Source organism: Aotus nancymaae, unplaced genomic scaffold (assembly GCF_030222135.1).
Source record: "Aotus nancymaae isolate 86718 unplaced genomic scaffold, 86718_ANA_hifiasm-v0.15.2.pri h1tg000015l_0, whole genome shotgun sequence".
Classification (NCBI taxonomy): Eukaryota; Metazoa; Chordata; class Mammalia; order Primates; family Aotidae; genus Aotus; species Aotus nancymaae.
The window spans coordinates 10,951,292-11,528,007 of NW_026988426.1; the positions used below are offsets into that span (position 1 = coordinate 10,951,292).

Genomic DNA, 576,716 nt, shown 5'->3' on the forward strand with positions numbered 1-576,716 from the left:
AAATCCACAGCTAAATTATTAGGAAGGAAAAATTTTAACACATATACAGTTAGCATTAAATAGAAACAGAATTGTGTTTTATAGGGATGATGATACAAGAAATGTTAAAAATGAATCTGGACCAGGCGCAGTGGCTCACGCCTGTAATCCCAACACTTTGGGAGGCCAAGGCAGGTAGATGACTTGAGGTCAGGAGCTCAAGACCAGCCTGTTCAACACAGTGAAACCCTATCTCGACTAAAAACTACAAAAATTAGCCAGGCATGGTGTAGTCTCAGCTACTCAGGGGGATGAGGCAGGAGAATCACTTGAACCAGGCAGACAGAGGTTGAAGTAAGCTAAGATCAAACCACTGCACTCCAGCTAGCGGAACAGAGGAACTCTGTCTCAAAAAAAAAATTCTGATTTATACTTTTAATATGAGAAACTTCATGGGAAATTCAATGCAATATGACCATTTAAAAAAAAAATTCTGAAGAAAATAGTGCTTGTGCAGCAATGTAAGACAGGGTTGCAGGAGGAGTTTTCATATTAGAAGCAGGTTGAAATGCACTGAGTAGGCATAGCTATTGAATAATTCAAGGATTGATGAAAATTATCAATACTGGTATTGTCAGATTAGCCCTTTCCCCAGTCAAATATGCCCAAATTGGGAGTTTCAAATCTAGAGAATTTTTCAAAAACTACTAGGACTGAAAGGATTCTTAGAGGTCATTAATGATGCTTGACTCCATTTTTCAGTAAATGAATATACCAATAATTTTACAGTGGTGGATTTGGCTGTTTTGCCTGCACAGCTTCTGATTTTCCTTCATATAGTAATGTATACTGTGATTTTCTTTGGTAAACTGCCCTCCCCATTATATCTTTGTGTTTGAGCAGAGCCCAATCCACCCTAACCCGAGGCTCCTGGGGAAGACGTATGGCCCAGAACAGCATTCCCTGACCACAGAACTGAGATCAGAGCCTGAGCAAGGGCTGAAGTCCAACAGAAGAGAGTTCACTCAGATTTTTTTCTGGAACTATTAGAAAAGATTTCTCTTTCCACTGGATTTGGTAAGGTGGTAGGTAGGATACAAGCCAAGAGAAGCAGGTAGTCATCTTGGCACAAACAGAATTGAGCCTGCCAGAGAATGAAAGGCAGCAATACAGAAATGTGACTGAAAACCTCAAGAGAGCACTTGGAAATGCCTGGCAACTCTCATATATAGTCCTGGTCAATCTACTTTCTCATTTACTGTGAGGTACATGTCAAACTTTTTCCTTCCTTTTCCAGCACCTAATACGTTTCCCTCACCATCCACTGTCCTCTACCTGATGATCCTGCCTTTTATTTCACTGTGAAAACAGAGGCAATCAGAATAACTTCCTATGTCTCCAATGGAAAACCTATCAACAGTCCATATTCTTAGTCATATATTTTTCTTCCTTCCATTATAACCATCTGTCTATTGTTCCCCCATCTAGTAACAACTCCCTCCTATGTGCAGTGGATCCCAAATTGCAGCACCTACTACTCAAACAGGTTGCTCCTGGATTGACCCCTTGTTGCCCTTCATTGCCAGTGTTCTCCTCTCTGTTGTGGTATTGCCACTAGTTTATACTTTCTGTGACTTTTCCCAACTTAACAAAAACACACCCAAAAAAAATGCCTTCCCTTAGCTATCACATCTTTCTTCAAGTTCTGCCCTATTTTGTTGTTGCCCTCTACAGTGAACATTTTTTGTAATAGTATCTATGCTTTCTGTTTCCTCAACCCCTCCTCTCATTTCCTCTTTAGCCCTCACCAATCAGGACTAGGATCCTATCATCCCACTGAAATTGCTCTTGTCATGTTCTAATTTTCCGGGATGTCTCCAGCATTAGGCACAATTAATTACTCCCACCCTCTTGACATACAGTTGATTTTGAAGATATCTGTTTTTCCCTTGTCATGTGCTGTTTCTTTTCATTTTTGTGGCTGGACTCTTTTCCTCTTCTGCAACAAGACTTAGTCCTAGCTCTTCTTCGCTTCTCTACTTACTCTCAATGTGCATGGATTTAAACATCATCTTTCTGCTCATGAATGATTGCCATCTTTTTACTGTGATCCCTGACTTGTCCCCTGAGATGGTCTAATATACATTTCTGTGAATCTCAGAATACACTCATGAATATTTTTTTCTGGTTAGATTCCAAAATATCAGAGTCAATCTAGGTTCCTCTTTTGCTCTTACAGCATACATCTAGTCCACTGTTGGCCACAAATCTAACAACTTCACTCTCTCTACCTTTCAGCTTTTTCTTTGTCCATCTCTCACTTAAATAATAACCACAGTCCCCTATCTGAGTATCCCGTTCTTGGAGTGGCTTGTTTCTCTCAGATAACACTAATCAGCAGGCAGATGAGTCATTTTAATATATAAATCAGGTCATATACTTCAGTGCTCAAAACCTCCAATGGTTTTGCATAAGTTTTGTAGTTAAACCCAAACTACTTACTCTGGCTACAAATTGATACATGTATTAGTTTCTTTTCACTCCCAAACTTCTTTTCTACCACCCTCAGTCACTTGGCTACAGCCACGCAGAACTGCTTCACACTCCTCCAAATGCAGGTATGCCATGTGCATGCTCCAGACCTGGCACCTGTATACCTGCTGTTCTCTTCACTTGGGCTGCTCTCTTCAAGTTATTTCTATGGCTCATTTCCTATTCACTGTCCTGATCTATTCTAGTCCAGCCTCAAATCCCTCTATAACTCATTTTTCCTTAGCCTTGTTTTGTTCTTCATAGCACTTATCACTCCCTATGATGTTATATATTTACTTGTTTACTGATTGTCTCTACCACTTGAACATAACTTCATGAAGGCAGAACTATGTCTACCCTACCACTATGTATTCGGCACCAGAATAGTGTCTGACCTGGAGTGTGTATTCAAAAGATTTTTTTTTTAAATATCAATGAATAAATAAATGAATGAAAGCAGCAAAATTTCTGATACAATATTTGAGCACCTAAATCTAGAAATGCCAGAATGCAGTCCTCCCCACAACTTCTCAGATACATGAACAAAAAGATCCGTCTCTAACTTATATCTGAGTTCAATTTCCTGTAACTTACAGCTGAAGTAATTTTGGTATAGACAGTGACATCCTAGAACTGACTCACACTAGTTTATGAGCATGGAAAATACTGTCATTTCTTCCCAACTCTGCTTTCAGTTATATTAGTTTGAACTCAGGTACATTGGGAATATTTATAACATGGGAATCAGCAAACTTACAAACCAGGGCTTTACTTTCTTCTGGAGAACTAGTTTTAAACATTTGCCAGATATTTAAAAAATATCACTGTGGTTTTTATATGGATTATAGATAGTTTCTCAGTATGAAGCATGGAGACAAATTAAAAATAATTCAAGAAAGAGATGTAGCTTGCTGTCATCAGTAGAAATGACTGTATTTTGAAGGATCCATTTTTAAGGCTGCGCCAATAATGATGGAGGATAAATTGAGTGAAAGTACTGAGAAATAAAGAATGAGTTCTTGGTTGGTGATATGCACAGGTTGATAGGATGACATTTACTGAGATGAGAAAGAATGAAGTGAAGCCAGTTTTAAAAGGACCTAGGCCTCTCATGTCAAGAGAAAAAGGATAGCAAATCCTTTCAGAAAGTTGCTATAGAGGCAAATGAACATGTAGTGCACATTAGCGAAGATTTTTACCTCTAGGTCTCCTGTTGATTATGTAAGTTATCTCAAGTATTCCCTTTAAACACACCCAAAGAGTCTTATATTTTTCCATTCTTTATATGAGCAGACTAGTCTGGGTTGTTTCTAAGCTTTCTTTCAGCTTTTCTCTTCTCTTATTTCCAGCAACACCTGCTTCTCCACAGTCCAACACTCACAAGTACAAGTATCTGTTGTCTCACAAGAAGATACGTCTTTGTCTCCAAAATCAGTATTCTCTTCCTTGCCCACTCATTTTAACTTATTTTGCGTTTTTCTAACCAGTCAACTGACTGAACAATAATTTACATATATTTATATTCTAGCTTTTACAGCTGTTTAAGTTCATCTCTTTAACATACAGTCTTGAAAGAATTTGCTTTGTTCAAATTGGGTCTTACAATTGGACAAATATATTAGGGGAGTGTTTATATATGAGGGAATCATATGTACTTCTTATCTCTATTGAAGAATATTTTCAGGTGGTCATATTTGTCGAAATGAAAGACATCCCAAAAAATGTAGACATCTATAAAGAAGGAGGGTAAGAGTAAACAAAGTAAGAAAGATTAATGAGTCCATCTTCAGGAGCAATGTGCTGCCTGCTTGAGAAAGAACCAAGTACTGTTAGTTCCAATAATGCTTCCATTAATCAAAACCTTGAAGTAACTGCATAATGAGGCAAAGAAGCTAATGGATATAAGCAAATTGCTGTACTCTCCCCTTTGCTGGTATCAGCGGCAAGCTCAGGGTCTTCTTTCTGTCCCAAAATATTATAGCTGGGGAAAAAAAAGCAATGTCTATAATTCACAAGCACTGAAATATGTCCAAAGATAAGACAGTTCCTCAGATAGCACATATAGAGAACTTTGCATATTCTATAATCATCTTGGAGATTTACAAAGCATATTAAAAAGTCTCACAGTAAAATAACCTGTTTACTTTTGCATCCAAAGTTTATGAAATTACTTTGCTGTTACTACAACAATCTAGAATACACTTTGAGAAAGGAAGAGCTACTCTGTTTTTATAGAGTCTCTACAGCTTTGTTCACTTAATCCTCTCTGAGGATAAACAAGCTAGAATTATACTTCGTGGGCTCCACAAGACTCTATAGCATGGCATTTATGTTGTCTTTATCTAGGCAGAGTGCCTGGTATGGAATTTGTGCTAAGTCAGTCTCAAAAATTGCTAACTCAATTTGAATTACATTCAATATTATCATTTGCCTGATGTGAATGTGGATCGTCCATCTCTGTTTCTGTCAAAATGTGAAGTCATTTTCCCAGTTTAGCCTATCGCTTTTTGAAGTCTCTCTTCTAAGAACATGTTTTGAACTTATTTAAAGGCTCAGCTTTGAGAAAATTCCATACAGTTACTCCCTCATTTAAAATATATAATTACCTTTTATTTATTCAAAACATTGTTTTTAAGCTTCATGGAAGTCTTCCTAGTCTTAATTGTTATGCGGTGTTCATTTGGTTGCAGAGAAAAGCTGCCATTTTAAAGTTTCCAATTGCCTTCTTTGAAGATGATGAGTTTTAGAGCAGTTTTCTTTGTTCTGGGTAAAATCTGACTGGCTTTTCTGAGGTGAAGCCTAGATACAAGGTCCATAAAACTTGTGGGGACTGTGTAACGTAATCTTGACAGCCTCTGAGCTCAGCTAGGGAGGAAGTTAGTTGTTTTCTATGGCTCAGATGAACCATTTGAGAGGGAAGGTATGGAGATCAGCATCTTACTTTCTGGAGAAGTTACTAGAAATTATCTGACAAATTTCAAGCCAACATCCATAATGAACATTAATGTGAAAATGGTGAATAAAATACCGGCAAACCAATCCAACAGCACATCAAAAAGCTTATCCATCACAATCAAGTCGGCTTCATTCCTGGGATGCAAGGCTGGTTTAACATACACAAATCAATAAACGTAATCCATCATATAAACAGAACCAAAGACCAAAACCACATGATGATCTGAATAGATGCAGAGAGGGCCTTCAGCAAAATTCAGCAGCCCTTTATGCTAACAACTCTCAATAAACTAAGTATCAATGGAAAGTATATCAAAATAATAAAAGCTGTTTATGACAAATCCATAGCCAACATCATACTGAATGGGCAAAAACTGGAAGCATTCTCTTTGAAAACTGGCACAAAACAAGGATGCCCTCTCTCACCACTCCTACTCAACACAGGATTGGAAGTTCTGGCCAGGGCAATCGGGCATGAAAAAGAAATAAAGCGTATTCGATTAGGAAAAGAGGAAGTCAAATTGTCTCTATTTGCAGACGACATGATTGAATATTTATAAGACCCCATTGTTTCAGCCCAAAATCTCCTTAAGATGATAAGCAACTTCAGCAGAGTCTCAGGATAAATCAATGTGCAAAAACCACAAGCATTCCTATACACCAATAACAGACAGAGAGCCAAATCATGAGCAAACTCCCATTCACAATTTCTGCAAAGAGAATAAAATGCCTAGGAATACAACTAACAAGGGCTGTGAAGAACCTCTTCAAAGGGAACTACAAATCACTGCTCAAGAAAATAAAAGAGGACACAAACAGATGGAAAAACATTCCGTGCTCATGGTTAGGAAGAATCAATATTGTGAAAATGGCCATACTGCCCATAGTAATTCATAGATTCAATGCTATCTCCTTCAACCATTGACTTTCTTCACAGAACTGGAAAAAATCACCTTGAACTTCATATGGAACCAGAAAGAGCCCACACAGCCATGACAATACTAAGCAAAGAAAACAAAGTTGGAGGCATCATGCTACCTGAATTCAAACTACTGCAAGGCTACAGTAATCAAAACAGCATGGTACTGGTACCAAAACAGACATATAGACCAACAAAACACAACAGAGGCCTCGGAAGTAACGCCACACATCTATAATCATCTGATCTTTGAGAAACCAGACAACAACAAACAATGGGGAAAGAATTCCATATTTAATAATGGTGTTGGTAAAACTGGCTAGCCGCATGCAGAAAGCTGAAACTGAACCCCTTCCTTACACCTTATACAAAAATTAATTCCAGCGGATTAAAGATTTAAACATAAGACCTGACACCATAAAAACCCTAGAAGAAAACCTAGGCAATATCATTCAGGACATAGGCATAGGCAAGGACTTCATGACTAAAACACCAAAAGCAATGGCAACAAAAGCCAAAATAGACAAATGGGATCTAATTAAACTTAAGAGCTTCTGCACAGCAAAAGGAACTATCATTAGAGTAAACCGCCAACCAAGAGAATGGAAAAAAATTTTTGCAACCTACTCATCTGACAAAGGGCTACTATCCAGAATTTATGGAGAACTTAAACAAATTTACAAGCAAAAAACAAACAGTCCCATCAAATTTGGGCAAAGGATATGAACACTTTTCAAAAGAAGACACCTATGCAGCCAACAAACATATGAAAAAATGTTCATCGTCACTGGTCATTAGAGAAATGCAAACCAAAACCACATTGAGATATAATCTCACACGAGTTAGAATGGCGATCATTAAAAATCAGGAGACGACAGATGCTGGAGAGGATGTGGAGAAACAGGAACACTTTTACACTGTTGGTGGGAGTGTAAATTAGTTCGACCATTGTGGAAAACAGTGTGGCAATTCCTCAAGGATCTAGAAATAGAAATACTATTTGACCCAGCAATCTCATTACTGGGTATACACCCGAAGGATTATAAATCGTTCTACTATAAAGACACATGAACACGTATGTTCATTGCAGCACTGTTTACAATAGCAAAGACTTGGAACCAACCCAAATGCCCATCAATGATAGACTGGATAATTGCATAGTATACACCATGGAATACTATGCAGCCATAAAAAAGGATGAGTTCATGTCCTTTGCAGGGACATGGATGAAGCTGGAAACCATCATTCTCAGCAAACTGACACAAGAACAGAAAACCAAACATAGCATGTTCTCACCCATAAGTGGGTGTTGAACAATGAGAACACATGGACACAGGGAGAGGAACAAAACACACCAGAGCCTGTTGGGGGTTGGGGGAAAAGGGGTGAGATAGCAGGGGGTGGGGGGATTGGGGAAGGATAACAGGAGAAATACCTAATGTAGATGATGGGGGATGGAGGCAGCAAACCACCATGGCAAGGGTATACCTATATAACAATCCTGCATGATCTGCACACATACCCCAGAACTTAAAATATAATTTTTAAAAAAAGAAAATAAGAAAAAGCAGAAAAGGAGAAATTATCTGATAAAGTAAAATGGTGCTACAAAAGTTTTGCTATCTAAAAAAAAAAAAAAAAAAAAGGGGGCCCTCAAAGGGGAATTCATCATGAGGAAAGAAAAATCTAATTTGGTGAGGAAATAGACAGTTATGAAGAAAAAGCTAGTTTGGGCAGAGAGAAGCATCCTAGAACTTAGAACAAAGCTTAGCAACACTGGCTGAACCAGTGAGCATAATGTAAAGAGCTCACACAGAGGCATGGAACTGTAGGAACACTGGTGCAGCACAAAATCCCGGCAAATCATACTATGTAGGACTAATATTCAGTAATCACACTGTGTGGCAGTAATAAAAGTTCCTGTAAGTCAAACCCTTTCAGTAGAAAGATAACATTTTCTGATTATTTTGTGTGGAAATGGACTTAACCCACTTGGCTGGAGTAAGCCCCCAGTGGCTTGTAAATTTGAAGCAAGAGATCCAAGTAATTAATAGGCTTTTAAGAAGACAAGTGACTTTATTCAGTATTTGTTCCTTTCCATATCCCCAGAGTTACTCTTATTGCTTCAGAAGTCTGACAACTTGGTTCTGTACTCTTATACCCTGTCCTTTTCCTTGGATAATTTTAGCAAAATACTCTCCTGATGTTATTCAAGACACCCTGTTTCCTATGGAAAGAATGTTTGCCTTTTTATTTTTTATTTTTTTAACAGAGGAGCCTGCTGAAAGTATGTGAGACAGCACAAACAGGAAACTTCTCAATAAAATGTTTCTTTATCTGATAAAAGGGGGTAATGTCCAAATTCCTCCCTATATTATCTAATATAAAAGCTTTTTTAAACCAAAAGAGTAATCTATCTTTTTCATTTTCTCCAACATCTAGTAAAACCTCATACATATGTTAGGTATTCAAAAAGTAGGTTGATAAGAGAGCAAGAAACATGGCAGTAACAGAATGATGCTTACACAGAAGGCAAAGATGATAACGAAACCAGTCCTTGAACTTTCCATGTAAGTCACCTGGCTGCTCCTGACTTCACTATCTCCTTTTGAATCATTAGGGTTGAAACTAAATTCTGGAGTACCATCTAGCACTGACATTTTAAACACTTAGGTTAAGTATAGTATTATTTAAGGGATTTATATTTCTGAACAAGTTTCCTTGTTATTACAAGATGATAAATTCTAAATGAAGTAGTCGTCCTTGGTTATTATTAATAGAAGTGTGTTGGTTTCTATTTAATTCGATTGTTTATCCCCAAGACACATAATCATCAGATTCTCCAAGGTTGAAATGAAAGAAAAAGTGTTAAGGGCAGCCAAAGAGACAAGCTAGGTCACCTACAAAGGGAAGCCCATCAGACTAACAGCAGATCTCTCTGTGGAAACTCTACAGCCAGAGAGATTGGGGGAAAATACTCAACATTCTTAAAGAAAAGAGATTCCAACTCAGAATTTTATATCTAACCAAACTAAGCTTAATAAATGAAGGAGAAATAAGATTATTTTCAGACAAGCACATGCCTAGTAAATTTGTTACCAATGACCTGTCTTACAAGAGCTCCTGAAGGAAGCACTAAATATGAAAAGTTAAAACCATTACCAGCCACTACAAAAACACACCAAAATACACAGACCAAGGACACTATACAGCAACCACATAAACAAGTCTGCAAAATAACCAGCTAGCATCATAATGACAGAATCAAATCCACATGTAACAATACTAACTTTAAATGTAAATGAGCTAATGGCCCAATTAAAAGACAAAGAGTAGCAAGCTGGATAAAGAATCAAGCAAGACCCACTGGTGTGCTAATTTACCAAGCAAATGGAAAACACAAAAAACTAGGTATTGCAATCAGTTTCTGACAAAAAGACTTTAAAGTAGCAAAGATCAAAAAAAAAAAAAAAACAAAGAAAAGCATTACATACTGGTAAAGAGTTTAATTCAGTAACAAGAGTTAATTATTTGATATACATATGCACCCCACACAGGACCACTCAGATTCATAAAGTAAGTTCTTAGAGACCTTCAAATAGACTTAGATGCTGACATAATAACATTGGGAAATATTAACACCCCACTGACAATATCAGACAGATCACTGAGACAAAATTAAACAAAGACATTCAGGACCTGAACTCAGTTCTGGATCAAATGAACCTGACAGATACCTATCACCCAGGAGGGAGGCTGTACCTGCAAAGTTACAGAAGCAGAGCTTCCCAAAACCATGGGAACCCACCTGTAGCATCAGTGTGACCTGGAAGTGAGGCATGGAATCAAAGGAGATCATTTTGGAGCTTTATGGTTTCACTGCCCTGCTGGATTTTGGACTGTGTGGGGCCTGTAGCCCCTTTATTTTGGCCAGTTTCTCTCAATGCTTGTACCCCATTGTATCTAGGAAGTAACTAACTTGCTTTTGATTTTACAGGCTCATAGTTGAAAAAGACTTGCCTTGTCTTAGATGAGATTTTGGACTTGACTTTTGGGTTAATGCTGAAATGAGTTAAGGCTTTGGGGGACTGTTGGGAAGGTATGATGAGTTTTGAAATGTGAGGACATGAGGTTTGGGAGGGGCCAGGGGTGGAATGATATGGTTTGGCTCTGTGTCCCCACCAAATCTCATTTTGTAGCTTCCATAATTCCCATATGATGTGGGAGGGACCCTGTGGGAGGTAATTAAATCATGGGGGTGGTTTCCTCCTTACTGTTCTTGCGGTAGTGAATGTCTCACAAGATCTGAGGGTTTTATAAGGGGTTTCTACTTTCACTTCCTCCTCATCCTCTCTTGCTGCCACCATGTAAGAAATGCCTTTCACCTTCCACCATGATTGTGAGGTTTCCCTAGCCACATGAAACTGTAAGGTCATTAAACCTCTTTTTCTTTCCAGTCTCACGTATGTCTTTATCAGCAGCATAAAAATGGACTAATACACTGATTATTACAGAAATGCAAATCAAAAAATCAAAACCACAATGAGACACTATCTCAAACCAGTCAGAATGGTGAATATTAAGAAGTCAAGAAACAACAGATGCTAGTGAGGTTGTGCAGAAAAAAGAATGCTTTTACACTGTTGGTGGGAGTGTAAACTAGTTTAATTATTGTGGAAGACAGTGTGGGGATTCCTCAAAGACCTGAAGATAGAATTAGCATTTGACCAACAATTATATTACTGGGTATACACCCAAAAGAATAGAAATTGTTCTAATATAAAGACACATGAATGCTTATGTTCATTGCAGTACTATTCACAGTAGCAAAAACATGGAATCAACCTAAATGCCCATCAATGATAGACTGGATATAGAAAATCTGGTACATACACACCACTGAATACTATGCAGCCATAAAAAAGAATGATATAATTTCCCTTGCAGGGACATTGGAGCTGGAGGCCAATATCCTTAGCAAACTAATGTAGGAACAAAAATCCAAATACTGCATGTTCTCACTTATAAGTAGTGTAGCTAAATCATGTGAACACATAGACACACAGGGAAGAACAACACACACTGGAACATTACTGGATAGTGGAGGGTGGGAGAAGGGAGAGTATCAGGAAAAATAACTAACAGACACTAGGCTTAATACCTGGGTGATAAAATAATCTGTACTACAAACGCCTATGACACACATTTACCTATGTAACAAACCTGCACACCCTGCACTTGTACCACTGAATTTAAAAGAAAAATTAAAAAAAAAAAAAAGAAAACTAAAATACTCCATTACTGTCAGAGAAGACGCTTTGTTCCATTTCAACTTCTAAAAGTTTCTTGAGGTTTGTTTTATGGCCCCAAATATGGTCTATGTGCACTTGAAAACAATGTTTATTCTACTGCTGCTGGGTGGAATATACTATGTCAATTAGGTTTAATTGGTTGATGGTGTTGGTTGGGTCTCTTGTAACTGTTGATTTTTCTAATTATTCTGTCAATTACTGAGAAATGAATATTAAGTACTCCAACTATTATTGAGGTTTGTCCATTTTTCCTTTCAATTTTATTAGGTTTGCTTCATGTGTTTTGAATCTCTATTGTTAGCCATGTTAACATTTAGAATAGTCATAACTTCTTGGTGAATTGATCCCTTTATCATGAGGTAATATCATCTTTTTTCTGGTAATATTTCTTTTACTGAAGTCTACTTTTTCTGATATTAACATAGTCATTCCAAATTTTTTATTAGTTTTTGCATGGTACATATTTTTCTGTCTTTCCATTTTTTTATAAATGTTTTTATATTTAAAGTATGTTTCTTACAGACAGCATATAGTTGAGTCTTGCATTTTTAACCAATTTGATAACCTATCATTAGTGTGTTATAACAATTTTAGTTATTTATATTGTTGAATTTAAATCTGCCATCTTACTCATTGCTTTCAATTCTATTTATTTTATTTGCCTTTGTTCTTTTTGTCTTATTTTGAATTAAGTGCTTTTTATTATACTACTTTATTTCTAGTACTGGTTTATCATTTATACCATTATTTCTAATTTCCTTAGTGGTTGTCTTAAGGTTTTCAATGTGAATATTTAATTTATCATTGTTTATCTTCAAATAATATTACATGACTTCATATATTGTATAAGAACCTTATGAATACACTTCCTGTTTCAGTATCTTATCCTTTGTGGTTTTCTTTTTCTATGTTTTATTTTTACATATGTTATACACAGATTAAACAAAACTACATATAATATAAAAAGAAAATACTGAAACTAAATATTACAAAATATTATATATTTTATTCTAACATTTTTCATATGTTAAACAAAATATCTAATATTTTTGTTTTATATAGTTAATTGTCTTTTAGAGTGATTAAAAATAATAAGAAATGACTTCTATATTTACCTTCATTTGAACATTTTCTAGAACTTTTTATTTTTTGTGTGGAGATCCAAATTTCTGTCAGGTATCACAGCCTTTGAAGAACATTTATTTATTTTTTGTGTGCAGATCCAAATTTCTGTCAGGTATCACAGCCTTTTGAAGAACATTTATTACAGCATGTGTTGCTAATAATACATTTCTCTACATTTCTTTGTCTAAAAAGTCTTTATTTCACATTAATTTTTGGAAGATATTCTTACTGAGTATAAAATTCTGGGCTGTCCTTTTTTTCCTTTTAGTACTTTTAATAAGTAACTTTATTATTTTCTAGCTTGAAATTAAATGACTTCTATCTTGATTCCTCTATATGTAATAGTGTAATAATTTTATACGTTATCTTCAAGATTTGTGTAGTTTTAATCTTTGTTTTTCCTCTGCTTGAAGATTTCTTCATTTATTAGACCTATGGTTCAATACCTTTGAATATTTTTGGAGCATTCTTGACCACTGTCTCTTCGAATACTTCTTAGGCTCCATTCTTTTTTTTCTTTTTTAATTTCAATTGCATGTATGTTAGATCCTTTTACATTGTCGACAGAATCTTTAGAAACTCTGGTATTTTCTGTCATTGATTTCAGTTTGAGTGATCTCTACTGACCTATCTTCAAATTCACCAATTATTTCTTTGAATGTGTTGAGTATATTGCTAAGCCTGTTGAGTAAATTCTTCTTCTCCAATATTCTGTGTATTTTTTTTTTACTGCTGCTGTTATCAAATCACTATAAACTTAGTGACTAAAACAGCACAATCTTATTACGTTACAGTTGTGATGGTCAGAAGTCTAAAATGGGTCAGCAGGGCTATTTTTTTTTTTCTGGAGGATTCAGGGAAGAATATGTTTCCTTGTCTTTTTCAGCTTCTAGAGGCAGCCTCCCTTACTTGGCTTGTGACTCCTCTCTCAGTCTTCATAGCCAGTGGCATACTATCTTCAAATCCCGTTCCTTCTTTTTGATCTCTGCTTCTGTTATCCCATCTCCTTTTCTGAACTGACCTTTCTGCTTTCTTCTTTTAAGAATCTTTGTAATGACATTGGGCCTACCTGAAAAACACAGAATAATCTCCCCATCCAAGATCTTTAACCTAGTCCCATCTGCAAAGTCCCTTCTATCATTTAAGGTAACATATTTCCAGGTCTTTAGGAACTAGGGTATGGTTACCTTTGAGGGACTACTATTTTGTCTACCACATCCTAGTTTTGATTTCTAGCATTTTCATTTAATTTTTATAGTATTTATATCTTAGCTGAAATTACCCATTTGTTCATGTCAATTCTCACCTTTTCCATTGTATCCTTTAATCTGTTAACTATATTCATTTTACATTCTGTGACCTACAGTTCCAAGTTACTCTCTGAGTCCTCTTCTTTGGTTTGCTTTTGCCTTCTGACAATGGGTTGCTTTTGTATTGTTTTTTTGTGTGTATTATTATTAATCAAATGCCCGTCATCTTGTATATAATAAAGGATACTGAGCTGAATAACATTTATATTGGGAAACAGACATATTTCCCCTTCTCAGGGAATATGTATAGAGAAATGAGTCAATCTAGCCAGGAATTGAGTTGATGTGAAGTTTGTTGTTGCTAGTTTCTTTCAGTGTTCTACCAGTTTTTAATTTCCCTAATGATGTCTTGGGCTTAGGGTAAGGCTAGAGCTGCTGGAGAGTTTCTGACAATCTTTTTCTTCTACTCTTAGCTTTCAGCCTTCCCTATATCCCAGTGCATCAGCAGGGCCTCTTTGTGCTTTTGTCCCACTGTTAGTGGTAGATTAGATTTGGTTGCTTTACATGGTTTTTGCCAGGCTGGTGGTTAGGGTCAAGCTGTCTTCTGTGATCTATTATTGTTTCAGTTTTAGGCAGAATTTGTGTGCCTAAGGTTTCTCTTAAGTTTTGTCCTTCTTCCCCATTTCCAAGAGCCAAACTCTCCTTTGTATATATAGTGTGGGAGAATAACATTCCTATACCCAGTGGTATGAGACCTCGAACAGTATTATTATGGGGTCATGTACTCAGGATTACTTTTTGCCCCTGCCTTATGGGTATAATGCTGTTTACCATTTATTTTCTTGTAATACTGCCTCTTCACCCTGGCCCTTGGGGATTATAGAGTGTGCTACTGTCCTTCTCTCAGATGCTTAAGACTTTAACTAAAGGGCCAATTTGGGGCTATCGCTGACGTTTTGTCCATACTTGCAGTGCCAACAGAGTCTTTCTATGGCCAACTGATGTGTTCCTGTTTCCCATGAACATCTGGCCAAAGTTCATAGAAAATAACATGTGAGTAGGTCCAAACTCATTTTTGTCTGTGAATCCGGCAGGTCCATATTGTCACATTAGTCCACATTTGAGTTTTAGCAATTTATTACAAATGTAATTGATACATTTTAACCTCTTTTTATGGTGGTCCTGTGTTTTTCTTTTACCCTGTTAGAGGTGAGGTCATCCAGCGTCCCACTTCTCCTTGGGAGTGAGTTAAGGTATTTCTCCTTGATTTCAGGCTACATGGTTTCTCTGCCAATCCACCTCTTTGAGGTATAATAATAATATAGGTTGTGATTTTCCAGTTTATCCAGCTTTTCTTCTCCATTGTTTGTCTAGGAGGGACTGACATTCTTTCCAAACGAATATTTTCTAAATAGAAGCAGAATTACCTATAAAATTATTTACTAACAAAATATTGATGTCCTTTTCCAAAAGGGAGAAAAGTTTTGGTGAACCACGTAATCTTATCCTTTTCTATTAACAGTCTTCCTAAGTAATAATAAAAATGATATTGATGGTATTGAAGATGCTACTGATGAGTATGCCAGCTACATTTCATTAAATGCTTATTGTGTTTCAGACAGTGAGCTAAGTGTTTTACATGCATGATTGATTTTTAATACTTTCAGCAAAACTAGGTGCAGGTAATGTTATAAGCATCCTCAGTCTACATATGGGAAAAGATGTTTAAAACTTTTCCAAGCTACTGATTAGAAGGTCTGATATTTAAGCCATGTAAGGCTGATACCCAGTCCCCTCCCAAGTTAATCCCCAGGTTATACCATTGCCTGCTTTACTTTCTTTGTATTTAAGTGCTCTCTTAATCAAATACTTTTTCTTTCCCTTGATCTTCACTGGGATTTATGTTTTTTAAAACTGTGTCATTGTCCTTTTAAAATAATATATCATTTATTATATTTATTGTCATTGCAAGTTTTACTTCTCTACTAGACTCCTGGACCTGGAACTGACTGTGGAATTCTATCAAATTTTAGTTCATTATTGTGGCTTCCAAAGTTCTTAATGCAAAGCCTTAAACTAAGTTTTACATATGTGTTTGCTAATGTATCACCTCCAACTAATTTATAGAAATTTTGAAAAGAAATGCTCCTTTTTGCTCCTTAGGAGAATGGTAGAAGACATCTGAAAATGTCATAAATCACTTAGTCATTTCTGGACATCTTCAGTTGTTACTGTGGAGTTTCAAAGATCTATAGAGAACCCAAATAATTAACTCAACATCTCTCACTTCCTGATTCTCCAAGATGTCCCTCCACCTAAGTGTGTGACTCTTTCTGCAATGTTTCCTATCAAAGTAAAAAGCCACTAACTAACAGCTACCCTGTTGTTAAGACAGGGACCTTAATATAATCTTTGTTTCCTATATTCCGACCCTCCACTCACCCTATCTAATCTAGAACCAAACACTCTAGATGCTAGCTCTTACATAATTCTTGAATTACTCTTTTTTATATCTCCTAGTGTCACCCTAGTCTGGGCCACTTTTATACTGTCTGAATCTGTGCAATATTTTTCCAACTAATCTTTCTATTTTAAGGGAGAGACGACAAGTTTCTCACACATCAGAGTTAGAGTGATCCTTAATATGTTAATCCAATCCTGTTACCTGCTTAAAACCTTTGAGTGGCTCTCCACTCCTCAGAAAAAAAAAAACGGACAAACTTAATAAAAACTGTTCTAGTTATTATTGCTGTATAACAGATTACCCCAGGTTGGGACTTAGTATCTGAGTACCCATGGACTTTAGGTAATGAGAATGGCTTGTTTCTGCTCTACAAGGTCTAGGATCCAATCTGGGAAGACTTGAAGACTGGGAGTAACATGATGGTTGAGGGCTGGTTTTGTCTAAAGGAGAATTCACTCATATGTCTGGTGGCTGATGTTGGCTGCTTTTCAGCAATTGTTTAAATATCTACATGTGATCTCTCTTTCTCATCTTTTTGCACGTGCTAATTTAAAGATTTCGCACTGCCAGGTGACAGTTCCAAAAGTAAATGTCATCAGAGAGTAAGACAGAAGAGCTTGGCATTTGAATAATCTAATCTGAGGAACCAAAATGATTACTCAGGTTCAAAGGGAGAGGTACAGACTACACAATTTGATGGGAGAAAACTGGGAAGCTCACATTCAGAAGAACATGTGGGATGGGAGTTACTATTGTACTTATCTATTGCAAATACAATTTTCTTAAGACCTTTCATGATTTGATCCCTGCATACATCCCTAGGACATGCCCTTTATCTGCCATGAACCCCTCTCAACATGGTATCCTCTGAGGCTAGTATGTGCTGGCCTAGAGTAGGTGCTCAAAAATATTGTTGAAAAAATAAAGTACTGTGTTTTCTTGACAATATATAGAGGTTTGTTTGGAGAATTCATGGGGCTAGGCACAGCTCTTTGAGGAAGGCTCCATGCTGGACCGGTGCTATATGAACTGTTGTTAACAGAATTCTTCAGAGCTGTCATGAGTCTATTGCTTTAGCATCCTAAGGTTTCTTGCAAGCTGAATCTCTTCATTACCCACTCAAATCAACATTCTCTGCTTAAAGCAAAGAAGCTAAATTGGTCATATAAGAATTTGCCAAGCAAAGAGCATCTTAAAATTGCTGCCAGTAACTCTACTAGGGATTGAAAAAAAGAAATTATATAGGTTTTCCTCCCTCAAACTGGCTAACAGAGCTACATGAGCTTCTCAGTCTTCCTATAAACATTGCTATGGTAACTGACAGGTAATTAGCTGTTTATCATACACACTCAACAGGCATACTCACACAGTTCCAACCTGGAGTCCTCTTGCTGCAATAGTCTGTTAGAAAAAGGAAAGGAAATCAATCAACAGACTGTCTTTAAAGTTACATTTTTTGGAAAGTCTTTCCATTGTGAATCTTCCAGCTAAACAAAATATTTATGGTACAGTCAAATATTACTAAAAATGAGAATATTTTCAACTGTCCCTTAAACATTCCTTTTTTCACTCATCTCTTAAAAATAACATTTGTGTTTAAAGCTTTATTATATAGTTTGAGCTGAGGAGCTAAGAGAAGATATTACAAAGCAAAGGTAGAGACAATAATAGCAGCACTAAAGGTGAACTCACCTGTTAAGAAAATACATAAGAAAACCAAGTTTCCTTTCAGCTAGAAGTCATAATGGCTAATTACTTTCTTTCTATTCCTGACATTCTCCCTAGTGCTAATCTGAAAAAGAAACAGACAGGGCAGATACTAAAAAAGGTATCTTATTTTAGTCCTAATCTACATTATTTTATGAGAAGAATACTAAAGGCTATTGTGTATTTTATTCACGTAATTTCTGAACATATTTGTATATAGTAACCTTCCACCCATGTGTAATTATATCCTTTTTATGCATAATCAAAAGAGGCAATTGGAAGAAAAACAAGCTCATAAGATCTTCTGTAGAGATTAAGAAGAGCCTAATTAATATTTTTAAGGAGGAATAAATTCTTTCTTAATGCACACTTTATAATTATGTCATTTAAGTTTCTTCACGCACACCTTTATTTTGAAAAATCAAAAACAACTTTGAAACAATTACCAGAGTATTTATTTGGTCTTGCTTAAAGGAACATGCCAGCAGATGCTTTATTGTATGGAGACATGACCTAAACTAGCCTAATATTTATTAAATGAGAATACATATCATAGATCAAATGAGTTTAAAGAGCATATTTCAGAAACTGTGCTAATGTGTTTCTCAGCAAGGAGCCTGTGCTCCTTAATCACTTCTCTCCGGGAAGGCAAGTCTCATGTCATGCATTAGCAGAGAGTGAGGTTGAAGGAGACAAGTCATCAAGACGGAGACAGGAAACCTATTTTGTAAACTCTTGAAATCTGAAGGTGTAATATGTCTCTCAATAAACTATAACATCCTGGGTTATCACAGTTTATTCAGAAGCATATTTAACAGAAAAGAGGTAGGAGGTATATCGTCTGCCTCCTGAGTGTGACATTTAGGGATTATCTTGGTGGTTAAGGCAAGAAACTAGAGGCACCACCTCCCTTTCCACATTCCAGATTCCCCAGTCTGAGCCCTGACCTCCAGTAAGATGAGACTGCTCATTCGAGCTTCCTAGACTCAGACACCAAAGGGAGGGGAAATAATAGGCACCTACAGCAAATCAGGTGGCTTACAGTTTAGAGAAAGAGGACACACTCACACACACACTCCTGTTTATCTGAGGTTGTTTTGATTTAATCAGACCACAACACCACTCTCAATGGGAAGAGGAGATGCAACACAACTCAATTTTGCTTCCCTTGGCCCCTGCTCTTGGCTAAATTGGATTCCCCACAAAATTCATGTATTAAAACCTTACCGCTAAATATGACTGTATTTGAAGATAGGGCCTATAAAGAGGAAATCAAATCAAATGAAGTCATGAGGGTGGGGCCCTCATGATGCCATAGTGGCCATATTAGAAGAGACAGAGCCGGTGTATGTTCTCTTTCTCTCTCTCTCTGTCTCTCCACTGTGTGGAGGGGAACATCTGCAAGCCAGGATGTATGCTCTTATCAGAAATTAAATCAGCTGGCACCTTGAACTTCCTAGCCACCAGAATTGTGAGAAATACATTTCTGTTGTTTATAAGCTGCCAGTTTGTGGTATTTTGTGATACCAAGGTAGCCCCAGAGTGTCTGAGGGAGCCCAAATGGACAATGACGTTGTCCATACATAAGGGATCTTTCTGGATCTGACAGATCCAGTCTTGCCATACCACTGCCCTTGTATACTTGGGTTCCATCAATTGGTACTCTAATATAAGGAATGTTTACAAACATACAGCACTGCTAGTTCTCTGGCATCAGCGCAATCATGTACTTCACTGTGCTGAGGCTGGGGTATGTGAGAGAGGAAGGCAGAATCAGTGCACAGAGTCCCTGAAGAATAGCTCTGCCTCTAGCTTTCTCACTTTCAGAAAAACTCATGTTATTGTACTACCATTACTTCTGGGAAAGTTCACCACTTTCCAGTAGCAAAAACCAGGATCATTTCTTATTATAATTCTCACAACACTGTGAGGTGCTTTCACCTCATTTTAGAGGAGCCACCTGAGGAGTTCAGTCATTTGCCTAAGATCATAGGTCCCAATTCTAGATGTGAGCCCAGGGCTGGCTGATCTCAAAACCCAAGTCCATGACTGTAATACAAAAAATTCATTCAAATATCCAATGTGGACACTTTGCAGAATGCAGAATTAACCTGATAAAGGAATCCAGACTCATGAATAAGCTAATTCCTCTTAGGCAATGTACTGAAATCTTAACAAATATCATTTTTCTGTAGAAATCTTCTCAAATTAGGGAGTAAATTTTTGGCCTTTTTGATTAGATATGTAAGAAATTTGATCTGTAAGGAAAAAGAATAAAAGGCTCATGGTCGGCTCTGTGGTTTATCCAAAGCATGCAAAGGATCCAGAAGACAAAATTCTGCTTTCCAACGCTAGTGCATTAAGAAGAAAAATGCTGGGTTTGGATTAGAATATTACAATTATGAGTGTCCTTGTCTGTTTTTTCGTGATTTCTGTAATGTTATTAAACTGCTTTCACAGGTGTAAAGATTACAAAGTTTATTGAAAACTTATTCTTAAGCACTACATGCTTATTATGTTCATTTTACAGATGAGAAAACTGAGGCTCTGAGAAGTTTAATACTAGTAAGTGGCAGAACCAAGATTTAAAAGCAAGCATTCTTTCCTGACAGCCCATACACTGCACTCCTACAACGCACTGCTTTTTTGAATATATAAATCTAGTGAAAGAGAGAAGTTCAGAGTATTGGAGATTGGAGGTCAAAGAAAGAGGAGAGCAAAATGGAGGTGGGAGAAGGTATATAGGTTGCTGGATGAAGACCCTGGGATACCTGAGAAGAAGTTGCTTCTGGTTCATAAGAGGCGTTAGAAAGAGCTTTGCTCTGTGGCAGTCCCCTTTCTATAGAATATATTATTAACTCCCAGTCTTAAAATAAGTGAGTAGTTTTAGATCCTTGTATTCTCATTCACAATAATATTTCACACGTTATTGCACCAAGAGTCTCTCATCACAAATTATGAGGTATATGCTTTTAATGGGTATGCTTTAGCCTCATAATTAGCAACTTTACATAGCAAATTATTTTTAGGTAATCCCATCCAGAAAGGGCAATAGCTGTAGTACTATAATGCTCTGCAAATAATGGAAACAAAATGTATTATCTAGAAGCCAGGGCACTAAAAAAATTCAGGTCAAGCAAAACAACTTCCCAATATTTTATATTAACCCATCACCCCTTGAAAATAAATACGTAAGTGATATCAGTTCTACTCAACTTGTAACAACGACAGTAATACAAATAAATCTGGAAGAGTAAATATCCTCCCATTGTTCATTCTAATGGTTTCACCCTTTAGAATAAATGCATTTTACCTCATCTGAGGAGAACTTTTTGGCAATTAACAAAATCACCATTTAGAAGGGCTACAAAGAAAAAGAAGTCAAGTTCCTTGCTTCCACCCATCAAAGTATCCTTTCATCTCTCTTCCCTAACTACACACCAATCTAATAGTTATTTGTTGAGCACCTACACTGAGTGGTACAGCTCAATCATAAACTGCTAATTTGCTGCTATATATCTTGTTCAGTGTTTTCTCTTTATTATTTGCTCCTTCTTCATTTCTTTTCTAAGTATAGTATTGGACCACCTGCTTCAGAATCTCCCTGGTGTGTTCTTAAAAACACATACTCCAGGTACTAATCATGGATTGACTTTATCGAATTGGTGACAGAAATATTCATTTTTTTTTTAATTTTAAAACTAAATTCCATTGAGTATAGATTAAGAAAACTAACCCAGACTAATGCTGTTGCATAAGAATTATTCTTAAAAAAGGTTCAGAAAAGAGAAACAACTACAGTCATTCATTCAAAGCATGTGTTAGTCTAGAGATACAAAGGTCTGATGATCTAAAAGAAGGGAGGAAAAAGTACAGAAGACCTTGAAAAAACATTAGCAGGAGCTGCATTTCCTCTGGCTAAACTCCAGAGGTAAGAACCTAGATTGAGTGGGGTAAAATTAAAGATCTCTGAAAATTCTCAGACAACCTTGCCTGTTCATTCATTCATATCTGATGACCTTATTTTATGACCTCTGACTACTTAATATTCTCTTCAAAAGTCTATGTACTTAACTTTAAATTTGGAATCAGAATTCCAGATTATTTCCATAACTACAGGCAAGACACTTAACCTCCCTGATCTTTAGACCTCTTATCTGAAAAGTGGGATGAATTATACCATGCATAATAACTCTCAGACTGTTTAGAAGCAAATGCTAGTGGTTACATTCCTTTTGGTTTTGCAGTCCTGCTTACCAGTAAATTATGCTGTGATGGCTCTGAGCTACCTGCAACTGTCTAGTCATGTTGGACCTGCTTATTCTTTATTCCTTTTCCTCCTCTAGCCATCTACCTCAAAAACCTAAACCTGTCCTTTACACTTATACTTCTGTTGGATATGAAGAATTATTTCTCTATATAGCTGTATGCAAATATCTAACAATGTAGTTATTCCCAAAAAGTTGAATTTTAAATAATTCAGAACAGGATTTTCTCTAGCAACCAATGTAGAATTTCATAGTAGACAGCACTGAAAAAAGACAAATGGGAGCCCACAATACATCTAAATCATATACTTTAAAAATGCTTCTGATGTAAACGATATCACTAAAACACCATTTAGAGGCATTCAATACTTTATTCTTATATGTGGTGCATTTATTTGCTTATTGATTGATTTTCCATGTCAGATAGTATGCTAGGGGCTAGGGTTTCAGCAGTAAGTAAAATACCTGGGATACCTTCTCTCACAGATCTCATAGTCTGGTGGGGAATAGAACCATGTTACTTTATGCATGTGGACAGAAAGATAGAAGATGCCCTTGGGATTAGTGTGTTCCAGCAAGTCAGTTTCACCTGTAGGTGGAAATTAAACTTGTGTCCCTAGGTAGATCTATGGGGAAATGGACAAAATATCTAGCAGGGCAAAAAACTGGAAAGAGAAGTTGATATGTTAGTGGGTGTAAATACAATACATTTTTGGACTTTTTGTCTCTGTTCTCTAGATTTACCATGATTATCTTTCATGGAATCAACACAGCTTTGTTCATGGTTATGTTCAAAATTCTCCTCACTTAGTTTTGATATGTCAGTTAAAGTAGTGGGTGACCCCTCTAAGGTAGAGCTCTTTGGTGTGTGTATGGCAGGGGTTGTGGGTGTATGAGTGAATGAGATAGACAGCATGGCCTATAAACTACGGTTGAATTTTTCATTCTATACTGAAGTGGCAAATATCTCAGCATGAAGGTTTGGGGAAGTGGATGAAAGGAAACAACAGTTATGAAAGGGCCCCAGTTTAGTTCTTGGTGGGGCTGGTCCCCAGTGCCACTGGGGTACACAAAACTCACAAATATCATCTCCAACATCAGCAAGTTGTCATATGCAGAATAGAAAAGTGCTTTATCAAAGGACATGATCAGATGCTTCTCAAAAGAAGACATACCAACAAACATAAGAAACAAACATGCCAACAAACATGAGAAAATGCTCAATATCACAAATCATCAGAGAAATGGATATTAACACTACCATAAGATACTATCTCACACCAGTCAGAATGGCTACTGTGAAGAAATCAAAAATAACATGTCAGCAAGGTTGTGGAGAAAAATAATGCTTATATACTGCTGGTGGGAATGTAAATTAGTTCAGCCACTAGGGAAAGGAATTGAGATACTATTCAAAGAACTCAAAACGAACTACTGTTTGATCCAGCAATCTCATTCCTGGGTATATACCCAAATAAATATAAATCATCATGTAACACAAATGAAGACTTACACTAGATGACCCAGTGACCTTGGTAAACTTTTCCCTCCCATGGTGAAGATGAACTGCTTCAAGCAAGACGCTCTGAATGTGAGGCTGCAGCTCTTATCTAGAAAGGCTCTACAGCAAAGGCGCTGTGCCATGGAACTGACACCTATTATCCTCATCATTGTTATAAATGTCAAAGTCATCACATCACTCAGACAAATCACATTAATCTGTGCCAGGCATTTCAACATGGTAAAGAACTCAAATAGTATAATTGCATATACACATATGCTTACTTAACTTAATATGTATGAATTCAGCTCTGCACAGTTGCCCCCATCTCACAAAAAATGTGTGTAGGGTTGAGATGGAGACAGAAAAGGAAAAAAACACAGAGAGAAAGAAAAAAAACTGTTAAATAATACTAGCAATTTTACCCAGTCATTTCCAAATGTCTTTGCCATTTGGCAGAAGCAATGGTAAATTCCAGCCATAACATTCTCCACTTCAGGTAAAACATTTGGCAAATTGTACATTATGTGACATAACAGAGAGATGCTAACAGTGAGCACTGACTTCATGCCAAATATTCTGCAAAAAGCTCTGAGCATATTGTCCTGTTTAATCTTCCCAGTGGCCTAACAAGCCAATGGTGGCTTGCATATAGCACAGGTTCTGGAATAATAAAACCACAACACTTAACTGACAATACCAGTTTTTATTATGCTTGTGTATATGGTGTTCAAAAAGTACATCCACATTCATAATCTCATGAAACTCAGTAATTTCACAGATGAAGGAATAGTAGGGACAGTGGTTGTCTTTCTGAAGAGCAAACTTTCCTTTGGTGAATGTCTCTTTTCTTCTTCTATGTGGTCTTGGTGGGGATGTCAGTCATCATGCTCACAAGATGTTACCTTATCTATTACCCTGCCAACACTCAGTTAGCAGCATAACTTCTCAGATGATCACCTTCACCTGGCTCCTTAGTTTTTATAAATGAACCAGAGAGAGATGGAGAGACCCTTCCTCCTTTGAGTAGTGAGTTATAAGGCAAAAATGCTTTGGGCTACCAATGGCTATATTTACTACCTCATGGAATCAATAATGAGAAGAAATCTAAATGAAATGGGTCAGAGTTTAGATTACATCAAAAGAAGGCAGTCTTATAGATAGAGAAGAGACAAACATTGTTATGATTCGTAAGGCTTAGGATCCAGCAACGTCTGAAATCTTCCTTTCCTTGAACTTCAATTATGTAAACCAATCAATCTCTTTTCCCTATTCCCCTTCTTAAATTAGTTTGACCTGAGTTTCTATAACTTCCAATCAAAGCAGTCATAAGGAATATAACTACAGAACAGGGACAAAAACCAGAATCCTGGTCTTTTCTGGTATGTAGTGCTCTTTCTCCTAAATCATATGTTTTGGGCAATCTAGTGCTTAAGAAATCATCCAGAGAAGGCTATTCAGATAGGGTGGCAGAATTGGAACTCTTCTGCTGCTGAAGAAAAGAGGAAAAATAACAGTGTGAAACTGATTGCTCAGTAGGAAAGGGCAAAATAAAAGAGAACTAGGAACTGAGTACAATGAAGACAAGTATACTTCTTTCTTAATTTTGTCTGCAGTTATTCCTAAAAATCATACTCAGCTGCCACCCATTGCTGACTCCAAGGCAACAATTCTTGTCACGGAATTCACAGCTTCATTACTTAGGCATGGTAACCAAAATGGGGATGGTTTTTACCTTTCTTTCCATCTTTACTACTATTTTGCACAATCCAGGACTTTTGACCTGCTTAGAATATGTTAATTCACAGAATGTAGTCATTTCCCTTATCAGACCCTCCAGGCAGTTTGGCAAGAAGTATTTTCAGCTACAGACCTTGCAATCAGTCACTCAGACCTGCTGGCTTCCTGTGCCCTGACAGATAGAGCTAATTAGCACTCAGCAGCTTTTATGCATTATCTCTGACTCCAGAACATCCCTATAAATGAGGGGAATGTTTGTCTCCACCCCTAAGGGACAAGAAGAAAACCTCAGAGATTTGGAGGTTATACAACTTTTTAAAAGTGCACCCTTCTATCTCAATTCCACTTATTCTTTTTCTTTTTTTCAAATTATACTTTAATTTCTGGGGAACATGTGCAGATCTTGCAGGATTGTTACATAGGTATACACTTGTCATGGTGGTTTGCTGCCTCCATACCCCCATCACTTACATTATGTATTTCTCCCATTACCTCCCACTATCCTTCCCTTAGACCCCACCCACCAACAGACCCCAGTGTGTGATGTTCCCCGCCCTGTGTCCACGTGTTCTCATTGTTCAACACCTGCCTATGAGAACATGTGGTGTTTGGTTGTCTGTTCTTGTGTCAACTGAGAATGATGGTTTCCAGATTCATCCATGTCCCTGCAAAGGACATAAACTCATCCATTTTTATGGCTACATAGTATTCCATGGTGTACGTGTGCCACATTTTCTTTATCCAGTCTATCATTGATGGGCATTTGGGTTGGTTCCAGGTCTTTGCTATTGTAAACAGTGCTGCAATGAACATACATGTGCATATGTCTTTATAATAGAATGATTTATAATTATTTGGGTATATACCCAGTAATGGGATTGGTGGGTCAAATGGCATTTCTATTTCTGGATCCTTGAGGAATCACCACACTGTCTTCCACAACGGTTGAACTAATTTACACTCCCAACAACAGTGTAAAAGTGTTTCTATTTCTCTACATCCTCTCCAGCATCTGCTGTCTCCAGATTTTTTAATGATCACCTTTCTAACTGGTGTGAGATGGTATCTCAATGTGGTTTTCATTTGTGTTTCTCTAATGACCAGTGACAATGAGTATTTTTTCATATGCTTGTTGGCTGCATAGGTGTCTTCTTTTGAAAAGTGTCTGTTCATATCCTTTGCCCACTTTTTGATGGGGTTGTTTGTTTTTTTCTTGTAAATTTGTTAAAGTTCTTTGTAGATTCTGAATATTAGCCCTTTGTCAGATGGGTAGATAGCAAACATTTTATCCCGTTCTGTCGGCTGCTGGTTCACTCTAATGATTGTTTCTTTTGTTGTGCAGAAACTCTTAAGTTTAATTAGAGCCCATTTGTCTATTTTGGCTTTTGTTGCCATTGCTTTTGATGTTTTAGTCAGGATACAAAATCAATGTGCAAAAAATTACAAGCATTCCTATACACCAATAACGGACAAACAGAGAGCCAAATCATGACCAAACTCCCATTCACAATTGCTACAAAGAGATAAAATTCTACTTATTCTTTAATGGTCAGTTCATGTCCTGTGTTTTCTGAGCAGTTAGGAGATTACATCAACCTTTTCGTGATGTTTTCTTTGTCATATAGGCTTGTATGAAATTTTTCTAACACATCATCATAATATATGGTGCAACAACTGCTGGCATTGTTCTTATCCATCCATCATCTATTCATCCATCAATCTATCCAGCATTTTTTGAATGTCTACTATGTGTTAAGCAAAAGTGGGGATTCTTAGACCCATGTATAAAAAAGAGCTTAGTTCTGTACTACTTGGGAGAGATAGATGATAAATAAGAAAACAAATTAGCAAGATAGTTACTGATCATAATGAGAGCTATGGAGCTAATAAAATCAAATAATGGTATTGCAGAATGAGGAAAGGACTGAGATAAGTAAAGCCCTCTCTAAGGAGGTGACATTGAGCTCAGGTAAGAAAGGGTCAGCCAAGCAAAGATGAAGCGATGGACATTTTTCAGAAAGTCCTGAGGAAACAATAAATGCAAAGGCCTTAGTGTGGGGATGAGGTGGGGATGAGGTCTCTGCATTTGAGAAACAGAAGGAAGGTAAGCATGGCTGGAGCATGATGAGTGAGAAAGAAAACGACTTGAGAAGAGGTAGAAGATTCATCCGTCTTTGAAGTTTCATCTAAATGCAGAGGAAGATAATCAGAGGGCTTTTACACCATAAAGTGACAGAAATCCACTTCTTTATGGTGTAAAAGTTTTCAAAAGATCCCTCTGGTTACTAAGCAGAGAATGGACTATAGGGCAGAAAGCTTTACTAGCAACCTCATGGTTACTATGAGCCTGACACTGTGCTAAGTGGTCCACTTACGCCATTCCTCCTGCATCATGGAGGCACTGAGTATATATAAATGAAGAACAAGTATATTAAGCTAAAATTCAAATCTACATTCAAACAACTCCAAAGCTTTTATGCTTAAATACTTGATTTATTGTATTGTGCTATGCCATAGATGCTTTATCTTTATAGATTTAACAATCAAGGTTTTGATGGATTCTAAGGAAACTTAATGTTCCATGATACATTAATTTTAATTTTGTGGAAATATCCATTTTTGTACACTATAACGGTGGTGTGTAGCAGGACGACTGATGTGTGGCTCTTCAGTGAAAAATATGCAGTAACTTCTATAAAAGATTTCTCTAGAGGATGAGCATAAGAAATATATGATTCTTCAGGGAACTGTGATTCAATAGCAATTTTTTTCCTGATATATAGAATCAAGAATAAGAAGAAAACACTGCATTTTTCAAATATTACTTCTTTTTTAAGGGAATTTATATGCTATGGGAATATTTGCAAATTGAGGATTTTAGAACATTTGCAGACATATTTTTCAGAATGTCAAGGGTCTATAGTATATTTATAAGTGAAGGCTTGGGAATATCATCAGTGGGCCCTGTTGGTGAGGCTGCCAGACTTTGTTCCATCAATATCACATTATTAATTACACATGAAAACCCAATTTGATACAGAAGTCAATAGCTATGAACTCCATGGTGAAATTAAATAAATTAAACCATGGGAATTTTTGCAGCTGTCTTCAAATCTGGTCTTGGAGATCCTGGAGGTGTCAAATATTTGGGAGATTTTCTTTTTAAGGAAAGAATGGCAAGTTGGGGTAAGCCCCTCTCCCAAACTGTAGCATTCATTGGGTAGAAAAAACCCTGGATTTCTATGGGGACTAGCAGAATTCTAGTCTGCAGTCACTTACTGAAGTTGGAGCTGACTGGGGGGAATTGACAAAATTCACTTAGCCTCTAGTACCCACAGCTAAGTCCTCCCTAAATTGAAGTGAGTACCACCCCATTGTGTACAATACTTTGTACTGAACAAACCTCTTCTCCCCTTAGAACATACCTGCACTAGGTATTTTCCTCTTTGGAGATAATGACTAATCTAATTAATTGTTCATATATCTCAGAGTATATATAATTACCCCAGATAAGGTGATGACATTGTACCTGTGATTTTATAAAGACAAATCCATCCTAAAGACTCAGACACTAGGGTATCTCTGTGGGAAAGAAATATCCAGATAATTAGGCCTCATGGGCTCCCTAACTACCCCATTTACTCAAGGATTCCAGTGATTTGTTAAGGTCCAGGCCACAGAGAATCCTTAAATGCAAGACAGTAGTAGACTATAGTGTCTAAAGGGAGAGAAAGTCCAGAAAGTTCTAGTTTTAGCAAATAGCTCCACTTTGCTCCCTATATTTTATTTATCCAATAAAGTTTTTTATTGAGAATCTAGTATGTTACATGCACCGTTCTAGGTGCTTGGGGGATATCAATGAACCAAACAAACAGAAATCCCTGCCTCATACTCCCAGTAACCAAGATTTAGAATTGATCTGGCTATTTTTTTTGACAGACAAATGAATAAACTAAATGTATATAAACATAGAAAGATATAATGTGCAACTTTGAAACAGAAGGAAATCCTATCTCATGCTACACCATCAATGAACCTTAGAGGATCTTATGCTAAGTGGAATAAATGAGTCACAAAAGAGCAAATACTGTGCAATTCCATGTATATGAGATATCTAAAGTAGTCCAATCTATAGAAATAGAAAGAAATATAAATTAGAATGGTGGTTACCAAGGACTGGGGATGGCAGGGGAAAGGAGCGTTGCTGTTTAATGGGTACAAAGTTTCAAACTACATAGTTTCTACAAAAAGAGTGTTTGGAACCTGGTGAGTCAAAACACAGGTTCGATTCTGTGATATAAAACAGCACATCACAAAACGTTTTTACAGATACCTTGGCTCTAATTTTTATCACTGAATATGCACGTGTTCCTTCTACAAGACGAAAAAATTCTGGAGATATTTTTCACAGCAATGTAAATATATGGAATGTTACTGAACTGTATAGTTATGGATAAGATGGCTTTTTTTTTTTTCTGTGACACAGTCTCGCTCTGTCACCCAGACTAAAGTGAAGCAGCATGATCTCGGCTCACTACAACCTCTGCCTCCCAGTTTCAAGCAATTCCCCTGCCTCAGCCTCCTGAGTGGCAGGACTACAGACATCCACCACCACACCTGGCTACCTTTTGTATTTTTAGTAGAGATAGTAGAGATAGGGTTTTGCCATGTGGCTAGGCTGGTCTTGAACTCCTGACCTCAGGTGACCTGCCTGCCTTGGCCTCTCAAAGTGCTAGGATTACAGGCATGAGCCACTGCGCCTGGCCAAGATGACAAATTTTAAGATGTGCATTTTTTTTGCCACAATAAAAAAAATCCTTGCATTATGGAATCTATATTTATTCTCGTCAGAGTAGGGATGCAGTGGGGCTAATTCCCAGTATATTATAAACACAATAATAAATTATCATAAAGTATGTCACAAGATGTTAAGGGAAAAAGTAAAAGGTAGAATAGGAAAGGGAGTATTCAAAGGGCCAATTGCAGAAGGGAGTTCAGTATTAAATAAATAGCATATAAGACCTCATTAAAAGCAATATTTGAGATGCACTTGAAACAAGTGAGTCAGTTAGTTAAACAAGTAAGTAGGAGGAAGACGCACATTTTAGGCAAAGGAAACAGGCAGAGTAGAGCACATGTCAGGTCTATGCATGTTGTCTTAGAATAGTAAGAAAGCCAGGATACCTGGGGGCCATTCAACAATGTCTTTGTAGGGAAATTGGTTAGAGTTTTCCTCCAAGGCTCATCATTTTTATGTCACGGTTGCATGCTTTCCTATTCATAAAGTGCCCAGTATTGTGCTAGGAATTAAAGATAAAGTGGTAAGTAAGACAGGTATGACCCTGTTGCCTGGAGGTGAGAGAAGCAATTACATCAGTAGCAATAATTGTGGTCATGTTTGGTAGGAATGTAGGAAAGGACTAACTTTGACCATCTTGGAGGTCAGAATAGGCTTCTCTGAGGATGGAATGGATGTTCCAGCCAAAATGTCAGAGAGTTACCCAATAAATAAGCAAGTGGAACAGCGCTCTAGGTAATGGAGTAGCACCTTGAAAGGGCTGGAGGTAACAGAGCTATACAATTTTATCATGTTGCAAAACTGAAACTCTATATTCATTTTATACCAGTTCTCCTTTTTCCTCTCCCCTTTCTCCTGGCAACCACCATTCTACTTTCTGCTTTGATGAGTTTGACTACTACAGATACCCCATGTGAGTGGAATTGTGTAGTATTTACCTTTTATAATTGGCTTATTTCACTTAGCATGATGTCCTCAAGTTTCATCCACGTTGCATGTAACAAGATTTCCTTCTATTTTTAAGGCTGAACAGCATTCCATTGTCTGAATATACCACATCACTCCCTGTATTCATAAAAAGTATACTTTTATTTCTGCCAATAGCACTCTTTCTGCTATTGGTGAAATGTGGAGGAAGATGAAATAGTCCACAAGAGGACTGTAATATTCAAACTCTACTAGAGGGATTGGCTCTAGAATCCTGTGCATTATCACTTAAGAGATCAGTTAACCAGTTCCCCATTACAGTGTATCACACAGTTCTGGCATGACACTTGATGCCTGGAGATTATGATGTCTGTGGTGAATCTGTTACGATGCACGAAAATCCACTCGTGTCTCAGTGTGAGATTAGATCATCCTCATTAGCTAAGATCTACAGCATTCTAAAGTCTAGCAGCAGTATGAAGTCCACTATATTTCCCGGAATAGTCAAAGTGTTTTCTTTCACTTTTTTTCCGAACAGGAAACCCTCTGAATCGAGTACCAGACACAGAAATGAGAGATTTTAATAGCGTGTTCTTTTCCTTTTCAGTAATCCATACAGCCCCTTTCTGGAACACTTGTTAATAAACAAGAATTTAATGGAGTCAAAAAAAAAAAAATCAAGATGGACCTGTTACAGACTAAAAAAGTGGATGAAAAGCAGAACAAAAAGGAAAGCGGGAGAGAGACAATCCTGGGAGGTCAGAAAAGCAGTCGGTGAGATGCAGATGGAAGTACACAAGGGAGAATATTTACTGTGGCACACAGTATTATGAAAGCTACAAAAACAAGTTGAAAAGGAGGTAGGAGAGGGAGAGAGGGCAGAGAAAGGCGCAGCGACCAGAGGCGGGAATTGGCCCAATGTAATCATGCCAACTCCCAGGGAGATTGCTGAGGGGTTCCAACCTGCAGATCCATCTGTCTCCTCGAATTCTAGGGCAAACCTCATTAGTGTGAGAAGGCACCCCACGGCTCAGTCCCTACTTCCCGGACCTCAGATCCCCATCTGGCAAGCTAACCAAGCAAGTGTGTTTGCTCTGTCATGAGAGTCAGATTTTCTTATTCACTCTTTTTCTGATAAATAAAATGTATCTTTCCCGCTATTTATTGGCTTTTATTTGGTGTACCATGTTATGTTATTCTAGCCTTAGGAGTCACATTAATTCATTTTAGGTTGATTGCTGCAGAAGGTGAATAACTTAACTCTTTGTGTAATTAAACTCTGAAAAGTAAATCCTCATTCTCAGTCATTTGACCTGGCAGGAAGCCAAAGACATGTTCCAGGCTTCCAAGTAGTGGTTCCTTGGATTCAGGCCTGAGGCTGCAGGGCTAGGGTTACTCTGAAGGCTATTGGGTCATGTGCTTTCTCCTGGAAGACAGGGGACCACTGAAAATCTAGATATTTACATTTCTAGGAGGGAAATGCTATTGTATAAAGAAACCCCCCCAAAATCTGAAAAATATAACCGAAATTTATTCAAGATGCATCCAGGCCTCATAACCAGAGCTTACTTGAGGATGGTTAAAGCTCACATAGTTGAGACTTTCTCTGCCAAAAGAAGTTTGTTTGCTTCTTTTTTTATTTTTATTTTTTCCTAGACAGGGTCTTATTCTGTTGTCCAGGCTGGAGTGCAGCAGCATGATCATAGCTCACAGCAACTTCAACATCTGAAGCTCAAGTGATTCTTCTGCCTTGGCCTCCCAAGTAGCTAGGATTATGGGTGCATGCCACCATGCCCAGCTAAGTTTATTTTATTTTTTATTTTTTGTAGAGATGGGGTCTTACTATGTTGATCAGGCTGGTCTTGAACCCCTGGGCTCAAGCAATCCTCCCACCTTGCCCTCCCAAAGTGTTGGGATTAAAGGCGTGAACCACTGCACCCAGCCCAAATTCATTCTTATCAGGGATCTGAGGGCTTGCCACTCTCTTCATATCTACCCAATTCACTGATTTATTCAACAAATGTGTATCAAGTGCTTACCCAATGCAGGCATTGTGATAGGTACTGGGACTATAGTCATGTAAAATATTTTTTTCTTGCCCTTATGAAGCTTACAGTGTCTTATAATAATTAAGGTTGCATTACGAGATGGGAAATTTTCAAGCAAACTTTCAGAAGATAACAGATTACACTCCTCTTCTTTGGGATAGTTGAAGACACTGCTTCTGATTCCTTTCTGTCCTCCATTCCGTTGAGAATCGAGCAAGAGCAAGAAGAATGTGGGATTAGAACCGTACCCCCTGCCTTGTACTCCCGGCTCCTCTGCGTATTGCGTGTGGCCTTGGCATATCATGTAAACTTTCTTCCTGGGCTCCATTTCTGACATCTATAAAATCCAACCTATCAGATTTACTTACCTCACCAAACTTCTATGTATTTGAAATAAAATCAAATACAAGAAGTACCCTGTAAATTGTAAAGTTTTATATGATGAGGTCTTCTCTTCTGCCCCTCTTACCTTTGGCTTTGACTTTGGGCCTCAGGCTGATCCAATTCTCACTCTGCTGCATCCAGTTGTGTGGCCCCTTGGGTGTTTTAGTGGGACTCTCTGAGGCTCAGTTTCCTCATCTGTGAAATGAATATTATTGTGTTTAACACACATGATGGCAAGGATTTTTTAAAACAACAATATAAGCTTCAACTCTGTTACACAGAAGAAACACAGTCTTGCTCTGTTGCCAGGCTGGAGTGCGGTGGCACTATCTCGCTCCCTGCAACCTCCACCTCCCAGGTCCAAGCAACTCTCCTGACTCAGTCTCCCTAGTAGCTGGGATTACAGGTGGGCACCACCACACCCAGATAATTTTTGTATTTTTAGTATAGTGGGTTTTCACCATGTTGGCCAGGCTGGTCATGAACTCCTGATCTCAAGTGACCTGCCTACCTCGGTCTCCCAAAGTGCTGGGATTTCAAGCGTGAGCCACCATGCCTGGCCACATTTGCCTTTTTACGCTCTGCCTGCTTTTCTTCCAGTCTTCAGTTTATTTCTAAAAATCGCTAGGGAAGCAAGATCAAGATTGCTGTGTGTGGAAGGGAAACGACAGAAAAGTTCAGCTTTCCCCATCAGTAATAATTTTTAAGCACTTAGCATCTCCTCTGCCAAAACAGTAGTCACTCTAATAGAGTTAATAATTGATGAGATATTAATAATACCTAAAAACATTAGAGCTAACTATGGAGTTATGATCTAAACACGTCGTAAGAGTATCTTATTTAATCATCCACTCTCTGAATTAGGTACTGTCATCACCTGCCTTTTGCAGTTAAGAAAAATGAGGAAAAGAGAGGTTACATAACTTGATCAGGGTTACAGTGATGGAGCCAAATCTTAAGGCCATACAGTCTGATACCAGTATCAATGTTTTTAATCACTTGGTGTTCCGGGTTCCTAATCTCCATCTTTTATTTTTCTCCCTTCTATTGTTAGTTGACATGTAATAGTTGTACATATTTACAGGATACAGAGTGATATTTTGATATGCATATACAATGTAAAATGATTGAATAAGGATAATTAGCATAAACATCACCTCAAATATTTATAATTCCTTTGTGTTGTGAACATTTACAATCCTCTCATGTAGCTTTCTGAAAATATTCAAAAAAATTATAGTTAATTATATTCACCCTACAGTGCTGCAAACATCAGAGCTAATTTTTCTGATCTCAGAGCTAATTCTTCCGATCTAGCCATAATTTATGTTCATTAACCAACCTCTCTCCAATCTCCCGACCTACTCCCCTCCCCAGACTCTAATAGCCACAATTCTACCCTCAACTTTCATGAGCTCAAAATTTTTTTTTTTTTTGGCTCCTACAATATGAGTGAGAACATGCTATATTTTCCTTCTGTGCCTGGCTTATTTCACTTAACACAATGACCTCCAGTTCCCTTCATTTTGCTACAAATGACAGGATTTCATTCTCTCTTTAACACTAAATTTTATTCCATTGCGTATTTTATATACATGCATATATATGTATATATATCACATTTTCTTTATTCATTAGTTCTTTGAAGACAATTGATTCCATTTCTTGGCTATTGTGAATAGAGCTGTAATAAACATGGGGGTGCAGGTTATTCCTTTGATATACTGATTTCCTTTCCTTTGGATAAATACCCAGTGGTAGAATTGCTGAATTGCATGTTAGCTCTATTTTTGGTTTTTTGAGGAACATTCATAATGCTTTCCATAATGACTATACTAATTTACATTCCCAGAAACAGTGTATAAGAGTCCCTTTTCTCCTTATCCTCACCAGCATTTGTTGTTTTTTGTCTTTTTGATAATAACCATTCTAATCAGGATGAGATGATATCTCATTGTGGCTTGGCTTTGCATTCCCTAATGATTAGTGACATGAAGCATTTTTTCATGTTTCTTGGACATTTGTAGGTCTTATTTCGAGAAATGTCTATTCAGTTCCTTTGCCTACTTTTTAATTGCATTCTGTTATTTGCTGTTGAGTTGTTTGAATTCCTTGTTTATTCTAAATATTAGTTTTTTGTGCGATGAATAATTTGGAAATGTTTTTTCACATTTCACAGGTTGTCTCTTTCTTTCCTGGGAAGAAGCTTTGCAGCTCAATATAGTTCTATTTATGTATTCTTTATTTTGCTGCCTGTGCTTTTGAAGTTTTAGTCATAAAATCTTTGCTGAAACCAATGTCCTGAAGTCTTTCTCCTCTGTTTTCTTCTAGTAGTTTCACAGTTTTAGGTCTTACATTTAAATTTAATGTATTTTGAATTAATTTTTATATATCGTGAAAGATAAGGGTCTAGTTTCATTCTTCTGCCTACCAATATTCAGTTTTCCCAACACTATCTATTGAAGAAGATGTCCTTTTCTCAAAATATGTTCTTGGTGCATTTGTCAAAAATCAGTTGGCTGAAAGTATGTGGATTTATAACTGGGTTCTCTATTCTGTTCCATTGGTCTATGTGTTCTTTTTTTTTATCCAAATACTATGCTATAATAAGAATGTTAAAAGTATATGTCCTTGTCTTGTTCCAGTTCTTGGAGGAAAGGCATTTGACTTTTCTTCAATTCAGCACGATGTTACCTATGGGTTTTTCATACATGGCTTTTATTATGTTGAGGTATGTTCCCTCTATGCCTAATTCATTGAAAATTTTCATTGTAAGCGGATGTTGAATTTTATTAAACACATTTATTGCATCTATTAAGATGATCATATGGTTTTTTGTCTTTCATTCAGTTGGCATGATATGTCACATTTATTGATTTGTGTATTTTGAATCATCTTTGCATTATTGTGATATACCCAACATGATCATGGTTTGGTCTTCATATTGCATAAGTCCTGAGCTGGCCAAATAAAACTGACATTGTTTCTAACTTTCTTATATAAGTTCTGCAAAGAAATTGTTAAAAGCTAAAAATAAATATTGAATGAAAGAATAGATGAATGAGTGGTAGAGGAATGGATGGACATTCCCTGAGAACTTTAAAGAGTGTATGCTTCTTCTAGATTAGAAGAAATTTTCAGCTTCTGTCTTTACATATTATCAACATCCCCTACTGTAGTGACACATACAACTGATGGGCCTACATTGACACATCATAATCACTTAAAGTCCATATAGTAGAGTTCACTCTGGTGTTGAACATTCAATGGGTTTCTACAAATATATAATGACCTGTATCCATAATTAGAACATCATACAGAGTAGTTTTACTGCCCTAAAAATCCACTGTACTCCACCTATTCATCCTCCCCCACCCCCAGGCCTAGCAATCACTAATCTTTTCATTGTCTTCAGAGTTTCGCCTTTTCCAGAATGTCATACAGTTGACATCACAGTATTCTGGCTTTTCAGATTGACTTCTTCCACGGAATAGTATACATTTAAATTTCCTACATGTATTTTCATGGCTTGATAGCTCCTTTTTTAGTGCTGAATAATATTTCATTATCTGGATGTACCACAATTTATTTGTCCACTTATCTACTGAAGAACATCTTGGTTGCTTCCAAGTTTTGTCAATTATCAATAAAGCTTCTGAAACACTCATGTGCAAGTGACTCTATGAACATTGGTTCTCAACTCCTTTGATAAATATCAAGGCGTGTGATATCTATGTCTTCTGGTAACAGTATGTTTAGTTTTGTAAGAGACTGCCAAACTGTATTACAAAGTGACTTTACGATTTTGATTTCCCATAAATAATGCATGAGAGTTTCTGTTGCTCTACATCCTTACCTGCACTTGGTGTTGCTATACAATGGCTTTGGTTACTCTAATAGGTGTGTACTGTTATCTCATTTCACTTTGCATTTTTCTGATGACACATGATGTAGAATGTCTTCATAGGTTTATTTGCCATCTGTACATCTTATTTGGTGAGATCATTGGCATATTTTAAAATCAGATTGTTTTCTTATTGTTGAGTGTTAAAAGTTCTTTGTATATTTTGGGTAATAGTCCTTTATCAGGTGTGTCTTTTGCAAATACTTTCTCTCAGTCTGTGGCTTGTCTTCTCATTCTCTCAACATTTACTTAGAATGTTTTGCTCTTATTATTTCCTAATTTTTCTTCTCCTTTTGTTTCAAACATGAACTATCACATTCAACATCCCTTCTGCTTACAGGAATGTTACTGCTGCCATTGCAGTTTCAGCTATTACCTTCATTTGATTTATTAAATTTCTTGGACCCAAATCAGTTTGGTTCAAGTTTTATACATCGCTATTACTTTCTCATTCAACTCCAATTTCTTGGTTAGGAATAGCAGAGAGGGGCTGTGGATAATCAATTTGTTACCAATAAAATTGATAACATAACCATTTGTGAATCCTTTAGAAGTCAGGAATTATGTTAGATTGTCTTATCTTTTCCTCTTATTTCATTTGCATAATGTTCCTGCCAGGTGTTATTCTGCTCAAGTTGCTGATGGGGACATCAGGTTCAGAGCCAGTGGCCACAATTAATAAGTAGTGCAATAAAGTTCCATGTCTGGGCCTGTGCTCTTTTTTTTTATACTGAGCAAATTTCTACTGTCCTCCAAGTTTCAACCTTCTGATTAGTGAAGTGTTAAATTGATCACTAACTTCTTTTGGAGCTCAATATTATCCTTGAAAAAATAATGCAAATTTGCTCTTTATGTGTTTCTATTTTCAACGTTATCTTTTTCTTTCTTGCTAAAAGAGCTGCCTCCTGATTGTAGTATTCTCTCAAGACCAATGACACCTAAGAGATTTGCTTCATTCTTACATTTTTATTCACATCACTTTTATCTCTGCATAATTGTCACATACCTATTTTAGTGAAGAATGAAAAATAGCATAAAATTCTCTTCTTTACCATGAATGATATGTTATAACAATAAATATAAATAGCTTGAATTTATTCAAAGTACCAGGTCTATTTCAGCAAATACCCATTGTGAATGTTCATTATAAATGTTTAAATACTGATTTCACCTTTGCACTGGGCAGGCAAAGTCAGGATAGGAGTTGTGACATTTTCTTTTGCAATTACACCATATAGACCCATCTTCTATACCATTTTCTTGAGCTTCTTGTGGAAGCAGCATGTGCATAAAAATGTGGCAAAATATTCCTTCTGATAATCTTCAAGCATGCTTCATTATGTCCTCCTGCTTCAGATGCATCAACGGTATCTGGGGAAAGCTATTATCTTAGTCATTTTGTGTTGCTATAATAGAATACCAGATGAAATTCATATAGAAAAGAGATTTATTTGGCTCACAGTCCTGGAGTCTGGGAAGCCCAAGACTGAGAGTCCACATCTGGTAAGGTTCCTCTTGCTGTGTCATAACCCGGCAGAAGGCAACACATGGTGGGGAAGTGCACATGAATACAGAGAGAGAAAAATGGGACAAACATCCTTTTATCAGGAACTCATTTCTGCAATAATGATATTAATCCATTCATAAGTGCATAGCCCTCATGAATGAATCACCTCCTAAAAGTCTCATTTCTTAATAACATCACAATGTCAATGAAATATTAACATGCGTTTTGGAGAGGACTTTCAAACCATAGAAGCAGGCAGGTATGGTTCCAGCTTTGGCATGGAAGCTGTGTTAGTTGGGTCCTCTGGGAAATAGATAGCTATTAGTTGGGTCCTCTGGGAAATAGATGGCTATGTGGAGTCAGGAGAATCAGAGTTTTATCGGGTGTGAAAGAGAAAAGGAAAAGGAGCAACAGTGGGCAGGGAACCTTCCAACCACAGGGCAGAAATGAAAAAAAGTCCCCAGTGGGGATCTCAGGAGCAAATATTTCCCATTAAGGAGCTCTGTATTGGAGGAAAATACGCTGGTCCTAGAATCCTCACCATGCTTAGTCTTTGGCTGGAGTTGCTCAGGAGGAGCATGGATTCAGCCTGAAAGCTAAAGAGTTTTGTGAAGGTGTTAAAAACTGGAAGCTGTCAGCTTGCTGAACTGCTTACAATGGAATGACAAGTTCTTTCTTCCAGGGAGATTCAAGTAGCATACCTCCCTGGCTGTCACAGTGGCCCATGAGAAATCTGATGCTGTTCTTACATGGAACCAGCTAGTGCCAAAATCTCTAAAAATTTTTCAGCAGTCTGCCTTCTCTTCAAATGCTTTTTATACTTCATTGCATTTTAAAAAATTGTTGTCTTACAGAAAACAATGTTCAGTTCATTTAGAGTGAATGTAGTACCTCTTCACACAAATCCAGGAACTTTACAATAGTCTACATCCATGTATACACAAAACTTTATGTATAGTTGTTATAAATATATGTTACAAATTCATAACTATAATAAATTATTCTTTTACTTGTTATATAATTTACATAATCTTCCTCATAAGAAAGTATGAGTAAAATAAAAAAGAATAAAATAGTATTTTGAATTTATCCAGACATTTACCATTTTCAGTGTTCTTCACTATTGTCTAAGGATCTGAGCTTTTATCTGGCATCATTTTTTTTCAGTATGTAGGATTTCCTTAAGCATCTTTGCTAGTTAAAAAAAAAAAAAAGTCTCTCGCCTGTCTTCACTCTTGAAAAGGATTTTTTTTTCTGGATGTAGAATCTGGTACAATTGTTTTCGGTTTCTTTCAGCACCTTAAAAATATCATTCTACTCTTCTGGCCTCTGGTTTCCAGAAAATCAGATGTTAATTGGATCGTTGTTCTTTTGTAAGGAATGTGTCATTTTTTCTTTGCTGCCTTCAAGATTTGCTTTTCATTTTTGGCCTTTAACAATTTGACTGTGAGATAAACATGGGTGCAGCCTTCTTCATGTTTCTTCTACTTTATGTTCATTAACTGTTCTGTATCCGCAAATTTCTTCTATTAAATATGGAGGTTTTTTGAGGTATTATTTTCAAAAACTTTTGCTGTCATACTTTTTATAATTTTTTCCCTCTCCTTCTGAGTTTCCAGTTGCATGCATGTTGGATGCTTTGATGCAATTTAAGAGGTGCCTGAGGCTCTACTTATTTTTAAAATTTTTCTTTTTTCAAATTTGATAATGTCTGCTAATCTACCTTCACATTAGTGTACACATATCTGTCATGTGCAGATTTTTTGTCTTTAGCTGAGCTGCTCTGATTCTGCCCATGTGTGGTCCAAGGATCAATCAGAGTTGTGGGTAGAAGGAATTTGGAGATCCCCTTTTCTCCCCTTTGGTATTTTCCTATTCTCTTCAGCAGCCTCAGTTCCCTCTGCTAGGAAAAAAAAATGCAGCATTTTTTTTCAGTTGCACTCTGCCACTCCATGTGAGCCATACCAACTGCACTTAGCCCTAGGCTGAAAAGCTGTGGTAATAAAACGTACTTCGTTCAACTCCTCTCCTCTGCTCTGTGCACTCTCCACTTAAGTCTGCCTTCTGCTCAGTCACTTGCACCTCAGGTTGCTGCTCTTTTTATTATGTTTAGATTTTATGGCTGTTTTATTTATTTCCTTTCTTTCTAGAGAGTCATCAGGTAGGGTCTTACTCTGCCATTACTACTAGATGCTGCTAACCAAAGCCTTTTTAAAACACGTCCTCTATATTTCAACTACATGTGACTTTGTGACTTTGTTAACTTTGTTCACTAAATACCTCTTGAGTCTGGTCACCTCTTTCTGGACTGGCTGCCATCTTACTAGTACCATTACATCTGTGATGTCAACTGGCTTCCTGTTTTTTGTTTGTTTGTTTGGTTTTGTTTTCTGAGTAACTCCCATTGCTCCTTAAGATCTCAGCTCAAATATCATCATTTGGCCCCTCAGGTTAGGATAGAGGCCCTTGTGATAGGCTCTCAGAGCCCATAATTTTTTGACCATCAGTAATGTACTATTATAGTCATTTATTTCTGAAACAACATCTTTGAATAGCAAATGTTTTGGTTTTGCATTTAGGATTCTGAGAAAAAGTTATGTCTCAAAAGATTCTGGGCCTTTTTTAAGTTTCTGTAGATGAGGCTATCATTCATGGGCTGTGTCTTATTGAAGCGCTCAAAGAATTACGCATTACAGTAATTAGAGAATTCAGTATGTTTTCGCAGTCAGGGCATAGTAAGCTTATTGGCTATCAATGCTGAGCTTTTAGAAATTTCGACCCTGTTCTTGCATATTCACTTTTGACAGCTTTCAAATATAATCGTCATTTGAGTTTTGATATACCTGAGTCCTTTTATATGATTCAGACTCAGGACAAAATTATATTTATTTTGAATTTTTATTTTTGAAAGAAGTTAAAGAATCTTGGAATTCATAAAACTTTATTTTAAAAAGATGTTAGGTTTAAAAGTTTGAGCTGTGAATACAGAAACCTGTGGAATAAAGCCCCCTGGGACATGTAAGCAAAATGGAAGAATTGGATTTGTTGAAAAATGGTATCTCTTCTCTTCACAGTTAGGGAAAAGTATCTTTTATATCTCATGCAAACAGAATCAAAGAACTCAACTCACCACCCTAAAAATGTCTTTGATTTCAGATTTTATATTCTTTAAGAGAACTGAAAAAAATCTGACTTTTACGGATTTATTTATTTATTTACATAGATTTAATTAATACATGAAAATGGGGCAGTATTACTCAAATTGTGCCTCATACATTCTTTTTTTCTTGCTTTCACTTGTTTTATTAGGATCTAAACAAAAAAAAACAAATAGGAAAGCTGCACTGTGAACACATCAGCATATGGATTTCAATCCCAATACAATGCATCAATTTTTTTAAAGGCAACATTTTGTTAAAATTAACTAAAGCATAAAATTCTGTGAAATTTAGTATATTCACAATGTTATGAAACTATCAACTCTATCTAGTTTCAAAACAGTTTTATCACCAGAAAAGGAAAGCCGTATTCATTAAGTAGTCACTCTCATACATTTTCACTCCCACCTCCCAACTCCCAGAAGCCACTAAGTGGCTTTCTTTCTCTAGGTATTTACCTATTTGGGGTATTTCATATAAATAGAATTATACAATATGTGACCTTTCATATTGTGGCATTATCAGTACTGCATTTCTTTTTATAGCTGAATAATATTCCATTGTATGTATATATCACATTTTAAAAATCTATTTCCACTTTCTGGCTACTCTGAAAAGCACTATTATGAACATTTGGATATACAAGATTTTTTTGAATACCTGTTTTCAATTCTTTTAGACATATATTTAGAAGTAGAATTCTTAGTCTTATAGTAACTATGTTTAACATTTTGACAACCCACTAAACTGTTTTCACAGTTGCTACAATATTTTACAACCCCGCCAGCAATCTAAAAAGCTTCCAGTTTCTTAACATTCTCACCAAAACTTGTTTTCTTTGTTGTTATTATTATTATTAAGCAAGTTATTATGATTTTTTATGGTTTGTGTACTTTTAAAAATAGAATCTATCTGATCTTTGATAAACCTGAGAAAAACAAGCAATGGGGAAAGGATTCCCTGCCTAATTATGGTGTTGGGAAACTGGCTAGCCATGTGCAGAAAGCAGAAACTGGACCCCTTCCTGACACCTTACACTAAAATTAACTCCAGATGGATTAAAGATTTAAACATAAGACCTAACACCATAAAAACCCTAGAAGAAAACCTAGGCAATACCATTCAGGACATAGGCATAGGCAAGGACTTCATGGCTAAAACACCAAAAGCAAAGGCAACAAAAGCCAAAATAGACAAATGGGATCTAATTAAACTCCAGGGCTTATGTAAAGCAAAAGAAACAATCATTAGAGTGAACTGGCAACCAACAGAATGGGAAAAAATTTTTGCAGTCTACCCATCTGACAAAGGGCTAATAATCAGAATCTACAAAGAACTAAAACAGATTTACAAGAAAAAAACAAACAAACCCGTCCAAAAGTGGGTGAAGGATATGAAAAGACACTTTACAAAAAAAGACATCAATGAGGCCAACAAACATGAAAAAAATGCCCATCATCACTGGTCATCAGAGAAATGCAAATCAAAACCACATTGAGATACCATCTCATGCCAGTTAGAATGGCGATCATTAAAAACTCTGGAGACAACAGATGCTGGAGAGGATGTGGAGAAATAGGAACACTTTTACACTGTTGGTGGGAGTATAAATTAGTTCAACCATTGTGGAAGATAGTGTGGCAATAAGGATCTAGAAATAGAAATTCCATTTGATCCAGCAATCCCATTACTGGGTATATACCCAAATAATTATAAATTGTTCTATTATAAAGACACATGCACACATATGTTCACTGCAGTACTGTTTACAATAGCAAAGACCTGGAACCAACCCAAATGCCCATTAATGATAGACTGGATAAAGAAAATGTGGCACATATACACCATGGAATACTACACAGCCATGAAAAACCATGAGTTCGTGTCCTTCATAGGGATATGGATGAATTTGGAAACCATCATTCTCAGCTAACTGACACAAGAACAGAAAACCAAACACCATACATTATCACTCATAGGTGGGTGTTGAACAATTAGAACAGGTGGACACAGGGAGGGGAGCATCACACACTGTAGTCAGTAGTGGGGGGCTAGGGGAGGGACAGTGGGGATGGGAAGGGTGGGGAGGGATAATGAGAAGAGAAATATCAGATATAGGTGATGGGGGACGAAGGCAGCAAACCACCTTGCCATGTATGTACCTACACAACAATCCTGCATGATCTGCACATGTACCCAAGAACCTAAAGTACAATTTAAAAAAATTAAAAAATAAAATAAAATAAAAATTTATAGATGAATGAGTGTGAAGCTGTATTTAATTATCGTTTTATTTGTATTTTCTTAATGACTAATGACATTGAACATCATTTCATGTGTTTGCCAGTTATTTGTGTATCTTTTTTGGAGAAATATCAATTCAATTACTTTGCCCATTTTTAAAATAATTGGATGGTTTGCCTTTTTGTTGTTGAATTGTAAGAGTTCTTTATATATTCTGGATATTAGATCTTTCTCAGATGCATGATTTGCAAATATATTCTCCCATTTTATACATTGTTTTTTCACTTTCTTGATACTGTTCTCTGATGCACAAGCATTTTTAATTTTGATCAAGTACAATTGATTTTTTTCTGTTAATTGTGCTTCTGGTATAATATATAAATATCCATTTCTAAAATCAAGGTTATTAAGATTATCCCTATGTTTTCGTCTAAGAATTCTATAGGTTTAGCTCTAACATTTATATCTTGGATTCATTTTGAATTAATATTTGTATATGAATTGAGGTATGGGTCTAACTTTATTTTTTTGCATGTTGACATTCAGTTCTCAAAGCACCATTTGTTAAAGAGGCTATTTTTCAATTGACAATTGATGTATGGGTCTAATGCATTTCTTGTTCACCAATGTTTTTACACTCATAAACATTATCTTGCTTGCATAATAGAAACAAAATGTTTTTATTTTAATCAGCATACTTTATTTATAAAAATCAGTCTAATCTCTACATTTTACTAGTTAAATATTGAGATTCTCTACTATAATGTACTATGCTGTTCCTTTATTTAACTGTTCATTACTTTCATTGTAGAATTATGGCTTTTTGCAAAGACCAAAGTTATTGATGGGCATAGATCCACACTTGCTATCTTGGTTCTTAAGTTTAATATAAATGTTAGGAGTGAGGCAGAGCAACATAGCCAAATAGAAGCCTCTAGTAACTGTCTCCCCAGCGGAAACACCAAAATCGAACAATTATCCATACAAGAAAGCACCCTCATGAGAGCCAAAAATCAGGTGAGCAATCACAGTATGTGGTTTTAACATCATTTCAAGGAAAGAGGCACTGAAGTGGGTTAAAAAAGACAGTCTTGAATTGCTGACATTACCCCTAACCCATGGGCAAAACTCAACTGGAGCCCACAGAGTTAGCATTTAGACCAGCCCTGGCCAGAAGGGAGTCACTTATTGCACAGATCAGAACCTGAGTCCTGTCAGCCCTGCCATCGCAGGCCAAAGTGGTCCAGGGTCCTAAACAAACTTGAAAGGCAGTCTGGGCTACAAGGATTGCAATTCCTGGGCAAGTTCTGGTGGTGTGTTGGGCTCAGAGTCAGTGAACTTGAGGGACATATGTATGAAACAGTGAGACACAAGTTGGAGCAGCCAAGGGAGTGCTTGTGCCACCCACTTCCCAACCCCACACAGTGCAGCTCCCAGCTTTATCTTGAGGAGAGGAGAAGAAAAAATAAAGACTTTCTCTTGCAACTTGGATACCAGCTCAGCCACAGTAGGATAGGGCACCAGGCAGAGTAATAAGGGCTGCATTCTAAGCCCTAGCTCCCAAAGGACAATTCTAGATACATCGTACATCATTAGGGAAGCGATTTCGCTGAAGGGAAGGACCTAGTCCTAGCAGGATTAATCACCTGCTGACTAAAGAGCTCTTGGGCCTTGAAAATAAACATCAGTGGTACCCAAGCAGTTCTCACTTAGGTGAGACCCAGGGCTAGCTTCAGGTGTAACTCAGTATATCACCAGCTATGGTGGCCAAGGGGAGAAATTCCTTCTGTTAGAGGAAAAGAGAAGAGTAAAGAGAACTTACTCTTGTAGCTTGTGCACCATCTAGGTCACAGTGAAGTAGAGCACAAAGTGGTTTTCTGGAGCCTCTGATTCCAGGCATTCACTCCTGGACAGCATTCCTGGACCCACTCTTGACCAGAGGGGAGCCCACTACACTGAAAGGAAAGACTCAGGCTTGGAAGCATTCACAAAAGCTAAATACAGAGTGCTGAGATCTTGAGTGAACATTTATAGTAGCCAGGCAGTAAGCCCCATTGGCCTGGAGTGGTGATGTCCATGGGGAGGGATTCCTTCTTCATGAGGAAAGGAGAGGAAAGAGCAAGAAGAACTTTGTATTATGGCTTGGATGTCAGCTCAGCTCCAGGAGAATAAAGCACCAGGTAGATTCATAATGTTCTTAACTTCAGGCCCCAGTTCTCAGACAACATTCTGGACCTGTCCTGGGCCAGGAGGGACCTCACCACTCTGAAGGGCAGGACACAAGCCTTGTTGGATTCCTCAGCTGCTGACTGAAGAGTCCTGGGTCCTTGAGTAAAATCAGTGGTAGTGAAGCAGTGATTGCCAGGGGCATTAGGTGAGACCCAGTCCTGCTGGCTTTGGGTCTGATACAGCACAGTCCCAGTGTTGGTGGCCACAGGGTTGCTTGTGTCTTCCCTCTCCCAGCTCCATGTAACTTAGTATGAAAAGAGCGAAAAACTCTGTTAGTGGGAAAGTAGGGAGGAGAACAAGAGTCTCTGCCTTCCATTCCAGAGAATTCTCCCAGATCTTACCCACTCACATAGTACCTCTTTGAGTTTGCTAATGTCAAAGCATTGCTAGGCTTGAGGTGACCCCCAATACAGATATGACCAAAGCTTTAGATCACGGCAATTAATTCCCTTTTAATACTTGGAAAACCTTCCTAAGAAGGATGGGTGCAAATAAGCCCATACTGAAGACAATAAAAAATATGCCCAGACTTAAGACTATAAAAAATACCTAAGTCTTCAATGCCCACACATCAACAAACATTCACAATCATCAAGATTGTCCATGAAACCATGAGCTCACCAAATTAACTAAGTAAGGAATGAGTGACCAATTCAAGTGGCAGAGATGACCTAAAGACAGAGAATTCAAAATAGTTGTTTTGACAAAGCTCAACAAAATTCAAGATAACACAGAGAAGAAAGAATCCTATTAGATACATTACAGAGAGACTGAAATAATTTTTTAAAAGTCAAGCAGAAATTCTGGAGCTGAAAATTTAACTGACATACTGAAGAGTGCAACAAAGTTTCCCAACAGTAGAATTGATCAAACAGAGAAAAATATCTAATGAGCTTGAAGAAAGGATATTTGAAAATACACAGAGGAAAAAAAAGTTAAAAGAATGAAACATGCCCATGAGATCTAGAAAATAGTCTCAAAAAGGCAAATCTGAGTTATTAGCCTTAAAGAAGAGGAAGAGAAAGAGATAGGGGTAAAACGTTTATTCAAAGGGGTAACAGTAGAGGATTTTCCAAACTTAGAGAAAGATATCAATATTTATGTGCAGGAGGATTAGAGAACACCAAGCAGATTTAACCCAAAGAAGACTACCTCAAGGCATTTAATAATCAAACTCCTAAAGATAAGGATGAAGAAAGAACCCTAAAAACGGCAAGATAAAAGAAACAAAAACTTACAAAGCAGCTTTAATATATCTGGCAGAAGACTTCTCAGTGGAAATCGTACAGGCCATGAGAGCATGACATATTTAAAGGGTTGAATGAAAAACTTTAATTGTAGAATAGCAGAAGAAAAGAAATAATAAATAACAGAGAAGAAATAAATGAAATTGAAATAAAAATATAAAAGATCAATGAAACAAAAGTTATTTTTAAAAAAAGATAATGAAAATTTGACAAACCTTTAGGCAGTCTGAGAAAAAGAGAGAAAATTCTAAAAACTAAAACTAGAGACAAAAAGGAAATAATACAACTGATACCACAAAAATTCAAAGAATCATTAGAGATTACTATGAGCAACTATATGCCAAAAAATTGAAAAACCTAGAAGAAATGGATAAATTCCTAGATACATATAACCTACAAAGATTGAAGAACAAATAAATCCAAAACCTGAAGTGACACATAAGTAATGAGATCAAAGCATAATAAAAAGTCTCCAAGCAAAGAAAAACCTGTAACTCACTGGCTTCACTGCTGAATTTAACCAAACATTTAAGGAAAAATTAATAGCAATCCTGTTCCAACTATTACAAAAAATAGAGGAGGATGGAACACTTTCACACTTATTCTACAACACCAATATTACCATGATACCAAAACCAGAAAAGTACACATTTAGAAAAAGAAAACTACAGGTCAATATTCCTGATAAGTATTGATGCAAATATCTTCAACAAAATACAAGCAAACAAAGTTAAATAACACATTAAATAGATCATTCATCATGACCAACTGGGATTTATACGAGGGATGCAAAGCTCGTTCAACATATGCAAATAATTCAATGAGATACATCATATTCACAGAATGAAGGACAAAAGCCATAGGATCATTTCAATTGATGCTGAAAAAGCATTTGATAAACTTCAACATCCCTTCATGACAAAAACTCTAAAAAACCTGTGTATAGAAGAAACATACCTCAACACAAGAAAAGTTATATAGGACAGATTCACAGCTAGCACCATACTAAAGGGGGGGAAAATAAGTATTTCTTCTAAGATGTGAAAAAAACAAGGATGCCCCCTTACACCACTATTGGTGGGAATGTAAATTAATACAGCCACTGTAGAGAACAGAATGGAGCTTCCTCAAAAAACTAAAAATAAAACTACCATATGACCCAGCAATCCCACTATTGGGTATATATCCAAAAGAAAGGAAATCAATATATCAAAGAGATATCTGCACTCCCATGTTCATTGCGACGTTATTCAAAAAGCTAAGATTTGGAAGCAATCTAAGGGTCCATTGACAGATGAATGGATAAAGAAAATGTGGTACATATACACAATGGAATACTACTCAGCCAAAAGAAAGAATGCAATTCTGTCATTTGCAACAACATGCATGGAACCGAAAGTCACTATGTAAGTGAAATGAGCCAGGCCCAGAAAGACAAACCTTGCTTACTAGCACTCATTTGTGGGATCTAGAAATGAAAACCATTGAATTCATGGAGAGTAGAAGGATAGTTACCAGAGGCTAGGAAGGGCAGGCGGGGTTGGGGGAACACAGGATGGTTGATTGGTACAAAAATATAGTTAGATAGAATTAACAAAATCTAGTATTTAGTAGCATAAGAGGATGACTACAGTGAACAATAATGTATTATACATCTTAAAGTAACACAAATTATTTGTAACACAAATAAATGATAAATGTTTGTGGTGATGGATACTCCATTTACTCTGATGTGTTTACCAAATACTGTATGCCTGTAAAAAACTATCTCATGTATCCCATAAATATATATACCTATTATGTACCCACAAAAATTAAAAAATAAAAAACTAAATTTTATTAAATGTCAAAGAAGTTCTTATGACATCTATCATGCATGTTAGCCTGTTATAAAAGTTATTAAGAAGGCTGTAGGAAATACCATTGATATTAAATATCTTGAACATATTTAATATATAGTCTTTTTCTTTATTATCAGTTTTTAAACTTTATGTGAAATTGATGCCTCTCAATTATACTGTGGCTACTATATTATTTCTACTAAATTCCATTATGTTAAGATAAAATGAATAATTTTCCATTTAAGGATCCATACTAAGCACAAATCAATTCCTATTGAACAATGGACTCTCTTTTCAATTCTAACTCTACTGAAGAAATGCCTCTAAATATATATAAATTGAAACCTAAAAGTAATGTGGACAAAAATCTAGGGAGATAATGGAATCTCTAAGTATGTGTGAATGTAAGTTTTGCTGCATTTACTTCGATTTTTATTAATGTGCTTAAATTTCTAACCATAGCCTGCTGTGCTTGTGGATCTGTGTATTTGTGTGTGTATGAGTATGTATGTATGTGTTCATGTATGTAAATGTGTATGTAAAGCCATATAACGAGGAAAGGTCAATGAAGAAGCAAAAATTGATCAGGCAAACTTCTAAGTTAGTGGTTAGCAAACTGCAGCCTGAGATAAATCTGGCTTGCTACCTGCTTTGTATAATTCCTGTGTTAAGAATGGTTTTAAAACTTTTTAATAGCTGAGGAAAATAGTGTCACATAAAAATTATGTGAAACACAAACTTGATTCTTGGCAATTAAAGTTTAATCGGAATACAGCCTGCTTATTCATTTCCTTACTGTTCATGGCTGCTTTTGTTCTACAATGGCACAGTTGAGACACTGTGACAGAGGCTCTATGGATCACAAGCAATGTCTGAAATATTTGCTGTCTGACTCTATGGAAAGTGTGTGCTGACTTCTACTCTAAGTGAAGGCTAGAGTAGAGCAGTAAGCAGGACACTATTATAACTTTTGACCTAAGGATATTTTGAAACCAGTGAATTTGAGCTTTAGTTTCCCAAGGTCTTTCTCTGAAAAAGGAGTTTTAATAGGAAATTTTACTGTGCAAATCTGGGAGACCACAGCAATGCTTTTAGAGTAAGTTACAAATCAGAAATAAATGGCTCTTTCAGCCCCTAAGGACTGTAGTTGAATGTTGCCTTGTTGTTAAGCGGAGTACAGGAAACCTTGAATTGTTTAATAATAAGATTTCCTTGAAGGGGCTTCAAAGCACAAATTAACATGACTTAGGAAGTTCAAAGAGCTTGAAGCTGTAAATTTGCTTTAAATTTGTCCCTGAATACTTCCAGGTGCCTGGCAAAAGCAAATTGATATATGTACTTTTATTATCTTTCTTTTTTTTTTCTAATGTGGTGCTAAAGTCTCTCACAAAAATGGCTGTAGGCTGGGAATGGTGGCAGGTGCCTATAATCCTAGCTACTCAGGAGGTTGAGGCAGGAGAATCATTTGAACCCGAGGAACAGAGGTTGCAAGGAGCCAAGATCATGCGACTTCACTCCAGTGTAGGCAAAAGAGTAAAACGCTGTCTTAAAAAAAAAAAATGAAGAATGGCCAAAAACCCCAGTCCTGCCCTGATGGGACTCCAGAGGGTTTGATTGTGGATGTTCACAGTGCATCTTTCATGGGATACTTCTTTGTCCTGATGGATGGACTAATGTCTACGTGACTGACTTGTGATCAGATATCCTTCCCACAGGAAATTTGTTTAAACTGACAGATGCCCCTGTGTCTCCTGTCTGATCTGTGTCTAGTTTACTCCTACCAAGATAGCCATTCTCTCGGAGAGCCCTGACTAGGACAGAAGTTAGGCTCAGGTGTGCTGGTCAGGTAAGACATACAGGAGGCAACTCAACAAAACATGTGAAATAATGGAAGCAGCTTATTTCTCACAGATCTGAGAGAGAGGCAATCAGCATCCTCATAGGGCAAATAGGAAGGAGGAGCCATCTGGGACACACACGCTCAGCCAGTGGGTAGGGACTGAGAGAGAGAGAGACCTGTGGGCCAAAGCCTTTTTAGAGTCCAGGACATTACTCAAGCAGGTTTTCTGTGGGAGTTCTAATTGGGAGGTTTGGGGCAGGCAAGAGATCTGTGGAGACACACTGCGAGGTGGTCACTGCACTATACTTGCATAGACCGTGCAGGGTTTGGGAGTCAGTGGGGTGAATCAAGTGTGTTGTATCTAGCTGTCCCACAGGGCGATGGTCACCAGGAGTAAGTTGTATAAGGCAGATATCTGAATCGACCATATTGAGGAATCTGGAAGAGACAGAAAAATGGACACTGTCAATGGTGACCAAGCCCTGCTTTGGTATGAGAAAATGCACCTTATATTCAAAATGGATTTTGAGTCAACATAAAATTATAAGAATTCGCTCATATCTCATTCTTCTCTTATTTTCATTGTTAGATAAAAAGTGGAGTTTGGAAAGTTGGTTTCTTAGTCTGCTCTTGCATTGCTATAAAGAACTATCTGAGACTGGGTAATTTATAAAGAAAAGAGAAATTTCTTTCTTAGGAAAGAGGCCTCAGGAAATTTATAATTATGGCACAAGGTGAAGGGGGACCACGTCTTACATGGTTGAAGGGAGAGTGAAGGGGGAGGTGCTACACACCTTTAGACAACCAGATCTTGTGAAAACTCCCTATCCTGAGAACAGCAAGGGGAAAGTTCACCCCTATGATCCAACTCCCACCAGACCCCTCTTCCACAATGGGGACTACAGTTTGACATGAGATTGGATGGGGACAGAAATGAAAACCGTATCAGTTGGCATGTTCTCTGTTAACTGTCAGTATTAGTTGTCCATTTTTCTGTATTCTGTTGCATTCATTTCTATTTCTGTGTTTAAGTTTTCCTTGCTTCTATTTATGGTGAGTTTAATTTGTTCTTTTTCTAACTTCATAAGTTAGAAACTTTGATCACTGATTTTTAAACCCTTCTTGTTTTCTAATACAAACACTTGAAGTTATGATTGCTGTATGCTACATTCACTCTAAACACTGCTGTGCATGCCTTCTACAATCATTTTTAACTTTTTACTTTGAACCAATTTTGGATTTAAGGAAAAAATTTTAAAAACAGAGTACAGACAGTTCATGTGTACATGTCCTCAAGTTTTCCCTAATTCTGCTGCCTTTCATAACCATGGGGTGACTATCAAAACAGATACATTGATATTGGTATATTTCTAACTATACTATGGACTTTGCATGAATTTTACCAGTTTTTCTAATTTTTGTTTTGTTTTCTTCTTTCTTCTTATTCTACTCCAAATGGACAGTTCTTCAGTGTTTTCTTGTCTTTTATATAATTTTTGAAGAATGTTTGTCAATTATTGTGTAGAATGTCCTTCAATTTGGATTTGTCTAGTACTTTCTCATGATTTTTCTTTGTAAAAATACCACATAATGTTTTGTACTTTTTAGTGAAACACATCAGGAAATTCATAATGTTAAATCCTATTATTTTTTATTTAACCTTGATCATTTCACTAAGTATGCTGTATAATCTTTATCGTTTGGATGAAAATGTTATCTAATATTTTTTGTCATTTCTTTTTTAAACTATTGATTATTTACAAGTGTGCATTGTTTTAGTAAACAAATATCTTGGATTTCTAAACATCAATTTATTAATTTCTACATTGATTCAATTTCATCAGAGTGTACTTTGTAAGATTTTACTTTTGTTGGAATCTATTAAAACTTATTTTTAGCCAGGCATATGGATTATCTATGTGTACTTAAAAAGAATCTGCATTCTATGGTTTTTGAGTGAAGTTCATAAATGTCAATTCACTCAGGGTGTTTAAAATCTCCAACTGTGATTGAGAATTTATCCCTTTCTCCCTTTAGATTTATTAGTTTTTCCTTCATACATTTTAAAGCTATGCTATTAAACCATGTGCATTTATGGTTATTATATTCTTCCGAAGAATTTTCTACCCATTATTATAAAATGTTCCTTTTTATCTCTGATAATACTTTTTGTCTTTAAGTCATCTTTTTTTCTGATGTTAATATAGCCTTTCAGCTTTTTATGCCTACTGTTTGCATAACATTTATCCTTTTAGTTTTAACCTATATATGTTATTAAAGTATATTTCTTTCTTTCTTTTTTTTTTTTTTTGAGATGAAGTCTTGTTCTTGTCATCCAGGCTGGAGTGCAGTGGTGAGAACTTGGCTCATGGCAACCTCTGCCTCTGGGGTTTAAGCGATTCTCCTGCCTCAGCCTCCTGAGTAGCTGGGATTACAGGTGCCCGCTATGAGGCCCAGCTAATTTTGTATTTTTAGTAGAGATGGCGTTTCCCATGTTAGCCAGGCTGATCTCGAACTCCTGACCTCAGGTGATCCACCCACCTTGGCCTCCCAAAGTGCTGGGATTACAGGCTTGAGCCACCATGCCCACCCAGATTTCTTGTATAAAACTTGTAACTGGGTTTTCTATTAAATCCAATCTAACAATTGCTACCTTTTAATTGAGATGTTTCGTTCACTGAAATTTAACCATTGCTATGGCTGAACTTAATTGCTATTTTATAATTTATTTTCTATCTTTCTGCCTTTCAAAAGAAATCTTTTGCTTCTGTCTTACTTTTAGTGTTAATAATTTTTTTAAATTTTCTCTTTTAATACTTCCCATCTTCTTAGCTAAACCTTTTGACATTTTACTGCCTGCTATGGGATTACAATATTTATCTTTGTTTTATCATAATTTTCTTAGAGTTGATTCATACCACATCTAGCAAAATAAAAGAATTGTAACAGTATAGTTTTAATTATTCTCTGGCCTTTGTGTTATTGTTACTTTACATATTACATTGATATATATTAATGAACTCCATTAAACATGTTATAATTTTTTTTTGAACTAGTCTTATGCCCTTTAAAGAAATTAAGAGAAGAAAATCATCATATATATATATGTATATATATGTGTGTGTGTGTGTGTATATATATACATATGTGTGTGTGTGTATATATATATATATTTTTTTTTTCCAGTGTTCTTTCTTTCTTCATGTAGATACAGGTTTCCACGCAATATTTTTTGGTTTCATTCCATCCTAAAGTACTTTGTTTAATATATCTTGTAGTGTAGGTCAGATGATGATAAATTATTTTTTGGTATCCTTTTATCTGCCAATCTATCCAGTTTACCCAGCCAATGTGTCCTTTCAAATATTATACTTTATAGTTCTAGAATTTTTATTTCTTTTTTTTAAACCATATCAGGTTTACTTTCTGTCAGAAAAATTCTGACTTCACTTCTCAAATAAAATAAATGTGATAACAGGCATCTCAATGATCATTTTACTTGATATAAAGTTTTCCTCTAAATTAAGGCCCCTTCATTTCAGGTATTTTTAACTCACAGTATTCTTGCTTTGCTTCAGGACAATTCCACTCAGGCAAAATGCCACCTTTACTGCACTTGGGGTGGAGGAGAAGAGATCTTTAAATGAAAATACTCCTTGCTACCATATACTATCTAATATGCCTGAATTCGGAACACCACTATACAGGCCAACATAGTCCATTCATAATGCCTTATCCTGCTGTTAAGGTATCAAAGGAGGCACTTACCACCATTTGAACAGTATTAGTTTGGAGGAATGAGTTTCAGAGCTTAGGAAGCCCATTGCCCTCTCATCCTTCCCAGTTAGCTCAGGGCAAGAGTGGCAGCCCACTCTGTGTCAGTTCCCACTAAACACTGACGACCAGTCAGTTTGGTCTGGTGAGGAAAGCACAGCAGGTGCCTTAGCCCAGTCAAGGCAAGCCTGAGACCCAAGGTATGGAATTGTGACTCCTACAGTTAGAAAGCTGAGGTGAATGAGAACCTTTATTTGGTTCTTATAGTTTCTACTTCTCTGTTAGGTTTTCACATCATTTCTCAATTATAAGCATATTCTCCCTTAAGTCCTTGAATGTATTTAGGAAAAGCCTCAAAATCCAAGCTCTGTCTTCCCTGTGGTGGGCAGCACAGCAATTGTTCAGCTCTCAATCTTCCATCTATTGCTTTACACTGAGAACTTTAGAGCCTCCCTGATTCAGGAACAGCTCAGGAATCACCATAATTTAGGCAGAATTTATTTATAGGCTCTGATGGGTGGAGGTTCCTTCATTTCCCCAATTGTCACCTTTATTTTCCAGGCTCTCTGCCTGCACTGAATTTCATCACTTGATTCTCTTAACTATTGAGAGTGAGGCCATGCCCAAAGTGTCCAATTATATGAAGCAATAAATCCTTCTTCATACATTTCTTTTGTCTTAAGCTAGTTTGATTTTTTTAAATCTATTGCAACTAAAGAATGCCTGACTAATATAAAGTCTGTTGGTAATCAGTAAGCCCTCTGGCAAAAATGGTTCTTGTTTAGTGGGGAGTCATGGATTCCAATCCTCTTGTTTGTGTTAAATTTGAGTGACGTGGAAACTGTGCTTCATCTGCGCCTTCCCTTGGGTAAAGTCACAACTGTAATTATTTGTTTAATTTCTATATTTCTTGCTAGACTGTGAGATCCTGTCAGAGACAACATCTTCTTTGCCACTGTATTTCCAGTGCATAGCAGGCAGTGATCAACATATATTTGTTTAGAGACTAAAATGTGGCATTTAATTTCATAGTTGGATTGCAAGTTACTATTTATCCAAGCATTTATCAGGTCAGGAATTTATTGATCAATCCATTCTCTACACTAAAGTCAAAGTAATCTATTACACAATCAAAATAAGTCATGTCACAGATTACTAAAATTATCCAATGGTTTCCAATGCATTCAAGATAAAACGTATTCTCATTTCCAAAGTATAGAAAGTGCTCCACGTTCTGGTACTTCTCTCTCTCTCTCTCTAATCCCATGTCTTACCACTCTACCTCTTTTTCATTATGCTTCAGTCCATTAGTCTTCTTTCTGTAAGAACTTATTCTCGTCAAGCTTATTTCTGACCCAGAGCCTTTTCACTTGCAATTCATTCTGTTTACAATGTTGTTCCCACAGTTTTCCACATGGCTTGTTCCTTATTCAGATGTCAGAAGCTCACTTCTTCAGAGAGCTTTCCCCCAATCTCCCTACCTCGAAAAGCACATATGCATGGGTACTTTCTTACCACAAATATACTCTCTTCAGTGTATTACTTTATTTGTGCTACTTACAGAATTATTACTTTAAGAAGCCATCATGATTATTTATTTGTTTCCTTCTTTATGGTTTATCTCATGTCATAAAAGATAATCTCCACGGGAGCACACTTTACCTGCCTTGTTTGTCTCTGCATCATGTGTGGAGTGCCCTCAACAGTGTTGCTGGATGTATAAAAAGAAATAAAAAGAATTTGATGAATAAATAAATTTAATCCTAACAATAAAACCAAGGGTGATTGTAAATAACCCAGTGGTTAAAATGGTCAATTCACTCTAAACATAAGTCAAACCAGTTATTTGTAATCATGAGGTGAAACTGTCATTCCTTTGCTTCTGTATGGCGAGGAATTAGGTTGCACCACAGAAACACAGCCTCCTTACAAGGAAAACAGTAAAGGACCAGCCCACGCTGTTTTATTGTTCTGCTCTTTTTGAAGTAGAATTTATACATACAAATGAGAACCATTAAAGTTAATGCTCTCATACAGCTGAACCACATTGATTTGTCTCCACAATTGATCTTATTCATTCTGAGCATTTACTATGTACTCTATATTCATTTAGGGGAGGCATTGACCTCTATATTCATAGGATCGTATATGTTGTTCATTCTTTTATATTTGTTGCTCTAATCACATTCATATGAGTATATCTGATAATATTTACTGTAGGATCTGCCACTGATTTCAATGTGGACCTCTTCTTAGCACGTTTCTTATAAACAGAATAGGCATATACAGCATGACTTGACTGTTTATGCTATCTGCCCTACATTTGTGCCCGGAGATGGCATAGAGAAAATGACTTCACCACCAAGTCTTCAGTAGCGTTAAGGAGGAATAAAGGCAAGCATAGTTATCTGGTACTTTCATTTACATGTTTTTCAGGCTTGCCAGTCTCTAGAGAATTCTCTTCCTTCCTGAAGATTCCCACAAACCACGGAGGTGACTTGAGAACAAGTTTGGTCAGTAATCACAAATAGAGCAGTATGTTTCTCTCCTTTTTCTGGCTCTCTTTGGGAATGTCATATATCTGCGTATTCATGTTTGGGCACCAAGCTATTTCTATGTGATTCATTACTTATTTTCCCTGGGTACCACCATGTACTATTACTGCCCCCATTGTCACTATTGGTAGCTAAGTGCTTCTAGACACCAGAGTCCCTGAGTGCCAAAGCCATGCTATTTTAGGAAGAACAGAGGGTTTGATTTTCCATTTTTTGTTGTTTACTTCCCCACATTGCTTCCAAAAAGGAGGCGGTGCTTCCTGGTGAGTTAGCTGTTTCTGATTAGGGATTGATTGCACAAACCCACAGTAGGGTATATAGGCAAGAAACAATTCTGCAATAATTGCACACCCACTCTGATGGCGTAAGTCCTTGTTACTGAACCATGCTTATCTGCCTGGTTCAATAACAACTACTAATATTTATAGAGCATTAGTTACGTGCTTGGTACTATACTAAATGCTTTATGTCTTTAAAGCTCAATTAAATCCTATAATGTAGTATATTAGAGTTCTCCAGAGAAACAGAACCAATGGGTGTGTGTGTGTGTGTGTGTGTGTGTGTGTGTGTGTGTATGTGTTTCCAGTCTGAAGGCCAGCAGGCTTGAAATCTAGGAAGAGCTGAAGTTTCAGGTTGATTCTGAGGGCAGAAAACAATTACAACCACAAACTTTGTTCCAACTTGAAGACAGTTAGGCAGGAGAAGTTCCCTCTTATTTGAGGAAGAGTCAGCATTTTTGTTCCAGTCTGAAGGCCAGCAGGCTTGAGACCTAGGAAGAGCTCTTGACCACCTGGTGAAAAGTTAGCTCTCTCTTTTAAGTGACCTTACTCATGGCATAACCAAGGCTACTGTTAAGCTGGTCAACAAATGGTAGCTGTTTATATTAATCATCTCAAATTGTGTAGAATGTACTAGTTTTTTTGTCAATTGCATGCTATTTTGAATATCTTTTGTGCACATGTCCTCTCTTCAACTAGATCTCAAGAACCTTGAGGACAGAGTCCATGTTCTTTTTTGCTTTACTGCATACAATGGGGAGGCTACTGTTAGATACTAACCATTTGCTAGTGACTAGAATTGATTGACAGACATTGTGATTACAACTGGATAGGCTCTTGGCAAAGGATACTGCTTTTTGGCATCACTATGCTTAAGCTCCACTGTGTTGAACCTCATGGTCAACATAATTCAGAACCAGAGTATAAAATTCTCAATTAGAGTGTTGAATGTTAATGGCTGTATTCACCTGAGATTTAGATTTTTGATGAAAATTCAGTTGCTCAATTGTTGGAAGGCTTTCTAAAGTAACTAAGCAATTCATAAGTGATTGTGGTTAAGCTTTCTGGAGCAGAGAAAGTATATAGGCAGAGCTTTTGTCAATGGAAATTGACATTGACTATTTTCTTCCCCTGATAAGGATTTCGCTTTGCTCAGCCGATCATGGCTCAAAAATCAGAAGAGTATAGAATGTGTCAATATTAACTTAGATGGAAATACATTACACAAAGAGCTAATTTAAGTTCTTCCTGAATGGTGATATGTCACCAGAAATTGGATTTTTCTCAAGTCCAACATCACCTTACCATGCAAGAAGTGCCACTAGCATCTAAGCCTTCCACTAGGGACACACATGTCTAGAAAAATCTAAAATGAAATATGCTGCATCTTCATGTGCTACAAAGTTTGTATGCCCTTGATTAAACTAAACATAAATTACAGTATTTATGGGTTTCTATAACCTTTCCAATCAATCAAGATCACGTCTGAAGTGCTCAGAGATGTCACCTGTCTGTCTAACTCTGAAAAGGAAGGGATTATTTGTTAAATTTTCACAATTGTGTGCTTCATTTAAATAAGTCGATTCTCTCTCCAATATTTTCAATATGAGTACAGTGTTATTTGGCCCTTGTTTTTCTGGGTAATTCTGCTTTTTCTTTAAATTGTGTTCTGTTTGAGCATAGTCAAAAATGAGAAAACGATATCTTCCCAAATGTATATAAGGTATGACTTTAACTAGGACTTTGTATCTATGAAGACATTTTGAAGCTGTAATTATTGGCTGCTAACATAAACCTTAATCTCAAATTGCATCATCTCAAAACATCTTTAAAATCTGTCATTTCATCAATGACAGTTTTGAAATGATAGCGGAAGATGAAACTGTGTTATCCCAAGCAGATCACCTTAGATAGGACCCAGGAGAGGAAAGAAAGATTAGAAAAAGCCCTTCAGGTCTCAGCAGAAGGACACACTGGACTCTCAGATTTCTAAGCATCCAATCCATGGCTATCTTGTAGAATAAAATTCACAGAGCTTACAAGCTGTCCTTAAACCTCATACATTTGCTGAAATGTACTATAACTTACAAGTATCTTTTATATATGCTATATTTTTATTTTTAAATTGTATTTATTGTTATTTATTTTGAAACAGGGTCTCACTTTGTTGCCTAACCTGGAGTGCAGTGGTGCAATCTCGGTTCACTGCAACCTCCATCTCCAGGGTTCAAGCAGTTCTCCAGCCTCAGCCTCTTAAGTAGCTGGGACCACAGTCACACATCAGCACACTCAGCTACTTTTTTTTTTTTTTTTTGCATTTTTTGTAGAGATGGAATTTTGCCATGTTGCTCAGGCTGGTCTTGAACTCCTGTGCTCAAAGTGATCCACCCGCCTTGGCCTCCAAAAGTGCTGGGATTACAGGCATAAGCCATCATGCCCAGCCTATATGCTGTTTAATTTGATCTTCTCAACCAACTTATAAAGCTGGCAGGACTACATCTGTATCAAAATGTGGAAATTGAAACATGGGGAGTTAATGATGGTATTGAGAACCTGATTTAAGTTTTGGCTCTGCCAGAAACCCCTTGTAGCCATTAAGTCAAGTCAAGTAATCTAATCTCATTGAGCTGTAGCTTCTTTAGCTACTAAATTCAGACAAAAACTACATATACAACTTCTACAAGGAGTACATGAGGCAAAATGTGTAAGGTGCTTACACAGCACAATGTCTGGCACATAATATGTGACTTGCTGTTATTGGCTTTTTCAAGATTACTAAGTTAATGAATCACTGAGCCAGGCTCAACACATCAATTTTTATTAAGAAGTAAATAGTCTAGATATTGAAATTCAGTATAATATTATCTGTCCATTTACCCTTGACAACTTTTGAAATTCGTGTCAGTGATGTTAAGTACTAGGATAATGCTATAGCTGGTACCTTGCATTTCCACTGCATTTGGAATTTTTGTAACAGCTCCCTAGAGGTGATTCTCTTTCCCCCTCACAATAATCCTATGTAATCAGGGTAGATCATATACTCACTTTATGGATAGATCAAGAAATTAAAATGTAGACCCATGTGGTTCTCTGTCCATGGTACTCATGGCTCAGTAATGAAACCGGATAATACCACAGGATGACAGGGCTTTTTCTCAATGCCTCTTCAAATTAGAGATTGGGTTTAACTGGATTCACTTGTACATATCTTTCCCCTTTCTTGGAAATAAGCATTTTGGATTGTACTTTGAAAAGAATTTCAAATCCATCCACTTCCCTCCACCTAGGTCAGAACCATGGACCAAGCCACTGTTCTCCCCTGTAGTCCTACAGTACCCATCTAAATGAACTTTCTGTTTCCACTCTTGTTCCCTTCTAATCCATACACCATACTGCAGTCACAGAGACTACCTTAAAGTTAGGTCACATGATGTCTCCATCCTCCAATGGCTTCTTGTTCTTATAGGACAGAGTTACAAGTCCTCACTGTGACCTTGAAGGCCTACTGTGACCTGGCCTTTGGTACCTCTCCCTTTATCTCAGGCCCCTCTCCCTCTTGAGTATGAAACACATTGGCTGACTTTTGCTTTCTTTCATTTTTTTTTTTTGAGACAGAATTTCACTTTTGCTGCCCATGGTGCTGTGCAATGGCATCATCTTAGCTCCCTGCAACCTCTGCCTCCCAGGTTCAAGCTATTCTCCTGCCTCAGCCTCCCAAATAGCTGAGATTACAGGCATATACCAACATGCCCAGCTAATTTTGCAGTTTTAGTAAAGACAGGGTTTCGTCATGTTTGTCAGGCTAGTCTCAAACTCCTGACCTCCAGTGATCCCCCTGCTTCGACCTCCCAAAGTACTGGGATTACAGGTGTGTGCAACCACACCCAGTCATGACTTTTGCTTTCTTGTAATCAGGAAGCTCTTTTCCATCTTACTGTCCTTGTAAATGCTGTTCCTTCTCTTGAAATTCATGTTATCCCAACACCACCTGTACATCTACAAGGATATGGCTGGTTCCTTCCAATCTTTCCACCTTCCCATAAATGTCCCCTTCACAAAGCGACTATCTTTGGCCTCCTTGACTGAAGTAGGACTCTCATAGTTATTCGTCACACTCTTTTCCTAATATTTACCATAATGTGTAGTATTTTATCTATGTGTATTATTTATTGTTGTGCCTCCTCTTTTAGACTGAAAATTTCTGGACAGCAAAGACTAGGCTTGTTTTGTTTATTGCTGTATCTTCAGCACTAGAATAGTACCTTTCACTGTAGATCGCCAAAGCATATTTACTGAGTGAATGAATCAATCAACCCATTTGTTGTTTACTGGGCCATTCTCTGAGTTCAAAGAGGTGTCAGGGACCACCTAGTTGTTTTTAAACTGCTCTTAGGAGTCTTTAGTTCTATGTCTGTGTCTTAAGGCAGAGCTATTTCCAACTAGAATGCCACAGATTGGCCTAGGTGTACCCAATTCATCACTCCCTCAGCTTTGATGTGGCCTTAGACCCCGAAGTCTAAGCCAAACCCCCAGGTCATTCACTTTCACCCAGTCCGGACATCAGCCCGTCCATCTGCCTAGGCGAGCTACACAAACATTATCAGTTCCTATGTATGCCAGAAGTGAAAAGACTGCCTTAAGCTTGGCTCCGTTTGAAGTAGGAGACTATGGGTGAGTAGAATGGTTTGGGACTGAAATCATCCTCCTTTCTTTCCACCTTCTGGCCTATCCCACCAGCAACCTGAGGATCAGAGCAGCTATAAACTCAAGCTTTAACAAGTGAAGGTTCTAGTTAGATTTTTTTTTCATGCAAAGGACTTTGCTCCTCAAAAGATAATTGAAGAATATTATTTAAAATGCCTTCTTTTACTAAATAAAGAAATTAAGGCAAATTATCCTCTATGGTGATCTGTTCTTTATTTTCTCTCAAAAAGACATTATAAGGCAGTGATTCTCAAATTCTAAAGCTACAAGGTAGAATCTGCTGGGCAATTAAAGCTTTTCGTAATACCCAGTCTATATTATAGACCAAGTAAATCAGAATCTCTGGAAATGGTTCCCAGCCTTAAGGATATGACTAAAAAAAAGAAACAACACTTGTCAAGATTCATCATAATAATAAATAAACTAAATCTCTGACCCTTCATCTCCCTAGTGACTTGTGTTTTCAGATTTCTCAGAAAAAATGACAAACTAAGAAATAAGATTAACTTAGCTTTAAATTAACTGCCTTAAAGACAATTATTCAGTAAAACTTTTTTTAATTGGAAAAGTGATCATTTTCTTTTAACAATGAAAGAGCTCTGCAACTAATAACTGACTTCTAGAAAAAGACAGGTACTTGCTAAATTTAGCAATTTGTTGCCTAACTGGATATATTACCCTCTTTTTTTTAAGGCAACATAAATTTTTTTCATATTTTACAATAGAGCACTGACATACTATACAAGCTAGAGTACCTAATGCCAGTTTCAGATTTATGGGGAATTTATTTAATCCCATTAACAACCAACAATATGTGGCCATTTTCAGCCTCGGGGCTGCAATTCTCAGTGATGCTCCACCAAAGGCATGTCTGTTACATGAAGCATGGTGATTAGGCATACTGCAGTTTCCTCCTGGAACTGCTCACCTCTACTCTGGGTACAAGAGTGGTCACTTGCAACTTTTCTGTGAGGTTCAAATGTGAAAATTTTATGTCAAGCACTTAGCATGATGTTTGGCAAGTAAATATGTTCACTAAATGTTGTAGGCAATTGTCATTCTTATGATTGTGTCATTCTTATGATTATTTTGTTACTATAAATAATTTCAAAACCAAGAGGGCTGAAAATACCCTTTTAGCACACTCAGTATTCCTTTAGCGCATTCTCAGCACTTAGCACTGTGTTTGGTGTACTTTTTTCTTACATATAAACTATTAATGTACACTTAGATATTTAATAAGTGAGTGACTTCAAGGAAGAAAACCAAATCCAGGAGTTCTCCTAACTTGTTAATTAGTTGAGATCTTGACTGGCTCACTAATTTTTCAGGTTCTTATGAAGAAAACATTAATTCTAGAAACTTTATACACTTTATTCCTCTTTCTGTCAACAGTGAAAAATTCTTATTGATTCCAATTTATGAAAATTTCACGGAAGTCAAAGAGTAAGAAGATAAGGAATACTTTCCCCTTAGTAGAGATAAAATAAGGAAGGACAATACAAGCCCATTGTAAAATTACAGATCATAAGTCACTGCTATTACCCTGCAGGTCTTGATGTTAAATGGAAAACAAGAAGGAAGGGAACATTGGTTAAGTTGTTTAACAACATTTAACTACCCACACTTCATGGAAGCATACATAGAAAGATATACATTTAAGTGTCTACATAATAAGAGAAAATATATTGCACTAATACATCAATGTTAGAGCAACAATTATATTATGTCACGCCACAGTGGTGAATCATTAGGAAGCCACACTCAGAATCAGTGAAAAAAATGTTTCCTTGAAATCGGACTGTTTAAATTACAGGATGTGCATTTGGATACTAAATTCACCATGCTGAGTTTTAAATAAGGAGCTTGAGTTGCAAGTCATGTGGAGACCTGACTTCTATCCTCTTGCTTCTAAGCAAGAACAAATCTCCCTCACACATTTGCTCTCTTGCACACTAATTTTTTTCTCTTTTCTCCCTTCCAAAGGATCACCAGGTCGTGGGTAGGAAAACACTATTAGCAGTTTTTCAAACAACAGTTGGGTTCTCTGCGGCTACAAAGATTTTCTTATCTGCTTCTTCATTTAAGCAGGCTTCCCTGATAGTGGTGTACCATTTTTGGATTGGAAGTAGACACACCTCCTTTTGGGGAGCCCACAGTCTTGTTCATACAAACTTGGGATAAAGTGAAGGGAAGAGGAGAGAAGGAAAGGTGGGGAAAGAGAAAAGAAAAGCATGGTGGCTCCTTCTTATCCATGAATCTCCACTCAAATGTCTTTCCTTCATCTCCACTCAAATGCCCCCTTCCTTATAAAAGCCTTTCCTGACCAACCAAGCCAAAACAGCACTCTTTATTCACTACTCCCGTTTTATCTCCTTTGTGCCATGTATTCCATAGAATACTACCGTTCTTGTTTGTGTTTCTCATGCCCTATCTCTCTTCCCTCATTGATGACTGTGCAGGCAGTGACCTTGTTTTCCTTGGTTACTATGGCTTTCAGGCCTGTAACAGTGCCTGGCACACACAGACATTCAATTTGTGAATGAGCTTTTGAAACATAAAACACAGAAATATGATTTTTTCAGAGTATCGGAAACCATAGATCTATATATTTTTGTTCATGCAGGGTACCTCTGTCTAATGTCTTAGTGATAATTCATTTAAAAATATCAAAAGCTAAATTCTTCCAAAAGCCTTCTTACTTCAAATCATGCTTACCTTTTATATTTACTCTCTCAGTGAAGGATACCTCTCAAAATATAAGCACCTTTTAGAATTAATGACCGTAAGATTTCTCCTTCATTTTACTTCCCAAATCTCATAGGGAAGAAGAAAGGTGGTTTGATTCCCCAGTTCTGAGCAAAAAAAAAAGCTTAAAGAAGAAAAGGAAATCACTAATCTCAATTAAAATGTTGCAAATGCTTGGCTTTCCTTACTAAGTAACTTTGAGCTTTAAAATAGTTAAATGCTCTCCTGTACAGCAGGAACTAACTACCAGGGCAGAGGATTCATTCACTTATCATTCAGGCTAACTTTATTTGAGACCTATCATGGGCAGGGAATAGGCTATACAAAACAAACACATGACGTTCCATCTACAGTTGATAATCCAATCAAGCATTCTGAATGAGCACAAAACATAGTAAAAAAAAACAACAACAGGTTAAGTGCATAACTATATAGCACATATAAGGAGCCACGAAAATTCATAAGTATAAGAGTTCATTTTTGGAGGTAGGGTAGCATTAATATTTGGTCAACTAATATTTGTTTATGAGCAATGATTAGGTATTTGGCCCTCAGTGGGTAGGACAGAATTGGTCTCTTTATTTAGAAGAGGGGAATGAGAAGTAAAAAGATAAATAATTACAAATTATGTTAAGTGCTATCACAGAAAAGGTCAGGGTAGTATGAGAAAATTAGGAGACCTACTTTAAGTGCGAGGTAAGAGAAAAGTAGTCTTGAAACCTTTCTGAGAAGATAGAAGTTAAGCTTAGACCTAAAGCAAGGGAATGACACAGTCAAGAAGCAGGAGGATCCAGGCAGAGGAGACACATGTTTGAGGGACCTAGGGAAGAGATCACCTAGGGATGTTAAAGGAAATGAAAGAAAGTCACATGGCTGGAATAAAGAGAGCAGAATGGCCTGAGATGAGCTTGGAGAAGTGGGCTGATTATGCAAAGCATTCTAGGACATTGTAAAGAATGTGTCTGGTTGGGGAAGATTGAAAATTAACCAGGTATGTCATACCTCTTCATTTATCTAGATATCAGTCAATTGACAATTACTGTTTAGGCACAGTGCTAAGTGTTGCTTCATGGCAAGTTGAAATGAACAGATCTCAGCTGAGTATCGCTGAAATGGACTGTTGATATCTATTGATAAAGGGTGCTTGTCTATGAATATGATGCTTTCCCTCTCAAGTCCAATGCCCACCCTTGGTTTCATTAAAAGCATTCAGAGATATAAATAGCCTCATCTATTCTCTGCTTATTATTAGTAAGAGGAAATTACAAAAGGGGAAACTGCCTTCATCAGAAGAAACTTCTTTAATCTAGTTATAACTAGATAATGTTTTACATCTGCTTCTGCAGCATCCCAAAGGGAGTCCTTTTATTATTAGCATCCCCAAAGTTGTGCTAAATCTGCTGTATGCGAAATGCCTTGGAAAATTCCACTGACAGCCATGGCTGTTGTGATGTTTGAAAATTACAAGTGGTGATAAGATGTCAGGAGTCCCACCTGCTCCAATGAGTTGGAAGAGGCTAAAATAGTACTTTGAAGGTAATAAGTGTGAAGAAGAATGTGAAGCCTTTTCTTGATGCTGGGAGAGTGGAGGGAAAATTCCAAGCATTTCTATAGCCAGTTATTTCCTCTTTGATCTCGAATATCTTAATAGGTTGGGAGAGAAAAATGGAATTTAAATTTTCTCCAACCTGTAGAATCTTTGCACAGCTTTTCCAACTTTAATATGCAGGTGATTCATCTGGAAAGCTTGTTAAGATACAGATTCTGCCTTAGGAGTTACCGATGAGGCTTGACATTATGTACTTCCAATAAACTTTTAGAGATGCAGGAGGTGCTGGTCCACAAGCCACAATTTACAAGGAGCTAAACAATCTACTTTAGAAGTAGAGTGATGCAGAGCTGTTGAGAGATATTGGAAAGATACTTTTGTCCCTAAATATTTTTCTATTTAGAAGTCTTTGTATCTGGAATGCTCTCAATAAGTAATTTCCTCCTGTCTTATTTTCTAGTTCAAAATGCAAATACATTTTGAGCTGAAAAACATCAAAGCTCATCCAATTCTGTTTTGTTTACTTCCTAATATCTCCACCACAGCCTCTTAATTTTTCATGCCTTTTTTTAAGCCTTTATCATTTTTCCCCTGGACTGCTCCAGAAGCACATTAACTAAACATCCTCCCTTTTGTCTCCTCATTTTTCATACAGGAGGCAGAGCTATTTTTCTAAAATGCAAATCCTACCTCACTCCCCTTCCTAAGATCCTTCCATGGTTTCTTATTGTCATGAGGATAAAATTTAACACAATCATGAGAGGGATTTTTCTTGTTATTCTGAAATTAAGGTAAGTCCCAAAGTTAAGGGTAAAAGGCCCTATCTTTTTTTATATCCAAACTCAGCAACTGCTAGAAAAGATGAGCAAGAGATCGAAGGATAGAGAGATAGAGATAGACAGACAGATAGATAGATTAGATAAAGAATTCTGAACAAGGAATTGGCCTGAAACATTTGTGAAAGCCAGTTAAGCCATCTCTGTGAGCTGTTTCCTTTGTGCCTTGTGGGAAGGGAAGATGGATGTAAAGTGGGGAGAACAAGAGTAAGCTGGAGCCCCACAAGACTGGCTGAAACCCTGCCAGGTTTTCTTGTCTCTGACTTTGGTGACAAAGGTGCCCTGTAAATTCAGGGTCCTTCATCTGGAAACTAAACACATGGACTTTTCCCAGAAGTCAAAGAAGCTAAAAAATGATCCAGGTGAAGCAGAGCAGTTCCAGATCTAGCTTCTGCTTCATTAAAACAGTGTCATCAGATCCACAAATATGTGTGTGAGCTAAATAATGGTTGCTGCTTCCCTTTCTTTCTCCAGATTTTCCAAGAATCTTCTCTGGACATACGCTAATTGGAGAGACACACAAAACAAATACTGGAAAATGTAGACAACCTAGTAAAGGTGATAAATTATAAAGTCATCACAGTTAAGTTCATTTTTTAAAACAGGCTCTTAGGACCATATTCTTATTTTTTTGTCCAGAGTACTTATCTTAGAACTTGGGAATATATTTTTCTTTAACTAGGCAAGTAACTCTATTAAAGCAGGAAATTTAGTTGGTTTTGCCCCCAGATTACACTCATAACAACTAGCAAAAGGCCTCACACTAATAGATACTCATATGCTTGTTAAGTAATACATGGATGAATGCACAAACACATAAAAGCCAAGAAAACTGTAGAAATAACATATGTTAGTTTTTATCAAGTTTCTGATATATGGAGACCCTAAGCCCATGAGATATTTGAAGTAATTAAAGTTAACAGGACACAGTACTGGAGAGGAGAGAACTCAGAGAAATAGCCAGAGTGTCTTCATAGAATATACAGCAGAGTATTGATCAGTGCATGAATATAAGAAAATCCCCTAAGATGAGAGACAGAACCATCCAAAAGGATTAATGATTTAAGTGCCTGGCATTCACACAGGGCTAGAAACAGTGACACAGAACTGACACAGATATTAGAATTAGCAGATGAAGACTTTAAAGTGGTAATTATAGCCAGGCATGATGCCTTGTGCCTGTAGTCCCAGGACTGGGAGGCTGAGGTGGGTGGATCACCTGAGATCAGGAGTTCAAGATCAGCCTGGCGAACATGGTGAAACCCAGTCTCTACTAAAAATACAAAAATTAGCCAGACATGGTGGTGGGTGCCTGAAATCCCAACTTTTCAAAAGGCTGAGGCAGGAGAACAGCTGGAACCTGGGAGGCAGAGATTGCAGCGAGCCAAGATCATGCCATTGCACTCTAGCCTAGGCAACAGAGTGAAAATCCATCTCAAAATAATAATAATAATAATGATAAAGTGGTAATTATACATTCGAAAATTAAGTAGAGACATCAAAGATGTAATAAACCAATCAATTTGAACATCTAGACATTAAAACAGTATCTAAGAAGAAAAATACACTGGATCAACTTAATGGCAGATTATGCATTGATTATATATTTCAGTATAGATTAGGTAATTTGAAGATATTTCAATAGAACATATTCAAAATGAAGCACAGTAAGAATAAAGAATAGAAAAATCAATGAAAAGAACATCAGTGTGCCCTGGAACAACTTTCAGCAGCCTAGTATATGTGACAGTAGCATCTACCAAAGAGAGGAGGAGTCCAGATCCAGAAAAAATTGATCAAGAAACACTGACCAAAAACTTTTCAGATTTGATGGAAACTATAAACCCACAGTTGCAAGAAACAGAAAAAATCTCTATCTTAAAAAATATAATTATAAAAGCTATGCAAGACACATAATAATCAAATTGCTCAAAACCAGATTATGTATAAATTAGCAAAGCTAAGAATAACAGTAAACCTTTTAACAGATAAAATGCAATCATGTGTGAGAAGATATCGTTAAAGTACTGAAAGTAAAATATGTCTGCTGAGAATTCTATATCTAGCAAAACAATCTTCTGAATAAGTGAAATAAAAAGGAATAAAAGGGAATATTGTGAATGACTGTATGCCAACAAATTATATAACCTAGAGAAAGGCAAATATTTAGAAAGATGCAAACTACTGAAACAAACTCAAGAAGAAAATGAAAATCTGAATAGATCTGCAACAGATTAGATTGAATTAATAATCAAGAAATTTTCCCCAAATAATAGCCCCTGATCAAATGGCTATACTGATAAATTCTACCAAAAACTGAAAGAAGAACACGAGTTCTTCAAAAACTTCTAGGAAAATAGAAGATAGAGAATGCTCCCTACTTTATTCTAGGAGAACAATACTACCCTCATACAAAAAGCAGACAAAGACATCGTAAGAAGAGAAAATTACAGATTAACATCCATTATTCATGTAGACTCGAAGCTCTTCAACAAATAGTAGAAAACAATTTATTAACATGAAAAAATGATTGTACCACCACCAATTGTGATGTATTCCAGAAATTCAAGATTGGTTCAACATATGAAAATCAGTAATTGTCAATACACCATATTGGTAGAATTAGAGACAAAATCCCCATGATGATCTCATTTGATGCAGAAAAGGCATTAGAAAAAGAATCAGACCACTGTCATCTTAAAACCACTGAACAAACTAACAATACAAGTGAACTCCCTTAACCTGATAAATGGCATCTATGAAAAAACCCATAGCTAATGTCATGCTTAATGATCTAAGACTGAATGCTTTCCATCTGAGATAAGGCACAAGATAAGCATGCTCACCCTTGCCTCTTCTAGTTGACATTGTACTGAAGGTTCTAGCCAGCGTAATTAAGCAAGAAAAAGAAAGAAAAAACTTTCAGATTGGAAACAAAAAAGTAATTTCTGTTTGTTTGAGATAGAGTCTTGCTCTTTCACGCAGGCTGGAGTGCAGTGGCATGATCTCAGCTCACTGCAACCTCTGCCTCCCAGGTTCAAGCAATTTTCCTGCCTCAGCCACCCAAGTAGCTGGGACTACAGGTGCCCACCACCCATGCTCAGCTAATTTTTTGCATTTTTAGTAGAGATGGGTTTTTACCATGTTGACCAGGCTGATCTCAAACTCCTGACCTTGTGAACCACCCACCTCGGCCTCCCAAAGTGCTGGGATTACAGATATGAGCCACCAAATCTGGCCAGAAGTAAAATTATCTCCAATTGCACATGACCTTATACATGTAAAATTCTAAGGAATACATATAAAAAACTATTAGAACTAATAAACAAGTTCAGCAAGTTTACAGAATACAAAATCAATATATAATAATTCTATAATAATAGCAATAACAAAATATGAAAATAAAAATATTAAAAATCAATTTATAATTGAATTAGAAAGAATAAAATACTGAGAAATAGATTTACCTAAAGACATTCAAAGCTTGTACACAGGAAAATGCAAAATATTATTAAACTGAATTACGTAAATCCTGAATAAATGGAAAGACATCACATGTTCATGGATTGGGATAATTAAAATTGTTAAGATGTAATATTCCATAAGCTATCTACAGAGTCCGTGAAATTTCCATTAAAATCTCAGCTGGCCTTTTTGCAGAAGTTCACAGACTGATCCTAGAATTCATATGAAAATTCAAGATACCCAGAATAGTTAAAGAATTGTAAAAAAAAAAATAGGAATATATTTGGAGAATTCACATTCCTCCATTTCAAAACCTACTCCAAAGGCATACTAATCACGACTGTGGGGGTAATGGCATAAGGCTAAATATATAGATCAGTGGAATAAAAATGAATCCAGAAATAACCCACACATCTATAGTCAATTGATTTTTTTAAAATGATGCTAAATCAATTGAATGGAGTGAGAATAATCTTTACAACCAATGATGCAGAGATAACTGAATGGTAAAATACAAAAAAACAAATTTGGACTCCTAACCAGACTAATAAAAAGGAAGAGAGAGAACAATCGAATAGATGCAATAAAAAATGATAAAGGGGTTATCACCATGGATTCCACAGAAATACAAACTACCATCAGAGATTATTACAAACACTTCTACACACATAAACCAATAAATCAAGAAGAAATGGATAAATTCTTGGACACCTACACCATCCCAAGACTAAACCAGAAAGAAGTTGAAGCCCTGAATAGACCAATAACAAGGGCGGAAGTTGAAGCAGCAATTAATAGCCTACCAATCAAAAAAAGTCCAGGAACAGACGGGTTCACAGCCAAATTCTACCAGAGATACAAAGAGGAGCTGGTAGCACTCTTTCTGAAACTATTCCAAACAATACCAAAAGAGGGAATCCTCTCTAACTCATTTTATGAGACCAACATCATCCTGATGCCAAAATCTGTCAGAGACACAACTAAAAAAGAAAATTTCAGGCCAATATCCATCATGAACATTGATGCAAAAATCTTCAATAAAATACTAGCAAACAGAATCCAACAGCATATCAAAAAACTTCTCCATCACAATGAAGTCAGCTTCATTCCTAGAATGCAAGTCTGGTTCAACATATGCAAATCTATAAATGTAATTCATCACCGTAAACAGAACCAAAGACAAGCATCACATGATTATGTCAGTAGATGCAGATAGGGCCTTCAACAAAATTCAACAATCCTTTATGCTAAAAACTCTCAATAAACTAGGTATTGATGGAACGTATCTCAAAATAATAAAAGCTATTTACGACAAACCAACAGCCAATATCATACTGAATGGGCAAAAACTGGAAGCATTTCTTTTGAAATCTGGCACAAGACAAGGATGCCCTCTCTCTCATCACTCCTATTCAACATAGTATTGGAATTTCTGGCCAGGGATATCAAGTAAGAAAAAAGAAATAAAGCATATTCAGTTAGGAAAAGAGGAAGTTGAATTGTCTCTATCTGCAGACAACATGATTGTATATTTAGAAGACCCTATGGTCTAAGCCCAAAAGCTTATCATTTTAAGGAGTTAAGATGATAAGCAACTTCAGCAAAGTCTCAGAATAAAAATCAATGTGCAAAAATCACAAGCATTCCTATACACCAATAACAGACTTAAAGAGAGCCAAATCATGAGTGAACTCCCATTCGCAATTGCTACAAAGAGAATAAAATACCTAGGAATACAACTAACAAGGGATGTGAAGGACCTCTTCAAGGAGGACTACAAACCACTGCTCAAGGAAATAAGAGAGGACACAAACAGATGGAAAAACTTACATGCTTATGGTTAGGAAGAATCAATATTGTGAAAATGGCCATACTGCCCAAAGTAATTCATAGATTCAATGCTATCCCCATCAAGCTACCATTGACTTTTTTCACAGAATTGGAAAAAAACACATTAAACTTCATATGGAACCAAAAGAGACCCTGCATAGCCAAGAAAATCCTAAACAAAAATAAAAAACAAAGCTGGAGGCATCACACTACCTGACTTCAAACTATACTACAAAGCTACAGTAATCAAAATAGCATAGTACTGGTATCAAAACAGAGATATAGACCAATGAAACAGAACAGAAGCCTCAGAAGTAACACCACACACCTACAACCATCTGATCTTTGACAAACCTGACAAAAACAAGCAATGAGGAAAGGATTCCCTATGTAATAAATGGTATTGGGAAAACTGGTTAGCCAGATGCAGAAAGCTGAAACTGGAGCCCTTCCTTACACCTTATACAAAAATTAAGTCCAGATGGATTAAAGATTTAAACATAAGACCTAACACCACAAAAGTCCTAGAAGAAAACCTAGGCAATGCCATTCAGGACATAGGCATAGGCAAGGACTTCATGACTAAAACACCAAAAGCAATGGCAACAAAAGCCGAAATAGACTAATGGTATCCAATTAAACTTAAGAGTGTCTGCACAGCAAAATAAACTATTATTAGAGTAAACCGGCAACAAACAGAATGGAAAAAATTTTTGCAATCTACGTATCTAAGAAAAGGCTAATAACCAGAATCTACAAAGAACTTAAACAAATTTACAAGAAAAAACAAACAACCCCATCAAAAACTGGGCTAAGGATATGAACAGACACTTCTCAAAAGAAGACATCTATGCAGTCAACAAACATATGAAAAAAGCTCATCATCACTATTCACTGGAGACATGCTAATCAAACCACATTGAGATACCATCTCACACCAGTTATAATGGTGATCATTAAAAAATCAGGAGACAACAGATGCTGGAGAGGATGTGAAGAAATAGGAATGTTTTTACCCTGTTGGTGGGAATGTAAATTAGTTCAATCATTGTGGAAGACAATGTGGCAATTCCTCAAAGATCTACAACTAGAAAAACCATTTGACCTGACAATCTCATTAGTGGGTATATACCCAAAGGATTATAAAACATTCAACTATAAAGACACATGTACACGTATGTTTATTGTGGCACTGTTTACAATAGCAAGGACTTGGAACCAACCCAAATGCCCATCAATGATACACTGGATAAAGAAAATTTGGAACATATACACCATGGAATATTATGCAGCCATAAAAAGGATGAGTTCATGTCCTTTGCAGGGGCATGGATGAAGCTGGAAACCATCTTTCTCAGCAAACTGACACAAGGACAGAAAACCAAACACCGCATGTTCTCTCTTATGAGTGGGTGTTGAACAATGAAAACACATGGACACAGGGAGGTGAACATCACACACTGGGGTCTGTCGGTGGGTGGAGGGCTAGGGGAGGGATAACAGGGGGTGATGGCATTGGGGAGGGCTAACAATAGGAGAAATACCTAATGTAGATGGTAGGGGGATGGATGCAGCAAACCACAAAGGCACGTGTATACCTATGTAACAAACCTGCATTTTCTGCATATGTACCCCAGAACTTAAAGTATAATAATAAAAAAAAGAATAAATTTGGATCCCTCTACCTCACACCACATTTAAAATTAACTCCAAATGGAACAAATATCTAAAAGTAAGTGCTAAAACTATAAAAGTTTTGAGGAAAATATAAACATAAATTGTCATGACCTTGTGTTAGGCAATGGTTTCTCAGATACGACATGAAAAACACAAATAAAAATAAAATTAAAAATAGACAAATTGGACTTCATCAAAATTTAAAACATTTTTTGCTTTAACTTAAACAATTAAGAGAATTAAAAGGCAACTCAAATAGTGCGAGAAAATATTTAAAAATTATGTATCTGATAAGTTTCTAGTATCCAGTTTTTTTTATAACTCAACAATAAAAAGACAAAAAGCTCTATTTAAAAAAGGAAAAATAACTTGAATAGACATTACTCCAAAGAAGATATAGAAATGGCCAATAAGCATATAAAAAATGCTAAATATCATTAGCCTGTAGGGAAATGCAAATCCACCCCACAATGAAATGATATTTCATTCTCAGTAGAATAGCTATAATCATATGAAATGGAGAATAATAAATGCTGGAGAGATTGAAAATTACATACAATGATGATGGGATTATATAATGGTTAAGCCACTGTAAAAAACAGTAAAAAATGTTTGACATTTCTGAAAATATTAAACACAAGGGTAACATAAGGAACCAGCAATTCTACTCTTAGGCATATACCCAAGGGAATAGAAAACATATATTTTCACAAAATCTAGTACACAAATGTTTGTAGAAGCATTTTTCATTAATAGTCAAATAGAGAAAGCAGCCCAAATGTCAATCAAGTGATGAATGGATAAACAAAATATAGTCTATCCATATAGTGGAATATTATTCAGCCTTAAAAAGGAATTAATGACATCCTACAACACAGATGAATCCTGAAAACATTAAGCTCAGTGAAAGAAGTCAGATACAAAATGCCACATATCATAAAATATTTTATTGATGTGAAATGTCCACAACAGGCAAATATATAGAGAAAGAAAGTTGATTACTAATGGCTTGGGACTGAAGGGATGGGAGAATAGGCAGTGACTATTAATGGGTACGGGTATTCTTTTGAAGGTGATATAAATGCCATGGAAGCCAGTTTCTCTACCCATTGACCATAAGTATTATTGATCAGGTAGTAAGTGTGTATATATATATGTATATGTATATATGAGAACACATAAATACGTTGTTTAAATTTTTAAAAAATTAACTTTAAATTATGGTTATAAAATACTTGTATATATTTATGAGGAACATGTGGTGTTTTGATAAAGGTATACAATTTGCAGTGATCAACAAGGGTAATTGGGCTATTCATGACCTCAAGCACTTATCATTTCTTTGTGTTAGGAACATTCCACTCCACTCTTTTTACTATTTCTAAATATACAATAAATTATTGTTTACTATAGTAACCCTATTGTGTTGTCAACTAGATAACAGATCTAGATCTTATTCATTCTAACTGTATTTTTGTACCCATTAACCATCCCCACTTTATTCTCCCCTTCTGACTACCCTGCAAGACGAAGATGGCAACTTGTAGTTTTAATTTGTACTGTTTCTATGGTAAATAAGGTTGAAAAATTTTTTCAATATTAAAATTGAAAATAAAATTTATGTTTCTTTCTGTGAATTGTATTCACATCATTTATTTATTTTTTTCTCCTGGAATTGCAGTATTTGTTCCTATTGATTTGGAGCTTTTGTATACTAAGAAAATTACCCTGTCTACAGTAGTTAAGAAGGAAGCACACTTTTCTCAGTTTGTCCATTGTGCCTTGGTTTAGTTTGTGCATATGTGTGTGTGTGTGTGTGTGTGCGTGCGCACGTGTGTGTGTGTTTCATCATGAAGAAATTCTTTTCTTATGTGTTTGAATTTGTCAGTCATTTTATCTTTGTTACATTTTGAGCCATATTTAGGAAGGTTTCCTACTATCACGCTAGTAAGAAAAAAAAAATTTTTCATAAAAGATTTTCTTGGTCCTCAAAATCTTGAATGCCAGCCAGAAGCTGTGGCTGACTTATTTCTCATAATAGCAGGACCTGCTAGATCTGGAAAGCTGAATCATGGTCATGCCACAGCCCTTTTTCACATATTGTTTTTTATCATGACTCCAGGAAACACACATTTAATAAAGTATGTATTTCCATTTATGGAAATACATAGAAACACCATGTTCTTCATGTCAACAGGTTCATATCAACACTCATAAACATACATTCAAACATTCTAAACAACATTTTAGCAAATTGAATCCAATATTAGGAGAGTATAATACATCGTGACTAACTGGGGTTTATTTCAGGAATACGAGTTTTGTTAAACATGCAAAAATTAATTAATCAATTTTTTCACTATATTGCCTATTAAAAAAAGAGTCATCTCGATAGACAGATAAAAAGCATTTAATAGAATCCAGTATTTATTCCTGAAAGAAACTCTCAGCAAAAATATAAGTCCAATGGAACAGAATAGAGACCAGAAATAAAGCTGCACACCAAAAACTATCTTCTCTTCAACAAAGTCCACAAGAATGGCCAATGGGGAAAAGACTCCCTATTCATATGATGCTAGGATAATTGGCTAGCCATATGCAAAAGACTGAAACTGAATCCATTTCTTATATACCAAAATCAACACAAGATGGATTAAAAACTTAAATGTAAAACCTAAAACTACAAAAACCCTGGAAGATAACCTAGGAAATACTATTCTAGACATAGGCTCTGGAAAAGATTTCATGGCAAAGATGCCAAAAGCAATTGTAATAAAAGCAAAAATTGACAAGTGGGACCAATTAAACTAAAGAATTTCTGCACAGCAAAAGAAACTATCAACAGAGTAAACAGACAACTTATAGAATAGGAGAAAATATTTGCAAACTATGCATCTGACAAAGATCTAATATTCAGTATCTAGAAGGAACTTAAACAAATTAACAAGTAAAAAGTAACCTAATTAAAAAGTGGGCAAAGGACATTAACACTTCTCAAAAGAAGACATCAAAGCACCCAACAAACAAATGAAAAGAAGATCAACATCACTAGTCATCAGAGAAATGCAAATGAAAATCATAATGAGATATCATCTTATGGCAGTCAGAGTGGCTATTATTAAAAATAAGAAATTACAAATGCTGGCAAGGTTGAAGAGAGAAGGAAACGCTTTTATACTTTTTTCCCACAATGGTTAGTTCAGCCACTGTGGAAAGCAGTTTGGAAGTTTCTCAAAGAACTCAAAACAAAACTACCATTTAACTCAGCAATCCCATTACTGGATATATTCCCAAAGGAATATGAATTGTTCTACCAAAAAGACACATGCAACACTATTCACAATAGCAAAGATATAGAATCAACCTAAATGTCCATCAATGTAGACTGTATAAAGAAAATGTGGTACATATACACCATGGAATACTATGCATTCATAAAAAAGAATGAGACCATGTCCTTTGCAGCAACATGAATGGAGTTGGAGGCTATTATCCTAAGTGTACTCTCTTTTTCTTTCCATGACTGCACTGGATAGAATCTTCAGTACAATGTCTAATACATATAGTGACTAGGTGCAATGGCTAATGCCTATAATCCAATCACTTTGGGAAGACTGAAGTGGGAGGAATACTTGCAGCCAGAAGCTTGAGACAAGCCTAGGAAACCAAATAAGACCCGCATCTCTCCTAAAAATAAATAAATAAAAATTAGCCAGGCATGGTGGTGCACACCTGTGATTCTAGCTACTTGGGAGAATATAGGAAAAGAAAACCAAATACCACATGTTCTAAGTGAGAGCAAAATAATGAGCACACATGGACACAAAGAAGTACACCACACACACTGGGGCCTACTTGAAGGTAGACAGTGGGAGAAAGATGAGGATCAAAAAATGTTATATTGGGTACTATGCTTATTACCTGGGTGATGAAATAATCTGTACATCAAACCCCTGTGACATGTAATTTATCAACATAACACACGTGCACATGTACCCCTGAACCTGAAAGGTTTTTTTAAAGCAGAAATGGAAAAAGAACTTGTTTCTACCACTTGTTTGTTCATTTTTGAGACAGAGACTCACTCTGTCACCCAGGCTGGAGTGCAGTAGCATGATCTCACTGCAGCCTAGAACTCCTGGGCTCAAGCTATCCTCCTGCCTCTGCCTCCCAAGTAGCTAAAATCACAGGTACACCCCACCATGCCAGATATTTTTTATTTATTTATTTTTATTAAAATAAGGATCTTACTTTGTTTCCTAGGCTTGTCTCAAGTTCCTGGCTGCAAGTGACCCTCCTAGCCCAGTCCTTCCAAAGTACTTGGATCATAGGCATTAGCCACTGCGCCTGGTCACTACATATGTTAGACATGGTAATAAAGATTCTATCTAGTGCAGTCAGGGAAAGAAAAAGAGAGAAGGAGGGAGGAAGCAAGGGAGAAATGAAGTAAAAAAGGGAGAAAAAGAAGGAGGGAAGGGAAGAAATAAGAGAAGGAGGGAGGAAGGAAAGAAAGAAGGGAAGAAAGGAGAGAGAGAAGGAAAAGGGGGGAAGGGAGGGGGCAGAGAAGAAAAAAGAAAGGAAGAAAAAATAAAGAAACATTCAAATTGGAAAAGAAATAAAACTGCGGTGGAAATGAGTCAGCTGATTCTACTAGATGAAATTTACAAAAAAGCTACTAGAATAAGTGAGTTTAGCAAGTGTGTAATATAAAAGATTGATACACAAGGATCAATAGTATTTCTGTATATAATCAATGAACAATCAGAAATTGAAATTAAGAAAACATAACTATTTATAGTATTATAAGAATATTAAATACTCAGAGATGCATTTTACTAATGACATGAAAGCCCTATGATACTGAAAACTATAAAACATTTATGGAAGAAATTAAAGACTTGAAAAAATGGAGAGTTAATCTCGTTCATGGATCAAAAGACTCAATACTGTTAAGGTATCAGTTCTCCCCAGTTTGATCTATAGATTCAGCAGAATCCCAGTAGAATCAAAGTTTTTCCCAGAAATTGAAACACGGATTTCAAAATCATTATGGAAATAAAATGAACCTAGGCTAGACAAAACAACTTCAAAAATTAAAAAAAAAAGACAGTACAGGAATGGTGGGAATAAATGGTTGCAGGAGACAAGGATGAAACTTCTCTGGGTGATGGATGTGTTCATTATTTTGATTGTGATGATGGTTTCATAGGTGTATAGATATGTCAAAATTTATCAAATTGTACACTTTAAATTTCTGTAGTGTATTGTATGACAATTATACCTCAATAAAACTGTTTCTTTTTTTAAAGATCAATTTTAACCTTTCAGGTATCACAAATTTTGAATGATTCTAACTCTGTTATTTGATTGTCATAAAACGTTTAAATCAGCATTAGAACGGATACTAAAGGGCATAGCAGAGCTCAGAATGTTTGTGACATCTTGTTATCTGCTGCCTACAGAATCCAATAAAGCAGCAGCTCTCTACAGTCCAGTCAGATCCTCTTAGGACTTTTTCTTATTTAGCTAAATGACTTTTCTTTTTTTCACTGAACTGAGGAGTGAAAACCAGCAGGGATTTAAATGTTATTAAATGTATTTCTACAACTCCATTTTCAGTATTCATGTCTATTCAAAGTTCTTTCCCAATTTAAATGCAAGCCTCCAACTTTTAATGTTAAATTTTGCACAATACCTATTAATTTCTAATTTTCTATTATTTAAATGATTCGAGCCTGACAAATGTCATTAAAATAATGAAAAAAAAAGTTATTGCAGTGTCACTGCACAAGACTTGTATTTATATATATTTCAAACTTGGGTTTCTCATATTACCAAGCCAGTGTTAAACTGTTGTGATTTAAAAAACAATAATAATAAAGCAACAATGATAATTAAAAGTAAGCCAGAATGAATCTGTTTTCTGGTATGGCACTCATTCAGCAAAAAGACGAACTGCTCGCTCCCCAAAGAAATAACCATGTTATTGCCATTAGTCAATGTGCTAGTCTTTTAGGTGATCTATGTTTATTACTTCCATACCTGGTCAAAATGATTTATTATATAATTTTCACTTTTTATTATCTTGTCTCATACATTTTTCAATAAGAGGATGACTATAATTCTTTACACTTGTACTAACAATAAAAGAAGGCTATTAGGATAGTTTTCTCTGGAGACAATTTAAAGTCCATAATACTTGAGATAACTTAAGTGATTTGTGGACTACAAGTTACCGAGGATACCCTGCAGAAAAGTTCCCAGCTGGAAATTTCAGTTGGCAGTGAGGTTGCCTTGTTGTTGCACTATACCATCAGCTAGTTCACTGAGATATAGAAACAGAGATTGAATATACATTAAAACAAAGCAAGAAAAATTCATTTTGGAGTGGCACCTGGGTTTTATCTACTGTATATAACATCATATGATTTAAATTTTTAAGAGTCAGTAATTCCTTTGCTGGTATCATTTATACCATATATTCATTAATTCATTTAGCAAAGATTTACTAAGAGCCTACATTATGCTAAGTGCTAGAGATACAGCAATGAACACATCAGATAAAGTCCCGTCAAGAAGTGACCAGTATACTGGAGAGTAAGACTGCTTAGATATTTTACCTTTGGAAACAACTTTGGAGAGTGTTACAGAATAGCATTATTTTTAATAACTATCTATGTACCCATCTATCTATTCATCTTTCCAAGACAAACAGGGATCTCGCTTCAGCTCATATTCCCAATTAGATGTTACTTTGTCTCCAATAAATAGCAGAATTTAACCTTTCCTATGAGAATCACACCAACATCACCAAGGAAAGTCATTCCTGGGTAAGGAGAAATTAATGGTCAGGGACATTGCAGAACAGAAGGATAGTGAAAAACAAATCAAGAATCTTTCCTTCCTATATACATGACAAAGACTATTACCTAAAGTAATTCTGAGTAATGTCATGAATGCATGAACTTGGAGTAACACAGAATTGGATTGCAGTACTGGTTATGGATTACCCATCCCATCCCATCCCACCCCACCCATCGCTTTCATCCCACTACCAGCTATAGAACAATGGGCAATTACTAAACATTTTAGAGTCTTAATTTCCTTCCTCTAATTCTATATTAGGTTAGTGCAAAAGTGATTGCACTTTGAGACTATGAGTTTTAAATCATTATAACCAGGCTCAAATACTTTATTAATCAAAACAGGAACCATTAGAATCAACACATTTTTGCCAATGAGAAATAAGTTTGTTTATTCCTGTGGGTATAAAAATCCCTGCTTGGGATTTGGTGAACTCTTGGAAAGCATTTTCTGCATTCTGCTGGTTATGGAAAAGTTTTCCTTGCAAAAAGTTGTCAAGGTGCTTGAAGAAGTGGTAGTTGGTTGGTGAGAGGTCAGGTGAATATGGCAGATGAAGCAAAACTTTGTAGCCCAATTTGTTCAACTTTTGAAGCACTGGTTGTACAACATGTGGTCTGGCACTGTTGTGGAGAATTGGGCCCTTTCTTGTTGACCAATGCCGGCTGCAGGCATTGCAGATTTTGGGGCAGCTCATCGATTTGCTGAGCACATTTCTCAGATGTAATGGTTTCGCCATGAGTCAGAAAGCTGTAATGGGTCAGACTAGCAGCAGACCACCAAACAGTGACCATGATCTTTTTTTGGTGCAAGTTTGGCTTTGGGAAGTGCTTTGGAGCTTCTTTTCAGCCTAACCACTGAGCTGGTCATCATTGTATAAAATCCATTTTTTATCGCACGTCAAAATCTGATCAAGAAATGGTTTACAGTTTTGTAGAATAAGAGAAGATGACATTTCAAACTGATGATTTTGTTTCCACTCAGCTCATGAGTCACTCACTTATCGAGCTATTTCTCCTTTCCAATTTGCTTCAAATGCCAAATGACCTAGAATCGTCGACCTCAAGTTCTTCGGCAACTTCTCATGTAGCTGTAATAAATCAGCTTCGATGATTTCTCTCAATTGTTCATTGTCAACTTCAATGGCCTGCCAGTAAGTTCCTCATCTTTAAGGCTCTGTCTCCTTTGCAAAACTTCTTGAACCATCACTGCAATATATGTTCATTAGCAGCTCCTGGGCCAAATGCATTGTTGATGTTGTGAGTTGTCTTTGCTGCTTTAAAACCCATTTTGAACTCAAATAAGAAAATAGGTAAAATTTGCTTTTTGTCTAATATCATTTCCATAGTCTAAAATAAACACAATATAAACAGAAAGTAATAAGTCATTAGCAAAAAAATCATAAAGCAAGAAATACCCATTAAAATGATGTATAACATAACCACATTTATTTAAGAATGTATTCTAATATCAAATGGCAAGTTCCAGCAATGCAAAAATCACAATTACATCTGTACCAACCTAATAGAATTGTTGTGTGTATTGAATCAGATAATCCACAAAATAGTTTAACACTGCCTAATACTTATTAAGAGTAAATAAGTAGTTATTTGAATAAATAGTCAGAATTTGGTTGAACAATCATTCAAAACTGAGTAACAATATATAAGATTTGAACACCAACACAATTTATTTTTTATTTCTACATAAATATAGATATAGGTATAGAGTTAAGTAGAACTTGTATATCTTATACATTTGTAAATATCTATATCTATATAAAAACAATGCATCTAATATGCAAAATATGCCTTTTTTTCAAGCACTCATGGGACACTTACAAAAATTAACCCTGTAGTGGGAAATATAATTAAGTTACAACACATTTTAGAAGGTTAAAATCATTGTGATGAATACAATGAATTATGCTGGATATCTATAAAATATTACTTCAAAAAACATATATACATATATTTGGAATTCGAAAAACACATATCTAAAAACCTATGAGTCAATTACAAAATTTTAATATAATTTACAATTATAAGGTATAATCATACATAATTTATAATTCATAACATAATATAAATTACTAAGTGGCACAATATATTATAATATATTCCAGCACTCCCAAAGTGTGCCCAAAGGCACAATCCAATATACAATATTTAGTCATTCCTTTAAGCCACTTAGTAATTTATATTAAAATTTTGTATCTGACTCATAAGTTTTTTTAGATATGTTTCTTGAATTCCAAATTTAGGTATATATGTTTTTTCAAGTAACATCTCACAGTTACCCAGCATGATTTGTTATATTCTTCACAATGATTTTAACCTTTTAAAATGTGTTGTAACTTATTATATTTCCCACTACAGGGTCAATTTTTGTAAATGTCCCATGAATGCTTGAAAAGTGTATATTTTGCATTTAGATGCTTTTTTTTTTGAGACAGAGTCTTGCTCTATCGCTACACTGGAGTGCAGTGGCACAATCTCAGCTCACTGCAACCTCCGATTCCCAGGTTCAAGTGATTCTCCTGCTTCAGCGTCCTGAGTAGCTGAGACTACAGGCGTGTGCCACCACAGTTGCCTAATTTTTGTATATGGGGTTTCCATGTTGGTCAAGATGGTCTTGATCTCCTGACCTTGTGATCCGCCCACTTCGGCCTCCCAAAGTGCTGGAATTACAGGCATGGGCCACCACGCCCAACCTACATGCATCTTTTTTTATATAGTTATATTTATACATATGTATAAGATATATGAGGTCTACTTAACTCTGTATCTATACCTATATTTATGCAGAAAGAAAGAATAAATCAATTGTGTTGGTGTTCAAATCTTATATATTATTCAGTTTTGTATGATTGCTCAAAATGTATATAATAGATATCAAAACATGTGGGATATATATTATATATCTATTTATAATATATAGTCATTCATATATATTCATTTTTATCTATATTATAGCAAATGATATATATGTACTTAATATATAGCAAAACATGATATACATCAAATGAATAGATATAATTCGAGATCAGCCTGGGCAATATAGTGAAAACCCATCTCTATAAAAAATAGAAAAATTAGCTGGGCATGGTGATGCACACCTTTAATTCCATTTACTTGGGAGGCTGAGGTACGAGAATCCCTTGATATAATATATATATTATATCTAATGATATATATCAAATTATATCTATATCAAATGATATGCATAATTTGATCTAATATATAATAGTCATATACATTTATTTATATATCTATATTACATCAAATGACATATATTCATTTGATGTAATATATAGCAAATTATATATCAAATGATGCGTATCAAATTATATATATCATTTGATGTAATATATAGCAAAACGTGTGGGATACAGTTAACACTGTCCTTAAAGGGAAATTTGAGGTTTTAAATTTCTATAGAGCAAAAAAAGAAAGGTTTATAATTAATAAGCTAACTGTTCATTTTAGGAATTTAGAAAAATAACACCAAATTAAGCCTAAAGGACACGGTAAGAAGAACAGTTTAAAGATATAAGAAGAAATTAAATGGAAAACAAACCATGCAACAAAGGGATCAACAAAGTCAAAAATTGTTTCTTGAGAGGCGATAAAATTGGTAAGCCTTTAGGTGAGACCCATTCACACACAGACACACAGAATGAAGAGGGTCGTCACTACAGATTCTACAGACATTTAAAAAAACAACCCTAAACTAAATATTATAAAGAAGACATGAGATTCCTCCAATGGTTGATTTTTTTTTTTTTTTTTTTGAGACAGAGTCTCACTCTGTCACTCAGGCTGAAAGTGGCACTATCTAGGCTCACTGCAACCTCCACCTCCTGAACTCAAATTATTCTCCCACCTCAGCCTCCCAAGTAAATGGAACTAAAGGTGTGCATCATCATGCCCAGCTAATTATTTTGTTTTTTGTAGAGATGGAGTTTCCCTATGTAGCCCAGGCTGATTTCAAACTCCTAGTCTCAAGTGATCTGCCCGCCTTGGCCTTCCAAAGTACTGGAATTACAGGCGTGAGCCAGCATACCCAGCCAGAGAGTGCTTTTAAAACACTGGAGATAATTGATATATATGTCACAAAGGCAATATATAATGGACCTATTTGTGATACAAACTTAAAAATAAATGGTGCTACATAAGCCCTCTGTTCCTGAGGTAGAAGATTCATAAACACAAAGGTCAAATGAGTAAGATGCTTTGGACCATATAGGATATACTATGTGGCAATAAAACATAATCTCTTTCTTCAGTAGCAATTTTGTGTTTCTCTCTTGTAATTCAATGTTTATGAGAACTGAGGCTCAGAGAGGCCAGGAATCTTGTGCAAGGTCACCCAACCTGTGTAAGATGGCTTCATCTCAAATAGGTTTGTCTGTTTATAAATCTAATATTCTTCTTTGTTGTTATAGTTTAAAATCCATTCACCTCAATAATATGCAATTATGTTTTTATGTTGGTTTTAGACTAAGGAATTGAATAAAATTAACTTGAATTTTTGAAATTAATTTGTGCTTTAATATTTTGCTTTAAGTTGCACATTTTCAATAATAGGTGGGCTTTTACATAAGCCCTATTCAAGGCTAATTTTGCATTAGTTCTGGTTCAGCTTTCAGCCTTTTTCAGTTCTTCAATAGGGCCCCCCAAAAAATCAACTCTAGAGAAGAAAGTTGAAAGGGGTACCAATCTTACTCTCTTCTTTCTTGTTAGTACAAGAATGAAGACAAGCTAACAGGGATAACTGTTTTTCTCTTACTGCTAGGCTAGATAAACCAAATATGGTTCTTAAAATCAATTTTTAAAATATAAGGCATTGTATTTGCTAACACTCAAAGTAATTTATGGGGAAGGCGAAGAATCCCAGCACAGTGTCAAGGAGCACATGAAAGAATAACTGAATTCAAACATAATATGATAAGGAATAGAGTAAGTGCACAATATGAAACAGTAAAAAGACTAAAAATGACAAATAGGGCTGAACCCTTCTATTCACAAAAAAAGGGTGATTTCTCAAAAAGGCAAGAGTAAACAACTCAGCTAGGAGTTCAGCAGTGGGCTTACATGAGCCCAAACTAACTTATTTTACTCAATACATATTCGTTGACCAGTAACTATGTGTTCAGCACTGATTAAGTCATTGGAATATATATATACACACACATCACACACACACAGATACACCTACTAGGTCAAATATAAGGGCAATGAAGAAGCATAAATCAGGGTGGTGAGGAGAACTGAATGAGTGTGGAATAATGCTGATTTACACGGGCTCATTGATATACCCACTACAGCTATGATATTTGCATAGAGGCATCAATGAAGTGAGGGAACCAACTATATGAATATCAGGGGGAATATTATTTAAGGCAGAGGAAAGAGAAAGTGCAAAGGCCCTGAGGCAGAGCCTGCTTGACATATTCAAGGAACATTGAAAAAGTCAGTCTGGCTGAAATGGGACAAACCAGGTGGAAAGTTACAGGAACCAAAGTAGTAGAGGCACAAGGGAAAGGGGCAAAGCTGACTTGAGGGGTCTGAGCTTGTTACTACTACAAGGTTTTGAATTCAAGACTTACAAATGATATTTAAATAAGGTAATATATTTAATAAATAATAGAAAATGCATACTAATAAATAAAATAAAGTGAGATTATTCTGGTTCATGTAGAAATTCTAAGTAATTTGCATTTTTTCACTAGTATAAAAAATAGAGCTGCCATGAACCTAACCCTGCAGATATACTTTTTCCTATTCACAATTTAATATGACATTTTTTCCTTTAGAAAGGGTTTGCCTTTTAGCATCATGTATTACTTTTCAAAGAGGACAAAGTGAATGGGGTGATTTTGAGAGAAGTCAGATTTTTACATGTTGAAAATGGGAGAAAACTACAATTACCAATAGTATGCTGTCTTTAAGGTTAAGAGATAGGATGTCACATGATTCCATTTCTCACCCCACCAAATATTTAATAAAAGTCTATTAAAATTGGAGATTTGGGGGAAATACAAACCTAACTGAAACAAGCATAGCCTTTGATTTTTTTCAGTGTCACACAGTGTGATTACTGTTATTAAGGTAGTCTCTGTACTTGAAATTGGAGTACAATTATTTTAGAATTTTGCTAGTGTAATAAAATTCTAATCACATTTAGAGTCAAAAGATTGAGGTTTAACCTCAGTCTTTAATATCTACTAACTGCAATTTTGAGCAATGCAGTTATTTTCTGTTTTCTAATTTACAAAAGAAGGCTGATGAAATATTATTATAGTAATAGGATAACCTAAGGTAAGATGATTAGAAATAATACAGTTTGTTAAAGGAAGTTCAATAATAACATCAATGATACTACTAATAAGGGAAACAGTTCAATGTGAGGATTAAACATGCTTGGGTTTAAATCCCAGCTTTTGTGCTGGTATTAACTTTGGTCAAATTCCTTAACTTTTTCAAGCCTCAGTTTTTCAAAAGTAAAATAATGATAATTATTACAACTACTTGTCAGAATTGTGGAGAGACCATTTTTTGCTAAAGACATTTTTGAATGTCCATCAAGTGTTTAACAGAGTGTCTAGCACACCTTAAATATTCAGTAAATTTTAGCTATTAAGGGTGATGAAGATGATAATTATGATGATGATTATACTACTTATAAGTCATAACTGTAATCAAAAGAAAACACTTCTGGCTGATTTAAGGTGAGAGAATTAGAAGCGATGTTGGTAGCTCACAAAGCACAGGGTGAAAGACTAGAAAACTGGATCCTGAAAACAGGCGAGAACCACTAGAATCTAGGTAACCAGCACTACAGTCAAAGTCACTCTACAGAACTAGATGGCAAGAACAGCAATGAACATGTGACATCATGCCTTCTGCTGCAGCCACTAGAGACACAAAACAGAGACAATGTCAGTTTTGCCATCAATACCACTGGAAATCTGTTTGCTACTCCTCGCTTATCCCTCTTTCTTTGAGTCACTAGTTTCTATTTGAAAGTTCCTGGTTATTGCTTTTGATAAGCAAAACCTAGGTTACATGTTTCTGTCTAACCTCTTAGGGGCATAAGAAAAGCCTCATTTGACCTTGTTTCTCCCTTAGGAGCTCATAAGATGAAAAATGTTCTTTAACACAGGAAAATTGTAGTTCTGGGAAGCCAGAAAAAAAAACCCACTAAAATTTTGAGGATTATAAATAGTGAAGATGACATACCCTCATGACATTTAGAGATAGCCCTGAATGGCAGCAGAAATGGGCCACTTGTCTGAATTTTGCTTGCTCTTGCTTTTGTCACTACATAGCTGATGCCTTTTGCTCTAGCCTTTTCTTAGGGCCATGTTGTAAATATTAGCAGAGAGCCTTTTGGATGCCCTGTGAACCCTACTATTTCCTTGTAGCAGCGGAAGTCATGGACAGCCCTTCTTCATATAAATCATCATTTTTATAAGAGCATCATCATTTGATAGGATGCAGGAACAGTAGACCAAATAGCACACCTTTGTTTTATAGCTAATATTGATAATAAATAATTTTAAATCCATTATTTAAAAAGTCAAATGATCAATATTTACCTGGTACTACTGTAGTGTAACCTAGAATGATAATTTCAAGTTCTGTGTCAATTCCACAGAATTCTTCTCTGGATCCTGACAATGTAAGCACTCCTTTTGTGGTTGCTGCAGTATTCCTGAGCCTTCAGTTTTCAACTACAACAAAAGCAATATGCACTGCATAACTCATCATTACCATTCAGGAGTGACTCTGGAGACCGTCTAGTTTCTGAGTAAGTAGCATCAACTGAAGTACAGCTATCACTCAGTTTTAAAAATCCTGATATTCTACAACATCTTACTTGTCTGAAAAGAAAAAGACTTTTCCTAAAACTATATCCTGTAAACAAATACCCAGAAAACCCTGCAGGTCTATGCTTTAAGTGACTTTAAAAATGGTAAAGTGTTATCTCAATCAGGTTGTACTCTTTGTTGCTCCCATGTTTCCCTTGTTAATCAGTCTGGCGTTTGGTGTCATTAATATCTCAATGTTCTTGTTTGTGTTATGTTGTTTTGTTTTATTTGCTTTCCTGATTCCAGAGGTGTCACTGACAAGCTGAGAAATGTCTTTTGACAGCCTAATGGGCTAAAAGAAAAGGATTTGGAGTTCAAAGCCTCCCAATTGGGGATAAGTCTGGTATAACCACTCTCTTTGGGTAATGTTCCCAGATGAATGCAGAATTATACAGCCTTTACCAATATTGCAACTCAGAAGAAAATACTCCCAATCCCTGGAATTAGATTGAGGTAATGACAGAGTGCCAGTGCTTCAAGGCATTCTGTAGTATTAGTCTTCATAGGCCAAGTGTAAATCTTTCCTAAAGAAAGATAACATCTTCCTAGAGTTCAAATCATTTAATACTTTTCAGAAAAAATGCCTAGCACACATTATAAAATAAGAAGGTATATAGTAGACCATGCAACATTAGTGACATTGGACAATATAAACAGACACAGAGTCTTCAGTCATGAGTGTCTTAAAATACAGGACATTTAAATAACATTTAAATTTAAAGAAATTCATACAAAAAAGGATTAAAAATGTACAGTTTTGACCAAGAACTGGAAACGGTTAAAAAAAAAAAAAAAAAAAATCAAGGACACAGAAGGAGAAAAAAATTAGTAAAATTTAAAAGAATAAGAGATGGCCAATGGTCAATTACATGTGTGATAAATATTCCAGGAGAGGAGAAAAACAAGAACAAAATTTGCAAATATACTGGCTAAAAATGTTCAAAACTTATACACATTAGGTAACTGGGCAGGATAAATAGTTTTAAGCACTTCAAGCAAGATAAACAAGAAATCTGTAACTACACACATTATAGTAAAAATTTCCAAACAAAGAAAAAGGATAATTGTAAGAGTAGCCAGAAAAAAAACCTTTAAAGGCAGCAACAAAAGAACTAACAGCTGACATCTCAACAAACATAGTGTAAGGTCAAAGTCAATAGAAGCAAATAACCTTTTAAAATTGTAGACCCACAATTCTATATTCAGTAAAAAATATTATTCAAGAATAAAAGCAGAATTAAGACACTTTTAGACATAAAAACATCAAAGAAATTAGTCACTATCAGGTCTGTACTAATGTAAGTACAAAAAGATGTTCTTTGGGCAGAAGGAAAAGGATCTCAAGAATTGTCAAAGATGAAAAAATAAAGAGCAGTGAAAACGTAAAAAATGTGACATAAGGTTAGTAATATTTTGTTGAGTTTAAAATACATGTAGAATTAAAACATGTTAAAATTATATAAATTAAGAGCAAGGTATACCAAATAAAACATTCTAAGGTCTTTACTTATTTTAGAAGATAAATAGTTATTAATGTAGGTAGTTATTAATGTTAGACTTTAATAAGTTAAAAATCTTTAGAGTCAACACTGTATACACACACACACACACACACACACACACACACACACACACACAGTGAAAGACTACACATCCTTCAAGAGAAGAGAGGAAGTAAAATCCCAAACATATCAATAATGAATAACAAAATTGAATCTATAATAAAAAAAAAAAACTACCAATCAAAAAAGAGTCCTAGACCAGATGAATTTACAGCTGAATTCTATTATACATATAAAGAAGAGCTGGTACCAATCACACTGAAACTCTTCTAAAAACTAAGGAAGGATTTCATCTCTTCCTAACTCATTCTAGTAAACCAGTGTCATTCTGATACCTAAATCTTGCAAAAACACAACAAAAAAAGAAAACTATGGGCCAATATCCCTGATCAACATAAAAATAAAAGTCCTCAAAAACATATCAGTAAACCAAATCTAACAGCACATCAAAAAGTTAATTCACCACAATCAAGTGGGCTTTACTCCTGGGAATGGAAAGATAGTTCAACATTTGCAAATCAATAAATGTGATTGACCACATTAAGAGAATTAAAAACAAAACCATAGAATCATCTCAATAGATGCAGAAGAAACATTCAATATATCCAACATCCCTTTATGATAAAAACGCTCAACAAAATAAGTATCAAAGGAACATACCTCCAAATATCAAGAGTCATCTATGATGTCCACTCTCATCACTCCTATTCAATATAGTACTGTGAGTCCTAGGCAGAGCAATCAGGCAAAAGAAAGAAATAAAGAGCATCCAAATAGAAAAACATAAAATCAAATTACCTCTCTTCACTTAGGATATGATTCCATAACTAGAAATCACTAAAGATTTTGCCCAAAGACTTTCAGACCTGATAAATGACTTTAACAAAGTCTCAGCATATAAAATCAATGTATAAAAATCAGTAGCAATTCTATACAACAGTAACACTAAAGCTAAGAGCCAAATCAAGAAAACAATCCCATTTACAACAGCCATACACAAAAAAATACACAGGAATACATCTAACCAAGAAGGTGAAAGATCTCTACAAGTAGAGATACAAAACACCACTGAAAGAAATCACAGATGACATAAATGGAAAAACATTCCATGCTCATGTGTTGGAAGAACAGATGTCCATACTGCCCAAAGCAATCTACAGATCCAGTATTATTCCTATCAAATGACCCATACGATTTTTCACAGTATTAAAAAGAAACTATTCTAAAGCTCACATGGAACATTAACATAAAGAAGCCCAAATAGCAAAGATCACAAGGAAGCTGTCTCAGAGGAAGGGATCAAAGATGGCTGAATAGGAACAGCTCTGGAGTGCAGTTCCCAGCGAGACCAACACAGAGGGTGAGTGATCACTGCAGTTTCAAACGAGTTTTTACTGCCCACAGACCAAGAGATTCCCGGGCTGAAAAGCGCCATGAGTTTCCAGCACAGCTGTTTCAGCCAGCGCCACGGATCTCTGCATAAAAACTCATACAAATCTGGGTGGCCATTTCAACTGGCACCTAGAACACCTGAGAGACAGAACCACCTATTAAACTAAAAAACAGGGGGCCGAAACAGGGAGCCAGGTGATCCAGCTCAGTGGGTCACACCCCCACAAAGACCAGCAATCTGAAATGATTCGCGACAAGTGCAGCTGGACCTGGGAGAAAGGGTGTCAGCTATTACCAAGGCAGTTCACCACTACTGAGGCTGTCCACCATTACTGAGGCAGTCCACCATTACTAAGGCAGACAACCATTATCGAGGCAGTTCCAACTGTGCCTCGGAGAACAAAACCGCAAGGAAGATCACACAGCAGCTGGACAGAGCCCATGACAGCTCAGCAACAACTCTGCTGGCAGACTCTCACTAGACTACCTACTTTTTGGGCAGGGCATCTCTGAAAAAAGGCAGCAGCACATCAAGAACTTATAAATAAAGCCTCACCTTCCCAGGACAGAGCACCTGGGGAAAAAGGCAGTTATGAGATCCACTGCAGGAGGCGTAAATGTATCTGCCCAGCAGCTCTGAATGGAAAAATAGAGCTCCCTGCTCAGCACTTGAGCTCCTATAAGAGACAGACTATCTCCTCACACAAGTCCCCTACCCCCACATATCCAAAGAGACACCTCATAAACAAGAGCTCAGGCTGACATCTGGCAGGTACCCTTCTAGGACAAAGATAACAAAGGAAGAAACCAGCAGCAACCCTTACTATCCTGCAGCTGCCACAGCTAATCCTCAAGCAAGCAGGGTCCAGAGTGGACCTCCAGCAGTCCTATAGCAGAGGGGCCCAACTGTTAGAAGGAAAACTAAGAAAAACAAAGAAATAACTTCAACATCAAAAAAAGGAGGTCCACTCAGAGACTCCATGTGAAAGTCACCAATTACAAAGACCACAGGTAGATAAAACCACGAAGATGGGAAGAAACCAGCGCAAAAGTGATGAAAACACCAAAAACCAGAACAACTTTCCTCCTTCAAGGGATAACAACTTCTCACCAGCAAGGAAACAAAGCTGGATGGAGAATGAGTCTCATGAATTGACAGAAACAAGCTTCAAAAGGTGGGTAATAACAAACATCTCTGAGCTATAAGAACATGTTCTAACCCAATGCAAAGAAATTAAGAACCCTGAAAAAAGGTTTGACGAAATGCTAACAAGAATAAACAGCTTAGAGAAGAATATAAATGACTTGATGGAGCTGAAAAACACAACACGAGAACTTCGCGAAGCATACACAAGTTTCACTAGCCGAATCAACCAAGTAGAAGAAAGGATATCAGAGACTGAAGATCAACTCAATGAAATAAAATGAGAAGGCAAGATTAGAGCAAAAAAGAGTGAAAAGAAATGAACAGAGCCTCCAGGAAATATGGGATTATGTGAAAAGACCTAATCTACGTTTGATAGGTGTACCTGAGTCTGATAGAGAGAATGAATCCAAGCTGGAAAACACTCTTCAGGATATTGTCCAGGAGAACTTCCCCAACCTAGCAAGGCAGGCCAACATTCAAGTCCCAGAAATACAGAGAACACAAAGATATTCCTCAAGAAGAGCAACCCAAGGCACATAATCGTCAGATTTACCAGGGTGGAAATGAAGGAAAAAATGCTAAGGGCAGCCAGAGAGAAAGGTCGGGTTACCCACAAAGGGAAGCCCATCAGACTCACCACGGATCTCTCAGCAGAAACCCTACAAGCCAGAAGAGAGTGGGAGCCAATATTCGACATCATTAAAGAAAAGAACTTTTGACCTAGAATGTCATATCCAGCCAAACTAAGCTACATAAGCAAAGGAGAAATAAAATCATTTATGAACAAGCAATTGCTGAGAGATTTTGTCACCAGCAGGCCTGCCTTACAAGAGCTCCTGAAAGAAGCACTAAACATAGAAAGGAACAACCAATACTGGTCACTCCACAAAAAAAAAAATCTAGTACCAGCCACTCCAAATGTTAAAGACCATCAACACAATGAATAAACTGTGTCAACTAACAGGCAAAACATCCAGCAAGCATCAAATGGCAGGATCAAATTCACACAAAACAATATTAACCTTAAATGTAAATGGGCTAAATACCCCAATCAAAAGACACAGACTTGCCAAGTATGGACAAAGATTTACCATGCAAATGGAGAGAGAAAAAAAAGCAGGAGTTGCAATCCTAGTGTCTGATAAAATAGACTTTAAACCAACAAAGATCAAAAGAGACAAAGAAGGGCAGTACATAATGGTGAAAGGATCAGTGCAACAAGAGCTAACGATTCTAACTATATATGCACCCAATACAGGAGCACCCAGGTACATAAAGCAAGTTCTTAATGACCTACAAAGAGACTTAGACTCCCACACAATTATAGTGGGAGACTTTAACACTCCACTGTCAATATTAGACTGATCAATGAGACAGAAAATTAACAAGGATATCCAGGACTTGAACTCAGATCTGGACCAAGCAAACCTAATAAGACATCTACAAAACTCACCACCCCAAATCCACAGAATATACATTCTTCTCAGCACCACACTGCACCTACTCTAAAATTGACCAGATAATTGGAAGTAAATCACTCCTCAGCAAATACAAAAGAACGGAAATCATAACAAACAGTCTCTCAGACCACAGTGCAATCAAATTAGAACTCAGGATTAAGAAACTAACTCAGAACGACACAACTTCATGGAAACTGAACAACTGGCTCTTGAATGTTGACTGGATAAACAATGAAATGAAGGCAGAAATAAAGATATTCTTCAAAACCAATGAGAACAAAGACATAATGTACCAGAATCTCTGGGACACATTTAAAGCAGTGTCTAGAGGGAAATTTATAGCAATAAATGCCCACATGAGAAGCAAGGAAAGATCTAAAATCGACACCCTATCATCAAAATTGAAAGAGTTAGAGAAGCAAGATCAAGAAAATGCAAAAGCTAGCAGAAGACAAGAAATAACTAAGATCAGAGCAGAACACTCGCCTATGAATGAGAATGCTTACTTATACAATGTTGGTGGAAATGCAAATTAGTTTAGCCCCTATGGAAAGTAGTTAGATTTCTGAAAGAACTAAAAATAGAACTACCATTAGACCCAGCAATCCCATAGATAGATAGATATAGACAGATAGATAGATAGAATACATATTATATATATTATATATTATATATGTATCATAATCCCATTTATATATAAATTGTATATTATATATAACATATTTCACATATGTAATTGAAAACCAACAGTTGTACCAAAAAGAGACAAGCATATGTTCATTGCAGCACTATTCACAATAGCAAAGTCATGGAATCAACAGTGGACTGGATTTTCATTTTTTTTTGAGATCGTATTTGACTCTTTCTTCCAGGCTACAGGAGTGCAATGGGTGATCTTGGCTGTCCGCAACCTCTGTCTCCCGGGTTCAAGAGATCTTCCTGACTCAGCCTCCCAAGCAGCTGAAATTATAGGCATGTGCCACCACACTCAGGTAACTTTTGTATTTTTAGTAGAGATGGGGTTTTGCTATGTTGGTCAGGCTGGTCATGAACTCCTGTCCTCAGGTGATCTGCCCATCTCGTGGATTTTTTAAAAAATGTGATACATATACATCATGAAATACTACACAGTCATAAAATAGAACAGGAATGGTGGGAGTCAGAATCCTTGTCTTATTCCATTTCTCAAGGGGAATGGTTCCAGTTTTTGCCATTCAGTATCGTACAGTTGGGTATGAATCCATCTATTATGGGCTTTTTTTGGTTGGTAACCTGAGGTGACTAAGATGAAGTCTTCTATATTTTTAGTGATAGTTTCATCACTTAAACTGTCTTGGATTGATGGGCATGTTCAAGTAAACTATTATCAATCTGTTTTCCCTATTTCTTTTTTTTAATTTGTTTTAAGTTGTGGGGTACACGTGCAGGGTATGCAGGTTTGTTACACAGGTAAATGTGTGCCATCGTGGTTTGCTTCACCTATCAACCCGTCACCTAGGTATTAAGCCCAGCATGCATTAGCTCTTTTTCCTAATGCTCTCCCCTCATCCCCACCATGCCCTGACAGGCCCCAGTGTGTGTTTTTCCCCTTCCTGTGTCCACATTTTTCCTATTTCTGTTAGCAATACCTGTGGTTTCTTCTCACTGAAACTTGCAGATGTAGTATTTTGGTGCATAGATATTAATGATTATTGTATCTTCTTTGTGGACTGTGGTTTTCATTTCTATAAAATATTCTTCTCTGCTAGATTTTATTTTTGGCCTGATGTTTTGCTTGTTTGATAGTAAGACAATGACATCCTGCTTTCTTTGTATATGAATTTTTCTAGTATATCTTTGTTGTCTTATTTATATGTCTTGAGATTCCCTTTGTTAAAGTTATGTATGCATCTTATATCCAGTATCAAATTGTATTTTGCTTTGTTGCTAAATTTGAAAATACTTTCATTCAGATAAGGGGACTCCATTACCTGTGCTGGTATGATAAAATGTCTGTTCTTGTTTCTGATTTTTTTTTATGATTTACTTAAAGTCTTTTACTGAGGTCTGTTTTCCTTTTACAAAAACAGTGTTAGTAGGAAAATTTGCATTTTTATTCTCTTCATTCCCTTGGTTTCTCTTTAATACTTTGTATAGTTTTCTACTATGAGGCATAATAAAGTTAATTAATAACCACTTCTTTCATCTACTGGCTAAAAGTGGGATAATAACTTGAGCATTAAAAAGAATGATGATAGAAATTCTTTTTTATAACTGTTTAACAGTTTATCATGTCAGCAGGCCCCAAGCTACAGGAAAATATACAAGACTTAAAAATTAGTTAGTTTATGCAATACGATATAGTGAAAAAAGAAAAGAGGTGGAGGCACCTAAAAATTAAAAGCTAATTAGGAGACATAATCATTTAAAGTGCATTGGCCTTATTTAGATACCAATTCAAACAAAATGTAAATACACATACATACATATATAAGAGTATTAGTGAAATGTAAAACTAACTTGTTATCTGATGATTTTGAGAAATTATTTTTAACTTTTGTTGGTTGTCATAATGGTAGTATAGACATGATTCTATTTTTAAATGGGTCTCTTTTTTATAAGGTATACATATATTACAGAAAGATATAAAACATGAATTTGCTTGTGAGTCATATAGGTGGGGGATGTAGAATGTGGACCTATAGGAAAAATATATTTGCTATAAATTATAAATTGCTTAAGCTGGGAGATAAACACAAGAATTTATGATTTACTATTCTCTCAATAATTGTATACATTTGAAGTTTTCAAATATTAACATCTGCAAAAAAGAACAAAAAAGAATAATTACTGCAGTTTGGTGGAAGCCATCAGTTATACTTTAAAAGTTACAATTTCATAAGACATATCTCCTACTCACCAAAATAAGGAGATACAGAAACAAAATATATGTCACTGGGAACCACAGAAGATTGCTAGTATTTCAACCATTAGGTATAATATTAGTAATTAAAGGGAAATAAATATTTATCTTGCTTTTGCCTTTGACCTTGACACCAAGGGGATTAAATAGCCCCAGCGAATGAAGGACATTTCTTTTTATTAAGAATTCCAGTCTCAAACTTCTGAGCTCTAGCAATCCTCCTGCCTTGGCCTCTCAAAATGCTGGGATAACAGGCATGAGCCATGGTGCTTGGCTAATTAATAAAGAAAGAAAGAAAATCCAGGTAATAAATGTAAAAGCAATGACAGAATTAGAAAAAAAAATCATTTTACAATCGATGATAAAATAGATGATTCAAGTAAATGGTCATCAAATAATGGTGAACCATTAAGTGAAAGATTAATAAGGCACTTTATAATGAAAGAATCAGGCTGTCTTCATCTATAATTATTGATCAATCTTAGTACCACTAAAAGTGAGATGTGTATCTTGTCATATGATGCAAGAGAAAAGATATGATACCACAATGAATTCTAGAAAATTCAAATTCTGCATTTCATTGTATAGAAGATACAGCTATTATAAATAATTTCAAGTACATAATAAGGACACAATCCAAAAAATCCAGAATGTGGAGCAGCACTTCATATCTGAATGCTTCAACAAATAGGTATCAAAGGTAGAAGTAGAGAGAAAGAATTGTTCTATCTTAAAAGAAACTTACAAGTCCTAACCACTCAATATCATTAATTGCTAATTTGAACAGACCAAATATAAAAAGACATTTTTAGACAAAGAAATTTGAATTTAGATTTGGTATTAGATGGCATTATTTTGTTTTGTGTGATAATGGCATTGAGGTTGTATAATAAAATGTCATTTTTGAGATGCACATTAAAATACCTTGAAGTTAAATGAACTATACCTGACATTTGCTATAAAATATTCCAGAAAAAAACTCAAGAGAATTAGATGAAACAATAAAGCAAAAATATTGATAGCTATTGAAGCTGGGTATTAGGAGATGGGTGTGATCTTTGTGTTCTATTTGAGATGTATTTAGAAACTTCCATAATAAACATATTTTAAATGGTCAAAGTAAAAAATCTAGTAAGATTTACAAACAAATGATGGCTGAGAAAGATGTAAAATCAGTCTTTAACACTTTGTTAGTGAAGCCATTAATCCCTTCGTCCAACCCTTGAAACATATACACATACACATATTTACAAATCCAGAGTTACATGTTCTTTTTTGGAGATTATGCCTTATGATTTTATCAATTCACAGAAGTTGAGGAGGAGAGTAAATCACAACTGCCTTTGGCAAGCAGTTTGAAGTCTGACATTTGGTGATAAAGAATAGGCAAAAAGTCAGGACATACATGTCCTCAAAGATTTTTACGTTTTCCAAAACAAATTTGAATCATGCAAGCAAAATGAAAAAGGAATTATTCAGTGACCTAAAATATACAAGTGAAAGGCAATACATGCATGTATATACAGAATATGTAAAACCTATGCAATGCCTTTGCAAGACAAACATTACTTTTCATTGAAGTCATGACAAATCTGAATAATCACTTGACAAGATCTTTTTATTTCTTATTTTTTTTGAATAGTCGAAGTTTTTATTTTTCTATTATCCAAATAGAATCTTATGAGACAAAGAATAATGTGGAAAGAGAGCTCAGACTATGGAGTTAAAAATGAATTTGATATACCTTTTTGTCTCTTATTAACTGGTTGAGCCTTGCATAGTAACTCTATACAATGAGTATAATAATAATTGCTTCAATCATTTGTGAGGATTAAATAATAAGCACAGAATAAATTAAGTGCAGTACCTGACACATTGTAAGTCTTCAATGACAGGGAGTGCTTAAACAGAGATACCTGTTTATAATGTCTGTAGCAGACATCTCTTTTGATTTTCCTTGCCTAGAACAAATTTTTCCTTTCTCAAGCTGCAACATTTTTATTTTCCTTTGGAAACATTTCTTCTGTACTTCTCATCCTTGGTTACTCTTCTCTCATTCCAGGTATAGGCATGAGTTCCAGGTATGCCCAACCACTTTCTTTTCAGACATTAGCTCTAGCAAGTTTTCCCAACCTTGGCACCATCGAATTTACAGCTGGATAATTATCTTGTGAGGGGCTGGCCTGTGCATTGTATAATGTTGAGTAGAAACCCTATCCTCTAACCCTACTAGATGCTGGTAACACACACAAGTTGTGAAAACCAAAACTGTCTCCAGGCACTGCAACATGTGTGAAATTGCTCCCAGTTGAGATCCCCTGGACAACAGCGCTTGACTCAGGGATGCAGGATGTAACTCAAGTTGATCCAACTAGAGTCAATTATTACAATTACTATATTACAATTACAGTTTCCACTGGGTTTGCTCAGCTATGGGATTATAAAATTGGAACTGCAATGGATTTCTTTTCACTATGTAGCAAGGCCTTTCCTAAAACTAAAAAATAGTATAGTCCAGAGATGGAGAAAGAGGGAAAAAAAATTAGTTTTGGTGATCTTGTTTAAAGCTTGTGTCTAGCCATTTCTGAAACAAGATATTCCTGGACTTTTTAAAATAACAATAATTAACACATCTCAATTAACTCCTAAGTCAGTTTGAACTGCGTTTGAGGCACTTACAAACTAGAGACTAGCTGTATTGCAGCAGCAGGTGTGGAGTAGGAACTCAGATTCAGTATTCTGTGAGGCAAGCTAAGATTAGCAGTTTTCAACATTTTCATGACAGGGAACCTTATTAAAATATGAAAAAATGTTGGAGTCTTTCTCTTACAACGTGCAGATAAAACATAATTTTATATCAATTTCAGGAGACTCAGGGACAGCTCCCCAAAGCCCTAAATGTACTAAATTTCAGGTGTGAGTCTGAGAGTTACAAATTCTGAAACACGTTCTGATGCTAGGACATAGCCTAATAGATTCAGACACATTGAATTATTCAGTTGGTGCAAAAATTATTGCAGTTTTTTTTTTTTGCAGTTTTTTATATGTTACTTTAAATGCCAAAAACCACAATAATTTTTGCACCAACCTAGTATGTTTCTATTATAATTTTTTTTTCTTAAAGACACAGACTGAGAGTACAAAGACATGTTTCATAGTCCCCAGAGCCTACATTCTCAGCGTCAAAGTAATAAGACGATCAGGATGAAAAAGAGACCATTTGTTTCCCTTTTATTAAGAAGAAGAGATAGTCTTATGCCTCACAATGGTAATTACTGCCTAAAAAAGCTTTGACAATCAGTAGGAACTTCATTGAGCATTCTCTGAGCTGCTGGCAGTAAGAGTGTACCGCATGACCTCGTGCAGTTGGGAACAGGACAGGAGAGTAAATACAGCTGCCTGTGAGCCATTCTATTTCAACTCACCTTGAACAATGACGAAACTGGGAGATGTTTTTTTTTTCTCATCTAAGAATTGGAGCATCAAATAGGAGGACTTCTCAGCTTTCCACTTTGGGAAGAGCCTGGGGATTTACCAAGTAGCTTAAAGTAACCTTCTGCCTTACCTTTGAAACAGGTCTTTTTCCCCATGGCCTGCTAGCTCCAGCAGACACTCCTACCCTTTGGTTTTTGTGGGGAGGAAAAAAAGGTGTCAATAGTTTCAGGTACAAATCTTATGGTGGAAGTTTCAGGCACAGGTTTGAGGGCTGGGCTTCTGAATTTCTTACTGCCATGACACACATTTCTGTTAATGCGGCTCATGTGACCTCTTTGTTATATAAGGTTCAAACAAACAGCCTTGTTTAACCTCTACCTTACTTACACTATCCTCCATTATTTCTACATCTCAGTTTTTCCATCTTTACAAGGGGAAGTTACTTGATTAGAAAACCTCCCTATGTCCTTAATATCACAATTATCAGGGCAGAGTGGGAACTTGGTCATAGAGTTCTAACTCTGTGCAAGTAACTCCGTAAGTATTCCTTATGTATTATCTCATTTAGCCCTTACCACAACCCTTTGGTAGGGAATACTGTTATCTCATTTGAGAGGAAACCAAAGCACAGTGATGGTAGATGATTTGCTTGCAGCTATTTAACTATATGATGGGAAGCCAAGCTTCTAACCAGGCCTCAGACTATTTTCTCACCCTCTTGCCAATATCACCTGCTTGATTCTAGATCTTGTCCTTGGTAGCCACATGTTCCTAACAACCACTTTTAAAGTTTGACATGAAAATCAGTCTTCCATTATGCAGCATCTTTAACGAATCACCTCAAAGGGACGTTGTTGGCACTGTGTACCCATAACCCTAGTGTCAGGCACCTGGAGGAGGAAGGTCTTTCAGCCTGCTGAAGTTATCCTGATCCTTGGCTTTTGACATACAGCTGGAGTCCCAAGTATTTTATGGTGGAAAATTCAGAGTCTTCCTCACTATGTGGTTTCTTGTAAGGGTCAGGTTTCTCCTAGTTATCTTATAGATAACTCTGCTTCCATTAATCTGTATCTTTCTCATGTCTCTTCCTGTGGCTATTCCCTTTTCTCTACTCTTTATTAAACAAATGTAGAACATTAAAGAGAAGGGCTATTTAATTTCTTTAACTTCTCCCTATACTACTTAAATACTTCATGTAATAAATTTTATTGTTTGAGATTCAGGATAAAGGTAGGGGAAGTTATATTATCGTAATAATTTTTCAGTACCTTTAGTTTTAAGTGGCAATGATTTGGCAGGAAATGACACAATTTTCAAATTCCCATCCTTAAAGACTGATAACAGTAATCTGTTATACTGGTACCTTGTTCTTTACTGCTTTGCCAAACACCAAAATAAATTAATGCAATAATGACAAATCTAGGTAAATTCATACCTGTCCAATGGAAAATGAAAAAAAAGAAACTTTTTCTAATTACCTAAACCATGTTTATTCTCTTTAACCTTATAGCTAAGAGATTTGGGAGTATTATTTGGTTATAAAATGGGACTAAATGAACTAAACGAAGGCTACTGATTTTCTCTGGTACAACAATGAACTTCGAAGTTTGATTGCTTTCTAGAAATCCAGCTGGTAGAAATCCAAGGCAACAATCTATATGTAGAATTTATTATTTATTTCTTGAACTTTCAAACCTGCTAAAAGTATAATACCTCCTTTATCTGTTGCTTTGTCAAATTTGAATCTTAACAGTGCAACCAGTACTACTTTCATTTATTTATATAAATTGTAAGATGTAAATGTGGCATCCTATGGGTTGTTGTGGGGTTGGAGGTGGCTATTAGACGGTATTTTAGTTAAGAGATCCTGGAACACCATATTCCTGCCCCAAGTTACAGCCTTCCTTCCTCTCTGTGAGTTTCTCAGTAAAATTACAAGCCAGGAAAAAAATTCAAGCCTCCCTTTGACATGGGCTTAAACTCTAGAAATGGAACTTTCCATTTAACTATAACATTGCCTTACAGTAAAGGTACAAGGGGCCACTCCTTTTTCCTAATCCCAAACCTTCACCTTCAGCCTCTAGCTTTCTGCCTCCTACTGTCATAACACAAGAGATCAGAGAGAGGAGAGAAGAAGCTAACTGTTCTATGTACTGCTCTTCTGATATAGTGACCCTATGTCCTAGGGAACCATGTGCAACAAATGTTCCAGAATCAGACCAATCAAATTCTCTTCTCTTCTTGGTTTACAAAACACAGTGTGAGAAAGACTTCTGACGAGAAAAAAAAAAATGTTTCTTTCCAGTCTCTCTCCCCACCTCTGCAATTGCCTTCACTGTAGTCCTTCACAAATAACGAATATGAAACACTTATGTGACCTAAGATAAATGCACCTTATTTTCTTCATCTTGTTTTTTCAGTCACTTCTTCCAGTGAAAAAGGAATTAGGTTGATAAGAACACAGCTAGTGTAAAATAAGTCAGCCAGTAAGATACAAATTTTGAAATATATTACATAGGTAAACATTGAGGGATAATTTCTCACTCTATATTTTAATAATTAATGTGCTCTGGGAAGCTGTGAAAAAGCCACTTTCTGGGAAGGCACTGTTATTTTGAGGCTCCATTCCTAATACTCTATGTGATTAATAAGCACGGTGAAATTCAATTCAAACAAAGTGCTTTGCATATTAAAAATGAGACCTACACATATACCATAAAAATTAGATTTAAAGGAGACAGTTACCACCTGATAAGTTTGTAAATGAATGATTACTACCAATTTGACGCTTTTAAAAAGCTTTTATATTTAGATTCTTTGGCTCTAAGAGGTATATTAGGGATGTAAAAATATGTTTGTGGAACATAGCCATGACCAAAAGATGCTACTGAATTTTCCTTCTGCCTTATGCATACATTCATGGAGATAAAATTTGATTACCAAACTGGAAGAGTAGAGAAGTGGGAGCAAATTAATTTTGGGGGAGCTCCCCACTTCTTCTCTCTGAACTTTGTGCTCTCTTTGTGACAGTGAGCTATCACCATTCTTCTTGCTGATCACAATCTGCTCTAGAGAAAATCTATGAAATAGATCATTTTCAAATAGTTTAAATTTTAGTTTCTATATTTCCTACCCAAAGGGGATGTTTATGTCTTGATATTTTGACATTATAGCTTAATGAACAATTTCAAGCACCAAAAAACAGATGGAGATTTTCTTAGATAGAAGGATCTTCTTACTTCCCAGACTGTTTACCTAGTTTTAGTTCTGTTGAAATAATCAAAGAATTTTCATACTGCAGCTTAAAACAACATATTACCTTTGAGTGACAAGATATTTTCTTCTCATTTTATATTACCTGTGAGATAATTCACAGCTGAAACCCTAACAAAATTGCTCTTTCAATTGCCTAATAACTACAGCTTTTCTTCCTCAACGTTTTTGACAGATTACTTTGAGTTCAGGGGAATTGATGGCTGAAAGGGACTAACTGTGATGTCAGAATACATCAACTCCACCAACCACAACTCATTCTGGTTATGCTGACAAGATGGATTTCCACAAAGTTTTTCAGACCAAAGTGTTAGAAAAAATGAGGTGGATAATTTCATTTTAATGATAATTTTTGTCATCTTTAATAATCATGAATGCATCCAGAGACAGAAATGTATTTCCCCTGTATTTTGTCGAATTCCAATGCACATTTAATTTCCTAAGTTCCATAGTGCTAGATGATAAATAATTGCTTGTGTTCAGTCAGTGATGCTCAAATAATTCATATTTTTAGAGGGCAGTTATTAAAAATGATCTTAATCAATGAAATCATTAAATCACCAAGCACATTTTCATAAACAAGCAAGCAGCCACTAGGTAATTATCACTATTCCATTGTGTAATGCATTAAGCATGTGATATAACAGAATACCAAAGACTGGATGATTTATAAAGAAAAGAGGTTAAGTGAGCACATGGTTCTGTAGGCTGGGAAGTTCAAGTGTGGGCAATTGCATCCGGTGGCTTCTGGTGAAAACCTCGGGCAGTGTCATAACATGGCAGGGAAGCAGAAGCGGAAGTGGGCATGTGAAAGGGACAAAACACAAGGCACAATGATTTCTAACAACTCATTCTGACAAAAACTAACCCAGTCCAGCAAGAACTAATCTAGTCTCACAAGAAAGATATTAATCCATCTTATCAACCTAATCATGTCTTAAAGGTTCTGCCTCTCAACAGCATTATTCTGACAATTAAATTTCCACATGAGTTTTGGTGCAGATAAACCACATTCAAACCATAGCACCTAGAGAGAGGAAAAAAAAACCTTCTGAATGGAACTAGTACTGGGCCTGAGGCTTGAGAACTATTTTGCAAATGCTTCAAGGAATCAGTTTCTAGCATAATGTCTATTACAACAATCCCAGAAGCAACATGTTGGAGATATTAAATAGTCTGAAAGCCAAGAAGTGGCTAAGAGCGTATGCTTTGGGAAGGAATACCTTAACTCAAATTCTGTCTCTTCTAGTTACTAGCTCTATGTATTGGTTAGGATGACCCTAACTGCTGTAATAAATAAACCCCTAAATCTCAGTGGTTTCATAAAACAGGTGTCTCTGGTTCTTTTATGAAAAGACCTGAATAAGTACTCTGATTGGTTAGTAGCACTTCAAAAACTCAGGCTCTGTCTGCCTTATGGTTTTGCCATTCTCAAACACAGCTTCCCAAGTTTATGATACGCAGAGGAAGAAGCATAGAGAGCTGTCCATTGGGATATTATTATGAGTTAAGCCTGGAAATTGCACTCCTCAATCCTCATGAATGACTCAGTTAGAACTCAGAAACATGGCCACAATCAACTAAAAAGGAAAGCTGGGAAATCTCCTTTGAGTGTTTTTCCAGAAAGAAGACAGAATAGATTGGGTTATAAGGAAACCAAGCTCTGACAATCTGTGTGACCTGCAAAATACTTAATCTTTCTACACAATTTCCTCATTCATATGTGGAGTTAAAATGCCTCTGCCCACTGGATTGTTGTGAGGAGTTTATCACAGTGTTCTGCAAATAGCAGCACAGCTATTGTAACTAATAATAACATTTCACTGAACATTTCTTCTATGTTGATAAAGGTTTTATTAATCCTTATTTTTTGGCTATTCAATGTTAAACACTTATGAACAATTCAAAATGTATTATTATGATAAATGACTCTTCCACCCCTAGCCTAGCTATATTCAAGAAAAGCAAGAAACATGACAATGGTCAAGTGACAATGGACATAGAATTCACTCATGTTCAAATCAAATGCAGCAGAGGGGGAAGACTTTTAAGACTGACTAAAGCAGTATACCCCTTCTACAGTTATAAGAATGAAGAAGGCTTGAATAATTTTGTTGAAATATTCCATTACCTACTTATGAGAATTGTGAAGAAGCAATTTAGAGAAAATCATAATGCTTTTATCAGAACTTTTTCTTTTCTTTTAATGCTTCCTGTCCTTTAGATAAGATATAAAGAATTTACCTTCCTAGTTGCTGACCTCAAGAAAAGTAAAATGATAGTTAGACCTAGTCTAGTTAATTGAGCCCTTCAGGTAGTATCTTTATACACACAATTTTTTAAGAATTTTGATTGACCTAAAACAATCTTACAATATCATGTTTTTAATGCAAATGAAAGTTTTCAAAGGCTACCAGTTGAAGCTGGTTTATAAATCATAAAGAGGTTAATTGTTCTTCTCCACTAGGGCAGAAATTTGTACCTTGATGTTACTGAATCTGTTGCATTTTCTCTATGGGATGCTTTATTTTGGCTTATATCAGAAAAGCATCCATTCTTGGCTTGTTTTTATAAATGATTTCCATAGGCCCTTAGGAAAAATCTTCAGTGACATTGATAAATTCATGAACTAGTGCTATTTTACCAACCCAAAATGACTATGACACAACCAAGGAAGACTTGATTACCCCAATGGATCAAGAATGGACAACACTGGAAATAAAACCACTTTGGCACACTTGAAACAGTTGTTGGATAGGGTACAGAAGTGCTAACACAAACACGTAGCAGAGAATTTGACAGCATGGCTCTACTAGGCAAGATATGAAGATGGATTTGTAAAATACATCTGCTGCCTAAAGATGCAGCTAAAACTACCCAGAAAGGGGCTAAGGGTCAGAGACTCGGGAGTATAAAATAAAATAGGTAAGCCTAATCTTAAATATTTTCATAGGGCAAATGAGGTGCTTTATAACATGGCTGCTACTCATCTCTTTTGCCTTATCTTTGTGCTCTTCCTTTATTAAATTCATTTTTCTCTCATTTTTATTGCATTTTATATTCTTTTAAGCACAAAGTCATGCCTCCCTTCTTGCCCCGGCAACTCCTACTTACCCCTTAGGTCTTGGCTTAACTGATGCTCTTTACAAGTCGGCACTCCTGACATTCTAAGACTAATGGCGTGTTCTTTTTTATAGGACCCTACTTTGATCCAGTGATTATCTATTACAGCAGTTATGAATTGCCTATATCTCTTATTAGCTTTCGTGTTCCTTGAGTTTAGAAAATAGATAACTTGTTATTGTGTTCTTCTAGTATCTCATAAAGTGCTACACACATATTAGGTCTTCAGTAATTTTATTGAGTGAATAATTGACAAAAGAATGTTATCTGTCCTATCATTTGCCTTCAAAGGATTATACCAGTTTTTATATCTTGCTGAGGCTATGTTCTTAGATCTACACTAAAGATCTATTGTCTTTGCTAAAGTCTAGCTTATTTCAAATAACTTGAACTCTGTTGAGATCTCCCTAAAGGTGGCAGATAAATAGTTGAAAACACCAAGAACTGGCCAGGCACAGTGGCTCAAATCCATAATCCCAGTGCTTTAGGAGGCAAAGGCAGGAGGATCACTTAAACCCAGGAGTTTGAGAGCAACCTGGGCAATGAAGCGAGACTCCATCTCTACAATTTTTTTTTAATTAGCTGGGCATGGAGCAGTGAGCTATGATCACACCCCTGCACTCCAGCGTGGGCGACAGAGCAAGACCCCATCTCTGAAAACGAAACAAATAAAAACTAAACAAAAAACCACCAAGACCTCTCTAATGATTTGGTGGTTATTTGATCTGAGAAAAATGGTAATTTCTTCCCCTGTTCCTTCCTTGGAAGAGTACTTTTGTCTTTTCATATTTAAAAAGACATATTTTACATTTCTCAAATCCTATTTCTTCCTGCCCAAGTCATTATGTTTAAAAAAACCATTGTAATCTAGAGAAGAGCACTGCTATGTAAATAGAAGATGCTGCATTGTTATATTCAGTCACTTTTGGAAGTTTTGCATCTGAAAAGCATCAGTTTCAAAATTAAATCATGCTCCATTTCATATTTATAAATCATGATTAAAACAGTGTTTGAACCAGCAGGTTTTCTACTAACACACACTTGTATACAAGATGCTGCCCTGCATTGCTGTCTAAATAATCCTTTGCAGAGATGAAAGGTTAATTACCAGCTGTTCTAATGATTTGTTGTTATTGATTTAAATGCTCCATTTATTTCAATCACATTTATACAATTTTATGCTACAAAAGTTTCCATTAACCCTCTAAAGAAAGTGCAGTTTCCCTGTAAAATAATACTTTCTAACGGTCTAAGGCAAGGTGGCAAGTTAAGTGGGGGGAGGTGGCAGAGGAAAAAAACACTTTGGAATCCTCTCAATAGAAAGTTCCAATGGTTTGTGAATGATCGTCACTCTACGTGGGGAAAAAATATGAAGATTAAGTATATATAATTATTTTGTATTTTGATTCTTAAAACAAGACCATGAACATTCAAATTTCAAGTTTACAAATGAGAGAAATGGGCAAATTGAAATAATGTGATTGTCCAGGTATACCTACTAAATTAAAGCCAAAGGTAAGTGTATTAGTCCGTTTTCACACTACTATAAAGATACTACCCAAGACTGGATAATTTACAAACAAAGGAGGTTTAATTGATTTACAGTTCCTCAGGGAGGCCTCAAGAAACATACAATCAGGACTGAAGGGAAATCAGACACCTTCTTCATGGCAGGAGAGAGCATGTAAAGGAGGAACTGTCAAACACTTATAAAACCATCAGATCTCTTAAGAACTCACTATCAGAACAGCATAGAGGAAACTGCTCTCATGATCTAATCACCTCCTTCCTTAGGCACATGGGATTACTGGTCCCTCCCTTGACACCTAGGGATTATAATTCCAGATGAGATTTGGGTGGGGACACAGAGCTAAAGCATATCAGTAAAACTGTAATTTAGGCATCTATTTCCATCTGGAACCCCCCCTCCCACATACAAACACACACTAGTGGGGACCCTTGTAAACACTGAGAGATATACATAGAAGTACTTTATATATAAATGCTATGCTTTTCTTATCACTAAAGTAAATAAAGTTATAACTCTGAGGAACTCTTCAATAGCAAAATGTCCCTTCCTTTTTTACGTAATTAGAATAAAAATAAAATCAGCTTTGAAAACTCCACAAAATACACAATAGTAGACCTTTTCAAAAAGGAGACTAAAACTCAAGGACACTCTGAAAAGTCACTAGTTTTTGCCACCTGGAAGTGAAGTTTTAGGCTTTGAAATCTTTTTTTCTGACAATTCCTTCAGGATCTGTCACCAGGGTGGCTATCCAAAACCTGTTTAAATGGTTCAAGTGCTATCTTAACTTCTGGTCTTGTATGCATTTTACATATTGTAGTGATTTGTTAAGAATGAAAGCTGATTCAGATCTGCATAATAAATGCTCGCTTCTCTGATCTATGCCCTGTTTTTTTTTCAACTTTATGTTTTTAAAACCATCAAAGGTTGCTGAACAGTCTGAATGAGCTAACTATGAAGCCCTTTGCACATAGCCTGCACAAAGTACACTCTCCAGTAATGGCAGTCACTATTGATGCCATTACCAGCATTAACTACTTACAAGTAGGGCTAACACAACCTCATGGAAAATGTCTGCATTTCAAGGTTAACTATGAGGTATGGTGAGTCTATTATATCTTCATTAAATTTACTGCATGGATACATTTTAACTATAACTCTTTTTAAAAAATAGTTACCCTAGTTTTACACTCATGCCAATTATGCTGCTATTCACTCAAAATGTTAGAACATAGCACGGAGACCAGACCATAGAACCAGCTACTATACCAGGGGAAGCAGACAGATTTACTACTTTACAATTACACCTCTTATATCTACATGACTTTAGGGTTTATTTCTGAGGTACAAGTATCTTCACACCTCATTTACTGCCAAACTTTGTGTCTTTAATTGACTTTAGAGCCTAAAACAAAAATTCTTTGTGAATGAAAAATAGTGAAGATTAGCCAGAAAAATGAAGTATTGGGGCCTGAGAGACAAGTACTTCTCTTAGTAATTTAACCAATAAATAATGAATAATTTGATTTTCTACACAATTTGAAGCATTACTTTCAAGTCACCTGCTGACATCTCTATGACAATTTGGAGAGACAAATACCAAGTCAGGCAGCCTGTGCACTTTAATTTTTAATTATTTGAGAGATGAAGGTCTCACCATGCTGCACAGGCTAGACTGAAACTCTGGGATCAGGCAATCCTCCCACTTCAGCCTCCCCTAGAGTAGCTAGGACTACAGGTGCACACTATTGTGCCTGGCTAGTCTGTGCACATCGGTTCTTTCTCGGCTAGGGAAGAACAGAAGGTTCGCATGTCAGTTTTGCTGAACATAAGATCACCTCCTGTCAACCCAATGTCTCTTCCTTTACATCCCTATAGATCTCTGTTCTATTTTTTTTAAACATTTTTTAAAGACATTTTTCAATGCCTTGAACCTTTAGACTTAGTATTACTACAAAATACTTGCCTAGGTAAAGTACTTTTGGTTTCAAGTAAGGAAAATCTAATCAACCTATATTAAGTCAAAACAGCAACTTAGATGGAAGCAGCAATCTATTGGAGAAGCATGAGCAGTCTAGTCTTACAAAGGATGTAAATAAGAAAATGGATATCATGCTTCGAGGCAGCCAGGGCCCATTTGTCTGTGGACCTCTCGCCGCCTCTCTGGAACCATATCATCTTTCATCACTTCTCCTCTCTTTTGTCTCACTCGTTCCCCTTGGCTGACTGGCTTCCCTTCTTTCTCTGCCCATGATGTGAAATGATTGCCCTGTAACCCTTCAACTCAAACAAAATGAAAAAATGGCCAGTATTTTGAAATGCAAATTCCAAACTCCTGGGAGAGGAATTAGCATTAACCCACTGGAGTCAAACACCTACTTGGTCTAATAAATTATTTCAGGGAGAGAGGATTTATGTAACACAAATGCCACATCAGCATCAGCTTCCACTTGCCCATCCCTCACCCCCATTCTCAGGTTAGAACGCACAATCTTCAGAGAGTGTGGTATGAACTGAGAATATGTTTCCATTTTGAAAACATCATTTCTCATCCACATTCTTCCCTAAAAAGGTTTTTCCATTTTTATTACCTCAGGGAGAATGTGAAAAGGATACCTCCTGCCAAGCACTGCCAGAGCTATTCACATACTCAAAAGCAAATGAAGACACCATAGCTAATCTCTGGGAGACATCCTAAGCATCTACGTGATGCCCAACAAATGGATCCATTTGATTGAAACAGACCCACACAGACCAGCTTCCTGTAGACATGCTGAGCAGCCTCTTCCGTTTTTGCTTTGTAGTAGACATTGATGCTGACGTCATGGCATACGTTCTAGTCAATATGAGCTTTCTTCTGACACAAACATAAACACGCTTACCGCCACAAGCACAGATGCACATTTTAAGAGGCAAAACTTACTTTTTCTTTTTTGAGATGGAGTCTCACTCTGTCGCCCAGGCTGGAGTGCGATCTCGGCTCACTGCAACCTCCGTCTTCCGTCTTCCAGGTTCAAGCTGCAAGGCTCTGTCTCTCACTATTATTGGTTTGAACCCCGAGAGCACGCCAACAAACACCACAAGGCAGTGTGGAGCAACACGCCATGCCTGGATATACCCGGGCTGAGGCCTAAAATGGCATCAGCCCCAAGTGAGGGCGAGGCAGGGGTTTTATCGTCTCCTGTAAACAGGAAGTATCCCAGTCTGAGTAACTGCTACGTGGTAACCCGGATGGCATCACTTTCGACCTTCAGTGGGTACTTGTGTTCCGGCCAGCCCTCTTCCGGCTTCTGCTCGCCTGCTGACGCCCGCTGCTGACGTAGGCTGGAGGCGCAACTGGTCTCGGCGCCTTGGGACCGGGCCTGAGGAGGGCGGAGTTATTCTCTCAAGCTTTCAGGCCATGGAGAGAATCTTTCACCAGGCGATTCTCCTCCCTCAGACTCCCGAGTAGCTGGATTACAGGCACCCGTCACCACGCTGGCTAATTTTTGTATTTTTAGTAGAAACAGGGTTTCACCATGTTGCCCAGGCTCGTCTTGTACTCCTGACCTCGTGATCTGCCTGCCTTGGCCTCCCAGCGTGCTAGGATTATAGGTGTGAGCCACCGTACCGGCCTTAGATACATTTTTTTAAAATATCTGGCATCCCAGTTTATAATGACTGGACAGCACTGTACTCTATAGCCCAATTATTTGTGTCTGATTTTTGAGGCTCTGTTAGTGCCAGATGAACTCTGGTAAGCCTGATGATACAGGAGTGCACAAACCGTGATCTAAACCTTTAGAGGGATTTCAGTTTAGTGGGAGGGAGGGTTAAGCATACAGGTTACTAAGATGCAGAACATGAGTTTTAAGATGGATGAAGGACAGGGTGCTTTGGAAGAATACTTTCTGAGAAAAGACCTGAAGGATATTTGAGGGAGGAAGGAGAGACACTCAAGGTCAGTGCAGGTGGAGAAGGGAACTCCAGGAAACGTGGTACAAAATGAAGTGGAAATGAAGGTAAAACCCAGTTGGGCAGAGCCCTATCAATCAAAGGTTAAAGACTTTGGCTCAAACCTAAGCCTTATACATTTAGACAGAGAATTGATCTGATTGCATTTTATTTTAAAAGATTACACTGACTGCTGTGGAGAATAGATCAGTGGTCTGGAGTGGGGAAGGCAAAATTATAAAGTATGGAAACTAAAAATAATTTAGGCTGATTGAAAATCAAGAATAATGTGAATGGACAATTCACATAATGGTGATAAGATATGAGGTTATACAGGTGAATTGCAGGTGGGGGCACCACAGAGTATATCGTAATGATATGGGGAGAAGTGTAGCCTATGATCTAACAATGTACACAGGACGGTCATTTCTTCTACATCCTCTAAGTATTTTTTGTTTACAAAACCAGCCATTTGATAATGCTTCCTTTCCACCAAATCAATTTGCCCAAACAACCAATTTTTTCAAGGCTAGAATCTAAAAAGAATACCTTTGATAAATGTCATAAAATAATGCCAAATGAGTTAGATGATCCTATCAAGGAAGGAAGGAGGGAGGGAAGGAGGGAAGGGAAGGGAAGGAAGGAAGAAAGAAAGACTTGTTATCCTTTCCTTTTAATGCCAAACCTTGCCATTGCAATTCTTACTCATTTCATAAGATAAAGGTTTCCAGAAACTAGTATCACATTTGCACTTGCATTAATTATTCTGATTACATGTTATGTTGAAAATACTCCACCAAAAGGTTTGGGCCTTTTCTCCACTTTATTTCAGCTTATCAGGAGGCCAGAGACAATGCCAAATGAATAGCATTTCTCAAATAAAAAAAATTAGGCATTATATTCTCTATGATTTACAGAGTTGAGCTCAATAAAGAAGTTTCCGAAAATGGTGAGTTCTTCGTTTCTGAACACGTTTAACAGAGCCTGGAAGATTACTTGAGGGCATGAAGGTGAAGTAGATGTATCAGAAAAAAATGACCTTAAAAAATTCCTCCCAACTATTCCCTTCCATAATTTATTGTCAGTCCACTCCACATAAAGATCGGACTGTATTTTAGTTCTTAAGCTTCATAACTCTCAAGAAACTAAAAATTTTTTTTATACTTACAATTATTTATCTTCAATTGCAGAATCTTAACCAAGGCTATTGGGCTTATCTTATTTATCCTGTTTCTTAAAGGGGGATTTAATTCACTGAGAATTAAATGAGGTTACTTTTGAGTTATTATGATGTGTGCTTTGCTAAGGCAGACGTTAGAAGATGAAGTTTCCGTTTGATCAAAATCATGCTTCCAAATGGGACTTCAATCCCTTTGTTTTACAGAGGAGGAAACTGCGTAATTTGAGTTTGGAATATAGGCATTAGCTGATGTAAATATTCTCAGCTTTCTATATCCTTCCATAGCCATACCCCAGCATACCATGTAAAAAGTGAATAGACTTTAAACATAGACAGACATGAGTGTATTTCTCTCTCGGCTCTGATATTTATGTTTATCCTTGAGTAATTACCCTCTCTGAGTCTCTACTTTCTCATCTCTAAAATGCAGATGTAGTATTTAACTTTGTATAAGTATTAGAACAACTTATGAGCAATGCTTGGCACATGGTAGACACTGGAAATGGCAGCTACTACTATTATTAATAATGAATGACCTCTCACTCCCAAGATACCAATCTCTGTTGTATTTCAATTTTTTTATCCTCTCCTTTGTCTTATGTAGTCTGGGGTCAACTTTTTTCTACTTTATCTCTGCTTGCTACTTCATTCTCATCTATTCAAAACCAGATCTGCAGGGCCAGAACTAGAAGTGGTAATAGAAGAGAGAAAGGCCTTCTGTTGGTTTACTTGTGGAGCTGCGATAGTACCAGCCACCTCCTACTTTTTCTGCTCCTTTTCCAGAAATCTGAGCCTCAGCCCAGGAATCCTGAGAACAGTATCTTCCAGTGGACATGGATGAGTCCTCTTTCATCCTTTTCATTCTTTGGGTATAAACACTGTCTTTTAAGTGGTGACTCTTATAGGAACTAAGAATAAAAAAAGTAAAATAAAATTATTATAAAGACAGTACCTGCAAGAGAGGCAACATTTAAACCTCCTGGCCACCTTTCCACTGCTAGCTGTCTGACCCCCCGACTTCCCGCATATACATACACTGTCTTAGCACCAGAAGTGAAACTGTGGCCATTCCACATAGGAGGAAGCAACATAGTGAGGAGCTGACTGGACAAGAACCACATTTTATAAAATCTTAGTTGTTGACTCTTTCTACCAAGGCCTCTTTCTAAATGATATTCTCATGTAGAATTTGAATCAACTCTTCTTTTTTTTTTTCTAACTTAAACACAGTCAACACCGAATTTCCTGCACTGATGAAAATAATTTATGGTTAATGCTGGAATACATTGTATAATGAGTGTTAGTTTTCTAGAGATACACTTTTCTAATTATAATCAGCTAAAGGCAGCATAGTGGAAAGGAATGGGTAACAGCTTAGGTGTCAGAGTGTCTGAGTTATTATTTTGTAGACGCTGTCTATATCGTCTATCATTTGACCTTGAGATGACAATTCATCTCTCTAGAAACCTTAGCATTTTTTTCCTTTAGGAATATTCATGAATATTGAGAGAAATATGCCATACTGGAATTATGCATTTTAATAAAAGGTTGCATTGTGCAAATTAATCTGTGTGTCCATGGCATATATTGCAGAGCCTGGCACATAGTAAATGTCCAGGTAACACTTGTTCAAAGAAAGGTCTGCTTTGCTTTGGCCTCTGCCATGCACTAATTGTATAATTTGAGGCAAGACTTTCCTTCTGGATCTCAGTTTCTTCCTCTACTATACTGGTTCCATTTACCAGATGAGAAAATAGAGATCAAAAGAGCTCAAATAAATTGGCTTATCTAGAGAACGATTGCATGAGAAAGAATTCAAACAATGTCTTTAGCTCTTCAAATTTAAGATCTACTAAAGTGGATTTTCATACTCTGAGCACATCACACTGGGTAAAGGTGGAAGATGATCAGAAGCCAGCTGAGTGTCACACAGAAGCCCTGCAAAGGGAAAGTTGCAGCAGGATAGAATACATTCAGATGTAGATAATAAGGAGTACTGCTCCTGCCTCAGCCACTTGGGGTAGGATAGGGTATTTAAAAATTGGAGTCTTCTGAGATGAGTAAGACTCATGCTAGGAGAGTAAGAGGGACAGCAAAGTAAGAGAAAAATCACAGGTAAGGAGAATGAAAGCATGATAGGAGATAGCGTGAAGGCATGATCGTCAGTAGTGTAGCCTGTGTACAAATCTCTGTTCTTTACCACGAGCCATGACCCTGAACAAGTTTCTGAACCTCTTTGTATCTCAGTTGCTCATTTAAAATGTGGATAATAATAGCACTGACTTTCCTCAGTGGCCGTAGGTGGAGGATGAGATGATGTAGGTAAGTCCCCAAGACTGCACACTTCTAAATGCTCAGTAAATATTAGCTAACTATTAGAGGTGGAGCAATCTAGATCATTTCCTATATGTAAATTAGTGAGTATGCTTAGAGTTAAAGAGAAGACACGCTTCCCTTTAACATCTAAGCATAATCACTAATTTACATAATTAATGCCCATTTGTGACTGTCCTATTTTGCCTGACAGTGGCTCTTTTTTGGGAATGACATTTTAAGTCAGTCCGCTCCAGTTTCTGGATAATGATGCAGCCTAATACAAAGGTTATCTCTCAAGGTCCCATCACTGTCCTGTGGAAGTTGGTGGCAATGGGTTAGATTAGATGTCAGAAACAGCTTAACCGCAGAAGATGCTAAGAAAATCAGTGCTGCATAGCTCAGCCTAAGCAGTAGTTCAACCTACCACACGTTCCTCCAATTCCCCATGATCTCTCTCTGCCTTTAGTTTCTTTATTTTCTCCCTCCCCTCCCCCTTCCTTTTTTCTCCTTTGAAATTGTCCCTGAGGGATTTGACTGTATTTTAAATCCAAACATGTATTATAGAAACACAGAAACATAAGAATTCTGCTTAGAGGTGAGACTGTGAGAGAATAAAGCAGATATGCAGGGTTGTCAGAAGAGCAATATATTTCCAAATATAAAATCTCTAAGAGTAAAGATCAGAGGAATGAACCCACTGCCTTACAAACAAAAGACTTCATGTGGGACAATTCGAATGTCCTCACTTCTCCAACACTGTGTCATTTTTTAAGTTGACGAACACGATCTGAGTTCCCATCCTCCACAGCTGCAGGAAATCTGTCAGTTTCTCTCCTTTACCCTTGCAGGTCGTTGTGCAAATCCTCTGGGAATGGCAACATACTGTAAAGATTCATTATCCTCTGGGAATGGCAACATGTTGTGAAGATTCATTCTGGTTGCTGCTTGCTTCCTCTTACTCTCTTTACTGTTCCTCTGATTATCTTTTCTTCCTATGGATACCCTTCCAGCCTGCATGCATCACCCCACACATGAACCAAACATACATCATCCCTTCACCAACCATGGCTGACTCCAGGTGATGGTGCTTAACCAAGCTGAACTAAAGGCTTAAGTACAACATATAGAAATTTAAATGCAGAAATAGTACACTTCTACCTCTACCACTGGCTATCAAATGCCACTGTCCCCAGGCACTATGATTTCAGCTATTCTTAGGGGATCCCAAGGACTATCTTCCCTTCTTTATCCTCTGCCCTGACCTACCACACTTTTGCAGATATGTATATACTGCCCTATTGTGACCCTTGCCCCTGCCAGCACTTCCCTGCAGACACAGGAAGCAAAATTACATATCAAAGTAATCCATGTGGAGTCATACTCTGCCACTGATGAAGACAAGACTTTCAGCTCCTCATATCTGTACCTCTTCATCCAGAAAAGCACTCAGCTTGACTTTGCAAAACTGAGATTTTTCAGTGACATATTTTTCCCCAAACAAGAGAAATGTTACTCTTAATATCAACTTTAAGATTCTGTGAAATCACAAAAGTACTTAATAAAGTTTGACATTCAATTTCTCTATTTAAGGCTTTATTCTGAGATCCATTTCTTACATTGGGCTCAAGGTCCATGTCACTGGCTTTCCTTCCTAGTGCAGACTCAGCCTGTGGGAAGCTTTCTTCAAACCTAGGGCAGTGGTGGTGGGCAGCATTTATACCAGGACTGAGAAGATCTTTCTGTCCCTTTCGGAATAAAACTTGGGAGTCTCAGATTTATTTTCCTGAAAAATAGTGTAATACCACATCTTTGCCCCTTTTGGGAGGGAATAATGCAGCCATAATAAGAGATCATGAGTATATTTCAGATAAGTACCTCAATTACCCTTTCTTGACATTCATTAGTTTCTTCATAAGGGTTTGAGGAAAAAACAGAGAGATCTGAAGAGGCTAGCACTTCAAATTTCCCACATATGCACCATGAGCTAAATGTCACTGTGCCATTCACGTAGATGCCATTCAACTTATTTTTATCTAGTGTCTCTCATACAAAGGGTTTCAAATGTTTTGCAACGAGAAAGACAAGAAGTAAGATGAAGGTGTTTGACAACTTGAGAGGAGTTATTGCTGGGGAAACAGAATAAAAATGGCAAAGCAATTTACAGAAAGGGAGAGAAAGCTGAACTGTAAATAATGAGCAAGTTTGGAATGCTTTCCTAGTAGGAACTTTCTTTATATAATATTTAGGGGGTAGAAAGAGGAAAAGTTCCAAAAAGGTAAAGCAAAATACTTACAATAACTATGTGGTTTGGGTAGGCTTGAAGGTGATCAGAATATAACATTACAAAATAAAATGAAGAATAGAGGTGCTATGAGAAAGGTAATAAGAGGCTGAGGAGGGAAGATTGCATAAGTTTGAAATCAGCTTGGTCAACCTAGTGAGACCTTGTCTCAACTGAAAATCAGAAAAAACTATTAGCTGGGTGGGGTGGCATGCATCTGCAGTCCCCCTGCTTAGGAGGTTGAGGTGGGACGATCCCTTGAGCCCAAGAGGTGGATGCTGCAGTGAGCAGTGATTGTACCACTGCTCTCCAGCCTGGGTGGTGGAGCGATACCCTGTCTCTAAATAAATAAATAAATGTAATAGTTTGGTAGCTATAAAATTGTTTGTAAAAGTTACTTTATTAAAGAATAGGGTTGGTGAAAATGTTAGTGAAGGGTTTATGTGGGTGAGGAGTGGAGTCCCAACTTTGTCCTTTTGGATGGAAATTTATCTGGGACACAAAAAATGAGACCAAAGTCAGGCCATGTGTAACAAGCAAATGGAAAACTAAGAATTTTTGTTGTTTACCAAGCCAAGACTCAATAAAGGAGGAGAAGGAGGAGCTGTGAGCAGAAACATAGAAGATAAAATTCTAAAGGTAAGACAATCAATTCTGGAGATTGGAGGTATAAACTCACAAAGCCCACTCACTAGGCAGAGAGGCTTCCCTTTCTGAAGGCCTCAACCACTGTACTGCTCTGCTGGTCTATCTGTAACCTGTGAAACTTGAGGGAAGCAGAGTAGGAGAATGACACTATTGAATCCATCTCTTCGTGGCTTTGTTTGCCTAGAAAGTGTAGTCCTATATAGTAATGGGCATGTATTGGGTACAACTTTGCTGGCTGCCAGGCACTGTGCTGGGTTGTTTTCATTCATCATCTCTAATCTCTACCTCCACTCTGCATGCATTTAACAAACAAAGACTGAGACACGGATTCATGTATGCTAATGATTGGTGAAGCTAGGAACAATTAGGGCATTGTTGGAGGACTTGGTTAACAATTCTAATTGATAATATACCAGGAACTTCTTTTATGAAACTGGGATTTGGTCACAGGGTGTATCTTCTTCATCTTACAGAATATGCTGTGGAAGGTGCAGGAGTGTAGAAGTCCGAAGACTCCAGTGTCGTTCTATTTCTGTCACATATGATTTATGTGGTTTTAGAGATTATTTAACCTTTCTACACCTCCTTATTCTTATCTATAAAATGAGTTTTGCTTATATAGAATGGTATGGCAGTTAAATTTTGCAGTGTCTGTGAAAGCTCTTTGGCTATGATTGCCAGTTCTGTGCATAGTTATTTTGAATGGCAGTGCCCCAATTTGGCCACTACTATATTTTTGTTCTTTTTCTGTTCTAATGAATCTTCAGTTACTATCCATTTGTCTTAAGATGAAGAAATAGGAAATTCTTAAGCTAACAATAGCAAGAAATAGAAACTGACTCATGCTAACTTACTAAAGCGAGGTATATACTAAGAGTCCTGGATAGTTTGTAAAACTTGATAAATAGAGCCCCATAATTTATGAGGACATGTGCCAACTACTCAAGCATTTTCTCTCCACTGTTTTTTTTCTTTCTACATTGGTATCTTGCAGACATTGATTTAATCTTTTTCTTTTTAAGATCGGCTTCCCTGTGCATTCGTCTACATGCATATGGCCATCTCTTGCAACAATGGAAACTCCTATGTAGTCTACGTGATCCTTCATTTTGGCAGCCTTGCATCAGTTTCTGTGTTTCAATTCCAAATTATCAAAAGAGAGTGTGTGAAAGTTTCAGGTTAGTTCAAGTACATACCTCTGTCTTCAACAGAGAGAGAAGTTGTGGGCCTGAGATTAAGTTCATCCTTTCTAGGCTACAACAGGACGTTTGTTACAAAAGAGAAATGGGGGTGAGAAAGAGGATGTTATCATCTCTACTCTAGGTGGGCACATTATATGTCTTATGATAAATTCAAAATGTTTTACATGTAGTACCTTTCTACATTCAAATGATCCTTTGATATACCAGAAATAAAGAGTAAGAAAAGGTAAGTCACTTTTCTCAATATTAGTCAGGCATACTTGGATCTAATTATGTCACTGAGAAGAGATCTAATGTCATTACAGGCCATGATGAGACATTTAGGATAATACACATTATCCTTTTACTGTACAGCACATGCACCCTCCGTGCTTTACAAATATACTCTACCAGGTAACTTTCATAGCTATAACCTTCTCTGATGCTGAAAATGTTCCTTTAGATTTACTGGAACTCCATAGACAGTGAACTCAAAAGGCAGAAATGTGGTTTTACTATTTCTTCGGACACCTGTAGAGAAATCATTGCCCCTGGTTTGATTTACTCGGCCAAGAGCATTAAACTCCAAATACTTAAAACAGATAAGTGAATGATTCTTTAAGGATCATAAAGTTTCTTTGTATTTATTGGCAAATCCATTATTTAAAATAAGACAATCAGTCCAGTGTTTAAAAGTTGAATTCTGCTTCAGGACATGGGCTTCTTGCCAGGAATTAGAAAAATGCAATAACTTAGAAAAGGCTAATAACTGTTATTACATTATTTGGACACTGCTCTGAGAGAGACTAATAGCAGTGACTTTAATGTGTGAACTGCTGGGCTACAGAAGCAAACAGAACTGGTTTTCTGTCCATCAATAACTCCAAGGGATAGCAGACCTCATCCAGTTGCCCTGTGTGTGAGCCTCATCAGAATCTGCAGGCTCTTGGATTGCCCCAGAAAACTGCTATAGGCTCTTTCCAATCTCACCGCTTTCCTTGGCTGAAACAGTTCTTTTTGTACTTGAAACAGTTGAAACTAATGGAATCAGTTTTTCAATTGCTTAGGGAAGAAAAGGGTGGGACACTTTTTGAAAAAGAAAGGTAAGATGAGAAACAGTCATAGTGTGTCATAATAGCCACCTTTTAGGCAAAAACACAACCCCATTCTCTCTGTCAGTTGCTGGAAGTGGCTCTCTGAATAACTTTATCTGGGCCAGGAGAGAAAGCTGAGCAATCTGGACTCATTACATTCTCTTCTGAGAGTTTGGAATTCATTTTCAAAGAATTTGAAAAGTTCTTTTAGTATTTGAACTTAAAGGGTATTTAAACTTGTGAGTTGTGAGTGTGGTCTTTTAAAATTACGTTCACAGAGCTGCACAAAATGGAACAAAAAGTAAAGAAGTGAGTTTATAAGTTTCCATAGAAAGAGAAAGAGTGGTCACCGTGCTGTCTGATGCCTTTCCCTCTCCTGATTCATCGTAAAGCATCTCCTGCCTTTAGTTTCTGGGAGATTATTCTGAAATCTTAACTACAACAATAAATACTAAACCATTCATATGTGAGATAATAGGAACAGGTTTCTGTTATTTGTAACCACAGTAGCTTCGAGATAATTGACAGCCATGAATAAAAATGAAATTATGAAAAAATGTATTTATAATAGCATCAAAAAGAATGAAATACTTTGGAATAAATTTAGCAAAAGAAATGCAAGATTTGTACACTGACAACTACTAAATATTAAAATAATTTAAAGATAGATAAATGGAATAACATTTTATGTTTACTGAAAGGAACACTTAAGATGACAAAAATCCTCAAACTGATACATAGATTCAATACAATCTCTATCAAAATCCCACCTAGCTTTTTTGAAAAGAAAATTGACAGGCTTAACCTAAAATTTATATTGGAATGCGTGGGACACAGAATAATCAAAATAATCTTGTAAAAAAATGAAAGTTGGGGAAATCACCTGTTTTGTTTTAAAACTTACTAAAAAGCTACAGTACTTTGTGGCACTAAAATAAATCTAGAAATAAATCAATGGAATAGAATTGAGCAGCTACAAATAAACCTTATATTTATGGTCAGTTGATTTTTAACAAGAGTTTCAACACAATTCAATGGATAAAGACTTATTTTTTCAGCAAGTGGTGATGGGGAACAACTGAATATCTGCATACAAATGAATGAAGTTAGATCTGTATGTCATGCCATATACAAAAACTAAGTAAAAATAGATCAGAGAACAAAAAATGTTAAGAGTTAAACTGTGAACTCTTACAAGAAAATATAGGAATACAACCTCATGATCTTGGGTTAGGCAATGGTTCTTAGATATGGCCCCAGAAGTGCACATGACAAAATGAAAATGGATAAATTGTACTTCACCAAAATTCAAAACTTTTGTGATTCAAAAGATACCATCAAAAATGAAGAAAACATTTTCAAATTATATCTAATAAGAGACTTGTAATCAGAGTATATAAAAATTATTACAACTCAACAATAAAAAAGCAAATAACCCAATTAGAAAATGGGTAAAGAATTTGACTAAACCTTTTCTCTAAAAAGATATGAATGGCCAATAAACACATGAAAAGATGTTCAATGTCATTAATCATTAGGCAAATGCAAACTAAAACAACAATAAAGTACCATTTTATGAAAAATTATTTAGCCATTACTCAACATATTAAACATAGGTATATACTAAAGAGAACTGCAACCTATGTTTATATAAAAACATGTATATGAATATTCATACCACTATTATTCATAAAAGCTAAAACATGGAAACAATCGAAATATCCATTAACCATTAAGTGGATAAATGAAATGTGGCATATCAGTACAATGGAATAGTACTCAAAAAAAAAAAAGATGAACCAAAAAAGGTCCAAAGTAGCCAAAGCTATCCTAAGCAAAAAGAACAAATCTAGAGGCATCATAATACCTGACTTCAAATTATACCACCAGGCTATAGTAACCAAAACAGCATGGTGCTGGTATAAAAGTAGACACATAAAACAATATAACATAATAGAGAACCCAGAAATAAAGCCAAATACCTACAACCAACTAATGTTTACAAAGCAGACAAAAACATACACAAGCAAAAGGATACTCTATTCAATAAATTGTCCTGGGAAAATTGGACAGTCACATGTAGAATAATTAAATTGGATCTGTCTCTCTCTCACCAGATGCAAAAAAAGAACTCAAGATAGGTTAAAGATTTCAAAATTAGATCTGAAACCATAAACATTCTAGAAGAAAACCTAGGAAAACTCTTCTGGATATTAACCTAGGCAAAGGATTTATAACTGAGACCCCAACAGCAAATGCAACAACAAGAAAAGAAAAATAAATGAATGGAATTTAATTAAACTGAAGAGCTTATGCACAGTAAAACAAATAATCAACAGAGTAAATAGATAACATACAGAGTGACAGAAAATATTTGCCAACTATAGATCTAATACCCAGAATCTACAAGGAACTCAAAGAAATCAGCAATAAATAAATAAATAAATAAATAAATAAATAATGATCTCATTAAAAAGTGGGCAAATGACATGAACATTTTTCAAAACAAGACATATAAGCAGCCAACAAACGTGAAAAAATGCTCAACATCACTGATCAGAGACATGCAAATTAAAACAGCAATGAGATATCAGCTTACCCCAGTGAGAACAGCCATTAATAAAAAATCAGAAAACAATAGATATTGTCATGGATGAAGTGAAAAGGGAATGCTTATACCTTGTTGGTGGGAATGTAAATTAGTTCAACTTCTATAGAAAACAGTATGGAGATTTCTGAAAGAGTTAAAAGTAGATCTACCATTTGATACAGCAATCCCACTACTCAGTATTTACCCAAAGAAAATAAGTCATTATATCAAAAAGACGTCTGCACTCACACACTTATCACAGCACAATTCACAATATAGAATCAACCTAAGTGCCTATCAACTAGTGAGTGAATCAAGAAAATGTATGGAATTTTCTGTGGAATTCTACTGTGGAATACTATTCAGCCACAGAAAAAGAATGAAATGGTGCCTTTTGTAGCAACTTGGATGGAACTGGAGACCATTATCCCAAGTGAAGTAACTCAGGAACAGAAAATCAAATACTGCATATTTTCAGTTACAAGACAGAACTAAGCATTGAGTATGTAGGGGCATATGGAGCAGTATAGTAGACATTGGAGAGAAGTGGGGAGGATTGGTGAGGGGTAAGGGATAAAATATCTATTGAATACATTATTTGGGTGACAGGTACATTAAAAACCCAGACTTCACCACTGTACAATTCATCCTTGTAAAATTTCCCATTTTACCCCTGCCCCTGCCCACTCTAGCTCCTGGTAACCTCTGTCCTGCTCTGTGCTTCTGTGAGTGTAACTTTTTAAGATTCACATATAAGTGATATCATGTGTTCTTTGTTCTTTGGTACTTGACTCATTTATCTTAGTTTAATGGCCTTCAGATGCATCCCTGTTGTTGCAAATGATGGGATTTACTTCTCTCTAAAGGCAGAGAAGTATTAATATTGCATTGTGCATGTATACCATGTTTTCCTTATCCATTAATCCACTGATGAACACTTGGGTCTACACTACATCTTGGCTGTTGTGAGTAGTGCCATAATGAACCCGGAAGTGCAACTACTTGTCAATGTACTGATTTCATTGATATCCAAAAACTAATACTGTTTAAAGCTCCGTGTTCTGCATCCCATTTTTGTGTTTTGTATGTCACATACACCATAGCTGCTTCCACAAGTTCTCTCCTCCCACACAAGTCTTCCCCAAGCTGCCACCCCCCATTTCAATCTAGGAAGGGCCTGTTTTCTCTTTTGTTTTTAATTCCTGAGTCAGCTCTTTATTATACTAGATTTCTTCATTTAATTTTCTTCTCACCTATTTCCTGGAATTGGTGTTAATAAGGAGGATCCTGAGGTTGATTTTTGAAGACAAGATTTGTTCCTCTTTGGACCTAGAGATGCAGAAGGTGAAAATATTCTGCAGATGGGTACAGTGATAGGAAACAGAAAGTGAAGACTTAAATTGAAATATTAAAAATATACACATAACTTTCGATTGTTATTTTTGGACAATAATCATTGTACTTCATAGATGGAGTGACAGAGCTTTCTGAAGAGTGATAACGTTCCCATGATGTATAGTCAGAAAAGTCTTTGGTTTACACTAAGAGGCTTCCTAGGAGATTGAACTCTCTCGTTATGGAACGACCCTCGCTGTCTCTTTACTGATCAGACTGTGGAAGCATGCATGCCCATGAAAAGATTTAAATATTCCCCAGAGCTCATAATAATATAATAACCAGGGCCAGGCACAGTGGTTCACGCCAGCACTTTGGGAAGCTGAGGCGGGCAGATCGCCTGAGGTCAGGAGTTTGAGACTGGCCTGATGGATAAACCTCATCTCAACTAAAAATACAAAATTAGCCAGGCATGGTGGCATATGCCTGTAATCCCAGCTACTTGGGAGGCTGAGGCAGGAGAATCCCTTGAACCAGGGAGGCAGAGTTGCGGTAAACCAAGATCATACCATTGCATACCAGCCTGGGCAATAAGAGCAAAACTTTGTCTCAAATAACAATAATAATGATAATATAACCAGCAGAAAAAATAGCTACTATGTGCCGAGATCTTTACTGAAAAGTATTTATTATATCTCCCAGTTACAGAAAATAAAACTGAGTCTCAAAGATCTTCAGTGACTTATTTGAGATTTTCCACCTAATATGTGGAAGATATTGAATCTGTGATACCACATTCAGAAGTCCATGCCCATCTTACTATATCTCTCACAAACTGGTGATTATAATTGAAAATGAAATGCTAATGTTGAACTCTGACTTCAGAACTCTCTAGGCCATTTTCAATGGCAAATTTAGCATTCCAGAGAGGGTAAATAGCTTTGTCAATGGTCATATGAAAAGTCAGTAGCAGATCTGGAAGAATTATCTTCTGATTTCCATCCAAGTATTTTACACTGGTATGAGATGTCTTTGTTTTCTTCTAGAAATTATTTCCTCGTGAGAGTTGTATTTCCTCAACAAGACTTCAGGATCTTTGAGGGAAGTATTTCCTCTGAGAATTTGCTAGCTGCCCACTTTGTGTGCTCTCTCTCCTCTATGTTTGGTTTCACACATCCAGGCCTAATTGGAATAACATTAATTTGCATTTCCATAGTGCTTTTCAGCAGGGGTTCTCAACTTTTGATGCTTTTGACATTTAGATCCTCATCATTCTTTGGTGTGTGTTTGGAGAGAGGTGGGCCAGGCTGTCCTCTGCATTGCAGAAGTTTCACAATATCCACAACCTTTTACCATGTAGATGCCAGCAGCAGCACTCTCCCCTATCAGATGTGACAACCCGAAATCTCTTTAGGTACTGCTAAATGTTCCCTGAATGGGTGGGGTGGGGGAAGAGGAATTATCTCCACTTGAGAACCACTGCTTTCAATTTGCAAAGGATACTTAAAATGTTTGCTTTTTATTTATTTATTTTCAACTGACTCATAATTCTTAGCCACTGTGAGAAAGAGGACTGTCACCCTTTTACAGAAGAGGCTTCAGGAGACTAAGAGCAGATGAGGTCAACAGGTTCAATGATTTTCTTCTACTTATCTCCTACTACCACAGAATTAAACACATGGAGGTTGCTGGGTAATAGTCACCAACTTTAACAATCTTTTTTTTAAAAAAATGCCTATTTTTAATCTCAAATCCTTCATCTTTTATGCTCCAAGCTCTCCCATACCTTCTTCAGTTAGGCAAGGTAGGCATTTTATCCTTTATTTTACACGAGGACACTGAGGCTAAGACAGATAAAATGTGTTGGCCTAAACAAAAAATTGTTGAAGGTGTTCAATCATTGTATGTACTTCTGTTTTTCAATAGAACAAAGACTGTGGTTTGTAAAGTTGATTCCTGCATCCTAGTATCTAATACAGTGTCTGGCACATTATAGGTGTTTCATGAATGATGAAGGAAAGAATAGAGGAAGGAAGAAGGAAAATCAAGATTCAATCCCAAGTCTGTCTGGTTTTGTCTCCTTTGCTATCCTGCCTTATGATTCTCTCGAGGACTGTGGACTAAGTCCCAGTGACCTAGGAGGTCACTTCTGATAGGAAAAGTTTTAAGAATGGAGGGGGTGGAGGCAGGAAGAAAGACACAACCTGGAAGTCCTCCACTTAGCCTGGCATCCAAGGAGGTTGCACAGCCTGCTCAATGGAAGAGGTCCAAATACAGAGTGAATCATCATTTAAATTTGGAATTAGATGAATTCCATTCAAATTGGAGGTGGGCTTTACAGCAGACCTCAAATTCCATTCTCATAGCTAGATGGGCTGGGGCTCCTTTCATCAAGATTCCATTGAAAAGGTAAGTGGGGGTATATGCAAAGGTTTTTGCCCTCCGGACTCCCTTGATCCCAAACTGTTGCTTGCAAACCTATTTCTCCATCTTCTTTACTGATAGATTCTCGCTACTGCTGAGGCCAGCTGTTCACACAATATGTTGTAGCAGCATTCCTGGCAGGCTCTTTCTCAGAAAGCTAGTCTGGTTTATGGCCCTTCCAGCTGGCTGTGTGCTTTAACACTCACCTAGGCTTCTCAAATGCCTGTAGGTATGGATGTCTAGGGTCAGGTCAAAATTAGTGGGATAGAAACCACAGTTATGACAGTCATAGCCTCATATTAATACACCAGTGATAACAATGGCAGCAGCAACAACCTGGCACATTTTTGTAAAATGCTCAAAAACAGCCAATCATTGCTGAAGACCACTGAGTCAGCTGGCAGAATCAAGGAAAGTGAGAGGACAAAGTTGGTTTGAGTTCTTTCTAACCTGGTATCTCAGACCAGTGAAATTAGACTCTTAGTGGATCAAATCCACTTAGCTCAAGAAGAAAAAAGGAATTTATTTACTATGTAACTGAAGAGTCCTGGGCTTTTGTAATATTTGATTATAGGAACTAAACAGTGCTATCAGGCATCTCTCTCTGTCCTCTACCAAGAAAGGAAAGATCTTTCTCTCAAATTCCATTATCATTCTCCCCTGAAGAACTCAAGTGGTCTGTGGGTGACATGTCCACCCAACAGCAAATTATTGAGGGGACAGTGATTGGTTGATTGCTTCACAAACCACTCTGGAGGTGGAGAAGGTGGGGGACCTCAATTGACAGTCCCACTTGCACACATGAGAGAGGGCTCCTGGTGGGCTCTATTCCATTGCTTACTCTGAGTGTGGAAAGTTAAGGAGTTGAGTTGGGCCTCATAGCTTCATGTGAATTGGATGTGCACTGCAGCACTTCCATACAAAATCCTTTCAGAATCTTTGCCTATACTTTGTCATCAAAAGCAGGGTTTTTTTCCCAGGTCATTCTCTGCATTTTTTACATCAGAGGTAGAGGTTTTTTTCTATTTGTTTTTCTACTACTAGAGCCCAATCATTAGGAATAGTGGCTTTCTTTTTATTGGATCAACCAGTTTGTCTTTTCCAGAGGAAAAAAAAAATCAGTAACAACAAAAACAACAAAATTTAAACAATTTTGAATCTGGAATTTGCTTCTAGCAATTCAATATATTCATCTCGGATTATATGATAATTCAATTATCATAGAATCTGAGAATTATCATATAACCTGAGATGAGGGGGAAAAGCCTTGATACCTGCTCTTGTTTCTCATCTTTGGGGTCAGTACAAAAGACCTATCAGATAGTCCTATATTAAATAAGTAAAATCTACCAATTACAAGATCCTGCAACTTGATGTCATGCTATATATATTCTTTGACCTTGGACATAGTACATATTTTGATTAATCACTTGCTATCTTGGGCTTTACTAAATGACTATCAAAGGCTAGAAAATTTACAAATATTTATAATCTTACAAGGAAGAATAAGTATTAGCCACATTTTACAGATAATGAAGTAGCTCAGAAAGTTGTTCAAGCAAAGCCACTGAGTTAATGAGAGAATCTGGGATTCATATCCAGATGTGTCCTGGCTCTAAGCCCATCTATCCCGACTCTTAGAACACAACCTTTTTTTGAGACGGTGTCTCGCTCTGTCACCTAGGCTGGAGTACAGTTGCACGATCTCAGCTTACTGCAACCTTTGCCTCCTGGGTTCAAGTGATTCTCCTGCCTCAGCCTCCTGAGTAGCTAGGATTACAGGTGCGTGCCACCACGCCAGGCTAATTTTTTGTAGTTTTAGCAGAGACAGGGTTTCACTGTGTTAGCCAGTATGGTCTCCATCTCCTGACCTCGTGATATGCCTGCCTAGGCCTCCCAAAGTGCTGGGATTACAGGCATGAGCCACTGAGCCCAGCCAGGACACAACATGTTTTATACTTGAGACATTGTTCTTTGTGACTTGTGCAAAGATGTTTTTCAGTTGACCAGACCTTTTTAAAATAGCTAAGTGAAGGCACTCTTAAATAAGAAACGCTCTGGGTTTTTTGTTTTGGTTTGGATTTTTGGCAAGACTGGGGAATATTGTTCATCCAAACCTTCTGGATCATTAATAGTTAATTTCTTTCCACAGCTGAGTCTCTCACATCACCCCCTCCCCACCTTTTCTCACTTTACTTGAGTTAACAAGTGAATTAACATGATCAGTGCGTAAATACCACAGCAAAATCTATGAGAGGCTGAAATCAAAGTTGAGTCACTCTAATGCTTGCTCCCATCCCCAAAGAAAGAGGGGTAATGATTAAATGTCTTAGAGAACAGTAACAGAATAACCCCGACTTGTTTAAAAAATGAACCTTCTTGAGGTTTTCATTCCAGAGACCATGGTTTGATAAATAAGAAATGGGACAAACCCAGGTGATTGAGATGCAAGTGACTCACCAGCAGGTAAATTTTGAAAAACCTCTTATCTAGAAACTCAGGTATTAACTTGATTCTCATTAGATGTGGTCTCCATGACTAAATAGAATATTGGTGATTATAGTCTATAATTGCCAGATTGTATTACAAAGGAAGTAGTGGAGTGATAGCAGACTAGGTTAAGTACCAAGGATCAATACAGTCCTTTTGTGACTGTGGAATTTTTTCTAAAAGAATTTTGACAAGAATCTAAGTCTATTTCCCCAGCATTTTCATTATTCCACAACCTAAGATGAAAATTTCAGTATCTCCAGATACATACCTATAATATGTACCTAAAAATCATTGGGAAAAGAACAATAAAACACACTGATTGACAAAGACAGGCATGTTGCTATTTTTGATCATTCATTAGTAGAAGGAGAAAAGCAAAGGACTTTGCCAGAAGTAATCAGAAATAATAGTTTTTAAAAACATCTTTCAGGAAAGATCATTTGGGGGTATTGGTTCAATTATAAGGTGCTTGTCACTTTGCTGAGCTCAACTCTGTTTAACCTGGTAGCCCAGAAATGTATCTATTTTCAAATTTGCCCCTTCTGGGCAGCTCACAAAAGAAGAAATAAAAATGGGCAGTAAACATTAAAAAAATTAATCTCACTAACAATCAAATAAGTGCAAAAGAAAATGGTTGTCTTTTCCTGCATAACAAATTGGAAAATGCCTTAAGATGAGCAAAACTGTAACAGTGTTAGAGAGAATTGGGTAAGCAGGTACTATCATTTACAGAGGATAAAAAGCACGGTGCAGTGAAATGCATGAAATTCTCAAAAACATTCATATAGTTTGTCTTAGCAATTCTGTTTGTAGCAAAATACTGCAAATCAGAGTAAGCATTAACTTGCCCAAGGCTGATCTTCCAAAAACTAAAGTGCCACCCACTTAAGGAGTTTGTCATGGAAAGCTCTATGAAAAGGCTCCACCTCCAGGAAAAGCTACTCTGGTCTAGTGATTAATCAGTCCTGAGTGAATCTAACGCTGGGCTCTTGTCCTGATCATGTCAGAAGAGAGGTGTCATTTCCCCAGTCACGAACACTGATGCAGTAAATTATGTCAAACTAGTTGCTACATCACACAGCTGCAAAACATGAAATTCTAAGCTGTAAATTTTAGAGGAGGTTCTTTGACAGGAATATCACCAGTAAGGATCTTACTCTAGAACATAGCTCCTCAAGGGCTGGGGTAAGAATTGGGGCTATTGTCTTTTCAATTTATGGATCCTATCAGGTTACTAGCATAATGCTGGTGATTATAATAATGCTGGTACAAGTTGATATTGATTAATTGTTTACTAATATCAGAAATTTCACATTCACTAGCAGGAGTAAATTCTGAGCCTTTTTTTTTTTTAAGGGAGAAGATGGACTGCAGCTGCTCTTGTCTAACTGAACTCTTTCTTACTTTTACTTAAATGTATTGCCATTTAGTTTGGCCTCTCAGACAACTGATTAATATCCTCAGAGCAATAAATTATATTCTATACAATGGATGTATTTTTTTCTATTCCTAGGTCCCACTCATTAGGAATAGTGGCATCCTTTTTAATGGATTAATTGGTTTGTCCTTGGCAGTAAAATAAAATTTTAATATCCTATCCCTTCATTACTCACTGAATCCAACATATCACTCTTCTAAGAAATATACGTCTACTGTGTACAGAGCGACCATGTATACAGTGTGGCTGATAGTCACTTTGGGATGCCAGCAAACAAGGCCCTTTATGATTTTACAATCTGAGCAATTAGTTTAGCACCTCTGTCTCTCTTGAGCAAATGGAAGATGAGTAAAAAACAGGGTAGATAGAGAAAAGGGACCAAAATAATTTCTCCCAATTACCTATATAAGCAAATAAATCTCTATTTTGGCATAAGTAAATTTTAGTTGAGTTTCTGTTACTTAAACCTTAAAGAGCTTTAAATCATAGAAAGATTATAGAAAGCTCTAGGATGAATGACTGAGAAAGCAAACGCTAAGGAACTCTAAGATTAATGATTAAAGAAGTATTCAGTGTCATAAAGAATGTGCTAGCTGGGAGAATGAAAAAGGAATGAAATCTGCTTCAGCAGGCTAGGGCTGCTGTACCAAAATACCATCGATGAGAGTGCTTGAATAACAGAAATTTATATTCTCACAGTTCTGGAGACTGGAATTTCCAAGATCAGTTCCTGGTGAGAGCTTTCTTGCAAGCTTATAGATGGCTGCCTTCTCAACAATGTCCTCAGACAGCTTTTTATCCATCTGTGCACGGGGAGAGAGTAGAATTCTCTCTCATCTTCCTTTTATAAAGCCACCTATCCAACCATGAAGGCTCCACCTTCATGACCTAAACTAACCCTGATTATCTCCCAAAGGCTCAACATCCAAATACCATCACACTGGGGGGTATTCAACGTCTGAATTTCAGAGAGACACAAGTATTCCATCTATAAGATGATCTGAATCTGAAATATAGTAAAACAATAAATAACAGCAATAATACTAGCTAGCATTTATTTAGTGACCACTTTGTGTGCTGAATATTCAACGTTAATTAAATCATACAATCCTCAGAAAGAAATTTATGAAATTGGTATTGATATTTATCATCATCTGTTTACACATGAGGAGAGGAAATCAAGGACTGGTTCTGTACTTTGCTCAAGGACTCATATCATAAGGGGTAGGACTTCAGTTCTAGAGATTGTGATGCTGAAGCCCTTGCTGTTATCCATGACTCTTTACTTCTGTTGAAAATATTTTATATTCCCTACTTCCCTTGGCCACTGAAGTTGTGAAAATTCTATAAAGCACATACCTTGCCATTTGAACAACGAACCTCCTTTTCAATGTTTAAAATCTATTCCAAAACGGACACCTTGGATATTTTAATGTATTTTCTGCCTTAAAATAAAAGCAATCGCAGTCATTCAGTCACTCACATACTTATCTGCTGATTACTGGTTGAGCTGTTGCCTGCACAAGCCATAATGCTAGGCACAAGCTAGGCATATGATCCACAGAGAATTGTTACTGTGGTTACTTCTGCCAAAGTTCTAACTTCGGGAGAAATGCATTTAAATGAACAAAAATAATAAAGTGTATCGGGATTTATCTCAGATACCATGTTGCCATACAGCTTCAGGAAAACATTTTCTTTCCATTCTGGTGTGTGGAAGTGAGGGGTTTTGAAGTATTTAAGCATCTATGATAGGATGTTGAATCATCAGGTAAGGAAGAAAAGTTGACTCTCAGATAAAGCTGCTGCTTCAGGGAAGTCAGAGAAAACTGAAAGTAGGTAATTGTGAGAAAAGAAGCTAAAAGCGAAGGGAAAAGTACTTAGTTCAGTGTAACAGCTTGTTTTTTAAAATGCAATAATGTGCTATAGCAAACAATTCCCTATCTTTGTAGTTTAAAACAGCAAGTATTTGTTCTTGGCTCATGGATCTGCTGGTCAGCTGAGAAAGCTCTGCTACAGGCAGTATGCAGAATTTAGACCTATTCTCTTTGCCCGTCGCTTTGGAATCAGTAGCTTCCAGGGACATCCCCTTCCCGTGGTGGATAGCAGGGCCAAACGCTACAGATTTAGGAGAGGGTGTTTCTCTGTGTCTTCCTAGTTTCTAGTGGTTGCCGGCAATTTTTGGCATTCTTTAGTTTGTGGTAGCACAACTCCAATTTCTGTCTTTGTCTTAACAGGGCCATCTTCCTTCTGTGTCTTTGTGTCCAAATTTCCTCTTCTTAGAAGAACAACAATCCTTGGATTAGGGCCCACCCTATCCCAGTATGACCTCATCTTAACTTGGTTACATTTGCAGATTTAATATCTCTCCTTCCATCTCCCAGACTTTATAGTCACTCAGGCAATTTCTCTTGCATGATATGTGCTTCCCTTTCTCTGCTTGTCTACTGATTCCTTAAGGGCTAACTCATCCATCTGCATCCTCCATTGCATTCTAAATCGATTGTGGGCAGGTTTGGAGACTTAATCACTTCTCATCTTCTATACTACTTGGCATTTGGTAAGGAGTCGAAAACAGTTTGAATTCATTTTAACCAAGAAAACATTCAGTCCTAAGAATTTTACCCTTTGCCACAACGTGCAGGAAACTGTCTTTCCTTAGGAAAATAGACTAAAGGGAAATGGCATTGAAATAAAGGACTTCTATTTGTAATTCTGATAACTGATACTATTAGGCATGATTTTTTTGAGGTACTTCTAATTGGAGTCATACCTCATTCAGAAGTGATTAAAGGTGTCACTTAGGTGAAAAATCAAACCTCTCTTTTTGATTACATCTGTAATTATAATGCATTAACAGAACGAATGTAAATACAGAAGACTCGTGCTTTTGACATCAAAATGTAGTTGTAATGGCAAAAAGGAGATGCTGTGGCAGCTAGTCATGTTAATTACCTCAGGATTTCCCTATAGTCAATCCAGTGCCATAATGTATTATAGAAATTATGTTTTGCATATTTAATTTATATGTTTTGGCAGGTGATTCAAGGTCTTTCTTCTGTTTTCAAAGCTGAAACAGTTTCCAGAATTCCCCTCGTGTACCAAGTTATGCCTGAGTTAGGCTTGGAAATTTTTCAAGTTTGAAGAAAAGTTTGAGTTATCTTTCAATCATCTATTCTATTTTTGCCTCTCTCTCTCTCTCTGTAAGTGGGGAAACTGAGGCTCAGAAGTGTGTTGCACTAGAACTCAAGATTTTTTCATTGGGTCACATGGGACACTTTACTTCTGACATGAGCTAACCTTCCACTAGCATGCCTCCCAATGTAAGCCAAACTCCTTTTAACAAAGACTTTTGTCTCAGTTATATTCTAAGAGTGCAAGCAGTAAATATACCAAAATAAAACTAGTTTCTACCTTTCATATTCTCAAAAGCACAGGCACAGGTGTCTCCATGTGATCCAATGAAACCATCTGGACATGGTCTTACTCTTTCCATTTCTTGTCTCTGCTCTCATTTGTGTTGGCTCAGTCCCCAGGCAGACACTCTTCTTGTGCTGGCAGATAGCTGCCAGGAGTGTCACTCTTATGTCCTGCCATATCCTTAAATCCAGCTGTAATAAATGCATATCCTCCATGCACACGGAAGTCCTAGGATTGCAGGCAGTGGATGAGACTGACTTGGTCTCTTATTTTTCAACAAATCCCCTGTGGCCAGGTGAGATAGATTAAATTAATCGGTCAGGCCTGAGTTGTGTGGCAGTTCTGAAGCCCTAGTAAGGATTATGAGTGGAGAAGGATGGTTCTCCAAAGTGTGGGTGGGACAATGAGGAAGTGTGACTTATTGGGGGAAGTGGTATTTTACCTCTGAAACTGTTGACCATTGAGGGATTATAGTGGTAAGACTAACTTGCATTCAATTTTATTATTGTTTTGCACTTATTTTCAGGCAACACATCTCCTTATTGTCTATACCGGGGAGAACTTCTGTCATGTCTAACCCTCCCTGTTTTTGGTAAGCCATTATCCTCAACACAGTATAGACAGGACAATATAAGAAATGTTCACTACAAATGTAGATCGGAAAATGAAGATGACTATTACGTTGATATTATCTTAGCAGCCTATACAGTGTATACACTTTGCATTTGTAGCAGCATATATTCTTTACACATATAGCAACACATGCAGCATATACCGTTTGCACTTTGCAGATCGTTTTCACATAGGTACCAAAAGATTATTTCTTCTACTTTATAGATGAGAAACCTAAACTTCAGAGGGTTGAACTGAAGTTCTGAGCTCATATAGCAAGTTAAGGCCTGTAGCTAGTATTGTGATTAAGTTTTGGACTTTTCTATTTATACCCTAGATCAAATATCTAGGTCTGAGTTTCATTCTCCTCATTCTCCTTTTCTCTAATAGGTGTCAGGGTCAAGAGAAGAGAAAATTGTGAGTTGCAAATAAATAAGATACATGGAACATGAAGCAGAGGGTCAATAAGTACCTGGATAAAAGTTCCCATAATGGAAGAGTCTCCATTTTTAGAGAGAAATTAGGAGAATCTCTAATCTTGAAACTGCATATTAATTTTTTGAATGTTTTCCATTAAACTCTGTACATTCCTAAGCGTTATTAGTCCTTTTTCATTCTGCTGATAAAGACCTACCGGGGACTGCAAAGAAAAAGAGATTTAATGGACTTAGTTTCATGTGGCTGGGGAGGCCTCACAATCATGGCGGAAGGCAAGGGGGAGCAAGTCACATCTTACATGGTGGAGGCAGGCAAAGAGAGAGAGAAAACTTGTGCAGCAGATAGCTTTCAAACTGGGATGGTGACTTTTTCCTGAGTCCCTAGCCTGCTGGTCTACCCTGAAGATTTTGGACTTGCCGTCTTCCATAATCACATAAGTAAATTCATCTCTAAATGTACACACATGCTCCTGGTTCTGTTTCTCTGGAGAGCCCTGACTAATATATCCTGGAAAGGGAGATTGAAAGCCAGAGAGCCGACCAAACTCTGCATGTGCTGTATGGGCTTGGGAATCTCCCCTAGCATTTGCTTTTTTCTGACCACTGCAAACCAGGGATCCCAAAGAGGCTGTCCCAGTGCTCCAAGACTGTTCCTGGAATAAAAACTGTAGCCAGGAGCCAGAGTCCCTACTATCTGCCAAAGCCAGAATGGGAAAATCTCCCTTCAAAAACTGGCAAGATACCCTCATTTAATTTTAGATGAAGCTCCTTAAACATTTAAAAGCTTTTTATTTATTAATCATTTTGTACTTTGTATGCATCAATAGCTTTGTTTTATATATAGTGAGAGATTCTCTAAATGTTCAAATGAATTCCTGGCAAGTGGAATGAGAAATTAAAATGAATAAATAAAGATTTGGCAAGCCACTTCAGAAAGGTCGCCAACTTTGAATGGAGCTTTGATCCCTCCGAGGGTGTTCTTAAGCTTGTAAAGAGAATGAGGCAAGGGGACAACCGTTCCATTTTTTTCAGTCCAGTTTAGTCTACTCAGAGAATGAGTAGTGTGACCTCTACCCTGGACCTCTCCTATATCAAGGTACCCGGGAACACTGACATGTCCCTGACATAGATTTCACACAACTTTCGGGAGAGCTTTATCAGCCTGCAAGTTCACAAAATCACTTGCTTACTTGGAAGCTTCAGCTTTCTCATGTCTAGTTGTTCAGATGATGGGAGAAGCATGATTTCTCTCCCTGTGTTGTCTTAAGTATATTCAAGGCTTAGTTTGGGGGTGTAGAAAAGAAAACCCATAATCTTTCACATTGAGAAGTATTGCATTTATAAGTTCAAAATAGATTTAAATGAGGGAAGAGCAACAGCCATATGTAAAAAGAGATAAAGCAAACAATAAAGTTGGCTTTCAAAAATTTGTAGAAGACATATTTAAGTTACTCACTTGTTTATTACAACGACCCTCCCCTGTCACCCAAATAAATTGAGGGAAACACCAACATGTCTAGACTTTGGCAGTTCTCAGCTTTTGAGAATAACATTTAAAAATCTAAAACTGTCAACATAAAATAGGATTTTAGAAATAAACACTTCTCCCGCTTTTTTTCTCTTGAAGATTTAGCCTTGTTCCTAATTTTACTCTCAAAAACGCTGCATCCCCAGAAGCTAAACAGAAGTAAGTAGTCTATCGGGTAGCAGTCAAGTAAAGGAGTGAAGCGCCTGAGACTTAGAGTTAGCCCCGTGGGACATACAATGCCAGTGGCACCATTTTATGTCCTCTGCAGCAGAGATATGGTGATAATTCACACCTTGCTCTATCGTGTGAATTAACCTCACAGCACATGGTTGGGGATGGTCCGGTGCTGAAAATGTTTCCAAATTTCACCTTTTCTTCTTTTTTTCTTTCTTTCTGCCCCCCTTCCCTTTCTTTTTCCTTCTTTCCCTGGTCTTCTCCAGGGACACCAATGGGTGAGACCAGGTTTCCTCAGCCCGCCATTGCAGACTAGCAATTTTCAAACTGTTTTCTTCATCAGCTATATACATACATTATTATCATTAGAGCCAGTTTCTTCTTCCCACTTGTATGCGCCTTCCTTCCCTCATTGCTGATTTATCCCAAAATTTCTGGATAATCTTCTATTAGTTCTGCACTTCTGGTTCATTGACTAAACTCCAGTCTACATTGAGTCTCAGAGTGGTGGAAATATGTGAGCAACTTCTATCGTTCAATTATTTGTGCCCCATTCTGCATCACCAGAGTTGTTGATACAGTGAATACAGGGCTCCCTGAGTGACTCTTGAGTCCCACGCCCCTGTCCACCCCTTGTCTCTCTCCAACGCTCTTCCAGCTATTCCTTACCCCCTTTGTAACCCTTAGCTTCTCACTAAAATCCCTCTTCTGAGGGCTTCGTCTGTTAGTCTCAGTCAGGCCCACCTCAATGCAAGGCAAGTCCAAGAAACATTGGGAGGGTAAAGGGCTGATTCAGAGAGAGACAAAGGTCCTCAAAGTGAGCCCTCTAAGAGCCAAACAGATTTTGTTCACACTGTGTAAACTTCTGTTTGCAATTTTCTGTACCCATTTATACTAACATGTTTCTGTAACTTTCTTGTCTTTCAAAAACACAACAAAGCCCTGTTTTACTTTTTTACATTTGCAAGGTGTCAGCCACCAGGAGAGGGATATTGCTCCACTTACAATGGCACTAAATCTTGTTCAGTCTACGTAAACTCTCAGGGAGTTCCTAACACGCTCCCTCTTCAACCTCACCTTAAGGCTGACAGCTATAGAAACATCCATGTAGACTTCTGGGCACGGGAAAAGTTGATTTGCCAGTATCTCTCTGACCATTCTGTACTTGTCTGGAAAGTGGAAGATTCAATGCTTTGGGTTTTTTTTTCAATCTAAGATGAATCTGGCAACATTGGGCTTGCAGTTCCTCAAGGCAACAATCAGCCAGGGCTCAACAGTGGCTGGGTCTTTAGAGCATGTCATCCCAGTTCCCTATGGTTCTCCCACTCCCTACTGTATGACACCAGACCTTTATTATTTGCTTACAATTCCTACTAAGTCCTCTGTATGCATTTGGGTTTGCAAGACAGGATAATGGGATATGTTAATCCTCTACCCGAATTTTGGATCTCATTAGTCTTCTAACTTTCAGAACTGGAGCCATTACCTCTACACTCTTGGATATCTATTTCTAGGAATAGCATATTAAATTCTGGTATCAAATTCATCTTGTTGCTTCTCATATCACTTTCTGGGATGGAGATACCAGGGACCCACCAGGTCTCAGACAGAAGTGTAGTGGTGAGCCTAACTTCTTAAATGAAGCTGTATAGGAAATGCCACATTTCCTTTCTGCTGAGGTATCCCAGCCCATTTGCTTCTTGCCCTGTGCTCCCAGGACTCTGCTGCTTTAGCAGTATGCCTGGGGCAGTGCCCAGGGCCTGGCATCCTAAATGTCACTGTGCCATCTGCTCTGAGGCTGCCGTTCTCCAGGTCTCTATCACTGAAGACATTGCATATCTCTACTGCTCTGGAGCCTGTGGTCCTTCTTCCCTGACCCAGTCTCTGAGAAACAGCTCCCCTTCTCCTTTCACTCTTACCCTTACACTTTCACTTTCCTGAGAGCTAAGCTTCATCTGCATGTCTCAGTGGCTTCCGTTTCTTTCCAATTAAAATTTCTAAAGTCCAAAGCCAAATATATAATCAGTACTAATGACCTAGCTATCTTATTTGAAACAAAAGAGGAGAAAAGACCAGAACACACAAATCAATGCATTGATGAAAAGACTAATTGTTTTGGGACTTGTTATCCCAAGATTATTCTTGATTCTATTCTGTGTAGTGAGATGCTGTGGTGTGGAGGGTCAGAGAGGACTTGCACATTTGGCTATTGCCCACAGAGGTTTTAGGGAACATGGGAATTGTCCCTGTTAAACTGGTATTATTCTGGGAGGTGGGTTTCATGGCTCAGAGCAATATTCTGCATGAAAAATGGCATGCAACATATCAGAATTAAAACAAGTTTCAGAAGAGAGAAAGGGTATCTAAAGGGTCCACTTTAAGAAAGTATAGCTTTGGAAGATGTAGGGGGGAAGTTTCCCAACACCAACCAGCCAGTTTTTTTTTCTTTTTTTTTTTTGAGACAGAGTTTGTCTCTTGTTACCCAGGCTGGAGTGCAATGGCGTGATCTCAGTCTTTTTTTTTTTTGTGGGACAACATCTAGAGAATTTCCCTTTATGAGGTTAGTTGTAAGCTGTGAACCCCATCACTGGTAGCATTTCCTACTGGCCCTCCCACCTTCCCCTGCCTACATGGGCTCATAGGGACACTCAATGCATACACACTAACACCCTGACACCACCACCACTTATGTATGTACATGTATGTGAGCTTACATGTGTTCTCTCTGCTGGAAGAAAATGCTGAAACTTACCATGAGCGATGTCAAGCACAGATGTAGGTGTTTCATATTCCTAGATTTTACAATTTACAGCAGACCCTAAGAACTGAGTCTTACCCATTTTAGAGCTGGATCTTTTATGTAGCGTTTACTGCTCCTCAACCGTAACTCTTTTTAGTCTGTGACTTTATTGGACAATTGTGTTCTGATAGGCTTTCTCTTAAGTAGGCAGAGGCTACAAATATGCTGTTTGGACATTCCAAAGTCAGTAGGAGTGAAAAACACTAGGCTTGTCACCAAATGATTCACTGGAGTCAGATAGTTTCCCAACCTTTGAGAGGTGCCACATAATTCAAGAAAGCAGGGACTTTGTGTTCGCCACTGTATTTCCAGTATTAGCACACACTCTGGCAGATGGCAGCCTCTTGACACGTTTCTTGGGAAATGTTTCCCCCAAATGAATGAGAATTGGACAAATCTATTCCCCAGTTTTAATGATGAGGTAGAAAGAATTTTCAAGGATGTGGGGGTGAGTCCAGCCTGGGTAGAAATCCAAGCTCTTTCTCTCTCACTGGCAAGGTACTTATTCTTCCTGAGCTCAAGTTTCTTGTACTTTCAGGAATATGGTAAGAATTAAATGAAGATCCATTTTCGAGAAGCGATTACCCAATGTCTTCAGCAAATATATGTTGAATGTTAAATAAATGAACACCTCATGTTTATCCTTTGTTTTCATGATTAAAGCTGAATTTTTAATTAGTTATCCTTAACATGAACTATCTAAACTAAGGGAATATTTGCTAATTTTGGTGAAGATTTACATCTGGTAATAGCATTTGTGAGATATATGCAGAATCTTCTGTAATGATGATAATTAAAAATAATATCATCTACTATTTATAGACCACTTACCACATAGCTTGCACTGTGCTAAGATCTTTGGGGTTATTTCATTTCACCTTCACAACTAAAAAGTAAAATTATGTCTTTGCTTTATGGATAAGAAAACTGAGAGTCAGGTTGTCACTACACATTTACGCCTAGGAACAGGTGAATCAATGCTCAAATTCAAGTTTGCCTGACCAGTAGATCCCAAGTTCCCAGGTTTCTTATCGTGTTTCACAAAAGCTCTCATTCTACAACATAACTCATACTAACTACATACTAATATAATTCAAACAAGAAATATTCTGAACACAATGAAACCACACACACAATCTTTTTATTTTTATTTATATTTCTTAGTTCAAGAATTACACACTAGCCAACATTATTATATATTTACATGCTGAAACTGGCTGCAATAAGTTTAAATTCAAGAAAATAATTCTTATGTGCTATTCATTTATAATCCTCATTTTTTTTTTACTATCTCATGTATCCCAGAGATTTTAGTAGTCCTGTTTTTAGAAAGACATGAAAATAGATGCAATGATATCCACTGTATTTTGCATTTTTCTAGCCATTGGAAAATGTGCATTATGTGCATATTAAGAAAGGCTACAAGGTATAGTAAGGCTGATGATCACTACATTGTGAAGAAACTAGAATATCACTTTTTTAAATAAAATGGCAATTTAGAACTGTGCAGGGACAATATTCATAACAGAACTATTTAAACACCCATGCAAAAAAAAATTTTAAAGCTATGAGATTTAAATTAAATTATAGGCAACTTTGTGTGAATTAATTATGTTTAAAATGACCATGGCTGAACTCAAATTATTGAGCAAGAAAAGAAAAGAAAAGAAAAGAAAATTAACAAAACTGATGGAACTGTCAACTTGCTTCAAATGGCGCAAGGACACACACATGGGCATCAGATTAGAGGATGTGACAGGCGAGTGACATTTGGTTTGGGAACTCAAAGGACGTGAAATTTTGTTTTTCATCATTTGAATCACATTTATCTTTATTACAAATAAAACTTCTCTAAGCAAATTAAAATTTTATGTCAGAATTTTGCATTATATCTATGAAATATTCTACTTCAATTTCCAAATTTGAATAGCTTTTTACAAGTGCTGCTTTTTTTAAAAAAAAATGGATTTCTCTAGGGCAGTATCTTCATTAGCATTCTGTTCACTCCTTTCTGTTTTTTTTACAATGTTCCTAGTGCATTTGGAAAATATTTTTTAAACCTTTGGTGTGAAGCAGCGTCCTTCCCCCCCTCCCCCATTTTCTTGTTTTTTTTTTTTTTTCTTTCCTTTTTTGTTTTTCAATAATTCTGGAGTCTTTGGTTGAAAGGAACAGTACTACCTAAGGACAAAATACTATTATTAAAAAAAAGTCTTCTAATATGTATTCTGTGTAACACATTTCTGGAGCTGGTAGGAATAAACATTTTTATTTTCTGTAGTGCCATCTATACAAACTTTTACTCTTTGAAAACTGAGATTTAAGTTGCAAACTTTGGTTTCTTGAACTCTGACATATAAAAACTCAAGTTATCAATGATCATCTTTGCTTTTCCCAATTGCCATTTCTAAGGCTATCTCTGGTTGTTACATTGACTACATAAACAGTAGAGTGTTTCCCATAGAGGGGGAGAGAGACAGAGTGGGTGAGCAAAAGATTAATGTGTGTTTGAGTGTGTGTGTGTGACTGTATGCGACTGTGTGTGTGATAGCAAATTGAAACCCTTCTGTCTGGGATTCCCAAACCATTTATACAAAAGGGTGTTTAAATTACTCTGCTGGGGGCACTGCAGTAACTGTACTTTGTAAAAAATAAATAAAAATTAAGAAAAAAACTGAACAATTATTTGTATCTATTGACTATTCATTTACAGCATGTTTAATTATTTACATATTATAACACATCAATTTAAGCCATAAACAGAATTAGCACATTGCCTTACCATAAAATACAAATTAGAAGTTAAAAATATTTAAGAAATCTGTTTTAATATTTACACACGCTCAGTGAAAGTTATGGTTGCTCACATTACATGTACTCTGTACATTTAGCCAATTGGCATGATTGCTACAGTTTTGAGTACTTAGTATTTCACCCTAACCAACATGGTGGGGTTTCGTTATTTTTTTCTTCTTCCTCCTTGGAGGAATTTTTATCATTTTTCATTTTCTTAAGACATTTTTGTTTTTGAATCACCAATGGACAATGTTATTTGTCTCCTTCAAAAAGAGAGCAATTGGACAAGCAATGTGACAACTACTTAACTTCTGATGTTCTGGGGTACAGTACTATTGTCGAGTTAAACTGTGCAATGGTTCATAAAAACTGTAGGCATTGATTTGCTGATAGAGAAATGCTCAGTACCCTGTATTACTATTTCAATATGTTAACTTTTGGTTGCCAAATTAAAAATACTCAGATACTGGTTTAATGAAGGAAACAAAACATATTAGCTTATTCCTTTTGTTTTCCAACATATGAATGCATATATATGTATGTATGTTTATATGGATCTATATATACACATATATACATGTAGATATGTTGTAAGACCTGTTTTTGTTAATGTTGCATTGCCATTTTTGTTGTTGAGCATGAAGGTAATCATTAAACTGGAACACAGTTACCTATAGAAAATGGAAATTGTCTTAGTTGCCAATTTAATGCAGGTCTTGCTTTATATAAACGTGACTCATTTCCCCATTATGCATTCCACTGCTCTTTCTTTATGTGTTGTGCTTTTGCAAGCTGACAGATTTTTTGTGTGTTCCTAATGCTAGAATGTAAAGTCTTTTGGTTCGTAAACCGTTTTTATTATTATTATTATTTTACTTAGCACTGCTTTTGTAGAAATGAGAAGAGAAAAGGTCTAGATGGCACTGCTTGAGTCTTTTCCCCTGTTAATAAATTGCAGTAGAAAGAATTTAACATTCCTTATGCAAACACATGATTATGTTGCATGAGTTTTCAATTCTGAAATGCATTTCATACCTACTAGCAGTCATGTACAATATATATATATACAGATTGAGATCAAAGATTTTCATGTAGACTGTGCATTTTGAGTCAGAATTTGTCTATGAATTTCATAAAGATGAAAAAACACCTTAATTGCTGGCTATCTGGCTGTTTATAATCAAAAGAAAATCTATACATATGTATAAACTGATAGTAATCCCATATCAGAACTACTAAAACACACCTTTGTGGTCCTTTAGTTTAACAACTGGCTATCAAGCTGACTGGTCTTCCTAGACTTATCAGGTCTAGCCCCCCTCCTCACATTTGATGTCTGTGTTTCAATTCAACGAAACATATATTTAAGAATAAATTCTACATCTACGGTTATTTCTGGAGAGGATGAGTCAGTTGTTTCTATCTCTGTGGTTACTGAGTGCCAATGTATGCTTTTCACTCTACGGCATCGCTTCTAAGGTCCCTTTTCTCCTTTGCCTTGTTTCTTATCACTGAGAGCAGAAATTAATTCCTGGTTATATGCTTTTGAGGCTCAAGCTGCAAAGATGCTTCTCTTCACTTTGTTCTTGATTGCTCTGTTGACTTCCTTTGACATCTAAAATTTTGTTATAATCATAAATGGCAATATCAAAGATTTTTATGGCTTGTACAGTGGTTGCACATAAGAGGCCCCTTCTACACTTGGGCTCTGAGTTGTCTATAGAAGAGCCTTTTCAGATGGCATTTTGGAGTTGTTCCCCTGAGTTATCAATATGCTCCTTCCTGATGTTTTTTATTCAAACTTTACCCCCTGGTTACAAGGGGCAGGCACTTTACTTAGTGTGATGCCCCAAAATGATTGCCTAGGAGAAAGTATGTCCCTGAAGAAACATGAGGAATCTCTACTCCAAGCCTATGAGAAGAATCTTGGTCAGATTCTGCCCAAAGATTATACTTAGAGGTGTTCAAGATTATGTAACCAAAATATAAGAGCCGAGGTTTCCTACATTGGTGAAACAAGAATACCATCCCATTTTGGGGCAAATTCAGAAAGCTGAAGGATAAAGGTTGTTTTTCTTGGACAGTTGGAATGCAAGGGCAATAGTACTCCATCATATTCCAAGCTGCTGAATCATAAAGGAAATAAGAAATCAAGAAAACATACATTATCCACAGGCAGTTACTGGTTACTATGCACAATTAGGGATGTTACTCTAAAAAGAAGAGGTTTCTTTGTTTTCAAAATAGAAATAGCAAAGTCATCTTCCAAGAAAAAATTCAGTCGAATTAAACTTGAAGGAAAATTTAGCAATTTGCTATTTTCTATAAGAAAAGCAATATATAAGCCTCATATCGATGGAAGTATGACATATTAGCTTATTCTCTTTCCTGTCCAACATACGAATGCATATGTCCAATTAGTATGGAAAGAAGCACAATGACATAATTTAAAAGCAGAAAAAAAAACCATCATGTCTGCCTGGTTAACAGTTATATATTTTTCTGCAATATCAACTGAGGCTCATAGCATTTATCATGTTAATGTGGCTTTGTTGTTATTTTCCACTAGTTTTCATATTTTCCTTGATTAGGCAGATTGCAATATATACAACCAAAGCACTCTTAAGAAAATCAAGCCCAAACTCAATGAACTCACAAATTAACTCTCCTTGTGTTCACACTCCTTGAAGTATTATTTGCTGTGGAAAATAGAATTGTGAATTTCATTGCACATAAGAAAATATAGTTCACTCACTCTCTCCAAAGCCTTACTTTGCCAGTCTTCTAAAAATATAATCAGAATTTAGGAAGCAAAAAAAGCTGGAGAGGACCATGAATTCTTTAAAGTGATGAACAAATCCTTCTCTTGAAATACCCTATTAAATTCAGAAGTAAAATTATAGGGACAAAAATTGCAGAGACAGCCGACATAGTCTGAGAAAAACAATCTGTTTGCTAGTTTGTGCTCTATATTTGTATATTTGAATGACTCTGAATCTAATCTGAATATCTAATACAATTCTCATTTCTCTAAGTTTTGTACTTCATGGCTATCTTTGATTAAACTATAAAAACCTCTTTAGGTATGCTGTCAAAGCTTGTGATGTTGGAAAAACAACCCCTCTTACTCGCCCTTTGCCACTAGACACAGTACGTATAGACCAGATGCTGTGTGGAGCTGATAAGGGTCATGCTTGCTTGCTTGCTTGATTTTTGTTACAGGGTCGTTTCTGATTCTCTACTCTGCTCTGTGTTGTTAACTCTTACTTTAACCACCTAGGAAATAGCTTTTTAGCAAAAATTTCCTTGGCCACCATGCATGATAATGTTCAGAAGTCTCCTCACCTCTAAATGCCAAGATGAAGGACACCATAGTTGATTCTCTGTGCTCAAGCAAAGAGACTGGCCAAATCAGTTTCCTGAGTCTCTGTCTTGATTCCCTTAGCCTGCTCCAATCACATGAGAATCTTTTAGAATCTAGTGGGAATAATCTTCCCATGACACCATTATCATTTTAATAAGACAGGCATAGATCATCTTCAAGTAACATGTTTGCATGGCATTACAGATAATGTTTCATATGCGCAATGCCATCTCAATAGCATGCCAACCTTAGAAAAGGAAGATGGGGAGTATCTGGTTATGACCAAATGACTGACAATGCTATTGAGCCTTCTAAGAATATCTTCCAAATTATTCCCCTCTGAGTAGGCTGCATACTAAACAGACAACATGGAGCACTCAGGCTGTCTTGCCAGCATGTGTACAAATCACTTGCGTTTTAACTGGAAAACCACAAGGACCTTAGTGTATTCATTACTTAGCAGAAGCAACCCAAATGGTATGAAATGGACCACAGGATAGGCCAGCAACTAAGGTATTTTAGCATCACTTTTGTCCTGGATTGATGTGTTTTCCAAGTCCTACATCAGGCTGTACAACTGGTTTGAGGAGGAATCTAGTCCTTGCTTGCAGTGGGAGGCCATGTTTTAGTTCACATAATAAAGCCAATAGACGATGTTGAAGAAGGAAAAAACCACTGGGAAGAATATGCGAGACCACCGATCTATGGCATTCACATCAGTCAAGTCAGGGATGGTGATTTTCAGTTGGGAGGCGCGTCTCCTCAGGCGACTTTTCTTTTGTGCCACATGTCGTTCCAGAGCATTTCGGCCAAAACTATGCCTGGGCAACCCGGCTTTCCGATATTGGATGCTGGAGGCATCATAGGCTAGCATCGTGCTCCTGGGGTCTCCAAGTCCCATCACAGCCTCAGATGTGGCCATTTCATTTTTTATCTCGAGAGTGCTCAGTAAGATGTTCTCATGGGGGTCCATCTGCGAGGGAGGATAATCAAAAAGACAATCAGAACAAGGAAGCTTTACAGGTGCTTACTAGGCAAGGCACTATGACCAGCATTTAAGGGTTTTATAATAGTGGTAAAGAGAACTACCTTTGCGATTACATTACCAGAGTCTGAATTGAGACTCTACCACTAAAGCAATTTGAGGTTCAGTTTCCCTATTTATTAAATGATATAATAATCCAACCCTAGAGGATTGCTGTAATGATGTAATTACATAATAGACTGTTGCTAGTATCATTTTCATTAGTTCTACTTAGGGTGTGCAGAGAAATCGAAGGCATGGCACCCTTTTGAAGAATTTATGGTCTTGATATGAACACATAAAAATTAAACTGTGCTAGGCATGGAACAGTGTTAGGACATTAATTACTGAATTGTGCTCACAATAGTAGCCTAATTATAGATGAATTAATAACAAAACTAGAACTAAAAATAGTGAGTCACTATCAAGTACTTGCTCATTTATGTCAGGCATTTTTTGGGTACAATTTCATCTAATTGATGTTTCTTAAAATCTCCAGTTATGAGATGTCACCTTAAATTTGCAATGTCAATATAAATAGGATAAAGAAATAGTGTTGAAGAATACAAATGCAGGACACATGTGACTTGCCAAAGTAACCACAGTATTCAGAATAAGGAGGAATTCAAAAACAGGAGCCTAACAGCCAGATCCACTGTTGTTGGGGAGGAATGAGAAGAGGAAAGGGAAGAAGGTAGGATTAGAGAGGAAGCAACCAGCCTGCAGCTGACTGTGCTCAATTGGATTCGGGGCCTCAGGAGTACAATCAGTTGGCTATGCAGATAGTCAAATCATCTTTCTTGGATAATTTCTTCTTACAAAGCTAAAAGCAAAGGATAAATAGATATCATGATTCCCAAACATTAAATTATTACATAATGTTCTTTCTTGTGTTAAGAAGGGAAGATTTGTGTGCCTTAAAGAGGCCTCGACTGCTACAGATAATAAAACCTAGATGGAACAAGTTTTTATTAATAAGAAAGCATATTTATTTTGGTGGAGAATCAAGATATAACAATTACCAGTAAAATTTCTGAAATTATAAGAAAAAAATAGTCAGTGATAGGCTCTGTTGATATATGGAATCGAGGCATATAACCAAACATTTAATTGGAAGAAACAATGCTCTGAGCTTCATGAATTATGCAAAAGGCAAAAAAGAATGCTGCTAAGATTATATATTAACAATTAAGTTTCAACTGTGGTTTAATGTTCATGTATTATATAAATTCAAATCTAAAATCTTTTGAGAAATAGAAACTATAAAATATGCTGGGACATAATAATTGACCAATTAATCTCTGCCTACTGATCAGACATTCTGCATGTTTGCTTTATGGTATCATTGTGCTTAGAGGAAATACTAAACCAATACACCCATTATTAAAATTATTTGGAAAAGTTATACGACTTGGAAACAAAATTAAATAAATGTTATAAAAGATCTGCCAAGGAAGGACCAGGTAATGGCTTTAAGGGGGGCTCCCTTGACCTAGAAAAGAAAAGAACATTCAAAGGTTTCTTTTAAGTACCAGTGCTTTGCAGCAACTGTTTCATTGAATGCTCACAACGTCTCTTGGAAATGGCATTTATTTCCCCAATGTTACAGCTGAGGGCCTTCACCAAATTTCTCAAAGCCCCATAGTTACTACATGGTGGATGCTCGAATTCAAACCTTGGCCATTAGAATACAAATGCTGGGAGTGGGGAGTCCTTTCTAACACTTACAGAAAGCAAACCTGTTGGAAATGGGACACCTATCCTTCACTGTTATTTCAACAATATGCTTGTTTTCTGTTCTTCCCTGGGTTGCTAACTGTTCCTTTAGTTACCTAGAAAATAACTCAATTTGCAAAATTTCTTTGGCCGCTGCGCATGATGTCGTTCATTAGTTTCCCTTCTTTAACCGCCAGGATATTCGTTTTTCTATTGAGCAATTACAATAAGAAGAGTTGTGAGTTGATACCAGAACTGGTTGAGTTCAAACTATAAAATAGAGATAACAATCATAATAAAAACTGCTGGCAGCAATGGATTACTACCAAGGGAAACTTGCTTAAAGCTTAAAACATTTATTTTTGAGTAATTTATTTAATTTTAGTGGGTTTCTGTTTCATTATCCAAATTCAAGGATTAAATTAGGTAATTCATAAACTTCTATTAGTTACTGCTTTTTCATTCATAAATTAAAAAAAACTGATTGAACATCAATGTGTATTTGGCAGTGTGCCAAGTGTCACAGCTACAGTGGTAAGAAAGACAGAATTGCTGCTGCATCCTAGTGGGATTAACAGTCTCCAGAAAGAATACTGGAGCTGGAGTCAGAGTCAGAAGAACGTAGTTCTGGCTCTTCTACTTGTTATTTTTGACCCGGAAAAATTACCTAATTCTTTGAATCTAGGTTTCTTCTGTGGACTAAGAGTAGGATTTGGGAAGACGAACTGCAATAAAATATGTGAAGAAAAACTTGGAAAACTCAAGCGCCAGGCAAAGGTGATTATTGTGACATGCTATAGATGAAGTTTATTTACTTATTTACTTACTGGTTCCACTGACATGGCCCCAAATAACAAATAACTATACCTAAAGGAAAATGAAGTATGTTGCCCTTGTGGTGTATAGATATGAGTGATGAAGTTCCTGTAGGTAAAAATCACCTCAGCCTTACCGGAGCTCTTGCAAGCTGAAATGGGAGGGTGGTGGGGTGGGGAAGGTGAGGTGTGTGGAACACCTGTATCAATTTATGAAGTGTTGCTACTCCTCAGTGTTTCTGATATCATTAGAATACTTCAACCTTAAAACACAATTGCTTTTTTAAATTATTATACTTTAAGTTCTGGGGTATATGTGCAGAACGTGCAGGTTTGTTACATAAGTATATACGTGCCATGGTGGTTTGCTGCACCCATCAACCCATCATCTACATTAGGTATTTCTCCTAATGCTATCCCTTCCCTAGTCCCTCAGCCCCTGACAGGCCCCAGTGTGTGATGTTCCCCTCCCTGTGTCCATGTGTTGTCATTGTTCAACTCCCACTTATGAGTGATAACAGGCTGTGTTTAGTTTTCTGTCCCTGTGTTAGTTCGCTGAGAATGATGGTTTCCAGCTTCATCCATGTCCCTGCAAAGGACATGAACTCATCCTTTTTTAAGGCTGCATAGTATTCCATGGTGTGTATGTGCTACATTTTCTTTACACAGTCTATCATTGATGGGCATTTGGGTTGGTTCCAAGTCCTTGCTATTGTAAATAGTGCTGCAGTAAGCATACATGTGCATGTGTCTTTATAGTAGAATGATTTACAATCCTTTGGGTATGTACCCAGTAATGGGATTGCTGGGTCAAATGGTATTTCTGGTTCTAGATCCTTGAGGAATCTCCACACTGTCTTCCACAGTGACTGAACTAATTTATACTCCCACCAACAGTGTAAAAGCATTTCTATTTCTCCACATCCTCTCCAGCATCTCCTGTTTCCTGACTTTTTAATGATTGCCATTCTAACTGGCAGGAGATGGTATCTCACGGTGGTTTTAATTTACATTTCTCTAGTGACCAGAGATGATGAGCATTTTTTTCATGTTTTTTGGCCACTAAATGTCTTCTTTTGAGAAGTATCTATTCATATCTTTCACCCACTTTTTGATAGCATTGCTTTTTTCTTGTAAAAAAGTTCCTTATAGATTCTGGATATTAGCCCTTGGTCAAATGGATAGATTGCAAAAATTTTCTCCCATTCTGTATGTTGCCTGTTCACTCTGATGACAGTTTCTTTTGGTGTGCAGAAGCTCTTAAGTTTAGTTAGATCCCATTTGTCAATTTTGGCTTTTGTTGCCATTGCTTTTGGTGTTTTAGTCATGAAGTCTTTGCCTGTGCCCATATCATTGACTTTATTTCTCTCTTCCCCACCATACTACACTTCTTGATGAAGAGAGACACAAAATTTTTCTCACTCATTATTGCATCCCCAAACAACTGGCATGGCACCTGGCACATAGCAGATGCTCAATAAGTAAATATTTAATTAATGAAATTAATTTTGCAAACTCTTAGTAACTCACTTCGCCTCTTTGTGAGTCATCAATAAGATGGATTTAACTTTGCAACACCAGCCTAAAGACTGGAACTTCTGAGACCACCTCTTGAGTTCCTTCCCTGCTCTAAGGCTTCTGCCTTTATTTATACAGGTCTCTTGTAGAGCAGCATGCTCAAGTACCCGAGATCTGTAAACTATATTTCCCACAGTGCTACTTCCATATCAGATATCCCTTTTTCACCCTAGAGAAGAGCGCTTGGTGAGTACAGCTAGAAGCCAGAACTAACCATTTTACATATTGACCTCTTTCAGTTATCCCAGTATCCCTGTGGGACACACACTGATCTCATGTTTGGAAAATAAGACACAGAGAGGTTAAGAAACTTAATACAAGTTTGCATACTGAATAGGTGACAGAGCAAGAACGCGAACCAGCTATTTTTATACTTTTTTATGCTGAGGCATAGCAGCCACCCAGATAATCCCGGCAGCATTCCATGGCTCATAAAAGATGGCACTCTCAGTGCATGGTAGGGGCAGTCAACTAGAAGGGCATGGAAGGCTTGCAAAAGTTTCCTTAATGAGGGGTGGATAAGAGTGTCTAGAGTTAAATATGTCACTAAATTTCTGAGTCCTGGTAACTGCAGCACTTGCAAGTAAAGAGAATAGACATCTGTACTTCACCTGCTCATCAAACACCACTCACTCCCCTTTCTGTCTGGGAAATCACCACTTCCCCATTTTCAGTTTTTGTGTCTCTGCTGTGGGTGTAAGCCCATCAGAGCCATTCTGACACCATGATTGGCTCAGTGGTGGGTACATGACCTTTTCTGAGCCAATTGGCATGTCGTGAGCCTTCAGATCAGAATACCAGAGTAAAGACTCTCAGATTTTCTCCTTAGATGTGCACCCAGAAGTGAGTGGCCCCAGATCAACAGAATCTGCTGAGATGGTTCAGCTGTAAGAGGAGATCCCAATTTGGAAAGAAGCCAACACTAAAATAAAGAATCTATTACCTAATGGTACCTTGTGGGTGTATCTGGACATACCTGACTTGCTGATACTAAGCAAGATAGTATATTATCTTCCTTCCCCTTTCCCTTCCTCTTTTCCTCTCTCCCTCTTCTTTCTCTTTCTCTTCTTTCTTATTCTTCTTTCTCACCTGCTCCCTTCTCTCTTTCTTTCTTAAGCCAGTATTACTTAAGTTTTCTGTTATTTGAGTTCCAAAGAATCATATGAGAGATAATTCGCCTCATTTAAAGATCTCAACAACTTTATAAGACAGTATAGCCAGGGCAGGACAGAAATTAGAGGCATTTAATTTACAATAAAAATTTGCAAAACTCAAAGTTTATTATAACTAGGAAAATCTAGTTAAAGATTTTATATATATGTAACATATATATATACACAATACCATCTTCGGTATGCAGAAAAGAATTGGGTATCAATATTTTAGGCTGGGACCTAGAGAACGTAGCTGCTGCTAAATTTTAGTGGCTGACTGCTAAACTGGCTGCATTTCCCTTTCTTTCCCTTGTCTTGTTCATTGTTCTTCTTTTCACTTCAAAATGTGTGAGCTGTGTTGGGAGCAAAATTACAAGGTCAAGAGCAAAGTTATAGGAGATTGACAGGGTCTTTTACATGGGTTTTAAAGGGTAAAAGTGGAAAGCCTGCAGGTAAACTACCCATAAGTTTATTGAATTTTAATCTGACTTTACAAATCTGGATGTTAAATTCAATAGTAATTATCATTCCTTTTTCCCCTTTGAAATATCTGTTTTCATAAGGTAATTTTAATTTTTTTTTTTTTTTGGAAACCTACTACACCATAGCAGACCAACAGCAGGACAGGATAGATTCCTATTTGACAGGGCAGGAAACTGATGCTTAGAAAAATAAACGGAATTACTTAAAATCTTACAACAAATAAGTCATGGAACAGTGTAACAACTCTGGGTTATTGACATTTATCTTAATGCAATAATATTCCATGCTCCCTCCAGGCTGTCTTAAAATCAACCAGGGAAGCCTGACTCAAGTAGTGGCTGGGTGAGTGATAGTCTATTTCAGTGGTTCCCAAGCTTGAATGCATATCAGAATACTCCAGAGGCCTCGTTAAAACATGTCAGGTCTCCACTCCCAGTATTCCCAAGTCAGTAAATCTGGAATGAATCTTAGTAATTTGCATTTCTAACAAGTTCTCAAGTAATGCTGGGATGCTGGCTTGGTGTCCACACTTGGAAAACTGCTGGTCTATTGGACAGCATGGCTTCAAATAAAGGAGCAGCAGAGGCCAGAGAAGTAATACCAAACCTGGAGACAGACCACAGTCCACACCGCCAAGCTGCAAAGCAGCTTTTATAGACAGAGAACAACATATGTAGCTTCCATTTATTGAGCATTTACTGGAGGCAGGCATTGTATTAAAGGCTCTACACAACTATCCTATTTAATGTTGATCTTGACAACCCTATAAACAGGATGATTAAGACTCCAATTCTAAAAATGAGGAGATTGAAAATTAGGGATAGTTAACAATTTGTCCGGAGTTACACAGTAAGTAATGGAGCTGGCATTTAACCTGTTTGTTCCAAGGTTACTGCTCCCAATTACCAAACTATACGACTGCATTCTCAAGACTTTCCTCAATTACGAGTTCGGTCTTGGTGTGCCTTCTCTGTACCAGGCTATATTTAGGGGACATGGTTTTAGCAAATGGAGGGCATAGTAATTGTCACATGAATTTAGCTAATCCTTAAAATCGAGTTTCCACACCAGCCCTTTTAGATTTGCCCAGATGGATTTCCTAATTATCATTCTCTTCACTTGAGCAGTGGAGACGTAAGAGAAACCACTAAACTTTTTTTTTTATTAGGACATTAATGAGAGATGATTTCCCTTTAACCAATCAGAAGGACCATGTGGCAATCTCTGTTGCCCTGGAAAACATAGAAAAATATCAAATTTTTCTGTCTTGGCATTTTTGCCTATTCAAGGGACCATGAGAATTTTGTTGATAGTAGTTGAAACAAGAGAGAGGAGGAAGCAAAAGAAAATGAAGGGAGGGGAGGAGGAGGCAGACTGGCAAATAAACTGTTGTTCTCTGCAAATAAATTGCCTTTACAAGGAGCTATGCTGCAGGCCTTGATTCAGTATAAGAGTCTCTACTATTTGCTTTCTAGTCTGGCTTTAACTCCCAAGTCCATTCCTGACAAGAGTTTTTGAAGAGGCTTTATTAAGCACGCCAACGCCAACAAAGAAGTCTCCTGTTTCCCATTCAACTATCTACTCTGGAAATCATGCTTTACCTGGAGTTACTGTGCTTACCAATCAAGAATCAAATGCTGAAATTTTGAGAAACAGCCTGATTTATTTGCACTAACATTCCAGGGACTTCTCCAAATGATCCTCTGTGAATGAGGGCGTTATGTATATCAACTGAATCAGCTGTTCTGTTGGTTAGAAAAACTGACTTCCCTGCTGACTTGAATTACTTTCCAGACTGACCCATGTGATGATGGTTCTAACAACCGTCACGTTAAATGTTTTGGATTAAGAAGTTTCCTTTCCCTTCTTGTGTCTATGCTTGGTTAACAAGAGTTACATTTTGCTTAAAATATATTGTATTAAACCCTGAAGGGCGGGCCTTATTCTTGTATAATAATCAGTTAATTCCAATTTTGGTTTAGGCATGCTGCTTCTCTTCCTGCAACTTTCTTCTTGGTATTAATATCCTCTGGAGACATGTCCTTGTGATAGTCTATAGTCATATACAGAAAAACAACTCAAATTCCTCAATAACCAACATCACATGCTTACCTTGTGAAGGGGAAATGGGGCTATCTGAAATTCAAGTTCACCAGTCATATCATCGAGAGAAGAGTGATAAATTGTAAAAATCCAAGAAATCCTAACTGTGAAATTTCTAGTTACTGTGACTTGTGTGTGGGTGGGAGATGATGTTTTATCTTCCATGAAATGGCACTGAGACCAGAGTGACTTGAAATGCTCAGGCAATGGACTGCTAACCCCCTGGGAATAGCCAAAGCACTCTTTCCAAAAGAACAGCACTCTGAGACTACCTACCAAGCACTTAGTGTTTTAAGAGGTCAAAGAAAGTTCACTCAGTCAGAATTTGAAATGGAAATTCTATGAGAGCAAGGGAAGGTCAACATCTTTGACTCTCCAATCTCTGTGCCGAAGAAAATGGAGGATCAGCAACAAAAATTGGGAGTTCAAAACTGGAAAGGAAACAGGAAATACTGCTAAAATACCCAGATAGTTTCATGAGAGTAGTCAGGTTCCTGCAGTGAACTGGGCTACAAAACAAAAGCCCTTCTGAAGGACATTGAAACTCCAAACTTTAAATATTATGGTGGCCAAAATCCCATCTTAGTCTAAGGGTTTAGCCCACAGGCTGCTGAATCAAATTCCTTTTTGATTTAATTTATTTAAAATTTGCCTTCCAGTTTCATTTAATGCACAATTACTAACCGCCTTTAAAACTTGTATGGTATGATAGAGGAATGAGGGTTAAGAAAAATTTGTCTGGCAAAAAATCCTGTAGCCTTGTAGCCCTCTTGCGGTGATCTTGATCCAGTGCTAGTATTTCTTTTCCCCACTGTGTAGGTCTTGCTGTGGCAACTTCTGTAGTAACCCTTTGTATTAGAAATTCTTCAGGAGCCTGCCTAATTTTCTGTGGCTTGGTGTCTTCCATTCCTTTTACTCTCACCCCATCAAATTCATTTCTCTTGGAAAATGGTCCCTTTCTACATATGTGTTAATTTATGTGGAATTCATCAAGAATGGCAAATAAACTACAGATTGTTGATTTTTTTTTTTTTTTAAAGAATAATATTAAGGAGCCAGGTGCAGTGGCTCATGCCTATAATCCCAGCACTTTAGGAGGTTGAGGCAGGTGGATCACGAGGTCGGGAGTTTGAGACCAGCTTGGCCAACATAGTGAAACCCTATCTCTAAAAAATAAAAATAAAAAAAAAATTTAAAAAAGAAATAAAAAAGAAGAAGAATATTCAGATTGAGATAGAAGGATTAATGTTAAATTTTGGGGAGAGAAGAATATATTCAAATTGTTACATTTAATATTATTAAAGCACATTTAATAAAATGAATGATAAATTGAATAATTTCTTTTAGAAGGCTAGAATTATTTCTGGTTGCTTTTTATTATAAAGTACTGGATACTAGTTTCAATTAAGGTTGAAAATAGGCATTTATCTTCATTGTATGGGGAAAAAGATTGGGATCAGATTGTAAACATCTGAAGAAGGAAAAAGGAAAGAAAATTATATGATATATCAATTTTAATAGACATTCCTTTCATTCAAAGAAGGCACTGGCTTCAAATTATTATGAACCCTCAGGAAGTGCAGAATGAAGTTAGGTTTTGCAATGAGCTTACATAAGCCTCAAATCCTATTTTTGACAAGTTTCAGGGAGGTATGTATGAGAATCTGCCTACCCAATCCTGATAACTCAAAGAAGTTTTAACACCTAGGAGCTTACATCCTGACAGGTGAAGGCTCGCTCTAGTTTAATTTTCATCTAGCTTACTGACTCAACAATATCCCAACCTGGAGAGAGACAATTGGTCTAACCTTTTCATTAGCTTGTTCTCACAACTCAAAAGCATTATGGATGATGACTTGCTAAAGATTTTTGTACACATCATCTAACTAGTAATTCATAGTATCCCAATTCATTTTTTAAATAACACCACAGAGGACATTTGTTTTGGTTTCTTTCCACAAGACTGGAGACATTCCAGTCAGTCAATCATTTCTAAAGCGCAGGAGTAAAGGCAGTTGGGAGAGCCAAACGTTAGGAGACAAGGAGCTACGTTTTTTTCCCTGGGATTATACATATTGTCAAGGATGATGACAGTGCACATCACTGAGAGGAAAAAGGGGTGGCCGACAGCCATCCTCCTTTCCCCTTTATAATCCTCCAAAATCTATGACAGTGAGTAATGAATGTGGAAGTGGATCATGTTAAGTTTCAAGATTTACTGACAGGTCATGACTGACTTAAAGGTTGTCATCCAAATCTTCCCAGGTCATTGGGAGACTCATGGTTCTCTCTTGTTCATGGGTTTTGAAACTGACATCAGTCTTGTCTCATAAAGTAATGAGGATGGGTTTGGACATACAAAACCAGCCACTGCTTCAGTTCTGGGCAAGAGGGAAATTATAACCTGTGTCTAGTTTTCTGTTGAAAGAGAGAAGCCAAGGTTTGGTTTCTGTTCCCCTGAGGCAAGGCATTAATATTTGAATCCATCTAAAAATCTGACAACTCCTTCTCCCTGGAAGATATTGACTTAAAAAGAGAATTTCTAAGTTCAGAGACTTTCAAACCACATCCAGACTATAAAAAGTTCCACTCAGATGTATCAGAGATATTTTTTCCTTATATTCCTACTCCTGCCTCCTCTTGTTTTTTATTTATTTGGCCAAGAAGCCAGAAAACTGACCTAATGCAAACCTTATGGGCAGCACTCCCAGTGAACATAGAACAAAAGGTCAACAGAGAAGCAGCAGCCTTCTTTTTCATAGGCGTAGGGGAACACAGCCAGTGGACTTTGCTTGTATAGATCCCGAGTTACATTTGGTTCTTGAATAGCAGAGGGTATGAGGGTAGTGCCAAAATAGATCTCTTGAACAGAGATGAGTTGGATGGGTAGGATACATGGAATCACATGGATTACTGAATCCTGTGGGAAAAAGTTTTGACAGACGTTCAATACTCAGCTAGCACTGGATCTAGTAGCTGTGCTTAAAAAACATTAGAAGCACTGAGGGGAACTGACTCAGCACTAATTAATAAAACATCATATCGTCAAAATAACTCAGTGTATACTGGTAAGCCTGTGCTCCCTGTGTACAGCAAAGGCAAAATAACCAATGTTAAGGGCAGTGTGATTATGGATCAAATGTCTTTATAACAAATATGTATGACAAATAACTAATTACAAAAGCATTTATAAGCTAAAGGCAATTTCTTACTAATGCATGGTTGATACTAAAGAATACGCAGCTGTTTGACTAGGACCAAGGGATTTCTAAGATTTGCTTCATCATATAATTGAGAGGAGGAGGATCCTTCTGTCTCCTTCCTGACCACTACACAGCTCCCATCTTTCAGACCTCATTTCAAATTCTCTTTCCATGAGGGAGTCTTTCCTGATCTTCCCTTATCTGATCAGGTGCCCCATTATAGCAATGTAGGCACTTCCTTCACTGCTCTTATTTCCATTTATAATTATATGTTACTTCTAAAGGAATTTGTTTAAGCTATGTCTTCACATTAGAATGTGGTCACTGTGAGGGCAAGGCACATGCTTGGTAAGAACTCAATAAATATCTGCTGAAATAAAAGGTCGTAATACCATTAGCCAATATTTAGTGGCCATGCACACTATATTCCAGGCACCTGTTAAAAGCACTCTACATTTACCTATATTCCTCATCACAATCCTTTGCAGTAGGTACACGAACTAACTCTCATAGCATCAATGAACAAACAGATTCTGAAAGATTAAATTACTTGCCAAAAGTAGCACAAGGAGTGGAGATCTAAGATTTGTACTTAGTGATTTTGAGAACTCACCTTTAAGACTGATGCTACACTGCCTCCTTGGACTTTATATGTCCTCTTAAAAGAATGAAATTTCCTATTGTTTTGAGGTAAAGACATTTAGGAAATATAAACATCCACTAGGCAGCTGTAGGAACAGTGACAAGCACAGAGGACAGAAGCAGTGGACAAAACAGACAGAGATCCTGGCCTGAGCACAGAAAGGTGGAGGATAAACTGACCTTGGGCCTTCATAAGGGTAGGGTCAGAGGGAACACAGAGCTGTGGGGCCTATTCATAGTAAGGGGAAGTTAGAGGAAGCCCTTATGTTTGCATCTGCACAACAGTTCAAGGCATCTTATCTTTTCCCTCTGGACACATTCTGCTAACTTTATAACTTTCTGACTATACATTTTAGGAAGAGCTACCAAAATGAGAGGGTCCTATGTTAGAATAGTCTTTCCTCTGGACTGCACAAACTCTTAAAATTACCCTGTAAAAATTCACATTCTTTTTGCTGAAGCAGTAGTATCATATTTAAGAATATGAGTACTGAAGCTGGGCTGCTCAGGCTAAAGGCTGACTGGGTGAAAGTCAAGGTCACAAAACTGTGAACTTGGGTGAGATATTTAACCTTTCCAAGCTTCAGTTTCCTCAATTGTAAAAATAGATAAAGTAGTATCTGTTTTATTAGACTATTGTGAGGGTTAAAGAGGATAAATCACATAAAGTGATGCATCTGATAAACTCAAGGAACAGTGACTTTTATTATTATAGAAGGAAGGCGGGGAGGAATTGTACTTGTGTTATGTCATAATCAGGAGAGGTCTGGAATGGTAAACTAGTTCTTTACTCAAACAGCTATGGATGTGGTGGCAGAGGGTGACACAGCAGCTGCTCAACTTCTCCTTACAAAACAAATAAATGCATCAATACAGATGTGCTTCTCGTTGTTACAGCCCTCTGGCAGGAAGCTCCTTTAGGCATGTGGTTGTGTAATTGTGTAGTTTTAGTGTCAAAAAATTATCTAAAGTTGAGACCTTATTATTCACAGGCCCAAGAAAAGAGACTGAATAATTATGTTTCTTTCTGATCCTTAATTTGGAGACCTTGTTTGATTTTTTATCCTTATAGTGGACATAGGCAAAAGATAACTCAAAATATTCCGTTTTGTTATCTGCCAACAGGGTCAGTCAGAGTTTGGGAAGGGAGTGCTTGTAGTCGTCAGCAGAACTAAGCTTTCAGGCTTATTTCAGGCTTCACTTACTTATGAGAAGTAAGTCTCTTTTCCTCCAAATTAAATACATCTATAAAGGTAGTTTTGTTATGACGATAATGATAATATAAAATCACATTTTATAAATGGTCTTTTAAAAGTAGCATCCTGAATTCCGGAGTAGATAAGACCATTTATACAGTCTCTTAAGTCTTGAAGATATGAGGATTGGAATCAGCCTCGAATGCTAGCTCCTTGTTGATTAGCTATGTGACCTTCAGCATGTTCCATTGCTTAGTTGAGCCTTAGTTTCGTCATCTTTCAAATGAAGTTCTATGACCTAATCTTAAAATGAACAATGTTATTTGTAGGGATGTTTTAAGACTGAGAAAAAAATTCACATTCTTTTTGGTGAGACAAGATAGTTAAGGAGCCTACCTTCACGTCTGACGTACATGAGAGTAGGTGTTAGATGTTTTGTTAGATGTATAACAAAAGTTAACCATTGCTATTGATACTTACAACTTTAAGCTTCCCTACCTCAAAGACAGAATGTATAAATTCATTGATTTATACAGGCAGGTAAGACTAATTCTTTATATTTTCTCTCTAGCCTCTCACAGTGGATGCTGTAGTTTAATCAATCCCATCCACTGCAACAATAGTTGAGACTGACCCCCTGTTTAGGTGTAGGTCTGATTGTTTCAAGCTAGTCTAGGTACCTCCCTTCCCTTGCCAGAGATTGGTTCAGGAATGGGAAGGACTATATCAATTGAGCCAATGAAATGAAAAGAGAAAAACATTCCATGCTAATGGATAGGAAGAATCAATATCATTAAAATGGCCATACTGCCCATAAGCAACTTATAGAGTCAATGCTATGCATATTAAACTACCATGGATATTCTTCACAGAACTAGAAAAAAACTGTTCAAATAGAACCAAATTTATATAGAACCAAAAAAGAGCCCAATAGCCAAGGCAACCCTAAGCAAAAAGAACAAAGCTGGAGGTATCACTCTATCCAACTTCAAATTATGCTATAGGGCTACAGTAACTAAAACAGCATGGTACTGGTACAAGAACAGACACATACACCAATGGAGCATAGAGGACCCAGAAATAAGACCATACACCTACAACTATCTGATCTTCTACAAACCTGACAAAAACAAGCAATGGGGAAAGGAATCCTATTCAATAAATGGTGCTAGGATAACTGGCTAGCCATATGCAGATGATTGAAACCAAACTCCTTCCTTACACTATATGCAAAAATTAACTCAAGATGGATTAAATGCTTAAATGTAAAACATACAATGATAAAAACCTGGAAAACAACATAGGCAGTACAATTCAAAACATAGGCACAGGCAAAGATTTCATGAGAAAGACACCAAAAGAAGTAACAATAGCAAAAGTTAACAAATGAGGTGTAATTAAACTAAAGAGCTCCTGCACATCAAACAAAACTATCAACAGAGTCAACAACCTACAGAACGAGAGAAGATTTTTGCAATGCATCTAGCAAGGGTTTAATATCCATCATCTATGAGGAGCTTAAGCAAATTTACAAAACAAAAACAAACAAGTCTATTAAAAAGTGGGCAAAGTACACGAACAGACACTTTCCGAAAGAAGACATGCATAGGGCCAATAATTAGTTCAACCATAAGACAGTGTGGTGATTCCTCAAAGACCTAAAGACAGAAATATCACTTGACCCAGCAGTCCTATTACTGGGTATATACCCAAAGGAATACAACTTTTTGTATTATAAAGACACATGCACATGTATGTTCATTGCAACACTATTTACAGTAGCAAAGACATAAAATCACCCTAAATGCCCATCAATGATAGACTAAATTAAAAAAAAAATGTGGTACATATATATACCCTGGAATACTATACAACCATAAAAAAGAACAAGATCATATCCTTTGCGGGGACATGGATGGAGCTGGAGGCCATTATCCTTAGCAAACTAATGCAGTAAGAGAAAACCAAGTGCTGTATGTTCTCATTTATAAGTGGGAGCTAAATGATGAGAACACATGGACACATTGAGGGGAACAACACACTCTAGGGCCTTCTAGAGGATGCAGGGTGGGAGGAGGGAGAGGATCAGGAAAAATAACTAATGGGTACTAGGCTTAATACCTGGGTGATAAAATAATCTGTACAACAAACCCCCATGACAAAAGTTTACCTATTTAATAAACCTGCACATGTACCCCTGAACTTAAAATAAAAATTAAAAATTAGAGAAACGAAAGGAAAGTTTTCTTGGTGACTTTGTATAAAACTATATCTCCATCTCACTTGGACATGAATGGAGAAACATGAAGCCTTGTTGCTACTGGAAGCCACCTTATCTCAGAACAAGAAATAATTAACATTTCTGGCTGGCTTGCTCATTTCTCTCTCTCTTTTTCTTCCCATGCCTATGCAAGTTTTTCACAAGCCAGACACATTAAAGGTGAGTGGAAAATCAAAGGAACCTTATCTGCATTATCACAAATGCAAAACTGCAATCATTTCAGTTAAAATTCAACCTAGGAGGATGGCAAAGTTTCTTTTGTGTACATACACACGTGTGTGTACACGCACACGTACATATTTTTATATATTTTTCAAAAAATAATGATCTTCAAAGAAAGCTTAATGTTATCCTATAGCATTTTAAACAAAACTGCCCTTCGTGTAAGTTCCTTATGTTTTGTCATATCTTTGATCTCCTTGCCATCTACACCATTAGAATAAATCTGACATACCAGGCATGAACTTCCTCATTCTCATGGATAATAAAACTGAAGGTCCAGTGAAATTTTTTCCACCAAGTTGCAGAGCTTTTCAGAGACTGAGCTAGGCTGAGTAACCCTGGCTTCTTGAATCCAAATTGGATTCTATGGCTGCCAATTATAGAACTGAAGAAAGATATTTTGAAACAGCTTCACACGCAATCTGTGATTCAAATGTGCAACTCAGAAAGAGAACTCTAGATTTATATTCCAGCTTTATTCAGTCCTAGTTCTACCACTAACTTGCTTATGTGACCCTGAGCAAGTCACTGAGATTTCTGAGTTTTGGTTTCTGAATGTAAAAGTGAAAGAATATCTTCAGGTAGCTTTCCTATTCTTAAACCTAAGTAGGCACTGCTAATTGACCAGCTGGTCTCAGATTCAACTACAGAATCCTAAGTGCAGTTCTCAAGGCAGCAACCAAGAGTCATTCTGAATTGGTACTTAAGGTATAACTCATTTATGTTTCCTGGGATGGGTCTTTGCTATTTAGTTTAGTTCACAGATCAGCCACTTTGGCATCTCTGGGAAGTTTGTTAAAAATGCAGAATCTCGGTGGCTCACGCCTGTAATCCCAGCACTTTGGGAGGCCAAGGCGGGTGGATCACGAGGTCAAGAGATTGAGACCATCCTGGTCAACATGGTGAAACCCCGTCTCTACTAAAAATACAAAAAATTAGCTGGGCATGGTGGTGCGTGCCTGTAATCCCAGCTACTCAGGAGGCTGAGGCAGGAGAATTGCCTGAACCTAGGAGGCGGAGGTTGCGGTGAGCTGAGATCATGCCATGCACTCCAGCCTGGGTAACAAGAGCGAAACTCCGCCTCAAAAAAAAAAAAAAAAAAAAAAAAAGTGCAGAATCTCAAGCCTTCCCCTAGACCTACTGAGTAAGAATCTGCACATTCATAAGATCCTAGGGAGGTCATTTTTATGCATGTTAAAAATGAACTGAACAAGCACTGGGCTAGATAATATCTTAGATCCCTTAAAGTTGTAAAAGTCAATGACTGTAGGATTTATAAAACAGGTGTTGTGGGGAGGAATTTTCCAAGAACCTCAGATAGCTCTCCAGGTCTGCTAAATTGTCTTCATCTATTTGGTAAAACCAGAAGAGTTAATCATTAATGGGTGTGTGTGTGTGTGTGTGTGTGTGTGCACGCGCGTGCACTCCCCTTTCAGAATGCTGAATCAATCTCAACCAAGGTGCTGACTAAACCCTCAGGGGGAGTCTAAGATGTACAGGGAACTATGAATTCACCTCAGCCAGGGATCCCATGTGCAGCTGCAGTCTGATGGCTTCTGTGTGTTTGGCCAATTACACGGTGAATTACCCCAGTGAGTATTTGTCAAATGCGCCATCCACTCTCCCTCCTCAATTCTCTTGTTAGAATTGCGGTTAATTTGACACAGCGTTGTCAAATATCGCTTCGCTCCCTTTCCATTCTAACAGCAAATTACCCTTGGCTCTGAGATCTGAAGATGATGGTAGGCAGTGAAAGTTGCTAACTTTATAAAACATAAGTGGCAAGTTGAGTTGGGAAATGAAGAAAATTATAAATTTAGGAAGATAAGAAGGAACATTAAGCCCGGCTGATAATCTGATGCTTTGCCAAAAAATAAAATCTCAGCTAGATTCTGGGTCAAATATTGAAAACTCTCACAACAAAACAAACAACAAAACAAAAAACCTGGGTTCAAATCCCAGGCTTGCCACTAACTAGCTGTGTGACTGAATATGTTACTTCTCCCTGGGCCTCAGCTTTTTCACGTCAGTAAAATTAGAGGACATCAGTAAAATTAAGAGTATATCACCTAGTGAAACAGCAAGCTTTAAAGTTTTGTGAGCATTGGAGTCATTTTGGAAATGGGCTGAAATTTATATTATTAGGCAATCAGAAATTCTGATTGAGCAAATCCAGGGATGAGGGACTTTACATTCTTAAATTGGTGATTCTGATGTTACAGTCTCAGGATGACTCTCTTTATAAAGTGCTGTTATGGGGCAGTGGATGGTAAGACATTACTAGAGCACCTGGCCAGCTCTTGGCTTTATGTAAGCTCTTGGTAAATGCTAGCTTCTGAAAGATATCATTAGCAGTCCAGATAGTAGAATGGGCTTGCTCAATTTTATACTGTGCATAGGAGAAGGGATAGAACCTTTAAGTATTGTGCTGGAATGGCTTCCTGGGTGCTAGCATTTCTCAGATCAGCTTTGTTGGAACAATGCCAGGGACTGAGGAAGGATGCAGGTCAAGCTGTTATGTCCTGTCAAGTCAAGGAATGAGAAACAGTGCTGCAGAATGGGCGGTTATATTGGAGACCTGGAATAGAGTCTAGTGTTTGTTACGTAACTGCTGTGTGACCTTAGACTAGCAACTCTCTCCTCTGGGTATTAGTCTTTTCATTTATAAAATGACAATACCCTTTAAGCCACTTTCCAGGATTAAATTACTGTAATAAAGTTACACACATTCTGGTTGGACTGAGCAACTCTTTGTGCCTCTCCCCACTATGCTTTTTTGAGATGGAATGCACCTTTTACAGTGTGAATCTTTTCTTCAACATGCATCTGAAGAAAACACCTCCATCCTCTGAAACTCAGTAGCATGTATTATCTTACCATAGACTATTCATTCTGATTACCAATTCAGAAAACACCACCACAGAGACAGTGGACTGACTGTGCTGTTAGACTGAGAAAGACAATGTTACTGAATTTAGAAACAGATCTTAGGAAATGGGAAAATGGTCAGAGTTCTGCCCTTGTGATCACTTTCATGGTAGATATCAACTTCAGTTAACACTTCCCAAATGCCAGCTACTTTTCCAAGCATTTCCCCTGTGCTTCTTCATGTAATCCTTAAGACATATTTCCCGGGTGAAACTGTAAGCCCTATTTTACAAATGAGGGAACTGGAGCTCTGAATGCTTTCCTATCCTCACATAGGGATTAAGTGACAGTCTTGGGGCTTGGATTCTGGGCTGTCTCCAATCCATAATGAAGTAGGTTTGATTATGTTTAGGACTGCCCGTGCTTTTAACTGTTTGCCTAGTCTCCAGGAGCAGTAATTTAATAAATATCTGCTGAATGATCAACACATTTGTGTGATGTGCCTCCTAAATCTGTGCCCTTTGTGAGAAAAGTTCTGTGTTATACTGCAGCTGGCTACATCAGGGGAGCAACGTGCAACTGAATGGCTCACATGGGAATGCAGCCTATGTCTGTGGCTTCAGAGACCAACATTCCCCACTGAAGGACTGAACTAAACAATCCTGGGTCACGGGCTAAGGAAATCTGAAATCCTCCATCACACGTGAGGACTTACTATCACAGTGTGCTTTCAAGGTGGCAGCTGGGGTTAGCAGGCTTGCCCTCTCATGACTCATAGATGCTTAACGTGAACCCTCTTTAGGGAGCCACAGTGGGTACCTTCTGACTCCGGGCAGGGTGCCCACTTTAGTGCCCTTGATACCGGTCCAACTTCCAGAAATTTTCTGCAGTAGAAGCTAGCAGAAGTGTTGAGAGGCAAAGAGACAGCTTGTTTATTGCTGAGGGAGATTTCAGGATTATGTCAGGTTCATTTTTGTTACGTCTCCCTAGGTGCCCTTTGCCAAAACTAAATAAGCATCAAGTAATCTTGCAAACCTCTTCTCAGCAGAGGCCATAAAAAATTCCTAATTTCTGTAGGAGCACAAGACATGCTGGAGGTACTGTACTTGTTTTGTTTTGACAAAATAATTGATTATTAATAATAAAATGGTGACAAAAAATTAATCCAGCCCTTGATTCCCAAAGTTGTCCATGGAAAACAGTTTCTCTCTCTCTCTCTTTCTGTCTCTGTTCCCTTTCCCTCCCTTTTCCCTTCCTTCCACCCTTTGTTCTTTTCCTTACTCCTTCCTTCCTTTTCTTTCAATAAATAGTTCATAATTTTTTCCAGGATTTTCTCAGTAAAAACTGCTTTCATGATACCAGAATTGCCACCAAATTTCCTAGGATCTGCTATCAATATATTGACAGATAAAAAGGAAAGAAGGAAATACATTAAATATTAATAATATATGTAATCCTCATACTAACTTTGGGGACTTAAAAAAGTTAATCATTGTCTTAAGATTGAAATTATTGCACATTTTTCCTTAAAGGCTATGTTAATAATCTGCTAGAGGTAGGTTTGGTTTCTGATAGTGATCTAGTAATACAGTAGAAGTATGTTGGTGGTGGTGCGTTTCAAATTCTAGAATAGAAATTGAGCATAAATATAGGCAAAATATTACTGCATGCTTTGAAAAACCCACACGGTGTTACATGTAAACTTTTTTATGATTTATTATATTTGGTTTAGAGCTGAGCTAGGTATTCTGAAAGAATAAATGTGTTTACAAAATTTAACTCATTGACTGTGATTCTCATTCTTGGAAGAAACCCAACTGAGAGAAAATGAGTCATAGTTAAGTCTTTTCCTCTTTGCAGGGCAGGAGATGTCCAGGGTCACTGAATAGGGCGGGACTTAGAGAGAAACTGACTGCATAACAAAAGACATGGCAGGAAGATTCAAGGGCTTTAGTCCTGGGAGCCTGTTTCATCAATGACTTCCTAGGCATCTGTTTTCATTTTCTCATTTATAAAGTGGGGATTATATCTACCTTCTGTATATCTAGTGATTATTGAGATAAATAAAAACTATACCAGGACACGTTATTATTATAATCTAATGTACCTGACTGCTTAGTTACTTATTACTTACTTTACAACTTATAAACTATATAATTTGCATTCTAATTTATCCAATGTAAGAAGCATATTTTTTTATTGATTTATTATTATTTGTTATAAGAAACATACACTTATAATATTGTTACATACACTTATATTTGTTATAAGTGTAAGAAGCATATCTTTTTATTGATTTCTAAAAATTATTATTTGTTACAGATATATAATTGTACATATTTATAGTGTACATATGATATTTTGATATATACAGTTTGAAGTTATCAAATCAGATAAATCAGTATATCAGCCACCTCAAACACATATTATTTTTTTGAGTTGAGAACATTTTAGGTCTTCTTGCTATTTTGAAATATGCAACAAATCTTTATAGATGAGTCATTTTTAGGAGAGAGCTCAGGTCCAAAGTACTCTAAATTGTTGCTAACACAAAGAATTATTTTATAATTTTCTCTCCATACGCATTTTTCATATTTCCAAAAGGAAACTCATTAAAGAAGATAGGTTTTGAGTAACGGTAAGATATATACTCTGCGTAAGTGTATATAAATCTCAAATTAATTAGCACTCATTTGTAGTAGAAATAAATGAAATTAGGTTTAATTGAAAGGAGGTAATGAGACTGATGAAATTCAGGCAAGGAAACAATGAGTATTTTAGAGCTATGTAGCTTTGAGGGTACCGGATGAGATCTTGGTGATCACATTCTTATTTTTTGGGAGAGGTTGACATTTCCAATATCACACATATGGCTCCTCAGAGTTGAGACCTGAAACTTGAGATTCCCAAGCCTCAGTCTGCTATACTGGGGTAGATAATTAATTTGTCTTTGTGAGGACCCATTTCTGTAGAGCCATGAGCAGCTTTGCTATAGGTACATCCAAGATGGGAAAAAAATATTAGAGGTGTATTTGTCTAGAAATGCGTCACGGAATCTTGACTATCTGGTGACAACCTTGGCAAGAAAGGCGGTCAGCATGGGTTTGCCTACACCCAGGGTAGGGAAGTTACTGTTCAGGCTTAACTATTCTTTCTTTTCGTTTATTTTTACTTTCCTTCCTTCCTCCTTCTTTTCTTTCCTCTTTTTCTCTTCCTTGCCTTTTTGCTTTCTTTCTTTCTCATAGAGTATCTTACTCTGTCATCTAGGCTGGAGTGCAGTGGTGCAATCTTGGCTCACTGCAAACCACCTCCACCGCCCTGGTTCAAATGATTCTCGTGCCTCCGTCTCCTGAGTCGCTGGGATTACAGGTGCCTGTCACCACACCTGGCTAATCTTTGTATTTTTAGTAGCATTAAGTTTTTAGAGTAAATTTACAAAATTTAACTCATCGATTGTGATTCTCATCCTTGGAAGAAACCCAATTAAAAGAAAATCAGTCTTAGACAGAGTTTCGCCATGTTGTCCAGGCTGGTCTTGAGCTCCTAACTTCAGGTGATCCACCTGCCTTGGCCTCTCAAAGTGCTGATATTAAAAGTGTGAGTTCTTACTTGACAGCAATAATCATTAGAAATCATTAGAAATGTGTAATGTACTATTTATATGGGGTTTCTTGTATTATTCCGGTTAAAGGCTATACTAATTGGAAAAATTAGAAATTTTGTTTGTGTGTGGTTTATATGTGTGTGGTAGGTGAGTGTGTGTGTGCATGTGAGAGAAAGAGAGAGAGAGAGGAAAAAAGATCATACTGGCAAGTAAGGCGAGAATATGCAAACACACACACACAAACACACTCTCTCATTCACTTTTGTATTTTAAAGTGTTATATGCTAGTTGTAACAAATACTTAATGGGTACAGTGTATGTTATTTGGGTGATGGATACCCCCAAAGCTCTGGCTTGATCATTATTAAATTTACGCATATAATAAAATTGCATCTGTACCCCATACATTTATACAAATGAAACAAAAACAAAAACAAACACTGTAGAAAGATATAAAGAGAAAACAGAAGTGCTGCTACCATCCCATCCCACTCTCCAAATCTAACCACTGGGGAAAAGATTCAAAAATCAGTAAATGATGCTTGAGTTACTTGTTTTACTTCTGGAAGAATGTAAAGTTCATCATTCTTGCACTAACAATAACGCATCATTCAAGATGCACTAAATGCAAACATGAAACAATAAATTAATTATTTTAAAAGTCTCAGAAAAATTTAGAAGATCATATGCTTAACCTAGCATTCCAGAAAACATACAGATTAAAACAGAATAAGTAAATGGACAATTTAAAAATTAAAAACTTGTCATAGCATGAATGAGAGCTTGGGGGAAAATATCTGAAATACACATATTAATAAATCGTTAATATTTTATTATACCTAGAACACTTGAAACTGAAAACAAAAAAAGGTCTTAATAAAAATGGTTAAGATTAAGAATAGGCAATTCACAGGGAAGCCAATTCAAACTGCACATGAATGTATGAAAAAAATGCTCAATATTTTTTAAAATGTAAGAAATACAAATTAAAATAACATGACTATACTTATTATAAACTGGAAAGAGGAATCAATAATCAGTGCTGCTGAAGGGAAAGTGAGAAAGAAGATCTTACAGATTCAAAAATAGATATATATATGAAAACCCGTTGCAAAATACTGCTGGTGTTTTTTTTCTCAGGAAAAGTGGGATTCACAGAGTTTTTACTTTCTTATATTTTTAACTGTTATATAAATGAAAATAACTATGTGCTTTAAAAAATGTAATTAGAAGAAAAAAATATGGTCACTGTAAAGGGAAAAGATTTACCTGATAAGAATGGTAAGAGAGAGAGAAAATATATACAGAAATTAAATTCTTTTACAAGGTTAAGAATACTATCGTTCTTTTACAGAGTCTAAATTTTCTGTCATGTTTTATCTAATTCATGTTTATTAAAACATTTACTCATGATTTTTTGCCTTTTATGTATTTTTTCCTATTTTATTTATTTTTTTGTTTGTTTGTTTTTTAGAAAAATATTTCAATCTTTGATTTATCTAAAATTTAATTTGGAGAAAGGGGTAGGTTAAATATGTGGTATTACATTTAAATACTCCCAAATCATTGCTCATTGTTTATTGAATAATTCACAGATTTCCAATGATATTAAATTATACTTTTATAACAAACTTTAATTTATTATGCGTCTAAGTTAATTTCTGTTTCCTTTACATAGAGAAGACTGGGTCAGTGCTATACTTCATTCACTGCTATGGTTTTATCAATCACTTAAACTTAGTACAAAAATTCTCTTCTCATATTTTTCACTTTCTGGATTCTTCACATACATACTTTTCTTTCAAATAAACTTTAGCATTATTGGGTCAAATTTCTAAAATAAACCACCAAAGAAATAAAATCAAAAATAAAACACACTGGTTTCCAATGAAATTACACTAAGCTCATAAAATACTTTAGAAAAAACTGATCTCTTATAAATCTTACCTTTAAAAAATATGTTTTTTTAAAACACGGTTTTCTTTCATTAAAATATTATTACTAGGAAAGGGGCTCTTTTCTTCCCTTCCATTATATTTTTGTTATTGTTTTGTATTCTCTATATAGGAAAAAAGCTGTGGGAACTTCCCTAACGTCTCATATTGTTTCTCAGTCTTTAATTTCCTTAGATTTTGTTTTAATAAATTGTTGTTGTTGTTTAAGAGTAAAATTACTTTTTATTCCTTTCCAATATTCCTTACTTTCCCTAATGTAATTTTATTGGCTAGTTTTTTAAAAGTTAAATAATAGTGGTGATGATGGGCATCCATTTCTTGTTTTAGCCTGTACTGTTCCATCCTAAGCCAAGAGGCAAGAGTCAGTTTTTCCTAAGACATGTAGATAAAGAGGAACAAAGAGAGAGACCCAGGCAAGGAAGCATTCTTCACTTTCTAATTTCCTAAAAGATTTTAAATTTATAACCAAGAATGAATAATAAATTTTTGTTAATGTCCTTTTTGGTATCTATGGGAAGGGTGTAAAGTTTTAAGCTTTTATAGAAATACATGTTTGTTATATATTTGAAACTTTTTTACACATGTATATGAAGAAAAAATACATGAAATATATATATAAAATTTTTCACCCTTTCAAGTTATCTATATGGAAAATATTACCCTTACAATATGAAACAGCACTCTGTGGTTATGTTGTAGTTTGCTTTCTGTATTTTCTGGATTTCAGCTGACAGATTAATTTCAAAAAAATTTCCTCACTAATGTTCACTAGTGAAATGAGTCCATTGTTTCCCTCACATATTTTTGGTTTTAGAATATAGTTTTGGTACCTTATTTATGTTATGTGACTATCTAAATCATTTGGAAGTTTTTCCTTCTCTTTGCTATTATGTACAGGAGTTTAAATACCATTGGAGGTATTTGAATTTTCATGTTTGATAGAATTTATTGTTTAAACCTTCTGGGCCAGATGCTCTTTTGAAGTGGGAATTATATTTTTCTGTCAATTTTGTTAAGTTCATCTTTGGTTAATTGGTCTGCTTTTCTTTTCTATTTCACTTAGGCTAATTTTTTCTAACTCATATTTTCTAAAGATGTCATTAATTATATATCACATTTTCCAAGACCTTTGCATAGTTACCTTTTAATTTCCCCTTAATGTTTAATTATTATACTTTTAAAAATTACTGCTTTGGTAGATTCTTATTGTCTTCCTCTTTGCTTCTTTAATAGCCTTTTCCTTGATCAATTATGTTTTTATTTTACTTGTGGGTTATTTTACTTTGATTTTATAATTTGTTAATTTATAATTGATCTTGGTTATTCCTTCTGCTTTATTTAGGTATTTTGTTGCTCAACTTTTGTAACTTCTTAAATTGTATGTTTAATTCATTTTTTAAAATTACTTGCTAGAAAAATGTTTTAAGCTATGGCAATCTCGTTGTTAATTATTTTAACCACACTACTGAGGATTAATTATGTAGTATTTAAAATTAATATTATTTTCTTTTCTTTTTTTTTTTTTTTAAGACAAAGTCTCACTCTGTCACCGGGCGCCAGGCTGGAGTGCAGTGGTACAATCTCGGCTCACTGCAACTTCTGCCTGCCGGGTTCAAGCAATTTTCCTGCCTCAGCCTCCTGAGTAACTGGGACTGCAGGTGCGCACCACCACGCCCAGCTAATTTTTGTATTTTTAATAGACGGGGTTTCACCATGTTGGTCAGGATGGTCTTGATCTCTTGACCTCATGATCCACCCGCCTCGGCCTCCCAAAGTGCTGGGATTACAGGCTTGAGCCACTGCGCCCGGCCTAATATTATTTTCTAAATGTTCTTCAATTTAATTTTTATTGTATCTTTCTTTGGCATCTGAATTGTACATAAAAGCGTTTATACAAATAGTAAACTTTAGATTTATAACACTTAACATTTCTGCCATTTCCTCTTTTGATTTCCTATCACTTCAATTTATTTGAATGCTATTTTGGTTTGAGTTATATGATTTATAACAATTATATCTTTATTTGGGATAGTAATTGTTATAATTATAAAACTATCTCTTGGTTGTGATACTTTTCTCTTAAATTCATCTGTATATAGTAGTAATGATCAATTATCAGCTTTCTTCAAATTTGTAATTGCCTCATTTGTTTTTTCCCATGATTTTATTTAGAACATTTTCTAATACCTTTACTTTAGAAATATCTGTAATAAAAAGCATTTTGTTGGATTGGTTGCTATATTCAATCTGAGATTCTTATTCTTTCCATAAATGAGTTGATACATGCTCTACACAGAGAAGCTTGGTCTTAATTTTGTCATGTGAATTTATGCTCTAAATTAGCTTTCCAGTCATCCTTATCCCTATTTCTGACATCAAGATTTAGCTATATAATCTGTATCTTTCTCTATTTCCTTCAGGCTATGAAAGGGTTTTGTAAAATTTATTATCAGTTTTTATATCTCCTACTATAATTGTCCTCAGACTGTCATGCTCTAGCGTATACCACAAAAACCTGGGGCATAAAAAGATGTAGATTACTCAGCTTTTCCCACTAAACATTTTGATGTGTAACGTCTTAGGAAGAATCTTTACTTTTAGGCCAATGTACCAAGTGACTCTCCCGTTGGCAATCTATGATAGATCCCTTGAGAAACACTGTCATAATGGTGATCTATGTTATCTATGCTAATTTTATTAATCTTCAACTTCTGGATTCATAAACTCTAAAAATAAAAAAGTAAATTCATAAACTCTAAAAATAAAAAAAGTTCTTGTTATAAATTAGCAAACAAATATCTTCTCTCTCCTCAAGAATACACATCCATAATTTTGATTTACATTATAAGATTATTTTCCCGTTTCACTATTTTCACACATATTTAGTATCTGGCTTTTAAAAATATTTCAATTCTGTTTTATTTGGAAACCTTAACTCCTGGACATGTATAGCTTTAGTTCTACATGCTGCCTTTAGTTCTAAATGCCAGCATACTGGTCTTCACTGTTCTAAAGTTCCTAATTTCGACACCTTTTCCTGGAGGCTAGATTATTGTATTACAATTTTATTTCCCACAAATAAAGACTCATGGATGCTATTCCTTAATAACTTGCATGTTGAGGATAAAGTATCTTCCATTTGTCATTATGTATCAATAGTAATATATTAGGTTATACTTTCTTCCCCTCAGGAACTTGTCAGAAATTTTTCATGGTCTTACAATATTTAATATTGCTGTGGAGCATATTGAAACTAACTTTGTTTTTCTTCCTTGAAGGCCATTCACTTTTTCTTACTAAAAGTTTAGTAATTTCAGAGGAATATAAGTAGTTAAATATATTGTGTAATTTTTAATGTTGGAACTCAGGACATCCTTTTGAACTTGTTATAGATACCTGTAAATAAACTAATTAGTCTCATTATTCATTAATTTCAAATGGTGCTAGTAGGTACAGCAGAACTTTTCCTGGGAACAACCTGGTAATTAATGGGATTAATTAATTTCATTGCAGATATATACAAAGGCAGAATGTACAGCATAGTAGTTAAGTATGTAGCTTCTGTAGTCAAATTTTCTGTTCAACCACTGCTTAGCTATCTAACATTAAGCAAGTTAATTATGTTCTCCGTGTCTCAGCTCACCATTCATAAGATTATAATGATAACAACTTGGGTTAATAATAAAGACTGACGTAATATGTGTAAATTGTCTAAGAACATAGTAGGTATTCAAGGAATGTTTATTATTGTTGTTATTCTTATTATCTTGAGATAGAGTCTGCCTCTTTCGCCCAGGCTGGAGAGCAATGGTGCAGTCTTGGCTCACTGCAATCTCCACCTTCGAAGTTCAAACAATTCTCCTGCCTCTGCCTCCTTTGTAGCTGGGACTACAGGCATGTGCCACCATGCCCAGATAATTTCTGTACTTTTTCTAGAGAGGGATTTTACCATGTTGCCCCGGCTGGTCTTGAACTCCTGTACCAAGTGATCTGCCTGCCTCAGCCTCCCAAAGTGCTGGGATTACAGGTGTGAACCACTGTGCCCGGTAAAGAAGGTTTATTATTATTAGCATTTTAATAATTAGATTCTGACATTAGACTTAAATATCTTTTTCTATTCCATTTTTTCCATTCTTTACTTCACTAACATTAAGGTTCTGCATGACTAATCCACAGTACCTGTTCTGTATATTTATTATACTTACTCCAAGAGATTTTAATCTGTACAATGTTTTCCTCTGCATTTGACATGATTTACTACAGCCTGAACTTTGTGTTACTGCCTTGATTCTTTTGGCCGAATTGATTAATTATCTTTCTTACTGTTTTAGATTGATTTATTAGTTTCTATAAGTATTGCTTTGACTTCATTTTTCCTCTTTTAATCTCTTCTTGTTTATCATCTCATTCTTGATCTTTGGTTCCACGTATTCTTTCAATTTTGGTGAGAAAATACTTTGTTACAGGAAATTTTAATTTATCTTGAAATATACTTTCTAAATATAGACACACTTTGTGAATACTTTTTTACACTTTTTAAATATTTTGAAATGTACTTTCTTTTTTTTTTTTTTTAGATGGAGTCCTGCTCTGTCATCCAGGCTTCAGTGCAGTAGCTTTATACTTTTTACATATACTTTGAAAATATAAATATACTTTGTAAATACATTTTTATACTTTTTAATATCTTCAAATATACTTTTTTTTTTGAGTCGGAGTCTTGCTCTGTCATCCAGGCTGGAGTGTAGTGACACGATCTTGCCTCACTGCAAACTCCGCCCCCTGGGTTCAGCATTCTCCTGCTTCAGCCTCCCTAGTAGCTGTGACTACAGGCATGAGACACAGTGCCCGGCCGAAATACACTTTTTTAAATATAAGGGTCATTGTCTGTCTTTTGCATGTTGAGGTCTTCTCCTTGCCTTCCCCATATAATAGTTTTCTCGCACAATTGTCACGCTGTTTGTTTGTTTAGATGCTTCATCTTGATGGAGACATTGCTTCTGGGTTTTCTCATATGTTCAGTTATAACTTGGGTAGATTTCTTTTGATGCTACTTGCACTAATTACTGGACCTAGTTATGCATCTCTGAATCTTTGCAGAGTCTCATTTTGAGCTGAGTGTTGATGGTTTTTATTTTGTTTTTCTATTGCCATTTTATTATTGATGGCTTTTAGAAAGAGAGAATAGAGACTACCTATGGGATTTTGGATTTTCTCTCTCCTCTTCCCCAGCACTTATCACAATTGGACCAAGTTAAACATGTTTTCTGTTTCTTCCTCATTTGTGGGGTGCAAGGTAATTGTGTGCATATATACTGTGTGTGTGTTTGTATGTATGTGTGTGTACTGCCACACTCTCAGATGGCTATTAGGTATGTAAACTACCAGAGAACCTTTCTAGGGAAGAACCTGACTATATATCACCACTTTAGAAGCATATAACTTTGAACCTAGCAGATCCATTTTAAGAAATATATCAGGAATAATGATGGATAAACCTGTCAGCAATGTGATGTTTATTTTACAGTTGTTTATAGTGGAAAATAGAAACAATGCAAACATCTAACAATAGGTGCTCATTGAATACATGTTAAATAAATTATGGCACACACATTCAATTACATATCTTGTATGTATTAGAAATGCTGTATACTTATACAAGACATGAAAAGGTAAGTGGAAAATAACTGTATACAGTATACAGAAGAGTAGAATATGATTTTTATATAAAAATATGTCATTAAGTGTGAATAAAATGCAATGTTGATAATAATTATATCTGTGTGGAAGTGTGCAGTTGGTTTTAACTATCTTTTCTGTATACTTTTAAGAATGACTACAAATTTGTTTTATAATCAGAAAACTAGCTATAGAACTAAATAAAGAAAAGCCGAGAAAGATACACAATTCCTACCACCAACTCCAGAATAATTACAACCATTATTTGAATGTCTTTTGTCTGGTACTACAGAAGACCCTTAATATAATTATCTCACTTATTCTTCTCAGCAGTTCCATAAGACAGAAATTAGTATTTTTAATTTTCAGTTAAGGAATTAAAGCTTGGAAAGGTTAAACATGTCTAATGTCACACAGCTTATAAATGCCAATGCCTGAATGTGTACCCAGTTCATACAACTATAAAATCCACAAATCTTCCCAGTACCTTTTGCAACTGTGACATGTATCTTGACGCTTTTATAGGTTACAAGTTTAATAGAAAGCTTGTTATTTGAACTTCCAAATACTAGACCTTATTTCATACTCTAAGTGTGAACTTAAAAGAGGACTCAAAGGACAGCATAAAGACATACTCAACATAAAAAGTATAAAAACAAAAGACATTAGAATTCATATTTCAATGTATAAAATTCATTTTTCACTGAACATTTTTGTTAATATGATACTTTATGAGATAGAGGAAGAGGTCTTAACAGATTAGTGTTCAAATCATGGGATAAGAGATAATTAACTGTTTAAAGCCATCAACTGAACAATTTAAAGCAACAAAGAGCAAATTTAAAAATATCCTCATCCTCTGAGGATATCCTGAATTTTCACGTGGCTTAACGCAGTCTTTACAACAATCATGTAGTGTGTTTGATTTTGGTTTTGAGAAATACAACCTCCTTCAGTCATTTTCATCATAAACCCAACTTCCATACATGTTTTTTTCTACATAATTACCGATCTACCCAGAATAATGCCCAATCAAGTCAGTCTGCTTTAATTTCAACAAGAGTAACTAAATTTAAAAAATAAGGACAGCAGCAACAACATGAATGAGATAGCCTGAGAGCACAGACATAGCAGGTGATAGAATGTTTAAAGGATCAGAACAAAAAATAGTGATTAACAAAATTTCAAACATCTCTTCTGTGATTTAATTGTTACCATTTACTAGACTTTGTTACTATATAGCACAAGTAATGAAGTCAAAAAGTAACAAAATACCAGAAAAAAGGAGCAATTCAGTAGTTTATCCATTCTCTCCCCTACCCCAAAGGCAACAACAATGATGTATTAAGGAAGGACTCTGGAGTCAAAGCCACAAAATTAAGGGAAAGCCTGATACTTAGAAAATGTAATAACAGAAACACTTCTAGCATCAAGTCCTCATAAAAAAGATTGATGAATATCCAATATCATTTGCTTAACACTGGAGTTGAACAAGAAGTAGATAATAGGGTGGAATGGTGACAATTATTATTTTCCTCCTCCAGTTTGGAGGGAAATATGAATGACAACTTGCCAATTAAGATCACAAACACACGAGGATTCAGAAACTAAAGTATGAGTCAAAAATAGCCTTTCTTTAGAGTTCATTTAAGTCGAGAGTTTTGGTAAGCAACAATCTCAATTATTGGCTTTTATTTATTATCATAATAATGATGAGCCTGCCAATACCGTACCTATTTGTAAAATAAATAACAAGAAATCAACAAGGACTTGATGCAAGCATAACATTCTTAGACAAGTTAGTAATGTAGACAAATTTCTGAATTCTGAGCCAACCAACAAAAGAAATGTTTAATTCTCCACCCATTCAATCCAAAGAGTCTGAATAAAACCAAACACAACAACAAAACTAAGTAATAATGACACTCTTGTCCTCTCAGTACAAATGAAAGGATTCTCAAAATACGATTCATTCCATTTCTTTCCCTAAGACAACAATAATCCCTGAACGAAACATTGAAGCTTAGGTTCACCAAAGCCATACTGAAAAAACAAACCTGGGAAAGTCCCAGGAAGGTCTCCTGAAAAAATTTTAACTTATCCCCAAGACTCTGTGGATACATGTTCATAGGTAATCTGCAAAGACCCCATACATTTTTTGTAAGGGAACAGCTAAACAAATTGGCTCCAACAGAAATACAAATAAATGGATTAAAAACTGGCTATCTAACCGTATACAGAGAGAAATCGTAATTGGTAGTCCGTCTAGTTGGGGAGAGGTTTCCAGTAGGGTCCCACAAGGATCGATATTGGGTCCCATTTTGTTTAATATCTTTATAAAAAATCTGGAAGACAAAGTAGAGAATGTACTAATTAAATCGACTGATGCTACTAGATTAGGCCTGATGGTTAAAGTAAATTGGATATAGATAAATGCTGTTGGTCTTTAGAAATCCTTCAGATCAAGGCTAACAGAGACTGGGAATTTGAATAAGTTTTTTTTTAATGTTTTGTTTTAAAAACGTCAAATTCCAAGTTGTAGAAATAAATCTATTGAAAAGATCTTAGTGACTCTGCATTAGAAAAGATTATGCACAATGGATAAAGACAACACAAAGAGGCAGCACCCATGAATGCAGAATAAAGAACACCCTTAAATGCAGATCTCTGTGGTGCAGCTTTAGTTAGAAAACTGGTGGTTGCAGGTGCATTTGACATGTCCAAGTACCAAGGTGGTAAAAAGGCAAGAATAACTAGATTCTCAAATATGCATGTTCTTAATATTTGGCAGAAAAATAAACAAGGAAACAATATAAAGCTTAAAAGAAAAGTAAGGGGAGTTGAAACTTGAAGCTATGGGCAAGAACAGTGGGAGAAATCAATCAAAAGCAAATTCCAATAGGAGACACACACACACACACACACACACACACACACACACACACACACACAGAAGAATGCAAGGGATAATTTGAAGGACTCTCCTAGCATTAGAATAAAGATCATGTTTAAGCTACTCCAAAGGACACTTGGGAAAAAATATCCAGTAGACCTCATGTTGGTTTAATTTTTTAAATCTTAGTACTTTACTACTTAACTTGTCACATGAAGACAACTGTGAAAGTGACACTTGCTTACTAACTTTCATGTGCAGCTAGTTGGGACTTTTCAGGTGAAATCAACTGAGTTGGAATTCATAAACTAACATGGAATCAGCTTTTCAGTTTTGTTTTTGTTTTTGTTTTGTTTTTTTTTTTTTGCCAGCACACTTGTATGTACTCTGGAGAATGATAGAGAAATCCAGATAAAAACTTTTAAAAACCTGCTATGTGATCTTGTCTATTTCACCTTCTTTAGGAGCATAAGCTTCTACATCAGTTAAATGACAGTACGGGAATTATTTTAAGAGCTGCAAATTCACTTATTAAAACAAAAACTTAGGGGAAGCTAACACAGAAAAAAGGCTAAAAAAAAAAAAATGTGGCTGAATCGACACTGGGCTCCCACCTGGGCAGGCTTCCCATTTTCAACCCTCCATGACCTCAGGACAGAGCATAGTTCAAAAATCACTTTAGATGATCTGACACACTACTTCTATCTTTAGGAAGTCATCAAAGGAAGGTGAAAAATTTAATCCCACTCCTGATTTTTCCAGAGCAGCCAACAATATTTAGCTGATTCTAAGTGCTCGACCTTGAAAAAAGAATAACTATAGAATTACAGTTAAAAAGAAGGAACTTTCTTGATAAGAAATGGAGTGGCATTATTCATGATGCTGACATAAAAGACAACACCATATAATCAGGAGCAACATGGACCTCTCTAACCTTTCATGCTGGGTGAACAAAGAAACTGTGGGAATCTGTAAAGTTTGATGGTCAGCGTTTTGTTTCAATCTAACAAAAATGGGTTGTAGGTTTTCTGCTCTAAGAAATAAGAAAGTTTGATGTCGTTGATTTGCTATAGATTTTATAGCTAATGCCCTTTGAAAAATGATTTTCTTGATGTGACTTTAAAACTTCTAACAAAAAAAATTCCTCTCTAAACAAAACCCTGCTTTAGGGACGCTACTGCATTCCACATTGTAGAGTGTGTAGAACACACATGCAGGCATCACCAGTAAGTGTGGAGACTGGAAATTTTATTTTAAAAAGTAATAATGCCTACCATTTATTATATTTTAATATTTTATTAATATTTATCACTTCCTGAGTGCTTGCCATGTCCTGAGGACTATATTATCCTCTTTCCACATTATCACAATGTTCATAAATAACTTTATAAGAGAGGAATTAACCCTGTTTTACGGATGAGAAACTAAAGGGACAGACAGGCTAGATTTTTTTGTCTACTATCACACAGTTGTTAAATGGGGACGTAAATATTGAACTTGAAAGACTCTAAAATATTTGTTCAGAACCACTGTTCTAAATCATGACTCATGATGTTTTGATTCTTACACATGCTGCTCAAAGAAAATGGAGAAACCACTTTGCTAAAGAATATTTAGATGACAAGGATATTATTTTTTCAGTACCTCAGTTTCTTATGTTTGAAAACAGGAAGCCATGGGGAAGCTATCCTGTGCACTGCAGAATGTGTAGCAGCAACCTGGGCCTCTACACACCGGATATTAGTAGTAAACCTCATCCCCTAGTTCTTTACAATGAAAGATGTCTCTAGACAATGCCTAATGTCCTCTGGGAGAAGAAAATATCCCTGTTTTGAGAACCATTGAAAAATAATAGATGATCTATAGTATCTTTTTTTGTTCTGTCATATTCTATCCCTCGAATTGTAGGGTTTACTCTTAGCCAAGAGGATAGGCTTTTCACCACTATGGGGTAACTTCCTAGTGAACTTTTCTCTATTTCATTTTAGTAATATCTGAAGCTCTGCAGGTTCAATTTGTATAAAACCTCCTCTCTTTAGGTCTTAACTTTATCATTCAAATGCCAATTGGTATAAAAAGTAGGGTAGATGAAAGTGAAAAGAGATCAGATATTATCTTATCAAGTCAGCCTTGCATTATCTGATTGATTTAGACTCATTTCAAACTGAAGTCCTATGAGAGAGTGTTATTTATTTATTTATTTATTCTCTTTTCTTCACCAGGACTCCTATGTCAGAAAATAGGTTTAGAAAATACTCTTTCATTTGACAGCCTGAAAGAACCATAATGGTAGGTTGGAATCTATTGGCAGATTCCAATAAGTAAAACACTGGATATGGGAAAGAAACTGACAGTTTCCTAGACCCTTATGGTTTTTTGGTTTCCAAGGGCCATACTTAAAATTTGCATGGTTGCAAATATCATCTTCCAAGCAAACAGTGCCTTGGATTAGAGAATAATCTAAAACCAAATATTAGACCTATGGATATGTGAAAACCATTATTGAGTCAGAAGCTTACATATAGTTTGCTCCAAATAAAACTCAATGGCAGAGATTATTCATGCTGTGCTTTCCTTGGAATTAAGTCGAAGTTACAAATATTAAAACATCAAATAAATAATCAATTTTTGTTATAATTAATAATTCCATATGGTTTGAGAAGATTAATGTTTTCCTAGTCCCGTGATGATGAACTATTTAGTGGTCCAACATTACATATTACTTTATAAACAGTATTTAGGGCAGATATAAAAATAAGACTTTTCTTTGGCTGTTTCTAAAGGTCTAAATGTGGCCTCTGGGAAAATACATATACAAGTATTCTGTTAGTGTAGAAAATGCTATTACAGGAAGCCAGGTGAAGTTCAATATTGACAGTAAAGAGAGCTGGCACTACTGGGACTACCATCAAAAACCTTAAAGTGATAATACCCAAACTTAGATGCAGATTAGAGTAACCTGGGGAATTTTAAAACATTATAATGCTCATGGTTTCTCCAAGAAAATCAAATCAGAATTTCTGGGGAAGGGACCAAGGCTTTAGTATTTTAAAAAATCTGTGCAGGTCATTCCATTGGTACCCATGGTTGAAAACTACTGACGTAACAAATAAACAGGGTTTACAGCTGTGTGGGAATTCTTTGGCCATGTCTGACTTAAGCAAGATGGTGGCCTCATATAGTCAAATGCTGCAATGGTAAGTGGTATATGTGCAAGGCATTGACATTTAAGGTGAACATTGTCTTTCCCCACCTACTCTTCTTTTATTTTTCTAATTGCTTCAAAGAAAAAGTATCAGTTTGTTGCTTGGTAGGTCTTTAACACATCTCCATACTTGCTTATCTTTCCTTTAAGTCAAAGAGAATGCAGATTTCAGGGCCAGAGACTTCATCTAGCGTAAATTAGAACTTAATAATATAGTTTTTTAAATTTATTATTTATATATATTTAAAGCTATTGTCCAGCAAATAACACTGACTGAAGTGACATGAAATTTCCTTTTTAAATAAATTAGATGAATACATTTAAAGAATACCTAAAGAATAATAGGCATTATACTCATATATGGGAAAACACCATAAAGGTATTCTCATGTTTGGGCAATCCTACTGTTAATGAAAGGGGCATCCAGATCTTGTGTCACGAGTTTGGTCCCTAATTGTGCTTCCATCATTAATTGTTTGTGTGGTTTGGGGGAAATTACCTATTCTCTTCCCTGGGCTTGGTTTCCTCATTTGTTCAACAAGGTCATCAATCTGTATTGCTAGCATTCTTCCACGAGTTTAAGAAGTAAGGAGGGCTTGCCCTCTGAATTTACCTTGTTGACATCCAGGCGCATCTTCTCATTGTTGGCACTGGCAGCCTTCTCAGCTGCTTTCTTTTGGCGCTGGGGCCCCCTCCCAAAGAAGATGTAGTTGACTAGAGCATATTCCAGAAGTGCCATGAAAACAAAGACAAAGCACCCCATCAGGTACATGTCAATGGCCTTCACGTAGGGGATTTTAGGAAGAGTTTCCCGGAGGTGGGTGTTGATTGTGGTCATTGTGAGGACAGTTGTGATTCCTGAAAAAAATTGGAGAGTTAGAATAATAATGTTCCTATCTCTTTTCTTCTCTCATAATACGTGGAAGGATTAGCTATGTTCATTTGCTCATTCATATAAGCCACTGCCTATTTATTGGGCCCTTATTATTATACACCAGCTGTATGATAAGGTATGGAAACAGGTACAAATTAACTCAGAGTGAACACTGAACATTTTGAACACTTCTTTTAATTATATTTTTGTATTTATAGTTACATATCCAGTGGGGGGTTAATGTGAATTAAATGCTATGATGGACATGTAAGGTGAGAGTTGAGAATATGGAGAAGACACTAGGTCAACTTTCTGATGCGGCAGGAAAGAAATTAGGAAATAGAGACTTTTGAGCTGATTTCTGAAGAATGAGTGGAAGTCACCCAGGCAACCCAGAACTGGGAGTCAAAAGTCATATTAGACTTATGGGGACTGCTAATAGGAGAGCTTTTATATCAAGGTTGGATTTGGGGGAGAGTACACAGCTTATTACAATTATCTCAGGAAAACTGTTGTGGGGGTATACGGCAGGACAGGATGGGAAGAATCGTGAGAAGAGTGGAGGTTAAGGGCCATACAGAGAGCCCAATGGGGAGGTTGAACTTAAAATTAAAGGCAATGTGGAGCAGGGGCCAGTTTCAAGCAAGGAGACAATTCGTATTTAGAACCATCACTGTGGTGGCAGTGTGGAAGATGGGGAGAAGCATGCAAGGCAGGAGTAAAGAATGCCAGTTAAGAGGTTTTCAGAGTAATCCAACTGAAAGATGGAAGGGAAGTCAATTAAAATAACAGCAAGGGTACTGAAATTAAGAAATACATTATACAGGCAATATAAATAGACAATTATAAGCATTTGAGAATTAGAAGTGGGGGTAACAGAGAAGCAGGAATCATAGCCCTCATGTATGTGGATGAGGCATATAATGAATGCCAAGGTAAATAACACAGATGCATTCTAGGACTCTTTATGGAAAATGTGACACTGGGTCAGGCTGTAATTATTCATCCTGTTGAGTTGGTATCTCTGACAGTGAGGAGTAGTTTCCCTCTAAGCTATAATTGGAAGGTAAAAGCACTGAAAGTCCATGGTCCTGAGTATAATAAAGTCCAGCTTTGTAGCAAAATAGTGATGTGAAAATAGACAAAGCTCAGAGGTCAAGATCACACAGATGGAAAGTTGTAGAGTTACCACTGAAATGAGAATATTTCTGACTCAGAAATCCATGCCCTTGAACACTATCCAATAACACATCCCGAAAGTTAAATGTCATTCCTATAATTTTGGGGGGACAAAGTTTTCTGATTTAATTTCGTCTCACTAGTAATAATGTCATAATTTTTATTTTGTTTTTATACATCACCATGGAACAGCTACAGAAAAAAATAAATATGAGCATTTGATTCTGAGCACACCCATAGAACCTTGGTCTTGCTTTAGATACAGGTATCTTACATTTCTCATGTCTTCTTTAGATCTGTCATTTTGAGACATTTTCCAGTTTCAATTTTCTCTTCATCATTTCAACTACAGATGAATCTGTACCACATGTGTATGATAAAACTGACAGTGCTGATTTTACTATTTATCTAAATCTTATTTTATTTTATTTTATTTATTTATTTTTTTTGTTTTGGTCCTTTTCTTTTTGAAGGGCACTGATATTTCCCAGAGTCTATTCCATCGCCCCTTCGTCCTTGCAGATGCTCTGGATGGAGTATTTTTTTTTTTTTTTTAAAGAAAAAGGAAGAAAGAAAGAGAGAAAGAAAAAAAAGAAAAAAGAATGAAGAAGAGGAAGAAAAAGGAAGAGAAAGAGGGAGAGAGAACGGGAATATTGCTTTATTGCCCAGGCTAGAATGCAGTCTAAAAATGGGAATTGAAAACCTCTTTTATGCCAATAATTGTGCTTAACAATGGAGACAGGAAGGAATAAGGGAAGAAAATAACAAACACTAAATCTTATTTTAAAGTGTTTCTGAACCTAATAATAAAGTGCTCATGTAAAGACATTTTAAAAATGTCTTCTAAAAAGTCAATAGATTATTTATTGTTCCTGTAATGGATACAAAATAGATGACATGTTTCAACTTCGGAAAAATGGGATATTTGCATATTTTATTCATTCTTTCATTCAGCAAATGTTTACTGAGCAACATTCCCCATGCAAAACACTGCAGATATGGATATGGACCTTTCCTTGGTGAATCTTTCATTGCTGAAGGGGAAAAGGACATCACACAACTAAGTAAATATAAGTTATAACTGTGGTTAGTCTACAGACAGGGGAGGTCTATGGTACTGCAAGTGTATATATCACAAGTGCTTGACTCAGCCTGAGAGATCATCCCTTCTCCTTCCTTCCACACTTGAACCACACAATTTACTCTTAATCCAGGAGCCAAAGTGATCCCTTTAAAACAGAAATCATATCATGCCACTTTTATGCTCAATCAATGGCTATTTCATTCAAAATAAAAGCAAAGCCTTTGCCGTAGCCTACCATCCCTTTGTAATAGCCCTTTTGTGATCTTTTAGGCCTCGTTCCCTAACATTATCTTTGCTACTTCCCCTGAGCTAACATGGCATTGGCCTCATTGGCCTCTTTGTCCTCTTGCTGACACGCTTGGATTGTTCCTACTTAGGGCCTTTGCAGTCGTCCGGAATATTATCACCGAGATATCCACATTGCTCTTAAACTTCAAGTCTTTGTTCCAATGACAATTCCTGGGTGAAGTCTGCCCTAATTATTCTAAATTGCACTCCTAGCATGTCCCCTTGCTTTATATCATTCTATAGATTTACCATATTATATAATTTATATGGTTATTAAATTTATTGTATATCTTTTACTGCTAGATATGACTTTCAGAAGACAGCTCTATCTCCAGTGCTTAGTACGATTAGCATATATTAGGTATTTAACAATTATTTGTTGAATAATCAGTGAGAAAGTAATGATTGAATTGAGATCTCATGGTAAAAGTCAACAATTCAACATTGTAAAGGAAATAGTCAGAATCCACAATAATCAAGATTGTGTAAAAGGCCATAAATTTATTTTATCTGAAGTTAGTAACAAAAATGTTCATTAAATATAATTTACTCTCCTCTGGTGTTTGTTAGAAAAAAAAAACAAGCATAAGATGAGAGATGTCACAGATTAGTTTCCAATATTCTTACTTTGTTGTTTCCTCCCTTAGCCATGCTACTCTGAAATGTTAATAAGACTTCAGAATTCTTTCTGCTTATCCTTTTGCTACACACCACATCTTCTTGTCCTTCATGCAGAAAAAAAAAAAAAGGTGGAAGGGAGCTCTTCTTAGGTAAAGAAGCACAGATACAAATCGAATAATTATGCATGCAATACTACATGAAATATGTTTCAATAAAAATATCAAACTGATGGGACTAATCTCATTATCAACAGCTATATAGTTAACTAATACTGACATGAAAAAGTTTTACTTTGTGTATAATTGATTTAATGCTGAATCAGATCACCCAACGTCTCTAGTTAAACTCTTGCAGTGTGAGAGGTTCAATTGTGTCATGCATCACAAATTTCAGGATAAGGAAAACATGTGCATGCGAACAAAGAGATGCACATGCAGAGTCAAACTCCACAAGCAGTAACAAAATGGCCTACCTAATGCCACTCTTGCAGCTGAAGCATCATAATTGATCCAGAAGGAGACCCAGGAGAGGATGGTAATCAGGATGGAAGGCATGTACGTTTGCAGGATAAAGTAGCCAATGTTTCTCTTAAGCTTAAAGCTGAGGGATAACCTGGGATAGGAACCTAGAAAGGCAATTTTAGAACATCATCATTATCAATCAATATTTATAGGATGCTTTTCTTCAAAGGTCCATAAACCATACATCTTATCTCAATTCAATTTTAGCTCTTGGTGAAGAATGCATTCTTCTGCAAAAGTAGTCTGAGAGCCCTGAGTTTCTAATTACTAGGAGTTACTCAATGTGGAATGCATCCTGTACATCAGTAATTAAAAGAATTCCAGCTCTTCCCTGCTCAGCCTCATATAGTGAGTCAAACATACTCATCCTCTGTAATTGTTAGGACAATCTGGAACAGTCCTTTTTGTCACTCTTTCAATTGTTCCCTAGTAAGTTCATCCTGTAAGTTTAGTCTTACATGACAGTGAGGGTGCATGTTCAAGTCATAGTAAAAGAAAGCTCTTCTCAAGTCACAGATTGCAGTTTAAGTCTGTGATCAGTGGTGATGCTTTAGGGAATGAGGGTTTTTTGTAGTATTCATGTGTATGTATTCTTTTTTTTAATAGTTTCAATTTTTCCATCAAAGTTCTAAAAGTATACCTGACCCACCAAAAGGTGGAGAATCATTGCTTTTGAGAAATATTTGTGGGAGTTGCAACTCAAGAATCAGCTTGCTAAATCTGGGTCCTTTCATTGTGATGACCTGGGGAATTACCCTTTAATAAAACAAGATAAATAACAAGGCACAGTCTTAGACCATAAGAAGTTCACATGATAAATAGCCAGGGAGAGGACATTCTCATTGTTTGGAAGAAAGCCTTGTTTAGTTTTTTGGGGCTAGGCTAAATGTTTGAATATGATAGAATATTCTAAGTAGGAACTCATTTCCATAGATTTTTTTAAGAATTCAGCAGACCTCAAACTTAGAAAAGTTTGTTTGCTGCTCTTTTAAAGTTAAAGGCAACTTTGTATTTTTATCAAGTCACACAGCTTTTGCCTGAAGTGGTTTGTAGGCACAAAAAGTATCTGACTTAGCAGAAGGGCCATTACAGTATTAGTTATTCCTGTGCCTGTGGGGTTTATTTCAATAAGAAAAATATAAAGAAGATACTCCTGTGGGTTTAATATTTTTCCCCTAAATGAGTGTCTAACAAATGATTCCTCTCCTGGGCTTTATCATTACAAATATGCAAAAATTTTGCTGATGAAATCAAGTATGACCATCTAAATTCTCCATGCTGGAAGGGTAAAGATGGCAAAGGCCTCAGGATAATCTTAACACCTGAAACAGCTTTCAGCTTACACAGGAGGTAAAACTGTAAAGAAATTCTTATACTTTGAAGAAAATGTGAAGTCCTCCCACTGTCTTTGGAGAATTTCTCCATGATCAGACTTGAATGAACTGCAACTTGGCTCTCCCAGTGATTCAAAGGATTATGTTCAATTCTGTGGGATGCATAATGTTACAATGTTGGGAAACAGCTCTGAGCCGGGTCTTCATTTCTCTTTTTGTAGTATTTCTAAAAATTACTCCCTTCTCTGGCAAATGAGATACACAGAGATGATCCCGTCAGCTCTGCTGGGATATCTTCTAGAAAATAATAGGGTGGGTCCCTAGTGAAGCAATAGGCTTCCAGGGAAACAGAGTTTTCAGAGGATTGGTCTTGTAAAGTCATTGTGCTTCCCTGGGACATGTCTAACTCTAACATAAGTGAAGACATTTAATAAAATATGGTGAAGATTATTATTTTTCCTTAATTTTTTTCCATGATACAAACCTGTGGAAAAAACAACTTTCTTGGTGATAAGTTTGTAATCTACAATAGAGAACTGTGGAAGTTCAATTTTTGTTACTCCTGTTACTGCATTATCATCGCCACGCCAGTAAAATTCAATGTCATCAGTTGTGTATCCATCTGTGAAAGAAAACATACACACACAAATACAGAAAACAAAAACCAGACAAAATAGAAGAAAATACCTGATTAGAAGATGAACTATATAAATAATATAAAGATATAACTAATGGCTGTTATGTCTTTGGTATCATACTAAACATCTCAAGTTTACTACTGCATTTAATCCTCATGACAATCTCATTAGGGTGGTATTATTAGGCCCATATGAGACTTACGACTTACAAAAGCTTAGAGAAATTAACAGTATAGAATCTCTTGCAACTAGGAAGTGGTATAGTTGGGACTTAAACCCAGGTTTATCTGATTATGAACCTCATTCTATCAAACATTATCACATTATCACATAACATTATCACACAACCCTAGTTTTTACTCTGTGAGAAGGTAAGAGAAATATAATTTAAATTATTAGTACAGTGCTGATTATTATCAAATTCTCCCCAATATAAACTACTTGAATTACAATACATTTGAATTTCAAGTCAGAAGAGAAGTGATTACGAAGAAGAATCATCTGTTCAATATTCATATACTTGATTTCCAAATTTGACTTTGTAACATATCTAGCTTCAGAGAAAATCTTCCACAGAAAAACTCAAAACAACATTAACTCCACTGGCTTTAAGGAGTAGATATAAATGTATCAGGTACATTGGAAATGAACAATGCATTTTGGAGGCATGCTTCCATTCATTCAACAACTATTCATTAAATACCTACTATGCTTATCAGGCACAGTTTCTAGGGATGAGATTCTGTATAACAAAGACATGTTCTCTGTTATGAATGATACTCTCAATCCACAGGACAGAGTACAATATTAAGAAATGTGTGCACATATAATCCTAGCTAGTAAGCAAACATATAACAACTATGAATAAGCACATATTAGACTGTAAACACTGTTACACAGGGAAGTATGCCATAAAATCCAGTGAATATTAACAATGTCTTACGAACTTACCCACCCTTCAAAAAAAAATAACCAAATAAAAAGCATATATCACATTTCATGTGACGAGATATCACATTTATCTTTTCAAAGAAGTTTTGCATCTGGATAGTTGAATTTTCACAAGTCTAGGAGATAAGCAAGATGGACATTTCTCTCTTACTTCCAAAAACAACCTAATTTAAAAGACTACTTAAATTCTTTGCCTTTTGACATGTGACTAGTCATTGTGACAGGGATGACAAGAATACCAATCCTTGACTCTTAGCCCCTGAAGATTTTCAACAAACCACCTCTCTTTCCTCCAAAGAGAGGGGTTTCAATCTTTAAAATAAGGTAGAAAATAATTGTTTTTTCAAAAAACTAGAATACCCTCAATTGGAGATTCTACATCAAACAGCACAGCTCAAGCTATATGACTTAGCTTTTCCAGAAATCTACAGTTCCTTTTATTAATAAGAGTAGGCATCTTTATCTGATGTGGAACTACAGGTTTTTTTGGAAGAGTTATAGAGCATTTGAACTTCTGATACCAAAACCGAAGGCTTCTGGATAAGTTAATAATTTTTTAAAAAGTTGATAAGTTAATAATTTTTAAAAAGGTTGATTACTTGCAAACACCACAAACTATATGGAAATCAAAATTGTAGAGTTTTAATTGATTATACACCAGCAATATTTTATTAGTATGATTTAATGTAGAACCATATGATTTGCTAGAAAAACTTTTTTTATATAACTTTGATTTAAAAGTAAATTTCAGGGTCAGGCAGAGTGGCTCATGCCTGTAATACCAGCACTTTGGGAGGCCAAGCAAGGAGGATCACTTGAGGCCAGGAGTTCAAGACCAGCCTGGGCAACATATGAGACCCTGTCACCATGAAAAAATAATAAAAAATTAGCCAGGCATGGTGGCACATGCCCATAGTCCTACCTACTTGGGAGAATGAGGCGAGAGGATTAAGTTCAGGAATTTGAGGTTGCAGTGAGCTATGATGGGACCACTGTACTCCAGCCTGGGTGACAAAGCGAGTCTCTGTCTTTAAAGAATATATAAATAAATATATAAAGGTAAATTTCAGACTCATGATTTTAACACACATTCCAGGTATTAAGTGAATTGAACTTAAGCAAATTCTCAGAAAAGAGTCCCTCACTTCCCTATAAAATTTGCTACCCAATCCTGAGAAGTAAGATGGCTATCCCATTGGATAACTGTACTTTTCTTATGATTTCAACTTTCTTAATGTGGTGACAAAATCCTCAGTCTTGGCCTCCATGTCAAACGTAATCCAATTTCTTATTAGTTCTTCATCCAGATCTCTCAGTTATAAAATAGTTCAGAGACGATGACAATCTTACCTTTGATAAACCAATTTAAAATAACAAAAGGACAACAGCTCTTAGAATCAAACTAAGTACTTAGAAATGCACTGTACAATTTTTTAGTACATAAAAATATGAAAAAAGATGAAAAATGATGGTAGTCATTTCCCACAAAGTTAGTCCTAACCAAGATTCTCCTTGGTTTTCCAAGATAATAACTGACAGCATGTTATAAAATAGCAACTGCCATTTATTGCATGAGTTGGTGGTATATGCTAGGCACTTTGTTAACTAGACACTGTCCCTTTCTGCAGACAGCTAAAGCCTCTACTTCAAGGACACTGGGTTTAAGATGCCCAAGAAACCAGTAGGGATTCTTATTTAGCTAATCAGGAATTGGCTTGGGGATCTGATCCTCTTTTTAACAAGCATTCCAGATAATTCTATGGTAGGTGACACACATGAAAACCCTGAGAACCACTTGTCTAGTAGATGAAAAAGATAATGATAGCAATTAAAATAAATGCAGTTATTTATTGAGAGTTGTTATTCATTTTGCTAAGAATTCTATTAAGCACTTCACTTCATTATCTCATTTAATCTTCATAACAATGACTTTATAAGTGAACAGTATTTATATACATTATTTGAAATATTGAGCTCTGATACTGCAAGTTAGTTACTTTTGTCTTTATCTCATGGTTGAGAAAACTAAGATTCAGAGAGATTAACTATCTTGCTAAAAATCAAACATCTGGCAAGTGATAGAGTAAGGACTTGATGCCATATCTATGTGACTGATCTCAAAGAAAACATGTTTCCACTGCATTCCCTGTCCCACCATTAGGACACAAAAAATACACGCTATGTTCAAGAAATGTTCACTTTTTCTACAAATGCAGCCATCTTCGAAAGAAGAGAAAAGAAAAATGAAACACTCAGGCTTTCTTCTATGAAGGACTAGGTCTAAACTAATAGAATATATGTGGTCCTTCAGCTTCCTTTTCTCCTAATCTTCCTCAGTATTTACCTTCTTTTATCCATTGCTATAAATATTATAACAGAAGCTATCGGTAGGCAGAGGAATGCGAACGTCTATAGCATTTCAACTAGGCTATTTAAGAGATGCTGATTAGTTTTCCAACAGCAGAAACATTACTAAGAACTGCAAACTTTTGTCAAAATGACAGTGTTTGCTAGGCAATACCTCGTGTAGAATAGGCACTCAGTAAACATTATTAAATGAATAAAATAATTATTTAATGCACATGTGGATTTGGGCTGGTGGTGGTTTATATAGATGCTTTCTCCAGATGTTTATATATTGTAAAGGATCATGCATTGCATTTTTATTACTGTATGTTGCTGTTAGCATAGTGCTGGCACACAGTTGGCACCAAATAAATATTTTCTGAATGAGGAAGAGACATCCATTAAAGAGAATTCTTAAGAATAATTCAAGGTTCTTCATTATGTATTTCTCTTTACATATTAGTTCTTCCTGTTACCTCACATCTTTGTCTTCTATTTCCCAACCTGTAAATTGTGACACTAATATAATAATAACAGCCACTTCACTGAGCTGTCAGACAGAAAAAAAAGAAAAAAAAGTAAAATGCTTAGAACAGTACCAGCAGATAATAACAAATATTTCAGTTGATAGTTTTTCAAATAAGAATTACCAAAAATTAATGGAAAACATATTTTGTTACATCTGATTTTGTGGTTATTAAATGAATACATACAATTTACACAATGGAAAACATAGCTGTTCAACCATACTTATAGAACTCTCCAAAGTTTTGGAAATTGCTAACAAGAAATTTGAAAGTTACTTTGATGTTTTAGGTTTTGGAATCTGACACAATAAAGCAGCACACTGTATTTACTTCTGGCTACTGCTAGTCTTAGAAAATCCAATCCTTTTGACTTCATTTTAGGTTAGCCAAGAATAGAAGATTGCAAATGGAAAGCAAATGTTGCTACTGCATCATCGGTTTCTGAAGATGAAAGTGCAACAATCTCCATGACAGTTCCAGGTGGTCAAGTTCAAAAGCCAACTCAATATACTATGTAGGATTAGTTTAAAGCAGACCTAGTTTTCTTCTTTTCTTTGGATAGTCTCTGGAGGAACATTTAGCAGTCTCTCAAAGTGATTAGAAACTAAAAGAAAACATATGCAAATACATATGACCTGACTTTTACAGATTTCATAACAGTGATGAGTAAAAAAAAAAAAATTGGATTTCTTTAAAAAGATATCATAAGGAAATATACTGAAGCACTTAATTAATGTATGCAAATTAAACTCATCATTTATATTTTATTCATGGGATTCCAGAAACTGAGTCATTAAATTATTTTGTATTGTTATCATCAAAAACATAACACACACATAATAATTCAGAGGGCCTATAAATAAACTAAAATACAAATTCACTGGCATTCACCTGAAGAAATTAAAGCTATATGAAATGTTACAAGCCTCTCATCAGTAAGGAAAAATAAATAGATTTATAAAATATACATATAAGATATGAATGATAGATATGTTCTCTTTCAAACATTGATAAAAATCATGTACTATATGGGATCTAAGAAATAGAAATATCATTTTAAAACATTCACATAATAACTAAATACGATCTCACATTGTAACATTATTCTATAACATGGCATTTAAAATTTTTTTCTCTCTGTCAATCTACATATCTATTTTGTTATCTACTAAGTCGATATTTCATCTTAGAATTGCTGTACTGTGCAAAAAATCCAATCCTGTGTCAAGGTATTAAACAGTAGGAACCAATTAGAACATTTGGAAGAGGTGAGTTAATGCCACTATTTATTTTTTCTAGTGGGAAATGTAGGTGACTTATTGTTCTCTCATTACTTATTAAAATTTTGTTACTCATTTGGATTGGTAAATATTCTAGGATTGCATCCAATATAACAACTGTCACATAGCAGTTGCTTTAATGTGTTAAATCTGTCCTCATAACCAATCTCCAAGCAATGAGAATTATGGGTCAATGTTATTGGGATAGTTCCCACTAGGCATGGTTGTTTCAATCTTTTAAGAACCATCTTAAAAGGTTCATAAATTTGACTTGTACATAACAGCACCTTATGTGTACATTATAGCACTTTCTGAATAAAACATCTCATCCAAAAATAATTTACCACATACCCTCCATTTGTATCTAAAACATTATTTAGTTACGATCATTAGTCTCCAAGTAACTATTAGTAAATCTTAATTTCTGTTCTCAGAAACGGTAATCTGTAATGTGCTCCATGAAAAAGGGTTCTACAATCAATATATTTAGGAGTAACTACACATTTTGGCTCTCTATTATAGAGTCATAAAACCCTTAAAACAGTACAGTTTAGGAAAACCTGCAATGAAGAATCTGCTTAATTTTACTTACTCCTGGAATATCCCAAACCTATTTGACTGCATACATTTTTTCGCATATAAAAAATACCCACCCAGGTATAATCATTCCATAAAATACTGGACTGCAATTATTCATACATTTTAGGGAAGCCATACACAATGCTCTTTATTTATGTTCTCCCAAGAGCCAGGTAACATTGGAGAAGGCCCACAGTTCCTCAGAACCACATTCTGATTTTTAGTGGATTAACCATTGTTTCCCTCCAAAAATGTTTCCAGGAGAGAAAAACGTTGCAATAACATAGAGATGGAATTATCTTTTAAGGGAGCAAGAGAGACAAATATTTCAGGGAAGCAGCACGATTGAATGTTCAGCCAGAAGGCAAGCATTCTTCTCATGACTAGCTGAGTGACCATTATTAGAAGCCTGTCAGTTCACCATTAGAATGAAATCCACTCCATACAGAGGCCTGTATGCTCTGCAAAGGTACAGGACTGAATGCAATCAATGCCAATTACAGCCACTGGGATATTTCAAGAGGCAGAGACAGACACACACTTGTCAGTCATAACTCTTTCAATTCAACATCCAAAGTGTTCCAAAGACACTCTGAGTGATTGCTCTGACTCCTTAATTGCATCTTATTCTTCACTCTGCTCCTTAGATGAACTGCTAGACACACATTTTCTGCTGTCAGATCATTTCTAGACCTCAAGTAGCTCAAAATAATCGACCTGGGATAGGTCAGGGTTGATTATCTAGTGGCGTATTAGTAAGGACACCATCAAGTAAGTCATGGCCCAGCATTCATCCTGCATCAAAGATGACCTGTTTTTTGTGTGTAAGTTTGGTTTTTTAAACTTAAATCTTATGATGTAAGAGAATAGGAAATGTTTAATAATCAAGTAAAATTTCAGATTGCGGGCTTTAAAAACCATATATTTTTTCAAATTCCAATGCAAAACTCTGTATTTGTTGTCTTTGTATGGGAGCAGGGTGATCTGGTGGCTGTTTGTACAAGTTTGACTCCATGATGTGTTTCTTAGATTTTCTTACTTATGTTTAGAGAGATTAAGCAATTAATCTACTGACCCAGGTAATAGAAACCAGTTAATAATAATAAACAAAATAGTTCAACAATAATAATATATAGCAACTATCAACTATAGAGCCCTATGTACCAGGCGCTGCCTTAAGCTCTTTATAAAGTTCTGTCTCTACAGAGAACTGAAGTGTTATCATTATCAGGATTCTTCCCCTTTATATAATCCTGATTTGTCCATTTGTTTGGGGATCTAAGTTCTGAAGTAATGTTGACAAGTCAGAAAACCTTTGGGATAAAGAATAGGCCAATGCTTCTCAAGTTGATGTGCACAGAAATCACTTGAAAATCTTGTTAAAATGCAGATTCTGATTTAATGGGTGAAATCTCGGATAGTGAAGTTCTAATAAACTCCCAGGTGATGCTGAGGCTATTTGTCCATTGACCATCCTTAGTACAGCAAGAGATTGGGAGATTTTACCAAGTGTAAGTCATTTGCCATGCGGTGTCACGCAAGAAAAATCTTGGATTCAGCCTCATCCAAAGAAGAACAAGGTTTATTCTGAACAAAGGTTTCTGTAAGCTCCAACATTAAAATATTTTTTCCTAGTTTTACCTCTCTTATAAGGTATAGGAGGAAACATTGCTGATGCTATCTCTATCCAGGGGCCTGTTTTCCTTAAATAGTCTATGACCTATAATCACCAATAGCAGAAAATACAGAGATGGGGCTAGGTCCAAAATTTTTCTGCAAATTTGTATTCATGTCAGTTTTATTTAAATATTTTGCCTTATTAGGTTAAGAATACTGCACTCTTCTAGTTTTGGATGTCTGCATCTTTTGTTCATATTCTTCAATAGACTTGTCAGCAACCTTTTAGGGTTTTCACCTTCCTCCAATTTATGTTACATATGCTGCTACTATTTGTATTTTTTTTTTTTTTTAAAGTTGATGGGAAACAACAGATGCTGGAGAGGACGTGGAGAAAAAGGAACACTTTTACACTGTTGGGAGTGTAAATTAGTTCAACCATTGTGAAAGACAGTGTGGCGATTCCTCAAGGATCTAGAACCAGAAATACCATTTGACCCAGCAATCCCATTAAATTAAAACCAACAATAATAATCCTATTATCTAACGAATATAAACATTTTATGAAGGATGACTATGTTTTCCAAAACAAAACTAAGAAGACTATAATGTTACAAATTTCTGTAAATCTCCTTAATGTTAATGATTTAACAGGAGATAGCTGGATTCTCACATTTGCTTCTACATTTATTGTTGAAACAACTTACTTCATTTAGCCCCTGGAAAACATGACTGTACACTGTGCGAAAATGAAAGTGAATAAGGCAAGTAAAGTCTTGGTTTTGTTATGAAGAAAGTGTTGCCCTCAAGGACATATCAAAGGGGTCTCAGAAACCACCAGTTATCTCTGGAGCACACTTTGAGAATCACAGTTCCAAAGGATCTGTAATCTAAAATCCTGTGATTTTGTTAAAAGCATAAAAAATTCATTATAATTTTAATTATTAAAAATTAACAAAAACTAGCCAACTTGTCTTCCTTCGTAGTAGAAGCAAAAATAATTCATTTTTGAAAGCTAGGGATTTAAGGGTCATTTTTATTTATAGACTAAATTAATAGATATATTTGAAAAACAAATTTAATGTAACTAATTTGATTATCCTTTGATGAAATAGAACTTGTATATTTTAAGAAACTAATGCACTTGTATGTAATTGAAGCTCTTGTTCATTCATACCAGACTATCAACCTACTGAAAGGTGTATATATGTGAATAAGTGAATTGCCAACTCTTTTCATATGCCCCTTAAATACCTATGCAAATTAATTCACATAAACAAGACTCTGAAGGTGACTTCATTAGTGCAGCCGAAGGAGTTACCATTTGGGGCTTCTCACATAGATTAAAACATTTTCATCTCAAAAAACGGTTATGCAGAAAATTGCTCAAGTAATACAAAAAGCCTTGACCAATATTTATACAAATCTGTTCTTTTCTAAACTACTAATTATATTCCCGGCTTCAGAAAAAAAAACTTCATTAAATAAACTTTAAAAGCCTCAAAACAAAATACAGAACCTATGAGAAATATTAAATGATTATCAAGATATTGAAAATTAAATAATTGTCACTTATCAATTAAAGAATCATCAAGACCCAAATTCAGCCAAGATGAATGCAACATCCTTAGATATTTATAGTTCTTGTATTCAAGTTGAATAGAGAATTAGTATGCTGTGGTGATTTTAAAGATAGGTACACAAATTCTTTGATAGTCCACAAATGTTGGAGCTTAATTCCCCTCCCCTAGAGTGTAGGCTGTATTTATTGATGCACTACTGAAAAAGAGAATGTTAGAGAAATGTTGTGATGTCCCTTCTGAGTTTAGGTTATATCAAGAGTGAAACTCCGTCTCAAAAAAAAAAAAAAAAAAAAAAAAAGATTGAAGGTTCTGTCCAGGATTTGCTTGCAGCCAGCCTTTTTCTGTTAGTCTGATTTCTTGCTCTTCCATGTTGTAAATTGCCCCATGGAAAGATTCACATGGTGGGAAATTGAGGGAGCTCCCCAGATAACAGCCAGAAAAACTGATGTCCTTTTCCAACAGCCTGCAGGAAACTTAAGCTTGATACAACTGTTTAGTGGGCTTGAAAGAACAGCCCTCTCTGTTTGGGCCTTCAAATGAGACCACAACCTCAGAAAACAGCTTGATGGCAACTTCATGAGAGACCTTGAGCTGGAATCCCCTAGTTAAGCCAATCTTTAGTGTTGATTCTCAAAAATTATAAAATAAGAAGTGTCTGTTTTAAGCTGTTAAGCTTTAGGGTAATTTGATAATCAGAAGTAAATAAATAACAAATCTTTTTATAACAAAAACTCTCAGCAAATTAGGTATAGAAGGAATACACTAAGAACTATAAAGACTGCCCATGACAAACCCATAGCTAACATTCTACTTAATGGAGAAAAGTTGAAAGCTCTTCCTCTAGATCAGGAACGAGACAACAATGTCCACTCTTGCCATTTCTATTCAACTAGAAGTCACAGTCACAGTAATTAGGCAAGAGAACATATAAGGCATCCAAATTGGAAAAGAAGAAGTTAAATTGTCCCAGTTTGCAGATGACATGATATATACAGAAAATCTAAAAGGTGCCACCAAAATTTTTTTAGAGTTAATAAAAAAATTCAGTAAAGATGCAGGAGATAAAATAAAAATCAGTAAAGTTTCTGTACACTAACAACAAAGTAACCCAAAAAGTAATCAATAAAACAATCCAATTTACAATAGGTAAAAAATAAAATTAAGAATAAACTGAACCAAAAACGTTAAAGATCTGTACACAGAAAGCTATAAAACACTGATAAAATACATTGATGATGACACAAAGAAAGGAAAAGATAGGGCCAGGCGCAGTGGCTCACTCCTGTAATCCCAGCACTTTGGGAAGCCGAGGCGGGTGGATCACGAGGTCAAGCGATCAAGACCATCCTGGTCAACATGGTGAAACCCCGTCTCTACTAAAAATACAAAAAATTAGCTGGGCATGGTGACGCGTGCCTGTAATCCCAGCTACTCAGGAGGCTGAGGCAGGAGAATTGCCTGAACCTAGGAGGCAGAGGTTGCAGTGAGCCGAGATTGCACCATTGCACTTCAGCCTGGACAACAAGAGCGAAACTCTGTCTCAAAAAAAAAAGAAATGAAAAGATAGCACATTGTGATGGTAAATATTGAACGTCAACTTGATTGGATTGAAGGATATTCCTGGATGTGTCTGTGAGGGTGTTGCCAAGGGAGATTAACATTTGAGTCAGTAGACTGGCAGACACAGACCCACCCTCAATCCGGGTGGGCACCATCTAATCAGCTGCCAGTGTGGCCAGGATAAAAGCAGGCAGAGGAATGTGTTAGGACTAGACTGACTAAGTCTTCTGACCTCCATCTTTCTCCCATGGTGGATGCTTCCTGCCCTCTAACATCAGACTCCAGGTTCTTCAGCTTTTGGACTCTTGGACTTACACCAATGACTTGACAGGTGCTCCCAGGCCTTTGGCCACATACTGAAGGCTGCACTATTGGCTTCCCTACTTTTGAAATTTGGGGACTGGCTTACTGGCTTTCTTGCAGACAGCCTATTTGTGGGACTTCACCTTAAAATCACGCGAGTCAATTATCCTAATAAAGTCCCCTTCATAAAATCATCTATCTAGTTCCATGCCTTTAGAGAATACACACATGTTCATAAATTGGAAGAATTTGAATTATTAAAATGTTCATACTACAAATTAAAAGCATTCCTTATCAAAATTCCAATTTTTTTTTTTCAGAAATAAAAGTAACAATGCTAAAGTTGATGGGAAATTAAAAAAGACATTGGATAATCAAAGCAATTTTGAACAAAAATAAAGCAAAGCTGAAGGCATTATACTACCTGACTTCAAAATATACTACAAAGCTATAGTAATCAAAATAGCATGGTACTGGCATAAAAACAAACATACAGAGAAATGGAACAGAATAAAGAGCCCAGAAATAAATCTACACATTTATAGTTAATTGATTTTTAACAATAATGCCAAGAACACATAATGGGAAGGACAATATCCTCAATAAATAGCACTGGAACAACCAGCTATGCATATGCAGAAGAATGAAATTAAAATCCTTGTTTCATGCCAGATACAAAAATCAATTCAAAATGGACTAAAGGCTTACATGTAAGATCTAAAAATGTAAACCTACTAGAGGAAAACACAGGAGGAAAGCTCTGTGACACTGATCTGGGCAATAATTTTTTGAAGATATGACCCAGAAAACCAGGCAATGAAAACCAAAAACTTACAAATGGGAATAGATCAAATTAAAAGGCTTCTGCATAGCAAAAGAAAGAATCAACAGGTTGAAGAGACAACCTACAGAATAGGAGAATGGATTTGCACACCATACATCTAATAAGAGGGTAGTGTCCAAAATGTATAAGGAACTCAAACAACTCAGTAGCAAGAAAACAAATAACCCAATTAAAAAATAGTTAAATAACCTAAATAGACATTTCTTAAAAGAAGACATACAAACCACCAACGGGTATATAAAACCTATTCTCAATCTCACTGATCATCAGAGAAATGCAAATTAAAACCACAGTGAGATGACTTCATACCTGTTAGGATGGCTATTATCAAAAAGACAAAAGATAAATGTTGGTGAGGATGTAGAGAAAAGGGGGCCCTTGTATACTGCTGGTGAGAACGTAAACTTAGTACAGCCTATGGCAAACAGCATAGAAGTTCCTCAAAAAATTGAAAACAGAACTACCATATATATGACCCAGCAATTGCACTACTGGGTATATGACCAAAGGAAATGAAATTAGTATTTCAAAAAGATACTTGCACTCCCATGTTTATTGAAACACTATTTATAACAGCCAGGATGTGAAATGAACTTGTGTCCATCAATGGATAAATGAATAAAGAGATAAAGAAAATATGGTATATACCCCCCATGAAATATTACTCAGGGTTAAAAAGACAAAAAAAAAATCATGTCATTTGTGACAATATGAATGAACCTAGAGGACAATACATTAAGTGAAATAAACCAGGAACAGAAAGATAAATATTGCATAATTTCACTTATATGTGGAATCTAAAAATGTTGAACTCACCTAAGTAGAGAGTAGAATGATGGTTACCACAGGCTGGCAGTGGTGGGATTAGGGAGATGATAGTCAAAGGTTACAAAATTTCATTTAGATAGGAGAGATAAATTCAGGGATCTATTGTCCCACATTGTGGCTATAGTTAATAATGATGTATTTTATTCTTGAAAATTGCTGAGTAGATTTTATGTGTTCTCACTGCAAAAAATAAGCATGTGAGGTAATGTGCATATTAATTAGCTTGAGTTGTTCATTCTGTTACGTGTGCATATTTCAAAACATCATGCTGTACCTAATAATTTTGCATATATACAATTTTTTATCAACTAAAAATTAATAAATAAACTAATAAACCTGTTATCTTGGAAATGGCCACAGGGTTTTAGTAGAACAAACACAATTTTTGGGATCAGGTAGATTTCCATTCAAATTCTGCCTACTTTCTACTAAGTCATCAAAGCCTAACTACTGTAAAAAGGCCAATAATACTGCCTATATTTTCCATGTTGTTCTAAGAACTATAGAAAATACCTGCAAAGCAATTAGCACACTGTCTTAACGATTAATACCTATTAATATTCTGATTACTTGTATTTGTAGCTAAAGTGAAGTATTTATGTTTGATTTTACAGTTTAACAATTAAGCTTCCAATGCAACTTTTGGCTTCAGTTCAAATTAGAAAACAGTTGTTTATTTCTTATGCACAAACTACTAAATACTCACTCAGGGATTTGGAATTGGGCAAATCACTTGATCTGCTTTGTCAGTGAGTATTAAAAACATTGAAAAATATCTGATAGAGTAATATGCCTCCTCTTGGAGGACTGGACAGAGTAGCAAGGAAAGAATAACTTCATTACTACCTTTCCAAACTGGTTAAACCAGCTGGAAATGTGGAAGTCCCTTTCTTCCACGTTGGTTATTGACAGATACAGGAACTTTGCTCTTATCCTAACCTAAAGATAATTAGGTCAGTGATTTCAAGCTGATAAATATCAAAAGCAAGCTCACAATTTCAAGAAGGTGAGGTGTTTCAGGTGAGGTGTGCAAACTGTTGCTGGCCTCCTGAATCGCAGCTCTAGTACTTACTATTGGAATGTCTGTAATCCAGCTTGTCTAAGACAAGTTGCCTAAATGTCTAAAAATAATGAAAGCAGTATATTTGATTTTGTAGCGGATAAGTCCAATGTATATGGTGTCTTTGGGTTGACCCTACCAATCTAAATCAACTGTTTTTATTAGTAGTTTTTCTATGTAAAACTTGGATATTCTTTAGGATCCAACATTAAAGCAAACTAGCTACAATGATTTAATAAAGCAAAACAAAAAACCTAAAGTACTAGAAATTATTTCTTTAGTCCCCAAGGATTGTGCAATTGTAGATAATAGTGCAATTGTTTGACGGGAGGAAAACTCAATTGATTTTCATATCCAAGGGGCAGTTTTCTCCAAACTACATTATCTTTATAGAGCTATGGTTTCACACACAAATGGTTTCTATGATGAGAGGGATAAGTAAAAGACTAATATTACCAATACAGCAAATCAGTATTTAAGACAGCAGCACTAAGACTTAGAGGATTATTCACTTCTACAGTGTCCTCAGATTTTTATTAGGCCAGCAAATCACCTATAGAACCTGCTAAATATGCCTATTCCTGGGTCTAACTGTGTAGGTCTGAGGTTGGACCGAGGAGGCTACATATTTAATAAACATAAAAGCTGATTCTGATACAAGGACCACACCTCTATGCATAGAGTGAAACTCTGCTCTAAAGTTTGAAACATTTCTTAAATAATTCAAGAATGTCCTATTTATATATGTATGCATGTATTTGTATATTCTTAGATATGGGGTATCCTGGGACTGTGAGACTCTATATATTTAAATCAGTATTAAGAGAATGAATAACAAGTATATCTGCAAATGTGACACAACTGCATGCCGAAAGAAAACTCTGGCAACTTCTATGGGCTCTACCTTCAAAATATATTCATCAAATTCTCCTTGTCTCCTGTACCTGGTTTCACAGACCATGACTATATCGTCTCATGCTGGGAAAACTGTTACAGATACCTAAGTGGTTTGCCTGCTTCCACTTTATCCCTTTACAATCTATAGTGGGAAGCGAACTTAAAAAACAACAAACAAACAGATAAAATATAAATGAAACGAACCTTTTTACATGATCTGACTGCTCCTGCATACCTCTTTGAAGTCATCTATTAAGACTGATGCAAAATAATTATTACTCTTGTAATCAAAAGTAATTACTTTTTCCAATTACTTTTAGTTGCAAAAACCGCAATTACTTTTGTACCAACCTAATATTACTACTTTTTCCCTTGTTCTTTAAGCCAAACTATATTGGCCTTCTTTTTTCTCTTTAAACACAGAGAGCTCATTCTTGTCTCTAGGTCTTAGCAATTGCCTTCTATTCCTTTCACGCAGATCTTTACATGGATGCTTCTTATTCCTCATTCAGGTTTTAGTTTCAATGAACTCCTCATAAAGCCTGACTTCCCTGTCTTATACTAAGATGTCATCCAGGTTCTCTATAATAATTGCTTTTTACAATATTTCCTTGGTTGATTTTATTTATAGTTGATTATTCAGAAATAATATTCTCTACTAATTAATTCACTTGTCTGTCTCCCTGCACTAGAATATAAATTCCTAGAGGGCAAAAATTATCTATTTTGTTCACTGGGATATATATATGTTTTCTATATAATACAACATATTATTTTAGATAAAATATTATATTTTCTATATAAAATATAGAAAAATTATATTTTATCTTTAATATATCCCATTATATAGAAGAAACATAAAATACATGTTATGGGAGGCCGAGGCGGGTGGATCACGAGGTCAAGAGATCGAGACCATCCTGGTCAACATTGTGAAACCCCGTCTCTACTAATACAAAAAAATTAGCTGGGCATAGTGGCGCGTGCCTGTAATCCCAGCTACTCAGGAGGCTGAGGCAGAAGAATTGCCTGAACCCAGGAGGCGGAGGATGCGGTGAGCCGAGATTGCGCCATTGCACTCCAGACTGAGTAACGAGAGTGAAACTCCGTCTCAAAAAAAAAAAAAAAAAAAAATACATCTTATATATAGAAAATATATATCTGGGGAGGATCCAAGATGGCCGAATAGGAACAGCTCCAGAGTGCAGTTCCCAGCAAGAACAACACAGAGGGTGAGTGCCCACCACATTTCCAAACAAATTTTCACTGCCCACAGACCAGGAGATTCATGGGCTGAAAAGCGCCACAAGTTTTCAGCACACAGATTTCAGCTGGTGCCAGGTTGGCGCACAGAAACTCACACAAATCTGGGCAGCTGTTTCAACTGGAGCCTGGAATGCCTGGGAGACACAGCTGCCCATTCAACTGAAAGGGAGGGGACAGAGACAGGGAGCCAGGTGATCTGGGTCAGCAGGTACCACCCCCACAAAACAAGCAATCTGAAACGCTCTGGATTGAGAGTTTTGCAGCAAGCACAGCTGGACCCAGGACAGTCCAGCTCAGTGGAGGGAAGGGTGACCACCACTACTGAGGCAGTCTGCCACTACCGAGGCAGTTCACACAGCAGCTGGGCAGAGCCTGCGGCAGCTCAGCAATGCCTCTGCTGGCAGACTGTGACTAGAATACTCCATGCAGGGCAGGGCATCTATGAAAAAAGGCAGCAGCATGACAGGAACTTGTAAATAAAGCCGACCTTCCTAGGACAGAGCACCTGGGAAAAGAGGCGGTTATGAGTTCTGCTGCAGCAGACTTAAAAGTACCTGCCCAGCAGCTCTGCACAGAATAATGGAGCTCCCAGCACAGCACTTGAGCGCCTATAAGGGGCAGACTGTCTCCTCAAGCAGCTCCCCGACCCCATATACCCAAAAAGACACCTCATAAAGGAGAGCACAGGCTGACATCTGGCAGGTACCTTTCTGGGAAGGAGATAACAAAAGAAGAAGCCAGCAGCAAAGCTTACTGTTCTGCAAACCCCCGGGTGATCCCCAGGCAAGCAGGGTCTGGCGTGGACCTCCAGCAGTCCTGCAGCAGAGGGGTCTGACTGTTAGAAGGAAAACTAAGAAACAGAAAGAAAGAACTTCATCAACAACAAAAAGGACATCCACTCGGAGACCCCATCCAAAAGTCACCAACTAAAAGGCCACAGGTAGATAAAGCCACTAAGATGGGAAGAAACCAGCACAAAAAGGATGCAAACACCAAAAACCAGAATATCTCTCTTCCTCCAAGGGATAACAACTCCTCACCAGCTAAGGATAAAAGATGGATGGAGAATGAATCTGATGAATTGACAGAAACAGGCTTCAGAAGGTGGGTGATAACAAACTTCTCAGAGCTGAAAGAACATGTACTAACCCAATGCAAAGAAACTAAGAACCTAGAAAAAAGGTTAGATGAGATGCTAACTAGAATAAACAGCTTAGAGAAGAATATAAACGACTTGATGGAGCTGAAGAACACAGCACAAGAACTTCATGAAGCATACACAAGTTTCAACAGCCGAATTGACCAAGTAGAAGAAAGGATATCAGAGATTGAAGATCACCTCAATGAAATAAAATGAGAAGGCAAGAATAGAGAAAAAAGAGTGAAAAGAAATGAACAAAGCCTCCAAGAAATATGGGATTATGTGAAAAGACTTAATCTACATTTGATAGGTGTACCTGAATGTGATGCAGAGAATGAATCCAAGCTGGAAAACACTCTTCAGCATATTATCCAGGAGAACTTCCCCAACCTAGCAAGGCAGGCCACCATACAAGTCCAGGAAATACAGAGAACACCACAGAGATACTCCTCAACAAGAGTAACCCTAAGGCACATAATCGTCAGATTCACCAGGGTGGAAATGAAGGAAAAAATGCTAAGGGCAGCCAGAGAGAAAGGTCAGGTTACCCACAAAGGGAAGCCCATCAGAACTCACCACAGATCTCTCCACAGAAACCCTACAATCCAGAAGAGAGTGGGGACCAATATTCAACATCCTTAAAGAAAAGAACTTTCAACCTAGAATTTCATACCCAGCCAAACTAAGCTTCATAAGCAAAGGAGAAAGAAAATCCTTTATGGACAAGCAATTGCTAGGAGATTTCATCATTACCAGGCCCGCCTTACAAGTGTTCCTGAAAGAAGCACTAAACAAGAAAAGAAACAAACAAAAAGGACCAGCCACTCCAAAAACATACCAAATGGTAAAGACCATCGACACAATTAAAAAAAAGTGTCAACTAACGGGCAAAACATCCAGTTAGCATCAAAATGGCAGGATCAAATTCACACATAGCAATATTAATCTTAAATGTAAATGGGCTAAATGCCCCAATCAAAAGACACAGACTGGCAAATTGGATAAAAAGTCAAGACCCATTAGTGTGCTGTATTCAGGAAACCCATCTCACGTGCAAGGACACACATAGGCTAAAAATAAAGGAACGGAGGAAGATTTATCAAGCAAATGGAGCGCATAAATAAATAATAAATCCTGTGTATCACTGATTCCACAGACATACAAACTACCATCAGAGATTACTACAAACAACTCTATGAACATAAACCAGTAAACCTGGAAGAAATGCTTAAATTCCTGGACACTTGCACCCTCTGAAGCCTAAACCAGGAAGAAGTTGAAACCTTGAATAGACCAATAACAAGGGCTGAAGTTGAAGCAGCAATTAATAGCCTACCAATCAAAAAAAGCCCAGGTCCAGATGGGTTCACAGCTGAATTCTACCAGATGTATAAAGAGGAGCTTGTACCATTCCTTCAGAAACTATTCCAAACAACACAAAAAGAGGGAATCCTTCCCGATTCATTTTATGAGACCAACAGCATCCTGATAGCAAAACCCGGCAGAGACTCAACAAAAAAAGAAAACTTAGGCCAATATCCATGATGAACATCGATGCAAAAATCTTCAATAAAATACTGGCAAACCAATTGCAACAGTGCATCAAAAAGCTTATCCATCATGATCAAGTAGACTTCATTCCAGACATGCAAGGCTGTTTCAACATATGCAAGTCTATAAACATAATCCACCACATAAAAAGAACCAAAGACAAAAACCACATGATCGTCTCAATAGATGCAGAGAAGGCCTTTGACAAAATTCAACAGCGCTTTATGCTAAAAACTCTCAATAAACGAGGTATTGAAGGAGCATATCTGAAATCAATAAAAGCTATTTAAGACAAACCTACAGTCAATATCATACTGAATGGGCAAAAACTGGAAGCATTCACTTTGAAAGCCGGCACCAGACAAGGATGCCCTCTGTCACCACTGCTATTCAATATACTATTGGAAGTTCTAGCCAGAGCAATTAGGCAATAAATAAATAAATTAATTAATAAATAGTACTCAATTAGGAAAAGAGGAAGTCAAATTGTCTCTATTTGCAGATGACATGATTGTACATTTAGAAGACCCTATCATCTCAGCTCAAAATCTCCTTAAACTGATAAGCAACTTCAGCAAAGTCTCAGGATATAAAATCAATGTGCAGAAACCACAAGCATTTCTATACACCAGTAACAGACTAACAGAGAGCCAAATAATGAGCCAAATCCCATTCACAATTGCTACAAAGAGAATAAAATATGTAGGAATACAACTAAGAAAGGATGTAAAGGACCTCTTCAAGGAGAACTATGAGTCAGTGCTCAAGGAAATAAGAGAGGACACAAACAGAGGAAGAAACATTCCATGCTCATGGTTAGGAAGAGGCAATATCGTGAAAATGACCATACTGCCCAAAGTAATTTATAGTTTCAACACCATCCCCATCAGGCTACCATGACCTTCTTCACAGAACTGGAAAAAACCACCTTAAACTTCATTTGGAACCAAAAAAGAGCCCACATAGCCAAGGCAATTCTAAGCAAAAGGAACAAACCCAAAGGCATCACACTACCTGATTTCAAACTATACTACAAGGCTACAGTAATCAAAACAGCATGGTACTGATACCAAAACAGAGATACAGACCAATGGAACAGAACAGAGGCCCTGGAGGAAATGCCACTTATCTACAACCATCTAAGCTTTGACAAACCTGACAAAAACAAGCAATGGCGAAAGAATTCCCTGATTAATAAATGATGTTGGGAAAACTGGCTAGCAGTGTGCAGACAGCAGAAACTGGACTCCTCCTGACACTTTACACTAAAATTAACTCCAGATGGATTAAAGACTTAAACATAAGACCTAACACCATCAAAACCCTAGAAGAAAACCTAGGCAAAACTATTCAGGACATAGGCGTAGGTAAGGGCTTCATGACTAAAACACCAAAAGCATTGCCAACAAAAGCCAAAATAGACAAATGGGACCTAATTCAACCCCAGAGCTTCTGTACAGCAAAATAAACAATCATTAGAGTGAACTGGCAAGCAACAGAATGGAAAACATTTTTGCAATCTACCCATCTGACAAAGGGCTAATATCCAGAATCTACAGAGAACTAAAACAGACTTACAAGAAAAAAACAAACAAACCCATCCAAATGTGGGCAAAGGATATCAACAGACACTTTTCAAAAGAAGACATATATGAGACCAACTAACATATGAAAAAATGCTCATTATCACTGATTATTAGAAAAATGCAAATCAAAACCACATTGAGATACCACCTCATGCCAGTTAAAATGGCAATCATTAAAAAATCTGGAGACGACGATGCTGGAGTGGATATGGAGAAATAGGAACACTTTTACACTGTTGGTGGGAGTGTAAACTAGTTCAATCATTGTGGAAGACAGTGTGGCACTTCCTTAAGGACCTAGAAATAGAAATTCCTTTTGATTCAGCAATCCCATTACTGTGTATATACCCAAAGGATTATAAATTATTCTATTATAAAGACACATGCACAAGTATGTTCATTGTGGCACTGTTTACAATAACAAAGAACGGGAACCAACCCAAATGCCCATCGATGATAGACTGGACAAGGAAAATGTGCCACATATACACCATGGAATATTATGCAGCCATAAAAAAGGATGAGTTCATGTCCTTTGTAGTGACATGGATGTACCTGGAAACCATCATTCTCAGCAAACTGACACAAGAACAGAAAATCAAACACCACATGTTCTCACTCATAGGCAGGCATTGAACAATGAGAACCCATGGACACAGGGAGGGGAGCATCACACACTGGAGTCTGTTGCGGGGGGGCCAAGGGAGGGATCGCGGGCTGGTGGGGAGGTCAGGGAGGGATAACATGGGGAGAAATGCCAGATGTATGTGACGGGGGGATGGAGGCAGCAAACCACATTGCCATGTGTGTACCTATGCACCAATCCTGCATGATCTGCATATGTACCCCAGAACCCAAAGTACAATAAAAAATATGTATGTAGAAAACATATGTAGAAATGCCAGATATGGGTGAGGGGGAGGGAGGCAGCAAATCACACTGCCATGAATGCACCTATGCAACAACTTTGCATGTTTTTCACATGTACCCCAAAACCTAAAATGCAATTAAAAAAAAAAAAAGAAAACATATGTCATATATAGAAAACATAGAAAATATATCATATATGTTATATATGATATAATGTATTCAATATATAAGAAATATATCCTGTTACATATGTATGTTGTATATCATATATATGACATATATAACATAATATATACAATATGACACATAACATGATATATTATATATAACATATATAACATGATATTTGTTACATGTATATATTATATCATATATGTTACATATGATATAATATATACATATAACAATATATAGCACTGTTATATACATATAATAATATATAGCAATGTCGTAACCATCACATATATCCATACACATATATAACACATATACACATACATATACATACGTACACTGTATATACATATCAAATGTCACAGGCATTGCATATATAAATCACCTGTGTGTGCACAGTAAATGGCTCATAATTGTTTTTGAATAAATAAGCTCTACTGATTAATATTTATACAATAGAAAAAAATGGTCTCTTTATCTGGTATGTGCTCAAAGTAATCCAAAAACATCTTCAGTAGATATGTAGTTAAAAATCTATCAGATTAGTAACTGAGAAAAAAAAATGGATCTGACTCAAATCATGTCAAACATATATACACAGATAGAAAGATATTCTGATGGTTCTTTACTTCGATGGAAGCTTTGCCATTTTGCAATATGTGTAAGAGTGTTTTAAGGTTTATTTAGTATCTAACCTACAGAAGAATAGGTCTTCTCAGTTTATTCTTCATGCAAACAGTTTTTATTTATATCAGAAAAATATCTTACTCAAGAATTGACTTTAGTTATTAATTTGTTGACATACCAACTTTAGTTCTCATTCCCTATTCTGCTCTCAACCTCAAGTTTCTCCAACATTAGAGGGCATAGTGGTGGATATGTGGTTTTAGGAAATAAAAAGAGCAAGGATGAGGTAATTTAAATTTAAAAACAGAATTTAGAGCCAATGACATACACATGAATAGGATCAGGTGAAGGCAACGTTAGACTGATGTTTTGTGACTTTTTCAGATGTGCAAATGTATCCAAATTTAAGCAAATAGTCACTTTGGTTAACTAGACAATGTATTTTAAGATATATTGTAGTAAGGAATCACCAGAATAATTTAATTTATTTTTTAAGTATCAACATTATCTACAAGGCCCTATGTAATTTGAATCTGTCTTCTGTCTTTGTAATTTATGCTAGAAATTTAGCATATTAAAGAGGATGACTATCGTGGATAAATTCAGGTTTCTCTGCCCATCCAGAGCCAATGTTATTAGGCAATGCTCCTCTCTGTAGCCCCTGCTGAACCAAGGATTATGCCCTCATGTCCAGCATGGTTAATTGTCCCTGGGTGGCCATCTGTTTTAGGCTGTATCAATCTTTGCTTAAAAATGTGGACTCAAAATATTGAGAGAGTAAGTCAATTCAGTCATCAGTGGAACATGAAAAGGTCATGGTTTGGAAAGGGCAGAGAGGACAGGAACAGAGAGACCATAACTACCTACAAGAAAGTGGAGGAAGTCAATACACAGTGGCAGAACAATGAATCGCAGGTGTCAGGGAAACACGCATAGGGCTCCTGAGCAAACCGTAGATGAAGAGAGAAAAACACTGGGAGGCACTCTTGTTCCTGCAGCCTGCTTTAGGTCCTAATGCCCAAAGAATCCTGGATATTTTTGGAATACTAGATTTTCCCAAAGAATCTTGGGCATCCTATTCTGGGATGTGCTAGTTGTGTTCTTAATCAAAAAATATTTTTGGACTGCATACTATGTGCCAGGCACTGCTCTTGGCACTTATGGCACATCGGTAAAAACAAAAACAAAAACCACAGATTAAAAATATCTTCCCTCATTGAACATACATTTTAGCAAGGGAAGACAGGCAATAGAGAACAGGAATAACAAATAGGTGAATTAAATACTATGTTGGAAAGTAACATGAGTTATAGTTGCCTTGGACAAATAAAAAAGTAGAGCAAGTTGAGAAGTATCTGTTGTTTTGGGGGGACACTGAGGTTGCAATTTTAAGCAGGACAGTCAGTGAGAGGGTTATTGGAAAGCTGACATAAGTGAACAAAGACTTAAAAAGACTGAAGGCCTCAGTCATGATCCTGTCTATGGATGAGCATCCCAGGTACAGAGAGCAGCCAGTGCAGAAGACCAAAGCCAGGATCATGTGTGGTATATTGGAGAGACAATAAGAAATCCAGTATGGCTGGAACAGAATGTGCAAGGGGAATGAGTAGAAAATGAGGTCAGAGAAGTGCAGGGGTGGGGGTCATATAATAATCTTATAGTTTGAAATTTGGTTTCTATTCTGAGTGAGAGTTTTGAGCGAAAAATAAATGATGCAATCTGGCATGTGTGTTAAGAGAATTACTCTAAGCTTGTTTGTTGCGAATGTTCTGTATTGGGTTGGTAAAAACTGAAGAAGGGAAACCAGTTAGAAGCCTCCTGTAGTAATCCAAGTAAGTAATCCAAGGGCGGAAATTAAAGAAATCATGAGAAGTGATGGAATTTTATAAATATTTTGAAGATCTAGTTAATAGGATTTCGAAGATCCAGTTAATAGGATCTTCAAAATACTACATGTGGGAGTGGACAATTAAGACCTCAAGTTTCCTGATGTTAGCAAATGGAAGATTGGAGTTGGCATCAAGAAAGATAGGGAAGGCTGCATGCGTTATAGGTTTTAGAGAGGACACAGGAGTGTAATTTTGGACAAAACAATGTTGAATACACAAAGCTTGGCATTTGAGAGAGAAGCCTGATTGGAGACAAATATTTCAGTGCAATCAGCATACTGATGATATTTAAAGCCACGCAACTTATGAGAAATTCCAAAGAAGTGAATGCAGATTAGGAAGAAGACCAGGAATGAAGGCCTGATGTCTTCTTGTATTCAAAATTCAGGTAGATCAGAAGGAAACCACAAAGTAACCACTGAGAAAAAATTATAAGTAAGGTAAGAAGAAACCTAGTAAGAGTATGGTCAATAAAATCAAAGAAGCAAAATGTATTAAGGAGTAGGGGCTAAGGAACAGTGTCAAATGCTCCTGCTAAAACAGGTCATGCAAGATAAGACCTGAAGTGTCCATTTGAGTTGGCAATGTGGAGGTCACTGGCAATCATGACAAACACAATTTGGGTGTCATGGTGGAAGGGAAAGGCATACTGGAATAGTTTTATGTTAAAATGGAGAGTAGGTGACTAAAGTAATTTTGCTAAAAAAAAAAAAGAGGGGGAACAAATAAGTGGGCATGGTAGCTAGCAGGGTTCATTGGGGAAAATGAATTTTTTTGAAGTTAGAAGAAATAACAGCATGCTTCTAATATTGTCAGTAGAGAAGTAAAAAAATGATGGTGTGGAAAAGAGAGGGTGAAAGGCTGGCGCCATCCCCTTGAGTGGGCAAGATGGAGAGATTATATTTAGATGGAGACATGAGAACAGCAGGGACAAGGCAGAGCATGTGGGTGTGGATTCTGGTAGGTGGGTAGAGGTAGTGGTGGGAGCATTCAATGCTCTTATATGATGATTCAGTTTTCTTAGTGAAGTGGGAAGCAAGGTCATTAGCTGAGAGTGAGAATGCAAAAGGAGGTGTTGGGAAAGTAAGGAAAGAGGGGAGAAGGTATGAAGTAGTTTTTAAGGACAGAGGGAGAATGAATGGGCCAGGCAGGTAAAATGTTATTTTCCAGCAGCATCAAAGGCTTAGGTGAAGTTTGTGGTCATGAATTTAAAGTGTGAGCAGTCACTGTCCTCTAGTTTAGTGAGTTTAAGTGGGCTTTTTCTTTGTATTCAAAAAGCTTTGACCAGAATATAAAACTGCATGGAAACAGCTTTGCCTCCTTGGAAATCTGTGGGTGGCAAGTTTTTATTTTGATGTTTTAGTGATGAAAATCTAGGGCACCATTATGTGTGACTGTCTTTTTTTGCATTGACAGAGAGGGAAAAAAAACGAAAAACCTAACTCATCCAAGTACATCTAAGCACACTTAGTCCAAACTGTTAAGGTTTCATGGGTAAGATGTACTAGAAAAAAAAAAATACGTGTTCAAAACTCAAAAAGTAATTATTTTCTATTTTTTCTCACCTATGTCATTTTCCTGTCCTTCACTATTATGTAGAGTTGTCATAGTTTTAAGACTTCCATAAAACAACACTGATAAATTTCTAAAAACCTCAATTTTTTTCCATTGTTTAAATAGCATTTTTAGCTAAGTTTGAAATGAAATACCCTTCAAGAGCACAAGGTTGCATCCTACACACACACACAAACACACACACACAGCTAATGAAGGCATACATAGAAAGGCATAGGATTTCTTTCCCTCAGGGTATAAGGATGGCAGTAGGATAGGTATGTTTTTACTATAATTTTGGTGATGATAATAAATGATAACAAGAAGTCTATTTTTAAAACTTTACCATTTGCGAAATGCTATAAAATGTTCTAACTTATGTCTTAATACAATGAAACTACAAATGAATTATTTTTATCCCCTCTCTGATTTATAAACTGTTGATAACTGGGATTTTTATTGTGCTAGAAAATCACTACAGATGAAAGATCAATGAGCAAGTAATTAACTCATGTTATACTTTGTCTTTAAAAAATGGAAAAAGATTATGTATTTCATAGAGCAGGCTACTAAAATGACCTTGAAAATGACCAATCCTGTAGCATTGGAGCAATGGACACTCCTGTTATCTAGGTTTTAATCTGTAACTATTATTTGCCACTAAAAGCAACCATAGCTATTTAGAAAAAAATGGCTGATTCCCAGTCTGGGATAGGAAAAGTACTGGATGAGCTTAGAATATCTTATCATATTAGAAAGCAAGGGAAAAAAACCAAGGAATACTAGGTTTGTATCTAAGAAGGTTCAGATGTTGATATAAAGAGGTTCCCAAAAGGCAAAAATAAGGGGATAATTTGGATATCAATAAAAATGGCATCTGCATGGATCAAAATACTTGTTGTATGTTTAAATCTACAAGTTGTTCTCTCTCTCTCTCTCTCTCTCTCTCTCTCTCTCTCTCTTCAGTGGTCAACACTGGATGATACTGGAGAACCAATTCATTATTTAAAAAACTGGTAAATAGGGAGCATAAAGCCTTGTCTATTCTCAGGGTAATAAAATGTTTGAAGTAAGGGGAATTGTTTTTATGTAGAAATATTCCAGCTAATAAATTAAGAAAGAATAATAGAATGAGAATATGACCATTCTCTGAGATGTAATAAATAAATGAATTGAGGCTGCTAACACTACAAAAAGAGAGGCAACCAAATGTTACATATTTCCTCATGCAAATACATTTCTCATTTTGAATTATTTGGGTCAAAAAATACAGTAACCTGTACATAAGTTTTTAAAACCTCAAGATAAACCAGAAACAAAACAATACAAAACACTATGAGAAACAGAAGGAAAAAAAAAAAAACAGAAATAACATGTTAAAAGATACTGCACCCTCACTTGAGCCCAAGAGTTAGAGGCTGCAGTGAACTCTGATTGCACCACTGCACTCCAGCCTGGGCAGCAGAGTGAGACCCCATCGCTAACAAAAAAAAAAAAAAAAAAAAAAGAGAGAGAAAAGAAAAGAACATACTGCACTACAATAATGCAATCATCATTTTTTCAGACAGCAAGAACCTAAAAAAAAAAAGAGAGACTGTAAGAGAAAAACAGAAAGAGAAGGAGGCAAGAAATGAGAGACAATTACAATTGTATGAGCTTCATTTCTATCCTAATTTGACCAACCAAATTGTTTTAGAATGACATATCTCTATATATAAGAACACTGAATTTTCAATGATGTTAAGAAATTATTTTATTTTTATTTTTTAAACTTCTATTTTGGGAAAGGAATTATTTTGAGTTGTTAAGTTTAACAATGGTATTTATTCATGCTTTAGAAATAATCCTTGTCTTTTGGTGTTACAATTGAAATACTTATGGATATAATTGCATGATGTCTGTGATTTGATCCAGAGGGAAAAAAAATGAGAAGAAATAAGGAAAAAACCAAGAGAATTTGAGTTTTTTTTGCCTGTAGACATAGCACTGGTAGAGAACAGAGGTGGGATTTAAATTCAGGTTCATGGCTTGTAGTTTTACTTGTTCTCTTTTTAAGCTATGTCTTCCTGTTTCTGCAGCATATGAAACATCAGATCTGGAAGGCTGAAGCTGAGGGACCACTTGAAGCCAGGAATTCAAGTCCATCCTGGAAAACACAGCAAGACTCTACCTTTATAAAAAAATTAAAAATTAGACAAGCATGGTGGCCCATGCCTGTAGTCCCAGCTACTAAGAAGGCTGAGGTAGGAGGATTACTGGAGCCCAGGATTTCTAGGCTTCAGTGAGCTATGATGGGGCTGCTGCACTCCAGCCTGTGCCACAGAGCAATGCCCTGTTTCAAAAAACAAATAAAAAGTAACATTAGAGTTAGAAAGTAATCCTTTTTCTTTAGCTGCAGAAATGTTCTCACTCATAAGTGGGTGTTGAACAATGAGAACGCATGAACACAGGGAGGGAACATCACACACTGGGGCCTGTCAGTGGGTGGGGGGCTAGGAGAGGGATGGCAGGGGGTGGGGGGCTAGGAGAGGGATGGCATTAGGAGAAATACCTAATGTAGATGACAGGGTGATGGATGCAATAAACCACCATGGCACATGTGTACAAACCTGCACGTTCTGCACATGTACACCAGAACTTAAACTATAATAAATTAAAGGAAAAAGAAACACAAACTATACTTACAAATAAGGCTGAATAGAACATTAGGAACAGTTAGTTTCTTGGAAACATGAATAGCTGGTGTTTTCTGAATAACCAGAGAGGCTAGAACCACTGTAGTTGTAATTTTAAAGAAGTTTCTAAAAGAAGTAGATTTTAAATATTCAGTGTTTTGTTTATAATTTTAACAAGTTACAGGGTGAAAATATTATATATTTTAGTAAGATTCATTTTCCTGTTTCACATTTTATTCAGGGTGCTCAAGTGATAAAAATCATGTAGTATTTTCAAAATATAATCCATTAAACATTCATTATGTAAATGTGTAATCCAGGGGTACAGGTGCAAGTTATAGTATTTATTCCATATTCCACACTATATCAATTTTAATGTATATATGCAGAATGGGAAATACTCAAAAATATGATTATGATTACACACACATATAAATCTATATAGGATTATATATATATTTCTATAACAATAATTGTATTACTTGGCAGTCATTTCATCTATTAGTCTTTGAAAGGTTTTCCTCAAGGTTCCTGTTTTAAACTGATCTAGACATTGTGACAGCTAGGAAGAGTTTAAGATATAGTTTTGTTTTTTTTCATTTTGTTCACAGTATTGTCTCCATTCTCTGGAATTGTGCCTAGTATGTAAAGGTTCTTGATAAAGGCAGAATAAATGAATACTGAATTCTCGATGCTGAATTCCAAAATGGTAACATTCCAAAACATTCACGTGTAGGATGATCAATTAAATATACAATGTTGGATTTTTAAGCGATCTTAAAATGTCTGTACTCCAACTACCCATTTCATATTTGGCTGTACTTCCTGCTGTATACATAGGTGTACACCCTCAGCATACCTTATGGTGAGAAATAAAAAATAACTTTTGATACTTCTTTGCCTCAAATATTTACATTAGATCCTTCTGGCTGACTGATAACGAGGCACTTAACCTAAAGAAATACCATTCTACTCACTATAATTATTGCATAACATAAGCCAGGTTTCTTACAAGTTCATTTTAAGTTATTGAATAACTTTTATATTATTTAAAAGACTCTTCAACTATATAATAGTCTTGCCCAGAAGAGCTATTCCATAAGTATTTTTTAAAATGCTTTAAGCAAGAAAATCTTTCTGGGCTTTATTATAAAATACTTTCCCACCAAATCTCATGCCCATGAATTTTCCTTGCTGTCCTTAATCATGATCACAAATGTATGCTTTTTCAAATGAAGAACGGGTTGGTCATGTTAAGATAAATTACTGGTTCTAAGAAAGGCTCAAGCAACAGCTAAAGAGAAACTGTTTTTTGAACACAGTTAGTAGGAAGTACAGACCAAGGTTCTTCATCATAGACTTATGATTCTTTAGCCTAGGTTTATGATTCTAGCTTTGTGGGGCTCCAACATATATTCTACTTGTGCATAAAAGAAAACAAGGTGTCAGTGTCAATCAATGTCTTTCAAAAATGGCTTATAGGAAGAACTTATATCTGTAGTCCATATTAAGTTTCCTCTATCTTGAATAAAGCAAAACTTGTCATGTTTACAAAGCATTTTAATTTGTAGTTAATTATAGCATGGCTGTTTGCCTTTATTTTGTAATATACATTTCAATGTAGTATTATTTTTTATATCGACACATAATTGCACATATTTATGGGATACATAGTGATGTTTCAATATATATAATGTATAGCGATTAAATTAATTTTCATATGTAACTTCTGAAACACTTATCAATTTTTTGTGTTGCGAGCATTCAATTTTTTAATGCACATTAAATAATCCTATTAGAAAAATATAATTATTATTGCAGTTTTACAGATGAAGAATTAGAAACATGGAGAGGTTAAGGTATCTGCCCCACTCAACTAGTAGGCAGCAGAGCCATGATTCTTTCCTTTACCTGTTTATCTCCAAAGTGCGTTTAAATTCATCGTGCTTTGGAGCTTCTCTAGCTGACTGCCTCATTCAATAAGATGCATAGGAGCCTCTTAGATAGCAGTGTAATGAAGACATTGCTGGTTGCTAATGTTGCTATTTTATTTTTACTCTTTTATTCACTAGGATTTCGGAATGGCTATTTCTTTCTCTGAAATCTGACTATATCACACAACCTGTGACACTCCTTATGACCGGGGTTATACTTAGGTAAGCCTTTCATCTGCACCTGGCAGGTACTATATACTTCAATTGTTCAATGAATTCTCATGAAAAATTCTCAACTCATCTAGCATGAATTCCGTAAAGCCAGCTAAGTTGGCACTTTTATGTCAGGGAGCATTTTGTTCTGCCCAATTCCCCAGAGATTTGATGTTATAAAAAGTAACCTAGATTCTACAGAACACAATAAACCATTGCGAAAGAAAATGACAGTCATAGAATGGAAACCTCTTTCAAAACTGCATCTAAAATGAAAAGTATGACTGGCACAGCTAGCTGCAAGGCAGAATGCTGCTGATGAAGCAATGACCAAAGAATACCTATTATCGTTCCATCATCTAAGGGTTTCTATGTTTCCAGTGCTCTTAGCTATGAAATAGGCAAGTGATTGTTCTCCACATTTGGATACTTGAATCTCATTCAAATAAATGTGCACAAAGGACTATAAATTTAGAACCAATCATTTGACATTATCTGAACAAAATCAGCAGACATCCAATTTAACAAAAAAAATTTGTCTATCAAAATGCCAGTCGATCTGGGTACCTGAGATCAGAAATAAGACTCACCATTGTACTTCTAGCACATAGTAAGTGCTCAATTAACTCTTAACTGAGAGAATCTATGCAACAATGCATGAATCGTACTCTATTTTTAATAGAAAAGTAAGGACAAAGCTGGGCACAGTGGCTTGCACCAGTAATCCCGGCACTTTGGGAGGCCAAGGTGGGTAGATCACTTGAGGTAAGGAGTTTGAGACCAGCCTGGCCAACATGGCAAAACCCCATCTCTACTGAAAAATACAAAAGTTAGCTAGGCGTGGTGGCAGGTGCCTGTAATCCCAGCTACTCAGGAGGCTGAGGCTGGAGAACCGCTTGAACCCGGGAGATGGAGGTTGCAGTGAGCTGAGATCACTCCAATGAACTCTGCCTGGGCTACAGAAAGAGATTCCATCTGAGAAAAGAAAGAAAGAGAAGAAAGAAAGAAGAAAGAAAGAAAGAAAGAAAGAAAGAAAGAAAGAAAGAAAGAAAGAAAGAAAGAAAGAAAGAAAGAAAGAAAGAAAGAAAGAAAGAGAAAGAAAGAAGGAAGGAAGGAAGGAAGGAAGGAAGGAAGGAAGGAAGGAAGGAAGGAAAGAAAGAAAGAAAAGAAAAGGAAGGAAGGAAAGAAGGAAGGAAGGAAGAGATAGAAAAGACAAGGACAATTCAGTCTATATCTACTCTATTGTGGATAAAGATTACTAGAATATTGTTTAAAGAAAAATCAATCATTGTAGAAGTTCAGATATTGCTCTAAGAGTACATTCCACTGATAAGGCAAAATATATGTGAGAGACAATAACACATTTTCCAAGTTATTAACCTTTCAGGGTCTTGTTTAGGAATCTCTTGGTATCTATAGTCCATAAAAGCTCCAAATTTCATTCTTTGAATTTCTTCATCATTTTGCAAAATTGTAATCCCAAAGTAAATGTTCTGCATATGATTTAAAAAACATTAAAATACTACAACTTAATTTGAACATATGGGGCTGTTGTGAAGATAAGTGAGATAATCCATATGAAAACGCTTAGCATAAGACCTGGCATATATTCAGAACTTAATCAATGTTAGATATTATTATTATTACTATTATTGTTGAAAATTTAAATAAAAATTGAAAAATAACGAACCATATATTTTTTGTTTGCTTAACTATTCTGAGTTAACATATTTTTTTCTCTAAAAGCAGAGACTAAAAATTACCATCTTTTACAGACTTTTCTAATTTGCACTTTAAAATTCCTAGTTTGTTGTATTTAATTCCATTTTCCCCCAAACTTTCTAACCACACAATTCATATGCACACACACATTTATTATATGTTCCTCATTTGCATTAAGTAAAGCCTAATTTTTTCATGTCTCTAAAACACAGCAAAAAAAAATGTCACTTTGAGTGTCAAAAAATGTTAACATGTTCCAAAGTTCAGTGGGAATCACATACACATTCAAAGACTAAGTTTGGCTTCAAAACACTAAGACCAGGAAATAGTCAACAGAATTTCACAACATTAAATGCCTCTTCCAAAGATAAATAGGCGTTTTAATGGGACATTTTCAAGATGCATCTGGAATAAAACTTCTGAAGTCCATCTGCAGTCAGGCAACTCATCAGATTCAATTCACTATACATGGCATACCTAAGGTAGGGAGAAATCCTTACCCTGTTGTCCAATGTGCACAGGTTGGTCTATGTGCCCCACAAAATTGTGATTTAACTTTGTGACCCTGTATTACAAGAATATCCTATTTAATTTATAATCCAATTCTCTCTCTCTGACATACACACACACACACACACACCCATCTCCCAATGTATTTTGAAAAACTAAGTATAGAGAAAAAAATAATTAGGAAAGGTGGAAAAATTAGAGCTCTGTGAGCCAAAGACAAAAATACATACAAGGTAACAAAATTTTTTTGAAATTCACTGCTCAAAAGTCTATTCAATAACATGACAGTGAATGACCAATCTATAGGCCAGAGATCTGATGAGAGACCTCTATGTCACATTGCTAGATATTACAGCTTAGGGGATGGAATAATACATGCAGCAAAGGTGTATGATGCCCAAAGGTATATGATGACCCTATCTTCAAAGAATTGTTTCTCAAATCCTAGTCTAGTAGAAATATCACTTTGCCAATTCTGTAAAAAATTCTATTAGATTAGGATTTCGGGGATTTCTAGTTTCTCTTGGAAAAAAATTAGACCTGATGGAAGTAATCCCCTGGAACTGAGTAGAGGCTGCCTGCTGGAGATGTTGCACACTCTGCTGCAGACCTGGTCAAACTGATTTACACAAACTACCTGACATTTGGGGGCATTTCATTTTTCAGTGACAGTCTGAGAAGTGATAGTGGTCTAAACAAGACATGATAAAAAAGATACGATAAAGGCTTAGACTAGAGAAGTGTTTGCAAGGTTAGACAAGAGAAGAAGCTGAGACATTTTGAAGCACGATTTGTAGAGCATGTTAGAGATTAGATGGAAAGTGAGGTATAATTTTAGTTAATTGTCTTCTAAGTTTCTGGATTGACAAGATTGCTGGTTACTCTATCCTTACTTGAGGTAAAGGCTTCACATTTAGCAAAATGTTTGATGTTATAATGTAGGGCCCTGCATAGCAAATTGTATTTATGACAGAATAAGTATTATCAGATCTTATTTTTTTTAAAAAAAGAAGGCAGAAATCGACCCAATTATACATGTTGACAACTAAGTAATGCCTATGGGCCCCACCAGATTTACATTTGGCAACTTGTCTAACCCTGGGGTTTATCTTTGAATTCTTTAGATCTTATTATTAGAAAAACTTGCTTTAAAAATTCTGATAAAGTTCCTGGTTTCTTTCATGTGGCTGTGAACAGATTAGTATGCCCAAATCTATGCTGTGAAATAGATTTCCTGCAGGGAAACTGGCAGCTCCTGCTGTGAGACCATTGAATTGTTCTCAATCAAGGAGTTTTGAAAGCAATACTCTTTTACTAAAAATAATATTTTAAATGACAGTTCTATTTTTGACTCTGTAGATAAGAATATGCATTAAGATGGGCATATAGTGCAGATTTCTCATACATATGAGTGAATACCCTCTTTTCTTTTATAAAGACAAAATTTATATGAGATGGATTTAAGCTTGCCCTTTAATCTAGAAAGAACAAATGATTTCTCAGAGAAAGAGAGAGAGAGAGATACTAATTTCCCCTATTAGAAATTAGAATTTATTTGCACATTGTTATGTCATTTAAATGATCAAACTTAACTGAGAGAGAGAGAGAGAGAGATGCTTAGGGAGAATGTTTCTTTTTACCCTTGGGAATAGATTTGCCAAACTTCACATAGAATTTCCATAACAGGTTTGCTATATTTGCCAATAACTAGAACTTAACCATGCTAATACTGATCCAAAACCTTTCACACAACACGCTTCAGTGTATTTGCCTGTCCTCTTATTTGTCTTTCTTTAGTGTTTAATATGAAATGGTCGGTTTCTCACTGTGCATCTAACCTGTAAGGCAATTTTAATGATGTTAAGGAAGTTTTCCTGAGTGATCTCTTCAGACCGTTTATTTAAAAATAAATTAAGTTGTTTCTGCTTGCCAGGCTCCTCCTTTCAACCTGCTGAAGACCAACTTATGACCAGAGTCTTTGGGTAAGATTTAAGTTATCATCTCAGTGATGGCTAAAGGTCAGTATGCTGAAGCCTTCAGCAGGGCTAACAGTCTTAAGGCTAAATTATGAGGAATTAAAAAACAAGGTAAAACTTAGTTCAGTGTTGTATGGCATTGGGATATGACCTTGTCAAGAAGATATTTCCTTTTCAAAAATGAAATGGCAAAAAAATCTAGATTGCTCACAGGAAAACAAGAGGATGGGCTTGCTACAAAGGAGGACTATAGTGAATTAAAGCAAGTGCCATTTGGTGTCTTGTGCTTTTGTTAAGCAGTAGATAAGCTTAACTCAGTCTATCCATCACAGTGCTGATACATCTGAATTTAGCTCCAGTTTTGAGAGGCTGGTTTGTGCAGAAGTAGAGAAAATAATTTTAGGAGAACTACATGACTTGGGATGGCCTATATGGAAAGAGAAAAGCGAACAGATCTACCACCTCCGTTTGTTAAAATGTGCCAAACTCTGTAGATCTGTCATTTCACCTAGAGAAAACTGCTCTATGGCTTCCTATGGGCTGTCATAGGAAGTCATTCAAAAAAATCTTCTCTCCTTTCTTCTCTTCCAGCACTCAGTTAGGCCTTATGGCAAGACTGGGTATTCATTGCCCTCTAGTTAGAGAATGAAATCTTGTGCAGCTTGTAAGTAAAGTTAACAAGTTAGCATTCTACACACTTCAGAAATCCTCCTGCTGTGTAGGAGGCAATAAGACCTGAAGTCAACAGGCAGAAGCCACTTTTATTACTCACTGGAAAATACAACCCGGAAGAGTAGCCAAGTGGCCATTAAAAATGTCCTTTTAATTACGAGGTTGGTGGAAAGAGCCATCCATGTGAACAAGTTACAGCAGCCTAGCTTTTGGAAAAGTCAGCACCTACTTTGCTATAAATTTCCTAGAGAGCAAGAAATAACGTTCCTACCCTGTTTTTCAAAAAATCATATAGCAGTCTGTGGGTATTATTTAAAAGTTCTAAGGTTAGAATAATTCCTACACTTTTTTTCACTTCCTCCTCTCAGCTCTGACAGCTAGTCAGACTGGGCACTAAGAGAGTGTTAAGACATATTCTTGCCTCCAACCACTTCTCTGACAAGAATCAATCTCCAGAATATAACAGGGTGGATTACAAGGCTGTTATTACAAGACAATTCTTTGTTTCTGAGCCATGATCTGGACAGAAACTCTCTTGAAAATACACTTTTAGAAAGACCTCAAAGTTAAAAGGCAGGAAAAATAATGACTCTGTGTTTAAATATATATTTAAACCATGAAGAACTGTCTTATAATAATATTATATACGTGTATGTATATCTATATGTATGTATCTATTTATCTCTATTTTAGATCATTTCTAAAATGTGTATCTAAAGAAAAGATAAGATACAGTTCAATCTCTTTTAATAGCCTTCAATGCCTCTTTGCACCAGAAATAAAAAAGCTTATTGGTTTGAATTTCTATGAAAAGAAAGTGCTGATGGGATGATGCAGCATAGCACCCCAATCAGCCTCTGCAACAGAGCCTTATTCTAGAGCTGGTTGTCAGGGACAAGGGTAAGATCAGGTAACAAACTTTCAATGAGATATTGAAGGAGATAAATTTTATATATTAATGCTAAAAGTCTGATGATAAAGAGGGGTAAAGTCCTGTTACTAGAACCAAGGGAGAGTCAAATATATGGTTCATAAAAATGTTGGGGTTTTTTGTTTGTTTTTGAGACAAGGTCTCACTCTGTAGCCCAGGCTGGAGTGCACTGGCACAATCACAGCTCCCTGCAGCCACAACCTCCCAAGTTCTAGCGATCCTCCCACCTCAACCTCCTGAGTAGCTGGGATCACATGTGTGCACCACCATGCATGACTAATTATTTTTATTTTTAATTTTTGTAGAGACAGGGCCTCCCTATGTTACCCAGGCTGGTCTTGAATTCCTGGACTCAGGTAATCCTCCCTTCTCAACCTCCCACAGTGTTGGGATTACAGGCATATATCACTGCACCAGTCCATAAAAATGTTTTATGATGACACAAATTCAATGATTAGCTAGTCAATGAAATTCTTTTTCATCTGTTTTATCTAGAACTGGGAAACAGGTCAAATCAGATCTGCAGGTGTCTTGCTCTGGACCACCCACAGTATTTTATTTTTTAAAAATAATTACTTGCCAACATTTTCAGGTCCTCATTTTATATAATTGAATTTGCAAATTCTCTTTGAAAAATTAGGAAGTGTGGTCCCACTAGGGCTGCAGCCCTCAACAGGATGCTCCTGCATGGCCACGATCCTGCAGCTGGTGCTGCCTGCCCTCGTTAGGAGGAGGAATGTGCTCTTTTAGTTATGCCTACTCCCCATCACCCCCTTTTGTTGAATAGGTAGTCAGGTTTACTTTCTTTCTTAACTCCCTAATTGCAATAGCGTTTGACATGATAGCTCCTATTTTGGGCTGTTTCTAAAACATGGCTTTAAATCTGAGAAGCTTACTCATTTGCATCTTTCCTAAAACCCAGAATAACTTAGCATTCACGGAGGTATGGCTCCCTCTGTTTTTATACTGTTCTGCCCTCAAATGGAAGCATTCATACCCTTGTCTTCCTCCACCAAAATTATTTAGATAATATTAACGATAATAAAAGAAGTTAATATTTATTCAGTGCTTACTCTGTTCCAGACACTATTCTAAGCATGCTACAGAATTCATTCATTCATTTAAAATTCACATGAATTCTAGCTGGGTATTGTAATTCCCTTTTTTACGGATGAAGCAATTAAAGGACCAGTTATGAAAGCAGAGGCAGAGTCAGGCTGTGTACCCAGCAGTGTGACTTCAGAGCCTGCAGTCCTCTTTGCTATGCTGCACGCATTAAGCTCTCCTGCATTAAAATCACGGGAACAGTGTTCCTCCATTCAGGGAATAAGTAGCTCCCAGCACGTTTTGGAAGAAAGCACTAACATAGGACATTTATTTACAGAAAAATTCAACACGGTGAAGTGCTGTGGGTATCAAGTATTCCAAACCAACATCCTTGCTATTCTATATATTGATGCTTAGCTGTTTCATATCTTCTTAGAAATTCCTAACCAGATGCAAATGTGTGTTACATAAAGACATCCCTTGGGCATCCGAGTGCAATCAATATGGGTAAACAGTCGTTAAAAGAAAACCAAAAGACCCAAGTAAAAGTCCCTTCTCATCTCGTACACAAGAGATAAATCAGTCACAGACACCCAAGTTCTGCCTTTCTGGTCTAAATGTCCCCACACATTCCCACTGATTCTTGTGACTTACAGAAGCATTTCAAACAGACAACATATTTCAAGGGAATCAACTTCAGTACACTCATAAAATTAAGAAAAATTAAACAATATAGAATACGCCCAACAGCACTGGTATTATCGATTCTAGAACCACACTCTATTGGGGCTCACATCTGAGGAGAACCTCATCTAAAAAAAGAAAACACCACCTCCCACCTATTGTTCCACTGATACAACGGCCATTTTATCAGCCACTGTGTACTAACCCTTTCTACATTCACTTTGCAACATTTCTCTCACTGTCTCTTGATAACAGACCTTTTTTTGGAATAGATTCCTCAGTGTCAGAAGTATTGAGGCCTGTCCTAAACGAAGATGGGAAACTAAAGTATTCTGATTCTTTCTTAGTTACTATTTATTCCCAGCTCTAGCCTCTGTGTATGCCAGGGCTTTGCTGCCTCTGAGTTTATTCCACAGCTTTTCCTCCTCTAGGGTCCAGCTCATCAGTAAGCACCTTCCAGTCTTTTCAGATCACAGCAAAGTCTTTATTCTCTAGACCACAGTACTTCAAGTCTACACCACTCCCTTGAGTTCCTTCTTTACCCTCTCCTTCACGTTGTTGTCTCCAGTTCAGTCTTCTCTTTTGAGCTCTGTCCTATTGAATCCAAGTGCCTTCTTGATATTTCATCTAGCCTTGAATGTCTAGCATCATCTCAAACTTAACATGCTCAAAGGTAAATCTTGATTCCTAAGACAGACTATTAATGGTTTCTCACATAGAGGTCCTCACATTTGTAATTGAAACATCTTTTCAACTACTCATCCATAACTCCTCATTTCTCTCCAGCTGTGCATTGAACCCATCAGCATACTACATTAGCATTGTCTTCTAAATGTACCTAAGATCTCACCATTTCTTACAAACTCCACCTGTCAGAGCTATCAATTAGCAAAGCTAGGCAATTAGCAAAAGCCTTCAAACTGGTTACTGTGGAGACTTTGCACTTAATTTACTTTCTTCCTAGGCATGCTCTTTCCTCAATAAACTCATGGCTCAATATCTAACTTCCTTCTGTTCTCTGTTCAAATCCTACCTTATTGTAATGACCTTCCATGATCACTACTATTGCTTAGCAGTCTTTTTCTCATTACTCTAAGTTTCCCTACATTACCTTACTGGTCTTCATGGGTATACCTAACTACGCACCACATTATATATTTATTAGTTTGTTATCTGCTTCCTTTACTAGAGTATTATCTCCTTAAGGGCAATATTTTTTAGTTGCTTATATTCAGCTTATTGCTGAGGACTCTACTCGTGTCATGTAGTAGACATCCAATAAAGATTTGTTGAATAGATAAATAAATAAATAATACTCCCCTTAGACAAAAAATCATCTTTTGCATGTTTTACTATTGCTTACCATATGTTAGTTCGGTGTGAGACACAAAAGGATATTTATAAACGGATTATTTGCTTTTCACATGCTTCATTTTTCAGGATGCTATTTGTGTGCATGAGCAGAATCCTGGTTGTCGTCCAGTGCTCAGACACTAACATAAATCACAGCCCACAGTCAGCATTCAATGACTATTTCCCAAATGAATGACTTGAAAGCAGCAAGGAGAAAGAGAGCAAGTTTAAATCTTTATGATACGGACTACAGAGAATTGGCCAGGGGACTAAATCTCATAACACTGAGTGTTGCTTAAATATAATTTCATATAAAAATGTAGGTATCTAGTTTCCCTTGAAAAATCAGAAGATCTAAGGGTTGGTGTTCACTTAAAGGAGTTATCAGGGGAGTGGAAGAACGGCTCATTGTTTCAGAAATGGTATGTGACTGTAATACTGTCCCTGAATTTCCTACTTCTCTCATGGATGTTGTTCCCTGGAGCCTTATAGTGGTTTGTCTTTGTGATTCTGCCTTTGCACAAATAACAGTCCCCATCATTCCATAATTAAATGGCTTGTGAATGAACAACATTATAGCAAGAGTAAGAATGAGGCCTTTGGAGTGAAACAGGCTTTGTTTTCAGTATCAGCACTCTCTTTCTAGCTGTGGGGCTAGAATAACTATTACTTCAGTTCTGTAAACCTCAGTTTTCTCATACTTAAGACAAGGGTAACACAATGACATCATACCATTTAAATGAGCTAATGCTTTTAAATAGCCCAGCATTTAAAAATACTCAATGAGTGTTAGCTATGATATCAATAATGATGAAGAAGAATATGATGATTATAATGACTAGGATAATGATTCTTAGCCAACCAGGTAAAAAAGTACTATTATCTTAGGCTAATCATTAGAAAATGTAAGCATAGCTTTAGGTTCTGACATTAACATTAACCTTCTGTTGCTTATTCTATTTAACCCATAGTCAAGATGAAACATCTCCTTGGATAAAAATGTGCATCTTCGTCCTTTTAAAAATTATTTACCCCATAAAACCCTCAGGATTTAGCCACATAGGCTAAAATCTATTGAGTAAAACAAGTAAATGGTTCTGCATTCATAATCAAATCTAAAAATCTGAAATCATGCATTGGGGATCACAAAGGCATAGCCTCATCCATCTTTTAAGCAGAAATAGAAAGTAAAGGGGGAAGAGGGAATTCCTCTCTTAAAAAACGTGATGCGTTGAAAAACAGAGAATTAATTAAACTCGGTTTACGCTAACAATGGAGCCAACTCTCCACACATGAAAATGGTTGAATTAGAATCAACTATGGTGTCAAGAGAATGCTAGGATGTAGAGGAATTTAAACTTTATAAGACCTGACCTGAGGCATCGGTAACAAGGTCCAACAGAGGTAAAGTGGGAAATGAAGCTCATAGTGAAAAGATGAGAAAAAATGCCTTTTTCCTAAGTTAAGAGAATAAAAAAAGATATTCAAGAGATATTATGGGACTGAGGCTGCAGAAACTCAAACTTTTGGTTTCGTGTGCTGTTTACATAAGGATATTTATGTGCTGCTGGATTTTGTAGGAAATTAACTAATGGGTTAATTGGATATAAATTTATAACTAAGTATATCTTATCTGCAGTAAAACATAATAATCCCTCCCCAACATTAACCAATATACTGAATGTTCATTAAAAAAATATATAAACTGCCATATACCCTACTTCCTGCAATGCATTTTAATTACTGCTGTAATCATGGTAAATTCCACTGCAGGTGCAAGACAAATGGGCCATGTGATAGAAGTAGGGAGGAAATAAATATGTACCCTGCATTTTAAAATGTTTAAAAAGGTAGCTTGAGTATATATAACAAAAAGAATTTATATAGAAACATCAAAAATGAGCAGGGAAGAAAAGAAGAAAAAACAAAGAAGGAGGAATAAAAAATAGGAATGGAACATAGGGCAGCTAGGACAGATTATTAAACATAACCATGTAATAATATTCAAAGCTTTATCTAAATTAAGAAAAAAATATTTTAACTATTTCTGCTCTGTATATGAGATATAGCATTTAAAAGTTTTAAGTCATAATTGGCAAGCTTTAAATAAGTTTTGCTAAATAATCTTTTTAAAATATATATGAGCATAAACATCACTTAATGAGTTTTGAGTGTCTATAGAATCACTGTAGTTCCAGCTGACACTCATGTGGATTCAGCTTTTGTAGCCCAACAGCATTTTGTAAAACCCTAACAGAGCGACAGGGCCTTGCATCTTGAATCTGCCTCCCTAAAGGTAATAATCACCCCTTATCTTCAGGAATTAGTCATAAGTATTTGAAGTAGACTTTTCATTTTTATAGAGAATGTTTACTGATTGGGAAATGTAACACATGATGCTGTTACTGAGATTAAACCCGTATCACTGAGAAAAGAGTATCCTCAGCAATAAATGTAATTAAAAATCATTCTACCTGACAAGATTTTTTTTCTCTATTTAGTGACTTGAAAACAAAACGAAATTGCCAATGCTTGCTGAACAGAAATGAATAAGAATTGTTTTAGATTGCAACTTCTTTGATGACAGCGGTTACTTTAAACTGGAAAATAATTTACAAAGTATTCCAGAGTAAGTGTTCAATATATTATTAATTGACTTGTTTTCAATAAGTTATGTGTGGTGTAGGAGCCTAGAGATCTCAACATTTATTGTTCTCTTTACAAAAAGCCCTTTATTAAATTTATAAACCAGTAAATTGTATGTGAAACTTACTTTCCTATAGAAAATATACAGTGTCTACATGTGCAGATCAACTTATAAATATTTTTATCTGTATTTTAATTTGTGTAAAGTATGTATGTAATACATATTTGTATTTTTATTACACACATATATAATACAAATACATAATTTGTCTAAATGTATTATTAAAATTACTACAAAATATTTAACCAACATGCATAATGCTATTTAGATTGAAAATCTAGTTAGAGTTTCTTTCTCGGAATTCTAGTTTTCGTTTTTACTACTCCCTATTTAGTTGGGGTTGAGAACTCTGGGAACTCTGAAACTAAATATTTAAGACAGGCTTACTAGCTTTGTGTCTTAACACAATTTATTTAACCTTTTGGAAAATCTGTTTTATTGCCTGTGAGTTGGAAGGCTAATCATAGCTAACAGGTGGTTGTAGTGAGACTTAAGAAAGCTAAATTATGTAACTGGGTAGTACATAGTAAATGTTCAGTAAGGGTTGCTCCTAATCATGAGAAGACAAATGTTCCGTCTTAAGTATACCAAAATTTGAATGTCTAGATAAATAAAGGCATTGTTTCTATATCAATTTTATTTTCCTACAACACCTGTAAATAATTGTATTCCCAATACACTTATTCTAGCCCTTAAAATTAGCTAATGGTAAGACATGTTTGGCTTGGGTTCATGTGTTTTTTTTTTGTTTTTTTATTTGTTTATTGTGGTCATAGATGGAAACACATGTTTCCATCTATGGTCGTTTCTGGGTTCACGGTAATAATGGTCTTGGTGATGTATTTACTATGATGTTCAAATGAGAATACAGTTATAGGAATATTTCTAAGACTAGATAAAAGGCATCCGCTAACCTATTCCTCTTTTGCTAAAAATCACATTTAATATATGTAGATTACAATTACTCTGGTTTGAAAGTTACAGCTACGAGTAGTAAAATGCCACAAAATGTCTCAATAACACAATAAAGAGTATATTTGAAAAGTGGCATCTTAAAATGTTGAAGCAAAAGTGGGAGCTATTAAAATGGAATCAGTTCCAGTGTAATTCAAGCTGGAGTGCCACATGGAAGCCTGAACATATATCGCAAAGGAGCACCCGCACACAAGGCACAGGCGAGCTGGGCAAGCCATCTCATTTTAAAGCAATCCAGGTAAGTGGCCGTCTAAAGTGATTCAACTAGACTAGAAATTTGACCTCATTTTCACCACTCTTCACTAAACCACCTTCTCTTAGGTTTTGGTTTAAAGTACCTTAGAAATGACATTAGTTATTTTAAATCAAACATCTAAAATATACTTTTAGTCTTTCGTGAAACATGTATCTGGCCCCCTTAAAAAGATGAGGTCTTCAGGAGCTCGTGCTCAGCGAAAGACAGAACTGTTTATAACATAAACTTATTGTAGTTATCTAAGCAATGTTAAGACAAATTCGTTAAATGTCAACAAAAGCAAAAGCAAAAACAAATTGTGGACATTGATACTCATTTCCATGATGTGGACTTTATAGTGAGATGCAAACACACCTCCTGCATATTCCAAGAATTACTACTGCAGGATGTGTGTGAGTGTATGTGTGCTCATACACATGTGTGTGGGTATGGGTGTGTATTTCCTGAGTTTTAAGATTTTAAAACTTGGATTTGTAAACATTTTAAATGTTTAAGCAAAATTAAAAAAAATAATCCCACAGCAATCATAGAACAAGATATCTACAAGATGATCTGTATTACGATATTTCAAATAATACATTCTCAAATTTCACTCCATTTCTATGATGTTGATTCTCCCCTTCCAGGTGCTGAAGTATTCTGGATGATGGCATCCACACTCTCTGGCTATATAGCAGACATTCATACATTAATTCTAGCATCCATTAACATAAGCCTTCACTGCCTGCCACTTCCACTTACCCCATTTTTGAGTATACTTAAGTTGCACTATGAGCGCTTCATTCCTTGGTTTTAATGAAACTTAGGATTTAACACATGCTAAACTGTAAATGCAGCTTCCAGAAAGGGAAATGTTTGAAGCCACTGTCAGTTACCAGTGGCACAGTGTGAAAGGGCTGACTGCACTCTTTCTGGAGAGCAAATGTGGTAAAATTTGAGGGAAAATCCTGAAGAAGGAAAGGGACAAAGTTCAAAAGGAGGGGCAAAGAGCACAATTAACTAAAGCAATCAAATGAGTGTCCTGCCAACTTTATAGAGTTTACCTCATTTAATTCCCTTAAAAATCTTATGTATGTGTCCTTAATATTTCTTTTCTTTACTTTCTTTTTTTTTTTTTGGCTTGGACCCCTATTTCTATAGAATCTAATTCATTAAGCTTGAAATATGGTCCAGAAGTCTATATTTTAGGCAAATATCTCAGGTTTTGATATTAGTGGTCTAAAGATTTCACATAAATAGACAAATAGATTTTGAAACAGAACTTATTATTTTTGGAATCAGGTTTGAGTTATTCCACAATTCTATAATAATACAATTTCTTTCTATAAAATTTTACCTCTTTAGGAATTTAATCTACTACTGAGGGTATGAACTGTCACCTAGGCCTTGGAAAGTAACCTTATTATTTTACAAAAAGCCACGTCACTTTCACTGTAGCCTACAAAAATTATGGGCTTCACAATTTTCTTTCTCTTTCTTAATGAAATGCTCAAATCTCTATTTAAAACCCAATTGTACTAACTTTGCACCCAATTGCATTTGCAAGTAACAACTACTGCCTTGAGGCATTGAGAGTTGAGCTGCTTTATGACAGTTGATGGGAATTAGCTTCCTGTGCAGAGTTTCAGGAGCAATGCTAAGTTGCTAACTTTTCTGTTTAGAACATCCAATACTCTTGTGAAAAAAATAGCCTAAATTTTTTTAAATTGAAGAGCAGAGAGTTTCCAGAGCCCTGTTAATCAAGTTTTAAGTAATGTAGAAACTTTTGAAAAACACAAATGCTGTAAAGACAAGGTTGAGCACACACTTATACGGAAGCAGAATGAGGGACTATACAGTGAGGTGGAAATAAAATGGTTGTATATTGGTACTACACAATTTTGAGATCAATTTTTCTCAAGATTTTACAAGGGTAAAAAGAAATGGGCTTTACTGAATTTGGAGTGAGTAGGAGGGGTTTAAAGGAAAGGTATAAAAATGTCATGGGCTCTAAAATAAACAGATCTTTATATGACTTCATAGACTTCAGAACAAAAAAGATGCAGAGAGACAGAGGCTTATCAATAAATGACAGACCTCTCCATCTTCCCTGTACACATACTTATTTCTCTTTTAATCTTTTTCAGTAGAGAATACCTGAGCTTTGGAATCACACAGTACCAGGTTCAAGTTCTAGCATTTGCATATAGCAGCATGGGTGACCATGGGCAAGTCACTTCAACTTTTTGTGCCTGAATTTCTACATCTGTAAAATGAAGATCATAATATCTGCTGCTGGGACTACTGTTAATGTGCAACACACTGAGTATAGCTCCTTATACATATTAGATATTCAGTGAATGGAATCCATCACTCTCAGCAGCACTACCATCACAATAGCAGTATCACTTTAAGGATTTATTTAGAATGATGAAAAGTATATGAAGTCAACTTGTGCTCTACTTTGCAAATAAGGCAAGAGAGGGACTCAGGGCGTGGAACTAGGGGTGACGGGAGTGTCTGCAGGTGACTTGTATAGGTAATTCATTTATTACATGTAGAGATGCACTCTGACATGGTTGATGCATTGAGACCACATCCGAGAGGAGGAGATGGGGTTTATTCTGAAGGGGGTGAGTGGATATTCAGGGTGCACTGTACAAAAGGAAAAATATCTCTGCCACTTGGAGGCAGGTCAGGAGCCAAGTAGGGTGACACCATCCATGGATCCCCATGCTGAAGACGAAATAATAAAGTATACTGAAGTGGTTACAAGCCTGAGCTTTGGAGTGGGCAAACTCAGATTCAAATCCAGCCTCTGCTATCTTTTAGTTTTGCAGTTTATACCAAAAGATAAACATTTCTGAGCTGTTTTCTCATCTATTAAATAATGATATGTATTTCATAAGTCTGGTATGCAGATGAGGTAAAATAATATTGGCATACACAGTACAGTATGGTATATGCAATATAATTTCAACACATATAACCTATTAATGTTATGAATAAGTTATATTATCTGGTTGCATGTTTGGCTTCCTGTTCATTTCCATTTTGATATAATTACACCTTTAGTGAAGTGCTCTTGAAATAGTCAATCTAATCTCAGTCTTGCCATGCAAATGTGGAAAATACTTGGTTTTTGTCCATACTTGATCCAAGACATTGAAGGCAAAGAAAGAAAGAAGGGGGAAGAATGGTGAGAAGTACCCCTAAGTGGCAGAGGAAAGCAAATGTCAGGGCTACGTGGTTCAGTTCCCTGGCTATCCTCTATAGCTAACTGGAAAGTCTGGAGAGCTTGCTGTTATATGAACTAAGAAAGTATTTCATCATAAACTTTCCCAAAGTTACTGAGATACTCATCAGATTGAGAGGGTACAGAATTGAAGCTCCTCCCTGTTTCCTAGGGCAACACAAATCCATTTATCCTCAGTTGCTTTCATGGATCATAGCTTGAACTTTTGCAGACCTTTATCTGGATCAGCCCTTAATCACGTAAGTGAATGACACCATATCGATAGCACTTCTGGTAAAAAGAAGCCTGCTTATTCCAAGTCTTTTTATTTGCTCACTGGGTAAACAACACTGGGATATTTCCCTGATTCCCTGGTCATTCTTTATATTTACCCTGGGCCTTCCTCCTTCCCAGCCATTTTCATTGTCCCATGACTTGGCTCCCAAGCATCTAAAATCTACTCACTGGTTTAGAATCTTCTGACTTATGTGACATACTATGTCTGTTCCTTATACGTTATTGGAATGGCAGCATATGGCTCAATCCTAAAGCATCATTCATGCTCACCCTGCAATCTAGTCCTATAAGCCTATTCTTCACTTTGACAAATCAAGCTTTCATTTTCTTCTCGAGCAACTCTGTGGCTACTCAGAGCTGTCAAGAGGCCCCCTGAGCCAGTCTCTTGGCAACCTCTTCAGAGGAGAGGCTGCCAAAAATCCAAAGAGCCTCTGCTCGTCTGCAAAGGGAGCCTTGGATGGACATCAAAAGAACAGGGCTTTAAAGGCTTAAGTTTTCTCCTCTACTTTTGTCTATATTCAATGTTTTGTTTTCCTTTTCTTCTTAATTTTAAAATAATTGACAAATAAAGATTGCATATATTCAAGTTGTACAATGTGATGAGTTGATATATGAATATAGTGGTTAATAATTATAGTAATCAAATTAATTAACATATCCACCACCAACCACGCTGTACATTACATCCCCAGAACTTGTCCATCTCATACCTGAAAGTTTGTACTCTTTGATCAACATGTCTTCATTTCTTTCTCTCTCCAGCCCCTGGGAATCATCATTCTACTCTCTGTTTCTATGAGTTCAACTTTTTATGATTCTACACATTAATAAAATCATGTGTGGTATTTGTCTTTTTTCAATTTTTCTAAATTTTTATTATGGACTATTCCAAACATATAATCAAGAAAGTAACTTATGTAAGTCATGTTCCCATTACTCAGATTGAAGTATTATCATTTCATGTCAACTATGTTTTCCTGTTTCTGTGCTGTTAGCACAGTAGCCATTCACCACTTATTAATTAAAATTGATTAAAATGAAATACTATAAAAAATTCAGTTCCTTGACTGCACAAGACATATTTCAAGTGCTTAATAACCACATGTGGTGAGTGACTAACATTTTGGACAGTGAAGTTCTACAAAACAGTTGAACATTTCCATCACTGCAGAACAATTTATTAGATAGTGCTAACCTACATCCGACCCTCTTCCCCCACCATAGATTATTTGAACCAAATCCCAGGCAATATCAAGTAATCTAAACGTAACACTAAGAAGTGAACAATACAGGTTGAATGACACTGAATGTGTAGTTGACAAGGTTACAAGCAAAAATTTGTTAAAGTATGTGTATAGACAGATATATGCATAAACTGCATGTGTGTGTATATATGTATATATATGATTTATGGTGGTTCTCAATTTCTGATTAAGGTCAATTCTTCTCCAAATTCAATAATTACTCCCTTAAAAAGATATGTGGTCACTTAATAATTAAAAATATGAGACACTTTAATTGCAAAGGCAACTGTAAAACTAACCTTATAAATATGGAATAAGGAATTTATTCATAGAGATAAATTTCTTATACATATCTTACATCTCTTTAACTTGTTAGAATGTAGATGAGTGCCTGGGTTTTTCATCTGTTATATGATGGTGTGTAATTGAGGAGGGTGTGGAGTGAGGTGAGACATGCTTATTAGTGTGTCTTTGTATTGATTAGGTTAAGATTTAGAAAAGTGGAGACTGCCTCAGGCTTCTTTCATGGTAACTGTGTTCAACTTGATTCCTTTATCCATCCATTCAGCCATTCATTCATCCAACACCTACTTACTAATAGCACCAGCCATGTGCCAGGAGTATAAGTTCTTGGATTGGATATGGATAAGAGATACTCTCAGCTTTTGGTGAAACTTCACCTGAAGGCAAATTTGGCTCCTGGGACAGTTAGTATTGCTGAGGATAATTGTGTCAAAGACCAGAGACAAGATAAGAGAGTTTTCTTAATTTAACAACAAATATGAGTATATATTCAATACTTACTCTAAGGCAGGGCTTGTACTAGGTGAACCCAACAGACGAAATTCTTTTCTCATACAGATATGTGCTCCCTTTCTATTCTGCCCACATCCTCATTCTTAGAGTTGGGGGAAGAATTGTCTCTCAGTGTACAGTAAAAATGATGTGGTAAGAATGAGAAGGTGGGATTACAGTTACACTCATATGCTGTGACTCCACTTTTTTCCATCTTCTGCCATCCTCTCAAAATTGAAGTTTGCCTATTCTCCTTTACATATGCTTTTCCAGGACCACAGCCCAAGTACCCATGAAGTCAACTACAGAAGGAGCAATCCCCGACTGCAGCTGGAATGTCTCTCATTGAGCATCCCTGACCACTTAGAAAGTACTGGTCTCTGATTTCCTCTGGTCTCTCTTAAACTAACAGGCTCCATCACAAGAGCTGGGATTAATATTCCCTTCCACTCCAGATGCAAATATCTGCCAAGTGTATCTGCATCTCTACACACTCTACACATATTCCCCACTGAACTCTAGCACATCAATCATTTTTGAAGTGTTTACTGCAAAATCCTTCATAAACATTTCACTGTGAAACTTACTGTGGCAAATTTCTCTCTCCTTACCCCTTTCTCAGCTGTGGTAACATGCAGAAGCTCTCTCATTTGAAAAATTCTTTCAGAACAAACAAAAACAGTCTTGGTAGTTGATGCTTGAAACTGTCGTTTCACATTATTCTTAGTATTTCAAGATTTTTTTTTCTTTTTGGGTGGGGACAAAAGACTCTGGGTAGAGGAATGGGAGTTAGGGAAATTAACCTTAACTTGTTAGCATTTGGTGGTTTAAGAATCACTATACTCACAAAATCCGAAAACGAAATTCCTTTATAAAGTTGACAAATATTAGTTGATCATTTGGCCTGTGCCATGCCCTGTGCTAATTATTAGGTATAAAATATTGGGTGACATAAACATCTTCCCTACTGTAGTGGTGCTTATACTTAAATATCATTCCAGTAAAAAGGTAGGGGAATTAATAGCAGGTAAGTCTAAAGAGACTTTGTGTGGAAGACAGATTATAAGAATAAAGTCAGATAAATAAAACATTTAAAACATTTAGGACAGCGCTTACCACATACTTAACTTTTTGTAACTATTACCTGTTGTCTGGTGTGTGTGTGTGTGTGTGTGTGTGTGTGTGTGTTACTTGAGAATTCCTTATTCAAATTATTTATTTTCTACTGTTCTCCCTTTAGGTCCAAATTATTCAGTTAAATTGACCACTACACAGTCTCCACAAATTTGTGGTTTGATGCAATGGACCCAGTCATCATTTTCACTCATTTGAGGTTTGTATTTATCCTAAGTGGCCCTCATGGATTTATTTAAACTAGCAATATCTGCCAACGTTTTAAATAGTGACATAATTTCTCCCATAAAATCTTCTAGCCTAAATGACCCTTATTGTGATTTAATGTCACAAGAACCACTTAAATAATTTTTGATGTTATTCAATTATCTCCACAGTAAATACAGTCCAAAAGCTAAAAAATGAAATTAGCTTGGTGCCCTGATATGCTATAAATATAGACTGTGAACTTATATTCCTTTAGGAGCACACAGGCCTTATTCCTTATACATACCGGGAAGCTGAATGGCATTTAGAATGCTGCCAAATAACTTAATGAGCTCAACTTGTTATGGAAATATTGAGTTATACCAATATATTGGAAGAATATAAAATTTCATACAATGTTTTATTTTTTGAGACAGGGTCTCACTCTGTCGCCCCGGCTGGTATGCAGTAGCTCAACTTCTGCCTCCCAGGCTCAAGTGATTGATTCTACCCACTCCCGCCCATATGCTCATGTACCTGGGATTACAGGCAGGTCACCATGCTCAGCTAATTTTTGTATTTTTAGTAGAGATGGGATTTCACCATGTTGCCCAGGCTAGTCTCCAATCCCTGGGCTCAAGCCTCCCAAAGTGCGGGGATTACAGATGTGGGCCACTGCACCCAGCCAAAAAACATTTTTATTATTGTTTAGTAGCAACAATCATAAGAGAAACACAAAACCTAGAAGTCAGAAGACAAGAAGATTACCTGATTTGACCACATAAAAATATATAGTGTACTTGGGAGGAGGAGGCACAGAAGAGTGTGTATAGAATATAATTCTAAAGGCACATAATCTATTAACACTGGCTACCCCTGGGAGATGGGAGAGAGAGGAATGATAAAGAAATTTTTTATTTTAGTTTTTATATTTATATATCACAATCAAATAGAAAGGCAATATTTTGTAATTACAATAAATATACTTATTTTCTAATAATGTCTATTTTCTAATCCTGTGGCAGGGGTGCTGACTAGGTGTGCTGTGCTCCCTAGGTCCAAAGGCCTTGTGAATGACTGACTTCACGCTTCTGTAGACTGATCTTCCTAACGACGTAAAGTTAAATATGTTGGAATTGTTGGTATAAAGTTGGCTTCCTATGTCCTGGCAGGCTTTCACCCAAGGCAAGCAAAATACCAAAATCAACAAACCTTCCTATGAAACCGAGAGGCTGTGTTCACTGAAGCATTCCATTCTGCAGCCTCATGTCCTCTAGTCTTCTCTGCTGAGAGTATGTCCTTTGAGGTCATCACAGTAACCTGAAGCTTCTCTAAGTTTTATGTGTGACATTTTAACTCTTTGTCAAACCCAGCCCTCTGGGTTTTATAGAATCAAAGAGTATGTTGATTAAAATCACCGGTGCAAATGTAGAGTGTCAGGTATATATGCCACATAGAATCCATCCACTACCTAATAATTGCTCACACTTTCCTGTTTTTATGCTGAAATGGGTAATAAATCCCATGTAATAGATCTGAGAGACCCCATCTTTGATGTCAAGCTGTTTACTTTAGGAAAGAACTATATAGCTAAAAGTACTTAAAGGCAGAAACTCTAAAGTCAAATGCAGTATTATATTTTAAAACTTAGTTTAAATAGACTATGATAGACTAGCATATCTAGAAATTTTCTAAATAGTATGATTTTTTAAAATTAACCAAATGTAATTAAATCTGGGGATATATTAATATATAAACCCTAACAATTTTAAGGATTAAATTTCAAAACTAAACCATATAAAACTGGTACACAAAGCCAACAGTAAGTTTTAAAAGACAAAGTCCAAAAAAAAGTACGTTGGTCACAATACAGAAAATAAAACTATTATTTGAGATCATAAACTAAGAACATGAATCTTTCAACTCAAAGTTGCTCTTAGTTCACTTGAAGTAAATTTGCTGACTCTAAGTTCAACAATCCATGAGAAGATCTGAGAGTAGAAAATACTGTTTCAATATATATTCCTCTAAAGTGACTTTATGAGGTGCAAAAAGTATCTATGGATGTCACATACATAAATTGTTGTCTCCTTAATTTTAACTTGTGAAAACATTTCTGGAAGATTCAGCAGAAAAGCTACTCAAAACAGCATTCATCAAAGCTGTCAATAGATGAAAGCTTTAAAAATTAGTCTGTTAATCTATTAAAAATAACCATTTAAAGATGTATTATTTCACAAATTTATTATTTATAGCCTATCTAAATTTTTCAAACTGAGAGGTATAATTTGCTTTCGGTGCTAGCTTTTTATTACACAAACTACATATTGCAGGACCAAGTGTTCTCCTATGATAATAGATACATTCTTGACTAATTTTAACTCTAGAAGATGGATAATGTAAGGCGTATTGGCATTAATAATTTAATAATTCTTAATGCCTTTGATAATTAAAGAATAATTTAAGAACAATGATATAAGAAATAATAATTCTTAATGCATTTAATAATTCTTATGCCACACAGTATCTTCCATAAAATTATGTTTTAGGGCTCTGTGTCTTTTTTTTAGCTTTTTACTACCAATAATAGCATAATGTTTACTACATCATCAAATCTTTAGCTATTCTCATATTCTAATTTGTCTTCAACAGTAGCATGTTGATTAATTACTCTATTTCAGAGTACAATAATTATGCTTTATTTTTGGTAAAAATGGAAATAAAATCATATACAATACACATATATTGTGCCATAAGCCTTGAATAATTCCTTTTTATAAGAAAATGTGAAAAATACATATAATTAGAAAGCTTTATTTAACCAATACCTAACTCATTTATTTTCTAGAATCACAGGCTATCAAGGAAGAAGAGACTTATAACCTGTATGTTCTACCCCGATTCTGTCATTAGCCAGACCACTGACCTTGAAAATATTGATTACTTATCTGTAAAATTGGATTGTTGAACTAGACAATGTGTGATTTTCAATTCAGTGCACTTTCGTATAACAGACAATGTGAGGAATTCCAGAATTTGACGCATCCAAGTTGAGGCTTAAACCATCAGAAGCTATAGCTTTAACAGTTTGTAATTATCCAGATGGTTCAATTTAGTAGGTGTACCTGATCTGATCTTAGCTTGTTTACCATGTGAAAACTGTAGATAATTAGGCTTCTAATATATATTCCCCAAATTATTTTTTCTACTGGCTCATGTTAACAGTGGAAAACACTGGACTTTGACTAATATCATCTTGGTACTGAAGCACAAGCAATTTCAACAATTAGAGAGATTCGTTTTAAAAGTATGATCCTTAATATATCTCATATTCATTAAATCTTTAGAGAGATTGATAGATACATACACACTTATATAACATGTATGTGGCCTGTGGGCTCATGGGCTCATGTGTATGTTTGTGGGGGGTGTGTGTGTAGAAAAAGAGAGGGAGTGAGAGAAACAGAGAGAGAGAAAGAGAAAAAGAGAAGAAAATGAGGGATTAAGGAATTGTTTGGGAGTATGTGTTTAGCAGTACTGAGGAAAGGAATCTTTTTTTCTAAAAAGTTTTCACCAATATAATATCAGTATCTGGAATAACTCAAAAACCTCCAGAATATATCTTGATGGCAATATTTTACATGGGCTTCTCTCAGAGGAGGCCAAATCACACAAAACCTGAAGTTTTATTTCTTAATGAATAAACAGGTGGGCTTTGGAGTCAGAATTTATGAGCTGGGCAACTGGGAAATTCCCTAAATTTTTCATGAGTTTAAATTTTCTCAATTACAAAATAAAGATAATAATAATAATGATAATATTTATAAGAATAGTAATGCCTATTTCATAGGGCTGTTTGACAGTACCATTAGGCAATGTGTAGTTAGGCAACACAGACTACTTGGTGTTAGTTTTCCTTGAAGAAAGTATGAAATCAATTTGCATATGATAAACTTACAACCCATGTTTAAACATAATAGATAATTACGCCATTTTAATCATGTTGACCTTTGTGTGGCCAAATGTAAATTTCTCCATGTAGCCCGGCTGCTCCTTCACTCAAGTCAGCTCTGCTGAATTTTGTGTACTTACTTAAATAAGTAAATTAAACATTTGGGTGAACCAGTCCAATGATGCGAAAATACCAGACAATGAAATTAAACAACATTCTAAAGAATACTTTGTTTCATGACCTTGCACTTTGGAAGAGTACTGGCTTTTCCAAAGTGCAAGGTCATGAAACAGAAAGTATGAGAAACTCACATGCTAGAGGAGACTAGGCACCATAACTAAATGCAACACCCTAGGTTGGATTCCTGAACAGAAAAAGACTGATTCCATTACTGGAAAACCTATTGAAATCTGAATAAAGACTAGTTTAGTTAATAAGATTTTTACCAATGTTAAATTTCCTAGTTTTGATGACTGCACCATGATTATGGAAAATATTAACATTTGGTGAAGTTGGATGAAGAGCATTAAGGAATCTCTGTACTATCTTTGCAACCTTTCTGTAAACCTAAAATTATTTCAAAATTAAAAAAAAAATTTAAAAATTGATGAAATCTAAGAGCTAACACTTCTTATAAGTTCTCTGACCTTTACTACTAGTCTCCATGTCCTTTCTCCCAAATCTTTGCATCTAGTCTCATCCCACAACATAAGGCTTTCAGCATCGTCTCAAGCTCACCTGTGTTCTTGCTTCCAAACCAGCAAGCCAAGTAAAATGATTAAACATATGATACCTACACTTAACTATGTGCATCTTCTTAGGTTTCAAATAAGTGGCAAAAATACAAAATTTACGGTTCAGGGACTGTCAGTGTTGTTGGACAGAGCTCATTCCAGCTAAGTTCTAAGAACACAACATCTTTTATTACTCTAATAAATTAACCAGCAATGACAGTTTTGTGGCAATTAGGTTATATAAACTTTTCCCATAAAGACACATCATTAGATTATATTTTTAAACCTCCATATGTCACCCGAACTTAGGCAGAAAGAAACATGGAATGCAATCTTTATGACAGATTTTCTTAAATTCACCAGTTTTCCCATTTCTCTTGACATTTTGTTGAAATTTTAATACTCTACACTTTGGCATTTGACAGGTTTGCTTCGACTAGCTTTGTTAAGCAGGAGCATATGTTTTAAAATGGCAAACTATGTCCCCCTCTTTTTTTTTATATGAGAACTGTGGGTCAATTTAACGAGACAGATTTTTAAACAATCTGTGATATCAAAGAAGGGTTAGTAGGCTATGCTCTTTACAAAGCAACTTGCTTTTAACTTCTTTAATCACTGAGATATTTTCCTGGGTGGTGGGAGCAGGGGACAGTCGGATGTGAAATATTTCACTGGTGGAATAAGGCCTTGTTCTATTTGAAATACAAATTCTGAATTCTCATATGGATTAGAAAACATAACATCATTACCAAAAAAAGAGCATATATATTAGCATTAGGAATCATGCCCAGAAAGAAAGTGGGGACAACAAATTAAGAAATGTCTTTATCTTTTCTTCTATATGCAAAATGTAAGTAAACATGTTTTATTATTCCTCCAATTAAAATGATAATAGGTACTGACCCACAGAAGTTGGCTGCAGATATCAACAAGATGTAATGGAAAATTCTCCTTTTCTAGAATGTTAAAGGCAAGAAACAAATGAAAACAGACCACAAAACCAGCAGACTCAGCATTCGCTGATGGCTCCTTAGTTGCCTCTAAGAAGGGACTGATTGACATTATGTTACCAAACCAGGGAGCGTCTCCTAGCCCTGTAATCCAAGCCAAGCCTTCTGCTATCTGTGTAGCACCTCAAGACTACTGCAGAAAAATTGACATCAGGATTGGTTACAGGATTTGTGGGTGCAAAATTAGAATGTGGGGTCCCTTGTTCATAAATTATTAGGAATTTCAGAACCATGACAGCAGAACATTACTGTGAGGCCCTTCTCATCATGGCCCCTGCGTTCCTGTCCAGGCCTCATGCCCATGGAGCCAACCCTGCTAAGATCCAATTCTAAGGGAATACAGAGCTGTGCTCATAGCTTATTTCTGTTAGACACAATATGTTTATCTAGGACCCTGACAGAGGTTCTATGTGTTAGTATTTATGATTCTCCTTTCTTCTTCATACAGAAATGATCAAATAGCTAAGTAAACAAGAATAATCATAGTATTTTGAGCTAAAGAATACCTAGTCACTTTCTGGTATAATGCTTCCATTCTTTGAAGAACTTAATTGAAGTCTGGCACTTGTCAGTGGCTCAGACTCAGGTCTCATGACCCCAAAGCAATGCTCCTTCAGTAACAGAATGGTGCAAAAGAGGTTGTTAATGGCTCAGGCTTTGGAACCAAACAGACTGGGACCAAATTCAGACTCCATCACTCCGTGTAACCTTGGGCATGTTGTTTAACTTCCCTATGCTTCACTTTCCAAATCTGGAAATGAGGCTACTGATAGTACTTTACAGGATTAAATTAATTACTTCATATACGCAATTCAAAACACTGACTGGCACATAGAAAGGGTTTAAGAGATGTTAGCTATTCATAGTTCATGCTTCACTTACAGAAACAGTTGTTTCTGAATGTCTATAGATAATCATTCTGATTAGTAGGTGAAATGAAAGCTAAGTTAGAGATTTAAGTAAATCTGCAGCTAGTTAAGTAAGTTCATAAAATATTTATTAATGGGTTGATATTTATGGGACAGAGTCCCTTATTCTTGTATATTATTCAAAGTTTGTACTAACAATTCTGATAAAATGTATGTAATATGGTTATAAAATGTGCTAACAGTACAATTCTGGGAGGAAATTCTTTTAATTGGGATGCAGAAATGACTGCCAGGAGGACCAAAGTAAACAAGATTAAATTTCATACGGAGATCTGGTTTTTAAAATAAAAACATGAAAGGTGTCTGGTTAAAAATTTGACTGAAAGCTCATGAGAAATTACAGAATACTTGATTTCCCAGAAATAAGTATAAGAAGCAAGCTGCATTAATAGTGTATACAGCAAAGGAAAGGGTAATGGGGCCAAAAGGAACTGCTAAAGTATAAGATTTCTCTATATACTCCTTTTATAACTCTTTAAAAATGTACACACACACACACACACACACACACATTTTTAGCATGTGGGCAGTACAAAAAGGCCATAAGCTGGATTTGGCTTATGACTCATAGTTTGCCAACTATGGTCTTAACATTCTCATCCAACTAAAAACCAAGAGTGACCGTCAAAACGTACAAAAAGCAAGACTCTACTATGTGAGGCCCTTAAATATAAAGACACAGATAAAATCCAAATAAACAAAGAGAAAAAGATTTATCATGCAAAAAGTATGAATAATCGCATAAAGATTCTTTTAATATCCAACAAAATGCACTTTGAGACAAATAATATTACCAGAGATTAAAAGGGACAATTCATTACAATAAATGAGAAAATTCATCAGAAATACCTAATAATCCTCAGTGTATATGCCACAAATCATGGTATTAAGATAAATAAGCAAAGATTTACAGAATTTAAGAAAATGTAAATTTAAAAAATGTAGTAGGAATTTATATACTTCTCTCAGCATTTGATAGAACTAGAAAATAAGCTAATAAAAACACAGAAACTATGAACAACCCCATTAACCATTTTGATCTAATTGTCACACTTAGAACAGTATTAATAACCTTCAACTGCACAATAGATATTTTTAATGCATGATATATTTACCCAAGATGGACAATGTTCCATAAATTTTAAAAGGATGGAAACTATAAAACAAACTACAAAAGAATTGAGTTAAAAATTATCAAGAATACTATACATGGGACAACACCAACTACCTGGAAGTAAAACAATACAATTCAAAATAACTTACAAGACAAAAATGAAATCACTAAACTAATTGGAAAATATTTTTAAAACAGCATGAAAATACATTAACATTTTGAGAAAGCAAATAAAGCAGAGAATGTAAGAGGGAAACATGTTTCTTTAAGCCCTTATAGTAGAATGCAAGCAAGATTTCAAATAAGTGGCTCAAAGTTTTACCTAAAAAAATCTAGAAAATAATGAGCTAAATAAATACAAAGGAAGTATAGAAAGAAAATAATAAAAAAAAATCAAGGAAATAAAAAATAGAGCGAAAAGAGAGAAAACTAACAGAATCAGAAGATTATTCTTTGAACATACTAACAAAATTGACAAACAGCTAGCAAAACTGATCAGTGAGAAAGAGAATACAAATCACCCATAATAAGAAAAGGGATTATTGCCACAGACACTATAGACATTAAAAGGATAATAGGAGAACACTGTGAACAACTTTATGCCAAATTTCAATATTTTAGAATAAATGGAAAAAATTATTGAGAACTAAAACTAAACTAAATATGACAAATGAAGAAACTGAAAGTCTGATCTGTGTAAAGCCCTATATCTATTAAAGATATTGAATCTGTCAAGAACTTACTCAAAAGAAAACTTCAGACCCAGATGACTTTACTTGGAAATCTATCAAATATTCAAAAAAGAAGAAAATGCCAAGTTTACACATTTTTCAGAAAATAGAGAAGGAGGTTGGATTACTGTCCCCACTTATATTTTGAGGCCAACATAACTCTAATATCAGTCCTAACAAAGGCATTTTGAAAAAAGAAAAATAAATAAATAAGAGCAACAATCCAATATCCCTCATTGGGATATTGAAGCAAATATCTTCAAAAAAATTTTTGAAGATATTTTTGAAGCAAAAATCTTCAAAAAAAAATTAGAAAAGAACATCTTACATCATGTTAAATGACAATCTATAATGACTGAGTGAGATTTATCCTAGGAATGCAAGGTTGAGATAGGTTTATTATTAAAAATAAAATAATATAACCTACCATATTAGCATAATGAAGAAGAAAAGACATGATCATCCACTGAAGGAGCTACTTATCTTTCATCTTTGGTAAGATTGGGAAGGATGCCAGCTGATAGCTGGAGCCCAGTTTCTTTATAAAGTGATGGATGTATTTTAAATTCTGAGAGTTTCTAGCCTTATAAAACAGAGTAGTCCCATTTTTCTCCTTCTCTTTTATCTTTCCATAGTTTGAAGAGCTAGTGAGTTTGAAGGTAAAAAAGAAAGGAGCTCCTTGAAGACAGCAAGCGATTAAAAACCATGATTGGGACTGCCTATTCCTTATTCATCCAACTATTCCTCCATCCATATTCAACAAACAGTTCTGAGATTTACGATGCTTTGCCCTCAGTACTTTTGGGCATAATGATTAAGAAAATAATCATCATACTCACCTAATGAGCTCACAGTCAGGAAAAAAAGGCAGGCATTTATTATGAAATAACACATGTAACTATTGCAATTGTGCAAACTCCTATGAAGAAGTGTTACAGGTACTTTGAGAGAGGGAAATTAAAAAGGCTTTACTAAGAAATGAAATCTGATTTTAGATTTGAAGGTGTGTAGGAGTTAGCTAAGCAAAGAAGGGAAGAAATATAGGCAAAGAGAAGAGTAAGTAAAAAATTCCTTGAGGCTATTCAAGATTTTTTTTTTTTTTTCTGGCACAATGACTTCCCTCTCTGGATCTTAAAGAATGGTTGGACTGAAGAGCCAAGACTGCCCACTCCAGCCCATATCCCTTCTACCTTACTGTCATCAAAAGGTAATTCTCTCCAACTCCATGTGATTTGCAAGAATATAATAAGTACATGATCTTTGGAAAATTTGTGATTAAAAGTGGAAGGTCCAGGAAATAATGTCAAGGAGAAGTTTCTATTTTTTGATCCTCTCTTCCTGTATTCCATAGCCAAAGAAAAAAAGAGAAAAACTTACTTTCTTTGAGTGGAAATTTTAGACAATTGTCTTCCATGTGGCATATTGTGCTTCAGAAATTGTTCCGATATTTTGGGCTCTTAGAGCTTCACACAATGGTAAACCAAAAAGCTTAAAATACCAGAAACAAGGCCTAGAAAAATAATGGGTTCATCGGGAAGTAAAAACCGTACTGAGCCCAAGTAAACCCCATCCGTTTCTCCTAGGGAGGAGTTAGATCATAGCCTGCTGGGACTTTAGTAAGTCAGGGTGCTGTGATTAGAGGGACTGAAGATTTCTCATGGCTCCAGGACTGTCACTCACCTCCTATTTGGCACTGGATAACTGGGCAGATCATCTGTCTTTTTCTTTCTGGAAAAACAGCTACAGCATTCTCCTCGTCTCTGGTTTCCCAGAAGAGAAAGGGTTTTGAAAATGAGAATAACAAACCCATTTTTGTTAATAATATATTCCTTCTGTGGCTCTTGAAAGAGTCTTTTTACATACTTTCTCTGAATTCTTTCCACAGTTTTCCAAGCCTAGTGAAGTATCAGTAAGTATGTATTAACTGATTATCAGCTACAGGATGCCTGTGTTTTTGAGACTGTACTGTTTTTATTAACTAAATGAATGAGTATCACCAGCATAGTTAAATGATCAAACTCTGTGTTTGTGTTAGTCGTTTCACAATGTATTCATATATCAAAATATCACATTTTACGTATAAGTATATTCAGTTTTGTCAATTTTACCTTAAGAAAATATAAAAAATAGCTTAACAAATTACCAGACTGTAATTAGACTTTTAGGAGTAAATTAATTCCAATCTCAACACTTCAAAATGTGGATTTTAAATTCTTTAACCCTCAGCTTCCTTATCTGTAAAATAGGGATGACATTATACCTGCCCAAGGAGCTGCCATGAAGATTAAATGAGATGATAAATGTAAAGAGCTTACCTAGAATGTGTAGCACAAAATGACATTCCAAATAGTAGCTATTGCTCATCTTACACTGAAGATATTTCTTCGAAACTTAAAAGAGCCTTTTTGTTAAACTTTAAGGTACATTTTATTAATGTATCTTCACTATCAAAAAATTATATCCAGTTAGCATGAATTTTACTTAAAGCACTAATAAGAAAACAGTGGAATTAGAAAGACACAGTTCAAATAACTTTTCTGTGTCTATAAGTAATTTATAATTCTTTCTGTCTTCTGCTCACATATTAAAGTGATTTTGATATAATTATATTTCAAAACAGCCACAATTATACAGTTCAAGGCCAGGTCATCTGTAATAGATTTTTCCCATTTCTATCCACCAACCTTTACCATTTGACAGTATATTTAATTAAATTTATACCCAAGTAGTACTTTATGTAAGAGTTTTTTTTTTTTTTTTTTTTTTTTTTTTTTGAGACGGAGTCTCGCTCTTGTTACCCAGGCTGGAGTGCAATGGCGCGATCTCGGCTCACCGCAACCTCCGCCTCCTGGGTTCAGGCAATTCTCCTGCCTCAGCCTCCTGAGTAGCTGGGATTACAGGCACGCGCCACCGTGCCCAGCTAATTTTTTTGTATTAGTAGAGACGGGGTTTCACAATGTTGACCAGGATGGTCTCGATCTCTCGACCTCGTGATCCACCCGCCTCGGCCTCCCAAAGTGCTGGGATTACAGGCTTGAGCCACCGCGCCCGGCCTATGTAAGAGTTTTAAGTATAAACAAAAGTCCTCAATGTATAACCATAATAAATATTTATTTCTAAAGGTAGTGAAACGAGGCATGTGAAATCAATTAATATAACAAATAGAGTGACTTTATCTTAATTAAAAATAATTTTTTAAAAAAAGTCCTGTTTATCAGAAACAAATTTAAGAAACAAAGTGAGTAGCAGTGATTTAAAATATTCTTGACCAATTTATGGATATTGTGATACTAAAATACTCATGCTGTCAATGTATAACAAGGACTGAAAGGGACACAAGAATCACTTCCTATCTTAAAACAGTTTAACACCTTAACACCCAGTTCTGACATTAATGCTTATATGACTTAAGCATCATTTTTTCTCAGTATATTTCAAATGCAGATGTAGCTTGGTGTTATGCTGATTGAGAGCATGACATCTCAGGATAGACTGTCTGGGACTGAATCCTGACTTCACACCTCATTAGCTGTGTGACACTTACTTAATCTCTTTGTGCCTTTTATTCTTATAGGGTAGATATACTACAATGAGAAAATGAACATAAGGCATTTAGTACACAACAAGTGTTCAAAAACCAATAGAAGTAGATAGATGATAGATAGAGACAGATAAATAAATATAAAGGTAGATAGATGATAGATAAATAGATAGATAGATAGAGACAGATAAATAAATATGACCATAGGATAATTTACATAAAGTACCTAATATTTTCATTTTATTTAAGTAGCCGGAAATCACTCATCAAATGGTTTGTGGGCAGGAAGGGTTATAAATCCCAGTGGAGGGTCATATACATTAGGGGAGTCCTAATTTCACTATTTTGTATTTTCTCTTGAGAGGACCTATATCCAGAGTAAACTTTAGTGGAATTAGGTAAATTGATGAATTTCCTGACTGCTTGTCATATATAAAGCAGTAGAAGAGATAAAAGATAATACAGGATATAATCCTTCCTTGAAGAAGCATAGCAGTCAAAGTACTTAACTGCAAACAACAGAATACTTTGGTTAAATTGCAAACTTTGGCTAAATTAAACTGATATTGAACACATCATGGAAGGCAGGGGACCCACTGTGGAAACCATGCAGTCAGCAACAATGACCAATATTCAGGGCAGAAATGGACCTGTGAAGTTATCAGTGCCACCTTCACTGAGCATCAGTTTTCACTGCAGATACCATCAGCAAGTGCCACTAAACACTTGCCATCCACTCCCACAGCTGCCGCCCTTCTTAGGCTGGACTTTTCCATAGATACTGTTGTTGTTGTTGTTCTGAGACAGAGTCTGGCTCTGTCGCCCATGCTTGAGTGCAGTGGCATGATCTTTGCTCACTGCAACCACCGTCTCATGGGTTCAAGCGATTCTCCTGTCTCAGTCTCCTGAGTAGCTGGGACTACAGGCACGTGCCACCATGCCCAGCTAATTTTTGTATTTTCAGTAGAAATAAGGTTTCACCATGTTGGCCAGAATAGTCTCAGTCTTTTCAATCTTTTCACTGTTTTACTTTTTGGTACCAATTTCCAATTCAAAGTTACGTGATTGGTGGTGCCTTCGTTTTGCACCTGCCCTCTAGTTGTAAGGGTGACTGAGAAGATGACTCTCTGGCTTTTTTAACTTTTGTTATGGAGGTGGGCTCTGTCTCATAAAGTAAGGAATTCTTCAGATACAGTGTTTGGGTATGGGACAGGCAAAGAAATGTCCACTGAAAGGATACACTTACTTCACTAGGCAGGATTTGATGAAATTATCATACAAAGAGGAATGCGTTAATCATATGTTAGACACATAAACAAGGAAACAATATGTACACTGATTAAAGGCATGGGTTCTAAAATCAGAATGACCTCAGTTTAAATCCCAGCTTAGCCACTCTGCTTGATACTGGGTCCTGACTCACCACCAACTACACTCTCCAGGCTTAATTTTTTTTGTATGGTTCTAAACATGATCCAGACTCTGCCAGTCAGATGTACTTGCAGGGCACTTGAATTCAGGACTGAGCTGAATGGAGAGAGAAGCATGGCACAGAACATCTGTTGTGTTAACACAGACTACATGAGAAGCACCGTGGTTTCTGTCTAGCAGCTAGAGCAGTGGCTAGTTTATTCCGCAAGTGTTCCCAATATACCAGCAGGAATAGCGGCTGCCTTGGCAATACATGACTGGGCTGTAATTTGGGGAGTCATCTCTAAAAACACAGCCTCACATCTCTTTCTTCGGTCTATCCAATAATTCCTTAATCTAAACAATCCCCTTCTGTTAAAACTAGCTTTATTGGATTCAATTTTCTTCAACTAAATCTTAATCAATACATTCACTTGCTAACATGTGTGGCCTTATGCAAGTTATACAACTTCTCCAAGGCCCCATGTCCTCATCTGTAAAGAGGAAATAATATAAGTAGCTGCCACATCAGAGGGTTGTTGAGATTTTGTTTTTAAGTACATAGCACAAGATCTGGCACAAAGTAGGCATTTAATACAGGATAGTTACTACTGATGGTGAGGTTGATAATGTATGGAGGTGTGAGCAGGGGTAGATGGTAGACTCAGGAGACTATCATGAAGAAAGAGGTATTTGATTTGCAAAAACTAGCATGCATTATTGAAGATCTATGGAAAGAAAAATATCTTCAAGCAGTAACACAGGAAGCCAAGTCCAGGATCTGAGAGAAGTCAGTCTGTGTTGCAGTTCAATGGGCTGCAACTATCAAACACCAACAACAGGAGGCTTCTGGAAACGCTTCAGGGAAGGTTTGTGGGTGTATTTACGCCTCTGGCTTATGATGTTCACATCAGGTTTCACAAAGTGCTCTCTAGCATTCACTAAAAATGCTAAGAAATCAGCAAATGTGGCATTTTCACCTAATTAGGATCAAGTATAAAATGAAGCCCAGCCAAGAAGAGAGTTTTTGCAGGATGACGGCATTGTTGGCACCTTTCCTGAGCCTAAAAGAAAACTAAGTAAACACGTTTGCACTCCCACCACCCTCCTCCTATGAAATTTGTCACAGAGAGATTTATAATATGTTGTGAAGACCTAAACTTCCTTTTTTTTTTTTTTAGCTCTAATGGGCAATTTGAAAGCAGGGGAAAAATTCGCATTAGAATCTTAAAAGAAAGTGTCCATCACCTGCAGAAAGGTAAATATACATAATACAGGTTTTGAGCAGAGTTTCATCAAACACTCAGTGTCCTGAGAGACGTAGGAAATCATTCAGTTGTTAAGAAAATGCTTCCCTTTTGAGAACCCAAAGCAGGAATCAGTATCTTTATAATTGCTCCTTGCTGTTGTTTGAGTTGAAAGCTGAACCTTGTGCCAACACATTCCTAAGCTCTACGTGCTTACCACCTGGTCAAAGGGGTGAGTTGTTCTCAGACCCAGGCTCATTTAGTTACAAGTCGACTTGTTACAGGTGAGGGATTGGAAGTCAGTGGATTCAACTTAACCAGGTTTTGCATAGCATTTATATAGATGTTTTTTCTATGTTACAGGGTAAGAATGAACCAGGGGATGGTGTCTACTGCTAAAAGACTTCCTCTCAGTCTCTTTGTATCTAAAACTCTAGGTTCCAAATGTGTCTACTGATTCATGTGAAAGTCTTGACCACTGCTAGGATGATACAGGTAGCCTACTCACACTCTGCCCTTTGGGTCAGCAATTATTATGGTATACACATGCCCTTCATTAACTGTTACACTTTGCACACTATATCAGAAACAGTCTCATGGTGTCTTGAGGGAAATGAACCCAGAAGATGGGTTTTTACTTGTGAGAGTGGGAGATACTAATTTGATAACATTATGAATTGTGTTTCTGTTTTTTTCCACTTAGAAATAATAAAATAATAATTTGCAAATAGAAAAATATATTTCATTTCTAAATGTATTTGGGAGTCCCCTTTACATTTTAGTGTTTTGGAAATCAGAATATATCTACCATGAGATGAATACATTCAGGGCAGGATTTTATTATTCTTATGAGTGTAATAGTGAAACTTACAACTGATAGTACTTAAGGGTAGAAATTAGTTATTTGCCAGATAGTGATACCTTATAAAATAGATATCCTGTATTGCTATCAGATCTGTTCAAGGCTTATCTTGTACAATAATTGTAATGTCTCTTAAGTATTAAATTATATCTGCTTTTAACTCATTCATTTTACATTAGAAAAATGTTACCCATGTAACATGTAAGTCTCATTAAATGTCATGAATGTAAACCAAGTCTAAAGAAGTGATACTATAAAACACTCATCCTGGAAGTTTAGAAAATTTTCTATAGAACGATATCCAGTTGTATATTCTCTATGATATGCGAACTGTATATTTCAATTATATAGTCTCTATGATGTGAAAATTCAACTTCTATGCATTCATCTTATGTATTAGTGTATTCAACAGACTTTTCTGAGATGATGTGAATGTCCTGTTTATCTCCACTGTCCAATACGGCAGCACTTGCTACATGTGGCTATTGAGCACATGAAATATGCCTCCTGTAAATGAGAAACTAAATTTTTAGTTTTACTTAATTTTAATTAATTTACACTTAGTTTTACATACTATATAGGATAGCATAGTGATATATATTATATATAAATATATGTATATATAAACATATATATATATTCATACATATAAAATCATGACTGTATTTAATGACACAGCCTCAATCATATACAAATTATAATACTTAAAATAGCAACACAGTAGAAATAACTTATGTTCTAAAGTAGGTAACTGGTTAAAGAAATTATGGCTCATTAAAATGTAGATACTAGGGAGGAATTGCAAATTATACTCTAAAGAATATTTCAGAAAATAAGATACATGTGATAATGCTCTTAAATTAAAAAATGGGATTAAATATTGCATATGCAGTTAAATATTAACGTGTATTTTAAAAAGGTGAGTTACAGTTTATGACAGCATATTTACCTTTCCTCCCCACTCCAATCATACAGGAATAACGCTAAAAGGAAGGTACATTCCTATTTTGTAATGCTAGTATGGATTTATTAAATCCATACTAGCATTACAAAATAGGAAGGTATGCTATCATATTTAATAAATCCATACTAGCATTACAAAATAGGAAGGTATGCTATCATTCAGCCAAAAATATTAAAAAATGTAGAAAAGTTAGAATGTAAATGAGGTTATGTAGATTCAAAAATTAAAAAACAGAAACCTCAACCTAAAACAGGATTTGAATGAAGCAGGGCTAAGGAGGGAACCAATCTTCCCACTAAAGTCCAGAGCAGTGACTTTCACACTGTGGTGTGACTTTCACCAACAGTGTCTGTATGGCCTGGGAATTTGTTAGAAATGTACATTTTCAGACCTCACCCAGGCCCACTGAATTAGAAAGCCTGGAGATGGGACCCCAGCAATCTGGGTTTTAACAAGCCCTCTAGGAGATTCTCCTGTCCATTCACATGTGAGAATCACACTCCAGAACACTTCTTCGCAATGCTGGCTGTTCATTGTAGTCACCTGAAGAACTTCTAAAATTACTAATTCAATGAACCTGTGGTATGGCCTGATTATTTGAATTTAAAAAAAAACAAAACAGTGATTTAAAAATTTGCAGTAAGGTTGAGAACGTATGCGCTAAGAGAATTTCCAGACTCACTCAGCAAGTTCAACGTGGCAGCTTGTCCATGGATCTGCCAGACTCAATCTCTTCCTTTCCTATAACTGGCTGTGGTGATTTCACCCAAGATTAAAACGTAATAAAGCCCCTTAAACAAGTGGGGGCTGCCTAGTTCCTAATTTAGATATTGGACTGAAGAGAATCAGAACGGAGTTTCAGAGAGCTCTGGGCACTTCTATAAATAGAGGGAAAAGAGGCTCAGATGAAAGTCGTGGTTATCTGTGAAAGGTCCTAGCACATTCTCTTAAAGAGGGAGACTGGTGAGCAAGCCCAGTTCTCCTCCTGTCCCATCCTCTTCAGTAAAGAGGCTGGCTATGGAAACCATCATGTGAAAGTGCTGAGTAAATGCATATAGGTTCTATAAACCCATATGAGAGACTCGATCTGGTCGAATTAGTCTTTTATTTACAAATACGAATTGACTTATAAGATTAGCAGACATCTGAAGAAAATCATCAGCATGAGAAAAGAAAGACCAAGATAAGCCAACATACATCATCACAAAAAGAAAGAAGAACAGAGCAGAAAACTTATAAAATAACTTAAATTTTCATGTTTAAAACCAAAAGGACATTCCATGAGAACAAGTGACTATGGAAAATAAGTAACCATATAATAAGGAAGAGTTCTTAGAAACTGAAAATATGACTGCCAAAAGAAAATATTTACTAACAATAATTTCTTTAGAATAAAATGAATGTTAGCAATCTGGAAGATAAGAATTTAAAATTTCAGTTCAGATCCATGGCAGATTGATACAGAAGACCAACGATCTATTTAGTGCAAACCTCAGAGGGAGAAAAATCGAGACATTAAAAGAAGAAATTAAACAAATAAGATTTCTCTTTACTAGGGGAAAAATCACTTTAGATAGGAAGGGTTCTTAGTGTTATTTTTCATATTCAATGCTAAGACATATCCTTTATATCCAAGTCACTACTTTACTTTCTAATAATGGAAAAATTGAAAAGGCAGAGTCTTCGAGTTCAGATATACATCAAGGTCAGAAATATCCACAGGAAATGCCAGAGGTTCTACCTGCACATCCAAGCAGTTGTCTATGGTCATGAGGGACTGACTGTTAAACCAAGACCACATTCCAACAAAGTATCGTCACACAGCAAGGATGGAAAAATAAATTCCTCACTTCCACAACACTGGATACAATTCAAGAAAATACCAAAATAGGACAGTGATGCAAATTAAATTTGTATGCAGTAACACCATGGAGCATTTGCAATGCTCTTTGCTTTTTTCTCAATAAATAACTAAGCCTCACTAGAGTTTTACAAGAGTATTTTTCTAATTTAAAATAACCCAAAGATCACCTAAAAGATTTGTTAGCTTCATTATGTAACACCTACACTTTACACCCCCCTTTCACACACATACATGCACAGACATACACACACATACCTTCTCTTCTGTTGAGCCTTAAAAAGATCAAAATATTCAAGAAGGTTTAGATTATTCAGAAGGACAGAAAAATATTAGGGTTTTAGCCTTATTTCTCATAGACACAAGTGTGAGATGTATTCCTATGTGGAAAATCTGAGAGAAGAAAGATTGCTAACTAAACAACAACAGACCATCAGCAAAACACATATGCTGTTCTACTTTAAATTTTAGCAGGGATGTGATTTTCATCTTTTCCTAAATAGCACTGCTCTCAGAGATATATGCATATGGGATCTGCATCTTCACATACCAGGGCCTGCCTAGTTGTCCTTTAACTGAACTCCTATATATTTTTGCTTGTGCCAAGTGACCCTTAACCTACAGCTACTTAGAAATCATGTAATCCCATCACTTGCTCGGTGAAAAAATTCCTTTACTCCCAGCAAATGATTTTACAGAATACGGCAGCCCATCTGCTTTTTCACCAGCTGTAACTGCTATGAACTTTTCTTTTTTTAACTTTCAGCCCAAAATTGTCTTTTGGCATCTTTTACCATTAGTTAATTTTACCCTTAGGGTACACAGAGTCTACTCTCTTTTCTTAAGAGGAAATTGTATGTTTATTTGAAAATAGCTATCCTGTTCAAACATTGCCATCCTTCCTAGCCTAAGTGTTCCTTCCACAGGATAAATGTTCTAACTGAGCACAGTATTCCAGGAGTAATTTGATAATGATAATGATGATGCTATAACGATAACAGCTGCTACTTATGGAACTACCAGCACCACGTATTGCACTAAGATCTCTATCTTGATTATCTTATCACTTTCAAGGGTCACGATATTGTACAGAAGGGAAACTACAGCTTAAAGAAGCTAAGTGATCTGTTTAGTTAGTTTGAAGAAACCGTACTAGACAAGTCTATCTCTATTCAAAAAATACCCTCCTATTCACTATATCACATTTGCACAGAGCCCCACCTGCTCACTACTTCCTCTGTTACAGATGTTTTGAGACGACTGATATACTCTAAGGCGCATCAACGTTTACCTGGGGATGGAGAAACACAATGCACTTTCCATTTTTTTAAGTTCTTAAAAATACTATATTTATGTTTACTGAAATATTAGTGAATACGTAGCATAACCTGAATTCAAATGTATTAGCTCTTTGCTGTAGTAAATTTGGATGCAATACCTCAAATGCTTCACTGTATCAATCTATATTGACCTCTTCAGTAAGGATGATTTAGAAGAAAATTGTTGAATAAAGAAAACACAGCCTTTATTCTATCAATTACCCAACCACATGTTGTCTTTATATGATATACAAATTGGAATTCAGTAACACAGCAACAGGCACATTTCTATCTTCTGCCTTCCTAAAGCATGGTGCACACTCCGAGCAGAAGAGATGCCGGTACCAAAACACTCTCACACACTCACATGTACCTTTTGCTGTATCAATCAAATAGGCTTTAGATGATCACCAGGGGTGATTGCCTTCTTTGGCCAATTGAAATGTTAATAAAACCATGAAGGGATTACATTTATAAATGGACTGTTCTTTTGCTTAATCCAAGTCCAGATGTCAAAGTGTTTTTAAATATCCATCTTTGGATTTTGAAACTAGCTATTAATTCTTTTCCCTCCAGCCAAAGTAAAATAAATTAATTTGCATTTTATACTGTGGACACAGCTGGCTGAAACATTCTATGAGGAAGTAGATAGCACTGCAGAAAATGAGACTTACTCGGAATGTCAAAGCAAAGGCCAGAATAAAATCTACGAAGGTTGAGAAGAGTGATGCTGGGCTATGGGTCTCCTTGGCTAGATTTACTAATCTCATAATTAGTGCAATCTGTGGCAGTATGGGACTTTGAAAATATAACAACCAAAACTGGGATTATTATAATAATTATTATTATTAATTACTGAAGTTGCTATTTACTAGATGTCTACCATGGATCAAAGCAATGTGTTAGATTCTTTGTCTAAATGACTTCATGTAATCTTCATAACAATATCCTGTGTTAGGTATTATTATTTCCATTTTACCCCTGAAGAAAGAGGCTCTGGTAAGAGGGTGAGTTTGCCAGTGTCTCTCAGGTAATCAGTGACTGTGAGACGCCAGCAATGACTGGTTTCCGATGCTATCACAAAGGGCAGTGTGTAGGACTTTTTTTCTTTTGTTAAATCTTAAAAGGAGATACCTGACTGGCTGTCTCAGTAAACACTTTGTATATCCCTGTGAAGGTGCCTATGAAAGAGCTGCTGAGAAAGTTTTATGTCTTCTACTTCTTCATAGATCCCATTATGGCTGAGATTGACTGAAAAATCCACAGTGTTGAAAATGAGAACACTAAACTTCTTCTCTGAGACACTGATGCTGGCCAGTCCAACTTACTCAGAGATAAGATGAGACAAAAGCACATACATGAATGAAAAAAAAATTATCCTTTGGATTTTTAGTAATTTGTGCAGCTTATCAATGGGTCCAGTTTAGAGAATTCCTTATTCCTTTTCAGACAAGCAGTTCATATGCCCTAAGTGGAAAACCAGGAACCAGAGTGACGCTAGATAAGGTAGCTTTTCTCCAGAGCGGGGTAGGAGGTGGATATAATGAGGCCATGTAGTTGACATTGGTATTGTATAGCTGAGCTGGCACAGAATACAGCTGAGTAACACCCTGACTATTCACATTTCACAGATATATAATACTTCCACCATCCCCTTTTCACTATTTTTTAATTTCTGAATGTGACATACTAAGTGGCCTTGCAGTATAATGAGTTTCAATGTCCTCTTGACAATGTGATTAAAGCTTACTTTTTTTTTAAAAGATAGAAATCTTTGACTTGTACTAACAGTCCTGAATTATACACAGCAGCATGAGATTACCAAAGCATTGGCACACCTGGGAAGATTCACTATTTCTGTACTAGAACTCTTTCCTAAACAGCAAGAATATTTAAAAAGAACTTTGTTTATGTAGGCTTTGGCGTAACTTTGTTGTTGTTTGGTGCTTTTCGGGTGACATTTCCCTAGAAAAATTGGCAAATATTCCAGTGCCCCTTTCCCAACCTGCACTCAAAGTTTCAGAGAAAGATACAAACACGATGCATGCTATGTTGACAAAGTATGATGAGTTGCCTCTGACCACACAGGTAACAGGAACATGTAGGTAAAAGGTGGCTTTAGGAGATGGAATTGGGAACGCCTAGGAGTGGATTTCTCCTTTCGATTTTAGCAGTTAAGTTTCATGGCCTTCATAGTGATAAATATTATCAAGACTCATTTAATTCTGCAAATCTCATGAATTCTCTAGAACATCCCCAACCCTCCATATTTAAGACATGTTATGAAGTTGATATAGTCCATATTAACCTTTTAAAGTCCTCTGTACTTTATTTCAAGGCTTGCTTTAAACAGGCTATCTTTAATATGCTATAGAACTAAATACTTTTATCTTGGCAGCGCTTTTTAGTAATGTAATTTTATATTCATACATGTATTGATTTAAATTAGACATCCAGTATCCTTAATCCAAAAATCTGAAATATGAAAGGCTCCAAAATCCAAGTCAGTTTGAGTGTTGGCATGATGCTTAAATAAAATGCTCATTGGAGCACTTCAGATTTTGGATTAGGGAGGCTCAACTGCTAAGTATGGTAATATGCCACTAACATATATTGCAAGTATTCTAAAATCTGAAACAATCTGAAATTCAAAACACTTCTGGTCTAAAGCATGTCAGATTAGGGCTACATAACCCCTATATATCTATCTCCCTCACCTTAATAAAGGAGGCCAGGGATATTGTATATTGCTTTTCACTATTATATATTTACAGCTTATTACAATACCTGGCAAATGATTAGAGTTCAGTAAAAATTTAATGAACAAATAAATTCCTGAGTGAATGAATGATGTACAATTATCTCAATGCTAATGTTTCCCGACTCTAAGCTGCCCAGAGTCAGGTTATATTATCCTTTCCTGAACTGACCCAATACACTGATTGTTGATATGCTGAGAAGGTATTAGTAATTTAGCAATGCCACAGTTAGGTTAATTTTCATTTGCCAGAGGAAGGAAGGAAAAGAGAAAAACAGAGAAAGAAGGGAGGGAAAGACAGAGGGAAGGAGGAGGGAGAATGACAGGGAGAAGGACAAAGAGAGAGATGAGGAGAAAGATGGGATGAGAAAGATGAGAGAGGAAAAGATAACAGACAAAAAGAATGAGAATGAATGAATGCCTAGTGTATGATTAAAGTAAAGGAATGAATAAATAAGATGGAATGAGAGGCATCAGTTGGAGAACTAGTAGTTTAAGGAATAGGATCCTAAATTCATTTCAATGTTTGGTTAGTAAACAACCTATTTACAAGAATAGAGCCTGGATATCATGTATATCATTAATATAACACCATATCTAATTCTCTTTAGCAATGATTTGCTAACAGTCTATGAATAAGCCCCAGTTTTCCATAAGGCCAGCCTATTTCTTGCTTTTTAAACTAAGGGGTTTTAGAATAAGGCTATGTTCATCTGGTCCCTCCAAAATCAGTGTCTTTACTAAGTAAGTCAGCTATCCTCCACATCAGCACAGAGCCACTGTACCACTAAGTGGCTGAATGATCTTGGACAAATCACTTTATGTTCTTCATTCTGACTCCCTAGTTGTAAAAACAGAAATATTAATATCGACCTTATTTAACAAGATGACTGTGAATTGAAGTGAGATACATAAAGCCTACTGAATTATCATGTTAATTTTTTTTTTTTTTTTTGAGAAGGAGTTTCGCTCTTGTTGCCCAGGCTGGAGTGCAATGGCACAATCTCGGCTCACCACAACCTCTGCCTCCCAGGTTCGAGCAATTCTCCTGCCTCAGTCTCCTGAATAACTGGGATTACAGGCATGTACCACCACGTCTGGTTAATTTTGTATTTTTAGTAGAGGTGGGGTTTCTCCATGTTGGTCAGGTTGGTGTCAAACTGCCATCCTCAGATTATCGCCTGCTGCAGCCTCCCAAAGTGCTGGGATTACAGGCATGAGCCACTGCACCTGGCCTATCATGTTAATTTTTAAATATTCGAGTCGAAATTATAATTTAATAACAGAAAACACTTGGGTGTTGCCTGCATCCTTAGGCATCAGTTCTTTAAAATAAAGAGACCTTGTTTCGTTATCTGAGAGGGTTGTGGAAGGCTCAAATGAAATAATATCCATGAAAGCACTTCACCTACCTACAACTATGATTATTTGATATCCCAGGATAATTTTTCTACAAAAAATGCTCTTGTGCTCTCTCTGACAGCACATATACCAAAATTGAAAGAAAACATCCTTTCACCACAGAAATTCATGAGTAGTACATAGCAACATGCTTATTTCAGCATATTCTTACATCAACAATGTGAAATTACAAAAGAATTTGGACTTTGTAGAACATTATTATGCCTTCTAAGTTGTAGCCATAAGTTCAGAAAATGGAATATGCAAAGCTATCCTAAAAATATTTACATAAAGTTAATCATTGAAATCTTATGGACCAATTTCATTAACTAGTTCTGTAAGGCAAAAATGTAATTTGAAAATAATGATGACTTGAAATACAAGTATGCAATCAGTTTCTTCAAAAATACATGTAAATTTAATTATCCCTGGAAGCTATCTTTTGAATTGGGCAAAAATATTCACAATGTGTCATAAATGCCATATTTCTGCTCACAGCAATGATTCAGTCATGCTGCTTGCCAGAGCTAAAACTCCTCACAAAGGCTAAGAGTACCCTCAAAGCAGTCCAGTTACTCATTATCTAGAATTCTGGATATAAAATTGTCCGCTTCCAATTATTTAGTGGGATAAAGTATGGAAACACTGCAAAGAAGTGACAGAGACTCAAAATGTTCTTCTACCTCAAACCACCTCCCTGTGTGACCTCCAAAATGGAGATCATTATAAAATCACCATTTTAGCCCACCCAATAGGGCAGCTGTCTGAATCATCAATGTGGAAGATAAAATCATGGCCTAGAAAAGCAAGCACACTGCAAAACAGGTCAGCACAGTAAACAGAATTCACACACACACACACACACACACACACACACACACACCACACTCTTGCTCATCAGATGACCTTCAGCAAAAAATATACTTTGGAGACTGAAAATAGTCCCTTGAAACAACAACAGAAAACATTCTGTAAAACCATACTCTATGAATGTTTTAACTAATCTGAAAGAGCACGTTTATTTTGCAATTACAAAGAGAGAAAGTTTATGAGAGGCAAAGACAGGACAACTTGTGACACTCTGCCACCTCCACCTATTTTCCAAAGCCTGTTGTAACTGTTTGCACCAATTCCATATTTTAAATGCCTGAAATAGCCCTTGGTCTCCTTCCAGGCTGTTAGCATGTTCCTTTTATTGCCAGATTATTTCTTTCCTAAATATCTCTCCCGAAGATTTAGGGATGAGACTAAGAGGGTGGCAGCATAACTGAGAAAAGATGCTGTCAATACCTCCGTCAACCAAATTTAGTGAGCTAGCAGAACCTTTGCGGGGCCTGTGGTCTGGACATGAGCCAGGAACGGAGGCCTCCGCATAAAGAGAACCTTAAAGCAGAGTCCAGTCTAGCTGGATTCTCAGGAAAACTTACAGCTCTCAATTTCCAAGGTGCAGTTTTGTTCATCCAGTGGGTACCTCCTTAGGTCCATCATGCAGGCAGCAGTGGTTGTGATTCTAGAAGACAAATAGCAGTGATGAGTGTTGATAGCAGGTCTAAGGCTGGAGCTGGAAATTTAAATCTAAGTATCGAAGAAGAGACTGCTGATTTAGCCTAAGTACTAATGAAAAAGACTGACACAACTTTGGATAACCATATTCCTTTATGAGTCTCACACTGATTCAGAAGATAGAGACTGGACTAAATCTGCATTTCCCAAAGTATGGTCCATTATCTACTTGTACCAAAATAATCTGAGAGGGTTTCTTCAAAAGGCACTTCCCATGCCTCCAGAATGTCTTGAGGGGAGGTGGAGTGGTGCCAGGACTCTATTTTACAAGCATCACTGCTGACTGAGAATATGGGCAAAGAATATTCCTGTTTTTCTCACATTTATTTTCTTCTCCCTTTCACAAGATAGGAAAATGTAATCTATCAATCTTAGTTTTGATCCATCATTTTTCACATTTCTATACATAGTACAGTATTTTGCCAGTACTTAAATATAACACACAGTCAGCCTTTTATTTATACCTAATTTGTTTGGTCCTGAGTAATCTGATGTTTCCATGATCCTCTAGACAGTATACTCTTATGGGATGGCACAGTTATTTATTTTGAACACTTAGTACCTTTATTATTTTATCAGGAACAAAATAAATACATTCCTTCAATTTGTCTGTATATTTCTGTCATTATTTTTTACTGATGTTTCTATTGAAGACCTTCTAGAAGTCAAAAAATTTATACAGCTCTAAAAGAGTTATGAAGGTATGTTTTCTGATCAATGAGGCAGCATAGGATCATGAAAGAACCCCAGTTTGAAAACACACCCAATGTAGGTATGAGTTCCATTTTTCAGTAAAAACTCCAACAAAATACTTTGCACATAGTAGAACCTTTAAAAATTTACATCTGCAGAGGGAAACAAAGTTTTAGAAGTTAATGTTGATCAACTTTAGCTTACTGTAGTGTGAGGGGTACTATACTATGTGTTGGGAACAGAGAAGTAAGACGTAGTTCCAGCTTGGGAGAAACTATCTAAAGCTGGACATTTTTATTTAAAAAGTCTTGGACAAAATCTAAAACCGTAACCCAGGTGGACTAAGCCCATGGAATTCCTGAGTCAGGTGTGAGAGTCTCACTCCTCAGCTGCAGAATGGAGACACATGATTAACTTGATGTAAATCATTCTTGGCTCTTTAGTTTGATTTCTGTTTCATTCAGATTTTTGCTCTGTTAGAAAAGTCTCCTAGAGTTTATGTTTATCCCAGTTCCTTCATTTCTTTCACCTAGTCCTATTGGCTATGCTGCATCGATTCCTTACCATCACCACTGCCTCCCCGCTGAGTCTACATCCCCATTGCCTCACATCCAAGTCACTGCAGGATTTTGGTCTCCCAGCCTCTCTATTCACTGCTCCACCATGCATTATCCACACAACTGTCAGATCTTTTAGAAACATAAATTAGATCTTATCACTCCTCTGCTTAACATTTTCAATAGCTCCTCCAAGATGAGCAAGAGTCCTGGCTATGGCCTGCTCTATCTGGAATACGCTGGTCCTTTCCTTCCTCCCCAGTATCACCTCACTCCACGTCCTCAATCAATATCTTTCGGCCTTCTTACCTGTTCTCTCTGCCTAGAACATTTGTCTCCCTGATCTTTACAGAGCGCTTGCTTCTGATCCTTTAGCTGTAAATAACTTTTTCTGAGAGGCTTTCCAAGAAGCCCACCCAAAGGGGTTGCCTTAACTAATACTCCACTCTTGTCTGTTTATTTCCTTCAAGAAATCACTACAATCTGAAATTATTTTGCTTATTTATGGTTTATTTGTTTTTAGAGACAGGTTCTTGCTCTGTCGTCCAGGCTGGAGTGCAATGGCACAATCTCAGCTTACTGCAGCCTCAACCTCCTGGTCTCAAGCAATCCTCCCCCACCAGCCTCCCAAAGTGCTAAGATTACAGGCATGAGCCATTGCACCCAGCCTTATTTATGTTTTATAAGAATTTGTCTTTCAATAAAGTTTAAGCTGTTTAAAGGCACAGACTTTGTTCTATTTGCTGTTAAGGAACTTTATAAGTATCCGTTGAATGAATAAATACATGAATTTATAAAGAGGCCAGGAGTTGGTTTTGCTAATTGTAAGTATTTCTATTAATATTTGGAGGATTCTTTTATTACACTATTTCTCTTTTTTTTAACTTAAAATTAGAATGTGTCTCAGGTTGCAGAGGTATATATATGCATATATATATAGTTTTGTTTTGAGATGGAGTCTTGCTCCCATCACGCAGACTGGAGTGCAGTGGCACAATCTTGGCTCACTGCTATCTCCACCTCCTGTGTTCAAGAGATTCTCCTTCCTCTGCCTCCCAAGTGGCTTGGATTACAGGTGTGTGCCACCACACCAGCTAATTTTTGTATTTGTAGTAGAGATGGGGTTTTGACATGTTGGCTAGGCTGGTCTTGAACTCCTGACCTCAGGTGATCCACCCTTCTCAGCCTCCCAAAATGCTAGGATTACAGGCATGAGCCACCGCTCCTGGCCTCTTTTTATATTTTTAACAATAGATATATTTTAATTCATTTAATTAAGATTACATAAGTGGTAAGAGTTTATCTTATCAAATTGATTGTTTATGTTTTTAACTTAGAGTTAAAAACATAAGGAGGCAGGTTTGCCTCAGGTTTGCTCTATAACCTAAGATACATTCTAATTTTAGGTTAAACGGGATTTACCAAATTCCTATATTCTATAAATTCTATTAAAATTTACATTTGCATTTTATTGTTCACTCAAACAATTACAATTTATTTTGGCTCCGTGACACTTGGCTAAATTTCTCACTGGTCCACTGATGTGTTTTGTTTTTTAGTTTGGTTTTACATGTACACTTATTCTGAATTGCCAATAACATACAGAGATCTTTACTATACAGAACTGACATTTTCAACAGAAGTAAAATTAGGTACAAATGGGCATCTTACGCACCAATGCTATTTACGTAAAATGGCAGAAAGAATCCTGTCTTGAGAAGCTAGAGAAAATTAACCTCATCTTATTGAATGACTACAAAAATATGAAAGTTACAGGGGCATATATACAATTAAAAAGAGAGAGAGAACCAAGTATAAAAGGCTCGATTGTGTTAATGAGTGAAGTTTGCAATTGCTACTATAGGTTGTGGCTCATACTTTCTGCTGATACATGTTCATGGCAACTAGCATCCATGAACTGGTGCTGCAAACACCAAGAAAAATATATTGGCTAATGCTACTGCAGGAGCAATGAGTTCTACTCATGTTGTAAAAATAAATTAGAAAAAAGTGTTTTCCTCACAAACATATTTCCATTTAGTCCAGCATTTTACTGTTGTTTTAATGGTATAATACACTTCATAAAGCTAAAAGACATTTATAATGTCTTCTTGTCAATATTTACAAAGCATTTGTAAGTGTCTACTCTTACAAATGCTTTGTAAATATTTTGTAATTTTGTTTTACTCTTGGATTAGAACAGAAACTTTGGAGCTAAAATAATCCATTTGGAGTCCTGATCATATAGTCGAACATGAGTAACAGACAAGTCATTTGTATTCTCTGACACTTAGTTGCCTCATCCTGAAATTTTCAGTGAAAACTTGCTAGTTTGCTGTGATATAACAAAAGTAGGGAGATTTTTAACTCGTAAAATGTTCTGCAACTTTTGTTATAGTTATTACCACTTGCTAATCTGTAGATACAGTGATAACTCATTTTACCAGAAGTTATTTGGCAGTATGAGTACATGTTTATATACATAAAGACATGTAGAATACCCACACATTTACATTACAAGTAAGGCAGAGATATCAAGATGAATGTAAATAGCATCCCAACACATAAATATGCAAAATAGATAATTACTCCCTACATATATATGGAATTCTATGAAACAAAATATAGATGTACAACAAACTTGCATCTTTCCAGGTGGGTTATGAGATCAGAAGCCACATCTGTTCTGTCATACTTATATCTCAAGTCTTTTGATAAGTACCTGGTACATGCCACCAACCCTCCACTAATTTTAATAATAATAATAAAACAAATATAACAATAAATAAAACAAAGGGAGGGATCAATAAATATAACCATTCTCAAACTGAGGATTTTGATGCAATTCTCTATATTTAGTAGTGCCTTAATTAGCTTATGTAAAAACTCTCAAATATATTGGGAAGCTAAAATATAGAGGAAACTACCCTGCAATTAATCTATTCCAAAAAGCTCAGGAATAAGCATCTAAATCTGTTCTCTGGGACCTTTTTGATTTATAACAGAGCTGTTTCTACAGGAAGAAGTCAATACAATAAATACAGTTAATGAGCTTTTCATGAACATGTCTTTCTGAATCATGACAAACATCCTTAATGGACCTTAAATAACTCAACACCACTACTAGGAGTCTTTGAAGTGAGGCTAGTACACCACTATGCAGGTATCCTGATTAATTTTTAAGACCATTGTGAGACAGCTCTGTCTTTGATCAAAGGACAGAGTCAATGATGCCTCGAGAATGTGTCTTATTTACCCGTAATAAATCTTCTATAGTTAAAAGTGGAAATGTGTCTTCTATGGGGTAAATTCTATTGCATGATGAAGACCACCCTTGGGAAATGCTAATATTCTGACTGGACTAAGAGATGTTTGGATAAACTCTTTACTATTTAGCCATTGGGTAATATTATCCAGAAATGACTTGTGTCATAAAATATTAACATAGAGCGAGAAAACAAATATACAGCACAGCCCAAACAGTCACTCAAGCCATCTATGAAATCAAGAAATGCAACTATGCCAGCATTTTGTACCAGACCTATAGTAAAGGCTTTATAGTGTCATTACCAGAGACTTAATGATGGTATCTTAGTATTCCAAGGTTTTTGTTTGTTTGTTTGAGACAGAGTTTTGCTCTTTCGCCCAGGCTGGAGTGAAGTGGCATGATCTCAGCTCACTGCAACCTCCGCCTGCTGTGTTCAAGTAATTCTCCTGCCTCGGACTCCAGAGTAGCTGGGATTACAAGTGCCTGCTACCACGCCCAGATAATTTTTGTATTTTTAGTAGAGACGGGGTTTCACTGTGTTGGCCAGGCTGGTCTTGAAGTCCTGACCTCAGGTGATGCACTCGCTTCGGCCTCCCAAAATGCTAGGATTATAGGAGTGAGCCACTGCGCCAGGCCCCACGTTTGTTTTGTTTTGTTCTGAGACAGGGTCTCACTCTGTCACCCAGGCTGGAATGCAGTGGCATGATCTCAGCTCACTGCAACCTCCACTCCTCAGGCTCAAGTAATCCTCCCACCTCAGCCTTCTTAGCAGCTGGAACTACAGGCGTGCACCACAATACTTGGTGAACTTTTAAAATTTTTTGTAGAGACAAAGTCTCACTATATTGTCCAGGCAACCCTTGAATTCCTGTGCTCAAGCAATCCTCTCATCTCGGCCTCCCAAAGTGTTGGGATTACAGGGATAAGCCACCTGCCTAGCCAGCAACCCAAGTTTGGATATGATATCTGGATCCAAGTCTGAATATGACCAAAGATAGCCATTAAGTAATAACAAATACCTTTGCCAGTCAAAATGAAAACCTCAGAATCATAATCAACCTGACATACCTTGGACCTTTCAGTAGACTCCTTAAGAGGGGCTTCAGGACTAGAATGTATAGTCAGACATGTGTCTAAACATGTGAGAATCTTGTTAGGATTTTAACCAGAAATTATAAGAAAGTGACTTTGGACTTCTACCTTGTTTGGTTTCATTATATAAGCAACTAACAAATTATTCCACAAAAAAAAATTTTTTTTCAACATCTTTGTGTGTCTAAAAAGTTAGGTGTCTTAACCCTATTTTCAAAACATATTGTTGTAATACACAGCATGGTTTTACTTTGTTCAAAATGTGCATTTACATAAAAGGACAATTTATTCTAATTACAAAGAATAAAGAAATTCTCCAGCATTAGTGGGCATCAATTACTAGAGAAAAATTAACATGTTAAAAAGGCCAATTATAAAAAATACATTGACGTATATTTTTGCAAACTAAAAAAAAAAAAACTAAAATAAACACTTCAGCTATTGGGGGAAAAGATCTAACTGCTGAATTTAAGCATTAGAGTATGAACTAAATTTCTGAAAAGTTCTAAGGAGCTCACCTGAGTTTTTTCCTCCAATGTTGCTTTAAAAATTTTTTACTTTCAAATTATCCAAGAAGACTTGATGTTATTCGGTGTCTCACAACCATTTTAGTTAGGAAATGGAATTAATATCTTACTTATAGTATCTCCCTTGTAATATGCTCTTACTTTTGTAGAACAGGTAAAACATTGTAAGAGTTAGGTGACTTTCAAGTTGGTACTCTCACTAATAACTAACATATCTTGTATTAATTGATCACTTACTGTGTACCAGATACCATCTAGTGTCACTGACATATATTATCTCATTAATGTGAGTTAAGTCCTATTGTTATTTCCATTTTATACATGAGAAAATTGAGGCACAGAAAAGTACAGTGATTTTCCCCAAGGGTCACACACAGCGAGGGGTAAAGCTGGAATATAAATTTTAGATGTTTGACTCCAGAGATGGCATTCTTAACTAGAATGTCATAACTAACTACCTAGTTGAGCTTGGTAAAGTCATTTAGCTTCTCCGGAGGATTGATCAATTTCTTATATACCGAATGAACTTAGAAATTCTATAATCCCATGAAAATACATTACATGTTCTGTGACCTTGTATATTTTGTAATTTTGTTTTACCCACACATTCAAATGCTGTATTTCACAGCTGTTCATTCTGTTTTAGTCAATTATGTAGATTAGCCCACCCCAGACAAGCAAATACAGGCCTCTCCCCAAGGAGTCCCACTTAATATTTTTCCCTGATTGAAGGTCTCCCTCAGCATTCCTCGCCGTTCTATCCTCTTGATTTACCTCCACAGAGGCCTTCTGCTTAGATTAAAATCTCCAAGACTCATGCATAATTGTTTTTTAAAAGCTCTTTAAAAGTCCTCATATAGAGTCACATGCAGTACTATGCTCAACTCTGTAATCACCAAAAAAAGTAAGATTGCTAGCAATCATGTTCCCATTTGATAAATCATGCATTTCAGATTAGAGCTATTTGTACTCTTCTGCAGCTGTTTGGCCTTCTGTGACTCTTTGATTTTCTGGAATCTTATCCTCTGCAAAGAAACTGTGACCATTAAAGGGATACACAGGTTTCTACCACAAATGCAAGCACTATTATGAAGACATTCCCTTAAATAGCATGCCTGTGGAGTCAAAACAGCACTATGCAACAAAATCTCATTTTTGGGAGTATATAAATACTACTCAATCAAAAATATTAATAGAATAGATATATCAGCCTCAGTCATTATTTTTCTTCTGTTGTTAGTTCTTTGATGACCAACCTTTCTTGTATTACATTCCTGGCAGTCTCATCTATAGTCCTTTGTTTATCTCAGAGGTGAGAATATACTATCTTCTAAGTTATGTCTTAAAGGAAGTCTGCATCCCCTAATCATTCTCTTTTTTAAATTGTAACCACTGAAATCTGGACTCCTATCTCCCACCATATACAATAATTAACTCAAGGTGGATTAAATACTTCAATGTAAGTCCCAAAGCTATAAAATCCCAGAAGCAAACTTAGGAAAAACTCTTCTTGATCCTTTGTCTAGGCAAATAATTTATAACTAAGACCTCAAAAGCAAATGCAACAAAAACAAAAATAGACAAATAGGACTTAATTAAGCCGAAGGGCTTCTGCACGGCAAAAGAAACAATCAACAGGCAACCTACAGAATGGGAGAAAACGTTTGCAAACTGGGCTTTTGACAAAGACTATTATCCAGAATCTACAAGGAACTCAAACAATGGAACAAGAAAAAAAGTAACATCATTAAAAAGTGAGGAAAAGACATTAACAGACATTTCTGGACAAGTGCTATGGCTCACACCTATAATCCCAGCACTTTGAGATACCGAGGAGGGTGGATCGCTTGAGCCCAGGAATTTGAGACCAGCGGGGGCAACACGGCAAAATCCCATCTCTACAAAAAATACAAAAATTAGCTGGGCATGGTGGCATATGCCTGTGGTCCCAGCTATTTGGAAGCCTGAGATAAGAGGATCACCTGAGCCTTGGAGGTCCAGGCAGCAGTGAGCCTTGGTTGAGACACTGCACTCTAGCCTGGTTGATAGAGCGAGACCCTGTGTCAAAAACAAACAAACTAACTAACTAACTAACTAAAAAGCTATTTCTCAAAAGAAGTCATACAAGTGGTCCACAAACATGAAAAAAATGTTCAACATCGCTAATCATCAGAGAAATGCATGTTAAAACGATTATAAGATACCATCTCACCCCAGTCAGAATGGCTATTATGGAAAAGTAAAAAAATAGCAGATGTTGGCAAGGATATGGGGAAAGGGAACACTTATACACTGTTGGTGGGAATGTAAATTAGTATAACCTTTCTGAAAAACAGTATGGAGATTTCTCAAAGAACTAAAAATAGAGCTACTATCCAACCAAGCAATCTAACTACTGGGTGTCTAACCAAAGGAAAATTAATCATTACACCAGAAAGATACCTGCTCTTGTACATTTATCTCAGCACTATCCACAAGAGCAAAATCATGGAATCAAACTAAGTGTCCATCAACAAATGACTAGATAAGGAAAATGTGGTATGTGTATATATATATATATATATATATATATATATATACACATACCACATTGATCCTTGTCTAGGCAAATAGACAAGAGCCTTGTCTATTTATATATATATATACACACTACAGAATTCTATGCATCAATGAAAAAGAATGAAATCATGTGTTTGCATCAACACGGATGGGGCTGGAGACCATTATCCTAAGTGAAGTAACTCAGAAACAGAAAGGTAAATACTGCATGTTCCTCACTTGTAAGTGGGAGCTAAACAATGTGTACACAGGTACCTACAAAAGCAAATAACAGACAGACACTAAGGACTGCAAACGGCAGGGAGGTAGGAAGGCAGTGAGAGTTAACAAATTACCTACAAGGTTCAGTGTTCACTATTTTGGTAATGGGTACCCTAGAATCCCAAGCCTCACCATTATGCAATATATCCACATAACAAACCTGACCATATACCCTCTGAATCTATAAAAATAAAAGTAAATAAACATTTAAAAATATCATGATAAGAAATATAGTTGAAATAGAGTCCCTTACAGACTAGAAAGCCACTCTCTGATTATTTCAAAAGTGATTAATTTTTTCTCAATTTAAAACAAATGTCTCAATATGCCAGACACTTTTTATTGCATTCTTAAAAAACCTCTCTAATATTTTATTTTGATTTGTGACACATCGCAGTCATACCATTTCAGAACCAGTTTATCAGTTTTATACCAGTCTTTTAATTTTTTTAACAAATGCAAAAAAAAAAAATGTGGCTTCAAGATACTGACATACAGCTAGCCAGTGACAGACCAAGTTACAGCCTCAGCTGGGTGTCCTTTCACTTATTCCAAATATTATAATTCATCCTTCCAAATATTATTTTAAAATGTGAACTACACATGTGCCTTCTCTTCCCTTTCAGTTCCACAATCTACCTTTAACCACCAAGTTCTGTGTCCCTAAAGAGGAGGCAGTTCGGACTTCCAAAATTGGCTCCCTGGGCTTCAGGGTGGATGTGGCCAATGGAGAGAAGAGCAGGAGTCTGGGGTGGGAGGAGAGGGAGACCACAGAAATTGTCTCCTTCTGCAAAACCTGTGGCCATGTTCCCCTGTCTCCCTTTTGCAAAACCTGTGGCCAGTTTCCCTTGTCTGTTCCTTGCTATTCCCCTTCAGAACTGGAAGGCTGTGGATCTGGTGGCAACCTGGGGATCCTATCTCTGGGAGGGAGGGAGTGCTGCTCTTCTCTTTGTAAATAGTCTTTTCATTGCACTCTCCTCAAATTTTCCCATTTTCAGTGTGCCATCTGCTGCCTGTCAGGTCTCTGACTGATAGAATACATTATAGAAATGTATTTAAAATCTGAAGTTCTTCTAACTAGGCTGTCCATCAAAAAATTAAAACCCTTCCATTCCTGGGTCCTTTGTGTTGGGATTTTGGCGTTACGGGTATGAAGGTTCCTTCCACCTTAAGTGAATTTCCCCTTTCCTATCATTCTGATGTCAGCTCATCATAATCCACCTAAAAAGCCTTCTCTCACTACCCAGCTGAGCAGCCCTTCTTCCCTTACCATTGGTCACTGCCTCAACCCCAGTTTTATTTTTTCGTGATATTTATCACCATTGGTAACTATCCTGTGTGTGTATTTGCTAAATTGCTATTTTCTGGGCCCCTTAGTGGATTCAGGCTCTGTCTAGTGTTGGGTTCTCCAGAAGCAGACCATGAAGGACATTTATTAAGGACCATCATCACCTGTGAAAGAAAGGAAGCTGTGGGGTCGAACAGAGAAAGACAGCAAACTGTGCTGCATGATGCAAGCCCCACCGAGCCTCGGCATCCCAGCAGGGGAAATCTGGCAGGAGTGTTGCCATCAGAGCGACCCCAGAGAACTGAAATGGGCTTTATATCCTCTCTTTCTCACCACTTACATATTTACACTTTCCTGGGACATGCAGCATCAATAGACGGAGGAAAAAATATGTGCAATTAATTTTTCTCTCTCTCTCTCATGGTAAGGCCTTGCTAAAAGTTCAGTGGGAAACATGTGGCTGATCCAGTCTCTAACATGCCCCACACATATCTTCCCCACAGTACATGGTTGCAATTGCACAGAAACTACGTGTGAGGGTTTGTTAAAGGGTCCTTCAGGATCGGCTGCTGGAGAACCCAACAGTAGACCCTCAGTCCACTAAAGGGCCCAGAAAATAGAAAGCAAATACATACACAGGATAGTTTCAGACAGTGACAAATATCATGAAGAAGAAAATAAAACAGGATGAGTCAGCGACCAATGCTTTAGTTGGATGGTGGAGAAGCCCTCTTAGGTGGGCTATGATGAGCTAAAATTCTCTTTTACATAAAATAAAATATTTTCTTTTACATAAAATAGGCAGTAACTATGTGCAAAAATGCTTAACACCGTTAGAAACCACAGATATGTATTAGAAATACAAATTAAGCCATGACAATTATCGCTTATCTAATCAGCAAAAATTAAACAAATTATAATATCTGGTACTACAAATTCTTCAGGGAAATGGATCCTCTTGCACATACTGGCAGGTGGACTGTAAATTGGCACAAACTTTCTGGAGGGTAATTAGACAATATTAATCGAAATCCACTGAATGTGTAACCATTTGTTCCTAAAAATACTACCTTAATAAATTAATGTGAATTTATACAAAACTGTATGTAAGGATGTTAAGAACAACTTTATTCATAATTGGGCAAAAAAACTCAGAAACATTCTATGTAAGTACTATATAGGTATATATGTATAGATAGCTAATATATAAGAATAAATGAATTTTGATCCATTCTGTATACATATTATATAGATATATATGTATATATAGCAAATATATAAAGATGTTTAAATGAATTTTAATCCAGTCACATGATTCAATAAAGAACACTTTGAGAAGAGTGAGGACATAGGAAAGTTCTATTAATAAGTGAAGATTAAAAGAGCATATAGGAAATCAAGTTGTATAGCATAATTTCACATTTGTTTAAAAAGGTATATTAAATGCACAGTTAAATGACTAAAAATATACTAAAACAAGCAGTGGAAATACAGCTGATTTTTATTTTCTTATATTTTCTATAGTTTAACTGTTTCTATGGTGAACATGCATTTTTCCCTCTAAAAAATGTTATTAAGAGAATTTACCCTAAGTTTGCACTAAGGCTATTCCTTGTAGCTAACTTACTCTATTTGCAATAGCCTGCATTCTCTATATGAAATATGGGATATGCATGGGATACTAACATTCCATGGGTTGTAAATGATCAGTATAACTACATCAAATGTAGGCACTTTAGTAAACTGCATGTGCCATTTAAATGTTGGTAGAAATATCATCATTTAATTACACGTTTTCAAAGTAGAAAGATGATAAAATGATGTCTATACAAATATCTTTCTAATGATTGAGTTCCTTCCATAAGATCTCTATAATTATTGTTCTAATGAATCTCTTCAGTGATTTGGAACTCATTCTCTTTGAAAGGAACCTATTCCATCTTTGAAAAGCTATGATTACCAGGAAGTTTTTCTATATTTAACACTTTCAATTCTTTAATTGTAAATTATTTATTCATGTACTTGCAAGTTTTTTTTGTCTGAGGGGTGTTTCTCTTTTTCTTAGTGATTCATTTGAGTTTTTGATATTTTGTCGTGATAAAAGCTATTAATCATTTACATTTTTATTTCTTATAAACTGTTTTGTGCTGGGAAAATCCTTCTTCATCCTGAGAGGAGATAAAGGTTTCAAGATAGGCATACCTCCTTTTATTGTGCTTTGCTTTATTGCACCTTGCAGACACCGTGTTCTTTACAAATCGAAGTTTTGTGATAACCATGTGTCAAGCAAGTCTGTTTGTTCCCATTTTTTCCAAATCACTTGCTCACTTCCTGTCTCTGTATCAAATTTTGGTAATTCTCACAATATTTCCAACTTTTCAATTTTTATCATATCTGTCACAGTTATCTGTGATCAGTGATTTTTGGCGTTACTATTGTAATTGTTTTGGGGAGCCATGAAGCATGTCCATATAAGACAATGAACTTAACAGAATGCTTGTTTTACGACCAGTCGTACCCATCTCTCTCTCTCTCCTCAGGCCTTCCTATTTTCTGAGACATAATGATATTGAAATTAGGCCAATTAATAATTCTACAATGGCCTCTAGGTGTTCTAGTGAAAGGTTTCCATGTCTCTCACTTTAAAGCAAAGCTAGAAGTGATTAAACTTAGTAAGAAAGGCACGCAATAGCCAAAACAGACTGAAAGCTAGGCCTCCTGTTGCAAATAGCCAAGTTACGAATATAAAACCAAAGTTCCTGAAGGAAATTTAAAGTGCTATGCCAATGAACACATGAACGATAAGAAAGCAAAACAACATTATTGCTGATATGAAGAAAGTTTTAGTGCTCTGGATGGAAGATCAAATCATCCACAACATTCCCTTAAGCCAAAGCCTAATCCAGAGGAAAGCTCTAAATCTCTTTAATTTCATGAAGGCTATGAGAGGTGAGGAAGCTGCAGAAGACAAGTTGAAAGCCAGCAGAGGTTGGTTCATAAAGTTTAAGGAAAGAAGGCATCTCCATAACATAAAAGTGCAAGGTGAAGTTCAAGTGCTGATGGAGAAAAGCTGTAGAAAATTTTCCAGAAGATCCAGCTAAGATAATTGATGAAGGTGGCTACTCCACACAACAGAGTTTAAATATAGACAAAACAGCCTTCCATTGGAAGAAGATGCTATCTAGGACTTCCATAGCTAGAGAGGAAAAGTCAATTCCTTTATTCAAAGTTTCAATGGGCAGGCTGACTTTCTTGTTAAGGGCTAATGCAGCTGGTGACTTTAAGTTGAAGGTAGGGCTCACTGACCATTCCCAAAATCATAAGGCCATTAAGAGTTATGCTAAATCTGCTTTGCCTGTGCTCTATGCCTGTTCATTTGGAATGACAAAGTCTGGATAATAGTACATCTGTTTACAGCATGATTTATTGACTATTTTAAGCCTACTGTTGAGCCCTGCCACTCAGAAAACATAGGTTCCTTTCAAAATGTTACTGTTCATTGACAATGCACCTGTCTACTCAAGAGCCCTTATGGAGATGTATAAGGAAATTAACGTTTTTATACCTGCTACCATGACATCCATTCTGCTGCCCATGGATCAAGGGATAATTTTGGCTTTCAAGTCTCATTACTTAAGAAATACATTTCATAAGGTTATTGGTGTCATGTATAGTGATTCCTTTGATTGATCTGGGCAAAGTAAAATGAAAACCTGGAAAGGATTCACTATTCCAGATGTCATTAAGAACATTAGTGATTCATGGGAGGAGGTCAAAAAACCAACATTCGTAAGAGTTTAGGGTAAGTTGACTCTACCCTCATTGATGGCTTTAAGGAGTTTATGACTACAGCAGAGGAAGTCACTACAGATGTAGTAGAAATAGTAAGAGAGCTAGAATTAGAAGTGGAGCTTGAAGATGTGACTGAATTGATGTAATCTGATGATGAAACTTTAATGATTGAGAATTTTTTTCTTTTGGTCAGGCAAAGAAAGTGATTTCTTGAGACAAAACCTATTCCAGGTGAGAATGCTATGAATATTGTTGAAATGACAATGAAGAACTTACAATATTACATAAATTTATTTGATAAAGCAGCAGCATGGTTTGAGAGAATTGACTCCAATTTTGAAAGAAGTTATGTGGGTTAAATGCTATCAAACAGCAAAGCATGCCACAGAGAAATCTTTTGTGAAATGAAGACTCAATCAATGTGACAAGCTCCATTGTTCTCTTATTTTAATAAATTGCCCCAGACACCCCAAGTCAGCAATCACCATCCTGATCAGTCAGCAGCCATAAACATCAAGGCAAGGTTCCACATCTTCAAAAAGATATGACTCACTGAAGTCTCAGATGATCATTAGTACATATTTTAGCAGTAAAATATTTTAAAACTAAGGAATGTACATTATTTTTATTAAACATAACATTACTACACACAATACACTACAGTATAGTGTAAATGTAACTTTTTTTTGCATTGGGAAACAAAAATGGTGATTCACTTTATTGAGATATTTGCTTTATTGCAGAGGTCTAGGAAAGAAACCTGCAATATCTCTGCCGTATGCCTCATATTTCTGTCTGTCTTATGGTCTCAATATTTATAGTTAATTATTAAATCTATCAGAAATTTATACTGACATAGAGTGTGCATGAGAATATAGCTTACATTTTTCATAGAAACAGTGGGGTACCATCTTTCTCCTAGCAAATTGTCTTTTTTTCCCCAAATGTAATAAGTGGTGAGGATGTGAATAAACTGACATTCTCATAATTGCTTGTAGAATATTAATTGGCTCAACCTTTATAAAGGGTAACTTGGATATCAAAGATCTCTCACATGTTGACCCAGTAGTATTACTTACAGTATTTTATCCATGGGAAGCAAGTGGAGAAAATAAAGAAGCAGACACAAGGATCTGCATCACTACATGACTCATAACAGCAAGGAGTGGGAGCACAGTACTTGGTAAAGGAATGTAGTCTTGTCTCCTGCACACAGGAACTAAGGGCAAGAATAGGATTATGGAAATCAAGCAGTGCTGGACTTAGGTCTTGATTTTATCTCTTGCTATGTAGAGAAACTGCTAATATGCAAAAGGTCCTTTTGAACTCTGGACAAAAATTTATTCAGAACTGAATGGAAGCAGGACCCTGAGACTCTCCCCAAAAAGCAATAAGCATATTTTTCTTCTAACTTGTGGAAATCATTTCATTTCTTCAGAAGCTTTTAATTACTTAGAGGAATTCTAAAGGGTCAATGGGAGTGGGTGGTACATGCAAGTCAGGGCAACCAAAACTGAAGTTGAGAGAACCTTTTACAATTGGAGACAGATTAAGACAAAACTCATCTAGAAGACAAATCAGAAAAAAATGTACTTGACTGAAAATTCCCTCTCAAAACATACATCTGTAATGCAGAGTTGTTTAAAAACACAAGATGAAATGAAGAAAAACATCCCCTTGTACCCAAATGATGGCACATTTAGTAAGAAATTCAGTTGACTAAATAAAGAATTAAAGCAGAATGAAATGAATCATAATAAAAAGAAACTGGGGCTCATTTTAAAGAAGGGTTTCAAAGAAACAAAGACTCAGAAGAAAAGGGTATAAATACTTATGCTGGAAATTACACATAATTTACAATGAAAACCACTAACATTATAGCACATTGGCAAAAAGGCAAGGATGAAAACAATCACACTTTATCCCCAGATGAAGAAAAAAAATTGATAACAGAAACTATTAGAAAATAAGATGTATATTACACCATTGTCATATGAAGAATTTCATTTCGTACAAGCTGGAAGATGGGAGCAGGGTTGAAAGAATGAGAGAATGGTCAACCAGGATAAAGAACAGCTGTGTTGTGACTATTTCCCAATAATTCCCCATCCTGGTTTCTGACTCTTTCCTGTCTCTGTCTTCTGTTTCTCTTTCTCTTAAAAAATAAAGAGCAAAAAATATGGCAAAAGGGCTTCATAATTCAGTAAAATAGTACTGGATATTAAAATATGAAAATTAATTGTCTAACTAATGGCTGAATGAACTCTGTTTTTCTAACTGGAGAAGAAGGAGAAGGCTAATAGATGTAATAACAGTCTCCGTTTATATGAAGGGCTTTAGGCAGTGATGATCAGCTGTTCACATTTTCTGCAATGGACCAAACAGGAAGCTTTGACCATAAATTATAACATAAAGGACTTGGAGGATTGAGGAAAAAGAGAAAGATTACTTGGCCGATACTGAGGGCTGTAAAATAATGAAATGGCTCTCAGAAAGGATGGTAGATTTTCCTTTCTGGAAATGATGGGTAAAGAATTGGTTTACCTGTCAAGGTGATGGAGGCAGGGCCTATCCATGACTCAAAATGGTCTCAGTGGGGGTCTGTATTTTCAGGTTCACCAAAGCAGCCTGTATCTTTAATTCCTAGGAACTGAAGCAAATGCCTAAATCCTTCATAGCCTCAGCCTACCTTTGTTAATTTGGCTTGTAATGAATTTTAGCTTAAAAAAACACAAAACTTTAGAGACTGCTAAATGTAATTACATAACTAAAGAGTGCTAGTACATTAAAGTATCTCAAAGCATGCTTAATGACAACAACGGCTAGGTAAAGATATATTTCTGTCAGGTAATTATTAACAAAATGGTTTAGGAGCGTTCTCAGAGCACTGGGATGCAACATTATAAGTTGGTTACAATTTTCATGCTCAGCGTTCACAGTAGTTAAGGCATTTGTGGTGGTTTGTAATACTACAACATTGCTAATGAGTAATTATTTCTAGAGCAATTACTTTTAAGTGATTAAGTTGCATTGTACTGCTGTGACACAACTGATTTTACATTTACTTTCTCAATAGCCTCCTTGCCTTTCCCACTCCACCCCCTCTCCTCCTGCCCCATTCCAAAGCATATTAGACTCTGTTTTCCTGAGAGGAGAAAAAGATAGTCTAATAATTACCAAATGAATGCCATGTCTTGAAAGAAATACAATGCAATAGACTAGTGGCTGCTAAATTCTTGTTTTGTTTTGTTTTTTGTAGTTGCAACTTTGAGGTTTACATTATTTGACGGGATACATATAGACAGTAAAATGGTTAGTTCAGGGAAGCAAATTAGCAGCTGAAATCCACTTCACAAAAATTACTAACACAATTTTATTATCTATAGTCTTCATGTTGAATATTAGCTTTCCAGATTTGTTTATCCTACATATATGCTACTTTGTGTTTTTTTAGCTATATCTCCTCATTTCATCCCCTACACCCTGGGTAACCATTGTTTTATTTTCCACCACAAGGGAGTTAAGGCAAATATAAGGATCTGGAATTGAACACTGTATAAATTTAAAACCTATAATTTGCAAGTTTATTATAATTTGGTCAATACATTTCAAAAAGTTATTAGACTGCTGAGTTGTAATATACCTGAATGACAATAAATGAATTAATCAATACCAATTTACTCACAGATAGGCTTCATTCAGCATTGTGCTTGCTAAACCCTGTAGGAGGCATTTTATAAAATTACTAAGATGTAGTCTTTGACCTTAAGGACCTTAAACTCAAAGCTCAGATACAAAATAAACTGACCTAGGAAGCTGTTGCCTTTGCCACCTTGGATACATTATTTAACCTATTTCAGCCTCAATAATAACAATAGCATAAAATCAATTAGGGCATCTACCTCTGACCAAGGATGTAAAGACTAAAACAATGCACAGAAATTGTTTAGCATGAAAGAAGCATTTCCACAAACTTTATCTATAAATGTAAAATGATTATATTTATTTTTATGTTAATTATTATTAGGCATCACATGGTAAGTACCAATAATGTATAAGACCTGAAATAAGGAGGATGATTGGAAGCCAAGGCAGTCATTGCAGAGAAAATGAGCTACAAGTTAGGCGATGAAAGATGTACAAGATTTTGCTAGATACAGTGTTTAGCTGGGAGGGACAGCCAGTCATCATGGAGCAGTGTGAGCTTATGATCAGAACCAGGACATACTGGTAAGATGAAAAGAGCAACTTGACTGGTAAGCGAATCTGTTGAGATTTAAACCTGGTGAAGGATGGATGAAGGTAAATCATAGTTGACCTTAAATTCCAGGCTTACTAGTTTATATTTTATCGATTGAAAACTGCAGAGCATGATTATGACATAATACACACAAAATGCTAAAATTATAAGGGATTTAAGTCTAATCAAGGAGCCACAAACTCAGATGCCTAGAGGGGTGGGCTTACGGCCTCTGTAGTATGAGGAGTAGGTTCAACATAAGACAAAAGGGAATGGTAGGGACTGTGGTGAACTACTGAAAACACATTACATCTAGGTAAGGTATCAATTTCCCAGCTTTAGCTTATTGTTACTTAGTGGGAAAGAAGGCCCAGTGTTCCTGCTCTTTAGATTTATAAAAAGATAATTAGGAAGTATTTTTAAAATAAAATGTCCTAAATAAATATTTAAAATAAAATAAAATTTTAAAATAAAATGTCCTAACTTTAAAAGTACTGCATGGGTCAAATAAAATATTTCTATGAATTGATCTATCCTGAGGGCTAATATTAAGCAACCCTTAATATGATCTGTAATTTGTAAATATGGTATAAAAGCCTCCAAGAAACTAAGTCAGTCACCCTAATTGAAACAGAGTTAGTTAGAGGTTAGAATGGTAACTCTACCCAATACCACTGTAGGTGAAGGATTTATTCCAGTCAGTATGGAACTGTATGAGTACATGGTCACAGCCACGGTATCTATGAGGTTTCAGGGCAACTTTCCTTTTACTAATACAGTACATTTCTTTGAATTTTAGATTTTTTTTCAACACAGTCTTAATGTAGCAGATGAACACAGGACAGAAAAAATGCTGTGAGTGTTAGCCCTCTTTTCTTTGGCTTCAGTTCAGTACAGATGAAAGAACATGTCTTGGGTAGCTACCCAGTCACTTGGGCTTGGGCACAAACACCAGAGTTTACCATTTGCCAGTCATGTAACCGAAAAAGGTCAGTTTGCTTGTCTTTAAAATGAAAATAATGATGCCTAGCATATAGAGTCGCTGTGACGATAACATGGAATTGGATAGCTTAATAACATGCTATCACTACCCTTTGAGTGACAGGGTCATGAAACTTGGTTTCAAAACATTGATTTAAGACAGGTAAGAAAGAAAAAATACTGAGTTAAGGATCAGGAAAAGATGTTCTGATGTGGGTACTTATGTTCAAAGTCCCTAGGAAGTGTAATTTAAAGCTCAAACATGATAAAAGCCAATTAAATTATTATTAAATTATTCTCCCATTCACCTAATATAGGTAGGTAAATTAATTTCATACTATGGTAAAGCAGAAGTAAGAATAGGTCATACATGGTATTGTTGAGATAAATTACTTTTACAATTCATTACAAGATGGAAGACTTGTGAGTTTAAGTCAATTTTCACAGTAAAAGGAAATGAGCTGAGTTACTGTAAATTTTCAGGAAAATTGATGATTTGGGGAAGTAAGCAAGATTTGTTAATAGGGAAGTTCTCCTGGATTTACAATTGTGTCCCCAAAAACACAGATTTAGCATTTTGAAAAAGAGATGGGATAATATTTGGAACCATTCTTGGAAATAAATCTGGACCTGGCATTTCCAGCTCTGTGACACTAGTATATTATTAATTCCTCTAACTCTGTTTCCTTTTACATAAAACTTAGATTAAAATGCCTGTTTTATTTCAGTGCCTGTGAGAAATCAAACAAGATGATGTCTATAAAGTGCTTAGAACAATCATTTGCGAATTATTGTTCAATGTATGGTAATCACTCTTATTACGACAATCTATTTTAATACTCTGAGCGAGATCAGGAGATACATGGTTAAATATTTTTTAAAGAAAGACAAAAAGGTATGAAGTAAATAAAAAATACCATTTCAAAAAATAGCAATTGATGATTTAGAGACACATATGCATGTGTTATGATGTTTTATATTAAAAGTATACAACTTAAAATAGGTCTAGAATAGAAAATTCATGTTTATGCCTTCCTTTTACAGAATTGGTGAGAATGCTCTGCCAAACAGCAGCCTCCATAACAATAAGTAACACATTAAATATACCTTTTGTTTTGTCACAATTAGTATTCTACAAAATTGTAGAAAATAATAAAATTGTATTTTATAGAAACAATTAGTATTCTACAAAAAGCAGGTAAAGTGCGCAACAATATGGAGTAGTTTCTAGATTTCTCCTGCAGTCTTTACACTTATTTCTCTAAAACTGATTTTTGTTTAAAGAAGAGATGCAAACTACAAAGACAGATATACCACTTACATCCTTAGATTCATTTGAAAATAAACATCTAAGATTAGTAATTTCCTAAGACAGCTATTCATCAATTTTCTTAATTCTGGATAATATGGTTTTATATTCAAAGTATAATTGCTGTAATATTTAATTTAAGTAGATATTGAACTGGTAGAATTTAAAGACTAGTGTTCATTATAAAATGTTCAACAAAAGTTTTCAGAGTACTTTGAAGAACTGGGCAATGTGCAACAAGTTATATATTATGCAGAGAATAATACAATGTATAGGCCAAATTACTGGACCACAGGCTGCATTTAACCAACAACTTACTTTAACTAGTTAGCACATTGCTTTAAAAATGTGAGCCTAAATGCCCTTCAGAAAGATGTGGCTTCTCCAGTTTCTCTCAGTCTCCATCCTTTGCATCATTTCAGATTCTCCTCACTTTGTAAGTCCCAGTGGGTGTCTGAGTTTGCAACCCTGCTCACAAGCTACTTGGCCTGCCTCAAAGCAGGTATCAGCAGTCCAAGGGCAGAATCATAACAAGGTTTTGAATGTATTGGTTTAATTCTTGCTTTTTATCATATGAACATAAGAGTGGCTTGAAATTCAGCTAATGCAATTTATACTGTGAGCTCGCTCTATTTTTGAGGGAAACAAACTCATTTCCAAGTCAAATGGATAGATTTATGAGTTATCAGTGCAAAGGACAATCAAATTAAGTAAATAGCAATGTCTTTAAGAGATCTCAAAGAGATAGTGAGCAGGTACTCTAAAATTATGGGAGTCATGCACACACTCTCCAGAGTCCAATTTGGCAATATGTCAATAAATTATAAAAAGGTGCATGCTTTTTAACTCTTTATTGAAGTATAACAGTTTAACATTTTTTATTGAAACATATGTCTGGAAAAGGGTTCAATGTATAAGCATATAGCTAGATGAGTGTAGGGGCCAAAACTGAGTGACAGCACCCAGGTGAAGATGAGTTATTATTTCCAGCACTGCAGAGCCCTCTCCATGGGCTCTCCAGAAACTGCTGTTCCCAGAGTCACCACACTGCTGCTGCCATAACCTTAGCCTGGCTCTACCTGTTTTTGTACTTCATATGAAAGGAATATTAATGTATGCCCCATTTTGTGTCTCACTGTTTTTGTTTAATATAACCTTTGAGATTCATCTTGTGCTTTACGGGGATGAGGAGATCACATGGTTACACAGCAGGGTCATATTACATTATGTGCCAAGGGCTCTGACAATATGCTCACAGAAATGCATACCACCAATATGTATGCTCTTCAGTGTGTGACCAATTTGGAGGGATGATGCATAGTAGATACCAAAAAAATTCATAGATATAAGCTGTAACAGGTATTATGTGTTAAGAAGCACTCCAGAAAAAAATTCCAATGTTTCTTTATCTACAGATAAATACATTGAGAAAAGAGTTATAACATCCAAGGTGTTAAATAAAAGCATGTTTATTAATTTATATAGTCATTCTGGTAACTCTTTAACAGTAATTTCTTTGACCTCTGGCCATAAAAAAAGAGAATTATGATGAGGTGTGATGACTCATGCCTGTGATCCCAGCACGTTGGGGGACTGAGGCGGGCAGATTGCTTGAGCCCAGGAGTTTGAGACCAGCTTGGGCAACATGGCGAAACCCTGTCTCTACCAAAAATAAAAAAAAAATTAGCCAGGCAAGGTGGCGCATGCCTGTAGTCCCAGCCATCCAAGAGGCTTACATGAGAGGATCCCATGAGCTGAGGAGGTTGAGGCTGCAGAGAGCTGTGATCCTCTCACTGCACTCCACCCTGGGTAATGGAGTGATACCCTGTCTCCAAAAAATAAAAATAAAATAAATAAAGAAAAGGTAATATAAAACAGAATATGCTTATTATTTTTATGAGTTACTCTCTTCAATATTCATTCAACTTCATTAAAATTGTCCATAAAAATACATTATTAATTTATTTACAGGTTCTTTCCTATTGGAAGAACCCTGCAGGATGTTTATCTAATATTCAGATATTGAAAAAATAATTAATAAAGCAATTAATTATCTTCCTATATGCTTATATGAAAGTATAATTCATCTATTTGTCAATCCTTTACAGAAGAGGGTTAAACTTCATGGAAAATGTTATAGATTTCCTTAAAACATGCCAGAACTCTGTCTCAATGCTTGACATTTATGAAAATAAATGTCATGATGAAAATATTACTAAAATGTCTCATTATCTTTTCCTGAGTATTCAAATTGTGGTGTAATATTTTAAAAGAAAAAGCCCTATGGAAGAATTTCTAAATATTAAAATAATGTATTGTGGATTTAGACAAAATGTGCACCAAGGTATCACTCCAATATAAACCTCAGGGCTAAATTCAGCTCATGAACTGAGAAAATTTTAATATTATACTGCTTACATTTATTATTTTATCAACTGACACTTTGTAACCAACACTTCAGAAAATTTTCATTGCAATAATAAATGCTATTTATTTGTAGTCAAGACTTAAGAACTCAAAAATTCTAAATTGATTTCTGGGTTATCAAAAGGACAAGTAAATAAAAATTTGATTATGTACTCTCTGATTAAAATTATCATTGACATCCCTTCCCCTAAATATAAAGTCCAAACTCTTAAAAATTACTAAAAAAAGAGTCTTCTTCCCTCTTTAACCTGTCTTATTTCTCATAGTTCCTACCTCGTAGCCGATATTCCAGCCATTCTCAATTTCTTTTATTTACCTTTCTTCCTTTACTTTCAGTCAACACATGTGCTGTTCCCTCTATCTGGAATCCCCTTCCCTCTGCTCTTCTTCACACTCTATTTTTTTTTCTTTTTTTTTGAGACGGAGTTTTGCTCTTGTTACCCAGGCTGGAGTGCAATGGCGCGATCTCGGCTCACCGCAACCTCCGCCTCCTGGGTTCAGACAATTCTCCTGCCTCAGCCTCCTGAGTAGCTGGGATTACAGGCACGCGCCACCATGCCCAGCTAATTTTTCTTATTAGTAGAGACGGGGTTTCACCATGTTGACCAGGATGGTCTCAATCTCCTGACCTCGTGATCCACCCACCTCGGCCTCCCAAAGTGCTGGGATTATAGGCGTGAGCCACCTCGCCCGGCCCTCTTCACACTCTATTTTATCTGGGTGACCCTAAGTCTTTAAATTGTCCCCTATATCACAGTGTAATTGTCACCCCATCCCCATCACCCCATAAGCATGCACCAAACAGATTACTTAGAAAACTTACTTTCTTTTACACTTCCTCATCTGATGGGACCTAGATGTCCTAGGTATCCTGGAGGCGAATACGCTATTATAACTATTTAACAAATGAGGCCATGATGGTCAATGAAATCAGATGATTTTGCAGGAGGGAACTAGAAATCTGGTTATCAGCCCATTATATCCAGAGTAGTGCAAAGTTCTCTTCATATTGCTTCTCTGGTTTGATCAACAAGCATGTCCCATTCCCCAACTGGGTCAGAAGTCAGATTACCATCATTATCACAATGCAGTGTTACATAGAGATGTCTATGTATCAAAAGCCTTAAAATGTTCATACACTTTAATTCAGAAATAGTGAGTCTAGTTATTATTATGGAATTTTTCTCTCTTCTTAAAAATAGTACTTTATTTTCCTTATGAAAATTACACAATTTTGAAAAATCTAGTCATACAAAAAATTATAATCAAAAAATGGAAAATCAATAAAAAAGGTATCAATAACAGCATTAAAATAGTTAAAAATTGAAATCCACTTAAATATTACAATGCAGATTTTTTGGCCAAATACAGCATTACACACAAATATGGAAGATTATGTAGCCTTACAGATAATACTTCATAAAAAGGAATAAATATTCACCACATAAGTGAATAAAGCAAATTATTAAATGAACATATAATCACAATTTTCTGTGAAAGTAAAAAAAAAAAAAAATTCAAAGAATACAAAAAGAAATTCTGTGTAACCTGTTAGTTATGAGTATCTCTAAAGGTATAATTATAGGGTATTTTTTTTCTAACATTTAACATTTAAAAATTATTTACATTCCAGATTTTCTAGGATGAACATGTGTTATTTAGGTAACCAGAAAAGAAACTCTTACTGTTATTAAAAAGGGATGAGAGGGAAGAGGGCAGGAAAGAGAGAAAAATATAATTTTTGAATAAGTTAGTACGGGATGGTGGGCAGAGGGCCCAATAATTTTTCAGATTTCCATTGCCTCATATTTCTAATAAGCACATAATTTCACAGTTATGTCAACAATTATGTTGCAAACCTTACCAGCCCAGATAGTCTATAAATATGGGAGACATGGAACAGTATTATCCTAAGTTGAATAAATATATGAACAAAACTTCGCATACAAAATATGTGACTTGAAGTTAAATTTACAGATTTTATTTTTTGTAACATAGGAGCTATAATTAAGAAAGCTAATCATTCACACATTATGTATCTTCTAATATAAAGAGGATCTTTTTGTCAGTTATAATGTCATGTTTCCATAGAAAGATAAAGGTAAGAGGGGCAATCCAGAGTAACTATTATAATTTCAGGAGTCAAAGAGACTTGGATCCAATATTTAGCTTACCATTGCCCTCTGTGTGACTTTAGGTACATTGCTTAATCTTTCTGAGATTCACTTTCTTCCTGTGTAAAAACAGCCACCTCTTAGAGTGAAAATATGTAATATATTTAGTATAGTTCCTGGTAGAAAATAGCTACTCAATAAACATGAATTAAAAAGAATGGAGGCCGAGTGTGGTGGCTCTAGCATTTTGGGAGGCTGAGGTGGGTAAACCACAAGGTCAGGAGATCGAGAACAGCCTGGTCAACATGGTGAAACCCTGTCTCCATTAAAAATACAAAAAAATTAGCTGGGCATGGTGATGCATGCCTAATCCCAGCTACTAGGGAGGTTGAAACAGGAAAATTGCTTGAATCCGGGAGACAGAGATTGCAGTGAATCGAGATTGTGACACTGCATTCCAGTCTGAGTGACAGAGCAAGATCCTATCTCAAAAAAAAAAAAAAAAAAAAATGATTAGGGGAGGTGGAGCAAGCTGGAAGAATAGAAAGTTCCATTGATTGTTCCCCTCACAAGGACATCAAGTTAACAACTAACTACACAGAAAAAAAAGACCTTCATAAGAACCAAATATCAAGTGAATACTCATAGTACCTGGTTTTAACTTCATATTGCTGAATGAAGCACTGAAGAGATGGGAAAAACAGTCCTGAATTGCCAGCACCACCCCTCCACCACCCCTGGCAGCCAAAGAGTAGTGTTGAAAGCATCTCTGGTTGCTAGGGGAGGAAGAACACAGCAATTTTGAGGCCCTGAACTCAGTGCTGTGCTGTTAGAATAGAAAGGAAAACTATACCAAACTCAGCTGATACCTCCCCACAGAGGGAGCATTTAAACCAGCCTTAGCCAGAGGGGAATCACCGATCCCAGCCTTGAGTTCCCACAAACCTTGTTCTCAAGGGCTACAGTACTGGGAGTCTCCAAGTAAACTTGAAAAGCAGTCTAGGTCATAAGGACTGCAACTATTTTATGAGTCCTAGTGGACTGAGAGATTTGTGTGTGTGAGTGTGTGTGACATACTGAGACAGCAGCTGGGACAGTCAGTGGAGTGTTGGCATCACCCTCCACCACCCAACCCCAGACTGCATAGCTTGTGGCTCCATAAGAGACCCCTTCCTTCTGCTTGAGGAGTGGAGAGGAAGGAGCTATGAGGACTTGGTCTTGCATCTTGAATACCAGTCCAGCCGTGGCAGGCTAGGGCACTGGTCAGAGTCGTGAGTCCCCCATTTCAAGCCCTAGCTTGCAGACAGCATTCCTAGACACACCCTGAGACAGAAGGGGACACCCTGCCTTGAAGGAAAGGACCCAGTCCTGGCAGTATTCATCACTTGCTAACTGAACAGCCCTTATGCCCTGAATAACCAGCAGTGATACCTAGGTACTACAGAGGGCCTTGGGTGATCCTTTGAAACTTGGTGGCTTCAGGTAACAATGCAGCCACAGGGGAGTAGAGAACCAAGTGGACTCTTGGGATCACCTATTCCAGGACCTGACACTTGGACAGCATTTCTGGACCTGCCCTAGCTCAGTGGGAAGTCCACTGCCCTGAAGGTTGTGTCCCAGGCCAGGCAGCATTCACCACAAGCTGACTTAAGAGACCTTGGACCTTAAGAGAACATCAACAGTAGTCTAGCAGTACTCCTCATAGCCTAGGGTGGTAGGGGGTAAGAGTGAGACTATTCTGCCATTGGATAAGGGGAGGGAAGTGTGGGAAAGATTGTGTCTTACGGTATGAGTGGTAGCTCAGCTGCAATACAACAGAACACCAGGTAGGCTTCTAAGGGTTTTGACTCCAATCCCTGAGTACTGCAAGGTGCTTCTGGACCCATCTGGGGCCTGAGGGACCTTGCTACCCTGAAGGGAAAGACACAGTCTCAGCTGATGCCACCTGCTGATTGTAGAGTGCCAGGGCCTTGAATGAACATAGGAAGTAGATAGGGAGTGGCTACAGCAGGCCTTAGTCAAGACCTAGCGTTGTGCTGGCTTTAGGTCCGACCCAGCACAATCATAGTGGTGGTGGCAACAGGGGTGTTTGTATTACTCCACCCTCAGCTTGAGGTAGCTAAGAACAGAGAAAGAGACTCTGTATGTTTGGGAGAAAGTAAGGGAAGAGAACAAGACTCTGCCTGGTAATCTAGAGAATTCTCCTGAATCTGGTCTAAGACCATCAAGGTAGCACCTTTAAGAGTCTGCAAGAACCACAGCATTAGTGGACTTGGGGTGTTCCCTCAAGCACATACAGCTTGGATCACAACACCCAAGTCCCTTCAAATATCTGGAAAGCCTCCCCAAGGGAGAGAACTACAAATAAGTCTGGACAGTGAAGACCACAATAAATACCTAACTCCTCAAAGTCCAGATGCTGAAGAACATTTATTAGTATGAATATCATCCAGGAAAACATGACATCACCAAATGAACAAAATAAGGCACTAGACACCGATCCTGGAAAAACAGAGATGTGTGACCTTTCACGCAGAGAAGTCAAAATGGCTGTATTGAGGAAACTCAAAGAAATTCAAGATAACACAGAGAAGAAATTTGGAATTCAATCAGATGAATTTAACAAAGAGATCAAAATAATGAAAAAAACATCAAGCAATAATTGAATGGAATAATGCAATTGGCATATTGAAGAATGCATTAGGGTCCCCTAATAGCAGAATGGATCAAGCAGAAGAAGGAATTAGTGAGCTTGAAAACAGGCTCTTTGAAAATAGTCAGAGGAGACAAAAGAAAAAAGAATGAAAAACACTGATTTATGCCTACCTGAACTAGAAAACAGCCTAAAAAGGAAAAAAAGAGTTATTGTTCTTAAAGAGGAGGTAGAGAGATTGGAATATAAAGTGTATTCAAAGTGATAATAACAGAGAACTTCCCCAAACTAGAGAAACATAGCATTCGAGTACAAGAAGGTTATAGAACAACAAGCAGATTTAACCCAAAGAACACTAACTCAAGGCATTCAATAATCAATCAAATTCTCAAAGGTCAAGGATAAATAAATGATCCTAAAAGCATCAAGAGAAAAGAAACAAAAAACAATGAAGCTCCAATATGTCTGGCAGCAGACTTTTCAGCGGAAACCTTACAGGTCAAGAGACAGTGACATGACATATTGAAAGTGTTGAAAGAAAATAACATTTAGCCTAAAATAGTATATCCAGTGACAATATTTTTTAAACATGAAGGAGAAATAAAGACTTTCCCAGACAAAAGCTGAGGGATTTCATCAATGCCAGTCCTGTCTTACAAGAAATGTTAGAAGGAGTACTTCAATCAGAAAAAAAAAAGGCCAATAATGAGCAATAAATAATCACCTGAAGGTACAAAACTCACTGGTAATATTAAGTACACAGAAAAACACAGAATATTATAATAATGTAACTGGGCTGTGTACACTACTCTTAAGTAGAAAGGCTAAATGATGAATCAATCAAAAATAGTAACTACAACTTTTCAAGACATAGTCTGTACAGCAAGGTATAAATAGAAACAACAAAAAGTTTAAAAGTGGGGGATGAAGTTAAGGAGTAGAGTTTTTATTTGCTTTCTTTTTGCATGTCTGTTTGCATGCTTGCGCAAATGGTGTTAAGTTGTTATTAGTTTAAAATAATGAGTTATATGATGAGAACACATGGACACGTGGTGGGGAACGACACACACGAGGGCCTACTGTGGGTGGGGGTGGGGGAGGAAGAGCATAAGGAAGAATAGTTAATGGATGCTGGGCTTAATACCTAGGTGATGGGTTGATCTGTGCAGCAAACCACAGTAGGACATGTTTACTTATATAAAAAACCTTCGCATCCTGCACATGTATTCAAGAACCTAAAATAAAAGTTGAAGAGGAAAAAAAAAAAGACAATCACATAAAAAATGGATTATAAGGCCGGGCGCGGTGGCTCACGCCTGTAATCCCAGCACTTTGGGAGGCCGAGGCGGGTGGATCATGAGGTCAAGAGATCGAGACCATCCTGGCCAACATGGTGAAACCCCGTCTCTACTAAAAATACAAAAATTAGCTGGGCGTGGTGGTGTGTGCCTGTAGTCTCAACTACTCGGGAGGCTGAGGCAGGAGAATTGCCTGAACCCAGGAGGCAGAGGTTGCGGTGAGCCGAGATTGTGCCACTGCACTCCAGCCTGGCACCTGGCAACAGAGCGAGACTCTGTCTCAAAAAAAAAAAAAAAAAAGAAAAAAATGGATTATAAAATATTATTTGCAAGCCTCATGTTAACCTCAAACCAAAAAAACATACAACGTATACACAAAAAATAAGATGCAGGAAACTAAATCATATCCAAAGAAAATCACCTTAACTAGAGGAAGAAAGGAGGAAAAGAAAGAAGAGAAGACCATGAAACAACCAGAAAACAAATAACAAAATGGTAGGAGTAAGCCTTTATTTATCAATACTGACATGAATGTAAATGGACTAAAGTCTCCAATCAAAACACATTACTGGCTGAATGGATGAAAAAATAAAGACTCATTGATCTGTTGCCTATAAGAAACCAACTTCAACTATAAAGACACACATAGACTGAAAATAAATAAAGAAGGTGTGCCATGTCAATAGAAACCAAAACAGAAAGCAGTAGTAGCTATACCCATACCCAACAAAACAGATCTCAAGACCAAAACTACAAGACAAAGAAGGTTATTATATAACGATAAAGGGGTCAATTCAGCAAGGGGATATAATACTTACAAATATATATGCACCCAACATTGGAGCACCCAGATACATAAGGCAAATATTATTAGAAATAGAGAGCCCCCAATGCAACAAAAGACCCAGAATAGCCGAAGTTATTCTAAGTGATTCTAAGCAAAAAGAATATAACTAGAGGAATCACATTACTTGACTTCAAAATATACTACAGTGCTCTAGTAACCAAAACAGCATAGTACTGGCATAGAAACAGACACATAGACAAATGGAGCAGAATAGAGTCCCCCAAAACAAATCCACACACCTACAGTGAACCAATTTTTTACAAAGGTGCCCAAAAAATACACTCGCAAAAAGGCAGTCTCTTCAATAACTGGTGCTGGGAAAATTGGATATATATAAGCAGAAGACTAAACTACAGCCCTATGTATTACCATATAAAAAATCAAATCAAAGTGGATTAAAGACTTTGACTTCAAACCGTGAAATTTCTACAAGAAAACAGTGGGGAATATCTCCAAGACATTGGTCTGGGCAAAGATTTCTTAAGCAATACCCCACAAGCACAGGCAACCAAAGCAAAAATATGCAAACAGGATTATATCAAGTTAAAAAGCATTTGCATAGCAAAGGGTACACTCAACGGAATGAGAGACAACCCAAAGAATGAGAGAAATATTTGCAAACTGTCCATCTGAAAAGCAATCAATAACCAGAATATATAAAAACTTCAAACAACTCTATAGGAAAAAGTTTAAAACTTTGATAGAAAATTGGCAAAATATTTGAATAGACATTTCTCAAAAGAAGACATACAAATGGCAAACAGGAATATAAATAGATTCTCAACAGCATGGATCATCAGAAAAATGCAAATTGAAACTACAATGAGATATCATACCAGTTAAAATGGCTTATATCCAAAAGACAAACAATAACGAATGGTGATGAGGATGTGGAGAAATGGGAATCCTGGTACATTGCTAGTGGGAATGTAAATTACTATAACCACTATGGAGAACAGTCTGGTGGTTCCTCAAAAAACTAAAAATGAAACTACCATATGATCTACCATCGCACTGCTGGATATATACCCATAAGAAAGGAGATTTGTATATGAAAGAGATTTCTGTACTCCTATATTTGTTGCAGCACTGTTTACAACAGCTAAGATTTGGAAGCAACCTAAGTGTCCATCAACAGATGAATGAATAAAGAAAATGTGATATATATAAACAATAGAGTCTTAGCCATAAAAAAGAATAAGATCGAGTCATTTGAAACACCATGAATGGAACTGGAGACCAATATGTTAAGTGAATTAAGCCATGCAGAGAAAGACATAAATCTCATGTTCTCACTTATTTGGGGAATCTAAAAATCAAAACAATTGAACTCATAGACATAGAGAGTATAAGATTGGTTACCAGAGGCTGAGAATGGTAGTAGGGGCTGACTGGGGTTGGGGGAGATGGGGATGGTTATGGAGTACAAAAAATAGAAAGAATGAAAAAGACCTATATTTGATAGCATAATAGGGTGACTATACTCAATGGTGACTTAATTGTACATTTTAAAATAATTTAAAGAATGCAGCTGGATTGCTTATAACTCAAAGGATAAATATTTAGGTGACGGAAAACCCATTCCCCATAATGTGCTCACTTCACATTGCATGACTGTATTAAAACATCTCGTGTGTCCCATAAATATATACACTTACTATGTACCCATACAAATTTATTTTTAATAAATAAATAAATAAAATAAAAATAGAATGATTGAATAAGCATATGGATGAATGAAAAAAATAAAGAAACATGTAAGTAAGTAAACTAACATGAGCAAAAGTATATGCTTTTTGTCAAATTGAGGGAAAGTATTGATGATGATGTATCTACTATTGTGTAGAATCTTCCACCAAGACACTGAGGCAGCCCTTTTGCTGGCCTGTAGCCACATGGAAAGCTTAATGGAAACCAAATCATGCTATCCTCTCTGAGGAGTTGTAACTGATACCATCAGGGATCTCCTCTTGTCAGCACAGAGAAACAGAGGTATGTGCCCATTCCGACTGCTGAGCAATATGCCTGCTGTAAGGCAGAGCAGTACTGTCCTGGGGACCCCTGGACACCACAGATGGCAGCCATTCAGTTACCACTACCTGGGTCAGGTTGCAAAGAATTCCCAGCCGCTGACACTAAATCTGCTTTACCCTGCCGTTGCATTCCATTTTCATTTCTCTCCTTTTCTTTTTTTTTTTTTTGATCTTGGAGTCCCCCTCTAGCCCTGTGACATGTTCCCCCATCTGTTCATGCAGATGGTGCTATCCAAAGACGTCAAAAAGTCTAGTGTCCCCAAATCTCTCTTGATTCAGTTGGTTCCCTTTACCACAAAGCAGTGAGAAAAATGAGAAAATGAAAGCCACAGTTTGAAGCACAGAGATGTCATGGCTTATATAAGGAATACATTCACTTTCAGTACCTAGTTTGAAGTAAAAGCTATCTACAGAGGTAAGCCCTTACCTGATGCTCTCCTGAACCTAAAATTGTGTCTGCAATAGCTGGACAGCACCTAGAATACAGAAATACACCTTTCCCTCCCTGCTTCCTATTCTTCTCCCCCACCAAATCTTTGTTGTCAGCAACAACGATAATGATCTATTGTAAATTTAGTTCTATGTATATTTTATACTCTGTTCTATCCATGCCTACAGAAACTAAAAACTTGCAAGGATAAAATAGCTTTCTGTAATTAAAGAAAATTGTCACTGAACAATAATAATTTCAATAACAATAATATTTTTTCATAATTTTAAAATACTGCAAATAACAAAGGTGAGCCAAGGATCCCATTTATGATAGAACAAACAGAAGCCTGGGCAGAAAACTAAAAAATCAAAATCACAAGAAAGGAAAGTAGCCCAGGGATATAGCCTCTTCCTTGTCTAAGATGCCTGATGTTTTCACAATAAATTAAATATTAGAACTAAAACCTATTTGGTGACACAGACTTAATTCAGCTCCATAAGTGAGTCCAGAGTTTGAGGTTCCCCAAATCAGAATGTCTGACAATCCATATTATTTGGAACTTGGTCTCTCAGATTGAAACTTGTTTTTCTCCTGCTTAGAATTTAGGCAAAGTTCATTTTCATAACTGTGTCATTCTTCTCTCTGTGTTTTCAATGCATAGCTCTGCCCAGCCCCTGGCCACCCATGCAGTGGACACAGCATTTTTCTCATCCCCAGCAACTTCATCACCATCAAGTAAGTGCCAGACGTGGTTTGTCTCATCCCATCATCAGGGGTGATGACTGATGAACAGAGATTCAGTAATTTAAGAAGTCTCCATAAATTAACCATTAATGAATCATATTGGTGTAACAGTAAAAAATATAATGTGTTCACACACTAAATTAGCTAAGAAGAGCCAGTTTGGGTGGGAAAAAGTGTTTCTTATTTTCACATTGTAAGCCTTGTTTACACTGGTATATGACTGATCTTCATGTTATGTCTAACTTCCCAAAGAGAAAATCCAACTATGGGTCCAGCCAAATTGGCTTAAATACTTAAGATTTGGGAAAAAATACCGTTCTGGGCAAATATATTTTCTTTTTCCCCACACAGTATTCTCCTTTCACTCCTTACACACATGTGCTCGCACACGCACAGAAACACACATTCCCTCTGAAGGATAGGCAAGATACTCCAAATTACATAAAGACATACTCTATGCCAACCAAATAAAAGGATACCACTGCTCTGCAGTCAATAGTTATATATATTTTAGGCATAGAACATTTGATTATCGTGAATAAAAGAGAACATCCCTTTGAACTTAGCTGTAATGAATTTCCTGAGACATGTTTCCAAAAAGCCCTGGCTCTCACTAGAAAGTGTTGTCTCATTGACTTATTCTATGCTAGGAGGCTAATACGGGTTACCTAAATTCTATCACAGTACAATTCCCTCTACTTTGACATTTCTGTATACCTTAAAGAATATTTCACTGATGGCAAATGACAACAAAGCGCAAGAAAATTCCATGCCAATGGAAGTTTTAACATGGACAACTCATATTTGCATTTAATTTATAATTTGGGAAACTGAATTCGTGACAGTACCTGATCCTATCTTTAAAATGTCTTCTTATCAGCTGTTGAAATTGACATCACCTGAAGCACAGTCTCAATGCTAATGAAGCTTCTTACCAATACAGTGAAATGCCACACATTGTCTACTAGATAGGACAATCAGATTTTTTCACCTCATTTAAACATAATAGTGTGATAATTGGGTTTTAAATGATATCCGTTTGATTTAATGTTTCTCTTTTTACTTCTCTTAATTTACCTCATTGTTAGACCCTATTTTGCATGAAATGCATTCATTGACACACAGAGTAATAAATCAATTTGAGATAAACCCTGCAGAAACCTCAGATCCCACAAACTGATAAACAGAGTCAGGAGTCAGACTGGTAAAGTAGAAAAGTGCTGTGAAGAAATGGCAGTTACTGATTCAAGCATACCATCTATTCATTCAGCAAATATTTTTTTCTTTTTTTTTTTAAGGTTGACATTTATTTATCATTTTTTTGAATAACTTTATTAGATTTAGCACTGGCTTCTGCCTTTTTTATATGTATTTTTTAATTGAACTTTAGATTCTGGGGTACACATGCAGATCATGCAGAATTGTTGCATAGGTACATACACGGCAATGTGGTTTGCTGCCTCCATCCTCGTCACCTATATCTGGCATTTTGCCCTATGTTATCGCTCCACAACCTCCCTACCCCCCACACTGTCCCTTCCCAGTCCCCCCCAACAGACCCCAGTGTGTGATGCTCCCCTCCCTGTGTCCATGTGTTCTCATTGTTTGACACCCACCTATGAGTGAGAACATGCGATGTTTGATTTTCTGTTCTTGTGTCAGTTTGCTGAGAATGATGGTTTCCAGATTCATCCATGCCCTTACAAAGGACACGAACTCATCATTGTTTATGGCTGCATAGTATTCCATGGCATATATGTGCCACATCTTCCTTGTCCAGTCTATCATCGATGGGCATTTGGATTAGTTCCAAGTCTTTGCTATTGTAAACAGTGCCACAATGAACATACGTGTGCACGTGTCTTTACAATAGAATAATTTATAATCCTTTGGGTATATACCCAGTAATGGGATTGCTGGGTCAAATGGAATTTCTATTTCTAGGTCCTTGAGGAATCGCCACACTGTCTTCCACAATGGCTGAACTAGTTTACACTCTCACCAACAGTGTAAAAGTGTTCCTATTTCTCCACATCCTCTCCAGCATCTGTTGTCTCCAGAATTTTTAATGATCACCATTCTAACTGGCATGAGATGGTATCTCAACGTGGTTTTGATTTGCATTTCTCTAATGATCAGTAATGATGAGCATTTTTTCATGTTTGTTGGCCTCATATATGTCTTCTTTTGAAAAGTGTCTGTTCATGTCCTTTACCCACTTTTGAATTCTTTTTTTTTTTTTTTTCCCTGGTAAATCTGTTTTAGTTCTTTGTAGATTCTGGATATTAGCCTTTTGTCAGATGGGTAGATTGCAAAAATTTTTTCCCATTCTGTTGGCTACCGGTTCACTCTAATGATTGTTTCTGTTGCTGTACAGAAGCTCTGGAGTTAATTAGATACCATTTGTCTATTTTGGCTTTTGTTGCCAATGCTTTTGGTGTTTTAGTCATGAAGTCCTTGCCTATGCCTATGTCCTGAATGGTTTTGTCTAGGTTTTCTTCTAGGGTTTTTATGGTGTTAGGTCTTATGATTAAGTCTTTACTCCATCTGGAGTTAATTTTAGTGTAAGGTGTCAGGAAGTGGTCCAGTTTCTGTTTTGTTCACATGGCTAGCCAGTTTTCCCAACATAATTTATTAAATGGGGAATCCTTTCCCCATTGTTTGTTTTTGTCAGGCTTGTCAAAGATTAGATGGTTGTAGATGTGTGATGTTGCCTCTGAGGCCTCTGTTCTGTTCCATTGGTCTATATCTCTGTTTTGGTACCAGTAGCAAGCTGTTTTGATTACTGTAGGCTTGTAGTATAGTTTGAAGTCTTAGGATTGTCTTGGTTATGCAGGCTCTCTTTTGGTTCCATTTGAAGTTTACGGTGTTTTTTTCCAATTCTGTGAAGAAGGTTATAGGTAGCTTGATGGGGATAGCGTTGAATCTGTAAATTATTTTGGGCAGTATGGCCGTTTTCACAATATTGATTCTTCCTAACCATGAACATGGAATGTTTTTCCATCTGTTTGTGTCCTCTCTTATTTCGTTCAGCAGTTGTTCATAGTTCTCCTTGAAGAGGTCCTTTACATCCTTTGTTAGTTGTATTCCTAGGTATTTTATTCTCTTTGTAGCAATTGTGAATGGGAGTTCATTCTTGATTTGGCTCTCTGTTAGTCTATTATTGGTGTATAGGAATGCTTGTGATTTCTGCACATTGATTTTGTATCCTGAGACTTTGCTGAAGTTGCTTATCAGTTTCAGGAGATTTTGGGCTGAGATGATGGGGTCTTCTAAATATACAATCATGTCACCTGCAGACAGAGACAATCTGACTTCTTCTTTTCCTAACTGAATACACTTGATTTCTTTTTCTTGACTGATTGCTCTGGCTAGAACTTTCAATACTATACTGAATAGGAGTAGTGAGAGAGGGCTTCCTTGCCTAGTGCCTGATTTCAAAGGGAATGCTTCCAGTTTTTGACCATTCAGTATCATAATGGCTGTGGGTTTGTTGTAAATAGCTTTTATTATTTTGAGATACGTTCCATCTATACCTAGTTTATTGAGAGTTTTAGCATAAATGGTTGTTAAATTTTGTTGAAGGCCTTCTCTGCATCTATTGAGATGATCATATGGTTTTTGTCTTTGGTTCTGTTTATGTGGTGGATTAAATTTATAGACTTGTGTATGTTGAAGCAGCCTTGCAACCACGGGATGAAGTCTACTTGATTGTGATGGATAAGCTTTTTGATGTGCTGTTGCAATTGGTTTCCCAGCATTTTATTGAAGATTTTTGCATAGATGTTCATCATGGTTGTTGGCCTGAAGTTTTTTTCTTGTTGTTGAGTCTCTGCTGGGTTTTGGTATTAGGATGATGTTGGTCTCATAGAATGATTTGGGAAGATTCCATCTTTTTGGATTGCTTGGAATAGTTTCCAAAGGAGCGGTACCAGCTCCTTTTTGTACGTCTGGCAGAATTTGGCTATGAATCCATTTGTACCTGGGCTTTTTTTGGTTCGTAGGCTATTAATTGCTGCCTCAACTTAAACCCTTGTTATTGGTCTATTCAGGGTTTCAACTCCTTCCTGATTTAGGCTTGGGAGGGTGCAATGTCCAGGAACTTATCCATTTCTTCCAGGTTTACTAGTTTATGTGCATAGAGTTGTAATCTCTGATAATAGTTTGTTTTTCTGTGGAATCTGTGGTGATACCCTCTTTATCGTTTTTTATTGCATCTATTTGATTCTTCTCTCTTTTCATTTTTATTAATCTGGCTAGCAGACTATTTTGTTGATCTTTTCAAAAAACCGACTCCTGGATTTACTGATTTTTTTGAAGGGTTTTGTGTCCCTATCTCCTTCAGTTCTGCTCTGATCTTAGCTATTTCTTGTCTTCTGCCAGCCTTTGAGATTTTGATCTCACTCCTCTCACTCTTTTAATTTTGATGATAGGGTGTCGATTTTGATCTTTCCTTGCTTCTCATGTGGGAATTTATTGCTATAAATTTTCCTATAGACACTGCTTTGAATGTGTCCCAGAGATTCTGGTACGTTGTGTCTTCATTTTCATTGGTTTTGAAGAACATCTTTATTTTTGCCTTCATTTCATTGTTTATCCAGTCAACATTCAAGAGCCAGTTGTTCAGTTTCCATGAAGTTGTGCAGTTCTGAGTTGATTTCTTAATCCTGAGTTCTAATTTGATTGCCCTGTGGTCTGAGAGACTGTTTGTTATGATTTCCGTTCTTTTGCATTTGCTGAGGAGTGATTTACTTCCAATTATGTGGTCAATATTAGAGTAAGTGTGATGTGGTGCTGAGAAGAATGTATATTCTGTGGATTTGGGGTGGAGAGTTCTGTAAATGTCTATTAGGTTTGCTTGGTCCAGATTTGAGTTCAAGTCCTGGATATCCTTGTTAATTTTCTGTCTTGTTGCTTTGTCTAATATTGGCAGTAGACTGTTAAAGTATTCAACTATTATTGTGTGGGAGTCCTAGTCTCTTTGTAGGTCATTAAAAACTTGCTTTATGTATCTGGCTGCTCCTGTATTGGGTGTGCATATATTTAAGATCGTTAGCTCTTCTTGTTGCATTGATCCTTTTACCATTATGTACTGCCCTTCTTTGTCTCTTTTGATCTTTGTTGGTTTAAAGTCTATTTTATCAGAGACTAGGATTGCAATTCCTGCCCTTTTTTTTTTTTTTTTTTTGAGACAGAGTTTTCACTCTTGTTACCCAGGCTGGAGTGCAATGGCGCGATCTCGGCTCACTGCAACCTCCACCTCCTGGGTTCAGGCAATTCTCCTGCCTCAGCCTCCTGAGTAGCTGGGATTACAGGCATGTGCCACCATGCCCAGCTAGTTTTTTGTATTTTTAGTAGAGACGGGGTTTCACCTTGTTGACTAAGATGGTCTCGATCTGTTGACCTCGTGATCCACCCACCTCAGCCTCCCAAAGTGCTGGGATTACAGGCGTGAGCCACCACACCCAGCCCAACTCCTGCTTTTTTTTGCTCTCCGTTTGCTTGGTAAATCTTCCTCCATCCCTTTATTTTTAGCTTATGTGTGTCCTTGCATGTGAGATGTAGATCCTGAATACAGCACACCGATGGGTTTTGACTTTTTATCCAATTTGCCAGTCTGTGTCTTTTGATTGGGGTATTTAGCCCATTTACATTTAAGGTTAATACTGTTATTTGTGAATTTGATCCTGCCATTTTGATGCTAGCTGGCTGTTTTTCAGCAAATATTTTTAAATTGACTCTTGTAGGATATGCTGTCCTCAAGATACAAAAGGGGAAAGATACAAAGGATACAAAAGGATACAAAAGGGGGAAAAACAGAGTTTTCTACCCTCATGGAACGTATATTCTAGTGGTGAGAGGTCATTAAATAGCAAACAAATACATAATACATGTAGTTATAAAGAATTTTAAAAGGCAGTGGTATAAAGAGAGGGAACATAAAAATCTGTGTCAAGTAGCTGACTTTATCTTCTTGCAAGCACATGAGTTTGTTCTGTCCTTAGGACTGTTGTACTTTCATTCTAACTGGAACACTCATTCCTCAGATCTGTGCTTTTTGAATGTAAACCAAAAATAAAATTCTAAGTCTCCCCCAACCATCTGAATGTACCCCTCCTCTTAACAAGGGTGTTCCAAAGTTAACCTGAAAAATTAGTTCAGGCTGTGATGGGAACGGGGAGCTGGACTTGTCTCATTATAGCCTCCTCCCTTTTGCAATTACATATAGAAGAGACTCTTTAAGTCTGATAAGAAACATTTACAATTTTCTCCCTGAAGCCTATTATCTAGAAGCTTCATCTGCATGATAAAACTTTGGTCTCAAAAACCCCTTATAACTTAGACATTCATTTCTATTAATAATAACTCTTTTAACCAATTGCCAATTAGAAAATATCTGAATCCTCCTATTACCTGAAAGCCTCCCACTGCCCTATCTTTCTGGGCCAAATCAATGTACATCTTACATGTATTAATTAATGCCTTGTAATCTCCCTAAAATGTATAAAACCAAGTTGTGGGTTGACCACCTTGGGCACATGTCATAGGCCATTGATAACTCATATTTGGTGCAGAATAAATCTCTTCAAATATTTCACGGAGTTTGACAACATTTCAATTCAAATGTTACCTCCTAAAGTAGGATTCCACATTTTCCTCCAGTCACTCTTTATCATATTATTATGTTTAATTTCCATAACTGAATTCATCACAATTTGCAAACCTATAGTTATCATTAAATATCCCTTTTGCTGATAGTTTATATCCTTCCTTCTGCAAGTACAAACTTCTGGAGTAAGGATTACATGTAGCCTTTTCACTCCTGTACCTTCTATCCTCCACCTAGAGCAGGAAGAGGTGTTCACTCAGGCGTTGATTGGATGGACTGATGAAAAAACAAATTAAAGCTTCAATGATTCACTTAACTAGAATGTGCCTGTTTTGTTAAATTAGAGATTATTAATAAGTTTCCAGTTTCTTTCTGAAACACTATACAGACATTCCTAGTATTTAGGTAATCAAAGTGAATAATTGCATTCAACTATTCCTCTTATGAGAATTCTAAGTATGTCCCTTTCTGCTCTGTCACCTCCCACTCCATGCAGGGGTCATTTCTTCACATTCAGTCCATTAAATCATCATGAAAAGCACAGACTTTGGAGTCAAACAGACTTGGAACCTATCCCCATCTTTGGCATGTGGATTTGTGCAACTTTTAACAAGTTACTGAATTTGTCTAAGCTTCAGTTCCCTTTTCTTTAAAAATGAAATGATTTATTATTTACTTTTGACCACATATCTGTAAGTTAAATGGTAATATTATTTTGGATTGAGAGTTGTTAGTTGACTTACAAAAGACACACGGCCAGTAAAAACAACCCCCGTGTCTTTGACTCCAGAGTTTGGCTCTTACTTAGCCTATCCTACCTCTCATCATCTGTTAACATATTTTCTTTTCCCACTAGCCTTCAAGTTTTTGAGTCACAGAGACTGGATGTGTCATTTTTCTTCCTGTATCTCCAAAACCTGGCACAGTATTGGTACATAATAAGAATTTATCACCAACATTTTCTCTCACAAAAAAAAAAAAAAAAAAAAAAAAAAAGTCGTCCCCCACTTACCATGATGGAAAATGCAGAAAAGGTCAAGGCTGGTACCAGCAGTGATGCTAGCAATAGCAACTAATCTTTACAAACAACTTATGTTCCAGGCACTTTAGTAAATTCTTTGCAAGCATTTTTTGTAACTTAATCCCCTCAGTAATCCCATGAGACAGGAACTACTAAGCTCGATTTTACTGATGAGGAAACTGAAGCTTAGAAGGATGGAGCATGGCTAAAGACACTGAAACAAGTCAGTCAGGTCCCCATCCCATATTCTTAACACACTGCAACACTGCTATTCTAACTTTTATGTTGTTTGGCCTCATTATGCAATGATGTAAAATGCACAGATGCCTCCTAGTATTTTTATGCTAGAAGATTTGGTCTTTATCCTGGTCTTTTCAATAGTCTCTCTTAGTTGTCAGCCTGTTACAGCTGCTAAAATATAAAGTCCTAATTATTTTCTCCATTATGGCCAGTGGGAACAATTCAACATGGAATTAGTATCTTTCTCTAGGGATTTATGGCCATTTAGCATTTTGTTGCCTTTTATTCTGTCCATAAGAGTGCAGATAATGAGCTATTTCTGAGAAGTAAAATAGCTTGAGCATTTTCTAATGTGGTGAATGTGATTTCAGTCATTAACCTATTACACTGGTTTAGTTTTTCAAGGAAAAGCTTGCTTTATTTGTGACCTCCAAAATAAACAGATAGGAATGAGCTAGAAATCTTCCTTTAACATCCATTAGCAAAACAAGTGATTAAAAACTTTTACCAAAAGTCTTTTAACAAAAATTTTTGGCAGCAATTTCCATAGGTTATGCAATTTTTTAATCTTATATTCTATTTTTTTCTCCCCATGGGAAATAAGTCTGAAACTCCTGTCTGTTACTTATTCTAGAAAATAAGTATAGATTTTCTTTGTGTACTTTGGAATCTTTTCCAATATTCTGATAGCCAGAGGTACTTTTCTAGTTGCTTTGCAGTTAGAGAACAGCTACTGGTCCAGTACTCTCTGATTTTCCTTTTAGAATGATTAATTGTGCTCAAGATAGAATCAAGAAACTCAAAGGGAGTATGATGTTTGTGCAGTCTTCAAATTAAAGTGTACAGGTATTTGGGTAATTTCTTCTTGAATTACAAAGTAAGAATTAAATTTCTTGGGAAGAGGAATAGTGGCTCATACCTGTAATCCCAGCACTTTGAGAGGCTGAGACAGGAAGATTGCTTGAGAACAGGAGTTCAAGACCAGACTGGGCAACATAGTAAGACCTTGTCTCTATTAAAAGTTTAAAAATTAGCCAGGTGCACTAGTGTGCACCTGTAGTCCCAGCTACTTGGGAGGCTGAGGTGGGAGGTTTGCAAGAGCCCAGGAGTTCGAAGCTGTAGTGAGCTATGAGCAGACCAGGACAGAGTGAGACCCTATATCTAAAAAAAATTGAGTTTCTTCAATCCAGCAGAAAATCTGTGGGTAGGATAACTCTCTGGTGGCCTTCAGAAACTCTCGGAGCCTTAGAAGTAAGTCATGCAGAGAAATTTCCCTGCAGACCACTTTGTGTGGCCTCCTAACTTCCAATAAGGTTTTGTGCCTTTGACTAATGAAATTGAGGCTTAATCTAATCTTTCAGTGGTCAGTTTTCCCTCATCTATGTTTGTTTTTGAAACTCAACAATACGACTATTTAACTGTGAAATAGAACAGATTTTCAAAATTTCTATACCACAAATTACAAACTATATTGTATGTAGCTTTTACTTGAACTTGGGTGTTCAGAAAAGCGTGACAAAGATGACCTTCCAATTGTAAGTAGCTGCATAAGAGAAATCCCTTTAAGAATAATAGATAAAAGGAATGATCATATTAAGTTACACCTGAGGAATATGCATTATGTGCTGTATTTATGAGAAAAGCAATGGACTAGCCAGAAACAGTGCATCAGTCCCTATTGCGGAGTCTTGTTTAAAACTGATAAAGCCATGTTCATCCATTAATAAATGATGACTAAGACATCTCTCTTGAGGCCATGCGTGGTAGCTCACATCTGTAATCCCAGCACTTCGGGAGTCCAAGGCAGGCGGATCACCAGAGGTCGGGAGTTCAAGACCAGTCTGACCAACATGGAGAAACCCTGTCTCTACTAAAAATACAAAATTAGCCAGGCGTGGTGGCACATGCTTGTAATCCTAGCTACTCGGGAGGCTGAGGCAGGAGAATTGCTTGAACCCAGGAGAAGGATGTTGCAGTGAGCTGAGATCACGCCATTGCACTCCAGCCTGGGCAACAAGAGCGAAACTCTGTCACAGAACAGAACAAAACAAAACAAAATGAAACAAAAGACATCTCTCTAGAGGGGAGATGAATGACTACTCAGTTCTTTTCAAGGGACCTTGGAAATCTAGCCTCTTCAGTCTTCATCCAACAACATTGTCAGTACCTGCTTTCTCAAGAGTCTTGCATTCACCTACTTGAATGGAGATTTCATTCTTTCAGACTTTGAGGAAGTGACTGAGATCATGGGCTTTGAGTTCAATCTGAGCCCTGAAACTCATTAGCAAGTTGCTTATTCCCCCAAAGGCTCAGTTTCCTCAACTATAAAATGGACGTAACAATAGCTTGCTTCACAAAATTATTTAATGTAAATGAGATAATTCAGGAGTTGGAATATAGAAAGTACCCAATAAAGGTTACTACTACTACTATAACTGACTCAAGTATTCATTTACATTTGCTTTGAATGTCTTTATCTAATTAAAACTCTGCTTTAAGCGAACTCATTATACTAGTTTAACTCTGTATTTTTCCCATTTGCCAAGTAAGCTGCCAGCAAAAGCTGCCAAAAAATTTTACTGATTTCATGAAATCAAAGTGATGCAAAAGTTACTCCAAATATAATTAGAGAAAACTTAATCATTAAACTAACGCTGAAAACAATCTGCATTATTTCAAGGTTTGAAACAACGGAAGTCACTTCTGTTGTTTTCCAGTCTTAATGTAAGACAAACAAAAAAAGCCATGCCCTTATGGGTGTGTGTACTACACATACACACATACACACACATATATACACATACACTTACAGACATACACACACACACACCCTTATACCTATAAATGAAGATACACACACACACACACACACACACACACACACCTCCCTCAATTTTAATCATCTACTGGGAAATACTTTGCTCAAAAAAAAAAAAAAAGAAAGAAAAGAAAAAGAAAAAGTGGGATAAAATGAAGACCTGGCTTCTTTCCGTGTTCACGGTATTCTGGTGACTCAGAGAGTTTATTCCTAATGAAATCAGGAATATGCAAGTATTACCTTTGAATGTGCTATGTATAACAATGCTATATATAGATATTTTCAAAAACCCATGAATAAAATGTCCTCAGTGGATTTCAATCATTCTCCTCTTTGCAGACAAGTTCTATTTCAATAACACTACTGCACTCATTCTTCAGGCCTGAAGTACAAAATCTCCACCTTTCTTGGGAGCACAGCTAGCTTCTTTCCTACTTCAATACCTCTGGAGTCTCCAATCATTCTTCTTTCTTGCAGCAATCCCCTTCACAGCTTTGGCTTTAGTGCTGCTGCAGCCAACTTTCATTCCACTGAAATCAATGGGCATGAGGACAACTAGGGACCCATCTAGCCAATATTCAAGTTGATCCATTGGCTACCGGAACATGATGGGTCAGAAATATTTTAGAAAAAAAAGAAAAGAGGTAGACTTGCTTTTCCTCTTTAAGTATTATTTATTTATTTTTTTTAATTTAAAAATCCAGCAAAATGTTGCAACGAAATGAGCCCTGGATTATATCCTAGGGTTGCTAAATACAAGTCTCTCCATTTCTAAGGCTGTAGAATGATGCATTTCTGATCCTACTATTGTTGACTTGGATTTAAATTATTTTCTAACATCATTTAGGCAAGGATGACTCCAAGTAACTCAATAACTCCAGCAGTAGCAGTAGCAACAATAATAACAAGCCCCAGGCTAAGAGTTAGGAGTTTAGGATTCTGCTTTGCGGTTTGCCATTGTTTCTAGGATGTTAGGCACAATTACTTCACTCTCTGAGACTCCCTTTTCCTTGCTATAAAAAAAAGAGGTGAACTTGAAGGTATCAGAAATTACTTCTAAATATATTTACTTTTAATCTTTTCAGAAACATTTTAATTATTTATTTATTTTTATTGAGACAGAGTTTTGTTTTTTTTGCCCAGGCTGGAGTGCAATGTCATGATCTCAGCTCACCATAACCTCCACCTCCTGGATTCAAGCGATTCTCCTGCCTCAGCCTCCCTAGTAGCTGGAATTACAGGCATGCACCACTGTACCCAGCTAATTTTGTATTTTTGTTTTTAGTAGAGACGTGGTTTCTCCATGTTGGTCAGATTGGTCTCGAACTCCTGACCTCAAGTGATCTACTCGCCTCAGCCTCCCAAAGTGCTGAGATTACAAGCGTGATCCACTGCACTCAGCCCGAATTTTTGTATTTTTAGTAGAGACGGAGTTTCACTATGTAGGCCAGGCTTGTCTTGAACTCCTGACCTCAGGAGATTCACCCACCTCGTTCTCCCAGAGTGCTAGGATTACAGGTGTGAGCCACCTCGCTCGGCCTTATTTTTAATCTTATAGAACAATTATGGGAAATAATTTGTTTTAAAAAGTAATTGCAGCTCATTAAAGAGTTTGCATTCCATAACAGTACATCGTATGCATTTTTTTCACATACAGGTGGAGACAGGTGCTTTGAAGACAGGGAAAATTTAGAGAATAGGTTCTCATATTCTGGCCAGAAGGACTTATATTCTTAATGAAATCTCTTTTGTTCTGCTTGACAAAATATATTCACTCAGTATCTCTATGAAAATGAATTAGGAAATCCAAGTTAAAAATTGATATATTAATGTTTGATAAAACATATTTCAGTGTGAGATGACTACTCAGTCATCCTGTGGTAAAACTTTCAGAGTAGAGGAAGAGGATAAAATTAATAAAAACCTGCCTGTCTGAATTCATTACAGACTAACATTATCCTTTGCCATTTTCCCAATGACAGAACATGCACAGCAGGAGGTGGTTGAATTGCCTTCTGCTTCCTGCTGAATCTTTCTTTAAGAATGTGAGCCTTTAATCAGAAGTGACAAGTTTCTGATCTAATGTTACATATGGAAGGTGTATAATATACATGTGAAATCTAGGCCTCCCCACTCATGCTAAAAGACAAACAACTATTTTTATACGGGTCAGCTACAACTGAGAACGTTAAGAAAGCCATTTCTTCGATAAGAACTGTCCTAACAAAATCAATAGGAGTATATCTCCTGAGCCATTTCTTCAACTAATGTGATTACAAATTACAACAGCATAACAATAAGATTATAAATTGTGTTACAAAGAATTTTTCCTGTTTCTCATTAAAATACTAAGTAAATTTTAAATAATAGTCCTGCATTTGATAGCCACAACCACGTATTTCAGCTTTTATCAAAACAATAAGCCATATCCTATATTGGATTAAGAAATATGCTTTTAAATATGTCCTATCATGGTTGAAGAATGATGGTGAGGAGGATTTTTTTGATGTGACAAACATGCTTACAATACATTCATTGTTAATAAAAAAGGTATAAAATAATATGAAGGTTTTTATAATAAGCTCCATATGTACTTTTTTAAAAGAAAAATACTTAAAAAGCATGCACAGCAAGACTGAGGTAGTGCTTATCCCTCTGTGGTAGGATTGGAGTAATTTTATTTTCATAAGAACTATAGTTACTAAACAGTCAATAAGAAACATATATCATTTCATAATTGAACAAGTATTTTACTGTGTTTGTTGAAGAGTTTTCAATGCGATAAAGTATGATATGATATTAAAGACTTGGCATAAATAATATACAGCCAACTTAGATTTAGATACTAAATTTAAATAAAAATGTGCACTGTTGTGCTCACAAAAAGATGTTATCAATTGATAATTCAGGTTGACTGCTCTTTTGTATATTTGAATGTTATGATGTTTTTGATTTCTTAATAAATCAGGTTTTCTTTAAGGAGATAAATACAGTTTCTTGAGCAGTTGAAATATGTTAAAACACTGTTTTATGCATAATGAGATGGAAGTGCTAAAAGGATATATGTCATATATTACCAAAGTCACAGAATTAACTAACGGGCTTTGGGAAGCTAGAAGAAATATTTAGCAATCATTTAAATGAATGATCAGAAGAATCATTAATTTTGGACAGCAATGCAGGCCTTCTGACTTCCTGCCCATTGCAAGTATTCATTAGTTTTTGAGACCCAATAAATATCCTATTTTAAGTGAATAATAGTCTGAATATCTATGTGACCTTCTTTATGACGAGCATATCAATACCAGATTAAACCTGATTTTTAACCTGCTTGCATTTCAGCAGACTTCATTGATAGAATTCTGCTTCCTATTTAATATTGAGTAATGGGTTCAACAGAAGGCCAAACCCCAGAATTATGCAATATACCTCAAGTAACAAACCTGCACTTGTACCTGCTGAACCTAAAATAATTTAAAAAAAAAATTCTAGGCTAAGCACAGAAGCTAAGACCTGTAATCCTAGCACTTTGGGAGGCCAAAGCTGGTGGGTGGCTTGAACCCAGGAGTTCAAGAACAGCCTGGGCAACATGGTGAAATCCCACCTCTACAAAAATGATAACAAAAAATTGCCAGGTGTGATGGCATGTGCCTGTAGGTCCAACTACTCTGGAGGTTGTAGGGGGAGAATTACTTGGGCCCAGGAGGTGGATATTGCTGTGAGTCAAGACTGCATCACTGCACTTTAGCCTGGGTGACAGAGTGAGACACTGTCTTACAACACACACACAAAAAGTGCTATATTTTCTATATCATTTTTCTTTATAGAAAGACTGGCCCTAATTGGGCCAATGTTATTTTGAAATAGACTACATTTCAGTCTGTTTGAAATATCTGCTTTTTAAATTGTTAGGATTTCTTCTGCCTAGTCAACTGGAAGGTAAAGTCTTTTTTTTGCCACATCTACATCTGGGTTACTCCCAAGAAAACATTATTCCCCACATCTAGCCATATCTCTTGATGGAAATCTCTAAATAGTTTGGTAAATTAAGGGAAGTATTTAATTTTTTAATTAGATTGTCCTGAGTTATCAACAGTGACCAAGAGTGAAGGTAACTGGTATCTTGTGAATGTCTGTGTCCCACAAATTCATGAGTTGAACCTAATTTCCAATGTAATGATAGTGGGAGGTAGAGCCTTTGGGGAGATGATTAATTTCTGAGGCCAGGATCTAACAAGATTAGTGCCCACAGTTTGCCTTGCTTTCACCTGGTGAGGACACAGTGAGAAGGCATCATCTATGAATCAGGAAACAGCCCCTCGTCATACACCAAATCAGGTGATGACTTCATTTTGGACTTCCCAGCCTGCAGAACTATGAGAAATAAATTTCTGCTGTTTACAAAGCCTCCCAGTTTATGGTATTTTATTAAAGCAGCCCAAATCAACTAAGATAGTGAGAATTTTGTATTCAAGGATTTCAATATTCTTTGGTCACAAACTGTAATTTTAAGCTTTAAATAAATAGCACTTGGCTGGGCAAGCGCCTGTAATCCTAGCACTTGGGGAGGCCGATGTGAGTGGATCATTTGAGGTCAGGAGTTTGAGACCAGCCTGGTCAACATGTTGAAACTCTGTCTCTACTAAAAATGCAAATAATTAGCCAGGTGTGGTGGTGAATGCCCATAATCCCACCAACTGCTTGGGAGGCTGAAGCTGGAGAATTACTTGAACCCAGAAGGTGGAAGTTGCAGTGAGCCGATGTTGCTCCACTGCACTCCAGCCTCAGCAACAGAGTGAGACTCCACCTCAAAAAAAAAAAAATCGTAACTTAATTTTTCCTGAAGCTCTTAAAATAAAATTGAGAAAATAGAGGAGTGATAAGACATGATGAAAAGAGGAGGCTTGGTTTAGGGAGAATGCCAGGTATCTAATTTCCTTACTAATGATTTCAAGTTGCCAAATGCCATGGCTAGAGATACCTGGCTTCACTATAAGTCTGTGTCCTCAACATTGTTTGACAATCCTTTGAATTTTCTTTAGCAGTTTTCTTTTGCATTCTAGACATGCCTGGCCGAGGCCTTTCCCATTTCTTTCAATGCGCTTGCTCAGTCCCACCCTTTTTGTTGTACACAAAAAAAAACTAGTGTCTTACTTCACAGAACAATGAAAAGATAACTAGAGTAAAATTCTATAATTTCCCATCCATGCTTCCATTTATTTATTAAATATTAAGTCGTATTGAGAACCTACTATCCACCAATTACTGTGTACTCCAACTATATGATTTCATTTTTTAGTCTGATAGATTTCACAATATTTTACTTTCATTGATCATTGACTCAAAGAATGACTGGGTAGTAAAAATATTGATAGCATCTAATTCACCCCTCTTCCTATAAATGAGGACAATAAAATGGAAAATATGCTTAAGGTTCAATGAGAAGCCACTAACAAAAGTCCAAATTAAAACCCAACTTTCATTATCATTACTCTTTGTTAAGGAAATTGGTTGGATTGCCCATTTGGGTCCATTTATCTATCTGCATAGCATTAGAAATCTGTTCCCAGAGCCCCTGGAATGATTTTCATCCTGAAAAGCAAGGAATAACTAAGAGTATGCTGCAATCTTTTGCTTTTAGAGATAGTAAAACAGAGATCTAATTAGGATGAAAACTGTTAGAATGTAGTCTATGAAAAAAAGGGCCCATGTTTCTAAATCTTCATCTCATCTCCTGAAATCCTAAGACCACTGTACCTTAATGCAAGCTTGCTAAGCAGCTGGTGTGTACGCTCAAACTTCTTGCTAACCAAGCACAAAATATAACCATGAGCAGACTTAGAGCTCTTGTTGTGTACCATCAGAAGCAATGGGCATGCTTTTGCAGAAAGAAAGTTTCACAAGGAGGGTAGCTAGGCTCTGAGTGAAGAGCTTTGACTACCCCTCTCTGTATAATGGCTTAGCCTGGCTATCCCTGATCATGGATCTCACCCACTGCGTCACACATCCTCCAAGATGAGATGACCCTTTCTTCCAACACAGCTACTCAAAGGATGTGTGTATAGAAGATTCTCTGTCCACAAGAGATGGTAACTATTGTCCCATGGCTGCAGACCTTTTAAATGTTGAGTGGTATTTCCTAGATAATAAAACCAAAGTCCCTAGGCCTCTGAAACATAAAATTTTGCTCTCCAATTTTTTTTTTTTTTTTTTTTTTTGAGACAGTGTCTGGCTCTGTCATCCAGGATGGAGTACAGTGGTGTGACTTTGTTCATTGCAACATCCGCCCCCTGGGCTCAAGCCATCCTCCCACCTCAGCCTCCTCCAGAGAAGTGGGGACTACAGACACATGCCACCATGACCAGCTAATTTTTGAATGTTTTGTAGAGACAAGGTTTGCCTATTTTGCCCAGGCTGGTCTTGAATTCCTGAGGTCAAGCAATCTGCCCACCTCAACCTCCCAAAGTGCTGGAATTACAGACATGGACTACCATGCTCAGCCCCAAATTTTATTATAAAAACATTCAAACAGACAAGTTGAAAGAAGAACACAATGAACACTTAACCTACCTACCATTAAATTTAATAAGCATTGATATTTTCAATACTGCTTTCTCTATCTTTATTATGTTTTAATACCTGAAGGTTTCACTGAAGAAAATCCTATGAAAGAAGCCTACTCAGATGCTATAGAAGACTGTCCCTCCTTTAACCTTCCCCACTAATCTTTGTTTGTCTTAATAGGAAAGAAGTTTAAGCCCTTAGCTTTTGCCTTAAACTCACAAAACATTCAGCTTACAGACTTAGTTCTTCCCCATTTCTTGGTGACTGCCTTGATATTTAAAGTTTTTCCTGTGCCAGTTTCCCATATTCAGGTCTTCATGATTGCCCTTCAATATGCCTTATCCAGACTAGTAAACTTTGCCACTGCCAAATTCTTTACAAAGATCTTTCCTGTGCCTTAGAAATCCATACAGCACTGGAGCTAGTGTGGTCTACTAAACTGGAGCTAGTGTGAACCACGGGACCTAATAATGCACCCTTCATAGAAGACTCAGGCACGTTGTTCATTAGGGCCTTATTTTTATCAATCCAGAATAAAGCCTGCACTTATGGACCTGATAAAAGATGTTTACATCTAAACACTTTTTAATCTTTTTTGTTCCTTGCATGCTCTCAGGTGATTCCTACTATTCTTTATTTCCATCTTGCCAGTACATAAGAAGCGGTACGGAAGAGTGAAGATCAACGTCTTTACTTTCAGATAACTAAGCTCTTCAGCATAGCAGCTGTGTAATTTTGTCAGCAAGTTCCTTCATTTCTTCATGTAAGATGGAGAAAATGATGGTACCCATTTTTGAGGGTTAAAGTTAATATTAATAAGATAATATATGCAAAGTTCTGGCAAAGTGATAAGTAAATGCTAAGTCTTTTAATGAGTACTAGGTACTGATATTAATATTATCACTATTTTAAGTGTTGTTTCAATGCAGCTTTATGGAATACAGACACAAAATAAACTTCTTACTAGACTGTCAGCAATAGAAAATTACTGGCTCAGGGTGGGTAAGTAGAAGGAGGGGCTAAGTATTGTAGAATCAGCAGTAACAACAGAATAATGTATTTTAGCATTATATAAAATAGAGGTAGAAATTAAATAGAAAAATATCTAACTTTAACTGAATTCCTTTTGTTTATCTATTGCAAATTAACCTCCTGGAGTTGAGAAAGAACTATCTAATATACATTACATTTCCATCTAAGGAAGAAATTGTTCTACTATTTGCCCATTAAAACTGGAATGGGACATTTATATATTTCCTGAGGAATGTCCTTATTATTCTCCCCTTCACAATTAACAATACAGCTGAGAGAACAATCACCATTCATGAGCCCGCTCAGTGGGGAAGTGTTAATTCTATGCATGTTAGATGTGTTCAGGAACCCGAATATTTTGTCAATAGCCCTTGATGGAAGTGGGGATGGGACAATGATTATTTTCTAATGTCATGAGTTAAAGGTACAATGGTGTCCAGGTGATCTGAATGGAAAGAATAAATGGCCATTATTTTTTTGTTTGATTAACGAAGTAATAATATAAAGAAGCCAATTTATCATCTATAATATTGATCTTTCCCTTTTCCTCTCAATTCCAAAGGCATTCTGATTGTTGATTTTCCTGTCCACTCAACTTTGCCTACATGCATTTATGAATACATCCTCAACCTTTACTGCATTGCTATTTACAGTGTAGGTGCTTAGTCAGTATTGGGTATACAAATGAGAGTATGACACATCCTGTGCCCTAAAGATAGGTATTCTGGAGAAACAGGAAGAGCCCAGGGTGATTTCTGCATTATTTCTGTGACGATGAAATGATATGATGGACAAAATGCATCTAGCACTGGGTCTGCTCTGGGTAACTTATCATTTCTGTGTCTCCTGCCTTCTTCTAGATTCTTATCTCCTTCTTCTAGATTCTAATCTCCCTCTGTGCTTAACTTTTTAAAAACGTTAAACTACAATCCTTTTTCATTCCCTGTTCTCCACTGCACACATGGTCTCTCTCTCTCATCAAGGTCTCTCTGATACTGTATATTTTGTAGTTGATTCTAAGTAATAATTTTAGTATAATGTATCTGCTGGACACAATGCTTTCCATTAGTACTTTCGAAGCCCACCACTTCAGTAGAATCTTTTCAGACTTTACCAGTCAACTTGCTTTCTCTCTCTTCTATTTCCTTCTTTTCTGAGGCACGCATGTGAGCAGTGCCTGTATCTAACTCATTTCTATACCACCAGTACTTGACACAGAGTACAAATGTGCTCTCGTTCTGCCGCTCTTATCCCCCCTCCCTTGAAGGCCAAATGCCTTCTTCTCTACAAATGTCATAAACAAAAAAGCTGAATCTAAGGATCTAAGATAATGCATCAGTCAGGGGAACTGGATATAGCAGAAAATAAAAATGAGATAGAATAGACAAGAAAAATGTGGGATTGAAGGCATCCCGCTGAGGGCTCTGGCTTTGAACTTGGAACAGGGTTTATATACCATCTCCAGAGATTGCTTTCTTTGTAATCTTTGGCAAATTGCATCAGCCTCTGTTTCTTCATTTGAAAATAAAGACAATAGCAGTCGCTAATATATGAGGTTGTTGTAAGGGTTAACTATAATAATGTGTGAAAGCACTTAGCTCAATATTTGACCCATAACAAGTGTTCAATAAGTGAATACTATTACTATTATCAACATTATGAGAAGGTAACCACATATTCATGTAAAGCAGAACAAATTAGGCAACTAAAAATGTCAAAGTTTAGAATTTCTTCTACTCTAATAAAGAGAAACCCTTTATATTATAATGTTTTCAGAAAAAGATATATTTTCTTCACTTTTTCTAGAAAACCATCTTTTAATACAAAACCATGCTTTCAGTACAGAGTAAAGTTTAAAAGAAAAACCATCTCATTCTACAAAATTATCCTCATCCAAATATCAAAGTATCACAATTATTTTCTGACATAGAGGTCTATTTGAGTGTAAATTTCCTATTAATAAACATGAGATAACTACCTTATTATTTGCAAGTCTGATTGCTCCTTGGAAGGTGAAAGGTTACAATAAGCTTTCTAGTCATCAGAAGGCCATGATCCCATTCAGGCAGCTCAGAAGGAATTTATAAAACACAGTATCTGCCACATTCAAACAATTATTTGGCATTCACAGTGTTTTTTCCATTTTAAAGAAAATCTGTGCCTCAGCTATTTTGATATTGTTTATCTCTATTCTTTAAAGAAAGCAGCTTTAGGATCAGGAAGCTAATATTGGAAGATAATTCAGAAAAGCGTAGTCTTAGCTGAGGTTAAGTCCCTTTGTAAGCATGCTACCTTAAGCTCTTGAATGTCTAGTGGATAGGAGGCTTAACTGTTTCTTAGTAGAATCGAAGAAAGAGTACGAAAAATAGCACAATATTTTCATCCAATGAAAAGTAACAGCTATTTTGTTCAGGAAAAGGTATATTTTGAATTGGGGACAACAGACCTGAGTCCATAAAGGACGGTGCCATCAGGATGCAGGCGGATCATGCGGTTCTTAACAGTGACTCCGTGCACAAATGACTTCTTATCGTTCAGGAAATAGGTATCAGGCACCCAGAGCTGGTCTGCCACTCTGTTGTCCAGAGTCAGGTTTAAAGGTATTACATTATAGGACAGCCTCTTATCTCTCCAGGCTTGTTGAAAGTACATTGTCAAGGTATAATCCTGTAAATGTGAGAAAAAAGATATGGTTAGTTCACACCCAAAAAGATTTGGGGGATAAGCAAACATCTCAGTATTAATAAGAAAATAAATTAATTTTTTTATTTTTATTTTTTAATTTTTTGAGACAGGGTCTCACATTGTCACCCAGGCTGGAGTACACTGGCATGATCTTGGCTCACTGCAGCCTCCCTCTCCTGGGTTAAAGCAATTCTCCTGCCTCAGCACTCAAGTAGCTGGGATTACAAGAGTGTGCCACTACACCTGGCTAATTTTTTGTATTGTTAGTAGAGACTGATTTTCCCCTTGTTGGCCATTCTGGTCTCGAACTCCTGACCTTAGGTGATTCACCCGCCTCAGCCTTCCAAACTGCTGGGATTACAGGCATAAGTCACCACACCCAGCCAAGAAAACAAATTTATATATGTAGCCACACAGTATAAACATATACTATTCACATATAGACAATTACTAATTTATTAAACCCATTCTTGCCCAGTAACTACCATGGGCCAGGCCCAATGGTAGGCACTATGAACACATAAGTGAAGAGAATATATTCACAAGAAATTTATAAATTTCTGAGGAAGAAAGATATCAAGGAATAATTACCCAATGATTAATTTGTGCTTCTCAAAGTGGAGTATGCAGGACTCTTTTTGGTGAGACATAAATAGCATTTTAAAAATAATTATGTATTTGTTTCTATGCATACTAAAAACATTAACTAGCTCATCCAAACCTAACAATTCATCAATTCATTCTTCCATTCATTCATTCAATCATTAAATATATAATAAGTATCCAGCATTTGACAGGAACCATTGAGGTGCTGGGATGACAGATTAAATGCCTGCTCTCAGGGAATTTAAAAACAAAGCATAGATAAATCAACAGAATCATGTCAAATAATGCTACATCTTATGAAGCAAATAAATCAAGGTGCAAAATATCTAACTGGAATGATGATGAAAAGCTTCTCTTAGGAGTTAGCATTGTGCAGAGACCAGAGAAGGAGCTCAGACCACTGGCTCTTAGGAAAAGAACATGCTGAGCAGACGGGAATCTGCAGAGGTCCTAATATAAATAGACAGGCTGGACATGTTTGAAGAACATGTTTGAGCGAGTGATACATAGGGAGAGTAGAAATACAGCAGTCAAGAATATCAGCCCCATGAAATTTTAGAAGGTTATGCATATTTAAAATAGATTGTTACAAAGTGGCTAACTTATTATGGTAGTAATTGCAAGAGTTTGTAAATGAGAATCATAATCAGTCTAGTCTAATCAAGGAGGGTTTCTCAGAAAAGGTGACATTTACACTGAGGCTAATGTAAGCTTCTCAGCTATCTAAACAATATTAACTCAGTGAATTTATCATGAGAATTTCAATCCCAGCATTATGGACAAGCAGGCTGGGCTCTAACTTTTAGACACCGTGTGCTGGCTACTGTAAAGTGAGCACTGCCCTTGGAGTACCAATTCTATCATTTCCCAATTCAGTTTCCAGGAGATAAATGTACATAACTTCTTTTAGTTTCAGTTCCATTAAATATAAACGGGGCTTTTAATACATGCCCGATCTAATCAGAAAGTTATTATGAAAATTAAATGTACAACTCAAATGCAATTTGTAAACTACAAAAAGCTATATACTATGAATGAAGCATTTATAAGTGACATATTTTATCCATTAGAAGCCTATGGGTACAATGTAATTGCTCTCTCACTCTCATCTGAATGACTAAGTGAAGGTCCAAATATTCATTTGAAAAGCATAATTACAATTCTATTTTAAAATCAGTTCACAATGTCCTACTTGAGGGTTTTTAAAAAACTAGAATCATGTATTAATTATCTCTGCAACCTGAGAGGCTAGAGTGTGCCAAGGACTCAAATAACCAATGAATGAAAGTATATACCTACAGTAAAGTATGCCTAGTGGATTTCTGCACGGATCTGCATAATTTTGTATATAAGATATATACTTCAATTTCAGTGAAGTCTTGCATTTTTCTAACCTTTGTTGAGATTTATACATCTTAATTTGGTTACATCATTTTAAAATATGACTCATATTGTCTGCTATAACATTGAACAGTTTTCATAGGAACAATGTAACCTGTTGTAAAAATATTAAAATATTTTCTGTGGCTTAGAGAACACACACATATTGACCTCACTCAGAAGTCAGTGTAGGATCTTCTAATTTTACAATCAAACTTCTATCCTAACAAAATATATATCAATATCCTAAATATGTATCAATAGTTGTTGGTGAAATTCACTTTAGTGGATTACTGTAGTTAGCATTCTGGACTGTTCTGCAGCACTCTGCTTTACTGAAGAATTAGTCTGAGGATCTCTAAAGGACCATGTTAATTTATAATAAAAGCACGATTAAGATTCATGAACTATATAACTAGAAAACAAAAAAAGGATCAGATACATATTTTTGTGTGTGCTTATGTTACAAATAATCTAAAAATAAGGCATAAAAAATAAAACATGCAATAATATTGTGCTTGGAAGAATACATTTAGTGATTCGAAATGGAAATTTTGACTATTATCGCTGTAAGAAGAGAAAGCTACTTACACTTCTTTGATAAGCCCTCTTGAGAGTCAGGAGAAATAATACTGTTTGGAAGGTGCTGAAGTTTATCAATCAGCTGAGATGTGTTTGGACACAGGAAATTGTATTATCTTTTGGGCTAAATGAATGGTAATATTGTGAGACCCTCTATCACATGCTAACTTCTGTTATTTGTCAGCAAGACAGTGCCTGCTAAAAAATGTTCTCAGACAGGCCCTGGTAACTTTGAAAACTGTCACATCAATTTTCATTTCATTTATTTTCAAATATGCATCATGACACTATCAAGAAAGGAAGAAGCTCCTATTCTAACTAAATGTTAGCGCACATCAAAAGAAAACATGGTCCTGTTTTCTGCCCTTTCCCCTAGGCTCCTGCCCATCTGAGATAAATCCTTTGTACTTTAATAATGCAAGGATATCCTTTACATTTGGCAACTCCTCCTTTGGGAAGTTGTCTCAGAGTTAGTTTATTCAAACTGAAAAACCCCAAATAAACCAATTCTGGGTGCTATTTGATCCATGTCATCACCACCCAAGAAGGATTTACATAATTAAAATTAAAGCCAATTGATTTTTAATACCAAAATAAGCCCATTACAGGCTATTTCTTCCACTAATTATAACTAAAAACTCTGGAAGGAATAAAACCTCAACTACCTGAGGACTATGCAAAGTAGAAAGATTGAGGAAAGAATCAAAATGTGAGAAATACTACTATAAATATAAGTTTCTTGATTATTTTTCTTTTTCCTCTTGTCCTCCTTAAAGTAGCATGCATGTACACATACACACACACACACACACACACACACACACACACACACATACACCCCTACAGACAAAAGTATGAAGACCTTCAGTAAACAGAGAGAGATGTTTCTGGCCTCACAGAGTGAATATTTTTAAGATGTCCATACCCCCTAAACTGACTTACAGATTAAATGCTATTTCATTTCATCTCAAATGCTATTCATTTCATTTCAAATCCTCCCTATCACAATTTTTTTTTGTAGATGTTGACAAGGTGATTACAAAAATTTATATAAGAAAAAAAAAGACAGAGAATAGCCAAAACAATTTTGAAAGGGAAAAACAAAGCTGGAAAAGTCACACAATCTGATTTCAAGACTTACTAATGCTACCACAGTGTGGTAGTATTTCAAGACTTACTATACTGATTTTAAGACTTACTAACATAACCACAGTGTGGTCGTATTGATAGAAACATAAAGTCTAAAACAGAAGAGTTTAAAAATACACCCATGAACCAATATGTTCAACTGATTTCTGATAAAGGTACAAAGGCAGTAGACAGGAGAAAGCATAATGTCATTATATAACAAATGGTTTCATTCAAACGGAACATTAATATACAAGTAGATACGTGGATATGTAGATTAAAACATTTGACCCATACTTCATGTTGTATATAAAATTTAATTCCAGATGTGTCATCGACTTCAGTGTAAAATGTAATACTATAACACTTTAAGAGAAAAACAGAAGACATTCTCTAACTTTGGGTTCAGCAAAGACTTCTTAGATACAAACCTAAAAGTATAATCAAGAAAACAAAAATATGATAAATTGGACCTCAACAGAACTCAAAAGTTTTTTCTTTAGGAAAGACACTATTAAGGAAGTGAAAATAAAAACTACACGCTGGTAGAACATATTCGCAAATCACATAACTGGCAAACAACTTATATTCATAATTTATAAGCATATAAAAATTCTCAAAATTCAAGCAATCCAACAAAAATAGGCAAAAGATGTGAACATACACTTAACCAATGATACACAGATAGTGAATAAGCATGTAAAATGATGTTCAACATCATTAGTCATTATGGAAAACAAATTTAAAAACACAATGAGATCCTGCCACACACTCATTAAAAAAGTGCAAATAAAAATATCAAAAAACAACTGAGAATTCCGAGTGCTGGTGAGAAAGTACACCCAAACTCTCACACATTGCAAGTGGAAATACAAAACTATCAGTCACTTGGGAAGCAGTTTGACAATTTCTTATAATGTTAACATACATTTGATGAACCTAGCAATCCCACTCCTGTCTGCAAATGTTTATAGCAGTTTCATTTTAAACTAGAAGTGGAAGCCATCTGAATGCTTTTCAGCAGATAAAGGGATAGACTTGTATCCCTTTGCAGTGCATCCCTGAAACAGAATACTATTCAGCAATAAAAAGGAACCAACTTATTGATATAAGCAATATCATTAATGGTTTTCAAATACAGAAAGCTAAGTGAAATAAGCCAGATTCAAAAGGATACATATTGTATCATTCCATTTGTATGACACGAAAAAGGTAAAACTATAGGAATGAAGAACAGAGGGACAGTACCCTGGGCTTCAAGATTGGAATGCAGTTGACCCCCAAGGGTAAGCATGAGAGAATGATTTTAGGTAACAGAACTGTTCTGCCTCTTAATAGCAGCGGTGGCGTTAGGACTTCAGACATTTGTCAAAACTCAGAATTGTATACCAAAGTGAGTGCATTTTTCTGTATGTAAAGAAAAAAATAAATGTTTAAACTGCTTTCAAAAAAGCATAGTCTCTGGGGTCAGACACATCTAGGTCCATATCCCAGTACGTCTATGTTCCTCTGATGTGACCTTGAGGGAATCCTTCAAATATCTCAGCCTATCTCCAAGTCAAAAGAACAACTGTAGCTAATTAACTTAGGAATTAGGGGAAACAAAAGCTGTCTGACATCTGGAGGGAAAAAAAAGGTAGAGTTATGCTACAAATTAAATCTCCTTCATGAATATACAGGGACATAGGGCTCCACCAGGACAGGCTGACAAGGCTACCCTAATTGGTTATAGGCTCTCAATTCCCAATTTGTACAACAATGCATTTAGAGTAGGTGATTTCCAAGGCCATTTCTAGGGATGAAATAATTCCATTCTAGAAAATGCTCTGCTGACCTTATATTCAAACTCATGTTGTCATTTAAAAATCTTCTATATGCCTATAGTCATAGGCAAGGACTTCATGACTAAAACACCAAAAGCACTGGTAACAAAAACCAAAATAGACAAATGGGATCTAATTAAACTCCAGAGATTCTGTACAGCAAAACAAACAATCGTTAGAGCAAACCACCAACCAAGAGAATGGGAAAAAATTTTTGCAATCTATCCATCTGACAAAGGGCTAATATCCAGAATCTACAAAGAACTAAAACAGATTTACAAGAAAAAAACAAACCCATTCAAATGTGGGCAAAGGACATGAACAGACACTTTTCAAAAGAAGACATATATGAGGCCAACAAACATGAAAAAAATGCTCATCACCTCTGGTCATTAAAGAAATGCAAATCAAAACCACACTGAGATATCATCTCATGCTAGTTAGAATGGCGATCATCAAAAATCTGGAGACAACAGATGCTGGAGAGGATGTGGAGACATAGGAACACTTTTACACTGTAGGTGGGAGTGTAAATTAGTCCAACCATTGTGGAAGATAGTATGGCGATTCCTCAAGGACCAAGAAGTTTGATCCAGCAATCCCATTACTGGGTATATACCCAAAGGATTATAAATCATTCTATTATAAAGATACATGAACATGTTCATTGCAGCACTGTTTACAAGAGCAAAGACCTGGAACCAACCCAAATGCCTATCAACGATAGACTGGACAAAGAAAATGTGGCACATATACACCGTGGAATACTATGCAGCCATAAAAAAGGATGAGCTCATGTCCTTTGTAGGGACATGGATGAATCTGGAAAACATCATTCTCAGCAAACTGACACAAGAACAGAAAATCAAACACTGCATATTTTCACTCATAGATGGGTGTTGAGCAATGAGAAAACATGGACACAGGGAGGGAAACATCACACACTGGGGTCTGCTGGAGGGGCTAGGGGAGGGACAGTGGGGGTTGGGGAGGTTGGGGATAGATAACAAGGGGAGAAATGCCAGATATAGGTGATGAGGGGATGGAAGCAGCAAACCACCTTGCCATGTATGTACCTATGCAACAATCCTGCATGATCTGTACATGTACCCCAGAACCTAAAGTGCAATAAAAAAAAATAGAAAAGAAAATCTTCTATATGTCTAAATAATTTTGTTTTTGCTTTTATTGTCTTTAAAATTTGTTTTCTATTGCCAAGATTTAAACTTTTCCTGTCTCTCTGGCTCAGTGTTCTAAAAAATACCTACCGTGAAAAATGTGTGTTTCTTATCTTTTTAAGGTTGTTGTTCTGTAAAGTGCCTATCCACGCTCTTTGAACATTTGTTTTTTTTAATTCGGAAATTTACTTCTTGTTATAGGATATTTGAATATACACACATATCGTATGTTATTACCTTTTAAATTTCTTTTAACTTTATATTTTGAAATAAAAACTAGTACAGAGAGTTTCTGCATACTTTTTACATAGCTTACTCTAAGATTAACATTTTGCAAAGCTATAAAACAATATAAACCAGAAAATTGACATATATAATAATATTAACTATAGACCTTATTTAAAAAGTCTCTCATATCAATAATGCCCTTTTTTTAAAAAATTCCAGGATCCAACCCAAGATGTACCTTACACTTAATACTTATGCTCCTTCGCCTTCAACCTGTGACAGTTCCTCAGTGCTTCCTTGTCTTCGATGAGGTTAACACTTTTGAAGAGTAGCAGTTAGTTTTTTTGTTCAATGTCTTTCAGTTTGGATTTGTTTGATGAGTGCTTATGATTAGATTGAGATTACACAGTTTGGGTCAATGTATCACCTAAGCAATGTTGTATCCATCATACAAATAGTATATATAAAGTGTACATAATGTCAAAATGACATTCTGGAAAATTCCTGGTCATCTTAATCTTGAATAACTGGTTAAGGTAATATCTGCTAGGCTTCTACACTGTGAAGCTGCTATTATCTTTTGTAATAAACAAATATCCTGGGTAGATATTTTAGGATTTTGGAAAGTAAAAACATATTTAGGCTGATATCTATAATCACTGCATTTTTGTGGAGTATTTTTGCACACTTTCTAAGTTTCTCTTCATTCATCTCAACCTGAATTAACATATTCATTCAATGACAATGTTTAAATACTAATAAGACAAACAAAAAAAGGAAACACTAACATTAGCCATTGAAGGAGTTTTATCATTAGAAAATGAGAAGTATCTTCTCACTCATAAGTGGGAGTTGAACAATGAGAACACATGGACATAGGGAGGGGAACATCACACACTGGGGCCTGTCAGGGAGTGGGGGGCTAGGGGAGGGATAGCATTAGGAGAAATACCTAATGTAGATGACGGGTTGATGGGTGCAGCAAACCACCATGGCACGTGTATACCTATGTAACAAACCTGCACGTTCTGCACATGTATCCCAGAACTTAAAGTATAATTTTAAAAAAAAAAAGAGAGACAGAAATATCTTCTTGAGAACCACTTTCCATTTACCCTCATTTTCTGGACTAGTGGCATTGTTCTGGCCACTTGAAGCTATAGAACTTCATTCTGTATGTGTGGTGCAGCATCTTCCCTTGTCTCAAGCCTACAGGTTGCCTGTGAGTGGCCTCTATCCCCACCTGGACCTGAATGGCTATTCAACCATGAGCTTCAGTCTTCCCCTTCCACTTTATTTATCTTCATTTATATGTTTTCCATATGCATTTTGTTTTTCTGTAGACACTTTAGCATTTATTATCAATAGAGGTTTTCTTCTTTTCTTTTAAAGCATGGCTATGTGTGTGGGAAAAATGGTCAATACAACTATGTCTTTTTCCCTACCATTTCTCTACTTGGGAATAAGATGGCAGGGTAAGGGGTTGGTTTCACATGCATTTGGTCTGCTATTTAAAGACATAAAGACACCTAACAGCTTATTTTTTTAATGACAAGAGTTTAAAGTTTATTTTCATTCGTGATAAGCTATGGTTTGTTTAATTTGCTTTATCCATTAGAAGCACATTTTCTGAGCTTTGAAAATCATCATTACTGAACTAAAATCTTGAGCTCTGGTGATAAAACTTGCTTGTTGAGTTCTTCTAGATAATGGCTTTGTCTCTAAAATTAGATGGTTTCAGAGAAATCTCTGTCTCTGCTCTCAGGCTTTTATAATTTTAAAAGAAAAAAATATTTAACTTCATCTTAATTACCTCTTGTTGAAAGAACAACTGTGTCTAATATACCATCATTTATTTCCTTCATTTATGCTATATCAAAGTTGAGGTTTCAAGCTGACAATCTGACCTACTGTCTTTCAAAAGACAAGGTTAATGTTTTTAAGGTAGTAAAAATCTGTGACTTAGAAACTATGTGAGCAAGTGTGATTTAATTTAAAGGTAACACAAGTTTCATGTGAATAAAACTCCACAATTATTCAGCATAGCATATTTGTAACTTTTACTATCATTCTGGACAGAATGTTTTAATATTAGGCATTTTTAGAAAAATATTTCAGTTTTTTTTTGTCTGCTATTTCAATTTTTCAAAAATATGACAACAGGACAGATTTCCAAACATTAGAATACCAAACTATTTTTGCAATTAACTTATTTTTTACCACTTCATGGGAGAAAATACATCTGATGCATAAATTATTATCTGAATAACACCAAAATAAGACCTAAGTTATACAGTAAGTACATTCTTAACATCATAGGCTGTGAGAGTAAAGATTACATCTTAGTCATGTGTATAAGGCAATACTTAGCACACTTTCTGGTAAATGGTAGAAAACTGCAATTGTCTCTTATGTGGTAATGCTGGACACATGGGAATATATACAGAGATTTCTAAAATGTGCATATCCTTTGCTCCGATATTTGGATTTGCATGCAATGGAATATTTATAGAAAATAATTAAGCAGCAAGCTTTGACAGCTTTACTTCCAAATATTGTCACAAGTCTATTACATCTGTCTCAATTTTAAACAATCTAGTTTAAGGCACTATTGTTTACAAGTTACGTAAGCCATTGTTACTATCTCCTTGAGGCTAACCCTTGCTCCTACAGTGTAGCAGAAATGTAAAGCAAATCATGTCTTTTCCTTGCTTAAGATGATCTAAAAGCTTTTTACTGCACTTAGAACAAAATCCAAGCTTATTAGTATGGCCTTAAAGGCTTTATGTAACTTGGATTCTGCCTACCTCTTTGATCTCACCACCTATTCCCTCTTCTTTTCCCTCACCTCCACTCACTAAGCCCAACTACATTGGCCTTTTCTCTGTTTTGCAAATACTTCAAGTTCCTTCAGACTTTACAAACTTGGTCTTTACAACTGACTGAAAACCTAACTGACAGCCTATGTCCCCAAGCATGGCTGGTTCCTTCCTGGGACACAGAGCTCAATTCAGAGCTCACACCTCCTCAGTGGGGTTTTCCCTTCCTCTCAGTCCTAGCAATCCCTGTCACGTCCCTTATTTTTATGACGTTCACAGCACTTATCATATTTTTTCAGTTAATAATATTCATTTGTTTGTTTCCTCATGTATTTTCATGTCGCCAAAAAAGAAGGTAAGTTCCATGAAAATAAAAACCTTCTTAGCTTATTCACTGATGTACCCCTATGCCTAAAACAGAGCTTAGGACATAGTAGCAACAAAAAACCCCAAAACTATTAAAATATATGAAAGCACAAATGAAAGACAACACATAGACCTTAATACTCCCAAAATACTTATTGTTATATTAGCAATAAAATAAAATTAGTAAAAACATAAATGTTCATAAATATAAAATTGTGTAAATGAAACATAGTACAAATATATAATGAAATGCATACAGGCATACATATTATAAAAATATTTATGACATGAATAGATGTTACTATAGTACTAATACATAACATTATAACTTATCTTTTTGAGAAGACTACAAAACAATATGCACAACATGACCCAATCTGGGAACGAACCATACACATAGATTGAGAAAACACGTCTAAAAATATATCTAATATTAATAGTAGTATCTCCGTGTGATGATATGTCAAGTGATTTTCAACAATTTTTGTTAATCTGTGTTTTGTTAGGTGTATCATTTCTATAATAAAACTAAACAAATAATTACTTGTTGTGTTACATTAAAAAACTAGTATCTAACATTACAAATATGTCTTTATGCATATTTCAGAGGTTAGTATCAAGAGAAAGAAAATTTACCCATAGTCACAAATAAATGAGAAGCCTCTACATTTAGGCTTATTAACAAAGCATAAATTTCTTTTATATTGAAAAGGGGTTCATTTAGAATCATACAAAAAGTAAGAACACTAATTGTTCCACCATTTTTCCTTTTCCAGGGAAGCTAACATATAACCATCATTGATCAGTGAAAACCGCTACTATGTTTCCCCTTAAACACCGAACAAAGGCAACTCAAAATGTTCTTCTGGCACTAACTTCAGTCTTCTTCACCTCACCGTCAGGAAAGAATATTTCATTTTTAAGGTAAAGACTTTATATCTGCTTCTTGTCTAATACTCAGAGGAGATGTAAACATTATTCACATATACACAGAGAGCTGTTCACTTACTTAAGTCTAAGAGCACCCTCTGCACTGCAATGGAAGTTCAAGTCAATGGATTCTCCTGCAAAAGCTTTCAAAGAAACTATGGCCATGAAGTACAAGCTCCTCACAAAGCTCTTCACAGTCTGTTCTAGTCACTTCGCCTTTCGTCATCTCTGTTTTCTCAACCAAAGTGAACAATCTGAGATAGAATGGATGATCCCTCAGACATTCTGTGCATCTCTGACACTACACTTACCTTCAACCCATCACTTTCCTGATCTTTTGCTTGAATTAAACTTTTCTACCTTTCTTGACACATCTTTTCTTTCCTTTTATTCTTTTTTTAATCATGGAGAATTGTTGCCCTTCCTTTCTATCCAAACCCTATCTATCCTTCAAGCTTCCATGAGAGTTCTTCCACTTCTCCTATACATCAGCATTCACCCTGTAAGCCTTCTAATGTATGTTCTGTAGTAAGCCAAACACTACCGAATAGAATGATTGTTTAGGTGAGGGGAATAATCTCCCAACTAAACTACACAGTAGCCCCGCCTTATCCATGGGGGACCGGTATCAAGACCCCAGTGGATGCCAGAAGCCACAGATAGTGCAGAATCCTATGTATACTGTGATTTTTCCTATGTAAACACAGTAAGTTCAGATTATAAATCTGGCACAGTAAGGGATTAACAACAATAATAAAATAGAAAAAAAATAATAAAATGCCAGCAGCTTTACTCTTGAGCTCTAGGGCTATAACTAAGTAAAATAAAGGTCACTTGAACCCAAGTACTGCGATACTGTGACAGCTGATCTGCTAACTGAGATGGCTACTGAGTGACAAACAGGCAGATAGAACAGTCAGCACTGAGCTGCTGGACGAAGGGATGATTCACTTTCTAGGTGGGACAGAGCAGGATGATGAGAGATTTCATCACATTACTCTGAACAGCACTCAATTTAAAATTTATGAATTGTTTATTTCTATAATTCTGCATTTCGTTTTTTTGGACCATGGTTGACCACTGGTAACTGAAACCATGGGAATAGAAACCTGAGACAAAGGGAAACTACTGTACTATGCTCCTGAAGTCAGAAACCATCTTTTCTTCGTTAAGTGATCCAGGCATCTTATCTTTACATAGGTGATCCTTCATGAGTATTTGTTCATGGACACATTGTTCTCACTTCATGCCTCCTGCATGGATTTTAAATGTTGATTTTTAAATCCTCTTTACTAATCATTATTCCAGAATCCCCCAAGGAATTTGTTGTCTCTATTCACTGGCATTTGAGAACTAGGTTTCACTTTTTCTCTTTCGTACCTGTTTCAAACACCCTCAGAGCTACTGGTGTTCTCTCAGTGTTTCGTAGTTGCTCCAGTTCTAAAAGCCAATGTCCCAGAGCTGGGAATAAGGATTTCTGAAGGACATAGTTTATCTATCAAAAGCAAACAAAACTCAGAGAGGAATGCAAGTATTCCCACGAAGCTGTTTCCACATTCCTAACTCTTTAAAATGCTCTGTCTTCCACATCTGAGCCCACAAATTGCTGATCCAATTATAGGTCATGGTAGTATTTCCTCATTCTCAACCTCCTAAACTAGAATGTAATGAAGTAAAACTCAGCTCCCCCTTAATAGAAGCCACCACACCAGATGTTCAATTGCAGCATTTTGGAAGAAGCACATGGTAGCAGCCCTGACTAATTGCTAGAGACACATTCAGGACATGGAAGCTGCACCTAAGATCACCCATTAGGGAAATTCAAGTTCAGAAGTGACTAATTATTTTCTTGTATGCGAAACTAAAATGCACATGGTCCAGGCAATGAGCTTTTCCACTATGTTCCTTAGTTCATTTTGCATCTTATTATAGACTTACCTTCTCAGTGATAATGGGACTGATTCTAAGGATTGCTAAAACAATCTAGCCCTATAACTGGCTATCTCTGACTGTTACCTTAATATATATGATTCCTAGCAGAGGACTCAGTTCATCAGATAATCAACATTAAAAGTGTACTTTGTATATATGATTTATTCACTATCAATGTGTGCTTTTTATTGCTCTATAAATTTATCTCAAATTGCTTTAGAGTATTTTATCTTCTAATTAGTCTGTACCTAATGTTAATACTTAACATTGTCCCTAGGTTCTTGCTTTCTGCATGCATTATTTCATTAATCGTCACAATAGCACTATAAGTTTTATATTGGATTAACCACTTAACTAGCTGCTGTGAGACATTGGGCATGCTACCTACCCTCCCTGAGCCATCATGCTTCACAAAACAAGGGAGATAATAGTTCCTACGAGTAAATAAATTCACCCAAGGAAAGTGATTAGTAGAATATCTGGCTCAGATTAAATCTACAAATGTTTGTATTATTATTAATGCCATTCTCATTATTTACATTTTCCAAGTGACACATCTGAGACACATAGAGGAAAGTGATAATTTTAATATCACTCAGTCAATAATTTTCTAAGACCTGATTTGGTTGTGGGATTCTCAGACCATTAGCCCATGTTCTTAGTACTATGCCAAGCGCCTCTGCAACACCCACCTCACTGCCAGTTTTGATTCTGACCCATCCTTTGCCAACATTGCTTCTATTCTCCTCCACCTTCCTCCAAAACACACACACACACACACACACACGTGCACGCATGTGCACAAACACACACAGTCATACACTAGAACTACTTGGGGCATACATAAAGTAAATTGTTTCTTGGGTGGGAGGTAGGAGATGAGTGTCAGTCCCTGAGAATTTTTTTGTGATTTGAACACTGAAGTTGTGCAGACATGCACGTACTCCTAAACACACACATAATTTTACACAAAAGGTAATTACATCAACTAACTTTGTGTTAAATTATTAAGAAATCCCTTGTTTTGGGAGAGTGCATACTTTAGCACTGAAGAGCCAAAATAACTAGAGGGATGTATGGTGGTACCTATAACAATGTGCTCATTCATAAATAATTCAACTGGAGAAATAGGTCTGACAAACTAAAACTTGCTCAGCTTAAATTCATACCATCAGGAAGATTCCTTTCAGCAAAATGGTGACAACTATTACTTAACACTTAGGTTGAACCATAAAAATTAACATTTTTTTTTTGTCAGTTAAAAATATGTGAATTTTACCTATTTCATATGGTTTAACGTAGACATGGTAGAGAGTGTACGGGTAAAGTTATTAAGTTTATTTGACTATGATTAAGAATTTCAGTTTCCAAATAATTAGCAACACTCACACAGCCTAATTTATCAAATTACCAAGTCAAATTTTGAAAAATGAGAAGCTTATTATTTTTATATTGAGTTTTCAAAATAGCTCTGTAATTTGTGTTCAGATTAAGAAGGAAATTCAGATTATGTCCTAATGTTTAGGGAATTTTCCAAATTCTCTATTAAACATTTGGCTTGATAAAGCAATCTAAAGCTATGTAGATTGTGTCCCTTTGAATGCAACCAGCCTATAGAGAAACTCGGCAGATTTTTCTACACAATACGATGACAGACATTTATATAACTAACTTATTACAAAATGCCTGAAGTCAGGCAGTAGGCCATGATCCAAGATGAAGAAAAAGTATAAGTATGGCGGCAGGTTCCATGAATATAGAGCATTAAAGATGACAACATTTACTTACCTTGAGGAGGAAAAATAATACAATAACAACAAATTTCCTACCAAGAGCAAAGGAACACAAATTAACAATTTCATTTGTTTCATGTGTATGACACCAAGTTGGGAGTAATTTTGATTAAAGAAAAAAGAACATTTGAATAAGGGTTTGATTTTACTTAAAAATCAAACCGAATTGTGCTGCTTGATTTGGTGGATTCTTAGAAAATAAAATAGCATCATCTGCCTCTCTCCTGTGGCTCTTACCCAGATTGTATTAATACATTTTTATTATTAACAGAAAAATCCTTTTTTAATACCATCAGCCACTGTTAGACCCGACAGGGTCTCCAGCCATGTTAAAGGTGCTAAGTGGCACTTCAGTATTTGCTGACTTTTTAAGATGTAGAGTCAAATAAAATTTGCTGTGTCTCCATTACGGACTAGGAAATGTGCTAAGGGCTGAATGAATCTTGGTCTAAGACAACCAGGTCCCCTGTTTCAGCAGACATCAGTGTGGTAGAAGAAAAAAACTATAAACAAGTAAACAGATATCAGAAAACCAAAGGGTAGATGAAGAGGTGACCTCTGAGGAGGTGGATATTCGAGCAGAGGTGAATGTGTAGAAAAGCCCAGCCATGCAGATATGAAGAAAGTCCCAAGCCCAGGAAACAGCCAGTGCCAAGGCCCTAAAGCAGGGATGGATTGGGGAAGAGACCAGTTCTAAGAACCTTATAACGTATTTATGGCACATCTGCTCCTCCTTATCAGAGCTGGGGGAAGATCTAAGGACACAGGGAGGGGAGCATCACACACTGGGGTCTGTTGGGGGAGACAAGGGGAGGGAAAGTGGGGGGTAGGGAGTTGGGGAGGGATAACATGGGGAGAAATGCCAGATATAGGTGATGGGGAGGAGGCAGCAAACCACATTGCCATGTATGTACCTATGCAACAATCCTGCATGTTCTTCACATGTACCCCAGAACTTAAAGTGCAATAAAACATTTTTTCAAAAATCAAAAAAGAAAAAAGAAAAAAGAAATAAAGACTGGTCCATAGCTTTCGAGAGGCAGGCCTTCTGAAGATCATCAGCAGTCCTTTCATTCCTTCCTGTTATCTTGCAGATGAACTCAATTTTGATATGACATTCAATCAGGATGGTTTGCTCAGCTTCCCTCAGAACTTGACTCATTTCAAAATCCTAAATGGGTTTCCTCCCTTTCCTATGTTTCTCATTCTTTCTATACCTCCATACAATGTGGGGCCTAATTTTATGAACTAGAGAATTTTGTTGTTACTTTTTAATTTAAGAAAATATCATAATGTAGCTTTTCTAATGCTTCAGAATCATTATGTTCAGAAACAAAACATTATATATATACAAGAGGTAGCAAGTCAGTTTATTTATTAGTATTATCAGTCTAGAAGAAACATATTTTCAGAAGAATAGGTGTCAATGTGTTCTGTGATTCCCTTTTCACTTTTTTGCTCTCTTAGAAGCAGTTGGTGATTCTTGGAAAATCATCTGTTTTCTGGGAAACTCATAATTAAAAGGAAATTACATTACGCCGGATATAATACCAGAGTCCTTAACACATTTGTCTTTTTCCCTATCTACATTCAAAATGAACTGTTTTTAAATCTGCTTGTAACTTCATGGTATAGTCAATTACATACCTCAAAATCCCTAGGCCAATATTATAAAAGCAATCTCCAAGGGGTGCATCTAATTATAATGTCTCTGAGAGCTGGCTGTTCTGGACTAAATGTGACCAGTGAAACTCAAGTTGACCTCTCATATGCATTCAGAGGAGTCAAAATGTCAACATACCAGCTGGTGAGGGGGAGAGGGTGCAATGAAAAGAATAGTTAATTGGAAAGTTAGAGGCACGCTTGAGGATAACCTCCATCAATTAACACCTGATGGTTTTAGAGAGAAGCTTAATATCTCTAAGTGTCATGTTTTGCTTCTGTGAAATAGAATTACTACTACCTCTGTAACATGTCCCAAGATACACAATTACACATGACATGTGAACTTTGCCCCAAGACACACAATTACATATGACATGTGAAAGTCCTCTTCAATGTCTATATGTGGGAAGGCAGCGTGGCCTAATGTTATTCTTCACTTTACTGTTATTATTATTATTCCTAAACTTACAGTTGAAACCCAAGGCAAGATGACTTCAGTAGTGCATTCTGCCAAACATTTATAAAAGAATTAGCATGAGTCCTCTCCAATCTCATCCAAAAAATGAGGAACACTTCCAAGCTCGTTATATGTGACCTGAATTACACTAATCCCAAAGTCAAAGACACTATGGAGAAAGGAAACTAGAGACCAATATTGAATATTGATGCAAAAATCCTCAAGAAAATACTAGCAAACCAAACTCAATAGTACATGAGAAGGAATATACACCATAACAAGTAGAATTTATTCCTGGAATGCAAAGATGGTTCAACGTATGATAATTAATAAATGTAATATACCACATTAACAAAATTAAGAAAAAAATAATATGACCATTTCAACTGATATAGAAAAAGCATTTGACAAAATTTATCAGCTTTTCATGATGAAAACACTCTACAAACTAAAAACAAAATTACCTCAACATAATAAAGGCCATATACAAAGTGTCCACAGCTAATATCATACTCAATAGACTCAAAAGACTGAAAGTTTTTCTTCTGAGATCAGAACAAAACAAAGATATCCACTTTCACCACTTCTATTTAGCACAGTCCTAGAAGGTCTAGCCAGGGCAGATAGACAAGAAAAGGAATGAAAAGGCATCTTAATTGGAAAGAAAAAAGTGAAATAATCTCTGCTTGCAGATAACATAATCCACTATGTAGAAAATCCTAAATATTCCATAAAAACTTATAATTATCAAACAAATTTGGCAAAGTTACAGAACACAAAATCAACATTCAAAAGTCAGTTGCATTTCTATACACTATCAATGAGAAATACAAAAAAGGAAATTAAGAAAACAATTACAGTAGTATCAAAAGGAATAAAATACCTAGGAATAAACTTAGCCAAGGTAACAAAAGACTTGTATTCTGCAAACTATAATACGATTCTGAAAGAAATTAAAGACACAAATAAATGAAAATAAATACCACCTTCAAGGTTTGGAAGGCTTAATATTGTTAAGATGTCAATACTATCCACAGTAAACTACTGTTTTAATGCAATCCTTATCAAAATTTCAATGGCACTATGGTATTTATTTTTAAAATAGGAAAATGTATCCTAAAATTTGTAGGAGACTTCAATGTACCCCAAATAAACAAAATAATCTTGAAAAAGAACAAAGTTGGAAGTCTCACACCTCCTGACTTCAAAACTTATAACTAAGCTATAGTAATCAAAATAGTGTGGTAGGGGCATAAACACAAATATATGGCCAATGGAATTGAATAGAAAGCCCAGAAATAAACTCTCAAATGTACAAACAAATAAATGCTATTAAGCAAAGGTGCCAAGACTACTCAATACAGACGAGACGTTCTCTTCATCAAATGGTATTGAGATAACTGTATAACTGTAGGCAAAAGAACGAAGTTGGGCTCTTATTTTATACCATATACAAAATTAAACCCAAATGGATTAAAGGTTTAAATATAAAATCCAAAGTTATAAAACTCCTAGAAGAAAGCACACAAAAAAGTTTCAAGACATTGGATTTTGCAACAATTTCTTGGATATAACCAATAGCACAGGCAACTAAAGCAAAAATACACAATGGGATTACATCAAATTTAAAGACTTATGCATATCAAATGAAACAGTCAGTCAGCAGAGTTAAAGGGCAACCTAAGGAATAGGAGAAAATACTTGTAAATCATGTATCTAACAAGGCGTTAACATCCAGGATATATTAAGAAAAACAAACAAACAAAAAGACCTACAACTCATAACAAAAGAACAAACAACCTGATTAAAAAATTGGCCAAGGACTTTAATACATTTCTCTAAAAGATAATGTATGAATGACCAACAAACATATGTAAAGATTCTTAAAATCACTAATCATTACAAAAATGCAAATCAAAACTACAGTGAGATATCTATCATTTCATATATATAACTACTATAAACAAACAAAAAGAAAAAAAGAACAATAAGTGTTGATGAAGATGAGGAGAAACTGGAACCCTTATAACTAATGGTAGGAGTGTAAAATGGTGCAGCTGCTTTGGAAAACAGTACGGTTGTTCCTCAAAAACATAAAAATAGAATTACTATACGATCCAGCAAGCCAAGTTCTGGGTATATATCTCCAAAAGAATTGAAAGTAGGATCTCAAAGAGGTAGTTGTATACCCGTGTTCATAACAGTATTAATCACAACAGTCACGGGGTGGAAGCAACTCAAATGTCTGTCAGTGGATGACAGGATAAACAAAATGGGGTCGATACATACAATGGAGTGTTATTCAGCCTTAAAAAGATAGGATATTCTGACATGTTGATTCATCCACATGATACAACATGGATGAACCTTGATGACATGATGCTAAGTGAAATAAGTCAGTCACAGAATGCCAAACACTATATGATTCCATGGATATGATGTACCTAGAGTAGTGAAGTTCATAGAGACATAAAGTAGCATAGTGGTTTCCAGCAGTTGGGGACTGAGGGAAATTGAAAGTTGTTGTTTAATGAACATAGAGTATCAGTTTTGCAAAAGAAAAAGAGTTCTCAATATTGGTAGCACAAGTATGTAAATACAATAATTACTGCTGAACTATTTACTTTTAAAAAGTATATTAGGCATGCTCACTTCAGCAGCACATATACTAAAGTTGGAACGATACAGAGAAGATTAACATGGCCCCTGAGCAAGAATGACACACACATTTGTGAAGCGTTCCATATTTTTGTCACCACCAGGCCTACTTTACAAGACCTCCTGAAGGAAGCACTAAACATGGAAAGGAACAACCAGTACCAGCCACTGCAAAAATATGCCAAAGTGTAAAGACCATCAACACTATGAAGAAACTGCATCGATAATGGGCAAAATAACCAGGTAGCATCATAATCACAGGATCAAATTCACATATAACAATATTAACCTTAAAGGTAAATGGGCTAAATGCCCCAAATAAAAGACACAGACTGGCAAATTGGATAAAGAATCAAGACCCATCAACGTGCTGTATTCAGGAGACCCATCTCATATGTAAAGACAAACAGAGGCTCAAAATAAAGGGATGGAGGAATATTTACCATGCAAATGGAAAGCAAAAAAAAAAAAAAAAGCGGGGATTGCAATCCTCTGATAAAACAGACTTTAAACCAACAACAATCAAAAGAGACAAAGACGGTATTACATAATGGCAAAGGGATCAATGCAACGAGAAGATCTAACTATCCTAAATATATATGCACCCAATACAGGAGCACCCAGATTCATAAAGCAAGTTTTTAGAGACCTACAAAGAGATGTAGACTTGTACAAAATAATATTGGGAGACTTTAACACCCCACTGTCAATGTTAAACAGATCAACAAGGCAGAAAAATCACAAGGATATCCAGGACTTGAACTCAGCTCTGGATCGAGTGGACCTAACAGACATCTACAGAACTCTCCACTCCAAATCAACAGAATATACATTCTTCTCAGCACCACATCACATTTATTCTAAAATTGATCACATAATTGGAAGTTAAAACACTCCTCAACAAATGCAAAAGAATGGAAATCATAACAGTCTCTCAGACCACAGTGAAATCAAATTAGAACTGAGGATTAAAAACCTCACTCAAGAGAGAGATCCAAGATGGCTGATCACTGGCAGGTCAGGATTGTAGCTTCCAGAAAGAGTGCACAGAACGAAAAGACGCCACACTTTCAGACGAAGTTTTGTTACCCATGGACCAGAAGATTCCCAGCTGAGGAGCCTCATGGGTCACCAGGGCAACTCTTGTGGACGGCGTGGCGGTTTTGCCGGTGCCCTGGCGTGGCAGTAAGTGCAGAGTTAACGGGACTGGGCCCCCTTTTGGTCGAGGTTTGGGGCTCCAAAAAGGCAGAGTTGCCCATTTACCTGATTGAAGAAGGGACTCAGGAGGGAAGCCAGACCAGAGATTCCCAGGCAGAAAAGCACCACGAACCTTAATGCTGCTGTTTTGGCCAATGCAGTGGGTTGGTCAGATTTCGGCGCTGGGAATCAACAAGTTGGACGTCCACTTAGAGACCTAATTTGAAAGTAGGTTAATTACAAAGACGACAGGTGGATGAACTCACAATGATGGGAAGAAACCAGTGTAAAACGGCTGAGAATACCCAAGATCAGAATGCCTCTCTTTCTACAGGGGATCACAGTTCCTCATCAACAAGAGAACAAGGCCTGATGGAGAACAAGTGCATTCTATTAACAGATTTAGGCTTCAGAAAGTGGGTAATAAGGAACTTTAGTGAGCTAAAAGAACATGTTCTAGCCAATGTAAACAAACTAGGAACTTTGAAAAAAGGTTTGACGAAATGTTAACGAGAATAGACAACTTAGAGAGGAATATAAGTGAATTCATGGAACTGAAGAACACAATACGAGAACTTTGCAAAGTATGCACAGGTTTTAACAGTCAAATTGATCAAGCAGAAGAAAGGATATCAGAGGTCGAAGACCAACTTAATGAAATGAAACGAGAAGACAAGATTAGAAAAGAAAGCGTAAAAAGGAATGAGCAAAGTCTCCAAGAAATATGAGACTATGTGAAAAGACCTAATTTACAATTGATAGGTATACCTGAATGTCATGAAGAGAATGAATCCAAGTTGGAAAATATTCTTCGGGATATTATTCAGGAAAACTTTCCTAATCTAGTAAGGCAGGACAATACTCAACTCCAGCTAATCCAGAGAACACCACAAAGATATTCCTCAAGTAGAGCAACTCCAAGACACATAATCGCTAGATTCACTAGGGTTGAAATAAAGGAGAAAATTCTAAGGGCAGCTAGAGAGAAAGGTCACGTTACCCATAAAGGGAAGCCTATCAGACTCACAGCAGACCTCTCACCAGAAACCCTACAAACTAGAAGAGAGTAGGGGTCAATATTCAATATCCTGAAAGAAAAGAATTTTCAACTCAGAATCTCATATCCCACCAAACTAAGCTTCATAAGCGAAGGAAAAATAAAGTTTTTCATGAATAGCAAGTACTCAGAGATTTCATCACCACCAGGCCTGCTTTACAAGAGCTTCTGAAAGAAGCACTACAAACAGAAAGGAACAACCAGTATCAGTCATCCCAAAAACTTACCCTGAACGTAAAGACTATCTCCATAATGAAGAATCTATATCAACTAATGGGCAAAATAGCCAGCTAGCATTAAATGACAATATTGAACTCACAAATATTAATATGAATTCTAAATTTAAATGGATTAAATGCCCCAATCAAAGACACAGACAGGTAAATTGAATAAAAAGTCAAAACCCATCAGTACGATGTATCCAGATCTATTTCACAAGCAACAACATACAGACTCAAAACAAAGGGATGGAGGAAGATTCACCAATTAAATGGAGAGCAAAAACAAAACAAAACAAAACAAAACAGGAGTTGTAACTTTCGTCTCTCACAAAATAGACTTTAATAGTAACAAAGACTAAAAGAAACAAAGAAGGACATTACATAATGGTAAAAGGATCAATGCAACAACAGGAGTCAATGATCATAAATATATATGCACTCAATACAGGAGCACCCAGATATATAAGACAAGTTCTTAATGACTTATAAAGAGACCTGGACTCCCGCACAAGAATAGCGGGAGATTTTGACACCACATTGTTAATATTTGACGGATCAATGACATAGAAAATTAATAGGGACATCTATGATTTGAACTTAGACCTGGAATAAGTAAACTTAGTGAATATTTATAGAATTCTCCACCCCAGGTCCACAGAACATACATTTTTCTCAGTATCATATTATACCTATTTTGAAAGTGACTACATAATTGGGAGTAAATCACTCTTCAGTATTTGCATAACATTTCACAGACTTAAATGAAATATTGGTTGGCTGTTTGTTATTTTCTTCCCTTATTCCTTCCCGTCTCCATTGTTAAGCACAATTATTGGCATAAAAGAGGTTTTTAATATCCATTTTTAGATTGCATTCCAGCCCAGGCAATAGTACAAGAATCCTGTTCTCTCTCCCCCTTTTTCTTTCTCTTTCTTTCTCCCATAAAAAATAAAAATAAAAATAAAAACCTCACTCAAAACCACACAACTACATGGAACGTGAGCACATGGCACATATACACCATGGAATACTATTCAGCCATAAAAAAGGATGAGTTCATGTCCTTTGCAGGGACATGGATGAATCTGGAAACCATCATTCTCAGCAAACTAACACAAGAACAGAAAACCAAACACTGCGTGTTCTCACTCATAAGTGGGAGCTGAACAATGAGAATGCATGGACACAGAGAGTGGAATATCACACACCAGGGCCTGTCAGCTGGTGGCGGGGTAAGGGAGAGATATCATTAGGAGAAATACCCACTGAAGATGATGGGTTGATGGGTGCAGCATATCACCATGGCACATGTATACCTATGTAACAAAATTGCACGTTCTGCACATGTACCCTAGAACTTAAAGTATAATAATATATAAATAAAAAATAAAAAGTATATTAGGGACATTTGTTAATTATAGCTTCATGTATGGTAAACACAGAATCATTTTGCAAAGAAACCATCACTTGCTTTATAAGTTTGGATTTCTACGTAGTTATATGGCAAACTTTCCTATTTTTTTTTTTAAATATAAGAAAAACTGGAACTATTCTTTCCCTTTCCTTTTGAAAAATCACAGTGAGCAGAGAAACCATAATAATCACAAAATCTTTGTTCCTACAGGGTGCAGAGAGATTGGCTTGTTCAAAGTGATCAGGAAAAAATTAACTTGGAATACATATATTCTCTACAAAGGAAAGACATGTAAGAGAAATTGCATTTATGACTCTCTGACATAACACCATTAAGTTATTTTTAAACCTCACCTTGAATTACAAAGGTTGCATACATATTACCATTCTATTTTCCAACCAAATAAACTCACTGATATAAATTGCTGTTTTGACCAGATGTGGTAAATCTGATGATGGTCTTGAAAATGATCTTTGAAATCTGTGCCATCAAATTTTAATAATTCATTTTCTGCCTACAACACATTGGCCAGAGGTACATATTATTATTAAGCACATCAAAATACAATTATTTACAATATGCTTCTTGTGCTTTCTGATCTTTATGGAGTTTCCTACAAAGTTTGTTAATTTGCTGGTTACAAAAGAATAACTTTGCAAGAGACATTGGGTGAGGATTGGGTACACTAACTGATATCCACATAGATCTCCATGAATATCTTTCATGGTTGAGTACAATGCATACTACATCATACTATGTGCCCTTCAGATAAGTCTGTCTTATTCATGAATACTTGTGATGAACAGAGTCTGTCCCATCTTAACTGACTATTTTATTTTTTTCCTTCCACTCTAAGCAGTGAAAAGGTGTGAGGAAACTGGCAGAGAGAGACAAAAAATGCTACGTAGACCCTTTTCAATATTTTAGGTGCTTATTTTTATTCTGCTCACCATGGGCTAGGCTCATTCTCTCTGAAGCAGCAGGCTCTGAAGAGATCTGACAGTAGTAAAAAGAAAGGACATTTTAAAATAAGAACATATCCCTGCTTTCATGCTTTTAATAAACTTGTAGAAGCTGAGATAAAGGCCAATTTACAGACCCAGGCTGGAACAACAACAAAAAAATATGCTGAGTCAAGAGAATTCTCATGCGTCCAAGAGATACCTGATGGACCAAGATGAAACACAAATGCATATGACTACTTTTGGGTGCAAAGACATTTTTTCTTTTTATTTGAGACCAAAGAGGCATTGGGCACAAAGTTTTATCACTGTATCTGTCTATATCAGATATTCTTTACATATACTGAGTGCACACACAGGCCAGGGTTTTCAGGGTTGAAGTGGCATACCGTCCCCTTTGGTGAGTATTACCTCCCAACCACCACACAGCTTATCTTCTAGAGGTGCGAGGTCAGCATGCACACAATACTTCTTATACTGTGCACCCTAATTAGCTCACTCCAGTCCTGCCTGTATGATATAGAGACATGACTTTCAGTAGCTTCTAAAATGATGGTTTTCGATGTTCATTACATCAAATCACCAAAAATTTGAAGACTATGAAAAACTATAATGAAGAAAATTTAAGTAGCTCAAAATAGCAGAGTAACCATGAACGCACTCAACCTTCTTTATAAAGTGCCTTTTTCAGTGCAGTGTTCTCAGTATTACAAATTTACTATCTTATACCACATGAGTATATGTATGCATGTATACATGCATACACACACAGACTTCATAATCCCTATATTCTGTGAGACCACTACACCTGGGACTATTTTTTCTCAGCTTTCCCCACCGCCACCACCACTACCTCACTGTTATTGTTCTGAGGCCATCGAATGTTAGTCAGTACAACGGTGGTCCTCTCTCTTCCTCTCTATGACCCTGAAGAATGACACAGCCCCCAAAATGGAATGGATAAGTTCCTGAGTAACAGCACAGGGGAAAGCTGCTTGCTAAAATAAGAGCAATATCACTGGGCTGTTAATGAGTGAGAAACAAACTTTTATTGTATTAAGTCACTGAAATTTGGGGGTTGATTACAGAAGCTAGTAACATACATGTAGATAATAATAACATAGATAATGTTTTACATACAGCAAATAGATAAATATATTAATGAGATATGTATCTATTAAACTCACAGGTCATAATAGGTTTTCTGACTACCTTCCTGTGTGGCTGCCAACAAGGAGAATCCTGGAGTCTCTGCATATTGGAGGTAATGTCTACAATGTAAGATTACTGTAAGAATTAAGGAGCAGATGTGTCTGGTATAGCACTCTGTGTCTGGTATAAAGAAAGTGTTTGGTATTGGTGCTAATTATTTAAACAAACACAGGAAACAAATAACAGCCATTTTTAATAAGATAGCTATTGTTTTTCTTGTATTGAGCCAAGGAAACTCATTAGCATTCTTTTACTACTTTATATTTTGTACCTCACCTACTTCTCAAGATGATTTGAGTCAGTTGATTTAAAACATGTTTACCAGGAATAAGTGTTGAAGCAATTTGTTTATCACTGAAATGGTAAACCTGGCCAAATTAGGGCCATTAATGTACTTCTTAAAATTTAAAAAATGCTTGATATCCATTAAGAAATGCATAAAAGTTTAGTTTGAGGGTGAATGTGGCAATGCTTCTTATTTTAGTGTATCTAAAGGAAAATGATGGGAAAACATTCTCATTATCAACTAAGATAATTAAAGATTTGGGATTTTAAATCAGTAGTAAATGTATACTTTCATTCTTGTTTAACAGGTATACAACAGACGAAAAACTCATATGAACATTATATAAATATCAGTGACAAAAATATACATCTATTAAACAACAAATGCATTTAGCCAAATTTGCAGTTATCTGATATGTAACGAGTGCCATGCCAGGCATGATACATGGGCCCAGTTTTTAAGCACAGCATTTTGTATACTAAATCTAGTTTTCCCTGAAAACATTGATTAAAACTTACTAGATGAATGGAATCCCATATTAGATGTGGCCACACAAGTGAAGAAGCCAACTGGCAGAATCTTTGCAATGATGAGAGGTAAAATATATAAAGGCCTGGCACACATAGGAAATCAACATGCAATCCTTATTGTCATTTTCAGTACTTTCTGTTCAATAGGCCTCCTTCTAATTATTACTCATACTTACTTCTAAAAAGAAATTGCCATAGACAGAGGTACCAGGACCATATGGTAAATGGAGTTGTTCTTTACACCAAAATAAATTTCTGACTTCCCCAAAGTTAAGCTGTAAATGACAACTTAAACATATGTTACCGACTTCCATACATGGCATAAATATCACTTAGAATAGCCCTATTTTGTGAATAATTTTTCTGCAAAGAGTAACAGTATCTAGCCTCATCCAAAGCAAAAGAATGCATACAGTTCATTCCATCAAAAACATGGTATTAACAATAGTTAGCTTTAACCCATTCAAGAGAAATTAATAATACAAATATGGTAATACTCTTATGAAAAGTTCATATACATCTTGACCCAAGGCTTTGAAGGCAGAGTGGTTAATGTGCTTTCAGATCTTAACAAAAATGGAAAATTCATAGTTTGGAACTAGAATGACTTAGCTAAAGGAAAAATTCATTTTTCCCATGATCGAGGAAGCAGTCGATGGTCCTAAATCCCTCAATCATCACAAGGAGTCCAACACGTAGAAATGGGAGGCTTTTATTCTGCTGAGAGCCCAATCCTCTAAATTTAAAGAAGAGAAAATTGAAACCCTGAAACTTGTAATTTTGCCTGAGACCACACAGCCACTTCAAGACTGGCTGAGGACAGACCCCAGTGCCTGAGAGTCCCCAATCTTAAACTCCCTCCCCATTCTCAGCTATAGTATGACCAGTAAGTTTTGCTGCCTTCAAACTTTCCCATTCAACATTAAAGTACTTGCCAGGGATGTGGGTTGCAAACATCTCTCGGTAGCTGTGCATGTGTTTCTTGGTTTCAGCGATTTAGAAGATGAACCTCTGTGCTTTCTGCAAAGGAGACCTACAAAAGGATTCTGCTAAATCTATCCAACTATTGTTTCTGTTCTTTTTGGTTTAATTCAGATAACTTTGTAGCAAGGTGGTTACCTGTGAAAATTTCCAAAATCCAACATCATTTCTTCTCACTTTAATTCTTCTCTCTCAATATTGTCCCAGAGGCTGTCTCCTGGCAGAAAGGAGCATCTTTCATGATTTTTAATATCGTAGCTCCCTTCTCTATGTGAGTTAGGTTGAGCTTTTGGCCATTCAAATCTAGTTAGAGCACTGTGACTCTCCCTAATACAGTATTAAATCTGCAACTTCTAATCGAAAAAGTTGGTACCTCAAAGGCATGGGCATAATTATAGAATTTATTTTAAAAATCCATACTTTATAAATCTGCATGTCATAGTTATCCAAAGATGCCCCCTCTGGCTTACAAACCCATAGATGAAGTCTGCTTTATATAACACTGAAGTTTGAAAAGACTAATAAAATAATATCAAACTTATTTTAGGTTTGATATTTTATTCCATATTTAATTGTTACTTACAAAAAGTTTTGAAAACTAGGCAGCAACTGTTCTATTTGATTTCAGAGTCATTGACTTTCACAGAATATTTCCTACCTGTCTGTGCTAGGATTTTATATCAACAGCCTAGATAAAATGTGTTCCACACAATGATAGTTCCACTAAGATGTTTTTCCAGAAATATGTGCCATGATCAAATGTGTCAGGAGAACGTTACATGCATTCTCTATTTTTTCTTAGAAATTTGCCATGCACATTAATTTAATGGCTACAGTAAGTCCTCCAGTAAAGAAATTTCTTAATCTTGTTTAACCCAGCATTTCTCAAACTCATTTGACTGTGTAATGAGTAGGAACTAGTGGGGAATTAGAATTCTTCAAAACACACCTTGAGACATGATAACACATTGCATCAAACACCATTACCAGTGCCTTTTATAATTTATAATTGATGTCTCTGTGTTATGCAGCTTCCTCCATTTTTTCTTATTTCTTCTTAGCCTGCAAGCTATACGAAGACAAGACTCCTCTATGTTTGCTTCTGCATATTTCCAGGGATGAACAGAGAACTTAACACAATTGCCTCTCAAAAAATAATTCTGAATGAATAAAGAAAATGATTCATTATTAAAAAATTAAGATGAAACTGGGGCAGAAGGGTAATAGGGGAGGACAAAAAACAAAACGGTAGATGAAATTTTCTGTAAGATCCTGGCCTGATCTCCTTATTGAAACAGTGTTATAAAAAAGAGACTAATTAAAACAGACTTAACATGAATAACTCTCCGATGCATGTTGTAATCCTAGATTCAGCATTCTGCTTCAGAAAGGCCTACTGTTAAAGTTTGGAAAAATTCTAATGTGGTATGGGATAAGAACAAATGTATTGTAACAGAAAAATAGAAATCATTGCTATTTTAAAATACAACATAAATATATTTATGGTTTTGACTAGGAAATACAGTGAAATCTTAAAAGTGGTAGGATTATTATGATTTTACATTCTTTTTCCAACCTTTCTCTTTAATGAAAAAAGTCTTTCTCCCAAATCCCTGACAGATGGTAACCCAAATTCTGCTTGGATACTTCCAGTAACAAAAATCTCTACCTGGCAAGGCTGGTATGGCACTTTTGGATGGTTACAATTGTAATAAATATGCTTCCCTGTGATTTTCACCCATTGGTATACTAAAGAGGATTCTATGTTTACAAATATAACTGTTATGTGGCTTGAGAAAATTGCCATAAATTAAAGCTCAAAAACAGAGAGAATTTTAAAAAGCAGAGCTTTCTCTTAATATGTTCTATGCCCACCCTGATTATGACTATGCCTATCTTAATTGGTTCAATCCATCAATTTTTTTAAAATGGATGGCTTCAGTGACTATCACATGTACTTTATAAGCACTCCCAGATTTAAAACACCAGCACAAAATTATCTAGAAAGAGAGAGATTTATTTTCTGGAGACATCCACAGGTATTTACCATTCACTCTAAAGTTAAAAAGAAGTCATCAACTTGTGTTCATTTCTTTTCTTTTGGGAACTCTTTCTTACTAAATCCCTTTCTCTAGGGTACCCTAGATACCCCAACAAGTGGTTAAGTGTAACTGCGCACTTCTCCAATGAGAAATGACCCACCTACCAACTACAAAAGCAGAGCAAAGATGAGACAGTCTTGGAGCAGGCCGGCTGGGGAGAAAGGCCTCCCACAGTGTTGGTCCATGAATTCATCTTCCCACCCTATTTCTCTCAAAGAAAACTGAAAGTAATGCTCACTATTTTCATTGTTAGTTTTACAGAAATACTAGGCTTTGTATAAAATTGAAAACCTAAAGGGAGATCTAAGGTTCATAGCAAAGAGCTTACTTTGCATTATGTAAACTCCATGTAATGAATTCATTTGTCTATATCTCACGGCCTCCACCGTATTTAGGCCCCCATCATGTCTCACCTGGATTATTACAACTGGTCTCACTTCGTCTGGCCTTATTACCTCTAAAGCATTTTCCACACTTTTGCTAAAGACAGCTTCCCAAAATGCAGTTTTGGCCATTGCATAACCCTGCTTACAATTCCTTCAGTAGTGCTCTAGAGCCTTCAGCATAGAGTTCAAACTTCTTCATATGGCTTATGAAGACCTGCCCAAGCTCACCATTTATGCTTCTGAATATTGCACTTCCTTAATTTGGTTGATCTGCTAGGCTCCCTAAGAGCTAGATCTTTGCATAAGTGGTTTCTTCTGTCTATATGATCGTTCCCTTCTCCTCTTCATTTAGAACAACTCCTTTGCATTCTTTAGGTCCTAAAATATATGCCATTTCCTGTTTAAGGACAGACTCCTCACCTTCACTGCCATCCTCTACCCTCGCATTCTAATCTGGGTTAGATGCCTTCCAATATACTGTCACAACAATTCATATTTCTCCTGGAACAGTGTTTATAACAGGCCATCGTAATTTCTCATATGCTATTTCCCCCAGTGATCTATGCATTGTATTAAAATAGAGGCTGTGTCTGTCATATTCAGCCTATATTCCCAGTGCCTAGCAATGGCACAGAACAAGCAGTTAATAAGGTTGGTTGGGAACTTATCAGTGTAAGAGAAAATGGAGGTCACTACCTTTGCTTTTGTTGAGCTGAGCATCATTCTTTTTAAGGCATACATAGCTTTCTTCTTATAGAAACTCTGCTCTGACCTCTACTGAATAAACACGTCTTCCAGTTATACAATGTCAGAACCTCTTGTAAGTTCATTTTATAGTACCTGTCCAAAAGCATCCATTTGTAGTCATAGCAAACCAATAATTCCTTTGGAAAATCAGCCCTCTCCCATACCATGTTCATGTCATTCAGATGGTACTGACCTACCCCTTCTGAGGTGTTCATGTGAGATACAACTGCCTAGAATATCTCATCTTCCTAGTTCACGGATTGCCATATGATTCAAGCTAGGTCAATGGTCAATGAGACTCAATTCTGCAACTGCTGTTGTAGCAGTTTGGGGAAAAAAACATCTGTTTTCCTTTGTGCCCTGGAACTTTCCAGGGCAGAGTGATTGGTGGGGCACTGCAAGGTGGGAGTGCATTTGGAAAGCATCTGCCTGGAAATAAAGGCAACAAAAAGAAACGTACAGCTGAAAGATGGGAAACAGCTGGTTCTTTCACTCTTGTTGCCCAGGCTGGAGTGCAATGGTGCAATCTCGGTTCACTGCAACCCCTACTTCCCAGCTTCAAGTGATTCTCCTCCCTCAGCCTCCTGAGTAGCTGTGATTACAGCCATGTGTCACCATGTATGACTAATTTTGTATTTTTAGTAGAGACCGTGTTTCTCCATGTTGGTCAGGTTGGTCTCAAACTCCCAAACTCCGGTGATCTGCCCTCCTTAGCCTCCCAAAGAGCTAGGATTACAGGTGTCAGCCACCATGCCTGGCCTGAACTTTGAAGAATAGAAAAGATTAGCAGAGAAAAAGAAAAAGCAATGGGTCTGCCTCTTCGACACAAATATTCTTAAACATCTACCCTGTACCAGATCACTTGCTTAGAAATAGGCATCATAAAATTAAGAAGCCATCATTCCTGCCCCTAGAGTTCTCGGAGTTTGGGCTATACTTTTGTCCAACACAAATGAGCAGCCTCTGGCAGTAAGCATCTTGCCCATTGACTCTAAATTCCTGGAAAATGCACACTGTAAGGTACATTGTCAACAATGATGGATAACATTTTAATCTCCTACATATATCACTGAAAAATGTTCTGATCCTGTCTATGATATGCCCCAGTCTGGTTCTTGCAAGCACACAACAACATCTCACCTTGGACACACAACAGGTTAGTCTGGAAGGACGGCACATCGATTTGAAGTGCATCAGTGTGTGGCATCTGAAGTGAGCCATGTAATGCATAAATTTATTCATCAACTGGGTGGCTTTCTTTGTGCCACTCTGAAAAAGACAAATGTGCTTTTCCCTCCCATTCAGTTCTATCCTCCTAAGTCTCCTCCTCCATGGCTGGAGATAATAAATATTCATTACAGAGAGGCTTCAGGTCAACACTGGCACTCTACTGTTTTCCAAATGCCAGAAAGGTCACTGTGATGAACTACCTCACACAAATAATTTTAGACGTCATTGAACATAGATAGTTCATGTGCCAGTAGCTTTTCAATATCCTTTGAAAGTCAGGTAGAGAAAGAATCTTTACCAAATCTAACAAGAGAAAGGCTGAAACTGAGTCTTCAATTCAGTAACACTAGGTAGTTCCTAAGCAAATTTTAAGTAAATTACAAGTTCCGTGTTCCATAACTTATCTTCATGCTATCCAAAAGAAAAAAGAATTGATATTCTTTCTAGGTCTGCCTGCTCTTTTGGTATCACAGATTCTGAAATTGTTCTTTTCGTAATTTTTCTGGTAAAAACTACTCATCTTTTGTTCCTTGCTCTTTCGTTGGGTGACAAGCCAATCAGGAAAATTATTCCAGGTTTGGTGTTTTTTTACTCATTATAGCACTTTCATATATATCATGTATATATATCATGTATATATAGCTAATGTGTACATATAGAATATATATCATGTGTATCTGTATCATTATACATACATACATAATACATGTATATTACATATATATATATACACACATATAAAATGATCCTAGATAAAGGATCACAGAGATCTTCAGTATTATTTCCCAAGGTGGTAAAATGATACAAATTGGACTGGGCAGGTAATAAGAGAGATTTGGGAGACAGTCATTGTCTTTCCCGTTGCCCACACTCTTACTGATTGCTTCCATGAAAAATGCCATGCATGTTAAATTGTAAACATACTACTATTTGGGTTGAAAACTACTGAAATAGAATGAAAGGGAAACACTCAAATTCATTTTTGGCATATAGGGTCAAATAGAAAAGGTTTTAGAAAGGTTGTTGAGTGTGAGGACAGTACTTCCTATCAAGCCCACGCCTGGGTTTGGAACCCAATCTGGTTCTGCTTCTGTTTCATTTGTATGAATTTGGGCTGCTTATTTATCCTTTCTGTCAGTTTTCTCATCTGTAAAATGTAACATTAATGCCCAATTCCCAGAGCAGTTGTGAAGATTAAACAAAATCACATGTAAAAAGAACTTGCTCTAGGACCTAATATATAGTAAACACTGGATAAATGGTAACTAGAGTTATAGGAATTACAAACAGTTAAAGGGAACTCCCCCACTGCTGTGCTCCTAAATTCTTACAATTTGTACATTTACTACCCAAGAGCTGAAAGAAGAGTTTGACTATTCCTAACACCGAAAAGCTATTGACTGATCTCAGACAATCCAGTGGCATAAGCTAAACATCCCTTAAGAACTACAAGAGAACAGAGTATGCCCATCTCTCTTAAATACAAATGAGCATTTTTTATATACTTTCATGCACAAGAATAATTGATCAGGTGACTAGGATGAACAAATTAATCATTGTTCCTCCTCTATGGCTGTGTCTATTTGTAGGATTACCGCTTCAAGGGTCAAAATGATTTGCATGAGAAGTGGAGGGCCCTAGAGAGAATAGAACAGAAAAACTTGGCTTGACACAAGTGGTTTAGAGCTTTTAGTTCAGTTTAGTTTTTTTGTTCACTTCCATCTAAGGAACTTAGACCCCAATCACTTCAAGAGACCCTACTAGTCACATACTGACAGACATTTAGGTTCAGTCCTAGGAGTACGTTTTGGGGCTGGTAAACTTGTTCCTTAGCCTCTTGAGGAAGGATGTACTATTTCTCTCACTGTGATCTTTAATCTTCTTTACCTATGGCTCATTACCTCACATTAACAATGAAGTTTTGGTGAGATATGACTGTATAAATACATTTTTACAGCTAGAAAGATACTTATGAAACCTTTAGGGTGGGAAAAAGTTATTGCCTCTTACTACTTTACGATTATTGGCTTTTGATTACAGAATGTTTTAAAGAAATCTCCCAGTTATAAAAATGGCTGATTTTTGCATATTGCAGTTATCTTTTTACTATCCCCAGTGCTAAAATTAATTTCTCTTCTAAATTCTTATATAATCCATTCAATAGTCACAGCACCAAGAAAGAGCCTTTCCACACTAAATCAAAGTATGTTCATCTGTTTCTTTGTTTCTAATTTTATGTGGTTCCTTTCTGAGAAAAAAATATTTACAAAAGGTATACATCAATGTCATGGCTATATAGTAAGCAACGGGTGTCATTCCTAGCTAAGAAAAAGTAGTTAGCAAGCTCATGAACCAAAAACGTGCTCATGGTTATGTGGCAAAGATCATAACTTTTTACATTATGTTAAGTGCCTGTACTTTAATTTTGTGTCAAGAGATAAACATATTATTAAAGATGAAAGATGCCCTCGAAAGAAATTCAGGACATACTGAAATTCAAGCTGATCATCATTTGATGGTTGAAACTATGAAATCGAATGAAAGAGCTACCACTCTTCAAACAAATAGACAATTAGTGCTGAGAATCGATGGCTTGTGAGTCACAAAGCCGTAAGTAATAGATTTTCTAATCACAGTTCCTTCCCTACAGAGAAGATCAGCCCAGCTTTTGCTTAAACTATTTATTTTGTAGTAATATGAGCACAGTAGAAGATAGACTGATCCTTATGTTTATGTGTGTAGCTTTTTCTTAGTAGCCCATGAAAAAAGGCAACCAACATAAATGAGACATATAATAATAGGTAACATTGACTTAGCTCGTATTCTGTGCCAAGCAATTTACATAAATTATATCACTTAATTTAATCTTCACTAACAATGTTATCAAATAAACATTACCAACTTCTTTCTTTCTTATATCTGAGGAAAGCAAAAGACGAACAGAGTAAATAACTTTGTTAAGGTCACACAAGTAGGAAATGAGAGAATCTAAACTCAAACTCAGGAGGTTTGACTAAAGAGCTGAAGTCTTCACTAAGATAGCATCTCAGTGAAATTACTGAGAGAGGCTACACTGAGAAAGGTGTATCAGGTCACATGCTCAAGCAATATTTCAGCTGCCATGCAGGTCTTTTTCTGCATAGCAAGTTAAACAAACTGCATTGAGGGAATATTTAGTCAAGGAGCTGTCCTTTGAGAAGCAAGAAAAAAATGATACTCAAAAATGTTTAGTCTTAGGCTTATCAGAAGTCACTGCTTACATTAAGCCTAATAGCTTTAGGCTTATTTTAGTCACCATTTGACTATAAGAATACAAGCTCCTTCTCTTTATGAGATTGCACTGTTTTATAAACTTAAATCCGAAGTTAAATCAAATGATTCCCTAAAGCATACCAATGGGTTTTAAATTATAAATTGTGGGTCAGGGGATAGAGAAAATGGTTTTTGTAGTTAAGTCAGAAAATCCAGTGTTTGTGCTGTAAGCATAGAAACTAATCACTAGAATTCAGAGAAAAAAAATCTGCCCTACATATACATATTTTCAGTGAATTTTAGGAAAAAGATATTGTCCCATCTGCAAATGTGTTTCATTATATAACCATTTATGTCACTTACCTATACTTACTGTCTCTGGCTAGGAGTCTTAGCAATTTCACAAACTAAATATCTTGCTCTGTCTTGTATCACACATGCCATGTCTAAAAACAATTTTAAAAATATAAACTATATTTGCAGTATTTTGAGAGAGAATAAAAATAAATCTCCAAAATTAAAAAAAATGTCCAAAGAAGTCATCAACATATGAGAGTACCAGTTGAGATTTCAGGTTTAGAGCCAGACAAACATGATTCACACAGGTGGTTTACAGTTTATCACCAATGTGAATTTAAGTCACACAGGCGCCTCCTAAACCCTTTTCGTCGGTTATAAATTAGGGATGAAAAACGATGCCAGATTGAACCCTTACAACATTTAATTGAGACATTATAAGTCATTAAGCATTTAGTGTACTACCCAGCACAGCATAAGTGCTCATAAGCATCCAGAATCATTACTGTCTGCCCAGCCCATAAACTCTAAGACTGTTAAGCCTATCTCGGTTTTACAGAGGAGGAAATGTGGGTCTAAAATTAGTGAGTAACTTGATACAAATTTCAAAGCCTTATATAGCACTTGTCACACAGTAAGTTCCCATTAAATTTTGATAAGGAGTTAATAAAAACACGTAAGTGCCTCCTGGTGAACATTTTCTTCAAAATATTCTCAAACTATGCTTCTAGAGCAAGATATTTTTCCTTACATGCTTATTGTTCTTAAGTTGTTTCTAAAAAATCCTTTCCTCTGGGTCTGTCTCCAAATGACAGTCAGGTTAATGCCAATTCAGAGATTTGCTTCCTCACTCTGGTATCCCATTACTGTTCAGGGAGGGCTCTTAATGGTATCACAGTGCCATCCGCCCCTCCCTCGTTTGTAAAACTTTCTGCATAAAAGGGAAATGCTTTTGGAGAGTAGATAAAGCCAGCATTATAAAATGAAACTAATACCAAATATGCCCATGACAGCAAAATTGATTTTTAAAATACCTGTTGGTCTTGTAATTCACAAAAGGTCAGAAAAAGAGTAATAACAAAAGAAAACAAGTTTCCTATGTATGCTGCAAGAATTCCAGCAAATTACTTATATTAAAAAAATTGTTGCGCTCTCTTTCTCTCTCTCTCTATATATACATATATATATATAAAAAAAAATAAAAGTAAAAACTAAATGAAGAGTTGGGCGATCAAAGTTCTGTCCTATGAGATTTAAGTCAATGGCTCACGACTTAATGACACTTCTCATTAGTTAGCATTTCTTAAGAAAGAAGGCCGGGTGCAGTGGCTCACTCCTGTAACCCCAGCACTTTGGGAGGCCGAGGCGGGTGATCACGAAGTCAAGAGATCGAGACCATCCTTGCCAACATGGTGAAACCCCGTCTCTACTAAAAAGTACAAGAAATTAGCTGGTCGTGGTGGCGCATGCCTGTAGTCCCAGCTACTCGGGAGGCTGAGGCAGGAAAATCGCTTGAAACCAGCAAACAGAAGGTGCAGTGAGTGGGGATCGTGCCCACTGCACTCCAGCCTGGCAATAGAGCAAGACTCTGTCTCAAAAAAAAAAAAAGAAAGAAAGAAAAAAAAGAAAGAAATGTGTTTATTTTTAGTTTATGTTCTCGATTTAAAACTTCTCAGATGCAAATATAATTTATGAGAATTATGCAAATTAAACTATTAAAATAATTATAGAAAAGCAATTATTTGATCATCTGATAAGAATGGTACGGGTCCCGAACCAGAAGAAAGGCTTGCAGAGATGTCATTTGGAATATTTTCGAAGGCCCCATCAATACTGCAGTGATTGTTTTATTCATTTGGTGAGATGCTTGCCTGAGGACAAGTGGGCAGCACTCAGTTCAGAACCTTCAAAACCAAGAAGGATGATGGTTTCCCAGTTCTTAATTATAAAGTAAGAGAGGTAGACTTAGAAAATTCTCAGCTTGAGAACTCTATTCCATATTTTACTGGAGATTGTATCTTAGAGCAAATTAAGTAAAATGGCATTCTAAATTGCAAACATACTGCCTTCTGTCTATAAAAGAGCATCTGTTTTATCTTTTGATATGCGTTCAGCCTCATGAACAGAACCAAAATGAATATCACGAGGCAGTGACATATCTATCAAGTTTTGATAACCTTTATAGTATCATGTGAACTGCTCAATAAAGAAAAGAGTGTGCAATGGAGGGTGACTCCCCATAACTCAGATGCAAAAACAGATTAATAACTAAGTTAATTACCCAGTACTGAAAAAAGTGTAGTAGGATTGTGAATTCTATCTGATTACAGTCCCTATTTCAATCTTGCTTTTTATATAAGAACTTATGTCTTTACTGTAAGATCTCAGAAAGTAAGTATCATTAGGATTTCAGAACTTTTCTTAAAATTGACTCATAAAATACCTTTTGTGTCATACCTATAATCCAGGCAGAGGATCATAATTAATTAATTAAAAAATAAGCCTCCAAGTGTTATTATTGAATGTTATTGTTGGTGCTTCTTTGTCTTTTTATCTAATCATGTTTCATCTGCCTTCTAAATATCTATAGAATCTAGCCCCTTCTCATTACTCTATTCCCTAGTTGATAAATGATCATCTATCTCTGAATTAATGCAGGGCCTAAAAGTTCTTCCTGCTAATCATTCCATTTCTTTGAAACGCAAGCACACGTCACATGGCTACCAGGGTCCATGACTTTGCATTTCTTTATTTTTTCCTTTGGAATTTATTTGTTGTAATGTGTGTGTGCATGTGTGCATGTGTGTGTGTGTGTGTGCTTTTTACCCACACTACACAGATGTATGTTAGCTGTAATTGAAATAGTATCAAACACATATTGTCATAAAATCAAACAATGGCATATACATTGTAAAAAGGAAATGCTCTTTCATTACCTACAACCCAAAAGATAACCACTGCAAAACAGGGATCCTACTACACATGTTTAGCTCCACAGGCATTTTCACTTTATGATATATCTCAGACATTTTTCAAATGAATATATGTAAATTTACTTTACTCTTTTTATTTCTACCTCTTATTCTATTTTTTTGGTTTACATTTCTTCCCCCCGCCATTGACAGATTTTATGTTGTTTTCAATTTTTGTCACAAATGATGCTAGAACAAATATCATTGTAAATATATATATTTGCACTAATGCTAGTATTTATGAGTGATAGATTGCTAAAAGATTGTGTCAAGTGAAAGTAAGCTGTGTTAAGTGATATATGAATTTTTAATTTTGATAGATACTATTAAATGCCAAACAACAATTTTTAAGTTGTTTAGAATACTAATAATATTTGAATGTCTTCCAAAAATAAGGTGGAATTTCTTTATTATTCTAATTTATAAATCCTTTAATTATGATTGAAGCTGAGGAGTATTTCACAATGCCTCTTCTCATTTTTCCATTCTTTTCCTTATTGATACAAAGGAGATTATTACATATTATAGATAAGTACACTTTGTTGTATGTGTAACCCCCAAACGATTCTAGAAAATAAGTAGGAGAAAAAAAACTTCTAATTTATTAATTCTAAGTTTTGCCATGTAGCTACTAATCATTATAATTATTTCATTATTTTCCCATTGATTTGAAATGTCACCTTTTTATATGCTAGGTTTCACTGAGCTACTTAATTTACAAATTTACTCTTTGAGACGAAAAATTCTGTTTTAAAAAAAAATCATTGAAATTTTAATGAAAATTCCATTGTGTTTTCAGATCAATCTGGAAGAACTGATGTCTTTATAACACTGGTTCCAACAAAATAAGAAAGTGTATATTAAAAAAAATTATGCAGGTTTAGTTTTGTTCTACCTTCCACAAACAACTATGCATATTTCAAGGTATGTTTCCATCACAATGTTATGGATTGTTGCTGGTACAGAGCAAAACCACCAATTTGATAAATGTATCTGACCAACTTCATGGACTATCTTTTTAGAATTTAGAAAATTAGAATTTTTTTGCTCTTAATCTATTAATATAGTGAATTATCCTAATGCATTTGCTAATGTTGAAGCATCCTTGGTTTAAAAAATCTTACTTGAGGTGAGGTAATTACATATGTTAATTAGCTTGATTTAGTGATTCCATAATGTATACATATTTCACAACATATATATACAATTTTTATTTGTCAATTAAAACTACAATTTAAAAATCTTATTTAATAGGGTACATATTTCTCAAAACACACTAAATATAAAATATAATACTGTAAAACATAATCTCTAAAGCATCTCTAACTTAAATGCTTATAGGAGCCAAGTATTGTAGGTACTATAGTAGTGACGAGATTGGATAAACATTCCTTTCCTTCAACTGGATTATTAAAGTTTGTAATCTAATCAGAAAGATACCAAATATATTATATGAGTTACTAGATTGTGGCATGCTATTAACTGTCTACACTTAATGATACAAAAAGAAGAATTTGAGAATGCTTACTGGATTATGTAATAGATGAGAAGAGACCATGAGAGTTGACTTTATTTTCCTTCTACTTCCCAAGCTCCAATATGTAAATCATGGTTGTTTTATCATATATTGTCTAAGTAAGTTGACTTATGGTTAGAAAGACATTTACATTCACAATTCAAAAGGCAGTGGTAATATTTTACTGTTATGTGTGCGTTCATGCGTTTGTGTGTGTGCGTGTGTGTGTACAATTACTGACAACCGAAAACATTTCCAGAATCCTCCAAAGTATAAAAAGTAAATTTACTTTTCTATGTGGAAAAGTATTAAATGTGAAGGGTTTTCTTAAAGTGAAGCCATATTTTGCACTATGTAATCTACATGATGTTTCTCCAGGGAGCAAATAATGTTCACAGGGGAATATTGAACATTTTCAAACTTTAAATGCCACTCGCTGTCTTTGCTGTTTTCAATTCTATTTAAAGAAAGTTCAGATCCGTAAGGAAGCATTTCATCAACATTTGTCATAATGCTACCTCAAAGACAGTATATTGTATTACTCAGAAATTCTCTCTATATAAGTAGTAAAACCTTAAAATATAAGCCTACATAAAATATTTTCATTGTTTTCAGTTTTTAGCTCATCTCTTCTGGTAGTTTGACATTTGAAATTCGAATTGAATTACAAAAGAGTCCTTGTTTAAAGTGGCTGCTGTTGTGATTGTTTCTAGTTAATGCCAAAGATCACATGATGCTTAGTCACAAATTAACATGTAGCTATTCCCAAAGTTATAATCTTCATATTTTGAACACTTTAAAGTTTATTCACAAGCATTATTCCATTTTTGTATGATTAAATGTTAGATAATTTGAACACTGTTATTGTAAAAAAAACTTTCCTTGACTAAGTCCTACCTGAATACTCATGAGAGTTATCTATTATTTATAATATTCAGTTATTTGAATCATAAAAGTTTGTTCAAAAATAAGTATAACAATAATATACAAAAAAAATCAATGATTATTCTATAGCAAAATATTACCAAAGAAAGAACAAACTGGTTGACATAGCAAAATGATTTGAAAACAAGTGAATGGGTTAATGCCATTAGACCTTTTGAAAAAATAATTATATTTCACTGATTTTAATGAATTTTTAAATGATTTGTTTTCTAATAAAGAAATTTGAAAGCGTTTGCCCTGAATTATCCTGATCGTTCACTATGTCAAAGTATCTTTGAGAAATTAAGTGTTAATAACTCAAAATAGTGTATTCTATACTCCAGAAGGTGAATGGCCTTCAAGGCTCAGTGATTAAAATTGTGGCCATAAGTGGAAGATTTCTCTGTGAGTATTCGTAGGTTTTCAAGCATGCTATTAGCTGAACCTGAAATAAAGTCAGGGGCAACTCCAAAAGGAGATTTGCCACTCTAAAATAGAGGCTGTGTGAGACTTCCTCATGAGTTGGCAGCACACAAGAAAGGGATTTTGTAGTTCCCTATCCTTATGTCCTCTATAATGAGCTGGAAAATTAAAATAAGCTGAAGCAGATAAGCTGGCATGCTTTCTTTGATCCACTACTGCAAACTTTCATATTACACATTCTGTAATCAAGTAGGCCTTCACATTTTCATCCCTAACTGGACTTATGACAAGTCAGGAATATTGCTATAAACCACATGGAAAGGTGGAGGTGTTAAGGAAGTCTACGAACAATGGTGACAAGAACATATCATCTTCTCTTTGAGGCTAAGCCACTGGGAACGGGCCACCAAACTGCAATGTGCCACAGCAGGATGACTCAGAGAAACCTGGGAGTGATCCCTGATTCTATTCCTTACTAGATGTGTGATTTGACTTTGAACTAATTATGCAACCTCCCCAATTCATTTTTCCTACCTGTAAAATGTGATCATAATACCCCCTTAGAGGATTATTAGGAGGATTAAGTAAATCAATCATTCAACATTTCTAAGCAAGTACATAGTAGCTACTGATTCATTTTTTAATTTAAGATTATTTTCTCAAAATTAAGATGAGGTTTATTGATTCTCTTAGAAAAATAATCAGCTAGTTACTCAACAACCTTGAAATATTATGTTTTGCATGATAAATATATAGTGTTATCTGACAAATTAAAAAAGAGAAAAAAAGAATCCAAAGTAATTGTAGAAAAACTGGAAATCAGAACAAAAGAAAATAATTAAGCATAATCTGCCACCTAGAAACAACCACTATTAGTGGCTGTCATATATCCATACAGAAAACCAACATGAACATTTTATGACCTTATTAAATATTATATTTTATTTTTAAAATTTAAAATATATATTGAGGTATATTCAACATCATAATTTTAACATCTGCAGAGTAGTCACCTCAGTTTTAGATACCACCAATACTCTTGTACTGGATTATGTGACTTTTTTCTTGGTTACATTTTTTTCTACTAATATTGGTAACTCTGCAAGGTGCATCCTTAAATATTACATCTTTATGCCCTTGGCAAAATATTTTCTCTGAGAGTAGTCATACATATGTGTACATCTATACCAAATTTACTAAAACTGTTCATAATAAGGCTGTATTTCCCATCAGACTCATGCCCCTCAGATAGCTTTGGGTCTTTTTCCATTCAAAAAGTACAGAACTCAGTAACATCCAACATTTAAGGGGAAGCACCCCTCACCCTCATGTTAAAAGTTTTGTATTTTAGGTATGAAATATTTAAAAACTGAGTTCGAAGTTATTGAACCTCCCAAGGTAAGTTCTCGGTGAGCTCTTGCGTTATGCTTTAGATCAAGAACACAATGTTGAGACTCACAGGTGATTTCAACATGATTGCATCTCTTCTTTAAGTACATAAGGCAGCAGAGTCCCTTAGAAATAGTTCTCTTAACATCTCCACATATCTCCCAAACCTTGATCTTTGAGGCTTGCTACAGGACTGAATCTGAAGGATACAACCCCAGGTGTGGTGATGGACATTAGCACTTCCCAGAAAGAAAGCACCACTGAGCCTATGGCATGAGGATTGCTAAAGTGTTCTATCTCATAGCCAGAAACGAATATGAACTCAGAAGAGTGTAATCATGAGATTTCATGGGGACTCAAGTTTTAAATGCATTGTCATTTGGGGCTGTGTGTGTGTGTGTGTGTGTGTGTGTGTGTGTGTGTGTGTGTGTATTGTTTAGTAACAAAGACTATAATCTCCCAGGGCTGAGTTCAGTCTGTGCTGAGGAACACCTGTAAACCCTAGAATATGAGACAGCACAATCAAGACAATAATACCAACATCATTCTCTTCATAAAATCCCTTAGTCCCCTGCCAACTCAGCCCTCTAGAACATTACACAAGCTAAGTTCTGTTACAGCCTTTCGTGACTGGTAAAGGAGACAGAGAGCCCATGGAGCATTCATTTCATCTTCAGCTAGGATGATGGCCTGCCCGCAAACCCAGCTGGACTCAAGAAGCCTCTGGTGACTCTGTCTTTGCTCTTGGAAGTACAGCTATCACTTGTCTATCACTTTGGGTAAAAATTTCCTTTATTTGGGGCTTTAAAATCAAATGCAAAATTATTTAAAAATTACAAGATGGTGAAATGTTTCTTTGAGAAACATTCTGAAATAATCAACATTGAGAAATAGAATAAACATCGCTTCACCCATATTCTTGTTGAAAAGCTAATACGCAAGCAATCATGAAAATAATACATCATTGCATGAAATTTAGAAGGCTTTACATGGATCTTTGAGTCGTTTCAGACCTATGTGAAACAAATATAAAAAGAGAAAGGGGACTGACGAGGATGTCTTAAAATAGATCATACTGGGTCCTTATAAGTATTCAAATAACAAGGAGTGTATGTGTCGTGTAACTCTTCATGTTAATTCCCCTGGATAATTTTGAAGAACCACCACTTTCTTTAATGAAAAGTTGAGACTGAGTAAAAATATTTAGTTTTATTTTTTCTAGCCATACTTAAAATGGCACAATGCATTTCTGAATTAATTATGGACCAAAAATATCATATTTCTGTATTTATTGGCTTTGAGATGCTGGAGCTGCAATGACCCTATATTTTGGTTGGACAACTGTCCATGAAGTTGCACTCACCAATGATAACCTACTTAATTCTTCTTGCAGGTACCTTTTTTCAAAGTCTATGCATCATCATTTTCTTCAATACTATCTTATCACTCACTGTATTTTAAAAATAATTCAAACTAGAAAAATAAGTACTATTTATCTCATTTGAGAGAGTAAGCATGCACCACTTCTTGTGGCTCAAATTACGAGCAATAATAGGTAGCAAACATGGGAACAGCAAACTGGGAGTCAGAATGACTTTAAGCAAATAATTCTCCTTATTGGGGTCCATTTCTTCATCTGTAAAATAAAGACTAGATAATCTTCCATAGACCCTTGTCAGCTGTGAAAGTTCGTGGGCTTCCTCCTAAACACCCAAGGGTTTAGGATTTCAATGGGTAGTTGAAATTAGTCAAGTGTCTGCAGTGTAACTATCTCTAAATATTGGAATTATCAGAACCTCCCTGGAGATTACCAATACCATGCTTCTTAATGACCATCAAGTATTTTTAAAACAACCAACTAAAAAACTAAAACACAACAAAAATAATTGTTCTTCTAATAAGAAAACCATCCAAGTAAGTATTTTCAAGTAATTTATCACCATCATCACTGGATAGACTGGATAAAATAAAAGCATGAAAAAGTCAAGTTGTCATTCTAGGGGGATGCAGAAGGCGTTGGTGGGGGTGCAGCACACAGCATGGTGAACAGGAATGCTTCCTAAATTGTCTTGCTTGTCTCTGTTAATTGTTTTTTTTTTTTTTAATAGAAAGTACTACCTGTAGCCCTTCACATTCTAAGATGAGGAAAATTGATTTCATGGTTCAAATATAAAGCCCACTGGCTAGAAGAGCAATGAAAAAAAAAGTCATTCAAAAACAATAAAACCAACCAACTGGTTCAAAGTTCTCAGGATGTATGTTTCATGAATTCTGTGAGTGTAGAATGTTGGTTCTCTCTGAGTTCATTTACTAATATAATTTTTATCACTCTGAGGATACTGTTGCTGAGTCCACTATAGGGAATAGCACTGGGGATATTCAAGACTGAATATTCAGACTACTACTTCCTGTGGGTCCTTAATTAAGTAAACTAAGTACCTCCATCTTTCTGAAACTCAGTTTGTATTTTCTGAGTTTGATTGGTTAGTTGGTTGGCTATTTTTCTCTTTTTTTCATTCATTCATTTTTTTTTTTTTAAACCCACATATAAAACAGAACGACTGGAGTGGATGACCCTGAAGTCAACATAGAGTAATGAAAAGAGTATAGCCTTCCTTAGGAATCTGGTAAATGGGCCTCCATTTGATTGTTACAGGGATAAAATGTATATTAAGTGCATATTATTTTGTGTAATCTATAACAGGGAGTTGGTTAATAGATGTTTTGGTTTGCTTGTTTCTCATTTCTCTTGTTGTCCTTGTGTTTTCCTTTCTCTTATCTGACTTTATAACCCCTTTTCAAGTAATGTCTAACCTACTAGCATGGATCTCTCCCATGCCTGCAGTGATTATAGACTCATATGTATAATAGTTTTTCATTGTGAAAGTAAAAATTCATTTAATTAAAGGGAGATTATTAATAAGTGAATTCCATTTCAGTTTTTATGCCACTGAAAGATGTTTCCAAACATATCAGGCAAAGTCAAAATTTCTCCAAAATATTTTAAACTCAAATTATTAACTTAAATGTTTCCTGATATTTTAAAATGGGCATGTATCATCTAGTTGATAGAATGTTTTAAATAATAAACTTTCAGCACTAGTGAAACACCTGAAAAGGTCTTGAATAAATGGCCCTGTAAAAAAATTCATTATAAACTCATTGAATAAATTATAAAACTATCTAGGAATCAAGAAAAAAATCACAAAGGGCTATGCACATGTATGAGATTTGCCTTCTAAAAGAAGTATGAACTTCTTTTTAAGAAATCTGCTTTGTGCCAAGTCTTTGTTAAAAAAAAAAAAGTGCTGTGGGTAATATTCAAAGGATGAGAAAATAGTTTGCCTTTAGCAAAGTAGAATTAATTACCTTTCAACCACAGATCTTTAAACAGACAGTTGTGATTTTTCCATTATCTATTTTATACTGCAGTATTTTTTTGACTGCTTTATTTTTGAAGTTGTTAACTATGCTATTTCCCTTTTGACGGTATAAAAGATAGTGACCTAATTATGCTTTCATTTTTCAATGTTAATGGCACAGATTCAGAGACCCACTAGTTTGAGTGCTTGGGCTTAACTTACTACTACAGTTTTTTAACATTGCACATATATTCCTAATATGATTTTCCAAGGATAATTTGGTAAAATTTGTTTGACATTGAACCGATTATTTTTTAGGTGTATTGTGTATGTGTCTGCATATAAATATAGGTTTCCCTGGTTACCCTTATCTACAAGAAAAAGAAAACTGGGGTGATCAGTTAAATAACCTAAAAATATAAAATATCTTAACAATAAATGTTATTTCATTATTACAATTATTTTATATATACATATGAAATAAATATAAATATGTAAATATGAAATATTATTTTACATATTTAAAGTAATTACATTTACTTCATGAATTTATTTTATTTATTTTTATATGGTATATAAAGAGTTTGCACATTTAAGGTAAAATTGTTTTATTGTCTTACATAAAATACTTTATGCATTATGTAATTTATAATAATTTTTCTACATTTTCATAATGCTAGGGAAGCCTAAATGTACCTTCATTATATTGATGGAGAAATCATGATCTAAATCAGAATATAAAACAGGGTGAAAAAATAAAGTTGTTTTGATACTTCACTATAGTGTAATATACTTCACTATAGTGTAATATACTTTTGCTACTTCACTAAAGTTGTAATGACTTGATACTTCACTATAGTGTAATATACTTTTGATACTTCACTAAAGTTGTAATGAACGTCACCATAGTAATAGACTTAGCTATATTCCAGTATAAATTATGATAATTAAATAAAAGTATAAAGATTAATTAAAATGTCAGTACTTTTTAAAATTTAATATAGTAATAAAAGAAATGCATTGTTTATTATAATAGATATGGAACAGGTACATTTGTGTGCAAGAATCTGGGCTAAATAATCTACAAATCTAATGTTATCTTGGATAAGCAATATGAGATGAAAGTATATTTCTATCTTCTAATTCTGACTGTGAGGAGTATGAGCATTAGACATGTTGCCACACCTCATGTCGCTTCTCCCTCTACTGCCTATAATCAGACTGTATAAAATATACAAATCAATTGTGTTTAAGTGTTGAACATCAGACAGCACAGGGTTGTGATCTTTAGAAGAAAGAAATACAGAAAAGTGAGGTTCATAAACACTACAACTTCCTACCTAGGATCACTGTCTAAAGCACAGCAAAGGAAATTATACCTTCAAAAGGGAGCAAAACTTTGGCTAGGTAGGAAAAAAGATTAAGATTTGGAGGCTGATGAGGTAGCTGAAGTTTGTAAGGCAAGCTACTGAGCAGGATACTGGAGAGAAGGGAGTTGCACAGAGAAGAAACTAGAGAAATTTCCATATGGTTTCTTCGTTGAGACATGGCCAAATACTAAGCAGTGCATGAACAGATCAAAACTTCGTAAGGCCTTGCAGAAAACAATTTCTGGAGATCTGTGAGTTGACTGGGGATTACACAGGTCATACAGTATTTGCAGGCACTGGACTTCCAACAAGACAGAAAAACATCAAAGGAACTCCTAGACTAGAAGCAGCAAGAAAATATGACCGATACATGGGAAAGAAAATGGTTGGTGAAAGAAGATAAAGAGGTGATTGTTGTTATTGCTTTGTTTTGTTTTTTGCTTCCAGAAATTTTGGTATTCTTAGAGACTTTAAAACAGCTTTTATAAATACTTTTATGGATTCAAGGGAAAAGGATGTGTATCATAAGATAACAGATGGGAAATCTCAGCAGAGATACAGAAACTATTTTTAAAAATCAGTAGAAATCCTAGAATTGAAAAAGAGCAGAAAAATGGTAACTAAAAGATCTTCAATAAGCATGGCAGAAAAGAATAAAAAATTGGAACAAAAGACATTTAGGACAAATGGAAAAGAAATAACAGTAAGGTTGATTTAAACTCCCAAATAGATAATCACATTAAAAGTAAAATGTAATGAAATAGATATTCCATTTATCAGCAAGAGATTGTCAAACTGGACAAGAAAGGAAGACTCAATAATTTGCCCTTCACAAGAGAGACGTTTTAAATATAATGATACAAGGAGGTATAAAAGAATGAAAAAAATTCTAATACTAAAAATAGAAAAATTAGAGTGGTTACATTAAAAATTGAAAAATAAGACCTCTACTTAAGAAACATTTCTAAGTATAAAGATGGAATGTCACAATGACAAAAACATCAATACATCAAAAAGTCATAGTATGAAATGTATATGCTACTAATTATAGACCTTTAAAATAAATGAAGCTACCTTTAAAATAAAACTGACCTATCTAAAGGGAAAAACAGAGAAAATCCACAAGGTAAGTTGGAAATTTTAACAACCATCTCTCAGCAGTTGATGAATCAAATAGACCAAAAAAAAAAAAAATAAGAAGAAGAAGGATACTGAAGATGTGAATAATCCTACAAAGTAAATAACCTAATGAATATTTATAGAACACCACACCCAGAAACAGCAGAATACAATACACATGATATTCTATTGCATATGGAATATTTACTAAAATAACCTAACAAACCATGTGCAAGGATATTCAATGAGTTTTAATAATTTATAAGGACTAATGTCATTTACTGTATGTTCTCTGACAACAACAGAATCACACTAGATTTTTCATATTAATGACAAAAAAAATGGGAAATCACACATTTAGAACTAAAAAATTCATGGATTTCATAATAAATCACAAGGGATATTTAAATATTTTGAATTGAATAGTAAACCCAGAATATTTCAAAATTCTTGAAGAACAGTCAATAAAGCGTTCAGAGGGAAATTTATAGCTTTATATGCCTATATTTGAAAAGAAGAAAAGTTTAAAATTAATAATCTAGGATTAACCTTAAGGAATTATAAAAAGAAATGCAAATAACACAAACGTGAAAGAAGGAAATAACAAATACGAGTAAAAAACAATAAAATGAAAAACAAATCAATGAAACGAATATCTGTAATTAAAATAAGGAATATTACCACAGAGACTAAAGGAATTAGAAAGAAAATAAGGAAATTAAGAACAACTTTACATGAATACGTTTTACAAATTAGTTGAAGGAGAACAAGTTCATTCAGAGAAACAATTCACAAAACTGACACAAAGAAGAAATAGTAAATATGAATTGGCCAATAACTATGAAATAAATATGATTCCAAATGAAAAATTTTGCACATAAAAAACCCTCACAATTGCAGATGGCTCTGCTGGTGAGCTCTATCAAATTTAAACAAGAAATGTTGCAAATTCTGTACAAACAACTTCAAAAAAATGGATGAAGAGTCCAACATTCCTAAGTCTTTTCTTTTTCTTTTTTCTTTCTTTCTTTCTTTTTTTAAAATTTCTTTATTTTTTTGAGACAGTCTCCCTTTGTCTCCCCGGCTGGAGTGCAGTGGCATGATCTCAGTTCACTGCAACCTCCACCTCCTAGGTTCAAACCATTCTCCTGCCTCTGCCTCACGAGTAGCGGGTATTACAGGCATCTGCCATCACGCCCGGCTAATTTTCACTTTCTTAGTAGAGACGGCATTTCCCCATGTTGGCCAGGCTGGTCTTGAAGTTCTGACCTCTAGTGATCTGCCCACCTCAGCCTCCCAAAGTGTTGAGATTACAGGTGTGAGCCATGGCACCAGGCTTTTTTTTTTTTTTTCTGTCTGAGATGGAGTTTTGCTCTTTTTGCCCAGGCTAGAGTGCAGTGGCACGATCTCGGCTCACTGCAACCTCCCAGGTTCAAGCTGTTCTCCTGCCTCAGCTTCCTGAGTAGCTGGGACTACAGGTGTGAGCCACCAAGCCCAGCCAAGTGTTTTCTTGAGACAAGCAAAAGCCCTAATACCAAAACCAGGAAATGATATTAGAAGGATAAAAACTGTGCACCTATTTTTTGCAGGAACATAGACATGAAAATCCTTAATAAAAGATTAGCAAATAAAATTTAGTAATACGTTAAAAGTGTAATAGAGCATGATAAAATAGAGTTTAGCCCAGAAATGTCAACATGCTTTAACATTTTAAAGTCAATTAATACTTTTTCATAACTCATTTACTGAATAGAAAAGAAAAATAAATGATTACATCATTAAGTTGAGAGCAAGCATGTGGCAAAATTCAATACTGATTCATGATCTAAAAAGAAAATCTGCAGCAATTATGAAATGAAGGAAATTTTCTTACTCCAATAAGGGCCATCTATAAAAACTTTGCAAATAACATCAGACTTAATATTTAGAAACTTATTTCCCCCTAACACTAGAAATCAAGCTAGCATGTCTGCTATCATCACTTCTACTTCTATTCAACATTGTAATAGAAATCACAGCCAATGTAATAAGTAAGTAAAGTAAGTAAAATCACAAAGATTGGAAAAGAATATGTAAAACTGTCTTTTTTCATAAACTATGTGATTTTGTATATATATATGTGTGTGTGTGTATATATATATATAAACACACACACAAACCTAATGAATCTATATTCAAAAGTACTAGGATTAATAAAGGGCATTAGAAAGCTCACAGACTGCAAGGTCAGCAATTATACAATTGGAAAATAAACTGTCATAAACTTTATAAAAACACTGAAAACACAACATACTAAGGAAAAGTTTTAACAAATGTGCAAAACCTCTATACAAACGTTCAGAAGATAAAAAGACCCATATCAATGAAGATGCATGGTTTGAAAAAGAAAATATTGCTAAGAGGTCAAATTTCCCCAAATTGATCTGTAAATTCAATGCAAATAAAATAAAACTCCTATTAGGCATTTTGTAGAAACTAAGCTTTTCCTGTCATTTACATAAGCCTGTGTAGGAACTAGCCTAAACAAAACAATTATGAAAAACAAGAATCAAGTTGAAGGACTTAACATTATCTTATTTCAAGTTTTACTCTAAAGAAATAGCAAATAATCTCCGAACAATATTCCTTGGTTTTGTAAATTAAATTTCAGTGGATCACATCCACAGCCATTCACTTATATATTATCTACGGCTGTTGTCATGCTATAATGACAGACCTGAATAATTGTGAGAAAGGTTTGATGACACGCAAATCTAAAATAGTTATTTTTTGCCTCTTTCAGAAGAAGTTTACCAACCACTACTCTAACATGACAGTAATCAAAGTATTGTGAAAAGAGACAAATAGAGCAATGGAGCCAACAAAAATCCAGAAATAGACCTATACTTAATATAGTTTATATTTTTAAATAAGACACCAAAGCAATACAATGAGAAAAGGTCAGTCTTTGTAAATAAGTAATGTTGGAAAACTAGTTATCCATATAGAAAAAAAGATTTTCTACTTCAAATCTAAAGATAAAAACTAATTCAAACTGGATTGGAGATGTAAACACAAAAGCAAGTATAAAACTTCTTGAAGGATCTACAGGAGAATATCTCCATAACCTTTGGGTAGTGATAGATTTTTTGAATAGGACACATAAACCATTAATTGGGTAAGAAAACACTGATAAATTGAACTTTGTAAGAATTTTAAAGTTCTGTTCATCAAAATCCCCAAACTAAGGGGCATTCTAAAAATACCTATATGGAACGCTAAAAAGTTGTTATGAAAGACAAGGGAACCCTGAGAAACCGTCATAGAATGGAGGGGAATGGGAGTCATGAAAAACAAATGCAATATGGTATCCTGAATTGGACACTGGATTGGATCCTGGAACAGAAAAGGGATATTAATCTAAAAATTGGAAAAGTATGAAGTCTGTTATTTAATAGTGAATAGTAAAGTAGGCCATTTAATAGTATTGTAACAACATTAATTTCTTAATCTGGATAAATATACCATGGTTACATAAGATGTGAACATCAGAGGAAGCTAAGTAAAGGTTATTTGGGAACTTTCTGTATCATCTTTGCAACTCTTCTGTAAATCTAAAATTATTTTGAAATAAAAGTACTGCAGGATAAAAGGCTGTTATGAAAGTGAGTAGGCAAGTCAAAGACAAGGAGAAAATTTATCTATATGTAAAAATATATGTGTGCACATACACACACACACGCACATGCATATATGTCTTATAACGGACTATACCCAGAATGTCTACACAACTGCTACAACTCAATAGCAAAGTGACACACAACTCAATTAAAAATGAGCAAAAGACCAAAACAGACCCTTCACAAAAGAAGATATGCAAACTGGCCAATAGGCATATGAAAAATTGCTCAACAGCGTTAGTCATCAAAGAAAATGCAAATTAAAACCACAATGAGATACCACTACACCCCCACTAGAACGGCTAAATTTATAAAGAACAACACCAACTGTTGTCAAGGATGTAGAGCAGCCCAAATTTCCATACACTGCTGGTGACAGTGAAAATGAAGTGACCATTTTGAAGAATGGTTTGGCAGAATCGTATAAAGTTAAACATATATCTACACCAAGATCCAGTAATTTCACTTCTAGGTATTTACCCAAGAGGAATGGAAACATATGTATAAAAAAAGACTTGAACAAAAAATATTCAAGTACTATTTTAATATAAATACTGTTTTGAGTACTAGTTATTAAATAAAAATATTTTTATATCACTAAGTGCCTACTCTGCTGTAAGTACTATGCTAAGAGATTTCTGGATACAAACCTATTTATGCCTCACTAAATCCTTACCTAGCTACATAAGCTGTGCATTAATTCATCTATTCCACAGCAATTTATTAAGAGCTTGTGGTGTGTCCAACAATGTTTTAGGCACTGGAGACATAGTAAAGTAGATACCAGGTTCCCTGATCTCATAAGCTGGCGTGCTAGATTGAGAGACAAGTGACAAATAATTAAGACAACATTGACATGAATGGCAATGTTGTCCCAATTTTAGAGATGAGGCTTGAAAGGTGGAGAATGGGATTTAAATGCAATTCCTTTGATACAAGACCCGGAACAGGCTACGACTACACTACACCCTCATGCCAAAACGAGTAACATATTTCTTGTCTCCCAAGATGATGTTCCTCCTCTCAAGTTGTTGTCACTTTAACAAGTAGATGTACATTAAAATATACTTACAGAAGTAATTGTAGTTACACTTATAATAAGGGAAAATAAGCTGTCCAGTTTTCTAAAGGGAAAAAAGAGTCTGTGGTTTCCATGAGGAAGAGACAAACATAGATCTGAAGGATGCAGTTGGCTAGATAAGAGGATGAATGCATAGCATTTTTCCTGACACCAATTCAGAATAGTGTAGGCCAAATTATTTTCCCTCTGTATTCTTAATTGGTTGCATATGTCACATAGATACTCATCTTCGCTCATATCCTAGGAATCACAAAGTATTCTGTTAATATTAAAATATGGCATGAAAATCTGTAAACCTCTATTGTATAAGTAAGGTAGAATAATTAATTTGCCAGAAAAACCCAGTCTCCTCTAAACTATTCTGTCTTTGGAGAGGCTTTGTGGCTCCTTTTTTAACTGGAGATATGAAATTTCATTATAGATAGCTATATAAAGAAATGATGCAACACTACATAAGTGTAGTGCTAGATCTCTCTTATTTCATTCATTCTGAATTAGTCTCAAAATAAGAGACCTAAGACATGGCATGGAAAATTCACCCTTTGATTAAAGCATCCCAACAGCCAGTATAGAATTATATACTGATACAAAGCACATATTAAATATGATTAACTGAATACACTTCAATCCATCCATGATAATATTCTGTAAGATAAAAAAGCTTTCCAATAATATTTCTACCATTCCTTTATATTTTGTAAAATACAGTCCAGCAATATTAATCAATGTGTAGATCCCTGGATATCACATTCAGTATTAACACCTCCCACATTGGGAGCATGCAGTTTCCTTTGCCTGAAAAGCACTTATCCCGTTTTCTGCATGAGGAAAATCAGTTAAAGCATCTTATTCTCTGAAAAGTCTCTTCTGACCTCCTCAGAGAATGAGTTACTCACTCTCCTCCATTACTGGATATATATTCAACGGAAAATAAATCATTCTACCAAGAAGACATGAGCACTAGTACGTTCATTCCCGCACAATTCACAATAGTAAAAGACATGGAATCAACCTAAGTGCCTGTCAACAGTGGATTGGATAAAGAAAATGTGATATACATACATGATGCAATCATATGCAGCCATTAAAAAAGAACAAAATCGTGTTAGTTGCTGCAACATGGATGCAGTTAGAGACCATTATCCCAAGTGAATTAATGCAGGAATGGAAAACCTAATAGTGTATGTTCTCATCTATAACTGGGACCTAAACACTCGGTGTTCATGGACATAAGGATGGTAGCAAAAGACATGGGGGGTAATAGTGGGGGAGGGAGGACAGATGGCAAGGCTTGAAAATCTAACTGTTGGATACTTTGCTTATTATCTGGGTGATAGGCTCACTTGTATCCTGGGCCTCAGCATTCATATAGTACACCTATGTAACAAACCTGCACGTGTACCTCCTGAATCTAAAATAAAAGCTGAAATTATTTTAAAAATTAAAAATAAAGTAAAAATAAATTTTCTTTCCAAAAACCCCCACAACTGACAGTTAAGAGAGACTGCAACAGAAATCACACACACTGGAAATGCTAACTACAATGAAGCTGGAGATGAGCTATAATATTACTAAAATTTAGCTTCCTCATCATTCTGTTGCTTTTTCAAAAACAAATTCATTTCAGTCAGTCATTTTTGGCCACATTTCATTTGAAGCAAGAAAGCAGATGTTTTTCGTATAGTTGTACTCTTCCCATGCCAAAAATATCAGCTAAGTGTGATTTCATTCCAGAACTTCATGATCACAGCTCCAGGGAGCACAGTGATGTGCTTATCACCTGACACTTTTGCTTAAATGGTTACAAATGTGTTTGCTGATTATATGACCAGAGGGCAGACATTCTTCTCCCACCTCTTCCCAAGGCTTGCCCTCCCATTCTTCACAGCCCAGCTTAAATAAAACCTTGAAACGCCAACCTCTTATTCTAAAAAAGTCCCTCCATCCATAAGCTACTCTCTCATACATCCACCTGCTTAGTTCCTGCATAGAATACTGTGTAATTTTCTTAATTGCACGTTGACTTGATTATTGTTTGTCTCCTGCACTAGAATAAGCATCATAAGAGAAAACATCTGGTCTGTCTTGTTCATCTTTTTATCTCCCAGATATAGTGTCTGCCCTAGAGCAAATGCTTAATGAGTATTTGTTGAATAAATAAAATGAAAACAAGAGATTTGCCTTCTCTCTATCCCAGAAAGAGTATATATGTGTGTGTGTGTGTGTGTGTGTGTATGTGCATGTGCATGTGTGTGTGTGTGTAAATGGGGGGGTCATCCATATAATGTGTGCTTCCTCCAAATGGTCTTTAATGTGCATGTAAAATGATGTGCACTAATTATGAAACATGTACAGTAGCTCCATAATCACTTAGATTCATGGCCTTTTAGACAAATCTGTAGTGCTACGAAGTCTCCCAGATGTCTCAGCCAAGATTAATGTCTACATACCACTCCAAATTCTAGTCATCTCAAACATTGGCTTGAATTTTGAATCAAACCAGTCTCTTTCATTTATATGTGAGAGTTTAGGAAATTGATTAATCTTTCTAATCTCTACTTTCTTCACATTAAATATACTTTACTTTCAGAATTGTTAATGACTTTTAGATGAGACAATGTGTGTGAACCCAAGGCCTTACCAGAAAACATGCTCATTAGGAAGTAGCTATAACACCATTTATCCATATTTGTCAATGCTGCCATGCATAACAATGCATGACAAAGTTAGGTCAGTTAATGTCAACTGCTACTGAGTTCACTTGAACATATCTTAGATAGGTAGAAAAAAGGACCATGATATGCAAAATGAACTCAATTTCGAAAGTTAATCTCTTCTCAGTGTGACATTATTTTTTCATTGAAATATCCCTTCTGATCATTTCCACATTAAAATCTTCGACAGGTTTCTCTGAAGCTGTATTTAACATTTTGGGTAAAGAACAGTAGAAAGGGAATTAGAAAAAATTTTTTTAAAAATTCAGAAGTAAAAGAAACTTTTGTTTTCAGCAATATTGGGTCTGTTATTAGAAAATATGTTCTCTTCTATCCAGGGGATAGTTTGCAAAACAGATCCTTTTACTTTGGAAAAGAAATGAGTATATATTACTGCATACAACTGTAGCTGAGAAAAACTCAATTTTACTAGAGATTTTTCTGTTTTTATTTTTCCTAGGCACTTTAATTAGCTAAAAAGAAATAAAGTTGTTTTAACATTTGGTATGCTTCACACATCCCATTAATTCCACAGTAGATTTAATTTCCTTTAAACATCACTAAATTTTAATTACCATGCAAATGTATTAACTAAGCTTCTTAGAGTTAAAGGTTAGAAGCACATGTAGAAGAACTGATAAAGGAATTTACCTCTTTCATGTTAGTAACAAAAATAATTTATAAATTGCTACTCTGTGGCTGGAAATCTTTAAGATTATTTCCAATATACAAAGAATGTAATTCTCAAAAAGCTTTATTTGATAGGTAAGAAAACATGCTCAATTTCAGTCTGTGGACGAATCAACAGCTATCAAAAACAGACGTAGTAACTTAGGTACAACAAAAAGACATGCAGCATGCAGTACTAGAAATGTATGTGAAGAAGTCAGAGGCATTATTAACCTGACATGCAAGGGTCAGCCAGATTCCATGGCAGCTTTTCTGCCTGCTGCTTCATGGAGGTTTGTCAAGAAGCAGTTGCTATAGAAAATAAGCCTGGACTTCATAGTGTCACTCATAAGCCTTGGAGTCTTAACTCTGATATTTACTAGTTGAGTTGCCATAAGTATTTTACTTTATCTCTCACCTTAATTTTCCTCATATGCATAGTATCTACTAGTGAGTCTGCATACAGTAGAACTTAAATAAATTAAAGATTTTTTTTACTGTTGTTGATAAAACTTAACTTCTTTGGCTATATATATTGACCATCAATATTTTAGCTAATATTAATTGGTTGTATAGTATATACCTGAAATAAACTATGCTAAGGGCTTTATATGGATTCTTTCACTTAATGTTCATAACAACCCTGTGAGGTAGGTGTTATTGCCATCCTTGCTTTGCAGATGAGGAAATTATGTGAGTTTTCTTTGCCTTCACTCAGGATGGTTAACTGACTGCTTACCAATCACATAATTTGCATGTAAGCAGGTTATTGCTTCTATGCCCATATTACAGAAGATGGAAGTGAATATAAGAAAGGCAATGACACTTCTCCAAAGATAAATAACAAACTTGAACTTGGCATTTCAAAACTTTGAGAGCAATGTTGTTTTTGATATGCCACACTCTCCCTATATATTTGCTCTAGGGATTGCAAAGAAAGAAAAGATTTGTTTTATTGGAAAAGTTTATAAATCAATGGATTTTGTTATTCTAACTTTCATTGTCTAGCACATTTCACCAAATGCTCATACTGACAAACTTAATTTCTTTTGTTCAGAAATTATTTTGCTCAATTCATGTTCAAACAATCTAACAAGGTAGAATGGACTGCTATCAAAATCCCAGGTGACAAAGACAAAGTTGGAAATAAAGCTCTGACCCAATAAACTGAAAAACATTGGTACCCAGGTCTATTAGTTCCCAATACTTCAGACATCTGCACTTTTGTTTCTAGTAACAACTTACACTTTACTTAAAGAGTTAGCAAACATCTCACTTCTTTCATGTCTCTAGGGCACTACTAATTTGTCAGAGAGATTCCTATGCCCTGTTCTGCTCTGTGACTAATTTTGATGGCTCAGGGATTTCCTATGGTTGAATGTAAGAATCGCCAGGACAGAAAGTGACACAATGAAGGTTATTATATAGAATATAAGTTAGGTGTTTGGGACCCAAACCTTTCACAAAGATAGCTGTGATGAAGGGGTTATATTAGTGACCCTGAGAAAATATCTTAAATAATTTCAGGAGAAGCAAAATGGTCCTACCTGTCTAAGTCAACATAGAAGAATTTTAATCTGATAGCACATACAGGCTTCTCAGGGCTGAGGTTAACTCAGATTGGAGTTTTTCTCAAAAAATAAATTTGTGTGGCTGAGGGGCATATTCTTATTTTTTAAATGTGAGCTAGAATTATAAGGGTTAGCTTTCATGTCAGTTTATAAGTAATGACAAATAATTACGGTTTTTTAACCAGTGACTTAGGTTGAAGTTAATTGAGGAAATATATAGATCATATACTTTTATTTGTTAATGTCTGTGCAGTCTCATTGCCTGGAAGAACACTTGAGGTGGGATTGGTGTAAATGCTCTCTCCAGGTACCCAGTGTAAACTAGCTGGGCACTGCTGCTATTGCATGCCCCACCACCTGCATTACTGCATCACGTGCCCAAAAGGTGTCACAGTAATTCCCAGAACTGTGACTACAGTGCCATAAAAGTCAATTTAAAGGGCCAATCTAATCAACACATCCTACCTAAATTCTGGCATGAAGGAAGTGCAAATAAAATAACTCGCAGATGACAAAATAAAACAAGATTTCTGATTTTTTCATGAGAGAATACTGAAGTACATTTGAGGAAAAGAATTTTAGCCAATTGTTCTCCACTGTATGTGAGAGATTCTTTTCTTAACATTTTGTACAAAACCAGAAGTATGAACAGTAAGAATTCCTTTGAGAATAGGGAAAAGCAATCATTTTTCAGAAACCCTGAGCTAGAAAAATTCCAATGGCATAAAAAATGAATTATTTACAGTTTCAACCCGTCTCCCAAGTGGAGGCTTCATACAGACCTCGGTAAGTTGCAGACATTACTATGTCCTGTTGACATAACTTAACTGAGAAACAGGTAGTCAGGCATGCTTTCTAATGTTTCTAATAGTAAATTAAAATCATCTGAATGTCCTTGACTTTTGTTACAGTTCATAGTAAAAAATCACATTTGACTGTGAGAACTGCAAATATATCTGTTACCATCTACGACCCTACCATAAAGTAGGATTTATATAGATAATGCTACTTGACTACAAAATTATTCTTGATTATTGAGAGCACAACATTCATAAACACTGCATCCTGCATAAGTCAAAGACCTCTAGGAGTTGCTCTAAATATATGCACATCACGGAGATATTTTGATTCATGCAGAGTAACAGAAAAGAGAAGCTGATAAAGTCACTGGATACATTGAGAAGTCACCTTAAAACATGTTCATTTTTTTTCAGTTGTAGAAAAAGACATATGACAAACTGCAATTTATAAATTAATATCAGAACTCTTTGTGTCATACCTACAGACTATTGAGTTATGCTTCAAAATTAAATTTTAGTTCAAAGTGGAATTTATTAGCTTTTAAAACAAATCACTGTAGACAGCAGTAGTGATGGTCTCTAAGACACCGACATCACAACAACCACCTTTTGAGTTTTATAAGGTTAACAAAGAACAGTAAGCAGCTTCAGGGCAGAGTTTATGAAGTGGTAATGAACATGTTCAGATGGCCAGTTCAGAGGCTGTAAAGAACGGTTAAGTTTCACATCACTATTTTGAAAACTGCTATGCTCTTTAGCACAAACAAGAAAAGAGATGAATAGGCAGGTCACAAGGTTTCTTTTGGAGACCATAAGCCACAACTGAACTGATAATATTTTGGAAAGCGAATAGAAATTGACCCATGCACATATATAGACTCACAGAGTCCATGACCACCTGTTCATTATGTTCATTTCAATTATCTTACAATTGAAAACTGCTTTGCTTGGCAGTATAGTAATTATGTTGGGCCTACACTAAGGCATTACCCCTTGTTTAAACAGAAACATATTTTCCAGATACACACCCATGACTTTATGCAGAGGCTTTATGAAGCTCTGCTCTAGGTGCCTGCCCTTCTGAGAATCTTTCTGCCACTAAAGGTGGCCAACGATCTGCCAATGAAGACAAAAATCAGTGAAGCCTCACACTGAAGCCTTTAGGATTCAACAGTTATTTACTATTTTCATATTAGAGAAATTTATTGAAGAACCTTGTTACATGTAAATCTTATCAAGAAATTAAGCATTAATTAAAGCATAAAGACTATCACTAAATGGTTTATAATTATGAAAAAATGAAAAGTAAAGGAATGGTACTGAATTCAGAAAAATCTGTCACATTTTTTATGGGAAACTAAAAATAATCAATACCATCCCAATTTTAGAAGACAAAAAAAATTCATTTTAAATGATCAAAGGTGAGGAAAGAGAAAATTTTACAAGTCATTCTGCAGTTTGTTTTTTAATCTATGTATCTCATGATATAGAATATAAGTCTAAGAAAGCATTTCAACAAGCCAAGCAAGGTCAAAGAGGAATAAAATATATTTTATATTTTAAATTACATATCTAACATCATGATCATATTTTCTTTTTACAGTTATTTTTTTCCAATGTTGGTTTTCCTCCTTATCCAATGTTGATACCATATTAGATTTTGGATTAAAACGGAGTATAAAATGGTCCATAGCTACTTGCTTTTAGGATAATTTAATACCAAGTGAAATATAAGGACATTAAAGGTAAGAGAAAAAGTTCAGAGCAACCTTAAAAAATATAACCACACCTTCCAACTGGCCATGGGATTATGTGAGTTGTATAATTAGGAAGTCTGTCTGCACCTGCCTCTGGTAGTAGGTTAGGTGCTGTAGCTTATAATAACTGGATGTTGGAGTACTTGTGTTGTGTCATCTATAACCTTGAAACCTGACCTGATGCTCAGCCCTTTTGTCATAAAATAAAGGACTTTGAACTTGGTGAATTGTAGAATGATTTTTGCTTTGCTAATTTTTATTTGTATGGTTTATTTAACAAAGAGCAAATATTCGTGAAACCATGTAGTTATAAAATAAAATGATCCTATTATTTACTGCAATCTGTTCAACTTCTTAATATTCAGTTACTGGCTGTCCACTATTTTATCTCCTTTTTCTGTAACTTCTTTGGGAATAGCATCCCTTTTGACATGAAGTGATAACAACATTCAAAATGAAGGTTTTCTATACACAGGAAATATCCTAAAATCTATACATAGTACCTTATTTCATCCTCACCCAACTCCAAGTATTTATTTACCTCATTTTACAGTTAAAGATACTGAGGCTCAGAGATTAAGTAACTTGCCTAAACTTGTGTTTGTGTTATAAATGCCAGCTGTCTGGGTTCAGACCCTTCAGTACTGTGAAACCAGCTCACAAAAGTACATTTAACCTATGCAAGTTGGTACTGTACCTAATCCCAGAGAAGAAGCTCTGTTGCTTTGGGGTGGGCTCTAGGACTATGGATAAAGCATATTTACCTTAGTGAAATGAATGAAAAAGGAGCACTGCTAAACTCCTCATCACAGCTTGCCATATTAGACCTTAATGATCGATAAAGCTTGCCAACAATCAGTAGTTGCTGCAATACATTGTCTCAGAAAACAGGTATAAAATAATACTTATTGATTTTTACGGCTGTCTGCAGGAGGTTTATGTCTTGTTGGCTGTGACTGAGAACATCCATGATTTACAACACTTAATTAAATGTGTCAATTCTTCATACCGAGACAATTTCCTATGGACCAACAAGCTGGAGGACCATTGGTTTTACTGGTTTTCTGAGGTTACCCAATGCATTATAATGAAATGATGCTTAGCAAGTCCTAGCTGCCCCTTTAGGGTTTACTATTAGGTTTACTGGCTCTTTGAAGAAATATATTTGGTGCCTGTTCCAAGTACCTTATCCATAATCACTAAACCCTCCATCACTCTTTATTCTAATTTATTCTAATTTCTAATAACCTGCTTCCTGAATCAGTAAGTAGAGCAGTGAATGTGAGTCTGTAGAATCAGAATTTTAGTTGAAATTCTATTTAGGAACCATATAACTTTAAGTAATAAACAGAGATTTAAATTTCTAGAGTTTATTTTTGAAAAAAAGAAAGAAACAAAGGAAGGAGAGCAGCAGGAAAGGAAGAAATGAAGAAAAGAAGGGATGAGGACAAAATGAAGAAACACAAACTTGTTATGTTCACCTCACAGAAACGGTGGGAGAATCAAATGATGTGTATCATATTAAGACACTCTTAAAATCCCAGAATGTGGCAAAAATGTTAGTGTTGGTATTATCGTTGTTTAAGTATTTATACTCAATCAGGAAATACAATTGGTTAAACAAATTTCAGAATCTGAAAGTTCTTAATGCAATGGTAAAAGACCATATCTAAACCAACTTATGGAGGTTGATATCTGAACAACTTTGCAATGTCAAAGCCATAAATCTCAGCCTTAACAAAGCAAGTAAATCAAACTTTGCAGGTAGGATGGGCCGTGTCTTCTGAATATTTGTATTTTACTTTACAAATTTTTTATACTTTGAGAATGACCTTGACAAATATTTCCAAATGAATCAAATCAGAGAAGATTGAGTTGCCTTTCTAGCATTACTAAGCTGCACAACCAGTTCCTTAATTTTTCATGTATCACAGAAGTCAAATAGAAGTTATAAAGTTAGTAGGACATCTGCATTTCCCTAGGTGCAATCCTATGCTATTTCCAGTAAGAAGGGTGTCATTTTCTGTACATGAATCTTGGATTTTTGTCTTTTGAAGATAAAACTCTTGTTAGCCTCATGTACCTTTAATAGGCCCCTAGGTGTTATCACACATTTAAGATTCGATACATTTGGTTCAGAAATAAAACTACCTCTGGAAAGTGCAGAGGGTAGACTCAGTGTCCTGTTTTGCATTTAGCTTTTCAATAAAATTCTTCTCAGCCTTATGAACTGACATTACCATATAAAAATAACAGCAATCCAACAACACTACTGCAGACTCCTGCAGGCACGGTACCTTGGGAGGATTATACCTCTAAAGCTCCACAGAGTTACCAAAACACTTATTCTGAAAAACAATTGCAAACTATTCCGTTGGAAAAAAAAGCACACTTTCTGTTTAACAACACAACCACTGCTTGTCAGCTCTTTTTTTTAGCCTAAAAAGCAATGGTTGTTTTTTTCTACTTCTTTAGTGCTTTGTTTTCTTTTTGTAACTCAAAGATTTTCAGGATTTCAGAACTAAAAGGATGTATCAACCCTGTCCTTTTGTCTCCTCACAGAAATGAAACTAAGTCCCAGAAAACAACAACAAAAAGAGACGTACTCAAGGTCACACACTAGTGAGTAGATGTGTCAGGTTTAAAATCTACGTCTCCTGAATCCTAGCCCAGTGTCTTAGGATTCTCCTTTAAACACACAGCTGTTTTGACCATTAAATTTTAATGTGCTTTTCAGGATATCATCATTCTTGATTTGGTGTTAATTCTGTATAAACAGAGGTCATGAGTGTTTTGGAGATTTTCTGACATCATGCAAATTTAAATTTGTGTGTGTGTGTTGTAATATTACGAATAGATATAATTTATTGAGTTTTAGTATGTGCAGAGAATTTTAATAAGCCTTATACATATATTAAATCATTTAATTTTGGAATAATCTTTTGAGCTTGACACTAGTATTATTTATATTCATATCTATATTATTCATATGGATGAGAAAAGTGATAATTTAATAAGTAAAGTAATTTGGACCACATAACATAGCTAGTAAGTGGCAGAGCCAAGATTTCTTAACCCAGATCTTTAACTACTATGAACTGCTACGAGTGTTTATAAAAACATCAAGGGAAATTACTTACATCCTACAAGTTTTCACAAGTAATTCTGCCTTATTAGTTTTAAGAAAAAAAATTTGGCATTTCTACCAGTTGGAGATGTAACAACCAAACGCATTTAGTTCTAATCAAGCTAAGAAAACAGACTGTGTTGCATCTGTTCTTTAAATACATTTCAAACAATTTCAAAGATATTCAAGAGTTGCAGTTAAAATTTGACTCTGATAGGCCACATTAGTTCACTGTTGACTTTCCTGCTTTTCTTGCATCTGAAATATTAGGGTATATTTACTAACTGTTAAGATACAACAATTAAACCTCATTTATGTACTATCCGGTACTCCTGTTTGGCTCTACTCTTTGGTTTAGTTTTTAATCCTAGCCATAATTTCAGTGTACAAATTTCAGAAATGAATGTTGTCTGCCTAATGATGTCAAGCTGCAACTGCTGGCCAAGAAATAAGAACTATACTTTGAAGAGTTCTGCATATTCTATTGTCACCTCTATTGATATGCAGAATCATACATAATTATAGGACTACTATGATAATGCAGTACAAAGGCTTTCAGAGAAAATTCCAAAAACCAGTGGAAACACCCTGAGTAGATACTGCAGGTTGAATGGAAGCAAGGATTTCTATTTCTGAAGGAAACTATAATTTTGATGTTCTATAACTCTTTAATAGCAAGAAACACTAATAAAAGGGATTGGAGGTTATTCTGACATTAATTTCATTTGTTTCTTATGTAACCACCGTTAGTCAGACCCCTTTTGAACTAGACATGCCTATGGTTAGAAAAGTCAGAGAAACAGACATGGCCCTGAATTCATGAAGCATGGTCTAATGGGCTCTGAGATTATTTCTTCAGTAGAACAAAATTTTTAAGGACTAAGAGTAAAAAATGTTTTATTAATTCTCCTTCTTATGTTAATCAAAACATTAATGCTCTCAAAAGCACCCATATGGCATTTGGCCATACAACTTCATAATTTACTACAAAGCAAACTTGAACATAAGGTTTAGTCACTCTCCTCATTTTGCAGTAGAAGTGTGACAGAAAAATATGCAGAACTCTTTAAACAATGATTCTTATTTGCTGGCCAGCAGATGCAACTTGACATCTATAGATAGACAATATCAATTTCTTGAGTTTGTATACTGATATTATGTCTAAGAGTAAAAACCAAACCAAAGAGCAGAGCTGAGCAGGAGCACCAGACTGTACGTACAGTGAGATTCAATTGTTGTGACTTAAGAGTTAGTAAACAGTAAATATACCTCAGATGTAAGAAAAATACCTCAGATGTAAGAAAAGCAGGGAAGTTACCAATGAACTGATTTAGCCTATCAAATCGAGAAAGCCAAGTTTTAACTGCAGTCCTTGTGAGCATCTTTATTAATACTAAAAAGAAAGTGGTTAAAATATTTAATAGAATAGAATACAACACAATCTGTTTTTAATGCAAATCTCAGACTAATTAATATGAAGCAGAGAGCCTCATTATTTTCTGTAATTCTTTCAATTTTACTACTTTTATATTTTGCTTCTTATACTTGTCATAACATTATTTTTTCATAAAATATATTTAGCTATGAAAAATCACACTTTCAACACAATTCTTATTTAATTTGAGCCATCACTCATTCAAGTAAAGTCTTAGCAAAAATATAAGCATGAAAACCATAATAATATCCAACGTAATAGGCTATGGCTTTCATTTCTAACTTATACACAAAGTACTTTCTATTTTAGGTTGCATTTAATGTTCTCAAACAGAAAAATAATTTTTCTGTACCAACTGGGCAGTAAGTGTTTTGGACTTTGCAGGCCATGAAGTTTCTCTTGTAGCTATTCAATTCTGTGTTGAGAGTACAAAAGCAGTCATAGACAATGTGTAACCTAATGGGCACAAGTGTGCTCCAGTGAAAATTAGTTCATCAAAGCAGGCACCTTTTCAGATCTGTCTGACCCCAAATCTAAAACATCAATAATATTTCAGCCAACAGTAATTAAACAGAGATAAGCATGATCGTCGAAATCATGTTTCTCTGAATTCCAGTTTAACAAATAAAATACTCTAATGTATATCTTTGAAGATGAAATTTAATAATTTTTAGATGGGAAAATAAATCTATAGACCATTAAGAGTAAAAATTGTCTTTTAATTGTAATTTAGTAAGCATTCTATTTATGAAAGTGTTTTATCTATTTTTTTATGAAAATATACAGAACCAACACACAATCATCTAAAGACTATGCTTTTCTTAATATATCAAATCAGAAGCCTGAAATTATAAAAATGTAGTGCCTTACATATTCTAATATGAATCTAGTATAGATATTTCATTTTGTATTTAAAAATGTTTATTTAGTAAAATAATGTACAATAGCATGGAATACCAGCTTTTTTTAATTTGCCTAGATTGAATTACAAGAAGCACATTTTCTTATCCAAGGACATAGTTCTTTCAAGCTGACAGTGGCATTGTTATTTTACCTTATATCCCATTCAACTATTAATGGGATAATGCATCTAACTTAAGTTTCCCAGTATTAAATAAGTCAACCTGGAGGTGATAAGTTCTTATTTAAACAGAAAAAAGGTGAGTGTACACATGCATATGTCTACATGTATGACAAGCAAATATTGCATGCTATTGATAAGGCTGGGCTAGTTTATATAAATTCTTTTCTTCTACAATTTGAGCTTTTGTGTTTTTCTCAAAGCTACATTTTATCTAACCATCGCAAAAATTGCAATTCAGTGAGTTTCTAAATCCTCTAAAATGTATATGGTATATCTATTCTAAAAGACAGTAACATATTTTGAGATAATCTCTAGAAATCTTGAAATTCATGCACAACTAAACCATTCTTAGCTGAGTGGATCAACATGATAATAAAAACTGTTCAGTAAAGCAGACTGACAATTTGATTGTTTAAAATGGTCAAACCAATTGTGAACTTAGACTACCGTAATGGGAGAGCTTTTGTGACCCTCAGTCTTTAGGTGATCAAGCCTCTGAATGTAAGTCATGTCCTGATATAGTACTGGATGGAGCCAAGTTGTCACTCTGAAACAGGTGTATGAGGAAATATTCACATATAGTGTGTCAGTTAAGCTGTTTTGAGTGTAGATGCTCTCATTATGGAAGATCTCCTCTTCATTACTTGTAATGATATCATTTATACTTCAAGTAAGGGACAACAGAGTTTAGATATAGAATGTGACAATGATTTGGCTTACTACATTCAGAGAAGTTGTTTTTTATTTCCATAAGATATCCAAAGCACCTCATGCATGTATTGAAATGGAAATGCTAGCCTAAGCAGTAAAATTAAAAGACAACCATCTTCAGATAGTTATATAATCTTTGTTCATTTGGCCAAGTATCAAAAATAATCATTGAATATAAAAATCTCATTGACAATAACTATAAAAACTATAAAGAAGTACTAAAGTATAAATTTAACAGGAATTATATAGGACTTATGGGCATACTTTTCATAAGAAATATGCAAGATCTACATGAACAAAACTGTAAAATTTCACTGAAGAACATAACAGGATATGTATAAAAGGGAAAACTTATCATGTCCTTCAATAGAAAGAACAAATCCTATTGAGAAGTAAATTTCTTTCCATATTCCTCAATAAATTTTAAAGCAATTACAACAAAAATAGTAGTAGCAATTTAAACTTTACAAAATTTAAAGATTGTATGAAAACATAACTATTTCATAATGGTCAAATATAACTAAGCAGAAATGTAATAAGAGGTCTGTCTTACATTTAACATCAGAGTAATTAAAACCATATGGTGCTGACACAAAAATATGGAGAAATACTAATGAAACAAATTACAGAGCAGAAACACAGACCCAAGGACAAGAAAGATTTCCCATGTGGTAAAGAACATTGCAAATTAGTAGTAAAAGGACAGATTATTTCATTAAATTGCATTATTACAACTATCTGTCAATCACTCTACCTATCTGCCTACCTATGAAAATTTCAAATGAACTCAATTTTTATGTGAAAATTTTTATAAAATGTTGGAATAACATCTGAATATTTTTTTTTTTAATCATTGGTATGGACTTCTCAAAGTCTGAAAACTAGGATCAAAAACCATAAAGTAAGAAATTAACCTATTTTGGTGTGGATAAATAAAAACCTTCTGGACAATGAAATATATTATTTATAGAGTTAGTATACAAGGAAGTATGTCTGCAATATGTGATATAGGCTCAATAATAGCCTTATTATGTAAAAATTTACAACAAATCAATAAGAAAAAATGAATTTTCCAATAGAAAATAAAGTAATAAATGACATAAAAAGGCAATTCAGGGAGAAGAAATACGAGTGGCCTATAAACACAAAAAAGTGTCTGAGATAGTTAACTGGCAATTAAATTTAGTTAATCATGGAAATAAATTATTTTACTTGTCAGATTAGCAAAGATGAAAGGAATGTATGTACTGATAGAGATACCCAGGATTGACAGGTGTGTGTGCAAATGGAATTCTCACACACAGGTGGTATAAATATAAACTAGCACATTTTTAAGGAAGCATAGCTCTGTAACAAGAATCAATGCCTAAAATATATATGTTCTGGGGTCCAGTAACCCAACTCCTAAGAATTTACCAGAGAAAATAATTTTACAAATGCATCAAATATGAACAGGCTGGAGTGTTTAATACAACTTAGTTCACAATACCAGAAATCTCCAAATAATCTTAATATTCATCAACAGAGGACTGATCTAATAAATATGATGTATTCACACAAGAGAATTCTAGGCAACTGTTATAAAAATTATAAATTGCATCAAAAGATGTTCACAAAACATTAACAGCAAAAATCATATTTGAAAACACAATATATTACACTATCTTATTTTATTTCAAGTGCATGCATGTGAATTCCTATGAAGTCTGAAGATTTTGTGATCATTTTGCTAACATTAGGTGTATCCGAGTGATGACACTGAGATCTTCACTTTTCACTATAATTTATTATATTTACTGTTTTTTCTATAATGGACATAAATAAGTAACAAAAATGATTCTGATAAAAATAGGCCAGAATATTAAGAAAACTGTATAACAAGGAATTTATCTGCTTTACAAAGTAAACATAATAGCTTTCATTGGATTTCCTTGATTTCTAAATATAGAAATAGTTGTCTAAATTTAATAAATTTGTATAGGTTTAAATCTCATCAGTGACAAATCCAGGACAAAGCGAGGAATGTCAAGTCTCTTGTCTTTGATATAAATATTGACCTTTTCAGAATAATTATAGAAATAATTTATCAAAAAACATTATAGTATCTTTTAACCTAAGGATTGTTTGCTTTCCAAAAAATTCAGAACTTGATTATTAAATATTATGCATATATATAGTAGTATACATAAGGTACATCTAAAATGTTTTGTTATTAATTTTCGTTAATCCAGTTGAATATTTAATAAAGCAGAAAAAAATAGATTAGAAATGTTTTGTTTGAACAACAGATTATTCCCAATCTTGAAAAACACATGTATATTCAAACTAAAGTCCTTTGACTTGATCTTGAAATACAACACAACTGTTACTTCACACTAAGCTTAACAGCGGTTTACTAAGTATTTTGAGATGGGTATACCATTTCATTAAAATAACTTGTATGACATGAAGGGCTGATATTTTTCTGCATCTAAAAATCTCTTATAAAATTTAATCAAAATATAATTTTGCTCTTAATTCTCAAGATTAGCATATACTTTTTCAGAACAGATTTTTGGGGCAAGAATTGAAATGATTCTCCAGTAATGAATGATGATTTACAACAACCAAGAAAAAAGTAAATCATAATTTTTCAATGTATACACAAATTTAAACGATGCTGAAACAGTGATAATTTCTAGTTGAATTAATTTCAAAATCACTTAGACTGTGTACTTCTATAATAGTACAGATTTTATTATTAAAGTTCTGTTTGTTTGATTTGTGTGGTTTTCCCAAAAGTCATTTAGGAAGCTGGCATGCTGACTATTAACAATCAACCTGGGAGACCATGATGCAGGTGCTTCCGTTTGATTTTTCAAATTTTCCTTCCTTTAACATCAGAAGAACACAAAATAAATCGATAGGGGAAAAACTGGGCTCCAGCACTTTCTGGCTGTAGCATAAGAGGTCTATATTATCTGGTTCTCATAGGTTCTAGCTTCACCAAAATATAACCTTCCATTCCCCATTTGTAAAATGTGATAATACTTATTTCATAGCTTTTGAGAATGAAATAGGAAATTATTTTAAAATTACATTTCATTTCATCAATGTTTCTCAGTAAATGGGAGAAATTTTTAGTAGTGTTACTAACCATAATCAAATATATCCCAATTGTATGTCAGTTATAATGCAATTTTTTCAAATCTCATTTTCAATTTACCCTTCGATGTTAAAATTTTTGTTTCTAAACTATTAAATGGCTAAAAGAATAGAGAGAATTTACATGTACTTTGATATTTTTGATTCCATATTATTTAAATTCCAAACAACAATTTCTGATTATATACACATTCTAACATGGTAAGCCTTTACTACATAATTTTAATATTCTTTTATACAAAACGAAACACAGCTACAATGTAAAATAGACCTTCTGCTATTTCTCAAACACATTCCTCAAGGATAGTAAGCAAATACGTCTTTCCCTCTTTCCATCTCCCTCTCTGGGTCCCTCTGTCTCTGTAACTCTTTAAAGTTCAACAGCATAAGTAGCGTTTGATTTCACTGGGTTTTAGTCTCAGCTCGAGTGCACTATGCACTGAAAGAACAACAAAACAGGAAACCCAGAGCTCCAGCATTGTGGCAATTTGTAAAAATGAGAATGTGGAAAATTAAGAGGTATTTTATTCAAATCTGGGAATTTTAACACCTGGACATATTTATAACATTTTCCTAAATGCTATATTTGACTAAAGCAGCCTAATTAAAGATGTCCCATTAAATGACAAATTACTACCTAACTGGACTACCTAGTGATAATGATCAGAGCTGGTGGTCAAATAACAGGATAAAGCCATTTTAAAACATGATTCTCAAGTTGGCCCATTAAATAGGAAGGGGTTTATGGTCTCTTAGGAAATGTATGATTATGATATTAAAACGATAGTTAATCTTTCTAAATAACCAGAGGGATATATTTGCCAGAAAATCTTACTCTGTAGTGTTACAAAGCAATTGGAAAAATATTTCTCTTCCTATTTCTTATAGAAGAGAAATTTGCCTTAAAATTACAGTCTAAGATAAAGCATTCCCCAAAATCTGAAGGAAATATAAAGAAATTCTTTGTTTTTTCTTGTGGTCTATAATTCTACAGTTTTTTCCTCTGTAAATGTGGCAAGGACTTAAAATATTATGACTTTTAAAATAATTAAGGTGACATTTTTCAGTAAATTCTGTTAAAAAAGAGTGGTTTGCTACACAGGCATACTAACCGGACTCAAGAAAACACTTGTGAGCATTCTCCCAAGGCATACACCAGATGCAAATGTGCACAGCCTCGCAGATCAGCCCCATCCATATCAAAAGCACACTGGCTTAACGGTGCTTGAAAGAGGAATGATGCACCCAACTGATCAAAGAACATTTCAAGAGATCTTCAGTCTTTTAACTCAAATACTCATTTGGTAAAAGAAACAGAAATATGAATTTATAGAATAAATCCTGAAGTTTGTCTGTATGTCAAAGAACATAATAATCAAAAGTATCTAAATGTTATTTTCTGGAGTATGCTGGCTTGAACAATGAAAGACACACAGAAATGGTGATGCAATTTTACAACCTAATAATTGGCACCTGCTCACTCATATTTAGAATCTTTTAACATCTCTGCTTCTTAGTTTATGGTATTCTTTAAAATAATCCACAAATCACTTCATTCATGATTAATGTTAAAGTTATTTCTGGAAAAATCTACAGTTGATGAAAATTCTATACTCCCACAAAAACCTGACAATTTTTAAAAGATTATCTTTGTATACTTGTTTAAAAGCCAGCTGTTCAATTACTGAGCTCTTTGTCAATCCAGTTAACTTGTAGTTCAAAGAAACAAGAAAATTCAATACTTATTTCAAAACAAACACTCCCTCTTGAGAGGGATGGAAAGCACACTCTCCAAAACATTATTTTTTCTATGTTAATACTTTAGACTCTAAAGAGGTTTAGACTCTAGAGGTTGCAAGGTAGGAATAAATGTGACTATATTCACAGAAAAGAGTAATCACTTTTGAATGATCCATATTGCAAACCTATGATCCAATATCTCCCAGTAGCAGACTAATATGCAGAACAAAACCAACTGTAATCTTCCATTATTATTTACTATCTTCTTATTTTTATGAGAAATTTAAAAATAATTGAAACTGGTGTCAAAGTGAATATAAGATGAAAATATCATAAGTTGTTTATATTTTAAACAGATCCTCTTTAAATTTCAATTTTGGATATGTTTGATAAGTATTTATTTATTGAGTCTCCATACTCAACGATGCTGTTTACCAGTATGTGACTTTGGACAAGTTCACTACTCAAACTTTATTTTGCTCGTGTTTAAAATGAGCACAGTAATAGTCCTTAAGTTATGAAGTTAATGTGAGGTTTAACTTCACACAGGGTTCTTAGCACATGGTAAGAGCTCAACAGCCATGAGCTATTACTAGAGACACACACAGGGATGGATATTTGGGTGGTTAAAATTTTGAATTATTTTTCACACTTTTGTTTCAATTATCACAAACTTGTATGTAACACACCCTAGATAAATAAGCATTCATATGTATGTATATATCTATGTATATGTGTAGCATATTTGTGTGCATGTGTGTGCCTATATTACCCACTCACTATGTCAGTCCACTTTGATTATTGACACAAAAGCCCATATTACAACTAGAAACTGGTTAGTTGCTGTTCAATTACTTTATAAGTGATAATGTTAGCTTCCAATTTCACTATAAAGCTAGTTTTCCTAAAACAGTGATCCTCCCAGACAGTACCTGAACCCTACCTAGGACCTACCGAATCGGATTCTGGTGTAGGCCCAGAAAATATGAGTATTCACACTAGACTCAGATGATTATTGCTCAGAAAAGTTTGATCACTGTTTTATAAAAACAGATAAAGTTTTAATACACTGTTAAAAATGCATTCTCAACATTTTGTTTCGAGTCCCCTACCTGAGGGATACACCCCTCTCCTGTCCCACTGTCTGAGACATTCTTCTTTCCATCAACTCTTCACTTACCCCATTGGGCAATTAAGACGATTACTTCTAGATTCCAGAGAAAGCCATAACCTGTGTATAAGAACTATCTCATATCTTTCTTCTACACAGTTTAATTGGTGTAGAACCAAATAAGTTAGCAGTTGATGAATATTTCCTGGTTGCTTGATATGACAGTCCTTCAACTACTCCTCCGACAAATTCATTCCATATTTCTTGGGCATCTACTAATTGACAGGCATGTGAGAAGCACTGGGGATGTGCGCAAACACAGTCCATACATTTGTGTACCTGGAAAACTCCTGTCTTTCTCTGTGGCTTACTCACGTATTGCTTTTCTCAGATATGTACTGATTCACCTTAAAAACTTCATTAGTTTAATGGTTGCCTTTGTGTTAGGAGAGAAGTCATTTCATCTTCAATTGCCCAGACAATTACTTCTAAGTTAAGACCTCTTGGCAGGTAAATAGGCAGTAGATGCCAAATTGTATAGCAAGAAAATGAAACTTGGCAATAGGAATGCCGACAGAACGTGAACAGAAAGAACACCAGCAAGAGCCAATGGGCTAAACATATACCCTATATTTTTCTACATAAATCATGACAAGATATTATAAATCCATTTATCTCCTTGTATAATAAAATATACATTTTACAAATAAAATGCACAAATGGAAGCAATATATAAATCTTTCATTTGTGTCTTTTAAAACTCACAGACGGGGTTTCACCATGTTGGTCAGGCTGGTCTTGAACTCCCGACCTCAGGTGATCCACCCGCTTTGGCCTCCAAAGTGCTTGGATTACAGGCATGAACCACCGCGCCCGGCCAAGTGGGTATTGTCTAAAAATAGATGAAATAAGCATTCTAAAGATGTAATCTTTAGATCAACTGGATTTATATTATGTGGGATAGAGTGAGGAAAGACTGGAAAAAAGATGAAAAAAACCTCAGAAAAGAAAAATACTAAACCACATTATATGCAGCAGCAATTTCTCAGTAAGCATGAAAATGCATTCTCATTATTGAAAATTCAACTGAAAATTAGGTCTTGATAATAAAAAAAGAAAAAGATGTAGAATTTTCATACAGTGCCCACAAGTAGCCTAAAACTACTGAGACAGTTTACATTTCTTGAACATATACCAGGCAACATTTCCTGATAATCATTTACCATACATTTTTGACATTAATGGTTACCTGACAAACTTTGCTGAAGCGATAGGAAAGTTATTAGACATGTTAACAAATGGTATCCATTAACAATGAAAGAAATTATGACACAATCAACATCCTCAACTCCTCAATGTTTTATATAAATCTTCCTTTATTGCTTGGCTTAAATTGTACTCAAGAGATGTAATATAAAATATAAGTTTATCAAGGAAAGTTATATTATTCACACTGTGAATGTATAACACACTGTATATTATATTTAGCACACTGTGAATAAGCCACCTAACTTTAAAAAATTATGTTAATTAAATTAATATTTTTTTTCAAGGTGGAGTACAGAGGGGAAACAGTAATATTTCAGGGAGGATTAGTTTATTTGATCCACGAACTGTTTCCTTAAAAATAAGAGTAAAACCAACTATAACAAAACAAGAGGTCCTCATGGAATGCAAATGATTAAAAAAATATGGCTTTGCTACATTTTAAAATGCTACATAACAAGATGGCTAAGATTGAAAGATGTGAAGGCAGTCATTTTGCTAGCTCTGTGACCTTAAACACATCATTTAACCTCTCTGGGCCTCAGCTCCCTCTTTTAAATAGGTTAATAGTGGCTATCTCAGTTTTTATAAGAGGACTAGTTAACATGATATGCATTGACACAAGACCTGCACAAGTTAAGAACTCCCTGGTTTGGATGTTTGTCCTCTCCAAATCCCATGCAGAAATTTGATCCCCAATGTGTTTCTGTTCGGAGATGGGGCCTGGTGGGAGGTGCTAGGATCACAGGGGCAGAGCCCTCATGAGTAGATTTATGCCTTATCTGGAGAGTAGATTCTCATTCTATTAGTTTCACTGACAGCTAACTATTAAAAAGAGCCTGGGACCTCCCCCAACTGGCTTCCTCTTGTGCCAGGTGATGTCTCTGCACAGGAAGCCAGTTCCCTTTCTGCTTCTGCCTTTAGTTGAAGCAGCCTGAGGACGTAACCAGATGCAGATGTCCAATCTTGAAATTTCCAGCCACCAGATGGTGAATGAAACAAACTTCTTTTCTTTATTGACTATACAGTCTCAGGTATTCTGTTGTAGCAACGCTAAACAGACTAAGACAAGTAGCTATAATTATTTCCTTATATTCATGTATGATTGTGGAGAACGTTGAGTGCTGTGCAAAACTAGTTTCAGGAGGGGATGCGAGGAGAAACGGAAGGAGGAAAAGAGGAAGGACAAGACAGCAGTTTGCCAAAATCGTGTAGGAGAGCTTCTGGACATAATTTGTTTGGAATTAAAGCTGTCTGTGGTCAGTGAGTATTCACACTTCCTTTAATTTACTTTATGCTTTCTGAGTGACCTCACTTACCTATTTTTCACAGCAGCCAAATTTAACCTCCTTTAATTTCAATACAAAGTGTGTCTAGTATGTTCATAGAGAATATGTAAGTCTTCAGGCAAGCCTTTAGTTTCCAGTCCTGTTAACCCACTTTGTATCTTCAACCTACTCCTTTCTACTCTCTAAAGATTATTTCTCCACCAAACTGTATAGGACTTTTTCTTCTTCTTCTTCTTCTTTTAGATAGTGTCTCACTCTGTCACCCAGGCTAGAGTACAATGCATGATCTCAGCTCGCTAAAACCTCTGCCTCCCAGGTTCAAGCAATTCTCCCTGCCTCAATCTCCTGAGTAGCTGGGATTACAGGCACACACCACCAAGCCCAGCTAATTTTTTTTTTAAAATCTTTAGTAGAGATGGGGTTTTGCAGTGTTGGCCAGGCTGGTCTTGAACTCCTGACCTCAGGTGATTTGCCCTCCTCAGCCTCCCAAAGTGCTGGGATTACAGGTGTGAGTCACTGTGCCCGGCTATATATGACTTTAAAAGCAATTTCCCTCTCCCTACGTCCCTTCAGAACCAAATTTCTCAAAAGTTTAGTCTTCAACCACCAAAACTACTCTGACTACATTTTACCAGTACACTCCTGTTACTATATCTGGGAGAACAGTTTCACAATGTGTTTCAACTGATCACTGTTGCATCTGACACAGCTGACTATTTGCTTCTCAAACTCTCAGGTTTTAAGACATGATTATCTGGAGCATCTCATACTAACTCTCTGACTGCTACTTATTAATCTCTTCTGTGAGCTCCTTTTCTGTCTTCCTCTATCTAAAATACAGGGCTCACCAGATTTCCATTTTTAGCTGTCTTCACATTTTCCTTTTGAATATTATCTGTTCACGTAGTTAGAAGCACTACTTACATGCTGACAATGCTCAGTTCGTCTCTCTACAAGACTATCTGTCTATATGTAATCCCAGCACTTTGGGAAGCCAAGGAGGGCAGATCACTTGAGCTCAGGAGTTTGAGAGCAGCCTGGGCAACATGGTGAAACTCTACTAAAAATACAAAAATTAGCTGGGCATGATGCCATGTGCCTGTAGTCACAGCTTCTCGGGAGACTGAGATGAGAGGATTGTTTGAGCCATACACCTATATTTTCCAATCACCTGCTGGCTGAATCCATTTGGAGATCCCATGTGTACAGAAAAAAAAATCAACATTTCCCAAAGTGAACTTACTATCTGTCCACATGCCTCATCCCCTTGAACTCCACTGCCCTTCCTGTCTTCCCTGTATCAGTAAAGGACACTATCAGAAACATGGGATTCACCAAGTCCTGCCATTTTCACTATATAAACACAATGATTTTATATCTTCTTTTTTTTGCATTCCTGTCTTAGTTCATCAATTCTTCCTGAAATTTTGCTGTAGATTTTCGTCTCTTCTTCCAACCTTAAGTTTTGCTCCACTACAATTTACTCTCTACACTTCAGAACCATCTTCCAGAGGTGTAAATCTGTTCATGCAATTCTACTGACATCATTTCATGGGCCCCTACAGCCTTTGGGAGAAATATTAAATTAATGAGCAAGACACAAAAATGGTCTTGATCATTTGATCCCCACCTATGGCTTCAAAACCAACTCTATCCCTTCCTCAGTCCCACTTCAGCGTTTTAAAATGACTTCCAAATCCCTAATACCGTTGATTTATCCTGTGTTGCACCCTCCTCTATGCTATTTTTCCTGCTTAGAACATCTATTCACACACTTCTAACTCCCCTCTTCACCTGACTCACTTCTGCATAATACATTAGTATATTCCCACTGTACTCTGTGTATTTCCTCTTTGAAAGCACTTACGACCTCACATCATGATTCTTTCTATATTTGTTTTTCCAAGTGGTGAACACCTGACTTTGTAGGCTGTGAGTCTATGTTCCATTTCCCCACATAAATAGTACAGTGCATAACAAATAATAATAAATTACTGCTATAAAAGTGAATTCTTCACTCAATACTTGTGCATTCACTAGGGTTCAAATATCCAAACAACCATTTGTATATAAAGCAAAACCACACAGTGAGAGACACTATAACCTCACTGCGATGTAATTTATAAACATGATGGAGGGAGACAGAATAAATATGTAAAATATAAACCACTAGAAATACCAAATACCAGACAAATGACAAAATCAACAAGTGACAAAGGAACTTACAGGAATAAAAACCACGAGGCAGTTACTTGGCTGCTCAGAAAAGGTTTCACAGAAAAGATAACATGTAAGCTAGGCATAAATACAGCAAGAATCTGATGTGACTATAAGAATAGTAAACACCTACTTGGGCAGTGGTAGCTCACTCCCTCAAGCCTAATCCCAACACTTTGGGAGGCCAAGCGGGGTAGATCACTTGAACTTAGGAGTTTGAGACTAGGCTGGGCAATGTGGTGAAACCCCATCTCTACTAAAAATACAAAAATTAGCTGGGCATGGTGGTGCATGCTTGCAGTCCCAGCTACTCAGGAGACTGAGATAAGAAGATTGTTTGAGCCCAAGAGGTGGAAGTTTCAGTGAGCCACGATTGCACCACTGCACTTTAGCCTGGGCGACAAAGCGAGAAAACTGTCTCAAAAGAAGAAAAAAAAAAGTAAACACCTAGTTAATATGTTTCATGTGATCAGAAGAGGGGTTGGTCTTGTTCACTGCGCTGTCCACAGGCCTAACACATGCCTGGATCATAGTAGCTGCCAAATAAGTATTTGTTGAATGAAATTTTAAACTGTGCAGCTGGTGATGCAAGAAAACATCTGTTTAAAAAACAGCAGTATGTTTCTCCATTTGCCACTCCATAAAAAGGTAATTTGTGTATGTGTTTACTAGAACTCTTTCCTCAAAAGTGAAATATTGCTTCACTCTTTGGTTGGCAAATGTGTTGTTTTAAGATGGAGAAGAATCTGCTTTAAATGAAGAGGAAGCTATTTCAGTCCATAATCCTCACAGCCAAATTTGAATCTTAAAATGCACTTTTCATCAAAGAATCTTAACAAAAAGATTCCTGCCAATTTAACCAAGACATCTAAAAATATTTCATTCCAAGGCCAAGCTTTCTGCTCAGGAGCATTCTAATTGAGACCACATTCTTCCAAAGATTTATTGAACTGACAGTTACCTAAGTCACATGGTCCCGACACCACCACTAGCGTCAGTAAGAACTCACAACTGCATGCCATTTAGGAGTTCTGCATTTTTTTCACAATTTTCTAGATTTTTAAGATTTCCTGGAACTTCTTTTTAGCCAATAGAGCTACTATAACTAACCAAGTAAGAGAAACATGTAATTTTGATTGGAAGCCAAGTTAATATGTCCCTTCTCACTTAAAACATAGTAAAAGTGAGACTTAGTAAATTATATTGCCAACTCAAGCACGCTTAAGACAGTAGCTGGAGTGGACACTGGGTCTCTTGAGTTGTCTTCATTAAGTATGTTCATAGACTACCAGTAAACTCACATGAAGGCATATCTCAGAAAGATATTGCTGGATCACTTCCAGACCACCACAATAAAGTGAGTATCTCAAAAATGTGAGTCACACATGTTTTTTGGTTTCTCAGTACATATAAAAATTATGTTTACACTGTACTGTATCTAGTAAGAAATAACATCATGTTAAAATATACATACCTTAATCTTAAAATACTTTATTGCTAGAAAATACCAACAATCATCCGAGCCTTCACAAAGTAGTAATCCTTCCGGTAGTAGAATGTCTTGGCTCCATGTAGATGGCTGCTGACTGAGCAGGGTTGTGGTTGCTAAATGGTGGGATGGCTGAGATAATTTCTTAAAATGAGACAACGATGAAGTTTGCTATGTCAATGGACTTTTCTTTTCACAAAAGATTTCTCTGTGGCATGCTATCCTGTCTGATAGCATTTTACCCACAGCAGAAATTTTTTCAAAATTGAAGTCGATCCTGCTGCTGCTTTATCAACTGAGTTTATGTAATATTCTAAACCCTTTGTTGTCGCTTCAACAATGTTCACAGCATCTTCACCAAAAGTAGATTCCATCTCAAGAAACCACATTCTGGCTAACGCCCTTTTCAGCATTAGCCCACCTGCACCCAGGTGAATTAAAAAAAAAAAAAAAAAGAAACCACATTCTTTGCCATCCGTAAGAAGCAACTTGTGCATTGAAGTTTGATCATGAGATTGCAGCAATTCAATCACATCTTCAGGCTCCACTTCTAATTCTAGTTTTCTTGTTATTTCCACTACATCTGCAGTGATTTCCTTCACTCAAGTCTTGAACACCTCAAAGTCATTCATGAGAGTTGGAATCAATTTCTTCCAAACTCCTGTTAATGTTGCTATTTGAACCTCCTCTCATGAATCATGAATGTTCTTAATCGTATGTAGAATGGTGAATCCTTTTCAGAAGGTTTTCAGTATTTCAACCAGACTCATCAGAGGAATCACTGTCTGTGGCAGGTATAGCCTTACAAAATGTACTTCTTAAATAAGACTTGAAAGTCAAAATTACTCCTTGATTTATGGGCTACCGAATGGATGTTGTGTTAGCAAGCATGAAAACCACATTAATCTCTTTGTACATCTCCATCAGAGCTCTTGTGTGAACAGGTGCATTGTCAATGAGCAGATATTATTTTGTTGTTGTTTTTGTTTTCTAATTTTAATCATTTTTTTTTTTGAGACAAGTTCTTGCTCTGTCACCCAGGTTGGAGTGCAGTGCTGCAATCTCGGCTCACTGTAACCTTTGTCTCCCAGGCTCAAGTGACCCTCCACCTCAGCCTCCTGAGTAGCTCGGACTACAGGCACACGCCACCACACCCAGCTAATTTTTGTATTTTTTGTAGAGACAGGGTTTCGCCATGTTGCCCAGGTTGGTCTTGAATTCCCGGGCTCAAGGGATTTGCCAGCCTTTTTCACTGGAATTACAGGAGCCAGCCATCGCCAACTGGCTGAGCAGTAACTCATTAAGAAAGTTTTTTTTTTTTTTTTCTGAGCAGTAATCCTCAACAGTGGGCTTAAAATGTTCAATAAATCATGCTGTAAACAGATATGCTGTCATCTGGGCTGTGTTTTTCCATTTCTAGAGCACGAGCAGAGTAGATTTAGCATTGTTCTTAATTTGGGGAATGGTCAGTGAACAGTGGCTTTAATTTAAGGTAACCAGCTGCATTAACACCTAACAAAAGTCAACCTCTGCCTTGAAGCTTTGAAGCCAGGCATTGACTTCTCCTCTTTAGCTATGACAGTCTTAGATGTCATCTTCTTCTGATAGAAGATTCTTTTATCTAATAAAGTCTGTTGTGCAGAATATCCAGCCATCTTCATCCATTACCTCAGATCTTCTGCATAAATTGCTGCAGCATCTCTGTCAGCATTTGCTATGACACCTTGCACTTTTATGTTATGGAGACAGCTTGTTTCCATAAACCTCCTAGAGCAGGCTCTGCTAGCTTCCAACTTTTCTTCTGCATATCCCAAGCCTTCATAGAATCGAATACAGTTAGGGCCTTGTTCTAGTATTCTGGCTTTGTCTTTAAGGGAATGTTGAATGTTGTGACTAATTTGATCTTCTATCAAGAGCACTAAAATTTTCTCCATATCATCAATAAGCCTGTTCCATTATCCCTTTTTTTTTTTTTTGGAACGGAGTCACACTGTGTCACCAGGCTGGAGTACAATGGCGCGATCTCAGCTCACTGCAACCTCCACTTCCCAGGTTCAAGCAATTCTTTTGCCTCAGCCTTCTGAGTAGTTGGGCCTACAGGTATACACCACCATACCCAGCTAATTTTTGTAATTTTAGTAGAGACAGGGTTTTGCCATGTTGGCCAGGATGGTCTCCATCTATTGACCTTGTGATCTACCCACCTTGGCTTCCCAAAGTACTGGGATTACAGGCGTGTCCCACCGTGGCCAGCCCCATTTTCTTATCTTTCATATGTTCACTGGACTACCACTTTTAATTTCCTTCATGGCTCCTCCTTTGCATTCACAACTTGGCTGTTTGGGGCAAGAGACCTACCTATCTGCCTGTCTCAGCTTTTGACACACTTTTCTCACCGATCGTAATCATTTCTATCTTTTGATTTGAAGTGAGAGATGTGCAACTCTCATTGTAGGGCTATTAATTGGCCCAATTTCCATATTGTTGTGTCTCTGGGAATAGGGAGGCTCACAGAGAGGGAGGGAGACAGACAGACATTGGTGGAACTGTCAGAACACACACAGCCTTTATCCATTAAGTTTGCTGTCTTACGTGGGTGCAGCTCATGGTGCCCCCAAACAATTGCAATAGTAATATCAGAGATCACTGATCACTGATCACCATAACAGATATAATAATAATGAAACAATTTGAAATATTGTGAGAATTACCAAAACGTGACACAGAGACACAAAGTGAACACGTGCTACCGGAGAAACAGGCTCCTTATAGACTTGCTCATGTCAAGGTTGCCACAAACGTCCAATTTGTAAAAATGCAATGTTTGCAAGGCACAATAAAGCAAAATAGAATAAAACAAGGTGTATCTATATTATGGTATACACCACAGGTAAAATGGTAAAATGTAAATTTATTAAAGGCAAGTAATATTATATAATAATATTAATAAATAAAAAATTTACCATAGGTAAAATGGGGCTATTACTTGCCTTTAATAAATGAGTAAAGTGAGCCCAGTTTATCTGTGGAATATTTTCAGGATGACTAAGCATCAGAAGAACTCGCACCTGAGACTCCTGATTCACTTCAGAGTCTTTCTGTCATTGTGATTTACAAGGAACATCACACTGACATGGACATTTATTTGTCCAGTGCAAATGAGTCAATGGTTCCCTACCATTCTCCAAAGGAAGACATGCTATAATAAGAGAAAGTTACAATTAGCAGAGATTGTAGTCCACAAAGGATAATGAGGGAGAAATGTGTCTGTTAATCAGTTTTGAAGTTTCATTTAAATAATCAATCAACTATTCTTTCAGGCCTGAAGCTAATCAAAAGGCCCTAACACTCAGACCTACATACAGGGGACAACATACCATACTGTTATTTAGATACCAGTGATAGAATTTCCTATCTGTTGCTTCAACACAAATAATCATCTTTTAAAAATAACAACAAACATCACAAAAATTTTCTTTGAAGATTAATTTTAGGTTACTAAGATTGCTAGCTAAAATGTTAACTTTTCTACAAGTCACAATCTAGCTGGACAAATACATCAGTGTTAGCATAAGGCTAAGTAAGGAATCTGGCTTGGAATTTTCAACACTTGGTTCTAATCATTAATGTTGTAATGCTGTCCCATTTACAACCTGACATTCATTTTTGCACTTTCAACATCTCATGTTTTTTCAGCAACAGTAAATAGCTTTAAGTGATGACACCTTGCCTTAGCTGGATCTATATTTTGACTAGCAGGTCCTGGCATTGTGTCCACCTCAGATATCTCTCCAAATGTTGCATGCAGGCAAAAAAATGAATAGAACTCAAAGGAAAGAAAAATAAAAATTCTATCACTCTAAACAATGTTAGGATATAATACCTCTAAGTTATTAGCTAACTTATTGCAGCAACCTCTAGTCATCTCGTGATTATCTCCTTGGGTTCTAAATTTTTCTTGAAATGTTTCACAAAATCTCGTTTTGTGATGCTCTAAAGAGGGAGGTGGTGGTAAAATAAGACTTGGGACTGAGAGAAGAGCATAAAAAAAGCAAAATGCAAAAGAGAGGAGTCTGAATCAATCACGTGTAGGATGCACAGAATCACACCTGATTTCTACATTACTTTGTTTTCAACGGTACAATTTTGATTCAAATTCCTGAGATGTAGGAAGGTACCTACATTAGGACCTCTTATTTTTATGCTGAAGCTCAAAATATAAGTCAATGAAAGGCCTTTCAAATTCACCAAAAGTAAACATTTGTATATCTGAGAAATTAAGTACTACCCTAAGAAACATTCTCTAACCACACAGATTTTCATAATGTGAGGGAAATCTATGGTTCTGAAACATCCAATATTGTATTTAGTCTGCATTTATATTGCATGTGATAAAAATTTCCCCAAATTAGAATATGAGAAGATTTATGTCATTAAAACATTTTAGAAATAGCTGAATTCCCTTGCGTATTCATAAGGTATAAGGAGAGTATTCATTTGCTTCAGAATCTTGTGAAATCTCAGGATTATCTCTTTGGACAGTGTATAAGGACTGTGCTGGTTACTGAGCTTCTTGTTTGAATTCTGGGAATATGGAAATTTGTACAATGTTGAGAACTAATTGACAAGTCCTGAGGGCTGGCTTAGAAATGTTTTGCATAAAAGCTTATACACTATATCCCCTTTTAAAATAATTCATCCAATTTCTAGACAGAACTATGCCAAAACACAACCTTCTGAAATGTGTTGTGGGCTATAAGGATTAAAAGTAACACTGGAATTTTACATTAAAATGTGGCCTATCTAGAGGGACTTCTCCAAAGCACAGGATCTTTAAAACACAGAGTAGAAAAGTCACTGGAGGAATGCCCCCAAGTACGTGGGGGCGTCTGGGACACTTGTCATTGTCTTGCATGTCTGCAGTATTCCAATATAGGCAGTAGGGGGAGCTCCTGCATGAAGCAAACCCCCCAACACGTGTTTCCTAGTTGGGAACATAGGCTTTTTCCTCTTAGCACTTGCCCCAAGTCCAGGGAGGTAGCCACTAAGGAGTACTGCTGTCAATTAACTGTACAAGCTTAGGACATGTGGTGAATGAATTGCTGAAGTGAACAGAGATGACACATGGGTCTGAGCCTACCTTTTAGAAACAGTGTGGCCAATTTTTATTTTGGTGGGCAGGAGGGGTTAAAGGAAGCAGCAATCAATGGAGTTGGGGCAGGAACGGGGGAGGGGGCTTGCCATTAACTGTAAACAGTGATCTTGGAAAGCAACAAGTGGGCATCATCAGTATTTCAGGGCCTTTATTACAGTTTCGTTTGTAGACTATATTCTCCATTAAATGTCAAATCAAACTCTCTCTTCTTCTCATGACCCCACCCCAAATCCAGAAAATCACTTGATGAACTGTGTTTCTCATTGAGCTTTAGGAGATGAGTCTTCTGTAGGGGGTCTCCTGCACGTGGCTGTGTTTTACACATGAATGTGTGATGCATTTTACTCCAAGTCCCAAGTATCAGAACCAGGTTGAAAATATCGTTAGGGACCAGAAAGAGCCAGCTCTCTAGCCTCAAACACAGTGGCTTCTAGTATGAAACTCCATGCCCTCTCCCCAACCTCATCTGCATACTCAGGCACACTCCTACCACCAACAGCTGGCTCATTTCTCCTTCCTGTCCCCAAACAAAGGTCTGCAAAGATGTAGTCAACAACCTCAGCACTTACCATATTGACTTCAGAAACCATATCGATGCTGGCAATGTCAATGTTCATTCCCACTGCCACAGGGGGACCTGCAAAGCAAGATAGACAGACACGTGATTTCTTTGAACTTCATTCATTCTCAGCAAGAGTTATCTCTGGGCACGAGACTCTGTACCCAAAACCCCTCTGCACTACTCACTCTCAAATTCCTCAATGCTCTGCTTTTTTTGTTTAAAAAAGGTAGCAGGCACTCACTCCAAGAAATGCGGTATTGAATACGCACACATGGATGCTGTGAACAAGGGATTCCAGCTCAGTCTACATGTGCATATGTCTCAGCAAGTGAATGCACACAACTCACAGAAGCACAAGAATACTTCTAGCCTGAGGGATTTTTATAAATTGCGCTGAAATCCTCTCCTCCTCAATCTTTTCCACCCTCTTCTGTGCACAGGTTTTTAACTCTTTGAGCTTCATAAGAGTGAAGCAATATTAAGTGAGTATACTAGCATATCTAGGGCTGCAGCCAGAGAGAGGTTCTTCTTTTCCCTACCGTCTCTAACCCTCCCATTTTCTCTCTACCCTCCCATCCTCCAGTCCTCCCCACTTCTGTGAGGCTGGGAGGAGTGGATTATATCCAGACATGAGCCACTGTAACCGCGGCCAGAAAAACTCTTCCAAAGTAGGCAGGCACAGGGGGTTAATGCCACCTCTCAACCAACTGCCTGCACATCTTGTCCTAAAAAATGTTCACGGTGGCCTTCTGTAAGCCAGGTTCTCTCGGCACACCATTAACTAAACTTAAGAGGTTTGTATTTCAACAAAGCAAAGACAGGGAAGCAAAGGATTCCTAACAGTGAAGCTGAAAGACAGCAGTCACCAAATTTGAGTGCACACTAAGAGGGTCTCATTGAAAGACCACGCAAGTGCCGGGTAGCAGCAATCCAGCTTAAGTTTTGATCAGTTTCTCAGTATGGTAAAATAGAGACACATTCAGTACATCACATGCACCCACAACTAGGGAGAGGGAAGAGAGCGCGCACAAAGCTCAAAAGACAGCTTCGGCTGTGGCTGGACTCTTTCTTATTTACAAGGCAACCCCATTACCTCCAAAATCTGGTCTCAGACGAATGTCATAGCCTTTCAGGAGTCTATCCACCGTCTCTTTAACCAGCGACATATTACTAGGGTCATTGACACTAAAGAAAGAAATGACAATAAGCAGGCATCAATAAGGAAGCAGGCACAGCGTTTTCAGCATCGGATCCCTACTACATTTCCCTGCTCACAGAGGTATGCAGACAGAGCCCTTCAAAGTGAGAACGGAAAAGAGAAACCCTGGGCACACTTACCTCTGCGCACAGACAGCGGCGATTATTAAGGGGAAGGACCAAATCCCAAAGTAGCCCCTTTTCCGGACTCTCCACATCCCTTTAGTTTTTGATGGAATTGAGGGTTTCACTGAAGAGAGGAGATCCAACTTAGTCTGCCCAGTGCAGTAATTCTAATGTGAGGCGCATGCGCACGGCGTACCAAAACATCAAAGGGGAAGCAGCGGCTGCCGGGGACCGAGCAGATTTCCTTGTTAAAAAAAAAAAAAAAAATTAGAAGGGAAAAAGGAAAAGCATATAAATGTATATTACATACATATTTGAATAGTATGGAAAAGTCACCCCACAGGAGCATCCAGAATAAAATTTTTGTTTGTTATCCTTTCTTTAAGACAAAATAACTACAGCGTCTGGTAAGTTTCGGTAGTTTCAGGAGGCAGTTTTGCACCTAGCGGGTTGTGGGTTTTGTGTGTGTGTGTGTGTGTGTGTGTGTGTGTGTCCTTTTAAATATGCAAAACCAGATTAGAAAATTAGAGGAGAGCAGGTGAGGGGTGCCAGCGGAAGATGGGTTACGGTAAGCCCACTTCTGGTCTCAGCCGGACACAGGGGCAAGGAGTTTGAACTTTATTTCCTCGGCAAATAGCATGCCCTGCCTGGGGCGAGACAGGGGTGGGGGGGCGCGGGTTGTGCAGCGGGTGGGAGGAGGGGGGAGGGGGCGTTGGAAGTCGAGGCGGAAGGGAGGGAAAAAACCAATGGGAGGAGTGCTGAGCAACCCCTTGGATTTGGGGCGGGGGGTTGGGGAGGCGGATACAGAATAAGAAAGGCACGGAAAAATAAAAAAGGAAGAAAGGGAGAGAAAAGAAGAATAAAATAATGGCTGGTCTCTTCTTGGAGTCAAAGAGCAAGCTTTTCTTCACTACTCACGAGCGATTTCTTTCTCCTCTCCTCACCCTTTGCCCCCTATTCCCAGAGAAGAAAACCTCGGGGTCCTGTTTTCTCTCCGTGTGACGTTCCTGACCCGCTAGTCCGGGTTATTTATAGCAGGAGGGGAGGAGGGGGGCGAGGGGAGCAGAAAGGCAACGCTGTCTCTCCAGGTTTCGGTCTGATTCTGCAGTGGGTATTATTAGTGGGCAGGGTGGGGTTTGGATGAGGGGGAGTCGGGACGTGGAGGCGTGAGGTACGCGGTTGACGAGCGCCCAAGCGCAGGTGCGGGGGACTGGAGGGCGTGGGCGACGGCACCGCGCAGGAAGGGCAGGTGGCCGAGTGGGACGCGCCCGGGCCGGGCCCCCCGCGCCCCCTCTGCCGCGCGCACCCGGGAGCACACACGTGCAAGCGCACTCCACAACCGCCACCCCTCCTTACCTCGCGGGCCCGCGTTCGCCGCCCACTCCTGCCGCGTGCGGAGCTGGCGCCCCCGGCCCCTCGGTCCGGGCCGGGGACAGGGACTCCGGGCCGTTCAGGGTCTGTGCCTGTGGATGCAACAAGCCTGAGAGGACCCTAGAAGGCAGGCAAAATGAGGAAGCCCCCCCCCCCCCACCTCCGGGGGCACTGTGTTCTCCAGCGGTCTCCGCGCCACCTCGTCCTCTTCTTTCCTTCCCCGGGCCCAGGGGACTCGCACACCCAGAGGCTGCCTCCTCCCTTTCTCCCGATGCTCAGGCCGGCTCGCCGTGGCCGCCGGCACCCGGAGGAGGCAGCAAGCTTAGGGTGAGGAATTGGAAGAGGGAGATACTCAATTCACAAAGGAAGTCTTCCCTCCGCTCCAGGGAAAGAGAGGAGCTGCGGGCGGCGGGAGGTGCTACGAGTCTTGGGGACACAGGGCAGTCCAAAGGAACCCGAGTCCAAACCAGTGGCTCTCCGGGTACTCCCAAGTTTATCTTGGAACTGGGGAAGAGGCGGTAGAGTAGGTGTTCCCGCTACCCCTCCCCCAGCCCCACCCTGGATGAAGAACTGGAAAGGCCAGAGCTCAAATCTCTATTCTGGACCCCAACGCTTAGCCTCTCCCTGCTGCTGCCAATCATGGTCGCTATTAACTGAGTGCCTACTGGGTGCCAGAGTGCTGCAATCATTAATTCTGACAACAGTTCCAGCGTTTAGCTATCACTTCAGTGTCCCCATTTTATAGATTTAGAAATTGGCGCACTGAAGCCAAGGAGCTTGCCCAAGGTCACTCAGATAGCAAGAGGTGAAACCAGGATTGGACTTCAAAGCCAGCGTTCCTAACCACTGAACTAGACAGCCTAGACTCCGGAGACGCCTGAGTCAGCGACCTTGCCCGCCGCCAGCGCTTCGCTGCGGCGGGTCAAGCTCTCGGCGCCGGCGGACCTCGCGGCGGCTGAGGGTGGAGCTGCGCGCGGACCGCTCCAGCTCGTCCCGGCCGCTGTCGGCGGAGAGGAGTGGTCGATGGCCCGCAGAGTTGGCGGCAGGGGGCGGGCGCAGCTCCGCAGGCTTGCGGCCCCCACCACCCTGGGGGCTCCTCACGGTCCGGGTCCGTGCTGCACTCTTGACCCACTTACCTTCTGATAACCTTTCCCCTCCCCCGCCTGGGTCAGAGGGTCATCTGGGGGCAGCTTGTGGGGATGACTCAAGGGGAAGTGTGGAGGCGGGAGGGCTGTGAACGGGGGAATCCGACCGCTCGCAGGAAGAGAAAGCTGAGTTCCTTCGCTGACCAAGGGAGTTTCTAGGTTAGAAACAGGTAAAGCCCAGCACCGTGAACACAGTGCAGATCTACCGCGCGGCGTTCTACCAGACTCCCAGGCTCCTAAGAGCCCATCCAAAGACATTCGCGCGCGCACTCACACACGCGGGCGCGCGCTCACTCACACACACACACACACACACACACACACACACACACACACACACGGGGGTGGGTGGAGGAAGGTCTGTAAGTCTCCCATCTGTAGTTACTTGGGTTTAGCGTTACCTCAGAATGTAGAACTATGGACGAAGAAAACTGCTCATTTTCCTTTCTCTTTTCTCATATACACAGATAGAATCTTTTGCACCAGCTGAGTAAATGAAGGGTGGCTGGCGAGCGGTGGGGAGGTGGGGGGAGGTTAGGAAATTATCAGCATGATGTCCACAGGATTCCCAAAGCAGTTTAGTCCCAAGTAACCAAATTATGAGGCCCTAAAATGCTTCCCTTCCCATCGAACCTCTAACACATCTCAAAATAGGGTTTTCCTTCTGACCCTTAGTTAACCACATTTTTCTTTCTGCACCGTCAGCCCCTTTCTACTTAGGCTCGCTTCAGTTTGGGTTGAGAGAACAAAATTCAGTAGTTAGAACAAACCACAAATACTGTCACCCATCTAAAATAATAATAATGATAATGGCCCAGGGAATGATGAGACAAGTATATATTAAAGGTCTACTATATAGAAAAAATCAACGAAGAGAGGGGCAGAGTTAAAACGAAAGTAGCTTGCAACTCAGCAAGTAAAATATTATATAGTGTAAACTGAGAGCGTAAAGGAACAGAAGGTAAATCTTTGGGCTCAAAACACAGGTCAAATACTTAGTAAATTTGTAACTTGGACAAGACATTTAACCTGTAAGACTCAGTTTCCTCTTCTGGAAACTGAGAAGGAAAAGAGTATCTTCTCCATTAGACTGCTTTAGAATGAAATAAATATATGTGTAGTATTTGGCTGTGATTAATAAATATTAGTAATCTTTTAATGAATAAACCATAATGAATGGACAGGAAAACAAACAAGTTTTAGTGGCATTCAGCTATAAAGACTGAGTAGATATAGATTTGGTGCCATTATTATTATTTTAAATAATACTGTAAGTTCTGGGATACATGTGCAGAATGTGCAGGTTTATTACATAGTTATACACGTGCCATGGTGGTTTGCTCCATCCATCAACCCGTTATCTACATTAGGTATTTCTCCTAATGCTATCCTTTCCCTACCCCCGACAGGCCCCAGTGTGTGATGTTCCCCTCCCTCTATCCATGTGTTCTCATTGTTCAATTCCCACTTATGAGTGAGAACATGTAGTGTTTAGTTTTCTGTTCCTGTGTTAGCTTGCTGAGAATGATGTTTTCCAGCTTCATCCATGTCCCTGCAAAAGACATGAACTCATCCTTTTTATGGCTTCATAGTATTTCGCTGTGTATATGTGCCACATTTTCTTTATCCAGTCTATCATTGATGGGCATTTTGGTTAGTTCCAAGTCTTTGTTATTGTGAATAGTGCTGCAATAAACATATGTGTGCATGTGTCTTTATAGTAGAATGATTTATAATCCTTTGGGTATATACCCAGTAATGGTATTGCTGGGTCAAATGGTGTTTCTGGTTCTAGATCCTTGAGGAATCACCACACTATCTTCCACAATGGTTGAACTAATTTACACTCCCATCAACAGTGTAAAAACATTCCTATTTCTCCACATCCCCTCCAGCATGTTTTTTTCTGACTTTTTTTTTATTGCATTTTAGGTTTTGGGGTGCATGTGAAAAACATGCAAGATTGTTGCATAGGCGCACACGTGGCAGTGTGATTTGCTGCCTTCCTCCCCTTCACCTATATGTGGCATTTCTCCCCATACTATCTCTCCCCAACTCCCCACCCCCCGCTATCCCCCCACTCTCCCCCAACAGACCCTAGTGTATAGTGCTCCCCTCCCTGTGTCCATGTGTTCCCATTGTTCAACACCTGTCTGTGAGTGAGAACATGCGATGTTTGATTTTGTGTTCTTGTGTCAGTTTGCTGAGAATGATGGTTTCCAGGTTCATCCATGTCCCTACAAAGGACGCGAACTCATCGTTTTTGATGGCTGCATAATATTCCATGGTATATATGTGCCACATTTTTCCTGTCCAGTCTATCATCAATGGGCATTTGGGTAGGTTCCAGGTCTTTGCTATTGTTTTCCTGACTTTTAATGATCACCGTTCTAACTAGCGTGAGATGGTGTCTCATTGTGGTTTTGATAGTGATGATGAACTTTTTTTCATATGTTTGTTAGCTGCATAAATGTCTCCTTTTGAGAAGTGTCTGTTCATATCCTTTTCCCACTTTTTGATGGGGTTGTTTTTTTCTTGTAAATTTGTTTAAGTTGCTTGTAGGCTCTGGAGATTAGCCCTTTGTCAGATGGATAGATGGCAAAAATCTACTCCTTTTTTTTTTTTTCTGTGCAGAAGCACAAGAATGACAGAAGATCCCATTTGTCAATTTTGGCTTTTGTGGCTATGGCTTTTGGTGTTTTAGTCATGAAGTCTTTGCCCATGCCTGTGTCCTGAATCTTATCAACTAATTTTTTTCCTAGGGTTTTTATGGTTTTAGGTCTTATATCTAAGTCTTTAATCCATCTTGAGTTAATGTTTGTATAAGGTCTAAGAAAGGGGTCCAGTTTCAACTTTCTGAGTATGGCTAGCCAGTTTTCCTAACATCATTTATTAAATAGGAATCCTTTCCCCATTGCTTGTTTTTGTCAGGTTTGCCAAAGATCAGATGGTTGTAGAAGTGTGATCTTATTTCTGAGGCCTCTGTTCTGGTCCATATTCTGTTTTGGTATTAGTACCATGCTGTTTTGGTTACTGTAGCCTTGTAGTATAGTTTGAAGTCAGGTAGCATGATGCTTCCAGCTTTGTGACTTTTTTTTTCTCTTTTTTTTCCTTAGGATTGTCTTGGCTATACAGGCTCTTTTTTGGTTCCATATGAAATTTAAAGTTGTTTTTTCTAATTCTGTGAAGAAAGTCAGTGGTAGCTTGATGGGGATAGCATTGAATCTGTAAATTACTTTGGGCAGTATGGCCATTTTCACGATATTGATTCTTCCTAGCTAAGAGGATGAAATATTTTTCCATTTGTTTGTGTCCTCTCTTATTTCCTTGAGCAATGGTTTGTAGTTCTCCTTGAAGAGGTCCTTCATATCCCTTGTAAGTTGGATTCCTATGTATTTTATTCGCTTAGTAGCAATTGTGTATCCCAGTAACTAGTGCATCTGGAGATGTATCAATTGCTGAAGAGCATCCTCCAGGATCCCAAATGTAGAGTGAGAGGGCAAATGTAAGGACTCTTAACAGGTCATGCTTCAAAATCATCTCCCTGTATGAAACATATAAATGCAAATTAAAAATAGTCACCAACTATCTTCTTTTAGTCTTTATTGTAATATTGAAACATTATTTAGTAAATATATAGCAGACTCCTACTCTTTTTCAGAATTATTTGACAAGTACTAGGGGGTGGTGTGCTTAAAAAGCAGACATGTGATCTTTATCCTCTTGGAGTTTACACTGTAGTATAGGAAAGAGACAAGAGCCATCATAGAATCTATTACACGTAAATTGGAAAAGATATGAGATTATGGAAATCATAATTGGTGCAGATAACTCAATTTGAGGATTTGGGAAAAGCTTTTCCTGATGAAGTTATGCTTCGATAGAGATCTCAAAGCTATACTAGCCTGATGAAAGATTGGGGAAAGAAAGTTCCAGACAGAGGAAATAGTATGCACAAATATCCTGAGTCAAGAGAGGATGGCATGAATGAAGAATGAAGGAAGATCAGTCAGACTAGAGGACAAGGGCAAGAGTGGCTGTTGACTCAGTTGAAAATTGCAGACCATTGATAGGTTGAAGCAGAGGGATGACAGATGAGTTTTAAATCACGCTGGAGGAAGACAGTAATGGCAGCAGGGGATCTGTAAGGAAGCTATTGCAAGAATCCAGGTGAGAGGTGATGTTGGTCTGAATTATAATAGTGACAGTGAAGATGAAGAGAAGTGACCAAAGCCATGTGGAAGAAGTGGCTAAACTTTGTGACAGATGCAATAGTGATAATGAGGGAAAAGAAGGATTCAAATATGACTCATACATTTCTGGCTTGAGGAACTCAGTATTGGTGGCCGAAGAAAGTTGATGAGGGTGATATATTTAGTTTGGGTCATGTTGAGTTCAGGGTATCTGCTAGCCATCCAGGGTACACTAGACATTTTGGTAAATGCACCCGAAGCTCAGAACCAAGGGCTGGGCTGGGGCCAATGCAGAATCTTCATGTTGCATCTTGACAGTATATTTCCCTTTCTTTATTTAAGTTTTCTCTGTAGAATTCATAACTGTGGGTTATAACCATATTTTACCCATTTTATAACCATCTTCCTGCAAGGAAAGAAAGTTTTAAAAAATTATGATTTTGTCTGCTTGGTCACTGTTGTATCCCGGTAACTAGTGCCTGTGGTAGATATGTAATGCATATGTTTGAATGAATGAGTATATATTTGATGATCTTGAAGATGTAATCCACTTACATTACAAATGTATATGAAGAATCTACAGAGTGGGAAGACTGGAGGGTTGAGAAGAGAAACTTCTGGTAAAGAACAGTTGCAACCACCAGAAGCATCAAATTAACATTGACACTGAAGGTAGGAAGTGCAATGTGATCACAGCCAAGGAAACAGCATTCTGATAAAGGAAGGACTATTCAACTGTATTAAATCCTTTACAAAGATTTTGCATTTTAGAACAGGTATTACAGCTTATAGTATACAGTTCAAAAGTAAGTCACTCCGTCCTTCTGCCACCATGATCCTCTCTCTAAAAACTAACACAATTCATTTTCTGGGGGAACAGTAATGAGATATTCTATATCATAGCCTTTCATCTGTTAACAAATAGTTATGAAATATGTTCACAGGTGCCAGGTAGCCCTCCCTGCCTCACTGCTGCTGGTGAAGCAGCAGAATGATGATTTTGAAGAAGGTTGTCATGGAATGTGTGTTACCTGTTTCGCCTAATTATTTAAACTTTTGAATTCATAATTCTTTAAATCCATGAATAAAAGACATCTTTGCTCTAAATATCGATTGGGGTCTTCTGAAATAGTGTGCAGAAATTTCAGCAATGATGCAGGGTAGGAAGAAAGTCAGAAATAACACGTAGGAAGAAAATATATGCCTAGTACTGTCAGCATATACAATAGCACAGACTTTCCAATTACTAATAAATTGTCAAATATATGGCTGTCTGAGCCTACTGACTCTCTACATTTGGGATATGTCTGGCAAGCCTTGCCTTCACAGGTACTAGAAAAGAAATTCCTCCTAAATTACCATAAATTCCATATTATGGGTTTATGTCTTAATGAGGTTTTACTGTGCAGAATTAGAAATGCAGATTACATGTCTACTGAGTCCAGTTTCTCCTTCAGCAGGTATAACTAATACTATACATGACTTTCTGTAAAATTATCAACCACATTAAGCCTTATGACATAGAAATCAATTAAGGTTATTTAACTAAAAATGTAATATTAGTAAAAATAAAATAAGATCGATGTGTCACTGTTCCAAATTCTTTCTCTATTATAATGTATTTAATCCTCACAATATACATGTAAAAATGTTAATCATTTTTATCCCCATTTTATATGTGAGGAAACATCAGCAGAAATTAATAGCTCTAAGATCACACAGTTTATATTTTAAAAAGTTAAAGGGCTCAGGCCCTTCCTGGTAACTATGTGACTTTGTAAATGAAACTCCTGTAGATTTGTCTACTCTACATTCCCAGCTTGTCTCATTCACTGAGTTAATATAATAAAAATAAAACGTCAGCTCAGTCCGAGGATCTCTGCACTTTAACAATCAAATGACTAATAGGAAATTTTGAGAATTGAGTTACTGGACATCTTTTAAAGGGGCACTACCTCAGATTAATCGATCTTCAAGAGCATAGAAAGAAAGTATGCCTCCGAGTACAAATGAAATTAGTGATACTTCCCATGGAGGTAAAATTGTTATAGAAGGAAATTACTTAAGCTCTGACACTGTGGGGATGCTAATTATATTCACACACTGTCTTGGCAGAAATAAAGCACCACATCCTCTATGCTAGAAAAGGATGAAATGGGAAGGAAGTCCTTTTTATCACCTGCTATTCAAAATCCAAAGGGGGAGAAGAGGTATGCCTCATCAATGAGTAAAACTGATTTACAAACAAGAACATTAAAAAATCTGAGCAATATTTCTCAAAATCTCTATCAGATTGGTTTCTTAGGGATAGCCATCGACAGATAGCAAAAGATAGGTAATCCAATGTGTAAAATGGAGTTTTCCAGAATGTGGGTCACGTATCTTGGAGGCGTTTCTCAATGCTCCTTTATCAGAACTGTATGTCCACTTAGATACCATAGTTAGGGATTCCAGGGTCTTTTGAGCACTACCAAAACTATTGAAATTCTAAAAAAGGTACATATTTACTCTAAATTTAAAAAACAAACTTAAAATTAATGTGTAGGTATCTATAACATGTAATACTATGTCTATAATTATACACAATTAAATTCAATATAGGAAAGGTAAACTTTAATCTGTTTTGTATTATGTGTCAAGGGGCCTCCAAAAGTTAAAAGACTTGGACATATGATGATTTTTCAAAGCCCCAAGTATCTACCGCCTCAGGCAGAGTTAATCTCTTTCAAATTCTATGCATCCAAATCCAATTGCAGTGTTCTATTCTTTTATATTTCCCTTAAATCCTTTTTCAAGTTTATTCTACTGCTAATTCTACAAGAAACAAGACTATAATTTACTCTTGTTTTTATTACTCAATGTATTATATTCAGCACATTTACTTAACTTGTATTAGCACTTATAATCACAATTATTATTTTAGTTAATAATTACAGAGTTCTGACTTACTAGTTTGTTTGCTGTGCCATGAACAGCAATAATTTGTTATTTATTTAATTATTTCAAGCTTATGTGTAGTGCTTTTGGGGTTGTGAATGACAGAAACCAAGCCCAAACTATCTCAGGCAAGTGAATTTTAGGTCATGTAACTGAAACCGTCAAGGATGAGCAGCTTTGAGGACAGGTGGATTCATGGGCTTAAGATATTTTATTTTTCATTTCCATTTTATGAAAATTGCCTTCATTCTTAGGTGGAGTCTTTTATCAAAATGACTATCAAGCAGCTACTCCACTTAACCAACTCTGAGATTAACAATTTGGTAACACCAAAATTACAAGATAAAATACCGTGTGAAGGCTTGTATCATAGTCCTATGTTCAACCAACCGTTTGATCTGATTGATGGTCTTGTGCACACCTATGGTCCTGAAGCTGGAGTAAACCGTATCCAAACCATGTGGACCATGGGTGGTTAAGGAATGAGAACCCAAAGAAGGATCCTTAACATATTGTTTCTACAAAGAAGAGGAATGGATGCCGAACAGGAAAAAGTCAAAGATGGGCAGAATGGGTGTCATTACTAACCACATCTTTTTGATAAATCGATTGTGGCATAAGGACTTGAATATGGCTAAAAGAAAGACTCAAATTTACCACATGCATCTTACAATGTTCTGTAACTGTCCTGTAAAGATGAATGAATGAATACATCAATTTAGGACATCTGGGATTTCATATTCATGTCAATTGTGAATGATTGCTACTTACATTTTAGCAATTCACATAGTCATATGTGAAACAATCACCCTCAAAATTGTTTGAAAATAGTCATGGTATAACTGAATGAATATAAGTAAATACATGCAGGAATTGAAACAAAAATTTAATAAAATTACAAGCAAGAATGGCTAGGGATAGAAGGTCCCAAAAATTCAATATTTGAGTAACTGAGAACTACTAGTAAAAATATTGTAATGTTTATGTTCAATAATTGCATTAATTCCACTTCTACGTAGTAAAACTTGATTATTACTTGTTGAATAAACATTTGAATGAATAAATTTCTCAAAAACCTTTTTGGCTGCCTGATATGGTTTGGCTACAGCCCCACCCAAAATCTCATTTTGAATTGTAATTTGCATTATTCTCACAATCTCCATGTGTCAAGGGAGAGACCAGGTGGAGGTAACTGAATCATGGGGGTGGTTTCACCCATGCTGTTCTTGTGATAGTGAGTGAATTCTCACGGGATCTGATTGTTTTATAGGTGTTTGGTAGTTCCATCTGCATTCATTTCTCCTTCCTGCTGCCTTGTGAAGTGGGTGTCTTGTTTCCCCTTCAGCTTTTGCCATGATTGTCAGTTTCCTGAGGCCTCTTAGCCATGCTGAACTGTGAGTCAATTAAACCTCTTTCTTTTATAAATTACCCAGAATCAGGGAATTCTTTATAGCAGTGTGAAAATGAACTAAATATTGCCTAAGCATTTGAATATGCCCCATATTAATAATCATAATATAGTCTTTAAATTTTTGTTGACATACGATTTTTCTTAATAATAAAAATATATTATTATAGATAGTATTTAAAATATATGTCACTGTGGATAGAAAATGACCTTGCCTGATACTTATATTCTAACCCCTCTACACTTTATTTAATTCTCACAAAACACTATGAGGTATATTCTAATATTATCTTCATTTCGCAATATTCTGAAAATGCCAAAGGTTTTGTGATTAAGAAAAGCTTCTCTTCAGAAACAGAAGAATGGAGAATAACTATTCAAAGTCTGTCAGAGTGAAGATTTTCTTTAATTGGAAACCTAATGAGTAGGTGATAATAACCACTGTTTTCTTTCATTTGTTTTAGCGTAGTTATCTCATAATAGAAATGGCATGAAGACATGTTTTGTTCCTAATTCCTGAGAAGATGAATTTGGCTCTAGCTTCAAATAAAACGATTAAGGGCTGTGAGTGTAAATGTTCCTACTGAGGGTGTGGTATGTGGTGGCGCAGAGCAAATTCATAGCTCTATAAGATTAAGCCTTTTGCAGGAAAGAAAGCCCAGCAACCAATTCTACTGATGTTTATTTTTGAAAGTATAATTTCTTTTAATGTGAGCTCCGAATTAAATGATTGGCTCTTGGAGCCAGTGATGCATCAACAAGAAGCAATGAGTGCTTTGGGGATTTACTATGTTCCAACCATGCATTTTATCCAGTACTGGGCATGTGGATAGTTCAAGAGAGATGATTTTGTATATTACATGGACATGTATTGTAAATTTAAGGAATATAGGTAAAGTAGACAGGCAATTGGTACTTGGGTGTGACAAAAATTATGTAGGTGGTATGCCAACATTTGGGAATTGTTGACTGAACAATTTAGACAGGAACTATCTGCCGAAATCCTAAGAGAAATTCTCATAGTTTAAGCTGAAGTGAGAACCTTATAACTCTTAAGTGTCTGTGATTATTAGAAGTCCCTAGAGTGAGTGGTCAGCAGCCATGAGATGTGAGGTGAACCTGAATGTCATCAGACAACGAGGTCACTTTTTTGACACAGGGATGAAAATATAATTTAGGAATTCAGTGAATATTCTGACCCTCTCTGTAGGTGGGCATGTTCTACAAGGCGAATTATACAATATTACTCCCCCTCAAGGAGCTTACTTATAGTGAGTGGGGGGAGATGGCAAAAATGATTACAATTACTCTAAGCAGCAGAATATTAATGTCACAGGAAAGAAAAATAAGAGCATAATCCAAGGAGATTGCAGGAAAAGAGAGATCAGAACTGGCTAGGAGTAAATGGGAAAGCCTTTACTGAAAACATGCTACTTGAAATGGACATGATGGGCAAGATATTATTGCAGTTTTTAGGGGGTGAGGGGAGGTTTGAAATATATTTTTGCATAAATGTAGCATCTAGCTAAAATAAAGAGGTAAATGGCTACAAAATTGGCCAAGTTGTGAAGATCCTTGATATCAGGATGAGGGTTTCAAATGGTGTAGATAGATGTAGGGTACTCTGGAATCCAGTCCTCCTTCCATTCTTCATCAGCAATGTTATAGTTGCTACATCATTTTTATCTGGGATCAGCTGACTTGTTATAATAACGAGTATCAGGCTTTGCAGGATACTCTGATCCACAGTAGTATTATGAAAGTAGCCATAGAAAAACAATAAAGCTGAGTCATGATTTAATAGGAGTAATAGAAAAGGAAAAAAAAACACAGTAAGATTTTTACCAAGAAATAAATAAACAACCAAACAAGCAGTTTATCATGTTATGCAAATAGACATTAGTAATTTGAGAGGATCTTTTATGTCACCTCCATTTTTAAAGGGTCATGAGAGTATTTGAAAAGAATGTCATGACATTGTAGAGTATTTTAATCTTAGTGAGAAGTTGAGCTGACTAGAGGAAAAACCCTCAGATCTCAAATTCTTTTAAAATTATACTGGAAATGTATTTAAGAATTTACTGTAAAAAAATAGTAAAATGGATGCTTATCTAATGTTCTATTTTTTTTTCTTGAGAGCCGAGGTATGTGGTACCCATAGAGAATCTGGCTGTCCTCTTCCATTCTTTTATGAGGAAGGGAAATATAAATGGGACAGGAGAAAAGAAAAACACGAAGACATGATTTTAACTAAAAGTTCTGGGACAGTAATTTTTTTTAAAGCTAAAACTTAAATATTAAAAAACAACAGATATCAGAGAAAGCAACTTTTGAAGATAGCAAATCAAACTTACAGATTTGGAAAGACCCCGAAGCAATCATTGATATATTATAGAAAATATGGAATTCATTTGCAAACTCGTAGATAAAACAAGAAACTTCAAAGAGGTATCTAGTTGCAGCAGGCATCTTTGATCTATACCTTTAAACAGGTTGTGTATTTTTCTCTGTTACTAAAGGCACGCAAAAGACAGTTATGTTAGTGCAGCCTCTCAGGATGCCCATCACCAATGACTATGAGGTGAGGAATAGAACAATTCTTAAGAAACTTAGACTCCAGGGTTTCGTTGTAGGACCAGACTCAGGCCTACTCTCTACATGGCTCTTGCTTGAAATCTCCCTTGTTTTAGTTTCCCTCTTTCATTGTCTTACATTTTCCTCTTGCTCCTCATCTGCACAGAAATCCTTCTCTCAAGGTCTGCTTCTGGGAATTGAACCTAACACAGTTGGATAATTTTGCATGCATTCTGGGGGAGAACTGTTTCTGGAAAATAAGGCGTCATTACTGGAACTCTGCAGATGAGAATGATACCACGAGTCATGGAAGAACAATAATTAGCTGCAGTGTTGTTGTTTAACACTACTCGTATGAGTTTTTGAGAGATGGGGTGGCAGACAAGTTACATTCTCTTCCTCACTTTTAGTTGTGTCAGATGTAAAATGAGGATGTAAAATTAGGTGATTGTTAAAGTTCCTTCCAGATCAAAAAATTCTGTGATGTAAATCAGGGGGTTGGCAAATTATGGACCTCTGGCCAAGTCCAGCCGTGCCTCCTGTTTTCTGAGTAAAGTTTTACTGGAACCTAGCACTGCTCATTAGTTTAAGTATTGTTTATACCTGCTTCATGCTGCAGAGTTGAGTGGCCGGGCTACTGGGCAACTCCGTGAGACTCATAACGATTATTATCCTCAACATTTTTAAAAACAGGTGAGGAAGTTGAGGCAAAGCAAATTTAAATAAGTTGCCCAAGTTTATAGGATGAGTAATGGCAGAGCTGAGACTCATATTCAGCGAATCTGCCTCCAGAGTTGATGCTTATAACCATAGTGCTGAAGTGCCCTGATTTAAGAATCCCACAATGAGGTGAATGTTAAAACATTTTCACTCATAGTAGTTATGTTGTGTTTGTTTTGCTTTTATAATTGGGGTTAACATCAACAGGAATGCATATGGAAATATAAATGGAGAAGAGGGAAGGGGAGAAATTCTGCAAACTCAACAAAGTTAGAAAATAACATCAACAATAAGATATAGCCTGTTTATTTATTTATTTATTTTACCATTACACACAGTCCTAAAATGTGGTTTCATGTTCCCCTCATTTTTCCTCATGGTGCAAATCACAGACAGATTTGCAAACATATTCACAACTAAGATGCTTAACTTGGTCCTCAGCATGCCAGCATCCTGTTTCTGTGGAGCAGAACTAATCACTTAATGTCACTTCTTACTTCTCCCCTCCCACTTCCTTGGAGATTGCAATTCTGCTTAGCAATGAGATGAATGACAATGTCAAAGGTAGATAATTTTGCTTTTGACAATTTACAGTTTCACAGTGCATCAGCACACTGTTTTGTAATGTTTTTGGTTTTTAGATCACAGTGACATTAATCCTCTCAAAAATATTTGTGTATCCTTTTCCTCTGTGGTGAATGCTCATTTGAATGCAACAAGTTTAAATGCTAACTTAAATTGAAGAAGGAAATATCTTAAAGGGGAAAGGATAGAGAGGTATTTTCCAATTTATCTTTCTTAAATCACAGCTAGAATTCAAGTCACAGAGGAGTAGGAGTAGCTAATGTAATTTCCCGTTTCCTTTTCATTTTTTTCTTTGAGACAGGGTCTTGCCCTGTTGCCTAGGCTGGGGTGCAGTGGTGTGATCTCAGGTCACTGCAACCTCTGCCTCCCAGGTTCAAGCGATTCTCCTGCCTCAGCCTCCTGAGTAGCTTGGATTAGAAGCGTGTGCCACTATACCTGGCTAATTTTTTAGTTTTAGTAGAGATGGGTTTTCACTGTGTTGTCCAGGCTGGTCTCGAACTGCTGACCTCAGGTGATCCGCCTGCCTAGGCCTCCAAAGTGCTGGGTTTACAGGTGTGAGCCACCATGTCCGGCTTCTATTTCTTTTTTGGTAAATATTTTGTTGCAGTGTTTTAACAATAATACACAATGTGAACTCATCTCAAAAAATTTGGTTTTGGCCATTGTAGCTGTAATTTAACTCCTTTCCTAATGCATGTAAAGTGGCTGATAAATTTCTTATTCTGCCCAAGTCAGCACTTCCTAACCTTACTATTTTTAGCAATGTCTGGGACTGTAATAAGATTAAACCAGTCTTACTCTGTACCTCTCTTTCTCTGTCTCTGTCTGCCAGTCTTTCTTTCTGTCCTTCTCTGTCTCTCTCTCTCTGTTTGTTTTATATTTTCATTATTGCCTGATTGCCTAAGTACTCACTTTTCCTAGCCACTGTGCTACTTAATATGCTGTACTTCATTTATTCATCCCAATAACCTCTGAGTTTGGAACGGCCATTGACAATTTTTGGATGAGGCAACTAAGGATGTACAAAGCTAAAGGTCACACAACTGTAATAATAATAATGTAGTTTGATGATACATTGTTATATTAATTCAATAATAATAATGATACACTCAAGATTCCAAATTGGATTGATCTGACTCCAAGATTCCAAATTGGATTGATCTGACTCCTTAAACACTGTACGAGAACTCAAAACACTGTACAAGAACACAAAAGTTTCAGAAATCCTCAAATATCAATGTGAATCAAGAAAGATACAGTTTTCCATGTAGGAACCAGATAGTCATGATTCTAGAGCAGCAGATTCAAGTTAAAGAACAGACTCGTGATATCAATCATGCAAGTAGTTAGACAAATAAATATTTAACTTGACCAGAACTTGATAGAAATTAAAGCTTTGATGACAGGTATCTGACTTCCAAAACAGCACCTGGGCGAAGAACCAGGATAGTAAGACCTGTTATCTCCACCACCTTTTATTTGCACTGAAGAGATAAAAGAACTTGATTCTGAAGCAGAAATTTTCTGAACTTGCAAAAGAGGATTAGCACTTACTAGGTACCTACTCTTTTTGAGCACTGTGCATAAACTAGTATATGCCAGCTTATTTAATACTCTTCACAAACATACAGGAAGCAGAGAAAAGAGGCACTTATAGTCCCTACTGGTACACAAGCAGTAAGAAGTCATGGATATGGGTAGCATTGGGAAGCTTGCTGACACTTAACTGAATTTAAAAATATGTGCATGATAAAGAGGTGCTACTACAAGCTTGTACAAGAAAAAGATCTCTTTTTCTTTTACAAAAAGAAAAGTCTGAGTTTTGTTTTTTCTTGTAAGTTGAAAGAGAGCAGGGAAACAGAGTATCATCATTTGGGAGGAAAAAAAACCCTTCCATGTATTGTTTAAATAACATCTACTTGCTTCGAAAGAAGTATATACTATTCTTCACCTACATTTGAATGCTATGTATGCTGAATCTAGATATATAAACCACTGAATCTGCCTGCGACTAGAAAAGTATCAGGAAAATCAGTAAGGGAAAGACCTCTAATATCTCTTGATGAGTAATATAAAAAGTTAAAAACAGGCTGCTTAAAAGTATGAATTGTACCTCCTGAATACTTTAATTTTAGAAGGATTTTCCATAAAGAACATAATGCATTTAGAATCTAATTTGATTTGTCAAAAGTTTCTCTCTAAGATTTGACCAACAAGAAAACTGAATTCTTCCTCAAATGCTTGTTAGGACTAAAAAAAGAAACAAAAACAAACAAAAAACAAAACTGAATCCGAAACAATGAAACTAGCCCTGGAATATGTTAGAATTTGTGATGAACTTCTGTTGACAGTCCACAGACAGCTTTTCAGAAAAACTAGTAACTACGGCATCCAATTCCCTTTGCTTGAATCTAAAGCACTACTTTGAGAATTTATACAAATAACACCTTTTCATTTCAGCAAGACTTATTTTTGCTTGTCTAATTATTTTTAATTTTTTTTTTGTCACCCAGGCTGGAATGCAGTGGCATGATCACAGCTTATTGCAGCATTGACCTCTGCAGGCTCAAGGGCTCAGGTGATCCTCCCACCTCAGTCTCCTGAGTAGTTGGGACTATAAGCACACACTAACATGCCCAGCTAATTTTTGTATTTTGTATTAAGATGAGGTTCCACCATGTTACCCAGGCTGGTCTAGAACTCCTGAGCTCAAGCAGTCCTCCCACCTTGGCCTCCCAAAGTGCTGGGATTATAGGCATGAGCCACCATATCTGACCCTTGACTCATTTATTAGGCTCAGGTTTCTTTCTTCTACAGTGGTGGTTTTACTTGTGCTGTTTTCTTGCACAACTTTACTGGGTGCAGCAGGTCCATCTAATCAAATCCTTTCACTCTCTGGCCCTCCACATGCTCTATGTTACTTCTAGACTCTCACCTGGTTCACTTTCTTCCTCCACTACACTCCACCTACATTAGCCATCCATATCAACCAGGCTCCTTCCTCTGAGCTCTGTCAGTGTTGCTTCTCTGCCTGGAAAGCTCTTCTTCTAGATCTTCCTCTGGCTAGTTGCATAGTGAGGTCTCATTTCACATAAGAACTGCTCAGAGTGGCCAACCACATGCCTCCTTGGCACCAGTCGGTATCACTCTTTTATATTACAGCCTTTCAATGTCCTTTCATCTGAACTGTACTTTTAAACTTGTTTATTGTCTTCTCCTGTTAAAATGTAGACTTCAACAAATTGTATCTGTCTTCTTCAATGCGGTATCCAAATAATCTAACACATAATAGGGCTAAAATAAAATTAATATTGAATAGGAGACTGAATTTCAAATCTCTCTTTGAGAGTCTTTCTTCTTTGATTTGATATTGCTACTTTCTTCCTCTAATCAGCTCAAGAATTGCACATTTTTTGAGAATGAGTATATGAGGCACTCTGCATATATTATATATTTTAATCTTTGAAACAACTCAGTAAGATAACTACAAATATGCACATGAAAATTGACAAAGCTAAGGAACAACCAGAATTCAAACAAAGGTCAAATGACTTCCAAGGTGATCTTCTTGTCATTAAGCCATGTCACTGTTTGCTATCTGAATAGTAAAGTGAGGCTCTTGATTGTACTCAGAGGCTGACTTTATCACAAGCTGTCTCATTGGTTTTTCTACCTCATCCTCTCACTTACGTAAACATGGGTTTAATTCTTGTAACATGCATATGGTTATGAGTTATTTGGATACTGTCATGGGTTCTTTTTACATCCCATAGCAAGAGGGATTGTATAAGGCCCATTTTAGACATGTTATCAGTATTTGTTGAGGTGAGTTGATTAAACAGGTAGATAACACAAATAAGGAACATCTAGGAAGCTCCTGGGAGTACTTGCTGGTTCTGCATTTAAGGGTGATACGGTTTGGCTCTGTGTCCCCACCCAAATCTCATCTGGAATCGTAATCCTCATGTGTCATGGGAGGGTCCTGGTGGGAGGTGATTGGATTATGGGAGCAGTTTCTCCTATGCTATCTCATGATAGTGAATTCTCATGAGAACAGATATTTTAACATGCGGCACTCCCCTTTGCTTGCACCCTCTCGCCTGCCATTAGGTAAGATGTGCCTTACTTCACCTTCTGCCATGATTGTAAGTTTCCTCAGGTCTCCTCAGCCATGTGAAACTGTGAGTCAATTACACTTCCTTTCTGTATAGATTTCCCATTCTCAGGTAGTATCTTTACAGCAGTATTATGAGAACGGACTAATACAAATTGAGTCTACTGGTCAAATAAATGTGGAGTTGGAGTCATCACCATATATTCCTTATGAGGAAATACTTGAAGGGAATAGAATAGTTACATGTAAAAATTAACCAGCCAATTCAAAATTTACTCAAGGAAATTTCTGGAAATTGACTTGAGGTAAAATATTTCCTTCTTAGATTACCAAGTCCTATCACAAAACTCTCATCTTGACATGAACTCTTATCCTCAGGTTACCTTCTGCTTCTGAGAATTTTCTTGAATTTACATTGATTCTTAGTGACTTCCTACATGTAAATCACTTTCAAAAAAACTAGTAGGATATTGAATGGGAACGCTGCATGTTGAGTTGGTTATTCATTTCTAAACATCAGTTAAGAACACTAAAATGAGGAAAAACAACTTTATGTAAGATAGATCACTTAATAAGACTGTTAATGAAGAAAACCAATTCGATTTTTAGGAATTACATCAGCTTATACTTACAAGTACTTAATATTCAATGCCTTTACTGAGCCAGGTGCATTTTAGGCACTAGAAATACAATGGTTAAAAAAAAAAAACAAACACGATTCTTCTGTTCAATAAAGATACATTTTAATAGGGAATCAACTGCAAGTAAATATGTAAGAACAAATTACGATACAATGTTTTTTTAAAAAAGAGGAAATTATGAAGGGAGGAGTTAAAGGTCAGGATATGCTATATGAATAAATTATGATTAAATTGGAATCTAAAGGTGTTACCCAAGCATAGGGTGGTAGTTATGAGATTCTGGTGGAAGGAGGATAGGGAAGTAGGGAATGACAAATCTAGTGGAGGGAAGAGCAAAGGTGAAATCCCTCTCCCATTCTAAGGTAGAAGAAGGACTGACTGGATTGGGGAACTCCAGCATGGCTGCAGTGAAGTGAGTATTCGAGGGCCCAAGTAAAGAGAGTAGTCCACATTTGGTAGGCAAATCAAATAAGGTACAGTAATTGACAGTGGCTGTTGAACATAATTTAAAATGTGCGGTTTCTGTTTTGGGAGCTTTTCGTTTGTTTGATTTTTGATGATTGCCCTTATTTGATCAGCTCCCTCTGTTTTCTTTTACAAAGTCCTAATGAGCTTATTTATTTCATCATTTAAAAATAAGTTATTGAATGCCTGCTGTATGCAAGAGAGTACAGTATGTGGTGATGGCATCTAGAAATGACCAATCAAATCTGAATATTTACAATCTGAGTTATAGAATATAAAATAGTTATTTTCATAATATTAAAAAATGCTTTGTATTTAGTAGCCTTGGGTCACAACAGGAAGGATGAAAGGATCTATAAATTATTCTCAGAGTTTCTAATTTGGACCAAACATCAGGCTCTAAGTCTCACTTCCTTAGGTTGAATCCTGACTTGACTGCTTCCTAATGTTCTATGTCTGGGCAACTGCATTTTTTGTTTGAGTCTCGGTTTACTGTTTTGTAGACTGAGAGTAATGGCAAAATTCTTACCTGGTTACCTACAGAAGAGAGGATAAGAGGAGTAGAGTGAATGAATAGATATCACATAAATACAGGTCTAATGTTTGGCACATAATATTGACTTAATAAATAGTAACCATTATATTTTACTCCGCACAAAGAACTTTTCTATATAGAGGGCAAAAAGTATTCTTTGCCCTCTATAAAAATTAAAAAAAAAAATTTTTAATTGTAATTCTCAGTTTGAGGACATGTACTTGACCCTTGTCATACTTGTCTGATTGTTGGAACTACCAGACATAATCATTTGACTGCTCTGTGGGTATGGCTGGGCAGCTGTAGTTGTTAAAGCTGCCTAGGTGATTCTAACATACAGTGATGGTTGCAAACCACTGACCTAGAGGCTGCTGGAGGATGACCAACATCTTGCTCTGCTCTGCGTCCTGACCTATCTCAGTAAGAATTCAAGTAGGTGGCAAAATCGTCAAAGGACAGGTGAAAGAAGGCACAAACTAGGGTGTTAAAGAAACTTGATAAATTCACATAGTGTCTTCCTAGGGCCCTGTTTGTACTGCATTTTCAGTCTATTTGTTGAGAATTTCCAGCCAGCTGTGAATATTCAGTTTCTCTCACCCCTGGGATCCCAGGTCCCGCTACCTCTTTGCAGAATCCAGTGACCCCAATAGCTAAAATTACTCTTTAAAGTCATTGATAGGCACACCTTTGCATCATAAAATGTTAGTACATTTAATTGTCTTCCAGTATCCTGAAAAAAGCCTGTGTATTTCTGAAAATATCTGATGGACTTGAAGCAGTATCTGACAGGGAAGATTTTAGACTAAAGATCCTCTGCTCTCCCTTTGATTATGTCATTATCCAATGCAGAAACTTCCAATGGCTCCCCACTACTGCAGGAAAACTTCTAACCCCTTGAAAATAGCTTTCAAGTCTCTTGACTCTCTGGACCAGTCATCATTTATAGACATGCCAATATTTTTATCTTGCACAAACCCTGTGCTTCAGCCAAATGATCTATTGACTGTACTCTTAACATACTCTGTGCTTTTTGACCTCTTGAGTGGTTCTCAAACTTTCATATGTATCTGGATGAACTGGGATTCATGTTAAAATAGAGATTTGGGTTCATTAGTTGGGGAGAAGTGCAATGCAATGAGTTTCTTCATTTCTTTCTTTTCTTTTTTTTTTTTTTGAGACAGAGTCTCACTCTGTTGCCAGACGCCAGGTTGGAGTGCAGTGGCGCAATCTCTGCTCACTGCAATCTCCGCCTCCTGGGTTCAAGCAATTCTCCTGCCTCAGCCTCCCAAGTAGCTGGGACTATAGGCACACACCACCACACTCAGCTAATTTTTATATTTTTTTGAGTAGAGATGGGGTTTCACTATGTTGGCCAGGATGGTCTCGATGTCTTGACCTCATGATCCGCCTGCCTCGGCCTCCCAAAGTGCTAGGATTACAGGCGTGAGCCACCGCACCCAGCCTGAGTTTCTTCATTTCTAACAATCCCCCAGGTGTTGTATCCAGTGCTGGTACCAGAACTCTGTGGGGAGCAAGGTTCTATGCCTAGGTTAATAAAAGCTCTCAGGTAAACCAGAATAATTTATCTTCTCCCCATTGCATATTTCATTCCTGTTTATTTTCATTGTTTGTGTGACTAAGTTATTAACTGACATTTATTTTTAACTCTTCATGGTATTTCTCCTTTTCAATCCATTTTCCAAAGATATCATGGTCTTGTTTTACCCCTTGTTCAGGAGAGGTTTGTGTTTCTGGGCCATGAGAAATGTGGCTTGTAAGAAGCATCCTGTTCTGGTTTGGTTTTCCTATAGCCTAAGCCATTTAAACAAATGTGTCTGGGTTTCTTGGGGAAGAGGAAATGGTTTGGCTCTTTGAGGAGCAGACAGCAATGAGGAGAATCCTCTGGCCCAGAAGGGGATGGAGGTTTGAGGAGGCCACTCTTCTGAGGGATGGCTGTGTGTTGTACAGACAGGTTTCTGGAACCTTAAGAACACAGCTTCTGAGCTTGCTAGAGAAGGAAGCTTGACAAGTAAACTAGGGAATCGTGTGCATTAAAGGAGAGAAGCTGCTTTGTCCTCATTTGAAAGCAAACTTAGAACCTCTGCAAAACTGGGGCTAAGGGTAGATTAAAAAATGACTGATAAATGAGATGTCTTACATGTTGGGGAATTGAAAAAAGTTTTAGGTAGAAAATAAATGGATATTCTTTTTAAGGTTCAATGTTTGAATCAAAATTTGTATGTGCTAAACTTATTTCAGATCCAGTATCCTCGTGAAACCTGCTTTGGTGTATACAAGGGCATCATAACTGAGGGAAGCCGGTCTGACTCTGTGATCAAATGAGCCCAGTTTGAATTTTTAAATTGAGATATGTGTGTGCCTCAGAATCCTTATTTGCAAAAATGTGGCAAATAACATTTCACTGGATTGTTGAGAGGGTTAGAAATAATAAATGTACCCATGTGGCATGTAGTGTATAGTCAGTAAATGCTATTATTATACCTATTGCTTCTTTACTACTACCTGTAACACTTCTACCATGATCCAGATTGCATTGAGGATGCCAAATGCATCCAAAAATTCCTAAAATTGTGTTGTCTACATCATTAGTTTGAATATTATTAATAATCTTTGATAGTAACCAGACACTAAATAATAACTTTTGATCATAATCATGCTTGTTAATTTATCACCTACTCTTAATAGTTATTTCCCAAGTGTCTCAGTGCTGTACCAGAAACATAAACTCTGAAGCAGGAGATTATGATTTGTACTTCTTGGTAATTCATTAATGATTAGTCTAGTGTCTCATAAATAATAGATACTCAGCAAATCCTTGGCACCTGGTGTTGCAAAACTATGGCTTCTGATAATTTAATAGAATGTTAGGGGACAAATATTTTCAATAAAATTTTGGCAATCTGGAATCAGAAAATGTACTGCATTTTAATCCACATTACTTCCTTATTGCTTGAAGAACTACAATATACGCTCAGTCTGATGCAAGTGCGCCTCATGCTTCATCATATCCAAAGCTGCTTAGGCTTATTTCTTACCAAGTGGGCTGAATATTAAGGTAGATGCAACTATGAAAACCAGAGTAGGGGCAGACAGACCAATGAAGAGAATCACTGTTTCTTTATCTTTTGTATACATATTTTTGCAGAGCTTTTGAATCCAGAGTATCAAGGCAGAAGTCATTATGCTCATCAATTTAATTAAATAGAATTTAATTTTTTTCAAGTAATATTGTGATATATTTCAGGAAAATATAACAAAGGATCAATTCTGTAGAATTCAGTTAGCTAGGGGTTAAATTCTGCCCTAGCAACAGAAACTTTACAGCTGCTATCAGAAACAGTAATTACTCTGGTCAACATTCTCCAGGAAATTCCAGCTGTCTTATCAAGCTTGCTTTGTCAGAAAGACTCCTTTCCTGTTAGGGGCATCAGTTGTAGAATAACCATGATGGTGCCAATGAAAGAGTTGAAAAATGTTTTAGAAGTCATACTGTGACCTTTTTTTTTTTGCTTGAATTTAAAATTCTGATAATATCTACTGGGTTTTTAGACAACCTTCCACTGAATTTTAAAGAAAGGACAAAAATGAGAATTTTTTCTTTGAAACAAAATCCTAAGAAATTAATACTAACAAAGACCTTCAATACAGATCTCAACCCACCTGACAAACAAAGCTGAAGATAGTAGAAACATATATTTTGTATGCTCCTAGATGTTATCACGCCAATGTGACATCCTATGTATAGGAGCTTAGTTCTAGACCTAAGCAGAAGTCACAGATGATTCATTTTGTCAGTGTAAATATTCATGGAAACATCATTCTTAGAGATATTGTTCTTCAGAGATGACTTTTAGCTTATACAATTTCTTACCATTCCCCTTTTCTCCTGGTGGGGAAGATTTAGGAAGGAGGAACCAGGGACTAATGAGTCTAATCATGTGACAAAAAGAGATATATGAGGAAAAGAATGAGTGGTGGGTGTTCATGGAACTGATTAGAGTACAGTTAGAATCAAAACCCTATGTTACAGCACTTAGTAGTGGAAAGTTTCAGTAGAAAATTAGCGCTAATTATTACCATCTCCCCATTTACCTAGAATAAAACTCCAACTTTTTAACCTGAGTTAATTTCCATGGTCGATGCCTAAACACCTTTTTAGCATCATCCTATGCCATACTTAGACATTGAGACCTTTTTTCATTCTCAAACTTACCAAGCCTGTTCTTAACTTAGGGACTTTGAACTAGCTGTTTTTGGGTTTTCTTTCTCACATTGTTGTTCCCTCTGCCCATGTTGCCATCTCCTTATCTTTGTATGGTTGACTCCTGCTTACAATTACAATTTTATCTTAAATGCTTTATCTTCCAAGGGGTCTCGCTTGATCATCATACATAACATTCCGCCTTAATTATCTATTGACTCTTACAATTACTTCCCCCTTTTAAATGTACTTTATTATCATCTTCCTTCACTTGAAGATAAACTCCCACAGAAGCAAGGGTCTGGTTAGTTTTATTCACTTTGATATCATCAGAAATTACAATGATGCCCTGTATCAATGGACACTAACTAAACTGGTCTTTGAAGGGATGAATGAATTTAAGAACAGAAGTTAACTTAGAGATTTTTAATCAAAGCATCCTTAAATTAAAATCCATAGATTATATAAATATTTTCATATGAATAATTCTTTTTCTTTCCCTGAAGATGAGCCATGGTTTTCAACAGAGTCTCAAAGGGGTCTCAGACCTATTGTTTCAAGTCTCAAGCTGAGTTTCCCAGAAGTGGTTCTGAGATGAGAAATCATGTAAAAGTGGTGTGTTAAGAAGTGTATTAGGAAAAACAGGTTGTCAAGTAGGAAGCAAGACTAGGAAGGGAAGGAGGCCAAGCAAGGAAGGGTGTTACATCAAACGAAGTCCTACTGGGGAGCTTTAGAAACAAGTGGCCTCATTCAGAGCCTAGGGAGTTAAACGTTTATACCTCCACATCCTTAGTCATTGGCTCATGGTTTCCCTGGGAAAGGGGAGGGTGTAATTCTGGCTCCTTCAGTTTCCACAGAAAGCTGTATCAGGAAGCCTATGGGTGGCCCTGCAATGAAGGGAGGTGAGTTCTAGCTATTAGCAGTAAAATTTCCTGAGATCTCATGTTCATATTCCTCAGATCTCATAATCATGGAATCATGATCTTCCATGATTCAGGGGATATGGGAACACTCACAGTATCTGCTACAGCTCCTTCAAAAGAAAACAAATAGTTTAATAATTTCACTCAATCTATTCTAATTCTCTCATTCTATAAACTGGGAAAATAGATTCTACTGAAGTGAGGTGGTTTTTTAATAATTCACTGGTAAAATTTGTTTGGATCAGATCCCAGGTTAAAAGACTAAAATCCTATCTATTTTTGAAAATTCAATAAGTAATTATATACATATATACACACAGTTTTATTAAATGTAAGATTTCTTCCTAGAAGTTATGAAAAATACAAATATCAATAAATTACTACCCTGTCCTCAGTGATTCCTTAGTACAGTAAAAGACAAAAGATTTATATCAACAAGGAGCACTATAAAATATGATCACATAAGAAAGAATAAATTTTTACAGAGATTCAGAGCAGAGAGCAATCACATCTAGCTTAGGAACTCAAGGAAGATTTTACTGAAGTTGAGACCCTTAACCTCAACGTATCTTTCTTGTAAAAAGAAAATAATGTTCATTCAGAGATATTTAAATGAGCATCTACTATATTCTCGACAGAGTAATAAGCACTGAGAATATTATGGTAAATGAAAAAGGCAAAGTTCCTACTCTTATCTAATAGATATGTATTTGGATAAAGATCAGTGATGACTAGAAAGAATGACAAACAAGAGAATGTCAAATAGTAAGAACTATAAAGCAAGGATAAATGACGAGAAGTGAAGAGAGGAAAGTTGGTGTTGGTTTAGATGTAATGATTAGAGAATATTCCCCTGCACTAAAAATTTGAATTGAGACCTGAAGAGTGAAAGGAGCCAGAACCAGAGAGGAATGTGTGTAGGAGAAAAGGAATCCAAATATAAAGGGCAAGTTCAAAGAGTGTGAGGCATGAACAAGCTTAGAATGGTCAAGAAATAAGACAGTGAGTATGGATTTCAGTAGTCAAAGAGGAAGCTGGTGTGAGATTATTTTAGAGAGATTGTCAGGATCTTGTAGCGCAGAGTGAGGAGTTTGCCTTTTAAGTGCGATGGTTAAACATGACATTGCTCATGTTTTAAAACCTCTGTGTACCAACTATTAGAAATTGGAATTAAAAATTTAAAAAATACTGTTTAATTAGCATCAAAAATGTATAGTTATACATGTAACAAAATATGTACAAGATCTGTAGGTGGAAAACTAAAAAAAAAAAAAAAAACTGATGAGAAAGATAAATCCAAAGGTATTCCATTTTCATAGACTGGAAGACTCAATGTTGTTAAGATGTTAGTTCTTCCCAACTTGATCTATGAATTCCATGGTATCCTAATTAACATTCTAGCAAGCTATTTTGAAGATATCAACAAACTGACTCTATAATGTATATACAAATGTAAAGGAAATAGAGTGACCAGCACAATGCTGAAGATGTAAAACAAAATTAGGGAACTGACACTATCCTACTTTAGGACCTCCTATAAAGCTACAGTAATCACAACACCTTGTAATCAGTGAAAGTATAGACACATAGATCAATGTAATAAAATAGAGGGCTCAGAAATAGACCCTCATACACATTAGGTTAACTTATCTTTAATAAAGCCCAAAAGCAATTTGATGGAGAAAGGATAATCTCTTTAACCAATGTTACTGGAACAATTGAATGTCAATATAAAAAATTTGTACATAATCACAGATATTACATGTTACAAAAAAACAATTTAAAATAACCTAGAAATTTAAATGTCAAATAAAAAAATATAAAACTTCTAGAAGAAACCATAGGGAAAAAAATCTGTGTGGACTTGGGTTTGGTGATGACTTTTAAATACAACTCCAAGAGCATAATTCATAAAAGAAAAAAGATTATAAATTGAACTTTATTAAAATTAAAAACTTTAACTCTACAGAAGACACAGAAGATCTTTGGTTTCTAATACTAGCCTCCAATAAATAAATACTGATATTTTTGAATAAAAGCCTCTTCCAGGGATGGGGCAAGGTATATACAAACTGAGCCTAAAGCACATTGTAGTGCCAGAAAGTAAGAAAGTGCTGAACACACACAAAAAAATGAAATCAAATGTCCTACACAATAATGGAGTATGCCAAAAGGCATAGAAGCCAACTGACAGAGCTTCCAATGGCCGAAGCTGGAACAATTTGAGGGGAAAAAGAAATAATATATTGTTAGATTATAACACAACATGTAAAATAAACATCAATTAGTCTGTACTTATAGAAATGACTACATAAATGAATGAATGGAAAATCAGAGACATATTTCCTTTGCAGGTGAATTCCAAATAATTTTTGTAGATACTCCACACTCAAGTCAGGGGTTGGTGGAGAATTATGCTCCAACCTTAGTACTGGCCGTGCATGATGACTTCCTTTCAAAGAGTGCAGTATACGAAGGAGGAAACAGAGTACAATGAAAATGAGTAAACCTGACAGACACTACGTCGGTCACGTAATCACAGTTTAGACCCAAAGTGATACCATCTTGCTTTCATGAATCCTTGCTATGATGTGATGACAGTGGAACCTGACCTCTGTGGGCTTTCCCCGCAAATCCCAAAATCCTAGCTTAATCATATGAAGAAGAAGAAGAAAATAAATCCACCAATTCAGGGTTATTCTACAAAATGTCTATCCAATACTCCTCAAAACTCTCAAAGTCATCACAAGCAAACAGAAAAGCTTGAGATAAACATATCAACTAAGTGTAATGAGGTATCCTGGAATCAAAAAGAAATTACATGAACTGTAAAGAAATCTGAATGAAATGTGAACTTTTGGTAATAATGTATCAACATTGGTTTAGTAGTTATGACAGATGTACCACATTAACATAAGATGCTAATGATAGGGGAAACTGGGTGTGGGGAGTGGGGGAACTCTTTTTACTATCTGCATAACTCCTCTGTAAACCCAAAACTCTTCTAGGACAATGTTTACGAAAAAATTCTGTGGCGTTATAACCAAAAATCGGAAATAAAAGTCCATCTGAAGTAAAATGGATATGCAAATTTAGGTCCATGCTTATGATGGAATACTACACTGCATTAAAAATAACACACTTCTGATGCACACAACAACACAGATACATTTCAAAATATTTTGTTGAGGATAGAAGCCGGAATCAAAAGAGTGCATACTCCATGATTTCATTTATATGAAATTCAAGAATAGGCAAAGCTAATTCATGTGAAACTAATCAAATGATAATTGCCTTTGAGGGGTAGGGATTGAAAGAAGGCATGAGAGAAATTTCTGGAGTGTTGGAAATGTATCTCGATTTTGGTAGTAGTTGATGAAGTATATATTTATCAAAACTTGTTGAATTGTAATTTTACAATCTGTTCCTTTCATGGCATGCAAATTTTATTTCAAAAATGCCTGCGTTAAAATTTTATAAAAATACTTGGGCTACTGGTAAGAGAATGAGTTTGAGGGAGCAAGGATACTACCAAGGAGATCATTTAGAAAGCTACTGCAGAAGGCTAAAGGAGAAATGCTGGTGACTTTTTAATCATGCTAGAACAGAGAATGAGAGAAATGTATGTTTTCAGATATATTTTAGAGCTGGAGGCAACCAGGATATGCTGTTTTAGTAGATACAAAAAGTAGAAATTCTTATAGAAAGAACTCTGAACTTAATCGACAGACCCAAATATGAGTTTTAGTTTTGCTGTTTTTTTCAATTTTGTGATCATCCACAAATAGCTTAATCTATCTGTGCCTTTAATATCTCATTTTTAAGTAAGCTGATTAGACTCATTCTACCTAGCTCACAGGTTACAGAATGTGTATGTGGAAACAGTTTGTACATTGCAACATACTGCATATATTAAACTTACTAAATACATTATGTAAGGAATATGTAGTACTGGAAAATATATCATGGGTTATGTAATTATTAACCATAAAAAGAGAAACTGTTCTGACTTAATAAACAGCTCTATTTCTTTTCAGGGATATCATAACTAAAATTCTCAAATATGGACATTAAGAATCTGAGACTACAGATCAGAAAAACAATGTTGTGTACATGGGAAGAGATCAAAGTTACAATACTGAGAACGTTTTGTTATTCAGTCTCCAGTATAAGAGTTCAAAATTCCATCCACGTATCTTTCTGAAACATGATGACACCTCAAACAAGCTCAGTTTGGTTTATATCTGCTTGCAAATAAGCATGGAAAGCATGGTTATATCTTCAGAATGACCTAACCAAGGCTATGCCACTCTAACACTATGCTCAAAACTCTCATGTTAAGTCCAAGAGAACAGTTAATCAAATGTTAGTCTACTAAGGTTTCCTAAGCAACTTACACATGGCTAGAAAAATGGATTGCACACAGCTGAGAAAAAGCAAATGCTGCAGCAATTTCACCTTACTGAAACTTTCCCTTTCTAAAAATACTACACACACACACACACACACACACACACAAACACATTGGTGACTAATTTTTTTTGGAAAATAAGCAAAGGACCATCACAGCAATGAGGTAAAGGACCTGAACACTCTTTAGAATCTATGAGTACTATTATCTTCCAAAATATGTTTGCTGACGATAATATTTCAAATAGTGATGTGATTTGAAAAAATGTGTTTAAGTTCTTAGGAAAGCTCCTTGGGATAGCATCCTCGTTCTGTTCTCATTCTAAACTGAGAATTGTTCAATTATCTTTGTACAAAAACATGATTGGGTGGGTATTGAAAATTATGTGTTTATTTCTTTATTTGCAGAACACAGAACATGATCAAGACATAGTAGGTGTTAAATAAACCTGATTGCATTAACTGAAAAATAGCACTGAAGTTTCTGATTTTATAATGTCCTATTATTCTATCCTCAACTCAAGACATGCTCATGATTAGCTCAGTGGGTGACCAATAAGCATCAATATTCTTGGTCATTTCTCCTTTTCTAATTTGACTCCGCTGTCTGCATATCTAGAATGCAATCAATTTGTCTAGTTAGGCTTAAGTAGAAGAAATGAATCCCTTCCTCTCACAATTATATTCCAGTATGCTGATTTGGCACTTTGAGAAAAGATGAAACTGAGTAATTCATTTAATAAATATTTATTAAGTATTTAGTATGAGCCAGATAATGGAAATATTGACAGGTATCTTAACTAATTTTGTATAAATACGTAACATCTAAAATTCATTATAAATTGGGCCTCACCAAATCTAACAGACTTTTATAGCTGGAAAGAGCTCTGCTGGCATGTGGCCAGATTCAGGATTTCTAATTCCTTGAATGCCATCTCATCAGCAACCACCATGATAGATTAGAAACAGAGTAATGCACAGAAAACAAGCCAGCCAAACGCATTTTCTTTATTACTAGCTAGGCTTTAACTCTCAGTCCTACCCATTTGCTCTCTTGTCCTCGTATACCGCATGTGTGCCTCTAGAATTTCTAAAATCAGGCTGAGTTATCAAATCTAGCCTAGAAGATGGTTGAAGCATTAAAGTATAAAAGTTGTTAGATGGAATTCATATCTGCCTATATTCTGAGTGCCTAGTGCTGAAGCTGAGCTTAAGTTTTGTTGGGGGAAGACATGAAGGTAGACTGCTTAAGGCCTCTTTTCTTTAGAATCCCATTTTAGTAGTCCATGAGAGTGGGGACAGGGAGTAGGGATCTGAGAAGTCCTGATCTCCATGGAATGATTAGATGAAGTCACTAAGATTCAAGAGTCATTTATTGTAATTACTTCATTCAATAGATATAAACAATGAATTTCAGGGAAGGGCAATGTTTGCTGAAGGTCATTGTATTAGTCCTTTCTCAAGCTGCTAGTAAAGAAATACCCGAGACTGAGTAATTTATAAAGGAAAGAGGTTCAATTGACTCACAGTTCAGTATGGCTGGGGAGACCTCAGGAACCTTGTAATTGTGACGGAAAGGGAAGTAAACATGCCCTTCTTCACAAGATGGCAGGAAGGAGAAGAATGAGTGCTCAGTGAAGGGGAAAGCCCCTTCTAAAATCATCAGATCTTGTGAGAACTAACTTACTATCATGAGAACAGGATGGGGGAACCACCCCCCATGATTCAATTATCTTCTCTTGGTCCCTTCCATGACACATGGGGACTATGGGAACTATAATTCAAGATTAAGATTTGGTGGGAATGAATACAGCCAAGCCATATCAGTCATATATCTAATTTGTAGGAAATTTTCTAAAGTTGTTCCATTTTCCTATTGTACCACAGTGTGATTGGAAGGAATTAACAGACTGACTGATTGTTGGATGATGAAATTTGGTGCAGCCCCTTTAAAAGGAAATATACTTGATTCTTCAGAGGGCAGAATCCGGACTACTGAGAGTGAATATCTGCATATTACTCATGACAAAAAGGTAATACAACTGAAAAACATTCATTCTTATGATTTTTAAATCATACTGCATTTCCAAATGTTCTGTGGATCTTATTCTTGAAAGTTTTCTTTGTAAGAATGTGTAAAGAGAAATACCTAGAGTGATCTACAATAAAATATTTTCAGAGATCTCTGGGCAGTACAATTTTTGGTCATCACATATTTATTGAACAATAGCGTTGATTCTAGGACCATTTTCAGCAACATGTTTATTACCTGTATTAGGTATAAGATAAATATATGAATATGCAACATTATGCATATAGACATATGTGTTCATGTATAATACAGTGCCTGTCATATAGTAGGTGTTTAATGCATTTTAGAATGTTTTATATGTAATTATGCAGATATACAAACATTTATGCATATATAAAAACACTATATAGAATTGATTGTACTGCTTTCAGAGTTTTGGATTTTATGAAAATCTTAAATCTTTTATTTGGTTTTATGTATACACCAAAAGATATATCAAAATGAATGGTTTTAAAAGGAAAACAAGGCTGCAAATGAAAAGTAAGGCAGGACTGCTGCTCTTCCAAGTATAGCTCACCAAAGCAAAAATCGCTAAAGTAATTACAGCCTTGATTATGGTCTTTAAACTGTCAAAATATTCGATTCCATATACTCTCTATTTTCTCCTGTTTGTGGGTTGCCAAAGATAGAGGGAAAAGGATAGAAATATATATACTGCTCAATATAGCTATTCTTAGGTGATTCTCTCAGGTGGTTAATCACTGGGATTAGAGAGCAGCTACTGTGAGAACTTGATCTTTTTCCTTGATTCTTAGTCTTACATCACCAGGTATTTTCTAAAATCAGCCTGAGCACATCCATAAATTAAGTATCAAAGCTTGTCATTGAGGAAAGAATACTCACAGGTATCTATCCTGACAGTAGGAGTTGCGCTTTGTGTGCTAAGTGAGGCGGTGACTCGAAAAATACATTTGTTTCCACCCACACCTTCTCCCACTGACAAATGCTGCGCCTCTTAGGGCCAAAATTCTGGAATTATATTCCAACAAATAGATTTACTAAAAAAAAAAAGTTAAAAAAATAAGAAAAAATTAAAAGGAAAAAAAAACTGTCAAAGTTATAACACCTGCTTAAAATTGATTATCTAATTGTTCCCCTACCCTCAAAACAGTACTTTCTAAAGCAATCGAGTGTTGCTGTCTCAAACTGGGCACATGTCTAAATGGGCCCATAGTTAAACACATCTGGTCATAGGGCTGGTAGGCTTGCTGGAACTAAATTAAACATCTATTCTTTTATAACTCCAAATGCTCAGCTGGTTAAGAATACCACCTACTTTCTGCCACCCCAATCTGGAGCACCATATCGAGAAGCTTTTCTAGGCTTTCAACACATAACTAACTAGATACTTGAGTTGGTATTAAGCGTCATCATGTTTTATTTGCGTTTCTTAGAGACAGGATCTCACTATGTTGCCCTGGCTGGTGTGCCAGGGCTATTCATAGGCACCTGCAACTCTTGGGCTCAAGCAATCCTCCTGCCTCAGTCTCCTTAGTAGCTGGGACTACAGGCAGGCTCCACTGTGGGCAGCTCAACATTTGTTTTTTAATAAATGTTTTTAAGCCTGTGATGGAGCCGTGGGGAGGTGGTGAGGGAACGAGGGCTGGGGACAGGTACTACCAAATATATACAATTTATTTCTTCTTCCCTTATGTATCTTATCATTGAGTTAGTTTATTATTTGTCAGTCATATTATTAATTTATATATCCATGATTTTGTATAGAACACCTTTACGTTGTACATAAAAATACAGAGGCTGAATAATTGATACCAGATTTCAGAAGAAAAATGGATAACTGAAAGTCTAAGAGGTAATACTGAAACCATCTGACTAAAAAGAAATAGTCACTGAGTGCATATTTATGAGGAACTATGCGAGTCACTTTCTGAGACTTTCTCCATTATTTCCTCTTCTGACTTGCTTATCTGTAACTGTTACCTGGTTTAGAAGCTTGGATATTTTTGAGATCACAGAGCCAAGCTGAATCACAGTTTTCAGAACAGAAGTACCGTCAGAGGGCTTCCAGGGAAAGAACCACAAAGTCATTTAAAAAGCAAGATCTATTTGCTAGCCTTTTCCGTTTTTGAAGCATCAGGAATGATGGCTCTGGGTTAGCTCTCAATAAAGTAGATTCAATCTGTGATATACATGTACTCAGAAATTCAAAGTGCTTTGCAATATCATAAAATATTTTCACATAGTCACAGTATTTCTGTTTGCATTTTTTAAGGAAGCAAAACAAGTAGCAAGGGGGAGAGAAATTATTTCATATCACAAAATAAACTAGGCACTCAGGTTTCTGTTTGATTGTCCAGGTTTCTGCTTCATTGGGGAAGGAACTGTAAGTGTGATTATGAAAACCTCAAAATAATTTCTGTGTGTAAAACACAAATTAACTGAAATAATAATAGAACGTATAAAACATTGTTGAGTCTTTAATATATGTGCCAGGCATATATGAAAAGCGTTTCATGTTTATATAATTTTACAACCAGTTTGTGCCAATGATTAGGGCTGGCCTTCAAATATTTCCAAATCTCCTCCAATGCGTATGATAGGATTATACATTTCTGCCCCCTTCAAGTTGAGTGAGGCCATATGACTTTCACTGGCCCCAGAATATAAGCAGTTAAAACCAAGTGAGGGCACAATTAACTACTCACATTTTCCCTCTGCCCTAGTGATCAACAAAATCTTAAGTGGTGGCTACTCTATCAGCAAAAGTTCCTGGGTGAGAAGGAATGTTGTAAAACCCACAACTGACCCACTAAGGACATACAGCAAAAGTGGGGAGGAAAAACAAACAAGACTGTGTTGTATCAGACTGTACAATTTTGGAAATTGTCACTGCGGCATAATTTGTGCTGCCCCCTCCTAACTGACAGGTTATCAATTAGATATTATCTACATTTACTGATGAGAAGTTGAAAGCTCAAATAAAACTTCTAGTATCTTCTAATATATTTTAGGTCAAAGAGTCAATAAAAGAGAGAACTGTAATTTGAACTCAATTCTTTCTGACTTTAGAGTCCAGCTCATCACCACTAAACCTTATTTCACTAACTTTATTGCTTGCAATAAGTTCACTTTTATACGATCTTCCTTAGATTTAGTGGTTCTAAGAAAGACTTATTTTTGATACTGATTCTTTGGAAAATATTTTTAAAGCTAAGCTGAAATAATAAAACATATCTTCTATAGCACTTTATGATTTACAAAACATTTTCACATCTATTATTAAGTAGTTTTATCCTCACAATAAACCTGTGACTTAGGCAGGGGAGGTATATTATCCCATTGTTACAGCTGATGAAAATCTAGGTACAGAAAAATCAATAACTAATTGATATTCCAAGGTCATATAGCTAGGCAATGACAAACTCTGGAACTAGGATCCCATTCTCAAGAATTATACTCCAGTAATAGCAGCAGGAGGGATGTCTGTAGAGGGTGATTTCTGGCACAACAGAGAGAAGCCAGTTGTTAAACTCAGCTCTGCAATTTGCAATTTTATTTTGTCATCAGGATCACTGATAACATTTCAAATCACCCTTTATCATAATCAGTTGTAAAAATAGCATTGATTAATATTTCCATAAAATAGTAGAACAATTCAAATTTAGATTGTAAAATGATAAAAAGAAAGTAACCCAAACCACCTCCTAAACCCATAGGCATGTACTTTACAAATACAGCTTATTTCTGATCCTTTATCACTTGTGGCAGGGCACAATGGCTCATGTGTATGTATAATCACAGCACTTTGCCAGGCCAAGGTGGGAGGAGTGCTTGAGCCCAGGAGTTCGAGACCAGCCTAGGCAACATAGTGAAACCCCATGTAGAAAAGAAAAAATAGCTGGGTGTAGTGGCATGCACCTGTGATCTCAGCTATGTGGGAGACTGAGGTGGGAGGATCACCTGAGCCCAGGAGGTCAAGACTGCAATGAGCCATGATCGCACCACTGCACTCCAGCCTAGGCAACAGAGCAAGACTGTCTCAATGACAAACAAATGAGTATCACTTGAAATTTTCTAAAATATATAGATTATCAAGAAGGAAAAACTTTATATTATCCAGAAAACTTGCTGGATTTATGTGTAAAAGGAAACATGCCAGTAATATGGCAATGTAAAGTTGCTACCATGTGACCAAGTTATTTATTTTAACTTAAAAAAAGCCATTTGCTTCCCACTGATAATAATTTTAAAGGTTTATTTCAATGTAGGGTTATTCACTAATTAAGACTAATTTGATTAAATGTTTTTATAACTTCATTTTATTTTTATTTTTATGTGCATAAAACTATTTTTTGGAGCCTATAGTTATTAAATGTGGTATAATAAAAAATTCTGAAGGTGTCACTTGAATATAGGTCAATTTCAGCATGATAGTGCTTCCACTTTTATAGAATGTTGACAGAAACATTTTTGTAAATGTTATCTGGAAGGGAAATGAGAGGATTTGGGGTTTTTTTTCTGGAGACGGGTGGAATATTTTATGGAACAAACTTCTTTTGTCATCTGAAGCCACCATCAGATTAGCTTCAGAGATAGAAAAAACTTAAGACTGAGGCACACACTATTCAATTCTCTTGAGTAAGAAAGTTTGTATCCACAGTGTAAGTGTCAGACACATTGCTATTTCTGATTTTAGTGTATCTCCGATGAAGGGAGTAAAGAAATTCTGGTAAATGCATTGAACTCATATGTTGCATGATTTTCCTTGATATCTTTAGATTTGCAAAGGTATTAGTAGACATGACTTTTGACCTTGCTCTTGACCTATTTTTTTTTTTTTTTTTTTTTTTGAGACGGAGTTTCGCTCTTGTTACCCAGGCTGGAGTGCAATGGCGCGATCTCGGCTCACCGCAACCTCCGTCTCCTGGGTTCAGGCAATTCTCCTGCCTCAGCCTCCTGAGTAGCTGGGATTACAGGCACGCGCCACCATGCCCAGCTAAATTTTTTGTATTTTTTAGTAGAGACGGGGTTTCACCATGTTGACCAGGATGGTCTCGATCTCTTGACCTCGTGATCCACCCGCCTCAGCCTCCCAAAGTGTCTCATGTATATTCTTAAATGAATATGTTTGTATCTATATCTATATAGTTATAGGCATATTTAATTTGTATACACATCTACACCTGTATCTATATATAGCCCTGTATACACCTTATTTATACAGATATACACAGATACATATGTATATACATAATTGTGTATATAAATACATATATACATAGATGTATATATAGATACATACATTCACATATCTAGATATAGACTATATCTTTACATATACAGACACAGGTATACACACATGGATATGTATATGCTTATAGAGATGTAGAAGGATGTAATATGTATATGTGAAACACTGCAAGCAAATATCTTGAATTAAATAACTTCCAATCCTCAAGTCCTACCTCAAATGTTAAATTCCCTAAAGAGCCTCTTCTCTAAATGAAAATTGTTGCTGCCTCCTTTGAGCCTCTTAACAGTACTCTTACCAGGAAACTTTTCTCAATCAACCTTGAAAAAATATTAATGAGAGCTCACAAGTACCAACTGTGTCAACAGTACGTAATTCAGTCAATCTCCAACTCAAATCTGAGAAGTAACTATGTTATTCTCTTCATGTTGAAGGAAGAGAAAAATCTAAGGCAATGGAGTTGAGTGACTTTCCCAATATCAAATGCAAAAAAAAAAAAATGCAGAGGAGGACTCTGAACTAAAGTCTGTCTGACTCCAATGCCTCATGTATTGTTTACTCTCATTAATTAACTAATTTGCAATATTTATTGAGGCTCACTAAAGGCTGTACTATGTTCTAGGCAGTGTGGTAGGCTGAGGCTTCAGTGGTAAGAGTATATACACGCAGCAGGCATTCTAACAGGAAGCCAACACCAGAGGCATCTGACAGGCAGAAACTGACACAGTTATTAATTAAAGGATCACTCAGTCTATCTTTGGGGCAACTTCAGCACTAAAAAGTGAAACAGGAAATGTTAGAAAGACGAGTTACAGAGGATGTGTGCCCAAAGCTTCATATAAACTCCAACCGTCTGGCTAACCATGAACTACGCATGTGTGGAATAGAATCCAAGATTACTAGCTAGGATAAATGAACTGAACAGAGCTCTCAGAGATAAGAAACAGTGTATAGATTTTGAGTTCAACTTTAAATATTAAACATTCTTGAGAAGACCAGAATAAAATCCACAGTATCTGTAACAAAGTATTGACACTATTTAGAATATAATCCAAAGTACAATGTATAAAGAAACTGAAAAACATTTCCCATACTCAATACAAAAGACAATCAGCGGAGATGACCCAGAATCTGGAATTGGCAAACACTTTAAAGTAGCCATTGTAACTATAGGTGTAAATGAAAGTAAGATCATAAACAATAAAAAACCTCAAAAGGCTGAGGTGGGAGGATTGCCTGAGCTCAGGAGATTGAGACTGCAGTGAACCATGATTGCACAACTGTGCTCCAGCTTGGCCAGCAGGAAAAATAGACACTATAGAAAGAATCAAGTGGAAATTAGAGGGCCAAAAAACACAGTGTCTGAAGTGCAAAATTCACTTGACACATTTCACAGAAGTTTTGAGATGACAGAAGGAGACAGTTAAGACAGATTCATAGTTACAGTCAATCTGAAATACAGAAGGAAAAAAAATGGAAAACTGACGAGCAGGAACTCAGGTTTGTGGAGAGATACCAAGTGGTCTAAGCTGTATAGCTGAAGGCCTAGAAGGAGATCAGAGACAAAATGGGGCAGAAAAAATATTTCTTAAATTTGATGAAAGGCATAAATTGTTTCAGAAAACTCAGCAAAATCTATGAAGTATAAATGCAAAGAAAACTACATTTGGTTTATCATAGTTATGGAAATACAAAGACGAGAAAAATCTTTAAAGTAGCTAGAGAAATCTGACACTATGTAAAAGAGAACAATCATATAAATTATTGCTGAAGAGTTATCAGAAACAATGATGTTAAGAAGACAGGGCAACAATATATTTGAGGTTCTGAGAGAAGGATAAATCTGTCAACAAGAAAATTACATATATAGGCTGTGCACCTTGGCTCATGTCTGTAATCCCAGCACTTTGGGAGGCTGAGGTGGGCGAATCACCTGAAGTAAGGAGTTGGAGATCAGCCTGGCCAACATGGTGAGACCCTATCTCTACTAAAAATATGAAAGTTAGCTGGGCGTGGTGGTGCATGTCTGTAATTCCAGGTACTCGGGAGACTGAGGGGAGAGAATCGCTTGAGCCCTGAACTGGGGGGGTGGAGGTTGCAGTGAGCTGACATCGTGCCACTGCACTTTAGCCTGGGTGACAGAGCGAAACTCAGTCTCAGTCTAAAAAAAAAAAAAAAAGAGCAATAGACTGGAAAATATTGGCCAAACATTTATCTGGCAAAACACATATCCTGAATGCTGAAAGAAATTCTAAATATTAGTAATAAGAAGATAAGCAATCTAATTAAAAATAGGAGAAGGGTATGAACATAAGAATTGCCAGAAGCACAAAAACGGGTGCTGAACATTATTAGTTATCAGAGAAATGTAAATTAAACTACAATGAGATATTACTACATACCCGCCAGAATGGCTGAAGTTAAAAAAGTTTGACAACTTCAAATGTTGCTGACAATGTGAATCAACTAGAACTCTCATACATTTTTGGCCTGAGAATAAAATATGACAACCACTGTGAAAAAATGTTGGATAATTTCAAATAAAACTAAACAATCATCAATTCTGTTTCTAGTTATTTACTCAAGATAAATTATAATATTTTTCACAAAAGGACTTATACAAGAATATTTACAGCATCCTTATTCACAATAGACAAAGACTGAAAATCTAGGTATCCAACAATAAGAGAATGATTTAAACACACACACACACACACACACACACACACACACACACACACACACTGTATGCATGTACATATAATGGGATACTATATAACACTAAAAAGAAAAGAACTAATGACACCCAAAAACATGGATGAATCTCAAAAATATTATGTACATAAAAAAAGCCTTACTCAGAAGAGTACATACTGAATGATTTCACTTATATGAAATTTTTAAGCAGGCAGAATTAATCCCTATGAAATGTAATCAGAAAGGGGACTGCCTCTGGGGGTGTCAGAATGGGATTAAGAAGGAGCATGAAGTTTTCTGAACTGATGGAAATGCTTTATATTTTGTTATGATTTGGATTCCATGGGTGTATTTATTTGCTAAAACTTACTGAATGGTACAGTTAAGATGAGTGTTATTTTAGGAAGGTGACTTCTCCATGATCACAGAAAGGAAAGAGAAGATTGAGTTGTTTTCTCTTTATACAAGAATGTTCAGGGATTGAGTTTCATTATCTTTCATTCTTCATGATCACCAGCAAACTGCTCTCAGAAATATTCTTCTTAGCAAATGTTAGATAAATAGATATGTTTCTGTTATCTTCTTTTCCTGTTTTGTTCTGTGTTCAACATTTATATAAACTACAATAATAGTGAACTAATTGATGCCATTGTCAAGTATTTTAATAGGCACATATTGTGAACAGTGCTGCAGTAAAAATATGTGTGCGTGTATCTTTATAATAGAATGACTTATAATCCTTTGGATATATACCCAGTAATAAATTGCTGGGTCAAATGGTATTTCTATTTCTAGATCCTTGAGGAATCGCCATACTGTCTTCCACAATGGTTGAACTAATTTGGAACCAACCCAAATGCCCATCAGTGATACACTGGATAAAGAAAATGTGGCACATATACACCATGAAATACCATGTAGCCATTAAAAGGATGAGTTTGTGCCCTTTGCAGGGACGTGGATGAAGCTGGAAACCATCATTCTCAGCAAACTGACACAAGAACAAAAAAACCAAACACCACATGTTCTCACTCATAAGTGGGTGTTGAACAATAAGAACACATGGACACAGGGAGGGGAACATCACACACCAGGGCCTTTCTGGGGGTGGGCAGCTAGGGGAGGGATAGCAGGGGGTGGGGGGATTGGTGAGGGATAGCATCAGGAGAAATATCTTATGTAGATGATGGGGTGATGGATGCAGTGAACCACCATGGCACATGTATACCTATGTAACAAACCTGCATGTTCTGCACATGTACCCCAGAACTTAAAGTATAATAAATAAATTTTAAAAAATAGGCACATATTAGTTTTAGTTCTCACCACATGTGGTAGTTCATGTGACACACTAGCAAATATTTAGCTTTAAAAAGATAAGGTCAATAGCTTACACATTCTACCTGCCCATATTAAGAGTTGTGCTGCTAAGTCACATGGTTTAAATGATTGTCTGAGAGTTTCACTGATGTAATTTCCACCTGTTAATTAACATCATTTAAGTCTGGTCCGCAAGTCATCAGTTTTAGTGACTCTATAAATCCTAATGGTTTTGTGAAAGAATTTGTATTTGTTATTTCTTGAAGCAACTTTTTTAAAGTCAGTAAATTGGAAGTAGAAATATCTATTAGAAAAAAATAACAAATATTGGCAAAGGTGTGGGGAAAAAGGAATCCTACTACACACTTGGTGGAAATGTAAATTGGTACAGCCATTATGGGAAACAGTATGGAGGCTCCTAAAAAATAAAATGGAGCTATCATATCACTCAGTAATCCCTCTTCTGAGTATATACCCAGATAAATACAAATCACCACTGTGTAAAGATACCTGCACTCCTGTGTTCATTACAACATTTTTCACAATAGCCAATATATGGAAATAGCCTAAGTGCCCATCTATGAGCAAATGGATACACACACAGACACACACACACACACACGCAGGCACACACACACATATGCAATGTAACATTAGTCAATTATTCAGCCTTAAGAAAGAATGAGATTCTGCCATTTGGGTCCATCCAGGTTCTTTGGATGGACCCGGAGAACAGTTTACCAAATGAATTAAGCCAGATACAGAAAAAATATTGCAAATACAAAGAGAGAGTAAGACTGTGGTTATCATGGGTGGGAGAGGGGCATATGTTAAATCAAAGAATACAAAAGAGCAGATATGGAAGATGAACAAGTTTAAATATCTAACATATAACATGAGGAATAAAGTTAACCAAATTGTATTTTGTTAGGAATTTTCATTAAATAAGTAGATTTTTAGCTGTTCTTGCCACAAAAAAATAGCTATGTGAGATGTGGAACATATTAATCTATTTAACTATAGTAATCATTTACTATTTGTATGTATCCCATAACATCATATCATCATGTTTCAAACCTCAAATATACAGAATAAAATTTGTCCAACTTTTTAAAAGCCTACTCACTAACAGAAGTCAACAGAGAAAGAAAATATCTGTGGACCAAGCTCCTTGCTTTAAATTCCCCTGACTGACGCCCTCTCTCTTGGGAAGTTGTCCAGGAAAGATAAGTCATTGCAGGCCTCATCAGGAAAGCTGTTTGGGTTGGAACATGATTTTCCTGGTTTTCATCAAACTCTCCCAAAAATGAAGTGAATATATATATATGTATACACACACAAGAAGCTGCAAACCTCCACTCTAAATATTAATTTGTTCTTACATTCAACACAACAATACCTCTGACTGTAGGATCTAATTTGTGGTCCTACTCTAACTGATAAATCTTGTCCTCAGTTTCTTCACCTATAAAATGTAAAGTTTTTCTTTTGTGTTTGATTTTCTTTTGTGTTTGACCTCTCTGGGCTCCTTGTTTGATTCATTTAGCCTTATTTCTACTTCAATTTTCAGAAATCATGCTTGGGGGGTCACTCTTGCTACAGTTTTACTTAGAAATAGGGAGAGAAGACAATCTTCATACTGCAAATTTAGCACATTCAAATGGCAAATTAAAATCAAATTAGGTCTAGAAAATTTTCACAGGTGAAACAAATTCATCCAGTGTTAGCTGAGACATTATCTTCTCATTCCGAGGTTTCTGAAACTCTGTATGTGTGTGTGTTTGTATATGTGTCTGTGTATATAAGTGTTTTCTTATAATAAGGTTAACTGAGCTATAACTTTCATAAAACTTTGTCATTGGGTCAATTTCGCTTTCTTCTTTAACATTTTTCTTAAAACAATGTTACAGGCCTAGATTGCTGGACTAGTTTTAGTAAAAATCTTATACTTTAGCATTATTACAATGCTCCATAAATGTGTGTCTTAAAATTGAGGGCATTGCTGGCTGGGCGTGGTGGCTCACAACTGTAATCCCAGCACTTTGGAAGGCTGAGGTGGGTGGATCACGAGGTCAGGCGTTTGAGACCAGCCTGACCAACATTGTGAAACCCCATCTCTACTGAAAACTACAAAACATTAGCCAGGCATGGTGGCAGGTGCCTTTAGTCCCAGCTACTCGGGAGGCTGAGCCAGGAGAATCGCTTGAACCTGGGAGGCAGAGGTTGCAATGAGCCGAGATCTCGTCACTGCATTCCAGCTTGGGTGACAGTGTGAGACTCTATCTCAAAACAACAACAACAAAAAAAACAAGATCAGGGCATTGCTAATGCCAGTGTCATAAGTTAAATTGTGGCCCCCTACTGTTGATCTGTTACAGTGCAAACCTCAGAATGTGACTTTATTTGGAAATAGAGTCATTGCATATGTAATCAGTTAAGATGAAATTATCCCGGAGTAAGGTGACTCCTAGTCTAATGTGAATGGTACACATTTAAAAGGGAAAATTTGAACACAGACACACATATACAGGGATAATTTCATGTGAACATGAAGAAAAATATTAGTCAAGGAAAGCCCAAGATAGCCAGCAAACCCCTAGAAGCTAAGAGACAGGTATGGAAAAGATTTTCCCACATAGTTCTCACATGGAACCAATCCTGACAACACCTTGATTTTGGACTTCTAGATTCCACAACTGTGAGACAATAATTCTTTCTGGTTTTAAGTCACCAGTTTGTGTCACTTTGTTCAGGAACCCTAAGAAATGAATACAAAGAGAAATAAAAGGGTCAGTTATAAAGTGACCAAGAAGAGGAAGAAAAGAAGTTACACCCAAAGAGGAGTAAATTATTCTTGTTGAACATGTCCCTAATCTTGCTGACAAATCACTTCACTCATGAGAAATGCCACATGAACATGTCTGTGTGCGTGGTGTCTACTTTTCAGACTCCTAGTTCTCTCTCTCTCTCTCTCTCTCAGCTGGTACTTACATGCCACCACCAAACTTGCTTGTTAGAAATGTAAAGGCCAGGTACCGGTGGCTCACACCTGTAATCCCAGCATTTTGGGAGGCCGAGGCAGGTGGATCATCTGAGGTCAGGAGCTCAAGAACATAGTGAAACCCCGACAACCGTGACCAACATGGTGAAACCCCGACACTACTAAAAATACAAAAAATTAGCTGGGCATGGTGGTGCATGCCTGTAGTCCCAGCTACTCTGGAGGCTGAGGCAAGAGAACTGCTTGAACTGGGGAGGCACAATTGCACTCCAGCCTGGGTGGGCAACAAGAGCAAAACTCTGTCTCAAAAAAAAGAAAAAAAGAAAGAAAAGAAAAGAAATTTAAAGTGGTAGCAGCAAGAAGATTCCCACTGCTGTGAAGGCACTGGAGAGCAATGAAGTATAGGATTGCTAGTGACTGAAGTCCCTATTTAAGGAATTTGGGGCTTTTCCACCTCATCAAAGCTTTTCTATTTTATGTCTCTCTCTCTCCCTTATCTTTTTCTTAACATTGAATTTTGATTCCTAGAATTTTTTTTAAGAGACAGGATTGTGCTCTGTCACCTAGGCTTGAGTGCAGTGGTATGATAATAGTTCACCGCAGCCTCGATCTCCTGTACTTAAGCAGTCCTCCTGTCTCAGCCTCTTGAGTAGCTGGGACTACAGGTGCACCCTACTTACTGAACCTGGCTAATTGTTTCATTTTTTATAGAGACAGGAGTCTCACGTTGTTGCTCAGGCTGGTCCTGAATTCCTGGGCCCAAGAGATCTTCCTACCTCAGCCTTCCAAAGTGCTGGGATACAGGCATGAACCACCATGCCTGACCTGATTCCAAGAATTAAGACTTTATGTCTACTGTTTCTCTTGTCCTATTTATTGACCTGCATGACTCTCAGATATTCTGAATAAATTGTATTTGCAATCTAGGTTTGTTTTTTGGTTTCAGAAGTGGTGAAAAAAAAAAGAATTTCAAGTTTTAAATAAACTTTTATTTTAAAATTTAAAATGGTGAGGGTTATCATGATAGAGTCAGAAAGGACTGACCAAAAATGTAAGCAACATTGATGGAGAACCGTTTCCTTCTACTTCTCAGATCTTCCTTCTCTTGGTGGGAGTTTTAAAGCAATTGGGAGCCATATTGAAAACCCCCTCCTCCTTGTGGTGGCTCCTTAGAAAGTCCTGGAATTCACTCTGATTGGACCAACTTGGATTATGCGTCCATTTATGAGCCAGTCACTGTGAAAATTCTTCAGATTGACTTGGGCTTAGATTGCATACATTTATTTGAAGTTCTGATGGAGCATGGATTAAAGTCATAGAGAGATGCTTTACTAAAGAAATTAAGGGATTATCATCAGAATAATGGGGAGATAATTGTGGTTATTAAATATAAAAGAATTTTGCTTAACTCATCTTTAAAAAGGTCACTATGAACTCTGTAGAAGGTACTGTGCAAGGTACTGAGTATTCAGAGTTGAATAAGACATGGTCCTACTTTTGAGAGCTTTATCATCTACTGAGGAGACAACTGTGTAAGACAATAAATATACTAGTGTGTTATGTGTTTTGTAACAGAAGCACAAGCAAAGTGGTATATGAAGAGAGGGGAGGTAAAAGTTACTAGTATTCACTCCATCTGGGGCACGGCAGGTCTTGGAGTTGGTGGAGAGTTTGAAAACACTCCACATAATGAGTTTTTTGGACTGGATTTGATAAATGAGGGTAAAAGAGTTGGAGAGGGGGAGGGAGGCATTAAAGCAGAAGAACAAAATATTTCTACCAGTTATAAACAGGAGATATAGTTTCTGTGAGGATGGCCTACCACCTCTAAACTACTAAAATAATTAGACTTTAAACCTTCATGTCTGGCTGTTTGTGTGCCTGTCCATTCCAGAGCTTATGTTTCGTTTTGTCTGTTTCTTTTTTTTTTTTTAACAATTATAATCATATATAATTACAGCATATACTATATTTATTGTGTGGGGGTGATCAAGAGTGGAGCCTGACAGGCAAATGTATTTAAGTGATAAAGAGTTAACTCATCTAATCCTTGTCTATGTTATGAACATGTAAACAATCATTAATTTCATGACAATGCCATTTTGTGTTTCCATATTATTTCTACTTCTTTTATGTGGGGACATCACTTTTTGTGGTTGAATACTCAAATTCACTGGAATATTAAAATTTTAAATTCAGAGTTCTAGTGATGTTTTTATAATAATAGTTGATGGGCCGGGTGAGGTGGCTCACGCCTGTAATCCCAGCACTTTGGGAGGCCAAGACAGGCAGATCACCTGAGGTCAGGAGTTCGAGACCAGCCTGACCAACATAGAGAAACGCTGTCTCTACTAAAAATACAAAATTAGCTGGGCATGTTGGTGCATGCCTGTAATCCCAGCTACTTGGGAGGCTGAGGCAGGAGAATCTCTTGAACCGGGGAGGTGGAGGTTGCAGTGAGCCGAGATCGTGCCATTGCACTCCAGCCCAGGCAACAAGAGCAAAACTTTGTCTCAAAAAAAAAAAAAAAAAGTTGATGGTAGTGCCTTTAACCCAAATAAGCTTGTGTCTGAACCTTGAATTCTAACACCAGCTGTGTGATCTTGTAAAATTACTGAGACTCTCTACACCTCTGTTCTATTGTTAAGGTGATTATAATATAATCCCTTAGGATTTTTATGGCGATTAAAGAAGATAATATATGCAAAGTACTTAGTAGAATCTTTGGGACAAAATAAATGTTTATTAAATGTAACTGATAGAATGACAATAAGAGCAATTTGGTGGTTTCATAACCAAATCCCTGTTGAGAAGGATTACCATAGACCCATTTTGCCCAGAAAGCTGATACTCTACTTTAATTAAAGATGATTCAATCATAAAGCCCCATTTAAAAAAAACGGATTTTTTTTTTTTTTTTTGATAAAGCATTGTTCACATGTTTGGGTGTGACAGTGTCTCAATCTTGGTTCTTTCATAATTAGGTTGAGTTTGGTTATGAATCCCATACTTCTTTTTTTTTGTTTTGTTTTAATCCCATGCTTCTTAAGACAGAATGGGAAAAAAATTTTGCAATCTACCCATCTGAAAAAGGGCTAATATCCAGATTCTACAAAGAACTAAAACAGATTTACAAGAAAAAAAACAACCAAACCCATCCAAAAGTGGGCAAAGGATATGAACAGTCACTTTTCAAAAGATGACATGTATGAGGCCAACAAACATATGAAAAAATGCTCATCATCACTGATTATTAGAGAAATTCAAATCAAAACCACATTGAGATACCACCTCATACCAGTTAGAATGGTGATCATTAAAAAATCTGGAGACAACAGATGCTGGAGAGGATGTGGAGAAATAGGAACACTTTTACACTTTTGGTGAAAGTGTAAACTGGTTCAACCATTGTGGGAGACAGTGTGGTGCTTCCTCAAGGACCTAGAAATAGAAATTCCATTTGACCAGCAATCCCATTACTGGGTATATACCCAAAGGATTATAAATGATTCTATTATAAAGACACATGCACATGTATGTTCAGAGTGGCACTGTTTACAATAGCAAAGACCTGGAACCAACCCAAACGCCCATCAACAATAGACTGGACAAGGAAAATGTGGCACATATACACCATGGAATACTATGCAGCCATAAAAAACGATGAGTTCATGTCCTTTGTCAGGACATGGATGAATCTGGAAACCATAATTCTCAGCAAACTGACACAAGAACAGAAAATCAAACATCGCATGTTCTCACTCGTAGGCAGGTGATGAACAATGAGAACACATGAACACATGGAGGGGAGCATCACACACTGGGGTCTGTTGGTGGGGTCAAGGGAGGGACAATGGGGACAGGTGGTGGGGAGGTCAGGGAGGGATAGCATGGGGAGAAATGCCAGATGTAGGTGACGGGGGGATGGAGGCAGCAAACCACATTGCTGTGTACCTATGCAACAATCCTGCATGATCTGCACATGTACCCCAGAACCTGAAGTACAATAAACAAACAAACTATATACATATATATATAGACTTCAGTTTTTGCATTCATAAAATGATATTAATGACCTCTATTCCCTTTCAGATAAAATATTCTGTAATTTTAATACCATAAAGAGGCCGTTACAATAGCCCTTCTTGCTCACTAGCCTGTGGTTTTATCAAATATTTTGTTATATATACTATATTCAGGCATTACATCAGAATATGAAAGTGCTGATTCAGCAAATGTGTTAAAGTTTCATTTTATGGTGATGCATTTTATGAGGGTATGTGCATTAAACATCAAGTACAGAAAGCACATACCCATGTTAAGTGTAAATATATGTATATGTGACATTTATACTCCTATAAATAAGCCTGTGGCTATACAAAAAAAAAGCAAAATATGTTTAAATATTTATTTCCTAGGCCTAGCTCTAAAAGATTTCACTTCCAAGCACTGTGAGCCTACCAGACAAATGCTGGCCTAAACTGAAAACTTTGAAATATGCCTTAGGAGACAGGAGATTTTGATTCTGTAGCAAAGATGCAGAGGGCCAATGTCAATGTAGTTCTCCTTCCAAGCATTTTGACTCACTAGCTAGGTCCATTTTCATGTATGATTCTGATGACATTACCTAAGTGGAAAAGGATACTCTTCCTATAATACAAGATCAATCCAATTGCTTTTGACAGTCTTCAGAAAGAAGAGCCAAGAACATTAAACAAAGTGAGGACCTGGGGACTCAGGAAAGCCTTCTAGCTTAAATGTATTAAGAGATTGTCTGAAGCAACAATTTCACTATCCTGGCAGATGTGTTTCGTTGGTTTTGATGTTGATATATATCATCTTTTATTATCTATCAATGGGCAAAGGATTGGACACCACTAATGTATACTATGATTAAAACATAAATACAATACAACAATAACAAAAAAGAAAATCCTATTGTTTAGAAAGTTATCTGAACTTATATGTTATTTTAGTATTTACTTATTTATTTATTTTAGAGAGAAGATCTCACTCTGTTGTCCAAGCTGAACACAGTGGTTGTGATCATAGCTCATTGTAACCTTGAACTCCTGTGCTTAAGTGATCTTCTGCCTCAGGCTCTCTAATAGCTGAGACTACAGGTGTGGGCCACCATGCCCAGCTAATGAGACGGGGTTTTGCTATGTTGCTCAGGCTAGTCTGGAACTTCTGTCTTAAGTGATCATCTCGCTTCAGTCTCTCAAAGCACTGAGATTACAGATGTGAAGTGACTGTGCCCGGCCCTTAACAGTATATTTTAAAGAAACGACACGGAAACTTAAATCCCTGGAAGAACTTTCTACAGGATGGCATGGGGGCTGGGAGGGTGTTCTGCTATATTTGATAAAGGACTGGACAGAGTGAGTATTAGAAAAATTCGTATTACCTGATGTACTGGAAAACAAACAAACAAACAGGAGTAGAATATAAACCAGCAGAGCATTTGGAAAAGAGTACTGAACAATGAACTGGCTGGCCTGGATGAAGACCTGAATCCTCCACTAATTATGTCAGATACAATTCATTTAATCTCTCTGAGCTTCTTGTGTAAAATGGATGTTTTTGCATTTGTTTAGTCAAACTCATGTTATTGTGACACAAACTGTATAACATATTTAGGTGATTTATACATTTTATTTGTCAATTCAAGATTTAAATCTTGCACATTTATGAAGACTTACCTAAAACACTATAGAGAATGACCTAGAAGACAAGTTATCTTACATCAAATTCTTCCCGTGTAGTTTACAGGCAAGTCACATGCATGAATCAAGTAGAGAATGAGAGACAGTGAAGTATGATGTCTTTTTGAACAGACACACACACACACACACACACACACACACACACACAGAGTGTAGCTAGAAGCATTAAGTATGTCTATTGAGTTTTATTTTCTCCTTCTCCAATAACTGGACTTTTGTTGGGCTCCACTTCTAATGACTTTTTATTTAAACGTTCTCCATAGCTTTCTCTCAATCATTTTCGCTGTATCCTTTCTCACAAGATGAACTGAATTACTCTTCCATCAATGCAAGGTGGATCTTCCTGCATACTTCACTGTTACAACTATGCCAGCTACTTACAGCCAGCAAGAGTTCTGATTGTCCAGTGTCCATGCATTATTGCTGATGACCCGTACCATGCTAGTTATTAAGTATTGGCTTTATGTGGATAACTCCTGTCCACATTTCCATCCTCCTTTCCAAACACTGCACCTGGAAGTCTTGCCAACGTGTTAAGGTTATTGCTAAGTCTTAACACATTGTCTGCTTTCCTCAAATTGGTTTTCTTTTCTCTAGTGCTTATTTTGGTATAGGGTTGTTTAGTTGTCTCCCTTTCTCCACTACTTACTAAGCGCTTTGTCTTTTCCATTTTGAAAAACCCGTTGTACACTTTTTTGTTCAGTTCATAATTACTGTACCTAAGTTGAGGACCATTTCCTTGAATCATTGCACTATTATTATTATTTTTTGCTCTTAGTTCATTTTCCCTCTACTTTAATTTCATAACCAATGTTTACAGATTAACCTTAATAAAGTCATCTTTTACTTTAAAAACCTCAATGCTATTTCTCTAGTTGATAAAAATTACCATTCAGGCCGGGCGCGGTGGCTCACGCCTGTAATCCCAGCACTTTGGGAGGCTGAGGTGGGTGGATCACGAGGTCAAGAGATCGAGACCATTCTGGTCAACATGGTGAAACCCCGTCTCTACTAAAAATACAAAAAATTAGCTGGGCGTGGTGGCGTGTGCCTGTAATCCCAGCTACTCAGGAGGCTGTGGCAGGAGAATTGCCTGAATCCAGGAGGCGGAGGTTGCGGTGAGCTGAGATCGCACCATTGCACTCCAGCCTGGGTAACAAGAGCGAAACTCCGTCTCAAAAAAAAAAAAAAAAAAGAAAGAAATCACCGTTCAACTGGCTTCATATTAATAGTTTGGGTCCAATATACCTTCTGTTTCATAGTTTCATCCCCACATTCTATGCTGTGTTCAAGTGCACTGAAATTAGTTTCCATTACATTCTAATCAGAAAGGACTTCATGGAAGAAGTAGTATAAGTGTCAGGAACTCTGCTTTAGGCTTGTATGAAACTCTGAACAAATCCCTTATAATACTAATTTCCTCACTAGATCAAGTTTCCAAACCTACCCACCTCTATGATGCCTTCCCTGATTTTTGCACAGTAAAATGTGATTTGTCCCTATTTGAAAACTTCATGGTAGTTTGTTCTTGTTTCAAAATGACTTACCACTTTCTGCCTTTCATTATAGTGATTTTCTTATACTAGTTCTCCCTCATTAGATTTCAAGCTCCTTGAGAGAAGGAACTTAATCTTATATTCTTTGCAGTATATTTGACTATATTTATATTTGAGTTTTTGCAGTATCAAAGGCCATTAAATTGAAAGATTACAACAGACAAAATAATGCTTGTTTTGACTCTCATTTCCAGGACTGTAACTAAACTAAAATATGAAGCTCACACACACACACACACACGTTAGAAGTGGAGTCCAACAAAAATCCAGTTATTGGAAGAGGAGAAAATAATATATACACATATATACTAAAATTCATCATCAATGGTATGCTGGTACATCAGGTAATCAGTCTTCCTAGCACATAACCTGTATAACCTGTGTCCATCTTTATTGTCCTCTACTGAATATGGCAGGACACCCTCTCAAACCCCATGCCATACTGTAGACAGTTCTTTTAGAAAATGTATTTCATTCAATAATCGGAATGAATTTTTCCTCTTATGCATAAATTTAGAAAACACAATTGCTACTAGCTGTGTTTTCTTGTCTAAAATATTTTAACATAATATCTTATTCCATTGGAACATAAAATCAATGCTTCCAGGAAAATAAAAAGTAGCTAACCCATTTATTTATTTTTTTAAATTCACTCTCTAGATGAAAGAAACTTTAAAGTGCTGTCAATTCACAAACTTTTCTCTCTGAAAATCACATGGCAGTATTCCCAGGTAATGTTGTTTCTGCAGCTGTTTAAACCCCGTTAAAATTTCACATACAATAATGGGTTCTATTAATCTTTTAGAAGACAGTTACTTTAAAAGACAACAGTTAAATGAGATGAAGAGTGATGATGCCTCATCAGTATATAGAGTGAAGCTAAAAGTCTTAAATATATCTTCATCCACTGAGGTCACTATCAGAAAGATAAACTATCTCCTTATCCCACAAGATGGGCCTTGGTGACATTTTCTGAACCAGGATTTTATAATGGATGAACCTAAGACGTAAATTATTATGAATGTACATACAATTTTAATGACCATTTATTCTTTCTGCAAAATCATATTAAGTGGCCACAATGTCCTGGGAATTGTGTGAGAAGCTAAACCTATAAAGAATATTTTTTTCTAAATGCATTCTTTAAAATACTCACTGCAATAGATGCTCTTTGGAGAGAAAAAATCTCTTGTCAAATAATGCTGGGAAATATCTCTATCTCCCTTTCAGAAATGTATTTGCATATTAGCATATGACAACTTCAGATAATTTCGGCACTAAAAAACACTCTTCTTGAGTTTGTATACTACAGTTTCTCCCACACTTTTCTGACGAGGAAATGTTTGTTTTTTTGACCCCGCTTGCCTGGTCATAACAGTCGCCAATAATACTCTGGATAAGCCTGTGGGACTTATTATCCTCTCAGGATAGCTTAGCTTATAAAGTCTTGACTACACAGTGACATACGCATAATAGGGAAGACACATATCTCATAGAAGATTTGTACCCTGTATAAAAGATGAATAGGATTTCAATTTTTATCCTCACTCACAATCTGTTTAACTTTAAGAAAATCACTTCACCTCTCTGGGCCAAATTATTGCCATTGCATAAAAATAAAAATAACAATGAATTTGTACTCTAAAGACAAGGAGCAAACCTTATGATTGATTGCTGTTATGATGATGATATCATCACCTTATGATGATATCACCACCAACTTTGAGAATGATAATGTATGCTTATAATACCATTAGGATGAAATATAAACTATAGTATACCTAACAAGTTATGAACACAGTGAACAATATGTTGGATGTATCTCACATCCACCTGCTATAGCTTGTTTAAAGAGAAACGGCTTTCCCAAAGAGACATCTGGAGATTTTGGGTGATTTCCCCCCCACTTTTCTAGAATATATCACTAAAAGTTTTTTACTATTTACCGTTACATGATTAGATTGGGCTATGTATGTCCATGAAATAGTTGATAAAGAAATATATGATTGACTTGAACAATTGAAAGAATGTAAAATTTCATAATAAAGAAAAGCAGTTATTAAGAATTTTTAAGGAGCCAGTGTGCCTAGAGAAAATTGAATGTTGTGATGATATTTAAGGTAAATTCAATCCAAAGCAGCCATTTTATGGAAACCCAATGAGTTAATCAACACTATTTCAGAGGTGAAATGGACATAGGCAAGGGATTTCTACTATATTATTAATAAATAATTTTTGTTATACTTTCTTTTAAATGTGAGAATGAGTTTTCAAATTCCAAACAGAGGTAAATTTATTACCTGAGTTCTAAATCTGCCCCTAAAGAGCTGTGTGACATTAGGCAATGTCACTTTACTTCTGTGCTCTCATGTTTTATATATACATAAGGAAAGACTTCGTCCATGTCTATTTTCAGGTATAAAAACTCTCATCTATGAAACAATGCAGAAATGTCAGAACTCTGATGAAAATTAAGGTAAGTCAATCTAATACATATTTTCTATTTGCCTCAGTTGAAAATTGACCTTTAGTATGAAGTTGTATGAAAATACCAATTCATGCAATTATAGCTACTTTGAGTTAATATGATTTAAGGAAAAATCCACAATTCAAATGGTATTGGATGTATATCTGAGAGACTGTAACAGTCTAATAAGTTACTAAATATGAAGGAGTCAGAAGACAGACATCATACTCAACCATTACAAAAATTTAGTTGTGTGATATTTCTACAGAGCCAAAAAAAAATATACTATTGAACATCTTTGTGTTTGAGCCATGGAAATAACAATATAGATACATTTTAATAACTTTTTGGTAGCAAGGAATAAATGCAATGTAAAGAGATCACAGCCACATTGCCTATCTTTAAACTCTAGATCTGAAATTCCCAGGGCAGTTCTTTCAGTTATGTGCTTTCGGGAAGGAACCCTCATTCTCTATGGTTCACTTTTCTCATCTGAAAAGCAGGCATAATAATAGTATGTATCTTACAAGATGCTTTAGGGTAATTAAATTAACAATACATGCAAAACATAGTAACTGTCTCTTATGGAAAGTGCTTTATTAATTTAAGCAATTTTTAAGATTAATATTCAAAAGCTCTCATTTCAATAAAGGTAGAGGAGCTTGATTCATACTAATTATTCTGCTAATACAATAATAAACAATTATTAAAACAACGGCTATAAAATGATTGTCTAAAGCACTGGAAACTAGAAAAGAAACAATCCTTTTTATGAAAGGAAGCAAGTTCTGAGAGTTTTGGAATTCAATTGCTTTTCTCCAAAGGAATCTCTAGTATACCTTGGATCCTTCAGGGTGCAAGGCCTACAAAAACCCAGAAGAAAGCTACATCGGGGAGAATAAAGACTTGGACAGAAATTAAAGCAGCTCCATGTTTGAGAAACATTTGGGGTTCAAGTCTCAACAAGTTAGAGGGTTTCAGTAAACACCTTGGGATTTGCACAGAAATCCCAGAAGAACCATACCTTACAAGTAAAGATAAAAGGATATATCCTCGTTCTAAGAGCAAAACCAGTATTTTTAACAGCCCCACTTAAAACAGAGCATAAATCAGATCAAATCAAACTTCTAATTCCCTACGGAAACAAAATACATTTTTTAAAAAAGGATGGAATAATACAGATTTTCTACAATGTAGTATGCATAATGTCCAGTGCGCAGCTAAAATTTACTGCAGGAAAATTGAACACAAAATTAAAAAAAGAAGAAAACAGAAATAGACCTACAGATGACCCAGATACTGGAATTAGCAATGAAATTCTTTAAACCAGATTTAATAAACATTAAAATGGGTTTTATACATATACAAGAGGAATTATGAAAATATGGTGAAAATAGGTAAACAGATGGACAGTCAAAGAAGAGATGGAAAAATCTAAAAAGGAAACTACATGGAGTTATTACAAGAGAATAATATATCATCTACAGCATAAAAGATCATTGGATGGACTGGACATAGCAGAAAAATGAATCAACATGTGAAAACAAATAAAATATAAAAGATGCTGGAATCCCCCAAACACTTTAAGCCTTGAGAAAGATGTGACTGTGATCTGAGTCACATATGGTTGCAACTTCTGTTCTCAGATTATAGGTTAACTAGCTTTCTTATTTTTTTATTCTGCACAATGACTGGAGAGAATTAAATGATGTAAGGGACAAAAATCTGCTTTCCTAATTAATGACCCTTGTTATAGATTAACTTCCTCTTTGTTGTCTTGCTTTGCTTAGACAAGATGACAGAAAACCCATTTTTATTACATCCTGTGTAAAACATGTTAAATGTTCACTTCCTAAATGAAGTACTGCCTATAACCAGACAAATGGCCATAATTACATGCCAAATTTGTGTGAATAATGTAATCTTGCTAAAAACTCCTTTGTCTCTGCCTATAGAATGAAACCTTAACTTCTCTGCTTTGGAAGGCCAACTCAATTGCTTTGGAAGGGGAATTTCTGGATGATCTATTCTCACACGTTGTACTGGAATAAGCTTTTTAAATTTGATTCTGATCTTTTTGGTTAATTTAAGTTAGCAAACAGATACAAGAACATATCACTAGAAATTATTTGAACTGAAACACAGAATATATGAAAATAAAAAAATCATAATAGAGCATGTTAGTCTTGTATCATGGCCAGGTGGTTCACATCTGTAATCCCAGCCCTTTTGGAGCTGAGGTGAGAGGGTCACTTGGGCCCAGTTCAAGACCAGCCTGGGCGGCATAGTAAGGTTCCATCTCAAAAAAAGGGCCTGTATCATAATACCAAATGATAATATGTATAAGCAGAGGAGAGGATAGAGAAGAAAATAAATATTTGAAGATATAATAGTGAAATATTTCTAAAAATGACAGAATATATTGAGCCACAAACCTAAAATCCACAAAACTCTAAGCAAAAACAAAAGCAAAAAAGAAAAACACACCTGTGTGCATTATAGTCAGAATATTAAATACAAAAATAAAGAACAAAAATGATAAAAGCAGTCGAATATAATAGTACAATAATAAGGATTTAACAACAATAAGGATGATAACTCACTTACTATCAGAAAAAAATGAAAGCCATGAAATAGAAAGATATCTTCTAAGTTCTGGGGATGGTAGTGAAAGGAGCTGTGAACCTAGTATTCTATGTGCCCTCTCCAAACATCTTTAATAGAAGAATAAATCCTCTTGGAGGGAGGGAATAAAAACTAAAATAATCTGTCATGATAAAGCAAATAACATTTTTTCAAGCTGAAAAAACATAGACAACTAAGGGCACCCATATGCAAGAAAAGATTAAGACAATTGAGAATAAATATTTGTGTACATAAAATGGTTATGTTTTTCTTATTTAAAAATGTCTAACTGTTTAGGGCAATAAATACTGATATTCACAGAAGTAAAATATTAGCAAATTTGGCAAATAAAATTATACATGTTGAGGTATAATATTAACTTGAGTAGCAACCATTGAGAAATAAAGCAAAGTATAGCTAATAGATTACAAGGGGAGATCAAGTGAAATAATGTGAAGTACTCAACTAGGACAAAAAAGAAGGAAGAATGGAGCAAAATACCAGACAGAACTTTTAGGGAACACATAGCCAGATGATTGATTTAAACTCAATATAACAATAATGTTATTTGATATATATGGACTAAACACTACAATTAAAAGAAAAACATCATCAGACTGGTTTTAGTGATGAGTCACACTAAAAGCATATGTGAAGACATAGCCAGGTTGAAAGATAGACTTGGAAAAGATAGGCAAAGCAACCACAAAATCATAAGAAAGCCATATTAATAGCAAATGAAGTAGGTTTCATGAATGTATTATCAGTGATATGTTCTTGTATCTGTTTGCCAACTCTTTCAATGGTTGAAAGATAGACTTGGAAAAGATAGGCAAAGCAACCACAAAATCATAAGAAAGCCATATTAATAGCAAATGAAGTAGGTTTCATGAATGTATTATCAGAGATAAAGAGGGATATTTTACAATTATAAACATTTTTTAAAAAATTATTAGAACATCAAGACAGAAATCAGTAAGGATGTACAAAAATTGGTCAACAATAGTAATCAATGTGATGAAATTGACATTTGCAACATACCACCTGGAACACCTTCAGTATACATATTCATCTCAGGTACGTATAAAACATTTACTAAAAATAGACTCTATGCTGTAAATAAAGTACCAACTGATTCAAGATTTAAAATATACAGTGTGTATTCTTGAATCATAATGAAATTAAAAATAAATGACAAAAATAAAATTAGAACATTTTCAAATATTTGAAATCAAGCAACACACTTATAGTCAGTGGACTGAAGAAGAAATCACAAAAGACATTAGAATAGGCCAGGTGTGGTGGCTCACACCTGTAATCCCAGTCTTTGGGAGACTGAGGTGGAAGAATCTCTTGGGGCCAGGAGTTTGAGACCAACCTGAGCAACATAGTGAGACCCCACTCCATACACACACAAATTTAAAAAATTAGCCAAGTGTAATGCCTTTGTATTCCTAGCTACTTAGGAGACTGAAGCAGGAGGATCACTTGAGCCCAAGTGTGTGAGGCTGCAGTGAGCCATGATCATGCCACTGCACTCCAGCCTGGACAACAGAGTGAGATCCTATCTTAATAAATAAATAAATAAATAAATAAATGAAATTAGAGAATATTTTGACATGATAATATATAGAAACTTTAAAAATTGAGAGAGAAATATTTATGGTCTTAAATTTATGTATCAGAAAACATGAAAGTTTTGAAATAAGATAGTAACTGAAAGAGATTAAAAAAAAAGATGAGCCGTTAAACCCAAACAGACAAGAGCAAAGGAAATATGATACTGGCATAAAAAGACACATAGACAAATGGAACAGAATAGCGAACTGATAAGTAAATCTATCCATTTAAAGTCAACTGATTTTTTACGAAGACACGAAGAACACACACTGGGGAAAGAACAGTGTCTTCAATAAATGGTGCTGAGAAAACGGAATATATACTTGCAGAAGAATGAAACTAGACAACTATCTCTCACCGTATAAAAATACCAACCCTAAATGGATTGAAGATTTAAATGTAAGACCCAAAACTGTGAAACAACTACAGTAAAACACAGGGGAAATGTTTGATAAAATTGGACTGAACAAAGATTAAAAAAAAAATAAAGACCTCAAAAGCACAGGCAACAAAAACAAAAATAGGCATATATTATTACATCAAACTTAAAAGCTTCTGAACAATAAAAGAAGAAATAAATAGTGTGAACAAATATCTAAAGAATGGAAGAAAATATTTGGACACTATGCATCTAATAAAGGATTAACATCCAGAATATATATGGAACTCAAACAAGTCAATAACAAAAATCAAAATATTCCAATATAAACATGGACAAAAGACTTGAACAGATGTTTATCCAAAGAAGACATACAAATGGCAACCAGGTATAATTTTTTATAAAATATTTCAATATCACTAATCATCAGGGAAATGCAAATCAAAATCACAATGAGACCTTACCTCAGCTGGAATGGTACAATCAAAAATACAAAAAGTAGCAAATGCTAGTAAGGATGTGGAGAAAGAGGAATTCTTACGTATCTTACCAAAAATGCAATGAAGAAAATGAGTCAGCTAACGGGCAAGAACACCAGCCAGTAACAAAATGGCAGGATCAAATTCACACATACCAATATTAACATTGAATGTAAATGGCCTAAATGCCCCAAAAGACACAGACAGGCAAACTGGATAAAAAGTCAAGACCCATTGGTGTGCTGTATTCAGGAAACCCATCTCACATGCAAAGACACACATAGACTCAAAACAAAGGGATGGAGGAAGATTTACCAAGCAAATGCAGAACAAAAAAAGCAGGGGTTGCAATCCTAGTCTCTGATAAAATGGACTTCAAACCCACGAAGATCAAAAGAGACAAAGAAGGGCTTTATATAACATAATAAAAATGATGCACACAACAACATAGATCATTCTTAGATGGCATGATTCTTTCATATCAACTTTAAAACAGGCAAAAGTAATCAATAGTAACAGATAACACATCAGCTACTGTTTCTAAAGACGACTGACTGGAAAGAGTCATGAGGGAACATTGGGTGATAGAAATATTCTATATTTATATTTGTGTGGTTGTGATGATGTATTTATTTGTCAAAACTTATAGAACTATAAATTTAAGGTTCATTCTTTTTACTGAATATACAATTTTTCTCAATGAAAAATAAAAAGAAAAACCAATAGCCCAAGGTCACAGAGTTAATGATTGCAACACATGAATTAGAATGTCAATTGACTCATTTCTTTCCTAGGACATTTAGGATTTCAAGAATTTTGTAGTGAGCTGAAAAATTCCTAACAATAATAATGCCAGTCAATTTGGATTGGTATGAGACATTGAACTTAGCTTAATATCTGTGCCAAGACATTGAACTTAGCTTCTCATCTACGCCAAGGAAATCTTTTTGGTATTAAAAGTTTACAGCATGTTGTTAAAGAATAGTTGAACTGGATATCATTGGGAAGTAACTAAGAAGCAAGCAATGAAATGTTATTAGCTATCATGGAAAAGCAAAGTAAAGCCACCACATACTCTGGTAGAAGTGTGATTTTACCTCTAGAGGCAGCTAAGGAAAATACATTATTAAAGAAAGGTGAAGATATTAAGTTTTATAACACAAGCAAGACTGAAGAGACAAAAGTTTCAAATAATTTGGGCTAAAAATAATCAATGATATAAAAATGCTCCCATAATAGAAGAGACTAAAAGCTTTCTTTTATTCTGTCAAGACAGAAAGTAGCAAGGGCATGACTAAAAAGCTTTAAATGGATGGGAGAGATGATTTAATTCACTTAGAAGGAAACTTTGGTGAACTCTTCTAATCACTAATTTTTTGAGGATTTTCTTCTATCTCCTCAATAAATAGCAACAATGTTTCAGCTAAAATACTAGTTAGTTCATTGGTAGTGACTGCCAGAAATCCTATGTTGAGATATGTTCTGGAGTCTATCTAGGCTCAGTTGTAAAGAACACCGTAGTTGATTAGTGCTGTGTTCGCTAGACATAGATGAGGAAAAGTGGAATGCTCTCCAGCACTCTTGACCAAGGATTATAAAGCATATTCCCTGAATAGCTATAGTCTCCAGGGAGCAAGTGCCAATATTGGATACTCCATCATGGGCTAAAATTGCCTTCACTTGGTGCTACCTCTGGTCTGTTGAGTTACATGATGCTTAATCTTTCTTCAACATCTCAGCATTTCAGATATTTGGAAAAATCTATCATACTCTATTTTCTTATTCTAGTCAAATATATATTTCATTTAGTTATTGCTTATAATCCCAGTTGCTGTTGCTGCTTAAAAATGCCAAATGGCACTTTATTCTAGGAAGATTGGAACCATATTCTGCTTATCTTTGTATCTTAAGCACCTCCCACAAACTAGGTAGAGTAATGAAAACTTGTTGAGTGAATAGGACACCTCACTTTTTTCAGTCTTGTGCTTAAATTTTGATGTTAAAATACTAGATTTCATTTTAAATGCTCTCTCCATAATGTAGAAATATCTGCTATATACCTAGTAACAAATTTACGATGTTTTAAAGATAATATTTCAGATGTTAGAGCGAACAGATATTTATGTACAAAATGAAATCAGAGCAGGATATGCTTCCTATGCATGGTCCTGACATTTTGTGTCTATTAGTCTGAGTTACAAAAGCAGATATTTTCATCATAGCACAGTTGCACCATTATTTTGTTTTTCCATTGCCTATACTATGCTCAGCACTGGGTTAAGTGATTGCACATATTTGATCTCATTTGGTTTAAGAGAGATTTGCAGAATACTTCAGTGTGGTTATTGCTCAATAGTTTTTTTTTTTTTTGTCTTGTATTTTTCCACTAACATGGTATATAAGCTTGAATAGGCCGTTTTCTTCTGGTCTAATTATTGATTTCCTCATTTCTGAACTATTGGCAGGTATAGTGCCTCTCACCACAGCATCTCCATTATATAGGGCAATGTCTTGCATACAGTAGATGATCAATAAAACTTGGCTGATTACATGGATGACAGAATGAATTCAAACAACCATCTCTGCCTTGAATCTTTTGCTAGTAATTCAACATTGATTTTTCCTGTTCGAATCAGCAATGGCAAAATCATAGGTTTTGAACAGTGACGTTGTTCTAAGAATTTCACTATATACTTCACAGATATTATTTGTTCCTCAGCAAAATTTATGAGGGTTAGAATTTCACTATATGCATGACTCTCTATCCTCTACAACTGCCAAAAAGTACACATTAGAAAATAATTCCTTGCTGTGTTACTTGTAAATTACAATTTTGCACACCCAATTAAACAAAAGTGCCATGTAAATAGAAAATGCTATGTTAATTCAGATAATATCTATGTTTTTGGTGAATATTTTTTAAAAAGTACAAATTGATTTTATGCTAATGTTAATTATGATTTTATAGCACCATTAAATTTAGGATAATTTCTTTTATGATACAAATGTAATTATTTGGGGGAATAGAGGTAAAATAAATTATTAACATGATATATAGTGCAATTAACTCCCATGACAAATAATTTCATTTATAATTCTAAGTCAAAACTACAGTGCATTCAACATTCATTATACAAATTATTTTTCATGTGTTTTCATTATTCATATTTACTCACCTAAATGACTATAAAATATATTAAATAATTAGGGATAACTGATTATGTCATTCTAATATGTCTATAAATATATATGTTAAGATGTTATGTTGCATATATTACACTAATCTCCAACAAAATAAACGTCTATAAAATCAAAATTATTTGATATTAGTATAATTTTCCTGGGATACATTTTTAAAAATAGTAATGCAATTGTCACATTCTTTCAAGATTATTAGCAGATCTAGACTAAATTAAAAGATTAATAATCTTTATATTATAAATTGAAAGATTAATAATCTTTCAATTTATAACCCAAGATTATTGTTTGTTTGTTTTTAATTGGCTCCCAAGGAGTCACTTCTACTATTTTGTGATGTTGTTTTTTCCACAAATACATTTCTTCTTCAATATAAAAACTCAGATTTCCTGCACATCACCCCCCCACCAAAGATTTTAAAGCAATTTCAATCCCATAAGCAGTAATTATTGTGCAATTTATAAATAGGGAGTTACTAAATAATAGAGTATGGTGGTACAGTACCATCCCACTTCCCACTCTACCATCTCTTTGAATAAAGATGTTAAGATAAGTTAATTTCTTCTAATGAAGTCAGAGTGTATGTTTCTCCCAAGAACTGAGTATGAGTCGCTTTTTACAGTATTTAGGAATTGCAGGTGGTGATATGTTACAGTGGTTTCCAAAAGGTAAGATATTTTGATGTGTACGTAATAGAGGTTGCATTTGAGACCCAGAGGAGTTGTTGCATGCTGAAATTAGTAATATAACTGGTAAAGTCCTCACACTTCAAATTCCTGGATATAGGTCAAGGTTAAGTTATTGTATCACGTAAATTTGTTAGAAGAAATGCTTGTTCTCTTCCATTTGTGTTTCTAGAGAGAGGAAGAGACTTCCAATTCTAAGGGAAGATTATTTGGATGCATGTTTCCAGCTCCTTCCTTCACTCCTTATTTTCTCCTTTTTGTGCTGACATCAATCAATCTAAGGAGAAAATTCAACAATAGGTCTCAAATGCATGCTAGATAGAATTTGCCAAGTTTTTCTGTGTTACATTCTCTGTCTACTTTCCAGTAATGTTGAGAACTCTCCTTCATTTGGCTAATAAAGGCTATTTATCTTTAGACTTTATATTAGAGATCTTAGGAAAGGAGGGGTCAATGATCTAGTTGTCCCACGTCTCCAAAAATTGGGACAAAATTACCCATTTATTTACCACCACCAATTAAGATTCTAAGGTGCTTCCCAGTCCTTGTCACATCAAGAAACACATATGAAATTGCATTCTGTAGCACATTAGGGTAAATAGAGGAGGCTGTCTGGCAATAGCCAGAAAAGGAATCCCACTGCCTTAGACCCAGACTATTCCCTCCCAGATGGAAAGACAATCTCTTACTGTTTACCAAATTTTCCTTCCTTCTTTATTCCCTTCCTCCATTCTTTTCTCTCTTTTTCTGTCTTCCCTCTTTTGTGTTCCTTTACTCAGAGTTGTCAAAGAGTAGTAGTCTTAAGGAAAAAGCACCCTCATTACATGTAACCCAAAGTAAGTCAAGAAGAGCTGGAATCCAGCCAATAATAACATTAATACTAGTAGAAGACAGATACACCTAACTGGTAGTTTGATATGCTGGTTACAACTATTCCTACATATTCCTTAAAAGTCCAGCAGGCTTTTATACTAGGCAACATTGAAGAATGGTATAGTGTTGCAATTACTTGTCTACTTTTATAATAAATACCAGTCTATATTTTAAAGCATGTGTTTCTCAAATGTATCCTAACTAGGCTAAACTGTAACAGAAAACAGGACTAAGTTCTGACTATTCGTTTGAAAAAACTTTCATCATTTACCAAGAAGGAAAGGAAATATTTTCTTTTTCTTCTCTTTTTTTTTTGCTTTGATTCTATCCTCCTCTTCCAATTAAATGATCAAGTAATGTCGGTTCAGTTGAAAACATATTATTAACTATCTATCTATGATGCTCTATAATTCAGTGCTTGCTCTCAATAACTTAGCTTCCTGGTCTGTTGGTTTAATTGGTCCAGAAGAACATAAATAGTGAGGCTTTGGCACTACAGAAACTCAAGGCAGAAAGTTCTAAGTAAGCGTGTAACCAGAGATAAGCATCTAAACTATCTAAACTGCAAAGTGTTTTTTCAGCATTGCTGACTGGACAGATTGCCCTAGGGACTGCTCAACTCTGCTGCTGTAGGGCAGCCAGCCAGCCATAGACAATACCTAAATGAATGAGGGTGGCTGGCTCTGGCCCATGGACTGTAATTTTCCAACCTCTGATCTAAATGTGCCATTTGTAGAAATAGAATGTGCTACCTCAAGAGGATATAACTTCTGTATAGTTTCGGATCCATGACAGGAAGCCAGGTCTCCTACCTCCCAGATATTCACTCTTCACATACTATCACATTGCTTCCACTTGTAGCCCAGTACTAAGGCAGATAATGATGCCTGAATAATCATGGATGTTTTATTTGTTATGTAAATATAAAAATTAAACAGACAAATACCACTAGCTAATATGTATTTATACAGTACTATGCATTATGTAATATGCTAAATTTTTACATATACTTATTTAACCGGCTCCCAACCCTGTGAGAGTAGATACTTTTATTATGTCTAGTTGGTGCATAAGAGACTGAGGCTTAGTGATTTTAAGTTAAGTTGTTGAGGCTACAAAGTCAGTAAGAGGCACAACTAAGATTCCAAGCTGGTTACCAAGTCTGATAAGCACACTCATTTCACATTGCTTCCATTTACAAATATGTTGAGTGTGTGGGACATTCATTGTTTAGGGTCACTGAGCGCCCGTTTCTTAGTGTTTGGTAACTGTAATAGGTTTAATATTATCCATTCAAATGTCACTAGGATGATGCCAGCCTAAGCAGTTGGAATTTTTATTTTGACAGTTTTTTTTTTCTTTAATCTCGTTATCCACAGGCATGGCTACTTAATGATAGCTTGGGATGCCCCAAGAGATTTATATTCCCTTGTTAAACACCAGAGGGAAATAAGAACCACGTCAGATGGGTTCAAACGGGGACTGGTACCCTGTCCCTCTCCAGTTACCTTTAAATCATTAACATATTGTAATAATGCTAAAGTCCCCACCGATAGTAGAAAATCACCATGATTTTCTAAACATATGTCATATGAAGAGGGTATATATGATCTGTGCCTTCACAGATCATATGTCATATGAAGAGGATGTATATGATCTCCGCATACAGGAGCCAAACATTGCCATTTATAGACGAAGGTAGATAGTAATGAGTTTTCTGTCTTCTCATTATAGAGGCTCCTAATTATGGTGGGCTGAACTTTTTAGAAACTTTATATAAAGCCAAATTTATGTCAGTTCATGAAATCCTATTTTATGAATTTTTAACAATTTCATTGATAATGTAGAATCTGCCAGAAAAATATTTGCACATCAAAGTATTTTGTGTCAAGAGTGGTTGATATTTTGTCATAATGAAACGGGAGAGTTCCTTATACCCCTTGCAGCGTGTGCGACAGGGATGTGGTTCGTCTCTTCATGCTGCTGTTCGGAGTGTTTTTGGGCTCTGAACCCAGGGCAGAGTCTTGGGGTGAGTGTTTACAACTCCTGAAGCCCCAGTGGGCATGTGTGCTCTTTCAGCTTTGCTGTCTGCGGGTGGCTTGTGTTAATCAGCTCAATTAGACCCTTTGCCTGAAAGGACAGAGGGCTTTCTGTATCCGGGGTTCTTGCCCTCGTGTACCAGAAAAATTGGATCACGAGTGCGCTTGGAGGTTGAGTGCAAGATGATATTGAGAGGTGAAGGTAGCACTCAGTGAGATGGCTGGGGAGCCAGACGGGGATGGAGTGGGAAGGTGTTCTTACCCTGGAGTCAGGCTGCCCAGCTGCTGGACTCTCCTCCCACCGCCCCAGGGGCATTCCCCTGGCCTCTGCCTTGTTGCACCGTCAGTGGCCTGTCGGTGTCTGCAGGTGTCTGCCCGTGTGTTCTTCTGCTCCTCTTGACATCCTGCTGCTTGTGTGTGTGCCTGCTAGGGTCTCGGGCTTTTATCGGAACAAGATGTGGGGCGTGGCAGGCCAAAAGGCAACTTTCTGGGCGTGAAAACAGGAATACTTGTCCTCTTTTAAGTCTGTGGGCACAGGCCCAGGGTGGAGCCCTTCAGGGACCACGCCCTTCTCTACCTAGCACGTCTCTGCTCCTCTGACTTATCAAAATTGCTTTGAAGGATGGGGAACAGTCTCCGTTTCATTCTTCATTTTTTATCTAACAGCTGAAATGGTATCACCACAGTAAAATTATTTTATCACTTCTTTCATTTTGTTCTCTAAACCTACCTCTTGCTTCTGAAACCGTTCAGCAACTGCGTAGTTCTTGTGAATTTGTTACTGTTTCTCTATTGCTGCATTAATCTCTTAATCTCTTCCTCGGTCTTTTGTTTTTTGTTTTGCTTTGCATTGCTTTGTTTGCACAGGGTCTTACTCTGTCACTCAGGCTGGATGGAGTGCAGTAGCACCATCATCACTGCAGCCTTGACCTTCTGGGCTCAGGTGATCCTCCCACCTCAACCTGAGCTGCTAGCACCACAGGCATGTGCCACCATGGCTTGGTTTTTTTTTTTTTAAAGAGATGAGGTTTGGCCATGTTTCCCAGGCTTGTCTCAAACTCCTGGGCTCAAGTGCTCTGCTAGTTTCGGCCTTCCCAAAGTGTTGAGATTACAGGCATGAATCACTATATTTAACCTTATTTTTAATTCACAAATTTAAGTATTGGTTTTATTTTCTAGTAATCAAGGAAGATAATTTTTCTGTAATTTTTGGGCAGGGGCTTTTGTATTTTACCTCAAAACCAATGATTTCACCATAGTTATCAGTCATCAAAATGATGTGTCTTCATAGTTTGGATAAAACGGAAAACTTAAAACCAACTAAAAACTCAAATGTTCATTCTGGAAGTTTAATTTTTTTTTTCTTTTAAGACAAAGTCAGCTTATGGGTAGCACATTCAAGAGGGTTTTTCCTAATTAAATAAATATCAACCAGTAATTGTATATAACTAAAACAACACAGTTTAATTATCCACAATTTCAATGTTCCTAACTTTGTTTAAAAACATTTTTCTTTTGTCAACCCCTAAATAGAAAAGGTAGCTGAACAAATGACATAAACTTTAAAAAAATGAAATGAAATAATACAGGCATTGAATATGCACATATGGCAATCATTACAGCATATTGCTTTATTTAATGGAATGGATGTTTGAGTTTTTTGCTGAGAAAATTACTGAACATAAGAAGTTTCTGGTAAAGACAGAAAGAAACTAGTGACTAAGTTAACAATGCTTTGTAATACTTGGCATATCCATATTTTCATGCAGAATAAAATTGTTTCATTATATAGCATGCATGGCTTTCCTTCCATCTAAGAAATGTTGTCATCACAGCTATTGCTGATGCACAGAAAAAGTAGAAAACATGGAGTAAGTTGACTATATGAATTGTAAGAAGTTGAACACTTTGGATAGAATGATCTTATGAACTATTGTTCCCTGTTGCATATGCTAAGTTATGTGCATAGTAGTTGAGCTAACTGTGTGGGTCACAGTGCACATGATTTTATACATAGATGATTAAATTAATATCATGCTTAGCCTTGCTTGCTTGTTTCTAACTTCAAATCACCATAACCCACATTTTTCTGAATTTCAGGTTTATTTTACCTAACATTCAAAACATAACTAGAAATATAGTCTTCGTATCATAGACATGGTGCTCTTTTGAGTAAATTTGGGCAGTGCCGTGGATACACAACTGGGAAGAGTTTGTTTGGCCTGCTACTCTGGGAATAGACCCAAGTGCAATTAATTTCCTCTCATGGGTCATCCTTCCTATCACTGGGTCCAGTATCCTGTTTCTAGAAGCTGTGTCTTATTTTCTTTATTCCTTTATGTTCTGAAAGAGTTAATCTGTTGAATATTGAAATTCCAAAAATCCTTCTATCATATAGAAGAAAGGAGAAGATGGAATATTCTGAGACAAAAGGCTTTAGGTTAGTCTCTGGTGGTTAAATTTAAGAAATGAAGAAATTTAGGGTGATAGAGGACTAAACCATAAGCTAATAGCACATCATCCAGAATGGTTGTGATACCAGTTAATCAGGAAGTCTTAATATAGTTCTTCATTCCTACTGAAGTCATTCTCAGCATGTGCTAGTAGGTATGCAGGCAGACAGTATTTCAAAAGAAAAAGAACAAACATTCATGGGTATCTACTTTGTGCCAGTCACTTTGCTCAGTAGTCTTCATGCAATATCATGTGTGATGTTCATTACCTCTAAGTAAATACTAGAGAGAAAATAAGAGGAGACTTATAGTTCAACTGCTGAAAAGATGGATTATTCAATATTTATTTTGGTAATAGGAGAACCAATTTAGAGAAAAAAAAATATGCATCAAAATAGATTTTGAATGTAATAACAAGTTAAATGTAATAAATAAAACATTAATAATACAACTTAGAAGAATTGTAATTAAATAAACCAACAATTTTTTACTGAGTGCCTACTACATACATTGCACTAGATTTTATGATCAATTTAAAAGTTATATGCTTTTTGTTTTTTCTGAGTATCATAAAGTTACTTGGAAACAATTGGTTCTCAAAGTGGTTTCCCTAGAGAAGGTGGAAGTAGAGCGTATTGAACACCTCTTACACACAGCTTCAAAAATCTTTTGGTCCCACTTCTCATTCCAGTACTGCTTCTATGACCAACTTAGAACAGGTTTTTACCTATTTCATCCAAACATAACCTTCTAGCGTTTGTATACAACTCTAGGGCTTTTTATTAGGTACTTCAAAATGTGCAACCTGGAAATATGCTTGAATTAATTTCCTGGAGGTCATTCCTGGTCAGCGGAGGATGAAACTCTGTGAATAAATAACACCCCTTTCATCACCAGGTTGACATTTTTGAGGACATATTTTATAAGGTTCCTTAGGACATCCCTCAGGATGCAGAATCAAATTAGTGGTGGCAACTTGGATATTTGTTTGCATTAGCTTATTTCCTGTTTTACAACTTTTGTCCTGAAATCTGGCTGTCTACAAGTAAGTACAGAAATCAGAAGGACTGTCTTTTGAATCTAGACTCCACTCATTCTAGCAAAGTAAATCTCAGCCTACCTAACTGATATGTCTAGGCCTCGGTTTCCTTATCTATAAAGGATTAATGATAGAATTTTTGTGACTTCAATGTGATAATGTTTGGCAAATAGTAAGTGTAAAATAAAAAATAATGACAATTTTTTAAATAAAGAGTGCAGCTAAAAATTAGGAAGAGGATAATTTTTGTACCATGGATACTTAAGTATTCAGTAGGATATATTTGGATTATACTCAAAATGCTGTTATTAGGGGCATCACATACATAAAGAAGCTATTAGAGACCATAATTGTGTATTATCACTCCTGACTACTGGATTTGTTTGCCATATAGATAAAACAAATCCAATGCAAATGCAAAAAAAAAATCACTGATCATTTTTCATTTCTTGTCTACTGTGTATTATGTATCATCAGAGAGTAAAATGAAATTAATGAATGGGAACGTGTTCTTTTCTATGTTAGAGTTTGTTTAGCAAATTCATTTTTAAGATTCCTTATCCCATTGACATTCCTAACATCCCTAAGGCCAAGTTCAAGATCTAAAGGTAGAAAGATTGACAATATTTTAGTATATGGTAGAGGAATATGTGATTGATACCTACTGAATTGTTTATTCTGAGCTCTTACAAGTTTACTTGTTTAGGAGAACCATATATCACTGTCTTAAAATTTATTGGTTGGTGGTTACTTGTTAAGTGATCTTTGTTTAAAAAAAAGGTAAGATTTCATTTTTGATATAGACAGTATTTTCTAAGGATGACTGAAATAATCTAATGCTTCCATCTCTTTGTCATATTTTCATACTTTTCTTCTATACATTCTAACATATCTTTACTAATCTCAAGGCATTATAGCAAATAGAAATAGCAAAATTCTATTTGTTATAGAAAATAAAAATAGTAGTGCTAAATTATATAAGAATCAGAAGATATGTCAAAAAAAGCAATTTTGTGGATTTTTTGTTACCCAAGTTATTTTACCGTATCCACTTATCTGTCTCATTTATATGCTCAATTGCTAATTTTCTGCAACTAAATTATATATTTGTTAACTTGTTAGCTTCTGATAATTAATCATTTTCTGCTGTTTCTATTTTTTGCTTATTTAGATATGTTTAAATGACTTATAGTGCTTTTTGAGTGGAGCAGACTAATACAAAGATTGCTGAATTTACTTAACTTCATGGTTTGTATGTGTGGAACCTGTAACCATAATAACTTTACACCCAACATCAAGTACAGAACAATAATTTTATGCCAGCTTCATGCTTGTCTAGTGACTTTTCTTTGCATTTTTGCTTTGAAAGCTGAACTTTTTTACAAATCTGTTGGTAAAAAATAGAATTTACAATTTTTTCTTTTATCATTGTTCATGAAGCTTTTGATTAGTTGTCTAGATACATTGAGTAAATAAAAATTATAATCTAGAATTTGATGTAAACTTTGTATATACACTGTTGAAAAATTGATTACATTTTCTCCTTTTCTTTATATATCAATTTCTTTTTCTGTAATCAATTTCCTTTTCTATAAATTCCATGAATATTTGGATACTATAAAATTCCAACCATTATTCAAATCTTTTCATTTTATACAATTTAAATGAATTCATCAATTCATATGGGTTTTTAATATTGGTTTAATGACTTCATTGAAGTATCATAGACAGTATCCAGACTGAGCATCATTGTCATGATCCCCATATAGGAATCACTATTTCAATAAAACAAAGGGTTAATTTTGTTTTGTCAGTTCATTTTCATCAAAAATTTTAACGGAAAATTACACAATGAAATTCAGTTTTTTCTTTCTTTCAGTAATAATCAGCCCACTGAGACTAAAGTCCATGTGGTCAGACACAAAAGAGCCATTGATTTCTGAACCTGTCCACTCCTATATTTAAAGGCACAAAAAGCCCACAGGAAGTCAATATAAAGCAGGTAATTTGACTTAGTGGTTTACAAGAATTTATGTGGAAATTACTAATGAGTCTATAGATGCAGAACTAAGCTGCTAAACTTACATCTTAAGAAATTGCTTAACCGTAAATGTATTCTTTGTCTTGAACAACTTATATAAAAGAAATACTCTTTTAGAACCTCACTTGGCCATTTTGCTGTCAAACGGTAGTCATTGACAAACCAGAGGCAGGACATGAGGTGTGAAATTAGAATGATAGTTATGAAGGAAGGTACTCCTAAAAATTTATATAGATGTTAACTCAGTAGTATCAAAAGTGAAAGGAATGCTAGTCTCTTTTTACACTTTGGTGATACATCCTTTGAACATATGTCCAGCATCAAAGATTCTTCATGGAAACATCTTTGGATCAAACTGAAGTTAGGTGACATGTTTCAGGCTGAACAGATCTGTTAAGATGGCATTTTCAGGAACAGGAAGAGCATAGGGAATTGAGGATCTGAGATGAAAATCTCTGTTTTCCTTCTCTCAATACTCAAAGGACACAGATTGTATTGAAATAGCCTATGTCATCACTTCCTGGAAAGACTGGCATGTATTAAAGTGATTCTAGACTCTCTACTAACACTCTTGATGGAATTAGGTTGGTGAAATTAAGAAGCTATTTTTTCTCATTTTAAAATCTCATTTGTCTTTTAAAAACCCATGTCTTTTCTGAAATGCAAAAGAAAAAAATTTTCTAGCCAAAACATATCCAGAAGTAGATCGAGGACAAATCAAGTAAAAGTACAAAAATGTCTGCTTTTCCCTCTTTTACACTCTGTTTTTCACACAACTTTTCTTTCCTATGTCTCTCCTCTGAGGCAAGCAGCTTCTTTGAGATATTGGCAAGAATTCTCCCCAAAACTACTGTGAACTTGACAAGAAAATGGGATCTGTAGATATTTCAAAAGTATCACTCACCTCTCTGCCAGAGCAAATGTGTCTCTTTCCTTCCAATTTGCTTTCCATCCAAGTAGAATGAACAACTATATGCCAGAAAACTCCAGGCTGGTTTACCTGAGGTACTTTATTGTAATCAATTCCCCAAAGCCCTTTTAATGTCAAGGGCACATACTCTTTAATTGCTACCCAGTAACAACAACAAAAAATGTTGTATTTGGTGTTAAGATCAGCAAGAAGAAGAGTACTGAATAAACTTAAAAAATTTTTACAGGAGTTTGGGAAAGAGATGTATTTGAGCACAAAACTCTGGAAGAACCACGTTATAATACATTTGTAAATAAAACAGAAAAAAAATTTATTCAATCAATGGGAAGGAAATGTCTTTATGCTGCATTTTCATGTCTGAAACACTGAATTTGTATTTTTATGCCTCTTATACATACAAAAAATTGTCTTCTCTGTTTTCCAGAACATATAACATGTAGCCAATAGGCAAGCAGAAAAACTACTCACAGGCTGCCTTTTCCTTTTCTTTCCTTCTCCTTTCCAAGAATCAGTGATGTGACTCAAATTAAGTTCTAGAAAATTTGCATCTCTGCTTTCTGAGTTTGAAACCAACAATTCAAAACACCACAACGCAATTTATTTTTCTTGTTAGGCTTTGCCTTAATAATTTATTTGTCATTATTTTATAAGACAGAGAGCTAATACTTGTTTTTATTATGGAGTATAATTTAATAGAACAAATCCCATCAGAGTTAAACAGGCACTATAGAGTACAAAGTAATGAATTACGGAATTGCCAATAGTTTTATCAGGCATTCAAAGACTCAAGAGTCATAGGTTGTAAGAAAGTGGTAGCAAAAAAACCTCATTTTATATTTGACAATCTATTATACTAGATAATCTCTTGTCATACAACTATCAACATTTACATGCCAGAAAGTTACACACATAATTGGATGGGACAGAGTGGGAGGAAGGCCAGCCATGGAGGGTGCAACAAATGCCTTTAATATAAAAGGGAGCAAAAAGATTTCTAGTACAGGGAGAGAAGACATGTTAATATACAAAAACAAAGATCTGAATAGATAAGTCAAATACAGTTGGATATGGAATATGACTTATAATTCACAAATCAGGTAAGGTGCTCCTATGCTAAATATATAACAGCAATTCCCATCTGGCCTAGATTAAATGCTCTTTCTAGCTAATGGAGGCCAAATTCATATACATAATAGAAACTTTTTCCTGTTCTATTGTATTGCTTACATACAGATATGTTGATGTAAAAAACAATAAAGTTTGAACTTCAGTGATGCAAAATATTATATCAAAGAACTCACTTCTGTGAGGCTGAGTGCCTGCCAAGGATTAGAGGACACCTAAGTAATTTGAGAAATTTTTTTATGTTTTCCCATATCTAGATTTCATATCTGCAAAATGCTTAATCAAATGACAAGTGAGAAGTGGGACAAATTCACAATTCTTTTCTCTAGTAAGTAGAACTTTTGACAATAACTTTTAAAAAATATTTTCCTCACAGCTTTCCCCTTGCCATCTTTTTCTATGTTTTTGTTAACTAAAGAAATAATAAAATGAACTTATAAAAATAAAATCAATGGTCAAAACCCCACTACTTATAATTATATTGAAAAGTCCATCTATAGTAAAACTTTATCATTGCTTTCTTATTGTTATCATCAAATTTTATGTCAATAATATTTATTTACTTTTCACTAATTTATATATAGTCATAATTTACTTATCTTTGTTCTACATCAATTCATAAAGAACATTCTTGATTTAAAATGCTGAATAAAAATGTAGCCATTGTTTAATGTTTTTCTCTGTCAAGGTTCTTTTAAATTCTTGATTTAATAGACAGATAAATTTACTTATTTAACAATTCACTCTTCCTTAAAGCTCTTATTATAAATGAGCCTATGTTGTTATGGAAAATTTAATTATGAATGTATTCTCTTTTGATAAAAGGAATCTCAATTTTACAAATAGAATTCAGATCAACTCATATTTTATTAACATTTAAAAAATTTTTACAAAATTTTACAAGTTGCAATCTTGTAAAATTAGAACATTACCCACTACAAGCTCTCATTTTGAAGACACAATAAAGAGCAAAATGACACAAGTTTCTCTCAAGATCATTTTGGAACTTTAAGGTTTAATGACTGCCCTGTTGGATTTCCAACTTGCTTGGGGCCTCTGCCCTTTCGTTTTGACCAATTTCTTTCAGTTGGAATGGGTGTACTTACCCAATGACTGTACCTCCATTGTATTTAGAAAGTAAGTAACTTGCTTTTGATTTTACAGGCTCATGGGTGGAAGAGATTTGCCTTGTCTGGGATGAGACTTTGGATTGGACTTTTGGGTTAATGCTGGAATGAGGTAAGACTTTGGGGGACTATTAGAAGGGCATGATTGTGTTTTGAAATGTAAGGATATGAGATTTGGGAGGGACCAGGGCAGAATAATATGGCTTGGCTGTGTCTCCACCCAAATCTCACCTTGGCTTGTAATAATCCTCATGTGTCAAGGGCAGGACCAGATGGAGATAATTGAATCACTGGGGGCAGTTCCACCTACTGTTCTGTGACACTTAGTTCTCACAAGATCTGATGATTTAATAAGGGGGTTCCCCCTTCGCTTGGCGTTCATTCTCTCTCCTGCCACCCTGTGAAGAGGTGCCATTTCCCATAATTAAAAGTTTCCTGAGGCTTCCCCAGCTATGCAGAACTGTGAGTCAATTAAACCTTATTTCTTTATAAATTACCCAGTCTCAGGTATTTCTTCATAGCAGTGTGAGAATGAACTAATACAGTAAATCCATTTCCCAATTCAGCTCTCTTCTCATATTGCACCGTTTGAGGCAAATTCTTCAAGTCTTCTTTTGCTTTTTCTGCTTCTTCATATTTTCTTCTACCCCAATCAATCAGATTTTTGTCTCCACCACTAATTAGAAACTGCTTTTGTCAAAGTCAACAGTAAACCTCAACCTTACTGAAGCTATTTCTGAATACATATTTTTATTTACTCAGTGTTTAACCCAGTGGAATTTTTTATTTTTTTTCTGAAGAATAGACATCTCAAATTAACATAGTCAACACTGACCTCTTAATTTCTTATCAAGTACCTCCTCTCCTCCCAACTGTACTTCTCTGTATCCCCTCTCTCAGTTAATTGTGTATCATTCACTTAATTATCCAGGTCAAAGACCTAAGAGTTTGGTCCTATCCCTTTTTCCCTCTCTTGATAGTCAATTAATCAGCAAATTCTCTTAGATTTTCCTTCAAAATACATCCTGAATATAGCCACATCTCATCAACAATTCTGCTTCTGACTTGGCCCAAGTAAACAGCTCCCTCTTGTATAGTAACTGTCCTCTTGACTCATTCCTTGCTACACACATTTCTTTGTATATCCCCAACAAAATACTTAGTTTTGTCATTTAAAAGTGTGTAACAGATAATATGGTTCCCTGAGTAAAACTGCAGTGGCTTCATACAATACATGTTTTAAATTGTAGGCTGTTCTGCACCAAGAATTAATTCTAAACTTCTTTCTGTGACCCATGTGGCCCTCCCTAAAATATATTTCCTCTATGAATTTTCCTCCTACTCACTTATCACTGTCACCTGTTGCTCTACAGACAAGCAGTTTCAGTTTGGCCGTAGAACATCTGGGCTTTTCCCTGTTTGTGAACTTTGAGGCTCCGTACTTAATCTTTCTTTGTCAGTGGTGACAATTTGGAAGATGTAAGTAGGTATAGTAGACATTATTTATTATATAATTCAGGTTTCTTCCCTTTCTTATTTCATGTAGGGTTGGTGTATCTGTAAATAAGGGTAATATTTTTTTCCTCCTGGCCAAGAGTAAGCATATTATTTAAGCTTAGTCAATAAGCTACTTTCTCGCAGAACTGCGTTACTTTGGTTTTGTAAGGATGGACAGAATTCACAGTTTTTTTCCATGCAAAGGCTGCAGTTCTAAAGTAAATATTTATTAATTTTTACTACAATTCCTTGATATAACCTTATTTTCTTGATTCTTCAGGAATGTATCTGTTTGCTAGGGCTGTCATAACAAAATACCACAGAATGAATGATTTAACAACAGAAATTTATTTCCTCACAGTTCTGGAAGTTAGAAGGCTGGGGTCATGGTTTGGTTTCTTCTGAGGCCTCTCTCTTTGCCTTGCAGATGTCTGTCTTCTTCCTGTGTTTACACATAATCTTCTTTCTGTGTGTGACTGTGTCCTAATTTTCTCTTCTAAAAAGGCGACAATCATATTAGGTTAGGGTCCGTCTATATGAACTTGTTTTAATTTAATTGCCTCTCTAAAAGGTCCATCTCCAATATAGTCACATCCAGAGTTACTTGGGGTTAGGACTCCAATATGAATTTTGGGAGGACACAGTGCAGTCCATAACAAGTAATCGCTTTGATTTTATGACTGACTCTATAACCTTCCCCTGTATATACATATTTTATTTTGCTTATCTTGAGTCAGTCTCTGTTGCTTGCAATCAAAGAACCCACATGACTAAAATGGACTACTTCTTTTTATTCAGTATATGTATATCTCAGATACAGGACTTGTTGAGATATTATGCCATTTTATGGCCTGTTTACAGAGAATATAAAAATACATGGCCATTCAGGTGTGTGAGAGAAACTTTATGAGGCCTGACTGAGCAGGGACACTTTTGCTATCTTTATTTAAGGCCAACTGATTTCTTTGAAATTTTGTATTCATAGTACTTTTTGTTTTTCATTCTGGTGACAATGAGAATATTCTGCTTCATCAAGAGGAAGGAAAAGTCATTTAATGAACTAGGATAAATAGCAGTCAAACTATATTACGCTTATAGTAACCTAAATTCAGATTATTAAATTTGTATACATGGTTTACAATCAGACTTCACTTTGCTACAGAAAGTGTAAGTTACCTAATAAAATCCAAAGTTACTTTAGCCATTATTTAAATCTTTATTAAAGTGTCATCATCTATTTAAGTTTAAAGAATAACAAAATAGCATATCATACTTCCCCTTCTCCAAAAAGGTGCATCACATAATCAAATGTGTATTCTTCTGTGCACAAGAATGCTGGCAGTAGCTTTTTAAAAGACACTACATAGATACAAAATTCAAAACAGAAAAAATAAAATACAGTATGTAAATAAAAAGGTTTTCATTTTTCTAGCTTTGTTCACTATTCATTCAACCTGTATTTATCATTAGACAATATCAATTGATTGCCCAACGACATCTGAGAACTGGATATGATATTCTATTCTTGCCTCAGGATACTCTTATTTCTATTTTTATACTTACTGACTTTTTCTGTTTTTACATATATTCAGTAACCAAACCAAAAACTTGAAATAATGCTTATTATTTTAAAAATTTGGACTTGTTTTATCACCAAGGCCCATTTTTCTTCAGTTAACACCTCATTGTCAGTCCATAAAGATTAGGTAGAGATGATTGCGTAATTCAGTTCTGAAGGATACCATTATATTTTATTTTAGTTGTAAGTGATGACCCAAATTAGCTTGTCCAATTAGGCTCAATCTTGGATTTTTTAAGGGGAGCAATTAGGAAGGAGTAGCTATATTTTCTAAAGATGCTGCTGAGAGGAAAAATATAAACCTGGAGCTGCCACTAGTCACCTTCTATCATGAGGTGGAAGCCTTTCAAGAATAAAGCCAGCCAGAGTAAAGCAGTAACTGGTTTATTGGTATGTGTAGAGAGATATACATATTCAATGACACTTTTGAACTCCTAGTTCTATCCATTTCTCATGTCAGCAGATATCTTTGAGTTTTTTAGTTCCCTGAACAAATAAATTTTTCTTTGTTTCTTCAGTTTCAGTGGAGGTCTGTCAATTACAGTGGAAAGAATCCAGAATATTGCAACTTAATAAATAAATAACTATTATTTTAGCATTTTGGAAGCCATTTTCCAAATGTACTAACATTCACGGTATTTCTTGGGTTCATGGATTCCATTTGTTTCTTTTATGTCATTATTTACATGGTTGTTATAACTTCTTTTTTTTTTTTTTTTTAAGATGGAATCTTGCTCTGTTGCCCAGGATGGAGTGCAATGGCGCAATCTTGGCTCACTGCAATCTCCATCTCTTGGGTTCAAGCTATTCTCCTGCCTCAGCCTCCTGAGTTGCTGGGATTACAGGCACTCGTCACCACACCCAGCTAATTTTTGTATTTTCAGTAGAGACGAGGATTCATCATGTTTGCCAGGCTGGTCTCGAACTCCTGACCTCAATTGATCCACCCGCCTCAACCTCCCAAAGTGCTGGTTGTTATAACTTCTATTCTTTTTGTCTTTTGGCTCAGTTTACAGAAGAAGTATATGCATTTGGATCTTGGCTGTTCTTTAATTGTTAAAATAGCTGAAGATCACTGTGAGTGTGTGTGTAAAAAGTGAGGAGTTATGCTCCGTTTCCTTGAAGCTGAAGTACTGGCAAAAATTTCTTTGAGTTCTTCTACATGGTAGTTATGTCTATTTCCACGTTTATTTCTTTCTTTAAGGTTTTTTTTTATTTTTTTTAAATTTTTTTTATTGCATTTTAGGTTTTGGGGTACATGTGAAAAACATGCAAGGTTGTTGCATAGGTGCATACGTGGCAGTATGATTTGCTGCCTCCCTCCCCTTCACCTATATTTGGCATTTCTCCCCATGCTATCCCTCCCGAACTCCCCACCCCGCCGCTGTCCCCCCTCCCCCCCAACAGACCCCCGTGTATAGTGCTTCCCTCCCTGTGTCCATGTGTTCTCCTTGTTCAACACCCACCTATGAGTGAGAACATGTGGTGTTTGATTTTGTGTTCTTGTGTCAGTTTGCTGAGAATGATGTTTTCCAGGTTCATCCATGTCCCTACGAAGGATGCGAACTCCTCGTTTTTAATGGCTGCATAATATTCCATGGTGTATATGTGCCACATTTTTCCTGTCCAGTCTATCATCGATGGGCATTTGGGCTGGTTCCAGGTCTTTGCTATTGTAAACTGTGCTGCAATGAACATTCGTGTGCATGTGTCCTTATAGTAGAACGATTTATAATCCTTTGGATATATGCCCAGTAATGGGATTGCTGGGTCAAATGGAATTTCTATTTCTAGGTCCTTGAGGAATCGCCGCACTGTTTTCCACAGTGGTTGAACTAATTTACACCCCCACCAACAGTGTAAAAGTGTTCCTATTTCTCCACATCCTCTCCAGCATCTGTTTTAAGGTTTTTTATATTGGCATGGACTCATGGATATTTATTTTATTCTTTGTGTTATATTCCAGTACTAAATTATTTGTTTTGTTGCTCAAGGACCTCTTGATTTTTTTATTGTAAATTGTAGGAGCAAACAATATTTTGGCACTAGATGTGCTCACTGCTACTGGGGCATCATGCTTTTAGGCCCTCTCAGATGACAGAGGAAGAAAACATATGTATGTATACTATACTGTGTATAAACTCTTATTATAAATATTTTAATATTTATCCATCCATAGTATATTCAGGTAGACATAATACTGATGTCTCCACACTAAACCATTACCATATGAATTATCCCAGCCTTCTTTCCTTCATTGTCTGTAACCTCCCAGTTCAACAGTGCGAAACTTGGCTTCCACAATTCACCACTGATTTACTTAATTATTTAATTCTTAGATATGATAAGTCATTTCCAAATTTCCAAATTGTTAATCACAGTCTTGTGGGGAAAATACTTTATGAACTAGAGTATAGTGCGAGTATACAGCTTCTTTGCGTTAGTCTTACAGATTCCACTCGTTTCCAAAGCTGCTTAGATCAGCAATATTTTCCCCAGCCCCTTCAGTGAGGTGGTTGTGGTTTTCAGATATTCGTAACATAGTTTAATTTTTCTAATTCTTAATTTTATTTCTAGTTTTGCCAAATTCCTAAATAATTTAATTTGTGCATACCAGCTTCACCCTTTCTTTTTTAACTTTCATTTTCTTTCTTGACAATGTTCTTTGACATTAAGATTCTGCTACCCACCCAACACACTAAGGGTTGGAGGTACATAATTACATTTTTTCTTAATGAGTTTTCTTTCTGCATAAAAAGCTAATCTGGAATCCCTTGAATCTCTCATATGTGCAAATACATGAAGAGTACACCAGGAGAGACATATAAGTGAATAACAACCTTGAATTACTCATCCCACCATGGCTTTCATTTGGGCACATAGATATCCTTGAGTATACTTTTTATTTTGGAATATTACACAAGCTTGATGCAATAGCAAAGGCTACAGAAAGGAATGCAACAAAATCTTTCATTCAATTTTCATGTTTCAATCTATTTGAACCTCATAAGAAATGTTACCACCTAAGATGTCTTACCCGTTGTAAAATGACAGTCATTTAAAATGTTGTCTTTCATATAGCTAATGCATGTGGGGCTTAATACCTAGGTGATGAGTTGATACATGCAGCAAATCACCTATTATATACATATATATATACACATACACACATATATATGTTATTGGTAAGTTAAGTATATATATATAAATATATATATAAGTTAAGTATATATATTATATATAGCTTAAAGAACAATATATGTATACTTAACTTATATATATAAGTATATATATAGCTTATAGAGAGCTCTCTCTATATACTTATATATATATAACTTATATATGTGACTTAAAGAGCTATATAGCTCTTTAAGTATAGTATATAAGTTAAGTGTGTATATATATATACACACTTAACTATAAGTATATATATATATACACCTAACTATAAGTATATATATATGTTATAAATATACTTAACTTACATATATATACTTATAGTTAAGTATATATATGTAAGTTAAGTAGATATATAGCTTATAGAGAACTCTCTATATATACTTATATATATACCTTAAGTTATATATAAAATAAAAGTTATATATATATACTATATATATATAGATAGAGAGCTATATATATAAGTATATATATAGCTCTCTATCTATATATACTCTCTCTATATTTATTATATATATATAGAGAGAGCTCTTTAAGCTATATATATATATAGCTTAAATATATATATTATATAGCTCTTTAAGCTATATATATATATTAAGCTTAAAGAGCTATATATTTTATATATATAATATGTATTACATATATAGCTTAAAGAGCTCTCTCTATATATATACTTAACTTATATAAAATAAAATGTTGTCTTTTCATAGAATATATGCATATACAGCATACACAAACATGCATGTATATATACATATATGTGTATATATATAATTGAGAAGAATTGAAACAATAAACTGAACTTTATTCAGTCACATACTCCCTCTCTGTGGCAGGCAGAAATATTTATTAGTTATTATGCATCAAACATTGTGCCAAGTGCTATGGAAATAACTCATCAACTTACATTCTAATTGGAAGGAGGTCCCAAGAATTACACACAGAAAAGATTTTACTATGATTAAAAGTGCACAGTAGAAGTATTATGTGCTGTGAGAATACATAATTGAAAAATCAAAACTTGTTATTTTTGGAAGTTGGGAATAGGCAGATTTAGTTGTGGAACTGACATTTTAACTGCGACTTGGAGTATGAGCTGCAAGATAATGAGGAATAGCAAGTGATATACATCGCAATATATTCATTCCTTAGATAATAAATTCATACATTCCTTAGGGATATGCCTCAGTGAGAAAGACTTTAGGTAACGAATAAAAGCTTAGGTATCAAGTAAGTATTTAGTAATACCCTCTACCACCATTACATATGAGATTTTGCAACTCAAGACTGAAGCTAAAAAGTGGTTTTGAGGAGAAAAACTAGTTTATTGCTTCTATTTCTCTCTTCTAGGTATTGTTTTATGCATAAATTCTTTTCTCATTTGACCCTCAACAGTCCTAAAAATGGATTATGAAATAGTAAATGAAGTAGTATTTGAACAAAAAGCAAATAATAAACAAGATACCAAAACATTACACTTTTCTTGCAGACACAGTTCCCAGTTGACAAATTGTGGCACACAAGAAATGAAACTTTCTCCTTTCTGATACTACAGCAATAGGATCTTATGCAGTGCCAAGATACGGACTGAGGACAGGGCATCTGTTCTTAAGCATCCATTCACTGAGTTGACCATGAAATATCATTGTCTTTGTCTGCATAGACTTGTGAGATCTAGCAGTTTTCCATGGCTTCTGAGCTATTCCTGGGGGACAGACATCTGCTTGTAGTCCTATTTGGCTCACCTCCCATGCCACTGTTTCTACTCTGGTACTATGTGTCCAGGTGGTGTAGCTAGGATGCATGGCATCGCTCTTTTGCGCTTTTCACACCTACATATATTTCCATGTTTCTCTACTTCCCTAGCCTAGGGGAATCTCTTTGTAGTCTGTGTGAAATGTTTCTCCTTTTATTTTTCTCTAAGCAACCTTGCTTATGCCTACACCTTCAGGTCTTTCTGAAAACAAATCTAGAAACTAGTGTATTATTTGCTTTCCGCCTTGCCACAAACTCCTGAGGCAAGAAAAGACAGAATTTGCCACTGCTTGAAGGGGAAAAAAATATACAGTTAAAAGTCATGGGGGAAAAAATAAAACATAAATTAAGATTTCAAAATATTTTTTAAACAAATATGAATAAGAATTGCCCAGAAGAAATAATTAAAAATGGGACAAAGACGAATAATTTATTTAGAACTGAAATAAAATAAAGCCTTCAAGTGAGATCTCAATATTCTGTATTCTCTCTGCATTCTGTACCTCTGCATCATGCTGATAAAATAGCCTGTTGGCATCATTTTATTTTATACCAGCCATATTCTTCCTTGAGACAGATATAGTTTCCTGCTTTTCTAGATGTTTTGTTTTAACAAAAAACACTTTGATATTTGGCTCATAATAATTGTTCACTGAATATTAACTAAGCAAATTAATGAATATGAAAGAGGAATATTTGAATCACAGCATTTCAAATATATAGTCAAATAGAAATATTGGCATAGTGGTTAAAAGAAGGTCAATGGATGGGCAAGAGGTTTCATGATAACAGTTCCACTCTCCCCTTTTTTTAACCTCTGGAGTCATGTATAAGGTGTAGTACAAAATAGATATAAATGCGGCTTGAAATTTTTTTGGAAAAAGCATAGGGTTTACGTTTTCATAATATAATATTTCAAAACACTCTTTAGTGATACTTTCGAAATTACATATATGATATATCTCTCCATTTTGACATAGAGGCAGATCTTAAGAACACATAGCAGACCACTTAAAAAGATAGGAGAGAAAAACTAATATATATTTAAAACTGTGCTGAAGGCCACAAAGTGGCAGATTGTCAATAAAATCTGATTTGAGTCAGAAACTTCATTTTTCAGAAAGCAGATTCTGAGACAGAGGTTAGCCCGCAGGTGGTTTAGTAGTGAGTTCCTGTTGAATTACTACCTGTGGAAAGGAAAGGATTGGGCTGGAAAAGTTGCAGTCTCAACAATTGCAATCTCAAAGCTGCCTCAGCCAACCCCATGGACCTCTGAAGATGAGATGATCCTAGAAATGTGTTTTAAGTGTTGTAGAGGGGCTATATGTTCATATATATATATATGTCATTGAATGTAGCCTGCCCAAATAAAGATTCAACAAGTTTATTCAACTAAGGGAATTTATAAGAGGTCTCACAGCAGCTAGAGAAATAAATCCTTAGGTCTCACAAGGGTATTTGCGGGAAGAGGAAGAGCAAAACATCCAGCACACATTTTATTTAAGGGAAAAAAGTGAAATAAACATGTGCGCATTTAAGTTAAAAAGTCAATGAAACAGAATAGAGAGTTCAAAATACATTCTCCAGCAAAAGTGGAAAATAATTATATTATAGAGTGGATATTACAAATGTATCTTAGTCCAGTTTCTGCTGTTATAGCAAAAGGCCATGGACTAGGTAATTTAAAAAGAAAAGAAGTTTATTTGACTCATGATTCTGTAGGCTGCAAAGTTCAAGAATGTGGTGCCAGCATCTGGCAAAAGTTCATGCTATGTCATCTCTTGGTGAAAGGAGAAGTGAGCATGCAAGACAGAGAAGATATTGGGCCAAACTCATCCGTTTATCACGAGCCCCTCCCATGATAACTGACCCACTGCCATGATAAAGGTATTAATCTATTCATGAGGGCAGAGTTGTCAAGATCTAATCTTCCCTTAGAGATTCCACCTCTTAATACAATGTATTTGTTACAATGGCAATTAAGTTTCCAACACATGAACTTTAGGGAGATGCTTCAAACCATAGCAAAACCAGTGGAGAACAAATAGGCTATTCACCACTTGCTATTATAACAACTGCATTATAATTAGAAAAATAAATAGAGCCTTAGTACTCCTCATTCATAAAAGTATATTCCAGATAATTAAGAATTTAAATGGTAAAATTTAAGTGTAATAATTCTCTGCCAGCTAAGGATTTAAATAGAGTACTGCTAAACTATCAGAAGAAAATGTGAAAGATATTTTAACTTACAGAAGGAAATATTTTCTTAGATAAGCCCTGAGATCACTTGTTAATACGAAAAAACAAAATACACTTTATCATATTATTTTTAAATCTGTGTGACAAAATATGCAATAAACAAAGCAACAGATTGGGGAAAGCACTGGGTAAACATATAAAAGCAAAGTATTAAATAAATAAATGTATGAATAACCGAGTAATAAAATGGATAAAGCCTATAGAATATATAAAGGCAATTCAAATATGAAGAAATCCAAATAACCATTAAACATTAAAATAAAGTTCAAGCTTAATAGTAAAGAGATACAAATTAAAGTGGCAATAAAATACCACCTTCTCAGATTAGCAAAACAACTTGAACATCATATGTGTCAGATTAGCAAAAAGAAGAAGCCTGCCAATATCAAAATTTGGTACAAAATTGATAAGAATTTTCATATAATAATCATGTTGAATTTGTGAATTGCTAAAACAGACTTCAACTTTATCTGGAATGTTTTATAAGAAAAAGCATGTTTAGGCTGGGCGCAGTGGCTCATGCCTATAATCCCAGCACTTTTGGAGGTTGAGGCAGGCAGATCACCTGAGGTCAGAAGTTTGAGACCAGCCTGGCCAAAGTGGTGAAACCCCGTTTATACTAAAAATACAAAAATTTGCCGGGCATGGTGGTGGGTACTGTAATCCCAGCTACTCGGAGGCTGAGGCATGAGAATCACTTGAACCGGGGAGGAGGAGATTGCAGTGAAACGAGATTGCGTCGTTGCACTCCAACCTGGACAACAAGAGCGAAACTCCATCTCAAAAAAAAAAAAAAAAAAGAAAGTAAAGAAAAGAAAAGTAAAAGCATGTTTATGTTTGTGATTCTGTTGCCATGTACAGTTAACTATTCTCTCAACATTCTGTATTTTAAAAACTCTCATCAAATAAAATGGTAAGAAAAAGAAGAATTTCTTCACTACTATTTATAAGAATTACAGTTAGCATTCTGTAAAACAAATTCCAATTGAAAAAATATTGAAGAAAACAGGAGAAAATCTTGAGTTAGGTAGTTTTAAAAAAATTTTCTTCCAGGTGTTTATTGTGTGTATAGATTGTTTTTGTCATAGTTGTAATGAAAATGCAAGTACAATTTTGTATTCTGAATTTTGTTTCATATAACTCTATAAGTGTTTCTCATATTGCTATGAATTATTTGTAAAAATTTGTAATAGTTGTGTGGTATTTCACCACATTTGATTATTTACTTTTCTAGTTTTGAACACTTAGTTTTAAAATCATATCTAATGTCTTCAATCATTTTTCCTATAGTATTTTTAGTTTCTTATTTAGGATCCATTTTAAGTAGTGAAATATCTAGGTAAAGTGTGTGACCATTTTTTAACTCTTATTTTAAGTTCAGGGGTACACGTGCAGGTTTGTTACATAGGTAAACTTGTGTCATGGGGATTTGTTGTATAGATTATTTCATCACCCAGGTATTAAGCCTAGTACCCACTAGTTATTCTTCCTCTTCTTCCTTGCACCTTCCACCTTCCAAAAGGCCCCAGTTATGTTGTTCCCCACTATGTACCCATGTGTTCTCATCATTTATTTCCCACTTATAAGTGAGAACATGTGGTATTTGGTTGCCTGTTTACATGTTAGTTTGCTAAGGATAATGGCCTCCAGCTTCATCCATATCCCTGCAAAGGATATAATCTTGTGTTTTTTTTTTTTTTTTTTTTTTTTTTTTTATGGCTGCAGAGTATTCCATTTTATTTATTCAGTCTATCATTGATGGGCATATAGGTCGATTCCATGTATTTGCTCTTGTGAATAGTGCTGCAATGAACATATGTGTACATTTGCCTTTATAATGGAATGATTTCATATTCCTCTGAGTATATACCCAGTAATGGAATTGCTGAGTTGAGTGGTATTTCTGCCTCTGTGTCTTTGAGGGATTGCCACATTGTCTTCCACGATGGCTGAATTAATTTAAACTCCTACCAACAGTGTATTAGTGTTCCTTTTTCTCCACAACCTCACCAGCATCTATTATTTTTGACTTTTTAGTAATAGCCATTCTGACTGGCATTACATTGTGTCTCATTGTGTTTTAAATATTACCACCAAATTACACTTTATTATAGAAAAACATTGACATATTGGACTTCCTCAAAATTAAATATCCTTATTCTGCAAAAGACACTGTTAAATATTGAAAAGTCAAGTTACTGACTGAGAGAGAATTACCTATTTTGACAAGGTGTTTATTTAGAAAAATGTCAACAACTCTTAAAGCTTAAAAATAATGGACAATCCAATATTTTCAAAATATGCAAAAAGTTTAAACCAAGACACATGTATATAACAAATAAGAAATTATGCTCATCAGGAAAATGAAATTAAAACAATATGATGCCACTATATACCTATTAGAATGATAAAAAACATTATGCCAAGTACTGGTATAAATTTGGAGCAACTGAAACTCTCATAAATTGCTAATAGGTGTATAAAATAATACATAAATTTTGGAAGATATTTTGGTAGTTTTTAAATAAAATTAGTCATAAATTTACAAAACAACCTAGCAATCTCACTCCTAGATATGTACTCTAAGGAACTGAAAACTTACGTTTACACAATAATCTCTATATGAATGTTTATAGCAGCATTATTCATAATCACTAAAAATTGGAAACAACCCAGTTCTTTAATTGGTACATAGATAAACAAACTGTGGCACACTATTGTTACAGTAAAATACTGTTTTTCTTAAACAAACAAACAAAAAGGAACAAATTATTGATGCAATCAACAACATGGACACATCTCTAAGGAACTGTGCTAAGTGAAAGAAGCTAACCATAAGATTGTGAGCTGTGTGTATGACATTCTGCAGAAGACAAAATTATAGTAGTGGAAAACACCATTGGTGGATGCCAAAGATTAGGGAAGCATGAAAGGTTTGGCTATGAAACAACTGCATAAGGGAATCTGGGGGAATAAATTTTTGCATTTATAATAATTCAAAGAGCTATACACCAAAATAAGTAAATATTAATGTATGTAAAAACTAAATTTTAAAAATATAACATTACAAAAGGCAGTTTCACATAAAGAAAAGATTTCTTCTTTAAAGACTGGAAGATATGTAATATTTTACTCAAGTAGTTTCAAATATAGATTGGCTGAAATTGAATAGTAACTGTCTCCTTTCTGTAAAACGTATAATCTATAGTTTAGTGTCTGGTTTTCCTAGAACCTTCCGGTTTTAAGTCTCCTTTAAGAGTTAATGTCTTCTCCATTCTGGATTCATCCATTTTGTTCTTGATTTTAGTTCAAACGCTACTCTAGATAAAGTAATCAATAGGTAATATGAGTATAATTGATTCGAATAACTCAGTGGCCCAAGAAAATCACCAGTTACAATTTCATTCACTGCTATTTAGTTGCAGCCCACTTCTTCCTGCAGAATTTTGAGGAATCTCCCTAAATAAGACAAGTACAAAGCACAGAGTAGAAACAGAAAAATAGGCACAAGAATAGTAGAAGACCAACACCAACAAAAGTCAGCTATACTTCAGTTTTGACTTGAGTTCCCAGGCCGCAAGGCTGCAAGGAGAAACACCCTCAGTTATGTATTTGCAGAAAGAAGAAAGCATGTCAAATCCACATGAAGACAAAGATTTTTCTATCACTTAATTTTATATGAAATTTCCCAGGTGAGACTTAATAAAATGAATACTAATTGATGGAGTAGCTTTAATTTATAAAAAAATTTCCTGTAGGAAACTTTAAAAACTGCCAAACTGCCAGTATATAACTTAGAAATACAACCCAGAAGGGAAAATTCTGGGAAGTGATAAACTAATGTGTTCCATGAATTTTAGGCCTTTTGAAAGCCTGAGTCCTTTTTTTTTTTCTTCTTCTTTTTGAGACAGAGGTTCACCCTTATTGTCCAGGTTGGAGTGTAATGGCACGAACTTGGCTCACTACAACTTTCACCTCTCGGGTTCAATTGATTCTCTTGCCTCAGACTCCCAAGTAGCTGGGAATACAAGCAGGCGACAGCATGCCTGGCTAATTTTGTACTTTTAGTAGAGATGGGGTTTCTCTATGTTAGTCGGGCTGGTCTCGAACTTCTGACCTCAGGTGATCCACCTGCCTTGGCCTCCCAAAGTGCCGGGATTACAGGCATGAGCCACTGCACACAGCCTGGGCTTTTAAACTAAAGATCAGGTCTCACTTTCCATCAGATCTTGTAAAGTAGCTGCATTACCCATATTCAATGGCAATGGAATTGGTCAGAATATCTTAAAAATACTAATGACTCTTAGGAAAGAATTTCTCATAATTCTCATTAGAATGGGTTGTTCACTATGCTTTTGTACATATGTGTGCCAATTGAGCATGGCCGAAAAGCTGAGTGGGCAGTGGCGACAGAAATGCAGGCTGCACTCTACCCGCTAAGTATTCATCCCAGAGTCAAGGATACCTTACTGTAATTAACATGCCCGGAGGGAGTTCCCTGACTGTGACAAATCTTTCAGATGGCCAATTTAATATTGATTCCCAACTCTCATCTTTCTCTGCCACCTACAATTTAAAGAATAAAAAACTTAATAAGACTATCCCTTGCTGTCGAAATCTGTTCATTTTCCTAGTTTTCAATAGTAACAAAAGATTTTTGTAGGATTCATTTGAACATTAATCTATATATATTAATTTTCTAATTCAGAAATCAAGGGACAGCTTACAATTTCCCTAGCCACACTGTACCTAGAGGTGGCCATGTGACTCAGATTTTTACTTCTTCTGTTGAATGCCGGTATGATGCCTGAAACCGAGGCAAACACAAGATAAGGCAACATGAAATACACAGATGTCAGCTCTGGTATCTCTTAGCTGCCAAAGCCAGGAGTTGCCTACCTCCATATTTTTTCTAGTGTAAGAAATGTATGCCATTTCGTTTTGTCACTGCAAGTTAGATCTTTCTGTTTTTATATCTAACATATTCCTTAATAACCAAGAGGACAACAATAAACCCACAGCAAGGCCACAGTGATATAGCTCTTTTAATTCTGACAGTATCAAATACTCTATTCCTAGCACATTCTCTCCAAAGTCTGTTAAAAATCTATTTTTAAATAATTCATTTGTTTCTTGGATAGTCAGGATTTGTTAGAGAAAACCTTTACCATTTCTTTTTTTGGTGCAGTGTTATCAATCACCGATGAGTCGGTAGCTCCAAATTGTGTATCAAACACCTCTTAGCTTCTTCTCTGAGTCCCCCGAACCCACTATTATTTATTTTTTCTTCTCTCACATCAAATCACTCATATAAAAATGACAATTCTTTTACATTTAATCGTAATACAAAACATTGTCTTTAAAATAATCATATAAAGAACACCTTCATATTCTCCATATAACAACATGAAGAATCTTCATTTCCATGAAGGCCTCTGACCTTTCCAAGGCACTTTCAACATTTTATTTGTATTGCTGGCTCTGAGACTGTCCCTGTGCATGGCAGTAGCTTTGGAGTTTACATCTTATCCAAGTCCAACAGAATCCATGTTTAATTGACTTCCATTCTGCTTGTGCGTCTGTGACATTTCCCCAGAGCACATCACTGGGCTCGAACCCAAATTTCTGTCCTCTCTTTTCTATACTCCAAGCATTTGATAAATAGGCAGATTCCAGGGCCTGGGTAGCACTGCAAGAAAACGATGCTCAGTAGTCCCCTAGTGGCCTGAAAGAGTTCATGCAGTTTACTAAGGTGCTTATTCTATTTCACGAAGGTGTGAGAGATTGATTAAGCAGCAGTTCATTCAGTAACTGCCAATTAGCTTGATCCTTTCCAGAAGGCCCAGGAAGCAGATCCCGATTTCCACTTTTTCTAGGTTTGCTCTCTCGTGGGTCACACAACCTATCCAGGTGTCATACTGCATTGTCACAATCTGAAATTCTGCTTTCATATTTGGGATACAGTCTTCTGAGTTAAAGCTCCTTTAAGAACCGAGTGATAGAAAACATTTAAATCGCTTTGAACAAAAGAGAGGAATTTATAATAAAGACACAACCCTTTCTTGGGGGAAACCAAAGGCAAAAATGACACTTAGATTATGAAGGAATAAAGTCAGGGAGGCTATCAGCAATCCAGCTGCTTTCTCAGATTTGGGGTTGGGTTGCAGTGACTCTTGTCTGTGCTTCCTTCCGTGGGGCTGCTGCAGTTCTGCTTCTTTCTTTGTTGTTGCATGAACTCAGTCAAATATGCCCACCCCCAAAACCAGACAGCCTTAGGAAATGACACTGAGCAAACACTGATTTCTCAGCCCCGTTTCTAAATGCTGGAGAGAAAAGGTTTGATATGGCCAAAAATGTTGATGACAATGGTGATTATGGTGATGATGGTGGCGATGATGTTGATAGATATTTTTATTTACTGTTTCTATGGACATTCCTCATGATAATTACTTCCATGCACATCTCATTTCATCCTTGTCATGAACCTATTATCCCATTCATAGGTAATGATGATGATGCCTATAGATAGTAAATAATTTTCCTAAGTAACTTGCCTGCTAGTGACTTCGTTTACCAATTCCAAAGGCATCTAATCAACACAGGGTTAAGCCTGTAGCACAAACATTGCGAGGCCCTATTTCATGTCTGAATTTCTAATAACCTCCCTGATTTTATTCCTGAGGGCAATTCACAGAGAAACAATGCTGTTAAAGATTGTTTAGACGGTCCTGTTCTGGTCTGCTGTAGAAGCCCATGCCTTTTCTCCAGTCCTCCAGTGAGGAGCATGCTCCTCTATAGGACTCCATCTTCTCCTCCAGTCTTTTTATCTATTGAATTTGTCTTTGCTTCCTATATTTTCTTAGTTTGTTGTTTACAAACACATGCATTGTTTCACCTCTGAAGGCACGATGCAGCCGAGAATGGCCTTTTCTAATCTACTAATGGTTGATTCAATCTCTGAATTTTAGCCTAAATATCATTTTTTTGATGAAATAATCCTTGATCTCATTCTCCACCACTGATGCCTCCTCATTCAGTGTCTCTATAGCACACGACTAACAATTCTACTTTTTAGCAGCTGACGTCTTATTAGTACTATTATGTTGCATATGAATACCTAGAATATAAGTTTTCTGAAGGTGATCTTTCTCAGAATATAAAGAGCACTTGCCATTAAATTGAATGAATACTGGTTGAGCAAATATAAATCATAAATTAATATACATATGCTCTTTCAGAAGTATTTGTGTTTTGAGGTTTGAAATGGCTATTCCCTGCCTATACTTTTTGGGGGCCCCGGAGTGCCCTATAATGTACTCAACCTTCTACTCCCAACCAAGCCAGGACAATTTAAAGCTGCAGTCCAGAGAAGTGTCTCTTTATTGTCCTTTGCTTCCCAGAGCAATTACATCCTTATTGCACCAGATCCTCCAAAGGGATCACATGGGATTTTGTTACAGTGTCCACTGAGATGGTGGGTATTATTTAACAACAATATAAAAACTATTATTGGTCCAGAGAATTTAAGAGCCCTAACTTTAGAGAAAGGATCAGATCTGATATAATACATAAAGCACAATGTATAAAAAATATATTTTGGCATCAGAGGAAATAATAGCTCTGGGTCTTTAGGGTAATAACATATTTTTGTGAGTCTCATTCTCCCCTTTTGCAAAATGAACAAAAAAATGGCTATTTTGTAAGGTAGTTACACAAATTGAAAACAGTATCATTGTATATGATTGAAATATGTTGTGTTAAAAAAATGTTATGATAGAATCCATCACTTTTGCTCCCTCCTTTAGTATAACTTAGTAAGTCCTCTCCTTTTATTCTACTTTAAAGTACATTTCACCACCAGGAATCTCTTTAATTCTTCTTCTCACATCACTCCAAAGAAACTCTGTAATAGAGTTTTCTTTAATCCAAATATTCACTTAAGATCTCTATGAATTAGGTCTTCCTTAGAATACCCCTAAGTAGCCTCAGTGTCCTGCTGAATTTTCATGGAGGCCATGTAATTTCTTCATAAAACATTCATCCCTGGCCGAGCACGGTGGCTCACGCCTGTAATCTCAGCACTTTGGGAGGCCAAGAGGGGTGGATCATAAGGTTAAGAGATAGAAACCATCCTGGCAAACATGGTGAAAACCCGTTTCTACTAAAAATACAAAAATTAGCTGGGTGTGGTGGCGCGCGCCTGTAGTCCCAGCTACTTGGGAGGCTGGGGCAGGAGGATCGCTTGAACCCAGGAGGCAGAGGTTGCAGTGAGCCGAGATCTTGCCCTCCAGCCTGGCGACAAAGTAAGATTCCATTCAAAAAAGACAAAACAAAACAAAACAAAAACCATATATCCCCAAACAGATTGTTCCATACTATACTTGAATATTGTTGTTAACAGGAAACTATTTTTTCCTATGATAGCCCATTCCACCCTTGAATAGATAATGATGGTCAGAACTTTTTCCTTTAATATAACTGAATCTTACTTTTTGCTGATTTCTGGCCATTTGTCTTGGCTTCTATCTAGTTGCTTTTGAGTTAGAATAATCTAGTTTTGAATCCTGATTCTGCCATATATAGCAATGTGAGGTTTAGCAAGTTACATATCCTGATGGTCTATCAAATTGGCACAATTATAGGCAACTCATAGATATTTGTTTTAGCAGTAAATGTGTTGGAGTATGTAGAGTTATTAACATAATTCTTGGTACACAGCAAATGTTAAATATTTTCTATTATTGATATTATATAATTTATCCACACACAGCCCTACATTTTATTGTTTTTTGACTGATTTGATCTTCATTATAAGTTCTAAGACAGTTATGGGAAAAAGTTCCAAGTATTCTGGTACTGGATGGGAAGTAGTTACACAAATACTGAAATCCTTTGGTTCAAAACCCTCATACCATTGAGAAAACTAATGCTTGGAAAGAAGTAACGAGTTATTACTAGACAAAGCAAGGGCTTCAATTTTTTAAGCTCAGTTTCATTCTCTCCTGTCATTAAATGATGACTAAAAATTATTTTAGTCAAAATCAACTTAGTGGCAACAAGAGTCTAGCATATTGCCTCATCTGGCTTACTTAAGAATTATTTGACTATGAATATACAGACTTGTGCTCAGCTCTACCCTTTAACAGCTTTGCAATCATGGAGAAATTATTTGACCTCTCCAGGCCTTATATGTGCTCAAGAAATGAGAATAATAACACCATTCTGCTCAATTTGTTTGGAGAGGGACATAAAAATGATATATTGTACTTGTAAGTGATTTATGCACCTGAATATGCTACACAATGAAAGCGAATTATATCATATGTTTACATAGTCTCAAACTTACATGTTACCAATAATTTCACCTGTGACAAATATCTCAAAAGAAACTTTTAAATCCAATTTGCTCTTAGAACTTCTGGAAATTATATTAAAATCCCATATCTGCTTACCGTTTTGGCTTAATATCATTAATATTATTCTTTCTACCAATCTCCAAATAGGCTTTAGAGTATTTGGGGATTATTTTTAAGCCACATATGTTTAAAGAGGAGCAAATTACAAAATGCAGGATGTACAGCATATAACTGGTGAGATTTGTTCCTGTAGCTAATGCAAAGATTATTGGAATACATCCTTCATTGTGTAGATTTAGATGCCATTTAACAATGCTAGAATAAATGAGCCTGTTAAGGAAAACTGCATTGGAAGGTGAGAAGAAATTGCTGTTCAGCCTTGCTCTAACCCCTCCTGTGACAGGTTGGACAAACAACACAGGTACAAATTGCTATATGCCCTCAACACCATTTTTGGAAGTAGGCCTTTTCTTGCATAATCAAGTGGCTATGTGGGGTGGTCAGTATTCCTGCCTTTCCATTTGCCTTTATGTTCCTTCATACAAAGCCATGTGGGCCACTAGAATCCACTTGCGCACTCTTGCAATTCTTCCAGGAACTGGAATGGAGAGGGTTACTTCCCTCTTTTCTTAATCATACTACATCACACTGTGTTCAAGCCCCACTAAAATTTACTATTTTGGGAGGCCTTCTATCCATAGATTCGAAGGTAGACCAGTCTATGTGTTCACATATATATGCCCATTCTTCAGGGGAGCAATGCCAAACTCCCTTGTGTCTCTCTCTAGGGCCTCCATGTGAGCCTTCTGTTTTTTCAGGGCAAGTGTGTTGCCAAAAAAGAAGACCTCAGTAGGTTCTTCTTCTAGACATTTTCAATTTTTAGGAGTGAATGATTTATCAATTTATCATCTTCACTTGTCAGAGAGGGAATTGGCTCTTCCTTCCTAGAGAAGGTGATAGGAAACTCTAAGCCAATGGCTTTTCCCAAGTATCTATGTCCTTTTTCTTCTCCCCAATTATGTACTTAATTTGGGAGAGAAAGGTTGATGAGATTAGTTTTACTAATCTACCGTAAACTAATCTGAGTTTTTGGATGCAGAAAGATGACTGGCCCAAAGAGCAGGCATTTCTTTGAACTTAGCCTGTGGAGCCTTTAGCACTTTTTAATTTTAACTATGAGCTCTAGTCTAATTCTTGCATGTTGCACTCACAATGTTCTCAACTGGGAAAAATAACTCCCCACTATAAAGCATTTTAAAATATGGGGAGAATATTTGGTTGTTAGCATGCATAGAGAATACTAGAGACACTTTGTGGGTAAGAACAAGAGATCCTAAGTATCCTGAAATGTGTGGGACACTCTCGCCTATGACAAATTGCCCTTCTTCAAATATAAATTGCATATCCCATTGACAGCATCACACTGAATATCGGTCTGTAAGAATTCTTAATAATTTATGACCATGATATAAATTTACAAAGTTTTTGTTTCATTTGAATTTAATTGATTTCTCTTAATAATGGCTGTCTTTCATGTTTCTTGACTTTTTTCATTGTGAATTGTAAACTTATATATAACCATACATCAGTTGAAGTTATTTGCCTGATTTTAATTAATTGTATATTTACATAGCAATCCTTTTGTAAATTTGCAGCTATAATTGTTATATTTGTGGTGCTTGCTTTAAATCCCTTTAATAGGGTGCTCATTTAACATCCTTAATTATCTCAGGAACATATGTATGTTTGTGTGTGTGGGCAAGTGGCTATCCTCAATATATTATAAGGGGAAGTAAAGACTTACAAGAAGTAAAGACTTACGATGCTGTGTAGATACTGTGAAATGAGTGGACCTGAGAGGCTAAATCATTCATCTAGAAACATTTTACTGAAGTTTGAGTGGTTTTATTCTACCGCAAGTTTTCTCAGCGTTGGTACTACTGATGTTTTGTGGCAAGATAATTATTTTTTGAGAGGACTGTCCTGTGCATTGTAGAATAACAGCATTCTGTGCCTCTACACAATGGCTGCCGGTGTATATAATCCCTCACTTGAACACAATTTTTACAGAAAGCACACTTTCAATGTTGTTTTCTGAAAAGATCAATAGAGATTTTTCATGAGAAGGTGAAAGTAAATGTTATCCAAGAAGCAATTCTGTATCTATCTTGAATATTTGGTTTGTTTATATATGCATGTATGTACTATTGATTTTTTTGTATTATGAAAAGTGCCATTTAGTGTCTGGTGCCAAGTTTGCTCTTTCTGTGCAATAATTTTCACTAATCATCACTAAATCTTTAATAAGTCATTTTATATACACAAAGCTGTGTTGGTATGGGTGGTATATGGAGTTAAAGTACAGGACACAAAAGGAATGATTTCACATTATTATTTTTTCTTACAAAATCCAGCATGTTAGTAGCAGTATTATTGGGGAGGATGGTAATTCTATGCTTCCCAGTGGAGATAAACAACAGAGCATGCAAATGTTTGTCTAAGGTGACATAAAAGAGAACATATTTTGGAGAAAGAGCTGTGAAATGGGCAGGTATGAAATAGATATTCTCAAATTTGCCAAACGAAAGTAATTCTCTAAGTGAGAGAGTTCTGATAACTGGTTTGTATAGTCAAAACGCCACACAAATATGACCATACATCCCCCAAAGTCGCAGCCATTGTCATATTCGTAAACTCCTTTTTTTTTGCTAGTTCCACAGGAAAGTAATAATTACAATCTAACAGTGTTGCTAATAGATCTTGTCTGCCCTAATTCTGACAGAGATGTGTGAACAAGGGACTTTATTACATATAGACACTAACGTATAATACAAATTCTCAGATTACAGATGTTGAGTATCTTAGATATCTCTAGGTCTGTCACATTCATTTAAAGGTAAGCTCAGCAGAGGTAAAATGATCAAGATTACACAGCTTATTAATCCTTCTAGCTCTAGTATTATTCTTCCTATTGAGAGTACAAAAAATCTTCCTTTTATTACGTTAATTTCTTATTGATTAAAATCTATGAAAAATAGAATCAAGTGTGTTAATCTTTTGTTTAGAGACACAGTAACTTAACTATTATGTGTTTCTTGTTGAAAATATCGTTTTAATGAGAAAAGCATGCCTATTCTATAGGAATATATGTAAAAATGTACAATATCATCCATGATTATTTCTTACATGTAAAAAAAATTCTGTCTGATAACCTATAGAATGGGAGACAATTTTTGCAATATCCATCTGACAAAGGTCTAATATCTAAATCTACAAGGAACTTAAACAAATTTATAGGAAAAAAATTAAAAAGTGGATAAAGGACATGAACAAACACTTCTCAAAATAAGACAGTTATGCAGCCCACAAACCATGAAAAAAAGCTCAACACCACTGCAAATCAAAACAATGAGATGCCATCTCACACCAGTCAAAATGGCAATTATTAAAAAGTCAAGAAACAACAGATGCTGGCAAGACTGTGGAGAAATAACTTTCTTCCCTGTTGATGAGAATGTAAATTAGTTCAACCATTGCAGAAGACAGTGTGGCAATTCCTCAGAGACTTAGAACCAGAAACACCATTTGACTCAGCAATCCCATTACTGGGTATAAAGAAATATAAATCCTTCTATTATAAAGATACATGCACATGTATGTTCACTGCAGCACTATTCACAATAGCAAAGACATGGAATCAACCCAAATGCCCATCAATGATAGAATGGATAAAGAAAATGTGGTACATATACATGAGGGACTATTATGCAGCCATAAAAAGGAATGGGATCATGTCCTTTGCAGGGACATGGATGGAGCTGAAAGCCATTATCCTCAGCAAAATAACACTGGAGAAGAAAACCAAACTCCACATGTTCTCATAAGTGGGAGCTGAACAATGAGAACACATGGACACAGGAAGGGGAACAACAACACACATGTTGCCTGTTGGGGATTTGGGGGAAGGGAGAACATCAGGATAAATAGCTAATGTATGCAGGGCTTAATACTTAGGTGATGGGTTGATAGGTGCAGCAAACCACCATGGCACATGTTTACCTATGTAACAAACCTGCACATCCTGCACATGTATCCTGGAACTTAAATTAAATTTAATTTAAAAAGAAAAGACAAAAAAATTGGTCTGAAAACCCTCACAAAGCTTTCTCACTGGTGACACAAATGATAGATGAATTGTAAACATTTCAATAGAAAAAAACAGGACATAGATCTAAGAAGATAGCAGGGATAAATATAGGGATCTCTAGTTGAAAAAAATTGGGATTAATCTGAAGAGAATTATTTAATAGCATCATATATACCAGATATTTAGGGGATTTAGGTAATAGCACTATCAATGTGAGTTGAAAATACAACATTATGGTCACCAGTGGGAGTAAGTTTAAAGGAGAATAAAAAGAATGAGTAGAGATGTGGAAATTGGATGTCATAATGAACATGAAAAGGTTTTAGGAGTGTCTCCTTAAATTAGAGAGAACATCGTAGGTATATGGCTGCCACGTGTCTTTCCCTGACAATAATGTATTCAAATGTTCCTCAAATGATTTCTATCATGTTCTCAAGTCTGACGCTTATGTCTCAAGTCTGTGCTATATGTCTGCAATAGTTACCATGGCCTTTGCAGAATTTGGATTCCAGATGTACAGACTGTGAACTGGGTAAGGAATGAAATTCGTAGGAGAATGGTGAATTGAGACTTTTGATCCTTGATCTTATGTTCCTGAATTTAAATATGTGTGTATTATATTTTATAATATATATTCCATATAATAGATACACACACAAACATATATATTCACAATACTTTTTGTAATTTTCATTTCAAGCAAAGATTAAAATTTTAATGCTTAAATTGACTTTTTTATTTTACTGCAACTTCCTCCTAACAGAACTAAGAATATAATGCTATTATTTGGATTCAGACATTTTCCTTTCCACCTGTGGCAAGCCTAGTAAAATAGTGCCAGAATCATCAACATTAACCACATGTATAGATGCTTTTATTCTTGCAACATTTCTTCATGAGGAGCCTTAACCTGCTATTTCTCAGCATTGTATCCTATAGGTAGCATTCTAGAAACTGACCAAGTTTCTAATGATAGCAGTAGATCCCACTTCTGCCTTAGCTAGATATGACACGCCTTTGACAAGAAGGGTCAGCAAAGTACCTTTAAAAAAATACTTACTCAACAGCAAGATGGCTGGGGGTTGTTCTGTTTTGTTACAAGTGCTGGTAAATAAATCATGAGAAATAATTTTTAAATACAGAAGGGTGTGGCTGTAGCCGTAATGCTGATGAAAATCAGAAAGAGAACCCAAGAGGGTCCCAATAGTGTTAGAGTTTTTAAACAGTGAGAGCTGTGTAGGAATCCTTCTGTGAACCGTAAAAATAATAAACGCTGAGCCCATTGGAACATAATCTCAATCAGCAAGATGCCACTGCTTTCCAGATTTCCTCACAGGGCCCTGCTAATTCCATGCCAAAACTGGCAGTGGATTTCTTCCTTCTAATCTCCCCTAATGCCTTATTCGATTATTGTCACTGCTCTCCAACCATGCACTGTCCCTTCAGACTCTCATTTCCCAACTGAGTCAGTCAGAGGAGCCCGGGTGTCTGCAGGACTTAATCTAAGACCACTAACCACCTTGTTCCAAGTGAGAAGAAGGAAACAAGAAAGAAAGGAGAACCCTGCAAATTTTCTGGCAACCTCTTTATCTATTGGATTACTGACTTGAGGCAAACAAGGAACAGAGATATGAAGGGTTTGAAAGATTTCTCCAGTTGATTGGCAAAGGAGAGCAGGCTGCGGGGAGGAGGACGGTAGGAGGAGGGTGAATTGTGCATTTCAGTGCACTGTAGGATGGCGTCGCCTCTGCCCTGGCTGTGCATTATTCTGTGGTGAGTAAGATTCTTTTTCCTGATTTTTATTTTTATCTCAGAGGAAAGGAAAAGTATATACCCATTGGGTGACTCCTATATCAAATCATGAAAGAGGCCAGAGGTGGTGTAGCTTGTAATTGTAACAGGGTGGACTAGAGTAGTTTAGACAAAACATCTTCTCTGAGCCTGGGAGTAAGGATCACTGACTCTACTCACAGGCTAGAAAATGCCCTAGGGAAACTCGAAGATGAAGGCAACCTCTACTCAGAAAACATCAGTCGGATCCTGGACAACTTGCTTGAAGGCTATGACAATCGGCTGCGACCGGGATTTGGAGGTAAGAAGCTGCATCTTTGCTGCACAAACACCTGTAGTCTCCTTTCCCTATTTCTTCCCTTGGAAGACCCAGAAGAGTCAGAAATGAGGTAGGGGGAAGGGGCAGAGGTGCTGGAGAGAAACCATGTGTATGTTCCTATCCAGTCTCTGCCTCATCCACCTTTAGTGGCCTTGTTCAAGTTCTATGAACTCTCTAACCCTCATATCCTAAATTGTACTGTGGTTAAACGATCAATGTTCGCCTCATAGAGTTGCATGAGTGTAAAATGAGATTATTCATGTAAAACAGTTTTCTTAGCATTTTTCTGTTAAAGCTATTAATATACATTAGGTATTATCATTTTCTTTAGAACTAATCCAGGTTCTTTCATTCCTTAATATTCTCCCAATTGACTAGAATAAATTCAAAATAAGGCCACTGATTTGAGTTTTCAGAGTTGAGAGACCCAAGGATCCCCACTACTGGAATACAATAGGATGTCTTGCAAATACTGGCTATGACAAGGGTTTTGGTGGTAGAGTGCTAAGTTCAATCCCCTTAACGTCAGTGGTGATAATTGCTCCATCCCTCTGGGCTACTTTCAGGTGCTGTCACTGAAGTCAAAACAGATATTTATGTGACCAGTTTTGGGCCCGTGTCAGATGTGGAGATGGTGAGTGAGTTCTAAGTGAGTTGGGTATTTGCATTTCGGGGAGGAGAGTGGAGTCCCAAAACTAATGATAATGGGCACTGTCACCAAGCTTGGTTCCAGATTCATGACACAATATGGGTGTTCATGCTGGGAGGGCATGACCATTAGAGCAGATTGCTGGCTTGATCTTCACATTTCACTAACAGCTTGAACATTTTAAGCTGAGGGACTTTTTAAGATTATATTCTCTCTTCCATCCACATATTATGCACTTATTCTTCCGTCCAAAGAGAAAAGTTCTTTTCCTTCTTTGTGAAGCCCTAGCAAATTTATTGGAGGAGGAATAAAACACACATATCCTATGCCATGTAAAAGATTATTGAGTATCTATGAAACTTAAAACATAATTGTCTTTTGTGGTAACATCATTATCAGTATATTTTATTAAAACAGTAAAGAGGTCTTTTGGAAAGGCTAATGCTCTCCACTTTTTACATTGAAGATGGACCAGTAGGTGTTCTGAGGACTCTGTTCCAGGTACAGATGGCTGTAGCATCCGTAAGAGGGTATTTATAGTAAGTGGCAATGAGAACTTGAACTCATCTTTTAGAACAAAATGTATTATTCATTTACAGTTCTCAGGTAGCATTTCTCTCAAACTAAAATGTAAATATGAATGCTGAAGTAAACATAACTGTCTATAAAGAGATTTGTCATTAGGTTTTATTAGGGAAATGTAATTCTAAATAAACAGTTATTGGAGACTTTTTCATTTTCTGCTTTTCTAAGTTGGCAAGAAAGGAAGAAAAAACGAAGATGTAAAGAAAGGAAAGAGGAAGGAGTAAAGGAAAAAGAGAAAGGAATATGGAGGAAAAGAGGAGAGAAGTAAAATAATAAAGAAAGGGAAAAAGGGCTTTATTCAAGAGCTAAATATCTTACTATATAAAGAGAAAGAAGAGTCAGCATTATTCAGAATCCTAGATTATTTTAGTATCATATTTTTCATTTGTGTTCTGAGCCACTCCAAATATAAACAACCACAACAATTTGGTATGCCTTTTAAGTCCGGGTATACTTAGTTTTCTATCTTATGCTTGTGTCTGTTTTTGCAGTTTGTTTGTACAGTAGATCCCTATTATATCCTGGGTCATTATTGTATGGGTATATTGCTTGTCAAATTACATTTTTAAAATGTAATCACTACTTGCCATAATAAGTTTCATAAAGGAATTTATATAGTAGGCAAAGCAATTATTGGCAATACTTTGATATAATTGCAAGTTGTCATCATTGAGTTTTGCAATAACTCTTATTATAATTCTTAAACATTTTAATGTTACTTCATAAAAGCCACTAATTAACTCATAATTTTGATTATGCATAGTTAAATGATATTCTCTTTAGAATAATCATGGTAACAATTGTTTTTATGTTCCCTGAGAACAATATAAAATAATTTTGATGTGCAGCTATCGTGTGTTTATCAAGGAAAGTTTATCTATGTGTAGAATTTTACAAAATGGTACTCTGATGCTCTGAGAACCCTTTGAGGGTGAATGAGGTGCAAAGGGGAATAGTTAGACTAGCCGATGGTAGAAAGGCCATCCAGCACAAAGCCTAAACTAAATATTTCCATAAGTCTTTTTTCTAGATTAAGGAGTGACATATTGATAGATGGAAATATGGATGACTGGATAGATAAAGAGGAAGAATATTAAGGAAAGTCAAGGTGGAGGAGGGAGGTTTACACATCACAGCACTATCTTTTATAACAATACAAATTTTCTGAGTTTGAGATGAATAGTAACTAACTAAAAATATAGTTTTGTGAGAAATTGTTGCCTTAAAAAGTTGCTTTATTGCTTAAGTTTTGAGATTGGGTGTATAGGTTAGTGAATAAACTATTCTTAGCCAACTATCTCTCCAGAGTGCACGAATATTTTATTTTCTCTTAGGAGTATACGATGGATGTTTTTTTCCGCCAGACTTGGACTGACGAGAGGTTGAAGTTTGGGGGGCCAACTGAGATTCTGAGTTTGAATAACTTGATGGTCAGTAAAATCTGGACACCTGACACTTTTTTCAGAAATGGTAAAAAGTCAATTGCTCACAACATGACAACTCCTAACAAACTCTTCAGAATAATGCAGAATGGAACCATTTTATACACTATGAGGTGAGGTTTCTCCAATTCTATTTCCCTTGCCAAAATGATATGTCCATAATATTAACGCAGAACCATTGATTTCAATGTTCCCAGGCTTACCATCAATGCTGACTGTCCCATGAGGCTGGTTAACTTTCCTATGGATGGGCATGCTTGTCCACTCAAGTTTGGGAGCTGTAAGTTATAACAGGCTTCTGAGAGTCAAATAATACATCAAGAATATATAATTACTTGGTTTTAGTTGATACTGGAAATCAAGGAGGAAATATCGTTATGACACTATCAGTGTAATTCTAGGAATATACTTAATCATTCTGTGAGTCTCATAAATTGAGGCTTTAGTCATTAAGATTAAAGAAAACATTAAATAAAATTTATGGTTTTATTTCCTTTTTTATAGACAATATGCATTTTGAAGAAAAAAAAGACAACAAGTCAGTCACTGCTATATTTAATTTGTTTCAAATATTTAGATGCTTATCCCAAAAGTGAAATCATATATACATGGAAAAAAGGACCACTTTATTCAGTAGAAGTCCCAGAAGAATCTTCAAGCCTTCTCCAGTACGATCTGATTGGACAAACAGTATCTAGTGAGACAATTAAATCTAACACAGGTAAGCATTTGACCAAGGGATGGAAATAATCCTGCAAGATGACTCCAGTGCACATTTTCAAAATATCTATTTATTTTTCATTTGCATTAGCCATTCTCAGATAAGCATGCTGTTTTGAAGTGATGAGTAGCTTCCCTTAAAATTCATTTTGCAACCAGGCATATAAAGATTTGTGTAATCTTGGAATAAGTAGTTTTTTTTATGTATATGATATAAAGAACCTACTGAAACCAATGACCTGGTGTGTCTTTTTGTTCTATCTTTTGCTGATCAAGTAGCTTTCTCATATACTGAAATGTACCTTTGTTTATTTTCTTCTGGCCCACATTAATTCAAAAATTGTCAAGATTTATATTCAACTGCATTCTTTTTGCAGACTGTCAGCAGTAGTAATACTGACATATGTGTCTTCCAACAGGTGAATATGTTATAATGACAGTTTATTTCCACTTGCAAAGGAAGATGGGCTACTTCATGATACAGATATACACTCCTTGCATTATGACAGTCATTCTTTCCCAGGTGTCTTTCTGGATTAATAAGGAGTCTGTCCCAGCAAGAACTGTTTTTGGTATGTCTTACATTTTGTACTTCACGTACATTCATCCTCCACCTTTCATTGCTTGTGTATTTTGAGTAAATATTCACACTGGTGCACTTTTTCAATCCACAAAGAAAATAGGTTCCTGTCTCATCCAGACATATGTATCATGCAAAATCACTGTCATTATATCACAAGTTGTGTGGTGAATTAACAAAAAATTGGTCTCAGCAAGAATTCTGGCTAGTTTCCTATGACTTTCATATGTCCTATTTGCAGTACTTTATCTTGATTTTCTTTGTCATAACGGAGGAAAGGCAGAAAGATAAAAACTGCATGTAAATCCATGAAAGCAAAAGATTAAGATACTGAATACACTAATACATAAGTTGTATCTTCCTTTTATTAGGTTGAACCATATAAAATTGTCATTTCATGAATTTTTATGATTCAACCTACATATTTAGTTTCACTTACATATAAAATCACTACTAATTTTGATAAAGCAAAATTAAATAATAAAAAAAGAGCTTTAGCTGAAAACATTGGTGACAAAATCCAATGCTTTCCCTGGCTTTCATGATTATAAATTTAGTAGTCTATAAGTCAGGCCTGAATTGAATTGAAATCATGAATCTTGATTTTTCAGATATACTATGTTAAAATAGATCTTTTTGAAAATTACAAAAGAATGCCAACATAATGATGTCAATCATCAATATTATGCATTTCCTAACTGTATAAATTCCCAGATCATAGTTCAAGAAGAAAACTGCCAGCAAGTGAGTGATAAATCTCATTTTCTAATGAGTAAATGTTATACTTTAAAATCTAGTTAGAAATATAAATGAATTGAATAACCTAAATTTATGCTAATATTTACACCAGATTTATTTATTAACTATTATTTAAGATGTTAGCTGGTAAAATTGATCTGAAATTTAAGGTTTTTTTTTTTAAGTGATAATAATTTGTTACAAGATCTCTCAAGCCTAAACAACTAGAACTATTTATGACTTAAATTTACAGTAAACTAGTTCAATTCAGGAAACTCAAAATTTTTTGAGCAGTTATAATGTATAAGTCACTTCACTAAGTATTGAAAAGATTTCACTCCACTAAGTATTAAAAAGTATTGAAAGATACTTAACTAAATATAGAAATGATACTACTTATGATAATAATTATGAACAATTACAATACAAAAAAAATTTAAAAACTTACTTTGCCTTGGCAGAGTGTTTTATCTTCTCTACTGACACATTCTCATTTGCTTTTGCCATAGGATTTCCAGTACTAATTTCCTATTTTTTTTATTTTAGGGATTACCACTGTTTTAACTATGACCACTTTGAGCATTAGCGCCCGGCACTCTTTACCAAAAGTGTCATATGCCACTGCCATGGATTGGTTCATAGCTGTTTGCTTTGCTTTCGTCTTCTCTGCTCTTATCGAGTTCGCAGCTGTCAACTACTTCACCAATCTTCAGACACAGAAGGCCAAAAGGAAGGCACAGATTGCATCCCCACCCCCAGTGACAATATCAAAAGCTACTGAACCTTTGGAAGCAGAGGTTGTTCTGGTAATTGTTTGCTTTTTCTATAGTTACCCACTGTAGGAAAAAGCAGCCCAAATAATGATCAGAAACAACTAAAGTGTCCAAAAGTAATATGAGTTGAGCACAGGTATATAACTCTAGTTTCAACAGCAAGGTTGGTTTCTGTTCCAACTTCACAGAGAAAAGCTAAGGAACAATCCTTCATTTATCTTTGCTCTAAACTTTTGGCATTCTTCTTTCATCATCCTCTCTTATACTGGCAGATTCCAGGCTCTCAGAGGAGACTAGAAAATTCTTAGCCTTTAGATATTTCTTTAGAACAGGATCACTTACACCAACTAGGGAGAATAAAGTAAAAAAAGTTTTTTGCTAATGAGGTTTCAGAGTCTGCAGGAAAGAAACAGGGACTTCTACAGAATGGACAGTTTTTCTTAGAAATCTGCTTGCTGCTTTATTTCAAGAGGGCAAGGCATCTGTGAATAATGAGTAATAGATTCTCTGAATGTGGAATCATAACCCAAGAATTTGATTCATATTAAAACATTTTCATACTCACATTTGTAAATTAAATATAGGTATATCAATGAGTTTATATTCCATGCCTTACATTTAGTGAGAAATAGTTATAAATTTTTGTTAATTTTGCTATGGCTAAGCTCAAGGTTTTTGAATAAGAAACAAATGGTAACATTAATATTTCAAGGGCCATTAATATGCCCCAGATTTCAATTTTGCATACAAGTAAATTATAAAAACAATTAAGCTGAGCATACTTCTTTTAATGAATGATAAAACTGACAAGCATACATTTTTATTTTAATGCAAATCTTAATGAGTAGCTCTTTGAAAAGAGGAACACTTTGCTCTGTGACGTCAAGTAAGGCAGATACTTTGAACTGAAAATATTTTTACAATTGATCAATTCTAGTAAGCATTTTCATACCTGAAAACTACATGCAGCCCAGTAATCCTCAGTTTAACTTTATGATAAAAGTTAAAAGCTATATGTTTAATACTTTTCAAAATCTCAGGCACTTGTTGACTAAAAAGGTGATAATTTTTATTGAAATTTTTGTCTTTGATAAACTAAGAAACTTGTTTGAGAATTTGTATTTTCTCCAAGAAATGAGAGGCTATCCCCATGTTATGTAGAAATATACAATTTAAACAAGTTTTTTTATTAGTCCTCATTTTAAAAATGAGGAAAAAAGAAAAAAATTACATTCAGTGATCCAGTTTAATTATCTCCTTTTACAAGTGGGAAAACAAGTGTCTACAAGAGGGAAAATATTAGTTTCTAGCTGGTAGAAAATCTAGGAATTGATTTAAAACTTTGTATAAGCCATGTATGCTGGCTTATGCCTGTCATCCCAGCATTTTGAGAGGCTGAAGTGGGAGGATCAGTTGAAGCCAGGAGTTAAAAATCAGCATGAGCAACATAGCAGGATGACCCACATATTTGCAAAAAAAAAAAAATTACTTGGTGGTGGTGACATATGCCTGCAGTTCTAGTTACTCAGGAAACTGAGGCAAGAAAATGGCTTGCATGCAAGATTTTGAAGTTACAGTGAGCCATGATCATGCCACCGAACTCCATCATGGGCAACACATTTAGATCCTGCATCTGTAGTAATAATACCACAATAATAATAATAATCAGAAGAAGAAGAAGAACCTCTGATATCCACAATATTACAGAGGCTGAGGTCACCCTCCCCAATAATTCCTTAAAAACTGAAACATATCAGAGTGCATACCACAGGATAAAACATGTTGAGAATGTAATTGAGTTCATTCCAAAAATTCTTCCTTTGACTTAAGAATTTTTTTTTATGTATGTATAGTTTGAAAGGTCACTAAAATATAAATTTTATAACAAAATATGCTAGTCTGCAAACTTGGTCCACAATATTAAAGGTTTCTGAGAATTATTTCATGTTTGTAGAAATAAGTGATTCTGTTACAGGCTATCTGTATGCATATAAGTATATAATCTACATATTGTCCATAGATCATATATATATTAATATATATCTATAAATGAAAAAAGTGCTTATCAGAATTCAGCTTACCAGTTTCTTATTTGAGTAATGTAGTGAAAGTAAAAATAAAAAGGTAAAAGATGGTCAAAAACAGAAAAAAAGGTTGCTTTTGAATATGCTTATAGGTCAGATATCGAAATAAAAAGAAAGACCAAATTTTTTGTTTTGCCTTTTTTAAAATATGCAATACTGAAAAGAGTATGATTTCAAATCCTTGGAGAAAACATAATCACTCCCTCAGGCTATTATTTTAAAGGTATAATTTATTAATTTAAGGTGGAATTTAAGATTCCAGGTTTCAATATAAACTGTCTTCCATAAACCTAAAATAGTAACATATAATGAGTAGTTTCTCTAGGAAGCTAGATTTTAAAAAATGGCGTGTAAATAATCCCCAAGTACTTTTTTCCTGCAGGCAGCATTTTTTTCTTATGAAAAATTATATTTATAAATCTGGTTTTACCCAAAATATTTTTTAAAGGAATACATAGGGAAATTCTGATTTTAAAAGGCTGAAGTGTAAAAATAAACATAAAATCAAAAGTGACTAAATCAAACAATGTAGATCTTGAAGGTATGAAAACTAAATATAGGTGATTACACAGGACATTTGCATTATATTTGTTTATGTTAAACCTTGGCATGTCGTCGTCTTATATGATGTAGAGGAACAAACATAAATTATGCATTTGCAATTTATACTACACAATGGTATATTTTGATTGCAAGACATTTTCTTCCAAATACCATGACATTTAAAAATACCTATTCAGTTGTAATCAAAACAACATTATGTGAATAAGTTTGACATTGAAATAGCAAACTAATGTGGTGAAGCTGAAATGAAATTAAGTGCTTGGATATTTCATGTGATTTTATGTTGTATATTTTAATATGTTCATTGCTTTTCACAGGAAACTACTTACAATGAATGTGGGTAAAGTTTATTCATTTTATCACTTTGATTCTGATCTTGAAGCATAATATTAATAAAGAAATTCAAGCATTTAAAATCCAGGCCTAAAACCCAAAAAGCCACCTTAAAGCTTAATCTTCAGAAATCCTCTATAGATTAATTATCTTTCCGTTTTTAAGACATATGGAATCGTATGTTTTTTTATTATTATTTCTGGAAAAGAAATTTTCAAGTGTTTTTCCTGCTTATATGGTGATTTTTTCTTATTGTTGTAGAAATAATTAATCTAGTATGCTACCTTAGCATTAGAGAGTTATTTCTGTCTTCATGAGTTTCAGTGCCTATTAACATGTCTGGAGTATAACTGTAACTATTCTGCATGTAAGGCCAACTTTGGTCCTTTTGGCATAGTTTGCTAGTTTCTTTGTTTTTTGAAAGGTTGAAGCCCTCATCACTATGTTCCTGACAGTCAATCACTCACCCGTACCATCTGCACTCCTTTGAGGAGTGTCATTACTCTCAATGTAACTTCTCTTCTTTACATGGGTGTGATGCTTTTTGTAAATTATATAACACAAAATTGACCAAAATTTCATTAGGCAGGACAATAACTATATTTATGCTCTTTGCATTATTTATTCATTTCTTTTTTTCCTTTTCATCTGACACCTATTTACTGACTAATTAGGCATCCCTGATTATTCATACCACAAGTATTTGATAAGTGTCTTGATGTGCCAGGCCTTTTGTAGAATGCTGAGGATATATTAGTGAAGGCCTCTTGCCTCATGGAGCTTCCTGTCCAGCAGGAAGACAGAGAGATCAATGTAACTTCATAATACCTTGGGATAAAGCCTATTAGAGATATATAGTGGGCTGCAGAAGAGCCATGCAAAAGCGTCTAACTCAGTCTGGAGGGGTTTTCCTTTCTAGTAGAGTGATGTCTAAGCTGAGAACAGAAAAGAAATTAGCCTGGCTCTGTGCTAGGAGGTCTAATCCAATTGGTAGAAACTTGGGCATAGAGAGGGAAATAAGGTATATGCCCTTCCTGTGCTCCTTTTTAAGGTGACAAGGTGTACTGGGCCATTACCATGCTGCTTTCCTCTATGTAGAGAGATGTGAAGAATAGAATACTGAAAGGTTTACCTTGCCTGCTCCAAAGATGGCACAGATTTTTTTTGGAGTACTCTCATTACTCCCTACAGTTAAGGAATGAATTAAGACCATTAAAGACTCTGCGTACCGGAAAGATCACAGTGCCCTTCTTGCTGTGCCATTGTATGATTTTTGGGGAAGGCAGGGTGGATTAGATGAGGGGTGTAGGTGATTATCCCTTCCCCATACCTTCTATCAAATCCCGACCCAATACTTGATGATCAACCCTCCAAACATTCTAATACGTTTTCTAGACATGTTCCCTAGCACCATGGATCAACTATTTAATACATTGCTTCCAATAAGCTGCTTGTCTGTAGAAATTCTGAAGTTGTGTCTGTTTTCAACTCTACCGGCTGTAACACAAACACAAGAAAATCCAACAGAGTTCTAATTTTCCCCATAATGATTAATATGATGACTTTTGAAAACTATCAATACTAAGTGTTTTCAAAAAAATATTTTCTCTTGTTTGTGTTGCCCCTCTTTGCTCTTTCTAAAAACAAATGCTTGGTTTGTCTCCTTAGTAGGGCTACCCTGGTTAGAATATCTCTATTGAGAGGTAACCTATTGCCCTCACCTTTTAAAAATATTAGACTCATTGAATTACATATACAGATTTGTCTACATACTTCCTAAACACCTTCTTCTTCTATCATATAGTTGATTGTCATAAAGTTCAGTTTGACTTAAACTACATTTGCAATATAGCGCTACTTGAAACAAAGCAGTGCTCTATAAATACCTAAAGCAAGATGGCACTCAGCAGCAGGGGAGCCCTGGAAAAATTCAAAACCACAGGTGTTCCACTCAAAACAGTGACAGCCTCAAGCTGAGCCCTCATCTGGACTCTGACAAAAGCCTATTTTACCATCAGCTGAAGCTGCTATGCTTACAATAGAGCAGGCAGGGACTGATGCAAACCTGTAGCTTAAACGGCTCACAAAATTGGCTTTCTTTTCATTTTAGAAATTCAACGTGTTCCTCCTAAACTGATGTTCCATCTCCATGTGTTGCCAATTGCCAGTTATTTAGCAGCTGATTTTCCAGCATGTAGGGTAGCCAGGCCTCTTGCGTTTCCTTTAGCCTGTTAGAAATTCCCCCAATCATTCCTGGGCAGTGGGACAGTTGTGAATCTAAGCCAGTGATTTCCTATGGGGAGCTATTTTTCCCCAAAAGACATTTGGCAGTGTCTGGAGATACAACTTGGGTTGGAGGTGGCCAACATCATGTAGGTAGAGGCCAGTGATGCTTCTCCACATCCCAGGACACAGGGTTGGTCCTCATAACAAAGAGTAATTGGCCCCCAAACGCCAGTAGTTCTGAGCTTAAGAAACTGTGCCCCAAACCCTAAAGCTGATAGGAAGAATAGCATAATAATTGTTCAGAGTGTGGCCTGTGGCATCGGAGGGAAATTGAATTTAGGTCCTGCTACTTATGAGCAGGACTGAGCTTCCTGCTTAAGCCTGCGTTTGCTCATCTATCAAATGAAGATTAATATGACTTTGTGGATTTTTCGAAGAAATTAGTGAAATAATATTTGAAAATTGCTTTATAATGTTTGTCAACAATAAGCATTTAGAACTGTTACTTATAATGTAATATAAAACTGTATTAAAATACAATGTAACATAATCATAAAACTTTTCACCCCTCTGTCTACCTCCTCCAACAAATCTTGGGAAATGTTTAGATTTTTTTCATTTGTTGATTCAGCATTTGTTTATTAAACAAATACTGTGTTCTAAGTACTTGCCAGGCACTGTGGCATGCTCATACATATGAATAACGTGTCTTCCACCATTAAGGAGATTTCATGCTAGGAAAGGAGATAAGCCACAACAGAAACAATTATATCTACAAGAGAGAAAATAATAATATCTATAACAGTTACAATAACTAGGCCGAAAAATGCATAAAGGCTGGAGTCATCATCGATGGTAGGTGTTAATGAGTTTGGTATCAAAAGAGGTGAGGGAAAGATAAAAATGGGTGACAGGTAGATGTTTTTTCAGACAAAAGAAATAAAGATAGGTGAGTAGTGAGAATGAGGAGCCGACATATGTTGCAAATGATTTAAAAAATATTATAGCTAAGATTCCTGAGCAAAAAATATATGTGCATATATATGTGTGTAAATATATATATTTATATATATACGTATATATTTGTGTATATATCTGTATATCAGACATTTTCCTCAAATTATTAAAAACACTGGAAAAGACTTACATAATAATTAATATTTGTCTCTACTTTCACAGATAGAAACTTGAAGCTTAGGGAGAATTAGAGTCTATGGCACCTATGAGGTGTTTAAATCATATTGCAAGCAACTAGTAGCTATGAAACTGTAATCTAGGGATTTCGGGCTCTCCTTGAACCCTCCACAGAGATTGTTTGTCAAAGTAGATGAGGAAAAGGGGAATGCTAATGTAGGAGACCTTTAATTTCAATTTAATTTAATTTTAATTCTAATTTTTTAATTTAGGTAAAATGACAACATCCATTTTACTTAAATTTTTCATAGTGTTTGGTCCTGAATGATACTTCTGACGTCTGGACCATAATTATTTGGCAATCCTCACTAAGTCTTTTGTGACACTGTGACAATGCACAGATTCACAAATAATGGCACCTACAACATCTCTAAAAAGGAGGGGAGAATAAGCAAGGCTTTACATTTTTATGGTACTTAAAGTTTTATAGTGACAGCTTTATTCCAATGAACTAGGCATGTCTTCCCTCGTTCTACCTAAAATGGAAAGAAAAACATGTTTCAGACATATAATGCATGATGTTAAAAGTCAAAATGAGTATAGTAAGAAACTCTGCTCTGAAGCCTGGCTTCTTTCTACTCCATCGTAATTCTTAGGAATTTTTGCTAGAGGAAAGTATTTTGGTGTTCCATGTGTGGGAGGAGGATGGCTCTTTTTGGAGGTTGAAACAGTGACAACTTTTGCTCTTTCAGGTAGATAATATTTTAATAATATATTTAATAGGTGAAAATTTAGAGTTTGAGAAACATGATAGAAAATTCTTGAAAATGGTTCTAGGCTCTCTAGGTGAGGCAGCAAGCACTGAGACAGTTACTCTAGTTCTATCCCCACCAGCCTGGTGACCCTGGGCACGGTAGTCCTCAGCTGTCATCTTTTTGTTTTGTTTTGTTTGGTTTGGTTTGGTTTGGTTTTTGAGACAGAATCTTGCTCTGTCTCCAGGCTGGAGTGCAATGGTTCAATCTCCACCTCCTGGGTTCAAAGTGATTCTCCTGTCTCAGTCTCCTGAGTAGATGTGATTATAGGCACTTGCCATCATACTTGGCTAATTTTTGTATTTTTAGTAGAGACAGGATTTCACCATGTTAGCCAGACTGGTCTTGAACTTCTGACCTCATGATCTGTCCACCTCGGCCTCCCGAAGTGCTGGGATTACAGGCGTGAGCCACCGTGCCCGGCTCATCTATTTTTAATAGAAAGTTTTCCTCCTCTCCTCTTCAAGAGCAGCATACTAGCCCTTCTAATATTTTAAACTCTCTTCTACCTCCAAAACCTATGACTTACTTAATTCTGTCCAGAATACCACTGTACTGGGCCAGTAGATAAGAACGATAGCCCTTGTTTGGAATTCACAATGGCTTTTTCAAATCAAATCTTGACTATACTGTTCATTTTTGCTTTTGGTAAAGAAAGATTTCTCCATGGCCCCTAAAAACAGTGAACTTAAGCTCCCTATGAGAGCTATTATTATTTAGATACCCAGTAAGTTTCATGGCAAATCAAATAGCAAAATCAGGAGAGGGAATATAGAAAAGAAGTTTTTGGAGTTTTTGTCCCTGCAGTCCAAATGTCGCCACATCGGCAGGTCATTTTGGTCCTGTGGCTCAACCAGCACAAAGAAGGCAGCTGTCTTATCCCATTGCCGCAGGGTTTCTGGCTAAAACCACGGGAGTTTGCCCACATGGGTCACATACCCTGCCAGGCAGCAAAGTAGTGATTTTGCTGCCAGGGAGGAAACAAGGCCATTTTACAAGATCAGGGGTAATGCACAGCAAGTGTTTGAAGACAGAGCCCCGGCAAGGAGAAGCTGGTCACAAGGAGGGTGATTGTTACAGGATGCAGACAAGAAAAGATAGGAATCAGAGGAAGGCCCCCTAGACTCCAACAGCATGAAAGGAATCTAAATCAAACAGAATCAGAGACTCTGAACTAGGCCCAATACTTTATAGAATAAAGATGAGAAAAACATTGGGATGAAACTAGCATGAAATTGACCAGTAGAATTTGTCGCTAGCCCTGCCATCATGGACAAGGCATTTCCCCTCTCTGGAGGGGAACCTCACTTGCCAGTTATTGTGTTAAACATCCCCCCTTTCAAGACTATAATTGATAGTCTTATGATTTCAGTGAAACAGGAGGTTTAGTGATAAAAAGGAGCATATAACAATTCTGAGTTTAGTAAATGAATCATTTTCAGTGACTGAGGATAGGGAAAGACCAGTTAGAAAGTTCTGAATGGGAAGTAAGAAGTGTACAATATAGAATTTCTGAGCTAAGAGGCAGGTATATTTCAAAGCATGAACAGTCATCCAATTCAATTTAAGGATATTTATTCCTTGTCACTGGCCTTTGACATACATATGCTAATTTTATTTTATTTTTTTAATCTTAGCTAATTCAAGCTTATGAGTGTGCAAAGATGAGAATGTAGGCTGGGAATATGTATAGAAGAATGGTATTAATAAACCAAGCTGTGATATTTTGTACTAATTGTCCATATATTCCAAATTGGAATTCACTCCTCTTCTCAGCACACACCATTGCCCACACTCATTGCTCTACAGACTAATGCACAACCAGAAGTGGCTATGCCTCTGCAACCTGGCTCGTCTTTCCCTAACGATACAACGCTTATCATAGGTTCTAGGACATGGGACATGCTTTGTGTCATTTGATGATATATTGAGTAATAGAATGTCAGATGGAAGCAAGTAAATTCTTTCACAGTGTATTTTAAGCCTTACTTGGAAAAGTAACACCATCACATACTATTGAGAATTCGTTGATGTTTGACCTTACATAGAAAGTAAATAGTCAATAAATATTTGTCAAAGGTGAAAGAACAAATAAATAAGCAATTAAGCAACATCTGTTCTTTTATTTAGGCTTAATATTTGTCTTCTTTCCACAGCATCCTGATTCCAAATATCATCTGAAGAAAAGAATCACTTCTCTGTCCTTGCCAGTAGTGTCATCTCCTGAGGCCAATAAAGTTCTCACTAGAGCGCCCATCCTACAAACTACACCTGTCACGCCCCCACCACTCTCGCCAGCCTTTGGAGGCACCAGTAAAATAGACCAGTATTCTCGAATTCTCTTCCCAGTTGCATTTGCAGGATTCAACCTTGTGTACTGGATAGTTTATCTTTCCAAAGATACAATGGAAGTGAGCAGCAGTGTTGAATAGCTTGCATCCAGGACAGCCTGTATTCTATAAGTTCTTGTTTCCTGTTTCCTGTGTGTTACTTTCTTAAATAGCATTGAGACTTGTGTAGATGCTTCTCAGAACGTGAAATTAAATTGGAAACCTGTAACGCAGCTTCAGTAAGCATGTGTGAGCAAAAAAGCAATAATGCTACTCCTCAAAATAGAAAGTTGAAGATTGCTGAAAAATATGACTTTTCTGTATGTTAGAGAAAAACTTTATGAGGATAAAATGGGTTCAGGATGAATTTGTCAACCTTTGTTCTTCATCGTTCAATATTTTTAATTGTCACTGTGAATAACATTTACCACAAGGCAGATAAAATAAGAAATGCTGACACTTCCAAAGGTTGCCTTAAAATATGTTTAGTCTGGCTTAGTTCCCAAGAGAGCAAAATATAAATACAGTCTACATATTTATCAGTAGGTTAATACCAGCATGTTGGAGGCCTTTATGCTAGTAAAATGGCTTTCAGTGGCATTGTAAAGCCCACGTTGAGCTTAGCCATTTGTTTTTAACCTCGCTGTGCTCTTTTACCTCAATAAATGTGGTGTTTGTATACATATAAATTATACATAGCTCATAAATTATGTACACATATGTACATAGCTGTAGTTGGACTAAAATTCAATGTGTTTCATCCTACTAAATTCTCCTTTTAAAATAATACATTTATCATAATTCTATGAGGTTGTAGAAAAAGAGTAGTCATTATAAGGAAGCATTGTAGATTATGACTACGGTTATCCCTTGTGTTTTCCACATTTCTAATTATGACACTAAATAAAACAACAGTAAACATGGTTCTCTGGATGTTTCTTGAAACTAGAGGAGAAGTATGGAGAAGTGAAGTGGTTATCTCTACCCCAATATTATTGCCCCATGAACAATGGGACAACCAGACTCAGTTTCCTAGCCCTGATAAAATACTTGAATTTAATATTCAAATAGTTAATCTTTGCTCTGTTTCCTGCTCTATCAACAATGAAACAATGAATAAGACTACTCTTCTCCCTTTCTATTACTCCCATTCTTTCCTGATGCTTCACTGTAACAGTATTTCTCCCACATAGAATTGTTTCGGGGAAGTAGAAACTAAGAGTAGGAGAAAGCATGGGGTATGATTTGTCCAAACAGACAAACCCCTCATTATATGCTCTTGGGTCTTAAACATCAGAGGGATAACCTTGAGACCAGAACTCAGAAAAAGTTTTTTTTTCTATACTACTACTCTTACTTTGACCCAGAAAAATGCAAACATACTATAGCTAAACAACTTTAAGTTTAATTGAAACAGCACTCTACTAAGGGTGAAGAGACTGAGGTCTCTGTCCAACTTCTGTATTATTTAGCTCCTTAGTACAATATCTTTGTCTCTGGGAGAATCAGCTATATTCTCATCTATAGAATGAGGGAGCTGATTAGATGCCCTTTAAAGACCCTTTCATTTTGAACCATGTATGTTTATTTTGTAATTATTCTTTTCTATCTAAATAAAATTGGTGTAATTATACAGGGTATATTCAATAACTGAATGTCAGGTGGGTGTTAATCATCTTATGTGTTAGGTCACATTTAATCTACTTCACAAACCTGTAAAGAATATACTGCTACTATCTCCATTAAAAGATGAAGAAACTAGGGCTAAAGAAGATGAATAATTTTGTTCAAAATCAAAGAGCACTCAAGTGCTGTAACTGATAAACTCAAGCACTGTGAATCCATAGCTTATTCATTTAACCATACCTATACATGTCCTCATCTAATATGATATGACCCTATTCTTTTTCCCCTCTTATATTTTCTAGTATTGTCTCACTCGTATGTCACTTTTTGTAATAATTTTCCTGGGGTTCTGACGTTACCTATGTCCCTCCTCAACATTCATTCTACATCTCATTCATTACGCTCCGTCAGCATTAGAGCTGGAACAGATAGATAAAATCAAGGAAAGAATTATAGACCTTGTATTCCTCCCCTATGAAGGGATATTTCAAGGAAAAACTTTATTCAATTGTAAAACTTTCAGATTCTCAGGATTCCAGAGAATGCTGTTTCCCAATGTATCTCATGGGATGGTAATAGTGGTTAAGTGAAAATAAAACAGTTTCCCTAGTTAAAAAACTGGAGGAGAGATGTTGAGTCAGAGTGAAACAAATGTCTTTTCTGCTGGACTTCTCACAGCCGTGATGATACTTATGTGCACTATAAATCTCTAATACTGTTAACATTTCCCAAATTCATGTAATTCTAAGTATCATTTTGCATGGAGGAAATCCTGGGAGTAGCGTTTTCCAGAAAACAATTTCGACAACACCACAGTAGACACTATTTATTCTATTCCCTCTGAGGAGGGTCTCCTTTGAGTCAGGCCTCAGACCGCCGTGGTTTGTCCATGGCTGCTAAAATCTCAGGAGCCTGAAGGAGAACACTTGCATAGTTGGGCTCAGCGTCTGAAGAAGGGCTGCTTGCCTGAAACTGATAACTCTGGGAGGACACAATGAGGCTGATTCTGGGAATGCAAAAAAACTGGAGACTGAAACCAACTGTTGTCACAAGGTGAAAGGTTGTCACCTTCTTAAGAACAAATGCCCCTCGTTGTATCATTCACCTCTTTCTGTGTGTGAGTCTTTTCGAGAGAAAAAGTAAGTTAATGAAAGAGATGCAATTTCTTTCCTTTTTCTCCTGTCTTCCTGTCTGACTCCTCTGGTATAAGCAGAACCTCACAGAAATCCTGTGTCAGAGAAGAGATGAAAATTACAGAATTCCAGCCCAGGTATCACTAAAATAGAGATAGAAGTTGGATATAGAGCTGACAGATAAGTGCTTACTAACTAGTATAGCTTTCTCCTTTGGTTATTCAGTACTGTATGCACACTTCTGTGTATATTAATATTTATACTATTTCACAACAGTTTAATATTAATAATATTTATACTATTTCACAAAAGTATCTTCCATACAAACAAATATACTCTCATCATTTGTCCAAAAAGGAGGTACACAAAATCCCAACAGTTACAGTATCCATTTCTAGGCAATCATCACAGTATCTATTTCTGAGTGATGGTACTCTTTCACAATCACAGTCCTACCTGAATATTCTGTTTCCTAAAGACTCAGTTACAAAATATTTTATTAGTGTCTTCTCATGCTGCTAATCAAGGCATACCATAGAGTGGGCAATTTATAAAGGAAAGAGGTTTAATTGACCCAGTTCCACATGGCTGGGAGACCTCACAATCATGGTGGAAGAGCCAGAGACGTCTTACTTGGCAGCAGACAAGAGAGCTTGTGTAGTGGAACTCCTCTTTATAAAACCCTCAGATCTCATGAGACTTATTCACTATCACAAGAACAGCATGGGAAAGACCTACTCCCATGATTTAATTATCACCCATCCGATCCCTCCCACAACACGTGGGAATTACGGGAGCTACAATTCAAGAAGAGATTTGGAAGGGGACACAGCCAAACTGTATCAAATATCTAAGATGAAAAAAAAACTTACATAAAATAGTAAGGTGACAGTTGAGACCTTTTTATACATGCAAATGAAAATATATCTAAATATCTATTTGACATTTATGCATATACAGATGTATCTATATCTATGAAAAGGATAACCAGTAAAGATTAAGATATGTATATGTGCTATAGTCTTCATGGCTGTAGTTGATATTTATAAATTCCTTCACTACCCTTTTCTCTTAGTCAGCATCTTACTGGTTAATTTGGAGTTCTTTACCTGGCAGAGTTACTGAAGGGTCTTAATCCAAAGTCTTGTCACATGCAGGAAGATGGATTCCTTTCACTAGTAAGAAAATCTTAGAAATTCTTGAGTTGTAAGATTCTCAGCATTAACTGAGTTCACTCAGATGTCACCATACAAGTTTCAGCTTCATTTTTCTTCACAATTCATGTCCTTAATTTTTCCTAAGTAGCATAGGAAGTGTAAGATTTCAATTTATATTGAAATTCTACAATTAGCACAAATAAAATATGCCTCTGTTTTTTAAAGAGAAGACAGTCCTGCAGCTACAAAAACTAAGAAATTGCTTTGGCTGCCATCGGAACACTTTTGTTCTTTTTTCATTCAAACTGAGAATTAAAAATGCTAAACTTAGACTTTTCTGTCTGTAGATTCTTCAGTCAGAAGAGGCCATCCCACCCACAGTTTTTGTAGTCATCATAGCTGCTATAATAATTAAGTGTAGAAGACTTAGTGTACTTTACTGCATTATAATGAATAGAAGTGATTATTTTAATTAACTATGATGTAACTTGATGTCATGAATTATTAGTATTTCATTTCCCATTTGCGAGGATGTATTTCATTAAAAGGCATAGACATGACCAAATATATCCCAGAATCTTTTGGCATCAAGTGCATTCCAGAAGGAAAAATAGCTACCATTCCTAAGGCTGGGGTCACAAAAGAAGAAAGAGGTTGGGATTATCTTCATGGGAGAAGATCCCCAAGAAGCTGGGGCCCAAACCTTTAAGAAGGAAGTAATATCCATATTATCCCAATGAGGCTAACCCTGGAAATATAGTAAGAATTTAGAGTCTGTTACACTGCTGCTACTGGGCTAGAGGGCCATTATCAGGACAGTCCCCATGCAGGAACAACATTAGGATGAATTGAGGAAGTCTCTTCTTCCCTTTTTCTCCTGCTTTTTGTCTCCCTATCCTGCCTTCTATTCTCAGAACTGAGTAGGAAGCATCTTAAAAGAAGAAAGGAAAGCTGTGCAGATCAGCACCAGCATTACAAAGTAAACTATAGAAGGGTGGATTTGCAACTAAAAGAGACAATAGCCTAACACAAATACATCCTGAGACCTAAACTATGTGGGCATCCAGTGTAAATCAGGAGCCATAATCTGTTGCAAGAGTTATACAGGAGAAGACACATTTGTTTGTCATAAAGTATTTATTTGCTAAAAATTCATTTCCATATGCTACATCAAATGAATTTATAAATGTAAATTCCTTAGAACAGTGTTTGATATACGTAATAATTATTGACAGGATCATCTTTATATCATCTTATATCCTAGCATTAAGCATTGGTATACAATTGATACAACAAAGGTTAGAAGCATTTCATATCTGATTTGTGAAATATGTAATCATGAATGAACTTGCTTATAATAAATATTAGATAATACAAAAATAAAACACCTGCTATTACACCAAAAACAAAACAAAGCAAAAATGCAAATCGCTGTTGAAAAGTTTGAGTTGTGTACAGTGCTGGTAATCAAATGGGTATATTTTAAAGAGCATCCCACAAAATTTCACTTTTTGATTATGTTTCATTGTTTAATAATGTCCTTAGCCCACAATTTTGGCAGTCTAATGCTTTCTGTTCCAGAAAAATTGATGACAATTATTGTTTTAAATCTTCCAGAACCTGAGCTTCATTCATCTTTCTGTGTATGTTAGCGAGCATGTGAGTAAACACTGAGGGAACGCCTGAGAGTAGTTCTCCAATTACAGCAAGCTTGTTTGAATGGGAGTCTTCCAAACTAGACTTTTTACATACAGAGTCAGAAAAATAATATGCACATATCTATTCTTAGCATTTCTAAAATTAGATTGCTTGCTTTTCAATGATTACAAAATGAACTGCATGACTACTTTCTTGTATAACTTCTACATTTTTGTTCTAATTGAACACATTAAAATCCCATAATTTTGCTACTATTCTGGGATTGTTTCTTCTTGTTGTTTTGGTGGTGGTTTATTACCTTGTTTTAAATGTCTAACTTTAACATTTACCCAAATGTTTATGTAGCAATGCCTCACTTTCATTTGCAGTTCACTTTTCTTAATTTTTTAGGAAAGCAACTATGTTACACTCAGGCCAGAATCTTCCCAACTCTTGCCACCATCTTCAACTGTAGAACATAGGCAAAATAAATAAACCAAAGTAAAAGAATTGAAAGGTAAGCATTTTATTCACAGTAGTCCCGACATCTTCATTCAAAGATTACTCACTCATATATTAAATCTAGTACAGATAATTGATTTGTTTCTTAGCCCAAACTGGATAAGAGAAATAAAATATGAAGAAATAGGAGGACTTTGGAATCATAGCAGAAGTAGAAATGACAGCTTCTGAGAAGCAGTAAGACAAAAGAATATAAACATCAGGTTCAAAATTATGAACTCATTGTACATTGGAGGCATACAGCCCTCCATCATGAAAGTAAAATGGCACCATCTTAATGGCCTGATGCCACCAGTGCTCTGCAATAGATCCTCAGTCTGGATCAGGAAATCCACAGGGAATCACTTACTTCTCCAGGCCTTCATCTCTATATCTTTATACTTTGGGAGTTTGATTTGATGACCTCCAAAATCCTTTAAGAATCTAAATTTATATTATTTTATAATAACATTATTTGAGTTTTCAGTGACATTTATTTAAAATGTCAGAAGAGTATGACACCTTTTAAAATATTTTTACTAAAATTGTTAAAGTATATAAATAATTTACTATTAATATTAACAAATACTTGTGATTAGCATGTGTCTAGAATTTTTCCATGTGTGTATACATATATATATATATATATATATATATATATATAAATAACTTGGTTTAATCTTTGCAATAGTTCTATCAATTAGGCTGCATTGATGCATACTGTACAAATGAGGAAATTGAGGCTCAGATGGGTGATGTTAATTGCATAATATATCATGGTGAGAAAAGATCCAGAACTTATTTTTTTCTTCTAGAAAACTTTGTGCTATTTCCTTAAGTAGTATATATAATTTTCTGATTTACAGAGACCCAGGCAACTACAAATTTTCTGGTTTTCAAAATGGGACATACGGTTAGTGCTGTTCCAACTATGGTCAGTGGTTAGGAGCATTGCTCCTGACCTTTGCTATGTATAGCACTAGATTCTGCTGTTGCAGTAGGTGGCCCAAGTTTCTGCAGAAATATTCAAATAATTGAATGTGATTCCCACTCTATGACATTGCCCAACTTCAATACCCTCTTATTACTAAGGGCCTTCTGATATATGGAAAGTTTTTTTTCTCTCTTTTTTAATATGACTACTTATTTATTTTTTAAAAAGCATGTCATTTCTATGTATTTTGAGTAAAGAAGGATGCATAAATATTCACCCATGACAACTGGATCATAAGTTGTTATCCACTTTCTCTAAGAAGTTATGCAAGTGTGGAAATAACACAAAAGAGGTAATATTTCATAGCAGAAAGCATGGACTATAAAGGTGATCTTTAACACCCAAACGCTTTCTTTTTTTATTTTTATTTTTATTTTTATTGCATTTTAGGTTTTGGGGTACATGTGAAGAACATGCAAGATTGTTGCATAGGTGCATACGTGGCAGTGTGATTTGCTGCCTTCCTCCCCTTCACCTATATCTGGCATTTCTCCCCATGCTATCTCTCCCCAACTCCCCACCCCCCTCTGTCCCTTCCCTATTTCCCCCCAGCACTTTCTAATTACACCATCTTAGGCAAGTTACTTAAACTCTGGCAACCTTGATTTTCTTATCTATAAACGAGTGACAATAATATTAGGTTGGTGCAAAAATAATTCCATTTTTGGCCATTGAAAGTAATGGAAAAAACCGCAATTACTTTTGCACCAGCAATTAATACTTCTTAGCTTATTGGGCTGTTGTGATAATTAAATGAATAAATATATATAAGTACGTAAAATAGCCTCTGACATATAACATACTGGAAAAAAGTTGTTTGCGGCATCAGAACTATATCTTATTAGCCCAGTGATAGAGATATCTGAACATTATGCATTGGGATATATTTTTCTTGACTCCTCTACTGCCTAATACAGTATTTGGTATATTATAGATGCACTATATTTTTAAAAATAAATCTCACCTTCTTCAAAGGTTTTTGTTTGTTTGTTTGTTTGTTTGTTTTCATCTCTAGTGGACCCAAAATACCACCTTTGTCTACCTGAATGGGTCATTACAACTCATATAATATGTTTGCTTTTATAAAGCCTGTTGAGAAAGATGTTATTAAGACACTTGCCTCACACTTTAAAGACAACGAGACAGATCATATGACTTACTCACAGTAAACAAAGAAGGGGAGAGCCAGAATTTGAATCCAACTCTGTCTTGTGTCTGCACTAGAATGCTTTGTTGCTTTTCTCTATTATCCTATGTATTACAAATTCATTTGTGAGAAAGGGCTGAGAATACTGAGAAGCACTACATTAATACAAGGCATTTGTTTACGTTAGTGAATTTGTTGCAGTAACCCTCTTAAGAACAAATGCCCCTCGTTATATCATTCACCTCTTTCTGTGTGTGAGTCTTTTTTAGAAGCAACATGTAGGGGATTGTAGATGAAGGTGGAGTGCTCTTGCTATTGTCCCACAGACAATCTAAATGGGTCTATTAACCAGTATGTGCATTATTCATACTATTTCATCTTTCTAGCAATTGTCCATTTACTGGCTCTTATCTCATTGTTATTATCAAAAACAGATTTAGAACAGACCGTTAGGAAATTAATTAGCAGGTCACATTGGAGAAAAAAAATCCCACTAATATACTTGTAAAATTATCTACAAAAGTAGTATTGTCATTTTTCACCAGAATGCTTCAATGTACTAGGTGAAAAATAGGGAGACCAAAACACCTTTATTATAATTTTAAGTATTAAAATGTAAGACATGAGATTCTTTTACAGTACCTGGCACATATTAAGAGATCAATAGACTATAGCACATTGGGAATAGCAATTGAGCTGAAGTATGCAGTTTTTTAAAACCAAAGTATCCAAAGATTAACCAATGTCAAAGAAAGCATCACACTCTTCATATATCAAGCAAATCAAGTGTAATCATTAAGCTTAAAAGAGAGTCCACATAGACAGGGCCATGCTAAACACTTGCAAACTTATCAAGTGTCATGACCATAAATTATGTATGTCAAGCTCTCGCAACTTCATAGATTGATTTCCAATTCAAATACACATCGTATGCAAGGCTTTCTATTTTTCCTCTTTTTATATACATATTTTCCATTATTAATCTGAAACGTAAACTTTATCCATTCATCATGAGCAGTTATCATGTGCCAAAACTGCACTAGAATTTAAAAGAAAAAAAAAAGTAATATATACCCTATGCCCTCAAGGAACTCAAGACTAGTGAAAAGAAACATCAGCAGATAATTAGAATCCAAGAAAAGAAGTGCTAATAGAGATATTAACAACACAATATGGCACTAATGAAGAAGACCAGAGTAGTTGAATGCCACAGTCTGCTGGGGCTTTAAGTAACACAAAGAGAAAGTGATCTTTGTCAAATTGGCTCTCTCCTCAAACTTGTTCATTTTATAGGTCTCAATGGAAACTACTGCAATGAGGGTTAACAGATATGGAGGCAAAGTGACATATCCACAGGCCAGTGCCTATAAACTCCTTATCCATGGCCCAGTCTAGAAGAGGAGAAAGAGAAGAGAAATGGAAAATTGAATGAAAGAACAATAGTAGTTAAAAAAAATCTGGTAGATCTGTGGAAAGAAAAGCACATCACTCTATTTTTTAATTCCATATTCCTCCTTCTTTTATTCTCCATACAAGTATTTTGAATTCATTGTCTTTTTTAATGCCAATAATTTGACAAATTAGAAATGAGTAACTCAATTATAAAACTTAAAAAGATCAGGGTCTAGGTTTTGGCTAAGTCTATAGAGTTCTTCAGTGGTAGAGTCAGTCGTCCAACCCAGGTCTATCTGTCTCCAGATACTTTTGCTTAATCGCTATCCTACACAGCTTTAATGCATTTATAAATGAGAGAGCAGGACTGGATTATTACTAGGGTCATTTCCAGTTCTAGCACTCTATGAATTTATATATACCTAAAATTTCTAAAGAAAGTTTTGAACTTTATTTCTGTTCTATCCATAATTCTGTTCTTCAATGGCAAACAAAATAATTAGGAAGGGATACCTATTGAGATGTATGCTTTGCACACACATTTCTGCAAACTTGAGGAAGTGTTAGAACGTTGGAGTATGAAACATCTAGTCATTGTTTCCACGGCACTTTTCATTTTAAGCAATAAAGATTAGGCATAATGACAACAAAATTACTTCAAGTTTGTACAATGCATCTAAGAAATTAAAATATTAACAGGATAATTTAATTGTCAACCATTTGTAAAGGAGAATGTGAGGAACAAAAAACTTAAAGAACTAGGGCAACACCACACAGTAAATTAATGGAAGAGCTGATAAGCTCATGAAAGCTGGTAAAGTCAATTTAGTTATTAAATTCTTATTTATTTGGAAAACTAAAAGAGCTTGAATTTACTAAACTGTAGTACAGAATTATATTTCTTGATAGATTAGATTCATAAAATAAACCTGAAGACAATGTAATTTCTGACCACATGAAAAGCATATATGTGGTGTTATTGCAATATTTTATCACACTCTAAGCAAAGGGCATTTAGTGTTAAAAATAAAGCTGGGAGAGGTACCTCTTAGAGTGACATTTAGCTTTTTTTTTTAATCAAAAAATGCCAGCAACTTAACTTCCTAGAAGGGACATTATGATAATTAATTGAATTATGGCTAGAGAATTGTTTATTAAAAAAATGAAATTGAGTATCTTAAATTATTAACATAATTTCACCACAATTATCTCCCATTTTTTCCCTTTCTGGACTTAAATTTCAATAGCCTTTATTGCTTCTTTGAGAAAAACAGAAAATCACTGAATGCTAGAGCACAGTCTCTTTTGAGAGGTTATGAGAAGGGGCTGGCACGGTGGGTCACACCCGTAATCCCAGTACTTTGGGAGGCTGAGGTAGGTGGCAGATCGCTTTAGGTCAGGAGTTTGAGACCAGTCTGAGCAACATGGTGAAATGCCTCTACTAAAAATATAAAAGTTAGCCAGGCATGGTGGCGTGTGCCTGTAGTCCTATCTACTCGGGAGGATAAGACAGGAGAATCACTTGAACCTGGAAGGCAGAGGTTGCAGTGAGCCGAGATGGTGCCACTGCACTCCAGCCTGAGAGATAAAGGAAGACTTTGTCTCAAAAACAAAACAAAAGAAAACAAAAGAAGAGGTTATGAGAAGGATAAAGGATACAAACTTTAATGAATACTTCATTTTGTGCAACTTTAATTCCCCAGAACAAGTGTACTTCCACTGTTTGGCAGCTGCATCTCAAAGGATTTAGCAGAGTTTTAGGTACAAGTTATGAAATAATAGCGCAGGAGAGAATAAGAGAAATTAGTCCAACGCTTCTATTTAATATTAAAAGACATGAAAAACAGAATATTAAATTGACTTACCACAAGTAACACTCGTGCTTAGTGTACTCTTGACTTCAGTCCTCTTATTCTATTAGATTGTTCAATGTTTCTCTCTTCAGTCTGTGAGCATTTTGGGTTTCAGTGCTCATAGAAACATAAGGAACAGATGTTATTTATGATACATGAAACAAACAAAATGCCAAAAACATTTAGATTAACAGTTGACATGTGCAGGGGCTCACTAACTTCAGGGCTTATCTATAACATGAGAATTGTTCAACTGGTAACTCTTGATCAGAATATGTCCATAATTAGAATTACCACAAGATGTTGGCAGTCATGAATCCACTCACAGATGTGAAAAGCACTCTGGACTCTGGTAGGCAAAAAGAAAATATACTTACCTGGTAAAATAAAAGTTATCAGGGCATAACCAATGTAGCTAACCAGTTGTTTTGAACTCAATAAATCAATGATATCAATAATTTCTTTCTAAATTAGATTAAAAAATAAACTGTCCATTGGATATTTACTATGATGCCACAACTAAAAAATTAATGTTTAACTGACTTGAAAAGTACTAAATCAATGGGTATAAATGGTCTTCTATTTGTGACTTAGCTCAAATAATCATAAAAGAATACCATAGACTAATTGACTTAAACCACAGAAATGAATTTCTCATGGTTCTGGAGGCTGGGAAGTCCAAGATGAAGGCACAGGCAGATTCAGTGTCTGGTGTGGGCACTCTTCCTGGTTTGCAAATAGACTTCTTCTCATTTTGTCCTCACATGTAATGGAGAGGGAGATTAGAATCGTATCTCTCAGTTCTCTTCTTACAAGTACACTAATCTCATCATTAGCGCTGTACCTTCATGACCTAAGTGCCTCTGAAAGACTCCACTTCAAAACTGCACTTCATTGGGGATTTAGGCTTCATCATATGATTTTGGGGGGAACACAAACATTCAGCCCATACCAGTCCATTTAAGTTGCAAAATTCTTTCCTTTTTTGTTTTAGCATAAATTCTAGACTCCTGTGAAGCACTGTAATTGTACCTTATTGATTTCCTCTTGAAACCAATCAAACATTAACCTGTGGAGTCAATTACTCAGAAGTTCAAATAATTTTAAAAAATTGTTTTAAAAATTAACATAAACTAATGACCAAACAAATCTAAATAATGCTATAAATGACATTTCATTCAAGCAGTCATGTCTATAACCTCATATTTACCTGATTCAACTTATTTGTCTTGATAGAAAAGGGAGTGAATAATAAAACACCTTTTCCTGCAAGGTTTCTTAATTTTTTTAACATTTAAATTTTCATTTTTTAAAATCAATTCAATTCTCACATTGTTTGGAATTAGCTTTGTAATGCAATATCAATAATGTATAATGGTGAATTATTTATTAATTTTGGTGAAGTACAGTAAGTCCACAGTACATCTTTTAGTGTATCCACATGTGTGTGTGTGTATGTGTGTATGTGTGTGTCTGTACTGTAGTTTCATTTTAAACAAATTTAAATGTCACCTTGGCATATAAATCTTAATGTACAAGAACAAATAAATTTTTCTAAGTTTTGTGAGCTCATTGTATAAAATTTTACTCATCTTTATTTTTTCATTGATAATATTTGACTGCTGTCTTCATGTTTTATACATTTCAAGGCACTTGAAATCCATTTTCCAAGTTGATCATCTTGGAATCTCAGTGAAATCCATAGAAAGGGGTGCCATTATTCCCATTTTGGGAATCAGAAAATCGGGAGATGGGTGGTCAAATGATCTTCTGAAGTTTGGATAGCAAATCAATTGTTATGCTTTGTCTAGAAGTGTTGTGATTCTCAAAGTTTAGTAATTTTATAGCATTCTAACCCATATTTCATGCCAAACCTGAACAAAGCTCAGATAAAATATAATAATATGGTTCAAAATCATTATAATATTATCTTAGAGCTGTATTTCACAGCTTTTGTTTGGACTTTCATAGACCATGTTGTTTTTTTGAATTTTTTATCATGGTAAAACACAAGCAACATAAACTTTGCCATTTTATCCACTTTTAAGTATACAGTTCTGTGTTAATAAATACATTCATAATGTTATATAAACATCACCACCAACCATTTCCATAACTCTTATTATTTTAAGCTGAAACTCTAAACTCATTAAACAACACTGACTCCCCATTCCCCATTCCCAACAGCTTCTGGCAACTGCCATTTCACTTTTGGTCACTATGATTTTGACTACTGTAAGCACCTCATATAAGTGGAATCAGACAGTATCAATCTTTTTATGACTTGGTTCACTTAGCACAATGTTTACCAGGTTAGTCCATGTTGTCTCAAATGTCAGGATTTCCTTCCTTTGAAGGCTTTGTAATATTCCATATTTTGCTTATCCAATCTTGAGTCAATGGATACTTGGGCTGCTTCCACATTTTGGCTATGTGAATAATGCTACTATAAACATAGTTACTCACATATCTCTTTGAACCCTGCTTTCAATTTGTTTCAGTACGTACTCAGAAGTGGATTTACTGGATAATACGCTAATTCTGTTTTTGATAATTTTAGAAACCACCATACTGTTTTCCATGGTGACCACACCATTTGTCATTCCCACCAACAGTGCACAAGTGTTTAAAATTTTTCACCTTTAGCAACACTTATTTTCTGGGTATTTTGGAAGTAGCCACCCTAATGGATGTGAGGTGGTATCTCATTGTAGTTTTGATTTGCATTTCCCTCATCATTAGTGATGTTGAACATCTTTGCATATGCTTTTTGGCCATTTTATATCTTCTTTAGAGAAATGTTCAAGCCTTTTGCCCATTTTTAAAATCATGTTGTTCATTTATTGTTGTTGTTGAATTTTAGGAGATCACTTTGTATTCTAGATATGAATTTTTATCAGTTACATGATTTAAAAATATTTTCTTCTAGTCTATGGGTTGCCTTATTACTCTGTTGACAGTATCTTTTGATGCACAATTTGAGAAATGATTCATAAAGTCTACTTTTTCTATTTAGTTAGTGTTCCCTGTGCCTTTGGTGTCATCTTCATTCTTCAGCATGTGGATATCTAATTTTTCCATTGCCATTTGTTGAAAAAACTGTCCTTTCTCAATTAAACGGTATTGGCCTCCTTGTCAAAAATCACTTAATCAAATATTTGAGAGTTTATTTCGTGATTATCTATTGTATTGTTGTATGTCTCTGTGCCAGTACCACAATGTTCTGATTACTGTAAAATTGTAATAAGTTTTGAAATCAGAAAGTATGAGTTCTCCAGCTTTTTTCTGTTTTATAAGACATATTAGGCTATTCAGGGTACCTTGAGGTTTCATATAAAATTTAGGATACATTTTTCTATTCCTGCAAAAGACATTATTGTAATTTTAATAACATTTGTATTAAATCTATAGATTCCTTTAGGTAGTATTAACATCTTAACAATATTAAGCCTTTGAATTCATGAACATAGTATTATTTTTATGTGTATATATATATCTAATTTCTTTCAGCAGTGTTTTATAGTTTTCATTGTGTAAGACTTTCATTTAATTGGTCAATTCAAAAGTATTTTATTCTTCCTAATGCTACTGTGAATAAAATTGTAACTTCCTTTTCAAATTGTTCATTGTTAGTATATAAATGCAATTAACATTTGTGTTGAGTTTGTATCCTGTTACTTGCTAAATTCACTTATTAAACAGTTCAATAAAATTTACAGGGGTTTTAACATATAAGATTATATCATCTGCAAACAGAGATAATTTTTTTCTTTTCGATTTAGATGGTTTTGTTTGTTTATTTATTTATTTTGCCTAATTACTCTGGGTTGAAAAAGCTGGAGAAAGTGGGCAGGCTTATTCCTGATCTTAGAGGAAAATCTTTGAGTCTTTCAACATTGAGTATGATGTTTGTTGTGGATTTTTAATATATGGCTTTTATTATGTTGAAGTTTTTTCCATCTGTTTCTACTTTGTTAAGTGCTGAATTATACCAAATGCTCTTTTTATACCCATTGAGATGATTATTTGTTTTTTCTTTCTTTCATTCTGTTAACTTGGTGTACTATATTGATTGCTTTTATATGCTGAACCATTATTGTATTCTAGAATTAAATTCCACTTGATCAAAATGTATAATCCTTTTTAAATGCTGCTACATTTCTAGTATGTTGTTGAGGATCTTTGCATTAATGTTCATAAGGTTTATTGGTGTTTAGTTGTCTTTTCTTGTAGTGCTGTTGCCTGACTTTGGTATTAGGGTAATCCTGGCTTCATCAAATGAGTTAAAGAGTGTTCACTCCTCTTCATTGTTTTTGTGATGTTGGAGACGCACTGATGTTAGTTGATCTTTTTTTTTTTTGGACATAGAATCATTACAAATTTTATTGCTATTAAAAAGATAGTAAAGGAATGCCATGAAAAACTTTAATTAAAAAGATGAAACAAACTTTAAACAATAAATTCAAAACATAAAGTGGACAGATTTTTGAAAGATACAAACTACCAAAGGTTACTGATGAAAAATAGATAATATGAATATGCCACATCAATTAAAAAAATTTAATTATTCTTTAAAATCTTCTCTCCAGGAAAACTCCTAGGTCAACAGGACTTCACTGGTGAATTCCACCATATATTTAAAAATAAATGATACCAGTTCTAAACAAACTGTTTCAGAAATTTGAAGAAAAAATACTTCCCAATTTATTCTATAAGGGCAACATTATGTGATACCACTATCAAAAATAATACATTACAAAAATATAAATCTACAGACCAATATCCCTCATAAACAAAAAATTTAAACTTCTAAACAAAATTTTATTAAGTTAGATCTGACAATATATACAAAGAAAAATACAACATGACCAAGTAGTGTTTATCTCAGGAATGAAAAGATGATTTACAATAGAAATCAACCAATATAATTTACTATATTAGCAAACTAAAAAAGAAAAAGATATAACATCTCAATAGATACAGAAAAGGTATTTAACAAAATCTAGTACACTTAACTGATTTTTTTCAAAAACAAATTAGGAATAATGTGATCCTTCCCAACTTAATAAAGGACATTTATGAAATACCTGACGCTAATATTGTGCATGATGGTAAAAGACTAGATTTAATGTAATTATTGTTGTGGTTAAGTTTAAGTCTTTCAAGCTATCAGGTACAAGTATTTTGGTACAGGTATTTATATAAATCCCACTTGTTCATTGTTCATTTGTTTCCGTCTTGCTTAAAATAAGGAATCTGCTCACATCACTTCTATTAACATTGCACTAGAGATTCTAGCAGGTGCAATAAGTTAAGAAAACAAACAAAAGTTATCTAGGTTAGAAAGGAAGAAGTAAAACTGTCTTTACAAACAACACTATTAGATGCAGAAGTGCTGATGAAATCATTAGCTGATGGAATTATTTTAAACTATCAGGGATAATAAGTGTGTTCACCAAGACTGAAAGATATAAGACCAATATTTTAAAAATCTGGCTGGTCAAGACAGGGATCTCTGAGGAAAAAAAATAAAAAATAAACTAAAATAAATTCTAAAAAATAAAAAATAAAAATAAAAATCAGGCCAAGTGTGGTGGTTCATGCCTATAATTCAAGCATTTTGGGAAGCTGAAGAAGGAGGATCTCTTGAGCCCAGGAGTTTAAAACCAGCCTGGGCAACATGGTGAGACCCTGTCTCTATACAAAAATAAAAAATAAAACTAAAAATAATTTTTAAAAACAAAAATCAATTGTATTTCATATGAGCAATCATAAATTGAAATTCTTTTGTTGTTGTTGTTGTTGAGACAGAGTCTCACTCTGTCACCCAGGCTGGAGTGCAATGGCGTGATCTCGGCTCACTGCAACCTCCACCTCCCATGTTCATGCAATTCTTCTGCCTCAGCCTCCTGAGTAGCTGGGATTACAGATGCACACCACCAATCCTGGATTTACATTTTGTTATGATTCACCAGTAAAGTCATCAGGTCTAGGACTTTTATTCGTCAGGAGATTTTTCTATTACTGATTCAAACTTACTAGCTATTAGTCTGTTAAGATGGTCTATTTCTTCATAACTAAATCATATTAGGTGTTGTGTTTCAAAAATTTGTCCATTTTATCTAGGTTATTCAATTCGTTGGGCTACAAATGATCACTTTAATCTCTTATAATACTTTTAATTTCTGGAGAATCCATTGTAATGCCCCCACTTTCATTTTGTTTTGGTAATTTGAGAATTCTCTCTCTCTCTCTCTTAGTACATCTAGATAAAGTTTTGTTAATCTTTTCAAAAAAACAATTTCTGGTTTCATTGTTTTTTTTTTTTTGTTTCATTTTTTTGGCTTTAATCCTTATTTCATTTATTCTGTGAGGGTTGTGTTCAATTTATTCTTCTTCTAGTTCTTTAAATTTGCAAAGTTAGGTTGTTGATTTAAGACCATTTTTGTCATGTGAGTATTTATAGGTATTATTTTCCCCCTCAGCACCACTTTGCTGCATCCCATAAGTTTTTGTATATTTTATTTTTATTAGACTCTAAGAAATTTCCCAATTTTCCCTGTGATTTCTTCTTTAACCCATTGGCTATTTATTAATAAGAGTATGTTGTTTCATTTCCAGAATTTTGTGAATATTTCAGTTTTACTTCTGTTACTGATTTCTAACTTCATCTCATTATGGTCAGGGAAGATACCTGACCATATTCATATATCTATTTTTAAAAATCTATTCGAGTGTTAATTTGTGAGCCACCATGCCCCACGTGGGTCCAACATATAGTCTATCCCGGAAAACGTCTCATGTGTACTTGAAAAGAATGTGTATTCTGTTGTTGGACAGTTCTGTATCTGTCTGTTAGATCAAGTTGGTTTATTGTGTTGTTTAAGTCTTCTATTTCCTAACTTATCTGTCTAGTTGTTGAGAGTGGGTTATAGAAGTCTTCAACTATTATTGTAGAAGTGTTTATTTTTGCCTTCAACTCTGTCCATTTTTGCTTTATATATTTTGATTGTCTGCCATTAATTGCAGAAACGTTCATAATTGTTACATCCTCCTACTGTATTGAAGCTTTTATTAATATATGATCTTTCTTTGTCTCATAAACTTTTCTGATTTACAGTCTATTTTGTCTGATATTTGTACAGCCACTTTTGCTCTGCTTTGATTATTTGCATGGAATATCTTTTTCAGTCCTTTCACTTTCAATCTACTTGAGTTTTTGGATATAAATGAGTCTCTTGTATCTCTCTTTTTGTCTATTCTGCCAATACTTAATGATAAAGGGAGACTTCTGTAAATTTTTTTTTTGCCGTTTTTTTTTTAAACATGCTTTACAGCTCTTTGTCCCTCACTCCCTATATTACTGTTTTCTTTCATGTTTAGTTAATTTCCTATAGTTAAGTGTTTAAATATCTTTCTCATTTCCTTTTGTAATTATTTTATGGCTGTTTTATTTGTGATTCCATGGAGGTTGAGTTTAATATGCTGAAGTTATAATATAATATTTTAATTTTAATTTGTAGCAGCTTAACTTTAAATGATTGGGCCATCATTATTATTTTAGTTTTTTGAAATGGAGTTTTGTTCTTGTTGCCCAGGCTGGAGTGCAATGGTGTGATCTCGGCTCTCTGCAACCTCTGCCTCCTGGGTTCAAGCTATTCTCCTGCCTCAGCCTCTGGAGTAGCTGGGATTACAGGCACAGATTACCATACCTGGCTAATTTTTGTATTTTTAGAAGAGATGGCATTTCACCATATTGGTCAGGCTGGTCTTGAACTCCTAACTTTAGGCGATCCACTCTCCTCGGCCTCCCAAAGTGCTGGAATTACAAGTGTGAGCCGGTACACCCCAAGTGGGCTATTGTTTTTTAAGTTCAAATGGAAGATCTAGTCTTTCTTTTTTTTCTATTTCTTAAACAGGAAGAAACTTTTACTTTTCTAACTGTATTTTACTGACATGAAGCATGCTAGAAAGGCAAAGACTTCAGAGAATTTTCTTTATTCAAGTATCTTTCTTAGCTCTCAAGTACAGCAAAATTGTTCAAAGTCTCTTTGAAAAAGGAAAGGGGAGAGATATTATTCCCTCATTTCTTTATATTTTAAAGACATTTTTGGACTATTTGTTCAAAGCTAAATGTATAATGTAGTTACAGTTTCTCTATGTCTTCTATAAACTTTAAGAGAGGCAATAATTTTACATCAAACTCTGGTTACAGCGCTATGACACAGATTTAAAGCTGCTGTTCAAAGCTTTTCTTGATGTGTTTCTTGAGCCACTGTGGAAAATTAGGAAGGAAAAAAACCATCTAAAATGGTTTATACTGTGTTTACTTATATCTTTTTGAGATTATATGCTGTGAGATTGGAAAAACATTTAAAATTGGGACAAGTAATAAAACAAATGCCGAAACATTGTAATGGATGATTGAAAATGAGAGGATTGGAGAAAAATTAATTGTTTTTATAATATATTGTTGTAGTTTTCCTCTTCTGTTTCTCTTGTAGACATATTCAAAATTTTAATTCTCTTTTTCAAGCAGGCAAAGGACTTAAAATATTTTGGTATGACTTTATATAAAAGGACTTTATAGAACTATTTTCATAATATAGCATTTATAATAAAAGTTCTTTAATTGCTATCTATTATTTCAAAATAATGGCTTAAGTTAACCCACTATTTAGTCTTACAAATAATATAATTCACTGGATGATATTTTTCAAAAGATCTAGAACTTATTATAAAACAGTAGAATTGTTTTTCAAATTTCCTAATAGAATTGACCTTAATACTTGAGTGAATGTTTTTCTCTATGGATCACATTTATAAGTAAATGCACAAAGATAGTAAAAAGAATACTCAGAATGCCTATAATTTCATATTTCTTAAAGGCGGCTTAATTGTTAATATTCAGGTAATGGTATTCTGGTAAATGTAACATATAAGCGTGCTTTTCTTGACAGGTTGGAAAATTAATAAGAGTAAAAGCTTTATAATTAAGAAGATGTTAGTTCTGGAAATAGCTGCATTTCATTAATATCTGAAGTGGTGATTTTACCTTTATCATGATTATTTTCTCATTTTTTATTGTTATTACCAACGTGGTAAATTTGGAGATATACAAACACACTCACTTGTGTGTGTGTGTGTGTGTGTGTGTGTGTGTCTGTTGTCTAGGTATTGAATATCTTGATGGTTTAAAAAATTTTGGTCTTGGATCTCTCATGGCAGAAATAATTTTACTGTAATTTGGATTCTGGACATTTCTTGAGTATAGTAATATTTGTACCTCAGAAATATTAAAATGTCTATTCCTACCACAAAATGTCTCCATACAAAGGAGGCAAAGTGAATATTTAATTTCTATCTTTAAAGATATAAAAAAATTATAATTTTTGGTTTGTTTCTTTATTTCAGAGTGTACATGTGCAAGTTTGTTATGTGAGTAATATTGTATAATGGTGGAGATCACATATGTTTTTGAAAAGATATATTGTGTGTATCATAACGTATACTGGACTAAATTAAGAGAACCATTACTTTTAGAGATCAGTATTTATTTTACCCTAAAAGACAATTCAGATATTTTAGCTACTACTCTTGAAAAGCACCAGTTTTTCAAGACAATAGCGTTGTCCCTGTGCAGCAGCTACATCAACATTTTAATTTACATTTTCCGTATCTACAATACAAAATGTTACACATTTAACTTTTCTGTAATTAGGTTGCATGTAATGAAGAAACACTGAATGTGGGATTTGCTTTCAAAGTCAGTATTAAAGCAAGAATTATATGGTATCAAAAATAACCTTTATTTTTTTTAATGCTCATGGATAATGTAATGTATATAGAATTTACAGTATGCTCAATTATGTTTAGTACATACAAAATGGGGTCCTGTGTTCGAAATTATATATATGTAAACCCTAAAATCTCATGTCATTAGGAATACTCTGAGTACATGGGAATAAATGAGAGAAATAGAAAAGACACTTCTACCAGTTCAAGCTCACTCTGGCTGTATAATCATGGTGAGTGTATAGTCTGTTTTCACTCTCCTATGAAGAAATACCCTACTGGGTAATTTATAAATGAAGAGGTTTAATTGACTACAGTTCCACCTGGCTGGGAAGGATCAGGAAACTTATAATCATGGCAGAAGGCACCTATTCACAGAGGTGTGGCAGGAGAGAGAATAAGTACTAGCAGGGGTAATGCCAGATGCTTACCAAACCATCAGATCCTGTGAGACTCATTCTTATCATGAGAATAGCATGGGGGAAACCACTACCATGATCCAATGTCCTCCACCTTGTCCCGCCCTTGACACATGGGGATTATAAGGATTACAATTCAAGGTGAGATTTGGATAAGGACAAAGAGCCAGGCCATATCAGTGGGGAATGATCAATCCAATGAAATCCTCTTCTCTGCTCACCCCCATTCTTTTTTCCTCCCATAGCTAAAAAAATATAGGGTTGAATTTGTGTGATTATAGTATGATCATTAGAAAAGCCTAAAGATGTCTGGATGTGGTGGCTCACACCTGTAATCCCTGCACTTTGGAAGATCAAGGCAGGAGGATTGCCTGAGGTCAGGAGTTTCAGACCAGCCTGTCCAACATGGTGAAACCTTGTCTGTACTAAAAATAAAAAATTAGCTGGACATGGTGGTGGGTGCCTGTAACACCAGCTACTTGGGAGCCTGAGCAGGAGAATCACTTGAACCCAGGAGGCGGGGGTTGCAGTGAGCGGGGATGGCACCACTGCACTCCTGCCTTGGCAACAGAGTGAGACTCTGTCTCAAATAAATAAATAAGTAAACAGTCTAAAGATATGGTAATAAAGAATTAAGACAGCAATGTATTTTCAGCACAGTAGTTACACATTAAATTTCTAGACTTAGAGTCATCAATAGAAATATCTTAGGGTAGGGGTTAGTAAAGTATTAGATTTCTACCAGTTGCATAAAAACTGGATGTTATAAAAGGGTGATCTAAGAAGAATACAAGTCAGGAGTGTATATTTATGCTACTTGCTCAATTTTGGTGAATTACTAGATGAAATTACGAAATCACAGAATTTATGGAAATGCATGATTGAAGTTGTGAATCTAATGGAATCATTGGAGGTAGTGTTGGAATCAAATTATGATTATTAAAATGTTGGGAATACTGCAATTTTTAGCACCTAATTTCTGTGAAAAATAACATTGGAATATTGATAAGAATTTTGTTGATCTGTAGATTGCTTTGGGTAGTATGCATATTTTAACAATATGAAACACAGAAAATCTTTTTATTTTTGTCTTCTTGCATTTTTTATCAATGTTTTATATTTTTCAGTGTATAGTTCTTTTCTCTTTAATTATATTATTCCTAAATATTCTATTTTTTAGCTATTATAAAAGATTGTTTTCTTGATTTATTTTTCAGCAAGCTTGTTTTTAGTGTATAGAGACTATTGATTTTTGTATGTTGATTTTGTATTCTATAACTTTACTGAATTTATTTATTAGTTCTAACAGTTTTTGGATGTAATATGTAGCAAACCAAATTCAACAGCACAGTAATAGCACTATTCACAATGCTTGGGATACAAGGATAGTTTAAAGTATGCAAATCAATAAATGTGATACATCACAGTAACATAACGAAGGACAAAACACATTTCAATATAGGCAGAAAACGTATTTGACAAAATTCACCATTCTTTCATCATAAAAGCTGTCAACAAATTATAGAAGAAATATACCTCAACACAATAAAAGCTATATATGACAAGGAGGCAAATTCGTGACATCTCATTTCATATACAATTCTTACTCCTTGAGAAGTGATGAAGAACAATTTCTGTGAATAAAATATGTAATTTATTCTAATTTCTAGACATTTAAAATGTATCAGGCATAGGCCTCATTGAGAATAAGAACTTATCCTGAGGATTTTGAGGAGGGAGGGCCTGGGATGATAGAAAAATAGTGTAATAATCCTATAATAGTACTTCAGATTGATTTGACTTTTGTCCTTAGAAAGATGCCAAGAAAAATATGGTGAGTACTAAAGTAAAGATAAAGTCTAGAATTATTAAAATATAAAAAGATAAATTATGTATCTTGGAAACTTTATTAATAACACTAATAACAGTTGTTAACTAATTATACATGTGACTATATAAGGTATGCTTCACAAAAAATTTCGCATTTTCTCCTCCAATCAATCTTTTGCAGAATATATTATTAGTAACCCTATTTTACAGAAAAAGAAATCGGGGCTTTATTATTGAGAGATTGAATAATCTGCCCAAGGGTTTGCAGATGGTAAAATGGTGGCAGAACTGGAGCCAAGCTTGAACTGGTCTAATTCCAAATCCTGTACCTGTCACCACCTTTTGGAGCTTGTAAGAAACTTGAAAAGTTGATGCCTGAATTCCATTTATCCATTCATATTAAGTGGTTCCTTCATCTTTTCTTGAGCACTTTAAGATACAGCTCTCCATCAATCTATTTTTGAAATCTTGTCTAATGAATTTTATTTATCGAGTTGAAATCAGTCTCCCTATATGTTCAACGCATTAGTTGTATATTTTTGCTTTGTTCGTAAACACAGAATATTTTTTACATGAGTTACTTTGTATATATCTTCCTCTTACTCATTCAAAAAAAAGATCTGAGTGCCTACTATTATTCTCAAAGCCAGAAATATAGTAGTAAATCGAATAGATCAAATCCCTACCCTTTTTAGGTTTTAGATGGTGTGAAGGCATAGGCAATAAAATAAATAAATGCAATGTGTAATAAAGAAAAAAGCTAGGCAATGTGGGCAGTGACAGAAATGAAAATTTTAAGCAAAGAATTTGGGAAGGGCTCACTGAGAACATAGCCTTGAAGGAGGTGATAATATGGCCCATGTCGTATTTTCTGAGAAAAATAATTTATAAGGAGAGCAGATTTAGTACAAGCCTTTTCAGGAAGAAACAATGTAAGAAAGAGCAAGGGAGCCAATATGATGGGAGTTCAACAAACATATGGAAAATTGGAGGAGATGAAATAAGAGTAGTGACTGGAGCCTGCTGGTGAAGGACCTTAGTGCCTTGCAGAGTCGTTTCTCAGTCTCGGCACTATGGATATTTGGACTGGATGACTCTTTGTTGTTGGGGGTTGTCCTGTGCTCTGTAAGATGTTTGGCAGCATCCCTCACCTCTACCTACTAGATTTCAGGGGCAACCTCAAACATCTTCTGATATTGCTGAATGTCTTCAGAGGAGGTAAAACCCACCTCTTTCCAACCATTGAGAAGCAATGTTTTAGAGGTTTCAACTTTCAATTCAATGAGAAGTCATTGGACTGCTTTAAGCAGAATAAAATAATCTGACTTACATTCTAAAAGCATCACTTAAGGCCAGGCATGGTGGCTCCTGCCTGTAATCACAGCACTTTGGGAGGCTGAGGAGTAGATCATTTGAGGTCAGGAGATTTAGACCAGACTTGCTAACATGTTGAAGCCCTATCTCTACTAAAAATAGATAAATAAGCTGAGCATGGTGGTGGGCGCCTGTAATCCTAGGTTTTTAGGAGGCTGAGGCAGAAGAATTGCTTGAACCTGGGAGGTAGAGGTTGCAGTGAGCCAAGATTGCACCACTGCACTTCAACCAGGGCAACAGAGCAAGATCTTGTCTCAAAAAAAAAAAAAAAAAGCATACTTATTTTTAGGGATTATTTTCTTATACTAAAGAATTTGTCACTTCTTTTCAATGAATTGAATGTCCTTGTACAATGTGCCTTGATCTCGCTCACTCTTTCATCTTTTTTTCACACTTCAATTAAAAGTGTGTTTTTCACACTTCAATTAATAATGAATATATATATATATATCTTCATTAAGTCATATTATTCATTTCCTCCTTTGTGATGGAATGCTTGGATGGAGTGAAGATATGGAGATGTGGGGAAAGTATCATTCCTGCAAAATTCCTGTAAAAGATAGAGATTTTATTGAGTTTGTGTGTACAGTTCCCCAAGAATAGCACATTAAAGCAGTAGCTAGTAGATAATCCATATTAAAGAGATACTCTTTTAATAGCTTGGCTACATAGCAGCCTAGTAAAACCATCAGTCAACAAGTATGAATGAAGCATCTACCATATACTAAGTACCATATTAGACATAATAATCAATAATATTTATTGCTTTGCTTTTAAATGTATCTATTATGTAAAGTGTATCTATTATGTAAAGTTTTGTTTTATTATCAACAGTGTTTCTTCTGTAATTTGAATTATAAACTCTGTAGAAAGTGTGTCACTGTCATAGTCACCAGTACCCATAATCACTAAATTGTCATTTTCCGCACTGTCTTTCTCTTTCTGAGTGTGTGTATGTGTGGTTGTGTGCAAATGATATTCATATAGTCCAGTAATGCAGCCACATTTTACTATTCTGTTTTTGAATTTAAGATACATAATTTCAGTTTCTGTTCTGCATTATGTATTCTGGATTTATCTGTGAAATCTTTAACATGGAAAATTGCATGCAGACAGGATGCAACCTGTGTAGTAAGATAGGTAGATACATATACCTGTTTAGTGAGATGCATAGATAGATAGGTATAGCTGTATCTCAAGACTGAAATTTGTTAGAAAATATAAATTTCTTAGATGTCATGCAGGGAATCAGCATAACTAATTATTTTTAAGTATCCCATATTAATGTTCTCGTGTCTCAAATAAAATTGCCAAAATTAAAAAAAAGAGGCTAAAAAAATGAGACTTTGGTGTGGAAGTTAATGGGCTTTGGAGGTATGTAAACATGAGGTAGATTCATGGTTTATTCTTCAGAAATTGTTGGGAAATTTTATACAACACCATGTGACATGTATTTACTTTTTAAAAACAAATTTATATTAGCCTTTGGATAAAAATCTTTCTAAAATGCATCTCATATAGTTATATTAACACTATTTAGGATTTTCTTGAGTTTTCATTGACCTTACTATGAATATTGATTTATATTGCATTGCAATATATGGAGATTCTTAAAGACTATTGACATGCATTAGTAGGTCTATTTTCTTTATACCAAGAACTTCCAGATTAATTTATTTTTGAGTAATGTGTTCAGTCATTCATTTTCTATTCAAGAATCAAACATTTATTTAACTTCCCTAAACCAAGAATGGTGCTATGAACTGAAGATACCCATATTTTTAAAAGCTATATATCCTTTTCTTAAACATAAAAAAAATCATTTTCCTCAGACACTAGTGCAATTCAGAGTGATATAAATAGGAAACTACGGAAGCTCTGGGGGGAAACAAGTTCAACTGGAGGAAGGTAGGTAGGAGGATAAAGCGAAAAAGATGAGTAAAGACTTGCTCCAGGAGGGAACAAGGTAACATCTAAAGTGAAATCTTGAAGTTTAAGCAGAAATTAGCCTGGTTTGAAAATAGTTGGTTGTGTTGGTCTATTTTATATTGGTATAAAAGAATACCGGAGACTGAGTACTTTATAAAGAAAAGTTTATTTGGCTCTTGGTTCTGCAGACTGTGCAAGAAGCATGGTGTGAGCATCTGCTTCCGGGGAGGCCTCAGGAGACTTTTGCTTATGGTGAAAGGTGAAGTGGGAGCAGGTATATCACATGGAGAAAGAGGAAGTCAAAGAGAGGAGGTGGTGACATGCTCTTTTAACAACCAGAGTTCCTGTGAACTAATAAAGGGAGAACTCACTCATTACCTCAGAAAAGGCACCAAGCCATTCATGGAGTTCTTCCCTCCTGACCCAAACGGCTCTCACTAGGCAACATCTCTAATATTGGGGGTCACATTTCAACACGAGATTTGGAGGAGACAAATATTCAAACCATATCAGTGGCATAACAAAAGCAGAAGGAGTTATAAGTAGAGGACATGAAAAGTGTTAAGTCTTGAGACTTTGATCCATTCATGCTGCACAAGTAACTAATTTAGTGGAATCACCAAGTCAAAGGGTTGGGAATAATGAAAATAGTTTAGATTATGGTATGAGATGGTGAGAAGGAGAATATTTCTAGTGGGGGATTTATGTATATGTTGAATTTTTTTATTTGTTCCAAGAGGTATTGGGATGACACTGAAGGGGCTCATTCAGGGATATAACAAAAGATTTGTTATATTTGAACTATATAATTATATTTTTAATTTGAAAGATTACACTAATGGCAAGTACAGAGATCTGATTAGAAAGAACCAAATATTATTTGGAAGATCAATTATATATCTGTTGTACACAATATAAAACAGTTCCCTGTGTTCAAAGGTACAAAATCTAGAAATATTGTGGAAATCACATTAAAAATTGTTGAGTGAATATGAAGGAAAATACAGGGAGGGTTCTAAGATGAAGCCATATTGTATAAGGCTTATTGTTTATATCACATAACTGAGAGCTTTGAATTGAGCTTTCTTTCACTGAGATAGAAATAATAAGAACAAAAATCAAATTTGGTGTGGAAAATTAATTGTTTCATACAGGTATTGCAAGCTTAAGATATTTGGAGAATTCCCAGGTTTGACTGTTTCATAGACTGTGTGTATAGTCAAGCGCTGAACAGAGAAATCTAGGTTCAAGATTTAACAGTGTCTAAAAAGTTCTAAAGCAAGAGTTGATTTCACTAAGGGAAAATGAGCAAAGCTACAAAGGAGGAAAGATGAGAACTGAGCTGTGGCAAGAATTAACTGGAATAGGAGGGATAGCTTTCAGATAATACTAATGTGTTATTGAGTGATAGGAAGACGATTACAATGTTAGTGTCTTCAAAATTCAAGAGAAGAATTTCAAGAACAGAAGAATATTAATACTGAAATGAGGCAAGGGTCAAAAATAAGGTTTTCTTTGTAGGCAGAAGGGATGATTAAGCAAAAGATGTGTTACTAATATCTTGATAGAAACATTTTTCAATGGAATATAAAAAGTGGATCTCTAGATGTAGTGAATGAGTGATTAGGACATGAATAAACAGAGCAGTGGTGTACATCTCTCTATCAAAGCCTTGGTTGTAGACAACTGGTGAGGAAGAGTTTCAATATAACACTTCTGAGCCTAGGACTGCTACTATGTCCAATTATTACACTGGCACTGCCTCAGGTTTGTCTTTACCATGCAGCACATTTAGATTTAATGCTCCCAATTCAATGATTCAAAATTTAATAAAAAATTAATGTCTTGAGATCCATCTTACATATGCCATTGCATTAAGGCCATACTTGCATTGCTATAAAGAAATACCTGAGACTGTAATTCATAAAGAAAAGAAGTTTAATAGGCTCACAGTTCTGCAGGCTGTACAGAAAGCATAATATTGACATCTGCTCTGCCTCTGGAGAGGTCTCAGGAAACTTACAATAATGGCAGAAGGTGAAGCAGAAGCAGACACTTCTTAGATGGCAGGAGTAGGAGCAAGAGACAGCCAGTGAGGAGGTGCTACACACTTTTAAACAACCAGATCTTATGAGAACTCACTCAATCTCACAAGAATAGCACCAAGGGAATGTTCCTAATCCATTCATGAGAACCCATCCCTATGATCCAATCACCTCCTACCAGGCCCCATCTCCAACATTGGAGATTACAATTTGACATGAGATTTGGGTTGGGACAGAGTTCCAAACCATATCACCATATACACATACTCTTTGTAAAAAGAAAACATAAAACAAAAAGAGGTGCATGGAAAAATAGAAATTAGAATAAGAAATCCGTAAGAAAGCAACTATGTATCCATATTGCCAGATTTTTTTTTTTAAAAAGATGTCATTGAAATAAAAATCTCAAAGAAGATAGACATAGATGAAAAGACAGAAGATTCAAAAGAAACAAGAAGATGTTAAAAATAAACTGACTATAATAGGTAACATAAAATACTTGCCAAAATATATAAGGCAGATAAGAAATAGCAAAGAGGGGCCAGGTGCACTGGCTCATGCCTGTAATCCCAGCACTTTGGGAGGCTGAGGCGGGCGGATCATGAGGTCAACAGATCGAGACCATCCTGGCCAACACAGTGAAACTCCACCTCTACTAAAAACACAAAAAAATTAGCCGGGCATGGTGGCATGCGCCTGTGATCCCAGCTACTCGGGAGGCTGAGGTGGAAGAATCGCTTGAACCCAGGAGGCGGAGGTAGCAGTGAGTCGAGATTGCGCCACTGCATTCCAACCTGGTGACAGAGCAAGACTCCGTCTCAAAAAACAACAACAACAAAAAACACCAAAAAACAGAAATAGCAAAGAGGAGAAAAGACATTACTACTAAAATTTTAGTGATATAGGAAGAAAAAAAAAGCTAGGGAAAATTCAGCAAAACCAAACGGAAAAAGAATAGACACAATAACCTTTAGAGAGAAAGCTATGGATATAGAAGAGGGGCAAATGACATTGAACGTATGCATACTTGATGTTCTTGAGGGAATAGGATAGAGAAACTGAAACAGCGAAAAAAAAAAAAAAAGGCAATAAATAAATAATTTTCTATGATAAAGGAAGACCTGAATCTGAAGACTAAAGAACAAAGTAAAAATTGAGGGATGTTCGTCCTGAAGGCTACCGTGTATGCACATTAAGGTAATTTGTATGCCTTTTCTCCTATTTATCTGCCTTTTGCAAGCTGATTTCTCAGCGAGGCTTCAGAGGGCCAAGGGAACGGTTTTCCCTTGGCCCCACAGTTATGGCATAGACTGAAGGATCTCCAAAGCCACTCTCCTCTTCTGGAAGCCACTGTGAAGAGAACTCAGAAAACTGAAAAGCTGGCAGAAGATAAGAACTTCTTACCAGTCAGGCTCCTAGTCTTTCTCTCTGTGCAATCTGGCTGAGTGGATGGTAAATCTCACTGTTCTGTCTCAAGGTTTTGATTAATGGGGAAAAAGGATTCGTGTGACTAGGTTTGATATAGTGACTCTAGTGTAATTTTCATACTTCATGCCATGAATATTTATATTGCTTGATCTCTTTCCTCTCAGAAATAGATTTGTTTTTGCTGCTGTTTTCCTTTGTCTTTGCCTTTCTGTGTTGTTCTGTCATAAAGGTCACTATAGACCTAGAACCCCTATAAGCTTGCTGTTCAAGATGGCCCTGCAGACTGGTCAGTTTTATGGTTCTGACCAGTGTCCATTAACACAAACTTTTCTGTGGTTCTCTAAAATATGAACCAGGTGAGATTTCCCTCTCATTTTATTTTATGTCCTCCATAGCTTGATTTGATGTGGGAAAACTTTCTCTTGGTCTCTGCCATCTAGCGGGAGTGATTTTTCTGGTCACTCAGACAGCGAATCTGAAAAGGCTGTGAGCCTAAGGCATGTAAGACTTTAAATAGTACACCCCTTGTCTGAAAATGCAAAGCTTTTAGGTGAGTTTTGTCTTAAAAAGTCCCATCTCTACTGGATTTTTGTCATCTGAAATCTATTTTTAAGAGTGAATTTTTGGGGATTATGGGGACAGCCCCTTCTATGTCCTCTCCAGGAACACATCTTGCTTATATGGTAAAAACTTGGGAAATTACCACCTAGACTTTACATGAAGAGGCTTTGGGGTTTAGTCACTGTTGGAATTATGTACACTCTTGAAAATTCTAATTGCAATGGCCAAAAGATAGATCTTTTAAATTGGACTCAAATTCCTAAATTTAAAACAAAAGATTTTAGAGATCTTTTATTCTAAATAATTGATGAGAAGACCAAATTAAACGAAGGACACATAATAGGGTCATAGTTAGATTTAAACTTCTCTTGACTAAATTAAAGAGTCAAAATCTGACCTAAAACAGTTAAACTCAAACTGCCCCTGTGGATTCCATGCAGGATTAACAATGGAACCTGCTCATGTTAGTAGTCTGGTACTTAAAATTCCTGCTGTGACTTGGGTTCACTTCCTGATAACTGAACAACCATGGCCATTCTGCCCTGTGGTTTATAATTAAAATTCTGCATTTTCACCTCCACAGCATGGTTAATTCCAGGTCAGAGAACCAGTCCTTCTTGCTTTGGTATTTGTGTGACATTGGGAATGCTAATTTATTTATTGATCCTTTTCTCTTTTGGGGATTGCTTTTAATTTTCTATCATCTTCCATTATTGGGGTATACAGAGCTTTAAGGTCTTTGTGTGTGAATGGTCAGCCAAGAAGCTAAGACTCTAGAAAATATTGCCAAAAAGAAATGCGGGATATACTCCATTTATGGATAGAGAAACTTCATCTTTGAGCTGTGTTTGATGGTTCTGGATCTCATTAAAACCAGTTGCCTCCTCTTTGGACCAAACCTTTTGCATCCTTAGTGAAGTCATAACCTTGTTTAACGGACTTAGGAGGATACTCTGGTAAAGAAGTTCAAAAGCCCGAAATATCAGCTGTTTGTCCCAGCTAAAATCTGGTAATAACAGATTTGAAAGAGTATTTTCTGAGTTCTATGTTTAAAAGTCAGTTTAATTAAAAACTAATCCAAGCTATATGAAATGGTTTTCTGCTTTTTCTCTTTAGATCCTGTTTTGGATTATTTTTCAGTTGACTAAAACCTTTTTTGAGAATTATGTGCTTGGTTTCTCTGTTTGCCTCCTTTCTTAAGAATTGTTTTCTTGTTTACTTTTCCCCTACTCTTCCTTTCTCTTTGCCATCTTAGATACCACATGGAAAAATCTAAGGAAGACTTCTAATGACTGAGACCTCTTAAGAAACTCAGAAAAGTTACATTCACTCTTGCCGGGGTGGGGGTGGGGGGTGGGGGGTGGTCATCTGTTTTCTTTGTGAAATTTCAAGAGTCATAGGCATATTCTTCTCAGGTCGAAAGCTTGGATATCTTTAGCATTGTGTTAGCTAATCTCTTTGGCTGTTGAGTATGGCGGAAGCACTTTGTATTGTGAGAAAACCTGACCTTGGTGTGTATGATGGATATGTAAGAGATACAATTTTAGAGGCGCCTGGTAGCAGTTGCTTAGAGTAAATGGTTATTACTACAAGGGACTACTTGTTTATTTGCATGTCTGGGTAGGAAAAGCATGGTTTGGAATACCTACAGGCTATGGAAACACTCCTCCATTAAGGGAAAAGCCTACTCATAAGGGATGGAGTGATAATAGAGTGGGCTGTCCTTGTAGGGAGTGCACTGTGGAAGCAATGCACTATCTTGTCCCATAACATTGTCCTGTTTTTGAAGACCTAGGATTTAATGTAAAAATGAAACCCTTGATTTGGAGGTATCTGTATTTGGGTTTTTATCTGTGCCTGCTTCTCACATATTTAAAGATGGGACCCTAAAAACTGTATATTTTCTTTCATCTACTCAGTAAACGGCTTCACTCTAAAGCCAGTAATCTAATTAAGAAACAAAGTAGCTAACAGGCCAAAATACAACTTTCTGAAAAGAAGTCATCATTTATAAGGTCATCTCCCTCTCTGCATCTAAACCTCCATTAACTTTTAGAATGGGGAAGACAATAGCTTGCCCTCACCTTCCTGGGACAGAGCACCTGGGAAAAGGGGCAGTTGTGGGTTCTGCTTTAGCAGACTTAAATGTCCCTGCCCCATAGCTCTTAAGGGAGCAAGGGATCTCCCAGCACAGTACTTGAGCTCTGATAAGGGACAGATTGCCTGCTCAAGTGACTCCCTGACCCCCAGTTATCCTGACTAAGAGACACGTCATGCATGAGAGCTCTGACTGACATCTGGAAGGTACCCTTCTGGGACAAAGCTACCAGAGGAAGGAACAGGCAGCAATCTTTGCTGTTCTGCAGCCCACGTGGGTGATTCCCAGGCGGATGATTCCCAGGCAAGCAGGGTCTGGAGTGGACCTCCAGCAGACCTGCAGCAGAGGGGCCTGTTAGAAAGAAAACTAAAAAATAGAAAGAAATAGCTTCAACATCAACAGATAGATAGGACTTCACTCAGAGACCCCATCCAAAAGTCACCAACTTCAAAGACCAAAGGTAGATAAATCCACAAAGATGGGAAGAAATCAGTGCAAAAAAGCTGAAATCTCCAAAAACCAGAATGCCTCTCCTCCTCCAAGGGAATCACAACTCCTCACTAACAAGGGAACAAATCTGGATGGAGCATGAGTTTAATGAATTGACAAAAGCAGGCTTCAGAAGGTGGGTAATAACAAACGTCTCTGAACTAAAGGAGCATATTCTAACCCAATGCAAGGAAACTAAGAACCTTGAAAAATGGTTAGACAAAATGCTAACTAGAATAACCAGCTTAGAGAAGAACATAAATGACTTGATGGAGATGAAAATCGCAAAACGAGAACTTCGTGAAGCATACACAAGTTTCAATAGCCAAATTGATCAAGGAGAAGAAAGGATATCAGAGATTGAAGATCAACTCAATGAAATAAAAGCAAGAAGGCAAGATTAGAGAAAAAAGAATGAAATGAACAAAGTCTTTAAGAAATGTGGGATTATGTGAAAAGACCAAATCTACATTTTATGGGTGTATGTGAATGTAAAGGGGAGAATGAATCCAAGTTGGAAAACACTCTTCAGTGTACTATCCAGGAGAACCTCCCCAACCTAGCAAGGCAGGCTAACATTCAAATTCAGGAAATACGGGAACACTACAAAGGTATTCCTCGAGAAGAACAACCCCAAGGCACATAATCATCAGATTCACCAGGGTTGAAATGAAGGAAAAAATGCTAAAGGCAGCCAGAGAGAATGGTCGGGTTACCACAAAGGGAAGCCCATCAGAATCACAGCAGATCTCTTGGCAGAAACCCTACAAGCCAGAAGAGAGTGGGGGCCGATATTCAACATCCTTAAAGAATAACTTAATGTTCATACAACAAATCTTGCCTTTGTTTAAATCTAACTTCTGTGCCTTTGAGATGTACTTTTTCTACTTGGCTCCACCTAAGAGTCATGGCTTTGGATATCCAAATTTAGAATTGCCTAGTTAACAATTGTTTATGATATAAAACAGATAGTCAAGAGGTTAATAAAGTGTCCGGGGGAAATATTTGAGAACTGGCAAATGAAAAATCTTATGTCTATAAAATTTGCTCTGTCTTTTGTATATCTATATGTTTATATGAGTCGTGTGTTTGTTATATTTTAATACCAAATTTTGTGAGTTAATTCACTTAAGAAAAAAGTGCTTTAATCAAATATTTTATCACAAAATTATTGAAATGCCGTATAATTCACATGACTTCAGTAATCCTTGGTTAGTAAAAGTAGTTTCAAATTTTTTGTAGTAATTTAAATTTTAAAGTCATATTATATTAAATTAAGTAATCCTAGGTGTTTCACCAGAAATTAGAGTTACTAAGAGTTAATAAAGAAGTTAATCTAGGAAATTCATACTATTAGGTAAAGAGAAACAATTCTATATACAGAATGTATAAAGAAAGATGTCTTTTCAGTAAAAATGTTTAAAAAAGGTATAAAAATATAGTTTTTGTTAAGGGGAAATTAATTTTGGCTAGTTTAATGGTTTTTACGTTTTTTTTATTTGAAGGAATATACAGAATGACAGATAAAACAGAAGGGATGTAGAAATTTAGGAACAAAAGGATGAAAGAAATTATCAAAGGTTTTAAAAGATTTAATACACAAATCCAAAGGTAAAATTTGGTTTTGATTTTAAACAATATTTTCATGTACTATTAATAAGGGATAGTAAAAGAGTTTTGTTTACCTTTTGAGTGAACTACAAAATGAAAAAGAGGGGAAGAGAGAGATCTAGTTTGACTTTTTCAGTTTGTCTTTCATTTTGTCATTATTAGGCCTTGTTAATTATTTGGAAACCGAGTCTTTTCACTGTCAAACAGTAAAAAAGGTTTACTTTTTGAAATCTTTCAATTATCACTTCAACTAAATGAATAACTTATTCTGTCACCCTATTTTATGATATTGAGCATTTAAAATCTTGGATATTTGACAAACTTTCCACAATCAAATTCTAACTTCAGTATTGTCAACATTATTGCTCAGTATTGTCTTGGAAGTACCATCAAATGCAATTAAGTAAAGGGAATGTGCAAAGTATAAATAAGTGAGTACAAAAATTGACAATTTATTTGTATAAATGTGCAACTCAAAAGAATGATCTTAAAAGCACTGAGAACTATGCAATTCCTAGAAGCAAGCATAGGAGAAAATCTAGATGGTCTTGAGTTTGGTAATGACCTTTTAGAACACCAAAGACATGATCCACGAAAGAAAAAAAATTGATAAGCTGGATTTTATTAAAATTATAAAGTTATGCTCTGCAAAAGTTGTTGTCAAGAGAATAAAAGTACAAGCTACAGACTGGATGAAATATTTGTGAGAAATGTACCTGATAGAAGATTGTTATCCACAATGTAAGAAGAATTCTTAAATCTCAATACTAAAAAAATAAACAACCCAATTTAAAAAAACATGGACCAAAGACCTGAATAGAAAGCTCTCCAAAGATGATGTACAAATGGCAAATAAGTATATAAAAAGGTATCTCCCATTATAGGTCATCAGGGAAGTACAAATTAAAACAATAATTAGATACCACTTCACACCTACTAGAATGACCAAAGTCCAGAACACTGACAATATCAAATTATTGTGAAGATGTGGAGCAATAGGAACTCTTTTTCACGGCTAGTAGGAATGCAAAATGGTACAGTCACTTTGAAGGACAGTTTGACAGTTTCTTACAAAACTAAACATACTTTCCCCATATGTTCCAGCAATCACACTGCTCCTCGTAATTTACCCAAAGGAGTTGAAAGCTTATGTCCACACAAAAAACGTCACATGGATGCTTATAGCAGCTTTATTCATGATTGCCAAAACTTGGAAGCAACTAAGATGTCCTTCAATAGGTGAATGGATAAATATACTGTGATACATTCAGACAATGAAACATTGTTCAATGCTAAAAAGAACTGAGCTTTCAAGCTGTGAAAAGACAATTAAGGACTTTAAAAGTATATTACTAAGTGAAAGAAGTTAATCTTAAAAGTCTACACACTGTATGATTCTGACTAGGTGACATTCTGGAAAAGGCAAATCTATGAAGACAATAAAAAGGTTGGTGGTGGCCAAGGGTTGGGGTTGGGGAAGGTATGAATAGGGAGAGCACAGAAGATTTTTGGAGCAATGAAACTACTCTGTTTGATACTATAATTGTGCGTTTACATCATTATTTATCTGTTCAAACCAACCCATAGAATGTACTAATACCAAGAATGAACTCTTATGTAAACTATGGACTTTGGGTGACAATGATGTGTCAGTGTAGGTTCATCGGTTGTTGACAAATGTATCACTTCGATGAGAGTGTCAAGAATGAGGAGGTTGTACATGTACGGGCAGAGGTGGTATATGAGAACTCTCTGTACCTTTTGCTCATTTTTGCTGTGAACCTGTGAATTTTGTTCCTATAACTTGTTTCCCTAATGACACATATTGGGGAACACTTTTTCACACACTTATTTGCCCTTTGTATATCTTCTCTGGTGAGATATCTGTTCAGGACGCCTGCCCATTTTTTAATGGGGTTGTTTTCTTATTGTTGAGTTTTATGATTTTTTAAAATAAAGGTAACAACAGATTTTATTTTCTGACAGAAATAATTTAATACAGTGTAAAAAATGATATAGGAGAGAGAGAAATCCTGGAGCACACTTTTAGGATGCAACAATGATTACATATTGTCCAAGTCTCTTAGTTATCATGTCACTGAGTTTCTATTATATTATCTTTCCTATCTTTCCCCTTTACTCCTTTCCACTATATCCTCTCTAACCTAATGTATAGGCTTGTATGTCTGTTGTTCTAAGTAGACGAAGTGAGCCCATTTAGATGCATTTGTATTTTTCATCCTCATTTTTCTTTTCTGTAATCTTGATTTTCCTACTCTTTCACATTTTTCTTTTACCATGCTCTTTAGTCTTTTGCACTATTTTTATGTACTTTATGACACTGACTTTAGTTGTAAAAAATATTGTTGAGCATTCCTAGACATATTGGCTTAATGAAATTATTCTAAGAAGTTACCATCTTTGAAAAACATATTAAAACTTATTGTAAAGTGTAAGTGTTTAATCATGAAAAATTCTTCTATTTGCAAAATTTACAATTTAGATATAATTTTTAAAATCTCAGATCAATTATTGTGGCCTTCTTATTCTGAGGCAGAAATTTAAAAATCACAAAAATTCTTGGCTTTCAAGAATTTTATTTTATTTTTTTTTAAATCGGGGAACCCTTCCAAAATACATGTTCATTTATCTGGCATCTACTGACATAGCTTCTGCCCTTAAGTTGCTTAGTCTTGTTGAAAAAAACAAATAAATAATTACCACAAAATATAAGAATAATTAAGATCCAAAGAATAAATAGTTTGTAATAGTTCCTATTTGTCATGAGATGGTAGTTTTTCACTGAGTGGTCTTCTGAGGGTCAAATGAGATAATGCATAAAAATTGCTTAATTTAGTATGTGAAACAAAGTAAGTGCTCATTAAATGATAGTGCTAGTAACTATTGGTTCATAGCTCTTTATCTTGGTTTCAAATATTCAGAAGCAGATAATAAAACAAGGATTTGAGAGTAAATAGACTACTTAGTAGATGATTCTAGAGTACTAACATAGTGCATTATTACTATCAAACTAGTTATCCCCTTGAGTAAATTGGTCTTGGTCCTGCTGGGGAACTCAGGGAGATGGTGTAGATTATAAGAACACAATTCAGGATCATCCTCCATCCACACTCCGTGGAGGACTGCTGACACTAACGCTACTTCTCCAACTCATTGACCACCATTTAAACAGGGATTCCTAGGACATTAATTCCCTTACACTTCTGACTTGTACTTAGTGTGGATTCATTGTGCCTATTCCCCTTGCACAAAAGTCCTCAGCTGGAGAATTATTCATGTTAATCACAGGGCACCTTTTGTTGTTGAGGTGAGTGCCAAGCACCCACAGTGTGTGCTACCCTCTATCATGGTTCTGTTATTACTAGAATCATTTAGGACAGCAAGCAAGAGTTATTCAGTTTATGAAAATAAAGACTTTCCAAAGAAAGGATAATCGGTGCTAAATATAATATTTGAAAAACACAAGTGTGGAAGTCAAAAGTTTTTCAGAAAAAAAGATGAAGGAATAGGGTTAGAAAGGTCTAAAGGCTCTGGAGAGCATGAGAACCGAAAATAGTGTACTCTGCCTGCAGTGCAAGTTGAGGGTTGGCCCTCAGAGGGATAAAGACAAAGAGCTCAGAAACGGTCAGATCACAATTGATGTCACATGCAACTTCACAGTATTTGAATTTTATTATAAGAGCAATGGCGACCCACAGAAGTACTGCCTGATTTGAGTTTTAGGCAGATTGCTTTTGCTGCTACAGGAAGATATAAAAGAAGGTACTAATCAAGGATGAATAGGGAAGTTTGGTGTAGATTCCAAAGAGGTTATAAGCTAATTATAAGTTAAATTAGCTAAAACTGCTTTTTACATAATTTTAGTTTGGTCTAAAGTTACTCCATACATAGTGAACTATATATAGCCTAACTAGATATATCAACAGAGTGTAACCTCCTCTTCTATCAATCACAGAGTTTTGGTCAATCGCAGGTGGCCAATGTTTAAACTATGTTAAGTAGGCAGACTCTTAAGTTGTAACCAATTCAGTTGTTTCTGTACCTCACTTCCATTTTCTGTACATAATTTTTCTTTTTCTGTCCATAAATATTATCCAACAATGTGGCGTCCTCAGAGTTGCTCTAAATCTATTCTGCTTCCGGGGGCTGCCTCATTCACTAATCTTTCTCTGCTCCATTAAACTCTCTTAAATTTAGTTTGTCCAAGTTTTTCTTTTAACAGCATAGTCTTTCACCATGAGGTGAAAACTGTGCCACAGGTCTCTTCTAGGAATGTGATGCAACAGGTGGTCACCCCAACCTACTCAGATATGAGGGTTTCTGAGGCCATGAAATAAAATTTGTTCCCACAGGGAACCATTTGATATCTACAATTATAAATATTCTAAGTTGTCAGACCAGTATCTGCTTTCTTAATGAAAAGACAAAAATTCTAAGACTAGAATCTCCCATTGAGGAAAACAATCATTAAAATGCCTTGAGAATGAATCATCTTAATCTGTGGAAGTTCAACATAAAGAAATCTTGTTTACCTGTGTGGCATGAAATTCGAAAAAAAAAAAAATAGTCCAACCAAAGCATTTTTAAGGAAAATTTAGCACTGCATAGAGAACTAAGATAATATTTTCTCAAAATATTAATAGTAATGTGTTTGGGTATGGAATTTGTCCTGGTTATTGTCCTTTATGCTTGCCTGGGGGTTTTCGTTGCACATGAAAACAAATACAGTATCCTATAGAATTATCCTATTTGAGGATTGTTAGTGGCATTAGAGGCCTAAGAGATCGGGCTGCTGACTGGTAAATAGATTGTATCTTATTTGCCAGCTTCAGTTGATTCACAGTTGCCTAGAGCACCATGCTAAGAATGGTTCTGAAGTTGCACTTGACTTCAGTAGAAAAGAGGGCTGTGATTGATTAGTTATGTCTGCCATGGGTGCAGAATGTGAAAATCGCAATTATCTCTCAGATGTTTATGGCTGTCTCTCAGATATTTGTCACTTGTTATCTAAATCAATTCCCTCATATTATGTGTGACAAAAAGCTTTTTTTTCCCCCCCAGAAATCTCTCTTCTGGCAATGTAAGCAGTTTGGGCCCTTTGACACTTCTCCTTTGGGTACAGGTACTAACACGCACACTCTCTCTCACTCTCTCTCAATAAGATTCCACTAATTGCCAAGTCCTATGCTTGAAAATGATTAAAAAGAGATGAAACATACCATCCCTCCTCTAAGAGATTCCCTTTGAAGGGATTTATTGCCTAATATCATACAAAATTCAAATTACAGATCGATGATATACACTTCTAATTCAATAGCAAAAGATGTATGCCTTGAAAATTTTCACTCATGTACTAAATGCTCCTTGTGGTGAATTTGCAAATAATCTGAGGATCCTTTTAAAAGCAAAATTAAAGAACAAATAAAAATAGTTCCCCTAAGTTGTCCCAGTCCGTGAATCATTTTCACTATCAAAATTCCACAGTCTGAGCTAGCTAATTCCACCTGACTCTGAGATCTCACATTTATTTTTAAAACCACAAACTAGCATGCCCAGACATGAGGTAGCATTTTCTCTAAATTGAATAACATTCAGGACTCTGTCATTTTCCTAATGAGGGTTCGTGCATAGCACCAAGCCTTCTGAACTATATCCAGTTGAAGATGTGTGATTTTAACATCCAGACTTGCTAAGGACTCATTTAATAACAAAGCATCCTTAAAGGAGCTCTTTGAAATTCAACACATGATTAAACAGAAAAAAACTGGCAGAACTCTGCGTTTTTCTCAAAGGAGAGCAGAAGTACAAGTTTATCTCTTTTAGGATGAGACATACTACTGACTTATTTAACAATGACTACAGCAAATTTTGATGAAAGTGGAAAGTAGTGATGTTGAGGAGTAATTGTGAGTGGGTACTTGTGGAACATGGTTCAGATTCTTTTCCTCTCAGGATTCAGAGCTAATCTTATACATAGGTCTCCTAATATCAATCTCTGTTTGTATCACTTAAGTGAAGCGGTGCCTTCTGTTTGTTTTTAGGTCTTAGCTGAGTTGCCACTTTGGTCAGGAAGTTTTTTCTTTATTCCTCTAAGTGGGTCTTGATGCCCTTCCTATAGATTCACTTAGTGTGCTTTATTTTGGGGGACCACAGCACATATTGGTGTATTATCATGACAATTTGCTTGCATCTTTCTTCTACTACAATATAAGCTTTGTAAATGCAGGGAGCTTCTTTCATCTCCAATGAGAATTTTTCAGTTCTATAATGGTGTCTATTTTAAGTGACTAGTAAATATCTATGAGTAAAAGACCATATGAATGAATGAAAGACTTACCTATTGTATTTTTAAAGAAGTATAAGGAACAGAAATGGCTATGCTCATCTCACCATTGGTCCTAAGTCTGCCATGAAATTTACATGGGACTTGTTGGGAAGTGGGCATGGGGTTGGGGCTGGCTAACAGGTGTTACTCCTTGGAGTCATTAAAGATGTTCTGAAGAGATAAACCCCTTTCATCCTGACTTGTCCTCACGAACTAAGGTACAACTTAGATTAAAAAACGATACAGCAAAACCTAACCTATTTGTCTCATCAGATCAAAGAGATTTTACATTGATCTTGAATGCCAAAATTTACAACAGTCAGAACAAGTAAAACTACAAAAATTGTCGGCATACAAATCTCATTAACTTGCACATTTTGAAGTTGATAAAAACAAGTAAAATTGGCTTTGCTTCATTTCAGAGTAATTACTGTATTCAAAACTTAGAAAATCAATAAATACATTTCAATGTATATGATACAATAATCGTGCATTATGGTCCATTTTCAAACAAATCATAATTACTGTCTGAATATGACTCAAATCACCAAGGAACTTTCATAAATGCCAAATTACTTGCAATTTGAACATGCTAAAAATGCCATGCCATTTACCACACAGAACAGATGAGCAATGGGCCAAACATAGAAAATGCAATTCATTCTAAGTGATAATACTAAAATGTGTAACAGATGGTATGGTCACTGAGGTTACAAAAGGCCTGTTTATGTAAAAATAAATTGGATTTTAGATATTTTCAAGGATTTCTAAATAAGATGTTCTTAAATAGCTTTAACAGTCTCTATTCTGGGAATATTAACTTAATAAATCCCCAAAGCTTTTTTTTCCCCCCCAGAAATCTCTCTTCTGGCAATGTAAGCAGTTTGGGCCCTTTGACACTTCTCCTTTGGGTACAGGTACTAACACGCACACTCTCTCTCACTCTCTCTCAATAAGATTCCACTAATTGCCAAGTCCTATGCTTGAAAATGATTAAAAAGAGATGAAACATACCATCCCTCCTCTAAGAGATTCATAGTATAGCACAAGCTGATCAGTTGTGACTAAACTGAAACTACCTGTCCTTTACCTCATTGACTGCAGGAGAATCTTTCTGAGCTTTAGCTTGAAGAGCAAGGACTCAATCAAAATAGATTGGATGAAAGAAAATGTAGAATAGTCATAACACTTTTGAGGACTGGCAATAGACAACGCAACAGAAATAGGCAGAGAGATGCCTAATTATAGTGCACCTTGAGTGTTGATTTTATCCTAATGGTAAAGATAATCTATTGAAGGTTTTAAACCAGGGAAGCAATTAGAAGGACTCATCTGGCAATGTGGAGGACCGATTAAAGAGAAGTAAGACCAAGCAAGGATCCCAAAGTATATGCTAATACACTAATCCAAGTAAGATATAAGAGCACTTAAATAAAACTCTTTTGAAATATGGGAAGGAGCTTATTCCTCACTGGTAGTACCACCCTCTGAATGACTAGTGATTTAGTACTTCTATATCTTGTTGGCTGGGTGGAGTAAAGTAAATCTTTCCTATAGCTAAATTTAAGCTGATCCAATATATGGTATTTCTTAAACTCCACAAATAGACATCACAGAAATAGTTAAACAAATTTTATAAATTATATTTTTATGTACTCCATCTAACTTTATCATTTGTTTAACCATGCAAATATTTGTTGAGCATTCCTTATGTGTGCAGCACAGAGGGAGTCATACAAAGAATGGTACGGGCATAATCCCAATCCTAAAATATGTAGAGTTTTTGTTAGCAAAAAAAAAAAAAAAAAAAAAAAAAAAAATTGCAAAAAAATTTATTTTAAATTAGGTGAAGGCAAAATTTAATAAAATGGCCCAAAGATTCCTATATACATATGTATGAATAGATATTTTGAGAGTAAGAAAACCAGAGTAATTTATCTAGACTACAGTAATATAGGAAGATTTTCTTGTTTAAATGATCCTGTAGGCATGCTTCATTGTTTTCTATTCCTTTTTTTATTTTTGTCTCCTCTGACTGTGTATTTTCAAATAGCCTGTCCTCAAGCTCACTAATTCTTTATTCTGCTTGATCAGTTCTGCTATTAAAAGACTCTGATGCAGTCTTTAGTTTGCAAATTGCATTTTCAGCTCCAGAATTTCTGCTTGATTCTTTTAAATTATTTCAATCTCTTTGTTAAATTTGTCTGATAGAATTCTGAATTCTGTCTCTGTGTTATCTTGAATTGCTTTGAATTTTCTCAAAAGAGCTATTTTGAATTCTCTGTCTGAAGGGTCACCTATCTCCGTTTCTCTAAGATTGGTCCATGGTGCCTTATTTAGTTCATTTGGTAAAGTTAGGTTTTTCTGGATGGTCTTGATACTTGTAGATGTTTGTCTGTGTCAGTGCATTTAAGAATGAAGTGTTTATTGTAGTCTTCTCAATCTGGGCTTGTTAGTACCTGTTCTTTTTAGAAAGGTTTTCCACGTATTTGAAAGGTCTTGGGTGTTGTGTTCTAAGCTGTATCAGCTTTAGGGGGCACCCCAAGCTCAGTAACGCTGTGGTTCTTGCAGACTTATCGAGGTAGCACCTTAATGGTCTTGGATAAGATCTGGGAGAATTCTCTGGATTACCAGGCAGAGATATTTGATCCCTTCCCTTACTTTCTCCTAAACAAATGGAGTCTCTCTTTCTCTTTTTAGTTACCTGGAGCTGGGGGTGAGTGACATGCACACGCCTGTGGTCACTACTAGGAGGGCTGCACTGGGTCCAGCCTGAAGCCAGCACGGCACGAAGTCTCCCTCGAGGCCTGTTATAACCGCTCCCTGGCTACTACCTATGTTTGCTCAAGGCCCTGGGGCTTTACAATCAGCAGGTAGCAAAGCCAACCAGGCCTATATCCTTCCCTTCAGGGTGATGAGTTCCCTCAGTCCCAGAGCAGATCTGGGGTGCCATCCAGGAGCCAGGGACTAGAGTCAAAAATTTACCTGATGTTCTGTTGTAGCGTGGTTGAGCTCAAACCACAAGATGCAGTCCTTCCTGCTCTTTCCTCCCCATTCCAAAGTCGGAAGATCCTCACCCCATGACCACCACCACCGCAGACCTGTGTAGAGTACTGCCAGACTACTGCAATGTTTCCTTAAGATCCAAGGGTTCTTCAGTTAGCTTGTGGTGAATGCTTCCTGGCTTGGGACTCACCCTTTAGGACAGTGCACCCTCTGGCCCAGGGAAGGTCCAGAAATGCTGTCTAAGAGCCAACTCCTAGAATAAGAAACCCAAGTACCTGTTTGATACTCTACCTCTGCTGGTACCTAGGGTGCAAGACAAAGTTGCTCTTACTTTTCCTTTTCTCAAGTGGAAGAAGTCTTGTTCCATAGCCACCATAGCTGAGAATGTGCTGAGTCTCACCTGAAGACAGCAAGTTTCAGAGTCTCACCCAAGGCCCTCAACATAGTACTTGGGTATTGCTGCTGGTCATTCAGGGACCAAGGTCTCTTGAGTTGGCAGGTGACAAATCCTGCCAGGACTGGGTTATTCCCTTCATGGCAGTGGGGTCCCTTCAGCCCAGGGTGTGTATAGAAATGTTGTTTGGGGACAAGGGCCTGGAATGGGGGCCTCATGACTGACTGGTGCCCTGCTGTGGCTGAGCTGATATCCAAGATCTAAGACAAGGTCCTTCCCACACTTCTCTTCCCTCTCTTCAAGTAGAGGGCAGGGGTCTCATTTGTAGCCATGAGCTGTGGGAAGGTTAGGGGAGAGGTGATGCTGGTACTTCTTTACCATCCTGGCTGGTGTCTCAGTAGGTCATGTGGTCCCCCAGCTTACTGACTTGGACCACTGGGATTAGTGATTCCCCTCTGATTGGGCTGGTTTAAATGCTCCCTCGATGGGTGGGCGTCAGCTGTGTTTGGTCTGGTTTTGTTTTCCGCTATAACAGATCAACATGAGTTCAGTGCCCCAAAATTGCTGTGCTGTCCCTCCCCAAGAACATAGAAATGCTCTCTGGACCATGCTGCTGATGTCAGGGGTTGGGGAACAGTGTCATCAGTGATTCAGGACTGTTTTCCTACGTCTTTAGTGCCTCTTTCAGTGATATAAATTAAAACCAGATACTGTGAGTACTCATTTGATTTTCATTTCTTATTCAGGTACTTTATTTTTTTTCTTTTTTTTTGAGACAGGGTCTCGCTCTGTTGCCAGGCTGGAGTGCAGTGGTGTGATCCTGGCTCACTGCAACTTCCGTTTTCCGGTTTCAAGCAATTCTCCTGCCTCAGCCTCCCGAGTAGCTGGGTCAACAGGCACACACCACCATGCCTGGCTAATTTTTTGTACTTTTAGTAGAGATGGGGTTTCACCATGTTGGCCAGGATGGTCTCCATCTCTTGACCTCGTGATCTGCCCGCCTCGGCCTCCCAAAGTGCTGGGATTACATATAGAGGTACGTTTTATGTGTGGATAGTTGTTAAATTGATATCCTTCTGGGGGGGCATAATCAGTGGAGCCTTCTATTCCTCCATCCTGCTTTCTCTATTCTCTTGTATATATGGTATTCAAACTGGGCTTTGAAGAAATGATGAAAAAAGACTAGAGGCTATTCTTGATTACACAACACAAATAAAAGTGTAGCAGGGAGAATGAGTTTTGGGTATATGCTGGGACAGCATAGTATAAATAGATATCAAAGTGAACTTGGGAACTTGGCTGTTCTGCATCTACCTCATTTATCTATATTTACAGGGAAAGTTCAGTCATGTGGCCTGAGAAGCTGAAAGAAAGGGTTAGGTAGAAAAAAGTAAGGCAGAAATGTGGAAATGACTCATGGTAGGAGAGTCCTCTCAGATGTCAGTATCGTATTTTGGTATCTTCCTGATGCTATTATAATCTTGCCTTTGGTTTCTTTGACACATCCTGTTAACATCATAGTTAATTCTCATTTTACTTGAGGCACTTGAATTTAGTTTTAGTATTGTAATAAAAACCAGTCACACAGGTAATGTACTTTACTCAGGACAAAATTTAAAATTCATGGCCTCAGTGATTCCCAGCTTTGTTGTGCCAACTTCCCAATGTGAACAAGGTGCTCACATTGTCTTTTATCAGTTCACTGGGCACAACAAGCTTGTATCCTTTTGAGGGTCCTTTTAGATAATGGTTCCATTTCCTTAAATTTATTTCCCTCTTCTATCTTGCCTACTACTACTTCAAAGCTAAGTGTTACTGTTTTAGACAGAACTTTCCTCACAGTACTTCTAAGTTTGTTTCCTCTGTTATATTTATTACCATGTATGACTTTATATTTGCATGATGTATACATGCATACAACTATATATATTTGTATATGTATAAATGTATTTGTATATTTGTATTTGCATATGTATATATGTATTTGTATATTTATATTATATATTTGTGTATTGTATATTATGTATAAATACAAATTTGTATATATTATATACAAATACAAATATATATTTGCATACATATATACATCTGAATGTGTGTGTGTGTGTGTGTGTGTGTCTATATATATGTGTATATATATATCTAGAGAGAGAGAGAAAGAGGCATGGTCTTCCTTTGTCACTGAGGCTGGAGTGCAATGGCACAATCATGGCTTACTGAAACCTTGTAGATAGAGGGCTCAAGCGATCCTCCTACCTCAGCCTCTTGAGTAGCTGGGACTGTAGGTCATGCCACCATGCCCAGCTATAGTATGGTATTTTAAAACCTGTCTTCCTATAAATGTACGAACAGTATATTTTTCATTCATTTTCATTTATAGCACATTTAGAGAAGTGAATAAACATATGAGGAAAAGAAAGACACATTTTGTAATGTTGATATGTAAGTATTATTTTTCAAGGCTATTACAAATGCATTGTTTCTCTTTAACATTCAATTTTTAACTGTTTATAGTTGGTATATAAGAAATCAATTGACTTTTTATATATGGCCCTTGTTTCCTGAGACTTTGCTTTACTTATATATTAACTAAAGAAGTTTTTTTTTTTTCTTTTTTGGGAAAGGGAAGGGTGTTTAAATTTTCTACATAGACAATGCTCTAATTTCCAAATAAAAAAGTTTTATTTCTTCTTTTTAATTTGTATACCTTTTATTTCTTTTTCTTGTTTGATTGTACTATCTAGAATTTCTAGTGCAGTATCAAATATTATTGCTGATAGAGGACATTCTCACCTAGTTTCCCATTTTATGTAGAAACCGTCCAGTCTGTCATGAGTAAGTATGATGTTAAATGTACCTTTTTCATAAATGTTCTTTATCAAGTTAGGGAAGTTCTCCTCCAGTTCACTTTATTGAGAGTTGTTATGTTGAATGGGTGCTGAATGTTTTCCGTTTTTTTCTTCATTGTTACTTAATTTTATTGTATGATTGTACATATTTAGTCTGTTGATTTGGTAGATTACCTTGATTAATTTTTGAATGTAAACCCATCTTGCATACCCAGAATAAATTCCACTTTTCCATGCTTTATACTTTGATGATACATTGTTATATTTGATTTGCTATTTTTTTTTTGTTTAGGTTGTTTGCATCAGTGTTCATGACAGAAATTGATCTGTGATTTTTCCTTCTTGTAATGTCATTATCTGGTTTCAGTATTGTAATGTTTTCAATCCATGACCTCATCAAATGTGTTAGGAAGAGTTTTTTTCTGCTTCTGTTTCCTGGAAGAAATTATGGAAAATTAGTATTATTTCTTTTGTTTTCTTTTTTTTTTTTGAGACGGAGTTTTGCTCTTGTTACCCAGGCTGGAGTGCAATGGCGCGATCTCGGCTCACTGCAACCTCCGCCTCCTGGGTTCAGGCAATTCTCCTGCCTCAGCCTCCTGAGTAGCTGGGATTACAGACACGCGCCACCATGCCCAGCTAATTTTTTGTACTGTTAGTAGAGACGGGGTTTCACCTTGTTGACCAGGCTGGTCTCGATCTCTTGACCTCGTGATCCACCCGCCTCGGCCTCCCAAAGTGCTGGGATTACAGGCGTGAGCCACAGCGCCCGACCTCTTTTGTTTTCTTTATTTTTTCTGAAAAAAAAGATGGGGGATACAGGTGCAGAATGTGCAGGTTTGTTACACAGGTATACATGTGTCATGTTGGTTTGCTGCACCTATTGACCCAACCTTTAAGTTCCCTCCTCTCACCTCCATCCCCTAACAAGCCCTGGTGTGTGTTGATCCCCTCTCTGTGTCCATGTTTTATCAATGTACAACTCCCACTTATGAGCGAGAACTGTGGAGTTTGGTTTTCTGTTCCTGTCTTAGTTTGCTGAGGATGTTGGCTTCCAGCTTTATCCATGTCCCTGCAATGGACATGATTTCATTCCTTTTTATGGCTGCATAGTATTCCATGGCATATATGTACCACATTTTCTTTATCCAGTCTGTCATTGATGGGCATTTGATTGGTTCCATGCCTCTCTCTCTTTCTCTCTCTCTGTGTATAGATATTTATACACACATATGTATATATGTATGGAAATACGTATTTGTATATATATACACACAAATACATATATACATATATGAATATAAATAAGTATTTGTATATACATATATAAGTACAAATATATATATGGTTGTATACATATATACATCATACAAATATACAGTCATATATATTGATAAATCAAATAGACAAAAACAAAATTAGAAGTACTGTGAAGGAAATTCTCTTTAAGAAAATAACACTTAAGCTTTGAAGTAGGAGTAGGCAAGATAGAAGAGGGGAATAAATCTAAGGAAATTGAACCATTATCTAAAAGGACCCTCAAAAGAACACAAGTTTGTTATGTTCAGTGAATTGATAAAAGACAATGTGAGCACCTTGCCTCACATTGGGAAGGTGGCACAAGAAACCTGGGAATCCCAGCACTTTGGGAAGCCAAGGCGGGTGGATCACGAGGTCAAGAGATTGAGACCATCCTGGTCAACATGGTGAAACCCCGTCTCTACTAAAAACACAAAAAAATTAGCTGGGCATTGTGGCGCGTGCCTGTAATCCCAGCTACTCAGGAGGCTGAGGCAGGAGAATTGCCTGAACCCAGGAGGTGGAGTTTGCGGTGAGCCGAGATTGTGCCGTTGCACTCCAGCCTGGGTAACAAGAGCGAAACTGCGTCTCAAAAAAAAAAAAAAAAAAAAGAATTTTAAATTTGCTAGAATTCCACAGTGTAACAATTTCGGTTTATTTTCTTTTCAGAGGTTATTTTAATTGATTCAATTTATATAGTAGATATGAGGTGGTGCAGGTTATATAATTCTCTCTTGTGAGTTTTGACATTTTGTGCCTTTTAAGAAATTTGTCCATTTAATTCATGTTTTTAAATTTGTAGGCATATAGTTGTTCAGAATATTTTATTATTTTCCTCTTAATATTCTGAACAACTGTATACCCACCCACGAATTTAAAAACATGATCAGTAGTGATTATTCTTTTTTCATTTCTAATATTAGTAATTTGTGTCTTATTTTCTTGTTTAGCCTGGCCACATGTTTATTAATTTAATGACTTTTTTTGTTTCATTTATTTTCTCTATAGTATTCCTATTTTCAATTTCATTGATTTTTGTTCATTTATATTATCTTGACTTCTATTTCCTTTTGGTTTATATCTCTGTCATTCCTCTAGCTTCTTAAAGTGAAAGTTTATAATCTTATGTCTTCTTTTCTAAAGTACACATTCAATGCTATAAAATTTCCTCTCCCCACTGCTTTTGTAGCATCCGAAGTTTGGTAAGTTATATTTTCATTCGTATTTAGTTCAAATTATTTTTCATTCATTGTGAGACTTCTTTTACCTGTGTAAAATTTAGAAGTATACAAATCAATATCCAAATATTGGAATTTTCCAGTTCTATTCCTAGTTTCCTATTACTTGATTCCTAGTTTAATTCCATTGTGGTATTATAATACACTTTGTAATATTCTTTCCCTAATGCAATGTTAATCTATGGCTTTATGGTACAAAATATAGCCTGTCTTACTGAATTTTGTGTTGAGCTTGAAAAGAAAGTCTATTCTGCTGTTGTTGATGGAGTATTCTACAAATGTCAATTAGAACAAATTGACAGATAGCTCTCTTCATTTTGTCTATATCCTTACTGACTTTCTGCCCACATAATCTGTCAGTTACTGGCAGATGAGCACTGAAATTTCCAAATGTAATAGTAAATTTTTCTATTTTCAGTTTTAGCAGTTTTTCCTCAGGTAGTTTGATTTTCTATTGTTAGGTGATATTATGTTATTTCAGAGATTCAATTCTTTATAATTATTTTATGCCCCTCTTTATGCTAGATCTATTTTTGTTGTTCTGAAGTGTGCTTTGTCTGAAATAAATACAAGTACTACACTTTAAAAAAAATAATTAGTGTTTGCTAATTGGTATAAATTTCTGCTGTTGCTAAATGGTATAACTATTTTTTTTGCTTTTAATCGATCTATATCTTTGTATTTAAAGTGGGCTTTCTGTAGACAACTTATAATTGGGCTCTTGGTTTTTTAAAAATCCATTCTGATGATTTATTTTAAATTATGTAATCAGATCTTGTTATTTAAACTGATTATTGAAATAGATTGATAGCAACCTTGTTTTTGTCTCCTATCCACATTTATTTTCTTTCTCTAGTCTAAATTGAGCACTTTATATGATCCTATTTTGCCTCCTCTGTTAACCTGTTAGTATTATTATTTTACATTTTGAGTGGCTTCCCTGATAGTTTATAATATATATTTTCTGCTAATCTCAGTTTACCTTCAAATAATACTGTAGCACTTTATGGGTACTGCAAGTACCCAATAACAGAGAATTCCTATTTACTCCCCCCTATCCTTGTGACAATGTTGACTATACTCATCCACTACATTTTTACTATAATTACTTTAAACAGTGATTTTTTAGATGAATTTTAAAAAATAAAAGATTTCTCCTTAATTTATTCTTTCTCAGATGCTTTTTTTTTCTTTATGTAGATCCCAGTTTCTGACATATATTGATTTTCATTTCCTGAAGTACTCCTTTTATTTTGCTTGCAGGGTAGATCTGGTGGCTGCGAATTCCCTCAGCTTCTGTTGGTCTCAGAAAGCCTTTATTTCTCCTCCACGTATCAAAAATATTTTCACTGAATATAGAATTCTAGGTCAGTGGGGATTTTCTTTCAATACTTTTAAGTATATCACTCCACTTTCTTAACATTTACACTGTTTCTGATGATTAGTCTTTTGTAATATTTAGCCTTGTTCTTCCATTTGTAAGGTGTTTCTTTTCTCTAGATACCTTCAAAACTTTGTCTTTGGTTTTCTGCAGTTTGAATATAACATGCTTAGGTGTGGTTTTGTATGTTTGTGCATGTGCATGTGTTTTCCTGCTTGGTATTCTTTGAACTTCCTGAATTCGTTGTTTTTCTGCCATTAATTTGAGGACCCTCTCAGTCATGATTTCATGCTTTCTTTAGTTTTATTCTCTTTTTCCTTTTCTTCTGGTCTTCTAATTACTTGTAAGTTTTGCCTTTTGAAGTTATCTCACAATTCTTAAGTGTTCTGTTACGTTTTATTCATTCATATTCTCTATGCATTTAGTTTGGGAAGTTTTTAATTGACCTATTGTCAAGCTCACTGTTTCTTTTCTGTTTTTTTTTTTTTTTTTTTTTTAGTGTACCAGTGATTCCATCACAGACATTTCTCATGTCTGTTACATTTCCTTTTGATTTTTAGAGTTTCCACTGCTGTTCCTCTTACATATCTATTCCTGCATGTTGTCCACTCTATTAAAGATTAAAGGCTTTCATATGCTCATCATAGTTATTTTGAAGTCTTTGTCTGATAACTCCAATGAGTGTATCATAGCTGCATATTTGATTTCTGATGATTTAATTATTTCTTTATACTGTGATTTTCCTTGTCTTTTGGCAGGCCTTATAATTTTTTTTTTCTTAAAACCAGATATATTTTATTGGGTCATTGAAACTGAGTTACATAGGCCTCTTGTGTGATGGTTTATGGTCATTAGGTTAACAGTTAGGCTGTGCTTAATGTGTGCTGTAGCCATAGGTGTCAGAATTTCATATATTTTGCAATATACCCACATAACAAGATTACATTTGTATGCTATAAATTTATACAAATAAAATAATTTTTAAAAATTGTCCCAGAGTGCAAAGGTGGTGATTCTGACATGTTGTTATAATTATTCAATTTTCTTATCAGCTATTATTGTTAATCTCTTATGATACCTAATTAAAAAATTTAATTTTATCATAGGTATGTATGTATAGGAAAAAAACATATATACAGGATTTTGTACTATCTAGGGTTTCAAGCACCCACTAGAAATCTTAGACAATATCCCTCATAGTTAAGGGGAGACTACAGTACAATATTATCAACTGTGTAAGTTTATGTATCTACTACTTAGACTGACTGAACAATTCCAATGCCACAAGAACCTTTATGTTGTACTTTTATGTCCTTACCAACCTCCCTGCTTACTATCTCTGTCACCTAAGCCCTGAAACCATGAATCTGTTCTTAATTTCTAGAATTCGTCAGTTTTCCAAACAGTGTGAAATGAAGTTGTATTGTTTGTAGTCTGGGACTGACCATTTTCACTCATTGTAATTCTGTTTACATTTATACAAGTAGTTGCACATATTATTAGTTCATTCTTTTATGTATCTATTTGGTATCTCTTAAGAAAATTCCATGCTATATGTGTACCACAATTTAATTAACCACTTACTCACTGAAGGACATCTGTACTGACTCTTGTTTAGGAGTATTACAAATAAATCTTCCAGGAAAATTCATGTATTTTGTGTGTGTGTGTGTGTGTCTGTGTGTTTTCATTATTTCTTGGCTAAATATTGACAAGTACAATAGATGAATTGTTTGTTAAATGCATGTTTAGTTTTACAAGAAACAGATACAATTTTCCAGAGTGACTGTACACTTTTACCTACCCAGGGGCATCTTTGGGTGATGATGATCTAGTTTCTTTGCATACTTGACAGAATTTGGTGCTTTCCCTATTTTTTAATTTCCAGAGTGACTGTACACTTTTACCTACCCAGGGGCATCTTTGGGTGATGATGATCTAGTTTCTTTGCATACTTGACAGAATTTGGTGCTTTCCCTATTTTTTAATAGGTGTGTGGTGATATATCATTGTAATTTTAGTTTCCATGTTCTAATGGCTAATAAAGATAAATGTATGTCACCTGCTTATCTGCCACTGACATATCCTGTTGGATCTGTTTAGGTCTTTTGACCATTTTTGCAGTTTATATACAACTTATTTTATACTTTGTTGGAATTTTGTTAACTAAGAATGCCTTGCTTTTCCTCTTCGTTCCTGAAGAACAATTCCATGGAGTATAGAATTTATTGGTGACAAGTCTTTGTTTCTAATGCATGAAATATGTGTGCTCCTCCCTATTCTCTTCCAAGGGTTCAAAGGAGAATTTGATCATCATCCCAGCTGATGTTCTTCTATAGGTAAAGTGTCATTTCTGTATGATTGCTCATATAGTTTGTTCTCATTCTTAGATTCCACAACTTTAATTGTAGTATGTCATAGTGTGGATTTCTTTGGATTTATTTTACTCATAATTTTGTCAGCTTCTTGTATTATAGACTTAAGCCTTTCCCTTAATCAGGGAAGTTGTTGTCATTATTTCTTTGATTAATAAGCTCTATATTATTTTCCTCTTTTTCTGGGATTCCAATGACACATAAATTAGCTCTTTTATTCTTGTCCCAGACATCACTGAATCTCTATTCACTTTTTCTCTATTTTCGTTACGTTGTTCCGATGAGATAAATTATATTGATACAGTCTCAAGTTTTCTAATTCTATCTTCCCTCATCTCTACTGTATTATGGAGCTCATCTACTTTTCAATTTTGGTTTTTGTATTTTTCAGTTCAGTTTGTACCAGGTAAAGTTAACATTTTTCAGTTTTGTTATTTCTATAATTTCCATTTTTATAATATCTAATTCTTTGCTGATATTATTTTGATTATTTAAATGACATTTATAATTACACTTAAAACAATTTTATG

General features: G+C 35.9%; 2 protein-coding genes, 1 non-coding gene and 1 pseudogene across 7 annotated transcripts; 2 read left to right on the forward strand and 2 right to left on the reverse strand.

Moving 5' to 3' along the window:
* Positions 1 to 82,490: 82,490 nt before the first annotated feature.
* On the reverse strand, positions 82,491 to 83,502 carry LOC135275092 (histone-lysine N-methyltransferase SETMAR-like; annotated as a pseudogene).
* Positions 83,503 to 142,871: 59,369 nt separating this feature from the next.
* GABRB2 (gamma-aminobutyric acid type A receptor subunit beta2) lies at positions 142,872 to 407,582 on the reverse strand. Of its 4 annotated transcripts, none has more exons than XM_064376505.1 (11): positions 407,438 to 407,582; positions 406,509 to 406,737; positions 406,264 to 406,355; positions 405,178 to 405,245; positions 319,857 to 320,077; positions 265,874 to 265,956; positions 190,902 to 191,039; positions 189,035 to 189,187; positions 185,130 to 185,374; positions 180,650 to 180,763; positions 142,872 to 148,868 (listed from the first exon to the last, which is right to left on the reverse strand). In XM_064376505.1, exons 2-11 carry the CDS (start codon positions 406,583 to 406,585, stop codon positions 148,521 to 148,523), a joined length of 1,539 nt encoding a protein of 512 aa, XP_064232575.1. In that variant the 5' UTR covers positions 406,586 to 406,737; positions 407,438 to 407,582; the 3' UTR covers positions 142,872 to 148,520. The 4 variants fall into 4 exon arrangements, with proteins under 4 accessions (XP_064232575.1, XP_012316501.1, XP_012316502.1 ...); XM_012461078.2 differs by having other exon boundaries at positions 407,412 to 407,582; XM_012461079.2 differs by lacking the exon at positions 180,650 to 180,763 and having other exon boundaries at positions 407,412 to 407,582.
* On the forward strand, positions 339,627 to 339,733 carry LOC135275125 (U6 spliceosomal RNA). The gene has a single exon (XR_010342842.1). It is a non-coding gene; the product is annotated as a U6 spliceosomal RNA (small nuclear RNA).
* Positions 407,583 to 506,355: 98,773 nt separating the features above from the next.
* On the forward strand, positions 506,356 to 523,205 carry GABRA6 (gamma-aminobutyric acid type A receptor subunit alpha6). Of its 2 annotated transcripts, none has more exons than XM_012461085.3 (9): positions 506,356 to 506,974; positions 507,175 to 507,293; positions 507,878 to 507,945; positions 509,910 to 510,100; positions 510,185 to 510,267; positions 510,565 to 510,708; positions 511,127 to 511,279; positions 512,572 to 512,831; positions 522,108 to 523,205. In XM_012461085.3, the coding sequence occupies exons 1-9, from the start codon at positions 506,937 to 506,939 to the stop codon at positions 522,381 to 522,383; spliced, it is 1,332 nt and encodes a 443-aa protein (XP_012316508.2). In that variant the 5' UTR covers positions 506,356 to 506,936; the 3' UTR covers positions 522,384 to 523,205. The 2 variants fall into 2 exon arrangements, with proteins under 2 accessions (XP_012316508.2, XP_012316507.2); XM_012461084.3 differs by having other exon boundaries at positions 506,358 to 506,974; positions 509,880 to 510,100.
* Positions 523,206 to 576,716: the final 53,511 nt, after the last annotated feature.

Excerpts from the sequence above, each read along its gene's own strand:
- GABRA6 (XM_012461084.3), top strand. The coding sequence starts at position 506,937 with ATGGCGTCGCCTCTGCCCTGGCTGTGCATTATTCTGTG. Across the intron at positions 510,101-510,184 it reads ACCATTTTATACACTATGAG|GCTTACCATCAATGCTGACT; the intron begins GTGAGGTTTCTC and ends CAATGTTCCCAG. Across the intron at positions 510,268-510,564 it reads TCCACTCAAGTTTGGGAGCT|ATGCTTATCCCAAAAGTGAA; the intron begins GTAAGTTATAAC and ends TCAAATATTTAG.
- GABRB2 (XM_064376505.1), bottom strand. The coding sequence starts at position 406,585 with ATGTGGAGAGTCCGGAAAAGGGGCTACTTTGGGATTTGGTCCTTCCCC. Across the intron at positions 320,078-405,177 it reads TGGTTTCTGAAGTCAATATG|GATTATACCTTGACAATGTA; the intron begins GTAAGTGCTGAG and ends TCACATTTACAG. Across the intron at positions 191,040-265,873 it reads CACCTTGGAAATTGAGAGCT|ATGGATACACAACTGATGAC; the intron begins GTAAGTTTTCCT and ends TTTCTTTCACAG.